The following is a 490,128-nucleotide window of genomic DNA, read 5'->3' on the forward strand; positions in this document are numbered from 1 at the left end:
AGTCAAGGTTCTGCTGTGTAATAACCAGCCTTGGGCTGGACACAGCCTCTCAGATCCTCAGTCTCTGTATCTATCAAATGGGCGTAGTAATGCTCCCTGGCAGGGCCGTTATGCCAGTGAGTGAGACAACGTATGTTAAGTGCTTGGCATGGCAGATTCTTAGTTAAAAGCCGTTGTTTATTTTGTGTCCACCTCTTGGGTGTCTGCAAGTCTTAGCCTTCCAAGGATCGCCTCTTCCCTTTAATGCTCAAGTATTCACAATAATCGAGTGGCCCAAGCTCCCAAACCAGCAACCCAGGAAACCCTCACAGCCCAACCCCGTCAGTATTTCCAAGGACGCCTGATATGTCTGTGCTTCTCCTCCCCGCTGCTGCGGTGGCTGGTGTCTTCCTGCATCGTTGCCCCACTCAGGACACAGGAACTCTGGGCTGTGCCTCGTGGGCCATAAACCAAGGTCTAGGCTGTGGCAGAAGGATGCCGCCAGCACCGTGCAGCCAAGCACGTTCACTTGAATATCAGCCGCTGCTGTCCTAACCCCTAGTCTTGCTGGCCCCTGGCCTCTTCCTGCAAAAGTCCAACAGCGCCATTTTCTCAGCCCTTGCCCTCCAGGTACTCCTCCCAATGTCCTGTTCCTGCCCCTCACTCCATCCCCCTTCAGGTTCCTGCGGCTATTGACAGAGCCCCTGAGGACCTCTTTTGGGCTGCCCTCCAGTCCCTGCTGGACCTGGGCCTCACCCAGTTCAACCAGATCCCCATTATGATACATGGAGACATTTCAACCAGCAAAGGGCCGACTTTCGAGGTATTGTATGTGCCTCTGTGAGAGTGCTGAGGGGCAGCAGTGTGTTTATTTCCTAGAAAATAAGATTTTCTTTGCAACTGCATTATATGATTATTTCCCAGGAAAATAACTTTGACCAACCCACCTTCTGCTCTCAGCTCCCCTCCCCACTCCCAGGCTTACCTTCCTCTCCAGGTGGCAGGGCCCTTTCTTCGAGGAGAACCCGTAGAGTGTGTAGGGAGTGGGGAAGCAATGGCCCAGGCCACTCCAGGTCCCTACTCTGTGAACAGACCCGCTGGGCTGGGCCAAGCCCAGGGCTCAGCCTGGGGAGAATTGGGATGGGCGGGGGTTCCCCTTTCCCAGGAGGCCCTGCTTTCCTCTGGGATTTCATACCCTGCTTCAGCCCCAAGGGTCTGTTCCCCAAGATGAGGAGGACAATGGAATCAGAGGCCTAAGAAGGCCTAGACTTTGCTGGGTGGCTCTTGTGGGGACCAAACTTCTGTTGTCTGAAGGTGTGGGCTCCCCATGGGGAAGGAAGCGTGAGAAGCCTGGAGGCGAGGGGATGGCTTACAGGCTCTCAGGGGGAACCTTTACAAACCTGTCTTCTCCACCAGAGGACGGGGCCAGTGCACGCACACTGGGGGAGCACTTTGGCCCTCTGGGCCCAGTGCTCTTGCGAGGCTTCATCTTCACTTGGGTCACCCCAGGGCTGTGAGGAGTCCAGCCAGGTCAGCTGGGAATGTCCAGAGAGACCACTTCTCAGACAGCAGGGTCCGCACTCTGCAACCTCCATGGCCAGCGGGCAACCAGCCTCTGCTTGACCACTCCCAAGGACGGGGCAATCACTGCCTCACAAGACAACCCCTTCTAAGTTGGGTAGTTGGGATGATTGAAAAGTTAGAAATGGAGAATCCAACAAACCTTCATTGCTGGTCTCTCTGTGGAAGTGAAGAGGGGTCCGGGAGCGCAGCTGTGGATTCTCCATGAGGGAGGGAGGTAAGGAGGCTGCCTGTTTAGGGTGAGGCCCAGATCCTGGGGAAAAGGCTTAGGCCTGGGAAGTAAGGGACAGACAGGGTTTGAGACTTTGCTCTTGCAATAACTAACTGTATGGCCTTGAGGAAGTCCCTCCGTTTCCTGGGCCTCAGTTTCCATAACTGTAAACCCTATGGGCTGGGCATGGGGACTTCTAAGGGCTCTGCCCCTGGTGACGGATGCTCTTCCGTGAGTCTATGAATAGCTGGCAAAGAGGGATCAGGTCTTGGTCCATGGGGGCTGGGCTGGCACAAGATGCTCAGAGAATGGGCCCTGTGTGGGACGGGACAAGGTTCCCTTTCATTTCGTGAGGCCTCTGGCAGCAGCCCAGGGCCCACAGACTCTCCCTCCCGCCAAGGTCAACCTGACCCTGACCTGGGGGGCACAACTGCCTGGGGCAATTGAGGTCAGGAGCTGGTGACTTGGGAGAAGGAGCCCAGTGCAGAGGTTCAGACTCCTGTCTTCTGGCTGAGGTGAGGGTCTGAGCAACTGTAGTTTTGTGTGTCTAGAGTTCCTGACAGTGACCCAGGGCTCCACTCCACCCCCACTGCAGTCTTGGTGGTCCCTGGAAAGACCTCTACTGGCCTTGGCATCAGACAAGCTTGGTGTGGAATCCAGATCTGCCCTTACTAGCCCAGTGACCTTAGGCAAGTCACTGCCCCTCCTCATCTAGAAGTTTGGGCCTCAAATTCTACCTTGCACAGTTGCTGGGGAGATAAGGCACAAGAGCAAGCATCATGCCCGTCCATGGTTGTGATTATCATTACCAGAGGCCTAGCTAAGCAGGGAAGGTGACAAGGAACCAGGAACAGACTGGACTCTCATCCTGCTATCTCAGCCCTCTGTCTCGTGGTCTGTTTGTCCATCAGGGCATTGGGGGCTTCCAATTCTCAGGCCCTACAATCTTCACAATTTAAAGGAGTCAAAACAAACCCTTCACTCTATTTATGCCGAGAGGGAACAAGCTCCTGGCCGGGCCTAATGGATTCCAGGTGTGCCCTGTGCCCTGCAGCCGCTGAAGCAGCTGCGGTGGCTTTGGCTGTGACTCTGCCCCACTGACTGGGAGCGCTCAACTGGGCCAGACCTTTCCAGCCTGGCCCTCCAGCCTGTGAAGAGTATAGAGCTGGGCCAGGCCCTACCCAGTACAGTGGAAGAGTCCGCCTTGTGCTCAGAGAGCCTGGGGTTCAGAGCCAGGAAGTCCCGTCCCCCGCAGCATACATGGGCCTCTTCCAGACTCTGCCTCCCCACCCCTCCCCAGCTACCCCAGTCAATGCTGAGCACCCACTGTGTGTCCTGCCTTGACCTCAAGAGGTTCTGGGGTTGCTGAGATGATTTTCACAGACCTCTGAAGCTCCTTCTCACAGGAGGTCGACCATGGGAGTGACCTCCCAGAGAGGCTCGGGGAACCAGGTGGGAGCCCAGGGGGCATGAGTGAAGTTTCTTTCATTACCATTATATATTAATTATCATGTTATACAATCAGAGTGACAGCTGCCATTTATTAATGGAGAACCACGGGGCCAGGCACTATATTCGGTGCTTTCCATGCATGAGCTCATTAAATCCTCACAGCCATACATGGATAGGCTCTTGCCCTCTCCAAGAACAGAGAGGGGACAGGAGGCTCAAGGGTCCCAAGAGACTTGCCTGAGGTCACAAGGTCAGGAACCGGCTGAAGTGGGGTTTGAGGCCAAGGCTGTGTGACCTCAACGCAGGGCCTGTCCAGCTCTACTGCACTTTACACAGACCCTTCCCTGAAGAGTCAGGGAGAGTGCCAGAGTGCACACTGTGCACTGTGTGAGTGTGCACGGGAGGACCTGGTTAGAAGGCAGAGCAGGGAGGGATTTCTCCCTGGAGTGATGCCAGAGGCTCATACTCCCATCAGCTGGGCACACTGTCCCCTCCTCCAGACCCAGCCCACCCCTGCCCCCAGCTTCCTTACCACCTCTGGACTGGGCATCCCCTCAGTTCTGAGCAGGGTGGCAGAGGGGGCTGTCGGCATCGGGGCCACCATCTAATCATTCCACTACCACCCATATCAGCTGGGCCCTCGGGGACAGACTGGGTGGTCACTGCATGGGGGAGGACTGGAGACCCACCCTAGAATTGCAGGTAGTGTGTGGGCATGATTGCCTCAGCCCTCCTGTTTGGGTAATTATTAGTAATAATCATTTTTAGTCTCTACTGTCTCAATAATCATCCCATACGTACAGACCTCTTATTGTTATAACTTCTCAAAACACCCCGTACTTTCCCTCCTAACACCAATTTGTCATTATAAGTTGATTTACGTATCTGTTTGGTTAATTCTGCCTTACCACTAGACTGCAAGCTCCAAAAAGGCAGTCTGCTTTCTGCTGTATCCCCAGTGCCCGGCACAGCGTTGACACATAGTCCTTACTTAACAAATTTTTGTTGAATGTATTTATGGATGAGTGAGTGAAATGGAGTCCGTGGGAAGCAAAGAAGAGGTGGGGTAGGGCCACGGAAGGAGGCTGGGAAGGGGGAGAGGTACGAGGTTGAAGCTTTTGGAGTCTATGAAGCTGAGCGGGATGGCACTGATGGTGCCCCCTGAGAAGCCACGTGTGGCTCTGGGATGGGGCAGCTAAGTTCTAGGGCCTCTTCATCTGCCTGGACCCGAACTGTGGCCTGCCGCCCCTCCCCCTCCCCCCTCTACCCCCACCCCCTTTCCCAGCAGGAAATTAGAGGGAACCTGTGGATTAAAGCCCCTCTTGCCTCTCCAGACCCTCACAACCGAGAAGGGCCACCAGCCAATTTTTTTCTCCCTCCCACTGACATTCAAAAGGGAATTCTCGTAGGACCTCAGTATTTGGGCCACTCAGGGAGGCCATGGAGAGCCAATCTAAACTTATATTGCAGGAAGGGACTTTTCCCAGCCTGTGTCCCCTTCCTTTTGTGTCTCTAGAGCTGTTGAGCTCAAGACACCCTCTCCATCCCTCAATCCCCACTCCTTCGCCCCAATATACTGGGTGTGTGGAAAGGGAAGTTGTTAGGAAGATCTGGGTTCAAAATCAGCTCTAGCAAGTTCTAGATGGGAGAACTTGGGCACCCTTAGCTTCTACAAGCCTCAGTTTCCTCATCCCTAGAATGGAGATGATAATCTCCACCTTGTAGTGTTGCTGAAGAGCTAAACAAGATCGTGTGTGCAGGGCGATTCCAGTGTGGGACACCAAGTAGGCACTCAGCAAAGGGCAATTCCCGGACTCGAATTCCTGCTCTGCCACCAACTAGCCGTGTGATCTTGGGGAGGACACATCACCTCTCTGGGGCTCAGCTTCATCTGTCAAAGAAGAGCATTGGATCAGATCATCTGAAGGCCCCTTCCAGCTCTGACTTGCTTGATTCTCTTCTGAGCAGGGAGCCCCACCCCTGGGGCAGGGGCAACAGGAGCGTTCTTTCAGCTCAGATTCAACCCACGCACACGCTTGCCCACTTGCCTGGCCCCATCCTGCACATTTAGCCTGTAGCTGTTGCCACACTGGCCGCGCCTCCGACACCAGGCTGTTCCCCCACCCTACCTCACCTGCCAGGGCCACAGGTGGTGGCTCTGTTCTTCCGGCACTGCAGGAGCCTGGGAGGACAGAGGAAGAGGATGGGAGAGAAGAGGGAAGGGTAAAGGGGCTGGAGGAGAGTAGTGAGGGCTAAGGGCAGGGCAGGGCCTTGAACCCTGTGGAATTATTTCCAGCCCTGCAGCTTTCTAGCGGTGTGTGTCCTTGGGCAAGTGGCTTTAACGTCTCAGAAGCTTCTTTCCTTATTTATGAACTAATAATAATAACAATTTTCGGATTGCTGTGAAGATTAAATGAAGAATATATGTCAAGTGTCTGGCATTCTGGAGTTCTGTTCTCCGGAGGCGGGAGGAACATGCATCCTTCCCTCAGTCCCCGAAGACGGGGAAGTTCCACGAAGGCACCGTGGGGACGCTGGGGCGACTCCCCCGCGGGCCTGCGCACCTCACGCCGCAGTCGGAGCGCCCTCCCCCGCGGCTGGCAGCCTGGCTTCCTAGGCCGGGGAGCCCCGCCCACGGCGCAGGGGGGAGGCTGCGGCCCGAGCCAGCCGCCCGCCCCCACCCGCACCGCCTCTGCCTCCGCGCTAGCGTCTTTGATCTGCAACCTTCAGGGGGATTAAGAGCCTGAGAGACCCTCTCCCCGGGGTCCCCCGCTCCCCGCCGCCCTCCCTCCGGGCTGACCTCCCAGTCGGCGGCCCGGGCTGGGGGCTGGCTCCTCCGCCGGTGGTCCCCGCTCCTGCCCGCCGCGCCTCCGGGCAGGCCACTGGGATTACAGGGGCAGCGGCCGCGGCGGGCAGCTTCCGGGAGTCCCGGGGGCTGGGGCCCTGGGTGGGGGGGGCGGGACGAGGGGAGTGGGCTGGGGGCAGGGTGGGTGTGGGCCCGGGCGCCTCCCGGCCATTTTGGCCGGGGAATCTGTGTAAAGTGTTTAAAAAGAAAAACTCTCCGGAGGAGGACGTAACCTTTTCTTAACATCTGGGGCTCAATTAGCTAATGACAGCAAAGCCTTCTCCGGTGTCGCTGACCCTTGGGCAGCAGCCCCGCTCCCCCACCCCCGCTATTTATACAGCTGCGGCCCCTCGCTGGGACGCGGGGCAGGGGGCTTGGCTGGGTTATCTCGGCGGAGATCCGCCGCCCACTCCAAAAAAGAGAGAGAAAAGGCTTAGCACACGGTCCCAGCCACCGGCCCCGCAGCCCTCCTCGTCGCCGCTCACTCCCCTCCCTCTCCCCGCTCTTGGCGCGGCCTCCGCCTTCCTCCCCTTGGCCTTCTCGGCTCTCCCTCTCGTCCCCTCACACCTTCTTCTCTCTTTCCCTTCTCCTCCTGCCGTTTTCTCTTTTCTTGTTGCCTCTCCCTTTCTCCTCTTTCTTCCCTTTGTCTCCACTCTCTGCTTTGCCTTTTCTGCCCATCTTTCTCACTCCTCCACTCTCTCACCCTCTGCTCTGTCTCTTCCCTTTCGTGTCCACCATCCCCTTGCCTGGTTGTCTGTCTCTCTTTTCTCCCCTCTTTCTCTGTCTTTTCTCTCTCTCCCCAGCGGCTTCCCCTCTCTTTCTAACTCTGAATAGCTCCCTTGTTCCCCTCTGGGTTCCTGTCTCTCCCTCTTATTCTAGTGCTTCCTCCCCACCTTTGTCTGTCCCTGTCTCAATCTCTGAATGCCTCTCTGTCTGTCCTCCCAGAGGTGCGTCCTGCCCTGGCTGCCAGGCAGATACCCCCAAGGGAGGCAGGCCTAGTGCTGGGCCACCTCTGGGCCAAGCATCCTTCCCACTGCAGAGCTGGGCAGGCCTGGGGCTGAGCACTTGAAGACCTACCCGGATCCCCAGTGTGGGAAGTGTGGGAGGACTGTGTTTAAGGCACCACCTCTTCGTGGTTAGAGCCAGAGGGGATCCCTAGTGGCTTCCCAAGACGCCCTGCCACTCCAGCTCCTGGAATCTCACCTTCCCTGACACTTGCTCACTGCCACCCACCCCAAACCCCTGCTTGGTATTTTGAATCCAGATGCAAGTGCAGACACACGCTTTCCTCTTCGTCTTCCTTCAGCGCAGTTAAAACAGGCAAGAATCTTTTTAAAAAAATTCACCAATACTAAGAAAAAAAGTGCAGAAACGATAAATAGCACAAAATAGTCCCGTCCAGAGGCGGTGTAGGGTAGCAAAGAAGAAAACAGGACTTGGAATTAGAGAAGCTGGGTTCAACTTGGAACTCCATTATTTAAACAATTCTGTAATCCTGGGGGCATCACTTGAGCCTCAGTTCCCTCACCTGTAAAATGGGGATAATAATAGTTATTAAACAATAATGAAATTCATTGCCTATAAGCCTGCCTATAGTAAGTGCAAGGCGAAGTTCTTTCCGTTAGGACATTTGCTTTTTATTTTCCTGGAGAAAATCTTGCAGTCTATTTTTCCAGGAGAGCGCCATTATCCAGAATTCTGCCTCTACCTCTTCCTCTTCCAAATATACTTGAAACTCTTGCACCCCTTGGAGACTCCTCTAAATGAGTGAAGACTTCAGATTCATTTCACTGAAAAGCTCAGGTGGATAACGTTTGCAAACAATGGGGGTGGGCGGAGTTCCCAGAGTTCCTGTAGCCCTAGGGTTGATGCCGCGTAGGACCCTCGGCTTACTGCGTCCTGGGCACTGCGGCGCGTGCTTCGCATACAGGATCATGAATCCCCACGAGAACCAGCAGAGAAGGGTACTGTTACCCCTTTTTACATCCGGGGAAACGGAGAAGCAGTTGTCCAAGTACCACTGCTATCTCGGAGCAAAAACTAGACTGGACCCCAGGGGTCTCGCCTCTAGAACCCAGGAGGGGGGGGTGGCTCTCCCGACCGGTAAGAGGTATAAGAGGGAGAGGTGCGGGGACACTTTCGGCAGCCGGAGCGGGGCAGAGGAGGGGCACAGCTGGCACTCGTTCTGGGAGGCATTGGTAGGTGGGCTCCACTCTCCGACCCAGAGCCGGCCGACCCTGTGTGCAGGCGGTAGGGTGGGGGGACGCAGGGAGGGGTGCTGAGCCCTGGCCGCCGCCGCTGCGCCCGCGCCGCCCCCAGGACTGGCTCCCAGTGCGCCCGGCTCGCTGCCGGCACCGGATGGAGAGTCCTGAGAAGGCTTAATTTGCAGGAAGACATTCTCATCAGATCTCGTCTCCGGCAGCGGACCGCTGCTGCCGGGGGTCGGACTGGGCTCCTCCCAGCACCCCTCCCCCGGGCCCTGGCCGGGCGCGAAACAGGGATGGTGGCAGCAGTAACTGGAGCCCCGGCGCCGGGCCGGCCGCGAGGGGCCGAGGCCTTTGAGAGCTTGGCTGCCTCTTGCCAAGGTCAATCAAACCCTCCCACGCTCGGGAGGCGCGCGCTGGGTGCGCTCGGCGGCGAGGGGCGAAGGGCTAGAGGTGGGGGGCCCGAGCGGGCCGGCCAGCGTAGGGCAGGGGCCCGGCCTCTGCGGATGCTTCCCGCCCCCTTTCCGGGCAGGTGCTCGGGGTTCCCGGGCCCGGGGGAGGATGGCGTGGAGGTGCGCGGGCCAGAGGCTGGGACCCACGCAGCGGGGTCTGACCCACCCTGGCGGAAATGGAGACTAATTACGGACGTTTTAATTCAAATATGCACCTGGCTGAGCTTTTTTTTTTTTTTTTTTTTAGGGCGGAGAAAGGGTGTAGGGTAGAAGGGAAGAAGTTCCGGAGAGAGGAAAGTTCCGGAAGCACTTGATTCCATGATAAAGGCTACAGGGCTCTACTCACCCGCTGTGTGGCCTTGGGGAAGTTACTTGACGATGTTGTTGGGCGTCAGTTTTCTACTCTGAAAAAGGGGGAAAACGGGTCAAATTTATTCCCAAGCTGGGTCACTCTGTCAGCGACAGGTTGGAAGTCCAGCCCTCAGGTTGCTGTCGGAGGATGGAGAGGGGACGGGCTGCAGGAGGTGTGAGGTGTGTGTCAGAGGGCAGAATCCTGGGCGTTGCAGAGCATCTGGAGTCGCAGAAACCAGGAGCACGTTTCCAAGGACCTGTGGCTAACTGTCCCCACTGTTGACCAGAAGTCAAAGTGAGGGACCCGGGGAAGGAGACTGAGCGAAGTTCCCCGGATTGATAGCGGGAGGGTCAGAAGGAGGCGGCTCCGTGGTAAAAGAAGATGGGGGATGGGGTGGGAAGCAGGGAGGAGAAGTGTGTGTTTTATGGTGGGACCTGCTTGAGCTTAACTATAAGGTTGGAGTGGAGGGGAGGGATGGGTTGAAGATGCCATGGAGAGAAAGGGGAGTTGACTGATGGGGTCATGTCCTGAAGCAGGCCAAAGGGTGGGAGCTAGGGCACAGGTGGGAAGGAACAGAAGGAGACACATCCGGGTGGTAGGTGGGGGGGAGGAGGAGAGGATGTTTTGACCTGGAGTGAGCACTCTTCATCGCCTTATTCAACTCAACTCAGTGGTGGAGGAGGCCTCAGTGTGGTCCTCTAGTGAGGAGTAAGCGTGGACCTGGAAAGAATTCACCATGGAGGCCAAATCAGGAGTAGGGTGGGAGGATGGAAGCACTGATGAGCAGCGATGCTGCCGAGGTTGGACTGCAGGAATTGGAAAGTAAAGTAAAAGAAATCTTTGACGAGACAGGAGAGGGCTGGCATTTACTGAGATTGTCTTGTATCCTTTTATTCATTGTCTCATTTAATTCCCCACCACGCAGTGCAGTAGGTGTTATTAATCCCCTTTTATAGATGGAGAAATGGAGGCTCAGAGTGGTGAGGAACTTTGCCCAAGGTCACTCAGCTGGTAAGAGTTGAAGGCCTGACTTGAACCCAGGTCTGACTGCCTCAGACTGGAGGCTGCTTCCAGTTTGCTTTGCTGGGTAGGAGTTCTGACCCTGGGGCCTCAGCGGTCCTTCCTTCCCCAGGTGTGGCCATCCTGGGGCACTGACCCATTTGGCTGGAAGGAAGGGGCTGGGCTTTCGACCCAGTGCAGCTTGTCCTGAGCCAGCCTGAACTTGCAGGAAGCCTCCACCCAGCTGAGATGAGGGGGGAAAGAGTGGGCATTATTTTTTCCTAAATGAGATCAAACCATATATATTTTTCTGCAAAATGCCATTTTTATCTTAATATTCCCATATATATATGTGTGTGTGTGTATATATATATATATATACACACACACACACACACACACATATATATATGCCAGTTTTAAAGTTGTGTAATCCTCCTTTGTATAGCTATTCCATTTATTATTTATTTTTTTCCTGACCACTGGACATTTATATTGTCTCCAAGGTTTCGCAATCACAATGCTTTATACATATCCATCTTTGTAAGAATATCTTTGAGCAGATAGAGGTACTTCTGCAGGATAGATTCCTAGAAGTGGCATCAATGGGTCAGGGATATGCTTGTTTTAAGTTCTTACGAATAGTACTAAACTTCCCTCCAAAGAGGGAAGTATCTTTGTATCAATTTACAGTCCTTCCATCAAAGTATGAGCATACCCATTCTTTCACATCTTTGCCACTAGGTATCATATAATATATACATATTTGCCAATCTAGTGAGCAAAAAAGAGTTTTTCAGTTTTGTTTTCATTTGTTTCCCTGACTCTCTACAGATTGGTCAAAGGCTCATTAGCTGAAGAAAGCATTGTTTGTAAAGACCTGAGGAAGATCTCAAGAATGAGTAGCAGAGGTGTAGGGCAGCCCTAAGGAAGAACTTAGGGTCAGTGAATGCTGTCGGGACCTAGATAAGGGAGGCAGCACCATCCCTTTCTGTGAGCACATTCCTGTGCTCCTGGTGGATCACACACCCCTTGAGCTCTGAGTGAGGGCTGGCTACCTAGGCACATACAGACTGGGTGAAGCCTGGCTCCACAGAGGCTACAGGAACAAGCTAACAAGCTGCATGGGGCAGAGGAGGGCAGGTTTCAGGGAGGGCCCAGCAATGAGGTCAGCTTCCTGAAAGACCCAGGGAAGATGAGGGTCACCAGGCTCCGGGTGCTGAATGAAAACTGGGAGGTTCATAGGCCAAGGAGCTGAATGATGGAAAGAGACTAGGACTTCAAATTATTATTATTATTATTTTGGCTGTGCCACGTGGCTTACAGGATCTTAGTTCCCCGACCAGGGATCAAACCCCAGCCCCCGGCAGTGGATGCACAGAGTCCTAACCACTGGACTGCCAGGCATTCCCTCAAATTCTTAACTTAGAAAAAGTGGGGGTGGGAGGAGATGGAGAGTGGTAGGAGCATTCCCACCTTCACACACATACACCCATACACATAGCTATCCCCAGGCTATTCATAACATAGTTGTTATTTTTGAGTACTCACTACATGACATCGTCTTGTGTTTCAATTTATTGAATAATTTTGTTCTTGCAACAATTCTATGAGATAGGTCTAATTATTATCCTCACTTTACAGATGAGGACATGGAGGTGTAGAGTTAAGTTGGTTACCCAAGGTCACAATGCTAGATAGTGGCTAAACTGGAATTCAGACACAGGGTACGGGGCTTCAGAGTCCATGCTTCCAGCTGCTATGCACACGGCTTTTCACAACCTTCCTCAGCTGGTATAATAATAATAAGTCATTAACTGGGAGCAAACCAGGCACACTACGTTTTTCATCTCTAATGCTTACGACGAGTCTGTGTAGTGGAAGGTGTTATCCTTAATCTAAAGATGAGAAAAGTGAAGTTCAGGGAAGCTGAGTACCTTGGCTAAGATCACCCAGCTAAAAAGAACTTGAGTCAGAATTTGCACTCAGATTCATATGAATCTGAATCCCCTGCCCTTCTGTGTCACCACAGGACCTTTCATGACATAAGGAGAGGAGAATTGGTCAGGGCTAGAAGGGACCTCTGAAACCATCTAATCCAAATCTCTCATTTGGAGAGAGAGAGGTGCAGAAAGGGTGCGTGCCCAAGGTTACGCAGTGAGTCTCAGAACCAGACACCTCTCCGGGGCTCCTGCTGTTTTATGGGGACTGATTTTTTTTGCTTCATCTCTGCAGAGATGAGAGAGCATGTGAGTGCAGCCTGGAGGGAGAAGCTATGTGTGTGTGTATGTGGGGTGGAGGGGGAGGGCAGGGGGGCTGTCTGCAGTACTGTGGAGAGCCCTCCCTCATCAGCAGGGCTGATTGGGAAGCAGAGTGGCAGCTTGGAAGAGGAAGCCATCCTTTTTCTGGAACTGGAACCTGGAACCTCTTCCCCTTCCCGCCCCCTTACCTTCCCACGCCTGGGTATGTGCACACACACACATATCCATTCCCAGCTTAAACACAGCATGAGCTGGTGTCCTGGACAGAGCTGCTTTTGAAGGGTTTCAAGAGCCTCTCACCATGCTGGTTGACCCAGGGACTGCCATTTCACCTTATAAGGCCACCTGATAAGTTACGCATTGTCCTTTCCAAGGGTACGTTTAAAAATGCAAATTACCCTAGGACCTAGCAACACAGTGAAAAGGCTATATCAGTCATTCACACCTTCCTGTGAATGAGTTTGTGAGCTAGGATGGTACCTATTCTCAGAATTCCTAAGTTCTCTGAATATTTTTAAAATCTGGATTTAAATTTCAATGATATTAAAATAATTTAGCAGTTATAAAGATAGAACTCTTTGCAGTTAAACATTTTACTGCACAAACAGGGTCTATGAACTGCTGGGAGCTCACAGACAAGATCTATGAGAAGGGAGACTCTAAGCAAGGATTAGACAGGTGGAACCTCTGTTACAATGGGCCTTTCCAGCCCTGGCACCATATCTGGCAATGCACTAGAGGCCCAGAGATCTGGACTCTAAGTCTTGGCTACTTGACCACTTGGGGCCTCGGTTTCTCTAGGTATAACATTCACTCACTCTTCACTTTCCAGCATCTTCAGCCAGCCCTGCGTTGGTTGCCAAGAGGGATAGGATATGAATGAGGTTCAAGCCTATGAGGTCCAGACAAGCTGGTGGAGGCACTGAGTCTGGCACCCTCCTGTCTGAGAGTTCAACACAGAGGGTAGACAAAGGCGACAGGGGTCTAGAGGAGGAAGAGGTTGCTTCTGCCTGCCCAACACAGGTGGGCTTTGTAGCTGACCTGGCTTTGAGCTGGACCTTGAGCTGGGGCCATGGACCGTGAGGACTCTGGCCCTACAGGCGGAGGGGATGGGTGAAGTCGGGTGGGTGGGGTGGGCTTGTGGACATTGCGGGTGTGAAGTACGTTTATGGGACTGGACCTATAGCTGCAGGACCTCAGAGATCATCTCGCCCAACTCTCTAGGGTAGAAGGGAACATCATGAGGCCCAAATTGGTTCAAGAACCTCCCCCCAGTCACACAGCCAGTTGGGACTGTGCAGACAGCAAGGAGCTGGGCAAGAATTTTTCAATCTGGAGCTGAGTTCCCAGCCTCAAGAATGTTTTCAGGGAGTCCAGCCCGAGCTGGCAACCCCCTCTTCTACCACACATTCCATGAAGCCTGCTGTAGGCTCCAATGACCCACCTCTTTCCCACCCCCAGGGCTCCTGAGACACACTGGCCCACACACCTGGGGGGTGTTTTAATTTTATTTCCCATCAACAAAACAGCCACATCCTGGCAAGAACGAAGGTGGAGGGAAGCCTTTAGCCCACGCTTCCCAGCCCCTCGTCCATGGGCTGCAGTAATAGAAGTCAGACTGGAAAGAGGTGTATAAACCAGAACCCGCAAAAGGCCTCCCCAGACCCCAGCTTGTACAACTTCCCGAGCTGGGAATAGCTTTCTGCTAACAAGGGCTCTTGAGCACAGACAGCCTGTCTCCACTTGGCCCGGGGAGCCTTTCCCTCTCCTTGGCTGTGGGGCCTCTCAGGCCATGCTCACACCTTTGGGCTGGAGGAAATCCTCCCCACATGGACTTCTTAAAGTCCACCGCCACCCAGCCCATCTGGGCAGAGAAGGGGTTTGTTGCCCCAGGATTAACAGGTAGTGGTGAGGTGGTCAGAATGAGGATGGGCCCCAAATAGCCTACAGTGTGCCCACTTCTCTCAGGAAAGATGTGGAAAGAACAAGCTAGTGTGGGCGTCCATTATAGATGTCCAAAAGGACGGCTGTGAAACCCAGATTTACTAGGTCCTAGTCTGTGACCACCATGACCATCAGTACTGTCACCGTTTCCATTCTTACCGCTATCACTGTTTGCATTTCTACCACCACTGTTACCACTGTCTCCATCACCACCACTGCTTCCATCTCCATTATTACCACTGTCTCCGTTTCCACCACTATCATCTTCTTCATTCCACCACATCCACCACCTCTATCTTTACCACCATAACCACCACCACCTCCACACCCACCACTGTCAACATCACCATCAATCTCATCACCATCATTTCCCCCTCAACCATGACCTCCATCACCACCTCCACTAGTATCACTACCTTTATCACCAGTACCATCTCCACCACCATCTGTGCCCCCACCGCTTCTCTCTCCACCATTATCACCGTCCATCTCCACCACAACCACCACTTCTGTCTTCATCACCATAACCATAACCACCTCCACACTCGCCCCTAGCAACATCTCCGTCACTCCTCACCATCACCTCCACTATAACCACCAACTCTACCTCCACCACTCTTAGCATTTCCATCATCATCTCAACCATGACCTCCACCTCTACCACCATCCCTACATTCACAGCCACCACATCTACCACAACCATCACTTTCATCTCCACTACCATCATCACCTCTAGTTCCTTCACCATTACCACCATCACCTCCACTAATATCACTACCTTTCTCACTAGTACCATCTCCACTACCACTACCACTACCCCTCTTATCTCCTTTAACACTTCTGTTACCTGCTACCACCAGCACAGTTACCCTGCCCACCCCTACCTCTGCCCATTTAAAACCATCCACACTACATAGAACATAAAGAACTGCTATTTGGGTTAACCCTTCAACCTCTTTTCATTTGCCCAACCCCAGAAAGGCCGACCAGAGACCCCATATCCCCAGTTTTTCTTTTGAGACTTCTCATGAAAGGTGAAATTAAATGCCATGCTCTTTAAGTTAAGGAAGATTATGTGTCTCTTGCCATTCCTGGTTTGCCAGGCCCATCATTCTGTCCTGGAAGGAAATTGGATTACTCTGACAGAATGTGTTCTTTGGAAAGCAGTGCTGGTTATTACCTAATTCCTTATGACCTAGTGTTTGCAGATTGATTTTTTGACGACGTGTCCCAGTAGTTATCTATTATAGCAGCTTGGTTGATGGTCCCAGAACTTCCAAAGGCATCTGCTTTCCTCCAGGTTTAAAGAGAGGCAGGGACAGGCTGCCTGGGTCTCCCTCTTGTCTCCAGGCCCCTCACCAGTTCCCCATAAATCCCCTCAGAGTGAGAGCTAGTGATCTGATTCCACCTTGGGCCAATTCCTTAAGTACCTAAGCATGTAAGTCATCAGGACTCCTTCATTTCCTCTAGAACCATGTGAACACACACGTTCTTCCCTTCCCCCCTTGGCTTCCTGCCCCTTCATGATCCCATGCGGTGCCTCTTTCAGCTTTTAGATCACAGCTGACCTTTTTAGGCTAAGGAAAAATTAAAAGCCTCTGCTTTTTCAGTGTCATTGCTTATAGACTTTCTCTCCCCAACTCAAAATGAGCCAATAATCTCCTTATCCCCTTTTGTTGACCTGTTAGAGTTAGAAAATGTTTTTCTCATTCTTTTGCTACCTTAGACAAGTTGTGTCTCATTTCTTTTTCTGAACGACTCTTCTGATTTTTCTCTCCACAGCCTTTTGTTATTTTCTTGTATGTACCCCTCTTTCATAACCTGGCCTGACTTCCACTTTCTTTGGCACAGTCATTATCATTTTAGTTCTCTGAGAAGCTTTCTGCATAACTAACGAGTAATCTCTGGGTCCCTTTAAGCTGTTTCATGCATCAGGAGAGTTTCATTCTCTTCTTCTAATTTTGTTGCCTTACGTGGAAATGTCCCATTCTCCTTAGAGGGTGCCTTTGGTTCTTAAATTCAGTCTTTGTGCTTTTCATCTTGGTTCTCAAAGCTCAGTGTGGAAAGCTTTCAGAAAGGGCCAATTTCTGAATCTTGTTTGAGTTCCTGCTTTTCTTCCATTCTCTCAGGTGGTGGTCCCCTTTCTCAATACACTGTCCCTTCTCCAGTGCCTTTAGTGTGTGACTGTCACACCTATTTGGCATCTGGTCCCCAGGACACATATTGGGGTAACCACCTGGGGAGGGAACTAGCACCTGGGTCTGGTCACTGGTGCCCACACTGGGTGAGGGTGGGAACACTCACTAGGAGTGTTTGGTTACCGAGGGGGGCTCTCTCCATGCACAGGCCCATTTGCTCATTCTTGGACTCCTTTATTTCCTCTAGAACCTCTGTTTTTGTTTGGGAACCTGCCAGCTGTGGACTCACAGGATGGATGAGTCTTCCTGACAGTCAGCTTGATAATGGTGTGGAGGAGCACACTGGATAGTAAGGTACACAGACCTGAAATCAGGTTAATTACATAGAAGGTGGCAATTGCAAGGCATGAAGACTGTGGTGTATGTGTGTGATGTCTTTTGCCTCTGTGCTGTGGGAGGCTTCTCCAAGAAAGCCATATTTGAGCAGGGTCTTAAAGTTAGGTAGGTGGTCCAATGGTTAGGACTCCTCGCTTTCACTGCAGGGGGCCTGGGTTCGATCCCTGGTCAGGGAACTAAGATCCCACAAGCCACATGGCGTGGCCAAAAAAAAAAACCAACAACAAGGTAGGTGTTTGCCAGGAAGAGGAATGTAGAGGGTGTTCCAGGCAGAACAGGGTATGCCTTCCTGGCAGAGAGGGCCACATGAGGCAAGCTGAGCCTCCAGACTCTATGAAGGCCCACGGTCTCCCCAGCCCTCATCCACTGGTCTAGATGAGTCGTGTCAAGACGGCCCTACCGAGGCCTCTTTCAGGACCTCTCCAGGAGGCCCCAGTGGTCCCAGTCATCTGTTGTCATCTCCCAACTTGCCTTCTCAGTGAAGACTTTCTCCGTCGAACCTGGCCACCCAGTGTCCCTGCACTGCTGGGAGGAGACTTGGGACCTCATCCCTTCCCTTTCCTAACGGCTGTGACGGTAGGAACTCCATGAACCCTTCTTGAACTCCCCCTGAGACAGGGATCTTCTCTTCTCCCCCAGGATCCAGCTAAGCATCCTTTGCACTCTAGATTAAAATTTCTATGTCTAGAAAAGCTAGAAAATACACATTAGCAAAAATTTAAACATAGTTTCAAAAATCACACATAATCTGGCAGTTCAGAGTTAACCTTGTTGACATTTTGGTGTATATCCTCCCAGAGGTATAATTTCCTCTGACAAAACATGTAGTCAGCAAAGTGGGCATCTTTCAGAAGTACACATAGGTCTACCTTATTATTTCAGATAGCTCCATAGTACGCAGCTGTTCAGTTGAACCCTAATTTATTTAAATCTGGAAGCTTCATGAATGGTGCTGACTGAAAAAAAGATGAGGAAGGGCCTTTGTAGATTCTCCTGCATTTTTCATGTTCCTTTGGATCCCACTGTTTCACAGGATATAGAAAAAGCACTGGTTCTAGAGTCAGGAGATGTGAATTTGAATGCATTTCACCTATGTGTGTTGGTCTCGAATCTATCCACACTCTCTCTGAGCCTATATGGCATTTTTGAAGCATTTAACACAACTGACCACTTTCCCCGTCTTGACCTCCTTCCTTCCTCTAGCCTCTGTGAGGACACCCTCTACCCCAGCACTTCTCCTATGTTTTATCTTTCCTTCGTAGTTCCCTGAGCTGGAGCCTTGTCTTCTGACCAGCACTTAGCTGTTGGTACTCCCCAGGGCTCTCTCCCCTCCTGCCTCTGCCCACTTCTTCCCACTCAGCTCGTTCCCTTTGGGTGACCCATCTAGTTCCATATTTGGAGGACCAAACTCTCTCCAGCCCATCTCTCTCTCCTGAAATCTAGATCCACATGTTCAATAGCCCAAAGAACATCTCCATCACAAACTCAGTGTTTCCACGTCTGAGCTCATTTCTCCTTCCTCCCAGCCTGTAACTCCTCTTGGAGTCTCTGTCTCAGAGACTGATGCCATTCATCCCAGCCAGAGGCCAGGAGTCATCTTGTGTCTTCTCTTTCCCGCCAGCTCCCCTCCCAAATCCAATGCATCAAACAGCCTCGTTCCTTCTCTAGCCCTGTCCTTCCTCTGCTCCCACACCCTGCCTCAATTCAGGCTGTGGGATCTTCCTCCTAGACTATGCCCGCAGCATTCTCACTGGTTCCCCACCTGCAGATTCTCCCACAATCCACCCATCAGAATCCTTTCTACCAAAAAAAATTTTAAGGTATAATTTGCATACAATGAAAGCACATATTTTAGGTATACAATTTGATAAATTTTAATAAGTATATTACATCCATGTAACCACCACTCCAGTGAAGATATAGAAGATTTCCATCATCCCTTAATGTTCCTCGTGATCTTTTTTGGTCAATCCCTGTTCCCATGGGCAGTTGCTGCTCTGATAACGTTCATCGTAGATTAGTTTTGCCTATTCTGTAGAGTTTCACATAAATGAAATCATATAGTTTGTACTCTTTTGCTTGGCAAAATATTTTTGAGATTCCTTCAATTTTGTAATCATTTTAAAAGTGAATATTTATTTAAGCCAATCTCCTGCTTACAACTTTTCATATAGCTCCCCATTATCCAATTCCTGGCCCCTGCATGGATCCGGCCTCCTCTCAAATACTGCCCATCCTTTAACCTTAATTAAATACTGAACCATTTGTTCACCTGCACAAACATGGCTCTTTGTGGGTGAGTCTGCTCATCTCCAAAATAGTTTGCCGGTGAACTCCTACTCATCTGGTAGCACTCTGTTCAGACGTAGATTCTGTGAGGTTTTCTCTGACCTGTTCCCACCCCCAGGGCAAAGAGTCTGTCATCTCCACTATAATGGACTGTGTCCACTATTCTAGTCACCCCTGAATCCTTGCCCTTCATTGATTGAATGGATTTCTTTCTTAGCCTGATTTCTGTGTCTTGTACATTATTTATCATGTTCCCATTACACTGTATGTGTTTATGTGCTTGTGTAACCCCTCAGCTATGCTCAGAAGATGGAAAGATTCATTCTGTTTCCAGAAATTCTTCCTGTGGAAGGCGCCCTTGTTGCCTTCTCAAGTGACATTCCTGCAGTCTTCTTTGCTAACAGATCTTGATCTTGTTCAAGCAGCCATGTGCCCAGAGATACTTTTGCCAGTGATTGGTTGAGCCGTGGTCTAGTTCTGGCCAATGAGACCTAAGGGACTGATCTTCAGGGGGCTTCTGGGAAAGGTTTTTCTCCCTGAAAAGAAAAAATGAGAGGTAAATGCCTCTTTTATACCTTTTTACCTTTTATACATTCCCCTTTCTTTTTCTTTGGAAGACTATTGTATGAGGGTGTGATGTTTGGAGCTATGGTATCCATCTTGTGACCATGAGGCAAAGGCCAAAAGAAGAACAATGACATGGATCCAGCACCCTGACATTACTGAGTAACTAAACTACCTTCAAACTTATTGTTATGTGAGGTAATTAAATGACTTTACTGCTTAAGACACAATTATTTATTATTATTTTTTGGCCGTGCCACATGGCTTGGGAGATCTTAGTTCCTTGACCAGGGACTGAACCCAGGCCATGGCAGAGAAAGTGCCGAGTCTTAACCACTGGACTGCCAGGAAATTCCCGTAAGACACAATTAGTTGGGTTTTCTGATATTTGCAGCTGAAGGCATTCTTAACTGATAAATTTTGTGAATAAACTTTTTATTGACAATTTTTTTGAGATAATTGTAGAACCTATACATTTTTATGAGATTATGAAGCACTTAATATCAAGGTGGTGCAGAACAATCTGTACTTTTCCCCTCAAGTGACCATACCACATCCACGTCTACCTTGAGTGGGCCTCAGGGAGGCTTTCCTTTCTATCCATGTTTCTCAGTCTTCCAACCTCTTGACCCCTCCCCTTGGAAAAATGAAAGAGCTTTCTCCTTTGGGCTTCTGACTGAGGCTCTCAGTCAATCAGTTCCAGGTAGTTTTTCCCTGTTGGAGCTGGGGAGGGAGGGTTTCAGGTCCTAGATTATCTTAGCAACCCATGAAAAAGGAGTTGTTACCCCATTCTGTAGAGAAGTTGAAAATCAGGTTAGTGAAAAATCTAACTGGAATCACACAGTTAGTGAGCAGAGGAGCCTCATGGTGTGGTGTGCTCAAACTCATGGTCTTTACTTCAGTACCGAGCCTTTCTTGGGCTATGATGTGGTTCCACTTTGCTTTGGGTAGCGGCCATGAAAATGCACTGACCAGGTCTCCTACCCTGGTGGGTGTAATTGGCCAAGGGCCCCAGCTGCTGAGCATCGGTGCTGGGGCCACACTTCCCACGGGCTGCTCTCCCTCTCCCCACACCGAGCACAGCAGGGGCCCTAAGAGAAGCCCATTCCTGAGCGATGCAGCCTCCTCTGAGAGTGACTTTAGCTCAAAAGCTTCCTATTGGCTTGGCTGAAACCTCCCAAGAATTACACTACCCATCCCACCCTTCTTCCTTCCCTCTCTCGCGCACAGGGCTCAGACCCACAGCACGGCCTGACAGTTCTGTGCTCCTCTGGCTCACTTCCCTTTTTCTTTCACAGATGCTTCGGCAAATAACTCTCTTGCATATCTAATCCCATCTTGGGGTCTAGCTTCTCAGAGGATCTGAACTCATGTGCTTTGGTTTTTGGAACCCCCAAAGTCAATCTGGCATCCTGTATACAGAGCACCTGGCATGTACTGGGTTGTTTCCTTCTCTTTTCCTTTCAGTGTGTATGAAGATATTAACAGTGGCTATGCCGTGAGGCTGTTCCTTTTCTAATAGGAGCGAGATGGACTACCCTGCGCCCAGGAGAATATGCGCATACCTGGAAATTATTATCTCCTGAGTTCAGAGAGGCTGAGGCACTTACCCAAGGGCATACAGCTCACGCCCAGGTGCCCACACATATACACACTGTGCATGGAGTGGGGAGACAAAGTCAGTGAAGAGACAGGGTCAGGATGCAGTGTGGGGCAGGCAAAGGGCATGAGGAAAGCAGCCCCTTCCTGCCCCTCCCAGCCAACTTCCATGGCTGGTCTGTGTGTTTTGGTGCCATGGCAACAGGCTGTGAGAGCTGCTTGTGGAAAGTGAAGTTTAACCTCAGGACACTGGGGAACTAAGATAGATGGGCCTAGTGGATACCAGATCCATGACCTTCTGGCTTTCCAGCCTTGCTCCAGCCTGGAGACGCTGCCCAGCTCAGCCAAGCCCTCAGTCATTAAGAAATGCCTTTCTCAGGCTTCCCTGGTGGCGCAGTGGTTCAGAGTCTGCCTGCCGATGCAGGGGACACGGGTTCGTGCCCCGGTCCGGGAAGATCCCACATGCCGCGGAGTGGCTGGGCCCGTGAGCCATGGCCGCTGAGCCTGCGCGTCCGGAGCCTGTGCTCCGCAACGGGAGAGGCCACAACAGTGAGAGGCCCGTGTACCGCAAAAAAAAAAAAAAAAAAAAAAAAAAAAAGAAATGCCTTTCTCTGTTCACACTTGCTGCTTATCCAGCCAATTGGCTCACCTGCTTGGCCCTACTAGCTCTGATTCTATATAGAATGCTCTGTTATGTTTGTCTAAATCCTCTCCATCTCTCAGGGCTATTACAGTCTCACCACCGCTTGGAAGCCTTCCATGATTTCCCCAGTCCACAGAGCCCCCTTCTTCCTCTGAGCTTGTCTAGCACTTACTGTGCTATCTGTAGCATTCACATTGTGATGTTTGGACTTTGTTCTGATCTGATCCAGCAGGCTCCTGATATGTGCTACACCCTGTGCTAAGTGCTGAATGTGGGTATCTCGGGGCCAGGTCTGCTCTAGGGTCATTAGACCTCAGACAGGAGACTAGCAGACCATCTTGAAGCTCCAGCTTTACGAGCAGGAGAGGCCCCATTGGCTCCCAAACTAGGCAGGACAGAGGGTGCAGGTTGTAGCTTATTAGAGCCTTGCATCCGAGGACAGACAGGTCACTTTCTGAGTCTCATTTTTCTCAGCTGTGAAAAGGGGATGATAGAACCTACCTCAGAGGCTTGTTTTGAGGACAAATGAAATAATATATGTAAAGTACCTAACACAGTGATGGGTCAGACCCCACCCTGAGCCCCCTGAATCTGCCTAAATGAAAGCATTGGGTTCTCCTCTTTCCCTTAGGGCTGTTCAGAGAGCTGACTCTCCTGGGTGGTGAGGTTAAATGAGGCAAAGGCCTGCCCTCTAGGAGCTCAGCATCTAGGGCTTTCGCACATTTGCTCTTATTTAACTTTCCATCAGCTCTGGGATAGGACGCGCTGTTCCTACGTCAAAGGGGACGGAGGAGCCGGGTCTCAGAGAGGCTGAGCCACACCCTAGGTCACAGAGCTAGTAAGCAGTGGAGCTGGCCTCAGAGTCAGGCCTGAGACATAAGAGAAGCCCTCAGTAAATACACAGAGCCCTTGGGTGAGAAGACTTGACACTGTGAAGATGTCAGTTCTGCCCGAAGAATTCTATAAATTCAACATAATGCCAATCAGAATCACAACAGGATGTGTCTATGTGTGAAATTTAACAAGCCAATTCTAAAGATAATCTGGAAGAATAACTGTGTCGGAATAGCCAAGAAATATTTGAAGAAGAACAATGAGGGAGGACTTGCTCTATCAGATTACAAAACACCATCAAGCTGTACTAATTAAAATGGTGGTGTGCTGGCACGAGACAAGACAAATGATTGGATCAAGGTCACCGAATAGGGAGTTTAAAAGGGGTTCTTGTATAGAGAGGAATTCAGGATGTGATAAAGTAGCATTTAGAAACAGCGTGGGGACAACCGGCAGTCGAGTGAGCGGGCCGCATCGGGAGCGCAGGGCGGCGGGGACACGATGACGAACCCCATCCTCCTGGTGCTTATTTCTCCGCTCAGTGACGGCCGCGGACGGGGCACGCGGGACCCGGGGACCTGGGACCCGGAAGCATTTTTCTCCAACGTCCCTGGGCGAGATAGAACTGCCGGGGAGGGGACGGATTCCTCTCTTCCCATGCCGGGCCGGTTCCGGCGCCGGAATGCGATTCCACCGAAGGTTGACAGCAGGCCGGCCTCAGCCGGCGCGAGTACGTCGAGAACTAGAATTTCCATTTGTTCTTCTTGTTGTTGTTTCCCCCTCCTCTTTCCCCTCGCTGCCGCTGCAACGAAGGAACATCCACCAATGAGACGAATAAAAATACGGTAATATTTAAAATTAAAAAAAGAAAAAAGAAACAGCATGGAAAGGATGAACTCTTCAAAAAATAGTGTAGAGACAATTGGCTATCCTTGTGAAAAAACATAAAGTTGATTCCTGCTTCACACCTTTCACAAAATACATTCCAGATGGATTAGAGAGCTAAGTGTAAAAAAAACAAAGCTATAAAACTATTAAAAGAAAATATAGAAGAATTTGTTTATAACCTTGGGGGAGGAAAGGCTTTCTTTAGCAAGATATAAAACGCGGAAACCATAAAGGAAAAGATTGCTAAATTTGATTCGTCCAAATCTAAAACTGCCATATGACAGAAGACACCATAAATATTGTTAAAAGACAAGTGACAGCCTGGAAGAAGGTATCTGCAACATATGCAAACGGAAAGGATTAGTATTCAGGATATATAATGAATTCCTACAAATAGTAAGTGAAAGATAAACCATTCAAAAGAAAAATCGAGTGATAATTCGGAACAGACAGTTCACCTCCGAGGAACTGCAGATGGTTGATAACAACGACGACAGCTCAGCCTTGCTAGTCAGCAAAGAAATGCAAGTCATACAACACTGAGCTAACATTTTTCACCCATCAGATTTGCAACATCTTTAAAAGATTCATAATACCTACTGTTGGCAGGAATTTAAGGGCATGAACACCTTTTTCACTGTTGGTAAGAATGGAGTTTGTCACGGTGTTTGTAGAACACGATCCTGCAGTATCTGTGGAAAGTGAGGGGCCCAGACCCTCCACCACAGTGAGTCCACATCTCTGCCTGGAGAAATGCTCCAAGTGCACAAAGAGGCCTGGCCACAGGGAGCCTTGGTGGTAGTGGCAGAAATGGGAACAATCAGACACAACCCAAAGGGTCATTAATAGAGAAAAGGCTAAATACATTTCTGAATATCCACATTAATAACAGTTTTCTGAGGCCCAAACAAATGAGGTAGACCTCTGCATCCTGAAGTGAAAAGGTCTGGATACCAGAGAGAAGCAAGTCACAGGATGATCTGGCTTTGTTTATGTAAACATGGTTGCAGGCTTTGAAATTATGTGCATGAGGAAGAATATTCTGGAAGGGTACCTATCAAATTGACGATCCCTGGGGAGGGGAGTGGGATTGTGTAGGAGCCAAGGTGGGCTTTATCTGAATGAACTATTTAAATTTTTTTTACAATGAGTATGTATGCATGTGTTACTTACATAATAACAATAGCACATTTAAAATAACTAGAAAGACCAGCTCTTACTCAATGCCCAACAGTTTACGTCCCTAATTTCCAAGCCCTGCATCTGCTACTGCCCTCGACCTGTTGCTTAGATCCAATCACTGAGTCCTGACTACACACATCAACCTTTACCACCTCCACCACACTGGGCTCCTTGTCTGGGTTCTCGACTTGTGCCCCTTGGCCTAGCATGGATCACAACAAAGGGGAATTGCTCGTGGCCCTTGTGCCAGAAGAGCACATGGTCCAGTAAAATAACTTCAGAAAAGATGTGGTTGGAAAAACCAAGGAAGGCTTCCTAGAGGAGGTGGCATTTGAGTTGAGGCTTGAAATATGGATTTTTTTAAAAAATAGAATTTTATATTACTTTATTTTTTGGCCATGCCGCACAGCATGCGAGATCTTAGTTCCCCAATCAGGGTCGAACCTGTGTCCCTTGCAGTGGAAGCGCAGAGTCCTAACCACTGGACCACCAGGGAATTCCCAAAAGACGGATCTTTTTTTAAAAATTAATTTATTTATTAATTTATTTTTTGGCTGCGTTGGGTCTTCGTTGCTGTGCGCGGACTTTCTCTAGTTGCGGCGAGCGGGGGCTACTCTTCATTGTGGTGTGCGGGCTTCTCATTGCGGTGGCTTCTCTTGTTGCAGAGCACGGGCTCTAGGTGCGTGGGCTTCAGTAGTTGCAGCACGTGGGCTCAGTAGTTGTGGCACACGGGCTCTAGAGCACAGGCTCAGTAGTTGTGGCACACGGGCTTAGTTGCTCCACGTCATATGGGATCTTCCCAGACCAGGGCTCGAACCCATGTCTCCTGCATTGGCAGGAGGATTCTTAACCACTACACCACCAGGGAAGTCCCAGATGGATCATTTTTATCCTAACCTCCTTGCCCCAAATTCTGTTAAAAACTACATAACATTACAGAAAATTTGGATAACAGAGAGGAAAAAATCACCCCCATAATATATCCCCTAAGCCAATAACTTTTGCAAATTCCCTTCAAGTCTTTTCCACAAGGCACATACATATTTAAGTATTACTATGAACTGAATTGTGTTCCATCAAAATTCATATGTTGAAGCCCCTGATAGTATTTGGAGACAGAGGCCTGTAGAAGGTAATTAGGTTTAGATGAGGTCATGAAGGTGGGGCACTCATGATGGGATTAGTGCCCTTATGAAAAGAATAAGAGACACAAGAGCTCAGCTCTCTCTTTGTGTGCACACACAAAGGTCATGTGAGAATGCAGGGAGGAATCAGCTGTCTGCAACCCAAAGAGAGAGCCCTCACGTGAACCCTGCTGGCACCTTGATCTTGGACTTCTAGTCTGCAGAACTGTGAGAAATAAATTGCAGTTGTTTAGGCCACCCCATCTATGGTATTGGGTTGGCCAAAAAGTTCGTTTGGGTTTTTCGTAGGGTGTTGTGGAAAAACCCAAACGAACTTTTTGGCCAACCCAGTATTTTGTTACAGCAGCTTGAGCAGACTAAGACAAGCATGCGATCTAAATAATGCATTTGATTATATGTTTTGTTTTTTAAACATAACATTATATCATAGCCCTTTTTTACATTACTAAGTGAAATTTATGATGGTCACTTTTAATGGCTGTGCAATATGCCATTCAGTGAGTGTACCATGATTTAATTATCCATTCCTCTATTGTTGGATTTTTAGGTTGTTTCTTACTTTTAAAGTTGTAATGAATATCCTTGAGCATGTAGGGTTTTCTTTTTCCCTTTTGGGTTATTTCCTTGGAACAAATACATTCTCAGAAGTGGAAATACTGGGTCAAAATTTATGAACACTTTTATGGCCCTCAAAACACGTTGCCAAATTGCTTCTAAAAGTATAGTTCCAGAATACACTGAAGGTGTTTTTAGGCAAATATGAGAGGTATAGGAACGGGATGGGGGTCCCAATTCCAGGAAGCAGCATGTGTGAAGGTGCATTGACCAGTACAGACTTCTGTGATTTATCCCTTGAATGCTACAACAAGGCCACAAGGTAGAATTCTATGGTAGATTACATAGTTACAGATTTATGTAGCAGATTTACATAGCTTCATCATCTCGAACTAGTTATTTAAAATGTTTGTCCTGGGACTTCCCTAGTGGCGCAGTGGTTAAGAATCCGCCTGCCAATGTAGGGGACACGGGTTTGAGCCCTGGCCCAGGAAGATCCCACATGCTGCGGAGCAACTAAGCTCGGGTGCCACAACTACTGAGCCTGCGCTCTAGAGCCCGCAAGCCACAGCTACTGAGCCCGCATGCCACAACTACTGAAGCCCATGTGCCTAGAGCCCATGCTTCACAACAAGAGAAGCCACCGCAATGAGAAACCTGCGCACCGCAAAGAGTAGCCCCCGCTCGCCGCAACTAGAGAAAGCCCATGCACAGCAACAAAGACCCAACACAAAAATATAAAAATAAGTAAATAATTAAATTTATAAAAAAATAAATAAATATAATGTTTGTCCCTTGGTGTCCTAATCTATGAAATGTAGATAATAGAGCTTTCTGAAAGGGCTGTGGACAGGATTAACTTTTTAAAAAATACTAGCATGGTGTCTACAGTATAGTAGAAACTCAGTGTCCTAAGGTAGAGTGTGGTTTGGTTTTTTCCTTTGGTATGAGTGAGGTACTTGCTACCTGACAGACTAGAAGATGATCATCTAAAACTAATTGAGAGGCATGACACATAGAAACAATAGTAGCAACAAATGACAGCCGGAATTTATCGAGCACCTTCTAGGAACTATATGTGTTAAGCGCCTTACATTTTTTTAAAGAAAAAAAGAATTCTATGGCAGATTATGTTGGTTGGCAAGCTCAGTAGCCATTCTCAATCTCCTCTCTTGTTATTCTCTCACCATAGGTAGTAAAAGCCCGATAATCTGCTTCCCAGCTTCTTTTGCAGCTAAAAGTTGCTAAAAGTGACCCATTCTGTCCAAAAAGATATAAGGGAAGGCTCTGGGAAGAATTCCTTCCTTCTTTTCTCTCTCTTTCATTCACATTATCAACCTGTTCATTAAATCTTTCAGATGGGAATTGAAATCTTCTGATTTCCTGATTAAAGGGGATAATGTCATTGGCACTGGCTCTCCTTCCTTCTTCCTGCCTTGAATGCAGATGTAATGCCTGGAGCTGCAGCAGCCACAGTAAGATCATAAGGTTGGACAAACATGAGGACAAAAAGCCAACATAGTGAGGGTGGCAGAAAGGCAAGACAGAAAGAAATTGGATCCTTGATAGCACCATTTGACTGGCTAAATCAACATCACCAGCCACCTACCTCTAACTTCTTGTTTTGTGAGAGAAACAAACCCTTACTTGATTAAACCATTTTCAGTCAAATTATTTTTGTTACTTGCAGTCAAATGCTTCCTAACAGATAGAAGACTCCACCATCTTGCCTGTCTCCCTCAGACAGCACTTGGGATTCAGGTTCTAGTTCTATTTTACTAGAGTTTAATCCTATCTCTTGGAACTGGTGACTTTGATCTCTGCAGCCCCGAACATTTACTGCCTGCCTGCCCACAGTGTGGAAGGTATCCCCTTCCTAGCTCTGAGTGCTCCTAGCAGGGCTCAAAGTCTGAGGCCAGCTTCTATAGTCCCTGAACCCTGTCTGTTTTTTAAGGAGCAGCTGGGACCTTGGGTTCAGCATATGCCAAATCACTGGTTGCCTTTGAGGTCTTAAGAGAATCCTGAGTCAAGGGTCCTAGATTCATTTCTGGATACTTTCCCTTACCAGTCATGTGGTCTTGGTCGAGTCACTTAACCTCTGAGCGACAATCTCCTCGTCTGTAAAACAGGGATAACTAGGATTGCTGGCAAGATTTAGAACTACAAATTGGGTAACATGGTAGGTGTCTAACAGATTTGATGTGTCATATCATCACATCACAGAACCGGGGTAGACTCAGCGCGAACCTCCATCCAGGTGCATTCCAGTAGCCACGTGGCCTCCTCTGTGGAGACCTGGGCCCGGGAGTGACGCATGCTCTTCCCCAGTCGCTCAGAATGGAAACTACAGGTGAGGGTTGTCCCTGGGCTGCATCACGGTGAGCGCAGCAGGCCTCCAAGGGAGAGAAAGAGCCTCTGCTTCTGGGCCACGGGGCTGCATGCACATCCTGCTGTGCTGTCCCCAGGGCCGGCCAGAGGCAGGGGAGCTCTGGCTCTGGCCAGAGTCAGGCTGGCCTGCTCAGCTCCCTTACATGAAGTCTGCAGAACTGGCCCCAGGTCTCTCCTGCACATTCCCAGCTGTCAACTTGAGGGCCAGATTCCCCAAACCAAAATTAGGACATGGGCTTGCTCAGAGGACTCTTTCCATGGCTGAATGTGTTTATCTGAATGTTCTTATTGAGGAATAAAAATGAACTCCACCAGAGGTTTAATGAATCACTTTAATTGGAAGGCACGCAAATATGTGCAAACAGGGCTGTCTTGGGCACATTAGTGATGTCAGGAGAAGTCTCCTTCTCAACAGCTGAGGCAGTGACGTCTTAGGCCCAAGGGCAGAAGTGGAGAGATGGAGGGGTGGCTGTGGGCAGAACCTATACTTCCTTGGAACAAATTCTTCCAAACTAGCAACATTTCAACAGATTATAAAGGGAATAAAGAGGTGTGATGATTAGTGAAACTGGAGTGAAAAGATGTAAATGGATGCAGTGTGAGCAAATCTAGGGACCACAGAGAGCAGCTGATCGAAGGGTTGGCATTGTCATTTTACTCACCAGCTGCCCCTCCCCCCGCTCCGCCCCCCCCCCCCCACACCCCTTGCCTGTACCCAGCCCCACTGCAGACTTACCTGTGGAATTACCCACACCAGCCTGGCCTCTGCACTAGAGGGAGACCAGGTTCCCATCCCCCATAGACAGTTTCCAAGTACCTTCAAAGTCACCTGCAGCCTATGGGAGCGGGAGAGAGGGGAAGGGAGGGAGGGGTGTGCAGCCCAGGGTGTGCAGCAAGATTGTCCTGATGGAGTTTCCACCAGTCCAGAATAAGGTTGGAGTCCCCTATAAGTGTTCCTCATCACACCTGCCTTAGGGGACACACCACTCATGGCCCCCAGTCTCCCCCAGGCACCAGCCTCTCTGAGAAAATCACGTGCTTGGGTGGGAGAGACCTGCATTCTTGTTCTGACTGTGCCCTGGTGTCCATGGGGAGGAGCCCATCAAGGGACAGCTTGTCACCTGAGGCCAGAGGAAGACATGGGGCCCTGGGTGCAAATCCTTGTTCTGCATCTTACTGTGTGACCTTGGTCAAGGTATTTAATCTCACTGAGTGTCAATTTCCTGTAATCTGAATCTAATGACTGTCTTCCAGCCCTCATCAAATATGCAGAGCACCTATTTCATTGTCTGGCACATAGTAAGCCATTGATAAATAGTGACTGTTAGTGCCGTTAAGACACATGAGTATAAGGGACGCCACCATTAATAATAATTATAGTAATTATCCCCTTCTTCTCGTCCCCCCAGGCAGAAGGAAGCAAGGAGAGAGGCCCTTTCAGCCCTGACGCCTGACTTCTCATGGGGCCTCTCGCATTGCTGTTAGGGAGATGGACTCTGCTAAATTTATGGGGACTTTCTTCTTATACAAGTCTGTTCAAGCCCAGGGATCTGGCAAGACCCCGTTCTTAGCTGGATAGGTGCCACTCTCGCCCACTCCATAACAGTCAAGGCCGACATCAGGGGTATTGCATCGTCTTGCCACTGTGTGGGAGCCCCAGGAAGCTCCCTCTCCAGCTGTCACAGCCCTGGTGTGTGACCCCTCCCCTGCCTGCTCAGCGGGCTCATTGGCTGCATGTCAGCAGTGGCTGCAGTGCTGGGTGTGACCAGAGGGGAGATGGAGACGCAGAGCAGCGCCCCGCTTCCTGCCCGTTGTCTGCCCCATCTCCACATGTGCCAGGCTGGGTGGCCGGGACCCCTGCTCTATAAACGTCCTCAGCCTGGCCTAGCCTCGCAGCCGGGTCCCCCGTTCCTCCCCCCACCTCCTGCAGCCTGCTGAGTGTGGGCGGCGAGGGGGAGATCTTAATTTCTCCCCCTTCTAATCAGCACAGCTGGGAGAACCAGCAGGAAGGGCAGGAGGAGGTGAAAGGCCACAGGCCTAATCTACAAGCTACCCAGTCACCAGAGTCCCGCTTCCCTCCTAACAAGCCGTGCAGCAAACAAATTATCTTTGTTGTTCCTGGGAAATCTGCAAGTACTTACCCGTGTAATTAGCATCTGTGCCTTGTGCCGGCAGTTCAGGTGAACAGGCCACAGCCACCCGGTGCCAGGCTGCCTGTAATGAAAACCAAAGCGGCTGCCAGGGTGCTCTTGGGTGAAGACGATGTCAAACTCAGTTGGGGCCTCACCTGGGAAGGTGACCCCGGGCACTGGCACATGCTGGGGCCTCAGTAGCTCTGAAATGCAAGAAGGGTGGGAGGCCTGCATAGCCTGGTCTTTTTCACAAACCGCCCTGGCACTCTGAAGCCAGGGCAGATGGGGCACTTGAGGCCTGGCCCACTGATGCAAAGACCCTGGGCCCAGGGATCTGCATTTTTAAGCAGCTTCCCAGGTGACTGATGCACAGCGAGAGTTTGGATGTTCTTTAAGATCCCCTCCGTTGATGCAGTGGTTAATAGTGATAAGTATCATTTACTGAATGCCTACTGGGTACAGGGGCTTTAAATATGAACACACGATTTCATGTAATTTCTCAGACCTGCAAGAAAGGTATGAAGATACCATATTTACAGAGAGAGTAACTGACTTGCCCAGTCGCGTAGGGACAGGGCTGAGCATCAGACTGAGGTGTGCCTGCCTCCAAGTCCTGCTCTGGGCCCCTCCCCAGAGTTATTTCCCACTTGAAGCTACTTGTTCCATGCAGTGTGGAGGTTAAGTGGAGTCACCACGACATTGCACATAGAGTGACAGCTCCTTCTGCCAGAGGAGACAGCAAGGGTACAACACGGGAAGCCTTGAGTTGTCTTGTTCTTGCCTGATGGGGGAAGCTGTTCTTGGCTTCCTGCTCGAAGCAGGGAATAACACATACTTCCCTTTATCTCACTGGGGCAGAAGGTGGCACCCCTATGCGGAGCAGGAAGGACAGGCCAGAACGGGCAAACATATGGTGCCAGGAACAGGGCGCAGAGCAGGGGATCAGCATGATGGCCACAGAGGGAGGTCCTCCCTGGAGACAGCAGGCCTGGGATTTTCCGAGAGAAGAGCCCATGGAGGTTCAGGGAGAAGAGGCAGCTCTCCTTAAGACAACCGGCAGAGGTTGCACTTAAATGAACCCTGAGTGTGTGCACCCTTGGAGACTAACAGTCAAGGCAAAACTCTGCAGCAGCCAGCGTGGAGCTGGGGGGGGGGAGGGGACAGAGAGCCGGGGTGAGAAGCAGCAGAGTTTGTATGAGCAGTGAACAAAGATGCTGATTCTAGCCTGGATAGCACAGAGACTGGGTTTTCATCAGTTCCTCAGTGAAGAGGAAATTGGAAATTAATATCAAAATCCCACTGAGTAGCGTCCATAGTTTCCATATGTAATCATGCTTGGCTTAGCTAGGTAGTAAAATGTTTATGATTTTCCTTCCAAGGTTGAGTTTAGTCATTCTCAATGAACCATTTTGTTGGCTCCATAAAGTCCTGAATTAAAGAACCCCTCTAGGTGATGTTATAGATGGATGGATACCTGTGCTACGCGGACCCTCCTAGCTGTTGAAGTCCAGGCCTGGGGCCCAGACAGCTGCTCTCACGGGGCTGGGGTGCCACATGCCACGTGAAGCGCCAGCTTGACAAAGAATGCGCCGTTACGTCTGTTCTGAGCGCCTCCCATGGCCTTTGTGATTCATAGACAGAAATTCAGATCGTATGCTGCTTCCCCCAAACTTGTGCTTTTGGTAAACTGAGGCATCGCTGCCCTCCCAGCTGCCAGCTGGGGTGGAAGTGGGTGGGTGCGGGCATTGTGGGCAGGCAAACAGCAATGCCAGTCCTTCCTGCTTCCTCCTGGACAGGGCGAGGAGTGCCGCAGCCTGTCGCTCCCTGCCGTGATCTTTAGATCACTCTACACAGAAATTTGGAGACAGATTTAAAGACCGACACATAATGATTCCCTAAACATCTTCTGGGAGCTGGAGGCTATAAGGGCAGCAGGGCGGGCTGAGGGCCTGAGGGTCCCATCATCTGTCCACATGCGCGCACACACACACACAGACAAACACACTCACACACACAGACACGCTCACACAGACACACACACACAGACACACTCTCACACAGACATACACACACGACATACACACACAGACACACACTCACACAGACACACACACAAACATGCTCACACACAGACACATTCATTCACAGGCTCATACACACACATATACAGAGACACATTCTAACACACACCGTAATACGCAGATACACAGTTGAACAGACACTAACACACGTATGACACACCCTTATACACAACACACAGACTCCACACCCTGACACACCCCGGTGCGCACACGCGCTCCGTGCTCAGTTGCCCTTCTGACAGGAGAGGGCCTTGTGGCCCCGGGAAGCTGAGGCCTCCTGCCAGGCTCTCCCCTGAAGCTCCCACCTTGGCCACTCAGGAGCGGCCTGATGATGGCCGCACACCCGAACCCAGCCTCCCCTGCCTGTCTGGGCTTCTCTCCCACACATCAGCAGCCTCGGTCACAACAGTGCGTCCCCCTGCAGCCTCTAACACATGCACACGCACACTCACTCAAGCACACGGAGCATGCTCTCCCCCCAGATCTCTCCTCTCTGTCTCACGGCCTCACTGTCACACAGGGCTGCTCTGTCTCCAGCCTCTCCCACTCACATCCACGCCATTTGCCTGTCAGCTTGGGCCTCCACACCCCCGGCCCAGCTTTGGTCTTTGTCTCATGCACAAATACACACAACCCCATGCAGACACCCTGTATCTGTCTGTCTGTCTCCCACATACCCGGAACAACTTGAGCGATGGCAAGTGGGAGAGGGTGTCAGGCCTGATAGAAGCTGTTATTCTTAGCCCTGTCACTGAACGCTTCCACCCCCTCCCCAGCTCAGTCCCTGCCCTGCCCGTCACCCTCCCTGCGAGACAGAGCCGAACCTGAGGCCCGGCTAATCCCCCGTCTGTGGGGAGGGAGGCAGGCGGTAGGGGATTGCAGCCCAGCACTGAAAAGGAGCAGAAAATGCGATTTATTTTTGCTGCCCCCCACCCGACTCTGCCTCCAGCTGCTCGGAAAGCAGTTGTGAGGGGGACCGGGTGGAAGGGAGGGAATTTGCATTTGAAAATACTTGTTGGTTGGCCTGAAACATTCGGCGCCATTGCTGATCCAGTTCTGTGCGCGTGCAAGTGCGTGCATGCGTGTGTGTGTGTGTGTGTGTGTGTGTCTGTGGGTGTTTGGGCACGGTAGGGGTTGTGGGTGAGAAGACACTGAGGAAGCAGGACTCAGGAGAGGGCACCAGGCAGTGTCTCTCCTGAGCCATTTCTTACCCCTTTCTTGCTTTGGGGCTGCAACCGGCCATAAATAGATTACCCAGCTCAGCCTCTGCTCAGCCCCAGGGACTGCCAGCCCCAGGCCTCTCTGTGCCACCGGGCCCTCTGTAGGCCTCCACACCTGCCGGGAATTGGGTGTGTGTGTGTGTCCTACCCCCAGGAAGTCCCACAGACACCTCAGTCCCCAAGTGCTTGGTCTTTTCCTCTAAATGTCTCTTCCTCCTCTGTGTTCCCTAAGCTGGAAACTTCAGACTACGCCAACCTCCTCCCTTTCCGGTGGGGCTGCAAACCTTCCACCTCAGAGGCCACCCTCCATGCATCCTCTGGTCCCCACTGCCGCAGCGCAGTCCCAGCTGGCCCTCCTTCGCTCTTGTCAGGCCTTTGCTGGTCTCCTCGCCCTCAGTCTCCTCTCCTGCCAGTCCATCCCCAAACGGCTGCCGCTGATTTATTAAAAAGTAAAAATGAGGGCTTCCCTGGTGGCGCAGTGGTTGAGAGTCCGCCTGCCGATGCAGGGGACACGGGTTCGTGCCCCGGTCCAGGAAGATCCCACATGCCGCGGAGCGGCTGGGCCCGTGAGCCATGGCCGCTGAGCCTGCGCATCCGGAGCCTGTGCTCCGCAACGGGAGAGGCCACAACCGTAAAACTGAGCCCTGATGATGTCACTCTCCTGCTTCAAGCCCTTCCCTGGCAGCCCGCAGCTGGAGTGGAGAACCCTAGGGTGGCACATCAGCCTCGCTCTGTCCCTCGGCCCTCGTCTCTCTCTCTCCGCACCACGTGAAGCCCGCGCCTTCCCAGCACGGCAGGCCCTTCCGTTCCTTAGCCTGCGGAGCCTTTTCCCTCCTCTTCACCTTGGGCGAATTAGAACCCACCTCAGATGTCATCGTCTCTTGTGAAAACTTCTGCCTCCCCCCACCTACCACCCCATGGCTAGCTTTCATCTTCTCTCTGCTCTCCGGCGCTTACACAAGCCTTAATTCTAGCCCTTAAACCATCGGCCCTCAAGGTTGCGTCATCATTCCTCCCTCGAAGCCTTTGCCAGTTCAGGTCTTTTCCTCTGAATGTCCTCTCTTGCCCTCTCCATCTGTAGTCTCACCTCTCCCTTCCTTTGGGATTTTCCATTCTGTGGCTACACTGGGCCCAGATTCTTCTGACCTGTATCCACCCTGTTTCCCACGTGTGGGTGTGGGGTCGCCCCCGCTGGCCTGTGAGCTCCTGAAGGGGGTGGGGTGGGGTTCCTGCCAGGGCCCCCTCCCTCCCCCGGAGATCCGAGTGGCGCTGGGCTCACAGCCAGGGCTCAGGGACTTCAGGGGGCAAGTCTGAGTCTGGGAGAGAAGGAGGGGAGTGGGGAAAAGGTCTCAGCAGTTGCTGGAAGAACACTGGCTGCAGCCCCCTGGGACTCTGGCTCAGGAGCAGGGCTGGGGACACTCAGGGCTGAGGCCTGCGCTCACCTGGCAGCTGTTGGCAAAGCCTCTCCCCAGCAGTGATGTCAGAGACAGGGGCCACTGGGCAGCCTCTGGCTCTGACACCGGTCTGCTGAGCGTCCAGGATAGAGAGGCTCAGAGCAGGAGGGGCAGAGAGAGTGACAAGGAGAGAGCCAGAGACATTCACTGAGAGGCCCGGGCAGTGACAGATAGAGACACGGCGATAGAGAGAGGGACAGAACAAGAGGAGGAGATAGAGACACAGACACCAAAGGAGAGACCGATTCAGAGACAAAGGCAGACAGAGAGAGACTTAGAGACACACAGACAAAAATGGAAATGGGGGTCAGAGAAAGAAAGAAAAAGTCAGAGACAAATAGAAAAGGAGACAAAAAGGAAAGGAGGCAGAGAGGACAGGAAGAGGTGTGTGTGGGGGCAAATGTCAGGAGACAGACAGACAGACAGATCTATGGGTATGGGATGCCAGAGAGAAGGGCCACAAACACATGCACGCATGTGTACGGAGGAAGCCAGGAAACCACCTAAAGAGACAGGCAAGGTGTCAAGGGGAGGAGAAGGCTCAGGCCTGATGCTTGGAGGGGCCAGGGCAGGCCTGCAACGTGGGCGGTAGGAGGTCAGGGCCTGTCTGCTGGGCTCCTCTCTTTGGCTGTGAGCTGGGGGTGGAGGGCAGGCCTGAAAGTAGGCTGGGTGGAAGGGCTCTGTGGGATCAGGAAAGAGCCTGGATCCAGCCTTGGTCAATTCAGGGTCCAGAGGTGCCCCCCAGGAGCCCCTGGAGAGGGGCCCCGAACCAGAGAATGACAGGTGGCGAGAGGCCCGCGCAAAGCCTAGAAGGGTCCAGCGGAGCCCTCCTAAGCCTGTCAGCTCAGCAGGGAGAGGACCTGCGAGGGAGCCACCAGGCTAAGTCCCTCGAAGCCCCTCACCCAGACAGTGCCCTGCATCTGTGCCCAAGCCCCAGGGAGATTCCCCAGGGCCTTGGCAACCCATCCATGGTTCCACAACCCAACAAGGAGAGCCCACTGGAAGTCCTCCCTGCTGTCTAATTCAGATACCTCCCATTGCAAGTGCAGCCCACTCAACTCCTTAGGAGGTTAAAAAAAAAAAAAAAGCCTCCACCGAAATCTGAAACGCCACGGAGTGCTCAGACAAAGACCCCTTTCTGTACAGTTCCACCCCCTCCTGCACCTCTCCCCCTCCCCACCCCCTTCCTTACTTACTGCAGGCTGAATTGGCAGCGGAGAGGTTTTGAGTCAACAAATGCAGTGGGCTGGGGAAGGGAGCCCTGAAGGGGATTCCTGTCTGGGAGATATTTGCTGACAGCAGTTACTGTGACAACAAGGAAGGTCTGCCACAGACCCACAAGCCTGCCTGCCTCGGGCCTACTCTGCCCGGCCCAATCCTAGCTTTCCTCACAGCCCCTGCCCCACTGCTTCACTTACTCAGTCCTTCATCCCAGCATTTACTCTACAATCCTTGGACACCAACCATGTGGCCAAGCCCTGCTTGGCATTTTTATATTTACTGTCTCATTCAGCCTTCTTCCATTGACCAAGTAGAAAGCCGAAACTCAGTACAGGGAAGTGACTTGCCCAAGGTCATGCAGATGTTAGAGCTGGGATTGGAACCCAGGTCTGTCTGGCTTCCCAAATCAGGGTGTGGACCTCCGGTCAGTGTCAGGAAACCAGGTGCCAGGTGGTGAGCTCTTCGAAGGCTGAGACTTCACTATCCTTAGCTCACATCCCTAGAACTGTGGCCAAAGCCAGCACACAGTAGGTGCTTGGGAACTGCTTATGGCAAGAACGTTAGCTTATCGAGGGGAGGGCAGGAGTCAGAGAGGGTGGGAGCCCGCAGAAGGGAGGGCCTTCCTGCTTGGAAACAGCTGTGCCTGGATTCTACCACCCAAGCACCCAAGGGCAGTTATAGAGGGTCTCCTGTGTGCCAGACACTGTGCGGGAACCTCTGAACACAAAGATTTAAAAATTGCATTTGTACTTTGCCCTACAGGAGGTCTTTGTTTAGCTGGGGAGACAGACACATAAACAGATGGGGTTAGCGGTACTATAGAAATCAGTCCTAAGTGCTGCGGGATTCCAGGTGGAGCGTGGACCTAACTGTGAAAAGCAAAACAATAAAGCTTTTGTAAGAACGTAGAAAAATATCTCCACGATCTCAGGGTAGGGCAAGGTTTCTTAAACAATACACAGAAATAACAGCAACGCATAAAGGAAAAGATTGATAAATTTGAGTACTTTAAAATCAAGAAGTGCTGTCCTTCAAAAGACACCATTAAGAGAGTACAACAAAGGCCTTATCTCCAGAATGTGTGAAGAAGTCCTACAAGTGAGCGTGCAGGAGACTGACAACACAATGGAAGAACTGGACCAAAGAATTGAACACACAGAAATTCAAATGGCCAAATACATACAACAAGGTGCACAGCCTGATTAGTAATCAAGGAAATGCTAAGGAGACTCCCCATGAGATTCCACGACAGTACCCAGCAGATTAGCAACAATGTAAAAGTCTGATAAAAACAAACGTTGGTGAAGACGCGCAACAGGAGTTCTCAGATAGGTCTTTGGAAGCAGCCCATCGGTACGTAAGTAGTCAAGTCACAGATAGGCACATCCCAAAGGTGGATTCATGGACAGGAACGTTCATGGAGCCCTTGGTCACGCAGGCCCCAAATCAGAACCAACAGATAGTGTAGACTGGGCAAACTGAGTGCATGGGAACAGAGCCAGAGCACAGTGAATTCTGCCTGAGGGGCTGGGGTACCTGGGAGGTGACCTCTGAATTAGCTCTTGGAGGATGAAGTCCTCCTGTCAAGGAAAAGGGAGGGAGGGCATTCTAGACTGAAGGATCAGCAAATGCACTGGCAGGGGTTATAAGCGGTTCCCAGGAGGTGGCTGGGTGGTGGGTATCAGGGAGAGAAGCAGGAAAGGAGAGCAGAGAGGGGCTGGGACTTGTAGAATGTGAAGGCCTTTGTGGGCCACTGTAGGAAGTTCGGCTTAAATACAAAAATGGGAGAGTCGGGAGCTGGGAGCAGTGAGAGGGAGGGAGACCAGTTAGAGGCGACTGCAGAAGACGGTAAGGACTGGAAAGAAAGAGCAGCCTTGTGGCGGAAGGGATAGGGTGGATTTGGGAACCGTCTCAGAGACAGGATAGACAGGCTGTGGTGCTCAGGGGTGGGGATGGGGGCAGGAGGGAGCTGAGGGGACTCCCAGGTCTCTAGCTTGGGTGGTTGGTGACGCTGTCACTGAACATCTGGAGACAGAGGGAGGAGGGTGGGAGAGGTTTGGGGAAGGAGTTAAGAGGCCCAGTTGGGGACCTGCTGCTTTGGTGTTTCCTACAGGATAGACAGACAACATCCAGGACATCAGGACAGGCTGGGACAGAGAGCCACAGATATCAGAATTATGAGAGCAAGAAGCCATCGGTTAGATGAGAACATTTGGGGTACAGGAGCAGGCCAAGACCAAAAGAAGTCGTAGATGGAGCCCTGGAACCAAACACAGATGCATTGGGCCGAGGAGAGAGAAGCGAAAGAGACAGAGGGGACGATCAGAAAGTTAGAGGAGCCCTGGGAGAGGGTGGCAGGACCACAGCATCTGAGAGGAAGTTTCACAGGGACTGGGTGGTCTGCGGAGTGAAGACAGGGTATTGGAAATAGGCAGGGTTGGGTCTGTGATAAGCAGGGAGGTGGAGTAGAGGGAAGGCAGGGGAGTTCTGGTCTGAGGATCTCTATTTTCTCTGTCAATTATATGTGAGGGACGGGACAGGCCAGAAGCCGAAAGGGTGGTAAAGGTTTAGAACAGGAGCTGACCACCAGGGGCCCAGTGGCCTGAGGGCCGGGCTGACGTCAGAGACCATCAATCTGGAGTGGCACCAGGCTGCACGGTTGGGTGATTTTCCTATGCCTTCTCGTAGCCTGGGATTCATGGTGGGGAAAGCAGACGACTGGAATCCTCCGAGGCTGGGAAAGGCAGTGCGAGGGGGTGTGGGAATCGAGGGTGCCAGGGAGAATGAGTGATGTGGCCAATCACAGGCAGGTCGATGGGGGAGGAAGTAGAGCCAGGAAGGAGCTGACAGCTGGCAGAGTGCCTTGGCCAAAGCCAGCACTCCAGCACCATAGTTGAATGAGCAAGACAGGATGGGAGAATTGGAGAAATCTTTGTGAAAGGAGACCAGGTTTTATGGGAGGAAAGGAAAGAAGTTGTGGCCTGAGAGGGGGAAAATGGAATTTAAAATTTTATGGGAGATGTACCAGGTGGGTGGCTGAGGTGGAGAGAAGGTCGCTGGAGGTGGGGAAGCAGAGGAGTCAAGATGTGAGGGTGGGGGCTTCCCTGGTGGTGCAGTGGTTAAGAATTCGCCTGCCAATGCAGGGGGCACAGGTTCGATCCCTGGTCCCGGAAGAACCCACATGCCACGGAGCAACTAAACCCGTGAGCCACAACTACTGAGCGTGCGCTCTAGAGCCCGCGAGCCACAACTACTGAGCCCGCATGCCACAACAACTGAAGCCCGCGCGCCTAGAGCCCGTGCTCCGCAACAAGAGAAGCCACCACAGTGAGAAGCCCGTGCACCGCTATGAAGAGTAGCCCCCTCTCACTGCAACTAGAGAAAGCCTGCACACAGCAATGAAGACCCAATGCAGCCAAAAATAAATAAATAAAAAATAAATAAATTAAAAAAAATGAAAAAGAAGTGAGGGCGTCGGGATGTTCACGTGGACATTTCAGTTGCCCAGGATGTCGGGATGCAGAGGAAGACCATGAACCAGCTGCCCAAGTCCTCAAAAGATGACTGGGGACCTCTGAGTGGATAGGTGATATCAGCCAGGTTGGGTAAGGGGTATCGTGGCTGGATGGTGGGAAGCTGGAGGCCTGATTTTGAGTGGGAGAGGAAGTGTAATGGACTGAGGTGGCAGAGGGAGACGGCAGAATGCTGACTTTCCAGCCTGGCCAGGCGCCACTTCCTGCAGGCTCACCCCATCACTTTCCTCTGGGCCTTTGTTGTCCTTTAAATATGAAAGACTCCGCTTAACCCTTGAGTATGCACAACCCTGATACTTGCTTTTCTCCACCACCCCCACCCCCGCCCCGAGATAATAGGGTAGGACTCTACCTCTTGTGGCCCCTGTAATATATTGTGGACCCAGTATATCCTGAGAAATGGGCCATGGGCACAGGACAGAGGCCTGGTCTGCAGCTTGGGATAGTGAAAGTGTCGGGCTGTTCTAGGCCAAGCCACTTCGTCTGCTGGCCTTCTGCGTCTCTCCTTCTCCCTGGGACACACAGAGCTTTTCTACCCTTCGACTCTCACATGCAAAATTAAGCCAGTACAAAGAGACGCTGTACGTGAGCCGAGGCACGATGGCCTCCAGTGTCATGGCGACTCAATTGCCTGAAACACCTCATCCCACCTGCTATCAAAATCCTTCAAGGCCAAGCCAAAGCGGTGTCACTTCCTTTCTGATCTCCCCTTCTCGATATCAATTACTGATACTTTGTTAACAAGATTCTTGGTCCCTCCATTTGGCATTTGTTTCCACCAGTCTTAAAGTTGGTTGCTAAGGATCTATGTTTCCTACAAGACTTCAGTCTTAAAGGTGAGACCTCTGAAGGGGCCATGGGGACAAATAAGTCGCGGACCTTATGGGGAGGAGCTTGCATTCTGGTCATCCTGTCAATGAATTCCAAATGATTTCTACATCTGAAGGGCTAGGACTTGCAAAATGAAGGCCAGTGGATGTGTAGGGAGAGGGGGTAGGCATTGCCCTGATACCACCTGGGGAACCTGGCAAGGTGTCAGAGGCCATGCCCTGGGATCCTGATGGAGCAGGTGAGGTGGGGAGGGGTTAGGACTACTGGAGTTTTAGAAACGGCGGCTGGTTCTGAATAGTTCTTCTAGTTGAGAACCACCAGTGGGGAAATAGAATTGAGTGCACTGGGGACTAACAAAGTAAGAAAACAACTAAACTAAGACTCGCCACATGATGGTCATACAAGCAACGGTCATTTATGAGCCCTGCTTACAACCAGAACTCATCACTGTGAGACACAATATCAAGGGGGCATGTCATCAAAAGGTGCTCTCATGTTATTTTCGGTAGGTGACTTTAGATTATAACTGGAAACTTCTCAGGACTCACCAGGCTCCTGTTGTTCAAGGCACCAAGCGCTAATCACAGTATCTCTCTCACCATCTTCCCGCCCGCCCCCGGCCCTGTCTTTGAATCTTCTGGCTTCCAAAGCTAGATACCCAGAAGGAAGAAAATTAACGCATGTTGAGCACCGTCGTATGCCAGGCACTTGAAGTATTTATCTCAGTTAATCCCCCAAACTTCCCTATGTTGGAGAATAGTGTGAAGAAAAAATGGTTGAGAGCAGTAACCTCAACTGACAGGTTCAAGTCGTGGTTCTATAGCTCACTAGGACAAACCTGGACAGTCTCAAGCTACACAGCCTCAGTGTCCTTATCTGTAAAATGGGGCTAAGATGATTTACCTTCTCAGGCATATGGTAAATGTTGCATACATTATAGCTGTTTTATTGCCATCATCCTCATTTTATAGACCAACAAGCTAAAGCCCAGCTGTAAATAGTTGTAGGTATTTGTACTCAGGTCTGCTGCATGGTCCAGTTTCTTTCCTCCACCACTCTACCTCCAGGCAGCCTGGCCTTGGCCAGGGGAGTGTGTGCCATGGGGGCCCCCGGCAGAGGCTCTGGGTTTCCCTGGGGGCTGGGGGTGGGGAGGAGCACCTGTGGCCACATTAGGAATGGCTTTTATGGGCCTGTTCCACCAACTGGCTCCCTCCCCCAGGTCTGCAGCACATTGAAGCTCTTCCTGTTTGCTCCCAAGCAGATGGTGCTGGAATCTCTCTACACCAACTCCCATTCATAAATCACAGCCTGTCCCCTGGTGCTGGAGCAACCATTCTAATTAGAGTGGGGGAGGTGTGTGCATGGGTGTGTGTGTGTGTGTGTGTGTGTGTGTGTGTGTGTGAAGAGACATAGAGACTCCTGGCCAGGGGATGCCACCTCTTCCCACTGGGGCTAGAGCCTGTCCCCTCAGCAGGCCTCGCAGCCCACCCTGCTTTACAGAGGGAAGGCTGGGGGTCCCAGGCCTGAGGAGAGAGGTCCTGTGGGGTGTTTCCTGCTGCATGTGACACCCCCTCCCTCCCCCATCCACCCACCAGAAGAGACCTTGGGAGCAGGCAGCCATTCCTAACCCCACATTTTCTGCACCCAGGTTCTCTGCATGGTGGTAAGGGGAAGGGGGGGTAGGGGATATTAACAGAGCCCCTAGTGTGTCCCTGGCACCCTAGTGAGTACCTGAGGGGCTGTAAGGGGAGGGGGCTTGGAGATAGGGATGGAGAGCCGGTCCTAGTGAGGGCAGCTCTGATCTGCCGGAGGTGAGAGCCGAGCGAGTGGAGGGGTGGGGAAGAGAACAACGAGATTGAGGGAAGCCGGGCTGGGGGACCCTTGCCCGGCAACTCAGCTCAGACTCCAGAGCTCTTTGGGTCCCTTATCTCAGGCCCAGTGGGCTGTGTGTGTGAACATATTTTCCATTCGTGTTCATGTATCCAAGTGTATGAGAGACTTTGGATTCAGCGGTGGACCTGGGGGTGTTGTGCTTGTGCATATAAGCCGTTTGCATGCCTCAATCGTTGCATGCCTCATTCATACTTGTGTGTGAGTATGAGTGGGCTCGTGTGGGTGGGGGCAGGGATTGACTGTGGGTTTGGGTGTATGTGAGTGGGTCTTGGGGCGTTTAGGGTGGAGTGTGTGGGCTGTGTGTGTTGGAGTTTGGGTGAGCAGGTACGGGGCTGGCTGTTGCTTGTCTGCGACTGCCTGCCTGTGTTCGGGACACGTGATGCTGCACACCTGAGTGTACCTTCTCCCCCGCACCCTCCCCCCAGCAGTTCCCGGTGAGAGGAGATGGGAGGGGACAAGAGCACCTCCCCCCAGGGGCAAGGCAGAAGGGGTCACTCAGCCCTAGGGACAGTGGCTGCTCTGGGGGTCATAGCTGACCCTCCATCTCCTTCCTCCCCAAATCCCTCTCTCTGTCAAGAGAGCCCTGTGAATGGGCTTCTGCCTGGGACGCTTCTTCTCCAGGTGGGTCTACCTTGCAGGGGGTCCTCCTTCTCCTTCCCCTGCTCCCAGAGAAGTCTGAGGCTTTACCTGTCTATGTCCCCTCAAGTGCCTGTAGCTCTCACCCGGTATTAGGTGGCACCCCAGGGGGCGCAGGGTGCTGCTACTTATTGCCCCTGCCCCTCCCTCCCCACTGCTCACCTTCATCCTTCAGCTCTTCCCCAAGCAGCTCCCAGCAGTCCCGGGGCAAGAGCCCTGGCTTATTTTTTAAAAATTTATTTTTCATTTTTTTGACTCCATTGGGTCTTCGTTGCGGTGCGCGGGCTTTCTCTAGTTAACGGTGAGCGGGGGCTACTCTTCGTTTTGTTGTGCGGGCTTCTCACTGCGGTGGCTTCTCCTGTTGCGGAGCACGGGCTCTAGGTGCACGGGCTTCAGTAGTTGTGACACACGGGCCCTAGAGCGCAGGCTCAGTAGTTGTGGCGTGCGGGCTTTTTTGTTCCGCGGCATGTGGGATCTTCCTGGACCAGGGCTTGAAGCCATGTCCCCTGCATTGGCAGGCGGATTCTTAACCACTGCGCCACCAGAGAAGTCCTAGCCCTGGCTTTAAATACAAGCTCCACATGTGCCACTTGCTAGCTGTGTCTCCAGCCAAGAGTAATTGCACTTCTCTAAGTCTCAGTTTCTTCATCTGCAAAATGGATATTAAAGTACACACCCTGCCTACCTCTGAGGGTTATTGTGAGGATCATGGGAGGTAATGTATGTGAAAGTAGCAAGAAATGATGAAAGACTGTACAATTATTACTTCTGGGTTGTCTTTTAACTAACCAACGCTAAATCCATTTCACAGATAGGGAGACTGAGCCCTGGAGAGACTTGACTCTGTGTTGCACCTGTGGCTTTTTGCTAGGATCCTGGCCCCTGGTATCCACCCCTCACTCCTGGTCCATTAGCAAAGGAGATCCCAGAATTTTGCTATCCCTTCCTCCACCTGCCCACCTTGCTTGCTTTGAAAACTCTTAAGCATCCTTCAGGCAACAGCACAGAGGGCACCTCCCCTGGGAAGACTTCCCTGATCCTGAGCAGAGCTGGAGTCGTGCTTCCCCGGTCTCTGAGCACACCTCCTGGCAGCTCTTATCAGGCTGCTCTGTAACTGTTTGTTTTTCCAACACTGTTTCACAATTACCGTGCAGTTTACAAACACTGAGAGTGCAGTGTGATCCAGCTACTGCAGCTACTGTGGTGGTGCCGCCCAGGTGCTAGTTCCTGCGGGGCGACCCTTCTGAGGTAGAAGCACCCCTCACCCCAGCTCGTACCTATGGCCACCCCCACCTCAGGGCCCAACCCAGAACCTGGCTCCAGGAGGTGCTTGGTAAATGGTGACTGACTGAAAACAAAACACATGAATGAGGCAAGGAGTGGAGTTTCTGGGAACAAGACAGAAGGGAAGAGATGCTTCTCGTTAACATCTCTTCATAAAAGCCAGCAAGTTCCTACATCCAGCTGGTGTCTGAATTGGGGCCAATCCTAGAACAGGGAGGCCTCTGAGGCTGAGGGCAGCTGGCTGGCCGGTGGGCTTTATAGGGCGGTTTTATGGACTCAGCTGAGATGTGGTGATGAGAAGCCAAACTTTAAACATCCTCTTAAAGTTTGCTTTCACTCCCTCAGGCCTCTGAGCTGAACAGAATTGAGAAGAAGGCTGACTGAGGACATGCCAGTTGGAGGGATGAGGAGGATAGCATCGTCCACGTGGACCAAAAGGAAGTAGGCAGGAATCACAGCAGGAAGGGTATAAGTTAGATTTAAGGAAGGACTTCCTTCTGGTGCTGGGATGTGGCAGGGAGTGACAGGGAGGGGAGCAGATGGACCGACTTGCTCCCCATTACTCTGTGACGTAAGGGGGTCGTGTCATGTTTATTTCCTGTAGCCTCTGCTGTCTTGTTTGCAGAGTGGGGGAGGGACTACCACCTCTGCTCCCCATCTCACCCTGCTCTCTCCTGTCTCCCCTGTTATTGGCCAGGCAGAAACCTCCAGGGGGGAAAGAGAAAGGAGCCGAGGTCAGTACCAGGATCTGCTCAGGAGCTGGGAGCCCGGCTGAGCCCGGCACCCCCAGGCCTGTGAGCGCAGGGTCCTCGTGGTCTGAGTAGCAAAGCTTTCCCTCCAAGACTATGCGGTTTGACGTGTGGAAAGGAGAAAAGCAAGGCACCTGAGGAACTGAGAAAAGTGCTGAGGAGAGGTTTAGAGGTGAAGAAAAGTCAAAGAGATAAGGAAAGAGAAAAATCAGAGAGGAAAAAGCAGAAAATAAATGCACGGAGCCCACGCTGCCGGCTTGGGAGGTCGATCTCGGCAGACTTCACAAGCCTTCAAGGGGGCGTTAGCATCTTACAGATGGGGAGCCCCCGCTCAGAGGGGACCATGGCTCGCCTGGGGTTCCCCAGTCGACGAAGTTTTTGAATCCAGGACTGTCTGACTCCAGCCCACGCAGGGCTTTCACACGCTGGCTGGGCAGCGTCCTGGCCTGGTCTGTGTGAGCACGAGTCGTCCAGGATGCTCTGAGGCCAGGTGTCCTCAGCCCTGGGCAGCAGATCCCCCTGGGGCCCCTGGGCCCCTGGGCCCGGACCAGCCTGGGCCTGCTGTCTGAAACTCGGCTTGTGGCCGGCCTGTCTGCCGGGAGGATTGACAACTATACTGTCGGGGAATGGAGAAGTCGGAACCCAATTAAAGGCCAGAGTCCTCAGCCACGGAGAGGGTGCTCTTTGCCTTGGGGGCCGCAGCTCATGCCCTAGAAGCCTCTAGTCCAAGCAGGATTCTCAGCTCCTGTAGGGGCTGGAGGGATGAGGGAAGTGGGAACGGGGTTCTGCAGGACCCCACCCTACCCGCGCCTGGCTGCGAGAGCCCCGGGGAGGGGGCGTGGGGCTGGGGGGTGAAGGGGGCAGTCGGCTCCTGCTACCCGGGCCTGCCCCTTCTGATTCCCTAGGGCAGGGGATGCGGAAAAGAAGGAAAGGGAAAGAACACTGAGCACCTATCACGTGCCAGGAGCTTTCCATACATTAGCAATTTAATCCTCCCGGCAACCCCGAAGGGAGGATCGTTATCCTCATTTTACAGGTGACAGAGACGAAGTTCAGAGAGGTTAAATATCTCAGTCAGGCCCACACAGCCCCCAGACTGTGGAGGCGGGATTCAAACTCAGGGCTGCGTAACTCCCAGCAATGCTTGTGTGCTCTGGGAGAGGGTGACTTGCCCATCCCTTCAAAACTTCCAGGACTGGGGCGTTCCCAGGCACACTCCATGTGTGCCTCTGGCCTCTGGGGGCCCAGGCCTCCCAACTCTAACAAACACCCTTCAGACGTTTCTGGACACTTCCCACCCCTGCTCTGGGGTCCTTGGGAAAAGCAGGTTGCCTTTGAAGGGGCCCCCCAGGCCCATCAGCATCTCTACTATTTCACACTTTCCCTTCAGGATCATCAGATGAGGAACAGCTGGGCCTCCAGATTTACTAGGGTTTTGCAAGTGATTCTATCCGCTCTTCCAGCTAAGCTCCACCGCTGCTCCCATTAGTAGCCTCTGGAAAGCAAAGGGAATTCCTTTGTCAGTTCCCCAAACCCACTTAGCTGGTGTAATTTTTGCCTCTCCCACTCCTCACAGCAATTGGGATCCGGCCATACATCTTCCCAGAAACACCAGAGACAAAGAGGGAGAAAAAGAAAGAAAAGAGAGAGAGAGAGAATGCATTTTACTGTTCTGTTCAAGAAAACAAAACACAGGAAACCTCTGGCAGGAGGGAGAGAAGACCCAGATTTCCCTTCTGGTTCCATCAGCTCGTGTGGCTGAAGGCAAGGCAAGTAATCTCGGTAGGCCTCAGTTTCTACTCCTGTGAAATGGGCTGAGTATCCAGCCTGAGTACCTCTCAGAGGGGATGTGAGCATCAGAGCCAGAGCCCTGCACCCAGAAACATTCGGTAGGTATGCTGAAGTGGGAGCCCACCTAGGTGGCCCATCCTCAGACCCACTGACAAGCCTTCAGACATGTTCAGCATTTCCCACTTTTCCCCCTTTGTTTTTCAGGGGTCACTCATCGACCTACATACACTGTGACATGCACATGTAGAAGCTTGTGACGGGATGTGACATCAGGAGAGCCAAGGGGAGGAGGCACAGGAAGAAGTGGGCACTGGGGCACGATATGAACATTCAGTGCCAAACAAGAAACACAAGGCCCCAGCCACCCCAGGGGTCAGAGTTTCACGTGTGACCAGTTGTCACAGGTGCCACTGGTAAGAGCTGGGCAAAGCCCTCAGGGAGTTGAGCGGAGGCTCAGACTGATGATGCTATTTTAGTAATGAATCATTATTAATCATTTTAATTATCAAACAAAATGTATTAATATTTGGTTAACTGTTAAAGTACCAATGATGGTACTTACAAATTAATGGCTCAGAATGATTATGACGGTCATTGTAATAATGCTATGCTGAAGGAATTTTTTTGCCAATAGATAAATCAGAAAGCAATTGAGGTATATAACAGTGATTGTAGGACCGATGTGTAATGACAACAAGAAATAAGTCTGCACGTGTCCAAATAAGTATGCAGGTATCAAAAATACCAACGGTCAGCCTTGACCACCAAGCTTGGCCAAAGGGCTCTGTCACAAAGAGGCATCGGGCAGCAACAGCCCGGCTGCCAGGGCCCACACAGGCGAGGGCAGTAAGGCAGCCTGGGCCTGAAGGGGGCTGAGTCTGACCGGAGGACACTGGGAGACGCAGGCTGCAGGAGCTTGGGGTAGTGAAGCCAGCATAGTGACCAGAGGGAGCAGAAGTACAAGCCAGCAAAGGGTGATGTGATGAGAGATGGGGGGCGGGGGGTGGTGAGAAGCCTGCTGAGAACCGGCAGCAAAAAATCTCTCATGAACGTTGTGCCAGCCCTGCAGCCCAGCATTGCAACATAATCACCAGGTATTAAGAAAAGAGAAATGACGGGAATTCCCTGGCAGTCTAGTGGTTAGGACTCAGCGCTATCACTGCCGTGGGCCTGGGTTCAATCCCTGGTCGGGAACAAAAAAAGAAAAGAGAAACGCGGTCTCCAGGCACCTGGCAACACGGGCAGATGAAGAAGACAGAAACTGACAACACGGGGGGATGATTGAAGCCCAGGGGCAACTACCTCTGTCTGAAGGAGCGGGGATGGGCCGCTAGAACCAGAAAGACAACCATGCCTTACACCTGTAATTAGGCAAAATGCTTACTTTAGTTGTAAGCATAAAGTTGTAGTCAACTCTTTCTGTGATTTGGCTATTTACCGGGAATTCAGTCATTTCTTTGTTTTAAAGTCCCCACTTAAGGACTTCAATGGGATGGACCTGCCTAAACTCCCAGTGTTCAGGCAGAACCATTCACATTGTAGAGTCCAGAAAGGGACATCCTGGCTGATTGATCCTGCCCAGGGACCTTGCTGAGTTTAGCATTCCCCCACAGGGGTGAGAAACCCAATTTGTAAAGACATGGGATAAGCCTTGCTGCCTCCCGGACTGGGCAGAGAAGCAGGGTCACCTCAAAGAATTGGCTAGTTGCCCAGCCAAGAAAGAACTCACCATGTCTGTTGATGGGCTAGGAGATAATCACGGGAGAGAAAGGTTTGGGGCAGTGGCCTCCAATTCCCCGCTGGAGGAGGACTTTGGGAGTTGTTGAATCTGTTTTGAATTCTTCCAAGATCCAGTTTGTCTGCGCCCTTAATCAACTAGAAATGGTAGTCATCTTGGATGCAAGCAATGGAAGCTGCAGCTAGCCTGGACTAGAAATAGAAGTGCATTTTCAAATACTCAGACATTTCCTTTTGGGGGAGGGGTCTAGGGTTGGGGCTTATACTCTTCTTGGCTTGAATCCCCAGAAACCTAACGGAAGGCCTCACACTGTCTTTTTGTAATCATGCTCACCACGTGGTGTTAGAAGGAAGTTGAATGCATTAAAGAGTCAGCCATTCTGGGCTGTAAAATAGGAAAATTCCAGCAACCTAAAAATCTCACAATGCCCTGAGTCTTTCAGCGAGTTCTAGTGTCACCATCCCCCGGTGGCCGGCTTGCCATGGGGCTGGGCCCACAGTAGGTTCTCATGAGCACTCGTGCCCTCCCCTCCCCTCCTGGGGTAGGTCCCCAAGCACTTAAGGTTATTATAACAGGTTAAGTCTCACTCGCCAATTTGTTTAACCTCACACCACGTTGGATATAAAGTCCTTAATCTAAATAACGGTCGCTCGTTTTCCCCCTGCCTCGAAACAACAGGCATTTCATTCACCCCAGCTGGCAGCGCCTGGCAGACTGGCTAACAGGCTCTTATGGGCTGAAACGTGCTGCGGCTTGTTCCTGCTCCATCTCTCCTCCTTCTCAGCTTTTCTACAAGCCACATGCAAAAATCTGCCCCATTACTCGATTATCACATTTCATATGAAATTAGGTATTGCAGGTCTCATGTTATTCAATTAGCTTGGCTCAGGCTGAGGGCATGACTCAGAGGCACTCCCAGTTTCACCGCCTTCCAGTCATAGCTCCTCCTTTATCCTGACCCCTGGGAGACCCTGTCTTGCTAGGATACCCTTCTTTCTGCTGAGGCTTTGGTTAAACCACACTCTCAGGCCCCTTAGCAGGACAAAGATTTCCCCACCAGCTTCAGTTCCACCCTCTTGAACCCTGACTTGCCCGTGTCTCCTAGAAGTACCCAGATGAATGACCTCCACTTGCCTCCCTGATGGTGTGGCCCGCAGCCCTGCGGACAAGCCCTGTGCTTACCCTGGTCCTGGCGGCTTTTTCATTCTGCTCCCTGTCACTAGACTAATGGCTTCTCCAAAAAGCTTCAGCCCTCCAGGCTTCAGTGTCAGCAGCTCTGGGTGGCCCAGCACACACTTCCTCCAGGTACACGTGAGCGTGCTAAAAATCCTGGTCCCACCCACACATCCTGGCCTGGTAACTTCCCCCTGTTCCACTTTGCAGCCTTCATATTCTCAACTCCCTCGTTTACATTTCATCAGAGTCAACCTCAGGCTCTCTGCAATCCCTCCATCAATCCGCAGTGATGTTTTTGGCTATACCCCCTGCCCCTGGAAATGACTTCCCACCACTCCATAGGCAGACACACGTGGACCTCCTTTTCTTCCTGGCACACGTTCCCTTCTGTGCCCAGCTGTCTCCAGAGGTGTCAGGAAATGTGTTTGGGTTTTATTTGCTCATTCAGCACAGTTGTCTGAGTACCTACTATGCATAAGACCAGATTCTTTACCCTCAGGATTTATAACCTAGAAGGAGAGGTGAGAAAAAGAATACAACTGGTAATTACAAGAGAGAAAGTGCCTCTTATGAGAGAGGTAGAGGAAGGCAGGACACTGGTGAGGCTTAATCTGCATATTCACTCTGGGAATTCTGGGTTATCAAGTCTGAATGACAAGGACCGCATGGAAACAGTGTAAAGGACTTTTGGGTCTGATGATCAGGTCTCAGGAGACTCAGTGAAGACTCTTAAAGACAAGATAAAGAATGAAGCAGGGATTTCCCTGGTGGCGCAGTGGTTAAGAATCCACCTGCCAACGCAGGGCACACGGGTTTGAACCCTGGTCCTGGAAGATCCCACATGCCATGGAGCAACTAAGCCCGTGTGCCACAACTACTGAGCCCGTGTGCCACAACTACTGAAGCCCACGCACCTAGAGCCTGTGCTCCACAACAGGAGAAGCCACCGCACCACAATGAGGAGTAGTCCCTCCTTGCCGCCACTAGGGAAAGCCTGCGTGCAGCAACGATGACCCAACGCAACCAAAAATAAATAAAATTGATTCTTTAAAAAAAAAAAGAATGAAGCAGCTGTGGTTCTGCCCTGTGAACCCAAAATTCACCTTTAGCTAGAAGAGAGTAAAGGACTGTTGAAAGATCCAGGTTCCCTTCTCTAACAATGAGTTAAATCAGCTTCCTAAGAAAGGCTTCCCCTAATTTGGGGGTTCCCTTTGGCAATAAACTCTCTTAATTGCACTAAAATTCACATGACTGTTCGAAGCAAAATTATAACATTTTCTTGTGGGTTTTATAATATATGTAGATGAAATACATATGATAACTGTAGCATAAAGAATGGGGGTAGGAAGTAATGAACCTCTGTGGTTGCGAGGTTTCTACATTTTACTTGAAATAGTAACTCTAAGTGGATTGTGAAAAGTTAAGGATGTATGTTGTAATCCCTGGGGCAGTCATTAAAAAATTAATGCAAAGAACTATAGCTACAAATCCAATAGATAAATTTAAATGGAATTCTAAAAATCCAAAAGAAGTCAGGGAAGGAGGAACAGAGAAATGGAAAACAGAGCGGGCAAATGAAACTAAATTCAACCATGTCAATAATTACATTAAATGTTAATGGGCTAAACATTGCAATTAAAAGGCAGAGATTGTCAGAATAGATTTTTAAAAAAAGACTATTTGCAGTCTGCAAGAGAAATACTTTAAATATAAAGTCACAGATAAGTTTTTAAAAATGGATAAAAAATTACAGACATTCAAAGCTGGAGAGACTATATATTATCAGATAAAATAGACTTCAAGGCAAAGTGTATTACCAGAGATAAAGAGGGACATTTTATAATGGTAGAAGGGTCAATTCATCAGGAAGGGAAGACACTCATAACCATGTATGCAATGTATAACAGTGCTTCAAACACATGAAGCAAAAATGGACAGAATTAAGGGGAGAAATAGGAGAAATATAATCAAAGATGGAAAGTTCATCAGTGAGGGTGGAGTTGTCTGATTTCACCTCCAGGACAAATGCGCTTGGGAGGCCATCCCCTGAACCAGTGCTGGGCTGTAGTCTGTGGCCTGTGGTGAGACACCTCAAGGAAGAAGCCAGGAGGGAGCCAAGCAGCTGTTCAGCAACAAAACCTGGAGAGATTCTTCAAGGCTGGCACACTCATGGCCCCAGTTGATGTTTGTGGACAGCCTAGAGCTTGGACCTCCCCTGAGGTGGGGAGGTAGTGGTTGAGGGTGTTGAAGCTGGTTCTGAAGGTAGTGGTGATAATGCCCAGGTGGAAATGGTTATTTTTGTTGGCTGTTCTGGAACAGGATGCCAAGTAGTGGAGTGGAGAGCACCAATGGAGGCCAAAAAGAGCTTCGCCCACTTCATTATTAGCTGCTCAGGATTCCTTTATAATATACCTGATGAGGTGGACTCAGGTGTCAACGACCACACAAGAGCTAACCTTACCCTTAATAGTCATCAAGACTGATGGGATCTGAAGAAGCAAGAGGTAGCCCAATGGTTCTCAGACTTGAGTGTGCAGCAGAATCACCTGGAGGGCTTTTTAAAACAGATTGCTGGGCCCCATGCCCAGAGTTTTTGATTCAGCAGGTATGAGGAGGGATCATATGCTGATGCTGCTGGTCTGGAGATACACTTGGAGAACCACTAAGGTAAACAAGTGCCGAGGGGAAAGTCTTTTTCGATACACTGAGTCAGTGTGGAAAGTCACAGTTGGGGGTCAGGGTGAGGGACATGCCAGGTAGAGGAGACAGAAAAAATAAGGTACATTTATGGGGCTGAACTGTTATGTCCATATATAGAGCAGAGCAGAGAAGCCTGGTGAGGTGGACCAGAACCCAAATCAGGCTTGGCCTAACTTAGAAATGAAGAACACAAGCTCAGAGATCGGATATGTGGGTTCAAACCTGTTTCTGTCGCTTATGGGCTGTGTAACCTAAAAGAGGTTACTTAAACTCTCAGAGTCTCAGTTCCACAATCTGCAAAATGGGGCTAATGCTCATACCTCCTCTCAGGATTGCTCGTGAGCGAGTGCAGGTCAACTCCTGGCACTCCTGGGTAAGTGCTCAGGCAGTCAACGCTAAGGTTCTTGCTGAACACTAGGCTAAGGGTTTGCAAGCAGAGCGCACGGCTGACCCATCCGTGGGCCGACGTTGACCATATCAGGCTGGGCTGCAACTTTAGCAACAAGCTAGTCAGATGGTATTTGTGAAATCCTTCCTGAGGACACCGGCTTTTGGCTCAAATAGTTCCAGGCCTCCAGCTGATGGTGATCACTTTCCTGGAAGTTAGGCTCCCCCCCAGCCCTGCTCCTTCCCGAGCCCCTTGGCAACCACAAGGGGTGGCTGAGGCAGCTTTACCCGGGGCCCAGGCTGAGAAGCTGCAAGCAAACTAGCCTCGGGATTTATCAGCGGCTTTCGGAGTTATCAGCTGGCATCCAACAGTGCAAAAGGCAGCAGCTTTTGGATGTCTTTTTTTTCTCAGTGAGAAGCGAAGGGGATTGAGTCCATCTGCATTAAGGAAAGGGAATTCATCCTCCTTCTCCCCCCACCTCCCCGTGTTCTGAGATAAATTGGTTCATTTCCATGAAAATTTAAACTCAGAAAAGAATCCTTGCCTTTTGGACTGTGAGTTAAATGGGAAAGGGGGAGCTGTACGCCCAGGACAGAAAAGCTGTGCCTGTCCCCACCCTCTCCTGGTGCCACACGGGACCCCAGGATGTGGGCACAGCTCCTGAGTGGTTCTGTATGGTCTGAGCCTTTGTGCTTGCAGCACTACAGGAATGTGGGTGCTGGCTTAGGTTACACTGAAGTTTCCATAACTCCTTGGAAATTGTAATCTGGCTACTGCTCCCCACCTTCCTTGGGATCCAGGCTTTCACCGGAGCCACTACCCCTCTCCTCAATCCCATGTAATTTGAGTTCTTTCCTCTTCTTACCAATTAAGGCCTTAGCATGTTCTGTGGCCATGTCCTTTCAGGGTCTTACCGTGGAGAATGGGCAGGGATGGGGTAGGAGGCACTGGTCGCACAGCCTGGAATCTCCTCCGGCAATTTCCTCATCCTGGGGCTTGTCCACAGCAAACTCTGACCCCTCAGTAAGGGTGCCTTGCCCCCGGTACCATCTCAGTTAATCCCCATCCCTACCCCCGCTTTCTGTCTTTGTGGTTTGAGTGGAGCTCAGGATAAAGCCAAGCCTGGTCATCTTGGGGAAGCACTGTTCGTGGTTGGAAATCATGAGCAAAATTTGAAAAATAGTGAAAAGAAAAAAATCCTGCTTAGGGAAGCAAGTTTCCTAGCAGGGGGAAGAAAAGCTAACTGGCAAAGTCCAACAGGAATAATCAGAAATAGTCTCTGGATTTTTCACCTTTAGTATCTCCCACCCCCCTCCCCATCCTTCCCCACAGCATGGGTAACCAAGAGATACCTACGTTAAGGTGATCGTCTAGGAGGAATCAACTTAGACATGAAGCCAAATTCCTAAGCAGTTTCCACTGCAATCCAGATTTCCTCATGCTGCCTTCTCCAACTCCTCCTTCATCCAAATGCAGCTCACATTATATATCTGCTCCCCCGGGGGCTGTTGGCCCGGGCAGGTGTTTGTGGCAGAGCCCTGGGACCCATCCAAGGGTCACACCTTCTGGGCCCTGTGTGTGGAGGTACAGCTTAAAGGTGTAGGTGGATTTATCTCATCGGCCAAGTATTGCCTGAGTGAACGTCTGCATGAACAAAAGGACAGTGAATTCCCCTCACTTAGCCTTGCAAATCAGTCTCCCCACTTTCCCAGCCCAGGTGGAGGTATTTTCCTCCCTTGAGACTGAGTAGAATAAATGAGACAGCAGCCCAGGTGGGAGGCAGGAGAGCTTGTTGTGAACTGATTGAGTCATCCCTCCAGTCCCACCCCACACCTCCTGCCCATAGCTTTAATTCAGCCTCCATCTTCTCTTGCCCCCAGTAGGCATCAGCCTCCCAGCCTCCACTCACCGCAGAGCAGCCTTTTTACAAAGCAACTCTGAGTATGTGAATGGCTCAGGGTTTACACACACGGACAACCAGGTGTGGAGCTCTGCAGAGGCCTGGAAGGGAGATGCAAGCAAAGGCCCAGTCTGGGTTAGGCCTGAGCTCTTAGCTTCACAGGGTTCAGGGGGTTTTCTATCTGCAAGTATGTGTGGGTCCCTGCTGGTCCAGGTCGGGGTCTGGGGGGACTCATCTCCCATAGAGAATGTTATCACCAGGACAGTCATAGGTACTTAAACCCCCTGACTTCTTTAACCACCCCGGGGGAGGAGGGTGCTCCTCTCTGAAGCCCTCCCCCGCCCCGAGTGTCTGCTCTGTTCTGTGAGGCGTGGGCCTCCATGGAGGTTTATGGAATGACTCTGAGGCATCTGGGAATGCAGCTTTGGAGGGGGGTGAAGATGGATCATGTTTCTCTCCCAAGCCCTTCCCCAGCTCCTTGGGACCCAGGAGTGGCAGGAGCTGGGCCTCTGAGAGTTGGCTGGCTTATTTTTAGTTCAGATTCTAGCTCACAAGCCTGATTGTTTTTCGGTTTTGCCGAATTTGGGCCAGGTCCTGGCAGTCTCCTAGAACCCTGGCTTTGGCTGTTGAAGGTCTGTGGGACATGAGCCGCTGGGGCAGGGAAGTCCCACCAGCTTCCTGACCCAGGGCACTGGCAGAGCACAGACAGCCTAGCCAGGCTGCTCTGGGGCCTGGACCAGCTGCCCCAGTTGGAAGGGGAAGGAACCTGGGCCTCCCAGTGCTGAGCCTTTGGTGATTTGGGATAGGAGGGGTATAGACTTAACATCCTGTTTAAATTTGGCACTAGTAGAATTTTTTAACAGGGGTTATGACCCTCCCTCCTCCCTCTCCCAGGCCTTCCTTACATATTCCTCTAATCAGTTTTTCCCTTTTGGCTCTAATTCTGCTCTTCACCTTGGAGCTTGGGTCCTGACCGAGGGAGAAGCAGTGTGATCACTGTGATTTCTTGAATGCTGCCTCTGAACAGAGCTGACCACAGACAGGCTGCCGGGAAGCCCAGCAGCCCCCAAGGGACCAAAGACGGGAAAGAGGAGAGGAGAGACAGATGGGTGTGAATGCACGTGCGCGTGTGTGTTGTCACATGTGAGTGTGCTGTGGCTAGAGGTGGTGGTGCAGGAGGTCTGAGAGGAAAGGCGAGAGAGAGGGAAAAATGCCTAATTACAGCCAGGCACAAGTGCCTGCAAGCCCAGTCCTTGGCTGGCCGGCCATGTGAGCAGAGGCTCTGTAAGCGAACACCCAGCCCTTCTGTGACTCCCGGGCGGGGGAGCCCACATTCCTGCCCGGCAAAGGCTGCTTTAATCAAGGCTCCAGATCCTTCCTGCAGCCGCCCAGGGGGGACTGTAACGCTAAACACATTAGTGTGTGAGATTGAAAGGTAACACATTCTCATGGAAGCCCCCGGAACAATGGGCCTCGGGTCTGGGTTTCATTTGGAGGAACTGTGCGGTGGGAATTTCTCTAATCAAATAAAAGGAAAATGAAAAACTCTATCATTCGCAAACTTTAATGCTCTTAATTGCATTAATTTGAAAAACATACAAGGTCTTTCTGAGTGTGGTGTTGGAGCCTGATAGGAGAGGAAGCTTGGGGCCTGGTTGGGGAGAGGCAGGAGTCTGATGGCAGCAAAGGGTGCCCGGGAGAGGCAGCCAGTGTGGCCGGGGCCTGAAGGACAGACTGGCAGAGACCCAAGTGATAGGAGGTTAGGCTTCTGTCCCCCTGTGGCCCCTCCCAGCCCTGGTATTTCCGGGGCCTCCATGGTGGCTGAAGAGGCCTGAGAGCCCCATCAGGCCACTTGGCTTGGACCTGCTGCTGTCACTCACTCCTCATCTGCCCAAACCCGAGGGGGAGGAGGCAGCTCCTCTCTGCTCTGTCAGCACCCACAGCCCAGGGCCAGCTGCTCATCCTGCAACACATCCCACCCTGGATGCCTCCAGAGGCCCAAATCCCAGTCTGCCCCTTCATTCCCATTCCACCATATTGGACCTGCAGGGGTGTACCAGCCTCTTCCTGCCCCGAACTCTGTCTCCATGGAGGATGGAGCAGAAAGAAACAACCTGCATTTGGGTGTTGAGTCTGTCAGGATGGGATCCGAGCTCCCTAAAGCCTGAAGGAGTTGGGGCCTTCCCCCTGCCCTCTGCTGCAGGGCCGGGGCTAGGAAGGCCTCAGCTCTCCACTGAGTCAGGGCTGAGGGACAGTGGACTGGGCCCTGCAGGGAGTTGTGGAGCCTGGAGGTTCCAAACTGAGGCACAGCCCTCCCTGGAAGTTTGGGCCTGTGACTCACAGAGAGATGTGCCAGGCACCGGACATGTTGGGGCTTAATCCCAGCCCCTCTGGTCTCAACCTGCATGACCTTGAGGCAATCGACCGACATCTGCAGGAATAACGTAAACCCTACCAGGGCTGTTAAGGTTGGCTCCCCTCGGGGGCCCCTAGTCCTTAGGAGACAGTGGGGGAGTGAGGGATGTCCGTGTGTACACAGGAGCTTCAGGCCGTCAGTTTTAGTGGCCACGCAAAGGACCCTCTTTCTCCATCCCATAGTTTCCTCCTTGAATTACTGTTGTCTTGTGGGCCCCTCAACCTGGAATTACTGTCTTATCCTTGAACTTGTAGGAAGCTCATCTCATGTCTCAAGTGTTACCTCCTCTGTGAAGGCCTGTGACGTGCCTGAGAGAACTGAGTTCCCTGGCAGGTACGGTGGGAACATGATATTATTGTTCCTATTTTCTGGAAAACCGAGGTTCTGAGAGGTTTGTTGACCTGCCCAAGGTCACACAGCAGCAGAATCAGGACTAATATTCCACATAATGGCCTCCATTTTCTAGCACCTGCCATGAGCCCAGCACTGTGTGGGTCACTTTATGTTTTTTTTTTCTTTAATAAATAAATTTACTTATTTAGTTATTTTTGGCTGTGTTGGGTCTTCGTTGCTGCTCGCGGGCTTTCTCTAGTTGCGGCAAGCGGAGGCTACTCTTCATTGCAGTGGGCGGGCTTCTCATTGCGGTGGCTTCTCTTGTTGTGGAGCGTGGGCTCTAGGCACGTGGGCTTCAGAAGTTGTGGCACGTAGGCTCAGTAGTTGTGACTCACGGACTCTAGAGCACAGGCTTATTAGTTGTGGTGCATGGGCTTAGTTGCTCCATGGCATGTAGGAATCTTCCCGGACCAGGGCTCGAACCCGTGTCCCCTGCATTGACAGGTGGATTCTTAACCACTGTGCCACCAGGGAAGTACCCCCAGCACTCTTCTTAAATCTTCTTCATGAAGAATTTTGTCAGCCATCAGCCAACACCACTTACTTAGAGCTCTGGGCAGGGATGAATGAGGGATACAGTCCTTGCCCGGGTGGAATGCAGGCTCCCAGGGCGGCCAGACCTGCACCCTCTGGGGGAAGTGGGAGAGCAGGGACAATCTGTTTCTCCTAGGAGTCCAGCTCTTGTGCTGGTTCTGCCACTAAGCAGCTGTGTGACCTTGAGTAAGTGAGGCAGCGCCTGTCCTCAGTTTCCCCATTTGTACCACAGGGAGGTAGACGCATAAGGCCTCCAAGGACCCTCCCAGCCCTAGGATTCCAGGATTCTGTGACTTCTGAGAGTGCCATGGGCCAGCTATGCCTGGGTTCAGGAAGGCAGTGATCAGCGGGGGTCCTCATGAAGGTGCCTTTGTCTGCCCTAGTCTTGCAGCTTCATCGTCTGCCAGAGCTCAGAACTCAGGAGGGGGGCTCATGTGGGGTAAGAGGAGCCCTGGTTAAGATGATTTACAAAAGCAGGATGTGCTCAGGTTAGCAGGGCCTGATGGTTGCTGGGGAGCCGGCAGATGTGCTCCCTAAGCTGGCAGATGTTATTTTTTAAGAACTTCTGAAGGCACAGTCCTGGCGGGGAGGGACTCTCCTGGCACTGTCTCTCCTGCGCCCCAGCAAAAGCTCAGTGACTTATGAATGTAAACTGATTTAATCCTCCCACCTGATCTATCGGGGCAGAACATTGCCTTCTCCTCTGTCCCAGATCAGAGGCAAAAGCAGCCCATAAGGTGTGTAAGTTACCTGGCTGGGAAGTGGTAGAGCAGAGGTTGAAAACCGGGCCCAGGTGGTGCCAGGGGCTGTCCCTCCACCATGCCACCCTGCACCTCCCCATGGTGGGAGGGTGCAAATGGCAGAGCTGGCAGGTGAATTCCAACAGCTGGGATACTCAGAGAGGGAAGCCTCAGACAAAAGGGTTACAAACTGAATCCCCGTGCGCCTCCATTTAAGCAGATCCAATATACCCAAATCTAAAAATAGCCCCTTCCATTGGAACTCTTTCCCATATGAATTCATTCCCATAGAAAAAGAATCACTGATTCTTTTCTTCAAGAAGCCAACTCCATTAGTGCATTAAAAATACAACTCAAGTTGCCAAATGTGATTTCATATGCAATCCCCTCTCCCTACTCCCAGACCCAACAGACTTCTCACTCCTGATCCCAAAGGAGTACTCCGCCTTGCCTGAAGAGAGGTTCGCCTGCAGTGAGGGGGGCTGGTGATCAGCATGGCAAACACATGTCCTGGATCTTCTGAGACTGCTCACTGTCTAATATTAGGTTTCCGTTGTCCCATGAGGATACTTGGAACTATCAGGCTTTGGGGACTGATGCCTTAGTTAGAACAATGTGGTGACCACGGAGAGGAGGATGCTGTCCTGTCAAACCCATTTTCCAAACTGGCAGGGCTGAAGGGTAGGCCTGGTCAGAGCGGGAGCCCAGAGCCAAGCCTCTGAGGTGGGGTGGGGGGATGCTGGGGGCATGGGGTGAGCCAGCTGAGAGGCAGCCCCCTGGGTAGCTGGGATTTATTAGCGAGCATGCCATGCAAAACAGGCAGGCTGCAGGGATCCAGGGCTCCCTCCAGCGCTCCTCTGCATGGGAAGTGGGCAGGCCGGCCCTGGAGGGTGGCCAGGGAAGAGCAGTTCCGTGATTAAAGGCTTGGAGACCAGGACTTTTGAAGCGAGAGGACCGGGGTGGCTGGTTATTTATGCATTTAGCTCTGGGCCCGGCCTCCCCCCTCCCCCCACCACCCAGCAACTCTGACACCCACAGCCTGGCCCTGGGCCCCACTCTGGGCTCCAGGAGGCTGGCAGGGAAGGCAAGGATTTCCAGAACCTTGACCGGGGACCTGGGGTGTGCTGGCAGGGGCATTAACACACAACATCATGAATCCTCCTGACCAGCCTATAGGGTGAGAGTTACTAGCCCCATTTTACAGGTGGAGATACTGAGTTGAAGTGACCAAGTGGAACGAGGACCCAGTTCTTCTGATTCTACCTCATCACAGCAAAGAGATGGGAAGAGAAATCTGACCGAACCTCTCTAATGAGGGGGTTGTTTCCCCAGGGCTGTTTATGTGTGAAATGAGAGTTCTTAAAATAGTAACAATGATGTGATAGATGCTACATGCACTTATTGAGCAGCTACTACATGCTCAAACTTACTGCATGTAATCCTTCCAAAAGTTTCCCGAGGTAGATATTACAATCCTCACTTTACAGGTGAGGAAACTGAGACTCAGAAACTTTACCTGACTTGCTCATGTTCACAGAAGCAGGATTTCAAGCTTGGATTGTTCTGTTTTCAAAGCACACAGCCCTTCCATCACCCCATGCCTCGTATAGCACCCACCTTATGGTTCCTGGAACTGCTTTCTCTATGGGAAGGATGTTTGGGGGGTGACCCCAGGAGGCTGCTGGCTGATTAGCTGTTTTCCAGGGTCCCACACTAGCTTGCCTCCATGCACTGGCTTGTGCTATTTCCTTTCTGCATGAAAACCTTTTTCTTGCCGGTCAAATCCTACTCATCCTTTAGGCCTGAGCTTGGGTGGCTCTCCTTCCACTACTCCTCTTGGATCTGCTAATCACAGTGTGCTCTCCTCTCTGAACTCTCTCTCTGCTTCTTGTGTAGCAGGTAGGACTCTGGGCCTTTCCTGTTTGTTTGGCTCAGTGGTTGGAGGAGGGAGGTTGATTTATGCTTAAGGAAGGGTTTCCTGGCTGAAATTTCAGAGTGGGGATTACGGAGCTCCAATTTGGGAAGCGTGAGTGAGTCATGGAGAATGGTTTCTCTTGGTGAATTGGGTGATGAGGCAGCGAGGCCCACCCCCCTCACATGCGGCGCTGGTCCTGCATTGCTCTTTCACATTGGGAAGTCTGGGGTTTCCTGGCAAGCACACCACAGCTCTTTCTCTTTTTTTCTTTTTTTAAATGAATTTATTTATTTATTTTTGGCTGTGTTGGGTCTTTGTTGCTGCGCACGGGCTTTCTCTAGTTGCAGCCAGCGGGGGCTACTCTTCTTTGCAGTGTGTGGGCTTCTCATTGCGGTGGCTTCTCTTGTTGCGGAGCACGGGCTCTAGGCACACGGGCTTCAGTAGTTGTTGCTCCGTGGCATCTGGGACTCTTTCCGGACCAGGGCTCAAACCCGTGTCCCTTTCATTGGCAGGTGGATTCTTGGCCACTGCGCCACCAGGGAAGTCCAGCCCTTCTTCTTAAAGCTGCATAATCATGGTTCCAACATGGTGTTGTAGAAAGAACTCAGGACCAGGGGTCCCACAGGCTTGGGGTTTTCGTGGCCTTGGTCTGTGTGTGCCTGTGCGACCTTGGGCAAGTCAGCTCCCCTCTCTGGGTCTCAGAACTGGCCAGTGGGCTTTCCACTGGATTCAGGAAATACAAGGATCAATAATAGAGGGCCCCTGCTCTCAAGGAGCTCCCAATCTGGAGAGGGATACAGTCAGGTAAACAGATCATTATAAGTCAAGGTGGTTATTTCTGCAATAGAAGGATGGACAGTGCACTGAGGGGAAACAGGGAAGATCAGAGGATACAGTGACTAAGCCTGCCAGGGGGAGTCAGGGGAGTCCTCACAGAGGAGGTGACATCTGAATAAGGATTTGAAGGATGATGGGAGTCTGTCGGGCAGAGAAGTGGGGGGGAGGTACCCCACTTTGGGGTTTACCTGACCTCTATTCCTGATTTCTGATAAGAATGTGCCTTGGCTTTCAGAGAGGGAGAGTCCTAGCGCCACTAGGGAAACCTCAACTCAGCCACCATGTAAATCCTGACAAGATTCAGTGGGAGAGCAGCTCACAAAGGGAGTAGGTGGAATGACTGGAGCAGAAACCAGAGAAGCAGGCCAGAGGAGGGAGCTTCAAGAGATAAATATTCAATATCATTAAGTGCTGCAGGGATGGGGAGAGATGAGGGTGGTGAAAAGTACAAAAATTACTGGAATAAGGAAAAAAGACTGGAAGGAAATACTCCAAAATGCTCACAGTGGTCGCCTTGGAGTTGTGCGATTATGTACGGGTTGTTTTTCTGCTCCTGCACACTGCTCTGCACTTGCCAATTTTCCTACAGTGAAGCATTTATTCAGTAACGAAAAAAATGGAACAATTGAAACTTGCTTAGAAAAGAAGGCATTGGTGACCTTGGCAAGAGCGGGTTCGGTAGAGTGGTACGGCCAAGCCAGATTGCAGGGCATTAAAAATGTGGCAGAGGGCGAGGAGGCAGAAGAAGTGCGCGCAATGCTCAGGGAGGTTTGGCAGGAAATGGAAGGACAGTGATGGTACCTGGAGGCCGTGAGGCCGAGCAAAGTTGTTTGTTTTTTATTTAATGGGGGAGGGAGTTTTAAAGTAATGACATTTCCTGAGTTGAAAAATCAAGATCTTAGAAAGAACTTTTGCGTCTCTTCTGGGTCTAAGAGACAGAAGGAGAAAATTTATTGGAATTTTTGGGACTTTTCTGTGGCTTTGGGGGACAATAGGAAAAAAAATCGTATGAAACTGGGATTGTCCTGGAAAATCCAAGCTTTGTGGCTGCTGAATATTGTGTGGGCTTCCAATCAGAGGGGATGAGCAAATGAAGGGGAAGATAAAGAGAATGCTGAGAAGTAGGGACACCTATGTTCACAGCAGCGTCATTCACAATAGACAAAAGCTGGAAGCAACCCAAGAGTCCCCTGACGATGAATGGACAGAAAACATGTTGTATATATGCACAGTGGAGTATTATTTGGCCTTACAAAGCAAGGAAGTTCTGACACATGTTACAACATGGATGAACCTTGAAGACGTTATGTTGAATGAAATATGCCATTCACAGAGGAGCACAACTATGTGAATCCACTCATGTGAGGTACCTGGAGTAGGCAGACCCGTGGAGACAAGAAGTAGGATGGTGGTGTTATTGTTTAATGGCTATAGGGTTAGAGTTTCAGTTTGGGAAAGAGAAAAATGTTCTGGAGATGGATGGTGGCGATGGTTGCGAAACAATGCGAATGTATTTTGTACCACTGAAATATACCCATAAAATGGTTAAAATGGAAAATGTTATGTATATTTTACCACAGTTTTTAAAAAATTAGAAATAAATATATAAAAAGAACTAAGAAAGGAGGAGGAGGAGAAGGAGGTGAGGAATTAGGTAAGAAGTGGGAAAGCGAGGACTCCGGGGAGGCAGAACTGGGGAGGCCTGCATGTCCCAATGGGGATAGTTTTGGAAAAGTGCAAAGAACACTTCCTATTCAGAGCACAGAGTGAGTGGAAGGGGAGATAGAGAGACAGAAGTATGATGGAGTAGGGGATCGGGTCAGGTCAGGCACCCAGAAGGAGAGTCTTCTCCCATCTGCTATGGCTAAGATTTGGAGAGCAGGTTGGAATTTTTCATTCATTCGTTTGTTCCACAAGGTAGGACTTCAGCACCAGCAGGACCACCAGCATATACACAGTACCTTCGTGCCAAGTAGAGAAAAAGCATCTCCCGGCTTCCCAGGCAGACACAGCCTCAGGGGCACAGGCTGAGTAAATGGATAGCACCTCTGTGGGAGTGGGGGTCCCACCCCTCACTGGGCTGAGTGCCTCTGAATTGTAAACAACATACCCGAATGTACCTATTGACTCTTTGCACCAGGCACCGTGCCAGACCCTGTAGAGTTTCCTGAGCTTTAGAAGACCCACCCCATGCCTTGCAGTATCCAGTGCTGCCAGGGTTGAGGGAGCAGAGGGAAGAGAGGAGAGGCAATCAGATGGGCAGCAGGAACCTGAGTTCTGTGTACTTTGCTTCTGCAGGACTCTACTTCCAGGAAGCAGGGATGAAGAGGTGGCAGGAGTGATTGTGGTGGGCATTGGCACTGCAGACCCAACGCAGGGCAAGGGGACGGGGCATGGGGAGGACCACACTGAAGTGGCTGGCCTAGGGTCCAGGCTGGAGGGGGAGCCTGGCTTGGCTGGGGAGGAAGGCGCCTGAGAAAAGCAAACATGCGTTAGGTGCTTAGTCAGCTCAAGGCCTGGAGGAACTGGCTGGTAATACCCAGTGCCCTCAGGCAGTGATCCCTCTCTGTCCTAACCCAGGACACAGAGCTCTGCGGTCAGCACTGACTGCTTCTGGATCACCCCTAGGGCAGGATGCCGACAACTAATTTTATCTAGAGGTTATCTGACCTGCCCAGTGCATCTAGTAAGTGCTATCTTCTTCACTGTCAGCACAAGCTCATTATCTTGGGCCTATATGTGACTTAAGGTAACAATTTGGGGCTGGGGAGACCAGAGTTCAAATCCCAGCTCTTAACTCTACAATTTATAAACTATGTGACCCTGGATACCTCTCAAGTTTCTTTCTCTGTAAAATAAATTCAATTAGACCACCCACCCCCAAGGAATTTGTAAAGATTGAATGGGTTAATATATATAAAGCACCTATTACAACGTCTGTAAAAACCCATGGATGTTCAGTAGATGTCACTTCACACACACACACACACACACACACACACACACACACACACACACACACACACACACTTGTTTAGAATATCTATATCAGTAAGGTTTGCTACCTGGCCCGTGTCAATGGGGTTGCTACAGTTGGGTTGGCCCAAGCTTCTCCCTGTGGGCATTCAGAGACCCATTCTCTTTGCTTGGTCCCAGGTGTCTCTTCTCCCTCCTGGTTCCTCCCCCACATCCAGTGGGTTAGAAACAGGGTTGCCTCTGCTGACTGTGGCAGGGCCTTATGGAGCTTCAGTGCCAGACACTGCATTTCTGTGGTATTTGTGGTGACGTATGATGTAGTACACTATGTGGTACCCTGTGATGGGGTGGAGTAGACACTGGGAACTCTCCAACAGACGCTATCTTGAGAAGAGCCCAGTGACCCCCTACCTGGGCTCTCCTCTGCCAGCATCCCTTGCTGCAGGGCAGTAGTTCACTTGGTGCAGAGCCCACTTACCAGTATCGCGCTGGGTACCTAATATGACCTGGTGGATGGGTGAGCCCATTAACGGGGGACAAGAGGTTCACGGGGGTCAAATCTGCACGTACTTACTGAAGTCTCCCAGGTGTCATGCACTGAATCTTTGGCGATTCAGACCTGACTAAAAACTGGTCACCACTCTCAAGGAGCTCAGCATGGCAGAGGACATAGACCCCTAGCTTCACCTGGGCTTAGAGCACTCCAGAGACATGAACCATACATTCAGTCAGGGCAGAAAGCAGGCAGCTAGCTCTCCCTAGGTAGGTCTGGTAAGGCTTCCCAGAGGTGGTGCCCTCTGAGGTGGGTTTTGAAGAGGAAACAGAGGAGAGATCCAGGGACCAGGTATTCCAGGCTAGCTCTCAGTAGCTCCAAAAGGTTCTGACTGGAGGTATATGTGTTCTGCAGAGGATCTCCAGGGACTTGCAGTCGCACCCCGATTGTCTGAAACCCACGGGGACTTTGACAGGATAAAAGGAGCTATGATGGGGCTACAGCTGTTTCTGTTTAGAGGGAGGTGGGGGAGGGAGGCGGTCAGAAAACCTGCCTGCACCCAGCTCGCCCAGTTGTAACCTAGGCATTTCCAGTCAGGGAAGGAGGGAGGCATAGACGGAGAGGGAGGAACTGGGTGGGCTGGGCTTGACCAGCGGGGCACTGGAGGGGCCGGCTGTTGGGTGGGAGGATGCTGTTTATTTGACTACAATGTATATTTAAAGATCTCAGTTACAACGGGCCCCAGGCACTCCTTAACAAGCTGCAGCTGTCTGGTCGCTCGTTAGCTTTCCTGACATCTTCTCGGGGCTGGTCCTGGGGGAGCAGCCCTGGAGCCCCTCCCTGTGGGTCAGGGCCCTGGAAGGCTGACTCCTTGCCCCCAGCACCGGTGCCACCATGATGAATGATGCTGCTGCCCCATGCAGACAAACGCCTTCCTGGAACAAGACCTGTTTTCTTAAGACAAACAATCCCAGTCAACTCTGGTGAAAGCCCCTGGATGGAAGGTCCCAGCCTCGCCTGCCACTGCCTGCCCCTCTGCCTCTGGGCATTGGGAAAAGACCCATCAGGGGGCCAGGCAGCTCTAGGTGCTGTCCTCAGAGTGGGGACAGAGTGGGGTCTCCAAGGACAGCAGGGCCTGGACATCTTCGGAGGGGAACTGAGAGAGAGAGAGAATAAGTCTCCGCGGAGAAGTGGAGGCATCACGGGAAAACAGGGTCTTCAGAAGCTCAGCAACTGTTCTCTGCCTCTCCCTACCTGTGTCTCTGCTCAGGTTATACTTCTCTTGGCCTCGGGTCCCTCGAACATAGACTAGGCCAGTTTGTTAGATGAATGGCTCTCAACACTGGCTGCACACTGGGGTCACCCGAGGAGCACTGAAGAAATCCTAATGCCCAGACCCCATTCCCAGAGATCTGATTCAACTGGATTTTAGAAACTGCCAGTTTTCCCCAGAAGCCCTCCCGTGATTCTAATGTGCAGCCAAGGTTGAGAACCGTTGGTTTGGGTGGTTCCCAAGGTCTGACTCTATGGCTTATTAGGTCTTCTCTGAAAATTCCTGGTTCCTTAGCAAACACCTCCAGGAAGCCATTAATTTACAGAATGTGGGCCCCAAAGTTCCTCTACTCAGAGTTCCTCCTGAGCAAACCCACCTGGACTGGAGCAGGAAGGGACCTCAGAATGCATCTGGTCCAAATCAGTTTCAGAGATGGCAAACTGAGGAGTCCTCTTCTCCACGTGAGGAACCCCAGCCCACGTGGAAAGTGTTTTGTTACTATAAACATCCACAACGTGGGAAACTACTCTTATTATAGGTGGAATAATTGAGGATGGAGAGCAAGATTGGAGCGCTGGAATTATAATTACTCTCTGTCTTCCCAACTAGATAATAAGCCCCTTAAGAGCCGTGACCAAGTCTCCCCCCCTTTCTTGGTATCCTCCTCCTGACTTAGCAATAAATGACTTTGTGGGTGGATGGATAGGATGAATGGATGGGCACCCACTGCTAGAGTTGGCTACAGGTCACCTGGACTCCATCACCATTGTCACTGCTGTGAATAATGGATGGGAAGGGGTTGAGGGATGCCCTGAAAGAAACCTGGTGGCCTTGGGACTCAGGGGAGGGCCATTAATAAGAAGTAAGGACCCAAAGCTGGTCTAGACAGACTTGCTGTGAATGGCAGGCAAGGCCAGATTACATGCCCATTATACTCTGCTGTAAATTCACATCTCCCAACGCCTATCACGGTGTAGCCAGGAAGTTCATTTTCTCAAAGGTCTTGTCCTCAAAAGGCCAATTTTACCAAAGGAAGAATGTGGGCCTGCAGGCATGGGGGAGGGGGGGAGGGAGAGGGGCTCCATGCTTGATGAGGACAGGAGTTAGTGCCTGGACTGGGTCTGTATAACTCTCACCAAAAGATAAAGACCCTGCCCTCAAGGAATTTACAGTGGATGAGTAGAAGCTGTCAGGAGAAGAGCAAAGTGGTCCACAGAGGAGGATGTGCTGAAAGGGTCTGGATGTCGACTCAGAGGAGGTCACATTTCAGCTCAGTGGGGTGTTCTCCAGCATGGTCGAGGAGTCTGAAATCTTTTTAAGATTCGTTAGCGGATTCTGTTGTGCAGACGGGTTTAGGGCATGGCTAGCGGCTGGTGGGAAGGCATCTTGGGCAGAGGGTACTGCACGCGCTAAGGAAGGGAGGTGGGCTGAGGGCGCCCGGGAAATGGGCAACAGTCAAATGCGTCTGGAAACGGTCCTTTGGGGGAAAAGAAGGAGATATGACTAGGGTGGGAGGATGGATTTGAAATGCCTTTTTGTTAGAATCCTTTACAATAACTCCCCCAGGAAGCAATAATCCATTTCAGTCCTCTGCACGCGGTGCTGATTTGCCCATGTTGCGGGGAGATCTGGTGCCGATTACCAGGTTTCGGTGCATTAAGTAATGCAACAATAAAATTTGGGTCATTGCAGCACAAAGTCCCCTTTATTTTGACAAGTGTAGTTTTTACTATGAAGTGTTATCATAAATAATTAAATTAAACCAGCAAATGGCCTGTAGTATGCTTTGCTGCAGTAACAAAGTCTCTGTAACCCCAGACACTAAGCCACTCCTTTGGGGGATTCTTGGCTCAGAACCATTTGGGAATTTTTCATAGCTCGAGTATTTGAACTAGTCAAGGGAGAGGGTAGAGTGGAAGGTTCATCTCACTCCCCTGCTGTCCCCTTTCCACCAGTGGGTCCCCATTTGGCTGTGTCCCATCCTGTCATCTGACCTGTGGTCTCTTGAATCTGAAGGGATTGCTCCCCAGCCCTCGGCTGGCCTGGGATGGAGGTGTCGGGGGCTCAGAGCACATACTGGGCAGTCTTTTTTATTTTTTTTTTTAATAACACCTGCCCAGGTACCAGGTACGTGCTTTGGATCTTAGGGTGGAAGGGCTTGTAGGGACTCTTCAGACCATCCGACCACGAGAGAAGGGAAAACAAGGAAAGAGGCAGGAGTGAGTTTTGTTGGAGTGTGGGAGCTTTGAACCAGGCTCTTAGGGGACATCCAGGAGGAGACCCTGAGGAATAATCATCAGAATCCTCAAGCATCCAGACCACTGCCCACTATATCTAGACAGTTCTTAAAATAAACAAGAGAGAAGCAGAGAAATCTTTCCAGTAGAGAGGGGAAAAAACGTGCTGGAGGGCTTCCCTGGTGGCGCAGTGGTTGAGAGTCCGCCTGCCGATGCAGGGGACACGGGTTCGTGCCCTGGTCCGGGAAGATCCCACATGCCGCGGAGCGGCCGGGTCCGTGAGCCGTGGCCGCTGAGCCTGTGCGTCCGCAGCCTGTGCTGCGTCCGCAGCCTGTGCTTCGTCCGCAATGGGAGAGGCCGCAACAGTGAGAGGCCCACGTACCGCAAAAAAACCCAAAACCCAAAAAACCCAAAAAAACAAACAAAAAAACGTGCTGGAGAGAATCCTGAGAGGCAGAACATGCTGGTTACAAACAGGGAGGAGTTTTCAGACCCTCCTCAAGGTGATTGGACAGCCTTTTCCTCCTCTCCCATCCGCTCCATCCCCCCACCCATCCTCTTCCATCATCCTGCCTGCTGGACATCCAAGCACCAGCTTCCCTCCTCCTCCTGGGGTCCTTAGCTAAGGTGGCAGCTGGTAACTGGGTTGGAGAGGGGTGCATTTCTGTCATCGCCTCTTTGGGAGGTATTCCAGGCCTGTGGGACTCCGTGCAGGGACAGTTCCATTCTTAGAGCCAGAATTCCCAGCGAGAGTTCTAGAACCCAGGCTCCCTCAGAGTCCCAGGCCACTTCCAGGAACTCGCAGGGTCTCCGGACTGAGCCAGCTCTGGAGAGAGCCTCCTGTCTGGAGGAGCTCGTCAGAATGAGGTGCCTGACAGTCCACATGGCCTTTCTGCCCGCCCCTCAGACCGGGTGTTTTTCATAGCACCTTCAGTGGAAAGGAAAGCATGTTGTTCTAACTCCAAGGAGCTCTGAGCTGTGTAAACAATAGACACGGAGCTTGGAACAAAAACCACCTGCAGGGCAGACAGAGCTGTACCAGAAATTCCAAAGAGAAGGTGGCTGAGACGCCAATGTTCCAAGGTGGTGTTTAACAGTACTCACACTCAGATGCTGGTGTGGTGTCAGGTGGCATGGGGTTTTGGCCCGGGGCTGTTGATCTTCTGTTGGAGGGTGGTGGTCCCTTCTCTCTCTCCACCACCCAATGCCTCCTTCACAGGGAGCGTGCACAGGGGGAGGGGGAGCGAGCCCAACTGACCTGGAAAACCTGACCGAGGAGGCCTGTGCCAGCTGGGAAGCCAGCTTACTTGTCCTCTCCACGTCCCACAGGCATATGGGTTCAAGGCCACCCCTTGGGCTGTGGTGGCAGGGCAGAGGTGAGAGGAAGAGGGGATTCGCAAACTAGGTGGTATCTGAAACTCCTCCCAGAAACCCACGGGTAAACTGTGTCCTCAGGGAGCTTCTTCTAAACTGACCTGCCCTCCCTTCTGGCCTCTCCCTCCTCTGAGCCCCAGGGCTGACCTGGGTACCCTCCTCTGTGCCTCACTCTACCCTGTCACCCTCAAACCTTATCTCAAGTCTGTCACCTACCTGCCTCTGTGCCCACTTCCAAATACAGTAGGTGCTCAATAAATCCTTGTTGAACAGAACAGGGTATCTCTAGACAAGGCCTGATATTTGGCACCTCTTCAGGGCTGATGGCTTTAGTGGGTGGCCTGGTCCCCTGGCCGCAGCTGCACTTGGCCTTGGGGGACCAGCTGGGGAGGAGGCCTGGGAGTCAGAGCCGTGGCACCGCCCTCAATCCAGCCACCCGGTGTGTTCCCTGTCACAGCCGGAGCCTATCTCCTCCTCACCAAGCAGGTCTGTGGCTACTGCATTCCCTCCCTGTCAGGCACTGAGGGGATGTGTGTGTGGCCAGATTGGGGGGAGGGGACTTTAAACAAACAGCCCTGGTCCCAGTCAGTGCCAAGGCTCACCGCATGCCACCCCCCACACCCCCAGACAGACGCGGCTCGCTGGACCGTGTGACAAGGAGCCAGCAGAATTCATTTAGCAAAAAAAGATTTGGTGCTCTGTCTCCCACTCCCCCGGCCGGACCAGATAGTGCCTGGGTACCCCTCCTGCTCTCCCACACGCCTTGGGCCTTTCACCCCCTAATCCTCCAAGTGGGGAGCGGTCACATGGGCCCACAGCTCTCGACAGGAAGCTGTCGGCACTGCTGGCCTGCAGGGCCGGCTCCCTCACCACCGGGAAGGCAGGCTGCCGTCCCCCAGCCTGGCTCACTGAAACCCAACCCCTCTTTCCAGCTGCAGCACGAGAGAGCCCCAGGCCCGGCCTTCCCCGGGGACCCTGCAGCCTGCAGATCTCACGGTCAGGGAATTTTCCCTGCATAGTGTTCCAAGCCGGCAGAGCCTCCGGAACAATGGGCAGGGAGAGACAGCGACCATCTCCCCCCTGCCCCGAACCCCGACCAATCCAGGGAAGGGGAGACCCAGAGGACAGAGACCATCACTCCTGGGGAGGCCCGTGTCTTGGGAAGCAATCCCTGGAGGATCCAGGCCCACATCAGTTTGGAGCGGTCAGTCCCCAATTCTTCCAGCCCTTTCCTCCCAGGGAGGAAACTCACTTATGCTCGCCCTGACATCCCAGTGGCCATGCATGGTGAGTGACCCTGTGTCAGAGTCAGGCCTGCTCAGAAAGGCCTCCCGTGCTCTGCAGAGAAGGGGATTGTGGCTGGGTAGTGGGGAGGCTCAGGTTCCAGAACAGTCACTAATTCCTTTATCTGGGGAAAAGCCTATTTACAAAAAAAAAAAAGGGCTTTTATTGCTCCTAAGAACAGACTGTTCCTCAAACTCGGCTAATAAACGGTTGTCAAGCAGCAGTCCTGGTAACAGTAGAATAGAGTGGAAAGATCCCGTAAAGCCAGGAATGGTTTGAACCCCAATTTCACCACTTACTAGCCATGGGGCTGGTTCAGCTGGAGGGATCCCCTGAGATACGTTATAAACAGCTCTGAGCCTCATTTTTCTCACCTGTAATATGGGACTATTACTGCCATGCCTGCCTCCATTCATTTAGCGACCATTGAGTACCTATTACGTGTCAGTCATTTAGTTGCTGGAGACTAAAAAATAACAGCATCTCCACCCGAAGGGTCACATCCAATAGTGTGTATGAAGGTGCTTGGAAAACTGAAACGTTGAAATAAATAGATAAGGACCAGCTGTAATGATCTCATTAACTTCCTGCAAATGAGGCTGCTAAAGTGATTTTTAAAGTCCTTAAAAACGGTTTTAGGTGAACCAGACCTGTCTCTGTAATCTGGCCTGCACTATTTATTTGCTTAGCAAACTGTTTCTTCATAGATAGTGTAAAAGGAAAGACTTCAGAACTGTCTGAGGCAGAATGTATCCCAAATTCAGAGTTAGTTTGGGGTTGCTCTGAATTAATTAGGTCTTTCTGTAGCTTAATGTATAAACCTGGGCTCAGGAAATTTGGCCTTTAAAGCAGGTACCCTTTTCAAATGATGTGGATTTCATGGGACTATTTTAATTTCACTTCAGCTCCATTACCCTTTATGGGCTGCAGGGGTGGTAGGGGGAGAGGGAGGGGAGGGATCTGGTGCAAGTCTGCTTCCGAGAACCGTAAAGCAGCCTTCTCCCAACCCAATAAATTCACACTTTCAGCGCCTGGCCGGGGGCCTCCTCCAGCCCAGGTGAAGGCAGGTGCCAAGGTTCCCAGTCCTACTTTTGTGGCTGGTTGCCTGCTGGGGTTTCCTTCTTCAACCTCTCACTGGCCCCTCATGGTCTTTGGACCACCCCCCCCAACTTTACTGAGGTATAATTGACAAATAACATTATCTATATTTAAAGTTTACAATGTGATGATCTGATATACATTGTGAAATGATTACCACAGCTAAGTAACATATCTATCAGCTCACACAGGTACCTTTTTTTGGTGATAATACTTAAGATCTCTTAGCAAATTTCAAGTATACAATACAGTGTTATTCACTATAGTCACTAGGCTGTACATCAGGTCCTCAGAACTTACTCATCTTATGACGGAAAGTCTTACGCTTTGACCAACATCTCCCATTTCCCCTCATCTCCCAGCCCTTGGCAACTACCATTCTACTCTGTTTCTATGAGTTGGACTTTTTTTCTTTAGATTCCACCTGTAGGTTTTACCATAAAATATTTGTCTTTCTCTGTCTGAATTATTTATCTTAGCATAAATGCCCTCCAGTTTCATTCATGCTGTTGCAAATGGTAGGATTTCCTTCTTTTTTTAAGGCCACCGTATAAATATATCACATCTTCTTTATCCATTCATTTGTCGACAGACATTTAGGTTGTTTCCATATCTTGGCTTTGTGAATAATGCGGCAATGAACATGGGAGTGCAGATATCTCTTTGACATAGTGATTTCATTTCCTTTGAATATATGCCCAGAGTGGGATTGCTGGATCAAATGTTCTATTTCTAGTTTTTTGAGAAATCTCCATACTGTTTTCCATAGTGGCTGCACCAATTTACATTCCCACCAGCAGTGCAAGAGGGTTCCCTTTCCTCCTCATCCTCACCAACACCTGTTATCTCTTATATTATTATTTTTTTAAAGAAGATATTGGGGGTAGCAGTTTTTTAATTAATTAATTTATTTTTGCTGTGTTGGGTCTTCGTTTCTGTGCGACGGCTTTCTCTAGTTGTGGCAAGCAGGGGCCTCTCTTCATCGCAGTGCACATGCCTCTCACTATCGCGGCCTCTCTTGTTGTGGAGCACAGGCTCCAGATGCGCAGGCTCAGTAGTTGTGGCTCACGGGCCTAGTTGCTCCACGGCATGTGGTATCCTCCCAGACCAGGGCTCGAACCCGTGTCCCCTGCATTAGCAGGCAGATTCTCAACGAGTGCGCCACCAGGGAAGCCCTATCTCTTATATTTTTGATAATAGACATCTTAACAGCTGTGGGATGATAAGTCACTGTGGTTTTGGTTTGCATTTCCCTGATAATTAATGATGTTGGGTACTTTTGCATATATCTGTTGGCCATTTGTATGTCTTTGGAAAAATGTATATTCAGGTCCTTTGCCCATTTTTAAATAGAGTTATTATTATTTACTATTGAGTTGTAAGAGTTCCTATGTGTTTTGGATATTAAATCATTTTTGGATACATGGTTTGCGAATATTCTCTCCTAATCCACATGTTGCCTTTTCATTCTGTTCATTGTTTCTTTTGCTGTGCAGAAACTTTTTAGTTTGGTGTAGTCCCACTTTATTTTTGCTTTTGTTGCCTGGGCTTTTGGTGTCAACTCCAAAGAATAATTGCCAAGAACCAATATCAAGGAGCTTTTCCTCTATATTTCTTCTAGGAGTTTTAAGGACTCAGGTCTTATGTTTAACTCTTAAATCCATTTTGAATTGATTTTTGTATCTGGGATAGATAGGGGTCCAGTTTCATTCTTTTGCATGTGGCTGTCCAGTTGGACTTCTTATTCTGGCTTGTGGTGGCCTCCAGACTCCCCAGCCATCAGAGTGCCACCTGGGCTCCAGGTCACTCTCTCATTTAAGAATCTCTTGGCTAATTCTGAAACTCTTCAGCCCACACCTATGGGTCTTTCCCACCTCCTCTTATTACCTGCTCAGTGGGATTCCAGGTCAACTGTCCCTTTAGCCAGTCTAATACCATAGCCCCTAGTCACATGTGACTTGTCTGAACTGAGCACTTGTGGCCAGTCCGAATTGTGCTCTTAGTGTAAAATATATACCAGATTTTGAAGACTCAGGATGAAAAACGTAATGTGAAATATCTCATTATAATTTTTATATTGATAACACACTGCAATAGTAATATTATAGATATATTGCATTAAATCACATATATTAAAAAAATTAATTTCACCTATTTCTTTTTAACTTTTTAATGTGGCTACTAGAAAATCTGAAATTGCATCTCTGGCTCCCATTCGTGGCTCACATTATGCTTCTACTGGACGGTGCTGCTCTAGAGCATCAGGTAGTACAGAAATGCCTGGGCTGGGGGGTAGGCAGATTTCAGTGACCTTCCTGACCTTCTGCTTCCCTTTTTTGAAACAGGATTAAAAGTACCTGCTTCAGGTGATCGTTGCAAGAACTCAGATGAGTTACCAGTTGTGAGAGTGCCTAGTGTGTACAAGTTAACATAATACATGTTGGTTTCCTTTCCAAATCATGTTTTGAAACGCCTCCTAGAGCAGTGGGTCTCCATCTGGGATGCACCCAGATTCACCTGGACAGTTTCTTTTTTTTTTAAATAAACTTATTTATTTATTTTTATTTGTTTATTTTTGGCTGCACTGGGTCTCCGTTGCTGTGCGCAGGCTTTCTCTAGTGTGGCAAACGGGGGCTACTCTTCCTTGCAGCGCGCAGGCTTCTCATTGCAGTGTCTTCTCTTGTTGCGGAGCACAGGCTCTAGGCACGCGGACTTCAGTAGTTGGGGCACACGGGCTCAGTAGTTGTGGCACAAGGGCTTAGTTGCTCTGAGGCATGTGGGATCTTCCCAGACCAGGGCTCGAACCCGTGTCCCCTGCATTGGCAGGCAGATTCTTAACCACTGTACCACCAGGGAAGCCCTCACCTGGGCAGTTTTTTAATAAAATGTGCCCAGGCCTGGGTCCCATTCTGGCTTAATTGGTCCGTGAGGCCTGGGCATCAGCATAATTTCGAAGCTCCCCAGGTGATTCTCATGCCTAGCCAGGGTTGAAAACCCCCGCTCCAGAGCTGTTTGCTCCTTCACCCCTCAATGCTCTGACCCCCTTCCTTTACATAGTGTCCCTATAGCATTTTACATGTGTTTTGTGCTACTTTAATGATAACCAATGTTTCTGAAAGCCTACCAAATGACTGGCACTTTTCATATATTGTCTCCAATCCTTCCCACAACTCTGCGAGTAAATTAGATTTTACTCTGCGAGTAAAAACCCCATTCTGCAGATGAGGAAACTGGGGCTTAGAAAGGTTAAAGTAACTTACTTGTTCAGTAAGTGGAGGGGAGTCAGGGGGAAGCGCTCCACTCAGCTAAGTCTAACTCCAGAGTGCAAGCTATTGACCATGAGACTACACTGTCTTTGTTTTTTTGTTTTGTTTTGTTTGTTTTTTTTTGCGGTACGCGGGCCTCTCACTGCTGTGGCCTCTCCCGTTGCGGAGCACAGGCTCTGGACGCGCAGGCCCAGCGGCCATGGCTCACGGGCCCAGCCACTCCGCGGCATGTGGGATCTTCCCGGACCGGGGCACAAACCCACGTCCCCTGCGTTGGCAGGCGGACTCCCAACCACTGCGCCACCAGGGAAGCCCTGTCTTTGTTTTAAATTCTACAGTAACTAGACTGTAAGCTTCCAGGGGCAGAGATGGTTTCTTCTCATTTGCAGCAGGATTCAAACAATGCATTCAGTAGCCCCTTGATAAATACCTAATAAACCTCGCGAGTATCTGTTTGAGAGCATCCTTGAGCGGGCTGATGGGCTGGGGGCCTCGCTGGGGATGAGGAAGGATTGGTGTCTGTGCTGCTCTCCAGCAGTGGAGCGGGGGCTCTCGGGGCTGCCTTCCGCAGGCAGACCCCTAACAAGTGCAGGAAGGCTCTGGAAAGGACAGCAGGCATCTGACAGAGGCTCCTTGGTTTCCAGTCTAACATTCTTCTACAATCAGTCTCTCCTGGCAACTCTCTGGCCCAGAAGCAATGTTGAGAACCCAGGTTCTGCAGGACCAAGAAGGCAAGGGGCCTGATCTGTGTGGGTCTGAGTTGGTGGCAGGTGCCCCAGCCTCACCCCAGCAGTGCCTCCCCGCCCCACAGGCCCCCTCCCCGCTCTGCTGCAACCAAGGGCTACTTGGATTTTCTGGACCAACTCTGAGTTCATATAATTTTATTCTCTTCGCAATAGGAGGTTTATTAAAGGTTGAGTAAATGTGCTTCAAGTTTTCTACTTTTTAAAAACATTTATTTTTTTTTGAATTTTATTTTATTAATTTTTTTATACAGCAGGTTCTTATTAGTTACCTATTTTATACATATTGGTGTATATATGTCAGTCCCAATCTCCCAATTCATCCCGCCACCACCCCCACCCCCCGCCACTTTCCCCCCTTGGTGTCCATACATTTGTTCTCTACATCTATGTCTCTATTTCTACTTTTGTAAGACTTCAGATACTTAAATCAAGACTTCAAACATTCTTAAATCAGGGGGTAGAAGCCTTTGCCTTGACTCACACAGTGGACTCCTCTACAGTGGTCCAAAAGGAGGACAGGCCAACTGCACAGCAACATGGGAAGATGATTTTATGTGATGACAAGCGATGGGAAAATCCATCCACATTATGAAAATAGCGTAATAACAATTATTTAAAAAAATTTTAATAAAAAAGAGGTGATAGAGCTGGGAAGAAACTACATGAGAGTGTTACCAGTGATTTTGTTATGGTGGTAAAATTACAGTTAATTCTTTTTCTTCTATTTGTCAAATCTTCTGTAGTATGTCTATGTGACTTTTACAATAAGTGGAAAGAAAAATTATTTGGGGGTGATCTATCCCAACAAAAACCATAGGATTTGATCTGCACTCCGTCGTTCTCTGCCTCAGTCCAGGCCACCTCACCCTCACTCCTTCCTGGGAGATGACGAGAAAAGATGGGGGAAGCCAGCCAGGCCCTGCCCTGGGGTGAGTACTCCGACATGTTTCCCCACAGCCAGTCTGGGAGTGGAGGACTGGAGGGCTGCCTCTCCTCAGCCCGACCCACTCCAGGAGCGGGGTCCTTGGCCTCCATAATCAGGCCCCTGCTGCTCTTCGGGGGCTCCCCGGTGCCTCCCCCAGGTTTGGAGCCGAGCGCTGGAGCAGGTCACTTTGGACACCCGTGCCTAGGCACCAGGGCAGGGCAGCCCTGTGGTTTAGTCTGGTGTGTGCAGGCTTGGCGGCGGTTCAGAAGTGCAGTTACTGAGGGTAAACAATTTCCCTTTTCCTCTTAGGCTCTCTTCTCTCCCTGGTGGCTGGGGACCCTACCCAGAAGCTAGCCCAGCCTCGCCCAGCCTGCCATTTTGGGCTGACGGGACAAGCAGGCGATGGGTAGGTCTTTGGACCTAAACAGAACCTGGTTCAAATCTTGTCCAGCTTTGCCACTAACTTGACGAGCAACCTTGGGAGAATTACATCCGGTCAGAGCCTCATCTGAAAAGAGGCATAATAACCCCTGGGTGGCAGGGCTGTGATTAGGGTCCAATGGACAGAAAGCACCTAGCACAGGCTCAACAGACAGCAGCAGTTATTGTTGGAGCCAGGGAGCTTCTGTGTCCCAGGCCCCTCCTGAGCTGGGCTCTCAGGGCTGAGGCGGGGGGATAGTGGGGGCGGGGCGTGGAGCCCTAGATTTGCCTCGAAGGATCAGCCCCTTTTAGTGCTTTGCTCTCTGGCCCTGCCTGCGGGGCTGGCTTTGGGAAAGTCACGTGACTTCAGGCTGCCCCCTTAGCCGTCCCTACTCCTCCCTTTCTTTACATCTGCTCAGCTCTGGAGGGGTGAGGTAATCCCTGGGAGAGACCCTCGCTCCTCCTTGGGGTATAATCACTGTCCTGTTGCTGGAGGCTGGATGATGAGGCTGAGAGGGCTAACCTCACCCTGGCCCTCCTGCCCTGGCCGTGCCCCATGGCAGGATCGGTCAGGAGACAGACTCCAGTCTAGAAGGCTCTCGTGGTGTTCCCCTGAAAACATCCACAGGCTTGGAGGCCATTTCTGAGGGACAATGGCTGTTTTTAATAGTGCTTGCAGCAGTGTAATAGTAATATTAATCATCGTAATTATTATGTGTGGCACTGCGCAGTTTTCAAAGCTTTCTCATACCCCATCTTATTTACTCCTCTCAACAAACAACCTCGCGAGGTGGTATTGTTATTATCTCCATTTCAGAAATGAGGCCATCGAGGCCCGATGAGTAAATGATGACCGTAGGTAAGTAATAAGTGATCTCTCCTGACCACAAATCCTCGAGAGTAAACATGGTACACATGGGCTCAGTAGCAAGACCCCTGGGGGCTTCTCCCTTTGCTCTGAGTGCCTGCACACACCAGGAGGAGGTCCTTTCTGTTCTCTGTTCAGTAAAGAAAGGGAGAATCTGATTAAAATGGAGGTGGGGAAAACAGAGGGGAGGGAAGGTGATTTTCCCCAGGTTCTGGGTGTGGACTTAACGGGCAGATGCCTCCGTGCTATGGGTGGTGTTTTGAGTGTAGGAAGGTTAGCCGGCTCCACACTAGGTGCCTGTTAGGTGGCCCCCGCCAGGACACAGTTCAGTCCTTCCCACAGCCCAGCCACAGCCTTGGAGAAGAGAACAAGGTTCACCTTTGTGGTGCACCCCTGCCCTGCTGGGGAAGAGAAATCTCTGGAAAGGTTTTCCAGGGAGCAAGACCCCCCCCCCCCCACCAGCCACACTCCTTCCCTGCCCCCGCCAACACAGAGTGCTGAGAGGGGCACTTGTCTTGGGGCTGGGTCAAGTACCATGTCACCTACCTGCTACTACAGAGAGGCACGGGGGCAGGCTTGCCAAGACCAGCAGGGAGCTGCTGGCAGCCTGCCCAGTCTCCCTTTCCCCATCCCCAGAGACAGAGGTGGCCCAGGACCCCACCTCCTCAGCACCTGTGAGGCCCAAACCCAGTAACAGCAACTGTGGAGGAAAAGAGCCTTTGGAAAGAAAAAAATAGAGCTTTTGACTTCCAAATTGCCACCATGTGCTATGGGGTAGGCAGGAGGAAGGGAAGTCCCCACCAATTGTCCTGAAGCCAGCTGTCGGTTTAGTTTGGCCACCGTCTGTCCCTCTGCCTTTGCGGCCAGCTGTGTGGTGGTACTATTTTCAGCATGAGCGGCAGAGCACAAACGTCCTCCCTGCAGTCAGCCAGCTTCCCCACCTGGAGGACTCGGGGCCCCTCCGCCAGGCGGCGGGCAAGCAGGGCCTCAGACTAGTTCCTGGAAACTTTATGGTCCTTCTCCCTGCTCTGCTCGGTGCCTTCGCCAGGGATTGCTCAGATAATAAGGCACTGTAATAGCGGTGACCATTTATTGATCACCTACCATAGGCTAGGCTTCGTGCAAGGCGTTCCATTTACATTATCTTACACGTTCCCACTTGGTCCTGCTTGTTCTATACCCTGCTTTAGAAAGAGGTCTGCTATGTAGAGAACAGGTATATTGCTTCTTGTTCATTAAACTTGTGGCTGATAGATTCTTCTCTTAAAACAAACAAACAAAACCCCACATTGTTTTTATGGGGAAAATAGACTTCATTTATATTGCTTTGCTTTGCAGGAAAACCTCCAGAAACCTCAGTGGGCACTACTTCTGCAGACATGTCACCTAAAATTCACTAGCATCTTCCTGGTCCCAGCAGTTCTTCCCTTCAGGGAGGCTGTATTTTAGAGTCTGTTTCTCCAGCCTTTCCCTCCCTTGCTCAACAACTGAGGCCTTTCCTATCAGAGTTGGAGGGGCAGAGGTTCTGGGTCCAGCTATGGACTGGTGGGCCATCAGGGGCCTTGGCAAGCCTCCCCTCCCAGCCACGGGGGCCCTGGAACGCTGCCCCTGCAGGAGCTGCCAGGAGAGTGGAGGGTTTGTGGGAGGGCTGTCGGTGTAGGGTGGGAAAGGGGAGCATTTCTCCAGCTGGTGGCAGGAGCTGGCTGGCCAGAGGCCTTGTTCACGGCCCAGTGCAGTGCGGCTCTTGTGTTTATGAGTTTTGTGAGATTTAGAGCGTTCTGTATTAGCCACAGGCTTTTTGGGGTCACATCAAAAGTTAGAAAGCCGTGGAAAGAGTTCTTTCCCCATGAATCACACTTCCCCTAAACTGTAATTCTCTGAGAGGAGCCGGTTTGCTTTATAGAGCTGGCAGGAGAAAGGAGATAACAGGGACTCCTGGGGAGTTTTCCAGAAGCAAACTTCTCTGGAGGACTAGACAAAGAAATTCTCAGTAGAGGAGCCAGAGGAGGAGAAAGACCCACTGGGACCAGGCTGATGGACTAGGATTTGGGGATTGGGATGAGGGAGCAACAGGGCTTCAGATGCTGGGGGCCTGGAAGGATTGGGCCCTTGCATTGCACAACTCCAGGGCACACCCTGCCTTCTGCGGTACACGACCTACACAGCCACATATAGCAACCCTTTCCTTGCTCCCTCATGGATGGATTGGTTATATCTCTAATGGGCTCCCATAGGATCCTCTAGATGGTTGAAGAATATGATTATCCAGGTTCTTATCTGCACCCCATTTCCAGCCACTTCACAGTTGCACCTTTGAGAAGAGGGACCCTAACTTCTTAGCTTTCGTCTTCCAGCCTGACACATAGTTTAAGCTCCGCAAATGTTTGTGGAATGAATGAATAAACATTGTCGAGAGAATTCTTTTAGCATTTAGGGACTGGTATGGCTAACTCAAGTATTAGGAGCCAAGAAGACCTTTGATTTCTTTGAAGAGTAATATTCAAATACACCAACTCTTTTAAGACCCAAATGGACCACTGCTTGCTTTTAGGAAGCCTCCAGATGAATTTCTGTTTACTTAGTTCCTCCTTCATCTCTCAAACACTAGTCCCTGTCTCAGGCACCATGATGGGATACGCTTGAGAAGCCCACAGTCCTAATGGGGTGACACACACTGGGCCTTACATTGGAGTGATCAAAACTGTCAAAACGAAGGGCACATGTGGGGCATGTACAGGGGCTACAGGGTTCTAGGAAGGGAGTGGCTCACTCACTGCCAGGACGGCAGGCTTCACAGAGCGGGTGATGGGGGCAGGGGCTGGAGAGCAGACATGGAGGGAAACTGTCTTTGCTCTGCTCTTATCTAGGCTTTGTCTCTCTTGAGCACAAAGAGGTTAAGTGTCTACTCCAGGGTCACATGGCTAATGAGTAGGTCTCAAAGCTGATTCTTCAACGCCATATCCTGTGACCTAGCACCAGCTCTCTCTCTGTGCTTGAGCCCAGGCCTTGAAAACCTGTCCGTCCAAAAGCCCCTGTGGCCTCACAGAGCATCTGATGTAAGAGGAGGCCTCAGCCACGGAGTTGATTCCTGAGCCATCCTGATGACACGTCTGGGCCTCTTTTTACCTGTCGTTATCCTGTTAACAATCCAGCTTGTTCCCAGCTCTGCACCTGTCTTGCTCAACAGTCTGATGCTCTGCTGACCTACTTGGCAGCTCTCGTACTTCCTGCTTTGTTCCCCAGGTTCTGCCTGGCAATTGTCCTCGTGGATTATAGCACCTTTGCACCCTTGGGCAGCTGGCTTCCAGGTTATCATGAGGCACTGGGGGCTTCAGTTCCTCCAGGTCAAGATACACCTCACTCCACCAAGCCTCCTGCACAAACCAAGGCCAAACAGAGTCCCTGCCCCTGCTGCCAGATATCCCCAGCCAGGCTCCTCTACTAGGACTTCACCTCTTCCCTCAGCTCACCAACAGGGGCACTGCCCATCCCTGCCCCCTGGGCTGCAATAGGAGAGAGGCCATGGGCTCCAAAATCAGACAGACCTGGTTCAACTTCAGCACCTGTCAGTTTTCAGAAGTTCCTTAACTTCACTGAGCCTTATTTTCCCATCTGTAAAATGGGAATAGTAATACCTACCTCACAAAAATATACACACAATCTGTACCTGGTACATGGCTGAGGAAGTGGGAGCTGACATCATCTACTACTTATAAAAGTTTTTCAAGAGCTCCTCATGTATCTAGGCTTTGGCCCTCTTGAGCACAGAGAGGTTAAGTGTCTACTCCAAGGTCACATGGCTAGTTAGGAGGTCTCAAACCCAATCCTTCAACTCCACATCCTGTGACACACCACTGTCTCGCTTTCTGTGCTCAAGCCCCAGCTTTGATAGGTTGTCCAATCTATGGGTCTTTTTTGACCCTGAGATGCACAGAGAAAGCCTGAGTTAGCCCATTTTACAGTGAGGGGACTTGGGCTCAGTGCAAATAAGTGAGTTTCCCTAGGTCGCACTGCTCACCAGGAGGGAGCTGGGTGAGAACCACTTGATTCTGCATTCTATGGCCTCAAAATAAATCCTTCCCATCTCTCCCCTCCACTGTCAGGGGACCCAGCCCTATTCTGAGAAAGCCTTCTCTCCCCATGATCAGAATGTCTGTGAGTTCAGACATCATTCTGGCTCTTTCCACGGTCCCAAGCAGACCCTTCAAGTGGAGAACAGTGAGAAGGCCTCTCCGGATAGGTCTTGGGGGATGAGGAACACAGTGCCTGGAGCCCTGGGAAGGAGGAGACTGCTGGCTGAGATCCACTCCTCGTGCCCCTGCGGCAGCCCAGACTCTCCCCCCACCCCAGCCCCTGGCCAGAGCAACCCTGTGGCCAGTTGACGGTGGCCACCCAGCCCCCATCCCCGGGCTGCCAAGGTTGGCAGCCTCACGGCCATGCTGCACAGCTCTGCGCCTCTCCTCCTCAGTTTATTCCTTCCAGATACGCAGTTGCTGCTTTTTATTTGGATCACTTTTCTGTGTTATGGTATTTCGGTTGTTTTTCCACTCCTTCCCCCCATCCCCCTGCCTTTCCCCCATGGCAGGATTCCTGAGAAGACTAGCTTTTGGAAAGAGCTGCAAGCACATCTGCTCTCTGGCTACAGCATTCCAGGAGGGCCCTGTCAGGGGCTCGGCTCTCGGGGAGCCAGGACACGCTGGGCAGCAGAGGCTGGGGGGCAGGGTTCAGGGGCCCTGGCAGTGGAGGCCCGTGGTGGGCACGCTCCCTGCAGCAGGCAGGGCTGAGCCTCAGGGCCTGGGGGTGCTGCCTAAGTCCTGGGGCCACAGCTCACCAGCTCCCCGGCCCTGCTGGCTGTGACTGTTGGCTCTCTAGGCTCAAATCTGTGTATGCCAGACTTGGGGTGAGAGAGAAACCAGGAGCCTTGGAAAACGCCCTGGCCCTCCATCTCTTTTGTCAGAACCTCTTTGGTCAGCGGTTCTGAAGGGGTGGGGGTCCTGTGTGTGTGTGATCTCTGTAGGCGCAGTCAAGCGCGCTAGAGAGTGTGTGCCGGTTGCGTGCAGGCTTGGAAGTCACAGGGCCGGGGTTCGATCCCTGACTTCCCACCAAAGGCTGTATGAATCTGGGCAAGCCACCGCGAAGTGGGCATGATAACATGCCTCCCTCCAACGTTGTTGTGAGGGTGAACTGAGTTAACACATGAAAATACTTCCTTGCACATAGTAAGTGCTCAATAAGTATTTTAGCTACCATTACTATATATGCATGGGGGTATGTATGGAGTTTAATAGATTTGGGGTGGTGCTTCTTGGACTTTGGAGTGTGACAGTCACCTGGGAAGCCTGTTAAAAGTGCTGGCTTCTGGGCCTCACTTGCAGAGATTCTGATCCAGCAGGTCTTAGGTGGGTTCAGGAATTTACTTTTTAATCCAGAGACCCTGGTGCTGCTGATGCACCGGTCCAGGGTCTGATCTGGAGTTGTCTGAGGTGTCTGGTGAACAGATCCTTGGGATCCTGGACTCTGGTACATCCATCAGAACTGCTTTGCAAATGTAACTGGAGACCAGATAAAGGGGTGGTGTGGGATGAGGTTGGGGATGGACAGGAGCCATCTCAGGCAGAGCCTTGAGGCTCTAGGAAGGAATTAAGGTTGTTGGAGTTTTAGGCATGGGATAGACACAGTCCTACTGAGTGATTTGGGTTGGACCAGTCTGGTTTACAAGCCCAGGGCACAGCAGATGGCAAAGAGGGTGTAAAATTGCAGTTAGCTCAAGGCCAGAGTGGCAGAAGTGTCTGTGCCCATATAGAAGCAGCAGCAGTATCTGGAGGAAGAGAGAATGGCCCAGATTGAGCAGCTGTGCCAACTCCCTGCTCCCTCAGGCTGGGCATCTGAGCCACTGGCAGAGCAGCCAAGCATGGCCTAGGCTCCACGAGCTGACCGCCTCACCCGCTGAGCCGGGCTGTGGCCGGACTGGAGGGCCTGGCTTAGGGTAAGAATCCGAATCTGTCAGCTCATCCGCTCAAGAGCTTGTAGTTTCTTGATTATTTTTCTCTTAGTAAAGATCTTTTAGAAAAATTCTTTATTTTGACTGAGCTAAGAAAAGAAGGAGGTGGGATGTACTGAGGCTGGGGAGATGGGGAGGTCACTCCTTCAGGAGCAGACCTGCAGGGGCAGCTCTGAGAGCTGGAGCTTCACCTTGGAGCTACTTTCAGGCAGTGGATTTGATGTGTTAATTAAGTGTATGTGAAGGCGAGTGAGTGTGCCCGTATGTGCGTGCGTGCATGTGTGTGCGTAGATGTACATGTACACAGGTGAGGGTTGCATGCACGTGTATTCGTTCAATTCATTTAACGACAACCACAAAATATGTATTGAGTGTGTACTCTGTGCCAGACACTGTTCTAGATATCTGGGATCCATCAGTGAACAAAATGACATCCTTGCCCTCAAGGAGCTTACTTTCTATGGGATTTTGTGTGTATAGAGGGATGGATATGTGTTTGTGTGTATGAGTCTGTTGTACACACATGTGTGGAGAAAGAAGAATAATAACATGTGGGTGCACAGGCAGACCTGGGTCAAGAACCATCTGCCATTTTCTAGGCATGTGATCCTGGGCAAAATATTTAACGTTTCTGAGGCTTGGGGTTTTACAAAATGGGAAAATGATCCCTTTCTTTGACAACTGTTGTGAGACTAAATGTAAAAATACTTGGAAAGCTCCAGGCAAAGTACCTGATATATGATAGTTGCCAAATGATACTTTTTTCTTCATGTCTCCTGTGGATTTGGAGGAGATATTTCTACGTGTGTATACCAAGCGTGCATTTGCATCTGGGCAACATGCCTTGTGTATCTAAGAGGCTGAATGTGAGGGTTCTCCCTGAATGAGAACCTCCCTCCCTTGGGATGTATCCTGCACTGTGGAGATATCTCAGGTCTGATCAAAGGTGATGGTGTTGCCTGGAAAGTTCCATTCCAAGACAGAAGGTCCATTATAAAGCGGGGAGAGACAGGCTGCTAAGTATGGAATCCCATGAGTTGGCCCATTTCAGCCTTGGTTAGGTCTGTCCTGGATCCTTCCAGCAGCAGTGGGACTGTGTGTTTTGCAATGCTGTTTTTTTTTTGTTTGTTTGTTTTGCTGTATGCGGGCCTCTCACTGTTGTGGCCTCTCCCATTGCAGAGCACAGGCTCCGGACGCACAGGCTCAGCGGCCATGGCTCATGGGCCCAGCCGCTCCGCGGCATGTGGGATCTTCCCGGACCGGGGCACGAACCCATGTCCCCTGCATCGGCAGGCGGACTCTCAACCACTGCGCCACCAGGGAAGCCCTGCAATGCTGTTTTTAGTGCACACTAAGAATCTTGGCACCCCTTAGCTGACACCCACCTACAACAACTTGCAGCTTCTCTTTTCCTAGTTCCATGACTCCCTGGCCATGCTGCTCCCTCTGAGACCTTCTTCTTAGCCCCCAGATCATTTGTAGAAGTATATCCAGAAGATGGACCCCGAAGGCAACTGTGGAGGCAGGATTGCATTTCTGTGTAATCTGCTTGGGACTGCCAAGACCTTTGCTTTGAGCAAGAAGAGAGATGGGTCAGGTTCCTGCCCTCCTCCCTCTACACTCTTTCCCAAGGAGAGAGTCCGCGGTTTGGGCTATGTCTTCTAAGAGGCTGACTCAGAGTGTCTACCTTCAGCCCCGGTGTCCATCCTCTGCTCCATCTCCAAGTGTCCATCAGATATTCATCTGAGCAACGGAGACTCAGTGTGACTGATGACATATCCATCTTCTTGACCACGAACCAGCTCCCTCTGGGCACCCAGCTGTTCTAGTGAATGACTCCAGCATTCTTCCAGACATGCCAGCTTGAAGCCGCTGAGTCATACCTCACATGTCCCTCTGTTGCATTTCCCACAGCTGATCAGTTATCCAGTGGTTCCAAGTTATTCCCCCAACCAGTCCTTTCCCACCCCCATTCCTGCTGCACCCCTCCCCTGGTCAGGCTGCCATCTACTCCAATTTGGAGTGGCCTCCCTGCCTCCAGCCTCCCCCTTCACGACCAGCCAGGCCACCGTCCTTGTGCTCATTGCTGTCCCTCAGCCGCTGCCCCCAGCTGCTCTCTCCATCCACAGCACCCTCTCCTCTCCTCCACAAACTCTGTTCCAACCTAACTGGTCCCCTCGTGGTTCCCAGGACACTGCACCTTCCTGCTACCTGACCTTGGCTGAAGTGGTTTCCCTTGCCTAGAATCCTTTTCTCCATTCCAAGCTTTTACCTAAATTCTAGCCATCTTTCACGGTATATAAAATCCCTGGCTGAGATGTTACAAGGCACGGGCGCCTAGAGCCCGTGCTCTGCAACAAGAGAAGCCACCGCGATGAGAAGCCCCCGCTCACCACAACTATAGAAAGCCCACGAGCAGCAACGAAGACCCAACGCAGCCAAAAATAAATAAATAAATTTTAAAAATTAAAAAAAGAAAACAAACGTGATGAGAAGGTGGGAAAAGTGGGGGAAGGGAGCTAAGTTGCTAGCAGTTTGCTAGAGATGGAGGATTTAGTTCACCTTTGGGGCAGACTTTTGCTTTGTTTCGGGAAAATCAACACCAATCTAAAACTGTGTTATCACTGTCAGCGCGAATGCATATGTTCACTGTTCTGGTTCAGCAATGTAAATAGCCGTGCCTTGGGAGACAGGGACTGCCTTTTCTCTCCTTTTTTTCCTAAGGTTTGAGGAAAAGAGTTGTGGAGGAAGTTGTGGACTGGTCCCTGTGGGGGTGACTATTTTCAGCTGAAGTTTGGAGAGTCGCTTGCAAGAGATGGCAAGCAAAGACTAGCAGGCTTCCTGAGGAGGCTGGAGAGTCCCTGGCACTGCTGCTGTGGGACCCAGGTGACACTTCTTGACACAGAGCTGGGGAGAAGCACACTCTATCCGTGTCTGCAGCATCCCTCTAGAACACTGAGGGCATCCGAGGAGGCAGCAGCCACGGATGCTTGAGGACTCCACAAGGACCATCTCCAGCAGAAGCTCTCCTTTCATGGGCCTCCGTAAGCCCCGCACGGTGACTGCTGTGGATAGATGGATTTGTGACATCATTTGAGATGCCCCACTGGGAGCTCCCAGAAGTATTTGAGGGAAATATTGCATGGAGTGCGGCTCAGTGTCATTGTAACTCACTGTTAAAGTAGCAACAAATCATTTATACCCTTGGCAGGTGAAAACTAAATACACTAGAGATAGACATAAAACCATACTACACTGTTAACCATTGTTGCCTCTGGGTGCCAGTATTCTAGAGAATTCCTTTTCTTTATATTTTTATGGAACTCTCCACATTTTCCACTACAAGCATTTGTAATTAGAAAAACAAAAGCTATGAATAAGGAATATCTCTTTCCTTCCCCTTCCGGGCCCAGTGGAAGCCTCTGCTGCCTAAGGCTGCTGTGGTTTCTTCCCCTGCTGAACCCAGGCAGTGACTCTTGGGTGCAGATCCGGGTTTATTCCTTGTTTTAGGTACTTGTGCCAGCTCTGCAAGCTCCTGCAGGAGAAGGAACACATCTCCTTCTACTCAGCCCTCCCCCATCACTCACTCTGCTTGCAGGAGCTACTTCTCAGAACCTGCCTGGCCTGCTTCCACCCTTGGCCTTCATACTCACTGTTCCATCTGCCGGCACCCCCTCCTCCCTGGTCCCCCCCAGACAGCTTGTGGGCTTCCTGCTTCTCACCTTCAGTTTTGACTCAAATGTCTCAACGAGCAGGCCATTTAAAATTGCACACCCTCCCAGCACTCTTTCCCCCTCTCCTGCTTCATTTCTCCCTCCAACATAGATCTCCATCTGACATGCTATGTAATGTGCTTCTTTATTATGTCTCCTCGCACCGATCTGTAAGCTCTAGACGACAAGGATTTTTGTCTGTATTGTTCTCTGCTGTAAGCTCACTACCAGGATGTATGCCTGGTATGTACAGAAGATAAGTGTTTGTTGAATGAGTGAATACAGTTTATAATAACACTAGTTACCGTGTACCAGATCCTGTGCTAGGTGCTTAGTAATTCCCTCATTCCGTCGTCTTCACAGTGTTTTGAGGTACACAGCAATACCTCTGTTGGAAAGACGAGGAAACCAAAGCTCAGAGGGTTAGCGAACTCAGGTGGAGGCACACACTCTCCCATGGCAGAGTGGTGTGGAACGCAGATCTGGCTGCTCCAGGGGCCAGGAGCTTTCCAGTGTAGGAGACTCCTTTGTCCTCATGGTGGTCTCTCACTGTGCTGACACCCCTCTGCGTCTTGGGCACCATTTATTTCTCCCGCTGCAGGAACCACAGTGCTGGTGCCCTGAGCCAGCATTGCTCCAAGTGGGCTCCTCTCCCAGTTTGCATCCCTTCTGGTGACCCAAACCCTGCAATCAGAGAAGCCAAATTGTTCCTTCCCTGCCTCACTGCCTCTACTGTGGGCGCTCTAGGTTATGGTATAAATGAGCAGGCCCACAGGTTTTCTTTCTTTCTCCTGCAGCCCCATTCTCCCAAAGGGAGGTTGGTTGCTCCCTGAGAACCTTCTGCAGACCGGCAAGGTGGAATTACAGCAAGAACCCAGGAGATTCGGGTTCATGCTCAGGATCTGCGGCTCACTAGCTATGCCATGACTTTGGGCAAGTCTTTTAACTTGTGCATTGACACAATGAAAGGAATTCTTCTTTCTTTGTGGTTTGCCTACAGTACTGTGATGATGGCAAATGGAGAATCTGTCTCATGGGGGTGTTGTGTAGATGCATGAGCCAATTTGATTATCATACTTAGCACCGTGCCTGACAGATAAGGCTTAATAATTGTTGGCTGATCTTGTCATCAGTCATGAGTAGCCCGGGAACTGGCAGGGTTTGCAGTCAGCTGGTAGGATGTGTCGTGGGTGTGGACTGTAGCTAACCACTAACTCCAATCACCCTCCAATCTAAACTTTCCTAGAGCTTCAGTCCTCAGAGTTTAGAATTCCTTGTTCAAGGTCACATAGTCATGACTTTTATAAGGCCTTGATTGGGACGCTTTTCAGAATACCTAACCTCTTTAGTCAGTACACTATATTTCTGCTGGGAGGTAATTGTTGCCATCTCTGCTGGGTTACACAACTTGAGGAATGATTTGCATAAGCATCAGTTACCACCAAGACCAAGGCATGAGGCATAATTATCTCAGGTGGAAGCTGTGATTGAGCCTGTGCACTGAGGCCTGGTTTGCAGGGGCTACAAATGAGCTACCACCTCCAGAGCGCTATGTGCCTGCTAGATGCTGGGGCTGTAATTAACCGGAGCCTGTTTGCCAACACCCATTCTCCAAGTTCCAGTGGGTCAAAAGTCCCGACTCTGGTGAACGTCAAGATCCCTGCAGAGGGACTTCCCTGGTGGCGCAGAGGGATTTCCCTGGTGGCGCAGTGGTTAAGAATCCGTCTGCCCATGCAGGGGACACAGGTTTGAGCCCTGGTCGGGAAGATCCCACATGCCTCAGAGCAACTAAGCCCTTGTGCGACAACTACTGAGCCTGCGCTCTAGAGCCCACGAACCACAACTACTGAAGCCCGTGCGCCTAGAGCCCGTGCTCCGCAATGAGAAGCCACCTCAATGAGAAGCCCACGCACCGCAACGAAGAGTAGCCCCGGCTCGCCACAACTAGAGAAAGCCTGTGCGCAGCTACGAAGACCCAATGCAGCCAAGAAAAGAAAAAGAAAAATCCCTGCAGTGTCTGTGGCTGAATAGAGTGAGACCTTCCCATTGTCTAAGGCTTCATTTATAGTTTTCAAGGGAATTCCCTTTACTGGCTTTGCTATCTAGTTGTGGTATAGTATGTATGATTTGGAGTAATCCATCTGCCATCAGTCCCCCGACATCTCCTTGCTCTCCCACCCACATGGTTTCACCCAGGAAGATCTAGTTCTGTTTGTGCCTGAAGGGGAAGGAGACCAGGGATCCAGCCCTTCCTTTTCTGTCATGTGAATGACCATAAGCAACAGGAGAATTCATCTCTTGCCCTCACCATGGCCAATGTCTGCTCTACCCATGGGCCCAGAGGCCACACTTTCAGTACTTCTGAGAAGTTGATGATGGCATCTATGAAATGGGAGTTCTTTCATCCTGAGGCAAGGGTACAAGTTCTGCCAGCCCTTTGTACCATCTGGAAACAATGCTGGGAATCATATTTGCAGGTCCAGAAATGTTATTTGATTGTTCCATGGCATGAAAGACTTAATTTGAGGCTTAGTGGAGAGAGCAGACTAAAGAAGATTTAGGAAACATGGCCCACAAGGGCAAAAAGTGCTGAGTTTGAGTAAAAATACACATTCTACACGTAGTCAGCACTCTGACAACACTGGGGGTGGGCAGAGCTGGGACCAACGTTCACAGATAATTCTCCAACTTTATTTTACCCTCCCACAGGCCAGGGTCTTGTCATAATTACCTTGCTTATACAACCCTTGTTTGCATCTCCAGAGAGACAGCCATGTTTGGAAGAAAGAACACGAGTCCCCAAGTCTGAAAGGAGTCCCAAGAAGAAGGAAATGTAAGAGAGTGAAAAGTGTGGAGGTTTTTTTTTTTTTTTTTTGTGGTATGCAGGTCTCTCACTGCTGTGGCCTCTCCCGTTGCGGAGCACAGGCTCTGGACGCGCAGGCCCAGCGGCCATGGCTCACGGGCCCAGCCGTTCCGCGGCATGTGGGATCCTCCTGGACCGGGGCACGAACCCGCGTCCCCTGCATCGGCAGGCGGACTCCCAACCACTGCGCCACCAGGGAAGCCCCAAAAGTGTGGAGTTTTGACTAAGTCAGACTTCAGTTCCAATCCTTGTTATATCATATACCATCTATGAGAACTTTATAGCTTCTCTGAGTTTCAGTGTGCATAGTTCAAGATGGTACAGATAATATCTATCCTGTTAGATTGTTATAAAAATCATTAAAACATATGTAAAGCATTGAAAAGCTGGCTTATATTACGTATTGAATAAATGGCAAGTATTAATATCTGTAAAATGGAGGTATTTCGTAATACCCACTTTGCAATACGGTTGTGAAAAGTAGGGGGGAAATGCTTTTGGCCTATAGCAGATGTTTAATAAATGGTAGTTGTTAGTCCTGTCTTGCTGTGAAATATATGTTTGACTTTCAGCAAAGTCACCTCTGCTGACAGTGAAATGGGAAGTATTTCTACTCTACTCACTCCCATAAGGACTGCAGTGGCAACTGGCAATAATCACACATGCCTCACTTGATTTTTGGAGTTGTGATAAATAAAATCACATACAATATATTGGAAGCCAGACACAGGGAACAATGTACTAGAATGAAACACATTGGGAGGCAAGGGACTTGGGTTCTAGTCTTAGTGCTGTCTTTTGCCAAGTGACTGTAAGCAAATCGCCAAGTAATCAGACCCTCAGGTGCACACACTGCTGACCTCTCAGCAGCTGTGAGAAAATGCAAATGTGAGAAATTATCACTATTGCTCCTTGAGGGTAAAGACGGTTTTCCCTTTTTAACCTTTGGAACCCAGCAAAGTCCTTGGCATATAGTGGGTACCCAATACTTTTGTTTAATGAATTATAAATTGCCCAGAAATCATATTTTTAATCATCAGTGAACTTTTTTACCCATAAGCTTATAACCTTTGGTCTCACTGCGATTGGTTGGATCCCTGGGCCTGTGTCCCAAAGTATTTGTATTCCATGCTAACCTTAACATACTCAGATATGTTATTCAGACGCAACTGAAAGCACACACACCCACAAAACCAGCAGTAAAGAGAGAAGAAAGCAGCTCTTCTGTATATGGCAGCTGTAAGGGGACGGTTTCATAATCCTACACCCAGTTCTGGTTTGGTTACCACTCCTCTAGATTCCTTATTCCTCTATGTACCCATTCTACAGAATTCATCCCCAGAGTGAAGGTGGTAGCCACTGCAGAGGCTCAAGCTGCTTTCGAAGATGACTCTTCATGGGTAGTTAAGAATGTGAAAGATGCCTTACCGTTCTCCTCCTAATGGGAGATGGCAGGTGGCAAGTGGCAAGCAGAAACACGGATGAGAGTGCGGGGCTTCCTGGTGCCAAGGGAGAGCCCTTGAAGACTTCTTGGCAGCAGAGAACATCACACGTGCCCTCCACACTACATACCGTTCCAGAATTGTTAAAGTATTTGGTCTCTGGGCTTCCCTGGTGGCGCAGTGGTTGGGAGTCCGCCTGCCAATGCAGGGGACATGGGTTCGTGCCCCGGTCCGGGAAGATCCCACATGCCGCAGAGCGGCTGGGCCCGTGAGCCATGGCCGCTGAGCCTGTGCGTCCGGAGCGGGAGAGGCCACAACAGTGAGAGGCCCGCGTACCGCCAAAAAAAAAAAAAAAAGTATTTGGTCTCTGAGGGCTTTAGTAGATGAGGAAAGCTTGTAGAGATTGAGAGAAGGGAAATGGAGAAGACCAAAATGCTAACAGTCACCATCATTACGTGTGCACTGTAATAAACTGCCCTGGACCAAGGGCACTGGCAAAGGTTGGATGTTTTCCAGATCTGCCATGTATCATGTCTTCCCATCTTACTGAGGAGCATCTATGATCTTAAGTAATTTTTAATACCATCTCCCACCCACAACTCTTCTTCCTTTTTTCCTTCCCCTCTTCTCCACCCACCCCATTGTTTCTCCCTCCCTACCCTGAAGTCCGACTAAAGGTAACCTCAGGCAAGCCTCACCCAATCACCCCAGCTGGGTTGGGTGTCCCTCTGTAGCCTTCAACTCACCGCACTGTAATTTCTGGTTTATTTACTTACTGTCCAGTTCTGAAAAGTAGGACCTTTATCTTGTTCAGCATTTAATCCCCAAATACTCCCAACAGTGCATCACACAAAAGATGCTTAACAAATGTTTATTAAGTGTACCAGGTTATACTTCTAATTTATTGCATTCCCCCCCCACCCCCGCCCCAGCTACTACAATAACTAAGCAAACAGAGTTAAATGTCAGTCTTTTTTCTTTGCACAGTAGACAAAAACTGTTGGAAAGCTAGATACCAATCAGCTATATTTTTCCCTGGTACCAGATCATCATACTGGTGAGTTCCTTCAAACCATTTAAGTATAGCATTCAGTGCTGCATAATTTGTTCAAGATCACAGAATAAAATGTAAAGTTTTTCAATTAATTTTACAAAAGTAGCAAAACTCTACAACAAAATCCTACAGGAAAAAGTAGACCAATCTCATTTATAAACATGAATTTAAGTGTATTAAACGTAACAAAACTTACCAAGATACAAAACCTAAATCCTAGTTACACAAATACAACTGCTATAGAAATAACGACCTTCTCCCCACCTAGTCTACTTATGACTCAGACAGTAGCTTTTATACCCAACTTCCCCCCGCCCCACCTCTGGCTGGCCCTCACCAGGGGTGGATGCCGGCCCCAGCATTAGCATTAGCCCTGGCCCTAGCCCTCACACTGCCCCTGTCAGCCTCGTCTGCCAGGGCCTCACGGTACTGCACTGGCCAGTGTTGGGGTTCTTTCTTATGGAGCTTGGCCACGAACCCCAGGACTTTCATCTTGCTGGTTTCCAGGTCGCTTCGGGGACCCCAAGAGAATTCACATGCCGGTGGATTGGTGTGAGAAACAAGCCGGTAATTGAGGTATCTCAGCTGCACGAAATCTTCCATAATAAGCCTCCTCGGGCACCCAAAGAGGGGGTGATACTTTGAGGGACGCACCTCCAACCGACACAGCATCTCCCAGACCTGTGCCTCCCTGGCGCTATTACCTTTCATGTAGATAAAGCCCAACATCATCATTAAAAGACCCAGTCTGGGGCCATCTCCTCCTCCTCCTCCTCAAGAGGTTTTAGTTTGTTGGTCAGGATATAAGTGTGGTGCTTGCGGTCAAGCTGTTTCAGCTTGAAACCAAAGACATACGGCAGATGCTCTGCGGCCCTTGCGATGATCTCAGGGAACAGATCCTTTAAGTCTCTGATAATGTATTTCACCATCTCGGAGAGGGTGATAGGACTCTTCTTCCTGTCCTTCACCAGCAGAAACTGCACCAACTCGGCCACCGTCTGATCCAGACGGAGACGGGCCTCGCGCCGGGCCAAGGTTTTGGCTGCCAAAGCCCTCGCACCTTTCAGGGTGATGGAGGGCTCCGCAGCCTCCTCCTCCCTTACAGCACCAAGGTCCTCCTCGAGGCTCTCTTGCAGGAGGGGGCTCGGGGCCATCTCCTGCGAGGCGGTCAGGGCCTGGGTCTCACTGTCGTGGCCACCATCCATCTCCCCCTCCGCCCGAGGGATAGGGAGACAGACCCCCGCTCTCTGGTTTCTACAACATGTTTTCGGGCAGGCAGGTGCAAAGCGCGTACACTGGCCGAGGGGAGTGCAAGCCGCTGCACAAACCCCGGCGGAGGGGTTGGACAGCGGCTGGGACGGCTGGAATAGGACTAGGAGAGATGACAGAGGGGACTTAGTGGCTTCCGGGCTGCACCGCAGAGGGTTCGGGACGGCCGCAACGCCGCCGGCGCCAAAGAAGCGCGGCGAGGCCACCGCGCAGCCTCAGTGCGCGCCGGCAAGCCGATCTGCCGGACCACTTCCGGCCAACTCAGCCAAGATGGCGGCCCCGAGGCCCCGCGAAGCCCCTCCTTTTACTGCTCCCGCTGGGGTGGGAGTGAGCGCAGCCTTCGCAGGATGCCAGGGCTGTGGAGGAGTGTGTCGCCAGCGCTGTTCTTTAGACTTGAAGGCTGGAGGGGGGTAACCAGGGCTTTTCTGAGGTTTCAGTGTACAAGGATGAAATAGGGATGGAGTTCCAGCCACGAACTTTCAGCAGGTGCTTATTTCTATGTGTGTATCTAAGATTTTGAGTAATTTACTGTAGCTTAGTGCGGAGTGCATGAAGGTGAAGGCTGAGATATAAGGCTGTGCGGGACAGTTAGTGACGGGCCTTGAACAGGATGCTACGGAGATTGAAATCTATTCTGAACACGATGGGAATTCATACTACAGGGGGATTTAAGCAAGGGAGTGTCCAGACCAGATCTGTATCTTTCCAGTCTCTCTGGTGGCAGTGTGGAGGATGGATTGGAGTAGGGCTGACCAAAAGCTGGGAATCCAGCTTGGAGTATTGGTATTATTATAGTGCAGAATAGGAACTGAGACTCGGCCTGTCTTGTTCATTGTTATATCCTCAGTGCCCAGAACAGTGCCTGGCACATAGAGGCACTCCATAAATATTGTAAAATGGATGACGAGGGGGTAAGGATAGCAGATTCTGGGGGGGGGGGGGTGTCAAAGAAGATGATAAAAGATATACTGAGGTACAGCTGGCAGAAATAGTAACTGATTGGAGGAAAGGGGAGTTTTGTTTTTCTTTTTACCTAATCAAACTTAACTAGTCCCATTACTTTTTGCTTACTCTACTCTGAGCTTTCTCCCACTACCAGTCTGTCTCTCTCCCTCCCTCTCTCCCTCCCTCTCCAACTCCTCCTCCTCTTTCTCCTCCTCCTCCCTCTTCTTCCCCTACTTCCTCCTCCCCTCCCCTCCCCTCCGTCTCCTTTCCTCCTCTCTCCTCTCCCCCTCCCTTTTCTCTCCTCTCCACCTCCCTTTTCTCTCCTCTCCACCTCCCTTTTCTCTCCTCTCCTCTCCTCCCCTTTCCCCCTCCCTTCTCCCCCTCCCCTCTCCCTCTTCCCTCCTCTCCACTCCTCTCCTCTTCTCTCCCTCCTTTCAAGGCTCAGCTTAAATGTCACCTTTCCAAAGCCTTAGTCTCCATGCATGGAAGTTATTTACTGCCATTTCTGAATCACCATAGCAATTTGTATTTGTTTAACACCCACTTGTATAGACCTTATTGTGCACTAGGCTCTGTTCTGTTGTTCAAATATTAATTTGTTTAATTCTCATTAAGGTAAGTACTATTATCACTATCCCCATTTTATAGATGTGTCTTTCCTATGGAATTTGCTATTTACTAGCTATGTAATCTTGGGCAAGTTACCTGAACTCTCCTTCCCTCGGTTGCCTTATGAGTGAAATGGGCATAATAGTAGAGAGAACATTGTGGAGATCATGTGAAGTAATGCATGTAAACCATTTAACACAGTGCTTGGCACGTGGTGTTCAGTAATTGTTAGCTATTATTTATTGCATACTTTTAATGTGCTGATAATGTACTAATTTTTTACATGTATGAACTCATCTACTCATAACAGCCCTGCTAGATAAGTGGTATTATTATCCCCATTTTACAAGTGAAATAACACAAAAAGAGGGTAAGTAACTTCCCCAGCATCACATGACTGAGCCACTGTTTCAATCATATAGTATGACTCCAGAGACCATGCTCTTAACCACTATATTAATAGATGTTAATTATTATCATTATTATTGACCATACTCTGTATAATAGTTATTTTTGTGCTTATTACCCTCCAAAACCAAACATCCTAAAAGCTAGGGCTATGTCCTTAACTCTTTTGAAGAGCCCCTCAGCGTCAGCACTCAGTATGTAATTGTCACTGAACAAATGATGAAAGGCTTTACTTTTTTCCAGAGGAAATAGCATTTATGTTAAGTAAATATATGACAGTTAGACTTTTTTTTTTGGCCACGGCACGCGGGATCTTTAGTTCCCTGACCGGAGATAGAACCCGTGCCCCCTGCAGTGGAAGCTAGGAGTCTTAACCACTGGATCACCAGGGAAGTCCCTAGACTTTTCTAGATGTAATCATGAACTCTTCATTTTTAAAAACTTCTGAAAGTATATACCCATTTATACTTTATGACTTAGAGAAGCTGAAAGTGTGTGAATGAAGCAGGAGGATGTTTATTATAGGTTAACTTGAGGCTGTTATTGGTTTCTATTGTGTAGAATATAAACAGAAACATTTTATGTACAATATAATTTAGTCCTCACAAATCCCTATTAGGAAGGTATTATTATTCTCATTTTACAAATGGGAAAATAGTCCCTGAGAGGTTAAACCACCTGTCCCCAACCACCCATCTGTTAAGTGCTAGACTGGAAATGAGGACCTAGATCTGTCTATTCTGAAAACTGTACTCATGACCACCATGCTGGACTGCCTCGTTGTCAGTTTCTCCTGAAGGTAGAACCACTCCTACCTAAAAGGGCATCACTGGAGGTAAAATAGTCTACTTACATATGTTTCTCAGTTCAAGTATTGCTGAGGAGAGACAGAGGAGATAGATGCATGGAAAGGAGCATGCAGGAGATACATTGAATGGAAAGAATTTTGAGGGGCAAATTAGCAGTAATATGACTGGATTTTGAAAACTGAATCAATAATGTAATGCTACTCATCAAAAAAAAAAAAGGAACAAACTACTGATACAACATGGATGAGTCTGGCTGACATTATGTTGAGTGAAAGAAGAAAGATACAAAAGATTATATACAATATGATTCCAGTTAATCTGATGTCCAAGACAGGTTTAGCTAATCTGTGGTGACAGAAATGAGAACAGTGGAGGCCTGGAGTGGGGTTGACTGGAAAGGGATATGCATGAACTTTCTTGGGGGGATGGCAATGTTATGTATCTTGGTTTGGGTGTAGATATACATTTGTCAAAACTTTTCAAACTGTACCCTTAATATCTGTGTATCTCATGGTATATAAATACCTTAAAAATTATAAAAATAAAGAAGTTTTAAAATTGAGGTATAATTGACAGATAACATTAGTTTCAGGTGTACAACACAGTGATTTGATATTCATATATATTGTGAAATGATCGCCACAATAAGTCTAGTGAATATCTGTCACCATACATAGTTACTAGATTTTTTTTCTTGTGATGAGAACTGTTAAGATCTATTCTCTTAGCAGCTTTCAAGCATGCAATACAATATAATTAACTATAGTCACCATGTAGAAAAGTTTCCAAAAATTAAATGAATAGGCCTTTAGGTATAGGAGGTGATGAGGGTATGAAAGGTGAATGGCTTTGCTTTGCCACTTGCCAACCCCTGGATGCTACAATGTTTTGTACTGAAAGGGACCTAGACAATCATTTGCCAGTTTTGATTGTGCCGACCTCACACTGGACAGGCAGACTTTTAAAACAATCCTTACCTAAGCTGTTAAAAGGGAGGAAATGTATATCTGTTTGGTAGGGGGTGCGGGGTAGCAGCAAAACAAAATTTGATGACTGTTCGATGGAAACCTTTCTGAAGGATGCTCCTTTGTAGCCTAGACTACAGTGTTTAAAAGCCTACAGTGCTTAGCACAGTTTAGTATGAGGAAAAGGATAAGGGAGTTACACTGGAAAAGCAGAACTGCAGGATGAATTATCCTGGAAATGTCTGGCACCCTGTGGATGTAGAAAAGGTGCGTCCTAGAACAAAGCACTGAACCAGGTCAGAAGACCTGAGTTCTGGTGTCCCGACCCCTTCATTCATTCTGTGACCTTGCACGGCATACTTAACCTCTCTGGGCCACTGTTTCCTCATCTTTAGGCCTGACAACCTTAGCTTTGCCAGTCCCCATAGTTGTTTTGAGATTCAAGTAGGATTATAAATGTAAACACACTTTTAAAATGCTCTACCATTGAGAAACAATTATAAAATGTTACAGATTTTTTTTTTTTCTCTAAGAGACCTGGTAGAAAAATCTCAGTAATGAATGTCACTGGCCTCTCATGCAGACATTTTGGAATGAGCTTACACATTCCTGGTTGAAAAAACTGTCTGGCCAAAAAAGATTAAATAAAGAAATGTCATGTCCTGACACTCCATCTAAGGCTAGTGAATGCTTTGGTGGGAAGCCAGAGTTATCTTGCTGGATTCCTTCTAAATTTGTCAATGGATTCCTCCAAGCTCCTGAGTGCCTTCTTCACACAGATGCTGAGTAACGTCTCACTCCAGATCTGAGTGAGCCCCAAACTGCATAGGTGCTTGTGTCTTCTCTGTTTCTCCTGACAGTTTTGATAGCCGTGCAGCTGATCCGGCTCAAAGAAGGGATCAGAGGAAGAGCTTTGTCCCACGTCCCTGGGCCGGGGGCAAAATGGAGCCCAGTTTTGTCACAGCAGAATGGGCAGAGTGTGAAGCCCTGGGTTCTGTATGTGTGGCTGGTATTGAAGCAGGATGGCCAGGCGGATGATTCGATCTGACTTGGGTAATGAAAATTGTTTGTTACTGTTTGAAGAGCAATTGTGTAAGCAACAGTACTCCTGTGTTTGGCTGCCTGTGACCCACCACTGTCTGTAACATAACACCCGACCCAGAGGAGGAACAGACCCTGGCCGGCAGGGGAGGGGAGAGATGCAGGGGGCACAGGGCCCCCTTCTCCCTCCCTCCTCCACTGTCCCACCCGCTCTGTAAACCTTGAAGGAAAGTTGGCGAGAAGGCATTTGCCACCTGGACACAATGAGGCCCAGTGCGAGGGGCAGGCGCAAGGCTGGCGGGGAGCCAGGGCCCTGGTCTGAATGGCCGTCGCCAAGGGGCTGCCAACGGCCCATCTCTATCCCCCAGAGGCCGGGCCAGGGCCAGGGCGGGGGCCCATCTACCCCCACCTTCGAGGCCCCGCTCGCACCATTTGCTGGCCGTGACCAGAATGCACGGGACGCTGGCCTTTGAGCCGCTGAACAGAGCTGTTTCCCCTCTGCTGGCCGCCAGTTCCCTTGGATTAGAGCAGGCTCTCCGGAGCCCCTTTGTTGGCAGCTTGTTATTCTGCACATACCGAGCACTGCGCATTCATCTTTATTAGTTCTAATTGCTTCCCTATTCTAATGGGATCTTGATATTCCCATACAATTGAAAGGAAATGTATTCATTAAAATAATTCTTCTCCTAACTGCCGCTTCAAGCTGCTTCTCTAAGTGACATTGTCTCTCCAGCCACAGCCTGCTGAGGCCTCTTATTAAGACTCTAGTCAAAAGCCAACTTTGGGAGCAAACTTTCCTTGCAGGAGTTTCCAGACACTGAAGAGAGGGTGCTTTTTAATCGGCTCACACACTGAAGTCGGAGGCCAGCTGGTAGGTCTGGGGGTGCCGCTCGGGGCGGGAGGAGAAGGGCTGGTCTCCAGCACTGCCTGCCTCCCGTAAGAATGCCCCCTTTCTCTACACTGACTGGCTGATTTAGGCAGGGCTCTTCCCCCAGTGTCATCTGGGTGGAACTTTTTGTTTATGCGCGAGCAGTGACTAGGTGTGTTCTTAGAGCAGGCGCTGAGTAAGGTGCTGTGGGAAGTGTGGAGACGGAGCTGCAGTCTCGAGGTGTTTACGGTCTCCGTGGGTGGCTGCCTGCTCTGAGTCCCTCAAGTGACGCAGGAGAGGGGAGGCTGGGAACAGCTCTCAGTGTTCAGAAAGCTTCATGGGACAGAGAACTTAGAAAAGCGGGATACACTTCAATCAGTGTGTTTGATTTAATCACCAAAATCTTTCAAGCCGTGGGATCATGGGGGTAATACAAGAAGCTTCCTTGGGACGTTGGGAACCACTGATCTATTGGGGTGAAATAAGCCATTCTAAAAAAGCACGGCTATGTGAACACCTGCTCTTTACACGAGTGGTGTAAAGACTGCTATAGGAGTTTGGAGGAGTGGAGGGGAGCATGTGCTGGGCACTACACTGTTGCTTGAGTCTTCTTTAATCCCTGTAACAGCCCTGTGAGGGAAGCACGGTTATTCCCCATTTTACAAGCGAGAAGTAGACCAGTTGGATAATTTGTCCAGTGTCCAGAGCTGGGAGTCAGGACTTGAACGCCAGCCTTCTGATCCCAAAGCACAGGCTGTTTTCGCAGGAGCCTGCTGCCTCTCACGTTGCGTCTGTCAGGGCCACCGGAGGAGGTGTGATGTGGAAGGTGGCATTCGATCTCCCTTGAGGCCTTTCGGGGTGGTGGGTCGTCAACAGGTAGAGTGGGGTCAGGAAGGAAGAGCCTGAGCAGAAGTGCTGGGAAGAACCTAAATCAGGACATGACAGGAGTCCCGGTGGCCCAGCGACTGGAGAGCGAGCAGTAGCAGGAGGAAGGCGGTAAGGTTTGTGGGGGCCAAATTTTGTAGATCCTTGCCTGACAGGAGTTTGGATTTCACGCTGTAGGTACTGTTCCAGTGAGGATATTTGAGCCTCTGGATAAACACATTATTTCTTTCAGGAGCATCAGTTTTCCTTGAGGTGAATAATTTTAGACATCTTCCTATTAAAAGAAATTCAGATAGATCATGCAATAGAATGCAGAATTCTCATAAATCTTTAAGAGAAAACAGAAGACTTCAAAGAGAGCTTGGGTGTGCCGGCAGGAACTTCAGGCTGAGGGGTCCCCTGGGGGAACTGGAGGCGTTTCTTTTGTCTGCTGTTGGTGTCCTTTAGCGGGAAAGTTTGAGAAAGACTGATTTTGGAGAAAATGTTTTGATCCCAGGAATAAAATAATTAGGTGTATTTCAAGAAGGATGGCAGGGGCTTGGAAGACAGGTGGGACAGGGCAGGGACCAAGAGCAGGAGTCCAGATAAGAGATGGTTACAATAAACTCTTAGGAGACATGAAGGGTCTAGGGGGCTGCCTGGGCCTCGGACCCCACCTCTTCACCCGAGCCTTTTTGGAGGCGGCCTGCCTAAGAGATGCCCCACCCCGAAACCACTCCTTCCTTTTAAGGGGCTCAGCGATTAGACTGGGATGGCTGGCCAGGGAGGCTGAAGCAGAAGCTGTTAAGGGAGAGCCTGGGCCTGGGCCAGGAACTGGTCCTCCCAGAGAACCTTTGTGCCCCGGCCACCTCACCCACCATGTTGCCTGCCGACCACTTTCCAGCCCAGCAGCTTTATTAGCTCACCTGCTGGAAGGTACCAGAAGGCAAGTGGTTGGACCAGTGGATTCTCTGCAGTGGTGGTGAGAGCAGGTCCTGTCTTGTTGCAGTGTCTGATGTCCTATACTGGTGGGCAGAGCCATTGGACCCAGCATGGTGGCCAACACCCTGTGGTCAAGAAAGACTCAAAGGGAGGAAGGAGGGAATAAGACATCTCAGCTTAGGACCAAGACCTCACTCTACTTCTCCTTATCATCAGTAGATGGAGATAGCCCACCTTACTTAGCCAGACTCTCCCTTCAGGTGGGCGACTTTTGTAGGTAGCTTAGAAATGAACTTTGAAGCATCATTTTTAAAAAAGCATTAAAAAAATTCCTTAGTGCTTTATTTTTTTCTCATTTTAGAAGAGATTGTTTGTTGTACAGCAATGAGAAAATCCCAACCATTTAAAAGAAAAAACCAAAAAGCACCTATAATTCCACTACCCAGGGGAAACCACAGTTAACAAATACCCTGGTGTGTATCCTCCCCCAATTTTTCTAAGCATTTACTTTTATTGTTTGATTGCTTGATTGATTTAGGCTGCGTTGGGTCTTCATTGCTGCGCGCGGGCTTTCTCTAGTTGTGGCGAGAGGGGGCTACTCCTTGTTGCGTGTGCAGGCTTCTCACTGCAGTGGCTTCTCTTGCTGCGGAGCACAGGCTCTAGACGCGAGGGCTTCAGTAGTTGTGGCATGCAGGCTCAGTTGTTGTGGCGCACGGGCTTAGTTTCTTCGCAGCATGTGGGATCTTCCTGGACCAGGGCTCAAACCCGTGCCCCCTGCATTGGCAGGCAGATTATTAACCACTGCGCCACCAGGGAAGCCCCAGCATGTACTTTGTTTTTTTAACAGAGTTATCTTGTATACTCTGCTTTATATACACTACATATATGTATATATATATTCACATACTGTGAATCTCTCACACTAATATTTTTCTATAATGTAATTATTTGTGATTGAAAATATTCCACAGACCCCATGTCACCTTTAATGCCTATTGTATATTTAGGATGTTTTCAGATTTTCATTATTAAATACAATGTGATAAACTTGTTTGTGGCTAAATCTTTCCTATTTCCCATTATGGAAATTATTATACAAGAATATGACCATATAGATACGTGATTTTTTGAAAGACAAAATTGGGATTATTCTATATTTATTTCTATGACCTAATTTATATACTAAATCCATTTTGAAAATCTTTCATGTCTACAAAAGTGAATCTGCACAATTATGTATTCATTTAAAAAATAATACTTTCATGTAGTTCAAAAATCAAAACGACATAAAAAAGAATTTTTTATAAAATTTTTTATGAAATTCTCAATTTCATAAAATTGAGAATTTTTGCTTGCACCCATGTCCCTCTTTACCTGGTTTCCTGATTTCCCCTCCCATAGGTCACTGCTTTTAATAGTTACAGTGCCCCTTTTTGAAAATACAAGCAAATGCAATTATATATACCTTGCCCCTTCTTACAAAGAAGTCATACACTATGTTCATTACTAGGCACTGTGCTTAAAACAAAAAAACTTAATAGTATGTAGTGGAGACTTTTGCATATCAGCACATAGCTTCCTGGCATATTATGGTTTGGATGGACAATAATATCTAACCAATTCCATATAATTGGACATTTGGGTTATTTCCAATCTTTTACCATTAAAAGCAATGTTATAATACAGACATATATCATTTCTGTATGTGTGCAAATATATTTGCCCAAAAAATTCAGAGAGTGGGATTGATGAGCCAATAGGTAAATACATTAGTAACATTAATAGAAAATGCCATATTGCCCTTCATAGGTGTGTATCATTTTCTATTCCTACCAGCAATGTATGAGGGTGCCTATTTCCCTACAACTTCCCCCAATCAAGTGTATTTTGGATATGTAAAAATCTGATGGGTAAAAAATGGATATATCATTGCAACTATAATTTGTACTCATTATTACTAATGAAGTCGAACGTTCTTTTATACGCTAAAAAGCTATCTGTATTTCTTTTTTCTGAAAAAGGGCATTTTTTTCTATTGGGTTATTGGTCTCCTTGATTTATAGAAACAAATTATGTATTAGAGTGCTTGACCCTTTGTGAAGTGAGTTGCAGTTTTTTTTCCAGTTAGTCTTTTGTTTGTTTTGCTTATGGTGCCTTTGCCATGCAGGAGTTTTAAGATTTTTATATAGATGTATTTATCTTTTATTTTATGACTTTTATGTCTTATTTCATGACTTCTGGATTTTTGAATCAGTTAGAAAGACTGTCATTACTTCAAGATTATAAAGGAGTTCTCTTATTCTTCTGGTAATTTTATGGTTTTATTTTGTGCATTTAAATCTTTGATCCAGTTGATGCTTATCGTGGTGTACTGTGTGAAATACTGGTCTAGCATCTATCTTTTTCCACATAGTCAAACACCATTTATTAAAAAGTCTGGGGCTTCCCTGGTGGCACAGTGGTTGAGAATCCGCCTGCCAATGCAGGGGACATGGGTTTGAGCCCTGGTCCGGGAAGATCCCATATGCCGCAGAGCAACTAAGCCCGTGCGTCACAACTACTGAGCCTGCATTCTAGAGCCCGTGCTCCGCAACTACTGGAGCCTGCGTGCCTAGAGCCCGTGCTCCGCAACAAGAGAAGCCACCGCAATGAGAAGCCCGCGCACTGCAACGAAGAGTAGCCCCACCCAAAAAAAAGAGTAGCCCCTGCTCGCCACAACTAGAGAAGAGCCCGTGCACAGCAACGAAGACCCAACACAGCCAAAAATAAATAAATTTATTTAAAAAAATCCTGTCTTTGCCTCACCGATTTGGTATTTATCTTATACCAAATTCTCATATATATTTGGATCTGTTTCTGGGCTTTATTCTATTCCATTGGCCTGTATGTCTATACAGCATCATTTTTGGTAGCTACATAATATTGCTTCTTACGTATATAACATAATTTATTTGACTAATTCATTTTTGTTAAAAATCTAGGTTGCTTCCAATTTTTCAACATTCCAAAGAGTGCCTCAGTGAATAAAATCCTTATATAGGTTTTATGTGTGCATGTGTGTGTAGCAGATCCGTTTTTTCCTCTGGATAAATTTTTATACATGGAATTACTGGGTCAAAAGTTACGTGCCTTCTTAGGCTTTTTTCATACATATTGCCAAAATGCCTTCCAGAAAGATTGTACCAGTTACACTCCCTCCAACAGTGTATGAGCGCTGATTTCCCCTCACCCACACCAACTCTCAGTATTATCATTCTTTTTAATCATTGCCAATCTGATCAGGAAAAAAAAAGGGCCTCTCATTGCTGTTTTAATTTGCCTTTCTTTGAATGCTAGTGAGGTTGAACATTTTTTCAATTTATGGTGGTTTTTGATGTACAGAAGTTTTTAATTTTTAATGTAGTCAAATCTATCAATCTTTTCCTCTATGGTTTCTGCTTTTGTTGACATGTTTAGAAAGTCCCTCCCATCGTAAGATTATAAAATATCCACTTATATTTTCTTCTAGTACCTTTATGGTTTCATTTCCATCTTCATCCATCTGGTATTCATTTTGATGAATGGTGTGAGCTGGGAAAGAACTTGTATTATTTATTTATTTATTTCCCAAATGGATAACCCGTTCTTTCATCACTGTTAAAAAGCATATATTTGTGTGTGTGTGTGTGTGTGTGTGTGTGTGTGTGTGTGACTCTTTCTAGAATGAACATCTTGAATAGCTGGATACTGAGGGTAATTGAGTTCTACACTCTGGGTCATCATTAGAAACATCAGTCATACTAAACAGGCAGACGTGACACTTTCCAGCATACATGGGCTTTTAAGGACCGACCGACATTTGATATTCAAATCCCAGCATTGCAGCTCAATGCTGGTGCAACTTTGAGGGAGACCATCCATGATTCTCCTTGAGTCTTGTTTTTTTCATCTGTAAAATGGGGTACATTCCCTTCGGACTGAAGCCCTCCCTCCTGGCTCCGCCATCTAGTGATCGCCTCAGGCCCTGACTGTAAATAGGATATGCTGGAGAGGGGAGGGGTTGAGTGCTGTGTTTGCTTTTTATAGGCTTTCCATCTTTACACTTGTGCTCAGACTCTCATTTGTTACGTCTTGCTGGTTTTAGTGTCTTTTCATTAGCAGCTTTTCTCTCCCGTCTGAATATGCGGTTTTTAATCATATACCAGCTAGGAAACCAGACAACTGGATTGTTAGAAGTGTATATAAATTAAGAGTAACTGGGATCTGAGTGAGGGCTTGAGGGCCTCTCCTGTTGTGTAATGTAGTGGTTCTCAACCCTGGCTGCACATTAGAATCACCTGGGGAGATTTTAAAGCATATCCACGCCTGGGTCCTACCCCAGGCCAATTAAATCAGAATCTCTGGTGGTTGTCCCCAGGCCTGGGTGTGTGATGAAGCTCTGCAGGTGATTCTATTCCTGGGTTTTTTGTTTTTTTTTTTTTTTGCTCTACGCGGGCCTCTCACTGTTGTGGCCTCTCCCGTTGCGGAGCACAGGCTCCGGACGCGCAGGCTCAGCGGCCATGGCTCACGGGCCCAGCCGCTCCGCGGCATGTGGGATCTTCCCAGACCGGTGCATGAACCCATGTCCCCTGCATCGGCAGGGGGACTCTCAACCACTGCGCCACCAGGGAAGCCCTCTGCAGGTGATTCTAATATGCATGCAGGGTGGGGAACCATTGGTTGAGTGCCCTGGCTTTGTGAGATCAGTATTTACACTCAGTGGTCTCCCCCTCTGGTTCCCTTCTAAAATGTGCCCCAAGTTGTGAGGGTCGCCCTACAGAACAGATGGCCAGATGGCAGAGATGGCAGGGATTTTCTGGAGGCCATGCGCTTGCTGGAGAGGGCAGCACCAGCTCTCAGGCCTCTGTCACCCTGGAGGTCACGTACCTCTGGAATTTGGAAATGGTGTTGGCAGTTTCTTTTCAGAAAAATAGAGCCATCCTAGTCTCCCTGATGCAGTTCCTCCCGCCTCTGGGGGCTCTCCTGAGGAGTGCGAGAGGTGATGAGAAACAAACATTGAGAAAATAGCTTTAGTTATTTCTATCTCGTCTATTTGTGTATTCTCTTGTTCTCTTGGCCCCTTCTCTGCCCCCCAGAACACATGTAGGTGATACATGTCAAGCCACGCTTGGTCCCCAGCTTTGGTGAATCCGTCCTATCTGTGGTGGAGCTGCTCTCTCCCAAAGTCAGGCTCACCTCCGCCAACAATTGGACTCACTTTGTCACCTGGAAAAATAGATAAAGCCCACAGGATGAGTCCCAACATCAAGTCTCTTTGCTACAAGATCAGCCTTCTTCTTATTCTCAAGTTTTGATAAACTGACTGTGGGCGTAGCCCATGCACTCAAGCCCCCTTCTAGGTGCCTCACCTGGTTTATCTAAGACTAGGGCCCCTCTGGTTCCACCAGACTCTGTGGGGAAAAGTTATCGCCTTTACTAATGAATGAAAACTCCTCCAAGCTTACTGATGAAGGGAGAATCTCTGTGGAGAGAGGTGACTGGAATTTTCCCTTGGGATTTCTCACTCATCACCGACACTAGTCAGTGGCTCTACCCTCCAACACACACACATACACTGGGCAGCTGAGATAAGGCTGGATCCTTCAGACCAGCCTTTACTACACGTTGGGGATAACAAGAGAAATAAACAGAGAAGAATAACATGACTTCATATAAGTCATGACTTGTCATTTGCAAGATATGACTTGATCAGGAGGGCTCAGGGCCCACTTATCCTAGTGCGGGGCTGCCTCTGTGTAGTCAGAACCATCCCAGCAGCCCGGGGAAGCCTGGACAGATGCTTTCTTGAAAGTTCAGGTGGATCCACCAAAATAATGAAGCCAAGAAGGAGACGAGAGTCCCCCTTCTGTCTGGTGCCACCATCTGCATTCCAGTTACTTGTCTGAGGATCTGCCTTTTCCTGGGATGATTGAAATAATGGCTCCTTTTTCTGGGAAATAGAACTCAGATTCAGGTAAGGTTTTGATGCTCATTAAGGCTCATACAGCAAGGAAGGGGGTGGGCACACACCAGCTCACCTCAATGACTTGACTGGTTTTGCCAGAGGTACAGTTTATATCCACAAGACAATGGTTTTTCTTTTTTTCGACAATGTTTTTTCTTTAGATACGTTCAGTTGAGAGACACACAACATTGTGAAATTCTCTAGTGTTGATTCATGACGGAGCCATAGGTGAGCAAACTGAGGGTTATTTATAGACTGCTGTTGATGTGCTTTTCGAAGAGGTCCCAATAGTTGTCCAGGGGGAGAAAAATGCAAGGGTCTATCAATCAGTCTGCTGAGACTTTTGCTCTACCTGGAAGTCTATGTGACATAGCTCTGCCTAACATGGTGGTTTCTTCTTCATACTCATCAAGACAGGCCTCATTCCCTATTCATGGGGGAATGGCCTTACCCTATGGCCCCAGCCAAACAAGAATGTAGCAGGACACAGCAAATCAATGGGGTCTGAGTGCGAAATGCTGATAGATTTCCCTAATGCTGTCTGTCTGGTCTGTGTTCCTGGAGATTGTATGGCCATCATCCTGCATTCCTTATGGGTTGAGTAACCCCATAAACTGTGGCCCACTGATCTTCAATGGAGGCAGTGCTGCCCCCTAGAGGCATTTTAGGAATATGTAGTGTATTTATGTTTGTTGCATTGGTTGCTGAGGCACTACTTAGGAGAGATTGAGGGGGCCAGACTCCTTGCCTTAGGTGATGCAGTTTTATCCAACGATTTGTCCTGCACTTCATGTGACATTTGAATGCCCCACCCAACATTCATATATAGGTAGAAAATCTCTATTGGTCTGAGCTTAGAACCTAATTCCATTTTGTATATAAACACAAAGTACTTTTTTAAAAAAAATTTATTTATATTTAGCTGTGTTGGGTCTTTGCTGCTGTGCGCGGGCTTTTCTCTAGTTGCAGCGAGTGGGGGCTACTCACTGCGGTGCGCGAGCTTCTCACTGCGGTGGCTTCTCTTGTTGTGGAGAACGGGTCTAGGTGCGCAGGCTTCAGTAGTTGTGGCTCGTGGGCTCAGTAGTTGTGGTGCACGAGCTTAGTTGCTCTGCGGCATGTGGGATCTTCCTGGACCAGGGCTCGAACCCGTGTCCCCTGCATTGACAGGCAGATTCTTAACCACTGCACCACCAGGGAAGTCCCACAAAGTACTTTTTGCATAGTTTTAATATACACTGAATTTTTCATGAATGTTACTATCATATAAATCGAGAGAATACTGTATTTTATCTTTACCAGAAGTTGTTCACCATTTCAGACAACCACAATACGAATAGCAGAATCCTTGCCACATTTGAATTGCCAAAATAACACACCTCTATTCATCTGCATTCGTTCATATCTGTATGAATATATAGTACTTGTTTAATCTTGTTTCAGAACATCAGATATAAAGAAGTACCCGTAATGTTGAAGTCAATAATGTTTTACTGCTCTTAAATTCAAACTTACTCATTATAAGTAGGTCTAATTGTCTTATATCTTCTTATGTAGTTATGCTCAAGCATTTATAAATTTAAGTGCATATTATTTTATTCTAAATTATTTCCTTTTAGTTCTTTATCTTATAGTTAGGGCTATATGTTGATTCTTTAAAAAATTACATGCGTAGGTGGGTCATACTATCTGTAAATTTCATTTCAGTATAGTAAAAGTGGTCTTACAAAATACTTGCTATAAAAAGGGAGCATTGGATCTGATAGAGTTGGGATGCACTGCTCTCGGTAACCTCCTGGAGGATGTGTTATCTAATTTTCACAACAGCTGTATGAGCTAGGTCCTATTATGACCGCCATTTTGCACCTGAGGAAACTGAGTCACAGAGACATGCGGTACTTTCCCCAAGGTCACATATCTGGAAAAGGGGAGCCAGGATCCTAGAGGACTTTCACAATACCAGGTCACTATTCTGCCTTCCACCCATCATGTTTGGCCCATCTCCCGTGAATGGCCCAGGTGTCTACCAGAAGCCCATCCTCTGGCCTTGTTAGGCCTTTTACAGGGCCCAGCAGGGACTCAGACTGGAAGAAAAAATTACTTTTCCCTTTTGGATAACATTTCAATAGAGTAAATCAAAGGGAAATGCTTTGCATAGAGCAGATCCCCAATAAACTTTGCTGAATGAATGATTTGGTAGAGTGGTACTGGGTCCTTTGGAACAGCCCTTAGATTTTTTTTTATAGCATTTAAAACATTTATTTATTTTATCTTTGGCTGTGTTGGGTCTTCGTTGCTGCACGCGGGCTTTTCTCTAGCTGTGGTGAGCGGGGGCTACTCTTCGTTGCGGTGCACGGGCTTCTCATTGCGGTGGCTTCTCTTGTTGTGGAGCGTGGGCTCTAGGTGCGTGGGCTCAGTAGTTGTGGCACGGGGGCTCTAGAGCGCAGGCTTAGTAGTTGTGGCTCACGGGCTTAGTTGCTCCGCGGCATGTGGGATATTCCCGTACCAGGGCTCGAACTCGTGTCCCCTGCATTGGCAGGGGGATTCTTTTTTTTTTTGCTGTACGCGGGCCTCTCACTGCTGTGGCCCCTCCCGCTGCGGAGCACAGGCTCCGGACACGCAGGCCCAGCGGCCATGGCTCACGGGCCCAGCCGCTCCGCGGCATGTGGGATCCTCCCAGACCGGGGCACGAACCCGTGTCCCCTGCATCGGCAGGCAGACTCTCAACCACTGCGCCACCAGGGAAGCCCCAGGGGGATTCTTAACCACTGCGCCACCAGGGAAGCCCAGCCCCTAGATTTTTAATAATTTATTTCAGTAAGTTGATGTGAGTTTCCCAGCCATTGACACCAGGTTCACTGGTCTCCCACCTCAAGGATGGAGGCTTGCATTGTCTCCCTGGGGCTGAGAAAAGCTGGCCATTCTTTTTTCCCAGGAAGCACTGCTGTTGAAACAGGAACCAGCACATCTCCCTCATTCTTTCGCCATGCTCACTGATGTGGGCCTCAGGCCCTGGATGTGAGGTATTCTTTAAATAATAGCCTTTCTTCAGACCCTTGCCTGTGATCTAACTGATGCTGGCCTGGGAGATGCCAGCTCCTATAGTGGGTACCACAAAGAGATGCTGCACTGTGTTTCCTATGTGTCTTTGGCAGGTCTCATTCTGAGCTCCTGCTTCTTTCCTTCATTCAGCAAATGTTTTCTGAGGGCTTGCTTTGTGCCAGATACTGGGGTGCAGGGATAAGCAATAACACATGGTCCCTACCCTCCAGAGACTCAGATTTAGGACAGAGGACTGACTTTTGCAATAAAGTATGGAAAGAGCTGTGACAGTGGAATATACAGAGGCTCTGGGAGCCCAAGGAGCGGGGCAGCTGACCCAGACTGGGAAGAGGAGGGAAGCCTTCCTGGAGGAGGTGTTGCCTGAGCTTAATCCAAAGGAAAGCTTATGATTTAGCAAAGGCAAAGGATGACTCTGTTAGTCAGGGTCACAACAGAGAATGATGACACACTAAGTTAGGATGATTTGAGGAGGGTTTATGTACAAAGGGGTTATTTGCAAAGGTGTGGGTAGGGGGTGGGGGAATGTTATGAGATATCACAGAAACCCAGGCTAGCGGCAGGCCCTAGGCCAGGAGGGGGGCTACTGTACTCTGGAAGGAGAGAAAGTCCTGTAGAACAGGCTGCCTTGATAGAAGGAGCGACCCTCCATCTGGGAGCAGGCAGCCTGATCGACTCGACAGGGAGGGAATAATTACGCTGGCTTCACTTTCTCTTATCCTCCCATTGCTCCTGATTTTCCCCATTGGCTAAATCCAACCGGAAGCCATAGGGCTCTAGAGTTCGTTTATGTGATCCATACGGGGCAGCCTCTGGGGCACAGAGCAGGGCAGAGAGTGGGTCTGGAGGATCCAGCAGGTCTATCCAGCACACTGGGTTAGGGAAGGCCTGGAGGTGGGGGAGAGCATGTAAACTGGGGAAACGTATACTTTATGGCTGGAGTGTGGAGTAAACTGGGCTGAGATCTGTCCATTATGAAAGGCCATGCATGTCTTTCTGAGGAATTTGAAAATTTGTCCTGAAGGCAGGGAGAGCACTAAAGGATTTTAGTCAGGAGGTGACATGATTAGGTTTGTGTTTTTAAATGGCCCCTCTAGCCCTGGTGTGCAGATGACCTGGAAGTACCATTTCAGACTAGAGATAATGAGGCCTGAATCAAGACAGTGGCTGTGGAGAAAGAAGTGGATGGATTTGAGGAATTTTTAGGACATAGACTCAAAATGTGATCCAGGATTGGATAGGGAGGTGTCAAGGCCCTGGTTTCTGGCTTGAAGCTCGGACAGGGGAGGGAACTTCACGGGAGCAAGTTGGTCTTCCGGCCGTTGCCTCCCGGGTTTTGCTTTCTGGATTCAGAAGACATAGATTGGCCCTCGTTAGCGGGACCTTAAGCTTTCAAGGGGGCTTTGGAGGGGCTTCTTAGTCATGCAGCAGGTTGGCCCCATCTTGGCTGTTCCATGAGCAAATCAAACTAGAGAGAAGGAGAGGCATCTTCTGCTCTCCCCCCTGGGATCTCCTGAGCCAGAACCTGCTCCCCTCCAACCCCTGCCCCTTTCCATATGGAGAGAGGATGTGTTTTCTTTTAACGTGCTTCACTGCAGGGGCAAATGAGGCCCAGCTGAGGGGAGAGAGCCAGCAATGAGGCAGAGCACGGGCTCAGCAAGCTGGGGCGAGCGCTGGGGTCCTGTCATCCCTGGTTTCCTTCCCCAGCTTTTCTGAAGGCACAGGTCCCCATAGGCTCATATTTCATCACTCGCAACTCTGAGGAACCTGCTATCCAGTAACAGGTCCCACTCCTTGGAGTTCTCTGCCCTGAAACCTGGAATAATTTTCTTTTGTTTTAGAGGGAAATGTTCTTTCAAGTCCTAAGAACTTGGGTCGTCATGGCAACACATAAGGGTGGGAGGGGTGGGGGGGTGGGGTGGGGGGTGGTGGGGGTGGGGTGGGGGGCTTCTTAGCAGCATTTTGTTTCAAATGCCTGATTAAAGGAAAAGCTGCTTTGGAGTTTGCCTCATTAAGACATAGCTGGGCGCAGGCTTGCTGGAGGATTTTCTGGTTCATCATTTTACACTTTACGTTTTGCCTACATTTTCTCACCTGATGGACAGTCTTCTGGGATTTCTCCCTGAGAATTTTGGCTCGTGCACTTCTCCGAAAATTTCAGCTCATTCCTGGCAAGAGAGTTGGTGGGAGTGTTTCCTTTGTTCTCTCAGGGGCCTTGTCCTGTAAGCCCCTTACTTACAATAGGACCTGCCACTTGAAAGGTAAAAAAAAAAAGGTGTGCTTATTGAGGTTTTGTTCAGTCTGTGGAAGGAAAGATGTTAGCTGAGCAGCCATTTCACTCCACACTCTGCTTTTGGTCCAGGATCCTTCTCCCATTTTGACCTGGGCCAAGGGCTAGGGGCGTCCAGTGCTGACTCTGGCTCTGGGGGATGTCTTCCACCTGCTGTCTGTGGGAATCCAGGAGAAAATAAATGTGGAAGTGTTTAACCCAGAGGCTGAACTTAAGTCTTTTTTTCCCTAAACTGAACTGTAAATCCTCGCTTGACGTGACTTTAGAATTCTCCTTCAGCTGGGACCAGCCTCCCCACTCCACCCCAGTCCATACCTTCTTTCCCAGCAGGAAATTCCAACTCAGACCTACAAATGATACTCAATCACCTTACAATTGCCCGGGGTTTCAATTAAAATATTTCCCACACTCAGTCACCAAGTCTTGTCATTTATTCCTTCAACGAGACTTCTAGATTCACCTAGTAATTTTTAAAAAATATTTATTTATTTGGTTGTGTTGGGTCTTAGTTGCGGCAGTCGGGCTCCTTAGTTGCGACGTGAATGTGAGATCTAGTTCCCAGACCAGGGATCGAACCTGGGCCCTCTGCACTGGGAGTGCGGAGTCTTAACCACTGTACCACCAGGGAAGTCCCTCACCTAGTTATTAATGTTCTTATTAACAATAGCCCCCACTTATTATTTTTTAAAATAAATTTATTTTATTTATTTATTTTTGGCTGATTTGGGTCTTCGTTGTAGCACGCGGGCTTTCTCTAATTGCGGTGCGCGGGCTTCTCATTGCGGTGGCTTCTCTTGTTGCGGAGCAAGGGCTCTAGGCGCGCAGGCTTCAGTAGTTGTGGCTCGCGGGCTCTAGAGCACAGGCTCAGTAGTTGTGGTGCACGGGCTTAGTTGCTCCATGGCATGTGGGATCTTCCCGGACCAGGGCTTGAACCTGCGTCCCCTGCATTGGCAGGCGGATTCTTAACCACTGCACCACCAGGGAAGCCCACCAGTCCCCACTTATTGAGCATTACTGAGAGCCAAGATTTCTATGTGTCACCTAATTTAATAGTCACCCAAACCCTGTGAGGCAGGTACCATTCTTCGCATCTTACAGAGGAGGGAACTGAAGACCCCAAAACTAACTTGTCCAGAGCCAAGGAGCTGGTCAGGGGCAGAGCCGGGCCTGTCTGCTGCCCTTCCCTCCAGGACACAGTTGGAGCCTCGACCACCACCTAGCTTTCATCCTCTCTTACTAGACCTCGGCAAGCACTCCTGCACAGGCTCTGCACTTTATTTCCCGAACGCAGCCACTGAATGATCTTCCCAAAGTTTCCCTTGCATTGCTCCCCCAGTAGGCTCAGTTTTGGGGATACAGAGACACGGCTGTCTTGTTCACCGTGGTGTCTGTAGGACTCAGCCCATAGAAAGTACACAATCAGTGCTTACTTATTTACTTACTGAATCAATGAAAAGTTCTCTTTCCTCCACCAGCCCCTCCCTTATTCCCTCTTCTTGGGTCCCTCCAAGCTGGAGCCACTGCTGGCCTCCACCATCAGACATGGCTTACCTAGCTCCTGAGCCAGTCCTGTACAGGCAGGTAGAATCCAATCAGAGTATGCTTGTGTGGTTATAGGGTACATGCCTGTGGAGCTCCTGTATCGCTGGCTGCTTCAGCTTCTGCAGGGAGAAAGTATTTCTGCTGCAGTAGACCCTAGATCTGGGGGTGATCCCTGGGCCCGCAAAAGCCCCCTGGGTCCCATCTTTCCTCCGGTCCCTCACATATCAGCCTCATCTATAGAGTAGCTATTAACAAAGCACCTACTGGGTTGGGCATTCCATGTACATTGTCTCATTTAACTATCACAGCAACCTCAAAAGGCAGATATTGGTGTCTCCGTTTTACAGATGAGGAAACTGAGGCTTGAAGAGACTAAGTCACTTGCTAAAAGGTCTCAGATAGACACCGGTGGAAGAGGGATTTGAGCAGGGGCTTATCTGCAGTTGGAGACTTTGTGATTTTTTTCCTTGACTGCCCTTCCTCACAGGGGCCAGGCTTCTTCCATGTTCTACCCATCAAACCTAGAAATCCCTCCTCATTTTCGGGGAACCTGATAATCTCAGGGGCTAATAATCATAGTAAGAACAGGTGCAATTCTGTGAGCATCTATATATGCCAGAAGCTCCACAAATGACCTTATTTAATCTCCACTCCTAAGAAGCAGGTGCTATGATTCTCTCTATAGCTAAGAAAACTGAGAGATTAAGTGTCACCTCCAATGTCCAGTAGCTACTCAGGGGAGGAAGCTAGGATTCAAAGCAAGTGTGTCTGAGTCCAAAGCTCATAGTCTTTATTACTCTTGCCGAAGCCATCTGACTGGGAAGGAGACCCTGACAGTCCTCTACTCCCCTGCTGCACCCCACTTCTAGCAGAGGTCCAGCCACCAAGAACCTGGTTGCCTCTGCCTTCCGGCCTCTGGCCTCCTGCTGCCCTACCCCACCTGCCTGATGGACCAACCTTCCGGGTTGACCTGAACTGAGCCACATGCACTTACCCCTTTGGTTGCTGTGCTTAGCATGTCTGGCCACCTAGCAGCCAAGTCAGTTCCTTTGTCCTAGCTTCCTCCACAGCCCAACCCCTGCTCTTTCCTGTGCATGGAAGTCCCTGTGTGATTCTCACTGCCCGCCATCCCCCTGCGAGCTCGACGGGCTATGGCACTCCGCTCTTATAGCTACATGGCTTTCTAAGGTGGCCCAAGCGAGTCTCAGCTCCTCTGCCTGGCTTCCTGGGCATCACGTAGCTCCCCTGCTTCTACCCACCAGTGATAACGTCTTCTCTGTGGCCCTGGGACCCTCACGTTCTGGGGCCAGTCCCTGTGACTGACCGAGCCTGCCTCAGGGCCTCCTTGGCACTGTGGCCGAGGCTTTTCGCCGGCTGCCTGCTCCCTGTTGACCTGCTTAAATGGTTCTGCCCTGTTCTGCCATTTGATGGCTGCCTGAGTCTATCTGAACTGACTCCTACCCCTTGTCTCCCTCTGACCCCCGAAGAGCGCATGCTCCCCACAAGCCCTAGGTCCTGTCTTGCAACCTGGCCCAGTCACCCCTCTCACCCCATTTGATGAGACATTATCCAGCCTTTATTTCCCAGCGTCTCCCAACTCGGACTCTGCTCCACTTAGGGCAAAATCAATCACTCAACTAAGAATAAAAGGCGGGGGCCCATGTGTAAGACATAGTGGGGGGCACTGAGACGTCCCAGCTGCCCCTGCTCCCAGACCCACTGTCCCACACCCACGCCCTTCGTCCCTGGTTTTGCTGTTCCACTTGATTCCTCCTAAGACATCCGGCCCCTCCCCTCTTCCCATCTCACCGAAGGCCTCCCATGCTCTGAAGCCAACGCTGAGGACTGTAAGCCAGGGCTTTCCTATGTTCATTGCACACAAAGAAAAGGCAAACTGGGGTAAATGGAGTGATGGCTGGCGGCCAAGGAAGAGCCTGCCAGGAGGTCCAGACACCCCAGGCTTGGCCCCGAGCGCTAAAGGGGTGGATGAGTCTCTGTTCACCTGGAACCCATTCTGCTGAGCAGCTCTCCATTGAGCCATGGCAATAAACAGTAATAGCTGCCTTTTATCAAATGATTAAAACGTGCCAGGTGGTGTGTTAGGCATTTAGATGCATCCGTCTGGCTGGTCCTCTAAGGCAGGTAATCATTATCCCCATTTTACAGATGAGGACTAAAGCTCAGAGGCATTCAGCAGCTTGCCTGAGGGCTTTGCCTCTCTGAGCTTCCAATGTGCTTAAAGTCAGCCTGGGATGAACCCTCCCGCATTCTTTTTTTCCTCCCTATGTGCCCATCTTGCAATGAAATGGGAGCTCTTTGAGTGCAGAGCTGGGTCTAGTTCCCGTCTGCCTCCCATCCTGCCTGGCACACTGTAGGTGCTGCCTATTCTCCAGGTCCTTCTAGGAAGCCCCAGGATTCTTAGGCCCAGCTCTTGCTGCGATCCTGAAGGAATAAACCCAAATGCCTTTCTTGAGGAAGGCCAGACCCCATATCTGGGCAGTGTGTTTGGGAAGAGGGGCTGAGCTGTGGCCAAGTGGCTTGGTGACTATGGCCGTATGGTAGTGAGGCGTTTCCAAGACAAACACTGTAGGAGTCCCTGTCTCTTTGCTTGTCCTCCGCAGGGCATCTGCTCACACTAACGTCCCTGATCATGGCCTCAGGGATCTTTCCCAGTTCAAGTATTGAGAAATCGCAGGTATCTCTTGAAAGATGATCCCATCTTTTTATCCAGCTCCTCCTGGCAACCCCTGGTAATCCTTGAGAGAGGAGAGGGCCAGGGAATTGAGAAGTGGGTCCTATTTCCACACTCCTGCCTCCATCCTATCGTGTATAACAGACAGTGTTAGGTCATTGTGACCCCAGAGATTGCTGAGCTGGTCCAATCTCTCCATTTATAAATGACAAAGCCAAAACTCAGAGAGATGAGTGTTTCCTGCAAGGTCGCAGGTGAGAAGAGGCATTTCGAAACGTCCAGACTCTTCACCCAGTGCTCTTCCCACAGGATACATTGCTTCAGCATCAACTCCATTACCAAGGTGCTCCCGCCAGTTTGGGGTTCTGGAGGTCACTGACTTTTCTTGGTTGCTTCTTGGTTGGAGGACTTTGTGTCTCACCTGGGAGGAGGGGGGATGGGTGGGTAAGACCACCACAGGACAAAAATCACAGGTGCCTACCTGGGCCCTTTGTGGCCCCTGCAACTTCACAAAATGGCAGGCTGGGCCACTTGTGCTCACTGCTGCCCACGCTCCCTCTGTTCCCATTGTCTGGAAGCTTGGTGGGAGGGCAGTTGCCTCTATTTTGAGCACTGTGGTTGCTATGGGCCCATTAGTGGCACAGACTTCCTACTGAGTCTGTGCTCTTTGACCAAGCAAGGGCCTGGCTCTTCCTAGGCTTGGCAGGACAAGCTGGGTTAGCTGGGAGCTGCCCTCCTCCTCGTTGTCTCCATTTCTTCCAGAGGGAAGGAGTGAGCCATCTACATATTTTCAGCTGAGTTATATTTTGCATAAAGTAAACTTAGCAAACAGAGAACACAGTGAGAATATATTTGGCTTTGAAGCATCAGTGTTCTGACAGGCATTTCCTATTAGCTATCTCTGAGCCGACCAGCTCGGCTGGGTTTTGCTTAAGTGGCATAATTCTCCTGCCGTGGAGACAGCTCATTCATTAGTCATTCCGAAAGCCAAATACGAAATATCCTTCTCTAAGCCAACTCCACCAACCAGCCCCGCAGCCCACAGCCCGGGCGGAACAATGAAACTGTGGAGCTTATGGGCCAGTCAGAGGTCGGCCTGGGAGCTACTTGTCTGAGGGCCTTGGAGGACGGCTTTGGCTTGAGCCTTTCATTCCCTCTGGAACAGGAAGGACACATCTTCCCCTGGTTGGCAGAGGCCTGGGGGGCCTTTTGGAGGATGGGCTCTATCCCATGTCACTACTGAGTCACCTGCAACAGCTCGAAGCCCTGATTGAATACACTCCATTTGGTTTATGTTTTTTTAGGTCCTAGAAGCTAAGGGTACTTGTTCTAAGAGGAAGCAGAGGAATGTGTCCTTTCCTGTTGTGTCTCTCAGCTGAACTCAGTCCTTCCTTGATTGGCATCCTGCATGTTAGCTCTTTTAATCTCTGCGCAATGAGGGCTGATGTCCCCATTTTACAGATGAGGGAACTGGAGCTCACAGAAGTGAAGTGGCTTGCCAAAGTTCACACAGGCAGGGTTCGAGCCTGTCAGTCTCCAAAATGCATCTTCTTTCCTCTGTCAGGAAACCTCTTTCAGGATGATTATCTGAGTTTAAAAATAAATATACATATGGAGGTGAGGATCTCCTTTTCTCAACTTTGGAAGAACTAAGAATGCCACTGTATTCCAGGCAGGATGGGCTGAAAAGCCAGCCAGGATGAAGCAGGGAAGGCATGCTGTTCTGAAAGGAAGGCTGAAAACACCTGGGGTGGGAGCTGGGGGGCAGGTAGTTCTGATGCGGGCAGAGTCTCGTTTGAGGTGGGCCAGGAGCTGGGACCAGAATAGAGACAGGGAAGGGGTTGTTGTGGTTCCATGGCCCAGCTAGGGATTCCTCACATGCCCCGCTGAATGGACCATCTGACCAAGCAGAATGCCATGTGGTAAAGACTCCACTAACACCCAGTAATGGGGGGAACACCAGAGGAGCGCTGAGAAAGTTCCTGTGCAGAAGCGAAGAGCTGGCGGTTGTGATCACAGCTGGCGGTTGGTGTCAGAGTCTCCAGAGGGCCTCATTAGCGCTCCAGGTAGACAAACACACTCACAGGTGCCCAGGCTAACAGGGAGGTGGGTGGGGGGGGGAGACAGGCCAAATCAGAGATAGAATATATATATATATATATATATATATATATATATATATATATATATGAGCTAGGAATGAGAATCTCAGAGTCCTTCCAAAGTAGACCTCCAAAGCCAGAAATTCGGAGTGGTGCCCTCCTTACCCTGGCATTAGACCTTCTTCCTCAGACTGGCCTCAACTCACCTCTGTAGTATCATCTCCCACCTTGCCCTTCATCCCTCCATTTTCTGTCTCAAACTATTTGTTGTTTCCAAACACACATAACACTTACTCTACAGCTCTTCCACATGCTATTTTCTCTGCATGTACTTCATCTCTCCCATTCATAGCCTCACTAACAAACTCCTATTCACCCTTCAAAACCCTGCCTAAATGTATCAGGAAGTCTTCTCCATCTTCCCAGGATACCTTTTTCTTTTTTTACTATGTTCCTGACCCCTTTTCTGTAACTCTAGTAAATCATTAATTCTTATGCACCATGAGGAACCCTGTCCTATTTTATCTCTGGATTCCCAGGACCCAGTGGAGAGCTGGCATATAGAAAATGCTCAGTCAATTGATAAAGCAGCACAGCCTGAACCGCTGAGAATTTGAAAATGTTTGCCACGGAATCATTGTGCCTCAGACCTGAAAGAAAACATACAGTTGATCTAAGTGAAACATCTCTCTGATGTGGTCCCACCTCGTCTACATTTCCAGCCTGATGTAATGTACATACCACCTAATCTAGTAACTGGCACATATTAAACGCTCGAAGAATGGTAGCTGATGTTGTTGCTGTTGTTTCTCAGGGACTCAAAATAGACCTAGAAGAGTCCATAGAAAGAACACTGAATCTGGAGTCGGGGCTGCAGCTCTGCGTCTAAGACTCCAAATAACTTTGGATAAGTCACATCATCCTCTCTAGACCTCAGTTTCCTCATCTATAGTGACAGATACAGCCATATGTCCTATAATTGGGTCCCTTCTAGCTCTAATGTAAACAAGCCAAAACAAAACCAAAACAAACATCACTGATAGATCTTAGGGATTCCAGCTATGATCTTCCTGGTGTGACCCCTGATCAGAAACCAGGGAACCAACCCCGACCTAAATGGTTCTTCTGGGGGTGTGTTTTTCCCACAGGCAGGGCCAATCCTCAGGGAGGCGGAAACTCTTCCTTGCCAAACTGGCTGCCAGTCATACCTGCTGTGCCATCCTGGAGAAGGAGGGAGAGAGTCTGTCATGGAGCTTGTGGCAAAATCCTTCTTCCTCCGCAAACACCAGCTATGATTAGCTGTGTCCTCACCACGAAACTGCAGGGCTGTGTGCGGGTGAGTCACAGATGTTCAGATCACATTTATAGAGTGCTTGCAAGGCGCTGGGTGTGTGTGTGGGGGTGCTTCGTGGCTGTCAGAAGTACCCCGGTTCCCTTTCCCTAGCCCCAGCAGTTGTTGAGTCCTTAGGACCCAGGCATTTGGGTTACAGAGTTTAAGAACCATCCTCTGATGCTACCCAGCTTCCAGGCAGTTCCTTATGCCAGGCCTCTGCCATTCAGAGCAGACCACCTAGAGGTGGATAGGGACTTGCCCCTCACACCGTTTTCTCCACCCCATCCCACCCAGCAGGACTGCCACAGGGACAGACCCAGGCCTGAACCCCTCTCTCCCTGGTCCCTGTCACTCCCAGGGCTCCTCTGAAGGAACTGGGTGATCTCTCTAGGAGTGGTTGGTCTGAACCTCATAACCTCCAGGGGCCCTAGCTCCATCACCCCCATACCCTAGGCTTACTCTGTGGCTGCTGATGTAAGGCAGGGCTGCAGCCAATGGTGCAGGAGTCCCAGCCCCTCTGAGCTGGGCACTCTGTTCCCAAATGCCCTCCTCAAGCCCCCATCGCATCCAGTGACGGAGGACCCTAAGCTGCCAATAGGAGCCGGAAAAGAGGCGGAGGCCTCTTAGGTGGAAGAATCCTGGCAGACGGGCAAGTCCCAACAGGTGGACCAGGACTGTGGCAGGCAGACGGTGAATCACCTAGGTCCCCGCTGCTTACTGGACAGAGCCAGGATAATGACAATAATAATAGAGATCCAGGGTGCTGTTTTATTTATTTATTTATTATTATTATAATTTTTGCGGTATGCGGGCCTCTCACTGTTGTGGTCTCTCCCATTGCGGAGCACAGGCTCCAGACGCGCAGGCTCAGCGGCCATGGCTCACGGGCCCAGCCGCTCCGCGGCATGTGGGATCTTCCCGGACCAGGGCACGAACCCGTGTCCCCTGCATCGGCAGGCGGACTCTCAACCACTGCGCCACCAGGGAAGCTCCAGGGTACTGTTATTATATGCCCACCTTTCCTCCCAGGATCGTGTCTCTCCTCCATCTATCTAACAACCCTCAGGGGCAGGGAGTTGCTGAGGGCGCAGATTTTGTTGTCCTGTCTTAAATGGGGGGAAACTGAGGCCAAAGTTATGCTCTGCTGAACCCGGGTAGTCCTGAGAAGAAGACTTTGTTTCCCAATGTCATCCTGATGTCAGGAGAGTCACGCAGGCCCACAATTATTGGTCCTCCTTACTGGCAAGCTCTAGGCTCAGGTTTTTTTTTTTTTTTGAGTTCTCACAGCCTCTCCTCTAATCCTTACTTACAGCAGCCTTAGGGGGCAGGGATGATTATTAGCTCCATTTTACAGATGAGGAACCTAAAGTTCAGACAGGTTAGGTCACTTTTTCATGGTCACACAACAAAGGAGTGGCAGAGCCAGGATCTGAACCTGGTGGATTGACTGTGGTAGATTGACTGTGCCTTCACAGCTTCCTGCGCAGCTATGCCATCCACAGTCAGGAATCCCAGGATCTCCAAGGCTGGCTTCCTAGGCCTTTTCTGGCCTTTCTCTATTGCCTTCCCCTCCTGGATTCACTCTATCTCAAGATTAGGGCTCTTCCCAGGGTTCCCTGGAAGCCAGCTTTCATTTTCATCTCTGAGCAGCTGTGGAAAAGTAAAGATTCAACACTTTAATTCTGGGGTCGTAATTATCTGGTATCTACCACCCACTCAACTCTACCCACTAGTTATTATAATAACAACTATAATAATTTAGAGAAGCAATCATGATGATCACAGCGTTCACTGATCCCCTATCAGAGGCTGGACAGAGATAGATATAGCCTCGCCCTTTTTAAAATTCCAAAATGGTCCTGGATTTGGGAGTCAGGAACACCAGGTTCTAGGCTTAGTTCTGGCCAGGATGCCAGACATCATATGGCTGAGTGAGCCCCTAAATCCCTCTGTGTCTTCATTTTCCCCTCAGTAAAATGGAAATAATCATCTTGCAAGGTGAAGTGCTTTAAGCTTCTTGAAAAAACATCATAATAAGACAATCTTTTCTTATTTATGATTAAAAAGCACCCTGGGGTCTGATGCCTCAGTGATGCCCCAGTCTCCCACTGCTCTGGCTGCCCAGCCCTTGGGGAGGGTACTGGATCGGGGCTGGGGCAGGGACTGATCTCTGGGTTGCAGTGGGAGTCTTACTTTTCCAGCCCTTATCCTCAGCAGCTGCCGTCTGCCAAGGCCCTGGAGCTAGAAAAAGAGAGGCTATTGCCTGAGCTCAATAAATGCTTTTATTAGTCCTTTTATTAATGATGGTTGGTATTTGTTGAGAAGCTGGGACAATAGTTATTCCAGTAAGAGGATATTAAGCTCCCGTGGACAGGCCCTATATATCTAACATGCTCTGGCCCCTGCCCTCCCCCGACACTGCTTTATTACAATGCAGCACACCCCTGGCCTCCTAGCAACTCCAAGAAGAGAGAGGAGGGGTGGGGGCGGGGGGGTGGGTAGGGATAAGCTGGTGTCGTTAAACACATAACCCTTTTCAGAGGTTATGGTAAACCAATAGCAGGAAGCTTTTGCTTCCCCCTTGAGAGCTTAGGGAGCCTGGGTGATTTTTGCATTCTTTTTTTTTTTTGCCTCCTCTGGGTTCTTGGCTATTTCACAGCCAAGATGAGTTGGTAGTGATGAGTTGGTAGTGATGAGTTGGTAAAGGAGGAGGACATCCTTGACCATTTGTTAAATTTGTGACCATTCCTGTTCTTTATTTTCAGCAATTTTACATTATTTTTAATTTAACAAACACATTTATAATACTTACTATATGCTGGCAGTGTTCTGAGTTCTTCTCAAATACTAATTTATTTAATCTTCATAACATCCCTATGAAGCAGGTACTATTATTATTCCTATTTCATAGATGAGGAAATTGAGGCCCAGAGAGGTTAAGTGACTTGCCCAAGGTCACACAGCTAATAAGTAACAGAGCCAGGTTTGAACCTAGGCAGTTGTCTCCACTGTGCTCTTTATCTGAAATTGAAACTGAGTGTGAAAAGAACTGGGAAATATTTCTAAAATTCAGCACCTTTATTACTTTACCAAAGGGAATTAGATATTTTCATATAAGTAATAGTATAATAAATTATAATAGCAATCCTGAAAATCGGAATATCTGTGAGTTGAAAGCATCCTTAAAGGTCATCTGATCTAATCCTCTGAAGAATACAAGAATTCTCTCTGCAACATCCCTCATATGTGATCCTCAAGCATTTTCCCTGAATATCTCTAGTGACAAGGAACTCATTACCTCATTAGGCAGATCTTTCTAGGTTTGCACAGTTCTCACTGTTACAAAAGAAAGTACTGGGACTTCCCTGGTGGCGCAGTGATTAAAACTCTGTGCTCCTAATGCAGGGGGCCCGGTTTCAATCCCCGGTCAGGGAACTAGATCCCACACGCATGCTGCAACTAAGAGTTCACATGCCGCAACTAAAGAGCTGGTGAGCCGCAACTAGGGAACTCTTGAGCCGCAACTAAAGGAGCCCACCTGCCACAACTAAGACCTGGTGCAACCAAATAAATAAATAAATATTTTTTTAAAAAAGGAAGTTCTTCCTCGGGCTGGACTGAAATTTAGCTCCCTGTAACTTATTCGTATGAAGCTACCTTAGTCTTCTAGAACTGGGGAAGAAAAAAAAGAAAAAGATGTCTCCCTTTTGTATAGGAGATAGGCCTTAAAGTACTTGAAAACAGCTTTCATGCCCCCTTAAATCTTTTTTCCTCTTTGGGGTTAAACTTCCTTAGTTCTTATGTAGTCCTCATTAGTTATAATTTCCAGATTCTCTGTCTTCCTGTTTCGACCCCTCAGATGCATAATCGTTTGTCAGTGTTCATCCTAGAGTGGTGTCAGAAGGAAACACACGTCAGGTGTGGTCCAGGAGCTCTGAGAAGAGCAGGACCACTTCCTCCATCTCTTTCTTTTGCACTCTACCCTTCTAGTGATGCAGCCTAAACTCGCCTTAGGTGCTTTGAGAGTCACATTATACCCTTGACTCATACTGATCTTGCAACCAACGTGTGACTCTTTTAGCTCCATCTTCCAAATTCTGAAATTGTACTGCCATGCTGGGTTTTTGTTTGGTTTTGTTTTGAGCCCAAGGGTAGTAAATTTCATCTTGTTAAATTCAGTTCCTTGTCCAACCTATCAAGGTTGACTTGGAACCTTACTCTTTTACCCATTTAGTGATTCCCTACCTGATTTTGTATCATCTGAAATTTTGATAAATATGCTATCTGTGTTCCCATTCAGGCGGTCATTAACTTTTTTTAAGCCAACTAGGAAAATTTCCAAGGTTAGGTTTGTGGAGGAAGATGAGGTAAAGCTAGAGTGATTCCAAAAATACATTTTGGTTTTGGATCAAAAGGGGTGACTAGTGTTGTACACTTTCTGGGAGTGTGAGTATCTGGGTAATTGGGTAAAGACTCACCCAGCATCATTGCTGCATCAGAGCCTGTGACCCACGATGAGGCAGGAAGGCAAATATTGATAGCTTGGTTCATAGATCTGATTGTTTCCTATATACCCTCTGCCGACCAGTACTGAGCGTTGAAAGGGAGGATGTTGTGAAACAGAAGCAAGGACCACTGTGAGGAGACAAACAGGACTCCCAGACCACAAAAAGCCAGGAGGTTGCTGTAAGCATTAAGAGCTCCAGAAGTAAAAAAGAAGACATTCTTGGAGCAAAGACAGAGCTAACAGAAAAAAAAAAAGAGCTTTAGCACCCTGCCTGGAGTTTGAATAAATTTTTCTCAGCTTGAACAGCCATTCTCTTCTGTCATTCCTTAGAGGTCACACCTAAAAGCCAAAGGAATCAAACTGAGGCCACCTCATTGGGGTTCACAGAAGGGGGGTCTCTGATTATGCCAAAGGGTGTTGGAAATCAATTTAATGTCGCAGTCTTGCTCCCCAGCCCACTCACACCCCGCACCACAGGAGTATATTTTTAGCTCTTTCTAATATTCACCCAAATTGTTCTTCTCCTTGCCCATTTTGACACAGTATTCTCTAGTTCCCATCTCTTCTCCACATGCTGCGCCCCGCCCCCCCCCCCCCCCCAGGAGTGTGGTGCGCTGTGGTGACCCAGACACCTGGGTTGGATGCAGATGCAGGGAGGAGGTCGATTTTGGTGCCTGGGGGGTAATTATTGGTGGCTGAGACTTATGGGACTTCCAAGACAGTTATGAAGGAGAAATGGAACCAGGTTGCCAAGTCCACTTAGGACAAGCCAGTAAAGCTGAACTGGGACCAAGTGGGAGCCAATGTCTGGGGCAGACAGAGCAGTAGACGCTGAACTGATGGGCAGCCAGGGTTTTTCATGTGTCTTCGGTGGCCAAGGCAGAGGCATGCTTCTTGGGGCTAAGGGCCCAGGCTAGGCAAGAACGTCCTCAGCCCTATGCCTCCCTGCTCCACACTCCAGCCCTGATGCCCACCTCAGACTCTTTCTTGCTTCCACAATGCACTGCTTAGTCCATTCAGGCTGCTATAACAAAAATACCATAGACTGTGTGGCTTCAACAGCAAACATTTATTTCTCATACTTCTGGAGGCTGGAAAGTCCAAGATCAAAGTGCCAACTGATTCGGCATCTGGTGAAATCCCATTTCCTAATTCATAGACCATCATTGTCTTACTGTGTCCCCACCTGGCAGAAGGGGTGAGAGAGCCCTCTGGGTCTCTTTTTTTTTTTCCAGTGGGTCTCTTTTAGAAGGGCACGAATCCCACTCATGAGGCTCCATCCTTGTGACCCAATCACCTCCTAAAGACCCCACCTCCTGATACCATCACATTTCGGCTTACATGAACCTCCAGTCTATAACAGACCTGATTTGTCCGTCTACTGGACTTGATGCACAAGACCCACTCTCAACTCAGGAGGTACCTCCTTTACACTCAAAGGGCCTGTAATCAATGCAAGAGACACTCCTGTTACCTGCCTCAGCTCATTGGAGCCCCACTAGGTGGACAACCCCACCTGGGCTCCCTGCTTGGCCAGGTTGCAGGGAGTTGGACACTCACGCAGCATCGGGCCCTGTGCCCAGTAAGAGCGGAGCTCAGACAAACGGGGATGGCCCCCCTCAAAAGGATGGAAACCACTTATCTGTACAGAGCCAACATTTCCATTACTTTAGTAACTGAGACCCTTGTTCAGTTAAGTCACTAAAAAGAAGATGAAAGTAAATGGAATCTGTTTTTTAAGTCATATACATTAAGGGAGTACATAAACAAACCAACCCCTACAGAGTTGGTCTGGATTGAGTATTTCACTCACAATTTATCTTTCAGTCACGCCAATCCAGTTAAAGGCCATAGGGCTTACTTATTGTGATTATTTTCTATTATTAGGCAAATTTTTATTTGCTTGTGGTCTGATTCTTTCAGGTGTAGGCTTGTGGGCCTGTGTTAATTTGTAGGGTTGAGTTATTTATGTCATATTACAATCTAGTCTAGTCTATCGATTTCCTACACGTTTTCCTCTCAAGACGATCACAGATTCGAAATGAATTAAAACTCTAAACTCAGGAGTGGGATAAAAGGAGTGAGATGGGATTTGAGAAGAATGGAAGGATCACCTCTTGGTATTTTGCCCCAGTGTCCTGGACCCCAAAGGCAGAAGAAAGCAGGCATTCCCACTCGCTGAGCACAGCTCTCAGCTCACAGGAGAGGGAAATAGGAAGATAACAAAGATAAAAACATCAACTCCACCCAAATGACTCAAATGAAGGCGCGTCTCAGAGTCTTTCTGTTTTCCTGAAACTCAAGGCCTGAACCTAAGAGAGCACTGTCCAGCTGCCTGTGCTCGAATGGGAACTTCATAAATCTCCAGAAAGCCTCTGACCCTTTCTCTTTTCACTTTGGCTCTGTTTCCTTCTTTGCTGAGGGTCCCTATTTGTCAGAGCAGAAGGGAATTGCATCAGTCAGTTTTGAATCAGACAAAACAAAAACGAGTGGGCAGCCTTCCTTGGAAAGGAAAAAATACTGGTGGGATTTTTTTTTTTTCACCACCCCTGACTTATTAAGCAGCACTAAGTATCTTAGAGGAGGGTGGCCAAGATTTCAGATATATGAAGGGGAGCAGCAATTTGAACACTGAGTGGGGGGTGGGTTGGGTAGGAAAGCGAGGGTTTGGATTCAGCCTCACGGTTCTCCCTCTCCCCCTGCAGGTTAGAAGAGGCAGAGAGACAGCACAGCCTGGGGACGTGCAGGTGTGAAGGTGCGTGTGCGCAGGAGTGACCCTGTACACACCGATACAAGGAGCAAACAGAGAAAGGAGTCCAGGAGAAGAAAAGAAAAGGTGACTGAAGTGAACAAGAAAATACTCTGGGCAATAATAGTGAGGATAAGAGTGATAATAAGAACCATATGCTGCATTCATTCATTCAACATGCATTTACTCAGTGCTACTCCGGGCAGGGCATGTTTTAGGCTCTGAGGATACAGCAGTAAATGAAACCAACCCCTGCCTTCAAGGAGCTTAAGTTGTAGAGTAATACATATCGGGCCTGTAACATCTGTTATCTCATTTATAGACCCTGGGAGGTGGTTACTGTTATCCCATTCTACAAACGATGTGGCCAAGTCTCACAGTTGAGTCGAAATTTGAACTCAGGTCCCTCTGACTCCAGAGCCCCTAGACTGTGATACATGCCCCCCACTAGCAAGACCCCAGCGAAGGCCCACTGGCCCTGCCTCAGTGGTGAGAGCTCATTGGACAGACCACTTTTCCTCCTTGAGCCTCAGTCTATCCATATGTGGAAAAGAGGGGATGGACTCATTGATCTCTGAATCCCCTCCTGCTTATTTGGAAAAATATTCTATACGGGTGTCCTCCCCCTCCCGAGTGCTTCTTGTGGAGACGAGTGGCAGCTCCAAAACGAGATGACCGTCCAGAGTAGTGCTTCCCACACTGGGTTCCAAGGCATTCTTTCCAGGGATTCTGGAGAAGCAGCCCTGGGGTGGCCCTCTGGCCGGCAGAGGAGGGAGAGAAATGGGGTGGAAGGGAGGGTGGGGAGAAGGGTCTGCTGGGGGTCGGATGCAGCTAGTCCAGGCAGTTGCCTTTCTTCTGGGAGGTACAGGGCTGGGGCCGTCCCAGAAAAGCCCCTCCCCTTCCCCTCCTCCCTCCTCCTTCTTCTTTAAATACCAGCCAGTCACAATACCTTGCTCAGGTGCATCCGCCCTGAGGCTGGGAGAGGTGGGAGGCAGCGGGGGGCCTTGTGGGGCCCAAGGCTCAGAGCCCAGGAGGGCAGATGTGGTTCAGGCTTACATCTAGGACTCTGAGGACCCGGCTAGAACGTTTGAGCGAGGAGGGATGTGTCGCCAAATGGTAACGGATGCCCAAACAAGGTGAGATGGGTCCCAGCTCTTCACCTTAACCCTGACTCACCTCACCTGGCTGGTCAACCGCTCTAATGTGGAAAAGTGAGGCAACAGCGTGAGCCCGGCTCGCACAGTGGCTAAAGGCAGCCCAGGTCCCCCCTGATAAGCTTGGTCAACTTATTAAATTACACAGGAAAAATCGAGATGGATTATTAATTCTGCAGACCTCTCTTCTCTGCCTGGGGAAGCTGCCTTCCCGGGTTTCACTTTTCAAAGGCTGAAATAGATATGGAGATTTTGCACTTAACTAAAGGAGAAGGGCGCTCACTTCAAGTCTTTTCGAAACCATTTTGGTTCTGAGCTCAGTGGAGCCAGTAGAGACCCAGTCACCATCTGGCATGAAAGGTGTTAACTTGGAGTCTTCGGTCAATTCCAGACATCAGACTCAGGAACAAAGAGAATTAATTTCGGAGGCCCCCTTAGCCGGCCCCTCCCCTTCCAGCCTGTAAGCTGAGAGCCTCTGTCTTGACTTGCTAGGTATTAAAAAGTTAAGCCTGTGAGGTCACCTGCAATGCAGAACGCCAGGTGCCGGAGCTTGCCCTACAGGGCAAGATTATCTTATCAGCCAGGCTGATAACACTCAGGAAAGTCTGGCCATGAGGAACACATACTTATAAGGCCAACACCTTTCAGTCCATAATAGATTAGGTACAGAATGGGGGCGGGAGCAGGGGGCTGAGTTAGCAGTCAACTCTGGGCATGGGAGCCTGGCTCCTGGTCAGAACCTTCCTGCGCTCGTTCGTTTGGCTCGTTAAGAAGAAGGCATGTTGAGTGTTGAACTGTTTAGGAGGTACTTTCCCATATGTCACCTCACTTGACCCTCACGACAGCCTGGTGAGAGAGCTATTGTTACCCCCATTTTACAGTTGAAGAGACTGAGGTACAGAGAGGTTAACTAATTGCCCTTTCACACGGCTAGCAAGTGGGACTTGAACTCAGGTTTCCTGATTCCAGAACCTGTTTGCTTTCCACGCTGCAGTGGTGGCCTTGACCTGTTCTCACTTGGCTACCCTTTGAATTGACAGCTCCCCAGCAAGCCCCCTTTGCCCCTCTGTCCCCTGGTCACAAGCTCTGCTCACCTGGCAGAGGAGGCAGGCCAGAATCTGATAAAGAGGGAAGAGGAGATAGTGACACCATGGGAATGGTTGAGGGGTGCTCTAAAACAGCCCTGGCCCCAAAATACACACAGCCTTATGGGCTCTCCTGGGGCTTGGAATTCATTATCCCTGGGAGAGGTGATTAAATGATTAAATGCAAAGGAATTAGAATGAGAGGTCACGCTTGGTGTCAGAGGAGGGGTCACTGGTTTCCTCTTGTGCTAGTGTGGAGAGGGGGTGGGGGGAACCTGGAGGAAGCCTCCTCCCTCTGGGGCCCGAGTTTCTCTTCTGCCAAAGGAGAAGCTGGACTAGGTGATCTTAGACATCCCTACTTCTGGGACCTCTCAGAAAAATCTCCTGGGACGAGGATCTCTGTAAGCCCTTTTCTATCCATCCTCAGCCAGGAGTGGGGGAGTGTTCTGGAGGAAGCAACTTCTAAGCTAACTATAGAGGAGGTGAGTAGCTGGGGTCTGGAAGCAGCCCATGCAGACGCCTGGAGGTGAGCGCCAACATGTGTGTCTGAGTCACTGTGGTCCCGAAGCTTAGGTTACAAGAGGCTGAGAGATGAGGCTCAGAGATAAGCAGGAGCCAGATTACAAAAGGTCTTGTAAGACCATGTCAAGGAGCGTGGGCTTTATCCTAAGAGCAATAGGGAGCCAGAAAGGAGTTAAAGCAAGGAAATGGCATGACGATATGTGTGTCTTAGTACTTCCCCTCTGGTGCAAATGTGGAGACTAGATTGGAGGGCGGGGGACAGAAGAAGGTGATGGGAGGAGAAAGGGCAGTGGGAGAGAGACCCCACCTGGACTTATTTCTGCTTCCCATCCCCTTCTTCTGACCTAGGCTGGCCTGGTTGTGGTACCCATATTTGCAAGAGTAATAATAATGGCTACCATTTATAGATGCTTCCTCTGTGCCAGGCCCTGTGCCCGGTGCTGTGCGGGCTTTGTCTCATTTAAGCCTCACAGTAACCCCGCTGGGTAGGAATGCTCACCACCCATATTTTGTAGATGAGAGAGCTCCGGTCAGAGAGGCCAGGTGTCTTGCCCTGGGTCACACAGCTGGTAAGTGGTAGCACGACCACCCAAGCAGAGATGTGGCTCATTGTTCCTAACCACCGGGTGCCCTGCCCCCTGAGACGCCACCCCCACCGTTAGCCCGCACTCTCCGGAGCGGGATGGAGCTGGGTTGGCCAGCTTCCTGCAGCAGAGGAGAACTAGAGCAGTCCTAGTTGGCACAGACGTGATTTGCTGTGGGTCCCTTTAAACAAACTGTGAGTTGTGTTTGGAGAGGGTGTGAGATCTTTGGGAGTGTTTGGGGTCCCACAGCTAGTTTGCCTTTGCCTGTCAGAGGGGACACAGAGCTGGGCCTGGGGCAGGGTCTGATGCTGGGGACCCTCCTCCCCATTCCCCTCTCACATGAAGGGGCCTCTCAGAATCCTTGGGGCTTCAGGAACCACTTCCCAATCCAGAGGGGAGCCGAGACGTCACACTTTGCAGAGGCTAGAGATTGTAGAGGGAGAATGGCTACTATCTCTTTCCCACGCCGCCTTTTCCTGGAGGGGGAATAGGACCCAGGTCTGGGTCAGGGAGCTCTGGAGGGCACCCCAAGGTGATTAGAGCACCCCAAGGAGGTTAGCACAGGGGCAGTGCTTCCAAATGCCAGACTTCTGTGCTGGGCCCTGCCATAGAGAGCTGGGTAACCTTGGAAAGGTCCCTCCCCTACTCCCTGTACCTCAGTTTCCCCACTGGATGAGGAGATCCCTAAATCCACCCTCTCCCAGCTCCGGAGTCTGAGTCTCCAGAGCCTGGATGAGGCCGTGGTCCAGGCTGACTGGCTTCCCAGCTCTCTCCAGCCATGGGGGCCCATCCTGTCTCTCAGGGCCACCGTGGAGCCAGGCTAGAGGGCAAGCTGCCCCTTGAGGCTTCCACAGCCTGAGCTGGAGTGGCTGCTTGCCAGCTCCAGGCCAGAGCCCTGCTCCTGCCCCCCCCCCACCCTTCCCCCTACCCTGTAAGGACACGAGCCCTTCTGGGTTTGCTCTGTCAGTTGGAAGATAGGGCTGGCTTGCACCTGCAGAAGGGCACACTGATTAATTTATTTTGCATCATTTTGCATTACCTGGCTCCTGGGCCTCCAGCTTGACATGCAGATTTATGTAAAAGAGACCCGACATGCAAATGAGCCAGGCCTGCCACTTGTTTTAGTAACAGGCAGGGCTGCATCACTGGCTCCTCCAGCCCAGCTGCTCTTCCCATGGCCCACTGGCTCTCGCAGGCCGAGGAGGTCCGTCCCTGCACTGTGTTGCCTCTGCTCTGCTCAGAGGCCAGGCCAGGTAAGGAGTCAGCTTGACAGTGAGGTTAGAAAGAAGAAGGAGGCTCAAGACACTGCTTCCCAAGGAGTTTCTGGCTGTGACTTGTTGAGAGACAGAGTGGAGAGGTAAAGAGACAAACACACACAACCAACCAGAGGGTACGAGGCCAACTGAGAGGGAGGCAGGCAGGGATTCAGACAGGGGAGACAGGGCTGCACACAAAACAAGCATGGACGGAGAGGGATAGACAGATGGACAAAGCACAGGCAAAGCACAAAGTCAGAGAGGGTGAGAAGCAAAAAAAAAAAAACATCAAGCAGGAGAGTCGGGGACACAAGAGGGGGATGCTGATGGAGGGGGCGGACACCAAGAAAGAAACAGATCTCAGAGTTGCTGTGGAGGAAGAAGTGAGGATATAGCAACAGCCTGGCTGTGGGGAGGAAAAATGAGGGAGGAGTTGGCAATGACAGCTTGATGCTGGGGAGTCGGGGGAAAAGGAGTCACAGGCGGATGTGACGGGGGAGACCTGTGGGGAGAGACAGGGGAGCTGCCCTCTTGGAAGCCCTGGCAGCGGCTTGGCTGCCACAGGCAGACGCAGTGCCACCACCTCATAAAGCCTGATTCGTATCCGTCTAGCTATGTTTACACACGCAGCTATAGACACACACTTACAAACCACACAGACATGCCTTGGGTAGAAGAAAGCATTCTAGAGCTATGAGGCTCTAGAAAGGGAGCTTGAGGGGTTGTCTAGTGCGGCACTGGCAGTGTGTCTGTCCTCCCAGGGCCCAGGGAGAGTTCACAGCCTGCCACCCCCACCTTCCGGCTGGAGAGCAGCTGACACCCCAGGTCCAGGATGTTCCTTGCTCACCTGTCCCAGCCAGCCTCCCCACTTCCTGTCCTCCAAATGCACTCGATCTGAGCAAGAAGGCAAGCAGGCAAGGAAATAAAAACCAAAGAGGGACCCCCTCTTGTTCCCACAGCCTCTTTTGTAGGGAAAGTGACACTGTGGGAGGAGGGCGCCATGTGTAGGCCCTGGGTGGGTGATCTTGGGGAGCAGGCAGGGGCAGGGTGGGAAAACTCCCTTGGCTTTTGGATAATCTCCAGCTCCCCCCAATGAGACTTCCAGGGAGGGGACAGAGGAGACATTTCTTAAAACCTGAGGTGGCGGCACTGAAGGTACCCTCAGAGACCCTCCAGCCCAACCTCATCATTTCACAGAAGAGGGACCCGTGACCCAGAGAGGTCCAGCAGCTTGGTTAGTGCGTAGTCCGGCTAGCGTGGGGTTGGGCTAATGGATGTTTTTGCTAAACAACTGTTGTTACCTCCAAATTGTCTCCTTGGCATTGATGCCCTTCCCCTCTCTTTTTCTGATTCTTCTGACTTGGTGCTGGATACACACACAGCCCCTTGAAGAGTGGACTCTAGTTTTACTCTGAGACGGATGAACTTGGTACACATTGTGAAACTTATGGGCTCAGATGCTTCTGTGCACTTTTCACTGGTGCTCCCATGGAGACCTAGGACTCTTTGGGTCACCTGTACCATCTCACTAGCTAGTACTTGCCAGTTCCCAGCAGATAAAGCCTGCAAACAGCTGAGTCCAGCGAAGGAGTCATGTGAGCCGTAGGATTTCACCTGGCAGAGATCTGCTTTAAGATGGGGTCTCCAGGCACCCGGGTCATCTCTGGAACCCCTCCCTGCCCCTACACACACATCTAGAAGTGCAGGTCAGCTCCTGAGACTCACGTTACTGCCTGGGCCTGACTCTCCGCTTGGTTCAGCCAGAGGTCATCTAGCTCCACGCTGGCCCTGTCTTTTGTGTCAGTCTGTCCGGCTTCAAGTATCACCTTCGTGTTAACCTCTAATCCAGTGGTTGTTAACTTCTTGGGGGTGAGATACCCTTTTGAGGACATGATTAAGGCCGTGGAGGTTCTCCCCTCATGGTACTGTTCATGCCCACGAGACTTTTCATATGATGTCAGGGAATTTGTGGACTCTCTGAAGCCCACAGACCAATATGGACCCAAGAGTCCTCCTGGCATCTCAGGCCTTAGGAAGCGAGGGTCCCAAGGCCCCAGATCATTTCAGAAGAAAACTGAAGCTCTGACCAGGTGGCGTCCCTGGATGCTTCCCATAGAATGTCTCCTTTCCCTCTCTCTGTCTCAGGGATTCCTTTCTAGGCAACTATTTCTTCCTTGCTGAAAAGTCAGATCTAAGCTTCACCGCTATGCCCTAGCTACATATCAGGCAGGCTCAAATGGTACGTAATTCACAACTCCATTTTACTTTCCCTCGGACTCTCTTTCTGTCCTCCTCTCCAGCAGCCCCTCCCACTCAGCCGTGCCCCTAACCCCGTTGTGCTCTGTCTCAAGCCAGTGCTCAGCTGAGCACCAGACCCTGAGGTGGCTCCAGAAGACGAACAGGGTAGGGGACACACTCTCAGGGAGTTGAAAGCTGGTCAGTCAGCCCTTTGTCAGCTAGGGGAGACCACGGATGTCCATGTTCTCAGAAAAAGGGCTTCTGAGGGCAAGAGTGGGTGGGAAGAACAGAGAAGCCAGAGGAGAAAGGGAGGGGTGGGTAAGCAGAGTGAGGACTCTCTCTGCAGATTCCAGACCCTGAGCACTGCCCCCTCCCTACCCCCACCTCTCCTTTTCCAAAAGCTGGTGATAGAGGAGGTTGTGGACTCTGGGCTCTGGGCCTGGCTGGAGAAGCTGAGGGGCCTCTGTGTGAAGGGGAAGCGATGGGAGGGCTGGAATCTCTGGGGGCCAGGGCAGGCTAGGGGCATGGGAAGTTCCTTGTGGAAGGCCTAGGACTCAGGGTGGGCCAGGGCTCAGAAGAGTGAGAGCAGGCCCCTCGCCAGAGAGAGGTCTGGCCAGCCCACGGGGTGGCCCAGGCATCCAAAGTGCCTTTAGATGGAGAAAGCTGTTTAATCTCCCCCTGGAAATCAGGAAGTTGGAACCCAGACAGCTGAATACGGGGCGAGAGGAGTGATTTCAGAGGAAAGATGAAAAGAGTTAAAGCCAGCTCAGGAGGGAGCAGAGGAGAGAGGGCAGGTCGGGGGTGGGCGGCGAGGGGTTGTCCACAAAGCCCCTGCACCCTGAGCCTGGCTGGGACTGCTTCTGGGGGTGGAGGTGGGGAGCCTTGCTGAGGCGGAGTCTGTGGGCGAGGGTCAGGCCTGTCATCCAGGGGAATTCTGAGGAGGTGAGTGTCAAAGCAGAGAGGAGCTACCAGGGGGTTCTGAAGATCATGGGAGAGCTCTGAGAGGAGACAGCAAGAGGCCAGGAACAGAGCCTCAGCCCAGATTTCCAGTCCAGGAAGGACCACAGCATGTGTGTGGGGTGCTCTTGTGATGGGGGCAGGGCTTGGTCCTCTTAACTGTCCCTCTCCTCCAGGCCTGGAAACTCCAGCCCCAAATCTCTGGCTAAGCAGCAAAAAGGGACAAGAGTGTATGGTGGATGGGTTATCTACCCCTGGCAGAAAGTGTCACCCAGGGCATCCTGGGGCTGAGGGGCAGGGACAGGGGCTATGGTCCCAGGAGACCCTAGGTTGAAGGACAAGGACTGTCCTAGGAAATGGCCTTGTCCTGCATCAGGTCTAGATGGGAGAGTCGGGACTGGAGGACAGCTGGGACTCAGGCAGAGCCTCTGGTGACTCCTCTGTTCTGCTGTCTGCTCTAGTCACACACACACACCACCCCCCCATCAGCCATCCTTGCTTGCTTTCATATTCCCTCCCTCCCTCTCTCTCTCTCTCACACACACACACACACACACTCACATACATGTACACTTAAACATACATTTAAATAACTTGCAGACATATATTAGCAAAAACATTCCATCTGGGCCGGGATTTCTCTCAGTGCTTTGAATTCCCCTGGGTTTTAACTTGAGGGGGGAAAAAAAAAAAAAAAGGAAGAGGCAAAGATTTGACTAATGTTGGGTTAAGATTTTTTTCTTACCCGTTTCTTTCTTGGTTACTGACTGCCAAGAATTTATGTTTGTAAAAGGAAAAGAATTAACTGTGTTGATTAAGAGGCAAACTCCCTGGAAATGTTCTCTCTTAACCCTTTGGTACCCTCTCAGTGAGAGATACTGGGGTTCTCTGGCCCAGGGCTTCACATCCCTGGGCTGGAGGCCCAGAACCTTCCAAGGGGCTGATCCTGTTCAAAGGGAACTTACGGAACAGAGGCAAGCCAGGCCCTTCGGGTGTGCGAGGGCATGCGAGCGTGTGTGTGGATGAGCAGATGTGTAAGTAAGTATTGTGAGAGTCCGTGTGTGAGCGTGGGTACTGTGAGTTCACGTGTATGTGTGTGTGAGTGTGCAGGTGTGGGAATCAGCATGCTGGCCGCATGCCTGTGCCCCAGTGGATATGGGGTGCGCTGGGCGTCCCTGCCGCCTGCTGGCTGGGCGGCCAAACACCAGGAAGGGGAGGAGAACTTCACCTTGACCAAATTAGCGGGCACTGATTTGGCAGAAGCCGAGGGCCTGGGCGTGGGGAGGCTTAAGCTGAGGAAGCAGGTTCTTTCCTGATATCTAGCAGCTGTTACCACAGACTGACCACAACCAAGGCCAACTCTGGCCATCACTCAGTGTCCTTGCGTGGGGAGCCAGGGGTGGGGGAATTCTTTCCTTTTTCCAGCTCAGCCTAAGAACCCACCTCCCCGCTCTCCTTCCACAGCTTCCCCAGCCCTTAGGAAGAGCCCGAGCCACGTGGCTCCCGAGCTAGGGCAGACAGCAGAGGCGCCGAAGCCTCTGGGATGAGGCAGCCCTGGAGCTGGGACGGAGGGGTCTGACTGGAGAAAGGATGTTGCAGGGAGACAGAGGAGCAAAGGAGAGCTTGCTAGAAGCTCAGAGCCTCGTGCATATGCATCCAACCATCCAGAACTACCGGTAGAGCCTTCTACCTGGTCTAACTCCTCCCGGACCTTGCACTGTTTCCCTCAACCTGGACAGATCTTCCATCCCTCCTTTGTTTAGCCAATTCCTACTTGTCCTTCAAGTCTTAGATGTCACCTCCTCCAGGAAGCCTTCCTTGCCCCCATCCTTAGCTGTCCCCCCTTGCACGACAGCACCCTGGGCACACAGGCACACTCCACCTGGTATGAGCCTCACGTCCTCTTGTCTGTCTTCCCCGCTGGACCCTGCAGTCCTTGAGGATAGAGGTGTTGTCTTCTTCATCCTGAATCCCCTATGCCTAGAACCATGCTGGCACCCAGCATGGGCTCAGCCAGGGCTTACCCAGTTGGATTTAAGACCCTTGACTGCCAAAATCAGTGTTAGTCACTCCACAGGCTGTGATCTAGAGTGCTTAGTATACATGCCCCCACTATGACACTTACCACAAGACCCTAGTGTCATCTGCACATATATTTGACCCTCTTAATTTTCTGTGAGTTTCTCAGGACAAGGATTTGGTCATAGTCATCCCCAGGGCCTCGTACAACATCAGACAAATAGTAAATGCCCAATAAATGTCAAATGAATGAAAGAGTAACCAATGCATGATAAAAAAAATCCAAGAACAGGGCTTCCCTGGTGGCGCAGTAGTTCAGAATCCGCCTGCCGATGCAGGGGACATGGGTTCATGCCCTGGTCCGGGAAGATCCCACATGCCGCAGAGCAGCTGGGCCCGTGAGCCATGGCCGCTGGGCCTGCGCGTCCAGAGCCTGTGCTCTGCAACAGGAGAGGCCACAACAGTGAGAGGCCCGCATACCACCAAAAAAAAAAAAAAAAAAAAAAAAAAAAATCCAAGAACATATATAGAGGGGCTAATGTAGCTATAAAGATTGTTAAGGGCTAGAGTGCAGAGGGGAGACTGTGCTATCAGAGCAGGATGGGAGGATAGAAGGGAAACATTCACTGAGCACTTAACTGTGCACCAGCACTACCCCAGGCATCTAGGGGTCATTATTTCATTTTATCCTCTCCATCTTGTGTGGCGGGGTACTTACCTCGTTTGACATATCAGGAAATTGAAACTAAGAGAGGTTAGGTAACTTGCCCAGGGTCACGCAGCGGTACAGGTTCAGCCGGGATTCAAACCCAGAGCGTATGTTTCTCCCACTGTGCCATGGTTCACGAAGGACGTGAGTTTTGAGCAGGATTTTGAAAGATGAGAGGGGCATCGCTTTGTAGAGAAGGATCACAAGCTCAGGCAGGTGGAAGACTGAGGTTTCCTAGGAAGGATTAATGCTGGCTAGCTTGTCCCATGAGTTAACATAAGCTACTTTATGTCCAGGAAGCAAGGAGAGAACCCACGTGACAAGGGACAGTGCAACTGTGGAGAAGGCAACGGAGCAGAGAACAGTCCAGGAAGGCCTTCAAAAGTAGATCTGAAGCCCAGTTTTGAAAAGGCAATGGGTGGGGTTTTCAAAAGGAGCCAACACGGATTTAGGGCTAATTGGGTGGCAAATGCTATGCTGAGCACATATTAACACATTTAATTCTTCCAGCAAGGCTCTGAGGTGGGTCCTGCTATGATCCCCAAATACTGGGGAGAGTGGAGGCCCAGAAGGTTTAAGTAAGCTGCCCCAGGTCACAGGGCTAGTTAACGGTAGACCTGGGACTTGAACCCAGACAGTTTGGTTCCAGAGTCTGTGCTCATGGCCACTGAACCAAGGAAGGTGAGCAGGGCTATGGAGGTCCCTCAACATGGAGGGTCACTCTAAGTCACATTGGCAGACGGTCTGGGAGTGTGGTCCAGATCTGGTTGGAGGGATAGGAGAGGTCAAGTTAAAGGAAAGACACAAATCCCAGGCTGATGAATGAGGACATCATTTCAGGCTGGGGAACACTTAAAAGTGGGGGGCAGGGACAGAGTCTCTGATGATCTAAACCTTCTCCATGCATGTGGAGAACTTGTCCTTGCTTCAGGGACTCTGGAGTTCATCACCCCTGTCCCAGCCCCCATGAGGGAAACCCCAGAGGGCTATGATGCTGTGGATTATTCCTAGGCTACTTCTCCTGGAGAACTCTATTTCCTCTCTACCCACCCAACCTGTAAGCAGGGGAGTCAAGCCAGACGTGGCAAGTGGGCCCACCCCTGGCCTTGCCCTTTTTCCTGCTGGATGCCTGCTGCCCTGGGGGACGGGGACTTTTCCTTCTTTCCATTCAGGCCAGGACCCCTGGGAAGGGGACTTGCAGTCTCCTGGTATCTCAGCTCTAACCTCTCTAACCTTCTGCCTTCTCCAGCCATGTTCCTTTGTGGTCTGGGTGGGTGTCACTGTCCCAGGCCAGCCCATGCCTCTGTCCAGAGAATCCAGAGACCCTTAGGAAGAGGGCAACAGCCAAGCCATGGGCTGAGGGAAGATGATGACTCCCCCACTGGCCTGGTCTTGTGGTTTTGGGCGTTGTTAGATCTTTTTGAAGGTGGATGCTTTGTATCAGAACACTAAGAGCTGTTCTCTCGAATACCCACGTTCAAGAAATGCTTTCTATCCAGCTTTGGAACTTCGGGTCTGGAGGGAACCAGCATCCTGGGATTCCCCTATGACTTCTCTTATAGCCACAGCAGATCGGCCGCAAGCCATTCTCTCCCTCCCCTTCCCTGGGCAGGAAACCATCCTGAAACATACCTTTGAAAGGTCCTCTCAAACAGCCCTTTACCTTGGTGCGACACCTTAGAGTCACCAAGCATTCTTGCATCCTTGGCCCGTGGGGCCCTCCTCATATCAGCCCTATCAGGCAGGCAGCTCAGAGATTATTAGACCCATTTTACAGATGAGGAAAATGAGGTCACATGGTTGGTGAATCATGCTGGCCCCACTGTTATATTTCTAGGCAGTGGGATCAGAAGGTAGTCTGGGAGGGGAGGGGCTGGGATCTGGATCAATGCAACCAAGGAGATGGAATTGGAGAGATGACTGATCACAGTTCCTCTGTGTTCAGGAAGTTCCACCTTGAGTCACCTGCTTTTCCCTGACCACGACACCATCAGCTTCCTGCTGAGTGGTGGTGAATCAGCTCCAAGTTGCTCTCAGCCAGGCTCTCGTAGGATCTGACTCAAGGTCCGTTTCAGGTAGGCAGTATCTGTGGAGACTTCTGGTCTCAGGCCCACATCTAAACAAGAGCGAGCATTTGAGAAATATTTGTGAAAAAAGGACACCATGAGCAGCATTTGGGCTCTTCAGAGAAAAGAGATGCACAGGCTACAGGGGCGGCTGCAATAGCAATACACAATTACATAACAGCATCACCACGACACCCTGCATTGCTTTAGCACTGCTTCCAAAGAGCTTTAAACACCTTCAGGTTTATTAGGCTACTTGATCTTATAAAAGTCCCACAGATGGGTGGTGATAGTTATTATGACCATTTTATAGATGAGGAAACTGAGGCCTGGAAAGGTGTTAAGTGATGTGCCCAAGGCCTTACAGCAAGGGAGTGGGGAAGTAGGGCTGAGTCTGTCCTGTTTCTAGACGTTTCTCTAGGTGTTTTATTCGTGGGACTCCCTTTTGGTGTCCACATTCCTATGAGGCAAGGTGTGGACAGAGGAGGTGACTGGCAGCAGGCTCAGAGAATTTTCCTGCACAAGGTCACTGAGAAACAGTGAGTCAGGCTCCCTTATATTGAGGTCAGTTTCCTCTTTCACTTCTCCAAACAATTGTTGGGGAGTGAGCTCACTTGTTGTTTATCCTCAGATGAGGTGCCTTGAAGGGTACTTGCACAGGGGTACTTGCACAGAAGGGTGCTTGCACAGTCGCCCCTGAAGGGTTTGATAGTTGTGGTGTTCTGAAAAAGTGGCCAGTGCTCTTGCCCTGGGAGTCCAGCCCTCCCGGCCCAGTAGTGCCCCAGTCAGGTGAAGGGTCTTCGCTAGCCCTAGTCGGTTACCAGAGCGTCGACACTGGTTTCCTGATCTCTAATACCATTCCATTCAATCCTCTCCATGGCGGAGCTTCCTAAAGCTCTCCCTCGTTCTCAAACATTGTCAGTGGAGTCCCATTGCTTCCAGCCTCAGCTTGGCCTTCAAGACCCACCCAGTCAGGTCCCAAACTGTCTCCCCAGCTTTGGATCCTCCGCCTCGTCCTCCTCTACAAAACCCTGTCTTCGGCCAAGACTGTAGGGCTTGTCTAGACATGCTTTGTTTTCCCAACTCCACTGTTGACTGCGATATTATTCCCTTGGTCTGGAAAGCCACTCCCACCCTCTCTGCTGAATTTCTATCCATCCTTCAAAACCTATGATGAATGTGGTCTCCTTCATGAGGACCTCCTTGATCATACCACCAGGAAATGATCCCTCCCTCCTGGGATGTCTCACTTGGCATGCGGGTCTCTACACAAGCAATTCTTTGTGTGTTGTGGCAATGGTATAAAGCCTTGGATGTTTGTAAAACTTCAGAGATTGCAGAATTCTTTAATACCGTGTGTGTGTGTGTGTGTGTGTGTGTGTGTGTGTGTGTGGTGTGTTTATAAGAGGTGAGCACAGCTATGTAGAATACCTCAACACAAGAAGGGATTGGACATTTACTGGGTTTGGAATGTGTCAATCACTTCTGCTCGGCCAATGAACAGAGAGCCAGATGTATCCCTCAGAGGAGAGAGAACGCTCACTATAAAATCTGTAAACACTTGGAGGAAGAAAGAACAGAGAGGGGGAGAACGTGAACAGTATGTATCGATCACTCTATATTCCAGGCACCGGGTTAGAGAGGAGACTTCACGTGAACAATGAGCTCACTTAAGGCTCACAACAGCTTTTAGAGGTAGGGGTTATTGCCCTCATTTTGTGGATATGTGCCATTGAGGGTCAGGGTCTTCAGGAAATAGACTCTGAGAGGAAGACTGTGTGCAGGAGGTTAATTGGGGACTGTTCACAGAGCAAGGCCTGTAAGGAAACAGGACTGGGCGAAGGGAGAGGGTGAATGGCATGGGAGTTGCCACGAGGCCTCAGTCGCTCCCATGGGGCACACTGAAGCTTAGACGACCCTTCAGAGATGTTCCCGCATCCAGGGAATGGGGCTGGGTCATTGCACCCCTGGGAAGGGGCATAACTTAGGCAAGGCCGCTCCCTGCAGCTGAGGGCATTTCCTGCGGAGGGACAGCACTCACTGCACGTACAACTTTGGACTTGAGAAATGCCTGTCCTGCACACACACAGCACTGCTAGCGAGCGGGAGGATTAGGGATTGAACTCAGGCCTGTGCTTTGCTCTGAGGCACCGTGTGGCTTTCAATGCATCTCAGAATTCAGCCTGGCCACCCTGGACCCAAAAGGCACCTTCAGGAAGACCGTGCCCAGAACTTCCCCCACGGAAGTCACCCCATGAAGAGAATGGTCTCCACTTTTCGGAAGATCTCAGTAGATCTGGCGTCAAATAATAGCAGTGAGGAGGCAGGTATTGCTGATGTTTTCCAATCCTTACACTTTGGGAACTTTGATGGTGGAATACCAGTGTGATATCCAAAATATTTCACAACCAGGAAAACACCCAGGACAGTCAGAGGGCTGGCAGTATGCATCCCAGCTGAACATGAATTACACCTGGTGCGCTCCGGAGGACAAGACTGCAGCTCTCCCCAAGAGCCATGTGCTGGGAAAGAACCTGGGAAGGGCTTTCTTCAGAAAACAAAGCTGACAGAGGCAGGTCATTTGATTAAATTGGCCATTTGCTTCAGCATCTGGGGTTAGTGATCTATGCTGTAAGCTTCTCCTTTTGCAAGGACAGTGTCTTACTCAGCTCTGTATTTCCCCAAACCTGGCACAGTAAAGTTTGTTCCATGAAATCTGTATGACCCTGGGCAAGACCCCACCCTGCTCCGTGCCTCAGTGTCCTAGTTTATAAGATGAGAGGTTTCCAAACCCTGTTTCTCCTTGAAACGGGAGAATCTGGTGAAGCCCGCTTAGGAGAAGGGAGATGAGTGGGCCGGTCCAGGGCCTCCTATCCTACTTTACCCAGAGCAACTCCTCTTGTATTTGTTTATGCTTCCATACGGTTTCACTTAAACCAGCATTCCTCAGCTAAAAACAAAGCCTGGGAACCACCGGGCTGCATATGATATCTGAGGTCCCTTACACACAGCTCTGACATGTGTGGATGTGAGTGAGCAGATGGACAAATGAACGAATGAATGAGTGAACCAATGAATGAGTGAATGAACTCTTTGTGTACCTAGCTAACATAGGCCAGTCCCTGGCCACACCATTCTTGGAGCTGATGGCCAGCCATCCTGGGAAGTTTGGTAATTGACACAGGGCTTTCCCAATGTCCTGTCAATTGCAGGAGTCTGTCTCCACCACGGACATGGATAAGGCCTCCTCCCTGCAGATACCTCGGATGCCACCAGGTCCGGGCTGCACTTGTCTTTGACTTTCCTAATACGTTGACTCAGCTGAAAGAGATACTGACAACAGCAGCACGAGTCACTGGCAGGTTTGGTGAAAGAATCACTGGGTTTTCTCGGTGTGTGTCCTGGGGCGTGGCACTAGGGCTGCTTGCTTCAGCTCCCTTCCCTCATAGGGAGAGGGGTCCCCGTTTTGGCCTTGCCCTCCCTCCCACAATCCCTCCCTCCCTTCCTCCATTTCTTTCTTCCTCCAAGGCAGTGGTTCTCAATCTTGACTGCATGTTGGAATCACCTAGGGAGACTTAAAAATTACTGATGCCCAGAGATTCTGATTTCTTGCTTTAGGGTGTGGCCTTGACAATAGGAGTTGAAAAAGCTCCCCAGGTGATTTTCATATTCAGCCAAGGTTGAGAACAACTGGTCTGAGGATATGGAGTAGGGCTCCCAACCTCAGCTAAAACCGTTTCTAGCCGTGGGATTCAGATGTGTCTGCTGGATTTGGGGAGGCGTGGGGCACAGGTTTCTCTTAGCAATGGGGGACATAAAGGGAAGTGGAGGGAAGTACACATCACCACACCTGCCCCGATAACCTAGCACTGAGTCCTGTGGGAGGATAGGCCTCAAAGGAAGCCGAAGGGGCTATTTTCATAAAGGGTCCTATGAGGCTCAGGGAGATCAGTCCTGTTTGGGGTCTAGGTGACAGGGTGTGACAGCATGGGGGAGGGGCAAAGGACACTATGAGGCTCCAGGGCACAGAGGACACCAGGTAGGCATGGTGGCAGCAAGGCCCACCCTGGGGTGACTGTGGTCTGCATGGCATCAGAGAGCAAACAGGGTCGGCAGAGAGAAGCTTTGGTGAGACATGGCGTCCACTCCCCGTAACAGTCCTGCTCACGAGCACTTGTGGGACACTCCCAAGGGGTCCCTCAAATCACAGAGTGAGCCTATGGCAGACCAGAGCAAGCAGCAGTGAAATCTGGTCATTTCATTGAGGGGAACCCACGTGGACTTGTGGGATGGTGAGGTCTGGGGACACTTGAGTCACAAATACAAGCCACAGTCTTGAAACTGTCTGGTGGTGGTGGCAGTGTGATAAGGTACGACAGATGTGAAGCAGAGGAGCAGACGTTTGTGACCTGCTCTGAAATGGCCCCCTGGCTGGATCAGTCTCCCCAGCAGCTTTCCCCCGTGTGCTCACATCCGATCAGGGTCTTCTCAACGCAAGGCTCTTCTGCGTGCATGTTCACAATGTGAGTTATGTGCTCTTACTTCCTGTGCAAGTTCTTTCTCTCTCTCTCTTAAAATCACATTTTCTCCTAAATTAGAAAGCCTCTTTAATTGTTAGCAGGAACTGAGTTTTTGCTCCTTGCATGGACAATATCATTAAACACTGGAAAATAAACAACGTGGAAAACATTAAGACATTTTCAAATCCTTTGCTTCCCAGAGGGTGTCTGGGGTCCTGGGCAGGACAAGGTTCTGCTGGCCTGGGTTTATATTGTGTTGATGACTTGACCCCTCCAGCTGTGAGAAGCCAAACTGACAGCAGGGTTGTTTTTACTAAACTTCCCAGGATCGCAAACTTGATTTGGGAGGCATTTGCGCCGAGGTCTCCAGCGACTGTGCCGAGCTTCCTCCGTGGGCAGAGTGCATGATGGGAGTGGCCAGTGGCCCTCGTAGCTGACAGCTGTTGTAAACCATCGCTGTCCTCCCGAGCTATTCCACAGGACCCGGGGAGGTGAGGGGAGCCACGGGAGGGGTGGTGTGGGAGAACGTTTCCTTCCATCTTGCTGAAATGTGAGTCTAATGAAATGATAATGAGGTTGTGGCCTTTAAGCTCCATTGAGCTGCTTGTGCATTGTAATTTTACCCAGAGTGGGGCTAGTTTTTGAAATGATTAAAACTATCGATTCCTAGGCCTGTGTGGCTTGAATTGGAATTCATTAGAAGCCCAGAGGTGAGGGATAAACGTTTCTCCCCAGTTCAGCTGGGAAACTGATCTCATCTTGTCTGAGTCTCCTCCTGCCCGCCCACCCAGCTCTCCAGCAGACCCCTGGCAGCATAAGCAGCTGGTGTGGGAACCCCTGGCAGTGCTGGAAGACAGACAATAAATAGGACCCAGCATCCACAGAGCGGCAAGTTATGAAAGTACCGCCATGAGCCCTCACCCATTTTCCTGGGACCTCTCCCTCCTGTTGGAGGAGGGAAGCTCTCAGTGTTTAGTCTTGTCCTATTTTCTTACAGGCGTTATAAGTGCAATGTCTTTTCTGTGAAAAGAAACACAGAAACCGTCCAAAGTTTGACCCAGAAGAATCCTGGAAGTAGAAACTCCAGCCGGGAGGGTGGCTGACAATGTGGGGTGAACTTGGATCTCCTGAGTACCATCTTTCTTGGCATAGAATGAGGGGTTTCTCCCTCTGATTTTTGTTATCACCACCATTCTGGCTTCCAAGAGCACAAGATGACTCCTTTCAAGTTTAGAGCTGAGACAGGCTGGCATCTTAAAAAAATAACCTTACTTTGAAAACGGTATGGAGGTTTCTCAAAAAATTAAAAATAGAACTACCATATGATCCAGCAATTCCACTTCTGGGTATTTACCCAAAGGAAACAAAAACAGTAACTCAAAAGGATAAATGCACCCCCATGTTCATAGCAACGTTATTTATAATAGCCAAGACACAGAAACAACCTAAGTGTCCATTGATAGATGAATGGATAAAGAAAATGTGGTGGGGACTTCCCTGGTGGCATAGTGGTTAAGAATCCACCTACCAATGCAGGGGACACGGGTTCGAGCCCTGGTGCAGGAAGATTCCACATGCCGCTGAACAACTAAGCCCGTGAGCCACAACTACTGAGCCTGCATGCCACGACTACTGAAGCCAGCGCGCCTAGAGCCCGTGCTACACAACAAGAGAAGCCACCGCAGTAAGAAGCCCGCGCACCACAAGGAAGAGTAGCCCCTGCTCATCTCAACTAGAGAAAGCCCACGCGCAGCAACGAAGACCCAACACAGCCAAAAATAAAGATAAATAAATAAATACATTTGTTAAAAAAAAAAAAAGAAAATGTGGTGTACGTATATACTGTGGAATATTATTCAGCCACCAAAAGAAAAAGTAAGGATATTATGCTAAGTGAAGTCAGACAGAGAAAGATAAATACTATATGATCTCACATATATGTACAGTCTAAAAACAAGTGAACAAAGAATAAAACAAAATCAAACTGAACTGGGTGAAGGGAATCAAAAGGTACAAACTTTCAGTTATAAAATAAATAAGTCATGGGATGTAATATACAGCATGGTGACTATAGTTAACAATGCTGTATTGTATATTTGAAATTTGCTAAGAGTAGACCTTAAAAGTTCTCATCACAAGAAAAAAAAATTGTAACCATGAGGTGATGGATGTTAACTAGACTTATTGTGATCATTTCACAGTATATACAAATATTGAATCATTATGTTGTACATCTGGAATGAATATATTGTTATATGTCTATTATACCTCAATAAAAATAAAAAATAACCTTATTTACTATTAAAGGAGACCAAAAAGAAAATAATTACAGAAAATGTCAATAGCATAAGGACGGGCATCCTTCCTAAGTATGGGTGTCTTCTGCCTTAGCGCTGTTCTTAGGTCTGCTCTTATCTTTAAGGACTGAAACAATTTATATACACTTGGCCTGGCTTCCTGCCTGTGTCCATGTGGGGTCCGCCATCTTAAAACTGGTCAATCTCCCCTTTTAATCTCCTCTCTGACAAGCCTAAGAGATCACATTTTAACGGCCCACCTGGGGCCTCCTACTCATGTGGAGGTCCTGGTCTGAGAAGAGGGTTTTATTCGTAGCAGCCTGGGGGGCGTGTAAATGACTCAAGGAGACAATTAGGGGTGCTGTCCTCCACATGGGGTAAAGCAGCCCGGCAAAAAGTCCCCTTGACCCCATGTCCTCCTTTTTTTACAGCCTCCCTGGGCAATCGTGGTCATAAAATGCACATCAATCATTATATTCAGACTGGAGCATCAAGGTCTGCCTTCAAGGTCACACACACCATGAGCATGTCCATTTTGGAAATAGTGTGATATATTTCCAATTTCCCTGCTCACCTTTTTACAGGTAAGCATCACCGTTCCAAAGCTTTCTCTATACCAGGCGAGTGGCATGCCCTTCCTCTAGCTTTCCAAAGCACCACATGCATCTAGGGTCCCCCATATTATACCACGTCTCATCTTCTTCTCTGTGTGGCCCCCACTAGACTGTGAGCTCCTTGAAGGCAGCGTGTGCATTTTATTCCTTTTTGCATCTCATTACCCAGCACAGTGTCTGTCCCAAAACATACCTGGGCAGAGGACTGTTGACTGAATGAATGAAGGGAAGAATCCGTGATGGAGGTCATTTGTCATTTAATTCTCAGGACAACCTTATGAGACAAGCAGGGCAGGAATATGAGCAGTGATTTCCTGAAAAAAAAAAAAAAAAGAAAGAAACAGAGCTCCAGGAGGGAAGGGCCTTGCTTACGGTCACCTGATTTCTGGAGCTGGCGCCAGGGCTGTGGTGCAGTCTGGTAGGCAAAGAGGTGTGCGTTTTGCTGCCCACACTTGCTGCTCTGGGGCTCCTAAGGTACCGGTTCGGTCTTTCCCGAGGTGCCACCTACACAGGTGGTTCCCGAGAGGTTCAGATCAAGGTCCCCTTTTATTTTCTCCCCCTGCCCCACCCCCCATACCTGGGCATGAAAGATTAGACCTAGCAAACGAACTGCAATTATGCAGTAATAATGACTCCATTTTCTCCTTTTTATTAATAAGACACACATGCAACATGCCACTCAGAGCTTTCAGTTGACAGAAAACGAGGTCTATTCTATTCACCAGGTGAACAGAATTCCACCCAGAGGCCGACAGTTAACAAACCACCTTCTGGGCTCAGGGCTCGGCTGGGAGTCACAGCGCTGCCCTTGACAGCCTGTCGATGGGCCTCCACCGAGCCGGCCACCTGCCCTGGGTCTCCGAAGTCGGAGGAGACAGGGGCCATTTCAGTTGCTCCCAGCGTGCCTTCCCGACCCCGCTGCAATCAGCAGACCCTGACCTCTGGAAGAGCGTTACTGCGATGTGTCAGCTGCTCTGGAAGAGCCCAGAGTGATGTATTCCAAGACCTCAGGAGAAAGGGCTTACGGTCAGTTAGGAACTCTAAACTCCCTCCCGTGGTATTGTCGGTGGAATTTTAATACTCTGTCTCCCTCTGTCTGGGCACTTCCTTCCACTCTTGGCCTGCTCCGCAATGCATATGGAGCAGGGCTCAGGTCTGAAGGTCCCCAGGGAGAGCACACGGTCTCACTCGGTCCAAGAGTCACGGCTGGAAATGGGAGGCGAAGCTCAGGCAGGGCTCCAGCCTTCCCGCAGGCCCTGGGCCTTGGCAGGGCCCCCGTTCATTCTCCTGTGCTCCCTCCCCTTTCAAAGCAGGAGTGAGGCCCAGCACAGGCCTGAAGCCAGCCGACAAATGGAACCCTAGCCTGCTTCCTCCTTCCTTCCTTCCTTTATTCAGGCAACAAACTCTACCGAGGGCCTCCCTACTGAGGGCCCACGGTGCGCTGGGTAGGGAGCTAGGAGCTGGGGCACTAGGGGGTCACTGTCCCAGTCCTCATGCCACCCTCACTACTTCTATTCAATTCTAATCACCCTACAGAAAAAACAGACAGGGAAAGAGGGGGCCGTAAGAGAAAGAAGGTTGCTCGAGGAAGAGTGTAGCCAGGTGTGCCCGTAAGAGGTAGTGAAACAGGAAAGCCCAAAGTTCCCCCCTTCCTACAAAATGGGTCTCAGTCCTCCACTCCTCTCCCCAGGAAACTCATCTACCACATCTACGTGGATAACTCTGAAGTCTGTATTTCTCGCCCAAACTTCACTTTTGAGGGTCAGGGACCACTCCCACCCCCTGACATAGGTTTATATCTATGTCCCCAGAGCCCAGTACAGTCCATGGTAGATGGTGGGCATCCAGGAATATTTGTTGAAAAATGACCAGTACCACTTCATAAAAGAGGCAGCTTCCACAGGATCAATTTCCCTAATTTTCCCTTGTAACTCCTCTCATCTGTTTCCCCTCAAGGAATGACCATCCTGTGGCTACAACTCTCAAGACTGTTGCTTCAGCGAAACCAACATGGAACTGGTGAGATTTCTTCATCCCACAGGGGACTCTTTGACCAATTTGGGGGTGGAAGGGGGTTGTCAGGACTTGCCTTTGTATCCTCAGTCCCTCAGCCCAGGGCTGGATTTGCATATGTTAATATGGAGAACTAGAGCTAGTTAATGAGAAGCAGTGGGCCATGTGGGTGAGCGGAATTCCTCAGAGTATTTTTTTCAGATGTCTTAACTCACTCTCTTTGTTGTATTTCGGCAGATCCAGGTGTTTGGATTGAGTTGGTCCTGGTCCCCACTCCCCTCCCCCAAATCTCTAAAACCACAGATCTTTCTAGATGCCAGACTCAGCCTTCTGTCCAGAGGGTGATGGTGGATGGCAGGAGCCCTCTGCCCACCTGGAAACAGCCTCAAGGAGATGGCCTGAGGGAGCGGGCCCCAGGCTGGAGAGCCCCAGGACGAGGGCTGGGGGTGGGGTGGGGGTGTTCCTGAGGGGGGATGGGGGGAGAGGATAGAATTCCAGAGGCAAGAACCCTCAACGGAGACAGCCCGCTGGGCTTCCAGCCCTCCATCTGGGTTCCACTAAAAACACATTTTGCGTGTTTCTGTTGTTCTTAAGTCTGGGTTTATTTCAAGGGGAAAATTATAAAGAAACATCTCTGCCTTTATTTCAACAGCAGCCTGTGCTTGGGTAGATTCTCATCTGTCTGGCCTGTTCTGCCTGAAGGTGAAAGGAGGGGGCGAGGGTGGGGTCCCAGAGAGAAGAGGCCCCAAGAGACTGAGGCCCTAGGCTCTGCCTGCTGCCAGTGTCCCACCTGGGAAACCTCCACAGACAGAAAGGCAAGTGACAGCATCCCCACAGGTATTTGAAAGACTTCCTCTCTTGAGCCCAGGGCAGCATTCAGTATGTGACCACTGAAGTGAGTCTGGGTATTTTCCTGATAGGAAGCCAGAGGTAGCAGAGGCCCATCCTGAGGATTCAGGTTCTAAACCAGTCTGAGAATCCTCAAGGTTACCTGGAGCCCTTGAACTTGAACCAGCCCTCACCTCAGAGACGCAGGGAATGAAGGTCAGAGCTAGAAAGGCCCTTAGCCACCTAGCCTGGTGCTGTCATTTCTCAGGTGAGGAAACTGAGGCCCAGTGAGGACAAGCTACTCGCTCAGGCCACACAGAGGGTGGGTCAGTTGGTGGACCAGACCTACATCCCAGGTCTCGGTGCTGTCTGGTCCTTTTCTGCAACGCTGCTTATGAGGGTAGGTGGGTGGCCAGATCTCCACGGAGGGGCCAAGAGCTCTCATAAACACATCATTCAGGGACTAGCATGTATGCATGCACGCAACGCATACACTGGCCCTCGGACCCTGTCAGCAGAGCTCATCATTTCCCGCACCCCCAGCAGAGTCTGGTTCCTTCAGGGTCATCTTGGACACTCAGGCTCTGGACAGACACAGGGACTCTGAACACCATGGTAGATATATGGTCCTGTCTTTGTACAGAGCTGATGTCAGACACAAAGAGAATTCGTAGCCCAGGCGCTAGGCCCTGGCCTTTACCCGTAAGAGAGCAATTCTTAAAGAGCTCTCTCTCTTCCTCTGAGAAGGGCCTCCACAATGACTTAAGTTGACCTGCTTGGGAAGGACTTGATTGCCCCCTGGTGGCCGTATCTGGCCATACCTTCACGCCCCACTTTCCAGGGCCTCAGCCTATTCCTTCAGCAAATTTGTACTGAGCCCCCTGCTGTGGGCCAGGAAACTGAGTGGTCAGTAGACTGTAGGAGATTGATATGCGAAGCAAGAATTATAATACAGGTTGGTTAGTGCCTATTGGAGAGGTAAGCTTAGGGTACAAAGTAGGCTTAGGCAAGGAGCCTAAGAAAGACTGCAGAAGGGGTATGGGCTGACATGCTTCCTGGGCTATGCGGAAGAACTCAATTATTATTATTATTATTATTTTGGAATAGAAAAAGGTTTATTGCCGACCTTGCAAGGAGGTGGGTGGCTCATGCCCTAAAAAGTCGTGGGCTTCCCAAAGGGTTTTGACAAAGCATTTTTGAAAGCCAGACCAGCACTCAATTATTAAGGTCCTCTTACTTGGGGTTTACAGTTTACCAAAAGGTTGCACTTGCATATTCTCGTTTATCCTACCGACAGCCTCATGAGGTATGTATAATTGTCCTTATTTTACAGACGAAGACACTGAGGCTCAGAGATGATCAGTGATTTGCTCCAAGTCACAGTCTTGTAATTGACTCATTTGATTTGTGCAGTTTCCAAACTACTCCATCTGGACCAGACAGCCAGGGGGAGGTGGGTATATCAGGCAAGGGTTACCGGTGATGGGTGGTGTCCACCTCTGCCACCAAAGGGTTGGTAAGGTACAAGTTTGAACAATTCTCTCCCATCCCCCAGGGAGCAGACTTCTCTTCTTCCAGAGCTGCACAGTGTTGCTGGGTGGGCCTCATGGGGCAAATGCAAACTGGAGAGTCCTGGGCCTGGTGACTATATCCCATTCTCATCACACTTTGGGAAGTGATGAAAACAAGGGATGTTTAATTTCCTCTTTGCTGCCCCCAGGAATGTAGTTAGCTTCAAGCTCAGGAGCACAGAGTGAGCACTAAAAGGCCCTCTGGACGTGATCCTTAGAGCCACGGCAAGGTAGGACAGCCTCAGGGTGGGGAGCACAGCCCCAGGAGGAGCCTCGTCTTCCACAGCCAAGCACAAGCTGAAGGTCTCAGGTCCTTGTTAAAGAAGAATGAAAAATCCGGTGCAGCTATTTAAAAACAGGCCGGGTAATGTGGCCAACAGCTGCAGGGCACAGCCCAGGTAGTATCTGGGAAATCATCCACCACTGCCAGCCCTGGAGAGAGAGACCTTGTGTCCCTGGCCAAGGGGGTATGTGGGTCTATTTAGACTCCCCTCTCATCCTCCTGACCCAGAGCTAGTTCATCCAGGGGTCCTGCTGACCCCCTCCCCAGACTGTCTCAACAATCCCACTGCTGCCCCAGGGCCTAAGTCCCATCATCTCTGCTTAGAAATCTGGTTTGTTTCCCAACGGTTCTCCCTCTCTCTTCTCCCCACAGCCTCTCTCACAGGGAAGGACCAGGGCATCAATCCCACATGCTGGGCTCCCTCAGGGTGAGTCTGGGCCCCAGGATGTACAGACATCTCCCGAGGGTGGGGGGTTGCCTCTGGGAAGGAGCTGGAAAAGACTGAGGGGAAAGAGCTGGGCTGAAGAGAGAGCCTCAGTGTGGTAAAGCACAGAGGTGGGCTTGAGTGTGAGGGGCTGTGTGCAGTGGTCTGCTGGACCAACAGGGCGGACTACTGTGCATGTCGACATTTAGATGAGAGAGGATGTGAAGACTTTGCTGGGGCTCGGAGTGACTTGTACCTCCCCCGGGATTCTAGGCCTATGTGTTTTCTAATGAGCTCTAAAATGGAAGCAGTGTGTTCCAAGGACAGGACTCAATGAAGAAGGTCCTTTGGACCAAAGAAATTGACAAGAGGTGGAGGATTTAGATTCAATGAACCTTCACTGATAGCCTACCATGGACCCAACACTATGACAGGTACTTGCTCGTATTTAATCCCATTTAGTCCTCACCACAGTCCTATAAAGTGATGAAACTCAGAGAGGTTAAGTGACTGACCCAAGGTCACAAAGCTGGTAAGTGACGGCACTAAGATTCAAACCCAGGCCTCCTAATTCCAATGTGATATGTTACAAGATTATCTTTAGACTTTGCCAATTTCTGGATATGATGTGGAGACTTCCATGAAGGAGTCACATATTTGGGAAGCCAAATATTCAAGGGAGGGAATGTCAGGTATTTTTACGTAAGCAGATTGCCCCGCCACAGGGTCTGAGTTCCCTGCCAGCTCTGTCCTATCCCAGGACACATATTCTCTGTCATGAGTTTGGTTTTGTCAGTGCTCTATAGAACTGCATTTTCAAGGACTTCATCACTCACCAAGCATACAAATGTCTCTCCTTCATTTTTCCTGTTAAGCAGATTTAAAGAATGAACTAAGGGGACTTCCCTGGTGGCGCAGTGGCTAAAAATCTGCCTGCCAATGCAGGGGACACGGGTTCCATCCCTGGTCTGGGAAGATCCCACATGCCGCAGAGCAACTAAGCCTGTGCACCACATCTACTGAGCCTGCGCTCTAGAGCCCGCGAGCCACAACTACTGAAGCCCATGCAGCCTAGAGCCCGTGCTCTGCAACAAGAGAAGCCACTGCAATGAGGGGCCCTTGCACTGCAATGAAGAGTGGCTCCCGCTCTCCGCAACTAGAGAAAGCCTGTGCTCAGCAAAAAAATGACCCAACGCAGCCAAAAAAAAAAAAAAAAAAAAAGAATGAACTAAGAATCTTGGCTGCCATTAATTTCACAGCCTAGAATTATTTGCATCCTTTTTTTTTTTTTTTTTTTTTTGCCTGAGTCATTTTAAAAAGCCCTTGTGATTCTTTTAATCCCCTTTGGTAGAGCAATTCCATTCTCTTCTCTCTTAACCTCCTCTCTCCTGAATGTCCCCTACCCTACCCCCACCATGGAAAGCTTTAAATAATGCAGCAAATTCTTGTTTCATTTCCTTTTCTCTGTTTCCAGATGGATTTTTCTCCCCAAAACATCCCTGGGAATCATTTCTGTCAGTTGCTTCAGTGGATGTCCCTTGGTCTTTACACTCATCTAACCTCTCCTCACCTCAAAATTGCAATTTGCTATTTTAATTATAGTTTCTCTTGCCACACTTGAGGGTTTTTTCCTATTGCAGTCCTCTACCTTGCTTAGATTTTAATCCTTTCTTCCAGTGCAGAGAATTCATGAAGATTCCTGGATTACTCCAATTTGCTTCCTTGATGCTGAATAATTCTTCTTAGTCTGTGTATGATTCTGATTGTTCAGATGCTGAATTAAGTTGCTGAACAGTGAGGCCAGGGTGCCGCATGTGAACTAGTGGCCCCATCCAAGTGCAGATTGATTCACCACTCTGGAGATGGCACATCTCTGGGTCTGTCTGGTTGCTGCAGTCCTGGGACTGACTGTCTCCTAGACCCAAAGGGTGGCCCTAGGGCAGCTGACCGCATGCCTCTACCTCCCTGACCAGCTGGTGAGAGCTCCTGGGACTGTTTCTCCTGGTGAGAGCTTTGTGTTCCATGAATTGCTCCTTGCAGGCTGGGCTGGGCTGGCCTTGACACAAACTATCTGGGTCACCTGCAGCTGTTTCCCAGGCGCCTGCTGGGCCTGTGGGCTGAGGCTGCAGCTGGCAATGAGTCTGGGCAGGAAGTGAATGGGGCAGTAACCCGTGTGACTAGGAAGGTGATGAGGCCTCCGTGCGAGGGGAGGACTGCAAAGCAGTTCTCCAATGCATTCCCTGCATAGAAGGTGAGCTACTCACCATGGAGAGGAACTACTGGAAAGCCGCCACCCATCCTGTTTGGGCTCACAAACCTGTCCCTGTTCTGTCCTTCAGGCAGGTATGTAGGTCAGTACTGGTGAAAGTCACTTACAGTGGGAGTATGTACACTTCAGCTTTGAGCCTGGCTCAGTCAGAAACACAGGGTCCTCCAAGGTAACCTAAAAGTCCTGGAGAAAGTGTGGTACACCAACAGCTGCATAACCTGGGTGGGTCACATCACCCACTGAACCTCAGGGCTGATGTGACACAAGGTTCATGAAGGGCTAATAATGGGCCTTACTGATATTATTACACAGGCAAGGATGTGTAAGGGACTTCATTCTCCCGGTTGTTCACTGCTTATCTCCTTCTGTAAGGGATTTGAGATAAGAGACCCAGCTGGAAAATGAAGAAAGGAAAAATGCTGTTGAGATCCTTAAGTATAAGTCTGCGATTGTCTCCAGTGGGAGTAAAGGAAGCAAACAGGAGGGTGGCCCTGTAAAGTCAGCTGAGTAGGGAGAATACAGAGGTGGAGGCCCTAGAGGCCCTGGAGCAGGCTCATCAGGGGGCATGGAAGGAGCAGACAGGTTGTACGTTCCTTGTGAGCTTGCCTTCCTGTCCCAGAGGGTTCCTGCATTGGGAACGAGCAGGAAACACTTCTAAGACATCTGGAAAATGAAATAAGATGGCAGAAAATGAGGCAAATAAATGGTTCTAAAAGTTGGGGTCATACCATTTTGTGAGTAATTCTGACACCTACTAGGTACACTTTGTAAATTGTGTTTTTCTATACAAAAGATTTGTTTGTGGATTTGCCTCTTACACTTCCTTTAATAGCTCAAGGGCAGTACAGTGTCAAGGAGTGTGGCTTGGAGAGGTATATTTTGCTCTTCTTCTCTTTATCAGTCGGTCCCCCAAAAAACACTAAATAAAAATAACATGTTTTGACATGGGCCGTTGATGTAAATCAACTTCTGCAAAGTGTTAATTCAAGCCCCTTTAGAAAAGTTGCTATGTTAATTGATCTGTAAAGAAACAGCTGAATGCCCATCACACCTTGGAGACAAGTCCTCAGTTCTTGCTTCCAAGCAGATTGCAGTTTCCAAGTCTCTCCAGGCAGAAAGCCTAGAGTCCCCATTCCAAGGGTGCTCGATGAGGTACCTGCATGAGGGCCGGCTGAAAGCAGAAGCCTAGAGTGGTCTGGAGCCGTGAGGGATGAGCTTGTGGCCCAGTAGAGATTTCAGGTGTGCTGGATGCAGGGGGTGCATCTCCTCTGGGGAGGAGGCCAGGGCAAAGATGGAGGTGGGAGAGAGTCTGGCTGCTCTGAGAGATGTAAGGGTTGGTCTGTCCAAAAGGTGGGTGTCTGGAAAGGAGAAGAAGGAGATGAGGTTGGAAAGATGGTGGTGCCAGGCCCAAGAAGGCCTTGGGTGCTGGGTGAAGGAGGCAGGTCTGTGTCCTTGAGCAGGACTCTCCACTGAAGGCTTCTAAGCCCAGAAAAGCTGGGGTGAAAATCGGATTTTAGGAACATTGGTCAGATGTAGGATAGCCTGGAGGGTGGGGCTGGCCAGGGAGGTCGGTAGGGAGGCTTTGGCTCCAGCACGAGAATCAAGGAACTGGACTAGTGTGTATGTCATAGGAACGAAAGGGTCCATAATAAGTGAAATGGAAAGGACATGACAGTAGGAGGGGGACAGCCCAAGAGTGGGAGGACTTGAAAGTTAGGAGGAGAAAAACACCCCAGAAGCAGGTGACATGGGTACTTTATATTCCCAGATTCCCCAGAGAGGGCTAGTTAATTAGGCTAGTTACTGCTGTCCAGCCCTTGCTAATGTGTGTACTAGAGCAGCAGAGATTTTCCGCAAGGAAACACAGATTGAGGCAGGTAGAGGTTAATGTGGTCTGCAGATACACCGCAGATGAATCCTCAACAGTACTTAATGCAGGGTAATACGTGATAAATTATTCATACCATACAGTGTAATAAGCAGGTTGAATCTGTGGCACTAGGCCTCTTGAGCTGTATTTTACATTAGATCCTCCTCTTATGGCTCTTATTTAATCATTTTCAGAACACCTGACTGAAATAAGTATTTCAGGTCCCATTTTTTATCCCTGCAAAAATAAATTTGATCATTCATTCATCTCATGACATTCTGACATTTACCATACCCTTACATTAAAATAAAGATGATTAGAAAGAAAAGAGCTCAGTAATTAGGCACAGGAGGAAGTTGGAACATACTTTTCCTAAGGTTACCCCTTCTGGCCCTCACGGAAGAAGGAGGTCTGTTCTAGAGAGGCTTCAGAAAGCTCATTTGCATAAGAGATACTCCCAATTTATGGTTCATCTGAGGGAATGAAATCTGTTTCTTTTGAGCTGACAGGGATTCTGTCTCCTGTGGAGTGGGATGTCTGGGTAGAGGTTCTCATAGCCCTCTGGGGTGTCTGTAAAATGTATTATCATGAATGGGGCTTTTGTAGCCAGGAGCTTCCCACACATGGGCAGCGGTTCAATGGCTCTAGTCCATGGCAGCTAATTGTCCTGAACAATGGGGGATTTGCTTTACCGTCCTCAGGCAGTCTCCCCAAAAGGGCACAGAGCTCTGTGAGTAGAAGGTTCTTGAGCAGGGACCATTTCTCTCGTAGAGTCTGCTGTCTGTGGAACTTAAAGCCGGCGGGGTAGTGCTAGAAACCACAGGAAGAGGAGGGCAAACTAAGGCATCGCTGAGAGACGGGGGAGAGAGAGCACAGAAAGAAGAGGGGGAGAGCTAGCCAGGAGGTGGTGGATGAAAGAATCAAGCCCGAGGAAAGAAACGAGCCCTGGGGAAAGGCAGGCTAAGGTGGAAGGTGAGGTGGGCAGGGAACAGCCAGGGCTGAGGATGAAGTTTTTGAGAAAGAATTAGGGCTCTCAGAAAGAAACAGGAGCCAGAAAGGAGGGACATGGGAAGACGTCAACCAGAGAAAGACCTCCAGGAAGAAGATGGGAAGCAGCTTCTTTCCCGAGACGTTCTAATGAACCCAGCTAAGGGTAATTTAACTGAGTTGTCACCTGTTCTAATCCCAAATCTGCTTCTCTCTGTATAAAGCAGGATATGCACACACACACACACACACACACACACACACACATGTATGGGTAGTTTCTGATTTCTTTATTGCATTACTGTCTGTAAAGTACTTGGCAAACTCAAACTGCTCACTTCCTTCCCCACCCAGTGTTGTTCGGGGTATGCCCCTCTCCTTCACTTCAACAGCCAGGCCGAAGAGGGTGTTTTTGATGCTTAATTAGAAATACGAGACAGATGGGGCCTATTAGGGTCTGCAAAGGCTAACAAAGTGGTGGGTTCTTTGTGTCTCAAAAATGGGCTTTTGGTGCCCTGGGCAGCCCATTCAGCACACCCAGTGAGACGTGACAGTGGCCCTGACCAGGACGGCTTCTGAGGGAGGGACTGACATAGATGGGAGTGGCTGGGCCACAGTGCTGGGAGCTTCTCTTGCAAAGGGAAGAACTGTCAGCAAATGTTTAGGAGTGAGTTTCTTACGGATATTCAGCAGTGACTTTGGAAATTCCAGATGTGGTTGAGGAAGGCAGTGGTTCATATAAGAACTCAGAGAGAGAGATGCAGCCCCCATTTCCCAATGGCTGTGAAAATCTTCACCACTGAGGTAGGAGGCACCTGACTGGTGTTCAGTGGCGGCGTGTGCCACGGGAGTGAGAATGACTGAAGGAAGTCTTTGGGGAGGCTGGCAGGCAAGCCCGGAGATAAGGGAACATCAAGCTGCAGAGGCATGTAGCTGTCTGTGTGCTGCCCGCTAGGACCCTCTCGCAGCCCCGCCTCCGCTGCCTAAGCAGGTTCCTCATAGCTCCCCTATTAGTGCTAGAGAGCAGCAGACGGTGAGCTGGGATGTCAGCACCAGGCTCTGGAATGTTGCCTGTCCACCGTGAGCATGCAAGGGTGGCCCCCGTCCAGGCTCCCCTGGGCAAGACAGCGGCAGTGTGGAAGCTGGAGAAGGGGCATTGGCCATGAAGGCAGAGGGGCTGCCGGGCCACCTTGGAACACAAACGGCTCCAGAGCCACGAACCGGAAGAAAAGAGTTTGCAGCATTCCCTCTCGGCGTAGCCCTTCTGAACATCTTCCTGAAGGCTGGTCTTTATTTCATTCAGTCAATTAAATGGAAACAATATTTACTGAGCCCTCATTTAAAGACTGGCCCTCAAAGAGCCCCCAGTCCCGTGAGTCCAGTCTGAGGGACAGATGAGTAAACCAGTCATCTCATACTGAGGTAAGTGCATGACAGACATTTGAACAAGGTGCAGAAATGGCATCGAAGAGAGAAGAGGTGATTTATTTGAGGATTGATTAGATAATTAAAAACCAGCAAACATTTATTGTTTACCATGTTCCAGACACATTGCTAGAGCCTTCCATCAATTAACTCCCTTAACGACTAGAAAAACTCAATGAGGTGGGCTCTGTCATTATTCTCATTTTACAGGAGAGAAAACAGAGGCCCAGAGGCTTTTTAAAAGTGACCTAAATTTACATAACTAGTAAGCAAGAAATCAGGATTTGATGCTACTACATACAAATGACTTTCTAAGATGGTAGATGAAAGAGGCGCTTGCCTGGGAGAGATGGTGGAGGAAAGCATTACGGGCAGAGGGAAGCACATCTACAGAGCATGGAGGCGTGAGATCACACAGCATGTCCTGGGAATGACATGTAGATCACGTTTACAGGAGGAAAAAGTATACGAGCAGGAAGGAGTAGACTTTGAGGTTGGAGGGGCAGGTGGGGCTGGACCATGCGGGGTCTGAAAGCTTAGATAGCACGCTCTTGTCACGAGGGACCCTTGAAGGGTTCTCAGAGGGAGTCACAGAGTCAGATATACTTTTAAGAAAGACCACTCTGGCTGCAGGGTGAACTGGAGTGATGGCAGTGGAGAAAGGGTTGGGAGGCTGCTGTGATAGAGAACAAGTGAGACAATGAGGAACCGAACTAAAGCAGTGAAAGGGGGTATTTTTTTTTTTTTAATGAGGACCATTTTTTTTGTCTTTATTGATTTTGTTACAATATTGCTTCTGTTTTATGTGTTTTGGTTTTTTGGCCGGGGGGCATGTGGGATCTTAGCTCCCCAACCAGGGACTGAACTTGCATCCCTCGCATTGGAAGGTGAAGTCTTAACCATTGGACCACCAGGGAAGTCCTGAAAGGGGGTATCTTTTTGAAAAAATTTTTAGAAGATTGATTGCATGTAGGGGTAAAAGAGTGAGAGGTAGTGAGGGGGAGTCCTAGGTTTCTGGCATGGGAACTGCTGTGGCTACCAGTTGAAGTGGGAAGAGCAGGTTTATGGGAGGGTGAAGGTAGAGAGCCAATGAGTTCAATTTTGGACTTGCTGCTTTGGGGGTGCCTGAGGGACTTCCAGGTACGTAGAAAGCAGCGGGCAGTTGGATACACGGATCTGGATGCCTGTTGGCCACCGTTCCATCTTCTCTGCTCTGTCCTTCAGACAGTTCTTCCCTGGGAACAAATGACAGGAAACATGAGACGATGGAATCTGGAGCTGGCAAGGCTGAGTGTGATGAACGCAGAAGAAATGAAGTCAGTATTGGATGGCAACAAACCCAGGCTCTGTTAGACACAGCAGAAAGTGATCAAAGAGGATGGGATAAAAGGTGGTAATGGGTGCTCAGAACATTCACTCCTCTAGACAGGGGGAATCCCGAAGTGATTTGAAGACAGAGTTCGATAAAGGCACGGCTGTCTTTTATTTTTAGTGTCAACTTTTAATTCAGTCCAATGAAATTTGTTGAACAGTCATCATAGTCATTGAGTCAACATTTATTAAACACCTACTGTGTGTCACGCACCTTTATACGAGCTGGGGATATAGCAGTGAAGGAAACAGACAAAAATCTCTGCCTCGTGGAGCTTCCCTTCTGATGAGGGAGGGTAGGTAGACAAATGATAAACAGAAAAGAAATGAAATACATAATATTCAGGTATCAACTTACTTATAGAGCATCTTCATGCAAATTAGGAGAAGGTCACTCCCCTGGGCGGAGGCTACCCGGTGGCTGGGCACACAGCTTGGCGAGCAGAGCCTGGGTCTGCGCTTGGTCCTTTGGCCAGGCATCCAACCCACACAACTTTCATGGCAGCCCTAGAAAGAATGCCAGTTGAACGACGGAGAAAAATAAAAGAAGATAAGGGAGGAAGGTGGTGAAGGGGAAGGGGTGCTGCAATTAAAAACATAAGAAAGCCTCAGTGAAAAAAATGACATTTGAACAAAGACTCGAAGGGGATGAGCAAGCAAGCTGCATGGCTCTCTGGGGGAAGCGTAGGTAGAGGGAACGGACGGTGCAAAAACTTGAGACAGGAGCCTGCCTGGCATATCTCAGGAACAGCCAACGGGCCAGTATGGCTGGAACGTGGAGGTGGCTGGAGCAGGGAATGCAGGATAGAAAAGAGTAGGAGATGGATCAGAAAGGCAGCTGGGGGCCAGACACTGGAAGGACTTTGGCTTTCCCTCTGAGTGACAGGGGAAGCCTTTGAAGGATTTTGAGCAGGGGAGGGGCATGACTTGACTTACTTTTTAATGAGCTCCATCTGGGCTAAAAATACAGTACAGGAGGAAGAGTGGAAGCAGAGGAGCATTGAGGAAGCTACCACAATGACCACGATGGGAGGCGATGGCAGCACAGATGGGAGAGGTGGCAGGGGAGGTGAGAAGTGGTCAGATTCCAGATATACTCTGTAAAGCCAACAGAATTTGCTGATGGATAGGATATGGGGTAGGAGCAAAGAATGACTCTAAGATATCTGACCTGAGCAATGGAAAAATAGATTGCCATTTATTGAGAAAGAGAAAGCTGCGGGAGGCAACCTGATTGGGCATAATGTCAACATTTTAATTTGAGTACTCATGCGAATGTGCAAAACCACCCTTCCTGTAATAGGCCCTGACCCTTGCAATGACCCCAAATTACCAAGGACAAAACCCAGAGCCAGAATAACTTGTTTGACTCTTGCCCTGCTAATAAGTGACAGAACTAGGATTCAAACAGATGTGTGTGACTCCAACACCCATGCTCTTTGCCCCATACCGCATTATCTCACAGAATTCCTTCACCACTGTCGGCCAGACAGAGACTACACCATGAGCTGCATGAGAGCCAAGGCTGTATCCCTTTCACCTCTGTATCCCTAGCGTCAGGATTTGGTTGGAGGACCTAGTAAACAACGCTCCTCCTTGCAACTCGAGTCATGCAGATAGAAAAACCAGCTTTATCTTTGACAAGTTTGGGATGGAAGATGAGGCTTGACTGGGTGGCCACAGTGGGCTTCTTGATGTTGCCCCCCACCCTCCAGAGCTTGGACGCTGCCGCGGGCCACTTCCGGCAACCTTCTCTTGGAGGAGGTGTCCTGCCCTGGTGGTGCAGTGGTTAAGAATCCGCCTGCCAATGCAGGGGACACGGATTCGAGCCCTGGTCTGGGAAGATCCCACATGCTGCGGAGCAACTGAGCCCGTGTGCCACAACCAATGAGCCTGCGCTCTAGAGTCCTCGAGCCACAACTACTGAGCCTGCATGCCACAACTACTGAAGCCTGCACGCCTAGAGCCCGTGCTCCGCAACAAGAGAAACCACTGCAATGAGAAGCCTGCGCACTGCAACAAAGAGATGCTCTCTGCAGCTAGAGAAGCCCGCGCACAGCGACGAAGACTCAATGCAGCCAAAAATAAATAAATGAATAAATGTATAAGTTTATTAAAAAAAAGAGAGAGAGAGAGAAAAAGAGAGAGGAAGGGGTGGGCTTGGCATACTCAGGTCCTTCTCCCAAAATTGCTGTCAGATAAAGTACTTCTTCCACAGGAGTATGGAAATGAGGGTGCCCTGTCCCCCACCCCAAACCTAGTGCACAATACAGTAGGTACTCAGCAAGTCTTCGGGGATTTTTTTTTTTTAATGGCTAAAATACAAGCAAACACTTACTATTTTGCAAAGACTAGAGAAGGCACTTTGCATACACCTCCTCACTATAATCCTATGACGTAGGCACTACTTTTATTTCCATTTTACCCAATGAGAAAATAGAGACTTTGAAAGGTTAAGTACTTGACCTAGGGTGGAGCCAGGATTTAAAGCAGGCAGTTTGTCCCAAAGTGAGACCAAGGAATGAGGACACATACACCCCTCCCGTGCCGCGGAAGCCCCCACGTGTTGAGGGCATTAGACACACTGTTAGACATTAGCACGAAGTGTGCTGGGAACCAGATGAGTGAGCCGTTAATTTTGCCTGGAGTTGGGGTGGGGGGCAGAGGGAGTCATGGACAGTCACAGAAAGAAGGTGACAGTTGACATGGGTCTTGAAAGACAAGAAGGAATTTGTCCAAGGCACAAGATTAAGGGAGTGAGGAAATGGTGGAGGGACCAGCTTGGGCAAAGGTCCTGAGACTTGAACAATATATGGCATGTTTGGGGAATAATGTGTGGACCAGATTTCTCAAAATAGAGATCACAAAATGGCAGTCCACCCTCCAAATTCAACCTGAAGACACGAGTAAAGTATGTACTCGTAAACTGTATAATATAAACGTATTTTTAATGGGCCCAACTTTTAAAAATTGAGTGATTTCACATAAAATTCTGGACTTCTCGCTTTTCTTGAAAAACCATACGGTCAGCTGAAGTCACCCTAGGCTTGTGCCCCTGTGTGGCCGACTTTGCTGAGAAGTTGCTTCCTCCTCCGGGTGGACACGTGTTCCCTAGCACTCCCTCTTGCTCCCAGCACCTGCCTGCGACTCCCATTTATTTAACAAACCTGCCTGGCTCCTACGGGCTTTTGAGTATGCAGCCTTTGAGCTAGATGCTCAGGCTGAGTTTTGAAGGGCCATGGCAGGACTTTAAATTTTATCCTGAAAGCAGTCAGGAGTCTATGAAGGTTATTAAACAGAGGAGCACATGATCATATGAGTACAAAAGACAGGACGGTGGGAGAGAGATGAAGGCAATGTTGAAATTGTTAGGCACAAAATTACCCATGGACCGTCCTGGAGAGTTCTTCCTCCAGCTGAAGCAGTAGTTGTTCCAGGAGGGTCACTGCCACGTGCACCGGACTTGGAGTCAGAGGACCTGAATTTTAAATTTTTTTTAAAAATTTATTTTAATTTATATTTTTAAAAAAAAATTATTTATTTTTGGCTGTGTTGGGCCTTGGTTGCTGCATACGGGCAGCATGTGGGATCTTCCTGGACCAGGACTCGAACCCGTGTTCCCTGCATTGGCAGGCAGATTCTTAACCACTGCACCACCAGGGAAGCCCAGAGGACCTGAAATTTAAAAGAAGGTTCTCCTTTCAGACAAGACCTCCAGCGAGTCCCGTCTGAAGAAGGAAACAAGCACAAACCTGGGTCAAAGTCCCGACTTTGCCATTTGCTCTCTGCGTATTTCTGACAAGTCAGTTAACTTCTCTGAGCCTCAGTTTCCTCAGCTATCAACCAGGAATATCATTACCTAATTTGCAGAGTAGCTGTGAACATTGAATGAAGAAAGGTGTTTGAGCATGTTTGTAGACTGTAGAGATCCTAGGGGGTGTAGAGGATTACTGGGATTGATTTTATAGGAAGACGCCACCTGTGGGGCTTGGTTCTGGGAATGCCAGACATCTAGAGGTGGCACAAACCCCAAAGTATCTGAGGTTTCTGCCATCCTGGGGCTTTTACCAATGTCAGGCCACATCAAGCTGCATAAGCAAGAACATATGCATAAGGACTTATATCACCTGCCTCTCTCCAATCCCCAACACACACACACACACACACACACACACACACACACACACACACACAAAGTCTGGTGCAAGGGCAAAAACCCAGCACGTGGTCTGAGCTGGGTCTGGTTTCCTGCGTCTTGCCTACAGCATCCCCATGCTTAGGGAGGGAGGCTGCGCAATCAGCCTGGTTTCAGCCTGTCCTTTCTTCTCTCCCTTCTCTGCCCTGCCGCTCTCTCACTTTCCCTCCCCCTCACTCCGTCTCCAGCCCTGCAATTCATCACAGCTCTGTGTCCATGCCCTCTGTGACCGTGTCTCTCGGCAGCACTACTTTTGCATTTTGATGTTTAAACAATATTTTACCCAATATATGACAGCACTTGGAGCATTTGCAAAGGCCTTTCACATCTGTTATTTCATTTGATCCTTACCAGGTCATTGTCAGGTAGGCAGGGAAGGTATTATTAGCAGGGGTGATAGTCAAAATCTTTAACAACCAATATCCTAGGGGCCCACCGATTGGAATGGGTGCAGGCCATACAGCTGAGAGAGGGCTAGAGGCGTCCTCCCTTAGTTAGTGGAGGAGGGTTTGGGGCAGGGAGTGGTCCCAGAGTGGGGACCAGGAAGGAGGGAGTGGGGGGGCAGATTTGAAGGACTCAGGGAAATGGCTTTTTACCAAGCAGTCTGGAAACATTTCTGTTTCTCAAGCAGGTATAACTGTACCAGTACACACAACTGACTGATTGTCAGGCCAATTGCGCTGTTGTGCGAATTGAGGTCCGGGGAGGTAAGTAATTCGCACAGGGTTGGAGGTGAAAAGAAGTCCAGAAGTTAGGTCCCCTGACTTCTCAGGCAGAGATTTCTCTGCCATCTCAGAGTGCAGGCTAAAGGCAAGGTCTTTCGTTTGCATCTCACCCTCCATGATGACAGCACCGCAGCCTGGAACACTGGTGACTGCTGCTCCTGAAATACGGTCCCCGACCTCACACTTCCCTTCACACTTCTATTGCCAAGTCTTTTTATCTTCTCACTGTCTCCTCTGTCTCCCCCTCACATGTGTCATGATTCTGCCCCTGAATTCCCTCCCTTGACTGTCTCACTAATGCTCTCCACTGAGTCCCATCTCTTCTCCTATTATTTGTCTGGGAACAATTTCCAGAAATTCCCTGAGACCCTCATCCCTCTCCTGAGCTGCCACTGGGCCTCTCCCTCAGGTGTGCTCCTAGGTACCCCACCTCCACACGCTCCAAAGTGACCTCACCACCTTCTCCTCCCAGCCTGCTCTCGCAGTGCCTGTGAATGGCAGCACCATTCTCCCAGGTCCCTAGACCAGACAGGAGTCATCCACAGACCACCCACAAGTGCCCCATGACAGACGGCCAGCCTTCCGCCAGCACCTGATGCTCTCGGAAACCCCAAAGAAGATCAGCTCCGAAGTCCAGCCTGAGGCCAGGTCTGGTCTTCCATAGCCGTTGTCTCACCCTGAGATCATGACCTCATCTTCCTTTGCACTGCCTGTTCGTTTTTTCGGTAAATATAATTTTCATTTTCATTAAACTAATACATAATACAGTGTTTAAAAAGCCAAATAGTCCTACTAGGTATAAAACAAATTGCTCTCTGCTTCATGTCTCCCCACCTCTGATTCCTACTTCTCAGAGTTAATTGCTTTCAACATTTCTTGCTATTTCTTCAAGTGTTTACCTCGATTTTCTAATGGAAATAAATGCTTATGTTGTAATTTTAGAGTTTTCTATTTTAGACATTATCTATTGACTTCTATCTCAGATGCTGTTGGTGTCCCACCTGTGCCCCTTAGACCTTCCCATGAAGCATCCTTCCTCCCTTCTAACTGCCAGGGTTGCATCTCTGTACCTGAAGACTTTGGGGCTCTGCCCTCACATGTACAGGCTGACGTTCCAGGAAATGACTATGCCATCCCCCCTTCCTTCAGCGGTCCTCAACCAGTGACTTTCAGGAATTGGTGTATGAATACCTCAGCTCCCTGCCCCTCAGGCAGAATAATTCTGAGACTGTGTTTTGCCCCATTTCCCAGAGTTTTCGTGGGAGTAAGTTCTAATCACTCATTCTTTATTGTTTGTTTTCCCTTCCCTATGTCACTTTCCCACTTCTCTATGAGTGTCCCCAGCACTTCCAAGTAAATGACTTGCTGGCAAATCCTTGTCTCAGGGTCTGCCTCAGGGGAAATACAAACTAAGACAACTTCTGTAGGAAGATGAGGATACATCTTTCTTACAGGTCCTTTCCCTGAACACACACACACACACACACACACACACACACACAAAGCCCCACATTCCCTCAATATTGTTGAAGCATGGGGTTTTTAGTTAAATCAACATTCAGCATTTACATGATTATGACTATGTAAATATTGCTCACAGCTGACTGACATAATAAACTATACATGATTACATTTCTTTTTTATTTATTTTTATTTTTTATTTTTTGGTGTGATTCTGGTACATTTCTTTTTTAAAATAACATTTCCCCCCTAAAGTTAATAATTACTTCTTTTTCCCCCTGTGCTTAGTTTTCTATGTACTTATTGCTAATTCATCCCTAAACTCTCTTATAGGCTAGAACTCTCTCTATAATACTCAAATAAATCAGGTTATCCATACATATATTCCATTAATTTCTTCAAAACTTCACGCCTGAGGCATGGGGTTTTCCTGCTCTAGTCTGGATTGGTTGCTCTCCTGGGTTGCTGCACAACTGTCATCCTGGGGCCTGCTTCATCATCTTTCTGGAAAATTCTTTAGTCTTTCTCCCATATTAGATTCTCCTCTTTCCTTGGGTCCCATGTCTTCCTTCTTGGTTTATTCCTCATAATATCCTTTAGTAACTTTATGAGAATGGGTACGACAGAGATGTATTTTCTGAAACTTGGCATGTTTGCAAGTAACTTCGTTCATGTTTTATTAACAGTTAGACTGGCTAGAGAATTGTAGATATAAAATAATTTTCTTTCAGAATTTGGAAAAGAAATTGCTTGATGATCTTCTAGCTTCCATTCAGCAGTGCTTTTATTTGTTCTTGCTTTGCTTCCTAATTTATTTGAATGATATGATTAACATTTATACATGGATTTTATAATTAGCTGTTTTGTAATATGCTTATACATTTTTGTATTTGAAATGCTTTATATATTAATTCCACAGTTTTTTATTTTATGAAAAATTTCACATTATTGAGCTATATTATTGGATTTATAAAATTCACCCATTTCAAATGTACAGTTTAATGATTTTTCACTAAATCTACCAAGTTGAAAAATCATCACCACAAACCAGTTTTAGAAAATTTTCATCACCCCAGTAAAATCCCTCCTGCCCATTCAGCATTGTTTTTGAGAAGTCTGCTACATTCTGAACCCCAATCATTTATATGGGGCCCAATTTTTCTCTCTAGAAGATTTAAGGATCTGCTTTTTATTTCTGATGTCTGAAATATTACAATGATGTGTATTAATATAATTTTTATACCGTTCTGGAAATTTTTTAAATGATTTCTTTAGCAATTAGTTCCAAACTTTTCTCAGTGCCCTCTTTCTGGAACTCCTGTTCTAGTATTGAGCCTTTTAGAATAATTCTCTAGTGCTCTTGTCTTTTTTCTCTTATTATTTTAAAAAAATCTTTTATTGTTTTACTTTTGAGAGATTTTCTAAAATATTTTCTTCCAAACATATACAATAAAATAATTAACTATCTTTATTTCCAAAAGTACTTTCTTATCTCTGAAGGTTCTTTTTTCTATAGACCCAATCTTGTTTCATGGGTGCAATAGTTTCCTTTCCCTCTGAGGATATAAATAATGCTGTTAAAATTTTTTTTCTTTTCCTTGAATTGACTGTTTCTCCTGAGCTCATTGAAATCTCTTTGTGTGTGCACTGGGCTGGTTGAGTGGTGGACCACATCTCGGTTTACCCAGCAGACACTTCCCCAACCTCTTTCCTCTAGAGTGTAAGCCAGGCTTCCAGCATTGTGGGAGCCTAACAAGGAAAGAGGTGGAGGAGACTTTTACTTAAGGTAAAAGTTAAGAATGGAGACTTTTACTTAATCCCCCTGTTTTCAGTATGGTGCCTTACCTCTTCCATTTGCTTTGCCTGGTGTCTTCCCCAAGTCCACAGTCTCTCTCCTTTGGCCTCTCCAGAGAGTGAACCTCCTGTATTTTGCTGGGTGGGGTGGAAAAGTCATCTGGCTACAAGGACTGGAGAGAAGAATCAGACTTTCAGCTCTTCCTTGTGTTTTCAGCCCAACTCCATCCTTTTAGCTTCAGAGTTACCTGGTGCCTCTATTTTCTAAACTTTTCTAGGTTTGGTGGGTTTTTGTTGTTGTTGTTGTTGTTTGTTTTGGTTTTCATACCAAACTGGCTTCCTTCTTTTTTTTTTTAACATCTATATTGGGGTATAATTGCTTTACAATGGTGTGTTAGTTTCTGCTTTATAACAAAGTGAATCAGTTATACATATACATATGTTCCCATATCTCTTCCCTCTTGCGTCTCCCTCCCTCCCACCCTCCCTATCCCACCCCTCCAGGCTGTCACAAAGCACCGAGCCAATATCCCTGTGCCATGCGGCTGCTTCCAATTAGCTATCTACCTTACTACGTTTGTTAGTGTGTATATGTCCATTGGCTTCCTTCTTGAAGGCTTCTTCACCCCGTGCCTGCCTTTCAGGCAGCTTTATTGTCTTTACTTAGTCAGTTAATACTCATCTAACTACTTTCCATCTTCCAAATTTTGGGGGATATCTTCCATCAGCTATTGTCTCTTCTCTTGTTCCTGGAGTCCTCGTGGGTTTGTATGTTATTACTTTACTGTCATTTTAGGAACAGGGTCAAATGCATATGTTTAACGTGCCAAGTCTAACCAGAAATTCCCTTCCTGTTCTGCTGCCATACTCTCAAGCCTGACTCACATTTCTACTGTGGACTGCCTACTATTCCCCAAACAAACAGGCTCTTTCTGACCCCTTTACCTTTGCTAATAAAGTTTATGGAATATTCTTCTCACCTTCTTTGTGTCCTTGAAGACTAATCTTAAATATCATATACATGAAACCTTCTCCAATTGTCACTGCTAGAAAAATACCTTGCCCTCCTCTAATGCCCACGACATGTTTCAGCTCTCCTAAGAGACCTTCTACCAAATGGTATGTACGTCCATCACCTCCCCTATATAAGTTCCTTGAGGGAAAGAACAATATCTTAACATCTTAAATCCCTTTCAATCTGCTCAATATATATTTGTGGAATAATAAGAATTGTAATAATCAAATGTCTGCTCTACTGTGTACATTTAAAAAATGTGCATTTTAACCACAGTGGCTTTAATACTCACAGTAATTCTGCAAGGTAGAGTTTTAGCTTCAATTTTTAGGTGAGGGAACTGATGCTCAAAGATGTTAAACAACTTGCCTAAGGTCTAGCCAGAGGCAGGATCAGAAGTCAAATCCTATCCTCTCTGCCTCTAAAGTCTAAAGCCCAGTTGCTGTGCTTCACTTATTTTTTAGAAAAGTTTTTGTTAGTTACCTTTGTTTTAGTAACTTGGATACTTAACACTTTTCATCCACCTGTGTGCTATTCTCTCCACTCTGAAAGTGTAGGTGCATCATGGTCATGCCATGCATTCCAAACCCTTGTCCCTCAAGCTGGAATCTTCAGCTTGGCCCCTGTGGATCTAGATCTGTTATTTATTGGACATTTACTCTCTGCCAAACAATTAGTAATACATATGGTTAAGGGCATGGGCTCTGAAAACAGGTTTAAATCCAGACTCCTCCACCTACAGCTCTGAGTGTGGGCAAGTTACAACCTATCTATGCTTCAGTTTCTTCCTCTGTAAAATGAACATAATAAAAGTTACCTAAGGTTATGGTGAGAATTAGATGAATTAAATACACATAAACTGCTTAAATGAGTGTGGACTAATTAATGTTACCTCTTATTTTCATGTGCTTTATCTCACTTAACTTCACACCGACCCTAGCAGGTAGAAATTATCTTAACTTTGCAGTAAGGAGCCTGCTATACAGATATAAATTGAGGTCTGTTTGATGCTAAAATCATGTTTTTAACCACTGTGCTACAGAGCCAGAGAGACAGATGCTATTTGTGGACATTTTTCAGGCTTTTAAAATTTGGTAATTCCATGAACAAGAAGACAGTGAACAACTTTGGTCTCCAGTGCAAGTGTGGAGAGAAAGTGAGAGCATCATTCTGTGTAGAAAGAAGAGCCATCCTTAGCCCTGATCGCACTAAAGTCAGGAAAGCAGGGCTTCAGCACTCACTGCTGTGTGACATCCTCCCCACACCCTCCCCTGGTCTTATTTCTCTCATCTGTAGATGAGGGGTTGCACTGGCCATCTCCAAGAGCCTTTTGGCTCTCTTGCAGTTTCCCAGCAAAGCCAGGGTATTATCTGCTGAAGGCCAGCACCATCTGGCGGCCGTGGGCCATAACCCAAGCCCATTATTCCCACTGCCACCCGGTGGCCACTAATGCCACGATAAGTTTGCATGCCATTTCGAATTAAAACACAAAAAACAAAAAACTCTGATACACTCATACACATTATCTTTATAACAACCTGATAAGATAGGTAGGGCAGGTGTTTGTACTCCCTTTTACCAACAAGAAACTGGTGTGCAAAGAGGTTAGGCGAAAGGCATGGAGTCATGGCAAGCTGGTTGGGTGTCAGAGCCTGGTTTAAAAGTTTCTGAGATATTAAGCTACCTCTGAAACAGTTCTAGTAGGTATTATAGAGAACGAACCAAGTGCAAGATGCTTCACATTTCATTTAGTCTGATACTGAGTATCAATGATACTCCGTGAAGTTAAATAATTCACTCAGCATAGGGTATAGCAAAGGTAGGATTTGAACTCAGATTCTACAACTCTACCCAAAGATATTTCTCCTCCTTGCCCTCAGTGCCTGGGGCTGGCACACAGAACAACCAAGTCTTCTACTCTCCAGAATCCGGTAATTCCTCTTCAGAACTGAGTCCTTAAGTTTTAGCTGGGCTGACAGTCACCCAGAATAGAGACTACATTACCCAGCCTCCCTTGCAGCTAGATGTGGGCAGAACTGATGTAGTCAATTTTAAGAAAGAGTCTCTGAAGGGAGTGGGCATAACCTTCTTTGCTGGCAGTTTCTAAAGTGGCTGCCAGTGACCCCACTTCCTGGAAGTCACACTCTTGTGTAATTCTCTCCCCTTCGGTGTGGGCTGGAGCTAGTGCTTCTAACAAATAGACTGTAGCAAGAAATGATGGGACGTCACTTCCAAGATCAGCTTACAAAAGACTGTGACTTCTGTCTTGCTCACATTCTTGATGTCTCTTCTTGCCTGCTCGGATGAAACAAGTTGCCATGTTGTGGGTGGCCTTTTGGAGAAGCCCATGTGACAAGGAACTAAGGCCCTTGGTCCAACGGCCTGCAGGGAAGCAAATCCTGCCAATAACCATGTGAGTGAGCTTGGAAGCAGATCCTTCCCAATTTGAGGCTTGAGATGTCACAGCCTGAGCCAACACCTTGGTGGCAGACTTGTGACAGACCCTGGGCCAAATGGCCTGGCTAAGCCATGCCTGGATTCCTGAAACTGTTAGATAATATATGTTGCTGTTTTAGGCCTCTAATTTTTGGAGTAGTTACACAAACAATAAATAGCTTACATACCTTCTTCCTTCCTTTTCTCTTCCTTGCTAGTTGGAAGGTGGATGTGATGGTTGGAGCAGACTACTTGGACCAGGAGATAGACTTGGGAATTGAGGCCCCCCCCCCCGCCCCCACCCCGCCATGGAGGAAAAATGAGAAAGAAGGAGTCTGGGGCCTGACACAGTGGAACATTACTATTGTTTTGAATTTTCTTTCATTTTCAGCAGAACCCAATGCTTCCCTTTCTGTGTTACAGAGGTATGTGTCATTTTGTGTAAGCAAGGCTATCCCCAGGCAAAATGGTGAAATAGGTGAAATTTGCATTTGATGCCCTCGTTGTTTCTGCATCTTCTCTGCTTTTTTTTTTTTTGCGGTACGCGGGCCTCTCACTGTTGTGGCCTCTCCTACTGGGGAGCACAGGCTCCGGACCCGCAGGCTCAGCGGCCATGGCTCCCAGGCCCAGCCACTCCGCGGCATGTGGGATCTTCCCGGACCGGGGCACGAACCCGTGTCCCCTGAATCGGCAGGCGGACTCTCAACCATTCCACCACCAGGGGAGCCCATCTGCTCTTTTCTTGCTCTTTCCCTTGTCTGATACCCTGTCCAAGTCTTCAGTGACTGCTTAGTGTCCCCTTTATACGCCAGATCCCAACCCCCAACCTCCCTCTCCACCCTCTTTTTGCCATTAAGTTCCGGCAGGGCTCCCATGATGCCACTTCTCCCTTCAAAAGACTGATAAATGCGTGCTTATTTGCTTGCAGGAGTATAGGAGGAGGGGCAGGGGTGGGGCTGGAAGACAAAATACTCTAAGTAGATTTCAAATGATGGCATTTCTGGAATCGTGAATTTATCAGAAAGATATTTTTAAATAGTGAGATCTTTCTCTCAACCAAGTGCACATGGGCTGCTCTGTACTCTAAGGCTGAAGGGAAAGAGAATGTGCGAAGGCACTAGGATGAATGGGTGAATGAAAAGTGAAAGGCAAACTTTTGTCAAGAATACAACATGGCAGAGAATATAGATCTTATTTCCTTGATGACTTTGGGGAGCAATTTATGATTCCTGAGTCCCCTACCAGTCCCCCACCCTCATTCTTTTTTCATTGCCATTCTAGTAATACTTGGATATAAAATTTGATTCTCACTAAAGCTCAGAAGAATTTGGCCTTTTGAGCTCTCATAATTTATTTCTATTATGGGTCTTAATAAATATTGCATTTTTAATTGTTTCTTCCTAGCTAGGGATCAGGGAGTATTTCTCATACCTGTGTTTCTGGCACCAAGCATGGTGCCTGGCACATAGTAGGCCCTCAATACATGCTTGTGTATGCATAAGGGGGGGCTCTTTATTTCTTGGGAAGCATCCTCAGGTCAGTGTATGTGATACCCCACCACACACAAATATAAACTGTTATTGCAGAATTCATTCATTTATTTAATAAAAAATTATGGAGCGCTTACCATATGCCAAGTACTGTTCTAGATGTTAAGGATAAAAACATAAATGAAACAGATGAAAATCTCCACGCTCATGGTGCTTATGTACTAGTGGGGAAGGCAGAAACTTAAGAGATAAATAAGTAAAATATACAGCATTTTGGAGGATGGTAAGTACTATGGAAGACAATAAAGTCTGAAAGGGTGGCGAGTGAGTCCTGGGGGAAAGAGGGGTGGTCTGTGGGAGAGTCACATGTGCTTCCCAGATATCCTGAGTATTCCCCTACACTTCCTGGCTTCCATTGTGGTAAAGCAGGGCCAGGTGGCTGCTGTTGGCCAATGGACTGAGAGCAGAAGTGGTACATATTTTCAGGCCAAGGCGGTTTAGAGCTAGTAAGCCTTTTCCATCTTCCTGCCTCAGAGAACTTAGAGGCCATGAGTTCAACAAAGAGTGTCACCAGATGCGAAGAACCTTGGTCCCTGTGTCCTGGATGGAGGAGAGTACTTCACCCCCATCTGCTTTGCATTTGTTGCCCTGACTAACACAGTGGCATTTGAACCAAGTCCCAAAGAAGCTGAGGGAGTGAGCCATGTAGTTACCTTGGGGAAAGAGCATTCCAGGCAGAGGGAACCGAGAATGACATCTGGACCAGCTTGAGTAACTTACAGATAACCAACTTCACTTCTCTCCAGCTGTCTTGGGTGCTCTCACCCACTAAGAACCCTGTACATCAGGTTCCTTTTTTAAAAAGGAAAAGAGGCCAATTTATTTTGTGATTGTGAACAAAGAAAGAAATGGCACAACTATTCACCTCCTAGTCTCTTTCTCTCATTCTCAGGCCCCAGACATTTTTTCCTTCAGGATAAATGTGGCTTACTCTGGATACAATGTAATAGCAATGTCTGGACCATGGTCTCCATCCCTCCTGCCTTGGGGAAAGCTGGAAGAGTTGTGTTGGGTATCAGGACATCATCCTTCTGCAGCATCCCTTCAGTGGTGCTGCCCTTCTAGCTCCTGGCCATCGGCCCGCCCTCACTGATTCCCACGCCCCAAGGCTCCTACATTGCATGTGGGGCCTTTTCCTCATGGGTTTAATTTCTCTTAAGACCACTTCACAGAGGTTCCATTTTAATTGCTAACTGCTCAAGTGCTTTGTCTTACTTAAAAAGACAAGTTTAATAAAGCCCAAAATTCTTCTGTCTAGGTCTTAATGACCTGTGCAAAGTTAACTTTGACGAATGGTACATTTTAAGCCAAAACATACTCTCTGAACCCTAAACATAGTATAGCTTTTGGTGCTCTTTCCAAAGGCAAGCAAATCATAACAATATTCTGTGTAGAAAAATCCAATATATAAGCTGACACCACTTTTACCTTTTTCTTCTTTTTTAAAAATCCCAATGCCTATATTTACATAATGACAAATGAAATTTTAAGAAAACTCTAATACCAATGTTTTTCAAACTTAAATATGTTCAGGTTCCTTGTAAGGGAAAAAGAGTCTCATGGATCTCTAGAGTTGGCTTAAATTATTTTTTATGATGTTGCATACACATATATGTATATGTGTATATATGTAAACACAAAACTAAGGAAAAGATTCATTTTTATAAATTTTATGCATCTATAAATCCAAAACAAATTTATAAAGTAAATACAAACAGAACTACCAAATGGGGAAATTAAAATTTACAATGTTGACTTAATATAAGGAATGGTGTTTTGCTGAAACCAAATTGCCCCTCACAACATAAATATTTTACTGACTGCAATAGCACAGACCTGTTTAACCATATACTTTGTGATAACTCAGTTCTCCCACTAACCTTTGTTTGTACGGTACACCACAATATAATTTGGCTATAACTTGGTGTGACCACATCATTTGTTTTTTAAGTCCCTTTGTGTTTTTTTTCTCATACGTCTGCAACAATTCACTTAGTGCTATTTGCCAATCACAAATCCAAACAGAGGCAGTGAAATTGCATTCCCAGAATAACTATAAAGGGTTAATAAATTCATAAAGAGATTCCACCCCACTAGTAATCCAATACAAATTAAAATTAGAGCCACTTCCACTATCAAACTGGCAAAGCTTTTTAAAAGGATAAAATAAATGCTGGTGGGTATGTGTGATGGGCACCCTTGAACACTTTTGGCGAGAATGAAAACTGGCCTGAATTTTCTGGAAAGCAATTTGGCAGTAGGTATTCACAGACTTAAGAGCTTTCAAAGCATTTGAATCAGTAATTTCACTTACAGGTTTTTATCCTAGGGGAATAATTTTGAAATGTGGGCAAAGATTTCTGTATAAAGATATTCATGGCCCTGTTCCTGTTAACAGTGAAAAATAGGAACCCTCCTAATGTCCAAAAATAATGACATCAACTATATTATCAACAATTATGTAGACATTACAAATATTTGTGAACAATTTGAATAACAGTATATAATTTTCAAGATCTAACATTGAGAAATAATGCCATTTGCAGCAACACGTATGGACCTAGAGACTATTATACTAAGCGAAGTAAGTCAGAAAGGGAAAGACAAATACCATATGATATCACTTATATGTATAATCTAAAATATGACACAAATGAACATATCTATGAAACAAAAACAAACTCACAGACATAGAGAACAGATTTGTAGTTGCCGTGGGGAAGGGAAGGATTGGGAGTTTGGGATTAGCAGACTCAAACTACTATATACAGAATGGATAAACAACAAGGTCCTGCTGTATAGCACAGGGAACTATATTCAATATCCTGTGATAAACCATAATGGAAAAGAGTATGAAAAAGAATACATATATAACTGAATCACTTTGCTGTACACTAGAAATTAACACATTGTAAATCAACTGTATTTCTATAAAATTAAAAAAAAAAACCAAAAAGATATAACATTGAGGAAAAAATAAAAAGCAGGGTACAGTACTATATTTTCTATATAGTTCTATTATATAAAAAATATAAATATGCAGAGTAAAAGACCCAACGAAAATAAGTCAAAACCATGAGTGCTTTTTTTCCTGAAATGTGGGTAATTTATGCTTTACTTTTTATATTTCCTGATTCTTTCAAGTTTTCAATAATAAGTATACAACAGTTTCATTTTTTTAATTAATGTAAACAGCCCTATAAAGGACAGCATGTCAGTTGGACCATGCTAAAACACTCCTGACTGTGAGTTGGAATTGCTTCCCTACAACATCTATCCTCAGGTCCCAGGTCTACTTTCTAGAGTTACACAGAGTAAGTTTACAACTGCTGCAGAGATGTTTCAAGAAGGTCAGTTAGCAACCTTCCCCACCTCCCACCTCCATAACCCAGCTCCCCCCACTTCTGTCAATTTCCTCTCTGCCTAACACTTTCAGCTGTTCTCTGTCAGGGTCTCCGATTTCACCAGCCTGCTTACCTTGCTCCAGACAGGCTCCTGTTTAATAAGTTTCCTCTAAAAATGTGATATTCAGAACTAAAGACAGGTCTCCAGAGTTCTAAAGTACAGCTACAGTTATGCCACTCCTCTGCTTAAGAACTTCCAAAGGCTCTTACCAGAAGATCAGACCCACCAGCTTGGCATTAATGCCCTCCTGGATCTGGTTTGAGCCTTTTGTACCTCTAACACACTCTACACCAGTGCTTTCAAGCTATGGGTTGCTATGTATTAGTGTCATGAAATCAATTTTTTAACCAGCATCAAAAAAAAAAAAAAGAAAATACCAAGTTGCATTGCACATACTAAAGACAATGTCACAGGGTGTACACACATGCATGCGCGCACACACACACACACACACACACACTAGGTTACTAGGTCATAGCTGAAATGTATTTCTTACTGTGAGTGATGATCAAAAAATTTGAAAGCCACTGCCCATGTCAGAGCCACATCAGGCCAGCAGCTTGTCTCCAATCTTGCTTTGTAATGCCTTTAATCCCACTGTTCCCTCAGCTAGGAATTCTCCCTGCTCTCTGCCTACTGAAATCCTTCAGCGTCCTAATAAGACAGCACATACTCCCTGAAGTGTTCCCCATTTTCCCTCATGTGTGATCCTGAAATGATGATCTCATACCTTTCTTATAGCACTCAAAACAGCCTGCCTTGCACTGTAGTTTTGTCTGTACACTGAGCTTAGAGTACCTGGAGGGCAGGGCTGTGTCTTACCCACCTTTGGGTCCTTCAAAGACCCAGAAGTATAGTGAACCGGATTGATGCTCAATAAATGTCTCCCCAACTGAATATTTTCTCTATCTCCTTCCAGGAACACTTTCTGGTGTGCTTCCTCCTTCTATTTTCTTGATCATAGGCCCCAGTAGGCATAAGATCTGTGTCCTGGGGCCCTCGTTATCTACAGTGGTGCCTCTAAAAACCAGTCTGTCCTGAAAGTGTTCATCTTTCTTGAGGAGGAATAAGAGAAATAAACATAGTTCTATCCATTTTAAAGATCTCTCCTTTATTTGAGAGCGTATCTCTCCTATACTTTTGCTGTTAAGATGTATTTTTATGGAGCAATGTTGACGGTAAATTAGAAAATAATAGTTGATTTCTAGTGTGTGTATGCTAATTGTCTTTATTTGGCAAAATAAAAAGCTGGTAATTCTATATTCGTATTTAAAAAGATTAAAATTAAAAATTACTGGTTGGGAATCAACTACCCTTTCTGGGCTGGCTGAAGATAGGTTCACTTTCTTAAATGCTAGATAAATTCACTGACATAGGGCTGGAGGAGGGTTTCTCTTTTCATCTAACGGACTACTATTTATTGGTCTACTCTCCTCCTCTGACGTTTCCACTCTCCGGTTCCTAACGATGTTAATCACGCCAGAAGTCCCTGGGGTGAGACAGTGTATCTCTGGCCCTTTAAATGGGGGCGTGGTGTAGAGGGGCGGACCGCCCAGGAGAGACACGGGTGAGAAGAGGAAAGCGGAAGCATGGCCACCGGGTAGATACTGCGCGTGCGTGGGGCTAGAGCAGGGGGCGGGTCACGCGGGCTGGGGATCCTGGGCTGGAAAGGCTGAGAGCTCAGGTAACGAATCTCCGGAGAGCGGGCCAACGGGGTGGGGGCAGTGGTGGGGGGCTGTACCCGGGGCGGGAGGAGAACGCGTGCCGGGACCTTGAGCCTCGGCCCTTTCCCCCGCGCGACAGCGGGGCGGCCTTGGAGTGGCTGACCGAGCGGCCCCTGATGGGCTAACAGGACCAGGGCCCACCGTCCGGGCGGGGTTGACTCTGGGGCGGAGGAGAGTGTCCTGTGTTTGGCCTGGAACTTGGGTTAGGCAGTTTCCACTTGTTGGTTCCAAAGAATGTGAAGCTGAGGTGCAGGTGCACCCGCTTCTCCAGATTGTGAGCCTTGGAGGCCGGTAATCACTTCCCTCGCGCAGCGGAACAGGTGTGTAGCCCGCCTTTGGGGTCTGGGGCGCAGGTGTAGGCTGCTCCATCCCTCGAGGCCTGGGATAAGTGTGCTTCCCGAGTGTGAGGCAGAAGCTTAGATGGGGTGTCCATCTAAGGATTGGTGCGCACCCTGTGAGGCTCGGTCCAGTTTCTCTCTGCTTGCAACGTGTGCCCCAGAGTGAGGGCAGCAGGGGACACGTGGGTCTCTGATGTTCGAGGCCATTCCTGTGTCCTGGTTAGTTCTCCAAGTGTGGTACTTGGGGAAGGAGTGGTGGGGCAGATGGAAACAGAGCTGCCTAAAATGTTTGGGTGTGTTTCAAAGGAGGAAAGGTGGGATGAAGTAGTATCAGTGAGAAAGGTTTCATGGCTACGGGTGGTCAGGAACTGCTGGGGAGCCTTCTCCAAACAGGCGTGCCTCCTTCATACCCTGCTAATGTTAGATTGATACTAGAATGGTCAGGAAGGCTGTGTCCTCTACCATACTCCCCGACCCACGGCAAACAAGCCAAACGTGGTCGGTAACTTGTGGTGCCAACTTTACTCCAGATGTCTGCGATTAGGAGATAAATTATCAGGTGTGTGTTTCAAGTATCTCTAATATAAATGGGGATGGAGGCCCTACATATGTTTGTGTAAGATATGGGTTTGCTCTTGGTTAAATTTAAGAAGAGTAGCTATTGAAATCTCTGTCAGTAGCTGGTGTGTTCCATAGAATGCAGAATAACGATAAGTGGGAGAAAAAATTCTGGTTGAACTATTGGCTTCGTATGTCAAAGAGACATATGTGAGGAAATTTTTTCCAGAGGTCAAGGGAATAGTATGTTGATTATCCTTTATACATTTCCTTTGTACCTGGACCAGCGTCAGCATATGGATGTTTTCTGTCTTCCAGAATATTGGGACCTCTTGGTGATTTTTCAACTCTTTCCCACCCTTTCATAGACATATCAACCATTGTGACACCAAATGTCAGTTATGTATGTGAATGAAAAGTAAGGCCTTTTGAACTTAAGTATGTTTAACTTTTGTTTATAGTTTTCACAGAGTTTAGATAACATCTTCTCTTAACCTACAGCTTCGGGTGTCATCTGTATATATTTGTAAGAACAAACTGTTCTATTCTTAAGTGAATTTTGAATTAATGTGTGAATTATCTTCATTCTGTATAACAGCCTTTGTGTTATGTCATCCAAGCTTAAGCACCCTAGAGAGAAATCTCCTACCTCCAATATTTATAAGTTTCAGGGAAGGACACTGGTTGGCCAGATTGGATACAAGAATGTCATGTGCTTATTCTTCTGGCCAAGCAGAGAGGGTATTTGATTGGCAGCACCACCAAAAGTACATGGTTGAAGTGGAGGAGGAGCGGTCTTCCAAAGGAAAGATGGGTCTGTTTCTGAAGTCGATGAGTAAGGGTGAAACTTGAGCACCCTCAAAAAGTACCTTGAAGATTGAGTACCCGGGGAAGGAGTCATGTTAGAGACTGATCTCTCAGGAAGTTCAGCACGGCCAGTTTTTGCTCGATGTTGGAACAGGTGAAACGGATTGCTGTGTATGAGGCATGAGAGAAGTGAGACTGACCAAAAAGCCAGTGGATACCCACCCCCTCCCCCCATGCATACTCTGAAGCTTGTAGTTATTGAGTGGAGTGGTATGCAGAGTCCCTGGCTCTGTGTGAATCATTTCTTTTCTTCTCTTTCCATTTGCCGTAGATAATGGTTGAATTCCTATAAATTGAATGAACATATGATACATTTTCACTGTTTTCATCTTGGCCTATAGGCTGAATTAATGTAAAAAAACAAAATATTTGAAATTCTGGAGTTTGTGTCATGTCATACATGAGCGAAATGATCATTTAAAAAAATCAGTGTTAGGGATTAAAAAAAAACTCAGATGCAAAGAGGGGAACTTGCAAGGTGGGAGGCTTTTGTGGGCAGAATGACTAGCCATATCTTATTTTGAATGACCAGAACTGCTGTTTAAGGCTCTGGAAGCCAGTGATGCAGTGTTGCTTGGCTGCTTACCTAGGGAGGGAGGGTGGGGGGTAGGTGGTTAGGTGGATGGATTGGTGGGGTGAATAGCTACTATGTAATTAGGCACTGGGAATACAGTGATGAAAAAAGGGAGATATGGTCTTCGTTTTCCTGGAACCTACATTCCAGTTGAGGGAAGGGAGTGGAGGTTCAGACATGGAAAAATGATTGCAATGTGGTAAGTGTGATAAAAGGAGAACAATGTTATAGGTGCTTATTAACCAGGAACCTAGTTTAGTTGAGCAGGACAAAAAAAAGCTTTTTTGAGGAAGCAGAGTTTTAGCTGCTATCTGAAGGATGAAGATGATCGTCTGTAGTTGACAGGCCTCATTACATAAAGGTAGAACTCAATTATAACTTGGTTTATTATGGCATAGATTCCTGCATGCTATAAGTCAAATAATATCATCTGAAGCTTAACAATTACAGGTAATAAAACTGGTATATTTAGGGCTTCCCTGGTGGCACAGTGGTTGAGAGTCCGCCTGCTGATGCAGGGGACACGGGTTCGTGCCTCAGTCTGCGAAGATCCCACATGCCGCGGAGCGGCTGGTCCCGTGAGCCATGGCCGCTGAGCCTGCGCGTCTGGAGCCTGTGCTCCGCAACGGGAGAGGCCACAACAGTGAGAGGCCCACGTACCGCAAAAACAAAAAAACCCAAAAAACAAAAAACTGGTATATTTAATTTGCAACACAGGTGTTATTCTTATATTCCAATTCTTGTGTTGATCAGCAGATATTTATTGAATGTCTGCCTAGCTATGCAAGTCAGTGAGCCCAGTGATGTGGAGTATACAAAAACACCTGGCCCCATTTCTGTTGTGCAGCTGGGGAGAAAAGAAGTAGTCACATGGTAAGTTAACTAATGAATCAATATAAGGAAAGTGCCAAGCTGCTGTTCTAAAGAAGACATGCATTCTGGATTCAGAGGATGTTCAGGGAAGGAAGGTTCCCAGAAGGAAGGATGGAAAGAAGGAATTTAGATAAATGGAAGGAAAAGGAAAGGGAAGGTGAATTAGTGTGAGCAGACATGGAGGGAAAGTGGTAGCTATTCTTTTTTTTGGGCTGCGCTGTGTCTTCGTTGCTGCGTGCGGGCTTTCTCTAGTTGCCGCGAGTGGGGGCTGCTCTTGGTTGCGGTGCGTGGGCTTCTCATCATGGTGGCTTCTCTTGCGGAGCACGGGCTCTAGGTGCACAGGCTTCAGTAGTTGTGGCACGCGGGTTCTAGAGCGCAGGCTCAGTAGTTGTGTGTGTCCCTTGCATTGGCAGGTGGATTCTCAACCACTGAGCCACCAGGGAAGTCCTCGAAGTTATTCTTGAAGGACTCTGAATACAAATAATAAGTTTAGTCATAAAGGAGCTGTTATTCTGCCTGGAATGGCTTAGAATTTGGAATTTTATCCTGTAGGCTTTGGGGAGCTGTTAAAAAAGAGTCCATTTACCAGAGAAAGATAATAGAAAACAAATAGAAGTTAATTCTGTATTATATTTTTCTTCACAAAACAAACCACGAGAAGATAAAACAAAACAAAGAAATGGAAGAAGAGAAATACTTGGATTGGGAGGACCAGAAACAAAGTTGATGTGTAAAATTGCTTTCATATCATGATTTTGTGATATCTTTTGGGGAATATAGTATATTTAAAAAAAGACAAACTTGATTTGATTTCAGTGTAATTTGAAAACTGTCTCATATAACACTTTTGGGAGGAAGAGATTGTCAGTGAATAAATAGGATCCTGGAACTTGAGAACAGTTGGGAATGTCTGCCAAGGTTAAAAAAACTGGTGGAAGAGTTCCTCGTTTACCTGGCCTAATATAGGTCACATTCTAACACATTCTTGTTTCAGGGTCTTTAACTTTAGAAGAATTTGGAAATCTTGAGGAACTTTTAAATTTCTTGAAAATCTAAACTGTGTCCAGGCATTATTCTAAGTGCTTTACAGTCATTATATCATTTATTCTTCACAGTAACTCTGCCAAATAGGTAGTTGCATTCCTAAGAGTCAGGACTCTCAATTGTAAGTGACCCCCACCTCCCCTCCCCACCCCCCCCCCCCCCCCCCCCGCCGAGAAAAAGAAAAATTGGGAGAGTGTGTTGGCTTATGTAGCCAAAATGCCAGAAAGCTGTGGCCAGAGCTAACATCATAAAACACTGGAACCTGGAGGCTGAATGATATCAGGACACTCGTTCCTCCTTGTCTCCGCTTCTGTTTATAGATTGCTTTCATTCTTGCTAGAGAATTTGTACCTAGAGTATAAATTCTGTTGATAGAGGCAGATCTCCAGTGACAGATGCATAGTAGATGTTTAGTTGATACGTGTTGAATAAATGACCTCCTTTTCTGCAGAACAGGATGGGGTGGAGGGTGGGGAATATTGCTCAGCCTTATTATGCATTGTTTAAAGAACAGTGGAAATGGCTCTTCCTTACCAGTTCCATTTTAGTGAATCCTGGTGAAGGACCCTGGCTATATTGTGCAATCTCTGTTACCAGGGGCTTTTTGATTGGCAGCCTCTACAAGAACCACATGGTTTGAAGGAGGCTTTCCCAGAACAAGAGGTGATGCTCTGGGCAAACAGCACAAATGGCCACAATATTTCATCTTACAGATGTAGAAATAGAGGGGCTCAGAAAGGGTAGACAAATTGACCAAGGTCATAGATAGGAATTGGTAAACCCCGATTCAAATATGGTTTTAATGGACTCTTTGGTTTATGTTCTTTCCAGTTTGCCGCCACATCACACTAACAGGAGCTCGGTGAAGTGAAGGTTGGAAATGAAGTAGGGTAGCGTGGCAGGATGATGTTATTTTTTCAGAGAATGCTTGATTTCTTGAAACTTCTTCAGTGCGGTATTGGTATTCACAGATGCTGAGCTGTTCTGAGAACCTTTCATTAACTCCAGATAGAAGATTTAAAAAGAACCAGGAAAAAATTGTTTTCCTTTCTGAGTTATTTTGGGGACACAAATGTGAAGAATGAAACATTTTAGGTTATTGAATCATTTAAAGTTTTTGTTCTTGTTATGTGGTCTTTTCCACTATTTAAAAAAATGTGTAAGAATAAAACTTAACTGTACTCAGGAAACACTGAATGTGAATTTGTGCATGCTTGCAAACATTCCTTGACTAATTGAAATCATTTTTGCTAAGTGGTACTAATAAGAGTGAACTTTATTAAGAAGTAATTTGTCATGAGCCAATTCAGTCTTCTTTGAAGAAGGGCTTGTAAACGCTAATATTGCTCCTGCCTTTGGCTCATTGCAAAAGGAGAAGTACATTTAGTACTCGAGATTGGAAAGATGCTTTCAAATGTTGCCAGTTACAGAGTGCCCTCAGTTATGTCTTCTAGGAATGTAGTTGATAGCATGTGTTTGTAGGACAGAGCGTTAGTCTATCTTCTGCAACATGTGAAAGGAATTAGTCTGTTTGGTAATGTACAAAATGTACTAGCTAGAAAAGTTGGTTTCAGCTCTTGAAAAATCAGTCTTCATGAGTCTGCATGTCTTTCTTATGCATAGTAGATATTCATTTTTTAAAATATGATAAAAAGAAATATTGAAGGAAGTGAAATTCATTTTAAGTGTACTAAAAAAATGACCATAACCAGATAAAATTGTTAGTGAGTTTTGGGCATGTTATTTTATTTTTTAACTTATTATTATTTTTTTTAAATGTTCCTTAAACTCACCAGCATACAAATGTGAGCAGGCACTCTTCCCACACTCAGATTGTATCATGAGTGCATTTTTTTTTTAAATAAATTTATTTATTTTAGGCTGTGTTGGGCCTTCGTTGCACGTGGGCTTTCTCTAGTTGTGGCGAGCGGGGGCTACTCTTCATTGCGGTGCACGTGCTTCTCATTGTGGTGGCTTCTCTTGTTGTGAAGCACAGGCCCTAGAGCTCATGGGCTTCAGCAGTTGTGGCACACGGGCTCAGTAGTTGTGGCTCGTGGGCTCTAGAGCACAGGCTCAGTAGTTGTGGTGCATGGGCTTAGTTGCTCTGTAGCATGTGGGATCTTCCTGGACCAGGGCTCGAACCCGTGTCCCCTGCATTGGCAGGCGGATTCTTAACCTCTGCGCCACCAGGGAAGTCCCTGGGCATGTTATTTTAAAAAGAACAATAACAACAACTAATTCTCAACTCCCTTTAAAAAAATTAATTCTTTCAGTGGCTCGGAGGTTGTCAGCCTTTTTTTCTGCCTTCACTTCAGTAAGGAATAAGAGTAAGAGAAGTTCGTTTGGTGGGGAAGTTTGGTGGTGGTGGTGATTATGCCCTCTGTGGGCAGTATGTAGTTTGAAAAAGCTTTCTACTGAGAATTACTGCTAGTTGTTGGGTACTGTGGAAAACACCTAGTCTAGAAAACAAAATGACCTTTGTTTTTATTATCATCATTACTATGGCATTGTTTCTATTTTCATATGTTTGCTTCTTTATTCTAAACAGGAAGAGCTAAGTGATGGACTTTTTAAAGTTTGGTTACTTGTAGCCTAATTATAACACAAACTAAAAACATTTAAGGGCAAATGTAATTGTTAAACTTATAATTTTTTTCCCCCCAAATATTTTTAGTTTTCTAGAAATTTTGCAGACAGCTGTTTTCTAGACAGCTTTAAAAGTAAACCAGATTATCTGTTTCTTTTTGATATGGTGTTATATCATTTAGAGCTGTGAAAAATACCAAAAAATTGCATACATTTCTTTAGTATTTCAGTTTTCCCTGAAAATGTCTGTCTTTAACTAGCCTTCTTTCTAGAACTCTCTAGTCAGCTGTGGACTTTTTTTTTTTGCGGTACGTGGGCCTCTCACTGTCGTGGCCTCTTCCGTTGTGGAGCACAGGCTCCGGACATGCAGGCTCAGCGGCCATGGCTCACGGGCCCAGCCGCTCCGCGGCATGTGGGATCTTCCCGGACCGGGGCACGAACCCGTGTCCCCTGCATTGGCAGGAGGACTCTCAACCACTGCGCCACCAGGGAAGCCCTGTGGAATTATTTTATCCTGGCATCATTGTTGTCTCCCCTAATAGATCTGAACCTTTAGATTTGCTAGTGTCCTGTTAAGTGGCTAGCTATCCATTCTGCACCCTCTGTGTCTGCACTAAGTTCCCCTAGAGGTCTATGGCCCTGTATGGATGACAGTGACAAAACTGGACTATATGCTTATCTTCAAGGAGAACTGGAGATATGCTCAGGTTTGGGAGTGTGAAGAAGGGGTTAATTGCAGCTTTTGGCACCAGTTACCCTCTTGTTCTTAGGTACATAAATCTAGTTGGTACCAGGTCTAGTGGCTGAGCTTGCCCCAAGTCTGTCACTATCACCAGACTTAGGATTTCGGGTGGTGGACCACTTCCTAGACTCCTGAGTCAGATGTTCCTCCTTTGTGCTGCCATAGAAACCCTCCCTGCATATCATAACCCATACCCTAGGATTGATTTCTGTTTGCCTGTAGTCAGATGATTGAGTGAAGAATCAGTTTCCACAGAAGTCTGACCCAGTAAGTCTTTGGAATGTCCAGTTGAGGAAATCTAAATGATAAATATTTTTTCTTTTTTGAAAAGAGATCATCATTCAGTTCATCATGATCTAAGCCCAAAAAACAGAACAAAACAAACAAAAACTTGCTTGGATTGACCGAATACAGTTATTAAAAGTAAACATGGACAATGAACCAGACCATGAAAATGTGGAACAGAGCCTCTGTGCCAAGACTACTGATGAAGAACTGAATAAGTCTCTCAATCTGGAGGCTTCACTTTCAAAATTCTCCTACATAGATCTGGACAAGGAACTGGAGTTCAAAAATGATCTGGTAAAAATTCAGCTTTTGTCAGGTTTGAGGTTTAACCAAAATGTTGGTTAGAGTGTACTTTATGATCCGAAGACTCTAAATATATCATTTTTTGCATAGATTAATAGGCATCTGTATACAATTTTATGCGATAATATTACTCTTCATTTGTATAGCTCATTACAGTTTATGAAACACTTTAATACATCTTCTCATTTGAGCTTCACAACCCTGATACTCCATTTTGTGGGGGAAGAAACTGAAGTGCAGCTATGTTGAATGATGTCTCAATATCATAGCGCTAGTGGTAGGTTTAGAATTCTTGTGCAGTGATTTTTTTCCTCATTGGTTTGATATTAATAGGTTTTTGTGGCCATGAGACTATTTAATGACAAGTTGTTTGACCTAATCATCCACCACCATAATTTATGAAATACTAAGAAACGCAGTGTCAGTCCTTTGTGTATTGCTTATGGCTTATGTCTAAACTTAGAAAATTAGGGCTTGTCGTAAGAAATGCTGTTTTGTTTAAGAAAGCAGATGCCAAAGCCCTTCAACAGAAGCTTTCTGCAAAGGGCTGTCAGGATGGTGGCATCAGTGCATATTTGTCCTTGATAATCACTGAATATGCGGATAGTCTGTAGTCTTTTGACCTGACCCTTTCTATCATAGATTATTGAGTTGGCTGTCTGTGTGAAGAGTTTGGTGGTATGTTTGTCTCTTAATTGATAATGGTTCTAATCAATTAAAACGCCCTCACAGTCATAAGAGGGAAAGCATTATTATGTGAGCATTAATTTCTTTTCTCTGTTTAGATTGATGATAAGGAGTTTGATATTCCTCAAGTTGATACTCCTCCAACACTGGAAAGCATACTAAATGAAGTAAGTATATACTAATGATTGCTATCATTTTATGGCATTGATTTGAATACTTCTGGGTTATAGTGTATGTCTCTAGACCTGCATTGTCGAATATGGGAGCCAATAGTCACATGTGACAATTTAAATTGATTACAGTTAAATAAAAATTAAAACTTCATTTACTCAGTTATACAGGGCACACTTCAAGTGCTCAGTTGTCACATGTGGCTAGTGGCTACTGTAGTGAACAGCATAGATACAGAATATTTCCATTATTGCAAAAAGTTCTGTTGGACATGCTGATCTAGGTTGTGAGCTTCTCAAGGGCAGAAGCTATGTCTTGTTCATCTCTGTGCCCAGTACAATGCCTCATACTTGGTAGATTAAAGAAATGTTTTAGTAAGTGAGTTGAAATACTAAATTCATGACACTTTTGAGATTTGTGTTATGTTTTGATAATGTTATCTCTACCAGTGATATTCAAATAGCTCGTCCTCTGATACAAAAGAGCATCTGCAGCCTTGTAATGCACTTCATCACTGTTCTGTATAAAGAAAACGAAGCCTCCATAGTTTATCTTGTGAATACCATCTCTATTAAAAAGGTTTTTAGAGTTATGAAATGATGTTCCTTTCTGAATTAGCAGATCATAAAGGCTTTATAAAGGAACTCTGTGGAAGTACATGTTGGTGAAGTGTGCCAGTTTTTTTGTACCCTGCATCTGCTGACAGTTCTTCAGCTCAGTCTTCTTGATCTTTAAAAACTTGCTTAAGACTCCCATTGGAGGCTTTAGCTTCTAATTTGAGAAAGATTTTTTTTTTTTTTTTTGCAGTACGTGGGCCTCTCACTGGGCCTCTCACTGTTGTGGCCTCTCTCGTTGCGGAGCACAGGCTCCGGACGTGCAAGCTCAGCAGCCATGGCTCACGGGCCCAGCCGCTCCGTGGCATGTGGGATCTTCCCAGACCATGGCACGAACCCGTGTCCCCTGCATTGGCAGGCGGACTCTTAACCACTGTGCCACGAGGGAAGCCCTCAGAAAGATTTTTAAAATCTATTTCAGATACATAGTTGTGTTTTCCAAAAGATAATGATGCAAAGCTTCCTCAATAGAAATGCCCACTGACCCCATACGTCTGAGTGGGTTGGGCCCTGGTCTTTATTACTTCTTTATCTATACTTGCAAACTACCTTCTCAGTGAATTGTATCTTTTATTTCTTTTTTTAAAAATATCAGCTTGATGTCGCTGTTTCTTTGAATGTATTTTAACTTCAGAAATGTTATGTATGATCTGTGTTAATAAGACTTAAGCGTTTTTAATTTTGACAAAGAAGTCTTTGGTCAATGAAAGAATATCCTGTTACAGTGATGGTTATTTATTGCTTCCTAATATAGAGGAAATCTTTCATTTAGCAATGAAGAGATTAATTTTAGTCAGTTTTGATAACATGGTCTTAATCACATATTATTTCAGTTACTAAGTGAAGAATAAAAATAATCTTAGAGGACTGTGTACAAAGCCCTATTTATATAATAATGGCAAAGAAAATAATGCTCATGAATGAGACCGTAGTTCATAATGAAGGAAAACTGTCTTTGCAATATTTACTTATCTACTAGTAACAGCAAGTATAGTCATTAGTGGTTTACTGAGAGGATAATACTGTTATCATCCTCAATAGTAATTTGGGTGCCTTGTGTATTTGGGTCATAGTGTTAGATGCTGGGATTATAAAGTGCTGCATGACAGTCTCTGACTTTGAGAGAGAAATACGACTGGAAATTGGCCAGCTTTCATACCACCAGGGAGCGAGGCAAGGGAATAAGTGAAAGTAAAAATAATTTAAGTTGTAGAATGTTATGGAGAGAAAAAGGGGGAAGAAGTATGAAAGAAAATGATTTTAAGAAAGAAAAAAAAGACAGAAGTAGAAAGTGTAAATAAATAAGCACTTACTTCAGGATACGTGGGTGCATGTATTCTATGAAGTTCGTTAATATCAACCTGACGAGGTGCTAGGAAGAAGTGTACATCCAAGATATTTTACAGAAAGAGATGACTGAGACATCCTAAATATCAGAATTTAGGGCATGAAATAATGTTACTAGGCCTTGTCATCCTTTGAAACTATGCTACTTCTGAGGTTTTTAATTTTGAAATTTTGTTCTCTAATCCTAACAATCCTCCCCCTACCCCCACGTTCTCTTACCTCCATTAAACATGCTCTTTGGCCTCTTCAGGACCAAGTCTCTTGATCCTTCTTAGTATCCCAGTGTCTGAGAGTAGCCCTGGCTTCACTTCAGTTCTACTGTTGGATTGTGCAGCCAGAAATTTCTTTTGAACTTTTAATTGAGGTACAACATACATATAGAAAAAGTGCACAGGTCATAAGTGTACTGCTTGGTGAATTTTCACAAACAGAATGCTCTGTGTGACCAGAGTCCAGATGAAGAAATGAAACATTACTAGCACCCCAGAAGCTCCTCTTGTGCTCCTTCAGTACCCAACCAGGATAATCACTATCCTGACTTCTACTGGCATTGACTGCCTTGGCTGCTTTGAACTTCATATAAATGGAATTATACAGTATGTGCTTTTGTGCATCTGACTTACTTCCCTCGATATTGTGTTTTTAGATTTATTCATATTTTTGCTGCATGCAATTGTTCATCCATTCCCATTGTTGTATAAAATTCTTTGTTATATACCATTGTTTATTCATTCAACTGTTTATGGGCAGTTTTATAATATCTGGTTTCTGGCTTCTATGAAGAGTGCTGCTGTGAATATCCTTATTCATATCTTTAGATACATACACACATGTGTACACATACATACACACGCACTCACACACATATTTCTGCTGGGTATGTACCTAAGAGTAGAATTGCTAGGTCACCAGGTATGGGCATGTTCAGCTTTGGTTGATACTGCCACAGGTTCCTCAAAGTGGTTGTGATAATATATACTTCCTACAGCAATATATGGAAGTTCTGGTTACCATATCCTCATCAACTTCTGAATTTTTCTCTCTTTTTCACTTTAGCCATTCATACTTGTAGGTGTGTAGTGATATCACATCATAGTTTTAATCTGAATTTCCCTGAAGACTGATGAAATTGGGGTACCTTTGTATGTTCTGGCCATTTGGATATCTCTTTTGTGAATTGCTTTTTCATGTCTTTCGCCCACTTTTCTATTCAATTGATTTTTAAAAAACTTATTTATAAGAGTTCTTTATATTTGATGGATATAAGTTTTTATTAGATATATGTATTGCAAATATCTTCTTCCATTCTGTGGGTTACTTTTTCACTCTCAATGGTTTCTTTTGATGAGCGGAAGTTCTTAGTAGTAGTTGAGCTTATTAAATTTTTCCATTATGATTAGTTTTTTGGTGCGTCCAGTGGAAGAAAATTTTGCAGATTCCAAAGTCATGATGATGCTATCTTATTTTGTTTTAAAATCTTCATTGTTCTGCCTTTCACATCAGATCTGCAATTAATCTGAAATTTTTCTGTGTGATGGTGTGCGGTATGAGGCAGCAGCACTTACTGAGCACCATTCTTTTCTGCGGTGTCACTTCTGTTTTAAATCAGGTGATCATATATGTGTTGGTGTGATTTCATGGGTCTTTCTATACTTGCCCCAATAGCACACTCTGATGTCTGAACCTTTATAATAGGTCTTGATATCTAGCAGTTTCAAATCTTCCAGCTTTGTTGTTGTTCTTCAAGATTGCCTTGCTTATTCTTGGTCTTTTTCATTTCCACGTAAGTTTGAGAATCACTTTACTAGTTTACACACACACACACACCCCCCAGCTGAAGTTTGATAGGCTTATGTAGATTTTACACATCAATTTGTGAGAATTGATAGCTCTACTGTGTAGCTAGTAATTTTAAATTCAGCCTTATTGATACCCTCAATTCTCTTCCTCATTTTTTTCCCCCCACTTATCCTGTAAGCCTCAACCCTGGCTTAATTTAGCTAATCTGTTTTCTTTAATTATGTCTCTGACTGCTTAAGAAAATCAGATAAGATCCTGATTGATTCTCTTGCTTAAGACCTTGGTGCTGCAGTTCTTATTTATGAATTGTTTCTGTTACCTTTCCTTATGGCAGTCCTTCCATTCTTGTACAGCTCTCAAGTAACACAGTAGCTCCTTGCTAACCCTCATCCTGTTCTTAGCAATCTTGTGTGTGGAGATATCTGAAAACCAGTCAGAAATATGGCCTAAACTGCAAGAGAAATGTTGGTACTAAAGACACATTAGCATGACATTAGCATGGAGTCATTAGCATGACATCATACTTGAAACTATAAGTATGGATTAGCTTGTTCATGTAGGAAGTGTGTGAAGTAGGAAGAGACAAGAATATAATCCTGGGGAACAACACCACTTAAAGGTTGGGCTGAGGACAAGCAGAGAACATGACTGATAGAAGAGGCCACGTAAGTTGGAGGAGTAGCAAAGAGATGTATTGGAAACCAAGGGAAGAGAAAGTTTCAAGAAGTGGGGCATGGCCAGTAGTGTTAAGTGATGCGTACAGGACAAGAGCATGCTAACGGAAAATAGGCTGTTGGATTTGAGTAGTAACTTCAGCAAGAGTAGTAGTCAGTAGCTGGTAATGGGTGGAGAAAGTGGAGGTAATGAGTATGGACTGCTCTGCTCTCTTAAGAATATGAATGGAAATGGTAAGGCAGAAGGTAGTCCAGCTGAAAGAGGAGGTAAGATCAGAACTTTTTTCTTTAATGTCTGTTGCCCAGAATCAGCTTGTTCAAAGCTAAACTCATTCTGCTTTATCTGCTATTCTTTTTGCTTTCTTATCTCAGTTAGTAGTATCACCTTTTGCTAGTTGCTCAAGCTGGAAACCTTGGAATCTTCTTTGACTTCTTTCTTAACCCCCCCAACCCCTCAGAACACACTGTTTAAATGGTAACCAGGAATTTTGGATTTTACCTCAGTAATGTCTCTTTCCTTACTCCTTCTCTTGACCCCTTCTGCTGCATTCCTAGACTGAACTCTCCTGTCTTTCCTTGACATTGCAATAGCCATCTTGCTGGTTCTTATTAGTCTCCCTGCCTGTCTCCCCCTCTACCCTCATCCATCTTCATACTGCCCCATTTATCTTTCTAAAGCATGGTTCCCATCATGTGTACATTTTTTAAAGATCTCAGTTGCCTTCCCACTGCCTACTATATATAGTACATTAATTTATTAAGTAAATGAGTACTGATTATGTGTCAGGCATTGTACTAGGCACTAGGGTTACAGTGGTGGACAAATAGGGCCCTCCTATCACCTAGCTTAATGGAATATAAGACTTTTGCAATTTGGATCCCAGCTTATCTTTCTAGGATCACCTCCAACTCCTACTCAAATACTCCATTCATTTTAGACTACTTCCTTTTTCATGGGCAAAATTCATATTATGAAATCACTGTGTTTGCACATGCTGTTTCCAACCCAGAATGCCTTTCTTCTGTCTGCTTGTCATATTTCTTAAGGTAAACTATCTATAGTCAGGTGGTATTTATTTTCTTCAATTAGCCATTGGCTGTTAGTTAACTAGTAAAGCATCTATACACGTTTGAATTTTAAGAAATATTTGGCAACTAACAATCATCTGCATAACTGCTCCTACTTCTTCCAGCTACAAGAAAGAAATTTTTGGAGTGAACTCTTTGTAGGGAGAGATAACTAGAGTTGTAATTTAATTCTGTACTATGCCTCTCTGGTCAACAGCAATGCGTGAAAAATGGGTGAAAAACAGAATAAGCATATGAGTGTTTTGGAGAAACCCATTAACGCCTATTTGACTTATGGAGTATTTGGAATTTTGAATTTATTTATCCATGTTCTTCTAATTTAGACTGATGATGAAGATGATTCTTTTGTTCTTGAAGATCCTACATTGTTAAATATTGATACTATTGATTCTCACTCCTATGATACTTCGTCTGTGGCAAGCTCAGATAGTGGCGACAGGACCAACTTAAAAAGGTAAATATCCTTTTATTTTTTTCTTCTTTTTTTAAATTGAAATATAGTTGATTTACAATGTTGTGTTAATTTCTGTTGTACAGCAAAGTGACTTAGTTATACATATATAGACATTCTTTTTCATATTCTTTTCCATTATGGTTTATCCCATGATATTGAATATAGTTCCCTGTGCTCTACAGTAGGACCTGTTTATCCATTCTATATGTAATAGTTTCCATCTACTAACCCCAAACTCCCAGTTCATTCCCCGCCCCTGCCAAGCAACCACAGGTCTGTTCTCTATGTCTGCGTCTCTTTCTGTTTCATAGATAGGTTCATTTGTGCCATATTTTAGATTCCACATAAAGGTGATATCATATGGTATTTGTCTTTCTCTTTCTGACTTACTTAGTATTGATAATCTCTGGTTACACCCATGTTGCTGCAAATGGCATTATTTCATTCTTTTTTATGGTTGAGTAGTATTCCATTGTATATATGTACCACATCTTCTTTATCCATTCATCTGTCGATGGACATCTAGGTTGTTTCCATGTCTTGGCTATTGTGAATAGTGCTGCTATGAACATAGGGGTGCATGTATCTTTTTGAATTATACTTTTGTTCAGATATATGCCCAGGAGTGGGATTGCTAGATCATATGGTAATTCTGTTTTTAGTTTCCTGAGGAACCTCCATACTGTTTTCCATAGTGGCTGCACCAGCTTACATTCCCACTAACAGTGTAGGAGGGTTCCCTTTTCTCCATACCCTCTCCAGTATTTGTTATTTGTAGACTTTTTAATGATGGCCATTCTGACCAGTGTGGGTTGGTATCTCATTGTGGTTTTGACTTGCATTTCTCTAATAATTAGCAATGTTGAGCATCATTTCATGTGCCTACTGGCCATCTTTAAGTCTTCTTTGGAGAAATGTCTATTTAGGTCTTCTGCCTGTTTTTCAATTGGGTTGTTTGTTTTTTTGTTGTTGTATTGTATGAGCTGTTTGTATATTTTGGAAATTAAGCCCTTGTTGGGTGCATCATTTGCAAATACTTTCTCCCATTCGTTTTGTTTATGGTTTCCTTTGCTGTGCAAAAGCTTGTAAGTTTGATTAGGTCCCATTTGTTTACTTTTGTTTTTATTTCTGTTGCCTTGGAAGACTGACCTAAGAAAACACTGGTATGATTTATGTCAGAGAATGTTTTGCCTATATTCTCTTCTAGGAGTTTTATGGTGTCATGTCTTATGTTTAAGTCTTTAAGCCATTTTGAGTTTATTTTTGTGCATGATGAGAGGGTGTGTTCTAACTTCGTTGATTTACATGCACCTGTCCAACTTTGTCAGCACCAATAGCTGAAGAGACTGTCTTTTTCCTGTTTTATATTCTTGCCTGCTTTGTCGAAGATTAATTGACCATAGGTGTGTGGGTTTATTTCTGGGCTCTCTGGTTAAGCATTCATTTAAATCACACTTGCATACAGTATGGCCTGCTGAAGCTCTGCATAGGAAGTAGAAGGCCCACTCAGGTGGAAATAAAATGCTTGCTAGATCCTGAATATTTAGGCACTGTTGAGGGGAGAGGATAAAAAGGTGGATGACATGACGACTGTCTTCTGTACACACAGTAGGAAGCTATAATAATAGCCGGGGACACCCAGAAGCAGGAGAGCCCTTAGAGGGTGCACACATCACCCCTGGTACAGTGTCTGTGGTGGAAATGTGAGGCTTCGTTTACCTCACCACCTTTCTGTTCCCTCCCTCCTCCCTCCACCACCTTCCTCCTGCTCTCTAAGGACAGCTCCAGTGTTTCTGCATTCCCTTGAAATGGGTTCAGAGGAGAGTCACAGAGATGATTAAAGATTTGGGAAAAGGACTTCTAACCCTATATAACTTCATTTTGGCTGCTTTTCACCTTCCAAATTCTTGGAGAGCACATGAAAAGGAAAGAGAAGTGGAGGAAGCATAATGTAAATACTTCATTGAATTCATGTGTAACTTTAATGTGGCTAAGTTGTTGGTGTATTTTTCCTCGACTTCTTAAATTTTGCCTGTGTCAGTGCTGTCTTCTTTAGGTTGTCAACTCTTGTGGGATAGGGGCCATGGCTGGATATATTAACCTGTTCATCACTTTCTTCTACAAATAAATAACTTAAATTTTTTCAGCTTTATTGAGATATAATTGACATGCAGTACTGTGTAGATTTAAGGTATACAATGTGATTCTTTTTTTTTAATTTTTGAATTTTATTTTATTTATCTTTTTATACAGCAGGTTCTTATTAGTCAGCAATTTTATGCACATAAGTGTATACGTATCAATCTCAATTGCCGAATTCATCACACCACCACTCCCACCCACCGTGGCTTTCCCCGCTTGGTGTCCATACGTTTGTTCCCTACATCTGTGTCTCAATTTCTGCCCTGCAAACCGGTTCATCTGTACCATATTTCTAGGCTCCACATACATGCGTTAATATACGATATTTGTTTTTCTCCTTCTGACTTACTTCACTCTGTATGACAGTCTCTAGATCCATCCACGTCTCAACAAATGACCCAATTTCGTTCCTTTTTATGGCTGAGTAATACTCCATTGTATATATGCACCACATCTTCTTTATCCATTTGTCTGTTGATGGGCATTTAGGTTGCTTCCATGACCTGGCTATTGTAAATGGTGCTGCAGTGAACATTGGGGTGCATGTGTCTTTTTGAATTATATTTTTTTCTGGGTATATGCCCAGTAGTGGGATTGCTGGATCATATGGTAGTTCTGTTTTTGGTTTTCTAAGGAACCTCCATACTGGCTGTATCAATTTACATTCCCACCAACAGTGCAAGAGGGTTCCCTTTTCTCCACACCCATTTGTTGTTTGTAGATTTTCTGATGATGCCCATTCTAACTGGTGTGAGGTGATACCTCATTGTAGTTTTGATTTGCATTTCTCTAATAATTAGTGATGTTGAGCAGCTCTTCATGTGCTTCTTGGCCATCTGTAGGTCTTCTTTGGAGAAATGTCTATTTAGGTCTTCTGCCCATTTTTGGATTGGGTTGTTCATTTTTTTAATATTGAACTGCATGAGCTATTTATATATTTTGGAGATTCATCCTTTGTCAGTTGCTTCATTTGCAAATATTTTCTCCCATTCTGAGGGTTGTCTTTTCGTCTTGTTTATGGTTTCCTTTGCTGTGCAAAAGCTTTGAAGTTTCGTTAGGTCCCATTTGTTTATTTTTGTTTTTATTTCCATTACTCTAGGAGGTGGATCAAAAAAGATCTTGCTGTGATTTATGTCAAAGAGTGTTCTTCCTATGTTTTCCTCTAAGAGTTTTATAGTGTCCAGTCTTACATTTAAGTCTCTATTCCATTTTGAGTTTATTTTTGTGTATGGTGTTAGGGAGTGTTCTAATTTCATTCTTTTACATGTAGCTGTCCAGTTTTCCCAGCACCACTTACTGAAGAGACTGTCTTTTCTCAATTGTATACCCTTGCCTCCTTTGTCATAGATTAGTTGACTGTAGGTGTGTGGGTTTATCTCTGGGCCTTCTATCTTGTTCCATGGATCTATGTTTCTGTTTTTGTGCCAGTACCATATTGTCTTGATTACTGTAGCTTTGTAGTATAGTCTGAAGTCAGGGAGTCTGATTCCTTCAGCTCCATTTTTTTCCCTCAAGACTGCTTTGTCTATTCGGGGACTTTTGTGTCTCCATACAAATTTTAAGATATTTTGTTCTAGTTCTGTAAAATATGGCATTGGTAATTTGATAGGGATTGCGTTGAATCTGTAGATTGCTTTGGGTAGTATAGTCATTTTCACAATATTGATTCTTCCAATCCAAGAACATGGTGTATCTCTCCATCTGTTGGTATCATCTTTAATTTCTTTCATCACTGTCTTATAGTTTTTTGCATACAGCTCTTTTGTCTCCCTAGGTAGGTTTATTCCTAGGTGTTTTATTCTTTTTGTAGTAATGGTATATGGGAGTGTTTCCTTAATTTCTCTTACAGATTTTTCATCATTAGTGTATAGGAATGCAAGAGATTTCTGTGCATCAATTTTGTATCCTGCTACTTTACCAACTTCATTGATTAGCTCCAGTAGTTTTCTGGTGGCATCTTCAGGATTCTCTATGTATAGTATCATGTCATCTGCAAACAGTGACAGTTTAACATCTTCTTTTCCAATTTGTATTCCTTTTATTTCTTTTTCTTCTCTGATTGTGGTGGCTAGGACTTCCAAAACTATGTTGAATAATAGTGGCGAGAGTGGACATCCTTGTCTTGTTCCTGATCTTAGAGGAAATGCTTTCAGTTTTTCACCATTGAGAATGATGTTTGCTGTGGGTTTGTCATATATGGCCTTTATTATGTTGAGGTAGGTTTCCCCCTATGCCCACTTTCTGGAGAGTTTTTGTCATAAATGGGTGTTGAATTTTGTCAAAAGCTTTTTCTGCATCTATTGAGAGGATCATATGGTTTTTATTCTTCAATTTGTTAATATGGTGTATCACACCGATTGATTTGCGTATATTGAAGAATCCTTGCATCCCTGGGATAAATCCCACTTGAACATGGTGTATGATCCTTTTAATGTGTTGTTGGATTCTCTTTGCTAGTATTTTGTTGAGGATTTTTGCATCTGTATTCATCAGTGATGTTGGTCTGTAATTTTCTTTTTTTGTAGTATCTTTGTCTGGTTTTGGTATCAGGGTGATGGTGGCCTCATGGAATGAGTTTGGGAGTGTTCCTTCCTCTGCAATTCTTTGGAAGAGTTTGAGAAGGATGGGTGTTAGCTCTTCTCTAAATGTTTGATAGAATTCACCTGTGAAACCATCTGGTCCTGGACTTTTGTTTGTTGGAAGATTTTTAATCACAGTTTCAATTTCATTACTTGTGATTGGTCTGTTCATATTTCCTATTTTTTCCTGGTTCAGTCCTGGAGCGTTATACCTTTCTAAGAATGTGTCCATTTCTTCCAGGTTGTCCATTTTATTGGCCTAGAGTTGCTTGTAGTAGTCTCTTAGGATGCTTTGTATTTCTGTGGTATCTGTAACTTCTCCTTTTTCATTTCTAATTTTATTGATTTGAGTACTCGCCCTCTTTTTCTTGATGAGTCTGGCTTATGGTTTATCAATTTTGTTTATCTTCTCAAAGAACCAGCTTTTAGGGTTATTGATCTTTGCTATTGTTTTCTTTGTTTCTATTTCATTTACTTCTCCTCTGATCTGTATGATTTCTTTCCTTCTGCTAACTTTGGGTTTTGTTTGTTTTTCTTTCTCTAGTTCCTTTAGGTGTAATGTTAGATTGTTTATTTCAGATTTTTCTTGTTTCTTGAGGTAGACTTGTATAGCTATACACCTCCCTCTTAGAACTGCTTTCGCTGCATCCCATAGGTTTTGGATCATCATGTTTTCATTGTCATTTGTCTCTAGGTGTTTTTTGATTTCCTCTTTGATTTCTTCAGTGATCTCTTGGTTATTTAGTAATGTATTGTTTAGCCTCCATGTGTTTGTGTTTTTTACGTTTTTTTCCCTGTAATTCATTTCTAATCTCATAACGTTGTGGTCAGAAAAGATGCTTGATATGATTTCAATTTTATTAAATTTACTGAGGCTTGATTTGTGACCCAAGATGTGATCTATCCCGTAGAATGTTCTGTGCGCACTTGAGAAGAAAGTGTAATCTGCTATTTTTGGATGCAATGTCCTGTAAATATCAATTAAATCTATCTGGTCCATTGTGTCATTTAAAGCTTCTGTTTCCTTATTTATTTTCATTTTGGATGATCTGTCCATTTGTGTAAGTGAGGTGTTAAACTGTCCCACTATTATTGTGTTACTGTCAATTTCCTCTTTCATAGCTGTTAGCAGTTGCCTTACGTATTGAGGTGCTCCTATGTTGGGTGCATATATATATTTATAATTGTTATATCTTCTTCTTGGATTGATCCCCTGATCATTATGTAGTGTCCTTCCTTGTCTCTTTTAACATTCTTTATTTTAAAGTCTATTTTATCTGATATGAGTATTGCTACTCCAGCTTTCTTTTGATTTCCGTTTGCATGAAATACCTTTTTCCATCCCCTCACTTTCAGTCTGAGTGTCCCTGCATCTGAAGTGGGTTTCTTGTAGACAGTATATATATGGGTCTTGTTTTTGTATCCATTCAGCAAGCCTGTGTCTTTTTGTTGGAGCATTTAATCCATTCACGTTTAAGGTAATTATCGATATGTACGTTCCTATGACCATTTTCTTAATTGTTTTGGGTTTGTTATTGTAGGTCCTTTTCTTCTCTTGTGTTTCCCACTTAGAGAAGTTCCTTTAGCATTTGTTGTAGAGCTGGTTTGGTGGTGCTGAATTCTCTTAGCTTTTGCTTGTCTGTAAAGCTTTTGATTTCTCCATCGAAGCTGAATGAGATCCTTGCCGGGTAGAGTAATCTTGGTTGTAGGTTCTTCCCTTTCATGACTTTAAGTATATCATGCCACTCCCTTCTGGTTTGTAGAGTTTCTGCTGAGAAATCAGCTATTAACCTTATGGGAGTTCCCTTGTATGTTATTTGTCGTTTTTCCCTTGCTGCTTTCAATAAGTTTTTTTGTCCTTAATTTTTGCCAGTTTGATTACTGTGTGTCTCGGCATTTTTCTCCTTGGGTTTATCCTGTATGGGACTCTCTGCGCTTCCTGGACTTGGGTGGCCATTTCCTTTCCCATGTTAGGGAAGTTTTCGACTATAATCTCTTCAAATACTTTCTCTGGTCCTTTCTCTCTCTCTTCTCCTTCTGGGACCCCTATAATGCGAATGTTGTTGCGTTTAATGTTGTCCCAGAGGTCTCTTAGGCTGTGTTCATTTCTTTTCATCTTTTTTTCTTTATTCTGTTCCACAGCAGTGAATTCCACCATTCTGTCTTCCAGGTCACTTATCTGTTCTTCTGCCTCAGTTATTCTGCTATTCCTTCTAGTGTAGTTTTCATTTCAGTTATTGTATTGTTCATCTCTGTTTGTTTGTTCTTTAATTCTTCTAGGTCTTTGTTAAACATTTCTTGCATCTTCTCGATCTTTGCCTCCATTCTTTTTCTGAGGTCCTGGATCATCTTCACTATCATTATTCTGAATTCTTTTTCTGGAAGGTTGCCTATCTCCACTTCATTTAGTTGTTTTTCTGGAGTTTTATCTTGTTCCTTCATCTGGTACATAGCCCTCTGCCTTTTCATCTTGTCTGTCTTTCTGTGAATGTGGTTTTTGTTCCACAGGCTGCAGGATTGTAATTCTTCTTGCTTCTGCTGTCTTCCCTCTGCGTGATTCTTTGATAAATGTATATGTTGTGAAATGATTACCACAGAAGGGTTACTTATCACCTCACATAATTCGCCTGTTTTTTGTTTTTGCAGTGAGAACATCTAAGATCTACTCTCTTAGCAACTTTCAAGTATATAACACAGTGTTGTTATAGTCACCATGCTGTATATTAGATCCCCAGAACTTACTCATATTAAAACTGGAAGTTTATACCCTTTGACCAGCATCTCTGTATTTCCCTCCGCCCCTGGATGTCACTATTTTAGTCTGTCTTTCTGTGAGTTTGGCTTTTTAAAATTCCACTATAAGTGAGATCATACAGTATTTGTCCTGCTCTGTCTGATTTATTTCTTGTAGCATAATGCCCTCAAGGTCCATCAGTGTTGTCACAAATGGCAGGATTTCCTTCTTTCTCATGGCTGAATAATATTCCATTGTGTGTGTGTGTGTGTGTGTGTGTGTGTGTGTGTGTGTGTATGTGCATACACATCTGTATCCATTCATCTGTAGATGGACATTTAACTTAGGTTGTTTCCGTATCTTGGCTATTTTGCATAATGCTGCAATGAACATACGAGTGCAGGTATCTCTTTGAGATAGTGATTTTGTTTCCTTTGAATATACAACCCAGAAGTGGGATTGCTGGATCACATGGTAGTTCTAGTTTTAATTTTTTGAGGGACCTCCATGCTATTTTCCATAGTGACTGCACCAGTTTACATTCCCACCAACAGTGTCTGGGGATTCCTTTTTCTCTGTATCCTCACAAACGCTTATCTTTTGTTTTTTTGATAATAGCCATACTAATGGATATGAGATGATATCTCATTGTGGTTTTCATATGCATTTCTCTGATGATGAGTGATGTTGAGCACATTTTCATGTACCTGTTGGCCATCTGTTGTGTTCCTTGGAAAAATGCCTATTTAGGTCCTCTGCACATTTTTTTACTCAGATCGTTTTTTGCTCTTGAGTTATAAGTGTTCTTTATATATTTTGGTTATTCACCCCTTATGGGGTTAATGGTTTGCAGATATTTTTTCCTGTTCCATAGGTTGCCTTTTCATGTTTTGATTGTTTCTTTAGCTGTGCAGAAGCTTTTTAGTTTGATGTAGTCCCATTTATATATATTTATATATATTATATGTATATCTGCTTTTGTTGCTTGTGTTTTTGGTTCCATACATAACCAAAAAATTGCTGCCAGTACCACTGTCAAGGAGGTTTTTCCCTTTGTTTTTTTCTAAGAGCTTTGTGGTTTCAGGTCTTATGTTTAAGTATTTAATCTGTTTAATCTTTGTGAGTGGCATAAGGTAAGGGTACAGTTTCATTCTTCTGCATGTGATTACCTAGTTTTCCTAGCACCATTTATTGAAGAGAATATTCTTTCCTCATTTAGTGCTCTTGGCTCCTTTTTCAAATATTAGTTGACAATATATGCAAGTGGTCATTTCTGGGCTCTCTGTTTTGTTCGTTGATCTATGTGTCTTTTATAATGCCAGTACCATCCTGTTTTGATTACTGTAGCTTGAAATAGAGTTTGAAATCAGGAAGTGTGATGCCTCCAGCTTTGGTCTTCTTTCTCAAGGTTACTTTGATTTGGATCAGTTGTGTTTCTATAAACTAACAATGAAATATATAAAAAAGTAATAAAAATCTCATTTACAGTGGCATCAAAAGCAGTAAAATACTTAGGAATAAGTTTAGGAACAAGGAGGTGAACGAGCTGTATACAGAAAATTATAAGAATTGATAAATGAAATTAAAAAACACAAATGGAAAGATATCCCATGTTCATGGATTAATTAAAATGTTCATACTACCCACAGCCATGTATAGATTCAGTGCAATCCCTATCAAAATTTCAATAACAAATTTTTTCACAGAAAAAACAATCCTAAAATTTGTATGGAACCATTATAACGTAAATGTTTTGGATGATTTGGTCACTACCTGCTTAAAAACTGTGGTGTCCTCTTTTTGCCTGCATAGTAATGTCAGAACTGCTTTGCATGGCATCAGTCTGAACCCTGCTTACCATTTTGACATAATCTCTGAGCACTCCCACTCCTGTCCTCCTGGTCCATGCCTTTTGTGTACTTACATTCTCCACACCCTGTGCACCATTACATCTTCATATTATTGCTTGTGCTTTTTTGTTGTCTGACAGACTCCTAGTTATCTATCAAGGCCAACTCAGATGCCTTTCCTTTTCTATAGCTCTCCCTAATAGATCCCTAATAAACAGGATTAAACTCTTCATTTCATTTCTGTAGTGCTTTATTTATTTTTCTTTTCTAACATTTATCCTTTAATTTAAGAGTGAGTTACTCATTAGTCCCTCTAGCTAGGATATGAGGTCCTTGAGAGTCGGAGCTTTGACCTTCTTATTTTTGTATCCCCAGAGCATACGTTTAGTCACATAGGGTAGGTGTTCAATGTTTGGTAAAAGTTAAATTATTTTTTGTACAGTGATGAGTAGGTTAAGTGAAAGGAGCATCAGAGAATGAGTAATGAGTAGGGAATTTGAGGCAGTTGGTTGGAGAATGAGAGGGTCGTTATAGACAACAGGAGGGCGAGAAAGGTGGCAAAGGTGGAAGGCAGGTAGAGGTAATGTAGACATGTGAGCAGGGGTGCTCTATAGGCAACCTTCTGATGAGTAGCAGAACCTCTTGCTGTATTTCTTAAGGTGGGCAAGAAACAGATTGAATCAGTGAAAAAGAAATGGTGGCTTTATTCATTTTCCTGCTTGTGCTTCTCTGAGGCTCAAGGTGGATTCACTACATTTTAACGTGAGACTGTTAGATTTTATACCTCTTTGCAAACCAGAGCTAACAAAGTAATACAGTGTTTTATGCTTTTCTCGTTTTTATTTTTTCTTCTTTCAAAGTTTTAAAGACCCTGCCTCTTCAATTTTTTTTTCCAATTCTTAAACATTTTCCTTTTTTTTTTCTTTTTAAGAAAGAAGAAATTACCTGATTCTTTTTCACTCCATGGATCAGTTATGCGACATTCACTTTTGAAGGGAATTTCTGCCCAAATAGTGTCTGCAGCTGTAAGTATTTTGTTCTCTTCCCCCAACTTTATAACCTGCAATGGCATAATGAAGTAGGAATGAGCATAAAACAAAGCATAGCACTTCTCTTGGCCCGAGGCTTAAGAAAAATAGAATCTGGCTTTCATGGGTTTTGTGTGATTATTTTTGACTCATAAGACATAGCTACACATCTTGACATAGAAATTAGTGCAGCCATGAAATAAAGGTCTGCCCAGAGTCTCGGGTGTGCCTAAATGAAATATGGCAGCAAGCCTAAAAGAAACACTATCTGCTTTTTCTTTAAATTCCTTTTCAGTTTAGTTGCCGTCTTGTGTATTTGGTTGAGGTAGAGTGCTTGTTTTTTTTAGTCTTTTCATATGGAGAAACGATTGATCAGAATCTTTTACAACTGAGTGATTTTTTTATAATTCACAAAAGTCTTTTCATGTACCTTATTTCACATACTCTTACAACTTTGAAAGTAGGGAGAGCCGTATCCTATTTTACAAATGAGAAGACAGGCTCAGAGAGGTGACATTAACTTGTGTTACATCATTGGGTTAGGAGATAGCAGAGCAGTTACTCAAAATTGGGGTTTTTGGCTCCCAAGTCTAGTGCTTCTTTGTTGTGAAATGAGGGTGGTATTGGTGAATGTGGCCAGTGTATAATAGCTGGAACAGAATATCTGTGTCTTTTTTGAAAATGATTTAGAGTACTGTGTTAAGTGCAGAAATATTTAATAGTCCATCAAGACAATAGATGCTGATCCGGGTATGTTTTATCAAATTTTCCTTTGGCCTCAAGGCCTGTAGTTTTACGCAGACTTTCAATTTTGGTTTTCTGAATTCAGTATATAGGTTCTGTAAATAATAATAGTAATAATAATGATGATGATGACAGATTCATACCCCAGGAACTTTGATATGTTTTTATGTTCTTTTCCTGGAGTTTAATTGGTATTTTGCATATTCAGTTTGGACAAAGTTTTGATTTTTCACAAGGGTAAGAGATCGATACAGAAGTGGCATTATGACACCATAACCACATTGTAATCTTCAGGTTTATTAGAGAAAGCTCTTATTGCAGAAACCAAACCAAACCAAACACAAAAAACACACACACAAACCCCCCCCCCCCCGAAAACAACAACCAAAAAACCCCCCAAAGAAACAATAAAAAAGAAAGAAAGAAAAAGTGTTCTCTGCGGGCAGTTGGTATACCCTGACCCAGCTCATATATCATGAAGTCAATTTAAATAGAGAGATAGTCAAGCAATGGAGGAAACCTGGGCAATTGTTCTTCCTCTTGTAGGTGGAGAGTAGCTCATATTTTCTAGAATGGGAACCACCTGTTGAGGATTACATTTCCATGACGTTTTCTGAATTTAATCCTGATGTAGGTGATGAAATTCATTCCTTTCAAAATCAAGATGAACCAGAACAGTCATTTGACCCACCTGTGCAGTTTTAAAAATATTTTGAATAATGGAGACTGAACTAAAACTCAGACATTGAACAATGATTAGATAAATCTGTTATTTAAAAGGGTTTCTCCTTTCTCTTGAAGAGGAGGGAAAAATTGTAATAAATCCCAGAGTGTTTGCATTCTGTTCTTATTTCATTGCCATGGCTGAGCTCCTTTGGTATGTTAAAATGAAAACTGCTTTTCTTGTGACAGTCTTCATACTCTGCTTTCCTAATTTTGGATTACCAGCTCAATTTAAATTGTATGCTTTTCTGTGATGGTTGGTTTATTAACATGTAAAGCTAGTTATATTTTGGGGTTTCTCTCCTGAATGGCTGTTCAGTAATGCTTTCAGCCATGTGGATAGTGATGTTATTTAGGGCTGCCTAAGGCGTTGATCATCATGGCCTTGTAGTCTGTGCCTGGAGAACACTTAGGAGAGATGAAACTTTTGGAGTTGTGAACCTTATTGTTTAATTTTGGAATCCTCCTCAAAGTAATATGACATGTGACTATATTTAAAATACACTACCAAACGTAAAATAGATAGCTAGTGGGAAGCAGCCGCATAGCACAGGGAGATCAGCTTGGTGCTTTGTAACCAGCTAGAGGGGTGGGATAGGGAGGGTGGGAGGGAGGGAGAAGCAAGAGGGAATAGACATGGGAACATATGAATATGTATAACTGATTCACTTTGCTATAAAGCAGAAACACACCATTGTAAAGCAATTATACTCCAATAAAGATGTTAAAAAATGGATTCAAATTAATTTTAAAGGATATTTATCATTTTATGATCACTTAAGATAACGGGGATACCTTGGCATAGTGTTTTTGCAAAATGTGTCCATTGTATAAGAATCTCCTAGGATACTTATGAAAATACAGATTCCTGGGCACCATCCCAGACCTACTGAATTGGAATCTAGTTCTAGCAGTGTAGCTAGGGATTTGCATTTTAACGGGTATCCCAGGTGATTCTAACGCGCGTGGCTTTTGAGAATCACTATCCTAAGATACCGTAACACCAGCACTAAAATTCTATTCATATATCCTCTAAATTGCTTCCCACATCTGTGGGTTTTAGCTTTGAAAGTTAGCTGACTTCTGATTGCATTTTTCAGGTTCCATTTTGAATATAGTTTATGTTCTTCATCTGCTGGCTCATTCTTTTTCCCTGTCCAGGACACAAATCAATCATTTATCAAATATTTGTTGCATGTTTCTTTATTGTTCAGCATTATGTTAGGCATCCTTTACACACACACATCCACACAAAGTTGAGTACATCCTACTCTCCAGAACGTTGTACATAGCAGCGTTGGTGATTGTTCTTCCTCATAGTTCCATGCCCTGGTGTAAGTATTTTAGGTTAGTTCCTGGGAAGCTCTGTAAAGTTGGATATAATAGATTCTGCCTTCTGAGAGATTATAATAATGAATTGAGCACACTGACAGGGACAGACAGAAAAGAAATACAGAAGTGATCCAAAGAGCCTGGTCTGGGAATGGAAACCCTGAGTTTTAGACATAGTCTACCACTTCCTGAATAACTGTGGGCAAGTCAATTTAAGCTCTTTGAAACTTAATCTGAATCTTAAGAATCTTAATCTGTTTTCTTAATCTGGAAAATCAGAATAATACTACTTGTTTGATCCATCTCTCCTGGTTTGAGTATCAAATAATGTGATAAATACATTTGAAAGCTCTTTGCTACTACAGTTCTAATCATTGAAGGCCCTTGTTATTATTCAAAGCTACAGAAGTACCAAATATTAGTAGACACCCTTACATTTTTAGGATATTTTACATTTAATTTGATCCTCAGGACAACTCATGGCGGTAGCTAGGGCAGTGTTTGCCTTTTCCGCAAACAGGTAAGGGGACTAATACTCAGAAGGGTTAGGTGGCTGTGCCGAGGTCACACAGTCACTGGTAAGGAGCTGGCACTAGCACTTAAGTTTTGATTTTCTTATTCTGACTGAATATACCCTGCTCTGGCTTATTTTAAAAATTATTTCTTTTTGCCTTTCATTTTTAATTTTTTTTAACATCTTTATTGGAGTATAATTGCTTTACAATGGTGTGTTAGTTTCTGCTGTACAACAAAGTGAATCAGCTATACATATACATGTATCCCCATATTTCCTCCCTCTTGCGTCTCCCTCCCTCCCACCCTCCCTGTCCCACCCCACTAGGTGGTCATAAAGCACCGAGCTGATCTCCCTGTGCTGTGCAGCTGCTTCCCACTAGCTATCTATTTTACGTTTGGTAGTGTATATATGTCCATGCCACTCTCTCACTTCATCCCAGCTTACCGTTCCCCCTCCCCCCCTCCTCAAGTCCATTCTCTGCGTCTGCGTCTTTATTCCTGTCCTGCCCCTAGGTTCATCAGAACCATTTTTTTTTCCTTTAGATTCCATATATATGTGTTAGCATACGGTATTTGTTTTCCTCTTTCTGACTTACTTCACTCTGTATGACAGACTGTAGGTCCATCCACCTCACTGCAGATAACTCAATTTCGTTTCTTTTTATGGCTGATGGTTTTTATTTAGGGGTTATTTTATAATCTGCTGGGTAGGAAGCTCCTACTTAGAGGAAGAATGTCTTTAGTGTATGTTTCCGTTTTTAAAATCTTTATGTACTCTTACCATTGTGACCCATAGTACTTATAGTTTATTCACATTATTGAAAATAGAATCTCTTTCCTCTCTCTTTCCCTTTACATTTTCATTTATAATCAGTACCCTTCCTGAAACAGTAAAAGAAAACGATCTACTCTTGTGCTCTTTATATTTTGTTGGTATATACAACTTTTGTAGTTTCTCTTATTTGGGGGCAAAAATGACGGTTCTACCTCTTGTCTGAATTGTATATGTAAAGAGAGGGCCTTATACCATTTTCTGCTTAAAAATGGGAATGTCTTTTCAAATACTTTTTTTTTAAATTTTATTTAGGACAAAGTAGATGCTGGCTTGCCTACAGCAATTGTAAGTATACTTTAAATCCTTTAAAGGTAAGCTTTCTATTTGATCAGGTTTTCTTAGATTTATTCTTCCGATATTCAAAGTTATTACATAAATTTTGTGATAATTAATTCATGTCATTTACTGCCAGTAATCAGGTTTAAAATTTGTCTGTGTTGAATGTTCTCATTCTTTCTATTTTCAGTTTTCTCTTTTTGTTTTGTTTTTTAAGAAAAATAATGATTAGCCTTTTCCCAATTTATTTGTATGTGGTGCTACCCTGCCCAAGTATATTTGCTCCTTCTGTGACTTGGCCTCGCTTTGGTTATAGGGAGTGGAAAACAGTGTTTGGTAAAATCACTTTGTGGTAAATAGTACACTTAACAGCTCTGAACTCCATTGCCAAGCCTGCCAAATAGTAAATCTGTGGAGTGATTATAGAGAACTGGGGGATATTGAAAGCACACTAGTGCCCTCTTTTCTATTTTCAACTATTTCCAGCTGCCTCCTGTAGCTTTCTTATTAGATAGTCAATTGGTGAGGAAGTGGGCTGGGTTTTGAGTATTTCTGGTGCCTTTTGGCTCCTGTGAATAAGCTGCAGAAGGGCTTTCTTTTCCCTTTCCCACACTCGTAGGAGGCTCTTGGTTGGGTAGCATAAGTGCCTCTTACTTTGTGTGGACCCCTGAATTTTTCAAAAAATTGCTTTAGAGGAAGTTAAGTGGCATGTTTTTGCCTATAATGTTGAACATATGATATTTTAATATTGTTACCCTTAGAGTAAATTTAGAGGGATTCCCAGAAATAAGATGTTCTGAGTTTCATTTCCTGTTTTGCCTCCTAGATGAAATTTTCCTTATTTATAATAGTTGGTATGTTATCTGGTGCCTAGAGGAAAGAAAACCAGCAAATTCAATTCTGATCATTTCAAGATCCTTGTAATGTCTTAAAATGTAATCTTCTCTTTTGTTCTCAGGCAGTGTCGAGTCTGATAGCAGTGGGTACATCTCATGGATTGGCTTTAATATTTGGTAAATTTTCTAACTACTTTCCTTATTTTAAATATTAAGTATTTGGGTTTTTTTTTAATAATGTCTTTAAGATCACAGTTTATATAGTAAACTGAATTTTTTTGAAAAAAGCCAGAAAAACTTGAAAAGTAGCAGTCAGCGTTTTTATAGTTAAAAATTACTTGACTCAGCTTCATTTTGTTGCTCATTGCAAGTTTATTTTCTTCTTTATGAATTTATAAGCTATCATATCATATCTTTTGACTCTCTGCAGACCTAGACAAAAAGGATATAAAGTTGAGAGGTTGTCATTTCGTGTTCCTCTGGTTTGTGGTGGTGCTAATGTTTTATTCTAAATCATATTTGAGTAGTAGGTATTTGAAAAGATCTTCAGGGAAAGAGATTCCCAGGCTTTCTCAGTAATTTTCAGTAACTCTTACTGACAGTGTTTTTTTTCATTTACATTGTAAATCCCTCTAAACAGAAAAATTTTTAGCCCATAATCACTTTCTTTTTTTGGTTGAGAAGAGAACTTAGCTAGTTTTATTTGTATGGTAGGTGATAGTCCTATTTTCTCACTTTCTTTTCCTACGTGAGACTAAATAAACCTAGTTTTAATCTTTCTTTGCTTTTGCATTCAATACTATGAGCAGAACATTTTGTTCTGTTAACTTAAAAACTACTAGATAATATTTTCCTGTCATTTTTAGTGTTCTCTATGGATCTTAAGTCTTTTGCAACTTTCTTAAATGGAATTCCTGATGACACTGTATTTTGGTAAGGACTCTACAGGATATTGTGTAAGGATTACCTGGGAAGACCTTAATAGCAGAACCACAGTTTGATCTCTGTGGGCCTTGCATTTTTATTTATCGTATGAGTGAATAACTAGTTATTTTCCCTTGTTTTTGAACAATTTGACTTCCTATTTATAAATTTTCCATTATGCCAAAAGCCTTATTTATCTGTGTTTTTAACAACTAGTCTTTTCAAAGGCGATTGATATAAAAAAGTTTTTTTGTCTGGGGATGAGAAGAATGGAAACAAAAATATAATTCTCTTGAGAGAACTTTAGAATTGATTCTTTAAACAATAATTTTTTCTTATTCCATAATATGTGTTCATAATAAAATATTTAGATGAGCAAAAAGTTGAAGATACACCAAATTCTGCCATCCAGGAATAATTCCTAACATTTCTGTATGGCCTTCTAATCTTTTTTCCTGTACATGTGTGTATATATATGTACACACCCCCAAATGGAATCATGTTAATTTGTAACCTGCATTTTCATTATAATGAACATCTTTCCATGTCATCTGTAACATAATAAGTCATCTGTAACATAATTTTTTTCTGTATTAAGTTATTAGCTTTTTTTTTTAATTGAAGTATGATCGATTTACAGTGTTGTGTTTCTGGTGTACATCAAAGCGATTCAGTTTATATATATATATTTATATATTCTTTTTCATATTCTTTTCCATTATGGTTTATTACAGGATATTGAATATAGTTCCCTATGCTATACAGTAGAACCTTGTTGTTTATCTATGTTATATATGGTGGTTTGTATCTGCTAATCCCAAACTTCTAATTTACCCCTCCCCCTCTCCTTTGGTAACCGTGAGTTTGTTTTCTATGTCTGTGATTTGTTTCTGTGTAACATCATTTTTAATGGCCACGTTTTACTTAATCGTTTCCTACTATAAGACATTTAGGTTGTTTCTAACCAAAAAGTAGAGTGATGAACATCTTTGTAACTGCATTTTTGTGCACATGATTATTTCCTTAGGACAAATTCCTAAAAGTGGGCTTGCGGAGGTCAGGGTATGAACATTTTAAACACTTCTGATGTATACTGCCTAATTGTCTTCTAGAAAGTTTTACCAGTTTGCTCTCCTATCACGTGTAGGAATGCTTGTTTTCCTATGAGGGCATAGTTGGTATCAGATTGATAGAATTCTGGGAAAGGATCTTCATAGGACTTTTAGTTCAATCCCCTTATTTACATATGAGGTGATTGAGAACCAGAGAGGTTAAGTGACATGTACAGAGCCAAATTCAGAATCAAGGAATACTGAATCCTAAGATCAGTACATTTCCACACTTCCAAGCAGTTCTCCCCAGTTCTGAGAGAAAAGGAGGCAAATTGCAAGATATATAAAGGAAAGAATGGAAGAACTAAGATGAATGAGGATAAAATATAATGTTCGTGTTTATCTGTCAGCAGAATACATGTTTATTTTTGTTCCCACTTACCAGTACTCACTTTTCTTCAACTCTATCTGCTTTAATATCCCTTCCTTACCGCAAGGTTATAAGAATATGTGCCTGCTTATAATCAAATCCATGCAGAGCTTACTGCAACAAATTAAAATGAAGTCTTTTTGGGCTTCCTTGGTGGCGCAGTGGTTGAGAGTCCACCTGCCGATGCAGGGGACATGGGTACGTGCCCCGGTCCGGGAAGATCCCACATGCCGCGGAGCGGCTGGGCCCGTGAGCCGTGGCCGCTGAGCCTGCGCGTCCGGAGCCTGTGCTCCGCAACGGGAGAGGCCACAACAGTGAGAGGCCCGCATACCGCAAAAAAAAAAAAAAAAAAAAAAGAAGTCTTTTAAAATAAAAACTAACAGAGAAGAAGAGTTTATTGTCTTTCATTACTGTCTTCTTAATTTTCTTGGGCCTGCTTTCTAATTTTTTTAGACCCCAGCAACTTTCTTGTAGATTTGATGAAATAATAATCTTTCATTACAGTCTCATGAAAAAGAAAGTATGCCATAATGAACCTTTTGAGAAAGGATCATAATATTCTAGTTAGGCTTTGGATTTTTAATCATGCAGTTAATAAATTTTACTCATTTTTGTGGGAATCAGATATTTGGACAATGAGTTTTAATAAATGGATTTAAATTTGCTTGAAAGCCAGGAAAAAAATGGCAGAGTAATAATACTATGAAGTGTCTAGATTAGAGATCTGGGTTAAATCTGATCTTTTAAACATCTTTGTTGATCATAGGAAAAAGTGCAGAATTGTACTTGTTTAAGTACCATTAGATTCTCTTTGGAATAGAGGCCTGGGTCATTAAAATAGTAATCATTATAAGCTTCTTAAACATCATGTAAATTGCCTTTTCTTATGGAATTATAGGTATATGGTATTTATTATGTATCTTGGTTCTTACCTAAATATAGGATCTCAAAAATTCGAATCTTAATAAAGATATCTCCCTATCCTAAGGCCCTTAGTTTTCCATTTTGAGGGTTGTTAGTATACTTTAGTAGATTATCTTTTGGAAATTGTTTTTGTTTTTATCAAGCTTAATGGACTTGGATTTACTGTGCTAAAATTTGGATATTATGCATTTTCTTTATTTCCATACCAATACCTAAATATAAATGCTAGATGTATCATTTAATCACATTTAGTATCATTCCCACAGATAACTAAAGTTTATCACTTATACTCTTGAAATTTTACCTGTCTTTTCTCTGAACTTTTGAACTGATTTCTTGCTTTTCTCTTTTTTTTGATCTTTTCTCCATGGATTCAAAGGAAAAGGTATAGTAATTTTGGTTTGCATGAGTGACTCTTTTTCTTTTGACCTTTTTAATGTTGAAAAATGTTACAGTCGATGTCCTCTTATGAAATGCTTATTGAAAAGTTTTGAAATTAGTTAAAGTAGGGAATTGTTAAAAATTATAAATATATGCATACCTTTAATGTTTTACTTTAAATGAAAATAAATTAGTGAATATTGTTCTTAATCTTTTGGCGTAGACCAAAACTGTTTCTTTGAGTTTGTATCTGCCAGTTGGACGTCTGCAGCATCTTTTTTGGCATAAGCTGCATCAGTGATGGGTCATGCAAAATTTGTACTTTTAATTTAAAAAAGAGGTAAAAGCTTAGGCACCTGTGAATCAGTCGAGGTGTGCAAAATTTTAGATTTTCATAAAACTTCTTTTCAGTTTTCTGCAGTTGTCTTGTCCATACGTTACTTCATGATAGTTAATTTAAAGCAACTCATCTTTACCAAGTTTTTCTAAAACATTCATTTAACTTTCATAGAAACAACAGCTCTTTCTTTTCCACTGTATTTCATCAGTTGACAATATTGTTTAATTACATTTTTAAAGTACAGTAGTATTCCAGTGGCATGAACAGGTTTGGAAATGAACACAACTGACTTTTCGTAAGCATTTGAGTTCTAGAAAATAGCCAGTTAGCTGTGGGGAGTCAGTGTATCGTGGGCTTTAGTCAGTAAGTTTTATAGAGAGAATGGAGAACTTTAATTCTGTGTGTTTGTTAGATGGCGGTCAGGTAAAGTGCTTCTGCTGTTTTACGATCATTGATGAAAAATGTTTCCTAATAACTCTTTTCTTCTCCTTTGGTCTTAGAGAATATTTTAATAATGCACAAAGGAGTAGTATTGAAGAATGGTGAATACTGGCAATAAAAGTAGAGCTCTACACACATAATTAGATTTTGATTCCTTCTAGGATCTAGGTGTTTCCTTCTCTGATGGTTTTTGGGATGTAGTTAAAACAAATTAGGGGTGAATAAATAGAGGATTAGATTAATTTTGGTATACGGAGAGCAGAAATTCTTGAAGTATGTACAAATTTAGATTTTATGGCTATTATAGACTTTATATGTTATTTATGGCTTTTCTTTGCTACTTAGCACATTACTCTTAAGCCTAGAATATGCTGAGATCTACCCTAAGTAAAGTGTACTGCAAAAGGTATACTGATAAAGAAATAGATACAATTCATTGCACTACCAAATGGATGTGCTTTTTGTGGTATCTGGGCTTCGAGTTCTCTTAATTAATTGGTAAGCTATTTATTATCATTAATAATAATTCTTCGTAGGACTTTCTTGGTGGGCCAGTGGTAAAGAATCCACCTTACAACGCAGGGGACGCAGGTTCAATCCCTGGTCAGGGAACTAAGATCCCACATGCTGCAGGGCAACTAAACCCGCATGCCACGACTACTGAGCTCGAGCGCCTCAACTAGAGCCCGCGTGCCGCACACAACAGAGCCCATGAGCCCTGGAGGCTGTGTGCCACAACTAGAAAAGAGAAAACCCGAACGCCACAACTAGAGAGACGCCTATGCACCACAAGGAAGAGCCCGCACGCCTCAACGAAGATCCTGCATGCCGAAACTAAGACCCAACTCGGCCAAAAAAAAAAAAAAAAACTTAAAAAAATTCTTTGCGTGTGTGCCATTGGATAGTTTTCATATTTTTCATAGGCATTTACAAAATTTAAGCTCTATGCCAACTCTGAAGTTTATAGGAAAAATGATAGTCTCATTTCATATTTCTTGCCCAGATCAAGAGCCCCATTGGAGGAGGAGAATGTGGAGAGCTCTGATTTTCACCTTTCTTGCTTCTGTCCAGGTCCTTTTGTTCTTTCCATGTAGCTTTAGAAATTAAGTTTTTGGAAGAGGTTTTAAGTTTGTCTTCATGAAATACCTTTCCCCAGAATTGTCTAGAAAAATCTGGACTACAGAATGTTCTTCTAGTAGAAGAAATCTCTTCAATAAGACTCTGCTTTCTTCTTTCCACAGAAATTCTACCTTTTCTGATTTTAGTCTAAATTGTATAGCAAGTTTGTTAATATGGCACCATAAATATAGAATGTATAATGACAGCAATAAGAATTGATAAGTATCTTTGTGGAGTTAAATTATGTTACATTTTAGGTACTATTACCTCACAGCCACTCTACCTTATAAAGAGACATTATAAATATAATGAATACATTGTAAAAGTTAAGGACAAAAATTGACAATGTTTTCGTTAACATAGTCCTGTGGGATGTAAATTTAATACATATTTCAGGAGTGACCAAGGCTGATAATTTGGTCCTTGTCTTAGCTAGTTTTTTAGTACACAGGACCCACAGTCAGGAAAGCAGAGTCAGGTTTGGGTTTTTAATGTAGAAGTTAGATGTGTCTTTTTCCTTTCCTCTTTTTTCCTCTATTTCCTTTTTCTTAATGGTACCCTTATTCTCTATTTTGTCATACTCCTTAATTCTCCTGTGCTTACTTTCCCTGAGTTATGAGAGTACTTAAATAGTATAATTTTAAAAATACATTTATTTATTTATGGCTGCATTGGGTCTTCGTTGCTGCATGCAGGCTTTCTCTATTTGGGGTGAGCGGGGGGGGCTACTCTTCATTGCGGTGCATGGGCTTCTCATGGCGGTGGCTTCTCTTGTTGCGGAACACAGGCTCTAGGCATGCGGGCTTCAGTAGTTGTGGCACGTGGGCTCAGTAGTTGTGGCTTGCGGGCTCTAGAGCGCAGGCTCAGTAGCTGTGGTGCACAGGCTTAGTTGCTCTGCGGCATGTGGGATCTTCCCGCACCAGGGCTCGAACCTGTGTCCCCTGCATTGGCAGGCGGATTCTTAACCACTGTGCCACCGGGGAAGCCCAAATAGTCCAATTTAAAGTATGAACTTAGGTAAAGTAGGAAGCATTAGTTAGTGTCTTTAAGTATTGGTGGATCAGAGCTGTATAGAGTTTGGATCTCAAAACCGGGATTACAAAGGATCTCAGCAGGATGCTATCCAAACACTACTCTCCTAGAAGGCAGGTAGCCCGGGCTAAAGGGACTTCTTTTTGAGGCTGGTGTGGAATTTCTGTCTTTGTCCTCGTACTTTCAGCCCAGTCGTTGGACTACTCGCATGACCCAAAGTGGTAGCATATATAGAAAATTGTTGCCCAACCACTGAATCTTGAAAATTTGCAGAATAAGGTATATGGATAATCCACTAACTGTAAAGGTGGGTCTGACAAAATAAGAATCATGGAAAACACTATTTTATGCATGCAATTTAATAAAGCAAAATAAAATGTGATGTCATTTTTAGAGTCAGGAAAAGGAAATTTTAATAACTTGGATTAAACTGGAGGAGGGAGGAAAGTGTATGTAAGGAAAAAAATCTGTAATTTTAATCATTTTAGATTTGAGTAAACATAGGACTTTTAAAATACATCAGACCTTGTATAGTTATGAATTTTATTCCTTTTCTGATATTCATCTTGGAAGGCTAAGATCTAAAATGATTTCAGAAAACATCAAATATTTCCTATGTGCTAGATAGAATACAGCCATTAATTGTGTCAGAACTCCTGGGGAGGTGGGGATTGCTATTTGATCCTGCTTATGAACACAGAAAAATATTCTTACAGTAGTCACTTTGGATGGGCAAAAGGACTTACCTAGTATTATTCCCTACATTTGAGAATGAATGTCTTTAGGCTCTTTCTGATAACCAGATTTACCTTTATAGGAGGAAGATTTGCAAATGTGGCAGCTATTCAGATGATTGTCAGTTGGCTTCTGTGTGCAAGGCAGCAGGCTAGGTATTCTGGGGATGTTAATTCACTCATGATCTCAGCCTTTAGGGAGGTCATAGTCTAAGAGTGAGAGTAAGATGTATTTACCTCCAAAAATTAGCACATAAGATAGTGAAGGGAAGCACAAAGAATTGCTGGGGGGAGTTAAGAGACCTCCTGATTGTGCAAGTATGATAGTTTTTTTCCCCCTTAAACAGTTAAATTTTGTAGGCATGCCTTCTTATGTTTAAATTTTTTATTTCATTGTTTTCAAGTGGGTACAATAATGAACTCTATATAATATAAAATAAGCATTGCCTAGGAGAATTCTAGAGGAATTTAATTATTAGATAATAAGGTTTAATAATATCTGAGTGCCTCCTGGAGAAATCAGAGGTGATTTCAGGCAAAATCATTGCCCTTAAGTAACTTAATCTAGTAGAGATTTGAATTATTTGCTTTTAGCATATCAAATGTTGATGCTTGAAAAGAATTTTCTTAAGCAGTTTAAACATACCCTGTGATTTTATTTATATTGTTCATTTGCCTGGTAAACCTTTTCTTCATGGATAATATAATGTAAATTTCAGCCAACTCTAAATTAATAAATTTTGATTTTTGAAGTTTTAAAGCTACTTTAAAAGATGGTATTTCATGTAACCTTGCATCCTAAAAATAGCAAGAAATACAATTCTAGAATGAAAGTTAGTTTGTTCAAAGAGCTTTCGAAGGATTTTTTTAACTTATTAGCAAGTTTTGGATTATGCTTCCTTGTAGTTGTTTTTTTCTGCTTTCTTAGTGTCTAATTCAATGCCCAGTGTCTAGTAGATGCTCAATAAATATATTTTAAGATGAATGTAACTTCATCGTTTGATTCTTTTGATACTTGCTACCTCAAAGTGTTTGAAAACAAGCCTATACTAAGTATATATTTATTCACACCTTCATTTCTTTCACTTGATTTTATCAATTGCTTTCTTTAGATCAGAATCAAGCTTTGCGACTCTGTCTGGGTAGCACTAGTGTTGGAGGTCAATATGGAGCCATCTCTGCCCTCAGTATCAACAATGACTGCTCACGACTTCTCTGTGGCTTTGCTAAAGGACAGGTAAATAGGAACTCTATTTTACCCATAAGACAATGTAAAATCAATTTTAAAAAATGTATTATCTCTAAATCAGTATCTCGAAGACTAAAACGTGTTATAAAGTGACATGTCTGTAGAGCTAACCTGAGTTTGCTTAGTCTGACTTTTGTCCAAATTTTTAAATATTGACTGAGGCAGAGTCTGTGATTTTTAATATCTTAATTCATATGTCCATGTAAGTACATAGGTTTTATAAACCAACCAGGCCGTTATACAAAATTTACTTTCTTACTGTAGTGAGGATAATTGTTGATTTTTAAGTACACTATATTCTGCTTTGAGTATTCTTATTACTGTGTTCCTAGATAACTATTTTGGTATTTCTTTTTCTTCTGAAACTGGCAGTAAATTTTGTTTCTTCTCTTCTTCTGACATATTAATTGGTTTGGCAGTAAGCCTTTCTATAATTTTTACCAGTGCTAAAGAGATTGACTCATTAAAGAAATTTCTTTTACCTCTCAGTAAAACAACAAGATTTAAAATCTGAAGGGAAAAGTAGGTTGGGCAGGATGAGGGGAGGATGAAGATGAAATAAAGGCCCCATGCTTTAGTGGATCTGCAACCTTTAGTTATGTTTTAACTTTATAGTTCTTTGTCTGCAATGTTTATAGACCAGGAATAGATTATTTCAGCCAAAAGCCAGGATACTTAAGTCCAAAAAAGAGCAATAAATTTGTTTTTAAAGCATTTAGTTATCTTATAGATCACTATGTGGGATTTGGCCAGTGGAAAACTTCTAAGATCAATAACAGATGCTCATCCTCCAGGAACAGCAATATTGCATATTAAGGTAAAGTCCTTATTTTCTTTTTCTAATAATCTTTATTATTATGCCTTTGTATCCATTTTTAAGTAGATTTCTTTATAAACAGAATCCTTGAGAGTGAACTGTCTTTTATTTGACTGGCCCAACAAGATGTTTTCCCAAGTTAAAACCAGAGATGGGCTGGCATGGTAACATTCAGCTATAAGTTGTATTGAAGTCTAGTAGATATAGCAGGAAAGAGAGTAAATTGATGTGATCCTGGACGAAAGCCTGGCAGCAAAGACAGGCAGTACCCTACTGAAAACCCATGTGCAGATTTTAAAAGGTCTTTTTACTTTGTTTAGTCCGCCAGGATTTTATTGCTGAGGCGGTGTGCTCTGTCACACTTTGTTGGGAATTACCTGAAGTTCAAGGCACCAATTGTGAAAGAACCAAGCTTTGCGTTATGTTTAGAAACAAATCTGTTGGTTTATTTTCTTTCAGGCCTCCAAAGGAAAAGCATCAAGATTTGAATCTTGGCTTTCTCCTTACATGCCTGAAAATAATAAACCAACTTAGGTAACAGATTTCATTTATAAATGCAATGCGAACCTTGGTTTTTGTATGCTGTCAAGCCCATGTTCAGAAGTATAAAATGTACAGGACTATAACTAAGGAAGTCTAAAATCAGATCTTCTGGATTTTAACCATGTACACATTTGGTTACTTAGCTGTGCAGACCTCTCTTATCCATACACATTCTTTTTAAAGTCTGGTAGCATCTGGAGTCTATGTGTCTGCATCTCGGTTAGTTACATAAAAGTCTTTTGTGACAAAGCAGCATTGAAGCATTTAGTTACAATGAAAACAACCAAGACAAGTAAAAGTAGAGAGAATTCCTCCTCTTTCTGAACATCATGGCAGTTTATCTTGACCTCTTTTCATATGGCATGAACCAACCTCTAGTATGTTGTAGTTGTTTGTGTTATGTCTTATCTCCTTTAATAGATTGAGATCTTTGAAACCAGGATCTATTTCTCTTTGATTTTTGTGTGTTATATGTAGTAGCACATTACAATAAACAGTGCTCAATAAATGGTTGGTTGTTTATAAAAGTCTAGTCCATTTGCAGAAAAATGCAAAATCTTTGGGAGAAGCAATAGGAAACAAGAGATAAAGGCAGAGAGAAAAAGGCAGAAGAATGCAGCTGACGTTAAAAGCAGACTAGTAGTGGACGTTGTGTTTCTTGGGAATGGTGATAAGTGCAGACACTGACTTTACTTCTGAGGTCTTCCATTGACAACGGCTACTTGTGCTTCAAACCTCTTACTCGTTCTCCAGACTTAACCCTACACATCCCATCAGTAACAGTTTGGGCTTTAATTCATTTATATATACATATGTATGTGTGTATGTGTGTGTGTATATATACATATATATATATTAAAAATTATGTAAATATATTAGTGTACTATAAGTACATTATAAAACACATACACAAGAAGTAGAAAATTAATAAGTAAAATCATGAGTGCTATTATTTTCCCTACACTCCACTTTGGCAACTACTCAGCTAGGCCTTGAGAACAAAGGTGTAGGACTTCTTTACCCGTGTGTGGGGTTGAGGAAGAATAATTTCATAGTAGCCTCCTGTACCTCAGCCATCCCTGAAGAGCACAAAGGCATGAGATTTAGGGTGGTTTTACAAACCTCTGTGGTTAGGGAGACTAGTCACTGTAAGTGATACAAATTAAGTTATTCAATTTTGTATCTTACAACACTCATATCTACCATACCGCATAAGCCCTTAGGGCCATCTGTCATTCTGAACATTATTTATTATTTGAGTTTTCCAGGGTAGATAATAATAACTGAAGGTATACTCTGTCGAAGAAGATTGAGGGGGCAGCACGTTTTAGGAAGAGTTACATAAAAAGTTAAACTTTTACATGTAGTGGATTAACTCTTCAGTTATTGGAAAACATATTCCAATAAGTTTATTTCCCAAAGCTACAAAATATCTTTCACTGTGTCTTTATTCTTGAAAGCTAGGCAACTGCAAATGTATCCAGAGTATCCTATTTAGCTTAATAGCAAGTTAGAAAAAAATTAATGTAAGAACCTAAGTAGAGAACCTTAGGGCTTTTATGAGTCATAGTTTGTATTTTTCTTTTATCCTGATGAAAGGTGGTTTTTGCTTTTTTTAAAGCCTCATTTTTTTAAAGATATTGAGCCATTTTTATTCCAAACATGGGTAAGTTTGTATGTTTAGAGTACTGAGGTAGATATAGTTTAGGTGATTTCAAATGCTATTAAATGTGTTTGTCTTAGATTTTATAATTTTTTCCCTTACCTTTTTAATACTTGATTAGTTGTCTGAAAATGTATAAGAAAATAAATTCCTTCTCTGTTTAGTTTACAGATGATCCAACTCTTGCAGTTTGCAACGACAGCGGAGGCTCTGTTTTTGAATTGACATTTAAGTAAGAGACTAATGGACATTTGTAGACAAATGAAAAGATTAGCTCCAGTTTAATGACTTGAAGTTGAATATGAAGAGGTCTGGAAAACCCATGTGATTGGAAATAGCTTGTGGCTGTGTATTACACTTAACCTGGGGGGGCTTATAGAACATACAGAGCACCAGGCCGGCCCCCGCCCCAATTCTATTGCAGTAGGTCCGAGATAGGATTCTAGACTCCTTCTCCCCAGAGTGTTCATAAGCTCTGTCAATCTTGGGAACCATTATTCTGGAGTATCTCACTTATTTCCGTTTAGGCCCCAGGCCCAGTTGATTATAACCATAATGGCCAGGTGTAGAAAGGTTTTTATTGCCTTGGCATTGCCCTGTTTTCTCTTTAAATAAGAGGAAAGACTATTTAGATACATGGAAGAACATTTACAAATCTGAGTTTAAAAAAAAGTAGAACAAAAAATTCAATGTGTATTATATTTCCATAAGTTCTTCAAAGTAAGGACTATGTTTCTTGTATTTCTTGTACCTTCTAACAATGTTGAGCCCAGAGTAATTGCTTAAAAAATACTATTGATTTATTTAGCTAATGTTTATTGAGCATCTCCTATGTGTAGGCATTGTTCTAGACACCAGAGTTACAGCTATGAACCAGGCAAGGTTGCTACTGCAATAGAACTTACATTCTAGTTGGGTCGGGGGTAGGGAGGCACAATAAACCAATGCATAAATGAAATAACTGTAGATAGTTATGAGTACTGTGAAAAAAAAAAAACAGGTCAGTGTGCTGGAGTGCATTTGAGTATAATTTAGTAAGGCTTCTCTCCGAAGGTGACATTTGAGCAAAGACCTGAATGACAATCTGGTCAACAAGTGGAAAGATCTAGGAGAAGTGTTCCAGGCAGAGGGACGTTCAAGCACAGAGCCTTTGAGGTGGGCACAGCATGGCATGCTGGAGCAGTGGAGAGAAAGCAGGTGTGGCTGGAGCATGCGTTTGTCAGGAGCAACAGTAGTGGGAGAGGAGTGAAGGCAGGAGCCAGATCATATAGGACCTTTTAAACATGGTGAAGAGTGGATTTTATTTTATGTACAGTGGCAAGCCATTGGAGATTTTTTAGGAGAAGGGTGATAAATCTGACCCACACATTAAAAATGACATGCCGATGTCATGTGGAGTTTGGATTGTTGGGGGCAGGAGTAACAATTGTTGGATTGTTAGGAGGCTTTTGTAGTAGGCCACGCTAGGGCTATAGCACCTTGGAGCATTGCTAAGTTGATCTGACATTTTTTGGTTACATTTTCAGGAGAGTGATGGGAGTGAGGACATGTGAATCTAGATGCCTGTTCAGTGGTTCCAAGGGTGAAGTTTGCTGTATTGAGCCTCTCCATTCTAAGCCCGAGTTGAAAGATCATCCCATCACACAGTTTTCCTTACTGGCCATGGCATCCTTAACAAAGGTAGGTATATTTAGAAGATGAAGCTCATAACTTTAGAGGCTTTGAATACCCAAAATTTGAAAATTGCAGGGTAAATATTAAAATGTATTTTTTCCCCTAAAGATACTGGTCATTGGATTGAAGCCATCCTTGAAAGTGTGGATGACTTTTCCTTATGGACGGGTAAGTAAGCCTCTCCGTCTTATTGGTAAAAAGACCATGTCAGGAGATTGGGGAGAATGACTTGCAAGTGGCACATTCTGTGAGGTTGTCAGAAAACTAGGTAGAATGGAAATCAATGCTGCAAAGGTCACTGTCTGATTACCTTGATGTGACCAAAGCAGCATAAGCTGGTGACTACAGCAGTAACCTGGGGATCACAAGATCTGTACTTTTCTACCTTTATTCTGTTAAGTTTTTCTCTCATGAACAGCTGCTGCTTTGATAATGAACTGCTGATAGAGAACACCCCACCGTAATACCCAGCATGAATTGCTGCTGCATACTCTTTCCTTGGCTTCTTCTGCCTCTGATATTTTACTTTGGAGGATGATGATACTCAGAACGTATTACGCACACCTCAATTTCCCTTTTCTTTTTCCTGATTGGTTGTTTTCAAAGAGTTGTTTTCTTCCTGTGTGTATATGAGGAGAGGCATTGATGGGATGGGATGGGAAGGAGAATGATGATGCAGAACGAAGACTGGTTCAGAAAGTAGCCGCTGTAATGAGGGAGCTCACTCTTCTGTTTTCTTGTTGGTACTCGGTGTATCTTTGGACCCCAGGGGAAGCAGGTCTGCCCTTTCAGCTGGCAAAGCTGGCTTATATTGCCATTAACAGTTCTTAGGCGAGCTTCATTGGCTAATTGAGATTTATCATGGTAGTATGTGTTTACATCTTTTTGTATGTTTTTATTGGTGTTTTTTCCCAGCATTTTATTATGAACATTTTCAAACAAATAGAGAAGTTGAAAGAATTTTACATTGAACATCTATATACTTACCATTGTAAAACTCTACCATTAGCATTTTATTGTATTTTATTATATACCTGTTTGTGCACCCATCAAATTATGTTTTTTTTAAATGTATTTCCAAGTAAATTACAGAAATAAGTACTCTTTTTTCCTAAATAATCAACATGCATATGATTAAGTACATTTCAGTATTTGTTGAAGTTTTTCCTTTGGTGTAACAATTTACATACAACAAATGTACAGATCTTGAGTGTACATTTGCTGAACTTTGACAAGATGTATGTACTTTTGTAATCCAAACCTCTGTCAAGATGTGGAACATTACCATCCACACAGAAAGTTCCCTCATGACACTTCCCAGTCAGTCTCTGCTCCTTTGGAATTGGTTGATTGATTGGCTGCATTGGGTCTTTGTTGCTGCGTGCCGGCTTTTCTCTAGTTGTGGTGAGCGGGGGCTACTCTTCATTGTGGTGCATGTTCTTCTTGTTGTGGTGGCTTCTCGTTGCGGAGCATGGGCTCTATAGACGCGCGGGCTTCAGCAGTTGTGGCGCATGGGCTTCAGTAGTTGTGGCTCGCGGGCTCTAGAGCGCAGGCTCAGTAGTTGTGGCGCACAGGCTTAGTTGCTCCGCGGCATGTGGGATTTTCCCGGACCAGGGCTTGAACCCAGTGTCCCCTGCATTGGCAGGCGGATTCTTAACCACTGCGCCACCAGGGGAAGTCCCTCCTTTAGGAATTTTAATAAGAAATTAGGAGAAGTTTTATCAAGGAACACCAGTCAGATGCTGTTGTAAACTAGAGTTTTCCCTTTGTTTTTCTGTGTGTTAACAGTGATGTCTTTTTTTTCCCTTCTCCTCACTTAGATGGATCCTTCCAGTGTTCCATTGCTGGCCTGGCACTTCGTAGCAGTGCATAATTATGTGAATCCCATGCTTGCTTTCTGCAGAGGAGATGTTGTTCATTTTCTACTGGTAAGTCCTAATATGATGCTAGATCTGTGGTAAAGTTCTTTATCATAAGATTATTTTTTTGATTCACCAGTAATTTAGTATTGTGTCAAAGAAATATGCTATCATAATTCTTTGGAGAGAGAGTGACCTATTTAATGTTTATTGGAGGCTTTAGTGGTTAACATGGAAAACAGATGATCACCCTCAGCTCCATGCCTCTTCATGGTATATTTCTCAGTTCCATCTCCTTTGACTAATAAATAATTGATGGTTTATGTGTATGTATAAATATATAGATGTACATAGGTCTGTATTAATGGCTTACCTATCTACATATAGTGTATTTATTAGAGAGCACGTTATCATTGAGCACATACTATGTTATCTACACTGTAATGGACACAAGGCAATTGAAAGAAGTATAAAACTTAACTCCTTCTTTCACATAGGTTAAGATATGTTTTGAAAGGCAAAACCAGTAGTATGTTCATTACTACTAGTGAGAACAGTTTAAGGATTCAAGTATGTGATGAGAATTTAAAAATTGATATAAGTTCAGAGTATGAAGAGATTTGTATAGACTAAAGAGGCTGTGGAAGACTTTATGAAGGATATAAGGCAGATACTAGGGACTTCCCTGGTGGCGCAGTGGTTAAGAATGTGCCAGCCAATGCAGGGGACACGGGTTTGAGCCCTGGTCCAGGAAGATCCCACATGCCGCAGAGCAACTAAGCCCCTGCGCCACAACTACTGAGTCTTTACTCTAGAGCCTACAAGCCACAACTACTGAGACTGCGTGCTACAACTACTGAAGCCCGTGCACCTAGAGCCCATGCTCCACAACAAAGACAAGCCACCGCAATGAGAAGCCCGCGCACTGCAATGAAGAGTAGCCCCAGCTCGCCGCAACTAGAGAAAGCCTGTGTGCAGCAATGAAGACCCAACACAGCCAAAAATAAATAAATAAATGAATTTATAAAAAAAAACAAAAAACAAATAAAGGCAAATACTATAGGAGGGGTGAATATGCATATTGGGGAAAATAAGATGAACTGAAGTTATAGAGGTAAGAATGTGCCTGTGGAATCTCTTCTTGGGTTTCCTAGCTCAGTGAAGCAAGTACACCACTATCCACCTAGTTTCTCCAGCCAGAAATCTAGGAGTTGCCTTTCAGTTACACTTCTCCCTTTATTTCTACTCTATCACACATCTATTGACTCTGAGTATACTTCCTCTTTGTCTCCCCCATTGCTGCTTCCCACTGATATCTCTAGCCTAGGCTCTGGAGTAGCTTCCTGACTAGTCTTTGGCCTCAGTGTCTTTTTTTATTTTTTTTAATTGAAGTATAGTTGATTGACAGTGTTGAGTTAGTTTTTGGTGTACAGCAAATTGATTCGGTTTATATATATATACACACACACACACACACACACACACACACACACACACACACACATATATTCTTTTTCAGATTATTTTCCATTATAGATTATTATGAGATACTGAATATAATTCCCTGTGCTGTGTGGTAGGACCTTGTTGTTTATTTTACATAGAGTAGTTTGTAGCTGCTAATCCCAAACTCCTAATTTATCCCTCCCCCTCCTTTCCCCTTTGGTAACCATAAGTTTGTTTTCTATGTCTGTGAGCCTGTTTCTGTATTGAAAATAAGTTTATTTGTATCATTTTTTTAGATTCCACATATAAACAATATCATATGGTATTTGTCTTTCTCTGACTCACTTAGTACGATAATCTCTAGGTCCATCCATGTTGCTGCAAATAGCATTATTTCATTCTTTTTTGTGGCTGAATAGTATTCTGTTGTATGTGTGTGTGTGTGTGTGTGTGTGTGTGTATACATATATATTTATACACCACATTTTCTTTATCCATTCCTCTGTCAACGGACATTTAGGTTGCTTCCATGTCTTTGGCCTCGGTGTCTGTACATATGCCAACACCTCTGCCAGGAAAGCTGTGTGCTCTCTTCCACATTATACTGGCTCATGATTAGCATTGCCTTTCCTGACCTCCTGACCTCAGTTAGCATTTCCCGCTTCATAGACACCGATAAGACCTTTTTTGACAACATTCAGCATTTTTAAAATTACTTATCTAATATTTTTTTTCCTCACTAGACTGAAAGCTCTGTAAGTCTAAAACCAACTCTACTGCTCTATTCCAGCCACTAGGACAGTACTTGTATGTAGAAAGTCCCTAATAAATATTTATAGAGTTAATGACAGGGAGAAACTTATTGTTGAGAATAAAGTTGAACATACGGCATGGATCTTGATTAGGGGTTGGCAGACTATGGCCTATGGGCCAGATCTGACTGGCTACTTGTTTTTGTAAAGTTTTATTGAATACGGTCATGCCCATTTGGTTATGTATTATTTATGGCTGCTTTTGCACTACTGTGGCAGAGTTGAGTAGTCGTGACAGAGACTGTATGCTCTGTAGAACCTAAAATACTTACTGTATGGCCTTTTACAGAAAAAGTTTGCCAAGCTCTGATCTAGATTATATAATAATTGACCTAGATTGGTAATGGGGAGCCATCACATGTTCTTAGGTAATTAAAGTGATGTGATTAAAGTGACGTTTTAGGAAGATCACTGTAGAAATAGTAAAAAGAACAGATTATAGGAGGTTGGAGGGAAAAGAAAGGTTTTGCTCTTGTAATAAAGCAAGTGTGAGGTCTTTAGACAAGGATGGTTGGTTGCAGTGAGAGCTAGGGATGGCATTTTGAAGGAAAGACAAGGCTTCTCATCTTAGTGGATCTGGGGACCGAAGGACATAAACGAAACATTGCATTTCTGGCTTTGCATTTTAGAAGCATGAAATATTCAATGAGTTAGGGTCAGGGAAGAATTTAATGTGTTGGGTTGGAAGCAAAGGTGAGACTCTCAAGTGTTGTATTGGGGAATGTCCTCTGGGAGGATAGGCAGTCCAGGTCTGGGGTGAAAATGAGAATTCCAGAATAGAGAAGGTAGTTGAAGCTGTGAAAATCAAAAGCAAAAGCATACATAACCTTGGTGGACACTCATGTAGGGGAAAGGAAAAAGAAAAGACAGTAGGAAAGGAGGATCCTATAAAGGCATCTAGAGGTAGGAGGGGAAATAGACCAGTATGGCATCACAGAAGATGAAGAAGGAGAGGCTTCAGGACATTATCAATTCCAGGGTAATACCAATGCCAAAGAGAGATCAAGGAAGCAGACTGAAGATAAGCCCACCAGATATGCAAGAAGTAGTTCTTTAGAAACTTTTCAGAGGACTAATTATCAGTGGAATTGAGGTGGAAGCTAGATTATAGAGCCTTGTTAAAGAAATGAGTATCTAGAAGAACAGACTCACACAATCATAGTACAGCATTTGGTTACAAGAGGAAAAAGATTGGTTAACTTTCTGGAAGAAGTAAATGAAGGGAAGGTGTTTTGCTTTTGTTTTTTGAAGATGGAAAAGTCAGAAACCTGTTTGATAGCAAGAGGAAAAAGGTCCTTTGAAAGGAGTGACTGAGTATGTTAGCAGGGGAGGGGTAATACTAAACAGCAATGGAGGGAGTAGGATTTAGAGTATATACAAGTGAAGTGGTTTTGTTTAGCAAGGACTTTAGCCAATCTTAGAATAGTTAATGTTGGCATTGACCTTTTTGTTTACGAAACACTTTCAACATATGCAAGATATGGAACAATTTGGTGCTGTCTTATTTTCATTTTACAAATGAGGGAACTGAAAGAATAAATGATTTACTCTTGGTGACTCAGCTGTAATAGTGGAACTTACTCTTAAACACATAGCTGTAGATCTTACGCTCCTTTTTACCAGAGCATTCTTTCTTACAGGGGAGGTGACTTAGGAAGTGAAGATGGGAGTACACAAAGGGCTCACACTAAATGGTCTCAGTTGTTTGTTAAGATATCTGGTGAGGTCAACACTACAAGTGTTGGGACTAGAAGGCAAAGAGGAATTGTGACTTAAAGGGAAAGGAAGACATCTAGAAGACTACTATGGAGAGTATGCAAGAAGACCCAGGTTGAATCAAACGTCATGAATTTCAGGCAGGTCATTGTGGTGTGTTGTTCTTCTTCAGTGCTCTGTCACCTTGGAGCATAAGTGGAGAGAGCAAATTATAAGGATGATTGAAGATTATAGAGAGTATATATATGCATATATAAGTAAAATATTGACGCTTGAGGTTCTTTCGGGAAATTTTGGGCTGTTTGAGCTATAATAGTATCATACTTCACCCAAAGAAGTCTAGTCTTGTCACAGCAGCAGTTTTTTTTCTTTTCATGAACTTTTGTTTTACTTTTTTACATTATGCCACCAATCCCATTTTATGCTTTAACTCTGGCTAAATAGTCATTGACGTGATGCAGTTAGGTTTTTCTGAATTATGACAGAGTGAATATTACATACAGCATTTGCCTGTACAGACATACCCCAGGGATATTGTGGGTTCAGTTTCAGACCACTGCAATAAAGCAAATATTGCAATAAAGTGAGTCACATAAGTTGTTTGGTTTCCAAGTGCATATAAAACTTATGTTTACACTATACTGTAATCTTTTAAGTGTGCAATAGCATTATCTCTAAAAAAAACAATGTACATACCTTAATTTAAAAATACTTCATTGCTAAAAAATGCCAAAACAATTACAATATTAACATCAAAGATCACTGATCACAGATTACTATAACAATACAATAATAATGAAAAAGTTTGAAGTATTGCAAGAATTACCAAAATGTGGCACAGAGACATGAAGTGAGCAAATGTTGTTGGAAGAATGGTGCTGATAGATTGATTGACACAGGGTTGCCACAAACCTTCAGTTTGTAAAACACACAATATCTGGAAGCACAGTAAAGTGAAGTGCAATAAAACAGGGTATGCCTAAACTGACAACTAGACCACTGACCAGGTGTACTATGGATTTTGGTACAAATCATGATGTGAGTGATTTTTTTCATTTGTATAGTTTCTTTAATTATCAGTATTTTTGTTTTATCCATATTCTGAATGGAAATCATTTTCCTGGTGGATTGACTAGGTGAGACTTTAAAACGTCTCTCAAACAATAGCTGATATTTAGGTTGTTTTTATTTCATCATCAGGTTAAGAGAGATGAATCTGGAGCAATACATGTTACTAAGCAAAAGCATCTTCACCTATACTATGACCTCATCAACTTTACTGTAAGTATTATTGAAATGAAATATCCCCGTTCATTTTATGTAATTGTTTTGAGTCCATGTTGTATCAAGGCTACCAGGATTTGTGTCATAAATCATGACCTTTAGGATTATATAAAATGTGGACACAAGTGAAGTCCTGGGCTTCCCTGTGGTGCAGTGGTTAAGAATCCGCCTGCCAATGCAGGGTACATGGGTTTGAGCTCTGGTCCAGGAAGATCCCACATGCCGCGGAGTGACTAAGCCCCTGCGCCACAGCTACTGAGCCTGTGCTCCGCAACAAGAGAAGCCACCGCAGTGAGAAGCCCGTGCACCGCAATAAAGAGTAGCCCCCACTCGCTGCAACTAGAGAAAGCCCGCGTGCAGCAACGAAGACCCAACGCAGCCAAAAATAAATAAATTTTTTAAAAAAGTTAAATCCTGCTTGTACTGAATAAAGTCTGAGGCTGGTGTGATGCCACATTATTTTTATTGCCTTTTAGCCTTATGTCCTGATTAGCTCAAAGGGGAGATCAGAATCATTTCTTCAGGATCATTGCCGGGCTTTCTTTGTTAACACAGTTTTGTACTTCTGAGTATGTCCTAATTGGTTCAGGAGTTCAGGAGCTATTCTTTATCTGTGGCTAAAAACTTTTCAGAGTTCTCTCTCTACTGTGCATCTCAGTCCTGAGCAACTTTTGGTTTAAAAAAAAGAGATTATTTCTTTTTGTATCAATTTTTATAATAGATGATTTATTAATTTGCACATTGCCTTTCAATCTCATGTACAGACTTGATTTAGAAATAATACTTTTTTTCATACACATTTCATGAAATAATTTTGTTCAACCTCTTCTCACACGTATAAGACGTGAGTGTTTTTGTCATCACCAGAACCCCTTGTTGAAAATCATCTAACACAGTTTTCTAGAATTCATCATCATTGCTTCCATTTAAGATGTTTGAGATACAGCACTTTAAAAAGCTGCATATGATTCTGTCCCTGGAAAAAATTTTCCCAACCACAGGTAGCCATTCTCCTAATAGTAGGACAGTTGGTGTTTTTCATTTGTCCTGTGGCTTATTCATGATGTGACCCCTAACTGCATTGCTTTGTAAATTACCTTTAAAAGGCTTGTTTACAGTGTGTCAACACTTAAAATTGTGAGGATCTAATCCCAAGAATAATTGCTAATCCTGCTAACATTTTTTGTCATTCTTTCTCTTTTAACCAGGTGAGCTTTGAAAACATCTAAAAACTAGCACTAAGTTTATACAGGGCTGAATAATATGTCTTTCCTAAATGAAACTTTGTTTCTCAAAGTAAAGTAATCAAGAGAGCACCTTACAAAAGCTCTTTGTAAATGATTTGAGTGTCAAACTCTGTTTCCTGAGGGACAGGTTTTTTTTTGGAAAACCAAACCCTTCCTGTGTAACACAGTGTTAAAGTATATATTCAACATAGTTAAAAGAAAATTGATCCATTTTCAACTTGATTGTTTTTGATATGATATTATGCAAATAATTTCTGATAACATGGGAAGAGTTCATATAAATAAACCAAAATGAATACCAGAGAGAGAAAGTACAGGGGAAGTACTTTGTTCTGGTTAATTTAGAATTCTAATTGAGCAGATTTTAAGACTTCATTTATTTCTTGGGAAGGGATTGAGATTTTTCAAAAAAATATTTTGGGGCTTCCCTCGTGGCGCAGTGGTTGAGAGTCCGCCTGCCGATGTAGGGGACACGGGTTCGTGCCCCGGTCCGGGAAGATCCCACGTGCCACGGAGCGGCTGGGCCCGTGAGCCAAGGCCGCTGAGCCTGCGCGTCCGGAGCCTGTGCTCCGCAACGGGAGAGGCCGCAACAGTGAGAGGCCTGCGTACAGCAAAAAAAAAAAAAAAAAAAAAATTTTGAAAATAAGAAATCTTATATATAACCCAAGAAATTTATCAAAATGGTATCCTTCAGAAGATTTTAACATTATTATTGTTATTACTTTTAATATTATACTAGTACTAATTAAAGAATATTCAGAATATATAGAGAAATAGAAAGAGCAAAGAACTCTGCCATAATTTGTAGGTATGTTTTGAAGGAAATATATATTTTAAATAGCTTGTATTTTTAAATATGAATTACTTAAATGGTAACAATCATTCTTTGACCAGATAGGTTTATGAGGTTTCATTTGCCCTTTTGTTTGATTAATGTCAAAACCACTAGAAATGCAAAGTTGGTCACTTTGCTTAAGTCATTGTGCCGATGTACCTTTCAAAAACATTGATAAAAAACAGTATATCCCATAATATCTATTAGAGCTCTTAATTAGCCTTCTTTTACACTATGAGTCATTTTAACACCATCAAAACTCAATACTACGCTGTGCACCTGTCGTTCTCTGGGTTGTCACCGAGTAGTTCTTGCTGTGATTGTGGTGTCATCAAGTTATTAATTAAATGGATAAGGTCGTCAGTGTCATTTAAGTGAGTTGCCAAGCTTTTTTGCCCTGGGTGATGGTGTGGGATGGGCCTCACTTTTGTGTTGTTGTGTGCTTGAATTACAGTGGATAAACTCGCGCACGATTGTGCTCTTGGACAGTGTAGAGAAGTTGCATGTGATTGATCGGCAGACTCAAGAGGAATTGGAAATGGTGGAGATCTCAGAAGTTCAGTTGGTCTATAATAGCAGCCATTTCAAATCTCTAGCCACTGGAGGAAACGTGAGCCAGGCACTGGTAAGGGTAATCCATTATCTTAGTATTGCTTTGATAAACTTGGTATTTTGTGGTTGTTTTGTTTTAGAAATAGGAATTCTGAGGAGTTATCTTTAAGTCTTGAGATTTTTTTTTTAAAAGCCACTAGCTAGGTTGAAGTGGATGTGAGTGTGTTTGTAAGTATTCAGGAATGTGAACTAGAACAATAATTCCTGTTGTCTTCTACTTGGAAATGTGACTAATTTAATACCAAAGAATTTTAACTTTCATACTGAAATAATGAAATGAAATTGAAAGTTCATGAGAAAGAAATCGTAAAAGCAAGGTATTTTAGAAAGTTTATTATGTTGACAACAAGCCTGATTGATTTAAGGAATAAATGACTAGAGAGACAGGTAGCCTATAAGGCTTTGGAAATATTTGGGTGATTAGTAAAGGCTGGAACAGGTATGGAGGCTGTAGCCATTAAAAGGCAAAGGTCGCTTCGAGAGAAAGAAAGATGATTCTGGAGGAATAGGAAATAGATGAAATGTAGGAGCCTGCAGAGAAGGAAGACACAAAAGTTATGATCTTAGTATTAATTTTACTATATTTTAAGCAATGACAATAATGGCCTTTAGCAGTTTACACAGGTAGTTTACAGTTAAATTACTTTGAATTGTGATCTCATGTTTCCTAAGCCAATAATCTTTAAGCAGGAAATTTAGACTTTTTGAGTCTTCTCTGGATAATTTCTTGAAAAAAGTAGTAATGAAGGTCATATATAATGAGTGTCTGCAGTATAATATCTAGCCATTGCTCAAATCTCCCTGAGATATTAGAGCATAAATATATGTGAAAGGGTCTTCCATATATATTTTCAGAATTTAGAAACCAGGAAAATCCAGGAGAAGAAATGGTAATGCAATAGAATTCACTAAAGTAAGAGTAATTATTGTCCCACACTTAGATATTTTCTTTTGTTTGAGTGGTTATTAAAAATACTGATAGACTTTGAACTTGCACTTTCAGCCAAGATGGAATAATGGGGACTGGATTTACTCTCCTGTCTGGAAAAAAATCAGGGAAAAAACCCCAAAACAAAAAACAATAGTTTTCAAGATATTAGTGAACTTGAAGATAGAGCAATAGAATCTATCCAAAATGAAGTAGAGAGAAAAAATTTAAAAAACTCTAGTGTTAGTGACTGCAGTGAGACAGCACCACTTAGCCTAATAAATGTGTAGTTGAAATCTCTGAAGGGGAGGAGGGAAAAAAATTTAAAGAAATAATGGTCAAAAACTTTCCTAAGCTGTAAACACAGAATTGCAAGAAGCTCGGTGAACCCAAGCACAAGTGAAATAAACATAGATTGATCCAAATGAATTGGAAAGAGGAAAATATTAAAGCAGGCAGAGGAAAAAGACACATTAAATGCAGAGGAGCAACAAAAAGTGTGAGAGCAGATTTCTCATCAGAAACAAACTGCAGCAATCTCCAAAGAAGATATACAAATGGCCAATAAGCAGATGACAAGATGCTCAACATCATTAATCATTAGGGAAACGCAAGTCAAAATCACAGTGAGATATCATTTCATGCCCACTAGGATGGCTATAATCAAAAAGACAGACAATAACAAATGTTGATTAGGATGCAGAAATATTGGAACTCTCGTACTTTGCTTGTGGGTTATGATGCAGCCACTGTGGAAAACATTTTGGCAGTTCCTCAAAATATTAAACATAAAGGTTCCATATGACTGAGCGATTCTATGCCTAGGTAGCTACTCAAGTGAAACGAAAACATATCTCTGCATAAACACTTGTACACAAATGTTCATAGCAACGTTATTCTTAATAGCTAAAAAGTCAAAACAGTCAAAATGTCCACTAGCTGATAGATAAACAAAATGTGGTATATCTGCGTAATAGAATGCTATTCCTCAATAAAAAAGGTGAACTGTTGACACATGCTACAACATGGATGAACCTCAAAAATACTGTGTTAAGTGAAAGAAGCCATATGGAAAGACCATATACTCTTTGATTATATTTATATGAAATGTCCAGAAAAGGCAGGTTTAGAGAGCCAGATGTGGATTAGTGGGACTGGGACCAGGAGTAGGAATGAGGGTTGACTGAAAATAGGTAAAAGGTATCTCTGTGGAGTGATGGAAATGTTCTAAAACTGGATTTTGGTGATGCTCGAACAACTGTAAATTTACTAAAAATTATTGTATACTTAATGAGTGAATTTTATGGTATGTAAATTATACCTTAATATTGTCATTTAACGAAAGCAGTTGACTGTTTAAAACAAAAGGAGTGTTTATGATATGTAGAAGTAATAGTGTGACGAAAATAGTACATAACAGCAGGGAGTGGGGGGAAGGAAGTATATTATTGTAAGGTTGTTAACATTATACATCAAATAGTACAATATTATGTAAATGTAGACTGACATTAGTTAAAGCTGCATATTGTAACCACTAGAACAGAAAAAGAAGTATAACTTTATAAGTCACTGGTAGCAACAAAATGGAATGTTAAAAAATATTAAATTCAACAAAGCATAAAAAAAGAACAGGTAATACAAGTAGAAAACAATAAGATAATCGAAACCCAACTATATCAATAATCATAGGAAGTGGAAGTAGTCTAAACATTTCAGTTAAAAGGCAAGGATTGTCAGACTGGATAAAAAAAGCAAGAACCAACTATATGCTGTCTACAAAAAGTTCATATTAAATACAAAGACACAGACAAGTTAAAAGTAAGGAGAAGGAAAAAGACATATCATGCAAACACTAATCATTAGAATGGCTATTTTAATATCAGATTAAGTAGATTTCAGAGTAGAGAATATTGTCAGAGATAAAGAGAAATTTCAAATTGATAAAAAAGTGTTAATTTGTCAAGAAGGCATAACAATCTTAAAGGTTTCAGCACCCAATAACAGACCTTCAAAATATATGAAACTAAAACTAACAGATCTAAAAGGAGAAACAGACAAGTCCACAATTAGAGTTTGGAAATTTCAAAACTCCTTTATCAGTAAGTAATAGAATTAGTAGACAAAACCATCAAGGGTATAGAAGGCAAAAAAATCATTGACCAACTTGACTTAACTGACATTTATAGAATATTCCACCCAACAAAAGCAAATTACAAACTTTTTCAAGTGCACATGGAGCATCCAATAGATTGTATGCTAGGCCGTAAAACAAACTACAGCAAACTGTTGAAGGAATCATCAGGGTAAATCCGGAGAAAACCCAAATATTTGGAAATTAAGTAACACTTTTATAAATAACCTATGAGTCAAAGAAGAAATCTCAAAGGAAATTAGAATATATTTTGAACTAAACGAAAGTGAAAATACAGCATATCAAACAGCTATGGTCTCAAACAGCTCATACCGCTCAATATCAAAAAAACGAACAACCCAATCAAAAAATGGGCAGAAGATCTAAAAAGGCATTTCTCGAAAGAAGACATACAGATGGGCAATAGGCACATGAAAAGATGCTCAACATTGCTAATTATTAGAGAAATGCAAATCAAAACTACAATGAGGTATCACCTCACACCAGTCAGAATGGCCATCATCAAAACCTCTACAAATAATAAATGCTGGAGAGGGTGTGAAGAAAAAGGAACCTTCCTGCGCTGTTTGTGGGAATGTAAATTGGCACAGCTACAGGATGGAGGTTCCTTAAAAAACTAAAAATAGAATTACCATATGATCCAATGATCCCACTCCTGGGCATATATCTGGACAAAACTATAATTCAAAAAGATGCATGCACACTAATGTTCATAGAAGCACTATTTATAATATCCAAGACATGGAAGCAACCTAAATGTCCATCGACAGATAAATGGATAAGGAAGATGTGGTATATACATGGAATATTACCCAGCCATAAAAAGAATGAAATACTGCAGCAACATGGATGGACCTAGAGATTATCATACTGACTGAAGTAAACCAGAGAAAGGCAGATATCATGATATCACTTGTATGTGGAATCTAAACAAATGATACAAATGAACTTATTTATAAGACAGACTCATAGACATACAAAACAAACTTATGGTTACCAAAGGGGAAAGAGGGGGACGGATAATTAGGAGTTTGGCATTAACATATAAACACTACCATATGTAAAATAGATAACCAACAAGGACCTACTGTATAGCACAAGGAACTATACTCAATATCTTTTAATAATCTATAAGGGAAAGGAATCTGAAAAAGAATATATATATATATGTATAACTGAATCACTTTGCTGTAGACTTGAAACTAACGCAACATTGTAAATCAGCTGTATTTCAGAAAAAAATTGTGGTCTATAATTAAATTAATTTTGAGGGTGTGGGACTTCCCTGGTGGCGCAGTGGTTAAGAATCCTCCTGCCAATGCAGGGGACACGGGTTCCATCCCTGGTCAGGGAAAATCCCACATGCCATGGAGCAACTAAGCCTGTGTGCCCTAGAGCCCGTGTGCTGCAACCAGTGAAGCCTGTGCGCCTAGAGCCTATACTCCACAACAAGAGAAGCCACTGCAATGAGAAGCCCGTGCGCCGCAACGAAGTGTAGATAGACCCTGTTCGCCGCAAGTAGAGAAAGCCCACGTGCAGCAACGAAGACTCAACACAGCCAAAAATAAAATAAATAAATTAAAAAAAATTTGAGGGTAATTTATAACGTTAAATACATTAGAAAAAAAGATCTCAAATCAATTATCTAGGGTTCTATCTAAGGAAATAGAGAAGAGCAAATAAACTTGAAGTAGATAAAAGGAAGAAATAATAAAGATGAACATATATCAGTGAAGTAGGAAATGGACAAACAATAGAGAAAATCAAAGAAAATACATTTTGTCCTTTAAAAGATAAATAAAATTGATAAACCTCCAGTGAGACTAATCCAGAGAAAGAGAAGACACAATTACTGATATCAGGAATGAGAGAGGTGCGGTTGCTATGGAGTCTAAAGATATTAAAAAGATAATATGAATAACTTTATGCCAATAAATTAAACAATTTTGGATGAAATGGAAAAATTCTTTGGAAGGCACAAATTACCAAAGCTGACTCAAGAAGTGGAAATCTAAGTGGTTGTACTTGTGTGGCTGTACATTAACTTGATTTCCTAAAAGAAAGTCCAGGCTCAGATAGCTTCACTAGTGAAGTCTATTATATTCAAGGAAAAAAATATCAATTTTACACAAAAATCTTTTTAAAAATAGAGAAAAAGAGAGCACATAATTCTTTTTATGACACCAGCTTACCTCTGATAATAAAACCAACGACATTACAATAAAGAATGCTAGACCAATGACCTCATGAGCAGAGAAGCAAAAATCCTTAAAATAGTAGCAGATAGAAACCAGCAATGTATAAAAAGAGTAATTATGGTTCAAATGGTGTTTATCCAAGTCATGCCAGGCTGGTTTAACATTTAAAAGTCAATGTAGGGACTTCCCTGGTGGCACAGTGGTTAAGAATCTGCCTGCCAATGCAGGGGACACGAGTTTGAGCCCTGGTCCGGGAAGATCTCACGTGCCACAGAGCAACTAAGCCCATGTGCCACAACTACTGAGCCTGTGCTCTAGAGCTCGCAAGCCACAACTACTGAGCCCACGTGCCACAACTACTGAAGCCTGTGCGCCTAGAGCCAGTGCTGCAGAATGAGAGAAGCCACCGCAATGAGAAGCCCACACACTGCAATGAAGAGTAGCCCCCATTCACCACAACTAGAGAAAGCCCGCGCACAGCAACGGAGATCCAATACAGACAAAAATAAATAATTTATTTTTAAAGTGTAATTCACTGATTTAGTTTATTGTAAAAGAAAGGTCATAATACCACCTCAAAAGGTGTAGAAAAGCATTTCACAAAATTCTGTATCCCTGATAAAATTCTTAGCAAACTAGGAATAGAAGGGAACTTCTTCAGCCTGATAATAAAGAGCATCTACAAAAATCCTACCGCTAACGTCATACTTAAAGTGGTACTACCAGAAAACCAAACCAAACAACAACCAAAAAAACCCTGATTCTGATCTTCTAGAGGAAATACAGAAGCAGAGGAACATGTTAAAAGATTCCATGGGGATGCCATTAGCAAAATCCAGATAGTAGGAAACTATGGAATAAGTGTGCCAGCGTCTTCAACAAATAAACCTCAAGGAAAATAAAGGACCGTGAGAGATAGAGGCAAACTCTGTAGATTAAAAGAGACTTAAGAGATGCATCAGCCAGCTTCAGTGTGTGGCCTTTATTTGGGTCTTGATTTAAACAAATGAAATGTAGAAACAAAGAACAGAAACCTCAATAACATTTGACATTTATGAGACAATTTGAAATCCAAACACTGATCAGATATTTGACATGGAGGAATGATTGTTAATTTTTGAAAGCCTGTCAATGAAATTGTGTGGTTACGTTAGAAAGGATTTATTTATTGTGCATATTACTGAATTTTTGTAAATGAGATGTTCAAGATCTGAGATTTACTTCAGAATTTTTACTGTGTTATAGGGGAGTCAGTGGGAATATAGATGAAACAAGATTGGTGATGAAGTGATAATTAATGAAGCTGGTTACTGGCTACATTGGGTTCATTATTTTATTCTCTCTACCTTTGTATATATTTTTAAATTTTCATGATAAAAAGTTAAGAAAAATTACTAGTTATCAGTATTGACCACTTACATATTTTAGGAGATTTATAAATATTAATGTATTTAAGCCTCCCAGAAACTGCATGGTTTTCAAAGATGGAAAAATGTAATTGTCAGAAGTTTGAAACTTGTTTAAACTCTGTCACCTATTGGGTGACAGAGCCAGAATTTGCAACCAGATTTATCAGACAGGAGGTTTCGTTTCTATTTTGCTGGGCTGTGCTGACTTTCATATACTATGCTGCTTTATCTTCCCATTTCCTCTTGTGTTTTTTGTTGATATTTATTTCAAAGAACTTGGAGGTACCATTTCAATTAGCCCTATTCTTTGCCAGAAGCAGTGACTACCTGTCATCCAGTAGTGGGCAGGTTGCAACAATTTTGCTTCAAATTTAGAAGTTGGCATGTTCTTCCCTTTACGCATTACTCTGAAAAATAAAGAGACCGTATATAAGCAGAGAATTACTTTTTGCACTTTGTCCTTCATGCCACTTCCACTGACAGACTGGCACTTGACTGACATTTTTTCCCCCACTCACTTATGGGGATGAAACCATGTTGTCTCTGTAATCCACATTCTTTAAAACTTGAGACTCCTAATGCATGTAATTTTTACCTTAAAATTTTTTTTTTTTAGGCTTTGGTTGGAGAGAAGGCTTGTTATCAATCCATCAGTAGCTATGGTGGTCAGATCTTTTATTTGGGGACAAAAGTAAGTTCTTCCACTCTGTGACTTGGTGTGCATTTGTGTCAGGTTAGTAGGGGCTGAAGGAGGTTGCTGGTAAAGAGGGCAGTGCATTACAGAATGAATACTGATTAGCAGTAATTGAAAACTTTTAGGGGTTAGATGATTTTTAATTAATTTTTTTTAAGATTGCCCCTTTATTTCATTATAGGTTATTATAAGATGTTGAATATAGTTCTCTGTGCTTTACAACTAATTAATTTATTTCCTCTACTTTTAGACATACTGTATTTTTACTTTTGTTTAGGTTCTGGTTTTCTTTGTTCAGAGGGATACTTTCATAATGTTCCTTCACATTTATGTTTTCATGACCAGGAAGATACCTTTTCATTAATATTTGACATGTAATTAGGATGTCCTTTAGCTTAGATCATCTTAGGGTATATTAAAACGCATTGAGACATTTGACTTACAATAGGAACTTTTTGTATGTCAGTTTGTTCCTGTGGGTTTTTTTTTTTTAAACTTAACATGGAGGGCTTCCCTGGTGGCACAGTGGTTAAGAATCCACCTGCCGATGCAGGGGACACAGGTTTGAGCCCTGGTGCAGGAAGATCCCACATGCCGCAGAGCAACTAAGCCCATGCGCCACAACTACTGATCCTGCGCTCTAGAGCCCGTGAGCCACAGCTACTGCGCCTGCGTTCTAGAGCCTGTACTCCGCAACAAGAGAAGCCACCACAATGAGAAGCCCACACACCGCAACGAAGAGTATCCCCTGCTCTCCATGACTAGAGAAAGCCCGTGCACAGCAACGAAGACCCAATGCAGCCAAAAATAAATAAATAAATTTAAAAAAAACTTAGCACGGAGAAACATGTTGGGAGATTGGACTTTCCTTCTTCCTTGTCCGTGGAATTAACTCCCCTTCTTGGACTGTAGACTTACTGACCTTTAAATGTTTGATTTACTCTTTAACGTGGGCCCTTGAAGACCCTTTAGTAAATACTTTTAACTGTAGTATGAAATGTTTTTACTTAAAGAGATGTAAAATGAGATGTAGGACTGAGACAAATGTGTCTCTCAAACAAGTCTGTTAAAGATGATAATTTTAATTTCCATCTCTTTGTTTTCCAGTCTGTTTATGTGATGATGCTGAGGAGCTGGAGAGAGGTGAGTTCAAAGTAATTTTATATGGTAGCACTATTGAATTGAGAGCATCTTAACGTTTTTTGTTCTGACTTTGCAGACAAAGAGTATTTGGATTTGTGCTTTTTAATTTCAGAAGTGTACATCAAAACCATTGTAACTTATCTACTTGATTTGATAAAACTGACTATAACTAATGATAAGGTTTGGCTGCATATATCAGAAAATTCAAAATACCAGTGGTGTAAGAGAACTCTCATGTAAAGGCAATCTGGAGGTAGGCAGTCTGTGGCTAGTGTGGCAACTCCGTGGTCTTTGGCATACTACCCTGTTGTGCCATCCTTGTGTGTGGATTCTAGTCTCAAGGTCATTTCATGTTCCAATATGACTGCTGGAGTTCCAGCTTTTAAATCCACATTCCAGGAAGGAGGAAAGAGAAGAGGAGGCTGGCCCTGGCCTTTTAAGGTGACATCCCAGAAAGGTCCAGATAGCACTTCCACTTATCATTGGCCAGAACTTAGTCACATGGCCCCAAGTGGCTATAAGGGAGTCTTAGAAATGTCCTTTAGCTGGTTTATTGCTGTCTCAAATAAACTTGGGATTTGTTACGAAAGAGGAGGGAGTGAATGGTTGTTGTGATAACTAGCTTTTTCTGCTACAGTGCCATTCTAGCTGTTTCCTCTTTTCATATTTAGGCCTTGTGGCAGCTTATACTAGCCTATACAGTCACTGTACTGTCCAGTGCTTTAAGAAATTGTTTTTCTTGGAAATAAGATATTCACATGGTTATTGGAATAATTTTAGCTACTAAGCAGCAACTTCTGGAAAGATATTAGGTAGAATAGGAATTTTGACTGGTGATTGGTCAGACAAAGGGGTCTGTCTTCTCTCATTTATTCATTTTAGAGAGTGGATCACCTCCTGAAACAAGACTGTCTTACAGAAGCCTTGGCTCTTGCATGGTCTTTCCATGAAGGAAAAGCAAAAGCAGTAGTGGGTAAGTTAACAGAACACCGGTGTAGTAGGTGTTGTTTTTCTGGAGCAGAGAAAATGAATAATACTGATCACTTACAGAACACTTTTGACTTAGTGTTCAAGTATTTTATAAGCAAGATGTTATCAGACCTTACAGACTTTCAGTGAAAAAGGTTAATGACGAATACAGGATATAGAATTTTAAATGTCATTTTAAAATTCATTTCATAAGGAAAATTTATTATTAGAACAAAAGGGAAGTACATTGATAAGCTATCTGGTCCAATAGATGGGAGGTGTTCCTGTTATGGCATATTATCCAGCATTTTGATACCTAAGGATTGTTATATCTGCTGTTAGCATAGGTTATCAGTAGAAGACCAGGGCAGTTTCACTCCTGAAGATATGGATTAACTTTGTATTTACGCTGGATTTTGCTTCTCTGCAGGATTATCAGGGGATGCCAGTAAGAGAAAGGCTGTTGTTACAGATCGGGTGAGTATTTTAATAGGGTCTTTACTGGGGTACAGTGCAGATTGCCTTTGGTATTTGCTAATAATCTTGGGCGTGATTAGGTAAATGACTACAGTTAAGAAGAGAGTGTATTAAGAAAACAAGTCAGATTGTAATTCCTTGGTGTTATCTTGAGTGCTTTTTAAATTCCTTCTTATCACCCTTTCTTTTTTCCCTTGCTCACTCTCATGAAAATTATAGATAGTAAAATAGCCAAAAGACAGCAGACAGTAGGAGGAGTAAAAAAACCCAGGGATCTGGGTTATCTTTGAACCTAATTATAGTCCATAGAAAGTTGACATTTGTTGGTCTTTATAAACTGATTAGTAATAATGAGAAATACTATATGTGCAAGTGTTTGTGTTGCCTGAGGGAGCAGAGAGGCCTGATGTTTATTATTATTATTAATTAGTATTAATATGGTTAATGTTAATATTTAACACTAGCTTTGTTTTCCTAGTCTAGACTTGCTTGAATTCATTTACTATAGTCATTCCTCCTCCTTTTTATTGTGCAAATGCATTGGTAAAAATTAGATTCCAAATTAGTATAAACATTTAGAAAACATATACAGAAGTTGGTCAATCCTGAGACTTAGAAGTGATTTTCTCAGTATCTGGTAAAAAAGTATTGGCTGTCTGTGTTCTTTAGGGAAAGACATATGCAGAGGATAGCTGAAGAGCTAAACTTCAACTTTTTATTTCCTGAGCAATATATATACTAATGAGGTCTGGAACCTGGAGGTATTTATTAGGAAAGATTAGCAAATTGGTGCTAACACTGAGGCTGAAAGAAATTAGGCTGGGGTTAAAAAAAACCTGAGAAATAAAGTCACTAAAATTTTAAATTATATTTTTAATATAATAGCAAAGCCTGATTCTGTATTATTTAAGAAGATCACATATATTAAGTATTGAAAAACTTTAGAGACATACTTTAATTTATATACAAAGCTGTTTTCCTTACAGATGGTGGAAATCCTGTTCCATTATGCAGATCGAGCTCTAAAAAAGTGCCCAGACCAGGGAAAAATCCAAGTGATGGAGCAGCATTTTCAGGTACACCTTTGCAAGTGCTTCTAATAGACATTGCTATGAATAGGTCTAGTACTACTGCTCTGATATTATATGAGAATGAGACTTTCATGTTTTGGTTAAACATTTTTCAGTGTTCAGAGCTTTATTACAGGGTTTGTGGAGCATTCTCAGTGATTGAATTTTGAGGTAACAGGTGTACAGACACATGGGAACAGATGAGTAAAATGTTGTGGGTTGTTAGTGCTTAGGCACTTGGTGCTGCATGGAAGGAAAGAATGTACGTATGAGGGTACATACCTGAGAATTGACACCTTACACCTTGATGATGCCTAACACTTACGTTAACTAGGCTAGTTGGAGAAGAAGTGTACTACCAAGGTTTAAATTTAGTTCTCCTAGGAGCACCTGTGATTTAAGATTAGATACGTTACCAAAAAAAAATTATGATCTCTTAAATATACTGATGAACGACCTTTAGTTTCTCTTGAAACTCAGTGAAAATGGAAGTCAAGGAATGACTTAAAGACCTGCACGGTGCTTATTATGAGAGTTTCACCATTTGCAGTGATCTCAAAATATATTTGTTGCAAATCTGTGTCTTCTTTCCCATTCTGAGGGCTCCGTCCCCTCCCCCTGCCTCCTCTTTTAACAAACATTTGAGGGTCTGATACGGGGGTCAGCAAACATTTTCTGAGAAGGGCTAGATGGAAAATTTAGGCTTTGTGGCGTATATATGGTCTCTGTCACATATTCCTCTGAGTGATTTTTTATTTGTTTGTTTTTAAACAACCCTTTAAAAATGTAAAAACCATTCTTAGCTGTGAGCCATTCAGAAACAGGCTGTGGGAGGACTTGGCCCATGGGTCAAAGGATGCAGCCTCTGGTCTAACATGTACTAGGCACTGGGCGGTAGTGTGTAAAAGGTAAGTAGTCCTTGCTATCTTAAAGTTGACAATCTAGTCAAAATAACTTTTCTTGTGTACATTAATAGAAATGTTTAAAAGAAATCTAGGGTTTTGGAGTTCTGAGGAGCAGACACAGCTCACATCTTTTTTATATCTCCATTTGCTGCTCTTAACTTTGGAAGACAAGGATAGATGTGGCAATGAACAGTTGGAGGGTATCAAAACAGGATTTGGTTTCCTGAACTGTACTCTTTAATGCTGCAGTAGTGGGCTTCTGGCAGAGTAACTTGTACTGCCTTTTGGCTAGAGGCTTATTACATTTGTCAGTAAAGAAGAGAAAGAAGCCTATATAAGATTATGAAAGTAGATAACTTAGGAGAGGAAAACATATGGCAGAAAGAAGGCATTTGGGGACAAAACGGTTTGGGAACAGTACCTTGTATATATATGATTTTGTATATCAATGCAGTATATATAGAAAAGAAAACTTAGTATTTTAACCAGAAGGTATCTGTTACCAAGAGGTGGTAGGATGGTACTCATGTAAGAACTCTGGTCGTTGGAAGATGTACTTTGTTGAAAAGAAACATCCAATAGGGAATGCTAGGAGGGGCTGATGAGGGGTGTGTGTGTGTGCGTGTGCGCATGTACACATAAGATGGAAACCACCTTGCTGGGGAAGAATATGGTAGAGAGCTATAAAAGAAGAAAGGAACAAAAGTGATATTCTGATGGAGAGATATGAAAGAATCTCAGCATGAGATTGTAAAATTTACTGAGAAACAAACTGTAGTAGTAATGTGTTCTTTAACCATCTAGATAGTTGTCAGAAGTTTCATTCTGCTAAAAAGAGTATCTGATAACATTTTAAATTTATTAATCATTTAGTCTCATAGGTGGTAAAGGAAACGATGGTGGGAACCATTATCCTGAATTTACTTTTTCCCAGTGATTGGGAAAATAGAAGGGATAGATTATTGATAGGAAAATTATCATTTATTTTAAAGTTTGTAATAATGATGAAAAAATAACACTCGTGAATCCTGTGTTTTAGAAAGCAGATATTTTAGGGAAAAAAATATGGGCACAGTCTCATGGTTATAGGCTCCAAAATAATAATAGGTTCACAAAGAACAGGAAATTCTTAAATTCTGATGTAATAACCACAAACAATTCAAAGAGAAAGGAAATGGGGAGGAATGTTGAGAGAAGTATCTGTCTAGAAAACACAGAACAGCTACCAGAGTTGGATAGAGGCTGATAACCAAAGATATTTGCCCAAAGCATCAAGAATCTATACGACTGTCAGAAAAGAGACTGGTCTGGTGCAGATTGTGCCTACCAAAATGCTAAGGGGAACGAAGGAGGGCTTTTGGCAAAGATTCACTGAATACGTATATTATGTGCCAAGTGCTACATGAAGGGTGTGACATTCATTTTTTTTTTTAAACATCTTTATTGGAGTGTAATTGCTTTACAATGGTGTGTTAGTTTCTGCTGTACAACAAAATGAATCAGTTATATATATATATATGTTCCCATATCTCTTCCCTCTTGCGTCTCCCTCCCTCCCACCCTCCCTATCCCACCCCTCCAGGTGGTCACAAAGCACCGAGCTGATCTCCCTGTGCTATGCGGCTGCTTCCCACTAGCTATCTACCTTATGTTTGGTAGTGTATATATGTCCATGCCTCTCTCTCGCTTTGTCACAGCTTACCCTTCCCCCTCACCATATCCTCAAGTCCATTCTCTAGTAGGTCTGTGACTTTATTCCTGTCTTAACCCTAGGCTCTTCATGACATTTTTTCCCCTTAAATTCCATATATATGTGTTAGCATACGGTATTTGTCTCTCTCTTTCTGACTTACTTCACTCTGTATGACAGACTCTAGGTGTATCCACCTCATTACAAGTAGTTCAATTTCGTTTCTTTTTATGGCTGAGTAATATTGCATTGTATATCTGTGCCACATCTTCTTTATCCATTCATCTGATTATGGACACTTAGGTTGTTTCCATCTCCGGGCTGTTGTAAACAGCTGCAATGAACATTTTGGTACATGACTCTTTTTGAATTATGGTTTTCTCAGGGTATATGCCCAGTAGTGGGATTGCTGGGTCATACGGTAGTTCGATTTGTAGTTTTTTAAGGAACCTCCATACTGTTCTCCATAATGGCTGTATCAATTTACATTCCCACCAACAGTGCAAGAGGGTTCCCTTTTCTCCACACCCTCTCCAGCATTTATTGTTTCTAGATATTTTGATGATGGCAATTCTGACTGGTGTGAGATGATATCTCATTGTAGTTTTGATTTGCATTTCTCTAATGATTAATGATGTTGAGCATTCTTTCATGTGTTTGTTGCCAGTCCATATATCTTCTTTGGAGAAATGTCTATTTAGGTCTTCTGCCCATTTTTGGATTGGGTTGTTTGTTTTTTTTTGTTATTAAGCTGCATGAGCTGCTTGTAAATCTTGGAGATTAATCCTTTGTCAGTTGCTTCATTAGCAAATATTTTCTCCCATTCTGAGGGTTGTTTTTTGGTCTTGTTTATGGTTTCCTTTGCTGTGCAAAAGCTTTGAAGTTTCATCAAGTCCCATTTGTTTATTTTTGTTTTTATTTCCATGTCTCTAGGAGGTGGGTCAAAAAGGATCTTGCTGTGATTTATGTCATAGAGTGTCCTGCCTATGTTTTCCTCTAAGAGTTTGATAGTTTCTGGCCTTACATTTAGATATTTAATCCATTTTGAGCTTATTTTTGTGTATGGTGTTAGGGAATGATCTAATCTCATACTTTTACATGTACCTGTCCAGTTTTCCCAGTACCACTTACTGAAGAGGCTGTCCTTTCTCCACTGTACATTCCTGCCTCCTTTATCAAAGTTAAGGTGACCATATGTGTGTGGGTTTATCTCTGGGCTTTCTATCCTGTTCCATTGATCTATCTTTCTGTTTTTGCGCCAGTACCATACTGTCTTGATTACTGTAGCTTTGTAGTATAGTCGGAAGTCAGGGAGCCTGATTCCTCCAGCTCCGTTTTTTGTTCTCAAGATTACTTTGGCTATTCGGGGTCTTTTGTGTTTCCATACAAATTGTGAAATTTTTTGTTCTAGTTCTGTGAAAAATGCCAGTGGTAGTTTGATAGGGATTGCATTGAATCTGTAGATTGCTCTGGGTAGTAGAGTCATTTTCACAATGTTGATTCTTTCAATCCAAGAACATGGTATATCTCTCCATCTATTTGTATTATCTTTAATTTCTTTCATCAGTGTCTTATAATTTTCTGCATACAGGTCTTTTGTCTCCTTAGGTAGGTTTATTCATAGATATTTTATTCTTTTTGTTGCAATGGTAAATGGGAGTGTTTTCTTGATTTCACTTTCATCATTAGTGTACAGGAATGCCAGAGATTTCTGTGCATTAATTTTGTATCCTGCTACTTTACCAAATTCATTGATTAGCTCTAGCAGTTTTCTGCTGGCATCTTTAGGATTCTCTATGTATAGTATCATGTCATCTGCAAACAGTGACAGCTTTACTTCTTTTCCGATTTGGATTCCTTTTATTTCCTTTTCTTCTCTGATTGCTGTGGCTAAAACTTTCAAAACTGTGTTGAATAAGAGTGGTGAGAGTGGGCAACCTTGTCTTGTTCCTGATCTTAGTGTAAATGGTTTCAGTTTTTCACCATTGAGGGCGATGTTGGCTGTGGGTTTGTCATATATGGCCTTTATTATGTTGAGGAAAGTTCCTTCTGTGCCTACTTTCTGGAGGGTTTTTATCATAAATGGGTATTGAATTTTGTCAAAAGCTTTCTCTGCATCTATTGAGATGATCATTTGGTTTTTCTCCTTCAGTTTGTTAATATGGTGTATCACGTTGATTGATTTGCGTATATTGAAGAATCCTTGCATTCCTGGAATAAACCCCACTTGATCATGGTGTATGATCCTTTTAATGTGCTGTTGGATTCTGTTTGCTAGTATTTTGTTGAGGATTTTTGCATCTATGTTTATCAGTGATATTGGCCTGTAGTTTTCTTTCTTTGTGACATCCTTGTCTGGTTTTGGTATCAGGATGATGGAGGCCTCGTAGAATGAGTTTGGGAGTGTTCCTCCCTCTGCTATATATATATATTTTTTTTCCTCTGCTATATTTTTGAAGAGTTTGAGAAGGTTAGGTGTTAGCTCTTCTCTAAATATTTGATAGAATTCGCCTGTGAAGCCATCTGGTTCTGGGCTTTTGTTTGTTGGAAGATTTTTAATTACAGTTTCAATTTCAGTGCTTGTGATTGGTCTGTTCATATTTTCTATTTCTTCCTGATTCAGTCTTGGCAGGTTGTGCATTTCTAAGAATTTGTCCATTTCTTCCAGGTTGTCCATTTTATTGGCATAGAGTTGCTTGTAGTAATTTCTCATGATCTTTTGTATTTCTGCAGTGTCAGTTGTTACTTCTCCTGTTTTATTTCTAATTCTATTGATTTGAGTCTTCTTCCCTTTTTTCTTGATGAGCCTGGCTAATGGTTTATCAATTTTGCTTATCTTCTCAAAGAACCAGCTTTTAGTTTTATTGATCTTTGCTATCGTTTCCTTCGTTTCTTTTTCATTTATTTCTGATCTGATTTTTATGATTTCTTTCCTTCTGCTAACTTTGGGGTTTTTTTGTTCTTCTTCCTCTAATTGCTTTAGGTGCAAGCTTAGGTTGTTTATTCGAGATGTTTCCTGTTTCTTAAGGTAGGCTTGTATTGCTATAAACTTCCCTCTTTGAACTGCTTTTGCTGCATCCCATAGGTTTTGGCTCATCGTGTCTCCATTGTCATTTGTTTCTAGGTATTTTTTGATTTCCTCTTTGATTTCTTCAGTGATCACTTCGTTATTAAGTAGTGTATTGTTTAGCCTCCATGTGTTTGTATTTTTTACAGCTCTTTTCCTGTAATTGATATCTAGTCTCATAGCGTTGTGGTCGGAAAGGATACTTGATACAACTTCGATTTTCTTAAACTTACCAAGGCTTGATTTGTGACCCAAGATAAGATCTATCCTGGAGAATGTTCCATGAGCACTTGAGAAAAATGTGTATTCTGTTGTTTTTGAATGGAGTGTCCTATAAATATCAATTAAGTCCATCTTGTTTAATGTATCATTTAAAGCTTGTGTTTCCTTATTTATTTTCATTTTGGATGATCTGTCCTTTGGTGAAAGTGGGATGTTAAAGTCCCCTACTATGAATGTGTTACTGTCGATTTCCCCTTTTATGGCTATTAGTATTTGCCTTATGTATTGAGGTGCTCCTGTGTTGGGTGCATAAGTATTTACAATTGTTATATCTTCTTCTTGGATCGATGCCTTGTTCATTATGTAGTGTCCTTCTTTGTCTCTTCTGATAGTCTTTATTTTAACATCTATTTTGTCTGATATGAGAATTGCTACTCCAGCTTTTTTTGGGTTTCCATTTGCATGAAATATCTTTTTCCATCCCCTTACTTTCAGTTTGTATGTGTCTCTAGGTCTGAAGTGGGTCTCTTGTAGACAGCAAATATATGGGTCTTGTTTTTGTATCCATTCAGCCAGTCTGTGTCTTTTAGTGGGAGCATTTAATCCATTTACATTTAAGGTAATTATCAATATGTATGTTCCTATTCCCATTTTCTTAATTGTTTTGTTATTGTAGGTCTTTTCCTTCTCTTGTGTTTCTTGCCTAGAGAAGTTCCTTTAGCAGTTGTTGTAAAACTGGTTTGGTGGTGCTGAACTCTCTCAGCTTTTGCTTGTCTGTAAAGGTTTTAATTTCTCCATCAAATCTGAATGAGATCCGTGCTGGGTAGAGTAATCTTGGTTGCAGGTTTTTCTCTTTCATCACTTTAAATATGTCCTGCCAGTCCCTTCTGAATGCAGTTTCTGCTGAAAGATCAGCTGTTAACCTTATGGGGATTCCCTTGTGTGTTATTCGTTGTTTTTCCCTTGCTGCTTTTAATATGTTTTCTTTGTATTTAATTTTTGATAGTTGGATTAATATGTGTCTTGGCATGTTTCTCCTTGGATTTATCCTGTATGAGACTCTCTGTGCTTCCTGGACTTGATTAACTATTTCCTTTCCCATATTAGGGAAGTTTTCAACTATAATCTCTTCAAATATTTTCTCAGTGCCTTTCTTTTTCTCTTCTCCTTCTGGGACCCCTATAATTCGAATGTTGGTGCATTTAATGTTGTCCCAGAGGTCTCTGAGACTGTCCTCAGTTCTTTTCATTCGTTTTTCTTTATTCTGCTCTGCAGTAGTTATTTCCACTATTTTATCTTCCAGGTCACTTATCCGTTCTTCTGCCTCAGTTATTCTGCTATTGATCCCTTCTAGAGAATTTTTAATTTCATTTATTGTGTTGTTCATCATTGTTTGTTTGCTCTTTAGTTCTTCTAGGTCCTTGTTAAATGTTTCTTGCATTTTCTCTATTTCCAAGATTTTGGATCATCTTTCCCATCATTATTCTGAACTCTTTTTCAGGTAGACTGCCTGTTCCCTCTTCATTTGTTAGGTCTGGTGGGTTTTTATCTTGCTCCTTCATCTGCTGTGTGTTTTTCTGTCTTCTCATTTTGCTTATCTTACTGTGTTTGGGGTCTCCTCTTCACAGGCTGTAGGTTCGTAGTTCTCATTGTTTTTGGTGTCTGTCCCAGAGGCTAAGGTTGGTTCAGTGGGTTGTGTAGGCTTCCTGGTGGAGGGGACTAGTGCCTGTGTTCTGGTGGATGAGGCTGGATCTTGTCTTTCTGGTGGGCAGGTCCTCGTCTGGGGGTGTGTTTTGGGGTGTCTGTGGCCTTATTATGATTTTAGGCAGCCTCTCTGGTAATGGATGGGGCTGTGTTCCTGTCTTGCTAGTTGTTTGGCATAGGGTGTCCAGCAATGTAGCTTGCTGGTCGTTGAGTGAAGCTGGGTGCTGGTGTTGAGATGGAGATCTCTGGGAGATTTTCGCCATTTGATATTATGTGGAGCTGGGAGGTCTCTTGTGGACTAGTGTCCTGAACTTGGCTCTGCCACCTCAGTGGCACAGCCATGATGCCTGGCTGGAGCACCAAGAGCCTTTCATCCACACGGCTCAGAATAAAAGGGAGAAAAAAAAGAAAGAAAGAAATGGTGGAGGGGGGAGGGAGGAAGGGGATAAAATAAAATAAAGTAAAAATAAAATAACGGTATTAAAAGAAAAAGTAAAGAACAATTATTAAGAAAAAAAATTTAAAAAGGAAAAAAAAAACCCCGGAAGGACAGAACCCTAGGACAAATGGTAAAAGCAAAGCTGTACAGACAAAATCTCACACAGAAGCATACACATACACAGTCACAGAAAGAGGAAAAGGGGAAAAAATAATATATCTTGCTCCCAAAGTCCACCTCCTCAATTTGGGATGATTCGTTGTCTATTCATGTATTCCACAGATGCAGGGTACATCAAGTTGATTGCGGAGCTTTAATCCGCTGCTTCTGAAGCTGCTGGGAGAGATTTCCCTTTCTCTTCTTTGTTCGCACAGCTCCCAAGTTCAGCTTGGATTTGGACCCGCCTCTGCGTGTAGGTTGCCTGAGGGCGTCTGTTCTTTGCTCAGACAGGACGGGGTTAAAGGAGCTGCTGATTCGGGGGCTCTGGCTCACTCACGCCGGGGGGAGGGAGGGGCATGGAGTGCGGGGGGAGCCTGCGGCGGCAGAGGCCGGCGTGACGTTGCACCAGCCTGAGGCGCGCCATGCGTTCTCCCGGGGAAGTTGTCTCTGGATCCCGGGACCCTGGCAGTGGCGGGCTGCACAGGCTCCCCGGAAGGGGGGGTGTGTGTGGATAGTGACCTGTGCTCGCACACAGGCTTCTTGGTGGCGGCAGCAGCAGCCTTAGCTCTCATGCCTGTCTCTGGGGTCCGCGCTTTTAGCCGTGGCTCGCCCCGTCTCTGCAACTCCTTTAAGCAGCGCTCTTAATCCCCTCTCCTCGCGCACCAGGAAACAAAGAGGGAAGAAAAAGTCTCTTGCCTCTTCGGCAGGTCCAGACTTTTCCCCGGACTCCCTCCCGGCCAGCCGTGGCGCACTAACCCCCTTCAGGCTGTGTTCACGCCGCCAACCGCCAAGCCCCGTCCTCTCCCTGCGCTCAGACTGAAGCCCAAGCCTCAGCTCCCAGCCCCGCCCGCCGCAGCGGGGGAGCAGACAAGCCTCTCGGGCTGGTGAGTGCCGGTCGGCACCGATCCTCTGTGCGGGAATCTCTCCGTTTTGCCCCCCGCACCCCCGCTACTGTGCTCTCCTCCGCGGCTCCGAAGCTTTACCCCTCTGCCACCCGCAGTCTCCGCCCGTGAAGGGGCTTCCTAGTGTGTGGAAACCTTTCCTCCTTCACAGCTCCCACCCACTGGTGCAAGTCCCGTCCCTATGCTTTTGTCTCTGTTTATTCTTTTTTCTTTTGCCCTACCCAGGTACGTGGGGGGGGGGGGGGTTCTTGCCTTTTGGCAGGTCTGAAGTCTTCTGGAGCGTTCAGTGGGTGTTCTGTAGGAGTTGTTCCACGTGTAGATGTATTTCTGGTGTATCTGTGGGGCGGAAGGTGATCTCCACATTTTACTCTTCCGCCATCTTCCCGGAAGCTCCTCATTTTTGTTTAATTCTCACAACAGCACCACGAAGTAGATACTGTTTTTAGCCTCATTTTATTGATGAGGAAATTTAGGCTGAGAGAGGTTAAGTGACTTCCCAAGGTAGTATTGCTGATAAAGGGTGGGGACAGAACTCCAATCCAGGTTTTTCTGACTTCAGAGCCCAGCTCTTCACTAACCATTGTACCATATTGTTATTTTCAGATCAAGTGCAGGGAAAGGATGAGTGAGAAGGGGTGATGTTAATAGGTGATCAGGAATGATAGTTATAGCAAACATCTGAAGTCTTTAGTGCTTACTGTGTGGCAGGCACTGTTACAAACCCTTCACACTTGTTAGCTCATTTAATTCCTATAACTCTATGAGGTAGGTACTGTCATTATTCACATTTATCACTGAGACTGAGGCACAGAGAGGTTGAATTGCCTGTTCCAGGTCACATAGCTAGTGAATGATAGAGCTGGGATTAGAATCCAGGCACTTGGGCTTCAGAGTCCACATCTGGACTTCTACACTCTACTCTAGAGCAACACTTCTTGTTTTGCTTCCTTTTTCATGAGCACAGAGAATGGTCTTTAAAATGGAAAAGTCCAGGGACTTCACCATCCAATGCAGGGTGGTCCAGTGGTTGGGACTTCACCATCCAATGCAGGGGGTTGCGGATTCGATGCCTGGTCGGGGAACTAGGATCCTGTATGCCTTGCGGCAGGAATGCCAGGGCATAGAGCGGAGGCAGGGTTGTGACAAATTCAATGAAGACTTTGGGGATGGTCCACATCAAAAAAGAAAGAAAGAAAATCTTAAAAAATAATAAAATAAAATGAAAACGTCCAGATAAATATGTTAAAGAAAAAAGTTGAAGCCCAGGATATATTTCATATAGTTAAATCATGATTGTTCAAATCTCAAGATGCAGTGGAATTATAACCTGGGATCCTGTTTGAATGATCTGAGCTATCATTAATAATTTGTAAGTAACTTTGGATCAGTATTCAATTAAGACACACTCACTTAAGCATGGATGCCTAAGCAGAGGAGACACAGTTTATTTCACTCAGGAGGACTATTTGCTTTTGGAAAAGGTGATCTTCAGCCCATTAGGATGAGGGAGATACATGCACAAGTCACCATAACTCTGCAGTTTTAAGTGTTAAGTCATAAATATTTTAATCATAAAACAGTCATAAAATAATTAAATAGGTTAACTCTTAAAGTGTAATTTTTTAAAAGAAGAGTGGACATAGGAAACTACACACTGATAACCCCAGTGTGGTTTATGAGCAATTTTTCATGAGTTCACCTAAAAACAACCTTGTTAAACTCATAAACTGCATTTTTGACAGGAATGTGAGGACACTATATTCTTCTTTTTAATTAATTAATTTTTTGGCTGCCTTGGGTCTTCGTTGCTGTGCACAGGCTTCTCATTGCAGTGGCTTCTCTTTGTTGTGGAGCAGAGGCTCTAGGTGCGCGGGCTTCAGTAGTTGTGGCACACAGGCTCAGTAATTGTGGCTCGTGGGCTGTAGGGCGCAGGCTGAGTAGTTGTGGTGCACGGGCTTAGTTGCTCAGTGGCATGTGTGATCTTCCCGGACCAGGGATCAAACCCATGTCCCCTCCGTTGGCAGGCGGATTCTTAACCACTGCACCACCAGGGAAGTCCCCGGACACTATATTCAAGCAGTGCTTATTACATAACGTCTTGATTTTGTTAAAGCATTTTGCTTAGTTTTCCATTATCCTCATTGCTGAAGTAGATTAGTAAATAGTAAGTAGATTTGCAGATGATGAACATCCCTACCCAGAGAGTATTCTTGGTGGCTGAGTATTAATTACTTTCTAGGGATCTTTCATATCCAGGTTTTTATCATTGATTTGGATGAAGATTTATGGAGTGGCTTGTCAAATTTAGATGGCACCAAGAATTCGGGGTCCCAAATGATCTCGACAAAGTGCAATCAAAATTGTTATGAGATGAAATTTAACAAGGGTAAACGACTTGCACTAGATTCAAATAATTAAGCTGCATGCATACTGGATTGGGAAAATCTAGCTGGACAGGATTTTAGTTGACCACAAACTTAGTGTGAGCCAGTTGTGTGTTAAGGCCCAGATAGAGGAAAGTGATCGTACCACTGGCCTACGTGTTGAAAATAAAAACTCTAAGATATTTTATGGACTGTTGACAGACTGACCTACATCCCACAACTGGGATGGTGGGAGGTTTTAAAAACAACAGTTAAAAAAAATACTGGGGTTGTTTAATCTGAGGAGAAATTAAGTGGAGACACGGCTGCTTTCAGATAGTGAAGGACTGTCATATGGAGATCTATTATATTGCAGCAGAGGGAAGGCTAATGTAAGTGGATAGAAATCAGGAGAAGGTCTATTTCAGTTTAAAATGACCTAGTGATGATGTAACAAATCTTGGACTTGTGTGCCTCCTACTATTGAATGTACTGAAGTAAAGGGATGATGACCAACTAATCAGGAGTGTTTTTTAAAAGACTTTGTTTTGCTGGGTGGGAAGGTCTGAGAATTCTGTATCATTATGGAGAAACTCATTGGAAACAGGTAACCTCTAATCCAATTAGTTCAAATTCCTAAGACTAGTTTCTCTCTCAGGCAAAATACTGAGCATTTGTATTTTACCAGCAGGTGGCACTAATGCCTGCTGTCTCAGTTTTAATCTCTACCTTTGAGAAGGAGTCTCACCTTTTCCTTAGAGTCAGAATATATAATGCCATTCAGTATTTCTGCTTTCCTCCAAAGATCAATCAATATCTTGCCCTGTCTTAACTACAGAAGATAACTTTTGGATCTCATGATGTTTTTGACAGGCTGTGGCTTTTATTTATCTAAAAAAGATTTGAACCTATAATTATAATTTATTTGTACACTAGCTAGTAAGATTAAAAGGAATTAAAGTGTTCTCTGCCTCATACATCTTGAACCTTACCTTTTCTTCGGGCTGTCTTTCCCATCCCCCAAACAAAGTCAAACAGGAAACAAATCCCTTCTTTGCCCCGCGCCATCTCTCATAGTCTTATGCCTCTTGTTTGTACAGTCTTAACAGAGCGACACATCTTATGCGCTGTCTCCATCTCCTCACCTCCCTCTCATTCCGTGTCTGTGAATTCTGTGGGCCCTTTTATTCCTCATCTTATTGGTCCTCAGTAGTATTCAACACAGTTAACGACTCTGGAAACAGTCTGTCCCTTTGGCTTCTCTGTTATCCGAGTTCCCTGCTAACAGTGTTCTCCAACTCTAAAGTTGCCCAATGAACTGTGGAAGCATTTTCATGTATTTTGGGTTATTTTATCTTGCTACATTTATCTGAAACAAAGTAGAGGTATAAAAAATAAACCGGAGGCATTTAAAAAGTATCAATCAGGCCAAAAAGATTTGAAAAAATAATGTAATTTTAAAATATCTTCAAAGTTAAGCCTTACATTGTTACCAAGCTCTCTTTCCAGGTTCATTTTACATTTCCATGACACAGAGAACATTCAAGGCCATTGTTATAGCAGCTGTTGGCATATATTTTTGTATTAAGAGTTCATGCCAAAGAATGGACAGAGACTAAAAGCTGACTGTAGGGTGAGGCTGTAGAGCTTTCCTTGTCTAACTCATGCTTCCCTGAGATGCTTTGAAGAAAGAAAAACAGTGTTGGTGTCCAGCATACTGCTTTATCCCTGAGGCTTGTTTAAAAATGTTGGTTCTGGGGAGTCAGATTTTTCCTAGAAGATTATTTTGTTATCATCATACCTGAAAAGAAAAAAAAAGGAAAAATGCGTATACATATATACACATACAGAGAACTATCTATATCTGTATAGCTGCTCACGGTGTTTTGTTTGTGTACTAATACTCCAATACCAGCTGCTTAGCTCTGAGAGCCCACAGGGATCGATTGATTGATCTGTCTGTCTTTCTGAGGTGTGTGTGTGTGTGTGTGTTCAGGTATGTTTATCTACTTTGCTGTACATGTACATTCTAGGCTTTGTTAGGATTTTGAATCATTATCAAACAATGTGGTTTTCATTGCCTGATTGATTTTTAGAATATAAATTATGTGAATTATATTGCTCCAGAAAGCAAAGGAATCTACATCTGCTATCTCATTTCTTTTCACATCATCCCTATGAAAGAGGGAAAGGCAGAGATTATGTCTTCAGTTGGCAGATGGTAAGACAGTCACAATGCAATAAAATGATCTATTCAGTCGCTCAGACAATTGACACGCTTAAATATTTAGGTTTTCTGTTAGCTCAGAGTTTTATTCACATATCCACATTGTCTTCTTTAATTAATCTTAAATGTACACAGATACCTAACAAGAGAAACAATCTTCTTTGTTCACTTGTAGGGCTGTGCATTGAGGAAAAGATTAGAGAAATATTTACTTTTTTTGGATTCTGGAGACCAAAAATTCATCCATTTCTCAGGGGTGGCCTTGTAAGCTTTTGAGACCGAGAGGAATCTTCTTAAAGCAGATGTTGCTTACTGTGTCTGTGTTGAAAGACAGTCAGATAAGCAAGCAGCACACAGTATAGGCTGAACTTAAAGGCAGGAGGGCTAGGCCCTTGATATTGTAGTATCCCATAGGTTGGCATATGTAGACCAGGTCTGGCTGGATGGACTGAGGGTTTTGCTTCAATAGAAGGACTGGTCTTTTTCCATTCTCTTTTTCTTTAGGGCTCTTGTGAGAGCAGCCTTCCAAATGAGTTAAGTGGGGATCATCTGAGCTTGGGCATCAACTGCTCAAGGTGGTTGTATACTAGTCCTGGGAATGTCAGCTGCCTAACTCTGACCGCAGATCCTGTGGGAAGTTGAGTCAGTGCTTAGCCCTTACCACTGGGAAGATGGGGAGCTACTGATCCTACCTAGCTCATTTTCAGGCATCTAGGAGATTGCCACCAGGGATCATCCACTGGACAGTCAGGCTTGTCTCTTCATAGAAATCAGATTCTGGAAAGAAAGGCTTAAATAAGGAAATAGATTTGGCTTTAACGAATGTTTTGTTTATGATTTTAAATGTTCAAAATTGATAAAACCCTGGTTTCTTTAAGGAGCCAGATTGAAAGTGCTAATTTGGATAGGTTAGCCTTATTTAAGTGAGTTGAGTAAGAATAGTCAGGGGCAGGCAGGCGTGTGTATCCTTTTTTTTTCTTTTAATTAAATGTTAAATTTTGGGATAGTTGTAGATTCACATTTAGTTGTAAAAATTAATATAAAGAGATCCCGTGTACTCTTCACTCGGTTTTCCCCAGTAGGAACATCTTGCAACATCTTGTATATTGTACAACTACATAACCAGGATATTGACCAGTACAGTGAAGATACAGAACATTTCCATCACCACAGGATCCCTCATTATGCCCTTCTGTAGCCACACCTACTTCCCTCCTGCCCCCAGCCCTTTTTTAGCCCTTGGCAATCATTAATTGTTCTCCATTTCTATAATTTTGTCATTTCAAGAATGTTATATGCATAGAATTTATAGTATGTAACCTTTTGGGAATTGACGTTTTTAAACTCAGCATAATTCTCTGGTGATTCATCTAGGTTGTTGCCTCTACCACGTTTGTTGCTTTTTATTGCTGAGTTGTATTCCATAACATGGATGGATGTACCACAGTTTGATTAACCATTCACCCAATGAAGGACGTCATTGTTTCCAGTTTGGGGCTATTAAAAATAAAGGCGCTATAAACTTGTGTATACTGGTTTCTGTGTGAACCTAAGCCTTCATTTCTCTGGGAGAAATGTCCAGGAGTGCAATTGCTGGATCATATGATAGTTGTATGTTTAATTTTTTAAGAAACTACCAAACTGTTTCCCAGAGTGGTTGTACCATTTTATATTTTCAGCAGCAATATATGAGTGATCCAGTTTATCTACGTCCTCACCAGCATTTGACGAAGTCACTCTCTTCTATCTTTGTTATTCTGATAGATGTGTAGTGAAACCTCATTGTGGTTTAACTTACGTTTCCCTAATGACTGATGATGTTGAACATCTTTTCTTGTGCTTATTTGCCATTTGTATATCTTCTTTTGTCAAATGTCTGTTTGTGTGTTTTGCCTATGTTCTAATTAGATTGTTTTTATTTTACTGTTGAGTTTTGATAGTTCTAGATTTTTAAAAAACATATGCCTCATTCTAGCTTTTTGTCAGGTAGGTGATTCTCCCAGTAAGTAGCTTTTCTTTTTATCCTCTTAACGGGCTTTTAAATTCGGATGAAGTCCAGTTTATTAATTTTTCCTTTTGTGCTTGTGGCATCAGGTCTGAGAATTCTTTGTCTAGTCTAGGATCCTGAAGATTTTCTCCTGTGTTTTTCCTAAAAGTTTTATAGTTTTGTGTTTGCACTTAAATCTGTGATGTTTTGAGTTAAATTTTGTATAACTTATGAGACTTAGACCAAAGTTTATTTGTTTTTATTTTTATTTTTTTTGGCCTATGAATGTCCAAGTGCTCCAGCACCATTTGTTGAAAAATCTGTCCTTTCCCCCATTGAATTGCTTTAGCACCTTTGTCAAAAACGAGTTGGGCATATTTGTGTGGGTCTATTTCTCGGTTCTCCTTTCTATTCCATTGACCTATGTGTCTATACTTCTGCCAATACCACAGTCTTGATTACTGTAGCTATGTAGTAAGTCTTGAAATTGGATAAAGTGATTCTTCTACTTTATTTTTCATGTCAAAATTGTTTCAGCTATTCTAATTTCTTTGCTTTTCCATATACATTATAGAAAGTTTTTGTCTGTATCTACAAAAAAATCTTGTGAGGATTTTGATAGAAATTATATTAAATCTATGTATCAATTTGGGCAGAATTGACATCTTTACCATGTTGAGTCTTTTGTTTATTTATTTATTTTTGGTTGCGTTGGGTCTTCATTGCTGTGCGTGGGCTTTCTCTAGTTGCAGCGAGCAGGGGCTACTCTTCGTTGTGGTGTGCGGGCTTCTCATGGCGGTGGCTTGTCTTGTTGTGGAGCACAGGCTCTAGGTGTGCGGGCTTCAGTAGTTGTGGCATGCGGGCTCAGTAGTTGTGGCTCGCAAGCTCTAGAGCGCAGGCTCAGTAGTTGTGGTGCATGGGCTTAGTTGGTCTGCGGTATGTGGGATCTTCCTGGACCAGGGCTCGAACCCGTGTCCCCTGCATTGGCAGGCAGATTCTTTCCACTGTGCCACCAGGGAAGTCTACCATGTTGAGTCTTACAGTCTTCTTTGATTTCTTTCATCAGTATTTTCTAGTTTTCAGTACAATTCCTGTACCTTAGACTACATTATTAGATTTATACCTAGTCAGTCTGCCTGCTTGCCTTCCCTACTCTCCTCCCTTCTTTTCTTTTGCAGTTGTAAATTGTATTGAATTTTTAATTTTGGTGTCCACGTGTTCACTAATAGCATATAGAAATATAATTGGTTTTTGTGTGTTTATCTTGTATCCTGCAATCTTGCTGGACTCACTTCTTAGTTCTAGGAAGTTTTGTGTAGATTCCTTGGGATTTGCTATGTAGACAATCATGTTATCTGCAAACAGGAATAGTTTTATTTTTTCCTTCCTAATCTATGCCTCCCCCAAATCCCCCACCCCTTTTTTTCCCTTTATTGCATGGTTAGAACTTCCAGGGCAGTATTTCCAGGGCTAGAACTTCTTACTGTGTTAAATAAGAGTGGTGAGAGCTGACATCCTTGCCTTGTTCCTAGTCAAAGTGAAAGCATTTGATTTTTCACCTTTAAGTATAATGTTAGCTGCATGTTTACTGCAGGTACTCGGTCAAGTTGTGGAAATTTCCCTCTCTTTCTGTTTTTCTAAGAGTTGTTTTTCTTGAATGGGTGTTGAATTTTGTCAGATGTACTTTCTGCACTGACTGATATGATCATATGATTTTTCTGCTTTAGCCTGTTAATATGGTGCATTATATTGATGGATTTTAAATTATTGAACCAGCCTTGCATCCGTGGAATGAACCTCACTTGGTCATGATGTGTAATTCTTTTTATATATTGATGAATTATGTATGCTAATATTTTGTTAGGGATTTTTTTTTTTTTGTGGTACGCGGGCCTCTCACCGCTGTGGCCTCTCCCGTTGTGGAGCACAGGCTCCGGACGCGCAGGCTCAGCAGCCATGACTCACGGGCCCAGCCGCTCCGCGACATGTGGGATCTTCCCGGACCGGGGCACGAACCCGCATCCCCTGCATCGGCAGGCGGACTCTCAACCACTGCGCCACCAGGGAAGCCCTTGTTAAGGATTTTTGCATCTTTATTCATGAGGGATTTTGGTCTGTAGTTTTCTCTTTTTGTAATGTCCTTTCAGATTTTGGTGTTAGTAATACTATACAAAATGAGTTGGGAAGTGTTCTCTCCTCTTCCGTTTTCTGGAAGAGATTATATAGAATTGGTATCAGTTCTTTAAACTTTTTTTTCTTTTTTTGGCGGTATGCGGGCCTCTCACTGTTGTGGCCTCTCCCGTTGCGGAGAACAGGCTCCAGGTGCACAGGCTTAGCGGCCATGGCTCACGGGCCCAGCCGCTCCGCGGCATGTGGGATCTTCCCAGACCAGGGCACGAACCCATGTCCCCTGCATCAGCAGGCGGACTCTCAACCACTGCGCCACCAGGGAAGCCCTCTTTAAACTTTTAATGTAATTCTTCAGTGAAACCATCTGAGCATAGAGATTTGGGGGGGTGGTTTAAAATTATGCATTCACTTTCTTTAATAATTAGAGGGGTATTCAAGTGATCTATTGCATATTGAGTGAACTGTGATAGCGTTTTTTTGAGGAATTGATCCATTTCATCTAAGCTGTGAAATTTATGTGTGTAGTGTTGTTCGTGGTATTCCCTTATTATCCTTTTGATATCTACAGGGTCTATTGTGATATCCCCGCTTCATTCCTTATGTTGGTAATTGTGTCTACTTCTTATTCTTTGTCAGTCTTGGTAGTTTCCTCAGTTTTACTCTCTTTTTTCAATTAACTGGCTCTTTGTTTTACTGACATTCTCTATTGTTTTTTTGTTTTCAGTTTCACTGATGTCTGCTCCTTATATTCTTCCTTTTGTTTGCTTTGTATTTGTGTTGTTCTTCTTTTTCTAAGTTTTTGAAATGAGAACTTAGGTTGATTTGAGACTTTTTCTGTTTTCTAGTGTATGTATTTAATGCTGTAAATTTCCTTTCAGCATGACTATTAGCTGTGTCCTACAAGTTTTGATGTGCTGTATTTTCATTTTCATTCAGTTGAATGTATTTTAAAATTTCTCTTGTGACTTCCTCATTGATTCATGGGTTATTTAGAAAGGTGTTGCTTAGTTTTCGACTGTTTGCAGATTTTCTTGTTATCTTTCTGTTTGTGATTTCTAGTTTGATTCAGGTGTGGTTGGAGAACACATGCTGTATGGTTTCAGTACTTTCAGATTTGCTGAAGTTTGTTTAATGACCCTAGATGTCGTTTATCTTGGAATATGTTCAGTGGGCACTTGAAAAGAATTTGCTTTCTGCTGTTGTTGGTTGGAGTGTTCTAAAAATATCATTTGGGTATTTTGATGGTTGATGGTGTTACTGAGTTTTTCTATATCCTTGTTAATTTTCTGTCTAGTTCTTTCAGTTTCTGAGAGTACGTGTTGAAGTCTAGCAGAATTGTGGATTTGTCTGTTTATCTTTTCAGTTCTATCAATTCTTGTTTCATTTACTTTGCAGCGCTGTTACTTGATGCATACACATTTAGGATTGCTGTTTTCTTGGTGGATTGACGCTTTTATCATTATAATGTCTCTGTTGGTTTATGGCAGTGTTCTTTGCTCCAAAGTTTATTTTATCTAATATTAATGTAGCCACTCCTGCTTTCTTTTGATTGATGTTTGCATCATATGTCTTTTTCTATCAGTTTATTTTCAACCTGCCTATATTGTTAAATTTGAAGTGAGTTCTTTTGTAGACTTCTTGAATCCATTTTGCCAACCTCTGTCTTTTAATTGGTATATTTAGACCATTTACATTTAACGTAATTGTCCATATGTTAGGGTTTAAGTCTGTCATTTTTTGTTTTGTTTCTTCTCTCAATTTTTCGCTTCTCTGTTTTTTTTTTCCTACCTTGTTGTGAGTCACTTGAAAATTCTTTAGAGTTTCATTTTGATTTATCTGTAGTATATTTGAGTGAATCTTTTTGTCTAGATTTTTATAGTGGTTGCTCTAGGTATTATATATACATTCCAATTGAAGTAGTGTAGAAACCTTACCTGCCTTTATATCCATTTACCCTTTCCTCTTTATAATATATTGTCTTAAATATTTCCACTGCATTCATTTAGGACTGCATCACACAGTATAATGTTTGCTTCAACTGTAAAACATAAGTAAGAAAACTCAAGAGAAGGACTGTCTATTTTATTTACCCTTGTTTTTGCTTGCCACGTTCTTTCTTCTTTCCTGATGTACCAAGGTCCCTTGCTTTACCATTTCCTTTCTGTTTAGAGAACTTTAATTAGTCATTCTTTTGGAGTAATTTTGCTGGCAGCAAAGTCTTCTTCATCTGAGAATGTCTTGATTTTCCCTTCATTCCTTAAGAATATTTCACTAGATTTAGGATTCTGGGTTGACAGTTATTTTCTTTCAGCACTTGAAAAAAATCATGCTACTTCCTCTGGCCTCCATGATTTCTGTTGAGAAATCCAGTCATTCAAATTATTTTTTCCCTCTGTTGCTAAAGTGTGGGATCAAACCTGGGCCATAGTAGTGAAAGTGAAGAGTCCTAACCACTGGGCTGCCAGGGAGTTCCCAGGTGTGGTCTTTTTTATGCCACTTTTAAGGTTTTTTTTTTTGTCTTTAGTTTTCAGAAGTTTTGAAAACTATCTTTGGTGTGGATTTCTTGGATTTATGCTGTTTGGATAAATCTGTGTGTTTATGTCTTTTGCCAAATTTGGGACATTTTTAGCCATTACATCTTTGAGTACTTTTTCAGTCCCACCCTCTTTCTTCTCTCCTTCTGAGACTCTCATATCACAAATGTTAGATCTTTTTTATAGTCCTAGAAGTCCCTGAGTCTTTGTTCACGTTTTTTCAGTCAGTCATTTTTTTTTCTCCTTGATTATAAATTTCTGTTGTTTTTTCTTCCAGTTCACCGATTCTTTCCTCTGAACCCTGTATTCTTCTATTGAGCCCGTCCTTTGAGTTTTTATTTGTTTGTTTGTTTTTTGTGGTACGTGGGCCTCTCACCGCTGTGGCCTCTCCCGTTGCGGAACACAGGCTCCGGTCGTGCAGGCTCAGTGGCCATGGCTCACTGGCCCAGCCACTCCGCGGCATGTGGGATCTTCCCGGACCGGGGCATGAACCCGTGTCCCCTGCATCAGCAGGTGGACTTTCAACCAATGCGCCACCAGGGAAGCCCCCATCCTTTGAGTTTCTAAAATTTTCAGTTGTTATATTTTTCAATTCTACAATTTCCATTTGGTTCTTCTTTATATATTCTATTTCTTGGGTGAAACTTTCTGTATTTTCATTTGTTCCAAGGTTGTTTGTAATTGCTCATTGAAGCACTTTTATGATGGCTGCTTTAAAAATCTTTGTCAGATCATTTTAACATCTCTGTCATCTCAGTGTTGGCATCTTTTGATTATCATTTTTAAATTCAGGTTCAGATCTTCCAGGTTCTTGATATAATTTTTGATTTTCTTTTGAAACCTGGCATTCTGGGTGTTTATATTGTGAGACTCCATATCTTATTTAAGCTTTCTGTTTTAGCTGCTTTCTTCTGATGGTGCCCTGGCAGGGTAAGAGGAGGAGTGCCACTCTATTACTGCCAAATTTGGGTAAAAGTAGGTTCCCTACTCATCTTCCATTAATACCTGATGAGGAGTGCTCCTCCTCACTGCTGGACTGAGATGAGAGTTCCTGCTCCTTCTTAGTCCTTCCCTGGTACCTCACTGGCTAGTTAGTGAGACTAGGGGTGCCTCATTGCTGCTTTTCTTGTGGCCTCCATTGACATTGTGGTGAGAGTGGCCTCATTACTGCTGGATTGGGCACTGGTGAAAGTTCTGATTCATAGGCCTCCTCTGACAGCATTCCCCAGTGGGGCCTCACTACTCTTGGGTGTAGGTAGGAATTCAGCTCCCAACATGATCTTCATTGCTACTTTCCATGGGGGAGGAGGAAGGTGTTTGTTATTGGCTTGTTGGGATTGAAAGTCCTGACTTTCTATAGACTTCTGTGATACCACCCTGATCGGGGAAGCGGGGATTGGAGTACCTTGTTATATTCTGTGTAGGGTGAAAATCTAGGTTTTCCACTCAGCCTTTGCTGGCATAGGTGAGTGTATCAATCAGGGATCTCCAGAGAAATAGAACCAATAGGGGATATATTGTTTGATTTTTTAATAAGGAATTCGCTCACACAATTATGGAGGCTGAGAAGTCCCAAGATCTGCAGTTGGCAAGCTGGAGACCCAAAAGAGCTGATGTGTAGTTCCAGTCCAAGTCTGAAGGCCTGAGAACCAGGAGAGCTGATGATAAAGTTCTAGTCTGAGAGCTGGCAGACTCAAGACCCTCAAAGAGCCGATGTTTTAGCACTGGGGAGGACAACCTGCTTTACTCTGTCTACCGAGTCATATGTTAATCTCATTCAGAAATACCCTCACAGACACACCGGAATAATGTTTGACCAAATATCTGGGCACCTCATGGTGCAGCCAAGTTGATACATAGAATTAACCATCACAGTGGCTGTGGGACCAGTTTTATTTTACCAGATTCTTCCCTTTTTGTTGTTTCGGCTAGACAGAGTAAGCTTTGTTTAGGCTTTTCTGTCTGCACCCACGGGCATTAAAAACAGTAACAATGGCAAGAAGCAGGGGGGAACTAGACAGATAGCATTAGGGTGGGAAGGAGACTTTTCACTGTACACATTTTTACATTTTTGAATCATATGAATATATAGCTGATCCAAAAAATTGAATGTTTAAAAAAGAACAGAATCAGGTAATACAACTGTGTACAACAGGACATATTTCCTGTTGCATTTCCAGGTTGCTGGCTTCTTCAGCTCCAAGCCTGAGACATATGGTTAAAAGAAACCAGGGAACTCAACCACTATGTCGTTCCTCAGATCCTGAGGTCCTAGTTGGTCTACCTTTTCCTCTCTACCTTTTAGAGTCTTATATTTGTGTTGTATATACTGTTCAGGGTTTTTAGTTGTACAGGTGAGAGGAGTAGGGAAAAATATGTCTGCTCCATCTTCTTGGAAGTGGAAATCTCCTGTGTGTCCTCTTTTCAAGGCATTTAAAGGTCCCTTGATAAAGAAAGAAGGAAGTGAGTAAAAGATTGGAATTGCAGATGGTGAGAGAGTCTAGGCTAAGAGAGCTAAGAAGTCTGTAGGGAATTGGAGTCGGCAAGTGGCATATAGTAGCAGAAGTTTGCAGAGAAGTAATTAAAGTCTACACATGTATTCTAATGTACTTGTGTTTTTACTTTTATGAGTGACAAAAGTAAAAAGACTCTAAACCATTTGTAATGCTGCCACAATTCTTAAGTTTTTAATCTCACGTCCCTGCTTAAAAGTCCTTCAGTGGTTTTCCATGACCCTTAGAATAAAGTCCGGAATCCTGCACATTGCCTCTTCCTCACCCAATGCCAGTCTTATCTTTCTGTGCTCTGGTCGCAGTGTCTCAGTTTCTTGAGGTTCTATGCCATCTCTTACATCTGGACTTTTCCACAAGCTATTATTGCCTCTCGCTGAAGCATTCTTCCCTACAGTTTGGTTGGTGAATGCTGTCTTTCAGGTGTCCATTTAAATGTCACATTCTCAGGAAGGCAGACAGGTAGTCTTTCTTTCTGTCAGTGCCCCTGGCATTCCATAGTTCTCCTCTCTTAACTTTCATCATACTTCATTCGTACTCTTTTTAAAAAATCTTTGTACCAACTATAAAATATATGTTTTGTTAAATACGCATCATTAACATCTAGTATTGTGCCTGGTCCATAGTAGATGCTTTATGTAAACATGGTTCAATTTCACCAGTGGTTTGGTGTATGTCCTTGTCTATATGTCCTGTTGTACACAGTTGTATTACCTGCTTCTGTTCTTTTTTAAACATTCAATTTTCTGGATCAGCTATATATTCATATGATTCAAAAATTAAAAAATGTAAAAATGGTACAGTGAAAAGTCTCCTTCCCACCCTAATGCTATCTGTCTAGTTTCCCTCTGCTTCTTGCCATTTTTACTGTTTTTAAATATATTTCTGGGTTTTCTTTTTGTAAATGCAAGCACATACACATGTTTACCTACTCATATATTTGTATTTCTTCCTTTTCTAACACAAATGATAGAAAACTATATTTGTGATTTTGTACACACACACAAAAAATTTTTTTTTCACTTAATATGCCTTGGAGGATTTTTGAAATTGGTTCACAGAAAGAATAGTGTCTTTTTTTTTTTGGTAGTTGCACAGTTTTCCCTTTTTTACTTTTTGACACTGTTATAAATGGTATTTTTTTAACTTCAATTTCACCTTGTTTGTTCTAGTTTATAGAAATGCGATTGATTTTAGTATTTGATCTATACTCTTGCTAAACTCACTTATTAGCTCTAATAGCTTTTTGTATATTCCACCAGATTTTCTACATAGACAATCATGCTGTCAGCAATAAAGACAGATTACGTCTTTTCCAATTTGGATGTCTTGTGTTTCTCTTTCTTGCATTATTACACTGGCTCCAGTATGGCCTCCAGTATGATGTTGAATTCAAACGGCGAGAGTTGACATCCTTATCTTATTCCAGTGTTAGTGGAAAAGCATCAGTCTTAGATTTATAAATATGATGCTAGCTATAGGATTTTAAAGATGCCCTTTATCAGGTTGAGGAAGTTCTATTCTTAATTTTCTAAGTTTTTTTTTTTTTCAGGAATGAATGTTGTTAGCTTTGGTCAGTTTCTTTTTTTGTCTATAGTGATGATCATATGGTTTTTCTTTTTTCATTTGTCAATTATGTGATTTATATTGATTTTTTGAATTTTTTTTCCCGAAGATGTTGGGGGTAGGAGTTTATTAATTAAGTAATTTATTTTTGCTGTGTTGGGTCTTCATTTCTGCGTGAGGGCTTTCTCTAGTTGTGGCAAGCGGGGGCCACTTTTCATCGCGGTGCGCGGGCCTCTCACCATCGCAGCTTCTCTTGTTGCGGAGCACAGGCTCCAGACGCGCAGGCTCAGTAGTTGTGGCTCACGGGCCTAGTTGCTCCGCAGCATGTGGGATCCTCCCAGACCAGAGCTCGAACCCGTGTCCCCTGCATTAGCAGGCAGATTCTCAACCACTGCGCCACCAGGGAAGCCCCTGATTTTTTGAATTTTAAAGCAACTCCACATTCCTGGGATAAACCCACTTGGTTATGATATATTATCCTTTCTATGTGAATATCTGTGTTCATGGGGAATGATGAACAGTTTTCTTTTCTTGTAATGCCTTTGTGTGGTTTTGGTATTGGAGTAATGCTGACTTCACAGAATTAGTTGTGAATTATTACCTTCTTTTCAGTGTTATGGAAGAGTTGGTATAATAATTAATAATAATAATTAGGGCTTCCCTGGTGGCGCAGTGGTTGAGACTCCGCCTGCCGATGCACGAGACACGGGTTCGTGCCCCGGTCTGGGAAGATCTCACATGCCACGGAGAGGCTGGGCCCGTGAGCCATGGCCGCTGAGCCTGCGCATCCGGAGCCTGTGCTCCGCAATGGGAGAGGCCACAACAGTGAGAGGCCCGCGTACCGCAAAAAAAAAAAAAAAAAAAAAGAAAATTGGTATTATTTCTTCCTTAAATGTTTGATAGAATTCACCATTGAAAGTATCAAGGCCTTGACTGTTCTTTGTAAGAAAGTTTTAAACTACAATTTCTTAGAAGGTTATATATTTCTTTTATTTCTCTTTGAATAAGCATTGGTATTTTCTATCTTCAAAGAAATTCTGCTATTTCATCTAAGTTGTCAAGTTTATTGGCAAAAAAGTTGCTCATGGCATTTTCATTACCCTTTTCATATCTGAAGAATCTATAGTGATGTCATCTCTGTTATTCTTTATTTTGTTAATTTCTAATTTAATTTCATTGTGGTCAGAGAACATACTTTGTACAACTTGAATCTTTTAAAATTTGCAACTTGTTTTATGGCCTAAAATATATCACTTATTTTAGTAAATGCTCTCTGTATTTGAGAAAAATGTGTATTTTGCTGCTGTTGGAGTGTTCTAAAAATGTCAAATTACAGATTTATTTAAAGCTATCAGTTCAATATGTACCACTTTCATTATTGTCTTTATATGTGATCATCAAATGTGATTGGTATTCCTTCTTTGAAGAGTTTTAGAGAAAGTTTATTTTTTAGGTGGAGAGAGCATTTTATTTTCTGATATATGATTCCTTTCTAGTTTTATTGTATTGTGTTCAGATAATGCTTTGTGTACCAATTCTACTTTTTGGAGATTATTTAGGTTTTTTTCCTGTGTGTGTGGTCTAATATATGATCATTAATGTTCCACAAGCACTTGAGATATAATATTTTGTATATTTTCACAGAAAATTGTTCCTTGTCAGTCAGATTTTTAAAATTAATTGTTAGATCTTCTAAACCCTTACCCATTTTTGTCTACCCAGTTTCTCATGGACAGTGAGAAGTAAAGTGCCCTGTTAATAGTGTTCTTTTCTTTATTTTTCCTTCCATTTTCTGCCTTAGGAATGTTAGCACCGTATAATTTAGAACGTACCCTGTAGCAATTTGGCATATAGAAATAGGAAATTTATCTTCACTATGATTTATTTATTCATTTAATGCCCTTTTAGCCTGAATTTTACTTTAACTGATAAACAACCTTTAATCTGCTCACAATACTGATTTTTCTTTGCATGGTGTACTTTTGCCTATCCTTTTATTTTCCCTCTTTCCAGATCACTTTGTATTTGTTTCTTGTTTACTACGTAGAGTTGGGTGTTTGCTTTTTGAGATTTCAGATTTTTGCTTTTTTCATATTTCAATCTGAAAATCTTAGGTGAGTTAAGCCAAATATTTTTTGTTTTTATATTTTTAAAAGAAAGCCTTTTTTACATGTACTTCTGATATTTACAATTGTGTATTTTATTCCAGTGACTACCTTTGTAATTATAGCATTATATGGTACCCTTGATCCTCTAGTTTTTGGGGACATTGGTCCTTTCTGTTAATAAATTTAGCATATTTTTTTTCCTTCTTTCTCCTCAACCCCTCCTCTATTACCAGATTTTAATCATTATCTTTTATATTGTTAAAAATGCTTCTGGTTCTAAGTTTAATTGTGAGTTTTAAAGGATATCTTTTGACTACCAATTTACAGATGAGGCCACTTAATCTTTTCTCCCCCCGACCTTTTCTCTTTCTCCTCCCAATTTGTCTTCATATAAATCTTTTCCTCATTGTCAGAGGGTATCTGTTTGTTGTTTTATGCTTACTTTTGTAGTTAAATATAGTTCCTGCTGATCACCAGTGCTTTTGCTATAGTTTTCCCAGTCATTTCTTGGTTGCTGAAGCAGTTTCTTCAAGAAAGCCTAATGAGGGAATTCCGTGGCGGTCCAGTGGTTAGGACTCTGCGCTCTCACTGGCGAGGGGCTGAGTCCAATCCCTGGTCGGAGAACTAAGATTCCACAAGCCATGTGGTACGGCCAAAAAAAAAAAAAAAAAGAAGAAAAGCTAATGAATCACCACCAATCTCATCAGTAAAGTCTACCCACTCTGAAGCTGTAAAGCTCACAGAAGCGGCTGTGTGATTTCCAAAATTCTAATTCTCAATTGAAAGCTTGGATTTTATCACTGGCAACAAATATGTTCATTTTTTCCCCTTGAAGTGACAGCTTTACTGTGTTCATTTCTGAAAAAATTTTTGTCAGATACTCAAATCTGAATAGATACCTTTTTCTGTCAGTCGTGGTAATCCGTGATAGAAGTGGTTGGTTCAGCTCCCAACTCAAACAGTTGCACAGGTTCTTTTCCTTGAGACAGCTATAGCACTTTGCTGTGCAACAGAAATGGCTTATTCCTATTTCTCGTTTCATCACACAGAATATTTTTTAAAATGTACTTAAAGGTTGAGATTTAATAAAATTAAAACCACTGCTTCATCAAGGACAGTCTTGAGTGAAAATGGCATTTTCCCCTTTCCTCTGAGGGCATGACTGTGAAGAATATGATGACTACTAGTATGGATTGGCGCCACTGCCTGGATTCGGGCTAAGGAGACAGCAGTTTTATTGACTCCTGCAGTTACACCATATTTGCAAAAGTAAACATGCTGAAAAGTAAAAATGAAATCTTAATATTTTTATGAAAATTAGTTTCACCTCACAAACCCCCTGAGTCTTGAAGACCTCCTGTGGCCTCTCATGAATCAGACTTTGAGAACAACTGATAGGATCTTAATTATGCTAAATGATTAGAAAAAGGCAAAGAAATATAATAGTTTTAAATAATATTTTCTCTTCATGGTAAAATTATGGAGGACATTTTATCCTAAAATATCTTTATGTAATTTTTTAAAATATAAATTTATTTATTTTTGGCTGTGTTGGGTCTTCATTGCTGTGCGCGGGCTATCTCTAGTTGTGGCGAGCAGGGGCTATTCTTCTTTGCGGTGCATGGGCTTCTCATTGCGGTGGCTTCTCTTGTTGCGGAGCATGGGCTGTAGGCGTGTGGGCTTCAGCAGTTGTGGCACAAGGGCTTAGTTCCTCCGTGGCATGTGGGATCTTCCCGGACCAGGTCTCGAACCCGTGTCCCTTGCATTGGCAGGCGGATTCTTAACCACTGCGCCACCAGGGAAGCCCCTCTTTATGTAATTTTCAAATGTTCTTCTGTGAATTCATATTACTCTCATGAAGAAGAAAAGAATATCATGCTTCACATTCTTGGCTGTAAAATGATAGCTTCTAAATAGAAGAGGACAAAAGTTTAATAAAAGACATATCTTTTTTTCTAAATATGGAGGACATTTGGGCACGATTTGGCTGAAAGTAAACTAATATGGAGGAGGCTTAAAAAAAAAAGGGAAGGCTCATGAGAACAATATTTTTTGAGTTTGTTGAGTCTTCAAATTCTTGGTCTCTAGCTTTTATTTTATTTTATTATTTTTAAAAATATTTATTTATTTATTTGGCTGGGCCGGGTCTTAGTTGCAGCACATGAGATCTTTAGTTGTGATGTGCCGGATCTGTTAGTTGCGGCATGCGAACTCTTAGTTGCGGCATGTGGGATCTAGCTCCCTGACCAGGAGTTGAACCCGGGCCCCCTATGTTGGGAGTGTGGAGTTCTTAGCCACTGGACCACCAGGGAAGTAAGTCCCTCTAGCTTTTATATTGAAAAACATTTTGCTCTCCTTAAGTATCTTGAAAATACTGTTCTGTTACCCTCTGTCATGGAATGCCACTGTAGGATAATCTGAGGCTAGCCAGGTTTTTTTTTTCCCCTCTCTCAAAATTCATCTTTTTTTCCTGGCTACTTCTTAGTTTGGGTAATCCAGTAACTTTACTGCATTGGGTCTCAGTATAATCATTCTAGGCATTTTTCCCTGGAATAATATGTGTTCTATTAATATGTAGATTTAAGACTTTAAAAAAAATAATCTCAGGAAAGTTTTCTTGAATTAAGTCTTAAACTATTCATTCTGTTCTGTTGTTTTAGTTTTCTTTTATTCTTTATTATTATTATTTTTTAACAACTTTATTGGAGTATAATTGCTTTACAATGGTGTGTTATTTTCTGCTTTATAACAAAGTGAATCAGTTATACATATACATATGTCCCCATATCTCTTCCCTCTTGCATCTCCCTCCCTCCCACCCTCCCTATCCCACCCCTCTAGGTGGTCACAAAGCACCGAGCTGATCTCCCTGTGCCATGCGGCTGCTTCCCACTAGCTATCTATTTTACGTTTGGTAGTGTATATATGTCCATGCCACTCTCTCACTTTGTCACAGCTTACCCTTCCCCCTCCCCATATCCATTCTCTAGTAGGTCTGTGTCTTTATTCCTGTCTTAGCCCTAGGTTCTTCATGACCTTTTTTTTCTTCTTAGATTCCTTATATATGTGTTAGCATATGGTATTTGTTTTTCTCTTTCTGACTTACCACACTCCACATGACAGACTCTAGGTCCATCCACCTCACTACAAATATCCCAATTTCGTTTCTTTTTATGGCTGAGTAATATTCCATTGTATATATGTGCCACATCTTCTTTATCCATTCATCTGATGATGGACACTAGGTTGCTTCCATGTCCTGGCTATTGTAAATAGAGCTGCAATGAACATTTTGGTACATGACTCTTTTTGAATTATGGTTTGCTCAGGGTATATGCCCAGTAGTGGGATTGCTGGGTCGTATGGTAGTTTTATTTTTAGTTTTTTAAGGAACCTCCATACTGTTCTCCATAGTGGCTGTATCAATTTACATTCCCACCAACAGTGCAAGAGGGTTCCCTTTTCTCCACACCCTCTCCAGCACTTATTGTTTGCAGATTTTCTGATGATGGCCATTCTGACAGGTGTGAGGTGATACCTCAATGTAGTTTTGATTTGCATTTCTCTAATGATTAGTGATGTTGAGCATTCTTTCATGTGTTTGTTGGCAATCTCTATATCTTCTTTGGAGAAATGTCTATTTAGGCCTTCTGCCCACTTTTGGATTGGGTTGTTTGTTTTTTTGTTATTGAGCTGCATGAGCTGATTGTAAATCTTGGAGATTAATCCTTTGTCGCTTGCTTCATTTGCAAATATTGTCTCCCATTCTGAGGGTTGTCTTTTGGTCTTGTTTATGGTTTCCTTTGCTGTGCAAAAGCTTTGAAGTTTCATTAGGTCCCATTTGTTTGTTTTTATTACCATGTCTCTAGGAGGTGGGTCAAAAAGGATATTGCTGTGATTTATGTCATACAGTATTCTGCCTATGTTTTCCTCTAAGAGTTTGATAGTGTCTGGCCTTACATTTAGATCTTTAATCCATTTTGAGTTTATTTTTGTGTATGGTGTTAGGGAGTGTTCTAATTTCATACTTTTACATGTACCTGTCCAGTTTTCCCAGCACCACTTATTGAAGAGGCTGCCTTTTCTCCACTATATATTCTTGCCTCCTTTATCAAAGATAAGGTGACCATATGTGTGTGGGTTTATCTCTGGGCTTTCTATCCTGTTCCATTGATCTGTATTTCTCTTTTTGTGCCACTACCATACTGTCTTGATTACTGTAGCTTTGTAGTATAGTCTGAAGTCAGGGAGCCTGATTCCTCCAGCTCCATTTTTCGTTCTCAAGATTGCTTTGGCTATTCGGGGTCTTTTGTGTTTCCATACAAATTGTGAAATTTTTTGTTCTAGTTCTGTGAAAAAACGCCAGTGGAAGTTTGATAAGGATTGCATTGAATCTGTAGATTGCTCTGGGTAGTAGAGTCATTTTCACAATGGTGATTCTTCCAATCCAAGAACATGGTATATCTCTCCAACTATTTGTATCATCTTTAGTTTCTTTCATCAGTGTCTTATAATTTTCTGCATACAGGTCTTTTGTCTCCTTAGGTAGGTTTATTCCTAGATATTTTATTCTTTTTGTTGCAGTGGTAAATGGGAGTGTTTTCTTGATTTCATTTTCAGATTATTCATCATTAGTGTATGGGAATGCCAGAGATTTCTGTGCATTAATTTTGTATCCTGCTACTTTACCAAATTCATTGATTAGCACTAGCAGTTTTCTGCTGGTATCTTTAGGATTCTCTATGTATAGTATCATGTCATCTGCAAACAGTGACAGCTTTACTTCTTCTTTTCTGATTTGGATTCCTTTTATTTCCTTTTCTTCTCTGATTGCTGTGGCTAAAACTTCCAAAACTGTGTTGAATAAGAGTGGTGAGAGTGGGCAACCTTGTCTTGTTCCTGATCTTAGTGTAAATGGTTTCAGTTTTTCACCATTGAGGGCGATGTTGGCTGTGGGTTTGTCATATATGGCCTTTATTATGTTGAGGAAAGTTCCTTCTGTGCCTACTTTCTGGAGGGTTTTTATCATAAATGGGTATTGAATTTTGTCGAAAGCTTTCTCTGCATCTATTGAGATGGTCATTTGGTTTTTCTCCTTCAGTTTGTTAATATGGTGTATCACGTTGATTGATTTGCGTATATTGAAGAATCCTTGCATTCCTGGAATAAACCCCACTTGATCATGGTGTATGATCCTTTTAATGTGCTGTTGGATTCTGTTTGCTAGTATTTTGTTGAGGATTTTTGCATCTATGTTTATCAGTGATATTGGCCTGTAGTTTTCTTTCTTTGTGACATCTTTGTCTGGTTTTGGTATCAGGGTGATGGTGGCCTCATAGAATGAGTTTGGGAGTATTCCTCCCTCTGCTATATTTTGGAAGAATTTGAGAAGGATAGGTGTTAGCTCTTCTCTAAATGTTTGATAGAATTCGCCTGTGAAGCCATCTGGTCCTGGGCTTTTGTTTGTTGGAAGATTTTTAATCACAGTTTCAATTTCAGTGCTTGTGATTGGTCTGTTCATATTTTCTATTTCTTCCTGATTCAGTCTTGGCAGTTTGTGCATTTCTAAGAATTTGTCCATTTCTTCCAGGTTGTCCATTTTATTGGCATAGAGTTGCTTGTAGTAATCTCTCATGATCTTTTGTATTTCTGCAGTGTCAGTTGTTACTTCTCCTTTTTCATTTCTAATTCTGTTGATTTTAGTCTTCTCCCTTTTTTTCTTGATGAGTCTGGCTAATGATTTATCAATTTTGCTTATCTTCTCAAAGAACCAGCTTTTAGTTTTATTGACCTTTGCTATCATTTCCTTCATTTCTTTTTCATTTATTTTTGGTCTGATATTTATGATTTCTTTCCTTCTGCTAACTTTGGGGGTTTTTGTTCTTCTTTCTCTAACTGCTTTAGGTGCAAGGTTAGGTTGTTTATTTGAGATGTTTCCTATTTCTTAAGGTAGGATTGTATTGCTGTAAACTTCCCTCTTAGAACTGATTTTGCTGCAACCCATGGGTTTTGGGTCATCATGTCTCCATTGTCATTTGTTTCTAGGTATCTTTTGACTTCCTCTTTGATTTCTTCAGTGATCACTTCGTTATTAAGTAATGTATTGTTTAGCCTCCATGTGTTTGTATTTTTTACAGACCTTTTCCTGTAATTGATATCTAGTCTCATAGCATTGTGGTCGGAAAAGATACTTAATACGATTTCAGTTTTCTTAAATTTACCAAGGCTTGATTTGTGACCCAAGATACGATCTACCCTGGAGAATGTTCCATGAACACTTGAGAAAAATGTGTATTCTGTTGTTTTTGGATGGAATGTCCTATAAATATCAATTAAGTCCATCTTGTTTAATGTATCATTTAAAGCTTGTGTTTCCTTATTTATTTTCATTTTGCATGGTCTGTCCACTGGTGAAAGTGGGGTGTTAGTTCCCCTAGTATGAATGTGTTACTGCTGATTACCCCTTTTATGCCTGTTAGTATTTGCCTTATGTATTGAGGTGCTCCTATGTTGGGTGCATAAATATTTACAATTGTTATGTCTTCTTCTTGGATTGATCCCTTGATCATTATGTCCTTCTTTGTCTCTTGTAATAGTCTTTATTTTAAAGTCTATTTTGTCTGATATGAGTATTGCTACTCCAGCTTTCTTTTGATTTCCATTTGCATGGAATATCTTTTTCCATCCCCTCACTTTCAGTCGGTATGTGTCTCTAGGTCTGAAGTGGGTCTCTTGTAGACAGCATATATACGGGTCTTGTTTTTGTATCCATTCAGCCAGTCTGTGTCTTTTGGTGGGAGCATTTAATCCATTTACATTTAAGGTAATTATCGATATGTATGTTCCTCTTCCCATTTTCTTAATTGTTTTGAGTTTGTTATTGTAGGTCTTTTCCTTTCTTGTGTTTCTTGCCTATAGAAGTTCGTTTAGCATTTGTTGTAAAGCTAGTTTGGTGGTGCTGAACTCTCTCAGCTTTTGCTTGTCTGTGAAAGTTTTAATCTCTCCATCAAATCTGAATGAGATCCTTGTTGGGTAGAGTAGTCTTGGTTGTAGGTTTTTCTCCTTCATCACTTTAAATATGTCCTGCCAGTCCCTTCTGGCTTGCAGAGTTTCTGCTGAAAGATCAGCTGTTAACCTTTTGGGGATTCCCTTGTGTGTTATTTGTTGTTTTTGCCTTGCTGCTTTAAATATGTTTTCTGTATTTAATTTTTGATAGTTGGATTAATATGTGTCTTGGCATGTTTCTCCTTGAATTTATCCTGTTTGGGACTCTCTGTGATTCCTGGACTTGATTAACTATTTCCTTTCCCATATTAGGGAAGTTTTAAACTATAATCTCTTCAAATATTTTCTCAGTCCCTTTCTTTTTCTCTTCTCCTTCTGGGACCCCTATAATTTGAATGTTGGAGCATTTAATGTTGTCCCAGAGGTCTCTGAGACTGTCCTCAGTTCTTTTCATTCGTTTTTCTTTATTCTGCTCTGCAGTAGTTATTTCCACTATTTTATCTTCCAGGTCACTTATCCGTTCTTCTGCCTCAGTTATTCTGCTATTGATCCCTTCTAGAGTATTTTTAATTCTATTTATTGTGTTGTTCATCATTGCTTGTTTCCTCTTCATTTCTTCTAGGTCCTTGTTAAATTTTTCTTGCATTTTCTCTATTCTATTTCCAAAATTTTGGATCATCTTTACTATCATTATTCTGAATTCTTTTTCAGGTAGACTGCCTATTTCCTCTTCATTTGTTAGGTCTGGTGGGTATTTGCCTTGCTCCTTCATCTGCTGTGTGCTTTTCTGTCTTCTCATTTTGCTTATCTTACTGTGTTTAGGGTGTCGTTTTTGCAGGCTGCAAGTTCATAGTTCCCATTGTTTTTGGTGTCTGTCCCCAGTGGCTAAGGTTGGTTCAGTGGGTTGTGTAGGCTTCCTGGTGGAGGGGCCTAGTGCCTGTGTTCTGGTGGATGAGCCTGGATCTTGTCTTTCTGGTGGGCAGGTTCACATCTGGTGGTGTGTTTTGGGGTGTCTGTGGCCTTATTATGATTTTAGGCAGCCTCTCTGCTAATGGGTGGGGTTGTGTTCCTGTCTTGCTAGTTGTTTGGCATAGGGTGTCCAGCACTGTAGCTTGCTGGTCGTTGAGTGAAGCTGGGTGATAGTGTTGAGATGGAGATCTCTGGGAGATTTTCACCATTTGGTATTATGTGGAGCTGGGAGGTCTCTTGTTGACCAGTGTCCTGAAGTTGGCTCTCCCACCTCAGAGGTACAGCACTGACTCCTGGCTGGAGCACCAAGAACCTTTCATCCACACGGTTCAGAATAAAAGGGAGAAAAAATAGAAGGAAAAAAAGAAAGAAAGAGGATAAAATAAAGTAAGCTAAAATAACATAAAGTTATTAAAATAAAAATAAGTCTTAAGAAAAAAAATTTTTTAAGTAAAAAAAAAAAAAAAAAGGACAGACAGAACCCTAGGACAAATGGTGAAAGCAAAGTTATACAGACAAAATCTCACACGAAGCATACACATACACAGTCACAGAAAGAGGAAAAGGGGAAAAAATAATATATCATGCTCCCAAAGTCCACCTCCTCAATTTGGGATGATTCGTTGTCTATTCAGGTATTCCACAGATGCAGGGTACATCAAGTTGATTGTGGAGATTTAATCCGCTGCTCCTGAGGCTGCTGGGAGAAATTACCCTTTCTCTTCTTTGTTGGCACAGCTCCCAGGGCCTCAGCTTTGGATTTGGCCCTACCTCTGTGTGTAGGTCGCCTGAGGGCGTCTGTTCTTCGCTCAGACAGGACGGGGTTAAAGGAGCCGCTGATTCGGGGGCTCAGGCTCACTCAGGCCGGTGGGGAGGGAGGAGTACAGATGTGAGGAGAGACTGCGGCGGCAGAGGCCAGCGTGACGTTGCACAAGCGTGAGGCGCACCGTGTGTTCTCCCGGGGAAGTTGTCCCTGGATCCAGGGAACCTGGCAGTGGCGGACTGCACAGGCTCCCGGGAGTGGAGGTGTGGATAGTGACCTGCGCTTGCACACAGGCTTCTTTGAAGCGGCAGCAGTAGTCTTAACGTCTCATGCCCGTCTCTGGGGTCCGCGCTTTTAGCCGCAGCCCGCACCCGTCTCTGGAGCTCCTTTAAGCAGCTCTCTGAATCCCCTCTCTTCGCGCACCAGGAAACAAAGAGGGAAGAAAAAGTCTCTTGCCTCTTCAGCAGGTCCAGACTTTTCCCCGGACTCCCTCCCTGCTGGCCGTGGTGCACTAACCCCTTCAGGCTGTGTTCATGCTGCCAGTCCTCTCCCTGCGATCCGACCGAAGCCCGGAGCCTCAGCTCCCAGCTCCCGCCCGCCCCGGCGGGTGAGCAGTCAAGCCTCTTGGGCTGGTGAGTGCTGGTCGGCACGGATCCTCTGTGCGGAAATCTCTCCGCTTTGCCCTCCGCACCCTGGTGGCTGTGCTCTCCTCCGTGGCACCGAAGCTTACCCCCTCTGCCACTCGCATTCTCCGCCCACGAAGGGGCTTTCTAGTGTGTGGAAACCTTTCCTCCTTCACAGCTCCCTCCCACTGGCGCAGGTCCCGTCCCTATTCTTTTGCCTCTGTTTTTCTTTTTTCTTTTGCCCTACCCAGGTACGTGGGGAGTTTCTTGCCTTTTGGGAGGTCTGAGGTCTTCTGCCAGCGTTCAGTGGGTGTTCTCTAGGAGTTGTTCCACGTGTAGATGTATTTCTGATGTATCTGTGGGGAGGAAGGTGATCTCCGCGTTTTACTCTTCTGCCATCTTCCTAAACGCCCTGTTTTAGTTTTCTTATTCAGGGATTCTAATTACACATACATTGATGCTTTCTCTTTCTCTTCCTCCCCCTTTCCTCCCTCTTTCCCTCTCAGCTTTCTCCCCCCAATTCTTTGCAAGCTGCATATCACCCATTAGTGTGCTTACGATCTAATGAGGAAGATAAAACACCATCTTTCTAAAGATCCCAGTGATATCCTAATTTATAAATAAAATAAAACTTTCATATCTTATTCATTCCCCATGCTGTATTAAACAGCGATGATCACTCCTTCCTTTTTAAAATTCTGTATCCTGTAGATATCTATGATTGTGTGGTCTTCTGATTTTTAAACCTTTGTGACTGTTCCTGAGTTGGATTTTGTTTCCATCCTCTGACCATATCATAAATATTGGTCTTCCTCAAGATGTAATCCACTGTTCACTGATTTTTATCTTTATTATCCCTGGCCAGTTTTATTCATATACAGTATTTCCTTTCATGACTTAGAAGTGTGTAATTCTAACCCAGATGTTTCAGATTACTATATCCACTTTCTTACTATTCAATATCGAAGTAAAGATGTTCCTCAGAGCTATGACAGCCCAAACTATGTTTAGCTTCTTCCTTCTAACACCTCCTCCCATATTCCTTATTTCATTTCATGAAATCTTCATCCAGCCATCACTCAAACTAGAAATTTAGGAGTTTCTTAGACTCCTGCCTATGCCTTCCAACCCATAACCAATCTGTCACCAACCTCTACAGTTTTACTTTATAAACAGTGCTTGATTCTATCTGCTGTTTTTTATGCCTACTCTCACTACCCTAGTTTGATCTCCTGTTTCCATCTTGGACTACTATACTAGCCACCTATCTTCAGTCTTGGTTTTCCAGATCCTCCCATCATAGAATCAACAGAGTGATTTGTCTACATGTATTAATCTGATGGTTACACTCTCCATTATCCCTATAGTATATCCTTAGTACTTACTGCTAGGATAGGCACTTAATTCCTTATTTTATGCCTTTAATAATTCTAAATATACTTTAATAATTTCTCCCTGATAATTATAATATTTGAAGTTTTCGGGGTCTCCCCTGCTGTTTGTAGTTTCTGCTGACATTAACTTATGGTATGTTATTTCATGAGGTGCTTTAAACTTTTTTATTTTGGGCACATCTTTTGGGGGCTTTATCAGGAGGTCTTATTTTGCCTGTTAAGCAAAGCACTGTTAAGCACTGTTAACTGTTAAACACTGTTTCTGGAATTTTTTTCTTTCAAGTGCTCCAGGAGTATCCTTTTTTAAGGATCACCTTTTGTGTTAATTTCTTGGCCTGATTATTCCCATACTGAGGAGATAGTGTAAATTCAAATCCCAAATCCACCTGTGGGCAGCATCTTGATTATAGATTCTTGGAGAGTGCAGATTTATTCCCACTGAGTCCAGGCAGAGACAGACAACCTTTCTTGTTAGCTTCCTATGCATATAGGCAGGTTTTTTTGTTTTTTCTAATTGCCTTTCACTAAGGAGACACCTTTCAAGAATCCTGTTTTTAGGAGGATCTTTGCTTTACTTCCTTATGTTGCAAAAATTAAGGCCTCAGTTTGTTTCTGGCATTAAAACCCAAGCTCTTATATGAACAACAAATTTATAGGACAGTCTCAGTGATGGCTCAGGGCTTATTGCTTTAGTTTGCAGTTCCTTTTTCAATTTTAAACCCTGGGTATTGCCCCTAGTTTTTGGGGAGCTCAGCTGTGTATTTTAAAGAGTGTTTGTTAAATTTCCTCAGTATTTCTAGGTTTTTTCTCTGCAGATTATTTGTCCCTCTATATGTATTCTCATTCAGGGTTGAGACTTTTCAAGTCTATGGTTTTAGTTCCTGTTTTTGAAGTACCTAAGTAAGATTATAAATGTAGTCATGAGGAATATTGATAAATAAAGGAAGCAGGATGGATGGGCAGGGTTAGCCTTTTAGGATTATAGGTCCTTCTGCTTACTTCTCTCTCAGATAATAGTGGTTCCTCAGGTTTTGTTCTTTTTGTCAAAGAAGTGTTAGCATGTGGCATTCTCTTTCACATAATGTCTTCTCCCTCCTGATGGGATATTCTTCTGCCCAGAACCTAAGCCTTCCAGGATTTTTAAAAGGAAACCATTGCTCTTCAGCTAGCAGAAAATGAAAGAGTACTGATGAAATCTAATGCTTGGGTACTTGACAAGTTCTAGTCATAATAAGCTACTGCTCCTCCCTCAAAGTGTTTCTCTTGAAAAAGGCCAAAATTATGGGTTGCCATTCGTTTGATATGAGTCTATACATGATGAATTTAAAACAGTCAAAATGTTATGAAACTGAGAAATTAATCAACCTTAAAGTAGCTGGTTTGGAGGATTGTGACAAAATATGGACAACCTTAATCACCTGAGCCACCAATGGGACCAACTATATTATATTATCAATTTGATATATTTTCTTTACAAAGTTGTGAGATAAATACGTATTTTTCACGTAATGTTTCTTATAATGTTGTAAACTCTTTATAAACTTGTAATATCTACATAATATTTAAATAGCAAATTTACTTAACTGTTTTCCCATGTTGTGTATTTAATTTCAATGTCTTCCTCCCTTCCCCCTCCTTCTCCTCTTTCTTCTATTATAGAGCTGCAGTGAATACCTTAATGCATTACATTTTTTTTCCTTACTAAATGTATTTAGGATAAATTTCCAGATAGAATTACTGGGTAAAAGTGTTTTCACATTTTTAAGGCTTTTGACACAGAGTGCCAAATTGCTTACCAAAAGTATGGTACAAAGTTATATTCTCCCAACAATCTAACAGTATCTGAAGCAGACTACTTTCATTATGTGTTGTGTCTAACCAGGGGGCCATTGGACAGAGATGTGGTGCTGATGCTTTCTTTACGGTTTCTCTACAGGATATGGTGCCCATCATAGTTGATTACTGCCTTCTGCTGCAGCGAAAGTGAGTATACATTGCCTGTCAGGTTCAATTATTTTGAGTCCAAGTTGCCTCTTGCTTATATTATAGCAACAATTTACTACTATGAATTCTATGAATTTGACTCAGTAGGTTATTTTAAAAAATGAATTTACAGAAATTTGATTCTTTAAGAATTTTCAGTCCATTTACCTAATAAAATTAACTTGTCCAATATAGATTTATCATCTGTGTATTTATGTGGCAGGATAGTGGAGGTGAAGAACATAGCAAAAGAGCAATACTTAATCACTTAAAGATCTTAAAAGTGTATGATTCATGCATTATATATATATGCTCTCTTATGAACCATCACTAAAACACAATATTTCATACCACTCAAAAAAGGAAAGATTTATTGTGCTTCTTTTTTAAGAGCCTCTTCATTTAAAGGAAATCACTGTAAGTAAACTCTTGATTAGGGTCTGTTCATTTAAATTGTAACTACATAAATTAACCAACCTGTGCTAGTTCATAATTTTTCACACTTACAATAATAGTTAGCTTCCTACATGCCAGGTATTGTTCTAAGCACTTTAATTTATCTATTTTTTATAACAACTTATTTAATTTTTATAACAGTGAGGTAGGTATTATTGTTGTCTTCATTTTACATAGGAGGTTCAAGAGGCAGTATGCGATGAAGTAACTTGCCAAAACTTGCTCACACTTTTTTTGAGGAGCAAAGGTGGGATTCTAATGCAGGCAGCCGAGCTCTTGGGTTCTTGCTCGTAACTACCAGATCGTATCGCTTTTTCAGTGGTGAACAGCTGTGAGGATCCAGTGCAGATACTCCCCAAACCCTCTACAACACTGTCTTGACTCCTGAATTTATGTCTATTCAGGTTTGCCTAAATCATATAAGGTTGGATCATACTTAGAAAGTATCAGTGAAGGTTATCAAGAGGGCACTTATTTGCTATGTCAGACCTTCAATTAAATCACAAAGAGCTCTAGCTTCTGTTTACTTAGGGCTCAGATGCATTCCAGTGTTTTAGCTATAGTGTTACCTGTAATTATCCAGTGAAATATGTTGTCTTCATGGTTGGGATGTTGTTGAAAACATGGTTTTATGTTACACATTGTCTTCTTTTTTTTTTTTTTTTTTGCGGTACGCGGGCCTCTCATTGTTGTTGCCTCTCCTGTTGCGGAGCACAGGCTCCGGATGCGCAGGCTCAGCGGCCATGGCTCACGGGGCCAGCCGCTCCGCGGCATGTGGGATCTTCCCGGACTGGGGCACGAACCCATGTCCCCTGCATCGCCAGGTGGACTCTCAAACACTGCGCCACCAGGGAAGCCCCAACATTGTCTTCTTTATGAGGGCCCAAGGAAGAAATTTCTCTCAGGTGTTAGTACCAGAAATACTTTTGCATCTTCTGAACAGCTAACTCACTTTTAGCTGATGGACAGGGAATTGTAAAGCTAATTATTGTTTTCTGGGGAGCTAAGAGCCATGATATACTAACCTCACCCTAGTTCTTAACTTAGTTTTCTCTTCAGCTCATGTTTTACACTTACACTTCCTTGTTATTTGTCTTATATTTTTTAAAGCAGCCTCAATAGTTTATGGATCAGTTTTACATATTTTATTTCATTTAATCCTCATAATTACAGTGTAAGAGAGGTAAAGCTAAGGAAATTGAGATGTAGTGATATTTCTAATACTAATAAATGCTGGGACCAACCTAAATCTTCAAGTTGAGATAATATAAATGAGATAAAATAAAATACCTAAGAGATTAAATTTTTTTTAGAGTAAGAAAGCATATCTTTATAAAACAGATTATTTCTACCTAAATGGTACCTGGCACAGAGTAGCCTGATGGTTGAATTAATGAAGTAATTCTGCCTCTTGGTTTTCAGGGTGACTTGTGATCATTAACTTGAAATCTTGAATACTCTCACAGTGAGATAAAGTTGAAATGACCCGAGCAGTTGTAAGATGGATTATATAGGGAAAAAGAAAAAAAAAAAGGGGTTTTTTTTCTTTCAGAAATATTTTATGTTATTCCCCAAAATGTTCCAGGGATAAGTTTTTCTTTTCTTATATGACTTGAAAAGGAAATATTTCCAACTTTATTTAATCTATTGACTGGCTGAGAATGAAGTAATTTCTTTATTAAATCAGAGCATCCAACATAGAAGACAAGATGTAGTCTAGATTATCACCAAATTAGAATCTATTTATTATTTCTTCATTTTTATCAGTTTCTTTCTTTCCTTTAATTTTTCGTGACTCCTTAGCATGTTTTTTCCTGGGCTGTGTCTGAAATGAGTACAGTATTTGTTTTGGAGGTCTCAGAAATACCAGCAGTCATAGTATATCCCTGACTACCAAGGGGAAGTGAGATCTCAAGGGTCCTTTTCTGAGCTCTTCTTGGTCCTTTTCTCCTTCCTTCATCCAGTCATACACACGTACTCCTAGATCCAGGATTGGATATTTTTCCTGGACCATAGTGCAAATAGTATGGCTTCCTTCTCTCTTGACTGTTTCTGAAGGCTGAAGACCAGATTGTACTAGATCCTGCTTCTGCTTAGGAGAAGTTCCAACATGTGTGTTCTTACTCTCTTTCCCCTCCTGGTCTCTTTCCCCACTTTTTCTACTTTCTGGGTTCCAGTAGGGGCAGAAGGGACAGGGTAGTGTCCTCAGCAGTATAAGAAAGTTTGAGGCTGTGGAACTAGGCATTGGGTCACATGTTCCCTTTTGTGTTCTAGATTCTGTGCTCTTGTGCTTGCTTACTTCTCATCATACTGGCTTTTCTTTTTCATCATAATGTTAAGATTCTATATACGGGCCTGAGCTTATGAGTAAAGAGGTCAAATAGGCCATTTGATCAACTTTGATTCTTTGTGTCTAGGTCATCTTTCAATTTCCTTCCATTGCAAACGTGCAATGATTAAAGATTTATTAGATATAAAAATTCTGTGTTTCTTAAATACTTAAGTGTAATCACACTTAAAAATAGAGTTAAAATTTTTCTTAGAGTTTCCATAGATAATAAGATTAAAAATGATCAATTCCCTAGACTCAATTGAAGCAGAGGGATTTAAAAATTATGTAACTTAATTCCAGTATGATATCTTTCTCCCTAAACTGGACACTCTCTTTATGCCATTTCTTTGACAATTGGTTCTATTTGCATCTAGAATCTTCTCTTCTACATTCCCAAATTTTCAAAATATTTGTGATGTTGAGATTGCTTTTAAGAATGCTCAGATTGTGCATAACACAGATACAGTCTTAAAAAAAAATGATTTACCTGGAACAAAATGTAGAGCATAAACAAAGATAAAAACTTAGAAAATATGAGAGGAGAATAGAAAAGAAACTTCAACATATACCTGACCATTGTTCCAAAATTAAAGACTAGAGAACATGGCTAATAATTTTCCTGAATTAAAGGAAGACAGAAATTATCAGAAAGAAAACTCTTGGTGCACAACAGAACAAATCATAACAAGCCTACACCTATGAGTTTGATTATACTAAGAGTGACAGTGGCATAGCATTGCATACTGCACTGAGCATCTCACATAGGAGTTCTGCTTCTAACAATGGCAATGAGGACAGCTGGGAAATCTGGATAATTTGTTAACAAAATTTATATGAAAGCGTCAGAGAGCTACCAAGGGGATGAGGATCTGTGGTACCAAGATCCAGGCAGAGGAGAGAGGCACAGAAGCTGGCTCTTCCTTTTGAGATAATTGCCAACTCTGAAAAATGGCAGCTGAGGGGTTGAGAAGCTGAGCAAAACTTTAGAGCAATTCCTGATGTTGCTGCAGTTGAGTTCAAGGATCACACAAAAAGAGGGGCGCTGAATACTCCAGGCTTTTGATTGAGCTATGAAGAGCTACACCCTAAGAATAATGCTGAATTAGAACACATGTAGGTTCATCATGGTTAAACTGCTGAAAACTAAAGACAAAAAAACTTTAATGTCATTATGAAAGAAAAAAACCCCTTCAAAATGGTAACAATTAACCTTACAGCTTACTTCTAAACAGAAATAATGGAACCAAAGACAACAGAATTGTGAAAGGACAGAAAAAAAAACATCTATTAATATAGAATTCTATATACAACAAAAATACCTTTTGAAAATGATATAGAAATATAGTCTAAGAAACATAAACTGAGAGAATTCATCATTAGCAGACCCGCACTAAAAAAATAACAGGAGGTGGCGTGTGCGGCGCTTGTACGCACAGCCCGGTGAGCTGAGGTGTTGGTGCAGTCGTTTCGCTTCAGGTGCCGGGTGTGACACCCCGTCATGCAGCACCCTGTGAGCCAGTGAAACTAAGCACAGAGGAAAAGGAAACAAAAAGTCTGAGCCGTGTGGATGAAAGGCTCTTGGTGCTCCAGCCAAGAATCAGGGCTCTGCCTCTGAGGTAGGAGAGCTAACTTCAGGACACTGGTCAACAAGAGACCTCCCAGCTCCACATAATATCAAATGGCGAAAATCTCCGAGAGACCTCCATCTTAACACCAGCACCCAGCTTCACTCAACGACCAGCAAGCCACAGTGCTCGAAAACCTATGCCAAACAACTAGCAAAACAGGAACACAACCCCACCCATTAGCAGAGAGGCTGCCTAAAATCATAATAAGGCCACAGACACCCCAAAACACACCACCAGATGTGAACCTGCCCACCAGAAAGACAAGATCCAGGCTCATCCACCAGAACACAGGCACTAGGCCCCTCCACCAGGAAGCCTACACAACCCACTGAACCAACCTTAGCCACTGAAGACAGACATCAAAAACAGTGGGAACTACAAACCTGCAGTCTGCAAAAAGGAGACCCCAAACACAGTAAGATAAGCAAAATGAGAAGACAGAAAAACACACAGCAGATAAAGGAGCAAGATAAAAATGCACCAGACCTAACAAATGAAGAGGAAATAGGCAGTCTACCTGAAAAAGAATTCAGAATAATGATAGTAAGGATGATCCGAAATCTTGGAAATAGAATGGACAAAATGCAAGAAACAGTTAACAAGGACCTAGAAGAAATAAAGATGAAACAAGCAACGATGAACAACACAATAAATGAAATTAAAAATACTCTATATGGGATCAATAGCAGAATAACTGAGGCAGAAGAACGGATAAGTGACCTGGAAGATAAAATAGTGGAAATAACTACTGCAGAGCAGGATAAAGAAAAAAGAATGAAGAGAACTGAGGACAGTCTCAGAGACCTCTGGGACAACATTAAATGCACCAACATTCGAATTATAGGGGTTCCAGAAGAAGAAGAGAAAAAGAAAGGGACTGAGAAAATATTTGAAGAGATTATAGTTTAAAACTTCCCTAATATGGGAAAGGAAATAGTTAATCAAGTCCAGGAAGCACAGAGAGTCCCATACAGGATAAATACAAGGAGAAATACGCCAAGACACATGTTAATCAAACTGTCAAAAATTAAATACAAAGAAAGCATATTAAAAGCAGCAAGGCAAAAACAACAAATAACACATAAGGGAATCCCCATAAGGTTAACAGCTGATCTCTCAGCAGAAACCCTACAAGCCAGAAGGGAGTGGCAGGACATATTGAAAGTGATGAAGGAGAAAAACCTGCAGCCAAGACTACTCTACCCAGCAAGGATCTCATTCAGATTTGATGGAGAAATTAAAACCTTTACAGACAAGCAAAAGCTGAGAGAGTTCAGCACCACCAAACCAGCTTTACAACAAATGCTAAAGGATCTTCTCTAGGCAAGAAACACAAGAGAAGGAAAAGACCTATAATAACAAACCCAAAACAATTAAGAAAATGGGAATAGGAACATACATATTGATAATTACCTTAAATGTAAATGGACTAAATGCTCCCACCAAAAGACACAGATTAGCTGAATGGATACAAAAACAAGACCCTTATATACGCTGTCTACAACAGACCCACTTCAGACCTAGAGACACATACAGACTGAAAGTGAGGGGATGGAAAAAAATATTCCATGCAAATGGAAACCAAAAGAAAGCTGGAGTAGCAATTCTCATATCAGACAAAATAGACTTTAAAATAAGGACTATTAAAAGAGACAAAGAAGGACACTACATAATGAACAAGGGATCGATCCAAGAAGAAGATATAACAATTGTAAATATTTATGCACCCAACATAGGAGCACCTCAATACATAAGGCAAATGCTAACAGCCATAAAAGGGGAAATCGACAGTAACACATTCATAGTAGGGGGCTTAAACACCCCACTTTCACCCATGGACAGATCATCCAAAATGAAAATAAATAAGGAAACACAAGCTTTAAATGATACTTTAAACAAGATGGACTTAATTGATATTTATAGGACACTCCATCCAAAAGCAACAGAATACACATTTTTCTCAAGTGCTCATGAAACATTCTCCAGGATAGATCATATCTTGGGTCACAAATCAAGCCTTGGTAAATTTAAGAAAATTGAAATTGTATCAAGTATCTTTTCTGACCACAACGCCATGAGACTAGATATCAATTACAGGAAAAGATCTGTAAAAAATACAAACACATGGAGGCTGAACAATACACTACTTAATAATGAAGGGATCACTGAAGAAATCAAAGAGGAAATCAAAAAATACCTAGAAACAAATGACAATGGAGACACAACGACCCAAAACCTTGGGATGCGGCGAAAGCAGTTCTAAGGGGGAAGTTTATAGCAATACAAGCCCACCTTAAGAAGCAGGAAACATCTCGAATAAACAACCTAACCTTGCACCTCAAGCAATTAGAGAAAGAAGAACAAAAAAACCCCAAAGCTAGCAGAAGGAAAGAAATCATAAAAATCAGATCAGAAATAAATGAAAAAGAAATGAGTGAAACAATAGCAAAGATCAATAAAACTAAAAGCTGGTTCTTTGAGAAGATAAACATAATAGATAAACCACTAGCCAGACTCATCAAGAAAAAAAGGGAAGACTCAAATCAATAGAATTAGAAATGAAAAAGGAGAGGTAACAACTGACACTGCAGAAATAAAAAAGATCATGAGAGATTACTACAAGCAACTCTATGCCAATAAAATGGACAACCTGGAAGAAATGGACAAATTCTTAGAAATGCACAACCTGCCAAGACTGAATCAGGAAGAAATAGAAAATATGAACAGACCAATCACAAGCACTGAAATTGAAACTGTGATTAAAAATCTTCCAACAAACAAAAGCCCAGGACCAGATGGCTTCACAGGCGAATTCTATCAAACATTTAGAGAAGAGCTAACACCTATCCTTCTCAAACTCTTCCAAAATATAGCAGAGGGAGGAACACTCCCAAACTCCTTCTACGAGGCCACCATCACCTTGATACCAAAACGTGACAAGGATGTCACAAAGAAAGAAAACTACAGGCCAATATCACTGATGAACATAGATGCAAAAATTCTCAACAAAATACTAGCAAACAGAATCCAACAGCACATTAAAAGGATCATACACCATGATCAAGTGGGGTTTTTCCAGGAATGCAACGATTCTTCAATATACGCAAATCTATCAATGTGATAAACCATATTAACAAATTGAAGGAGAAAAACCATATGATCATCTCAATAGATGCAGAGAAAGCTTTCAACAAAATTCAACACCCATTTATGATAAAAACCCTGCAGAAAGTAGGCATAGAGGGAACTTTCCTCAACATAATAAAGGCCATATATGACAAGCCCACAGCCAACATCCTCCTCAATGGTGAAAAACTGAAAGCATTTCCACTAAGATCAGGAACAAGACAAGGTTGCCCACTCTCACCACTCTTATTCAACATAGTTTTGGAAGTTTTAGCCCCAGCAATCAGAGAAGAAAAGGAAATAAAAGGAATCCAAATCGGAAAAGAAGAAGTAAAGCTGTCACTGTTTGCAGATGACATGATACTATACATAGAGAATCCTAAAGATGCTACCAGAACACTACTAGAGCTAATCAATGAATTTGGTAAAGTGGCAGGATACAAAATTAATGCACAGAAATCTCTGGCATTCCTATATACTAATGATGAAAAATCTGAAAGTGAAATCAAGAAAACACTCCCATTTACCATTGCAACAAAAAGAATAAAATATCTAGGAATAAACCTACCTAAGGAGACAAAAGACCTGTATGCAGAAAATTATAAGACACTGATGAAAGAAACTAAAGATGATACAAATAGTTGGAGAGATATACCATGTTCTTGGATTGGAAGAATCACCATTGTGAAAATGACTCTACTACCCAAAGCAATCTATAGATTCAATGCAATCCCTATCAAACTACCACTGGCATTTTTCACAGAACTAGAACAAAAAATTTCACAATTTGTATGGAAACAGAAAAGACCCCGAATAGCCAAAGCAATCTTGAGAACGAAAAAAGGAACTGGAGGAATCAGGCTCCCTGACTTCAGACTATACTACAAAGCTACAGTAATCAAGACGGTATGGTACTGGCACAAAAACAGAAAGATAGATCAATGGAAGAGGATAGAAAGCCCAGAGATAACCCCACGCACATATGGACACCTTATCTTTGATAAAGGTGGCAGGAATGTACAGTGGAGAAAGGACAGCCTCTTCAATAAGTGGTGCTGGGAAAACTGGACAGGTACATGTAAAAGTATGAGATTAGATCACTCCCTAACACCATATACAAAAATAAGCTCAAAATGGATTAAAGACCTAAATGTAAGGCCAGAAACTATCAAACTCTTAGAGGAAAACATAGGCAGAACACTCTATGACATAAATCACAGCAAGATCCTTTCTGACCCACCTCCTAAAGTAATGGAAATAAAAACAAAAATAAACAAATGGGACCTAATGAAACTTCAAAGCTTTTGCACAGCAAAGGAAACCATAAACAAGACCAAAAGACAACCCTCAGAATGGGAGAAAATATTTGCAAATGAAGCAAGCGACAAAGGATTAATCTCCAAAATTTACAAGCAGCTCATGCAGCTCAGTAACAAAAAAACAAACAACCCAATCCAAAAATGGGCAGAAGACCTAAATAGACATTTCTCCAAAGAAGATATACAGACTGCCAACAAACACATGAAAAAATGCTCAACATCATTAATCATTAGAGAAATGCAAATCAAAACTACAATGAGATATCATCTCACACCAGTCAGAATGGCCATCATCAAAAAATCTAGAAACAATAAATGCTGGAGAGGGTGTGGAGAAAAGGGAACACTCTTGCACTGCTGGTGGGAATGTGAATTGGTACAGCCACTGTGGAGAACAGTATGGAGGTTCCTTAAAAAACTACAAATAGAACTACCATATGACCCAGCAATCCCACTACTGGGCATATACCCTGAGAAAACCAAAATTCAAAAAGAGTCAAGTACCAAAATGTTCATCGCAGCTCTATTTACAATAGCCCGGAGATGGAAACAACCTAAGTGCCCATCATCGGATGAATGGATAAAGAAGATGTGGCACATATATACAATGGAATATTACTCAGCCATAAAAAGAAACGAAATTGAGCTATTTGTAATGAGGTGGATAGACCTAGAGTCTGTCATACAGAGTGAATAAGTCAGAAAGAAAAAGACAAATAGTGTATGCTAACACATATATACGGAATTTAAGAAAAAAGATGTCAAGAACCTAGGGGTAAGGCAAGAATAAAGACGCAGACCTACTAGAGAACGGACTTGAGGTTATGGGGAGGGGGATGGGTGAGCTGTGACAGGGCGAAAGAGAGTCATGGACATATACACACTAACAAACGTAGTAAGGTAGATAGCTAGTGGGAAGCAGCCACATGGCACAGGGGTATTGGCTCGGTGCTTGGTGACAGCCTGGAGGGGTGGGATAGGGAGGGTGGGAGGGAGGGAGACGCAAGAGGGAAGACATATGGGAACATACGTATATGTATAACTGATTCACTTTGTTATAAAGCAGAAACTAACATACCATTGTAAAGCAATTATACCCCAATAAAGATGTTAAAAAAAAAATAACAAAAGTTGTTCTTTAGATAAAAGGAAAATGATTGAGGTGGAAAAGCTAATATGTGGGTTAGTGAATATAGAATATAATCAATATGTGTGAGGATTGAATAAAACATGAAGAAAAATGAAGAAAAAAATATATGAAAACAATACTACATAATTGGAGAAAAGGGTAAATAAGGTTAAAATGTTCTAAAGTCCTTGCACTGTCTAGAAGGTGGTAAATTTATTAATTTATATTATAATTTAATAATTTGAAGATGCAGATTATAATCTCTAAACCCATACTTAGTATATAATAGTAAAAACATATATAACTAACAAGGTAATAAATGGTGTCATGATTAAAAATACAATTTAAAAAAGTCAAAAGGAGCAAAAGGAATTAAGAATAGTTAAGACAAGGAGAAAAAATAAATGATAAATTTAAAAATAAATCAATAATTACATTAAATAGCAAACAACTAAAACAAACAAACAAAACATAATCTAGTACTCAGCGAATTTTAAGTAACTTCTTCCACTTCTAGGGTGGTCACTTAGACACTCAATACTGGCCTCCAGATACCTTTTATATTAATATTTTCTGATTGAGTACATTGGTTTTATAGTCAGTCCTCTTATTTTCGTATATTATACTGTCTCTTATGAGGGTTAAATTATAAACACAGTACATACTCTGAAATTAATTTTAACTCAATACCACAACCATTATTATACTATGATCACTGTTACCTCTGTATCATAAGTTATAGAATTTCATACCCAGCAGTAATATTATATTACTAGGATATATATGTATTTCTATTCATATGTAAGAATTCTTTTATAATGTAAAATCCTTTTTACTGCGGCAGGAACCACACTGCTTTTCCTCTGTAGGGCATACTGATCAGTGTGTAATGGACATCTTTTTTAATGGACATCTTTTTTGGTTAAAATTTGGCTTTATTATCTTTCTGTGAATCTTTTAAAATCAGAAATGATAGAAAATTCTGTTTCTGAAGATCTACCTTTATTTTCATAATTTGGTCTCTGCTCACACAATTTCATTTCAATTTGACAATGCATATATATTTTTTCAGTACTAGAAAAAGGTATAAAATATCTCAAGGGTTTTTGTAGGATATTTAATGATTTGTCATTTTGCTTATACAACAGTAGCCATAATTTCAGTTTATTTTGAAAATAGGTCCAGAGTTTACTTGAACTATAATCATAATTTTGAACATTGTTTAAAAATAAGTGCTTAAATAAATGCTATGTTATTATGTGTGAATTGTATCTCAAAGCCATTATAAAACAAAATAGGTGCTGTATGTAGATGATCTTGACCACTTCAAGCTTATATCACTGTAAGCAGATATCCAAATAGAAGGCATTATTCAGGTAACTTGAATTATATATAAAATCTGAACCAAAACTATTTCTCTTAAATCTAAAGTGAGCCTGAAGTGGCCTTTTGATAGCCAGAGTATTTGTTTAACCTTGTTTAACATCAGGATTATTATTTGCGAAACAGAAAGATTTTAATTATCAGCCATGGTTGAGGAACTAATGTTTTGAGTTTTCTCATCATTTTCTTGGTAACTGCAAGTTAAAATTCTAAACATCAAAGCTAGGTGAAAAATGGGGCCATGCCTTTTTATTTTATCTAACTGCTATGTTGAGATATAATTCACGTACCATAAAATTCACCATTTTAAAGAGTATGGTAGTTTTCAGTATATTCACAGAGTTTAATTAAGCCATGTCTTTTTAAAGGAAATATTTACAAACTGATACTTGTATCAGGAAACAGAGTATTTTGAACATAATTTCTTGAAGATCATTTGAACTTTTTTTTTTTGAGCAGTGAAATAACTTTCATTTTGCACACAATTCAGCGTCTATGATAGTAGCCAGACATGTAACAGGTTCTCAATAAATTTTAATTAAATGAGTGAAATTTGGTAAAAAAAAAAAAAGTGGATTGTCTGTATAGGTCATATTTTCCAGGTCATATGGAGCCCTTTTTTTTTTTTTTAACTTTTTATTTTATATTGGAGTTCAGGTGATTAAAAATGTTATGTTAGTTTCAGGTGTATTTACATCTTTTCATATGTATTTACATGTATCTATTCTTTTGAACTTTGTTTTTAATTTTATAAATAAAGAGGCCAGCCGAAATCAACTTTGGATTTATTAAATCCCACTTATATGTAGTGGGGGGTTGTTTATTTGGTTCTGGTTTTATATTTAGTGTACAGGCAAGTGTTAGGATTGATGCTCTTGCTCCCTTCAGACAGTCTCTGAATTTGTAATTATCTCATAATCAAAGCTGAGTTCTTCACATTTTCTAATTGTAAAATTGATAGTGCAAAAAGTAAATTTGGTCATTTTTTCTATCAATTTGAAGTTATGTATGATAAACTCCAAATAATGTCTTTAATATGAGTATTAATATAAAGTGAAGTTATGTAGAAGACCTTTTTGTTGGCCCTCTGTTATTCAGAATGGATTTTTCTATTATACTGGTTATAAGGAGGCTAAGCTTGAAGCGATAAACATCAATTTTGACATTAGCCGTTCCAGGAAACAAAGTCAGCACCCTGGAGTATAATGCCTAAGTACAGAAAGAAACACAAGAGCCAAAACCTTGTTTTTTTGTATGTACTTTTCTTTTTCCCTCCTTCTCTGTTGATCTAATAAATATTTTCCCAGAATGACGAGAACATGTCTTAAAATTTTGTTTTATTTTTATTTTAAGGTAGAGATGCACATAGGAGTTGCTGAGTTATATTTTTCTTGCTTCTTTATTATAGCCTCTTACTGGTTAAGAAAGAAGCATATAGTTTTGCCATTAATCTTACCCGCATTGCATGCTGTAGTTTGTCACAGGAGTGCCTTGTTTGTCAACTTTTATGCTTTCTTTACTGAATTTGTAGCTCTTTAGTTTTCCTCCCCAGGGCTTTTTGTGCTGAACTGAAATATATAATTATCTTTCCTAGCATGTTGTTTTTAACAACACATTACAGGGTGCAAGGGCTAGCAAATATGACATTTTCTTTAAGTTCATAAGAGTTACTTTGTTACTCTTATTTTATCTTTCTTACAGTAAGGCTTCATTAATCTCAGTTCCTTTTGTTTGGCTAGTAATTGGTAATCACAAAAATGTAATGGACTGTCAGGCTTCCCTGGTGGCGCAGTGGTTGAGAGTCTGCCTGCCGATGCAGGCGACACGGGTTCGTGCCCCGGTCCGGGAAGATCCCACATGCCGCGGAGCGTCTGGGCCCGTGAGCCATGGCCGCTGAGCCTGCGCATCCGGAGCCTGCGCATCCGGAGCCTGTGCTCCGCAACGGGAGAGGCCACAACAGTGAGAGGCCCGCGTACCGCAAAAAAAAAAAAAAAAAAAAGTAAGGGACTGTTGATTACAGTGAAACTAACATGAAAAATACTCTGATAAATATAAAGCAAGGGGGAAAATGATGCAAGAATTACACTTGTGGATATGAGAAAAAAATAACTGGATATGGATTTCCCCCCAGGATATTGCAAATACTGTTTATTGAAAAGCAACATGGGGTTCTATGCAGTTGTAGCCAGTCCGTTTATCATTGGTCCCCCTTCCAGGACTTCAGATGAGGCAAGACCCCATCCCATTGCTTTCAGAGTCTTCCTTGTCCTTTTTGTGGAACTTGTCATGAAAGATCACACCTGTGGATGAACCATCTACCACTTTTCACAATTGACATGATGCACATATATAGGGATTATACATTTAGCAAATAAATAATCAGTCAATCCTAACAGGTAAGTAGAATTAGCACAGTTTTTGTATTTGAAAAAAGAATTAAAGAATCAGTGAATGATATAAGTCAATACACTGTATAAATGGAAACATGGAAAACATTTAATTTTGCCAGTCATCAAAGAATTGAAAACAATGATGTTGTTTAATTTATATATTAAACTATATGGGAAAAAACTAAAGACAATTGTCTGTTGAAACTGTTGAAATTATACATTACTGATGGCTGTGTAAATTGGTGCTATGATGATTTTTGAAGGTAATTTAGTAATACATTTTAAGTGCCACAAAATTTTTTGTATCTTTTGACTTTAAATAAATTTCTAAAAGTGGAATGACTAAGGAATTAAGCCTCCAAATGGAAAGGCTATATATGTAGATGTTCATTTTGGCCTCACTCATAATAGTGAAATAGTGGAAATAAGTGATACATTACAGGAATAGTTAAATAAATTCTGATGTTTCAGCATATTGAAACATTGTGTTTAGACAAAATAGTAATTTTAAAGAGTTAAGTAGCAGCTTAGGACAATGCTTATATAATATTGGGTGAAAACAAAATTCAGATTATGTCTATGGTGAATAGAACTCTAAAATTATTTCTGGACTCTTTGCAAAAGAAATACAAAATAAATAAAACACAGTTATTGAGTGTGGTAGCATTTGATTAATTACAGTTTTTTTTGTTTCTGCAATAAAATAGTTTTCAGACATATTTTTAAAACATTGAACATTTTCTTCTTCCTCTCCCATCAATAATCACTACCTAAACCCTTTGGGAAGCAAGGGGCAAGAACTAGATAAAGAAGCAGATTGGCCTTGCAGATCAGATGGGAGTATTTAGATACCAGGAAAGAGGAAAGGATAAATTGTGAATAGTCCATTTAATTTTTTTTTTACTTCATCATAGTCTCCGTACTACCTGCTCCCATATCGATGTTGTCTTTAAGCAGCAGTGTGCCATAATGGATTCAGCACAGGGTTTAGGTCAGAAGGCTGATGCAGTTCTGAATCTATCACTTGTTAGCTAACTGATTTTCAGCAAATTTAACTTATTCAACATTTTGTATTTGTAAAAAGTATTGGGTGAATTAAGATAGTATATATAAGAGATTTTTCAAAATATAAAGCTCTTTGCAAATATTGTTACTATTTTTAATAAACTTGCACGTAAGTTGAAATAGGAAAAAGATGAGATATACTTAGTAGACTGAATTTAATGGGTGTTTGGAATGTTCCTAAAAGTATTTTTCCCCATTCGTTGCAGGGATCTTTTATTTAGCCAGGTGTATGACAAATTAAGTGAGAATTCAGTGGCCAAAGGAGTGTTTTTGGAGTGCCTTGAACCATATATTTTAAGTGATAAATTGGTGGGGATCACACCCCAGGTAATGAAAGACTTGATTGTTCATTTCCAAGATAAAAAATTGATGGAAAATGTGGAAGCCCTCATTGTACATATGGATATCACCAGCCTAGACATTCAGCAGGTGAGTTTATAGGCAGTCTACTAATTTATGGAATAAACATCATTCCTTTATTGAATATATTTATCTGACTCATCGGGCCTTACTTTGTCTTTCATCAACCCTAATTATTTTTTAGCACTTTTTGGTAAGAGGTCTCATAAACTTATATTTGTCAATATATTTCTTAGGAGTGCTCTTTACTTAAAGCTAGATTAGGAACTCCTGCAAGCCAGTAGTCTTCAGTTTCCTTGAAATCCCCCAGAGCTCTTAGCACAGGGTTTATATTTGGTAGTTGCTCAGCAAATGCTTATTGGCCTATCCTTCTTCACCAGTTTGTTTGTTCACTACTACAATTTTCATCCTGCAAGTGAATTTCAACTATAAGCACTTTCACATGAAAAATAGAATACTTTTAAGTGTATGATGCCATTTTTTTTGAAAAGCTAGTTTATATGTTCAGAGTTGATAACTTTCATACATTAAGTTTTGAAATGCAGAGCATAGTATAAGAAGCACACTTTAGGACATCTTAGCATGATCAGCCAGCTCATTGATAATATACCTCCAGTATATCTGAGGTCTCCACAATAAGTTTTAAGTCCTTAATTGAGGAGCAATATGTATCTGACCTAAGACACTTCACTCTTAACTCTTCATTTAACTCTTCAGTCCTAATGCTGAGCAAAGGCACAAAGGTACCAAGGTGCTGAGCCCTATTGAACTAAAGTACGGTGGCTTACAAACTTAGAAGGACCGTTTTTTGTTTGTTTTTAATGTGCACAATCACATGGAAATGAAGGGTTTGGAAAATGTTTATTGTTTTCTTCATGGAAGCTCTTTATGAATGGCTGTAAGTTTGCAAAGGCCAGGTCCTCTTTACATATGCCTTTCTGTCATGTGGGTAATTTGGCGTAATCTTCATGTCTGACATTAGGTCTGATGATGTGAGAGCATGTTATCAATCTAGCTTTATTTACCTATCACTGATATAAGAGAAATTTATAATTTCTTCTCCTTCCAACATTTTTAGCTTTTTCTCCAACACTAGGTAAATATTCTCTGCCCTTTTTCATGTTAAAACAACAGTTTAAACCAATCTCCCCATCAGATTCCCTTCTCTCCGTATCAAGCCTTCCCCTCCTTCCCCTTTGGCTACTGCCATATCACATTTTCCACTTGCAGCCAGATCCCTCCCTCCCTCCCTCCTTTCTTCCTTCTTTCCTTCCTCCACCCCTTTCCCTCTTTCTTTCCCACATTTCTTGAAAGCATTCTCTAGGTTGCTTCTTCCATTTCATTCACATCCTAATAATTCTTCAGCTTTACTTTCACTAGAGTCTGTAATGACCTCCAATGCTTTAGTGACCCTGGTGGACAAGGCTTATCATAAGGCTTACATTAGCAAAAAAAAGTTTGACAATAAACAGACAAACAAGTAAACAAGCCAGAAATATCGAAAACAAGTATGTTAAAAGTCAAACAGGCAGTATGATAAAGAGAGAATGAGAGGCTATCTTAGATGGGTCAGTTATAGAAAACCAAGAAAGTAACACTGAGTCTGATCAAATCTGGAATCTGAATGACAAGAAGGAATCAGTAGTGCAAAAATCTTGGAGGAGAAGATTGTTACAGGTAAAAACAACAGCTAATGCAAAAAAAAAAAAAAAGAAGGTATGTGTTGGGTGCTAAAAGTTACAGATAAAAGGCAAACAGAGCTTGGTTGAAAGAGAGGTAGCCCTTTCAGGGCAAGGTACAGATTTTTCCTTTTTATTCTGAGTGCTATGGGAAATCATTAAAAGGTTTTAAGTGAGATCACTCTGATTTGCCTATAGATAACAGAATGAGGGGTGGGGGCCAAGTACAGAAGAAGCAAGGAGATTGGTTAAGAGCTGGTCCAGGAGGTAGTCCTGGCCAGAGATGATAATGGTGAGATGGAGGGAGATGGCCTGACTTTGGATACATTTTGGAGGTAGAACTGATTTGCTGATGAATTGGACCTAAAGGTGTGGAAAGAGAGAATTTAAGGCTGTTGCCTAATTTTTTGGCTTGAAAAACAAGGTGGATAGTGATTCCTTTAAGAAGATTGGAAGACTGGGGTAGGTCTAAGTTTGGGAGACAAAATCAGGAGTTGTATTTTGCCATTTTATTTTGATAGCTACTAGACATTAGGTGAAGATATCAAGTCAATGGTTGGATATATCGGTCAGAGGAGAGGTTAGGGCTGAAGCTGTAAAGAGATGTATGATCATGGCACTGGCTGAGAGGGCGGAAAGTGAGAAAAGAGAAGAGGTCCCAGAACATGCCGTTGTCTAGAAGGACTCTCCCATGACACCTCACTTCCATTTTCCCTCAGACTAGTCGTTTGTTTTCCCTTTGGCTATTCCTTATCATTATCCTTTGTTGACCTCTACTCTTCCACTTCGGTCTTCTCCTGTCACTCAGTAGTATAATATAGCTCTCGTAGGAACAGCATATAGGGTACTCTATACTTAAGTCATCTCTATTCCTCATCCTTACTGCTCCTTCTGCCTGCAGAGCCCCTAGTTTCCACATCGGCTTTTGGCTCACATACATGTATCCATTAGGTCCTAACTTAAATATTGCTCCCTCAGGGATGACCTTCTGAATACTCCAGACCAAGTCAAGTTCCTTTATAGACTTACCACATTTGTAAATGAACTATTTGTGTAATTGAGTATCTTCCCCAAGTCATAATTCACGCACCATTTTGTGCCCCTTCTTTTGGTGAGTGTCCAGGATGAATGGAAGTTCTGTCAGGGTAGAGAATAGTTCTGGGTTTGTCTTACCTATCACTTTATCCCCAGTGCCTAGGAGAGGACCTGAATATAGATGTTCAGTAAATATTTGTAGAACTAGTGACCAAAGGTAAGATGGATATGGAAAGGGGGAGGATAGAGAAGAAATAAAATCAGACATTGGAGGATGTTTAAAAGTAGCTATTGTACTGTTGAAAGTAACATTGAACCTACAACAGCTCTTACCCTGGCACTGTGTTTGAGTACTTCCATTTCAGTTTTTTTCAGAGAAGGAATAAGAAAAATTAGGAAAGAGAATTTAAGATCTTCCCCATTCTTAAAGCTTTGAGGAAAGTAATTGGTGAGATTTGCTCAATTGTGTGAACCAAGCAACTTTTCCTTTTTACAGGTAGTTCTCATGTGTTGGGAAAATCGGCTATACGATGCTATGATTTATGTCTACAACAGAGGCATGAATGAATTTATTAGTCCAATGGAGGTAAGATACGTTCTAACCTATATGCGTATTTAATACTGTCTATTAATGTTTTTTCCCTTCTCTCCATTTGCTTTGAATAGTTTGTTTTCATCCAATCACTTTAAAATTTCTTGTAGATTTATTAGACTTGCACCCATTGTTGTTTAGGACTTTAGATAGTCTTTAGTTTTATACCTTCTACTATTGCTTTCTTTTTTATCTGCAAAAGTAGGTATTTAAATCCCAGGGAATGATAGATAAAATTAAAAGCCCAGATAGATAAAATTAAAAGCCCATTAGACTTTAAGATTTTTTCTAAAAAGTTTTGATATTATTATAGCTTTTCCAAAAGGTATAAGAAATTCATTATATATATTTACTGTATAGGGTAATGGTACTATTGAGTAATATTATTTTGTAGATATATTCTTCTAGGGGAAGGTCCTGAAAATGGTGGGAGGTCATGATTTGCCAATTGCTAATTTGTTGCTTTTCCTATTTCAGAATTTTATAGCATTCATTATAATTTCTTGTTCTCCTTACCATTAGAAGAGAGCATCTAAAAAGCATTTGGGCTTATTTTAAAAAGAATCAAACCCATCTTCATCGTGTTATTTCCCTTAAATTTATAGACAGAATTATGGGTTATGGATTGTGGGTGCATGTCGTGCCCTGCTAGCCCATTGCTTTATTACAGTGACTTCATTACCTGGATCAGAAGACCCAGGCTTCTCCTGAAGGCATCCACTCAACTTTTTTGCATATTTAATGGACATCCAAAACCATCTCCAGTATTAAGTCAGCAGTCATTCTATGATATTTCAGTCTTCTTTAAATATATTTAGCTTGGTAGGTGAATCTCCCTCTAATTCATAACTCCTTCAGTTTTGGCTGTACTTCTTGTCTCTTGGTCATTTTCCAAATGAGCGCCACAGCCCTCCCCACTGGTTTTGACCTTGACTGTCTATTTCAGATAAGTATTTTTAACATTTGTACACCTCTTAGCTGACTCTTCAATGAGGTCCATGACCTGCACGCATGCAAAAATGTTCTCCATCCCACTATTAAACCACAATTAGGAAGAATTAATGCAGTTTCTAGTTTCTCTCAAAATAATCTGTGAAAACAGATTCTAATTTGATGCATTCTATGTTGATGAAAATGGTTGTGAGGTTTTTGTTATTGTTGCTTTTGAAGTTTTTGTTTTGTGTGGATTTTTTAGTCCTCAAAATCTGGTTTGCATTTATAGCTATGCATCTCAGATGGAACACTTTTCTATTGACGTCGTCTTGTTTTGTGTTGAGTAGTTTTCAAGTTAATGACTTTCAGCAGGAGCTTGGTATTTGTTATTAAATAGTCATTTGGAGATTTTAGCAGTGGGAAGTTAGATGCATCCTGTGATTGCTCTTTTATAATTCTCTGCCTATAAAAGAGATCACTGTTCAGTGTTTAAAGTTTAGCTATTTCAGTTTAAAGAGATTTAAACTGAAAATCACAGTGATTTACCAGTGATCCTACTAAAACAGTTCATGTCCACATTTAGTCATTTCAGTTTAAGGTCCAAATTAAAAGAATCTGAAAAAGAAATATATATATATATATATATATAAAACTAAATCTTTTTGCTGTACACCTGAAACTAACACAACATTGTAAATCAACTATACTCCAATATAAAATAAAAATTTAAAAAAAAGAGGAACTGTAGTGCCTTTTGAAATTTTCTAGATTTTCTAGAATGAAAGACCGTGTCATCATACTTGAGATGACTACCATAGTTTCTGAAATCTTTAGTTCTAGTTTTGGCTGCTTCTGAGTGCCTTGTGTTGGGAGGAACAACTTTTCCTCTACCACCTGAAACCCGAATGGTGGGGAGAGAGCTGCGAATGAACTGACAACAGGAGAAAAGACAAGGTTTATTCACAGTTGTACTGGGAGCACGCAGAAATGAGTAAATCACTGAACAACCAGAGAAGTAAAGGTTTATATACCAGTTTAACGAAATTTGGGGTGTGAGGGAGGGATTTAGGTTTTCCTTGGAAAATATGAATAGTTTTATTGAGCTTTTTGTTGCTAATGCACAGCTGGCTTTGCACCACCTCCCAGTGCTAAGGGTCAATCTTCTCCTAAATAGGAAACTCCCTCCCAGGAAGGCCAACATAGTTTTGCCATTAATCTTGTGTTTTCAGGGGCTCTGCTTACATTTAGGTGTTTGTTTCTATGGCTGCTGACTGTTCACATGTTTTCAGCTTAAAGTAATCTTACCCTTTTGGTGGGCTATTAATCCCTTGACTTACTTACTATTTTTTAAAGAATAAAGCATTTTTAGGAACCTAAGGATATCTTATATTAGAAATAATGATCTCAACAAGGACCTTCTTCTAACTGGTATTTATTAAATGGTTTCTTTCAGTGAGGAATAGAACAATAATGATTTCCCAGTGATCCTACGAAAACAGTTCATGTCCACATTAAGAGTTTTTATATTTAATCTTAATAGCAAATGACTAATTCAATCAGAGAAAGGTGATTAATAGCATAAGATTTAGATTATTTTTTAAAATATTTTTTTAAGATGATGTTGTTTTCCTATTAATTTTTATGCAGAAACTTTTCAGAGTCATTGCACCTCCTTTGAATGCAGGAAAGACGCTAACAGGTATTAATTTTATAAGCCTTAATTTTTTTCTCTTTAAAAATATTATTTAAATAACAAAATTCACCAATTTTATGCGTACAGTGTGAACTTTGATAATCGTACATGATCATGTAACCACCACCATAATCAAATTTTAGAAGGAGCAATATAGTTCCTTCACACTAAAAAGTTTGCTCCTGTCCCTTGTACTCTAACCTTTCCCCACAGTCCCATCTTCAGGCAATCACTGATCTACTTTCCTTTACTGCTATTCATGTAAGTAGAATCATACACTGTGTAATCTTAATCTTGGTGTTTTATTTCTTTCACTTAGCTTAATGTTTTTTAAATTCATCCATGTTGTTGCATATATTATTTTGTTCCCTTTAATTGCTTAATGGTATTCCATGGGTTGGATGTACTGTTATTTGTTTATCTGTTAACCAGTTGAAGGACATTCGAGTTGCTTCTGGATTGGAGTTATTATAAGTAATGCTGTTATGTTTGCGAATGAGTTTTGTTATGTTTTTAATTAAACTTTTTATTGTGAGGAAATTATAGATTCACATGCAGTTGTATGAAATGACACAAGAGATCCAGTATACTCTTTACCCATTTTCCCTCAGTGATAACATCTTGCAAACCTAAAGCACATCCAGATATTCACAACCAGATATTCGCATTGATAAAGTCACGATACAGAACAGTTTCATCACCACAGGTGTCCTTATGTTGTCCTTATCCTCCATCGCTGACCCCTAGCTATGAGTAAGTTTCTGTATGGGCATATGTGTTCATTCTTCTTGGGCAACTACCTAGAATGGAATGGATGGATTGTATGGTAAATGTATGTTTTACTTTCTAAGGTACTACTATTTGGTTTTTCAAACTGGCTGTACCATTTTGCATTCCCATCAGCAATATATGAGAGTTCTGATAGCTCCATATCCTTGCAGGCACTTGGTACTGTCAATCTTTTTACGTCTTTGAAAAATTTTATCCCTTCTAGTGGATTTAAATTTTTATTTTCCTGGTGGTTAGTGATGTTCAGCATCTTTTCATGTGCTCTTGCCCATTCACGTATCTTTTTTGCGAATCATCTGTTTAAATCTTTTAGCACTTTTTAGAAGGGTAGGGAAGAGGTGTTATTTGACTTCATATTATTGAGTTCTAGGCATGTGAACACCCCACCAGAGCCTGTAAGAGTTCTTTATGTAGTCTGGATACAAGACATTTTAAAATATGTGTTTCGCAAAAATTTTCTCCCAGTCCATTGCTTACCGTTTTGTTTTTTTAACCATGTTTTTCAAAGAACAAAAGTTTTTAATCTTCATGAGGTCCATTTTATTTATTTTTTTTTCAGTAGTTTTAGACCTTTGATGTTCCAGTTAAGAAATCTTTGTCCAACTCAACATCATAAAGATTTTATTCTTTGTTTTCTTCTAGTTTTAACACTTGTATTTAGGTTTATAATCCATTTTGAGTTAATTTTCATATATGATGCAAGGTCAAGTTCAAGGGCTTTTCCCTGTATAGTTATCGGTTCCTTTACCATTTTTTTGAAAAGATTATCTTGTTTCTATTGAATTACCTGTACACCTTTTTTGTAAAAAAAATTTTTGCTAAAAATTGATTTTTGCAAAAATCAACTGACCATATAAGTATGGGTCTATTTCTGTGCTCTCTGCTATGTTCCATTGGTCTATATGTCTGTACTTATGCCAATAATATACTGTCTTGGTTGTAACTTTGTAGTAAGTCTTGAAATCAGATACCTTAAGTCTTCCAACTTTTTTTTTTTTTTTCCAAAATTGGTTTAGCTAGTCTATGTCCTTTGCCTTTCTGTATGAACTTTAAAATTAACTCAGCAGTTCTTTTTAAAAAGCTTATTTGAATTTTGTTTGGGATTGCGTTGATTCTATAGGTTAATTTGGGGAGGATTGCTATCTTAATGCAGAGGCTTCTATGAATATGATATATTTTCCATTTATTTTGGTCTTTTAAAATCAGTTTGCTTTCTCAACTTCTGCAGAAAGACAGCTGGATTTTGATAAGGATTGCTTTGAATTGACAGATCAATTTGGGGAGTGTTGCTATCTTAGCATTATTACGTCTTCCAGTCCGTGAACACAGTATATCTTTCCATTTATTTGGTCTTGTTTAATTTCTTTCAGCAATGTTTTTGCAGTTTTCAGTGTACAAGTCATATACTTCTTTTGCTGAATCTATTCCTAGTTTATTCAGTTTGATGCTATTATAAATGGATTTTTTAAAAAAATTCCTTTTCAGAATGTTCATTGGTAGTGTATAGGAATAATTTTTTTTTTTTTAATGTCTGCACCACGCAGCTTGTGGGATCTTAGTTCCCTGACCAGGGGTTTGAACCTGGGCTCCGGCAGTGAGTGCTGAGTCCTAACCACTGGAATGCCAGGGAATTCCCAATAAAATTGATTTTTATATTGATCTTGTATCCTGCATCCTTGCTGAATTCATTCATTAGTTCTAATTTTTTTAATGGATTCTTTAGAATTTTCTCATGTATAAGATCATGTCATCTGTAAATAGTGTTAGTTTTACTTCTTCCTTTCTAATCTGGATTTCTTTTATTTTTCTTCCCTAACTGGCCTGGATAGAACCTCCAATACAGTGTTGAACAGAATTGGCAAGAGTGGACATCCTTATCTTTTTTCTTTTCTCCTAAGGGGAAAGCATTCAGTTTTTCACCATTAAATATGACATTAACTGTGGATTTTTCATAGATTGCTTTATTTTGAGAAAGTTGCCTTCTGTTCCTAGTTTGTTAAGTATTTTTAACATCGAAGGGTTGGATTTTATCAAATGCTTTTTTCTGCATCTATTAACATAATCTTGTTTATTTTATTGATACAGTTTATAAGCTTGATTGATTTTTGATTTCTGTTAAGTCAGTCTTACATTCTTGGAATAAATCCCGCTTGGTCACGGGGTATAATCTTTTTCATATGTTGTTGGGTTGAGTTTGCTAATATTTGTTTTGAGAATTTTTTATGGCTATCTTAATAAAGGATATTGTTCTATAGTTTTCTTTTCATATCTTTTTTTTTTTTTGGTCTTGGTATCAAGTATACTTGGTATCTTGGTATACTTGCCTCATGGAATGAGTTAGGAAGTGTTCACTCTTCTGTCTTTTGGAAGAGGTTTTGAAGGATTCGTATTAATTCTTTAAATATACAGTAGAATTCATTAATGAAGCCATGTGAGCCAGGGATATTCTTTGTTTGAAGTTTTCAAATTACTAGTTCAGTCTCTGCTTGTTAAGTCTATTCAGATTATCCATTTCTTCTTGAGCCAGTTTTGGTAGTTTGTGGATTTCTAGGAATTTGTCCGTTTAATCTGTTGTCTAATTTGTTGGCATATAGTGTTTATGGTATTCTCTTATAATTCCTTTTATTTTTATAAGGTCTATAGTGATGTCTCTTATTACTAATTTTCGTAATTTGAGTCTTCTCTCTTCTTTTCATGGTCTGTCTAGCTAACGGTTTGTCAATTTTATTGTTTTTTTCAAAGAACCAATTCTGATTTTATTGATATTCTTTATTTTTCTTTCCTCTTTCATTTATTTCTGCTTAGTCTTATTACTTCCTTCATCTTGCTTTGGGTTTTTTTGTTGTTTTTTTTTAAGTTTCTTGAGGTGAAAGTCTAGATTATTGATTTGAAATCTTTCCTCTTTATTAAAATAGGTGTTTACAGCTGCAGATATCTCTCTAAGCAATGCTTTAGCTGCGTCCCATAAGTTGTGGTATGTAGTGTCTTCATTTTCATTCATCTCAAAGTATTTTCTAATTTCCCTTGTGATATTGGTTATTTAGAAGTATGCTGTTTAATTCCTACATATTTGTGAATTTCTCACATTTCTTTCTGATACTGATTTCTAATTTCATTCCATTGCAGTTAGAGAACATGCTTTGTATGGTTTCTGTTTTTTTTAATTTATTGAAACTTATAATATAGCCTAATGTAAAGCCTATTCTGGAGAATATTCCAAGTGCATTTGAAAATAATGTGTTGAATGTGTTTTGTTGTTGAGTGGAATGTTCTATAGATGTCTTCTAAGTTTAGTCGGCTTATAGTTTCATTCAAAACTTCTCTTTCCTGTTCCTCTTTTGCTAATTGTTCTATCCATTATTGAAAGAGGAGTATTGAAGCATCTAAATGTTATTGTTGAAATGTCTCTTTCTCACTCTGGGTCTGTCAGCTTTTGCTTCATTTTATTTTGGGGTTTCTAATGCTCTGGCAGACAGTTTACAGTTCTGCCTTATTAGCCTTTACTTCCTGCTTATGCAAATCCTCAAAGTCATCCATAGGTTGTAGGCCTTTACAGGTCTTTCCTGCGTATGTCCACAGCCCTGTATATGCACATGTCCTTCTAGAGTTCCAGAAATATGTTGGAGCTTTTGAAAGCCCCTGCAGACCTCTCATTCTCCAGTTTTTCCTTTTAAGGTTTTTGGTGGGTCTCTAATTAGTCTCTTCTGGAGGCACTGCCTCTGGCACCTGTAAAGTTAAATAATGTGCCTTGGGGATAGGGCTGTTTGCTTAGAGTAAGCTCTGAGTCAGGACAAAAAAAAAGACAAGCCCTGAGAATGGAGCTGTTGAGTGAGCTGCCACATAGGTTAGATAGTGACAGTTCTCTTAAGGATGGGCTTTTGGGGAGCTCCAAACCCATTTTGCCCCCTGGAGTGGTTGCTAGGTTGCTGGTGTTCACAGCTACCATAGCTGCAAGGCGGTTGGTTTCAAAGCTACGGTGAAGCTGGGGGAAGGGGGATGGGACTAGGTAATGTTAAGCCACCATGAAGCTCACAGTTCTTACTGAGATTCAGGCATTTTTCTTGAATAAACATTCCGTGGATTATTGCAAGCCTTCAGTTAATTTCAAGAGTTCTGGAAAAGTTGATTTTGACTGTTTCTGCCAGTATTCTCTTTGCTTTCATGGAGGAGCAGATTATTGAAGGTTCTTCCTCCACCATCTCATAGGTCAGTCCCTCTGGGTTTTGGTTTTGTTTGGTTTGCTCTTTTTTCCTCTCTGTTCTTCTCCTTGGATGATTTCTATTGCTCTACTTTCAGGGTCACGCTTTGATGTAAACTCAGCTGTTAAATACACTCAGTGCATTTTTATCTTCCACAATCGTATTTTTCAGTTCTGTAATTTTTATTTGGTTCTTTTTTTTATTGTTTCTGTTTCTTTCCCGCATCTCTTCAGTTATCTGTTCAAATTTTCATGCGTTGAAACATGTTTTGTTTCATTGAGGATAAATATAATAGTTGATTTAAAATTCTTATCAGTTCTAACATTTTGTTCATTTCAGGATTGGACTAGATTTTCTTTTCTTTTAAGAAAAATATGTTTTATTTTCTTGTTCCTTCACATGTTGGATAATTTTAGATTGTATCCTGGATATTTGAATGTTATGTTATGGAGATTCTGGGTTCTGTTATTTTTCTTCACTGAGAATTTTTTCTCTTTATTTTATCAGGTAATTTTCTTGGCTGGGCCTGAATTGCAGTCTCTTTCTATTGTGGCTTTCTACTGTGTCTCCAGTCTCTTCTCAAAAGGTCCTTTGTCTTTAGCTGGTCTGCTTTGATTCTGTCCCACGTGTGTGGCTTAGGGATCAGTCAGTGATGAAGGTAGTCAAGTTTGAGGATCCTCTTTCTGGCTTTCTTTTTGCAAGATTCTGCCAGTCTGTTTACTGTTCACATGTCCTACCTTCTCTATTTCCCCAACTAGAAAAATTGCTGGTTTTCCCATGTGAGCCCCCAGCTGCTGCTGTGCTTGCCACACAGACTGCACTTAGTCAGAGGCTGAAAGCCTGTGATGGTAACTTACTTGTATACCTCCCTGTCTCCTCTCCTCTGAGCACATGAACTCCACAGCAGAGCCTGTCTGCTTCTCTTCACACTTCAGGACCTTCAGGGAGGGAACTCCAGTCGTGGTTCTGACTTTTTCTGTATGGCTGAGCTGCTTTGACTATTGTTTGTACATGGTGGTTTAGGGATCAGTCACGGATGTGGGTAGATAGTTTGGAGATCCCCTCTTTGACTCTTTCCCTTTTGGGCTTCCCCTAGTCTCTTCCACATTCATGGTTTCCTGGCTTCACTTTTCTGGTCCCCTGTGCCAGAAAGATTAGGAGTTCTCCATCCCCCACCGCCTCTGTGTGAAGTTACTTGTGTGGCTGCCAGTCTGTCCTCTTCCCAGTGAGTGTGAACTCCCTGCCAGACTTGTCTACTTCTGTTCCCTCTTCAGTAGCTTCAGGTAGCGTTTCATATTATGTCCAGGTTTTGTAGGGTTTTTTTCTGTAAGGACAGGAGCACAGAGAATAATTTGGTAGAGTCTTAGTCCCTCTTTAGTCTTAGTCCGTTTTCAGTTGCCCTGAAACTAATCCTTTTGAAACAAACTTGAAAACTGTCTTCCACATAATATATGTAGCAGAAGTTAAAGTAGACTATTAAGAACTCCAACCAACAAGGACCTACTTTGAAAAAAAAAAAAAAAGACTATTAAGAATTCCAAACAGAGTGGATGAGCTTTTGCAACAGAGAATTGTCTAAAAAAAGATTTTGGGGAGAGAAAAGTAGAAAGGGGGTCAGGAAAATTAAATACTGTGTCAATTCAGTATATATTTACCAAGCATTTCCATGTTCCAGATGCTGTGCTGGATGCTAGGAACACAGAGATAGACAGACTCCATGCCCTTGAACTCATAGTAATGGAGATGGATATGTTAAACAAGTAAATTTAATTCTCTCTAGGAATATCGTGAGCTAGATGCATCCTATCTGAGATTTCTAGCAATAAAGGTTTATCTAATTAGCCAATAAACATGAACGTGTTATATCTGTAAAGTGACTGCTACCATGTACCATGCTAACTGAGTTGGATCAAGTAACATTTGGGACTTTTGGGTTTTGGTCTGGCAGAGAAAGAATTTAGAAGTCACCACTCTGTCCTACCAACAAGTAAAAAGCTCAACAAACTGAAAAATCAACAATTCTTCTTAGATCTGCCAGAGAAGTAAGGTCACAGGCCAAACCATTGCACCAAAAACTAGAGAGACAGGCAGATGCAGAGAATCACAACTGACAGGATCAGACATCTCTGCAGGAACCAGTGCTAGGGTAGGAAAATCTGAACTGCAATTGATGGTTTGTTGCAGGCTCAATGTGAACAAGTCTGAAATTTAAAAACTCCAGGAGGACCCAGTCATAGGGAAGCCTCCACACTTTTGTGAAATTTACCTCCAGGACTGCTACTGGCTTCTCACAGTGATCATCAGAGAAAAATCCCTTGTGCTTCTGCAGGGGGATGGGGGAAAGGAACCATTTGGAAATATGTCAGAGTATTCTGTGTTTCTTAACTAAAGCCGGCCTTCAGGAAACACTGTTTTGCTGAAGCTTGACCTGCTGTGGGTTTATCAGAGCTGAACTTACCTGGGAGAAGGAAAATACCCAACTCCAGCACCTTCAACCCATTCTGTCCACCTAAGGGGGAAAAAAACTGAGAAGCACTGGTGAAGTTCACATTCCAGGGTCACAGGTTTACCAAAAGACTGAGACCTAATCAAGACTATAGGACACTTCCCTCTCTTCACACCTTACTACCACATTACTAAAGATATATTTACTGTAGTGCCTTTTACCCAGTGCATCATGTGTGCCTTTCAAAAATTACAAGGCAAATTAAAAGGCAAGTTGAAGAGTTTGAAGTTTGCAGAGACAGAACAAACATCAAAACTAGACTTAGATGTGGCAGGAGTATTGGAATTATTAGACCAGGAATTAAAAAAAAATACTATGATTAATATATTAAGGGATTTAATGGAAAAAGTAGACAACATGCAAGAACAGGTGGATAATATAAGCAGAGAGATGGAAATTCTAAGAAAGAATCAAAAATAAATGTTAAACATCAAAAACAATGTAGCAGAAGTGAAGAATGCCTTTGATGGTCTCATTAGTAGACTAGACACACATCTGGGGAAAGAATCTCTGAGCTTGGGGATATAGCATTAGAAAGTTCTAGAACTGAAAAGCAAAGAGAAGAATACTGAAAAAAAAGTAGAACAGAATATCCAAGAACTATAGGACAATTACAAAATGTGTAACATACATGTAATGGGAATATCAGAAGGAGAAGAAAGGGAGAAAGGAACAGAAGCAATATTTGAAACAATAATGACTGAGGATTTCCCCAGATTAATGTCAGACACCAAACCATAGATCCAGGAAGCTTAGAGTACACCAAGCAGGATAAATAGGAAAAAAAAAAAAGAGAGAAAGCAAAAAACCCTACAAGTAGGCATGTATTCAAACAGCAGAAAAGAAAAGGTAAAGAGAGAATAAAATATTTAAGGTTTTGAGAGAAAAACCCACCAACATAGAATTTTGTACCCTGAGGAATTCTTCAAAAGCAGAAGAGAAATAGAGACTTTCTCAGACAAACAAAAATTGAGGGAGTTTGTTACCAATAGAAATGTCTTGCAAGAAATGTTAAAAGAAGTTCTTCAGAGAGAAAGAAAATAATATAGATAAGAAATCTGGATCCAAGAAGGGAGGAGCATCAGAGAATAATTAGTAAAAGTAGAATAAAAACTTACATATTTCTTACTCTTAATTGAGCCATCAGATAACACTTTATTCAAAATAATAATAGCAATAGTGTATTTGATATTATATGCGTGTGTGTGTATGCTTATGTATAAATGAAATGAATGACAGCAAGGATACAGTTATAGGAGGGAGGAATTAGGACTATTTTGTTATTATAAGGTCCTTGTACTACCCATGAAGCAGTATAGTGCTATTTGGAAGTAGGTTTGGATTAGTTGTAAATGTATGCTGCAAACTTGAGGGCAACAACTAAAAATAGACACATAATAGATGTAATATGAAAGGAGAGAAAATGGAGTCATATAAAATACTCAGTTAAGACTACAAAAGGCAGAAAAAGTTGGAATAAAGAACAAAATTTGGAATAAAGGACAAGAAATAGAAAACAGTAACAATATGGTAGATATTAATTCAACTATGTTAATAATCATTTTAAATATCAGTAGTCTATACCAATTAAAAGAGATTGTTAAAATGGATTAAAAACAAGAACCAACTAAGTGTTGGGTATAAGAAACCCATTTTAAATATGAAGACACATTAAGTAAAGAAATGGAGAAAGGTGTACTATAATAATACTACTCAAAAGAAAGCTGGAGTAGCTGTATTAATTTCAGACACAGCCAACTTCAGAGCAAAGAAAATTATCAAGGATAAAGAGAGGCATTACACAATACTCCAAGAAGACGTAATGATCCTTAATCTGTGTGCACCTAACAACAGTGTCAAAATACATGAGGCAAAAACTGATAGAATAGCAAGGAGAAATAGGTAAATCCACTGTTATAGTTGGAGACTTTTAACACCCCTCTATCAGAAGTGGACAGATCCTGCAGGCAGAAAATCAGTAAGGACATAGTTGAGCTGAAGTTATGAACTAAGCACCATCATTCAGCTGGATACTACTGGTATCTATAGGCTCCTTTATCCAACAGTAACACATTACACATTCTTCTCAAGCTCACATGAATCATTCACCAAGATAGACCATGTTCTGGGTCATAAAACACACCTCAACAAACTTAAGAGAATAGAAATCATATAATGCTTGCTCTCAGACCACAGTGGAACTAAACTAGAAACTACTAGGAGAAAGAAAGCTGGAAAGTTCCCAAATACTTGGAAATTAAACAACATATTTCTAAGTAATAATGGACAAAGGAGAAATCTCAAGAGAAATTTAAGAGTAATTTGAACTAAATGAAAATGCTTACAAAAATTTGTGAGATGCAGCAAAAGCAGTGCTTGGAGGGAAATTTATAACATTGAATTCATATAGCAGAAAAGAAAAAGATCTAAAATCAATACTCTAAGCTTCTACCTTAGGAATTTGGAAAAAGAAGAACAAATTAAATCCAAAGTGAGCAGAAGAAAAGAAAAGAAAAATTAGAGCAGAAATTAATAAAATTGAAAACAGGAAATCAGTTGAGGAAATTGTTGATTTGGGGGGATTTGGTTAAAACCAAAAGCTGTTTCTTTGAAAAGATCAATAAAATCTATAAGCCTCCAGTCAGGCTAACTTAGATAAAAAGGAGAGAAGACACAAATTACTAATATCAAAAATGAAAGAGGGGACAACTGTACAGATCCCATGGGCATTAAAAGGATAATAAAAGAATATTATGAACAATTCTGTGCTCAAAAATTTGATAACCTGGATGCAACAGGCCATTTTTTTTTCTTTTTTTTTTTTTTTTGCGGTACGCGGGCCTCTCACTCTTGTGGCCTCTCCCATTGCGGAGCACAGGCTCGGACGCGCAGGCTCAGCGGCCATGGCTCACGGGCCCAGCCGCTCCGCATCATGTGGGATCTTCCCGGACCGGGGCACAAACCCGCGTCCCCTGCATCGGCAGGCGGACTCTCAACCACTGCGCCACCAGGGAAGCCCCCCAGGCCAGTTTTTTGAGATATAAAATTTGCCAAAACTCACACAAGAAGAAACAGACAATCTGAATAAGCCTGTATCTATTAAAGAAATTGAACCAGTAATTAATAACCTTCTAAAACAGAAAGCACCAGGCCCAGATGTGTTTCACTGGTGAATTTTACCAACCATTTAAGGGAGAAATTATGCCAGTTCTCTACAATCTCTTCAGAAGACAGAGCTCAGGGAATACTTTCTAACGTTTTCTATGAGGCCTGCATTACCCTAATACCAAAATCAAAGACATTACAAGGAAAGAAAACTTACAGACCAGTATCTCTCATGAACATAGATGCAAAAATTCTCAACAAAATATTGGCAAATTGAATCCAACAAGCTATAAAAAGAATTATACACCACAACTGAGATTTTATACCAGGTATGCAAGGCTGCTTCAACATTTGAAAATTAATGTATTCCATCACATCAGTAGGCTAGAGAAGAAAAATCACATGATCATAAATCAGTAGATGCCGAAAAAGCATTTAACAAAGTCCAACTCCCATTCATGATAAAAACTCTCAGCAAATGGGGAATAGAGGAAAACTTCCTCAACTCGATAAAGAAAATGTACAGAAACCCTACAGCTAATGTCATACTTATTGATGAGAAACAATGGTGGGAAACAGGGCAAGGATGTCCTCTTCTTACCACTGCTTTTCAACATCATACTGAATGTCCTAATGCAAAAAGACAAGAAAAGCCAATAAAAGGTATAACGATTTGGAAGGAGAAATAAAACTGTTTACAGGTGACATGATCATTTATGTAGAAAGTCTGAAAGAACTGACCCCAAAACTCCTGGAACTAATAAACAGTTGTTGCAAGTTTGCACATACAAAGTTAATATACAGAAGGCAGTCACTTTACTGTATACCTGCAGTGAACAAGTGGAATTTGAAATTAAAAACACATTACCATTTATATTAGCACCCTAAAAAATGAGATACTTATGTATAAATCTGACAAAGTTTGTACAAGATCTGTATGAGGAAAACTACAAAACTCTGATGAAAGATATCAAAGAACTAAGTAAATGGAGAGATGTTCTGTGTTCATGGATAGGAGGACTCAATACTGTCAAGATGTCATTTTGTCCCAAATTGATCTACAGATTCAGTGCAATCCCAGTCAAAATCCCAGCAAGTTATTTTTTTTTTGGATATTAACAAACTGATTCTGAAATTTATATGGAGAAGCGAAAGACCCAGAATAGCTAAGGCAGTATTTAGACAGAAGAACAAAGTTGGAGGACTAACACTACCTGACTTCAAGACTTAATATAAACCTACTATAATCAAGACAGTGTGGTATTGGCAAAAGAATAAAAAAAAAAAAAGATTGGTAGAACAAAATAGCTCTGAAATAGACTCTCATAAACATAGACAACTGATCTTTGAAGAAGCAAAGGCAATACATTTGTGTAAAGATAGTCTTTTCAACAAATGGTGCTGGAACATCCGGACATCCACACGCAAAGAAGTTGACTCTAGACACAGACCTTACACTCCTCACAAAAATTAACTCAAAGCACATCATAGACCTAATTGGAAAATGCAAAACTATAAAATATCTAGACGGTAACGCAGGCAGTAACCTAATTGACTGTAGTTACGGTGATGAATTTTTAGATACAGCACCATCCATGAAAGAAAGATTATTATCCATGAAAGAAGTATTGATAATCTGGGCTTCATTAAAATTAAAAGCTTTTGCTCTGCAAAACACAATGTCAAGAGAATGAGAAGATAATCCACAGATTGGGAGAAAATATTTGCAAGAGACTGTTAACCAAATTATACAAATAACTCTTAAAACTTGACAATAAGAAAATGAATAACGTGGACTTCCCTGGTGGCACAGTGGTTAGGAATCTGCCTGCCAATGCAGGGGACATGGGTTCGAGCCCTGGTCCAGGAAGATCCCACATGCCGCGGAGCAACTAAGCCCGTGTGCCACAACTACTGAGCCTGTGCTCTAGAGCCTGCGAGCCACACTGTTGAGCCTGCGTACCACAACTACTGAAGCCCGTGCACCTAGAGTCTGTGCTCTGCAACAGAGAAGCCACCACAATGAGAAGCCCGTGCACTGCAACAAAGAATAGCCCCCGCTCGCCACAACTAGAGAAAGCCCGCACACAGCAACGAAGACCCAACGCATCCAAAAATAAAATAAATAAATGAATAAATTTATTTAAAAAAAGAAAATGAATAATGTGATTAAAAAATGAGCAAAGACCTGAACACACATCTCACCAAAGAAGATATACAGATGGCAGGTAAGCATACTGAAGGATGTTCAACATCATCAGGGAATTACAAATTAAAACAACAGTGGGATACCAGTACAACATACCTATTAGAATGGCTGAAATCTGGAACATCAACAACACCAAATGCTGGCTAGGATGTGGAGCAATAGGAACTCTCATGTATTGCTGGTGGGAATGCAAAATGGTACAGCCACTGTGGAAGACAGTTTGGCAATTGCTTATAAAACTAAACATACTCTTACTGTACGATCCAGCAGTTACACTCCTTTACCCAAAGGTGTTGAATATTTATCCACACAAAGACCTCCGCACAGATGTTGATAGTAGCTCTCTTCATAATTGCCCAGACTTGGAAGCAACCAAGATACTCTTAAGAAGGTGAATGGGTGAATAAAGTGTGGTACATCCATACAATGGAATCTTATTCAGCACTAAAGGTAAATGAACTATCAAGCCATGAAAAGACTTGGAGGAAACTTAAATGCATTGCTAAGTGAAAGAAGCCAGTCTGAAAAGGTTACATCATGTATGATTCTGATTATATGACATTGTGGAAAAGGCTAAACCATGGAGACAGTAAAAGGATCAGCGTTTGTTAGGGGTTGGGGGCGATGGAGGGATGAATAGGTAGAGCACAGGATTTTTAGGGCATTGAAACTATTCTCTATGATACTGTAATGGTGGATATATGTCATTATACATTTGTCAAAGCGCATAGAATATACAACACCAAAAGTGAACCTTAATATGAACTGTGGGCTTTAGGTGGTAATGATGTGCCAGTGTACATTCATTGATTATAAGAAATGTCCCACTGGTGCAGGGTGTTGTCAGTTGGGGGGTCGTGTGGTGTGGGGATCAAGGGGTAGACGGGAAATCTCTATACCTTCCTCTGGGTTTTGCTGTGAACATAATTAAAACTTCTCTAAAAAACAACGTTTATTGATTCGAAAAATGGAATTGAAGCAGAATGTAATTATTCATACAATTTTGAGCAATTCAAGTTTATTTGCACTTACAACAACACAGATTTGGAGTATTTATAAAGGATTATTGATTAAGAGATATACACTTGCTTGCATTATTCCAGTATTCATGTCAAAAGTAGAAATTTCAGTTCATCAGTATTACCAACTACAGATTCCTGTAATCTGCACACTGTAAGGCTTACTGATCATTTCACCCACTCCTGATGCTCTTACATTATTCTTTGTTAACTTCGATCTTTTAGTCTAAAACTTAGTCTTGTTATGTTTCCAATTTCTTTTAACCAAGAAATAGGTTTATACTACCAGATGACAGAACCTTACATTTTAGATGTAACTTAGGATACAGAGGGTCCGAAAGAGTGTTTAATCTTAAGTTTCTTAAACGTTTGTGAACAAGAGTCCATGTTACAAATAAGAAGACATTATAGTTATGCCTTAATATTAATTAGTGAATTCAGCAACTCATTGCCTGTTCAATACCTTCCCTGCCTCCAAGCTATTCGTTAAGCCAACAATACATAGACCTCTACACTAAGATTTATACCTTCTACGTGTACCCTTGAATGACTCATTGATTTTGTGTCTGTGAAGAGACTCTAAAGGAAATTCTAAAAATAATAATAATTAAAGCGGTCTTATCTCACTTTTCTATTGTTTGGGAATATACCTGCCTCACCTCAAATGCCAAGTTTTATTTTTTGTTTCCACATAAAGATTATATTTCTGAAAAGACTTTGAGAGAGAATTGCTAAAGATACTTCTCTATTTTAGATGAGCAAGTTGTTATGGGCAACAAGCTTCTTGTATATATTAGGTAAGAGATTTTTAATTTATTTATCTGTGTATGCTTCTTTTACAGAACTTCTCCTATATTCTTAGAGGTACTGTCATCTATTATCTGTACAGTGCTTTTTGTTTTCCAGTGTTCTTTCCTGTATAGCAGTGCTTCTGAACGGTGGGTGATTCTGTCCCCCATCCCCTCTCCCCTCCGCCAGACATTGCAATGCCTAAAGACCTTTTTGCTTTGTCACAGCTGGGGTGGAGTAGAGATGCTCCTGGTACCTGGTGGATAGAGGCCAGGGATGCTGCTGAGCATCCTGTAATGTACAGGGTAGTCCCCACAACAAAGAATTCTCTCTCCCAAAGTATCAATAGGGCAGAGGTTGAGAAACCCTGATACAGAGTATTTTACTTTTACTACCAACAAGTCTGTGGGATATGTATTTATCCATATTTTATATATAAGGGCAAGAGATTAGTTTGCATCACGAAGAAGTTAGTGACAGAAGTGAGCTGAAATGTTTATGTCCTTACTTCTGGAACAGAGTTCTTCCAATAGACTATGCAGGCTCAGAACCGTGTCCCGATAGAGTTTTACATAGATAACTGGCTGGCAGACAGGCAGGAAGGTGGCAGAACTTGCTGGCACATCATTTTAGCTTCTATATGCATCAGAGTTAACTTCGAGACCTATTTCATATCTGTTACATTGTTTTTTTAGTGTAGAAGAACATGTATAGCATTTACCTAGTACTTTATCTTCTGTACTTTAAACTTTTAAGAATATGCAGGTATCTAGCTGTCTCTAACATTCAAAATTGATGACTGCTTCAAATTCACTTAAAATTCACTTCCCCCTACCCCCAGCTGCCCAAATGAGGGCATATTCAGGAGACATGTTTATAATCCAGCCCACAAAGCAAGTCGTTGGCCATTAGGAAGGTCTGATTTGGAGGTGAAACTGTACAGTTAATTTCTCATGAGATTCTAATTCTCCCTGAAGGCTTGTCTGACTACAGATATTTTTTAGCCTAGCTCATTCCCCATCTTTATTCACCATTCTTAGAACCACTGGATTTAAAAGCCTCTGAGGGGCTTCCTTGGTGGTGCAGTGGTTGAGGGTCCGCCTGCCGATGCAGGGAACACGGGTTCGTGCCCCAGTCCGGGAGGATCCCATGTGCTGTGGAGCGACTGGGCCCGTGAGCCGTGGCCGCTGAGCCTGCGCGTCCGGAGCCTGTGCTCCGCGGCGGGAGAGGCCACAGCGGTGAGAGGCCCGTGTACTGCAAAAAAAAAAAAAAAAAAAAGTATAATGATGCTGTTAGTCTCTTTCCAGATGCTGGATATGAGACTTTTAGGTAATCTGTCCTTATTCCTTCTTGCCCATTTAGTGCAGCTTGAGTTTTTCTTAGGAAAAATAAGAAAAAAGGAAAGCTGTTACTCAGTTACAGGGTGTATTATTTCACCACCATCTCTGTTGCCCACATTTTCTGAACTGGCTATCATCTTGATCTGGGCTTGGACCTGACCTAACTGACAAAAGCTGAGCCTGCTTAAACTTCAAACTACTATCTTGGGTTTGAGAAACAATGTGTTCCCGGGAAGTTATTTAGCCCATTATAAGTCACCAAATCTGTTCTCTTTCTTCTCTTCTCTTTTCTTCTAGCTGTTGTCTAGCAGGTCGTGCCTATCCCCTTGGTGACATCCCTGAAGATCTTGTTCCCTTGGTTAAAAACCAGGTTGGTGCTATTTTCATAGCGTTTTTACTCTCTTGTTAAAATGCGGTAAAGACAAATTGTAATAGAGGGTTACACATGGGTCAGGAGTTATCAGCTGTGACAGGAGAGAGGCTACATACCACCACTGAAGCCAGTAATTATAGCTGAGAGAGGTTAGAGAAGTTATAACACAGTGGCAATTTAAAGTAAATTCAACCTGCTTTTATTTTATCCAAATGGGAATCATTGCTTCAGCAAGATACTTTGTAAGGTGAGAAAATAATCACCTTTTTTTTTCAACTTGCAGGTTTTTGAATTTTTAATTCGCCTGCATTCAACAGAAGCTCCCCCTGAGGAAGAAATCTATCCCTATATACGGACTTTGCTACATTTTGACACAAGAGAATTTCTAAATGTATTGGCGCTGGTAAGAAATAATACGATTCTAAGGTATTTTTAAAAGGAGTCAGGGTGATAATTTTTTTCTAATAGAAAGAAAGACAAATAATAGTCCTTATGCAAGTACAGTTTTTATGCCCTAGCAGTAAGGCAGGGTTTCAAATATTTAATATTTTTGCCACCCATATTTTCTAATCCTTTTTCTCCCTTCTACCCTTCCTTTCCTGCTTCCTTCCCCTCTCTTTCTTCTCTCCCTTCCTGTTTCTCTATGTCTGCCTGTCTGTCTCTGTTCTCTGTCTCTTTCTGACACATCCTTATTAAAAAGTTAAAGCAGGATTAGATGTGGTACATCCTTGATTTCATAAATTGTTAGTTTGTATACTAAATATGGAAGATTGCTCTGAATGACATGTGGTGATGATGATAGTAGAAGTAACTGGAGTTGAAGTGGAACGTGGAAGCTTGCTGAAAAGACATCCTTGTACATGTTTTATTAAAGATGGATTTGGGTGAGCCAGAGTCTCTGTGAAAATGCCCCCAGGGGAATAATTATATAACACATGATATACTTTCCCAATTAAATCATATTGTAGTTTTTTAAAAAGCTTTTGATAATATGGACAGCACTTACATTTTAGTGTTTAGTGAAGCAGCAGGCTCAAAAATTATTAAAAAACCAAATATTGTATGTGTACAATATTTGGAGAGAAAAAACAGGAAGGAAGTACATCTAAATATTAATAGAGATTAACTGTGTGAGATGGGGTAAATTTATTTAATGAGCATATAGTACTTTTGTAAGTTGAATAATAAACTGTTACAATTTTTAAAAATGCCTGTGAGAAGGTTGAGATCCCACTCATATCATGTTTTGCATTAGTTTAATTTGAAAATCTGATTTCAGAAGTAGTAACTTTAATAGCATAGGAAGAAGGGAAAAGAAACTTAGAAGTCAGATCTAAGGACTTCCCTGGTGGTGAAGTGGTTAAGAATCTGCCTGCCCCAATGCAGGGGACACGAGTTCAAGCCCTGGTCCGGGAAGATCCCACATGCCGTGGAGCAATTAAACCTGTGTGCCACAACTACTGAGCCTGCGCTCTAGAGCCCGCGAGCCACAACTGCTGAGCCCGCGAGCCACAATTACTGAAGCCTGCACGCTTAGAGTACATGCACCGCAACAAAGAGTAGCCCCCGCTCGCTGCAACTAGAGAAAGCCCACATGCAGCAACGAAGACCCAATGCAGCCAAAAATAAAATAAATTAATTAATAAATTAATAAATTAAACAAGAGAAGTCAAATCTAGTTGGTTTAGGAGACCTTAGACGCCCAGAATAGAATATAAGGGTACTTAGTGTCTGGCATGTAGGATAAAAGAAACAAGAAGTGGTGGGGCTGGGGTTCAGAAAGCATGATAGAGAGCAACAAAGAATTTTACCTAATTTTCCTGTTTTAAAGGGCTGTGGTAGCACTGAAGATTGGAATTATGCTCATGTCTGAATTACGATATTGGCATTGATTGTAAGGCTGCAATAAAATCTCTGTCATTTACTTGACAAATATTTGAGGGTCAAATATATCACATGTACTGTACTAACTGGGTGTGTACCCTGGGCTGACAGTATATAAACCCTGCCTTTCTGGAGGAAGAGGATCCAGACTTGTAGATAAGTAATTATAGCACAGTGAAGATGTGTCACTGGAGAAGTGCAGGATGCTGTAAGAACACTTAGAAGGGGAATCTAATGGAGGGTTCAGGAAGGTGTCTTGGATGAAATGATGTCCATGGTGAGTCTCAAAGGATGTGTAGAAGTTAGGTTAAGGATAGGGAAAAATATTCTAGGCAGAAGGACAGACTATGTAAAAAGGCCTGGAAATAAGACAGAGCAATGTGTGTTCAGGTAATTGAAAAAATTCAGTATGGCCACATCTTTAAGTGTAAGGAAGCCTGCAGAGAGAGAAATTAGAGAGTTAGGTAGAGTCTGAGTTTTGTTATCCATGGTAGGAAGTTTGGACTTTATACTAGAGCAGCAGGTAGCCGTTGAAGCCTTTTAGGTAGAAAAATATCACGATTTGTAGTTTAGAAAAATTCCCTCTGGTTGTTGAACGGAAAATGGATTGAAATAAGATAAGATTGGAGGCAGGAAGATGTTAGCAAAATTTTGTGGTAATCTAGATAGAAGGTAATGGTGGCTTGATTAGGGCAGTGACAGTGGGGGTAACCAAGACATGAAAGGATTTGAAAGATATTTTAGGAGGCAAATCAGCCTAAGATTTAGGGCTTAATATACAGTTGGATGTGAAAGATAAGACAAATAGGGAAGCATCAAAGATTCTTAGATTTCTGACCTGGTAAACTGGATGTATAGTGGTTTACTTGTGGATTCAACAGGAAATCAGAGGAGAAACAGGTTTCTTGGGAGATGGATGGGGCGGGGGTGGTGGTGGTGCAGAGTAATGATGAAGTGTGGTAGAGGTAGAAAATTAGCTCTCTTTTGGACTTAATGAATTTGAAATGCCTAAAAGACAAGTGGAAGCTTCCTTCTGTGTGTGCATCAAGGGTTGGCTGCATTCCCAAGTATTACAGCTGGAGAAATGGGTAAGATGTAGGATCCTAAATTCTAGATTCACTGCCTATTATGTCTACCATAATTGATTACTCATATGACCTTCCCAATTAGTATACCTTAATAAAAAGAACATTTTCAGGGAGGCACAAAAGAATTTAGATGACAGACTTTTAAATCATATTTTCCCACCTTTAAAAATTTTGTAATATTGTTTTCAAATGAGGTTTTTAAATTTAGCTTTCTTGAGGTACAGTTTATACAAAATATAATTCATTCATTTCAAGAGAAGAGTTTGACAAACATATGCAGTCTTGTAACCACTACCACAATCTAGATATAGAACAAAGGTCACTTTTGCAGTTTAGTACTGAGTCCCTTGCCCCTTGCAACTGCTGGTCTGCTTTATGACAGTATAGTTTCGCCTTTCTAAAATGTTATTTAAATAGAATCATACACTTTGTAGTTTTTTCTGGCTTCTTTCACTTAAAATAATGCTTTTGAGACTTATCCGTGCTGTGGCTTATACCAATAAGTTGTTCCTCTTTATGGCTATGTAATTTTCTATTTTATGGATATATAATTTGATCCATTCACCAATAGTTGGTCCTTGGGGTTGTTTCCAGTTTAAGTTATTATGAATAAAGCTATTATGAATATTTACATAAAGGCCTTTGTGTGGACATATATCTTTATTTCTCTTGAGTAAATACCAAATAATGGAATTGCTGGGTCATTTGTTAAGTGTATTATTTTACTTAAGAAGAAACTGACAAGACTTTTCTAAAGTGGTTCTACCAGCTTACATTCCAGTAGTGTGTGAGAGTATCAGTTCTTCATCTTCTCTCCAACACTTGGTATGGTTGATCTTTTTTTTTAAATAAATTTATTTATTTAATTTTGGCTGCGTTGGGTCTTCGTTGCTGCGTGTGAGCTTTCTTTAGTTGCAGCTAGCAGGGGCTACTCTTCATTGTGATGCCCAGGCTTCTCACTGCGGTGGCTTCTCTTGTTGCGGAGCATGGGCTCTAGGCGTGTGGGCTTCAGTAGTTGTGGCATGCAGGCTCAGTAGTTGTGGCGCACAGGCTTAGTTGCTGTGCGGCATGTGGGATCTTCCCGGACCAGGGCTCGAATCCGTGTCCCCTGCATTGGCTGGCAGATTCTTAACCCCTGCGCCACCAGGGAAGTCCCTGGTTGATCTTTTTAATTTGACCATTCTAATAGGTGTATAGTGGTATCTCATTGTGGTCTTAATTTATATTTCCCTCCTGACAAATAATATTAAACATCTTTTCATTAAAATATATTAGGAAAGAAGTTATGTTTGCCATCCATATATCCTCTTTGTTGACAATATCAAATTTTTTTGCCAATTTTTCCCCTATTTTTAAAAATTGTTTTCTTGTTCTGAGAGTTTTTTAATATATGTTTTTTTTATCAGATTACGTAAGTTTCGCAAATGTTTTCTCCCAGTCTGTAGTTTGTCTTTTCATTCTCCTAACAAGGTGTTCTGAATAGCAGAAGTTTGAAATTTTGATCAAGTCTAATTTATTAGTTTTGTTTTATGGATGTTGCTTCTGGTGCTGTATCTAAGAAATCTTCACGTGACCCAGGGTCGCAAAGATATTCTCTTGTATTTCTGTTAGAAGTTTTATGGTTTTAGGTTTTACATTTAGATCTGTGATTCATTTTGAAGACATTTTTGCGTGTGGTACAAGGTTTAGCTGCAAGTTCTTTTTTCTTCTTTTGCGTATAGATATCTAACTCTTACAGCACCATTTGACAAAAAGACTGTCCTTTCTCTACTGAGTTGTCTTTGTACTTTGTCAAAGATGCATCATCTGTGTATATGTGGGTCTGCTTCTGAACTGTATTCTATGCCACTGGTCTGTTTGTCTTGATGCCAGTACCACACTGCCTTGATTACTGTAGCTTTATAATGAGTATGAAAATCACATTATGTTAGCTCTTCCATGTTCTTGTTCTTTTTCAAAATTACATTGTCTTTTGTAGTTTAGGGTGTTTTTTTTTTTGCATTTCAATATGAATTTTGAGTTATCTTGTTAATTTCTACAAAAGCCTGCCTGGATTTTGATTAGGATTGTGTTCAATGTTTAGTCAATTTAAGAATAGACATCTTAGCAATACTGAGTTTTGTGACCCATGCAAAGGTATACTGTTCCATTTATTTAGGTTTTCTTTAATTTTTCTCAGTAATATTTTATAGTTTTCAGTGTAGTTTTCTGAGTGATAAGGATTCAATGTAATGTTTCTCTACTATTGTACAATTTAAAATTCTTGATAAAGTAAAATAACACTTGCCTCCCACTTACCTTGCTTTTGTATACTGCCATAAGGAAAACTGATGTCAACCTGACTTTTCTTAACTTTCCCAAGGACTTAATCTTTTTTTCTAGAGGACCAGAATACTTTTTTCCTTATATTTAAAGACTAATATTTTAACTCTAAGATATTACTCAGAATTGACGATTTTGGGTCAGTTTTGCCATATATGTACTGTGGGCCTTTTCAAGTATGTGAATTCGAGTCTTTTTATTTAAAGAAAGTTTTCTTGAACGTAGATTTAAATACTTTTTCTGCTTCGTTATTTTGTATTTCATCTTCAAAAACTCCAGTTATTTGTATATCTTCTTTATCTTCTATATTTATCACCTTTTTTTGTTCTCTTTTATTTCCTTCTTTATTTAATTTCATTTTCTTGGTTCTTTTCATTTACATTCTCTATTTCTCTTTACAGTGCTTTTGGTCATATCTGTTCTCCCTTTGGTGGCTTGTAATTCTGTCTTCATTTCTGAGGTGACTTTTTTTTTCAGTTTTTGTCTGAGTTCAGTTAGCTGCTATTTCCTATCTTCCTGCTCTTTGTTCATTTCTTTTATGAATTCTTAAATTTATGGTTTGTGATGTTCTTTCAAATCTGCAATTGTATGTTTAAATATATTTCCTATATGTTGGGATATTGTTATAGTTTACTTCTATCTTGTGACTAGTTTTTATTTTAAATGTTTTATTATTGAGTGCCTTCATTTGCTGTTTTTATTGTCAGTTTTTTTTTTTCTTCTTTTGCGGTACGCGGGCCTCTTACTGTTGTGGCCTCTCCCGTTGCGGAGCACAGGCTCCGGACGCGCAGGCTCAGCGGCATGGCTCACGGGCCCAGCCGCTCCGCGGCATGTGGGATCTTCCCGGACCGGGGCACGAACCCGTGTCCCCTGCATCGGCAAGCGGACTCTCAACCACTGCGCCACCAGGGGAGCCTTGTCATTTTTTTATGTTGGATTTTTCTGGACTAGGAATAATAGGTGACCTTGTTGGATGGTGGGGGAAAATTACATACTATTTTCCGCATTCAAGTATCTTCTTTATTTGCTACAACCAAGTGCAATTTTTTAAATAAATAGTGTGTTTTGGGGATAGCCTATCTTCTCAATCTTTGACAGTCTCTTGTTTTAGTAGGACCTTTATCTTGGGCCACTTTTTTCTTTACCACAAGCCTCCGAGGAATATCTCTCCATTCCCTTTTCTATGTTAAAAGCTGTATCTTACCAAGGCCTCCGATCTATACTTGCCAGACCTCTTCCTTTGTTCTTCCTATTAGTCAGTGTGCTGATCCACCGGGTTGCAGACGTGACCTCATTATTTCCTCACCCAGGGTGGATTTCCATTTTCTTTTGGAGGTGAATTCCATTTGATATTATAGGTATTCTGTTCCTACTGAAACCTCGTCACACCCTCCTTTCCTCTACCCAGTTCTGTCCTGACCTCTTTTTGGTTTTATGGGCTTTGGAGCCAACTTTGCTAATTTGGGATGTTTACTTTCCCGCTTTTATATAAGTTGAAGTATGTAACATTTGTTGTCCTTCTGGTTTTCCCATTAGCCTGGGTTGGGTGATTCTTTTTGTTCTTTTCTACATACACGGATCTTATTGGGAGATGTGTGAAGCTGTTAGGTCAGGGGTTCACAAACCACAGTCTGTAGACCAAATCCAGCTCCATTTCGCCTCTGGCTTGTGTGAGCTAAGAGTAAATTTTTTTTTTTTAAGGGTTATAAAAAGAGAAGAAGACTATGTCGTACAAACCACATGTAGCCCACAAAGCCTAAAATATTTTCTCTCTGGCCCTTTACAGAGAATGTTTCTTGACCCCTGGATCAGGCTTTAGCCAACTAGCATTATCTTACAGAAACCCTATAATAGTTTTTAAGGGGCTACAGAAAGAAGTTTTTTTTTCTTTTTTTACATCTTTATTGGAGTATAATTGCTTTACAATGGTGTGTTAGTTTCTGCTTTATAACAAAGTGAATCAGTTATACATATACATATGTTCCCATATCTCTTCCCTCTTACGTCTCCCTCCCTCCCTCCCTCCCTCCCACCCTCCGTATCCCACCCCTCCAGGCGGTCACTGAGCAGCGAGCTGATCTCCCTGTGCTATGCGGCTGCTTCCAAATGTAAGGTAGATAGCTAGTGGGAAGCAGCCGCAGAAAGAAGTTTTTATGACCAAATTCACAGGTGACTTTGGACTTGAATTTTAGGTCTACCTTTGCACTTCACAAACCGTGTCATTCTCCATTAGGACATCTTTGCATGTTATTCCTCTAACAAGCATTGTATAATTAGAAGCATCTTTGTGGAATGATAATGTTTTAACATAAATGTGCCATTTTGGTGGCAGCTGTTAACTACAATCAAAATATGTCATTATGTGTATCACAACATTCATGAGAAAGTATATCACCACTTAATTATGTTTACAGAAGTAAACTTGCAATATGTGTTTCAAAGCAGTGAATACATGCTGCCAAAAGGAAAGTGGATACAGAAATTCTTTTTTACTTGCTGTCAGTGCTGTAGTTGTTTAATACATATGTTAATTCTCCGTGGTTTTGTGTTTAGTTGAATAGCAGTTGTATTAGCAGATAGTACCTTGTCCTTGTGACGGCAGAGTGACATCTCATTTTGGCCACACGCCCTGGGAAGGGGGTGTGTGCATTTGTGTGAGTGTGTGCGTGTTTGTTGTTCTCATAAGCGTTAGAACTGAGAGACTTTCTAGACCATCTTTCTGTCTTCAGGCCAGGTCATATTTAACCCACGTAAGCATCAAAATACCCTCTGTTTGAACTTTCCATATTAAGAGTTCCTACAAGTCCCCTAGGTAACTCATTTAAGCTTTTCTTAACTAACTGGCAGCAAAGCATTCTAGTTGAAGAAGAAATTTTTTTAAAAGATTTTATTTTCCTCTGTAATTAACGGGACAAATCAGTAGTTGTTGTTTAAAGTGCTTATTCTGTGTCAGACAAGAAAAGGGAAGGAAGGACATGCTAGTAAGAGAACAGCACGAGCCGAGGTACTTTGGAGAAGCTGGGGACGCTCAGGGCCCATTTAAAGAACAGCAAGTATTCTGGTTTGAATGTAACTATGATGTAGTCTTGAAAGTTTGTGGCTCTGAAATTCTTTGTTAATCTATTGGGACAATATGTAGTCTATTTTTTTGCTTCAGGATCGTAAGCAGTAAATTATTGCTGTGTGGATTTAAACGTTACTAAGGGCCAAATGTGCTAAGTGAAAACCATAGGCAGATCTTCAAGTCTTTCATCATGCTTATTATTCAGTAAATATTTTCATTTAAATTTTTTTATAGTGAATATAATTTCAATTTCTTCATATATGCATCCTGTAGCTTCTAGGTATTTTCAGAATCTGGTGCTGTCATATATGTGGGTGCATGTTCTATTCAGAATATATTTGGCTGTACTTGAGCAGGGGCATAAAATCAAAAATGCTGTACTTGGCAGTGTTTTGAAAATAGAATGCCTGTTCTTTGTGTGTATCCTTGAGGTTTTTAACATTGTGACAGAGCATCATTTTTTCCAAGTTGTCATGGAAATCATGAAAATTATTTTTCATGACAGTTAGCAAACTGTATTTCAGTTATTATTTCCAAATAGCATGGACGGAATGATGGCTGAGCATGTAGCGTGTATTTCATCCTTTTCAAACCCTTGCTCACAAATTGCCTCTTGCCATTAGTGTTCTTTCTTTTTCGTTGCCTGTAAACTTTGCCTTCCTTTCCTGAGTCACTTTCTGGTTATATAGTAATCACTATATGTTTATACTTTTATTTATTTATTCAGAATACTATGCAATATTGAATATTGTAGCTTTCTATTTAACTCACTAAAAATAACTTATTAAAGGTATATCAGGAAAAACCGGATGAGGAGTGGTTACCTTATTTGGAATTTACCTGACTATTAAGAATTTAATATCTTGTTTCCTTCTAAAATTTCCAAATAATACTTACTTTTATAAATTTCTTTTTCCCTTTCAGACTTTTGAAGATTTTAAAAATGACAAGCAAGCTGTAGAATATCAACAACGTATTGTGGATATTTTGTTGAAAGTAAGTATTCAAAGAATATATGTCTTTGTATTGATGTTTATATTAAGAAAACTGAATTATTTGATAGCAAGTTCTAAAATAATCTTGTTTAATAAAGTAATATGTTGCAATCATTTAAAAATTTTATTATGCTGTCTTAGTACTTTATTCAGCTTTTGAAGACAAAGCATTCATTCAAAAAATATAATGTATCTCAGCTACAGAGTGCTACTCTTGAGAAATGCATATTGTGATAATTCCTATATTAGTGTGATTACATTCAGAAATGGACACTAACTTCAGAATGCTTTGAGAAATAACTAATGTGAAGAGTCTCCTTCTGTCTCATACCAACACCACTGTGTTGCTAAGGTAGTGCCATACATAGTTTTGCCATGGAACTGAGATGATGGTGACACTTAAGAATGATTTGAGGCACACAGAGATGATCATCCCAATCTAAATCTAACTAGATTCAGTTGAAAGCTATTTTGAGATTCATACTGTTGCTAGTGAATGATTCCTTTTCTGTCCATCTGCACAGCTTCAGCCACACCAGTTTCTTCTTGTAGTTGAAAGCTTAGAATTTTCGTCCTGTTCATTTGGCTATAAAATGGAGATTTCATCCTCTTAGTAACTTTTAGATTATTTTGGACAAGAGACTAAAATTAAAATATTCTCTAGTTGTGCATAACATTAATGCATTAATTACATTTATAATAGTTCTTCATAATTTTCAAAGCTCATTTATATACATGATCTCATTTGAGCTATTTATTGACCTTGTAAGATAGGCAGTGATGAATAAGAGAATAGAATTGCTAAGCTCCCAAATAATGCCAGTTTGATCCAGGTGGCTAGTATGGAGAATTTTCACCTAGATTTCCAAAATACCTTCCCAAATGGTCTTATTCTTGTCCTTCTTTTTTTTTTTGCAGTACGTGGGCCTCTCACTGTTGTGGCCTCTCCCATTGCGGAGCACAGGCTCCGGACTCAAAGGCTCAGTGGCCATGCATGGCTCACGGGCCTAGCCGCTCCGCGGCATGTGGGATCTTCCCGGACCGGGGCACGAACCCATGTCCCCTGCATTGGCAGGTGGACTCTCAACCACTGTGCCACCAGGGAAGCCCCTCTTGTCCTTCTTTAATTCATGATCTTACCTCTCTTCTACCTAATATTCTTCTGTGGCTCCCCCTTGGCTCAGTTGAAATTAAGTTCTGCTGTGAGAGAAAGTTCAAAATAATAATAGCTTGTTATGGAAATCTAGTTGTCTCCTATAGATCTGGAGGGTAGGCAACCTGATCTAGTAGAGTAGCTTCACAAACTTATCAGTGATGTACATTCCTTCTGTCTTACTGCTGTTATTCTTAGTATGTGGTTTTGTGTCTTTTGGCCCAAAACGGCTGCTGAAGCTCCAGCCATCACCTCTGCATTCTAGCCAGCCTGAATGCAGAAAGAGATGAAGAAGAAAGTGTTCTTTCTTTCAGAAAATGTTTTAGAAGTTGTGTACTGCAATTCTGCTTATATCATGTTGATCACAGCTTAGATATATGGCCCCTTAGATGCTAAGAGAGACTGAGAAATGTACTCTATTTTGTGGGTGGCCATGTGTTTAGCTAAAAATGAGGAGTTCTGTTTCTAAATTAGAAGGAAGGAACAGATGTTGGAGCACAAGTACTAGTTTCTGCCATACCCATCTAAACTGTTCAACACGACATCCAAGATGCTTCTATATTTTCTGGTCCCTGACTACTTCTCTATAACTGCTCCCCTCTCTGACCCTCCTCACTGCTCCCACCCCCGCCATTCTGTATTATGAACTCCTCAACAGTTTTGTGTTTTTGTTTGTTTTGGCCACACTGCACAGCTTGCAAGATCTCAGTTCCCCAACCACGGATTGAACCTGGGCCACGGCAGCGAAAGCCCAGAATCCTAACCACTAGGCCACCAGGGGACTACCTTCTCAACAGTTTTAAAGTTGGAATTCAGTGAACTTTCTGTGTCACCTTTACAGCCTATGTTCTTTGTGTGAGTTTTCTTTTATCCCACCATGCCTTTTCTTTCCCTTTCCCTGCCTGGCAAATTCCTAGCCATTTTCCAAGACATAACTCAAATATCATCCATGAGAAACTTTTAGAACCCTCTCTCACACTTCCAGTTTGATTATTTGCCCCTTCTCTGTGTTCATGTAACACTTCATGCTACACTTGGCATACTGTAGTAATCGTTTACATGTATATTTTCCTACCTGGAATGAATTTCCTGTAGGTAGCAACTGTAAGGATTTTTTTTTTTTTTTTTGGTCATTGTTTTAACATGCCCAGAAACAGAAACATGTCCAGCACAATGCCTGCAACCTGGTAGATGTTCAAGAAATGTTTGCAAGTTGATTGAATTAGAATTCGAATTTAAAACTGTACTAAGGGACTTCCCTGGTGGTGCAGTGGTTAAGAATCCACCTGCCAATGCAGGGGACACGGATTCAAGCCATGGTCTGGGAAGATTCCACATGCCACAGAGCAGCTAAGCCCGTGTGCCACGACTACTGAGCCTGTGCTCACGAGCCACAACTACTGAGCTCATGAGCCACAACTACTGAAGCCCGCACACCTAGAGCCCGTGCTTCACAACAAGAGAAGGCGCTGCGATGAGAAGCTGGCACACGGCAACAAAGAGTAGCCCCCACTCGCCGCAACTAGAGAAAGCCCACACGCAGCAACGAAGACCCAATGCGGCCAAAAATAAAAATAAATAAATTAAAAATAATAAAAATAAAATTGTACTAAGTTGGAAGAATGATCCAAATGAAGGAAATAAAGCTCCATGAAGTACTTAAACTCTTACTGTTGGTGAATTGTGCTCTTGCATATATATATATTTTAATTGAAGTAGAGTTGATTTACAATATTGTGTTAGTTTCAGGTGTACAGCAAAGTGATTCAGTTTTATATATATATATTTTTTTTCAGGTTATTTTCCATTATAGGTTATTACAAGATACTGAATATAGTTCTCTGTGCTATACAGTAAATTCTTATTGCTTATCTGTTTTATGTATAGTAGTTTGTATCCATTGCTCTCATACTCCTGATTGACCCCTCCCACCCCCTTTTCCCATAGGTAATTGTAAGTTTGTTTTCTATATCTGTGCATCTCTTTCTGTTTTATATATAGATTCATTTGTATTATTTTTTAGATTCCACATATAAGTGATATTATAATATTTGTCTTTCTGAATTACTTCACTAAAGTATAATATTCTCTAGTTCCATCAATGTTTGCTGCAAATGGCATTATTTCATTCTTTTTTATGGCCGAGTAATATTCCGTTATGTATATAAACCACATCTTCTAAAGCCATTTGTCTGTTGGTGGACACTTAGGTTGCTTCCATGTCTTGGCTATTGTAAATAGTGCTGCTGTGAACATTGGGGTGCATGTATCTTTTCGAATTAGAGTTTTCATCTTTTCAGATACATGTCCAGGAGTGGGATTGCTGGCTCATGTGGTAGCTCTATTTTTAGTTTTTTTAAGGAACCTCCATACTGTTTTCCATAGTGGCTGCATCTTGTATATTGTTTTGATAGTATTTACCTAGGGTCAATGAAGAATGAACTTTTGAGATTATTTTCTCATTTCTGATGATAGAGTTGTACTCATTTGTTAAAGTGTTTTTCTGAGGGAGCATAGGCAAGGACCAGAGAACAGGTGAGGGAGCATCAAACCTCAGGCATTATGATGGGTGCTGAATGGCTGCAGATATAGAGGGGGAAAGCTGTTAATTTGTGACTTTTTATAAGATTGCTCAGAAAATTTTGTAAGCATGGTCTCTGAAATCGGTCAGAGAGGAAATGAAAAGAAGCTAAAATTTCTAGGATGATAACTTGCTGAGGTAGCAAGGGAATGGGCTGTGAGTTAGAACTGTTTCCTTTGAAGGTGTTTCTAGGATCAGATAGTTAAAATTACTCTTCAGAGCAAAAGGAAGAGCTAAAAGCAGAGAAGGGCACTAGTTGGGCCCTGAGAGTTGAGTCTTGGAAAGGACCTGCACACTGAAAGGGAGTGATGACTGGGTATTTTAAAGCTATAGAAAGCTCTTTGAATATTATAAATTGGAATTTAGATACACACACAGATTACAACTTGAAATATCCTCATACTCTAGTAATGATTAATTATGCACTTGAGCAAGCTGTGACTGCTGGATTAAAAGCAGGCATGGTAAAAAAAAGGAAGGGACATAGTGCTTAGCAAAGTAAGAAAAGGTAGGCTAAAAGCTCGGCCCCAAGGGAATGTTTTATAGGAGAAATCTTATCTTTGAACGGAAAATGAAAGGGGGGAATTTAGGACTTTTCTCTAGGTGAGATGGGGTACTATTCCCTAATTTGTTTTAGAGTTGCCTCCATAAATTCATCTAGTCCAAAACAATACCTGGTCTTCCTTGCCATACTTCTGCATTCTCCCTCTTTGTTAATGGCATCATTCTCCTCCCTGCCTGTCAGGCTCAAGACCTGCCATTTTTCATTCCTCCTTTAGCCACATGTTTCCACACATGTGAATACTTGCCCTGACTCCCCTCTCTCTGCAGTGTCTTTTGCATCTGTTTCTCCTTCCCTGTTCATTATCACTGCATTGTTCTGAACCCCTCTGTCTCTCCCTTGGACCCCTGAAATCACATGCATCTTGGTCTCTCTACCTTTTATCTCTTGCTTCTGTTATTTAATCCTAAACACTGCTGATGGGGTGATTTTCTTAAGCACAGTGCTGATCATGATCAGCTCTCCTCATTGCCCCTTTAGAAACTCCTCAGTTTTTGGTGGAATAAATTCTACATTCCTTAGAATGACATTGGAGGCCTAATCTTTCCTTTCGATCTAATTTCTCCCTCCTCATGCATGCTGCTGCATTCTAATGAAACACAGAGTTTCTCCAGACAAACTTGTATTTTCCTGTGTTCATGCTTTTGCCCCTACTCTTCTCTCTGCCTGGACTGCTCTTTCTCCTGACATTTCCCCCTGTCATGTTTTCCACATGGGCTTTAAAGCTTAGTTTAAAAGCTAGTTTTCTCTTTTTTTTTTCAAATTTCTTCTCTAACCAGTTGAACTAAATTTCTCCCACTGTGCTTCCATAGTCATTTGTTCTTTTATAATAGTGCTGATTGATCACATTACGCTTTTTAGTTAAGATTTGTTTACCTGTCTCACCTTGCTTTCTGGTTCATAATCCCCTTGAAGGCTTCTACCATAGCATCTTACTCATAGTAGTAGGTACTCAGGAGATGAGAGGTCACTTAAATCAGAGGACTGATTATGACTTGATAACTCTGTGTGGTTGCAAAGAGCCTGTTATATGAAACCATCTGTTCAAGAAACTGCTTATAGACAAGGCAGAAGCCATTCACTTCATGTTTTCGTGGGCTGGCTGAGTTCTTTTCTGGGATACCTTCACTCTCAAGTTATCTTACTTTTCAACCCCAGAGCAACTCCCTTCTTCCTGTGTTGGTGGACAAATGTTTAATAAGGTTACTTTAATTTAAATTAACTTCAGATTCTCTTTTAAGAATTCAAGAGGGAAACATGATTAATATTTCTTTGAAATCCACCTCTCTAACAATTCAGTTCTTATCCAACTTGTGCCTAAAATTATGCCAAAAATTACTAAAATGCTTTCAGGGTGTGCAAGTAGTTGTGCTCCTTCTCTAAATGGTATTGAACTCAATTGTTACATAGCTAATAAAAGAAGCTTCGAGTCTTTAGTACTGAGGCTTCCCCCAGCTCCTAATTATTTATTTTTCTGTGTCAAACCAGATGGCATATTGAATAAATGGTCTCTTTTGCTTATCAGGTTATGGTGGAGAATTCAGATTTTACTCCCTCACAAGTAGGGTGTCTCTTTACCTTCCTTGCCCGGCAGCTTGCAAAGCCTGACAACACCTTGTTTGTAAACAGAACCCTTTTTGATCAGGTGAGCGTCTTTAACCATAAGAACTAGAATTGTTTTTATTTACGGTTCATAGAGAAATTCACTGGATTACATGGTTTCTTAATATAATAGCCTATTGGGTAAGTGTCTTACCAGGTAGAAGCTTTTTCACCTTTCAGTTTGGATCTAAATTAGTTTTTTTTTTTTTTTTAATGTTGTGTTTGGGTTGTATGACTGCCTAGTAACTTGGTATCATGGGAGTATGGTTTGTGGAGATCGGTTTATATAGATTCTGTTCTCTCAATTATTCTGTTGTTCTAAATTGCCTAGAATTCTTGGCTTAAGAATTTTCCAGTTTATTAATCACCCATCTCACTGGTAGTAAGACTATGCTGTTGGGTATCTGGAGTAGAGATTACTTTTAGAAAATCTGAATTTACTTACAAATGACTTTAACTGTGAAGGTATTTCCTAATCCCAGTTAAATATCTCCACAAAGCCACAGGTGGCAAAGAAAATACTTTTTATCTGGAGAAAGTTGCTAATAATGACCAGCGTTTATTGAGCACTTCATAGTGCCATGCTCTGTTCCAAAGTTTTATATGTATGTGTTAACTCCATACTCCCAGTAGCTCTGAAATTGGTATAGTTATTACACCCATTTTTCAGATGAGGAAACTAAAACCTGGTGAGGTTAAGTCACTCATCCAAGGTTGTACTTAGTAAGTGTTATTATTAGCAATAAATATCGTTGTTAAGTGTTAATAAGGTTAGGATTCAAATTCAAGTGGCCTGACTCCAAAGTCCATGCTTTGTGTGGTCCACGGTGTTGAGGATCTTAAAGTTAAGGTATGTAGATGATGCTGGCTTCCAGTCATGTTTCTAAACAGCAAAGAAATGTGTATAAGGTATATATTAAATTGTTAGCATACCTGAAGCCTGCTGTGTCATCTACTATGCCAATCAGTTGGGAAGATACCATATACCTGTGGTGTTCGTTGAGCCGAGTGTGAATGAATTGGTGATATAGAAAGGGTAGTAATCATTTTCATTATGACAGGGGTGTGGCATGCATGCTGGTATCCAATTAACAAAATACCTTTTCTTTGACCAGGTCCTTGAATTCCTCTGTAGTCCTGACGATGACTCCCGACACTCAGAAAGACAGCAGGTATGAACTACTGGAACTCATCTTGCTAAAGAATGAGAAAGAAGACAGAGTAAGCCAGAAAGAACCTTTCTGTACTAGACCTCACTAGACATAAGGGGAAAATGACTTGTGCCAAACCGTAATACTAAGCTAGACAGTGGCAACCAGAAAAGAGTGTGGATGGTTGTTAGTTTGAGCCTCAATCAAACTAAATTCCTAGGCAGACTGGACCTGTCTTGCATTCAACATGACATCAAAGAGAATATAAACTTTATCCTTCTCCTTCATGAGCAACAGTTGGCACCTGTTGTATGCTGCTTTCCACCAGTGTCATCAAGCTGGTAACCACTTCTAGTTGCTATGGCCATGAACCAGAAAGGCTTCAGGATCCTGAGTATTGGAACACTCAGCTTTTGGGAGTGCCACTACACTAGTGCTCAACATTTCTGGAGACTAGAGACTAGAGACTAGACATTTCTAGAGACATTTTCTGTCTCTCCACTAATCACTGTGAGAAAGAAATTGATTACCACTTCTTTCTACTTAGCCACTTTCTTGAGGGTCCTTTCTAGATAGGATTTCTTAAAAGCTACCCATTGTAATTGTGAGCACTAAGAGAGGCAGTCTATTTAAAATTGATAGCAAGACTTTGTCAGCTTAGTAAGCTACAAAAATTAAGTGCTTTGAGAGCTATGCTGATTTTTTATGGTAATGTATGCCAGGCCAGAGGTTGAGACTTAGATAAAGAATATAGGATCACACAGCGAACCCTTTCTCTGCACAGCTGTGGCCCCGTGACTGCTGCAGACTGTCTTAGGGAAGAGAACAGCTGCTAAAATTTTGATTGTCTCTTAAATTGTACTGAATACAAATAGCAGTGTGGATCCCTCATTTTGCCCCTATTTCTCTATTGGCAGGAAAAGTGAAACATGTTATGCATGGTGTTGCTATATAAAATGATAAAAACTTCTTATGTAAATTACTAAATAAAACAAAAATAAAAACCAAACTAAATGTAAAAGCCAAACCTTTAAAAGTAATCATAATGTAGTAATCTATTATTGGGAATCCCCTTTGGGATTATCTGGGTTTTTTTCCCCAACTCATTTTAGAAAATAGAAAGAAAACTGATGAAGTAAATTGCACAAGGTCATAAATGAGATTAGAACTCAATTCCTTCCCTTCTAATCCAGCACTCTTTCTCTTGTACTGCTTGTCATATATCAAAATTTGTTTATGCAATATATTTGAATATTTTCCAGTGGTATGCTGATAAAAGTTTAACAACTGGTTCACACTGATATGAACGTTGGTTGATGTTTTCATTTATTAAAGTGAATAAGATGAAAGTGCAACAGTGAAAGCATGTCAGAACTTCATTCATCAGTGTTGTGACTTCTTTGCTGAATCGGATAACAGTTTTTGAATACTGGAAAATAATTCCTTAATTTTTTTGTGCTATTTATAGTGTAATGTCTCTGACATGCACACTTTTAAGTTTGACTATCTTTTTAACATTATCTCCATCACTTTCTTAACCAGAAATTGGCACGCTTTTTCTATAAAGGACCAGAGAGTAAATATTTTAGGCTTTATGGGTCACGTATCGTCTCTGTCACACATTCTTCTTTGTTTTATAACCCTTTGAGCATGTAACAAGCCCTGATTTACAGCATTTGCCAGTTTCCATGGTGTAAGTATTCCCACCATGGCTGACTTCAGTCTACTAGCGTGATGTCACCCGGCACATGGAATTGGGGAGAGATGCACCATACCACACACTAATGTAATATTTCCACCATACAGATACGGCTACAGTAACTAACCTTGAGAGCGTACACAGTAAAATGTAGTAAAATAATTAGGAAGTGGTGAGTGTGGGTATTGATTACCTTCACTTTTAATTTAATTTATTTAATTGTAGGTTTATATAATTTGATTTTTAACAATGCCTGTATTTAACCACCGGCTTACAAAATTCCTGAAAAGTTAAGTCAGTTTCAGCTCAGTAAGTTGGTTCAGACTGGCTCTAGCAGTGGCATTTGATTATGTTATTCCAAACTGAGGCTTCTAGCAGGTGGGTTCACGCTATCATTGCTCTATATAGCAGTACATTATAATACTCAAAATGGATTAAATTAGAGTTCTGAAGTGTAAAGATAGGTTAGGTTTTATTTCTTTTCTGCCTTTTAAAAAAATTTGACTTGAAAGTAATCAATTTCCTGTGTTAGAAAAATGCTTTGTTAAATGGTTTCCTGGAGTTCTGAGAAAGAGTGTTACTCTGGATCTTGAACTTAAATATAGGAGAGAGCTTTCTCATATTGCTCTAATGACTATGTAATGATTCTATTATATTTGAGATTTATTTTAAAATATTGATATCTCAACATCCTGGTCACATTTTTTTATTCAGCTACTTAGTGTGGTAAAGATTAATTATATGAACCCCAGTATTTTTCTTTGTTTTTTATTGTGGTCAAATATATATACACAATAAGATTTGTCATTTTAAGCATTTTAAGTGTACAGTTCTCATTAAATATAATCTCACTGTTGTGCAACAACCATCACCACCATCTGTCTCCAGAACTTTATAGTCCCAAACTGAAACTCTGTACCCATTAAACAGTAAGTCCTTGTTACCCCTCCCCAGCACCCTGGCAACTATTAAACCTTCTGTCTCTGTGAATTTGACTACGTTAGATGCCTCGTATAAGTGGAATTATACATTATGTGTCCTTTTATGACTTATTTCACTTAGCATGATGTTTTTAAGGTTTATCAATATGTGGCATGTGTCAGAATTTCATTCCTTTTTAAGGATGAATAGTATTCCATTATATGTATATACCATATTTTGTTCATCCATTTATCCATTGATTGACATTAGGGTTGTTTCCACCTTTTAGCTCTTGTGAATAATGCTATACTGTGAGAAACCCCAAGTTTAGTTAGAAAAATTAACACGTGAACATGGATACTACCTGTGGACAACAGATTTTAAAGAGCCATAAGTCATAAAAGGACAAAAATTCACTTATTGAAAGAATACATATGGACGTTTTTAGCTTAGTGGAGGGTCAATTAGATATTCTAATATCGAATAAGGCTTTGTTTGCAAACACTTTGGCATTCCTTCCATGTTTGAAAATAGAGCTGTTTACCTTTTTGTAAGACTTAAATACAATATGATCAACATTATAATGGCAGTCTAATCCCTTGTATACATGAAAGCCAAACTGAAACATCAGCACATAATAAGACAAAAGCAAAAAAGGTATGGTTTCTGTGGCTGAATGGACCCTTAAAGAGCTAATAAATAAAAGTAGATTCCAAAGTGTTTTTACTCATTTATTTTAAATGTTCAGGTCCTTTTAGAATTGCTGCAGGCTGGAGGCATAGTTCAATTTGAAGAGAGTCGGCTCATCCGTATGGCAGAAAAGGCAGAATTGTAAGTTGCTTTGAAGCCATGTATTAGTTCCCATAGAACTGTTAAATTACATTTCTCTAACTTGAAGCCCAGTTTATTTATGCATTGCCATTTTTTTAAGAAAAGTTATGCATGTAACAACAAAAAAAACCTGGGTGCAAAAGTTTTTGCCTTTCAAGTCTAGAAATTAGTTAGATTTGCAAAAATTAATAGCAAGTAAATTTGAAGTGCTTGTACATTTTAGTGTGAAAATGAAATAGCAGCCTTATGATTTATTATTTTAGTTTTTTTTACTTAAAATTTCCATGGTATATCATAGATTTTTGACAGTTATATATATTATAAACAATGCAGAATTTAACATAGCAAATAAGATGCAATATGTTAGCACTACTATTTAGTTTGTTGAATATTTCATTTGACATATTTAATTCTGAATATGGAAATTTCATATAATTGATTATATTGATATGTAATATATTAACTATTTTTTATGTGACGCATTGTTGCTTTAACATTTATTTTGTACCCAGCTTTGAAATTTCTTATAAACGTAGTATTCAGCAGCATCTTAAACATATATTTAGAGGAACGGCAGGTACTATAACTTCATTTAACAATAGAAATCACATCTACTATATTCATTTTCCTTAATACTAACCTCTATGCCTGAGCAAATGTCTTGAAACAATAAGCTAATAACCACCCGACTGTTTGGTACACTGAAGTTTTTCCTTTTATGTTCTAGCTATCAAATTTGTGAATTTATGTATGAACGAGAACACCAGTATGACAAAATTATTGATTGCTACTTACGTGACCCACTAAGAGAGGTGAGTTAAGAGACACCTTTACCCTTTATTCTTACTCAGTCCCCCTCCTCCCCTTATCAAGAAGAAATAACTATTCAGTAGAAATATTTGGACATATGTTTGCTGACTTAAAGTTTTGTTCATTGTTCAATAGGGCTTAATTGAGTGCCTGCTATTAGCCAAGTATATATTGATAATTAAAACAGATATATAGTTCCTGTAATTTTATAACTTATAGTTTAGTGATGGAGATGGACAGTAAGAAAACCAAATATTTAGTTACAAATTGTGATGAGCGCTAGAGAAACTGGGTGCACCATGAGAGGATAATGGGGAAACTGACTTATACAGAGCAGCCAGGGAAGGAATCTCAGATAAAATGACTTATAAACTGAGTTTTGGGATTTGAGAAGAAGCCAGTCAAGCCAAGAGCCAATAGAAAAATGTTGCAGGATCAGGAACAGTATATGCAAAGATCTCGAGGTGGGAAAATTTTTTGACATGTTCAAGGCACTGAATAGAGATCGTATAAATGAAGCTTAGATCATTGTAAGTTGAGCATAACGGGCAAGGGCAAAAGTGATTTGAGATGAAATTGGGAATATGGACAGAGACCACCAAAGCAAAAGAATGATATTCACTGTTAGGTTAATGAAATTGAGACTAACATTAATTGGAACAGATTTGCAACTTCTAAGAATCTACCCTAAACTTTAAACAATTACTCTTTCTAAGTCAGTCGTACATCAGTTAACTATCTCCAAATGGTTTTCCATCTCCAAATAACAGATATTTACCAAGACTGGTACAGTTAGTAGATAGTGACTAAATATTGCTTGAGTGAATGAATGAATGAATTATATTGTCTTGTGCTTTTCAGGAAGAAGTCTTTAACTACATTCACAATATCTTATCCATTCCTGGACACAGCGCAGAGGAGAAGCAGTCTGTATGGCAGAAGGCAATGGATCATATTGAGGTACTGATTCAACAGAATTTTTAAAACTTTCCCATTTGTATGGATATCTCCCAAATTAAATTTTTCTAACTAAGCAGTTGGAGGTATTATATTGATTTGCTTGAGGAGTAACATCTTTTTCAGATAATTGTACCTCACATTTGTATTCGTAAAACCCATGTCATATACAATTTATTATATCATGACTTTTGAAAATAACTCATGTTCAACCAGGTAGTTGACAAACTGGAATTTTAGTGGGTTTTTACAGTGTTCTTAGAAATTCTGAAAGTACTACTGATCTTTTTCTCTACTGCATGACGGAGCCATTCCCCCTAGTCACCTGATGGAATTTTAGAAACATTACTGCAATGAGTTGTTCTCTCTGATGTATTTCCCTTCTTTATGTAAGAGGATGATGATTCTGATTTTGTTTATGCATGCTGTTCTACAAGAATGCAAGAGTTGACTTTGAAACTAAAAGTTCTTTTTTAAAAACTTGCTTATAGATGCCTAAGTGGAGAGACAAATACGTGTGTGATGAGCATGTGATCAGAATGCATTCTAAAAAGAGGCCCAAAAATCACTCCTCACTTTTAGTTTCTTTAGGTTCATAAATACAGTATTCCTCAGAAACCAACAGAGCTAGAGATCTGTTTTAATCTGTTCTGTATTATGGGTCACTAATTATTGAAAAAAAGTAGTAATGAAGGATGTTGAGGTAATTTGAGTTTTGGAAATAACATTTATATCTACAGAGTTTCTCTCCTCCTCCTTGTAGCAAGGATCAGGTAACTTCTGGTGATGGGTTTAGAGATGTAGTGAAAGATATGATTATGCAACATGTTTTAAAATTCTTTTACATATGAAAAATAAGAGCTCTGAAACTTTGAGAAAGCACTGCATGTAGTGTGAATACTTTTAGTTCCTGATAATTGTAACGTTTAGAAAGATGAGAAATGTGAACAGCATCTTATGTAAAACATCTGGTGTGAAAGGTGGTACAGTCAGTGGGCTGAAGTAATTTCCACACTTTCATCTAAAGGATTGAGAACATATATATGTTATTAATTTAGTCTTATCGTATTCCTGCTAACAATAAGATCAATATATCTTGGTGAAAGAACCCAAGAAAACCTTCTTCTACTTTGAATTATATCTTTTTTTCCTCTAATCATTTTGTATTCTTTTTCCTTTCATCATCCCCTTTAAGTCTCCATAGTTACATTATGCCTCATTGTTCATTTCACTTCATCTGCATTATGCAGTGGTTTGAGCACATGGACTCCAGACATCCAGAAATGAAGCTGTGTCTCTCCACATAATGTGAAACATGATGAATTAATCAATGAGCAAACAAATTATTCAGCAGAAAACTCATACTGGAGAAGTAAGAAGTATTGTTTCTGCACAGCAATTATTTCTGCTGTTTTTCCCACATCTGCGCATTTTTTCACCTTGAACTTTTTAATACTTCTTAAGGCCACGTTAGAAATCTATAGACTCTTTTGAAGGACTTGTGTGGCTTTGGTAATGTAAATAAAATCAACATTAAATACGTAGGGGGAAAGTCCTCATTATAAAGTTTTCAGACAGTCTACATAGTGTATAGATTAGTGGTTCCTAACACTTTGGGGGTTAGAGACCTCTTTTGAGAATCTAGTGAAAGATTTGGTCCTGTGCCTCATAGTATTGTGCATGTGCTCAGACGCATAATTTCGTTTGCTATTTCAGGGATCCACAGACTCCCTAAAAGACATTCTTAGATTGGGTCTGTAGATTTCAGGTAAAGAATCTCTGGTAAAGATGTTTTTTCCAATATGGACAACACATGTTTCATGAGATTTTAAAAAATATTTTTGATTTTGAAATATAAAAAAGAAACAAAAAAGTGCATAAAAGTACAGTTTAATAAAAATATTAAAAAGCCAACATCCCAGAAATAGAGTTATTTCCAGTATCCCAGACTATTCCCATGTATCCTTTTCTTATCACAATTCACTGCCTTACTAATATATTCATTGCCCTCGTTCTTCTGATAATTTATTGCACTTTTATATATTGTTATTGCACCTGCCTGCACCCCTAAAAATATGTATTTTTGTTTTGCCTGTTTCTGAACTTTATATAAATGGAGTTATACTCTGTATTTTCTTTTTCTTAATATTTTGAGAAATTTATACATTTTATTGTTTGTAGCTAGTTCATTTTTATTACTGTATAGTGTTAAATTTTACAAGTATATCACAGTCTATCCATTATACTGTTAATGGACATTTCAGTTGTTTCTAGTTTTTGACTATTAAAAGTAGTCCATCCAGGATCATGCTTACATATGCATCTTGAACACAGCTACCACATGCATTTCTCTAGAACAGTGGTTCTCAGTTTGATCCCTGGTACAACATTACAGCATCAGCTGAGAACTCGATAGAAATGCAGTTTAAGTCTTCACCTCAGGCCTACTGAATCAGAAACTCTGGGGGCAGGGCCCAGCAGTACATTTTAACAAGCCCTCCTGGTGATTTTGATGCATGTTAACATTTGATAATCTCTGTTCTAGGGTCTGTAGTTGCCAATTAACTGGGATAAATATATTAAACTTAAGCAGATGCCAGCATGTGTGAGATTTTCCATTGATTCTGTATTCTTGCTAGAGTTTAAAATTTTGTCTGTCTAGTGGATGAATAATGATATTTCATTATGTTTTAAATTTACATATCCTTAATTACTAATGGGATTGATAGATTCATATTTATTGGCTGTTTAAATTTCCTTTCTGTGATGTCCCTGTTCAAGTCTTTTGCCTATTTTTCTGTTAGAATGTATCTTGTACTCATTGATGTAGGAGTTCTTTATGTATCCTGGATGTTAGTCTGTTTTTCAGTGATACATGTTGCAAATATCTTCTACTCTGTGGCTTTTTTTCTATGGTTCTTTTTAAGAAAAGTTTTTTTTTTTTTAAGTAGTCAGAATAATCAATTTTTTCCTTCGGTACTGAAGAAGTCCTATATTATTGTCTAAAAGCTTTCTTGTTTTTTGTTTCATCTATAAATCTTAGATCCACCTGAATCCACTTTTGTATATGATTTGAGGTGGGGATCCAATTAATATATTTTTTTTTTTTTTTTTTTTTTTTTTTTTGCGGTACGCGGGCCTCTCACTGTTGTGGCCTCTCCCGTTGTGGAGCACAGGCTCAGCGGCCATGGCTCACAGGCCCAGCCGCCCCGCGGCACGCAGGATCTTCCCTGACCAGGGCACGAACCCGCGCCCCCTGCATCGGCAGGTGGACTCTCAACCACTGCACCACCAGGGAAGCCCCCCAATTAATTTTTTAAAATATGGATGCCCAGTTCTCCAGCAAGGTTTTTTTCCTTTTTTCCTCCTTTTTAAAAATTGAAGTATAGTTGATTTACAATGTTTTAGGTGTACAGCAAAGTGATTCAGTTATACATATATATATTTTTTTCTTTTTTAGATTCTTTTCCATTATAGGTTATTACAAGATATTTTAATATATTTGAATATATAAACTATATTTGAATATAGTTCCCTATGCTATATAGTAGGTCCTTGTTATTTATCTTATATATAGTAGTATATATCTGTTTATCCAAAATCCCTAATTTATCCCTCCCCCTTCCATAAGTTTGTTCTCTATGTATGTATGTTTGTTTCCTATGTATGTATGTGAGTCTATTTCTGTTTTGTAAATAAATTCCTTTGTATTTTTTTTTCAGATACCACATACAAGTGATATATGATATTTGTCTTTCTCTGTCTGACTTACTTCACTTAGTATTATAATCTCTAGGTCCATCCATGTTGCTGCAAATGGCATTATTTCATTCTTTTTTATGGCTGAGTAATATTCCACTGTATATATATACCACATCTTCTTTATCCATTCATCTGTCTGTGGACGTTTAGGTTGCTTCCATGTCTTGACTATTGTAAATAGTGCTGCTATGAACATTGGGGTGCGTGTATCTTTTTGAATTAGAGTTTTCATTTTTTTCTGGGTATATGCTTAGGTGTGGGATTGCTGGATCATATGTTAGTTCTATTTTTAGTTTTTTGAGGAAACTCTGTACTGTTTTCCGTAATGGCTGCACCAATTTACATTCCCACCAACAGTGTAGGAGGTTCCTTTTTTTCCACACCCTCTCCAGCATTTACTATTTGTAGACTTTTTGGTGATGGCCATTCTGATCTGTGAGGGGATACCTCACTGTGGTTTTGATTTGCATTTTTCTAATAATTAGCCATGTTGAACATCTTTTCATATGCCTGCTGGCCATCTGTATGTCTTCTGTGGAGAAATGTCTATTTAGGTCTCCTGCCCATTTTTCAATTTTTTTTTATATTGAGCTGTATGAGCTGTTTGGAAATCAATCCCTTTTTGGTCATATCATTTGCAGATATTTTCTCCCATTCTGTAAGTTGTCTTTTCATTTTGTTTATGGTTTCCTTTGCTGTTCAAAAGTCTGTAAGTTTGATTAAGTCCCATTTGTTTATTTTTGCTTTTGTTTCCATTACTCTAGGAGATAGCTCCAAAAAAATATTGCTATGATTTATGTCAAAGAGTGTTCTGTCTATGTTTTCCTATAGGAGTTTTATAGTATCTGGTCTTACATTTAGGTCTTTAATCCATTTTGAGTTTATTTTGTATATGGTATTAGAGAATTGTCTATGTTCGTTAGTTTACATGTAGCTGTCCAGTTTTCCCAGCACCAGTTACTGAAGAGACTGTCTTTTCTCCGTTGTATATTCTTCCCTCCTTGGTTGTAGTTTAATTGACCATAAGTGCGTGGGTTTATTTCTGGGCTTTCTGTCCTGTTCCATTGATCTATGTGCTAGCAACAATTGTTTTAAAAGCTCAGCAGGGCTACCTTATCATAAGTATACCAAGGATCTCTGTGTTTTGTCTCTTTCTGGGCTCTCTTCTGTTTGATTGGTCTTTGTCTCTACATGTACCACACTACTTGAAATATTGTGGTTTTATAATAAGTCTTAATGTTTTTTCAGAGAGTATTGGCTGTTTACTTCCAAATTCACTTTAGAATCAGCTTGTCAAGTTCCGCCAAAAGAAATTTCTAACCTTATGATTCTGACAAGGATTACATTGAATCTTTCAATCATTTTTAATTTAATTGACATCTTTACATTGTGAGTCTTCCACCTTATGACCATTTGGTGTAACCGTTTATGGAATAACTTTCTGTAAAGTTTTATAATTTCTTCTGTAGAGACTTTTCATCTACTGTTAGATTTACTGTCACAACTTCATATATTTTAGCATAACAGTGCTATTGTTAATGATATTTTTATTTTTGTTTATTTAAATTTATTTTATTTATTTATTTATGGCTGCTTTGGGTCTTCGTTGCTGCACGCAGGCTTTCTCTAGTTGCAGCGAGTGGGGGCTACTCTCTCCTTGCGGTGCGTGGGCTTCTCGTTGTGGTGGCTTCTCTTGTTGTGGAGCATGGTCTCTAGGTGTGCAGGCTTCAATAGTTGTAGCACGCGGGCTCAATAGTTGTGGCTCGCAGGCTCTAGAGTGCAGGCTCAGTAGTTGTGGCACACAGGCTTAGCTGCTCCGTGGCATGTGGGATCTTCTCAGACCAGGGCTCAAACCCATGTCCCCTGCATTGGCAGGCAGACTCCCAACCACAGTGCCACCTGGGAAGCCTATTAATGATATTTTAAAAATTTTATTTCTAACATGTACAATGTTTACTGTAAAGATTTTTATGGAAGTCTTCTGTTTCTACTATGCTGACAGTTTTCTCATGAATGAATTTTATCATCTTTTCTCCCTTATTCTATTTTTGTCATAAATTTTATTGATATTAAATCAGCCTTGAATTCTATGGGTAAATGCAACTTGAATCTGATATATTTTCTTTTTTGTATATTGTTGGATTTTTTTTTATTTATTAGTGTTCACAATTAAGACTGATCTATAATTTTCCTTTCCTTTCTTATGTTGTTCTACTGAGTTTAGGTATCAAAATTTTGCTAGCCTTATACAGTGAGCTGAAGTAGCTTCCTTTTTTCTATTCTCTGTAAGAGATTAATTGGTATTGGAATTATTTCTTCCTTAAATGATTGCTGGGCACTTACCAGTGAAGCTATTTGGGCCTGTAGTGTTTCATATGGGAAGATTTTTGACTATTCATTCAGTTTCTTTAGTGGTTAAAAATGAATGCATGTTTTCTATTTCTTTTTTCTTTTAATTTATTTCTTTTATTTATTTCTTTTTGGCTGCATTGGGTCCTTGTTGCTGCACACAGGCTTTCTCTAGTTGCGGTGAGCAGGGGCTGCCCTTTTGTTGCGGTGCGCGGGCTTCTCATTGCAGTGGCTTCTCTTGTTGCCGAACACAGGCTCTAGGCACACAGGCTTCAGTAGTTGTGGCACGCTGGCTCTAGAGCACAGGCTCCATAGTTGTGACGCACAGGCTTAGTTGCTCTGCGGCATGTGGGATCTTCCTGGACCAGGGCTCGAACCCATGTCCCCTGCATTGGCAGGTGGATTCTTAAGCAATGCACCACCAGGGAGGCCCTTGTTTTCTATTTCTTACATCAGTTTATTAAATTATATTTTTCTAGGAATTTATCCATTTCGACTAAATATTTAAATCTTCAACATAAATTAATTCATAATAGTTTCTTATCTTTTTAATGCCTGAAGATCAGTAGTAATATCCCCCTTTTCATATGTGATATTGATTAGTTGTGCCTTCTCTGTTTTGAGATGTATTGTATAAAAGTAGTTTGAACTACAGTAACTTGTGTCAGCTAAGTATTATTAATATGCACATACTAACACAAAATTATTAGATACATATCACAAATGTTGCCATCACAATAACTTGTCTTATTTTTATTTGACAATATAATATGTTGATCTATAGCCAGTCTTGGCATTTTAGCCATGGAACATGCAATTGAAAAGGTAGAATAGGATCACAGAAACCAAGAAGAGAGTTTCAAGAAGAAAAGGAAAGCCTGTAGTGTCTAGGAAAGTTCAGGAGAGGGCAGGTTGGAAGTCTTAGATTTGACAGAAATAGGTCTTATTAACAGTGGTCAACCTCTTAGTCTCATTTAAGACTTATGACCTGAAGTTGATTTCTTAAGACACCTCTGGTTTCAAAATCTACCAAGCATCAGAGGTAAAGTTTTAGAATTCTTAGCTAGAGAAATTACAGCTATGTTCTTTTTTTTTTCCATTTCTTTAAGTTATTACTTTAAGCTCAAGGGTAAATTCGCTGGCAGAGAATTCGGGAAGCTTTTGTTCCTTCCATTCATCCTGTAGATATCATGGCCTAAATCCAGAATTTTAGTACTTTCATTTTCTAAGAATTCTGAATTACCTTTCATATCAAAATCTGATTTTTTACATGATGCTTTTCTAATTTTACTCATTTGCAATATGTCTTTAAATTGTGGCCCTTTATTGAGGTTTCCTGAAATGCAGTGCAGAAGCTCATGAAAATATTGAGATAGGTGATCATACTTCACGTCTGTGGAAATTCTATTTAACTTTAACATTGAAGATTATTTTATATTTTTCTTTCATTACAGGAGCTTGTGTGCCTGAAGCCCTGTAAAGCTGCAGAGCTGGTTGCTACTCACTTTTCTGAACAGATTGAAACAGTCATTAAAAAACTTCAGGTAAACTTCACAAAATATACTGGGAAGAAACATCTAGTGGAGAGACAATTATTGAATATCCACCTAAGAACTTTTGACTATAGTGATTTCTTCAGTTGATAGTTGTCTTTTAATAGCATTTTCTACACATTGTGTGTGTGTTTGTGTGTGTGTGTGTGTGTGTGTGTGTGTGTGTGTGTATTTGGAAGCAGTTGTGTGATAAGCTCTGAGTCTAGAAATGAGGGAGTTCATCTTTGTGCATAACAAATATTAACATCACAGAAATATTTTTGGAAATACAACCTGTAGTTACCTAGAAATCATAATCCACAGAGGGTCCTCTCCCCCCATCCCCCCACCTCTCCATATCTTTTGCTATAGTGACTGCAACCATATTCTCTTCAGGGTTCATGTTATTTATTCAGACATTTGTCATCCTCCTACTGGGTTAATGCTGACAATTTTTTAAAATTTATTTTATTGTTTATTTATTTATTTTTGGCTGCGTTGGGTCTTTGTTGCTGCGTGCGGGCTTTCTCTAGTTGCGGCGAGCGGGGGCTACTCTTCGTTGCGGCGTGCAGGCTTCTCATTGTGGTGGCTTCTCTTGTTGCAGAGCATGGGCTCTAGGTCCATGGGCTTCAGTAGCTGTGGCACTTGGGCTCAGTAGTTGTGGCACATGGGCTTAGTTGCTCTGGGGCATGTGGGATCTTCCCAGACTAGGGCTCGAACCCATGTCCCCTGCATTGTCAGGTGGATTCTTAACCACTGTGCCACCAGGGAAGTCCCAATGCTGACTATTTAGAATTTTTCTCGGACAATCTTAGCTAGAATACAGGTATATTAATGCTGAATATTGAGATGCTCAGTTTGAAGTACTATTTAACGGACCTAGTATTTCACTTGTCACTACTGTGGCAGTGCTAGTGGTGAGTTTTGCTTATTACCATATGGCCACAAGTGATAGAGATAGGGAATAGGACAATGACAGGAACATGTAGCACAACCCAGAGTCCTCAAGTAGCAGTAATAGTAGTAGGGGTTAGGTATGCAAAAAGGAAACCAAAGCAGTGAGTGGGAGGCAGCTGACATGAGACAGAGATGTGGAATGCATTCATTTACACAGTACCATGGTGCCACTCTGTACCCCACAGTATAGTAGGCTCTGGGGGGCACAAATAAGAATACAGTCTTTTTCTTAATTTTTCCTGTGGAACAGAGAAGCACTTATATAACCACAGCACAGTGTTATAAGCTCTACACCAGACATATGTAAAAAAGTGCTGTAGGAATAAGAGGAGAGAGTGACAGACTGTGTGAGAGAAGCAGACAAGAGTTCCCACATATGCCTGAAATGGGTCTTGAATAATTGGTATCAGTCTTTTAGGCAGAGAATTGGGAAGGGCATTCTAGATAAAGGGTTCTGGGTATGTAAAGACTTGATGAAGTCTGGAAGCAACATGCATATTCAGAGGATGATGTGGTAAAGACGGTGTTGGAAGAAGCATCAGATTAAGCTTACAAAGGTATATTGGAGGGAAGGAGTTAAAAGTATAGAGACTGGGAAATAGACTTTTGGGGCTGATATTGAACAATCTTATATGTAATGCTAAGAAATTATGCTATATCTTCTGTGTGCTGGAGAATTACTGAAGTTTTTTAAGCAAAGGAATTATACCATTAGATTCATTTTATAGAAAATTAATTCTGTAGTATGGAGAATGGACTGGCAAAGAGAGCAGATGGAGGAGAGAACAGTTAGACCAGTTGGAAGGCAAAAGGTCTCAGCAAAAAACAGTGAGGACAGGATGAAAGCAGTGGCAGTGGAGAGGACAGGTCGAAGATACGTTTGTGAAATAAAATGTATAGGGCTTGGAAATTAGTTGAATGTGATGGATGGAGTTAAAAATGACTCCCAGATGTAGGGTTGGTTGTCCAGCATGATGAAGTCCATTAAATCAAGATAAGGACTCATCCACTAATTCAATAAATATTTATGTACCTGCTGTGGGCCAAAACCACGATAAAGTGCTAAGGATACAAAAACATATACAGTTGACCCTTGAACAATGCGGGGGTTAGGGGTGCCAGCCCCAGTGCAGTCAAAAATCCTTGTATAACTTTTGACTTAACCAAAAGCTTAACTACTAATAGCCTACTGTTGGCTGGAAGCCTTACCAATAACAGAAACCGTCAATTAACACATGCTTTGTATGTTATATGTATTATATACTGTATTCTTAGAATATGTGAATTAGAGAAAAGAAAATATTATTAAAATCATAAGGAAGAGAAAATACATTTACAGTACTGAAGTAAACTTATCAATACTGTACATTTATGTCATCTTTTTATAAGATGAATCATCTGTCAGTACCCATATCAATATTGTCTTAAACAAAATACTGTTATACATATTACTAACACTAGACATCAAAAATGAAAAGATGTGAAAAAGAAATTTGTATTTGTTTACAGGTATAACAATTCATACATTGATAATGAAAAAGCAAATGTTTGCTCTATGGTAGTCTAGTGTAATTGATATGATTGCTTCACAGTAGCCTAACGTATACACCAATGAGTGAATTGTTATAAAATTTTTATAGCATACAGTATTACAGTCATATTCATGATACAGTATTGGAAACATTGTTACTTTTTTAAAAAAACACATGTGATGGTGGGTTGACATGCAGTTTCTCCGATTACTAGAGAGGGGGAGAGAGAGAGGCATATTTTATATTTATTATCACTCATGCCTATGTAAGGATAGACTAGTATCTACGTATATTTTATGCATTCATGACATACCTAACTTTTTCTTAATTTTTTCACTATTGCTGGGCTATGTGGTTAGCCTGCAGGTTTTTTCAAATTGTTGCAAATCTTCCAAATTTTTTCCAATATATTTATTGAAAAAAATTCACGTGTAAGTCAGCCCACTCAGTTCAAATCTGTGCTCTTCAAGGGTCAACTGTAAATGTATCCCTGTGCTCAAGAAGACAGATAAGCCAAAAGATAATTGTAGAATAGTTTGACTTGAATGATGATAGAGGACTGCCCAGGATCCTGAGGAAGTACATGGAGGGTCATCCAGTCCATTCTAGTGAAGGGGGTACATTTCTGCTAAAACTACTCTCAATCCACAGAGCATCTCCGCCTTTTAAAAGTCAGCAATTTTGATGAATCTTCTTGTCTATAGTGATGTTATTGTCATTTAAAATATAAGATTATCGGACTTCCCTGGTGGTCCAGTGGTTAAGACTTCTTGCTCCCAACGCAGGGGGCCCAGGTTCAATCCCTGGTCAGAGAACTAGATCCCGCATGCCTCAACTAAGAGCCCTCATGCTGCAACTAAAGATCCCGCAGGTGACGATGAAGATCTTGCATGCTACAACTAAGACCTGGCACAGCCAAATAAATAAATAAATATTAAAAAACAAAACAAAACTAGATCTACATTTTTTTAAAAAAATGTAAGATTATCCATTGCAGGATTTTCTTTTTCCTACAGGCTTTAAAATATTTAGAGGTAGAGAGGCTAGGTAAATGAATATAATGTCATTCATTAGACAAATATATAAAAGCTGAAATAATTTACACACACAAAAAAGGTGGCTCTTGACCATGGACTATTTGTGGAGTCTTACACATTCCTTTTTTTTTTTTTTTTTTAAACATCTTTATTGGGGTATAAATTTACCTTTTTTTTTTTTTTTTTTTTTTGCGGTGCGCGGGCCTGTCACTGATGTGGTCCCTCCCGCTGCGGAGCAGAGGATCCGGACGCGTAGAGCCAGCGGCCGTGGCTCACGGGCCCATCCGCTCCGCGGCAGGTGGGATCCTCCGGAACCGGGGCACGAACCCGCGTCCCCTGCATTGGCAGGCGGACTCCCAACCACTGTGCCACCAAGGAAGCCCCTTACACATTCCTTTTAAAGAAATGAAATATTTTTTTATTGCAGAGCTTTATTGATTGTGTAAGAATCCCACACAAATTTTATGAATTACCTTCACTTTTGATGGCAAGAAATATGCCTCCGACCAATTATTTTCAGAATTCTTGAAATGAAAAATAAGCCAGAATATTAAGGTATAACCAGAAGGAAAGCCATGTAAAATAAAACAAAGTGATAGGCCAGGAAAAAGATAGAAAATCAAAGACTGATAAATATATTTAAAATGTTATATTCTAAATGACACTAATCCTTTTTGGTTTTGAGATCCCCTGCTTTTTATAGGTGAAGTAGAATGTGTCAAAAAATAAAGAAAAAAGGAAAACAAAACTATAATAATTTTTGCTTAGCTTTCTTAAGAACTTAGAAACATTATTAATATTCATATAGTATTCTAAGATTTATCTCACTTAATTCTCACCTCTGTCCTGTGCAGGAGGAAGAGAAGATATTGGTGTTCTCTTTTTCACATAAGTAAACCAAATGGCTTACGAGAGTCAGTGACTTACACAAAGTCACATAGCTAAAAAGTGGAAGAAACAGAAGCCAGATGTTTTGCATATTAGTTGCTAACCTGTTTGCCATCTCTTCTGTAGTTGATTATATTGAGGAGTTAATGAGCTTTTTTGGTACTGGTTGTTGTTTGGGCCTCAGCTTCCCACTACACCTAGATTAACTGTCTCACAGTTGGCTGTTGTCACAAGGAGGACCAGGTGAGGCAGTGTGTACCCGTCATTGTAGCCAGAGCAGTTCAGAGCACCTGCCATTCCAAGGGTCTTCATGCTGGGAACTGTTAAGGGATTTGTCTCAATAGAGGGCCTTTTTTTTTTTTTTGGCAGGGGTGGGGTACCAATAACCAAGGTGTTTGAATTTCTTCTACTCTCAAAATTGAGTATGTGACAATGATTAGAATTACTGAGAGAAAATGACCTCCAAATGATTCTTTAGAATTCCTTAGATCTGTACAGAGGGCATAATGGAAGTAGTCATATGCGTGTGTGCTTTTTAAAGGGATATTCTAGAGTTATTTACCATGGCATAGTTTGAAGAATTCGTTTTAATATTTAATTGTATTTTTTATTGTTTTTCTCTTCAGAACGAGGTTTTGCTTTTCAAATTTTTGAGGAGTCTTCTTGACCCAAGGTATGTTAATAAAATTTAGTTTTTCGTAATACATAGATGAGAAATCAAAGGAAATAAATTGAGTTGAAGAAACTGGCTCATGATATCCAAATAGTATAGTCAGCTCTTGATTTTTAATATTAGCAGGAGTAATAGTTACAGAGATTATTCTAAGTACATGATTGGAAAATTGATTACATCTTGAAGGAATACTTTTGTTTCCATTTGAACATGAGCATACATGATGAGTTGTTATCAATGTAAAGAAAATAATGAAGGTGTGCCATGAGGACATGTTTCAGGAAGAATTTGATGACCATCTAGCTTCTGCTGTCTCTGGTAGCATCACTCCTTCTGATTCCTTTTTCCATGCTGTAGATTGATAGCTTTACTTTTCAAAGTAAACACCTAGTTCCCAGCCCACCTCTAAATGTATTACCTTTTATTTTATTTTATTTTTATTATTATTATTATTATTTTGCGGTACGCGGGCCTCTCACTGTTGTGGCCTCTCCCGTTGCGGAGCACAGGCTCTGGACACGCAGGCTCAGTGGCCATGGCTCATGGGCCCAGCCGCTCCGCGGCATGTGGGATCTTCCCGGACCGGGGCACGAACCCGTGTCCCCTGCATCAGCAGGCGAACTCTCAACCACTGCACCACCAGGGAAGCCCTGTATTACCTTTTAAACTTTTATTTGAATTGTTTAGTTTTAAATAACTTTCCTGGAGGTGTGAGAAGGAAAGTTTAAATGTTTTTTTAAGTGCTGCTGTAGTACTCATCAAATAAAAACTAACCCAAGGAGATGATGAAATTAGTAATGGATTTGTTAGCAAAGTAGCTCCATATGTGAGATCTTAACGTCTTCCTGTGACAACGTGGAGTACACTGGGAGCTGAGTGTAGTATTTAACATCCTCTAAGACAGTCACTCTTAACCAGAATTGTGTGTCAGAATAACCTAAGAAATTTAAAAAAATATAGTTGCCTGGCCCCCCCCCCCACAGAATCATTGTGATATACTTCTAGAGTTAAGCATCACTGGCCTAAATGTAATATTCCAGGGTGACATAGCTTTCACATCACACATACAAATTTTTAAGTTGCATTAAAATGTACACTAGCCATTGGAAATGGTCATATACTTACTTTAGAGATAATATTATAAAAATAGAAAGTTTTGGTTATTCTAGTATTCTGTGCTATTTTTAAATACCTAAATACCAGGAGTTTTGTGGATTGTAATAATTTTTTGAAATTTCAGTCATTTAAACCTTAAGCAGGCTACGGTTCATTTAAATTTAGTCATACAGATGTGCATATGCAGATGTTGAGAAGAGCAGTCTGACTACATACCCTCCTGAACTTCAGTTCAATACCTTTTCAAAGTATCTGTGCTTTAATTCCCTGTTCTCAGAAATTACTGAAGCTAGACATCTATTTTTATTTTTATGAATCATTTGTACTTCCCTCAGATCCAGTTTGGGCCCTAGTCTACCCCTAGAATTAACTAGGAGATACCTTAGAATTAGGGTTAGGGGTAAGAGGGAAGGAAGAGAGCTGAGAGAAGGATGGGGGAGCTGGGGGTGCAGCTGAGAGAAGGGGGAGGGGGCCGAGGAGGACTGAGCTAGATGGAAGAGGAAGGAGGGCCCAGCCCTTTCTCTGGAGCCCCTGTACGTTTTTTCCCATAGCAAAATTCCTTCTGTTCCTCTTTTGCTTCCTCCAGTGTCAGATCCATTCTCTTAGGACCTGACTCCTCTTCCCCTAGGATAATTTATTTTAACCAAGTCCTTGTTCTCCATCCATCCTACCTGGAGAGACTCAGGCTGGAAGGACAGAGAAGTGCATCTTTGAACTCGACCTTTTCTCACATGTAACAAAGTACAGAAGACAATGGTGACCAAATCTTAATTTTTTTAATTAAGAAAAAGTATTAGGTAATATAAATATCAATATAGTCATTTGCTTTGATATTGAATTTAGTTAAACTTCACAGTAATAAAAATGGCAAATCACAAGAGTATCAGAGGTCTTCCATGGAAAGTCTTGCTCTGTTATTACCTATACCTAGATTGTAAATATGTTATAGGTAAGATCCTTTAGAAGTACTATGAAAGTTGTTTTGTTCACTAGCGAACCACGAATAATTTTACATTTACTCGGTGTATTTTATCTCCCTAAACTAACTCCAACCCAGGATAATTAACTCTAAGTTAACTTGTCACCCATTATTCCTTTCTGTCATATCAGTTCAGCTGCAAGGCCCTCTCTCACCTACTTCAGAGAGAAGCAGTGCACCCACAGTCCTGACTCTTCCCTCTCTCCCAAAAGCAATATGACCCGGAATGTCCTCGCTCTTGACAACAGCTAAATGGCCAGCTCTGCTTTAGCCTAGAGAAATGAAGAGTTGACAGAGATTCTCCCCTTGACCAAACTTTCGTCAGCCTCCTCTGAGCCCTCTGCTCCACTAGGTCTGACCTTGGGCTTCCATCTCTGTTTTTGTAGAGTCTGTTTTTAGCAAGAATCCTGCTAAGTCAGTTTAGCTAGAATCCTCACCCTCAATATGTGATCAGCCTTGATATCTGTCCAAATTTCTCACACACACACACACACACACACACACACACACACACACACACACCCAGGTAATATGTGATCATCCTGGCCTGCCTTCAGCAAGAATTCTGTTAGGTCAGTTTTTCAAAGAATTATCCTACCCTCCTAGTAATTCTCCATCCATTGACTGCCCCACTCCCACCCCATGGCTATAATCTCTACTTTTTCTTCTTGTATTTGAGTTGAGCCCAGTCTCTCTCCTTTACTGCAATACCCCATTGTAGTGTTCCCTATCATGAGAGTCCGAATAAATTCTGCTTTACTGTTTTAACAAGCATCATGGATAAGTTTTTCTTTAACAGAACCTTGAATTAACAAGACAGATAACTTGAGCTCCACCTTTAAAAAGAGCACTCTTTCAAATTGATCCACCATATCCAGGATGCCAAAAATCTAGTAGTGTTCCGCTTTGAGAGTCCCAGTCCAGAATCCATCATATTGAATTGGCCAAAAAGTTTGTTCGGGTTTTTCCGTAAGATGTTATGGAAAAACCCTAACGAACTTTTTGGCCAACCCAATACTTTATCCTCTTATTTTATGTCTTATATAGGAGGCAGGCGTCCATTAAGATTATGCTGTAAATTTATTTTAAATTTGATGTTTGGCATTTCAATACAATCATTTTTATATAAACAGTATTTTAAATGATGGTGTCCCAGACTAACCCATAAAAGCCTGTTTGACCCACAATGTAAATAAATAATACCAGTGAGGGGAGGGGAAAAATTTTTTTTCTTCTACCCTTCTGTGTCCTAGACAGATTGAGAAGAGAAAAGCATACAAATTTATTGAGTGTTTCACGTGACCCGGGAGTCTTCATAAGGAAATGAAGACCTGAAGACGTACTTAAACCTGAGCGTTTTGTGCTAGGTTTGATGAAGGGTAGAAAGTCATAGGCAAATGTGATGGGACTGAAGGATATGAGCTAAGGATGATAAACTGGGGGAGACTTAGCAAGACGCGTTTGTTTGGATTCCTCTGAGTGTCCCTCCATTTTCAGAGATGAGGATGCGCCTCTCCTCCAGAAAGAGAGTACCTTTCCTAAGATGGTCTTATGATCTGCTTCACAGGAGAAGGGGAAGGGCAGAGAGTCCTTCCTGCACCTGACATTTCTCAAATTCCTTGAGCTTAAAATATTCAATATGCTAACATACCATATTTTGGGGAAGCATGTCCTGAACCCCATCACTAATAATACGTACATTGAATTCTGGCTTGAGGGGGAGAGCAAGGTTAAGAAGGTTGAGTTCAGAGGAGGTAAGGAGGAGGTGCTTCTTGAGCCTGCCTTAGACAAAGTTTTGAATTATAGAAAGTTTGTCTTTGATGCCCTTTGAACTCTGCCTCCTTCCACTCTGTCCTCTTCTTTCAAGGGTTGCAGGGTGCACACACTTCTTTAAGCTCTACACTTTATAAGCACACTCGGATATATAGTATTATGCCTAGGTAGATGTTTTAAATCTAGAATTACCTTCTTCTATGCCCCAATCAAAACAATCACAACTAATTGCTAATTGCTTGTCAATGTGACACTTTTACAGTGGGAGTGTACAATTAACATATGAATACAATGAAGTATACACAATGATGAAAACACCCTTTTCCAATACGAGTTGACCTCAAGGGTAAGAAGAAAGGTTGTGTGGACTAGATTACATTAAGTCTCTGAATGATTTCCCATCACACTTTAGCCTTTGTAAATGAGTACGCCTGTTAACTAATCTCAAGTAAAGGATTAGAGTCTTTCCAGGTACTGGGAAAACTGAAGTGGGAAACTAGAGGAGTATAGAAAAAGGTATTTAGGGACAAAAGAATATCAAGAATAGATAGACTGGTACTGCCTAGCAGTTTTCCCTGGCAGACAACTTCAGACTATTTTTGCCTTTGATTCTTCCCTTTCTGTTCTTCTTAAGCAATAGGATTTTTTTTTTAACTTCCAGTTTTTTCCTTTCATGAAGCTCCTATAGCAGCATTCTAGAGAGTAGAGAAAATGAAAGAAAGTTATTTTGAGATGGTGACTGCTTATATATATGTGTCATAGCAGAAAATTGCTTTTTTTTGCTCTTGCCCCAAAACCCTGAGTTAGTAGGATCCTCATTCCTCTGTGTGTGTGTGTGTGTGTGTGTGTGTGTGTGTGTGTGTAGTTTATGCACATTTGATTTAACATTTATATGTATTTATTGAGTTGTTTCTAAAGGAGTGACTTATTTTGTCAACAGCATGTTTTAGGGAACTAATAATCTAGTTGAATTCTCATGTGTATTTCTCTATTTTCTTTATCCAATTTCTTTAAGTTACCTTTGCTCTGTAAATAATGTCCTCTGTAGAATTAATTGACCTACAAAGATATTGGTGGCATTTGTATGTAGAAGGATTAGATAGTTTTGAAGGGAGGGAGGTTAATCCTCCAGAAACAAATTATTTGCCTGAATTGAGGCCAACAGCCTGGGAGAAAGGGTTTGCATCCTCTTCCAATTCCCTTCTTTGGGACAACTGCTACATAAAGCCCTACCCCACGCCCGCTCCCTGTGTGCATTCCTGCTGGCCAAGATTTCTCACAGGACTTCTCCTGATATACTTACATCCAGATGCAGGTCCTTTGTGCAGTGGGGATGCTTGAAGGATAATACTAAAGGACACTGATGGTTTTTGTGGGGCTATGAGCTTCATAAGGAATAAAGAGAATGTGCAAGTGTATTTACAGTCACAATATTTTCCTCAGTACAATTTTCTTGGTAATGTCCGTTTAGCCTTTGTTAACAATGTCCTGGAGGCCTCTGAAATATATGGTATGATTTTCTTGCAGGAAAAAAACATAAAACGTTGTACTGTATTTCTAAGTCTTTAATCAAAATAAAGTAAAAATTGAACATTGCTAAGGAAATGAGTATCTTTGCCAAGGAGCAAAACATAGATTATGGAAATGGTTATACATTGGATTTAAATTGAATCTGTCACTGTTTCTGTGGATAATTCTGAAAGGATATTTTAAGATGTTGACACAGTGTTGAAATAGCATATTTCAAAGTTAAAAAAAATAGAACATTATATATATTCATGAACTTTGACATATAAAAATGCATTCCTACCTCAGTGAGTGCCGTCTGCTTGGCCAGGCTCACCACCAGATATCGTTATCTTTGTTAGTATTTTTGCCAGCAGCTCAAATTCAACCTTCTAAATCCTAACACATCATCATCTACTAATCTTCTTTTAGGTAAATGGATGGATGGATAGATAGTTTACATGCATTTATATCTTTATTCCTTAATTTAATAATTCTTTATAATGAGATTGCTATCTGCTAAGCAATGTGTGAGAGGTTGAAATGGTTCAAAATTATACTCAGAATTATACTCAAAATTATACTCAGTCTAAACCTGTTCCTCCTACTTTATTTTCTCTCTTAGCAAATGGCTGTATCCACCCATTTATTTTATTTAAAAATTTACTGAGTAACTACAGCATACTAAGCACTGTGACAGGCATGGGAGATAAAATGGTGAATAAGGTGGGACCCTGCCTTCAGAGGCAATTGCAGTGTAAGTGTCTTAAATAAAATCCTTGGTGTGATGATGAATTTTTAACTTTCCTTTACCAACTCCACTGCACCTTCTCAGCCATGCGACACAGAACCAGTCAGTCATCACAATGTACCTCTTGTATATCTCTTACATGTGAGTCCTTCTCTTGTCCACCCCCTCCGCCCTGGTTCAGGCCCTCAGTATCTCTCTTCTGGTCTTTTTTGCTGGTCTCCTAACCAGCCTTCTTAATTCTTCTACTTCCATTTTCAAATAGGCAAATAATGATAGTGTTCCCTTTCACCTTCTCAAAGTTCTTTTAGTTTCCATTATCCAGGGTAAAATCTGAACTCCTTATGGTGTAAAAGACCCTTCTTGATCTTATTCAGGCATATTGGTTCAGCTTAATTTTCTTCCATCCTGCCATTTCTCTTTTCCCCTTTATTCCTCAGTAGTACTGAACTTTTTGTTCATGGGATACACTACACAGGGTTGTTTTGCCCACCCTTTGAATATGTGTTCCTCCCTTTTCTTCCACTTTGTTTTCTTTCTTTTCATAGTTTTATCTATATGTATTAAGAGCTCTAAGGTTGTACATGTGCTTTGATCCAGTGATTCCATTTTGGAAAATATATTTTAAGGAAATACCATAAGAAAAAGGTAGTTAATATTGAAATATCCGTATTAACATTTATATAGTGAAAAAACTGTTTTAAAAAGTAGATGGGGGAGATAGCTATATAAATGGTAAGGTATATGAACATAATTAAATACGAAATTGGCAAACATGGCAATGTGAATGTTTAAATAATGCTAAACTGGAAAAATACATAACATTAAATGGTATGCACACATACTGTTTGTGTGTATGATTGAATGATAATCAGATGGTGTGGTTAGATGTAGGTAACTTAATGCTCACCATATTCTTTGCCCCCACTAATTGCTTAGTTAATAATAGAAATTTAGATTGATACGTTAATAATAAAAATGAGAGCAATTGTTAGGAGTTTGGAATGGTCTGCTCTTTGCTTTTAGAATTTCTGAAACAATGAAAACTGGCATGTGAGTGCTACAAACTAAAGTTTCAAAAACTTTGCTTCATTGATATTTAAAGAAATCTTTCCAAATACCCATATTTTTCTATTTACAATGAAAAGGACACATATTAAGGTACTTTGTGGCTTTTACAAAATCCTACCCTTTCTTCTGTTCTGTTTATACAATTTTTTATTCATCACCCTTGTTTTTTGTTTCTTTTTGTTTGTTTCCTACTATTTTTATGCCTCCTCTGACTTTAACTGAGTGTTTTGTATATGATTCCATTTTTTGTCTCTCTTAGTATATTAATTATACTTCTTTTAAAAAACTTTTTCTAGTGGTTGACTTTCCATTTTTCGATTGGGCTGTTTGTTCTTTTGTTGTTGAGTTGTATGAGCTGTTTGTATATTTTGGGAATTAAGCCCTTGTCGGTCCCATCCTTCACAAATATTTTCTCCCATTCTGTAGGTTTTCTTTTCCTTTTGTTTATGGTTTCCTTTGCTGTGCAAAAGCTTGTAAGTTTGATTAGGTCCCATTTGTTTATTTTTGCTTTTATTTCTATTGCCTTGGGAGACTGACCTAAGAAAACATTGGTGCAATATATGTCAGGGAATGTTTTGTCTGTGATCTCTTCTAGGAGTTTTATGGTGTCTCGTCTTGTATTTAAGTCTTTAAGCTATTTTGAGCTTATTTTTGTGCATGGCATGAGGGTATGTTTTGACTTCTTTGATTCACATGCAGCTGTTCAACTTTCCCAGCACCACTTGCTGAAGAGACTGTCTTTTTTCACATTTTATTTTTTGGCCTCCTTTGTTGAACATTAATTGACCAGAGGTGTGTGGGTTTATTTCTGGGGGTCTCTATTCTGTTCCATTGATCTGTATGTCTGTTTTTGTGCCAATACCACACTGTTTTGATTACTGAAGCTTTGTAGTATTATCTGAAGTCTGGGAGGGTTATGCCTCCTCAGGATTGCCTTGGCAATTCTGAATCTTTTATGGTTCCATATAAATTTTAGATTTATTTGTTCTAGTTTTGTGAAAAATGTCATGGGTAATTTGATAGGGATCACATTAAATCTGTAGATTGCTTTGGGTAGTATTGCCATTTTAACAGTACTGATTCTTCCAATCCAAGAGCATGGAATATCTTTCCATTTCTTTGAATCATCTTTAATTTCCTTTATTAATGTTTTGTAGTTCTCAGCATGTAAGTCTTTCACCTCCTTGATGGGGTTTATTCCTGAATATTTTATTTATTTATGATGCAATTTTAAAAGGTATTAATTTTTACATTCCCTTTATGCTGTTCCATTGTTAGTGTAAACACATGCAACCGATTTCTGTATGTTAATCTTGTATCCTGCTATGTTGCTGAATTCATTTATCAGTTCTAGTATTTGTTGTGTGGAGTCTTTAGGGTTTTCTATATATAGTAGAAAACTATGTCATCTGCATACAGTGACAGTTTTACCTCTTCCCTACCAATTTGAATACCTTTTATTTCTTTTTCTTGTGTGATTGCTGTGGCTAGGACTTCCAGTACTATGTTGAAGAGATGTGGTGAGAGTGGGCATCCTTGCTCCAGATTTTAATGGGAAGGCTTTCACCTTTTCACTGTTGAATATTATATTGGCTGTGGGTTTGTCATAAATAGCTTTTATTATGTTCCCTCTATACCCATTTTGTAAGGGTTTTTATCATGAATGGCTGTTGAATTTTGTCAAATGCTTTTTCTGTATCTATTAAGATGATCATGTGGTTTTTGTTGATGTGGTGTATCACATTGATGATTTGCATGTGTTGAACCATCCTTGGGACCCTGGGATGAGTCCAACTTGGTCATGGTGTATGACCTTTTTTATGTGTTGTTGGATTCGGTTTGCTAATGTTTGTTGAGTTTTTGCATCTATATTCACCAAAGATATTGGCCTTTAATTTTCTTTTTTGGTAGTATCTTTGTCTGGTTTTGGTATCAGGGTGATGGTGGCTTCATAGAATGTCTTTGGGAGTATTCCTTCCTCTTCAGTCTTTTGGAAGAGTTTGAGAAGGATCGGTATATGTTCTTCTTTGTACATTTGGTAGAATTTCCCAGTGAAGCCATCTGGTCCTGGACTTTTGTTTGTAGGGAGTTTTTGTAGCAATTTTTTGTATGTTACTAATGCTGTTCCAGTTCTTTATATAAGGAGCTTTAGTTGAGAAATTCTGAAGAGAAGATAGGACTCCCAGAAGAAACTGACTTCTTTTGAAGGTAGAGAGAAGATGATTCTTATATCTCCAATGAACTGCAGTTGATTTTTCTAAATAGTTCCAGTAGTGTCCACCATGGTAAAACGAATACTCCCACAGCTTTTGTGTAGGCATTATGAATAGTGGGCTTTGTGAGTGCCTGGCATACAAGGCAAATGAACCATAAATTTTGTATAACCTACTATTCATCCACTTATTTGTTTTAACAACAACCAAATAATTAGCCCTTGCTACATGGAAGACACTGTTGTAGGCTTTACGAATTCATTAGTGAGAAGGTACTGGTGCCTACCCTCACAGAATTTATAGTCTTTTAGAGAAGATAGATAATTGAAGAAGTAATTACAACATGATGTGATTGGTGCTATAAGGGAAGTTTAGTAGGGACAGTTGTTGAGACTAGAAGATGGCTTATTATGTATAGTTACTCATGGATCAAATTGTTTAAACTAAATTGAGTCATCTTTGCTTCTTTTAGAGCAACAGTACAACTTCAGGTATGATTTAGAGGAGCCTCCACTGAATATCATTTCCTTAATTATTCAATGTAAATTGAGAAATATTGTGATTTAGAATGTTTCTGATGTAGTGTATAATTCACCTTAATAACCTAAGTAACATTAAGACTTTTAATTCATGATTTTACTTGATCAAAAGGTAGTCTTGGTTTTAAGGTAACATACTTTTTACCTGTAGCTTTAATTATGGTATGATTAAATAATGCTACTGTCTTGCCTTTTCTGTTTTCAGGGAAGGTATTCATGTAAATCAAGAATTGCTGCAGATATCTCCTTGTATTACAGAGCAGTTCATTGAGCTGTTGTGTCAGTTCAGCCCAAACCAGGTTATAGAGACACTGCAAGTCCTTGAGTGCTACCGCCTAGAAGAAACTATTCAGGTAAGACCAGTAATGTAGAGAAGGCAAGAGTAAACTTTTCTTTATTGCTCACCATTTTACAGATGAACACAGGGAGATTCATACATTAAATCAGTTGGCTAAGTTTATACCTAGTAAGTGCTAGCACCAGAGATGGAACCCAGATAGTTTGACTCCATCGTTCATGCTCTGCATTGCTGTGTTATTGCCTCTCTGTTTGTTCTAGTAGAGTCAGAAACAACACATGTCCATCATTGTTGTTCATCAAGTTTCACAGGCATTCTAGCCAACAGGGTAAACATAGAAAAAGGAATACAGTAAAAATATTAAGAGAGAAAAACTAAGCTCTACTTGCAGGCACTGATGGTTAGATAGTCCTGTTGTGCCATGTGACTTACAAGGCTAGAAGGCAATTACACAGTCATTGCCTTGATTCTCTTTCCTTGTTTTCTCCTGTTTCCAAATTGAAATGAGTGTGTGTGTGTGTGTGTGTATGCACATATGTACATATGTATACATACACACATATTCTAATTTACCATGAGGCTAATATGTTCCCTGTTTAAAATTTGTTTTTAAGCTACCTTTATATTGTTGCTATCAATACTCATGAAACAGTAACCCGTATTTCTGCATCCATGTCCTAAACTGCCCACACAATTAAAATTTTTTAAATTATAAAATATTTCAAAAAACATAGAAATTTGCAAAATGGGTACATATATTCCCACCAACCCAACTTTATAGATGTTAATGTTTTGCCATACTGGCTTCAGATCTTTGTTGTTTGTTTTAGAAATAAAGCATCCTTTATCTGTCATGTCTCACCTGAGGTTACTGCCAACCTGAAGATGGGAAGTTTATCCTTCCCATCCGTTTTAAAAATTTTTCCTGTATATGAATTTACCTATATAACACAAGGTACAGTTCTGTATGTTTTTAAAATTTGTATTAATGGTATCATACAGTAACATCCTATTGCAAATTGCTTTTTTATTAATTTTTTATCTTTCAGTTTTTAATACATATAGCTCTAGTTCATTCATTTTAATGATCATATAATAGTCTCTTGAATGACTGTGCCGCAGTTTATATATTTTCCTATTCACAGACATTCAGAGTGTTTCCAGTCTTTTGCCATTATAAACAATGCTACTTTGGACATCTTTGTACATGCCTTCTTTGTGCCCATCTGAGATTTCTCTAAATAGTATGCCTGGAAGTGGAATTCTTTAGACAATACAGTAGCTTAATTCTGTTCATATTGCCAAGTTGATTTCTTATTTGTTTCCAGTCTCATCATCAGTATTTGAAATTTGCTGTTTTTCCACATCCTTGCTGATTTCTAGTATTTTTAGACTTCTTAATTTTTGCCAGTGTGATGATTATCATTGCTTACTCATAACATTGCATATCTTTCCATATCTTTAATGACACTTTGGGTTTTCTTTTCTCTGAATTATCCATTCATGTCATTTGCCCAGTTTCCTATTGAGGTTTTGCCCTTCTGTTAGTGATTTCTAGAAGTTCTTTCTAATTTCTGGATCTCTAGTCCTTTGCTGATTTTATATGTTGGAGATGCCTTCTTCCAGTCTATCATGGCATGTCTTTTAACTTGGTTTTTAGTGACTTCTATTTTAATTTATCAGTCTTTTCCTTTAACGTTAAAATTTTGTGTGTGTGACTTTTATTTCCTTTCCTAATTTAATGGCATTAAGGATATCCTCTTATATGAGTTTTATAGTTTGGCTTTTTTCATTTAGGCTTTTAATCCATCTGGAATTTATTTTTGTAAACAGATCAAGAGAGGGATTTATATTTTTTTTCCATGTGGATGGCTAATGGTCCATGTGGCATTTTCTTGTCCTTTCTTCACTTATTTATAATGCCATACTGCTGTACACCAAACTCCCAAATATACATAAATCTTTTTGTGAATTCTGTTCTATTCTTTTGGTCATTTGTCTTTCCCTATACCCATGGCACATATTTTAATTAACACAGCTTTAAAATAAGCTTTATTATTTGGAAGAAGAGTCTTCCCTCCTCATTCTTTTTCTTTAAAATTCTTTGGCTACTCTTGGCCTCGTACTATTTCGCATAAAATTAGGAATCACATTGTCACATTCCTCTAAAAATAACATATTCTTCTGGGATTTTGATGAAAACTACATTGAATTTATAGATTAATTCAGGGAGGATTGACATCTTATGGTCTTCACATTCAGGAACATGGTTGTCTTTTTGAAATGCCTTTTACCCACTTTGGTGAGGTTTTATAACTAAAGTTATAAAATATAATATTTTACATAAGGCTCTTGCACATTTTCCTCAATTTGTTCTTAGATACTTTTTGTTAACATAAAAGGAAATTAAAAAAAAATTTTTTATTGGAATATAGTTGATTTCAATGTTGTGTTAGTTTCATATGTACAGCAAAGTAATTCAGTTATACATATACATGTATTCATTCTTTTTTAGATTCTTTTCTCATATAGGTTATTAATATCACAGAATATTGAGTAGAGTTCCCTGTGTCATACAGTAGGCCCTTGTTGGTTATCTGTTTTATGTACGGTAGTGTGTATGTGTTAATCCCAAGCTCCTGATTTATCCCCCCGCACGCCCCCACGTTTCCCCTTTGGTAACCATAAGTTTGTTTTCGAAGTCTGTGAGTCTGTTTCTGTTTTGTAAATAAGTTCATTTGTATCATTTTTTAATTAGACTCCACATATGAGTGACATCATATGATATTTGTCTTTCTCTGTTTGACTTACTTCACTTAGTATGATAATCTCTAGGTTGACCCATGTTTCTACAAATGGCAGTATTTCATTCTTTTTTATGACTCAGTAATATTCCATTGTATATATGTATCACATCTTCTTTATCCATTCCTCTATTGATGGACATTTAGATTGCTTCCATGTCTTGGCTATTGTAAATAGCTCTGCAACGAACATTGGGGTGCATGTATCTTTTTAGATTATGGTTTTCTCAGGATATATGGCCAGAAGTGGGATTGCTGGATTATATGGTAGTTCTATTTTTGGTTCTGTAAGGAACTTCCATACTGTTGTCCATAGCAGTTGTACCAATTTACATTCTCACCAACAGTGTAGGAGGGTTCCCTTTTCTCCACACCCTCTCCAGCATTTATTGTTTGTAGACTTTTTGATGATGGCCATTCTAAGCTATGTGAGGTGATACCTCATTGTAGTTTTGAGTTGCATTTCTCTGATAATTAGTGATGTTGAGCATCTTTTCATGAGCTTTTTTGGACATCTGTGTGTCTTCTTTGGAGAAATCTCTGTTTCGATCTTCTGCCCATTTTTTGATTGGGTTGTTTGTTTTTTGAACATAGAGCCGCATGAGCTGTTTGTAGGTTTTGGAGATTAATCCTTTGTCAGTCACTTTGTTTGCAAATATTTTCTCTCATTCTGTGGGTTGTCTTTTTGTTTTGTTTATGGTTTCCTTTGCTGTGCAGAAGCTTTTAAGTTTAATTAGGTCCCGTTTGTTTATTTTTGTTTTCATTTCCATCGCTCTAGGAGACGGAACCAAAAAAATATTGCTAAGATTTATGTCAAAGAGTGTTCTGCCTATGTTTTCCCCTAAGAGTTTTATAGTGTCTGGTCTTACATTTAGGTCTTTGATCCACTTTGAGTTTATTTTTGTGTGTGGTGTTAGAGAATGTTCTAATTTCATTCTTTTACATGTAGCTGTCCAGTTTTCTCAGCATCACTTCCTGAAGAGACTGTCTTTTGTCCATTGTATAGTCTAGCCTCCTTTGTTGTAGATTAATTGACCATATGTGCATGGGTTTATTTCTGGGCTTTCTATCCTGTTCCATTGATCTACCATACTGTTTTGATTTCTGTTGTTTTGTACTGTAGTCTGAAGTCAGGGAGTCTGATTCCTCCAGCTTCGTTTTTCTTTCTCAGTATTGCTTTGGCTCTTTGGGGTCTTTTGTGTTTCCATATAAATTTTATAATTTTTTGTTCTAGTTCTGTGAAAAATGCCATTGGTAATTTGAAGGATTGCATTAAATATGTAGATTGCCTTGGGTAGTATAGTCATTTTGACAATATTGATTCTTTCAATCCAAGAACATGATATATCTTTCCAACTGTTTGTGTCATCTTTGATTTCTTTCATCAGCATCTTATAGTTTTCAGAGTATAGGTCTCTGACTCCTTAGGTAGGTTTATTCCTAGTTATTTTATTCTTTTTGATGTGATGGTAAATGAGATTCTTTCCTTTATTTCTCTTTCTGATCTTTCATTGTTATGTATAAGAATGAAAAAGATTTCTGTGTATTAATTTTGTATCCTGCAACTTAACCAAATTCATTGATGCATTCTAATAGTTTTCTGGTAGCATCTTTAGGATTTTCTATGGATAGTATCATTTCATCTGCAAACAGTGATGGTCTTATTTCTTCTTTTCCGATTTGGATTCTTTTTATTTCTTTTTTCTTCTCTGATTGCTGTGGCTAGGACTTCCAAAACTTGTTGAATAGAAGTGTTGACAGTGGTTATCCTTGCCTTGTTCCTGATCTTAGAGGGAATGCTTTCAGCTTTTCACCATTGAGAATGATGTTAGCTGTGTGGTTTTCATGTATGTCCTTTATTATGTTGAGATAAGTTCCCTCTATGCCCACTTTCTAGAGAGTTTTTTTTTATCATAAATGGGCGTTGAATTTTGTCAAAAGTTTTCTCTGCACCTATTGAGATGACATATGGTTATTTATTTATTTTTGGCTATGTTGGGTCTTCGTTGCTGTGCCGTGGGCTTTCTCTAGTTGTGGTGAGTGGGGGCTACTCTTGGTTGCGGTGCACGAGCTTCTCATTGTGGTGGCTTCTCTTATTGTGGAGCATGCTAGGTGCATGGGCTTCAGTAGTTGTGGCACGTGGGCTTAGCTGCTCCATGGCATGTGGGATCTTCCTGGACCGGGGCTCGAACCCATGTCCTCTGCATTGGCAGGCGGATTCTTAACCACTGCACCACCAGGGAAGTCCCGATCATATGGTTTTTATTCTTCAGTTTGTTAATGTGGTGTATCACATTGATTAATTTGTGGATACTGAAGAATCCTTGCATCCCTGGGATAAATCCCACTTGATCATAGTGTATGATCCTTTTAATGTATTGTTGGATTCAGTTTGCTAGTATTTTCTTGAGTATTTTTATGTCTATATTCCTCAGTGGTATTGGCCTGTAATTTTTTTTTTTTGTGGTACCTTTGTCTGGTTTTGGTATCAGGGTGATGGGGGCCTCATGGAATGAGCTTGGGAATGTTCCTTCCTCTGCAGTATTTTGGAAGAGTTTCAGAAGGATAGGTGTTAATTCTTCTCTAAATGTTTGATGGAATTCACCTGTGGAGCCACTGGGACCTGGACTTCAGTTTGTTGGAAGTTTTTAAATCACTGTTTCCATTTCAGTACTTGTGATTTGTCTGTTCATATTATCTATTTCTTCCTGGTTCAGTCTTGGATGGTTGTATCTTTCTAAGAATTTGTCCATTTCTTCTAGGTTATACATTTTATTGGCATATAGTTGTTTGTAATAGTCTCTTATGGTTCTTTGTATTTCACTCGTGTCAGTTTTAACTTATTTTTCATTCTGTTGTTAACTCCTTCTTGTGTATTTTAAATTTCAGTTATTGTATTCTTGAGATTTGATCATTCTTTTATATATTTTCTATTTCTTTTTTGCAGTTATCATTGTGTTCATCCATTATTTTCCCATGTTCAGTTAGCATTTTATTACTAATGCTTTGAACTCTTTCTAGGTAAATTATTTATCACTTTTTAAATTTGTTTCCCACCCCCTTAATGAATTTACCTTTTTCTTTCATCTGAAACATATTCCTCTCTTTTTATATCTTGCTTGACATTCTCTGTTCTTCTGTGTGAGATTATGTGAAACAGTTCCATATCCCAGTCTTGAAGGCATGTCCATATGTGGGAGCATCTCTATGAAGTCTGCTTGTCCCCAGTGGCATTGGTGGAGGAGCTAATTTTAAAGTGAGCATAGGCTGCATCTTTCCCTATTATGTGCTACAAGGCACTGTATGGCTGGCATGTAGGGCTAGAGTCACTGCCCTATTTAAGGGGTGGTGCCGAGGCCTAAGGGTCTGGAGCAGGATCTTTGAGCAAGTTGGGCTTCTTCCCAGTGTGATGGTGGTGTTGGCCATGGTTGGGGATGTGGCTGGGACCTAAGGGTTTGGGGCTGCACTTCTAAACTTGTTCCACTTCTTCCCTGGTATGCACACATTGGGTAGAGGCAGGGTCCGGGCCAGAGCAGTAGGAACCACACTAATAAGTTGTTTCCACTTCTGCCTTTGTGCAGTTGTACCAGCAATGGCAGTCTCCACCCTAGCTGGAGGCAGGACAAGGGCCTGAGTTGATTCCACTCCTTCCCTAGTGCTTGCACATATTTGTGTGCAGGCAGTGACGGTCTCTGACGTGGCTGGAGGAAGGGTTATAGTCTAAGCAGCCTCTGCTCCCTCCCAAGTACAGGCATGCATGCTAGTATCTGCAGTAGCTCTCTCTGCTCTGGCTAGATGCAGGGCCATGGTGTGAGGTGGGCTCCACTCCCTCCATGTTTACTCAGGCTCATTGGAAATGAAATTTCTAAAAGGAAATTTTTTGAAATGACTTTTTAAAAATTGGTTACTGCTGGTATATGTTATTAATTTTTGTTTAGTGTCTTATATCTAGCAACCAGGCTGAATTCTTTTTTCGTTCAAATATTTTCTAGATTTTTTTATGACAATATTTTTTTCTGAGAATAATGGTAGTGTTTTTTCTTTCTTTCCAGTCTTATACTTTTCTCATTCCCTCATCAGATATCTAGGAGCTCTGGGATATTATTGAACAGAGGCAGCGATAGTATGCGTTCTCTCCTTGTTCCTTATTTAAAAGGGGATGTGTCTAACATTTTATGTTAAATATGGTGTTTATTGTCAGATTTTGATAGATAATTCTTATTAACCTAGACAAGTGCCATTACCAGTTTGGGTTAGAGTGTTTCGTATTGTTTTTATTTTTGTCAAAAATGGGTGCTGCATTTTACTAAATACTTCTTCTGCATTTGTTGAAATGATCACGTTTTCCTCCTTTGATCTGTTAACCTATAATATGTTATTTGTGCCTCTCTTTTTTTCTTACTCCTAAGAAAGTTTTATTCTATGTTATTAGTCTTTTCAAAGACTAATTTAGCCAGGTGGTTTGTGACCACCTAGAGGGGTGGGATAGGGAGGGTGGGAGGGAGGGAGAGGCAAGAGGGACGAGATATGGGAACATATGTATATGTATAACGGATTCACTTTGTTGTAAAGCAGAAACTAACACACCATTGTAAAGCAATTATACTCCAATAAAGATGTTAAAAAAAAAAAAGACTAATTTAGGATTTTCTTTTAAACCTCGCTATTGTTTCTCTGTTGTTTCTTTCCATGACATTCTTTTCTGTACTTATTTTCTTTCTTTTACCTTAGCTTAACTGGCATTTCTTTTTTACTTACTAGAAACTCTTAGTTTATTAATTTTCATTAAGATCCCACAAGCTAATGTATAGAGTTTTCATTGTCATTTTGTGAATAATTACACTTATCAATTTCTGGTGTATATTATTACTATTTATGTATACATGTTACCATTTGTGCAATGGATATACCTGATTCAGGTGCGTAACAACTCTTTAAATAAATAAGTGAAAAAAAATGAGGGACCTTGGTTCAGTCAGAGTCCCAAATGGGCCACTCGAAGACTAGAAAGTCAAATATTTGCATGTCATACTGTAAAGTAGCATACTACTAGGGTATGAATTCACTATTTACTATCATAGGGTTATTTTTCATCCTTAATAGGACCTTCTGACTCCACAAACAAGATTTTTGAGCAAAAAAGCTTTCTCTTTTCTTCTTTCCTAGATTACCCAGAAGTATCAACTTCATGAAGTCACTGCTTATCTATTAGAAAAGAAAGGAGATATTCATGGTGCCTTCTTAATAATGCTAAAGGTAACATTTTACTGTATTTGCTTTGTCATGTTTCTGTCTAGCCCTATACCCATTTATCAATCCATCTTTTCTTCGTGAGATAAAATTGACATACAGCATTGTGTAAGTTTTTGTCAATCCATCTTAATTTCTTATGTTTCAAAGTAAGCTGCAGACAACAGTACATTTTTTTTGTACATTTTATCTCTAAATATTTTTATCATGCATGTCATGATACACCAGTATGCCACATGATACTAATCCCAAGGCTTAGTAGTTGTGGCTTGCGGGCTCTAGAGCACAGGCTCAGTAGTTGTGGCGCATGGGCTTAGTTGCTGCACAGCATGTGGGATCCTCCTGGACCAGGGCTTGAACCCATGTCCCCTGCACTGGCAGGCAGATTCTTAACCACTGTGTCACCAGGGAAGCCCTGTGCTTTCTATATACACAACAATTCTCTTCTGAATGGCAGAGATCATTCTTAATAACCTTGTTGTTTCTTGGAGTTTACCTTTAAAATATGGTAATTCAGGTATTGGTGGATTAGAAATATAAAGTGTTCCTTTTACCTCCTAGAGACTACAAAGCAAACTTCAAGAGATAACACATCAAGATGAAAGTAAGTTCTCGAGTGTAATTCACAATTTCTTTTTCCATGGGCCCCATGTTTTAAAAGATATTAAATGATAAACTGTATTTATTAAGTAATAATCACATTGATCTGCATGTGACTGTTTATCTGACATTGATCCCAATTTTGGCTTGTTTTCAAGGGCTCATAATAGGAAGTAATATAAACCACTGTAGTTTTGCAGTGCTAATTGTCAGTAGAGGTCATTGGACAGAAAATTAGGTAGTCTTCACTGGCCTTGATTAATTTTTTAGTTATATTTCTGTATTTATGTTTTGGTTATTATAAATGAGGTACATAACTAACATCTTAAAAATTACTATAATGTGCTGAACAACAGCAAAGCAGAGCTTCTAATCAGTAAATAATAATCGGTGTTTCTGTATTGAATTTACATAATTTTAGCAGAAAGCAGTAAAACTTGAAACAGTTTAAAATCTTGAATGGCTTTGTCACAGATAGATATGTAATTCCTATTGTATTCCTTGATACTAAAAAAAAGTTATTTATTTTGTAAAAGTGTGGTAAAATAAACATAACATAAAATTCACCATTTTAACCATTTTTAAGTTTACAGTTCATTGGCAATAAGTACATTCACATCATTGTGCAATAATCACCACCATCCATCTCCAGAACCTCTTCAGCATCCCAAACTGAAACTCTGTACCCATTAGACAATTACTCCTAATTCCCTCCTCCCCACACAGCCCCTGGTAACCACCATTCTACTTTCTGACTTGATGAATTTGAATTTGATTACTCTGTGTATCTCATAAGTGGAATCAAACAGTAATTGTCCTTTTGTGTCTAGCTTATTACACTTAGCATAAAGTCTTCAGGATTTATCCATGTTGTAGCACATGCAGAATTTTATTCATTTCTAAGACTGAATAATATTCTGTTTTATGTATACACTACATTTTGTTTTTCCATTCATTTATCAATGGGCACTTGGTTGCTTCCACCTTTTGACTATTGTGAATAATGCTGCTATGAACGTGGGTGTAGAAATATCTTCTTGAGTCCCTGCTTTCAGTTCTTCTCGGTGTATACCCAGAAGTGGGATTACTGAGTTAAATGGTAATTCTATTTTTAATTTTTTGAGGAACCACCATACCGTTTTCTGTAATGACAATATCATTTTACATTCTCACCAGCAATGCACAAGGGTTCCAAATTCTCCACATCTTCACTAACACTTTTTATTTTCTGTTTTCTTGGTAGTAGCCATCCTAATGAGTGTGAGGTAGCATCTCATTGTGGTTTTGATTTGCATTTCCCTAATGATTGGTGATGTTGAGCATCTTTTCTTAGACTTATTGGCCATTTCTGTATCTTCTTTGGAGAAATGTCTATTCATATCCTTTGTCCACTTTTTCTTTCCTTTTTTTTCTTTTTTTGCGGTACGCAGGCCTCTCACTGTTGTGGCCTCTTCCGTTGCGGAGCACAGGCTCCGGATGCGCAGGCTCAGCGGCCATGGCTCACGGGCCCAGCCGCTCCGCGGCATGTGGGATCTTCCCAGACCGGGGCATGAACCCATGTCCCCTGCATCGGCAGGCAGACTCTCAACCACTGCACCACCAGGGAAGCCCCACTTGGTCCACTTTTGAATTGGATTGTTTGTTTTCCTATTACTTGACATTTTCAAAATATCCCTCCCAAAGTTCAGAGAAACACTTAATAGGTGATTTTTAGATTGTTTTACCTTTTTAACCCATTAACACATTTCTTGGACCCCTTAGCCCACACATTCCCCTAAACACCTTTACCCTAATTCTCCATATATTATTTGTTTTTGGAACTTCCATAACAGTTGGTTGACTTTTCTATATTTAGTCCAGCTAAACATTTAATTATTGTTTTTGTGCTTTAGTATACGTTCAGTCAATTTGACTATTAGATTTGTTGCATTTATGGCATTTTTCTCTTTCAATTTACTGTTATGAGAATAATTTTTATAGACATTACATGAAGGATTGTGGGAAAAGTAAGAAGAATATTTCCCCAAAATCACTACAGTAATTTGCAGGTGATATGTGTAGGGAAGCCAATTCCTTAAATTCCAGTGAAGGTAAATTTCTCAGTAATAGTCTCATAACTGCCATTTACTGTCAGATTCAATTTTGACAGTGTGCTTAAGAATTTTGAAGGATTTGGTAATTGCACAGCACTGGGCTAGTTTCTGTGGGTGATACACAGATGGCTAAAACACAGTCCTCACCCAAAGAGCTACAGTCTCTTGAAGGAGACAGATATGTAAATAAAAACCTCTAATGCATGTAGAATCAAATACTATAAAAAAGGTACAGTGAGAATGGCAAAGGGTTGTGGAAAATTGGGGAACTACCTGTAACTGAGATTCTTTTCTGGAAGATGTGACCTTTGAAGTAATCACGATTGGAATGATGAATAGGAATTTGATAGACAAAAGCAAGGAAAGGGTCTTCTGGGCTGAGGAGGACATGAGCATGAAAGTGCCTGGCTAGTAACCTTGGGGAGGAGGAAATAATCTGGTGATATAAGAGTACCGAGGCTGGGAAGATGCACCAGGATGTTTACTGTGTCTACTTAGGATCAGAGGTTTGTTGACATTCTCTTTGTAAAAATTAGAAGTCTTTGATAGTTTTTGTGCATGAGACTCATATGTTTGGACTTGTGCTTAAGAGAACTGTAGTGACAGTATAAAAGGGAATGAGGAAGGCAAGATTTGGAAGTCAAAAGTTAATTTAGAGGCTGCTACAGTAGTGCAAACGAGGTGATGAAGGGCTCCACTCTGGTAAAGTAGCGGGTATATGAGAGTGTGGAAGTAGAATTAACAAAATTAACAATTTATTTGAATGTACAGGTGAAAGCATCAAGATGGTGAAGATTTATAAACTGGTTGACTTAAAGGTCATGGTTCTATTAACTTAGTTTGGAAATGTAGGGGGAGGAGCAGATTTGAAGTAAGAAAAATGGGTTGGGTTTTGCACATATAAAGTTCAAAGTGACTGCAGGATGTCCATGTAGAGATAGATGTCCTAGAGCCTGGTGAAAATTCAACCTGCAGATTATGAAAATTCAACCTGCAGGGCTGGAGGTGTATATTTGAAAATTATTAGCAAGGACATAGGAATTAAAACCAGAAGAGTGGCTGAAATTATTGGAAAAAATGAAAAGAAAAGGGCCTGAGATAGTATCTTGGAGAAATACATACATTTAAGAAATAGAGGAAGAAATGGTAGAGCAAGAAAGATAAAAGATAATCTTTCTATTAACTAATCCACAGATAAATGGTTGGGGATTTTCCATAGCTAAAGCATATTAAAATGCTAAGTATGATGTGCTTTCTCTGTCCTAGGAACGTCAGACATTTATATGGAAAACTGTTGCAAAGAACTACCTACTTTTTATCTACTGAAGTTTGGTATCAGGTCTTATACATGATTATACCATAGAAAACAAAGTATGCAGAGAAAAAATTGTTTAATTTTTTACAGAAGCTTTGAGATTATCAGTAATATACCCTTGAGTGATGTTAACAGTTTTTCTGAATCTAGATACCAAAGAGGATCCCTCACTGAAGAATGTTGAAGAGACCATGGTGGAGACAATTGCCCTTTGCCAGAGAAATTCACATAATTTGAACCAGCAGCAGAGAGAGGTAGGAGAGTGACTACAGAGGCTTTTAAAAATCTGTTCTGGTCTGAAACTAGGAATTAGTTCTATTTCCACTGCCCTCTCAGCTACCTGAGTTCAGTGCTCCCAGGAGTATAAGACTCCTAAAGTTATTATGAGGAGTGCCTGTCTGCTTTGTTCTCGCAAAAGGCTTTATATTCTTAGATTTGGCTGTGCTGCAAAATTTAGGTGTGTGAATACTAGATGTCCTTGTTCTCTTTGGACTGAGTTTTTGTGTATTCCATGTAGTGGTACTGTGGTTGTGTCGTCCATTTATCATCTGTACCGTTCCCCGTGGATAAGGGGAGCGTGAAGCACTAGAGGAAAAGCCTCAAGGGATACAGAGAAAGCTGAAAAAGGTCAAGAAGGCTACGGTGTAGTAGTTCTCATCCTTGGCCGCACATAAGAGTCACATGGGGAGCTTTGAAAAATCCCAGACTGTACCTGAGATCAATTAAATTATAGTCTTTGGGGCTGGGCCGCAGTCATCAGTATGTTTTAAGGCTTCCCACATGATTCCACTGTGCAGCCAAGGTTGGAACCACGTCTGTAACAGATTCCAGACTGCAAAAAGGGAGAACGCAGAGCTGAAGGAGATATAGTAGAGCACGTGGGGCGGGTGGGAGTTACAGCAATGAAGCAGAAACCAAGGGGGCGAGATGCAACTTGACAGCTAAATTGTGCAGTAGTTTTAAGAAGTAAAGTTAGCAGTGTGATATGTATGGCATAACTGCGCCTGCCCCTCCAGGCTCTGGCCTCTGACTTAACACCACCTGGCCTCCTTCCACTGCCTGGGCTTCTGGAATGGGAAGCAGGGTAAATTTTTCATATATAGTTTGCCATACATGTTCCAATGAAAATGATAAACTTGGTATGTTTCTGTTCTTATGAGATGGGTAAAATTTCTCCTTTATGTTTTTGTCAAGGGTTTTTTTAAGGTCATAAATTTTGAATACCCTTTAGAATATAAATTGTATATAACAAACACATTTATATAATAGATGTGTTTTTTTTTTTTTTTTTTTTTTTGGTGGTACGCGGGCCTCTCACTGTTGTGGCCTCTCCCGTTGCGGAGCACAGGCTCCGGACGCGCAGGCTCAGCGGCCATGGCTCACGGGCCCAGCTGCTCCGCGGCATGTGGGATCCTCCCGGACCGGGGCACGAACCTGCGTCCCGTGCATCGGCAAGCAGACTCTCAACCACTGCGCCACCAGGGAAGCCCTAGATGTGTTTTTTTTATTTAAAAACTTTTTTGAGTGAAATGATACATACCCATTATTTTTTTAAATCCCGCAATACAGAAAGTTACACAGAGAGTTGTTTAAAAAAATTACCCTGTATCCATCTTATCACCCAGAAATAACCGTCATTATCATTTGGTGAATATCACTCTAGATATTTTTTATCTACCTAGGTTAACATAATTTTAGAAAAATTGAATCAAATAATGCTTGCTTTAAAAATATAGTATTTAATCTCATTTAGGAAGCTTATGTAAAACTGAGGAAATTCTGAAATTCAAATAAATAGTTCTTCAATACACTATCTCTGAATAAATCTCCCTGAAGTTGAAAAAATCTAAATAACTGTTAATAGATTAGAAGTATTGTTTATAATTACATTTTGGTTTTTATAATATCTATGATGTCCGACCAGTAAGGAAGTTTACATGAACTCATACACACTTGCTCCAGCCTCCCTTCTCCACCCCTCTGAATTTTAGTTAGTTATGTTATTTTACCTCATTAAGGTTAACAATACATTCTTTTCTGTATCCACAATTCCCATAGTTGTTCAATCTTTATTTAAATGGATTATGGGCTTCACAACATTCCTTTTGCCCTGATTTTTCCATTCCTAAGTTTTTGTTTTCATTTATCTTTTGGCTAACTGTCTGCATTTGGACATGGTTATATTTTGATAGAAAAACACAACAGGGTAAAACTATTAAAGCTATGTTTATACATAAATATACATAAATATTTTTCAACCCTTCTGTCTCCTCCCTAACATCTATTTGATATTCTTCCTTCTTCTCGTGGAAAATTTAAGGAAAAATGACAATTATAAATTGTCATTGTTTTATAAATAGAGCCATTTAGGCTCACGTAAGCTGAAATATGTCCAGATTCACATATATTAATGGTAGAATTAGATATAAAATTCATGCCTCCAGAACTCTAGGGATTATTCTGACTATATTTGAACTCTTATCTCTTAATCAGAGACAGGACTAAGGCTTCCTTTGATGTGGTGAAAGGGTAATTTATTCTGTATTTTTTTGTCTAAAAATATATCTGAGTTGGAATCTGTCTCTTCCTCTCTTAGACACAGACACATGCCTCTCATACCACTCTCTACTCCCCCCCACCCTCCAACAACTGGTTTTTGCTTCTTTTCTGAACAACGTTCATAGCAACAATAAAAACATTGCATGTTAGTTTTTATGTAAATACTGTTTTTGTGAAAATGCTGAAGTGATTTTATGTAATAGCAAACATTAATTTTGGGGGATTTTCATGGTTGTTTCCCCTGTTCCTCTTTGCTTTTTTTTGGTTTGGAGAGAGTGAGAACAAGAGCTGTTGCCACCAACCCTAATCTAACTAGAAAATTTGAAGTATCCAAAAGCTTGATAATGAATTGTCTGTAATATCTCTTTCCAAAAGTTTCTTCAGAAGATTTAATGTCATGGAGTATTTCCTTAAAGTTAGACTGCAGGAAATCGTGTTGTCAGTCCTTCCCTAGGTAGAATCTATACCTGTCCTACTTTGTATGTCTGCCTACCCCAGTGTCCAGTGATTGCATAAATAAAGAATATGGCTTTCTTATGCACATAATTCCCTGAAAAAGAAAGCTGTTGATTATGTAACGTGAGAAAGTAATTCAGGTTCAGTTGTGTTGCTCTCAGGGGTTAGGATTGTCATTATCATGGATTGTTATTTTAGCCTGTGGGTTTTTAGAGTTTATCCAAGTTAACATTTTAAGAACCAACATTAAAGAGCAAGAGAGACAAAATATTTAAAAGGTGTCCACCATATATTTCAGGTTAATGTGGAGATTTAATTGAAGAAGAACAATTTCTCTAGGGTATGAACACTTCCCATGGCTATTATCTCTGCAACCATGCTTCCCCCAGTCTGCTATTTATAAACCAAGAATAAAGTAACCTTTAAAAAGGTAATTCTTCTAAAATTTCTGGACTAAATAAGAAAAATTTTTAATCAAATTTCTAAATATAATAAATATAAAAACCAAAAGGTAAAAATTAGGTATACCATATACAGTTAAATTAAAAGACTATAAAAATACATAGAAATAAATGATGTGGTTGTAAAAACAAATTGAAATAGGCAACGAAAACACAAGCTAAGTAAAGCCATCCAAGAGTAAAATACAAGATTAAAAATTCATGAATACTAGATAAATTAAAATTTCAATAAAATAAAGAATTGCCAGTACACAACATAGTTAAAACCAGTATCTTAAGAATTTGAAGAAATACTGTTTAAAAAAAGTACATAAAATCCTGGCCTTAGAAAACCTCAAATGGGGGCAGATAAGGGCTTCCTTGTAGAGCTCTTCAGTGGAAGGTCACCCCATGGGAAAGTCACCGGACCATTAGCCTGTCCCCTTAACCATGCTTGTCCTGCTTTGTCAATACTGACTTTTTTTTCATACCTCTTGGATGTTTGCAGGAATAGGTTTCTCCCAAGATACTGGGTGAAATAAGGCCTTTGTAAATCATTACCCAACAGGAAAATATGCTTGAAATTTTAAAATGTATTAGTTTGATTTTTGATGATGAAGATTTTTCCTAAGGCTTAGGAAGAACACATATGATGCACATATGGCAGTGTAAATCATTGGCAAATTACGCAACTTCTCTAAGCTTCAGCATCTTATCTCCAGTAAAGATAATGCTTACTGTATAAGGTTATCATGAGATTCAAACGACAAAATGTATGTAAAGCATTTAATACAGTGCCCTACGTAATAGGAATAAATAAATGTTAGATCTGTTCATTTATGTCATGACGTGATTGGAAATGTTAATTGAAATAATGTTAACTTCCACTTCTTAGTCAGTGATGACTGAGGAAATAACAAAATAATGCTTGATATAGGAGAAAACTTTGGATTAACTGTATTTATTTATCTTGCTTGACATAGCTGATGAGAAATGGGGGAGGGTAGTTGTGGGAGAGTTCTTTATTCCCTTCTGCGGTACATAGGGCCGTTTAGACTGTGTCAGTGAAACATTTAAGAACGTAGCCTGAGGCTCTGCTCTGGCTTCTTTGAACCTACCCTTTTCTGAGACACAGAAGATTTGCAGTTCCAAGGTCTAGACTTACTTAACTTCAGCTTCCTTATTTTCCCAAGGTGCATGATAAAGATATCTGTTCTGGCTGTGGTCTTTGCTTTTTTACTGTCTTTTCTCTTCCCAGTCAAGTATTCCATCTTTTCTTTTTCTAATTTTTACCAACAAATGTATGTGAGAAGTACATTTCAACCTGTGAAACACTAAGCTGATGTTAGTTGTTCTTAAAAACAACAGAGTACTTTTGTTTTCCTTTGGTTTCCTCTGCCATTATAGGCACTCTGGTTTCCATTACTGGAGGCAATGATGGCACCTCAGAAGCTGTCTAGTTCAGCTGCGCCTCATCTGCACTCTGAAGGTAAGGTCATAGTGTCCACCTATACTGTCCCCCAGTTTCTATCTGCTGATGATTGTCATTTTGATACCTCTCCCAGCATCGTATTTTTATTATTTTCCTTAATGAAATCATACTGTACTGTGGATCTCATTTTTTCATGTTCACTGCTTTCTGTGGCACCAGTTATATCATTTGTCTTGGATAATAGTAGCTTTGCAACTTACCAGCAGTTAACTTTAAAATATCAAACTGGCCTTGGTTAGCCAAGTTTCTAGGAAGCTGTGTTCCTATGACTTACAGGAAAAACAAAAACTGCTTATTTTAAACTAACCTTAATATTGACATTTTATTATAACAGCTCTGAAATCTTTGACAATGCAAGTTCTAAACAACATGGCAGCATTTATTGCCCTTCCATCAATCTTGCAAAGAATCTTGCAGGTGAGTTGAAAGGGGGAAAATTCAGTGTTGATCAATTTTAACTAATATTTTAGTTATGTATAAATAATAGCAAACTGGGCTAATGTGTAAATGGATCTCAAGCATAGTGCAGCTGATTTTTGGCATTAACGAAATATCTAACTTACAACTCTCATCCTTGAATCCTTCCTAGCACTCCAGTGATGTGGGTTTGCCTGGCACACACTTGCAACCTTCAGTTAGGGGGTGCAGGCTTCAGTTCACTGTGACCTTTGGATTAAGATACACAAGCTTCCTTTTGGTGTGCTAACTGGGAGAGAATTACCATTGCTTCCAGCTGATTATACTTTTTAGATCAAAAAGAGAAACGTAGGGCTTCCCTGGTGGCGCAGTGGTTGGGGGTCTGCCTGCCGATGCAGGGGACGCGGGTTCGTGCACCAGTCCGGGAGGATCCCGCATGCCACGGAGCGGCTGGGCCCGTGGGCCACGGCCGCTGGGCCTGCGCGTCCAGAGCCTGTGCTCCGCGGCGGGAGAGGCCACAATGGTGAGAGGCCCGTGCACCGCAAAAAAAAAAAAGAGAGAGAGAGAGAAATGTAAAAATAATGTTAATATAGACATTTTTTAATCTTGTTACTTAGGGTTTCTAACTCATCCTAAAATTTTCTGTCCAAAGCTTATCTCCTACTATAGATTCTAGCTGGCTTTGTGTCCAAAGTCTTTGTAGGAAACATCATTCCAGCCTGTTTTCTTCAGCAAAAAGGCCCGAACCTTTCCAACTTCATCAAAAAGAGAACACTAAAAATATGCTAAGATATATTTTTAGAAACATCTGTGAGCATTCTTGGGTAAACAGCAGGAATTATCCTTAGAATCCATTTTGTCTTCCCTTACTTTACCCAGGATAGAGACACACCAAAAAGAAAAAAAAAAATAAAGTCAGACAGTAATATGATGCCATTGATCTTCATAATTTTCAAATGATTTTTATCCAGTCAAGAATGTCCCTCTCAGCTCTTTTTTAAGACTCTCCAAGCTCTCCTTCCGATCTGGTATGAAGCAGCTGGACCTTTGCTGATAAAGACTACTGCGTCCAGCAGTTTCTCACCACATTGTACGTTATCCTTTAGAAGGTATCTTCACACGTATCATTTCATTGATCCTTATCATGAATTGAATAATAATTTGGTACAGACTACTTTTCTTATATCCATTCTAAAATATATTAGTCATAAAATAAGGTTTTTAATCATATATAAAGTAATATATAATAAGACAGAAATACTTTAATTTACCAGGTAAATTAGAAAACAATGAAATCCTAAAGCCAAAAGTGTCTTCCCTCTCGTACGCATTTAGCTTTATTTTGAGCTTTAACCACACTTTGACCCATAAACTATAATAAATATAAATTGATTTTTTACCTTGGCATAAGCATATGATGTTTTAAAAAAATGTATTTCAGACTCATATCCTTGAAGGCTTTTGATATTTGAAAGTCTTAACTTTATTTTTGTGTTATACTGGCATTTATTGTAATTGTGTTCTTATCATTTTCCACCTTCAGTGAAGTCACACTAATAAGGAGAGTATGCTGATTCTTAAATTCCTTATTTGCATGTTTGTGATCACTGTAATGATAACTCTACCTTATATTTATATAGAGATTTTTATTTTTTCAAGTTGCTTTCACAGATAATGCTAATTTAAGCTCATTCCCATTATATCATGTAAGCTCCTTCATTTGTTTCAGTCCCTGGTCTTTTGAGAAGTTAATTATTAATTGGTTTATATATTATATGTTACCCTGTTTGGTTATTATCTGTGTAGATGAAAGAAAGGCACAATTCTTGCCCTAAAAGGCCTGTTTTAAGGGAGACAAGAAAGTATCTGATATAACTATTCACATGGCTCTAAAGAGCAAGTAATATTGGCCACCTTCAGGATTACCTTCTCTGAACCCCAGGTAGGGTAATTGCTACTTCTGCATCTGTACACTTTTAGTCCACATGATTATAGCAGGAGCAGCCAGGTGAAAGCATGACCCTGCCTCTTGACTCTATCTGATTGACTCAGGGTAGGCAACTGGCCTAAGAGGGGCCAGTCAGTGTCCTTTCCAGGAAATTTTAGGACTGAATTGAAAAGATGAGTAGTTTATCTTCAGTTCTCTGGATTATATAAGGTACAAAGTTCAGGAGCTGATAGTGACTACCTTTCCATCTTATGAACTGAAATAGTAAAAAGTTAATCTGCAGAGAAAAGAACAATGAAGCAGACACACAAAGAGGAGAATAGACAAGATGCATGGAGAAGAGAGAAGATAACAAGGAGAGGATTCAAGACACTAAGAGAGGAGACAACATGTAGAGAAAATACTGATGGCATCTGAGTCCCTCATTGTAGTTCTTAAGGCTTACCTGATTCCTTTGCTTGGATCCTTAAACACCCCAGTACCTTTACAGTTATTATCTTTTTTGAATAAGTTAGAATGAGCTAGGTTTCTGAATTTATATATATATCTCCAGAGGAGTACCAATAAAAGTATATATATGAAACAGACTGTGGAAAGATTTCCTGGAGGAGGGGATGTCTGAACTGAATCTTACAGAGCCTAAAGGAATCAGGGGTAAAAAACAGATAGGACTACTCTAAGCAGAGTGAACTATATGTACAAAGAATTTGAGGTAAAACACGGTACATCTGGGGAGTTGCAAGTGTTTAAGTATTCTTGGAACATAGGACAAGAATAAAGGTGAGTCACAGAGCTGAAATTTGAGAGGCAGAGTCTGTCCTTAATTGCTTTGTAAGCCATGGTAAGGACTTTGGATTTTATTTTAAATTCACTAAATTCTCATTAAAGTATTTTAACCAGAGGAATGATGGAAAGAGATTTCTTTTTAGAAAGATGGCTCAGCCTGTGTTATATAGGATAAATTGGAAGGGATAAAAACTAAAGGCATAGAAATACCCAGAATGTAATAGATACCTAAAGTTTGTTAAATGAGCTACATAGACTGGATAGGAGAAGATGGACTTGGAAATTACTTAGCTGATAGAATCTACTTAACTTTTTGACTGACTGGATGTAGGGGAACACAAGAGGAACCTAGGTAAACCCCTGATTTCAGTTTCATGTGGCTAACAGTGAGCAGTGGGGGAACACAAGACTGGACTTTATAGGAAGAGGTAAGAAGTGGATCGGAAGATTTGGAAGTCATCAACATAGAAGTGGTAGTTAAATTATTGAAACTAGGTGAACTTTAGCATAAAATGGAGTTCTAGGAAACATTCAAGAATCAGGTTGTTTACCTATTTTTATTTCCCATTAGAACATAAGGACCCTGAGAGATGAAACTGTACTTTGGCTAGTACTCTATCACCATCACTTAACCCAGAGGCACCTGGCATATAATAGGTACTCAGACTTTGTTATAAAGCAGAAACTAACACACCTTTGTAAAGGAATTATACTCCAATAAAGATGTTTAAAAAAAAAAAGTTAAACAGAGTTTAAAAAAAATTGTTTTGGCTATTCTGGGCCTTTTGCATTTCCATATAAATATTAAAATTGTCTTTCAATCTCTACAAAACAACCTGGTGCTATTTTTATGGTTATGTATTGAATTTAGGGAGAACTAAAGGTTTAAAAATCTTGAGTCGTCCGATACATGACTATGGTATTCCATTTATTTCTTAATTTAAGATATCAATTGTAATAGGATATTTATACATAAGATGTTCTACATTTATAATTATAATGTCTATGAATAAAGGCCACTTTTATTTAATTCCAATCTATTTCTTTATTTTCTATCTATATCTGTCTATCTATCGATCTATATATTATCCTTCCATCTATATTTTAATATCTTTTTCTCACCTTATTGTGCTGGTCAGGACCTCTACTATAGTGTTGAATAGTGATGGTGAAGATGGACAAGCCTTGCCTTCTTCCTAATCTTGAGAGAATTGTTAATTCTTTCATCAATTGCATATTAGATGCATGTTGAGAAAATTTGCTGTTCTTCGTAGTTTGTTGAGAGTTTTTGTTATGAATGGATGTTGAATTTTATTGAATGATTTTTCTGCATATATTAAAATGTTCACATTCTCTTTGGTTATTTTGCTAATATAGTACATTATTTTGATTGATTCTTGATAACAAACCATCCTTGCATTTCTGGAATAAACTCCATTTCGCTCTTTTTATATAATGTTGAAGTCAGTTTGCTAATATTTTGTTAGAAACTTTCATGATTATGTTCATAAGGGATCTTTGTGGTTTTCTTTCTTTGTTATGTCTCTGCTGGATTTGATTTTAGGACAATGCTGGCTTCATAAAATTAATAGGGAAACATTTCAGCTTCCTTTATATTCTCAAAGGATTTGTGTAAAATTGGTATTTTTTATATTAAATTTTTGGTAGAATTGTCAAAAAATAATAGGTACTCAGTAAATATTTCTAGAGTGAATATAAGTCAAGGATGGAGGAATTCCATTTCTGGCTAAGAGGAGTATCAGAGACTGGGTTTATCCTCTTGCTTACAACAACTAAAAAGTGGATGAAATATATGAAATAGTGGTTTTCAAAGAAATGGATATCAGGCAGTACAGGACAGTAATTCCTTAGAGACAGGAAATAAACAACGTAAGCCCTATGTTTGCCCCAGCTTAATGTCCTGAGAGAGTTTCCAGGCAATAGCAGGAAGGGGGATCCCAAGAAGTTTCCAGCATACTCATTGATTTGAGGAGATGGAGCTGAGAGTCAAGAGACACCAAGGTGACCAGAGTTTTTAGGGCAAGTATGAAGAGAGAGAACTCTGGAGCAATCAGAAGGCCTCCCTCAAGTATAAGTACATGATCTGAGGAAACTACCTAGGCCAGGGAAAGAATCACCTGAAAGGATTAGAGGGAATAATACCCATATTCACACAGGGCCAACAATAGAGTCTTATTCACCAATAAGATCAGAAGAACTCATAATTCACAGAACATTGGGTAGAGTACTCAGAAGTACTCAATAGTGGGAAACAGTTAGCCCTAGACTAAACATAGCTCCTGTCATGCCTTTCAAATCTTAAAAGCAAGACCTAACGGATCAGACTGTTGCCATGTAATTTAACTACATCCCAGAACAAAGCTTAAAAATATTTTGAGGAATACAAAAATATCTAGGTTCCAACAGTGTAAAAATTTACAGTATATGTATGACATTGAATTAAAACTTAAAAGGTATGCAAAGAAGTTAGAAAATAAAACCCAGATATGACATTGGATATTGGAGTTAGCAGGCAGGGACACCAAAACAAAAGATTAGTGAATTTGAAGACATAGCAATACAGACTATCCAAAATGAAACACTTAGAGAAAAGTGAAGCAGGAAAAAAAAACAACAGAGTATCAGTGAGCTGTGGGACAATTTCAAGTGACCCAAAATACATGTACTTGGAGTCATGAAAATAGAGAGTTGGAACAGAAAAAAATATTTGAAGAAATATTAGGTGAAAATTTCCAAATTTATTGACAACTGTTAGCACAGGTCAGTTACCCCAAACTCAAAAACATGAAGAAAACTACAAGGCACATTATAATTGCTCAAAATAAAAAATTAACAGAAATCAAAGAGGAAATCAGAAAACACTTCAAGACAAATGCAAATGGAACACAACTTTCCAAAATCTGTGGGATGCAGGAAAAGTAATCCTAAGAGGGAAATTTATAGCAATACAGGCCTTCCTCAAGAAACAAGAAAAATTCCAAATAAACCTAACCTACCACCTAAAGGAATTAAATAAAGAAGAACAAACAAAGCCCAAAGTCAGCAGGAAGAAAGAAATAATAAAGATTGGAGAGGAAATAAAATTGAGATCAAAAAAATAATAGAAAAGATCAGTAAAACCAAGAGCTGGTTTTTGAAAAGATAAACGAAATTGATAAACCATTAGCCACTCTTAAAGAAGAGAGAGAAAATAAAATCGAGATAAAAAAATAATAGAAAAGATCAGTAAAACCAAGAGCTGGTTTTTGAAAAGATAAACGAAATTGATAAACCATTAGCCAGTCTTACAAGAAGAGAGAGGATCCAAATAAAATAAGAAATGAAAAAGGAGAAATAACAACTGATACCACAGAGATACACAAAATCATAATACTACAAAGAGTTATATGCCAACAAATTGGACAACCTAGAAGAAATGGGCAGATTTCTAGAAACATGCAACCTGCTGAGACTGAATCAGGAAGAAACAATCTGAACAGGCTGATCACAAGTAGTGAAATTGAATTTGTAATAAAAAAATTACTCCCAACAAACAAAAGTCCAGGACAGGACAGCATCACAGGGGAATTCTACCAAACACATAAAGAAGAGCTAATACCTATCCTTCTCAAACTATTCCAAAAAATTGAAGAGGAGGGAACAGTCTCAAATCCCTTCTATGAGGATACTATTACCCTCATACCAAAACCAGACAAAGACACTACCAAAAAAGAAAGTTACAGGCCAATATCTTTGATGAATATAGACATAAAAATACTCAACAAAATATTAGCAAACCAACAATGTATAAAAAGGGTCATACACCATGATCAAGTGGGATTTATTCTAGAGACGCAAGGATGGTTCAGTATTTGCGGATCAATCATTGTTATATACCACATTAACAAAAGGAAGGATAAACATCACATGATCATCTCAACAGATGCAAAAAAAGCATTTGACAACATTGAACATCCATTCATGATAAAAACTCTCATCAGAATTGGTGTAGAGAGAGACTTTCCTGGTGACGCAGTGGTTAAGAATCCACCTGCCAATGCAGGGAATATGGGTTCAATCCCTGGTCTGGGAAGATCCCACATGCTGCGGAGCATCTAAGCTCATGTGCCATAACTACTGATCCTGTGCTCTAGAGCCCATGAGCCACAACTACTGAGCCCACATGCCACAACTACTGAAGCCCACATGCTCTAGGGCCCACGTGCCACAACTACTGAGCCCACGTGCTGCAAGTACTGAAGCCCATGCATCTAGAGCCCATCCTCCACAACAAGAGAAGCCACTGCAATGAGAAGCTAGTGCACCAAAACAAAGATTAGCCCCCACTCACCACAACTAGAGAAAGCCCGCGCACAGCAACGAAGACCCAATGCAGCCAAAAAAAAAAAGGTGTAGAGGGAACATATCTCAACATAATAAAAGCCATTTATGACAAACTAACAGCTAACATCATACTCACTGGTGACAAGCTGAAAGCCTTTCCTCTAAAACTGGGGACAAAACAAGGATGCCCACTCTTGCCACTTGTATTTAATATAGTATTGGAAGTCCTAGCCACAGCAGTCAGACAAGAAAAAGAAATGTCTTTTTAGACATCCAAATTGGAAGGAAAGAAGTAAAACTGTCACAATTTGCAGATAACATGGTACTATATATATATAAAGCCCTAAAATCTCTACCCAAAAAACATTAGAACTAGTAATGAATTCAGTAGTTTCAGGATACAAGATTAATATACAGAAATCTTTCACTTTTCTATACACTAATAGTGACCTATCAGAAAAAGAAAGCCAAAAAAAAAATCCCATTTAAAATTGCATCCTTAATTTCTCTTTCTGATCTTTCATTGTTAGTGTATAGGAATGCAAGAGATTTCTGTGTATTAATTTTGTATCCTGTGACTGAGCTAAATTCATTGATTAGCTCTAGTAGTGTTCTGGTGGCATCTTTAGGATTTTCTATATATAGTATCATGTCATCTGCAAACAGTGACAGTTTTATTTATTCTTTGCCATTTTGGATTCCTTTTATTTCTTTTTCTTCTCTGATTGCCATGGCTAGGACTTCCAAAATTATGTTGAATAACAGTGACAAGAGTGAGCACCCTTGTCTTGTCTTGTTCCTGATTTCAGAGGAAATGCTTTCAGTTTTTCACCATTGAGAATAATGTTTGCTGTGAGTTTGTCATATATGGCCTTTATTATGTTGAGGTAAGTTCCCTCTATGCCCGCTTTCTGGAGAGTTTTTGTCATAAATGGGTGTTGAATTTTGTTGAAAGCTTTCTCTGCATCTCTTGAGATGATCATATGGTTTTTATTCTTCAATTTGTTAATATGGTGTATCACATTGATTGATTTGTGTACATTGAAGAATCCTTGCGTCCCTGGGACAAATCCCACTTGATCATGGTGTATGATCCTTTTAATGTGTTGTTGGATTTGGTTTGCTAGTATTATGCTGAGGATTTTTGCATCTGTGTTCATCAGTGATATTGGCCTATAATTTTCTATTTTTGTGATTTCTTTGTCTGGTTTTGGTATCAGGGTGATGGTGGCCTCGTAAAATGAGTTTGGGAGTGCTCCTCCCTCTGCAATTTTTTGGAAAAGTTTGAGAAGGATAGGTGTTAGTTCTTTTCTAAATATAGAGAAGAATTCTGGTAGAATTCTGCTGTGAAGCCATCTGGTCCTAGACTTTTGTTTGTTGAAAGATTTTTAATCACAGTTTCAATTTCATTACTTATGAGTTTTCTGTGCATAATTCAAAAAGGCACATGCACACCAATGTTCATTGCAGCACTATTTACAGTAGTCAGGACATGGAAACAACCTAAATGTCCAACAACAGATGAATGGATAAAGAAGATGTGACTCATATATACAATGGAATATTACTCAGCCATAAAAAGGAATGAAATTGGGTCATTTGTAGAGACGTGGATGGACCTAGAGACTGTCATACAGAGTGAAAGAAGTCAGAAAGAGAAAAACAGATATCGTATATTAATGCATATATGTGGAATCTGAAAAAATTGGTATAGTCGCTCTTATTTACAAAGCAGAAATAGAGACACAGATGTAGAGAACAAACGTATGGATACCAAGGGGGAAAGGAGGAGGTGGGGTGAATTGGGAGATTGGATTGACATATGTACACTATTGATACTATGTATAAAATAGATAACTAATGAGAGCCTACCGTATAGCACAGGGAATTTCACTCAGTGCTCTGTGGTGACCTAACTGGGAAGGAAATCCAAAAAAGAAGGGATATATGTATATGCATAGCTGATTCACTTTGCTGTACAGTAGAAACTAACAACACTGTAAAGCAACTGTACTCCAAAAAAAATTTAAAAATAAATAAATAAAATTACATCAAAAAGAATAAAATATCTAAGAATAAACTTAACCAAGGTGAAAGACCTATACTCTGAAAAATATAAAGCATTGATGAAGGAAATTGAAGAGGATACAAAGAATTGCAAGGATATTCTGTGTTCTTGGATTATAAGAATTAATATTGTTTAAATGTCCATACTACCCAAAGCAACCTACAGATTTAATGCAGTCCCTGGCAAAATACCTACAAAATTTCTTTAAAAATTTAATTAATTAATTTATTGGCTGTGCTGGGTCTTCATTGCCACGCCCGGGCTTTCTCTAATTGCAGCGAGTGGGGGCTACTCTTCGTTGTGTGCAGGCTTCTCATTGTGGTGGCTTCTCTTGTTGCAGAGCACAGGCTCTAGGCACACGGGCTTCAGTAGTTGTGACGCACGGGCTCAGTAGTTGTGGCTCACAGGCTCTAGAGCGCAGGCTCAGTGGTTGTGGCACATGGCTTAGTTGCTTCATGGCATGTGGGATCTTCCTGGACCAGGGCTTGAACCCGTGTCCCCTGCGTTGGTAGGTGGATTCTTAACCACTGCACCAACAGGGAAGTCCCACCCACAACGTTTTTCACAGAACTAGAACAAATAATCCTAAAATTTATTTAGAACCACAAAAGACCCCAAATTGCCAAAGCAATCTTGAGAAAAAAGAGCAAAGCTGGAGGTGTCGCACTCCCAGATTTCAGACTATACTGCAAAGCTGCAGTAATCAAAACAGTGTGATACTGGCACAAAAACAGATGTATGGATAAGTGGAACAGAATAGAGAATCCAGAAATAAACCCACGCAACTACAGTCAATTAATCCACGACAAAGGAGACAAGAATATACAATGGAGGAAAGACAGTCTACTCAGTAAGTGGTGCTGTGAAAAATGGCCAGCTACATGTAAAAGAATGAGATTAAAACATTTCCTCATACCATATACAAAAATAAACTCAAAATGGATTAAAGACGTAAATGTAAGACCTGAAACCATAAAACTTTATAGCAGAGAACATAGGTAGAACAAAACACTTTTTGACATAAATCTGAACAATGTTATTTTGGATCTGTCTCCTAAGGCAAAGAAATAAAAGCAAAAATTAAAAAACGGGACCTAATTAAACTTAAAAGCTTTTCCACAGCAAAAGAAACCATCGACAAGAATAAGTACAGACTTTCTTTTTTTTGACTCTCATCTTCACATAGGCTTGCCCCTCTAGACGTGAGTTCCGTCTTGTTTGCTGCTTTATCTCCACCACCTAGCACGGTGCTTGGAACATAGTATATACTCAGTAAATATTAGTTGGCTCAACCATCTAACGTCTCTGAGTAGTCCTCTGCAGTTTATAAAGCACTTTTGTGTTCTTTATCTCCTTTATCTCTGTGTACATTATGCTGGGGAAGTAGTGGTATCCTTGTGGTTCTCAAGAGGAAAGTGGCATTCAAAAAATTAAATAATTTGCCCAGTTATTAAGTGGGAACATTAACCTGGGTCTTCTAACTCCAAACTTTCGGCCTTCTGTACCTAACACCAGCCATAGTGTTTTTCATATCTACCTCACTTTATCAGGTCTCTTGGGGAGAAGATATTTAGATGCACATTTATTTAGATGCATAATTGCTCAGATATTTACAGTTTTTCCAGAAGAGATATTCACCTGATAAGAGGTTCTCAAAGATCTTCCTGACCTCTAAATATTTATTCAAACTGATACTTGGGACCTGAATTATACAGGTTTCTTTCAGGAACATTAGGTGATAAGTTAATATTTTTAAGGGACCATATTTATGTTATATACATTCTGCACTGCTGGCTCTTACGGATCTTCGCTCTATGGGGAAAGTAACGTTTGGCTTCTGAGAAGCTGCTCATGACTGTTATATGGAAGGAATTAATACAAATGATTTATATGCTAACCTGCTGTGGGCATTATTCATATTTTAGAGTAATGCTTGATTAGTAAAAATTTTAATTTTATAGCAAACCACATACATGATACAATAAGTATCAGAAATCAATAGGGATATTGCCATTTGCAACAACATGGATGGACCCAGAGAATATTACACTTAGTGAAGTGAGTCAGACAAAGACAAATACTGTATGATATCACTCCTATGTGAGATTCTAAAAAAATAATACAAATGAATCTACATACAAATCAGAAACAGACTCACAGACATAGAAAACAATCTTATGGTTACCAAAGGGGAGAGAGGAGGGGAGAGGGACAAATTAGGAGTATGGGATTACAGATATAAACTACTATATATAAAATGAATAAACAACATGGATTTACTGTATAGCATGGGAAATTATATTCAATATCTTGTAATAACCTATAATGGAATATAATCAGAAAAAAATAACTGAATCACTATGCTATGCACCTGAAACTAACACGGTATTTTAAATCAACTATACTTCAATTTAAAAGAAAGAAAACAATGGGGATAAAAGTGCTCATCGCATGTTTTTTAGTGTGCTTTTTTAAAAAACAAGTTTATTTGAAGTACCTAAATGTGCTCTTCTTTTGTAGTTTACGAACAAGTTAAAGAGAAACCTCAGCAGTTATTTATTGCTGAAGAATCCAGCTGACATATTTGGAAAATAATTTGAAAAGCTAGGGTATTGTGTACATGCTGTGCCAGAAGCCTTGAGCTCCCTTTTGCGTTGTATAATTTATATGTTGTCCCAGCATGAGGTTATTTTCATGATTTTGCTTTTAAAGTATGCATATTGAAGTGAAATGTACTGATATAAATATAGACATGACCTATAAAGATTTCTTCCTTTTCCCAGAATTTAACATTTTCAAGACCTCTTTATTCCCCAAACCACCCTGTTATAAACAAGTGACAGAAGTTTTCTGTGCTAGAACTATGTTCATGTGTATTGTGTATGTGTGGACATGTTAGAATAGCTATTACAACGTGTTTATAATAAAGTATTACACTCTCCATTGATACTTTGAGAAGTAAATGTATTTACTAAGAGCTTGACCAAAAACATAATTGAGTGTAAGTTCAGAAGCATTAACATGGTTCTGTTTTTATGCAAAGAAAATTAAAAGATTATATTGTGAGTATATGGCCTGAGTTGTTCTGGTAAAGAGTTAGTCTGAGATATCTGTAGTGTTGTCGTTTGCAAATGTTCTGCGCATGTTTCACAGGTATCTTTAGCGTAGTGAAACAGATTTCCCCAGTAAATTTAAGTGATCTGTTCAAGCCCAAAGTAAACTTGTTAATTAGTAAACGTGTAGTTATTCTCTACCTTTGGTTTCTTCAGCATAACCTCAGCATCAGGGACCAGGAACCTATGGCAGATAATCTGGTGCTGCTCTTGACCAGCTAAAAGTACTGAAAACTGATCTTATTTAGGAACCACATCTATCCAGTCTTTAAGAAACAACATCAGAGCATAGAAGAGAGAAAAACAGCAAGTCCTAAGACTATGTTGTAACAAGTGCAGGAACGCAAATTTCTTCTCATATTTCTGAACCTGTCTCCTAAGTTTTTCTTGCTCCACAGTCTTTTTTTTTCTTCTTAACATCTGAACTCACAGTTACTGTACCAAGATTTTAATAATCCCTACTCCCTTATAAGTAGCCAGAAATGTTACCTATATTTTCCAGCATACATTAGTTTATCATGTAGTTATTCATATTTGTTACTCATCTAGTAAACATTAATTTATTATTTATTTTATTAGCTTATGTGTCCATCTTTGGGAGACCAGTGTAGTGTTACTTAAAAACATAGTTTCTGAAGTGCCTAGATTGAGATCCCAGTTTATCTGCTTAATAGTGTTGCGTTCTTAGAGAATTTTACCTAACCTCTCTGAGCCTGAATTTCTTCATTTATAAATGTTCTGGAAGGAATTCAGTGATGTGGTATATATAAAATGCTTAGCATTGTACTTGGCGTGTGCTATGCAGTTAATAAATAGCAGCTCCCTTTATCATTACTGTATAGTTGGATTCCCCTGTTTAGCATGGAAGAGACATTTATGTCATATATAGCCTCACGTTACAGTAAAGTAATAGACTTGACATACACATTTATTAGCAAATTTTTATAATTCCCAGCCTAGCCAAAGGTGCAGTAAAATGGGCGCACAAATATGCTGATGTAGATAGAAATTGCATAATACAACTTTTTGGTAGAGCAATTACGCACTACAGTTGACCTTGAACAACGTGGGAGTTAGGGACGCTGACCCGCCTGCTCAGTCGAAAATCCATGTATAACTTTTGACTCCCCCAGAGCTTAACTACTAATAGCCTACTGTTGACTGGAAGCTTTACTAGTAACATAAACAGTCGATTAACACATATTTTGTACATTATGTGTATTGTTACTGTATTCTTATAACAAAGTAAGCTAGGGAAAAGAAAAAGTTATTTAAAAAATCATAAAGAAGAGAAAATACAGTACTTACTATGTTTATCAATAGCCTAAGTTTACATCATCTGTTTACAAGATGAATTGTCTGTCAGTACCTACATCAATATTATATGATACAAAACTCAGTTGATACTATATGTATTACTAACACTAGACATTAAAAATGAAAAGATAATGTGAAAAAAATTCATATTTACAGGTATGACAATTCATGCATTAAAACAAAGAAGCAGCAATATGATTGTCTTATGGTAGCCTAGTGTAATCAGTACGGTGGCTTCACGGTAGCCTAGCCAATACAGTAATGAATGAATTGTTATAAAATTTTCATGGCATTAAAAATTTTTATGATATTATAGTCATATTCATAATACAGTATTGGAACATTGTTAAATTTTTTTAAAAAACATCCTACCTGTGATGATAGGCTGATACACAGTTTCTCCAATTACAGGAGAGGCAGAGAGGGAGAGGGAGAGGGGAATACTATACAGTAATGTAATTCTTTAAAAGCAAAGTTATAAAACAGTAAGAAAACTAACAGATTATTAATTTTATATTAAATATCATTCACCTTATGCCTATGTAAGAATAGATTAGTATCTACATATATTTTATGCATTCATGACAACCCTAATTTTTTCGATATTTCTTGGCTACATGGTTCATCTGTAAGTTTTTTCATATTGCAAATCTGAAAAAGCTTTTCCTATATATTTATTGGAAAAAGTCTGCATATAAGTGGACCTGCTCACTTATAACCTGTGTTATTCAAGGGTGAAGTATATATATCAATACCCATAAAAATACTTTGAGTCTGTAATTCATCCCCTTTCTTGAAATCTCCTCTTAAGAAAGACTCAGAGATTCAGACCAAAATTTACAGCCACTAGCATAATAGTGAGTGGGACTTAGATGTGGGCTATGGGGAGGGAAACTTAAATCCCTGACAACAGAGAATGGTTGAATAACACATGGCATTTTCACATGATTCATACTCTTACTATTACAAAGTATTTGATAATATGGGAAACTGCTCACAACATACTATTTAAGAAAAAAAAAGTTACGAAAATATTGTGTGAAATACTCAAATTTTGTACACTAAGAAATAACATCCCTCTCTCTACTTCCCCAGAAATAAGACTGGAATAATATATCTCAAAAAATCAAGTGTTTATCTCCAGGTGGTTGGATTTCAGTTCGGTTTTATTTTTGTATACATCAGTGTTTTTCAAATTGTGTACAATAAACAAGTTGACATATGAAAAGCAATGGAGGGAAGATTGGGTGTCTAGGGATCTGTTGTTTATCAGTAGTGACTTTATTGAGAAAAGCTTTGGAAAACTGAAAGTTGCTTGGATTCAGAAACTCATCTCCTAAACTGATGTAACTTAGTTGGCTTGGACCAGGAGGTGGACAAATGTGGGTCACAGCGGGAGTTGGACAGATTCTGAGTATTCATGAGTACTTTGGTTTTAATGTAGCAGATAAATAAGAGCTCAAAAGGGGGTAAGTGATGTTTAATAAGAAGGAAAGGAAGCTTGCTGCAGAAACAAAACCAGAGTGAAATTTAATTAGACTTGCAGAGACAGTTGTTAAGCAAGGGGCTTGGATCGTTTAAATTTTATTTATTTTTCCAAAATATTTTTGATGGCCTGAGGAGACCAATGTGCATTTCCAGCAGAAGGTTCATGGAAGAATAAATATTTTGTGACTGTAGACAAAATACTTAAGAGTATTTGGCTTTTTCAGATAACTTATATTTTAAAGTAATTTTAAAATAGCAAGAATAGAATTATAATTTTTTGCAACTTTTTTCTAATTAGGACCCAGTTTATGGAAAAGGAAAACTTGGAGAAATCCAGGGACTTATTCTGGGAATGTTGGATACCTTTAGCTATGAACAGGTAAACTACTTTCTATTTCTAAGCCCATTCTAAGGTAGAAAGAAGCTATTCTTTTTTCTTTGCACCTATACTTTTTCTTTAAAAATTACCATCTGTTTAGTGGAAGTTTGATAGATTGAAGTGTATGGCTTTTTAATTTTTAAATTTCTCTTGACCTTAATTAATTAATATATATTTTATATACACATACACATATATTCTGGAATGTGGAAATGCATCAAGTTTGGATTCATTTTATTCTTTTGATTCATTGGCAGTGGGACATATAGTTTTTTTTCCAAATGAAAAATGTAAGATACTTTCTTGGAAAATAATGAAATGCAAAGCTATAACTCATTGAAAAGGAAGCATGAGTATGGAAAAATTGCAAAATAAATTAGTGTTCTTTTAAACATTCTGAAACAGATAATTGCCACTAACCAAAAATGGTCATTAGTCTTTCCTTAACCCAAAACTGCCTATAGCTTTAATTCTCAGTAAGAGCCAGCTTGGTATACAGATGTTTTTCTTCATGTACTTCAAAGTGACTCATGAAGCCACCTAGGAAAAGTGCCACTTAGGCATGTTAGATACACTGTCTGCTTTTTCAGTAGAAGAAAAAGAAAAATTTGGGTGATAGAGCTTTTCTTAGGATGTTATAAGAATTGCAGTTTTGCTAAATAAGCATAGCCCAAGGAAGCTGATCCCCCTTCAGGCACAGACTCCATGGCGGCAGAAGGAAAGCTGAGTGCAAGACAGAAATTTTTTGTGAACTTTGGAAGAGGAGGAAAAGATGGGGTTGATTGGAAAGAATTAAAACAGACCATTAGAACTGAAAGTTCTGTGTTATAGATAAAGTTAAAGGACCAGGCTGTGTAGCAAGGAGGATGGGCAGTATATTTTCCCCTTTGGGACTGACAGAAAAGAACCCAGCTGCACACTGAAGTAAGTAAACAATAGTTTATAAACACAGAGAGCCTTAAAATGACTTGATGTGATAGCTGTGAAATAACTTTATGTGACTTAATGACAGATGTCACAGTCTTGAGTAGATTCAAATGGCTTGAAAGTGCTGATCAGGAAACAGTGATCTCTCTGCCCAAGGGAGATGAGAACTGAGTAATGGCCATTAGCTTTTCCAGTGAGAGGTTACTGTGAAATATCGCCATGGATGCAGTTTCTATTTAAAAATCAGGGATTTTTTTTTTTATTATTTGTTACAACACAACTTTGAGCCATTCAGAGAGAACTCATTATATAAATGTAATAAATAAGTAGATTTGGGTTTATCTAGTCATCTGAAAGCTGTCAGTACTGAATTAATCCACAGAATGGCAGAGCACACATTTCTCAGTAGTAACTGGTGAGAGCCTTTTAATAATTATTTTGAGAATCTTGATGTATGCACTTATCAATACCCTGCACATTAAAGTTAACCACTTAAGTTTGGGGTGTTTTGATGTTTATTTGATCAGTTTTATGCCTTTATAGTATATTCCAATTCAATTGTGGTTGAAAATGAAACAAGTGCTATTTTCCACTCATCTCCTCTGTCTCTTTCACTTTATGAACAATTTCTTATTTGGCTTATTTTTTATTTTGGTCTTTCATAGACCCTGCTGGAAACAACGACTAGCCTTCTAAACCAAGATCTCCATTGGTCATTGTGTAACCTGAGAGCTTCAGTCACCAGAGGACTGAATCCCAAGCAGGATTACTGCTCTATTTGTTTGCAGCAGTACAAGAGACGCCAAGAAATGGCTGATGAAATTATTGTCTTTAGGTAAGAAAGGGAAGGAAATGTGACACATATGGTGTATGTGCGTGTATGGTATTGCCAGGCAGAAATACACGTGGACACACAGCCCCAGTCAATCGTTCTGCCAGTGAACAAAACAAGGCAAAGTTCCTGCCCTTATAGACCTTACATTCTGCATGGGAGTCAGGAGGAAAGGGTGTTAGGGTGGTCAGGCGGTAAATAAATACAGAGTAATAAGAGCTATGGAGAGAAATAAAACACAGGGTAAGGGGATGGAAAGAAGAAGCATTCAGGGTGAGAGTACTATTTTAAGACACTATAATGAGGAAAAACATGTCTAAGGAAGTGACATTTGAGCAGAATGAGAGAGGTAGGAGTGAAGGTTCAGAATATATTTTAAGGGAAGTGTTAACTTGGTGATGTATTAGATGTGAAGTGAGAGGGAAAAACATCTTCGGCCTGAGCTACTGGATGAATGTGGTACCATCCTCTAAGATGAGAAGGAACAGGCATGAGGAGCTGGGGAAATCAAGAGTCTTGTCTTGGAGATGTTAGGTTTGAGATGCCCTTTAAACATTCAAGTAGGAATGTCAGGTAGACAGTTATTCTAGTCAGAGACATGTCCTGGAGATATAAATTTAGAAATCATCAGCATGTAAATGATATTTAAAGCCACAGTACAAAGAGAAAGGAAGTTTAGTGCAAAAATGGAAAGTTTGATCTCAGGAGGAGACAGCTCATCCAGAATATATGGATAGAGGCAATATAAGATGGACTCTGGAGCCAGACTTTAAATCTTGAGTTCAAATCCTGACTCTGCCACTACTAGCTATGAGACTTTGACAAGTTATTTCATCTCTTTACACCTTAGTTTCTTCATCTGTAAATTGGGATACCTACTTGATAGGGTTTCGTGAAGATTAAATGAGATAATTTACATAAGATACTTGTAACCATGCTGACATATAGTAAGCACTATATAAGTGTTGGCTTCTGTTATTACAGATACAGGAAGATTGGTAGATTTGGTGGTTGGAAGAGGAAGTAGTTTTCATCACACAAACAGCCCATTCATTCAACAAGTATTTATTGAGCACCTACTATATGCCGGTACTGTTCAAGGGGGTAGGGTACCACATGAACAAAACAAAGGTTCTGCTTTTACGGAGTTTACACTCTAGTGAAAGAGGCAAACAGACAAGTAAAATGCCAGATGGTGACTAACACGGAAAAAAATAAAACATGTTAAGTGAGATATATAGCCTTTGTGGGGGAAGATATTTTATGAAGAGTGGTCAGGGAAAGCAACACTGTTAAGGTGATTATGGACAGACAATTTAAAAATTAATTAATAAAAAGGTAATAATTACCATGAATAAAATAAAACATCGTATAGAGGAGAGAGAACGTTGGGAGCTACTAATTTATAAAGAGTTATTAGGGAAGTTTAAGTAACATTTGAGTAGAGACCTAAAGGAAGTGGCCATGCAATATCGGGAGAGAGTGCCCCAGACAGAGGATCATCAAGTGCAGAAACCATGATGCAGATGCTAGGCATACTTGATGGGTAGTGAAGGGAGCAGGCTAGTGTTGCCTGAGCAGAGTGAAGGGAAAATATAAGAGATGACTTCAGCGGCTAAATCATGTAGGAACTGGGTCATTATAAAGAGTTAAACTTTTGCTCTGAGATGAAAAGCCATTGGATGTTTTTGAGGATAGCGTTGACATGATCTGACCTCTGGCTTAAGGATCACTTTGACTGCCGTGGTGAGAATAGACTGTAGAAAGCCAAGGGTGAAAATAGAATGACCAGTTAAGCTATTGCAGTAATCCAAGTGAGAGATGGCCCAAGATGATTGTAATGAAGTAAGCAGTGGTGGGATTCTGGTTATATTCTGAAGGTATAGCTGATAAGATCTGTTTATAGTTTGTATATGAGGTGTGAAAGAAAGAATAGTTTTTGGCTTGAGAAACTAGAAGAGTGTAGTTGCCATTATTTAGATGTGGAAGGTTGGATGAGAGCGTGCAGTGGGGGTGGAGTGGGGTGGAAATCAAGAATTTGGGGCATGTTAAATTTAAGATGCCTAGTAAACATCCATAGTAGAGGTCTTGAGACCGGTAGATGAGGTTGAGGAGAGAAGTCTGGGCTGAAGGTATAAGTGTGGCAGTCACCAGCATGGAGGTGGTATTTTAAAGCTGTGGAACTGGAAGTAATCACTAAAGGAGCAAGGATGGCTGTAGAAAGAAGAGTATAGAAGAGAAAGACTACAGAAGAGAAAGGATGGATGGATGGATGGTTATATATATATATATATATATATATATATATATGGGGGAGGATAGAGAAAAGGAAGATTATAAAGACTATCGAAGAGAAAAGGATTGATGTCTGAGGTGGTCCAAGATTTCAGGTTGGAGAAATGAGGAGGAATCAGTGAAGATGACTTAGAATTATACTCAACACTCATTTCTGGAAGGCTTATTTGGTAATTTAGTGTATTCAGTAGGGAATTTCTTCATAGGAATAATGTTAGAATTTCCTGTAACACTGACATTTTTTAAATGCTTATTAATCAAATCATGACTCTTGAATTTGATGAGGCAGACCACTCATGTTATTATCAAATTACTTATATAATTATGATTTTCCCCAATTGACTTTTTTTCAAACTGTCTAAAAATGTTTCATAGTTTGAGAAATTAACGGAAGTTCAACTCATCCCCTGGTGGTTTGTAATCAGAACTGTGATGCTGTTCATGCTCATAACTTAAGTGCGCAAATACGTGAGTCTGGATTTTAAAAAAGAGAGGACAGCAACAAGTAAATCCCCTTCCTTGTTTCTTAACCTATACCCCATCAGTGCATTTCAGCTTACTGGAAATATTTATCACTTTTAAATACACTCTAACACAACTTAGGTTTATAATTTTATGATAATGAAAAGTGTCAATTGGTTGCCTTCATTTTGCAGCTGTGGCCATTTGTATCACTCATTCTGTCTGCAAAGCAAGGAGTGCACCATAGAAATTGAGGGGCAAACAAGATGGACGTGCTACAAATGCAGCTCAATTAACAAAGTAGGAAAGTTGAGTGAAAATTCATCCGAAGTTAAAAAGGGAAGAATAACCCCATCACAGGTAAGACTTGTTTTCATGGCAAGATGCAGATGGTCTTTTCTTAATGTCTTTTAGGCCTGGCCTCATTTTTTTTCAGGTCCTATAGGCCTCAGCACATTTACTTAATTTGCTGTTTCCTGGTCCTTCCTCTGTGCCACCCTATCCTGTAGTTGACCTTAACATCACATAGTGAAAAGTTGGACCTGTTGCTTTTTTCTCTTTGTTTTATCAGCTTTCAGTGTTAAGTCAAAATCAGACCCAGGGAAAAAAAACCTGACCTAGCTTCTCCTAGGTAACAGTTGACAGAATTTCTACACTCCAGTGATAGGCATTAGTTTATATATTCATCCAATAGATAATAGAACTGTGTGCCAGGCACTGTGCTAAGTGCTGGGGATACAATTATAGACAGGACATTTGTCTTTTAGAGTTTATGACCAATGAAATTATAAACAGATTTTCAGAAAGTGTGCTTAAGTTCTTTCTGACACTGAATAGTTGGTGTCTTTTCCATCATCAGTTCTGACACCAATTCTGTCAGTTCTTTGGATACCAACTGGATGTCCAATAATGCAATTAAATTCTGACACTAACCACCAGGAATTAGCATCAGACTCCACAGGTTTAAAGGTTCATTCCCATAAGACTGTCCTCACTTCAGACAACAGTTACAAATGGGGTGCCCAGATTACATGCTCTTCTATCTGACTTACAAATTTAGGGGCCCCCATGACCCACTCCCCCAGGTTTGATAATTCACCAGAACAACTCATAGAACTTAGGAACGTACTTTACGTTTACCCATTTATTATAAAGGATACAACTCAGGAATAGCCATATGAAAGAAGTGCATAGGGCAAGGCATGGGGGGAAGAGGGTGCCCGAAGCTTCAGTGCCCTCTCTTGGCATACCATCTTCCCAGTATATCAGTGTGCTCACCAATTCAGAAGTTCCTTGAACCTCAGCATTTAGGGTTTTTTATTGGAAGTTCCATTACATAGCCATGATTGATTAAATCACTGGCTGTTAGTGATTAGACTCAATATCTACCCCCTCTTTCCTCCCCATACATGGGATTGGGGGAAGGACAGGGAGGGGAGAACTGAAAGTTCTAACCCTCTAGTCATGGCTTGATCTTTCTGGTGACCAGCTGCCGTCCTGAAACTATCTAGGGGTCCCCAGGTACCAGTCATCTCATTAGCATTCAAAAGGCACTCTTTTCACTCAGGAGAGTCCAAGAGTTTTAGGAACTACAAGACAGGAACCAGGGACAAAGACCAAATAACATTTTTTATTATACCACAAGTACTTACAGATGAACTGTGCCGTAAGAGCAGATGATGAGTAGACCTAATCTAGACATGAGAGGTCATGGAAGACTTCCTCAAAATGCCATGTTAGCTGCCTCTGAAGGAAAAAAAAGAAGATAAAGTTTAAGTGCAAGGGTAGGCAGGAGGAGGAGTATTCCAGTCAGGGAACAATATATAGAACAAACAAAGCGTCTCTGCTGGAACTAGGCATTGAGTATGATTGGATCTAGAGGGTGAAAGAATGGTATTAAATGAAATTAGTAGGTAAACAGGGACCATATTAATTATTTTTATGTTTGTGGTAAAGAAACAGGAAGACATTGAAGGGCTTTAAAGAAGGAATGATATGATATGATCAAAATAGTATTTTTTTTTTCAGAATAGTACTTTTAAAAGAACTGCAGTGCAAAAAATGAATTGAAAGGGAAACAATAATGGATGTAGGGAGACCAAGAATATTGAAATAATTTTGAGGAAAGGAATGGTAACTTGTACTAGGATGGTGGAAGTTGGGATGGAGAAAAGAGTACATATTTGAGATGTGTCTGAGATGAGTACAAAAATCAAAATAATTAATATGGTCCCTGCCTACCTCACTAACTTCATCTCATACCACTGTCTTTCACCTTCTAGATTCAATTATGCTCAAGTTCTAGTTCTGTACTCTTTTCTGCTTTACAGCAGAGATCCTATATTTGAGAGGTAGAATTATCAGGACTTGGTGATAAATAAATTGGTTGGTGGGGGAGACAAGACAGGGAGGAGTCAAAGATAACACCCAGATTTCTTGTTTAAACTCAAATGGATGGTGGTACCATTTACTGAGATGGAAAAAATGAACAAAGAACATATTTGGGAATAAGACAAAGAATTCATTTTTGGAGTTAGAGCTGTCTGCAGGACATACAGGTAAAGATGTTCAATATGTTTCTGGATTGAAAATTTTATTAGTCATCCAGAATGCTTCCTTGCTTGCATTTAGGAAAGAAAAAACAGGTCCTGTGATTTCTAGAATCTTTCCAAGCTGAATTCAAATGCAGATGGGGGAATCTTATTTATGCAGATACTTAAGGCTTTACATCTTGGGGCACTTAAGTGTTTTTTCTGTTTCAGTTACATCCTGTTGATAAATAACTTGTGATTACATGTGTATTATTGCCTGGATATTACCAATTAGATGTTTTTCTTTCTTCCTAGATAGTCCTCAGAGGCTAAAATAGACTTTTTTCCTTTTTTTAAAAAAAACACAATTTTATATGCAATTATGTATTTTAATACATAATTTATAAACAGTAAAATTCACTTTCTGCAAGTTTTGGCAACCACCTTTACAGTCAAGACATAGAGCAGTATCATCACCTCCCTCAAAAGTCCCCCATAGCTCTTTGTAGTCAGCCCTTTCCTCCACCCTCCAATCCCTGGCAACTACTGATCCATTTGGAGTTAATTTTTAATAGCATGTGAGATAAGGATTGAGGTTCTTTCTTTTGCATATGGCTATCCATTGAATTGCCTTTGTACCTTAGTCAAAAATCAATTGACCATGTATATGCGGGTCTATTTCTAGACTTTCTATTCTGTTGCATTGATCTATGTATCTATCCTTGCTCCAATACTGTGTCTTTATAGTAAATCTGGATATCAGGTAGTGAGTCCTCAAAGTTTGTTCTTCTTTCTAACATTTGGCTATTCTACTTTTCCATATAAATTTAAAAATCAGCCTGTCAATTTCTACAAAAAAAAAACTCATTCTTGGATTTTATTGGGATTGTGTTGAATATCTAGATCAACTGGGGAGGGTTGACATCTTAGTGATATTGAGTCCAATCCATTAACATGGTATAGCTCCTACTTTATTTAAATCTTCTTTGATTCATTTCATCAGTGTTTTATAGTTTTTGGCATATAAATCTTGTGGTAGTTTTGTAAGATTCATTTCTAAGTATTTGATGACTTTTGATGCTATTATATATTTTACTGTTTTATATTTCTTTTTTTTTTAATTTGGCTGCATCAGGTCTTAGTTGTGGCACATGGGATCACCATTGCAGCATGCGGGATCTTTTGTTGAGGCGTGTGGGCCCTTTGTTGTGGCACACGGGCTCCAGAGTGTGCAGGCTCAGTAGTTGCGGTGCTCAGACTCTCTAGTTGTGGTGCATGGGCTCTAGAGCACGTGGGCTCAGTAGTTGCGGTGCGCGAGCTTAATTGCCCCACAGCATGTGGAATCTTAGTTCCCTGACCAGGGATCGAACCCACGTCCCCTGTATTGGAAGGCAGATTCTTAACCATTGGACCATGAGGGAAGTCCCTGTTTTATATTTCAGTTTCTAATTGTTCATTCCTAGAATATAAAAATACAATTTATTTTTGCATGTTGATCTTTTATCTAGTGACCAGTGCACCTTACTAAGCTTACTTACTAGTACCAGTACTTTTTTGTAGATTCTTTGGTATTTTATACATAGACAATCATATCAAATGCAAATAATGACTGTTTTATTTCTTCCCTTCCAATTTTATACCTTTTATTTCTTTTTCTCACCTTGTTGCATTGGCCTCCAGTACAGCGTTGAATAGGAATGGTAAGAATAGACATCCTTGTCTTGTTACTGATCGTAGGGAGAAAGTATTCAGTTTTTCATTATTAAGTATAATGTTAACTGTAGGCTTTTTGTGTGTAATCTTTATATCATGTTTAGGAAGTTTCCTTTTATTCCATATTTTGTTCAGGATTTTTTCCATGAAAGGGTGTTGAATTTTGAAGACATTTATACTACATTAGTTGCCGTGTTCCCACGTCCCCACACCTCACACAAGAAAGACAGTAATCTGTTTCATTGACTGCCTTCCTGCCTGCTCTCAGAGCATCGAGAAAAGGGAAATTATTTTGAAATTGGATCTATATGTCAAAGACAACTTTATTTCTGAAGCTATCCCATTCTGCAGGGCAGGAGAGGCGACTCAACCTTTTCATTCTTTAGGAAAACCCAAGTGAGATTACTGATCAGATCCTCTTGAAAATCTCTGTTTGATGCTTCCTAATTAATGAAGCAAAATAGAATGAGAACTATCTTGGATTTCTTAAATTTTCCTCTAGCTGTCTGTCTCCTTTGTTTTTCTAGCTAAGATATTGTAAAAAGATCTAGTGGGTTGGTAATGCAAGGAAAGAGAAAATGAAATTTATCAAATACATGCTTTAGATGTGTTTATGCTAATCTTCACAACAAGTTTAGCTGAAGGAACTGTATGTAGCTAAGAGAGGGAGGGCCAGTATTTGAATTCAAGTTTTTAGAACTGTCATCACCCTCAGTTTTCCTGCCTCCAATCTGTTCCATTTTTAGCATTCTGGCTTTATTGAAACCTGACAAAGCTGATTTTTAAAATATATCTATACTATGTCGGCTGTGCTAACTTAAGATTTCTTACCATTGTATGAGCCATTCACATTTTTAATTGTAAGAGAATTTAAAATGAAAATACTAATTCTATATATGATGGTTTTTATCAAACTTAATTTCATGAAAGTTCTACTTTGCTCTTTTAATTTCCTTTGAAAATCTATCACCCTTGGTTATTAAGTTCTAAGCCAGTGCATGGAGAGAAGCAGAGGTATGTGTCCCAGTGACTTCAAAATGAAGCTGAGGTTGCTGGTCAGCTTCCACCTGTTGCTTCCTACCCTCAGTAGATACTGAATACATTTGAAGCTTTTCACTGCCCTTGTAATGTGATCCTTCTGTCAAATAGCTTTTTATTTCATCCTTTTCCAGGACTTGAGATGATTGACTTTTACTTCTTCAATTACTGACTCTGACTTAACAGGATGCAACAGTTACCCTCAAAACTGTGGTTTGGTGGGTAAAGTCTTTCTTCTTGCCTCTCTTAATCTCATTTCTGTTTTTCACAACTGGTGAAAAACAAAAATGTGACACATCAATTGCCTCCCAACAGGTCTGCACAGACATGATTGGAGTTATTCCCCCAGAAAGCCTGCTTTCCTTTGAAATAAGCATTTTATTCTTTGAAAGCAAATGAAACGAAATAACTCAAATTTCTTTCTTTCTTTCCTTATCTCCATTCCCCCTCCACCTCAGGTTTGCAGTAGCTCAATCTGAAATATAGGTCCAAAGAGTAGACCTTGAAAGTCTGATTTTCTGTTTTGCTTTTGGTATATATTACTCACAGATAAAATACATTTGAGAAACTAATTTCAACTGAAGTTCTCATCATGCTATTATATTTTCTCAACAAATGTTATTCCAATAGAATAGAATAGAATAGGAGTAATTTTATCTTAGATTATTCTTTTATTAAATTTATAGTAGCAAATAACTATCTTAATTGGCACTGATTAGCATTAAAAAAAATTAACTTGCTATTCATTTAAAAAATAATAATTCTTGGTCAACAGCAACTTGATATAAATTCAAAGAAGTATAATTGAAGATTTACTAGATTTTAGTTTTAACATTAGTATATTATTAACAGAGTTTAGAGTGCTTGAGAGATAGTAATAAGCTAACACATAACACATTATGTGCCAGAAACATTCCAGTCGTTATTCCTTTTAAAACTTCAAAAACCAAGAGCATTTGGAGACTTATTAGAAAGCCTTATTATGTATTGCTTGATATCTTTTCAGAACTGGATATATCATCACTTATCAGTAAAAAGCCAGGTACATTAGTCCAGTATCAGAGTTTTTTGTTTTTTCAGTAAGAGGTAAACATCTGAAGAAGAAGGGGATTGGAAGTAAACATATAGCTGCCTACTCATCCTTTAATAATCACAAAAGGAGAGAATTAAAAGAAATAACCTGATATTTTCCCTGGTACTTGGAGTTGGTTTTATTTCTTGGTTTTTAGAATTGTCTAAGAAAATGTTTTGTCTTTTGGGATAAATTTACAAATAAAGTCAGAAGGAAGTATTTACAGCTTTGAAGAAATTATTCAGTAAATGACATTTATGCTCACTGGTCATAATTTCCTATTAACCATTAAGCATTGCTTATTGATTTTGGATTCCCACTATAAATTGGAGATTTGTTTTACATGCCATTTAATGAAATAGAAACACTGGTATTAATGCCCTGTTTTCATTTGTCCATTTTTAAAGAGTATTAGCTCCCTGTTATAAATATGTTAGATTCAAATTAAATGCTAAAAAATGAGATTTCCATTTTTGGTGATAGCAGCATTTCTCAAAAGAGTATCTTCTAAATTAAACTTACAAATTAAATGAAGATTAATATGTCTCGGAAGTGCAGAGAGGTGATAAATAATCCTAATATAAATGAATCTGTTTGAGGAGATTATTGCCCATTTTCCAATAATCTTGTTATTATACCCTAGTATTAAGTGATTCATTACTTCAGCCAATATATAATATATGCCTACTTTGGACCAAACACTAGTCTTGGTACCAAGTATACACTGGTGAACAACAACAAAAAAATAGTTCCTAACATCATGTAGCTTACCATCTAGTAAGAGAGCTAGACAGTAATTAAGTAAACAAACTATCAAACATATAATTTCAAATTGTGATAGGTATGTGAGTGCTATGAGGGGAAAGAATAGAATGTTATAGGAAGAATAACAGAAGGGAAACCTACTTTTTATTGGGTGGTCAGGGGATATCTATCTGCAGAGATGAAAATAAGACGCTACCAGACCTGGGAAGAACATTCCAAGCAAAAGAGAACAGCAAGCACAGAGGAACTGAGGAGGGAAATGACTTGTTCAAGGAAATGAAAAAAGATCAGTCTGGAACATAGTGACTAAAGAGGAACATAGCAAGGAATAAGGTTTAAGAGATAGGCAGGGCCAGATCCTTATTAGAATGTAAGACTCTGGTGAAGAGTTTAGTTTATATTCTTAAAGTAAGAATAAAAAGGATTTAAAACAAGGGAATTCATACCATCAATTGATTGTGACTGTGGAAAATGGATAGACAGCCACACCTCTATTACTGTCCAAGTCTTCACCTCTTTGCCAGACCAGCATAACAATCAGATTCTTAAGATTCTATAAATTTGGTCACTTCCCTTTGATCCAGAAAATGCTTGTGTCCAAGGGACCGAAGGAAGACAATAGTACCGAGAAAGTGTTTCCAGTCTCTGCGTAGAACTAAAGCTTTGCTGGAAATATGGGCGAAGGGCATAAAAAAGTTTTGTTGTCCAATAAAATGTGAAAAAATGTTGAACTTCACCAGTGATCAAAGAAATACCAGTTAAAATAGCATTTTAATGCTATTTAAAAAAACTTATTAAACTGGCAAAGTTTTAAAAATACATATTAAACTGGCATACATTAAAAATACTAATGCAGGGACTTCACTGGTGGCACAGTGGTTAAGAATCTGCCTGCCAATGCAGGGGACACAAGTTCCAGCCCTGGTCTGGGAAGATCCCACATGCTGCGGAGCAACTAAGCCATTGTGCCACAACTACTGAGCCTATATGGTCAACTAATCAATCACAAAGGAGGCAAGGATATACAATGGAGAAAAAACAGTCTCTTCAATAAGTGGTGCTGGGAAGACTGGACAGCTACATGTAAAAGAATGAAATTAGAGCACTCCCTAACACCATATACAAAAATAAACTCAAAATGGATTAAAGACCTAAATGTAAGACCAGACACTATAAAACTCTTAGAAGAAAACATAGGAAGGACACTCTGACATAAATCACAGCAAGATCTTTTTTGACCCACCTTCTAGAGAAATGGAAATAAAAACAAAAATAAACAAATGGGACCTAATGAAACTTAAAAGCTTTTGCACAGCAAAGGAAGCTATAGACAAGACTAAAAGACAACCCTCAGAATGGGAGAAAATATTTGCAAACGAATCAATGGGCAAAGGATTAATCTCCAAAATATATAAACAGCTCATGCAGCTCAATATTAAAAAAAAAAAAACCCCAGTCCAAAAATGGGCAGAAGACCTAAATAGACATTTCTCCAAAGAAGACATACAGATGGCCAAGAGGCATATGAAAAGCTGCTCAACATCATTAATTATTAGACAAATCAAAAGTACAATGAGGTATCACCTCACACTGGTTAGAATGGGCATCATCAGAGAATCTACAAACAACAAATGCTGGAGGACTTCCCTGGTGGCGCAGTGGTTAAGAATACGCCTGCCAATGCAGGGGACACGGGTTCGATCCCTGGTCTGGGAAGATCCACATACTGCGGAGCAACTAAGCCCGAGCGTCGCAACTCCTGAGCCCACGCACCTAGAGCCCATGCTCCGCAACAAGAGAAGCCACCTCAACAAGAAGCCCACGTGCCGCAGTGAAGAGTAGCCCCCGCTTGCCACAAGTAGAGAAAGCCTGCACACAGCAACGAAGACCCAATGCAGCCAAAAATAAATAAATTAAAACAAATGCTGGAGAGGGTGTGGAGAAAAGGGAACCCTCTTGCACTGTTGGCGGGAATGTAAATTGATACAGCCCGTGTGGAGAACTGTATGGTTCCTTAAAAAACTAAGAATAGAATTACCATATGAGCCAGCAATCCCACTACTGGGCATATACCCAGAGAAAACCATAATTCAAAAAGACACATGCACCCCAATGTTCATTGCAGCACTATTTACAATAGCCAGGTCATAGAAGCAACCTACATGCCCATCGACAGATGAATGGATAAAGAAGATGTGGTCCATATATACAATGGAATATTAGCCATAAAAAGGAACAAAGTTGGGTCATTTGTAGAGATGTGGATGGACCTAGAGACTGTCACATAGAGTGAAGTAAGTCAGAAGGAGAACAAAAAATATCGTATATTAACGTATATATGTGGAATCTAGGGAAATGGTACAGATGAACTGGTTTGCAGGGCAGAAATTGAGACACAGATGTAGAGAACAAATGTATGGACACCGAGGGGGGAAAGTGGCAGAGGGATGGTGGTATGATGAATTGGGAGATTGGGATTGACATATATACACTAATATGTATAAAATAGATAACTAGTAAGAACCTGCTGTATAAAAAATAAATTTAAAGAAAAAAAAGAAAGGTATACCTACAGGGACTTCCATTTCACTAAGAGTCTTTTGGGGGAGAAATGGACAAAATATATAAAAGAATGGTTCTCAAGACATTGGACCTCAAGCCGTGAAGGAGAATAACCCTTGAGAGACAATAAACAAATGATGTACTAAAGTACTGCTTGAGGAAAGTTTCCAAGCCACTGCACAGGGAGGGAGAACCAAGACAGAGCTCATCAGTATCTCTGATTTTGGACAGAGCAGGGAGTCCAGGGAAAACAAGGGCTAGAGTTCACAGGAGAGAGCCACACAGAGAGAGGGCTCCAGAGATCTGCAGAAGGCAACCTTGAGTTGAATACTGACCCACTCATGTTTGTGAGTAAATGACTCAAGGCCAGAAAAAGGAGCACCCAAAAGTATTAGAGGTAGCAGTGCCCCAAATTCATATATAGCCAGGAATACTGCAAGCTGGAAAATGTCATAATTCACAGGGCAGCACTGAGAGTACTAAGTAAGGGTTTGACCTCAATATTGCGGGAAGAGTTAACCCTAGACTAGCTGCTGTTTTGATCCCACGCAACAAAACTTAACAGCAAAATCTAAAGAGATCAAATTATTTGTATGTATTTTAACAACATCCCAGAACAAAGTTCAAGATTATGTTAAGGATTACAGGAACATCTAACCGAACACAGTAGAATTCACAGTGCCTGGCATTTGATCAAATACTACAAGGCATGCAAGAAAGCAGGAACATACAGGTCATAAAAAGGAGAAAAAAATCGATTACCTGACATTTTGGAACAGGCAAGTTATGGAGACAGTAAAAAGATCATTGGTTGCCAGGGGTGGTCGGGGGGAAGGATGAAGAAACAGAACAGAGGATTTTTTAGTGTGGTGAAAATATTCTGTATGATACTATTGATATAATGATGGATATAAGTCATTATGCCTTTGTCCAAATCCATAGAATGTGCAATGCCAAGGGTGAACCCTAATGTAAACTATGGACTTTGGGTGATAATGATGTGTCAACATAATTTGTCATCAGTTATAACAAATGCACCACTCTGGTGGGAGATGTTGATAATAGGGGAAGCTGTACATCTGTGAAGCATACCACATGTGAAGTATCTCTGTACCTTCCTCTCAATTTTGCTATGAACCTAAAACTGCTCTTAAAAAAATAGTCTTAAAAAAAAAAATCCCCCGCCTTCCCTTTGTGCTCTACAACCAAAAGAAAGAAACTCCTACTAGGGAATGTATCTACTATGTACATACAACTGTGCTATAGATTGGAATATTAGCTAAAGTTAATGGCAGAGAATGACAGTGTAAACTAATAAGAGCATTAGATAAATCTTATTAATTAAGTAATGAGTATTCTCATGAAGAAAGAACATAGGATGTCACAGGGCTTGGGCTCTAGAACTGACCTCTGCCTTACTACATGAGCTTGAGAAAGTAATTAACTCTCCCCTCTCTCCCTCTATCCCTTCCTTTCCACCAGGATGAAAACATAAATCTTTTTTAGTGTCTCATTGAGGCATGGTGAAAACAGTATGTAGATCTGTGCAGACCTACTAGAAAATAGACTTGAGGACACGGGGAGGGGGAAGGGTAAGCTGGGACAAAGTGAGAGAGTGTCATGGACATATACACACTACCAAATGTAAAGTAGATAGCTAGTGGGAAGCAGCCGCATAGCACAGGGAGATCAGCTCGGTGCTTTGTGACCACCTAGAGGGGTGGGATAGGTATGGTGCGAGGGAGGGAGACGCAGGAGGGAAGAGATATGGGGATATATGTATATGTATAGCTGATTCACTTTGTTATAAAGCAGAAACTAACACACCATTGTAAAGCAATTATACTCCAATAAAGATATTTAAATAAATAAATAAATATTTTTAAAGCAGCCATTAAAAAAAATCACTTTGACTAAATCCCAGATTTTTCACACTAGCACACAATGCCATTCATTTAATTTTTTTCAGTTTCTGTTTTTGTGTCTTCTACTCACAAGTTATAAGAAAGGATATATTAAAATTAACTTATGAATTAAAAAAACCAATCCATTGAAACAGACCCAGAAATGGCACATATGAAAGGATTAGTAGATAAGAACATTAAAACAGTTATTATAATTATATTGCATATGTTCAAGAAGCTAGAGGAAGGATTGAACATAAGAGCCAACCAAACATCTAGAGATTAAACCTACAGTGTATGAGATGAAGAACACAGTAGATGGGATTAACAGCATAAGGACATTGCAGAAGAAAGGATTAGTGAACTTGACTGTATAGCAATAGAAACTATCCCAAATCAAACACACACTGAAAAGAAATGAATGACTATGAACTACAGAACAACTTCAACTATCAAGATATACATGTAATTGGAGTTCTGCAAGAAGTAAGGGAAGGGATAGGACAGAAAAAGTATTTGAAGAAACTTAATACAGAGTTCCAATTCCAATAAGGGCAGGGCAGCCTGTATTGGACAACCCTTCTGCCAGTAACAATTATATAGACAAAGTATTGTTTAGAGAGCAACCAGAAGCAGGCAGAAACCTTAGAGAACACAAACCTTGAAATAAGGGAAGCAAACTAGAGGAGCTCTACATTTAATGAGGTTTTTTTCCCTTTATCACACATTTCAGTTTGTCTTGGAGAACTGGGGGAAAAGAGCTTATAGTAGTATTCTTATTGGATGAAGAAACAGAGTTCAAGACTACCAAAGCAGTTGTAAATTGAGAGGCCATCTCAGAAGGAAGGGAGCCAGGGAGGAGGGAGCCCTAAATTCTTTTTACAGGTTTCTAAGTTGCACATACACAAACAGTGCTTCAAGAAACCATGCAGAAAGTAGCATCAGGAGGACTAAAGCACTGAGCAGAGATATCAGCAAGTGCATAGTGCTGAATTTGAGTGCAAGCCCTGCCAAATTTGAGGAATTGATAAACATCTCAGGTTTTGTATTGAAACTGCAAAAGGACCATGCCTTATGCCTAAGCGCCACCCTAAGACTAAGGGCAAAAGTAAAATAAATCCTTTCTAACAAAGCCAAAGGCCAAGCTATTATAAGATCAGTAGGAAGAAGGAAAATATAACCTAAAATCAAGAGAAAAACATCAATAGAAGCAGATCTATGGATGACCTAGATATTGGAATTGGGAGTCAAGGACTTTAAAATAGAAATTATAAATAAGTTAAAGGATTTAGAGGACAAAGATCAGCAGAATGATTGGATACATAGGGAAATCTCAGCAGATAAATGGAAACTAAAATAAAATAAAACCAAATGTAAATTCTAGAGTTAAAAAAATAAGATGAAAATTTCATTAGATATCAACAGCATTTTTAACACTGAGACAAATGTTATCTGTAAATTTGGAGAGAGTTCAATAGAAATAATCCTAATAGAAGCACAGAGACTAAAAGGGTTGAAAATAAGTGAAGAGAGCTCTCAGTAACCTGTGAAATGATATCAAGAAGTCCTAACATATGTATCACTGGTGAGGAGAGAGAGAGAAGTGGAGGGGGGGACTGAAAATTTCCCACATTTGGTGAAAAACATTAACCCGTATGTCCAAAAACTCAGCAAACTGCTAGTGGCATAAGTACAAAGAAAACCACATTCAGACACATCTTGGTCAAACTGCCAAAACCAAAGATAAAGAGGAAATCTTAAAAGCAGCCAAAGAAAAGACAATAATAAGAATGATGACTGATTTCTCATAAAAAGGGGATGGGGAGGAGAAGCCAAGTGATAATAAATGGCATCTTTAAATACTAAAGAATGGTAATACGGTGCTTATATTATATGTTACATAACATTCCCAGTGGGGTCTAGGGCAGCATCCCATAATCAAATCTTACGTGGGATAAATAAAGACTATAAATAGCCTCACTTCAGGTCAGGTTTTGCTGTCAGATAACTTTTGGTGCCAAAAGTTTTTAAAAAGTACTTTTGATTTCAGAGCTTTTTGGATTTTAGAATTATAATAAAAGGATTTGTGGATATATTTTACTTGTCAGGAGGAGAACTGGCAATATATATTTATAAATGTCTACACTCTTAGAAGTGGGACTTAGAAGAATCTGTGCAATGAAAGTAACACATGAAGAGTGTATACCGAGTGTTACACAAGGATGTTTATGACAGCATTTTTTAAATAATTTAAAAAATTGAAAACAACCTAAATGTCCCAATACTTTCCTAATACTTGGTTAAATTAGTTATGTTGTATGTATGCAATGAATGCACTGCTTTATAGCCATGAAAAAGCATGTTGTCAGAGAACATTGATATGGTGAAATAAACTCAATATGTTACATGAAAAGATCACAAAGCTGTGTGATTCCAAATGTTAGTAGTAGTTATTGCTGTGTGGTTGGATTGTCATTTTTATTTGCTTTATTTTGCTCTTTTGTATTTCTTTTTTTTTCAACATCTTTATTGGAGTATAATTGCTTTACAATGGTGTGTTAGTTTCTGCTTTATAACAAAGTGAATCAGTTAAACATATACATATGTTCCCATATCTCTTCTTCATTCATGAACAGTATTCCTTTGGTAATCAGAAAAATCAAGGCTTGTTTTTAAAAAAGCAAGGTGATAAGGAAGATATTCCTATTGCTATCAAACTTCAGATCAGATTGCTTCTCTAAGTTAGGAATCATTTTATTAACAAAGATCACAAAAGTTTAGCATTATTAAGGCCTTGGCTTAATGTATCATCTATATCCCCAGATCTAGTGTTCTGCACACCTGGATTTAAAGTGTCTTTTAAGCTGCATTGCCTGAGGCATTTCCAGAAGGAATCCTTTTAAACAAAAAATAAGACCATTTGTAAGTGATGCTGAACCATTTCTGTTGCCACTTCAAACACTCTCTGACTTAATCTCCAGAGAACAGCTTTCTCAGATAAATTGTCCAGCACCACGTCTAGTTTTTGGCTTGTTTTAAAAAGTCTGTAGATCTTTTTATGAGTTCATTTTTTTAAGCTTAAATATCTACTTTGCTTTGAAATCTATTTTCTCCCTTTTCAAAAAGAGCATACCAGGAGTTAAAATTGGATCACATTCAGCAAACTACATCATACATCTGGAGTAAATTCCAGAGTATTAATGTCATTGTATGTTAAAGGAAAGACTTTCAAGTCTAATTTTTGCAGACCTGCTAAATCTTAAAGGACAGTCTGTATAGCCAGCAGTTTTGATCCCAGAGCTGAGGTATGTTTTCTAAAGTTATTCTGAAAGTCAGAGGGGAAAGGCATAAAAGACTGCATCATGGTCCTGTTTGAACAGATTGATGCCACAGTGATAGGAAATGTCTTTATCATTATATACTGTAGGCTGTTAGAATTAAACTGTTAGAATTGGAACAGCCTTGAGAACTTGAGGCCAGTAGCTCTCCCAGTACTCATATCTCTTCTATATCATTGTAGATAGATAGTATCTAGTATCTATTGAACTACATGTAATAATTATTTTTCCTTATAAGTTAATAAGTAGATATTCTGATTTCATATCTTAGTCTCTGTGTACTTAATATTTGCTAGAATTTACTGCTGAAACCATGTGAACTTGGAGTTTTCTTTGTGGGAAAGTTTGATAAAAAACTCAATTTCTTTAATAAATACAGGGCTATTCATATTTTCTTTTTGATCTTGGGTCCATTTTTATAAGTAGTTTTTAAGGAAGTATGCTTTTCATTTATCTAATTTATTGGCATAAAATTATTCTTAATAGGCTCCTATTGACTTTTTTTCTTTCTTTTTTTTAAAGATCTTTATTGGAGTATAATTGCTTTACAATGGTGTGTTAGTTTCTGCTGTAAAACAAAGTGAATCAGCTATACATATACGTATATCCCCATATACCCTCCCTCTTGCATCTCCCTCCCACCCTCGCTATCCCACCCCTCTAGGTGGTCACAAAGCACCAAACTGATCTCCTTGTGCTATGCGGCTGCTTCCTACTAGCTATCTGTTTTACATTTGGCAGTGTATATATGTCAATGCCACTCCTCTCACTCCATCCCAGCTTACCCTTCCCCCCTCCCCATGTCCTCAAGTCCATTCTCTACGTCTGCGTCTTTATTCCTGTCTTGCCCCTAGGTTCTTCAGAAACTATTTTTTTTCTTAGATTCCATATATATGTGTCAGCATATGGTATTTATTTTTCTCTTTCTGACTTACCACACTCCGCATGACAGACTCTAGGTCCATCCACCTCACTACAAATAACTTAATTTTGTTTCTTTTTATGGCTGAGTAATATTCCATTGTATATATGTGCCACATCTTCGTAATCCATTCATCTGTCAATGGACATTTAAGTTGGTTCCATGTCCTGGCTATTGTAAATAGTGCTGCAATGAACACTGGGGTGCATGTCTCTTTTATTAAATTATTATTATTTAACTTCTTTATTGGACTGTAATTGTTCTACAGTGGTGTGTTAGTTTCTGCTTTATAACGAAGTGAATCAGCTATACATATACATATATCCCCATATCCCCTCCCTCTTGCATCTCCCTCCCACCCTTCCTATCCCACCCCTCTAGGTGGTCACAAAGCACTGAGCTGATCTCCCTGTGCTATGCGGCTGCTTCCCACTAGCTATCTGTTTTACATTTGGTAGTATATATATGACCATGCCACTCTCTCACTTCATTCCAGCTTACCCTTCCCCTCCCCTTGTCCTCAAGTCCATTCTCTAGTAGGTCACATCTTTATTCCCTTCCTGCCCTTAGGTTCTCATGACCATTTTTTTTTCTTAGATTCCATATATATGTGTTAGCATACGGTATTTGTTTTTCTCTTTCTGACTTACTTCACTCTATATGACAGACTCTAGGTCCATCCACCTCACTACAAATAACTCAGTTTCGTTTCTTTTTATGGCTGAGTAATATTCCATTGTATATATGTGCCACATCTTCTTTATCCATTCATCTCTCGATGGACACTTAGGTTGCTTCCATGTCCTGGCTATTGTAAATAGAGCTGCAATGAACATTGTGGTACAAGACTCTTTTTGAATTATGGTTTTCTCAGGGTATATGCCCAGTAGTGGGATTGCTGGGTCGTATGGTAGTTCTATTTTTAGTTTTTTAAGGAACCTCCATACTGTTCTCCATAGTGGCTGTATCAATTTACATTCTCACCAACAGTGCAAGAGGGTTGCCTTTTCTCCACACCCTCTCCAGCATTTATTGTCTGTGCCTTTTTTGATGATGGCCATTCAGACTGGTGTGAGATGATATCTCATTGTAGTTTTGATTTGCATTTCTCTAATGATTAATGATTTTGAGCATTCTTTCATGTGTTTGTTGGCAATCTGTATATCTTCTTTGGAGAAATCTCTGTTTAGGTCTTCAGCTCATTTTTGGATTGGGATGTTTGTTTTCTTGATATAGAGGTGCATGAGCTGCCTGTAAATTTTGGAGATTCATCCTTTGTCAGTTGCTGCATTTGCAAATATTTTTTCCCATTCTGAGGGTTGTCTTTTTGTCTTATTTATGCTTTCCTTTGCTGTGCAAAAGCTTTTAAGTTTCATTAGGTCCCATATGTTTATTTTTGTTTTTATTTCCATGTCTCTAGGAGGTGGGTCCAAAAGGATCCTGCTGTGATTTATGTCATAGAGTGTTCTGCCTGTGTTTTCCTCTAAGAGTTTCATAGTGTCTGGCCTTATATTTAGGTCTTTAATCCATTTTGAGTTTATTTTTGTGTATGGTGTTAGGGAGTGTTCCAATTTCATATTTTTACATGTACCTGTCCAGTTTTCCCAGTACCACTTATTGAAGAGGCTGTCTTTTCTCCATTATGTATTCTTGCCTCCTTTATCAAAGATAAGGTGACCATATGTGCGTGGGTTAATCTCTGGGCTTTCTATCCTGTTCCATTGATCTGTCTTTCTGTTTTTGTGCCAGTACCATACTGTCTTGATTACTGTAGCTTCGTAGTATAGTCTGAAGTCAGGGAACCTGATTGCTCCAGCTCTGTTTTTCTTTCTCAAGATCACTTTGTCTATTCGGGGTCCTTTGTGTTTTCATACAAATTGTGAAATTTTTTGTTCTAGTTCTGTGAAAAATGCCAGTGATAGTTTGATAGGGATTGCATTGAATCTGTAGATTGCTTTGGATAATAGAGTCATTTTCACAATGTTGATTCTTCCAATCCAAGAACATGGTATATCTCTCCATCTATTTGTATCATCTTTAATTTTTTTCATCAGTGTCATAGTTTTCTGCATACAGGTGTTTTGTCTCCTTAGGTAGGTTCATTCCTAGGTATTTTATTCTTTTTGTTGTAGTGGTAAATGGGAATGTTTCCTTAATTTCACATTCAGATTTTTCATCATTAGTGTATAGGAGTGCAAGAGATTTCTGTGCATTAATTTTTCTACTTTACCAAATTCATTGATTAGCTCTAGTAGTTTTCTGGTGGCATCTTTAGGATTCTCTATGTATAGTATCATGTCATCTGCAGACAGTGACAGCTTTACTTCTTTTCTGATTTGGATTCCTTTTATTTCTGTTTCTCTCTGATTGCTGTGGCTAAAACTTCCAAAACAATGTTGAATAATAATGGTGAGAGTGGGCAGCCAAGTCTTGTTCCTGATCTTCGTGGAAATGCTTTCAGTTTTTCACCATTGAGGCCGCTGTTGGCTGTGGGTTTGTCATATATGGACTTTATTATGTTGAGGTAAGTTCCCTCTATGCCTACTTACTGGAGGGTTTTTATTATAAATCGGTGTTGAATTTTGTCGAAAGCTTTTTCTGCATCTCTTGAGATGATCATATGGTATTTGCTCAATTTGTTAATATGGTGTATCACATTGATTGATTTGCGTATAATGAAGAATCCTTGCATTCCTGGAATAAACCCCACTTGATCATCGTGTATGATCCTTTTAATGTGCTGTTGGATTCTGTTTGCTAGTATTTGTTGAGGGGTTTTGCATCTGTGTTCATCAGTGATATTGGTCTGTAGTTTTCTTTCTTTGTGACATCTTTGGTTTTGGTATCAGGGTGATGGTGGCCTCATAGAATGAGTTTGGGAGTGTTCCTCCCTATGCTATATTTTGGAAGAGTTTGAGAAGGATAGGTGTTAGCTCTTCTCTAAATGTTTGATAGAATTCGCCTGTGAAACCATCTGGTCCTGAGCTTTTGTTTGTTGGAAGATTTTTAATCACAGTTTCAATTTCAATGCTTGTGATTGGTCTGTTCATATTTTCTATTTCTTCCTGGTTCAGTCTCAGAAGGTTGTGCTTTTCCAAGAATTTGTCCATATCTTCCAGGTTGTCCATTTTATTGGCATGTAGTTGCTTGTAGTAATCTTTCATGATCCTTTGTATTTCTGCAGTGTCAGTTGTTACTTCTCCTTTTTCTTTTTTTTTTTCTTTTTTTTTTTTTGCGGTCCGCGGGCCTCTCACTGTTGCGACCTCTCCCGCTGTGGAGCACAGGCTCCGGACACGCAGGCTCAGCAGCCATGGCCCACGGGCCCAGCCGCTCAGCTGCATGTGGGATCTTCCTGGAACGGGGCATGAACCCGTGTCCCCTGCATCGGCAGGCAGACTCCCAACCACTGCGCCACCAGGGAAGCCCTATGGGTGTTTTTAAAAAGGATCAATTTCCTTTTGATTTCTTCTTTGATCCAAGTGTTATTTCGAAGTGTGTAAGTTCCTAAATATTTGAGAATTTTTCCAGAAATCTTTCTGTTATTGATATCTAATTTATTTCTATTATAGTCAGAGAACATTCTTTGTGTGACTTGAATTCTTCAAAATTAATTGAAAATTGTTATTGACAGAAGATAATATATGTTGGTAAATGGTCCAGGCATACCTCATTTAATTGTGCTTTTCTTTATTGCACTTTTCAGATATTGCATTTTTTTTTTTTACAAATTGAAGGTTTGTGGCAACCTTGCATCAAGCAAGTCTTTTGGCACCATTTTTCCAACAGCATTTGCTTATTTTGCATCTCTGTGCCACATTTCGGTTATTCTCGCAGTATTTCAAACTTTTTATTATTATTTACATGGTGATCTGTGATCAGTGATCTTTGATGTTACTATTGTAATTGTTTTGGGTGCCACAAACTGCACTCACGTAAGATGGCAAACTTAATCTATAAATGTGTGTGTTCTGACTGTTCCACCTACTAGCTGTTCCCCTGTCTCTTTCCCTCTCCTTGGGCCTCCTTATACCCTGAGCAACAATAATTTTGAAGTTAGGCCAGTTGATAACCTTACAGTGGCCTCTAAGTGTTCAAGTGAAAGGAAGAGTCACACATCTCTCACTTTAAATCAGAAGCTAGAAATGATTAAGCTTAGTGAGAAAGTCTTGTCAAAAGCCAAGATAGGTCAGAAGCTAGGCCTCTTGTGCCAAACAGTTATCCAGGTTGTGAATGAAAAGTAATAGTTCTTAAAGGAAATTAAAAGCGCTACTTCAGTGAACATACAAATGATAAGAAAGCAAAATAGCCTTATGGTTCATGTGGAGAAAGTTTTAGTGGTCTGGATAGAAGATCAAATCAGCCATAAAATTCCCTTAAGCCAAAGCTTAATCCAGAGCAAGGTCCTAGTTGTCTTCAATTCTGTGAAGGCTGAGAGAGGTGAGGAACCTGAAGTAGAAAAGTTTGAACTTAGCAGAGGCTGGTTCATGAAGTGTAAGGAAAGAAGCCATAATGTAAGAGTGTAAGGTGAAGCAGAAAGTGCTGGTGTAGAAGCAGCAGCAAGTTATTCAGAAGATCTAACTGAGATAATTTTTCAACATAGACAAAAACAGCCTTAATATTAGAAGAAGATGACTTGCCTTCTAGGACTTTCATAGCTAGAAAGGAGAAGTCAGTGCCTAGCTTCAAAGGACAGGCTGACTCTCTTGTTAGGGTCTAATGCAGCTGGTGACTTTAAGATGAAGCCAATGCTCATTTACCATTCCAAAAATCCTGGGGCCCTTAAGAATGATGCTAAATCTGCTCTGCCTGTGTTCTGTAAATGGAACAAATCCTGGATGGCAGCACATCTGCTTACAACATGGTTCACTGAATATTTTAAGCCCATTGTTGAGACATACTGCTCAGAAAAAGTTTCCTTTGAAAAATATTACTGCTCACTGACAATGCACCTGGTCACCTAAGGACTCTGATGGAGCTGTACAACAAGATGAATGTTGTTTTCATGCCTGCTAATACAATATCCATTCTGCAGCCCATGGATCAAGGAGTAATTTTGACTTTTAAGTCTCATTATGCAAGAAATACATTTCATAAGGCTATTGCCGCCAAAGATAGTGATTCCACTGATGGATCTAAGAAAAGTCAATTGAAAACATTCTGGAAAGGATGCACCATTCTAGATGCCATTAAGAACATTGGTGATTTATGGGAAGAGGTTAAAATATCAACATTAACTGGAGTTGGGAAGAAGTTGATTCCAGCCCTCATGGATAACTTGGAGGGGTTCAAGACTTCAGTGGAGGAAGTAACTGCAGACGTGGTGGAAATAGCAAGAGAAGTAGAAGTGAAGCCTGAAGATGTGACTGAGTTGCTGCAATCTCATGATAAAACTTGAACAGATGAGGAGTTGCTTCTTATGAATGAACAAAAAGTGGTTTCTTGAGTTGGAATCTACTCCTGATGAAATGCTGTGAAGATTGTTGAAATGACAACAAAGGATTTATATTACATAAACATATAAAGCAGCAGCAAGGTTTGAGGGGATTGACTCCAATTTTGAAAGAAGCTTTACTGTAAATGCTGTCAAACAGCATTGCGTGTTACAGAGAAATCGCTCGTGAAAGGAAGGGTCAGTCCATGTGGCAAACTTCATCGTTGCCTAATTTTAAGAAACTGCCATGGCCACCCCAGCCTTCAGCAGCCACCACCTGATCAGTCAGCGGCCATCACCATGGAGGCAAGACCCTCCACCAGCCAAAAAATTATGACTAGGGGCTTCCCTGGTGGCGCAGTGGTTGGGAGTCCGCCTGCCGATGCAGGGGACATGGATTTGTGCCCCGGTCCGGGAAGATCCCACATGCCACGGAGCGGCTGGGCCTGTGAGCCATGGCTGCTGAGCCTGCGTGTCCGGAGCCTGTGCTCCGCAACAGGAGAGGCCACAATGGTGAGAGGCCCGCATACCGAAAAAAAAAAAATTATGACTTGCTGAAGGCTTACATGATGGTTAGTACTTTATAGCAATAATGTATTTTTTAATTAAGGTGTGTACATTGTTTCTTTAGACACAATACTCTTTAATAGACTACAGTATAGTGTAAACAACATTTTTTTTTTTTTTTTGCGGTACGCGGGCCTCTCACCGCTGTGGCCTCTCCCGCCGCAGAGCACAGGCTCCAGACGCGCAGGCCCAGCGGCCACGGCCCATGGGCCCAGCCGCTCCGCGGCATGTGGGATCCCTCCTGGACCGGGGCACGAACCCGCGTCCCCTGCATCGGTAGGCGGACTCTCAACCACTGCGCCACCAGGGAAGCCCTGTAAACAACTTTTATATACATCGGGAAACCAGAAAGTTTGTGTGACTTGCTTTATTGCAGTATTCACTTTAATGCAGTGGTCTAGAACTGAATTTGTAATATCTCTGAGGTATACCTGTACTTGAAAAGAATATGTATGTATTCTGCCTTTGTTGGGTGGAGGGTTCTGTCAATGTCCCTATTCTATATCCTTCCTTTTTTAGTTTTTAAATTGAGATGTAATTGATATATGATATTGTGTAGTTTGAGGTGTTCTATGTGTTGGTTTGATACATTTATGTATTGCAGTATGATTACCACGATAACCTTAGCTAACACCTTTATCATGTCAATAATTATCATTTCTTTTTTTGGGTAGAGAACAGTGAAGATCTAGTCTCTTAGCAACTTTGAAGTTTATGATACAATATTGTTAACTATGATCACTATCTTGTGCCTTACATCTTCAGAACTTATTTCTCTACTAGTTGAAATGTTATACCCTGAAACAGCATCCCCCCAACTACCCCCACCTCGCAGCCCCTGGTAACCACCATTCTACTCTGTTTTTATGAGTTCAGTTTTTCTAAATTCCACATATGAGTGCTGTCATACAGCATTTGTCCTTCTCTGTCTGATTTCTCTCACTTAGCATCCTTGAGGATGCCCTCAAGGTCCATCCGTGTTGTTGCATATGGCAAGATTTCCTTCTTTTATGGCTGAATAATATTTCTGTGTGTGTGTGTGTGTCTGTGTGTCTGTGTATATATTATCACATCTTCTTTATCTGTTCAACTTCTGATGGATGCTTAGGTCGTTTCCATATCTTGGCTATTGTAAATAATGCTGCTCTGAACACTGGTGGGCAGATATCTCTTCAAGATACTGATTTCAATTCCTTCTGGTATATACCCAGCTGTGGGATTGCTGGATGATATGGTAGTTAAGTTTTTAAATTTTTTGAGGAACTGCCATACTGTACCCATCTACATTCCCACCAACAATGTGTAAGGTTTCCCTTTCTCTACATCCTCACCAATGTTTGTTATCTCTTGTCTTTTTTTTATAAAAGCCATCCTAACTGGTGTGAGGTGATACCTCATTGTAGTTGTGATTTGCCTTTCCCTGATAAGTGATGTTGAGCATCTTTTCATGTACCTGTTATTCTTTTGTATATCTTCTTTGGAAAAATGTCTGTTCAGATCCTTTGCCCATTTTTTAAATTGAGTATATCCTTCCTAATCTTCATATTTGTTCTCTCATTTATTGAGAGAGATATGGAAATCTCTGACTGTAAAATCTATTTCTCCTTGCATTTCTATCAGTTTTTATTTTATGTACTTTTTAAAATTACTATTTATTGGAGTATAGTTGCTTTACAATGTTGTGTTAGTTTCTTCTGTACATCAAAGTGAATCAGTTATATGTATACATATATCCCCTCCTTTTTGGATTTCCTTCCCATTTAGTTCACCACAGATAATTGAGTAGAGTTCCCTGTACTATACAGTAGGTTCTCATTCGTTAATCTGTTTTATACATAGTAGTGTATATATGTCAATCCCAATCTCCCAATTCATCCCACTCCCTCCATCTCCCCTTGGCATCCGTAAGTTTGTTCTCTACATCTGTGTCTCTATTTCTGCTTTGCAAATAAGTTCACCTGTACCATTTTCTAGATTCCACATATGAGCGATCTTATACGGTATTTGTTTTTCTCTTTCTGACTTACTTCACTCTGTATGACAGTCTCTAGGTCCATCCACGTCTCTGCAAATGGCACAGTTTCGTTCCTTTTTATGGCTGAGTAATATATGTATCACATCTTGTTTATCCATTCCTCTGTTGATGGACACTTAGGTTTAAGCTATTAGATGTGTAGACATTTAGGATTGTTACGTCCTCCTGATGAATTGATTCCTTTATCGTTATGCAATAATATATCCCTGGCAATAGTCTTTGCTCTGAAATCTAGTACTATCATGGTATATTTTTCCAATCTTTTTGCTTTTAATCTATTTGTGCCTTTATATTTAAAGTATGTTTCCTGCAGGCAGCATGTAGTTGGGTCTTGCTCTTTATCTGACAGTCTCTTTATCTGACAGTCTCTTTCAACCTTTCCTATATTTGAAGATCTTACTATATCATCAGTCTTCTCTTCTTAGGACTAAACATCCTTTTATTATGGCTTGGCTGATACTTTTTCTAAATCCTTCTATTATTATCAAACACTTGTGCATGTTTTGCTTAAAAGGGATATTAGATCAGAAGGGATACTCAGAGTTGGTCTCTGCAAGACGTGCTACTACATATCACGTCAGTTGATTTCCATTGTCCACAGAGATCTGTGTCTATTAGGTTCCTCACCACTTGGCTAAAACCAATTTGGACCATCTTTTCTACTTTTCTTACCCTAATCACATTTTTATCTTGGCTAACTACTGACTTTTTGATCTCCAGAGAAACTTCAAAGGGACTTAACAAAAAATCTATTCATTGTTCCCCTGAAAATGTCTGTTTTATCTCAGTTACATGAGTTCTAGTTGAATTATTTTAAGTATGGGTCAAATAAAGCTAGACTATAACTAAGAAGATATCAAAAGGTTTGCTTTTTTTTTTTTTTTTTTTTTTTTTAGGTAAAAATGTCCCCATCCTGTCATCCATCCAAAGGGGATCCTGCTGTTAAGAAGGTGAGTGAGTTTTAACGGCAAAAAGCCGACTTCCTCCTTCTGTGTATTTATTCTCCTCTGTTGAACCATGTTCTCAAAATGAGTGATTTTAAATCATTTTAATGCATCAAAGTTTCTTTCTGATTGGATGCCTTAAAGAGGTGTCACCAGGACTTGTTGGCTCTTCCAGAGAAGCCAAATGGGGGTTTGGGTCTAGCATCAGTCTCTTGACAACTAGGGACTTCCATTGTTCTAGAATTCCCACCCTCTCTACCAGATGGGCATCCTGGTATCAGTGAGTGGTAGCAGATGAAAGATATTTTAAGGATGAAAGGTACATAGTTTTTCTTAACAATGTACTTTCCCTCCAGATAGCTGTTCCTAAAGAAAACTGGTCCTAGGTATTAACATTTCAGCACATACCAGCTAAGTGAGACCTCAATAAATACTTGTGTGATAGAACTCTTATCTAGGCCATTTCAACCCTTGAATGTGAACTCTGTGGCACAGATAGGTTGTTTGTCTTTGAAGTAATTCTCAGATGATGTCAAAAGAACCACTAAAATCCTTTTCTTTATCCAACTGCAACAGTGCAGTTGAAATATAGCAAACAGATTGACATTTTTGCTATGTTTTCTCTTACCATTTTTATTTCTCTGATAGTTGACTTGTCCCTGGTTGTAGGTGTGCTTTCCTTGCTCTTTTTTATGATTTCAGCCAGCATCCGTGTCGGGGAAGGATTGTAGAACAAAAATAACACCTTGCTGGCTCTGTTGACTAACAGCAGGTTCTAGCTTCAAAGCGGTGTGCCAAAAATGGATGCCTTTTCTCTGCCTTCAGAATCCCCTTTTCAAAGGAAAAAAAGAATAGAAACGAAATATGTTGTCTGAAAAGCCTTATAACGTGCTGCACGTGAAACCCTCTTTCACTCTTGTCAAGACAGCAAGGGCAGGCGAGACCACAGTGGTGATTGTTGCCGCTCAGAACCATCACACCGTAACATGAGGAGCTGGAAAGGGTGTCAGCCACTTAGTCGCACTCAGTAAGCAAAGGAGGAAACTGGAATCCAGAGGGAAATTTTTTACCTCTCTCAAATGTTCCATGGGACACACTTCTACCATAGAGGTTAAAAACACGTGCTTTGGATTCAGTGATTGACTCATCTACTTTATCTGAATAACCTTGAGTAAGTCAGCCTCCTCTGTAAAGTGATGATGCTCCTCTCAGAATTGCCCTAAAGATTAAATGAGAAACAATTTAAGTGCCTGACGCTGTGTTTGACACATATTAAGTACTCAGTAAATTGTAACACAAGTACTCAGCTGTTACTGAAACTAGTATTAAAACACAAGTCTCCCAACTCCTAGTCAGATGTCCTTTCATCTGTCCTTTATTATGCTACTTATATACTATTGTCCATTCAGCAAGTATTTCTTTATACTAGATAGTGAGCTAAGAAGCAGACTACAGAGATTAAAAATACAATCCCTGTTCTCAAGGACCTCAGCATTTAATTGGAAAGGTAGACAGGTTGCACTGACAGTTACCAGACTACTTGACACGTGCCATGCAGGGTGCACAGGGTGCTGCAAGAGTGTGCAGGAGAGGCCCGGTTTTGAAATGACTAAGATCCGTTAGTACAACTTTTACATTCTTTATGGTAAAGAGTCCAGTGAAGAAACTTGAGAAATGGTTAGCTGCTCCCCTACAACTTTGTGACTAGATTGTAATGAAAGCAAATCCTACCATACTTAGACATTTATTAAATTAAGATCACAAAAACATTTTATCCAGTCGACATATCATGAATACCTTTTATTTTAGCAATGAGGGTCCATTTCTAATATTTACCATTCTTATTAATAAGACATTGATTTCACCAATGGAAAATTTTTCTGCTGTCTCTTGAGCTAATGAGCAAAGTCTTAGGTGTTGGTCAATATATGAACAGCTTTTAGGAGCTGCCTTTGGAAGTTCATGTGAGTTGCAGTTTCTGAAATGTGGATTCTTGTTTAGAGCCACTGACCACCCCTGACTGAAGCCTAAACTTAATAGCACATACTTAATATTGCACTGTTTATGGTGTGTAGAATAACTTTAAAATATATATCATAACAGGTGCCTCTCCCAAACTAAGAGGTCAAGGAAGGCTTCCCAGTAGAGGTAAAGCTTGATCTAGCCTGGAAACACAAGGCAAAAGGTATTCCAGGCAGACATGGGTGAGCTAGGAAATGGAGGCAGTTCTGTTTGTCTTAAGTATGGGATCTTGCAGAAGCCTGGTGAAGTAAACGGGAGTCCAGATCACAGAGCCCCAGTCTGTGAAGTTTGCTTTTTATCTCAAGGATAAGTGTTTCCATCAAACATGAGGCAGAAAGACCAATTAGAAGAAAAAAGATCCTAAGCCTATGCTATGTTAATAGAATGAGGAGGTGAGATAGATTCAAGTCTTAGCCTTTGTATTCTCCCCACAAACCTTTTTGACACCGTGAGGTAGGTGTCCTTCCCTTTTTGAGCTCTCAGAGTACCCTGAACTAGTCCTTACAAACATACTTATCTGGCTGTGTTGAAATTGCCTCTTTGCTTATATGTGTCCCCCATTAGACTCTCTGCCTCATAAGGGCAGGGCCCGTAGCAGTTCTGTTTCCTGTTGTCTATCTAAGTGTAGAACAAAGTATGCAGTCATTCAGTACTTGTTGCGTGAATGAGAGAGGCGTGAATGAGAGAGACATGGAAGAGATTCCGTAGGACTTCGTAGTTGTTTATGGGAAGTGAGGAGAAAAAAGAAGTTTCTGCTGAATAACTGGAGAAAGAACAAATGAAGCATCATTGCTGTTCTGGGCTTGTATTCCCAGCATACATAAGGTCAGTTCCTTACTGTTTAAGCTCTATCAGCAATACTCCAAGTGAGACCAGTGTGAAGCTCAGCACCTCATTGTTACTTCCCTAGTTGGATATGTATATTTGTGTGTATGTGTTTGTGTGTGCATATATATATGCATCTACATATATATTCTGGTTGTCATCCTGGAGCTACAGTCCCTCTTCCCAAAGTTGCACTGACAGATGGGAGCACCAAGAGTGTCTGTTGAACAGTGTGACTGCCAAAGTGACATGTGTAAGAAACACAAAAGAGCAGCAGTGTTCTTGATTTAAGCCAAAGATTCTCTGTTGACCAATAACTGAAGACAGTGTTCAGTGACTCTACTGCATATTGGCCCTGCAAAGAGCTCTGCTCAAGTGCCGACGAGTCAGGAGCCATGTTCTGTAGGTCCTGCTAGCTCGGGATATGCGGCTCATGTAGAAGTCACTCTCCTATTCTGCTACCATGTCAGGGCCTGGCAGACTCCATGAGCATTTTGTATTTGTGATATTCTTTCAGAAAGCTCTGGATTAGAAATACTTATCATACATAATAATATATCTATAACATTTAAAATTTGTATATCATATTTATCTTTTGTATATAAAATTTCTTCTTAATGGGCTCTAACTGATAACTTCAATAAAAAAGTAGGAAGACACATATGCTTCCCTAGGACTTCTTCAGTGTTTGATCATAGATAACTAGAAATTAGAAGCATTTTCCTTAGATAGAAATTGTCCTAAAGTCCATTGCACTAAACTCCCTAGCATAGATCCAAATAGGAGGTGCTGAAGTGTTTGAGGTGGATTAAAGGAGTTTAGAGGGTTAGTTGAAGGCAGCATCAAAAACGTCTCAGCTATGATGCAGCACTTCTTGACTACTGTAGAAACACCAACCAGGAACTTGTGTGGCAAAGTTGGCATTGTTACATGCATAATAATCAGAGAAAGCAGTTTTGTCTTATTCTTGATCACAAAAGCATGGTTACACTCTGAGCCATCCCCTGTTTTAGATGAACCTTCTCTGCTGTTGTGTTTGTGGAAGCCTGAGGGGCCGGGTGTTCTGGCTGGTAGAATCCACTATAAGGGGTACAGTTAATGTTCTTCTCAGAATGACTTCTTCCAGTTAGGGAGAAGGTACTGGGAGTGGCATAGTGGGAAGCCTTTCTAATAGTTCTAGGTAATTCAGTAAATATTCAACAAGCCTCTAAGGTGCCAGGACTTGGAGGAACAAAGGTCAGTGAAAAATAGTTCTTGCAGAAGGAAAAGACCTACAAAAACAAACCCAAAACAATGAAGAAAATGGTAATAGGAACATAAATATCAATAATTATCTTAAGTGTAAATGGATTAAATGCTCCAACCAAAAGACATAGACTGGCTGAATGGATACAAAAACAAGACCCATATATATGCTGTCTAGAAGAGACTCACTTCAGACCTAGGGACACATACAGACTGAAAGTGAGGGGATGGAAAAAGATATTCCATGCAAATGGAAATCAAAAGAAACCTGGAGTAGCAATTCTCATATCAGACAAAATAGACTTTAAAATAAAGACTATTACAAGAGACAAAGAAGGACACTACATAACGATCAAAGGATCAATCCAAGAAGAAGATATAACAATTGTAAATATTTATGCACCCAACATAGGAGCACCTCAGTACATCAGGCAAATGCTAACAGCCATAACAGGGGAAATCGACAGTAACACTATAATAGTAGGGGACTTTAACACCCCACTTTCACCAATGGACAGATCATCAAAAATGAAAATAAATAAGGAAACACAAGCTTTAAATGACACATTAAACAAGATGGACTTAATTGATATTTATAGGACATTCCATCCAAAAACAACAGAATACAGTTTCTTCTCAAGTGCTCATGGAATATTCTCCATGCCAGATCACATATTGCGTCACAAATCAAGCCTTGGTAAATTTAAGAAAATTGACATCATATCAAGTATCTTTTCCAACCACAACGCTATGAGACTAGATATCAGTTACAGGAAAAAACTGTAAAAAATACAAACACATGGAGGCTAAACAATCCACTATTAAATAACCAAGAGATCACTGAAGAAATCAAAGAGGAAATAAAAAAATACCTAGAAACAAATGACATTGAAAACACGATGACCCAAAACCTATGGGATGCAGCAAAAGCATTTCTAAGGGGGAAATTCATAGCAATACAATCCTACCTCAGGAAACAAGAAAAGTCTCAAATAAATGACCTATCCTTACACCTAAAGCAATTAGAGAAAGAACAAAGAAAAAAAAAACCCAAGTTAGCAGAAGGAAAGAAATCATAAAGATCAGATCAGAAATAAATGAAAGAGAAATGAAGGAAATGATAGCAAAGATCAATAAAACTAAAAGCTGGTTCTTTGAGAAGATAAACAAAATTGATAAACCATTAGCCAGACTCATCAAGAAAAAAAGGGAGAAGATTCAAATCAACAGAATTAGAAATGAAAGAGGAGAACTAACAACTGACACTGCAGAAATACAAAGGATCATGAGAGATTACTACAAGCAACTATATGCCAATAAAATGGACAACATGGAAGAAATGGGCAAATTCTTAGCAAAGTACAACCTTCCGAGTCTGAACCAGGAAGAAATAGAAAATATAAACAGACCAGTCACAAGCACTGAAATTGAAACTGTGATTAAAAATCTTCCAACAAACAAAAGCCAGGACCAGATGGTTTCACAGGTGAACGCTGTCTAACATTTAGAGAAGAGCTAACACCTATCCTTCTCAAGCTCTTCCAAAAAATTTCACAATTTGTATGGAAACACAAAAGACCCCGAATAGCCAAAGCAGTCTTGAGAAAGAAAAATGGAATTGGAGCAATCAGGCTCCCTGACTTTGGACTACACTACAAAGCTACAGTAATCAAGACAGTATGGTACTGGCACAAAAACAGAAATATAGATCAATGGAACAGGATTGAAATCCCAGAGATAAACCCATGCACCTGTGGTCACCTTATCTTTGATAAAGGAGGCAAGAATATACAATGGAGAAAAGACAGCCTCTTCAATAAGTAGTGCTGGGAAAACTGGACAGCTACATGTAAGTGAATGAAATTAGAACACTCCCAAACTCATACACAAAAATAAACTCAAAATAGATTAAAGACCTAAATGTAAGACCAGACACTGTAAAACTCTTAGAGGAAAACATAGGCAGAACACTCTATGACATAAATCACAGCAAGATCCTTTTTGACCCACCTCCTAGAGAAGTGGAAATGAAAACAAAAATAAACAAATGGGATCTAATGAAACTTAAGACCTTTTGCACAGCAAAAGAAACCATAAACAAGATGAAAAGACAACCCTCAGAATGGGAGAAAATATTTGCAAATGAAGCAACTGACAAAGGATGAATCTCCAAAATATATAAACAGTTCATGCAGCTCAATATCAAAAAAACAAACAATCCAGTCCAAAAATGGGCAGAAGACCTAAATAGACATTTCTCCAAAGAAGACATATAGACTGCCAACAAACACATGAAAGGATGCTCAACATCACTAATCATTAGAGATTTGCAAATCAAAACCACAGTGAGGTATCACCTCACACCAGTCAGAATGGCCATCATCAAAAAGTCTACAAACAATAAATGCTGGAGAAGGTGTGGAGAAAAAGGAACCCTCTTGCACTGTTGGTGGGAATGTAAACTGATACAGCCACTATGGAGAACAGTATGGAAGTCCCTTAAAAAACTAAAAGTAGAACTACCATACGACCCAGCAATCCCACTACTGGGCATATACCCTGAGCAAACGATAATTCAAAAAGAGTCATGTACCACAATGTTCATTGCAGCACTGTTTACAATAGCCAGGACATGGAAACAACCTAAGCGTCCATCAACAGATAAATGGATAAAGAAGATGTGGCACATATATACAATGGAATATTACTCAGCCATAAAAAGAAACGAAATTGGGCTTCCCTGGTGGCGCAGTGGTTGAGAGTCCGCCTGCCGATGCAGGGGACAAGGGTTCGTGCCCCAGTCCGGGAAGATCCCGCATGCCGCGGAGCGGCTGGGCCCGTGAGCCATGGCTGCTGAGCCTGCATGTCCGGAGCCTGTGCTCCGCAATGGGAGAGGCCACAACAGTGAGAGGCCCACGTACCGCAAAAAAAAAAAAAAAAAAAAGAAACGAAATTGACTTATTTGTAGTGACCTAGAGTCTGTCATACAGAGTGAAGTAAGTCAGAAAGAGAAAAACAAATACCATATACTAACACATATATATGGAATCTAAAAAGAAAGAAAAGGTTCTGAAGAACCTAGGAGCAGGACAGGAATAAAGACGCAGATGTAGAGAACAGACTTGAGGACACAGGGTCGGGGAAGGGTAAGCTGGGATGGAGTGAGAGAATGGCATTGACATATATACACTGCCAAATGTAAAATAGATAGCTAGTGGGGAGCAGCCGCATAGCACAGGGAGATCAGCTCAGTGCTTTGTGACCACCTAGAGGGGTGGGGTAGGGAGGGTGGGAGGGAGCTGCAAGAGGGAGGAGATTTGGGGATATATGTATATGTATAGCTGATTCATTTTGTTATAGAGCAGAAACTAACACAACATTGTAAAGCAATTATACTCCAATAAAGATGTTTAAAAAAAAATGGAAGATGGAAAAAAAATTTTTTTTCCAGTTGTCCACCAGTGAGATCTCCCAGTGCTCTTGGAAATTCTTTGTAGTAGCTTAGCAAGGAACTTCTCCATAAGTCTAAGTTAGTTCCTTGGAAGAAGAGGCTGATATCGACCCCTGGACTCCGGGAGCTCCATGTTTCTAGTGAAACTATTTCCTCATTTTGGGAACTTCCAGTGTTGCATAGTTTCGTAGATCATTCCTACCTAACCTACACACTATAAATATGTACAGCTTTATCAGTAGCAAAGGGCCCCTCTCTACTGCACATAGGCCAGGCACTTAGAGGTCAACTATGCACAAGCTAAATTGTGAGATTCTAAGAGTTATGGGGAATACATGCATTCTGTTATTTCTCTGATTTAAACTGTTCACTCAATAAACTGTATTTTATATCCTAAATATATATATATATAGTTCTTGCTCTCAGCACACTTAAAAGTTAATGGTGACTGAACTGGTGGGCTGAATAGCCAAGCCTCCCAGAAATTGGTGCATAGCTTCTCAAATATTCAAGTTTAATACCAGAATTTAGAGCTGATTCTTTTTTTCCAAGTGTTCTGGTGAGGCAAAATTTTTATAGCTGGTTCCCGGTTTTGCCACTCATGTCAGGAATGTAGTTGACTGTACTTGCTCATGATTTTTATTGAATTATGGAGTGGGAGGGTTTGTTTTTTTTTTTTAGGGAAAAAGCCCCATAGAGCCACTGTTTCCATAGCAACAGGAAAAGCTGGCTGCAGTGTCTCAACTGACCAGCCCAAGAATGGCTGGTTGATAGTTTCACAAAAGTCAAGGGAACACAAAAGGAGAAAGCACTGAGAGATAGATGAAACATTTTCTAGATGTTGTGTGATGTTGGCTTAAGTAAAGATTCAGTTGCCTTTTTTTATTTAACTGAAGTGTAGTTGATGTACAATATTATATAAGTTACAGGTGTACAATATAGTGATTCACAATTTTGAAAGGTTATACTCCATTTATAGTTATTATAAAATATTGGCTATATTCCCTCTGTTGTACAATGTATCCTTATAGCTTATCTTATATGTAATAGTTTGTACCTCCCACTTTCCCTACCCTTACATTGCCTCTCCCCCTTTCCCTCTCCCCAGTGGTAACCACTAGTTTGTTCTCTATATCTGTGAGTCTGTTTCTTTTTTGTTATATTCACTAGTTTGTTGTGTTTTTTAGATTCCACATATAAGTGATATCATACAGTATTTGTCTTTCTCTGTCTGACTACTTTCACTTAGTATAATACCCTCCAAGTCCATCCATGTTGCTGGAAGTAGCAAATTTTCATTCTTTTTTATGGCTGAATAGTATTCCATTGTATGTTTATACATCTTCTTTATCCATACATCTGTTGATGGACACTTAGGTTGCTTCCAGTTGTTTCTTGGCAACTGTAAATTATAGTACTATGAACATTGGGATGCATGTATCTTTTCAAATTAGTGTTATGGGGTGCTTTTTGGATATATACTCAGGAGAGGAATTTCTGGGTCATATGGTAGTTCTATTTTTACTTTAATGAGAAACCTCCATACTGTTTTCCACAGTGGCTGCACCAATTTACATTCCCACCAACAGTGTACAAGGTTTCCCTTTTCTCTACATATTCACCAACATTTATTATGTGTTCTTTTTTATGATAGCCATTCTGACAGGTGTGAGGTGATATCTCATTGTGGTTTTGATTTGCATTTTCCTCATAGTTAGTTAGCAATGTTGAGCATCTTTTCATGTGCCTATTGGCCATCTGCATTTCCTCTTTGGAAAAATGTCTATTCAGGTCTTCTGACCATTTTTTAATTGGGTTGTTTGTTTTTGATGTTGAGTTATATGAGCTGTTTATTTATTTTGGATATTAACCTTTATCAGTCATATCATTTGCAAATATTTTCTCCCCTTCAGTAGATTGTCTTTCATTTTGTTGACGGTTTCCTTCACTGTGCAAAAGCCTTTAAGTTTAATTAGGTCCCATTTGTTTATTTTTGCTTTTATTTCCATTACTCTAGGAGATGGATCCAAAAAAATATTACTACAATTTATGTCAGAGAGTGTTCTGCCTATGTCTTCCTCTTGGAGTTTTATGGTTTGGGGTCTTACATTTAGGTCTTTAATCCATTTTGAGTTTAATTTGTGTACGGTGTTAGAGAATGTTCTAATTTCATTCTTTTACATGTAGCTGTCTTTTCTCCAGCGTATATTCTTGCATCCTTTGTTGTAGATTATTGACCATAAGTGTGTGGGTTTATTTCTGAGCTCTCTGTTCTGTTCCATTGATCTGTGTGTCTCTTTTTGTGCCAGTACCATACTGTTTTGATTACTGAAACTTTGTAGTATACTCTGAAGTCAGGGAGTCATCTGCCTTTTTAAGACTCTCTCTTAACTCCTGCAAAGATGCAATTCCTCATGAACAACAAAGTGGTAGCCCTTGATGATTGTATGCTGCCTCTTTCCTTAGAGTATTTGTCTTAGTAGGACTTAGATGCACATTATATCCAGATGTGATTTCCATGCCTCTATTGATTTAACAAAGAAAAAACCAGAGGACATGATTTGATCTTTGTTTTTGCACAGGCATGGTAGGATATCACTGCAGGCCAGGTGCCTCTTTATGCTGATGTGAAGAAGCTGAGGTGCAGTTGTCTTCAGACATCTGAAGGGTGCTGATTTGGAAGTAGAGGCATTCTTTGTAGTTCAGAGGGCAGAACTGGTACCTGTGGGTAACTGCTATGTAGATGGAGATGTTGGCTTAGTATGAGAATTTTCTAACACTACCCATTACCAGAGGCGTGCCATGAGTGGCAGGATGTCTGTCTCTCAGAGCTGCTGCAGAGGGATTCCTGCCATGGGTGAGAGGTTGGATTCGTTGATTTTTAGATCTTTTTGAAGGTTAAGATCTTCTGAGTCTACAGTTGTATTAAACAAGTGGCATGTTTGTTGATGTGCTGAATGATTTTAGTTAGACCCTAACCCCCCAGTCTGAATTAACAGAATATGTTGTCTATCAAAGAAAAACAAATCTGGACTTAGGTAAGAAGAAGACTTCATTCAAAAGAATTATTGCAATAAGGGGAGGGAGCTAGTACAATAGAGGGGAAGAGGCTATTCCATAGGGAGAACAGTTTGACCAAAGGATCTGCAAGGGTCTCAAAGATCAGGCAAAAAGGAAATTTCTTTTATAGGGGCAGGTAAACAAGGCTAGAAAGAACCAGATATGGGGGAATAGATGGCAGAATCAGACAGTGATCAGGAAATGTCTTTCCTTGATGTCAGCTGATTCTCAGGAGACATCATTATGGAGAGGTTATATTCTGGCTTGGGCTGAGGGTGGATCAGAGGCTTGAGAGAAGGAGAGAAGCTTAGGTAACATTTGGTCATCAGTTAGCAAGCATTTCATTCTAATCAATCAGTGAGGACAAGCAGCTCAGCTTATCTTTTTTCAGGCAAAGCATGGAAATTTGATAGGTCTGTGTCTGGCCTTGTCATAGGTAAGCATGGGGGCTAGGTGAGTCTTCCCTGAGTCTTATGGGGAGGCGTGGTTCTTTGCAGTAAGCTGTTTTCCAGAACAGGGTGGGAAATTTTTTTTAACTGTGCTGTTTTCCAAGAGCTCAGGTAAAGTAAAGTTTAACATGGTAATGGATCTGGCTGTACTTGTTATGTTCTTTCCTTATTCTTTTTCTTTTTTTTTAATTTAATTTTATTTTTTTATACAGGAGGTTCTTATTAGTCATCAACATTATACACATCAGTGTATACATGTCAATTCCAATCACCCAATTCATCACACCACCATCCCCACCCCCCCACGGCTTTCCCACCTTGGTGTCCATAAGTTTGTTCTCTACATCTGTGTCTCAACTTGTGCCCTGCAAACCAGTTCATCTGTACCATTTTTCTAGGTTCCACATACATGTGTTAATATACGATATTTGTTTTTCTCTATCTGACTTAATTCACACTGTATGACAGTCTCTAGATCCATCCACGTCTCAACAAATGCCCCAGTTTCGTTCCTTTTTATGGCTAATATTCCATTGTATATATGTATCACATCTTCTTTATCCATTTGTCTGTCGATGGGCATGTAGGTTGCTTCCATGACCTGGCTATTGTAAATAGTGCTACAATGAACATTGGGGTCCATTTGTCTTTCTGAATTATGGTTTTCTCTGGGTATATACCCACTAGTGGGATTGCTGGATCATATGGTAATTCTATTTTTAGTTTTTTAAGGAACCTCCGTACTGTTCTCCATAGTGACTGTATCAATTTACATTCCCACCAACAGTGCAAGAGGGTTCCCTTTTCTCCACACCGTCTCCAGCATTTGTTGTTTGTCGATTTTCTGATGATTCCCATTCTAACTGGTGTGAGGTGATAGCTCATTGTAGTTTTGATTTGCAAATCTCCAATAATTAGTGATGTTGAGCAGCTTTTCATATGCCTCTTGGCCATCTGTATGTCTTCTTTGGAGAAATGTCTCTTTAGCTCTTCTGCCCATTTTTGGATTGGATTGTTTGTTTCTTTATTATTGAGCTGCATGAGCTGTTTATATATTTTGGAGATTAATCCTTTGTTCGTTGTTTCATTTGCAAATATTTTCTCCCATTCTGAGGGTTCTCTTTTTCGTCTTGTTTATGGTTTCCTTTGCTGTGCAAAAGCTTTCAAGTTTCATTAGATCCCATTTGTTTATTTTTGTTTTCATTTCCATTACTCCAGGAGGTGGATCAAAAAAGATCTTGCTGTAATTTATGTCAAAGAGTGTTCTTCCTATGTTTTCCTCTAAGAGTTTTATAGTGTCCGGTCTTACATTTAGGTCTCGAATCCATTTTGAGTTTATTTTTGTGTATGATGTTAGGGAGTGTTCTAATTTCATTCTTTTACATGTAGCTGTCCAGTTTTCCCAGCGCCACTTATTGAAGAGACTGTCTTTTCTCCATTGTATATCCCTGCGTCCTTTGTCATAGATTAGTTGACCATAGGTGCGTGGGTTTATCTCTGGGCTTTCTGTCTTGTTCCATTCATCTATATTTCTGTTTTTGTGCCAGTACCATATTGCCTTGATTACTCTAGCTTTGTAGTATAGTCTGAAGTCAGGGAGTCTGAATCCTCCCGCTCCATTTTTTCCCTCAAGACTACTTTGGCTATTCAGGGTCTTTTGTGTCTCCATACAAATTTTAAGATTTTTTGTTCTAGTTCCATAAAAAGTACCATTGGTAATTTCATAGGGATTGCATTGAATCTGTAGATTGCTTTGGGCAGTATAGTCATTTTCACAATATTGATTCTTCCAATCCAAAAACATGGTATCTCTCCATCTGTTGGTATCATCTTTAATTTCTTTCATCAGTGTTTTATAGTTTTCTGCATATACGTCTTTTATCTCCCTAGTTAGGTTTATTCCTAGGTATTTTATTCTTTTTGTTGCAGTGGTAAATGGGAGTGTTTCCTTAACTTCTCTTTCAGATTTTTCATCATTAGTGTATAGGAATGCAAGAGATGTCTGTGCATCAATTTTGTATCCTGAAACTTTACCAAATTCATTGACTAGCTCTAGTAGTTTTCTGCTGGCATCTTTAGGATTCTCTATGTATAGTATCATGTCCTCTGCAAACAGTGACAGTTTGTCTTCTTTTCCGATTTGTATTCCTTTTATTTCTTTTTTTCTCCGATTGCCATGGCTAGGACTTCCAAAACTATGTTGAATAATAGTTGCGAGAGTGGACATCCTTGTTTTGTTCCTGATCTTAGCAGAAATGCTTTCAGTTTTTCACCATTGAGAATGATGTTTGCTGTGGGTTTCTCATATATGGCCTTTATTATGTTGAGGTAGATTCCCTCTATGCCCACTTTCTGGAGAGTTTTTATCATAAATGGCTGTTGAATTTTGTCAAAAGCTTTTTCTGCATCTATTGAGATGATCATACGGTTTTTATTCTTCAATTTGTTATTATGGTGTATCACATTGAGTGATTTGCGTATATTGAAGAATGCTTGCATCCCTGGGATAAATCACACTTAATCATGGTGTATGATCCTTTTAATGTGTTGTTGGATTCTCTTTGCTAGTATTTTGTTGAGGATTTTTGCACTATATTCATCAGTGACATTGGTCTGTAATTTTCTTTTATTGTCTGGTTTATGTATCAGGGTGATCGTGGCCTCATAGAAGGTGTTTGAGAGTGTTCTTTCCTCCGCAATTTTTGGAGGAGTTTGAGAAGGATGTGTGGTAACTTGTCTCTAAATGTTTGATGGAATTCACCTGTGAAGCCGTCTGGTCCTGGACTTCTGTTTGTTGGAAGATCTCTCTCTTTTCTTTTTAACATCTTTATTGGGGTATAATTGCTTTACAATGGTGTGTTAGTTTCTGCTTTATGACAAAGTGCATCAGTTACACATATACATATGTTCCCATATCTCTTCCCTCTTGTGTCTCCCTCCCTCCCACCCTCCCTATCCCACCCCTCCAGGCAGTCACAAAGCACCGAGCTGATCTCCCTGTGCTATGCGTCTGCTTCCCACTAGCTATCTACCTTACGTTTGGTAGTGTATATATGTCCATGCCTCTCTCTCGCTTTGTCACAACTCACCATTCCCCCTCCCCATATCCTCAAGTCCATTCTCCAGTAGGTCTGTGTCTTTATTCCTGTCTTAGCCTTAGGTTCTTCATGACATTTTTTTTCTTATATTCCATATATATGTGTTAGCATACGGTATTTGTCTTTCTCCTTCTGACTTACTTCACTCTGTATGACAGACTCTAGGTCTGTCCACCTCATTACAAATAGCTCAATTTCATTTCTTTTTATGGCTGAGTAATATTCCATTGTATATATGTGCCACATCTTCTTTATCGATTCATCCAATGATGGGCACTTAGGTTGTTTTCATCTCCGGGCTATTGTAAATAGAGCTGCAGTGAACATTTTGGTACATGACTCTTTTAGAATTTTGGTTTTCTCAGGGTATATGCCCAGTAGTGGGATGCTGGGTCATATGGTAGTTCTAGTTGTAGTTTTTTAAGTAACCTCCATACAGTTCTCCATAGTGGCTGAACCAATTCACATTCCCACCAGCAGTGCAAGAGTGTTCCCTTTTCTCCACACCCTCTCCAGCATTTATTGTTTCTAGATTTTTTGATGATGGCCATTCTGACTGGTGTGAGATGATATCTCATTGTAGTTTTGATTTGCATTTCTCTAATGATTAATGATGTTGAGCATTCTTTCATGCGTTTGTTGGCAGTCTGTATCTCTTCTTTGAAGAAATGTCTATTTAGGTCTTCTGCCCATTTTTGGATTGGGTTGTTTATTTTTTTGTTATTGAGCTGCATGAGCTGCTTGTAAATTTTGGAAATTAATCCTTTGTCAGTTGCTTCATTTGCGAATATTTTCTCCCATTCTGAGGATTCGCTTTTTGTCTTGTTTATGGTTTCCTTTGCTATGCAAAAGCTTTGAAGTTTCATTAGGTCCCATTTGTTCATTTTCGTTTTTATTTCCATTTCTCTAGGAGGTGGGTCAAAAAGGATCTTGCTGTGATTTATGTCATAGAGTGTTCTGCCTATATTTTCCTCTAAGAGTTTGATAGTTTCTGACCTTACATTTAGGTCTTTAATCCATTTTGAGCTTATTTTTCTGTATGGTGTTAGGGAGTGATCTAATCTCATACTTTTACATGTACCTGTCCAGTTTTCCCAGCACCAATGATTGAAGAGGCTGTCCTTTCTCCACTGTACATTCCTGCCTCCTTTATCAAAGATAAGGTGACCATATGTGCGTGGGTTTATCTCTGGGCTTTCTATCCTGTTCCATTGATCTATCTTTCTGTTTTTGTGCCAGTACCATACTGTCTTGATTACTGTAGCTTTGTAGTATAGTCTGAAGTCAGGGAGCCTGATTCCTCCAGCTCCGTTTTTTGTTCTCAAGATTGCTTTGGCTATTTGGGGTCTTTTGTGTTTCCATACAAATTGTGAAATTTTTTGTTCTAGTTATGTGAAAAATGCCAGTGTTAGTTTGATAGGGATTGCATTGAATCTATAGATTGCTTTGGGTAGTAGAGTCATTTTCAGAATGTTGATTCTTCCAATCCAAGAACATGGTATATCTCTACATCTATTTGTATCATCTTTAATTTCTTTCATCAGTGTCCTATAATTTTCTGCATACAGGTCTTTTTTCTCCTTAGGTAGGTTTATTCCTAGATATTTTATTCTTTTTGTTGCTATGGTAAATGGGAGTGTTTTCTTGATTTCACTTTCAGATTTTTCATCATTAGTGTACAGGAATGCCAGAGATTTCTGTGCATTAATTTTGTATCCTGCTACTTTACCAAATTCATTGATTAGCTCTAGTAGTTTTCTGGTATCATCTTTAGGATTCTCTATGTATAGCATCACGTCATCTGCAAACAGTGACCTCTTTACTTCTTCTTTTCCGATTTGGATTCCTTTTATATCCTTTTCTTCTCTGATTGCTGTGGGTAAAACTTGCAAAATTATGTTGAATAATAGTGGTGAGAGTGGGCAACCTTGTCTTGTTCCTGATCTTAGTGGAAATGCTTTCAGTTTTTCACCATTGAGGAGGATGTTGGCTGTGGGCTTGTCATATATGGCCTTTATTATGTTGAGGAAAGTTCCCTCTATGCCTACTTTCTGCAGGGTTTTTATCATAAATGGGTGTTGAATTTTGTCAAAAGCTTTCTCTGCATGTATTATGATGATCATATGGTTTTTCTCCTTCAATTTGTTAATATGTTTTATCACATTGATAGATTTGCATATATTGAAGAATCCTTGCATTCCTGCAGTAAACCCCACTTGATCATGGTGTATGATTCTTTTAATGTGCTGTTGGATTCTGTTTGCTAGTATTTTGTTGAGGATTTTTGTGTCTATGTTCATCAGTGATATTGGCCTGTAGTTTTCTTTCTTGTGACATCCTTGTCTGGTTTTGGTATCAAGGTGATGGTGGCCTCGTAGAAGGAATTTGGGAGTGTTCCTCCCTCTGCTATATTTTGGAAGAGTTTGAGAAGGATAGGTGTTAGCTCATCTCTAAATGTTTGATAGAATTCGCCTGTGAAGCCATCTGGTCCTGGGCTTTTGTTTGTTGGAAGATTTTTAATCACAGTTTCAATTTCAGTGCTTGTGGTTGGTCTGTTCATATTTTCTATTTCTTCCTGATTCAGTCTTGGCAGGTTGTGCGTTTCTAAGAATTTGTCCATTTCTTCCAGGTTGTCCATTTTATTGGCATAGTTGCTTGTAGTAATCTCTCATGATCTTTTTTATTTCTTCAGTGTCAGTTGTTACTTCTCCTTTTTCATTTCTAATTCTATTGATTTGAGTCTTCTCCCTTTTATTCTTGATGAGTCTGGCTAATGGTTTATCAATTTTGTTTATCTTCTCAAAGAACCAGCTTTTAGTTTTATTGATCTTTGCTATTGTTTCCTTCATTTCTTTTTCATTTATTTCTGATCTGATTTTTATGATTTCTTTCCTTCTGCTAACTTTGGTGTTTTTTTGTTCTTTTTCTCTAATTGCTTTAGGTGCAAGGTTAGGTTGTTTATTGGAGATGTTTCCTGTTTCTTAAGGTGGGCTTGTATTGCTATAATCCCTCTTAGAACTGCTTTTGCTGCATCCCATAGGTTTTGGGTCGTCGTGTCTCCATTGTCATTTGTTTCTAGGTATTTTTTTTATTTCCTCTTTGATTTCTTCAGTGATCACTTCGTTATTAAGTAGTGTATTGTTTAGTCTCCATGTGTTTGTATTTTTTACAGATCTTTTCCTGCAATTGATATCTAGTCTCATGGCGTTGTGGTTGGAAAAGATACTTGATACAATTTCAATTTTCTTAAATTTACCAAGGCTTGATTTGTGACCCAAGATATGATCTATTCTGGAGAATGTTCCATGAGCACTTGAGAAAAATGTGTATTCTGTTGTTTTTGGATGGAGTGTCCTATAAATATCATTTAAGTCCATCTTGTTTAATGTATCATTTAAAGCTTGTGTTTCCTTATTTATTTTCATTTTGGATGATCTGTTCTTTGGTGAAAGTGGGGTGTTAAAGTCCCCTACTATTATAGTGTTACTGTCGATTTCCCCTGTTATGGCTGTTAGTATTTGCCTTATGTATTGAGGTGCTCCTGTGTTGGGTGCATAAATATTTACTATTGTTATATCTTCTTGGATCAATCCCTTGATCATTATGTAGTGTCCTTCTTTGTCTCTTGTAATAGTCTATATTTTAAAGTCTATTTTGTCTGTTGTGAGAATTGCTACTCCAGCTTTCTTTTGGTTTCCATTTGCATGGAATGTCTTTTTCCATCCCCTCACTTTCAGTCTGTATGTGTCTCTAGGTCTGAAGTGGGTCTCTTGTAGACAGCATATATATGGGTCTTGTTTTTGTATCCATTCAGCCAATCTGTGTCTTTTGGTGGGAGCATTTAGTCCATTTACATTTAAGGTAATTATCAATATGTATGTTCCTATTCCCATTTTCTAAATTATTTTGCGTTCGTTATTATAGGTCTTTTCCTTCTCTTGTGTTTCTTGCCTAGAGAAGTTCCTTTAGCAGTTGTTGTTAAGCTGGTTTGGTGGTGCTGAACTCTCTCAGCTTTTGCTTGTCTGTAAAGGTTTTAATTTCTCCATCAAATCTGAATGAGATCCTTGCTGGGTAGAGTAATCTTGGTTGCAGGTTTTTCTCCTTCATCGCTTTCAGTATGTCCTACCACTCCCTTCTGGCTTGCAGAGTTTCTGCTGAGATCAGGTGTTAACCTTATGGGGATTCCCTTGTGTATTATTTGTTGTTTTTCCCTTGCTGCTTTTAATATGCTTTCTTTGTATTTAATTTTTGACAGTTTGATTAATACGTGTTTTGGCGTATTTCTCCTTGGATTTATCCTATATGGGACTGTCTGTGCTTCCTGGACTTGATAAACCATTTCCTTTCCCGTATTAGGGAAGTTTTCAACTATAATCTCTTCAAATATTTTCTCAGTCCCTTTCTTTCTCTCTTCTTCTTCTGGGACCCTTATAATTCGAATGTTGGTGTGTTTAATGTTGTCCCAGAGGTCTCTGGGACTGTCCTCAGTTCTTTTCATTCTTTTTTCTTTATTCTGCTCTGCAGTAGTTATTTCCACTATTTTATCTTCCAGGTCACTTATCCGTTCTTCTGCCTCAGTTATTCTGCTATTGATCCCATCTAGAGTATTTTTCATTTCATTTATTGTGTTGTTCATCATTGTTTGTTTCATCTTTAATTCTTTTAGGTCCTTGTTAAATGTTTCTTGCATTTTGTCTATTCTATTTCCAAGATTTTGGATCATGTTTACTATCATTATTCTGAATTCTTTTTCAGGTAGACTTCCTATTTCCTCTTCATTTGTTAGGTCTGGTGGGTTTTTATCTTGCTCCTTCATCTGCTGTGTGATTTTCTGTCTTCTCATTTTGCTTATCTTACTGTGTTTGGGGTCTCCTTTTTGCAGGCTGCAGGTCATAGTTCCTGTTGTTTTTGATGTCTGTCCCCAGTGGCTAAGGTTGGTTCAGTGTGTGTGTAGGCTTCCTGGTGGAGGGAATTAGTGCCTGTGTTCTGGTGAGTGAGGCTGGATCTTGTCTCTATGGTGGGCAGGTCCACGTCTGGTGTTGTGTTTTGGGGGTGTCTGTGGACTTACTATGATTTTAGGCAGCCTGTCTGCTAATGGGTGGGGTTGTGTTTCTGTTTTGCTAGTTGTTTGGCATAGGTTGTCCAGCACTGTAGCTTGCTGGTCATTGAGTGAAGCTGGGTGCTGGTGTTGAGATGGAGATCTCTGGGAGTTTTTTGCCATTTGATATTATGTGGAGCTGGGAGGTCTCTTGTTGACCAGTGTCCTGAAGTTGGCTCTCCCACCTCAGAGGCACAGCACTGGCTCCTGCCTGCAGCACCAAGAGCCTTTCATCCACACGGCTCAGAATAAAAGGGAGAAAAAGTAGAAAGAATTAGTAGAAGTAGGAAGGAAGCAAAGGAAGGAAGGAAGGAAGGTAGGAAAGAAAGAAAGAAAGCAGGGAAGGAAGGAAGAAAGAAAAAAAGAAGAAAAGAAGGAAAGTAAGAAAGGAGGGAGGGAGGGAGGAAGGAAGGAAGGAGGGAAGGAAGAAAGAAAAGATACAGTAAAATAAAATAAAGTAAAATGTAAAGTTATTAAATTAAAAAATAATTATTAAGAAAAAAACGGACAGATAGAACCTTAGGACAAATGGTGGAAGCAAAGCTCTACAGACAGAATCTCACACAGAAGCATCATATACACCCTCACAAAAAGAGGAAAAGCGGAAAACATAAATCTTGCTCTCAAAGTCCACCTCCTTAATTTGGGATGATTCATTTTCTAAAGGAGGGAAGGAAAGAAAGAAAGAAAAAGAAAGAAAGAAGATAAAGTAAAATAAAATAAAGTTAACATAAAATATAATAAAGTTATTAAAATAAAAATATAATTATTAAGAGAAAAAACAAAAAAAAAACGGACGGATAGAACCCTGGGACAAATGGTGGAAGCAAAGCTATATAGACAAAATCTCACACAGAAGCATACACATACACACTCACAAAAAGTGGAAAAGGGGAAAAAATCATAAATCTTGCTCTCAAAGTCCACCTCCTCAATTTGGGATGATTCGTTTTCTATTCACGTATTCCACAGTTGCAGGATACATCAAGTTGATTGTGGAGCTTTCATCCGCTGCTTCTGAGGCTGCTGGGAGAGATTTCCCTTTCTCTTCTTTGTTGGCACAGCTCCCAGGGGCTCAGCTTTGGATTTGGCCCCGTCTCTGTGTGTAGGTCATTGGAGGGCGTCTGTTTTTTGCTCAGACAGGACGGGGTTAAAGGAGCCGCTGATTCGGGGGCTCTGGCTCACTCAGGTCGGGGGGATGGAGGGGCGCGGAGTGCGAGATGAGCCTGCGGCGGCAGAGGCCAACGTGACGTTGCACCAGCCTGAGGCCCGCCATGCGTTCTCCCGGGGAAGTTGTCCCTGGATCCAGGGAACCTGGCAGTGGCGGACTGCACAGGCTCCCCGGAAGAGGGATGTGGATAGTGACCTGTGCTCGCACACAGGCCCCTTGGTGGCGGCAGCAGCAGCCTTAGCGTCTCCTGCCCGTCTCTGGGGTCCGCGCTTTAGCCGTGGCTCGTGCCCGTCCCTGGGGTCCACGCTTTTAGCCGCGGCTCGCACCCGTCTCTGGAGTTCCTTTAAGGAGCGCTCTTAATCCCCTCTCCTCGCACACCAGGAAACAGAGAGTGAAGAAAAAGTCTCTTGCCTCTTTGGCAGCTCCAGACCTTTTCCCGGACTCCCTCCCGGCTAGCCGTGGTGCACTAACCCCATCAGGCTGTGTTCACGCTGCCAACCCCAGTCCTCTCCCTGCGCTCTGACCAAAGCCCGAGCCTCAGCTCGCAGCCCCGCCCGCCCTGGTGGGTGAGCAGACAAGCCTCTCGGGCTGGTGAGTTCCGGTCAGCAGCGATCCTCTGTGCGGGAATCTCCCCGCTTTGCCCTCCCCACCCCTGTTGCTGTGCTCTCCTCGGCGGCTCCGAAGCTCCCCGCTCTGCCTCCCGCAGTCTCCGCCCGCCAAGGGGCTTCCTAGTCTGTGGAAACCTTTCCTGCTTCACAGCTCCCTCCCACTGGTGCAGGTTCCGTCCCTATTCTTTTGTCTGTTTTTTCTTTTTTTCTTTTGCCCTACCCAGGTACGTGAGGAGTTTCTTGCCTTTTGGAAGGTCTGAGGTCTTCCGCCAGCATTCAGTAGGTGTTCTGTAGGAGTTGCTCCACGTGTAGATGTATTTCTGGTGTATCTGTGGGGAGGAAGGTGATCTCCGCATCTTACTCTTCCACCATCTTCCCCTCCGCCCTGTTGGAAGATTTCTAATCACATTTTCAATTTCATTACTTGTGATTGGTCTGTTCATATTTTCTGTTTCTTCCTTGTTCAGTCATGGAAGGTTATACCTTTCTAAGAATTTGTCCATTTCTTCCAGGTTGTCCATTTTATTGCCATAGAGTTGCCTGTAGTGGTCTTGTAGAATGCTTTGTATTTCTGCGGTGTCTGTTGTAACTTCTACTTTTTCATTTCTAATTTTATTCATTTGAGTCCTCTCAGTCTTTTTCTTGATGAGTCTGGCTAATGGTTTATCAATTTTGTTTATCTTCTCAAAGAACCAGCTTTTAGTTTTATTGATCTTTGCGATTGTTTTCTTTGTTTCTATTTCATTTATTTCTGCTCTGATCTTTATGATTTCTTTCCTTCTGCTAACTAAGGGTTTTGTTCTTCTTTTTCTAGTTCCTTTAGGTGTAAGGTTAAGATTGTTTGAGATTTTTCTTGTTTCTTGAGGTAGGCTTGTATAGCTATGAACTTCCCTCTTAGAGCTGCTTTTGCTGCATCCCATAGGTTTTGGATCATCGTGTTTTCATTGTCATTTGTCTCTAGGTGTTTTTTGATTTCCTCTTTGATTTCTTCAGTGATCTCTTGGTTATTTAGTAATGCATTGTTTAGCCTCCACGTGTTTGTGCCTTTTATGTTTTTTTTCCCTGAAACTGATTTCTAATCTCATAGCGTTGTGGTCAGAAAAGATGCTTGATATGATTTCAGTTTTCTTAAATTTACTGAGGCTTGAATTGTGACCCAGGATGTCATCTATCCTGGAGAATGTTCCGTGCACACTTGAGAAGAAAGTGTAATCTCTTGTTTTTGTATGGAATATCGTATAAATATCAATTAAATCTATCTGGTCCATTGTGTCATTTAAAGCTTGTGTTTGCTTATTTATTTTCATTTTGCATGATCTGTCCATTGGTGTAGGTGAGGTGTTAAAGTCCCCCACTATTATTGTGTTACTGTGGATTTCCTGTTTTATAGTTGTTAGCAGTTGCCTTATGTATTTGGTGCTCCTATGTTGGGTGCATATATATTTATAATTGTTATATCTTCTTCTTGGATTGATCCGTTGATTATTACACAGTGTCCTTCCTTGTCTCTCGTAACATTCTTTATTTTAAAGTCTATTTTATTGGATATGAGTATTGCTACTACAGCTTTCTTTCTTTTTTTCTTTTTTTTCTTTTTTTTTGTGGTACGCGTGTCTCTCACTGTTGTGGCCCCTCCTGTTGCGGAGCACAGGCTCCAGACGCACAGGCTCAGTGGCCATGGCTCATGGGCCCAGCTGCTCTGCTGCATGTGGGATCTTCCCAGACCGGAGCACGAACCCGTGTCCCCTGCATCGGCAGGCGGTCTCTCAACCACTGAGCCACCCGGGAAGCCCTACAGCTTTCTTTTGATTTCCATTTGCATGGAACATTTTTCCATACCCTCACATTAAGTCTGTATGTGTCCCTAGGTCGGAAGTGGGTCTCTTGTAGACAGCATATATATGGGTCTTATTTTTGTATCCATTCAGCGAGCCTGTGTCTTTTGCTTGGAGCATTTGATCCATTCACGTTTAAGGTAATTATCGATATGTATGTTCTTATGACCATTTTCTTAATTGTTTTGGGTTTGTTTTTGTAGGTCCTTTTCTTCTCTTGTGTTTCCCAGTTAGCATTTGTTGTAGAGCTGGTTTGGTGGTGCTGAATTCTTTTAGCTTTTGCTTTTCTGTAAAGCTTTTGATTTCTGCATCGGATCTGAATGAGATCCTTGCTGGGTAGAGTAATCTTGATTGTAGCTTCTTCCCTTTCATCACTTTAATTATATCATGCCTCTCCCTTCTTGCTTGTAGAGTTTCTGCTGAGAAATCAGCTGTTAACCTTATGGGAGTTCCCTTGTATGTTATTTGTCATTTTTCCCTTGTTGCTTTCAATAATTTCTCTTTGTCTTTAATTTTTGCCAGTTTGATTACTATGTGTCTCAGCATATTTCTCCTTGGGTTTTTCCTGTTTGGGACTCACTGTGCTTCCTGGACTTGGGTGACTATTTCCTTTCCCATGTTAGGGAAGTTTTTGACTATAATCTCCTCAAATATTTTTTCGGGTCCTTTTTCTCTCCCTTCTCCTTCTGGGACCCCTATAATGTGAAGGTTGTTGTGTTTAATGTTATCCCAGAGGTCTCTTAGGCTGTCTTCATTTCTTTTCATTCTTTTTTTTTATTCTGTTCTGCAGCAGTGAATTCCACCATTCTGTCTTCCAGGTCACTTATCCATTCTTCTGCCTCAGTTATTCTGCTATTGATTCCTTCTAGTGTATTTTTCATTTCAGTTATTATATTGTTCATCTCTGTCTGTTTTTAAATTCTTCTAGTTGTTTGTTCTTTAATTCTTCTAGGTCTTTGTTAAACATTTCTTGCATCTTCTCGATCTTTGCCTCCATTTTTTTTCCAAGGTCTTGGATCATCTTCGCTATCATTATTCTGAATTCTTTTTTTGGAAGGTTTCCTATCTTCACTTCTTCATTTAGTTGTTTTTCTAGGGTTTTATCTTGTTCCTTCATCTGGTACATAGCCCTCTGCCTTTTCATCTTGTCTATCTTTCTATGAATGTGCTTTTTATCTACAGACTGCAGGATTGTAGTTTTTCTTGCTTCTGCTGTCTGCCCTCTGGTGGATGAGGCTATCTAAGAGGCTTGTGTAAGTTTCCTGATGGAAGGCATTGGCAGTGGGTACAGCTGACTGTTGCCCTTGTGGGCACAGCTCATTAAAACTCTAATCTGCTTGACTGATGATGGGTGGGGCTGGGTTCCTTCCCTGTTGATTCTTTGGCCTGAGGCATCCCAACACTGGAGCCTACCTGGGCTCTTTGGTGGGGCTAATGACAGACTCTGGGAGGGCTCACACCAAGAACTTCTGCTGCCAGTGTCCTTGTCCCCACGGTGAGCCACAGCCACCCCCCACCTCTGCAGAAGACCCTCCAGCACTAGCAGGTAGGTCTGGTTCAGTGTCTTTGGGGTCACTGCTCCTTCCCCTGGGTCCCGATGAGCACACTACTTTGTGTGTGTGCCCTCCAAGAGTGGAGTCTCTGTTTCCCCCAGTCCTGTTGAAGTCCTGCAATAAAATCCTGCTAGCCTTCAAAATCTGATTCTCTAGGAATTCCTCCTCCCATTGCCGGACCCCCAGCTTGGGAAGCCGGACGTGGGGCTCAGAACCTTCACTCCAGTGGGTGGACTTCTGTGGTATAAGTGTTCTGCAGCCTGTGAGTCACCCACTCAGCAGTTATGGGATTTGATTTTACTGTGATTGCACCCCTCCTACCGTCTCATTGTGGCTTCTCCTTTGTCTTTGGATGTTGGGTGTCTTTTGGTGAGTTCCAGAGTCTTCCTGTCAATGACTGTCCAGCAGCTAGTTGTGATTCTGGTGTTCTCACAAGAGGGAGTGAGAGCACGTCCTTCTACTCTGCCATCTTGGTTACTCCCGGGCAAAACTCTCCTCATTCTTTAATTTATTTTTTTATTGAAGTATTGTTGATTTACAATGTTGTGTTAACTTCTGCTGTATAGCAAGGTGACTGAGTTATACACTTATATACATTCCTTTTTATGTTCTTTTCCATTATAGTTCATCACAGGATATTGAATATAGTTCCCTGTGCTATACAGTAGCACCTTGTTGTTTATCCATTCTATATGTAATAGTTTTCATCTACTAACCCAAACCCCCAGTCCATCCCTCCCCCAGTTTCCTCCCCCTCGGCAACCACAAGTCTGTTCTCTATGTCTACGAGTCTGTTTCTGTTTCATAGATAGGTTCATTTGTGCCGTATTTTAGATTACACATATAGGTGATATCATACAATATTTGTCTTAGTATGATGATCTCTAGTTGCATCCATGTTGCTGCAAATGGCATTATTTTGTTCCTTTTTATGACTGAGTACTATTCCATTGTATATATGTACCACATCTTATTTATCCATTCATCTGTCAGTGGACATTTAGGTTGGTTCCACGTCTTGGCTATTGTGAATAGTCCTGCTATGAACATAGGGGTGCATGTATCTTTTTGAATATCCAGTTTTGCCTGGATATATGCCCAGGAGTGGGATTGCTGGGTCATATGGTAATTCTATTTTTAGTTTTTTTAAGGAACCTCCATACTGTTCTCCATAGTAGGTGCACCAATTTACATTCCCACCAACAGTGTAGGAGGGTTCCCTTTTCTCCACACCCTCTCCAGCATTTATTGTTTGCAGACTTCTTGATGATGGCCCTTCTGACCAGTGTGAGGTGATACCTCATTGTAGTTTTGATTTGCATTTCTCTAATGATTAGTGATGTTGAGCATCTTTTCATCTGCCTGTTGCCCATCTGTATGTCTTCTTTGGAGAAAAGTCTGTTTAGGTCTTCTGCCCATTTTTTGATTGGGTTGTTTGTTTGTTTTTTGTTGTTGTTGAGTTGTATGAGTTTTTTGTATATTTTGGAAATTAAGCCCTTGTCAGTTGCATCATTTGCAAATATTTTCTCCCATTCCATAGGTTGCCTTTTCATTTTGTTTATGGTTTCCTTTGCTGTGCAAAAGCCTGTTTGATTAGGTCACATGTTTGTTTTTGTTCTTTTATCTGTTGCCTTGGGAGATGACCTGAGTAAACATTAGTATGATTCCTGTTTTGCCTATGATCTCTTCTAGGAGGTTTATGGTGGCTTGTCTTGTATTTAAGTCTTTAAGCCATTTTCAGTTTATTTTTGTTCATGGTGTGAGGGTGTGTCTGACTTCATTGAAAGCTTCTTGCTTCTTTCTCCTCAGGATTAGTTGGGCAATTCTGGGTCTATTATAGTTCCATATAAATTTTAGGATTATTTATTCCAGTTCTGTGAAAAAAGTCATGGGTAATTTGATAGGGATCATATTAAATCTATAGATTGCTTTGGGTAGTATTGCCATTTTAACAATATTAATTCTTCTAATCCTAGAGCATGGGATATTTTTCCATTTCTTTGAATCATCTTTAACTTCCTTTATTAATGTTTTATAGTTCTTAGCATGTAAGTCTCTCACCTCCTTGGTCAGGTTTATTTCTAAGTTTTGGGGGTTTTTTGGTGCGATTTTAAAAGGCATTGTTTGGAGGATTGGTTCACGATGGCGGAGTAGAAGGACATGCGCTCACTCGCTCTTACTAGAGCACTGGAATCACAACTAACTGCTGAACAGTCATCGACAGGAAGACACTGGAACTCATCAAAAAAGATACCCCACATCCAAAGGAGAAGCCACAATGAGATGGTAGGAGGGGCGCAATCATAATAAAATCAATTCCCATAACTGCTGGGTGGGTGACTCACAAACTGCAGAACATTTATACCACAGAAGTCCACCCACTGGAGTGAAGGTTCTGAGCCCCACGTCAGGCTTCCCAACTTGGGGGTCCAGCAATAGGAGGAGGAATTCCTAGAGAATCAGACTTGGAAAGCTAGCAGGATTTTATTGCAGGACTTCAACAAGACTGGGGGAAACAGAGACTCCACTCTTGGAGGGCACACAGAAAGGAGTGTGCACATCAGGACCCAGTGGAAGGAGCAGTGACCCAATAGGAGACTGAACCAGAACTACCTGCTAGTGTTGGAGGGGCTCCTGCAGAGGTGGGGGGTGGCTGTGTCTCACTGTGAGGACAAAGACACTGGCAGCAGAAGTTCTGGGAAGTACTCCTTGGCGTGAGCCCTCCCAGAGTCCACTGTTAGCCCCACGAAAGAGCCAGGTAGGCTCCAGTGTTGGGTTGCCTCAGGCCAGACAACCAACAGGGAGGGAACCCAGCCCCACCCATCAGGAGACAGGCAGATTAAAGTTTTAATGAGCTCTGCCTACCAGAGCAACACCCAGCTCTACCCATCACCAGTCCCTCCCATCAAGAAACTTGCACAAGCCTCTTAGATAGCCTCATCCACCAGGGAGCAGACAGCAGAAGCAACGAGAAGTACAGTCCTGTGGCCTGTAGAACAAAAACCACATTCACAGAAAGATAGACAAGATGAAAAGGCAGAGGACTATGTACCAGATGAAGGAACAAGATAAAACCCTAGAAAATCAACTAAATGAAGAAGTGAAGATAGGAAACCTTCCAGAAAAAGAATTCAGAATAATGATAGTGAAGATATCCAAGACCTCGGAAAAAGAATGGAGGCAAAGATTGAGAAGATGCAAGAAATGTTTAACAAAGACCTAGAAGCATTAAAAAACAAACAACTAGAAAAATTTAGGAACAAACAGAGATGAACAATATAATAACTGAAATGAAAAATATACTAGAAGGAATCAATACCAGAATAACTGAGGCAGAAGAATGGATAAGTGACCTGGAAGACAGAATGGTGGAATCCACTGTTGGGGAACAGAATAATGAAAAAAGAATGAAAAGAATTGAAGACAGCCTCAGAGACCTCTGGGACAACATTAAACTCACCAACATTCGCATTATAGTGATCCCAGAAGGAGAAGGGAGAGAAAAAGGACCCGAGAAAATATTCGAAGAGATTACAGTCAAACACTTCCCTAACATGGGAAAGGAAATAGCCACCCAAGTCCAGTAAGTGCAGAGAGTCCCAGGCAAGATAAACCCATGGAGGAACACGCCAAGAAACATAGTAATCAAATTGACAAAAATTAAAGACACAGAAAAATTATTGAAAGCAACAAGGGAAAAATGACAAATAACATACAGGGGAACTCCCATAAGGTTAGCAACTGATATCTCAGCAGAAACTCTACAAACCAGAAGGGAGTGGCATGATATATTAAAAGTGATGAAAGAGAAGAACCTACAACGAAGATTACTCTACCCAGCAAGGATCTCATTCAGATTCGATGGAGAAATCAAAAGCTTTACAGAAAAGCAAAAGCTAAAAGAATTCAGCACCACCAAACCAGCTCTACAACAAATGCTAAAGGAACTTCTCTAAGAAGGAAACACAAGAGAAGAAAAGGACCTACAAAAACAAACCCTTAAAAATTAAGAAAATGGTCATAGGAACGTACATATCGATAATTACCTTAAACGTGAATGGATTAAATGCTCCAACCAAAGGACACAGGCTCGCTGAATGGATACAAAAACAAGACCCATATATATGCTGTCTACAAGAGACCCACTTCAGACCTAGGGACACATACAGACTGAAAGTGAGGGGATGGAAAAAGATATTCCATGCAAATGGATATGGGGAGGGGGAAGGGTAAGCTGGGACAAAGTGAGAGAGTGGCATGGACATATATACACTTCCAAATGTAAAATAGATAGCTAGTTGGAAGCAGCCGCATAGCACAGGGAGATTAGCTTGGTGCTTTGTGACCACCTAGAGGGGTGGGATAGGGAGGGTGGGAGGGAGGGAGATGCAAGAAGGAAGAGATATGGGGACATATGTATAACTGATTCACTTTGTTACAAAGCAGAAACTAACACCATTGTAAAGCAATTATACTCCAATAAAGATGTTTAAAAAAAAAAGCAAATGGAGATCAAAAGAAAGCTGGAGTAGCAATACTCATATCAGATAAAATAGACTTTAAAATAAAAAATGTTATAAGACACAAGGAAGGACACTACAAAATAATCAAGGGATCAGTCGAAGAAGAAGATAAAATGCTTATAAATATATATGCACCCAACATAGGAGCACCTCAATACATAAGGCAACTGCTAACCGCTATAAAAGAGGAAGTCAACAGTAACACAATAATAGTGGGGGACTTTAACACCAATGGACAGATCATCCAAACAGAATATTAATAAGGAAACTCAAGCTTTAAATGACACAATAGACCAGAAAGATTTAATTGATATTTATAGGACATTCCATCCAAAAATATCAGATTACAGTTTCTTCTCATGTGCACGTGGAACATTCTCCAGGATAGATCACAGCTTGGGTCACAAATCAAGCCTCAGAAATTTAAGAAAATTGAAATCATATCCAGCATCTTTTCTGACCACAACGCTATGAGATTAGAAATCAATTACGGGGAAAAAAACATAAAAAACACAAACAACATAAAAAACACAAACACATGGAGTCTAAACAATATGTTACTAAATAACCAAGAGCTCACTGAAGGAATCAAAGAGGAAATCAAAAAATACCTAGAGACACATTTCAACCAAAACACGATGATCCAACACCTATGGGTTTCAGCAGATCAGTTCTAAGAGGGGAGTTTGTAGCAAAACAAGCCTACTTCCAGAAACAAGAAAAATCTCAAATAAACAATCTAACCTTACACCTAAAGGAACTAGAGAAGAAGAACAAACAAAACTCAAAGTTAGTAGAAGGAAGGAAATCATCAAGATCAGAGCAGAAATAAGTGAAATAGAAACAAAGAAAACCAATCGCAAAGATCAATAAAACTAAAAGCTGGTTCTTTGAGAAGATAAAATTGATAAACCAGACTGATCAAGAAAAAGAGGGAGAGGACTCAAATCAGTAAAATTAGAAATGAAAAAGTAGAAGTTACAACAGACACCACAGAAATACAAATCATCCTAAGAGATGACTACAAGCAACTCTATGGCAATAAATTGGACAACCTGGAAGAAATGGACAAATTCTTAGAATAAACTTCCACGAATGAACCAGGAAGAAATAGAAAATATGAATAGACCAATCACAAGTAATGAAATTGAAACTGTGATTAAAAATCTTGTAACAAACAAAAGTCCAGGACCAGATTGCTTCACGGGTGAATCCTATCAAACATTTAGAGAAGAGCTATCACCCATCCTTCTCAAACTCTTCCAAAAATTGCAGAGGAAGGAACACTCGCAAGTCATTCTGTGAGGCCACCATCACCCTGATACCAAAACCAAACAAAGATAGTACAAAAAAAGAAAATTACAGACCAGTATCACTGGTGAGTATAGATGCAAAAATCCTCAACAAAATACTAGCAAAGAGAATCCAACAGCACATTAAAAGGATCATACACCACGATCAAGTGGGATTTATCCCAGGGATGCAAGGATTCTTCAATATATGCAAATCAATCAATGTGATACACCATATTAACAAATTGAAGTACAAAAACCATATGATCATCTCAATAGATGCAGAAAAAGCTTCTGACAAAATTCAACACCGATTTATGATAAAAACTCTCCAGAAAGTGGGCATAGATGGAACCTACCTCAACATAATAAAGGCCATATATGACAAACCCACAGCAAGCATCATTCTCACTCGTGAAAAACTGAAAGCATTTCCTCTAAAATCAGGAACAAGACAAGGATGTCCACTCTCGCCACTATTATTCAACATAGTTTTGGAACTCCTAGCCACGGCAATCAAAGAAGGAAGACAAATAAAAGGATTACAAATTGGAAAAGAAGTAAAACTGTCACTGTTTGCAGATGACATGATACTATGCATAGAGAATTCTAAAGATGCCACCAGAAAACTACTAGAGCTAGTCAATGAATTTGGTAAAGTTGCAGGATACAAAATTAATGCACAGAAATCTCTTGCATTCCAATACACTAATGATGAAAAATCTGAAAGAGAAATTAAGGAAACACTCCCATTTAACCATTGCAACAAAAAGAATAAAATACCTAGGAATAAACCTACCTAGGGGGTCAAAAGTCCTATATGCAGAAAACTATAAGACACTGATGAAAGAAATTAAAGATGATACAAAATAGATGGAGAGATATACCATGTTCTTGGATTGGAAGAATCAGTATTGTGAAAATGACTATACTGTCCAAAGCAATGTACAGATTCAATGCAATCCCTATCAAATTACCAATGGTATTTTTTATGGAACCAGAACAAAAAATCTTAAAATTTGTATGGAGACACAAAAGACCCCGAATAGCCAAAGCAGTCTTGAGAAAGAAAAATGGAATTGGAGCAATCAGGCTCCCTGACTTTGGACTACACTACAAAGCTACAGTAATCAAGACAATATGGTACTGGCACAAAAACACAAATATAGATCAATGGAACAGGATAGAAAGCCCAGAGATTAACCCACGCACATATGGTCACCTTATTTTTGATAAAGGAGGCAAGAATATACAATGGAGAAAAGACAGCCTCTTCAATAAGTGCTTCTGGGAAAACTGGACAGCTACATGTAAAAGAATGAAATTAGAACACTCCCTAACACCATACACAAAAGTAAACTCAAAATGGATTAGAGACCTAAATGTAAGACCGGACACTATAAAACTCTTTGAGGAAATCATAGGAAGAACACTCTTTGACCTAAATCATAGCAAGATGTTTTTTGATCCACCTCCTAGAATAATGGAAATAAAAACGAAAATAAACAAATGGGACCTAATGAAACTTAAAAGCTTTTGCATAGCAAAGGAAGCTGCAAACAAGACTAAAAGACAACCCTCAGAATGGAAGAAAATATTTGCAAACGAAGCAACGGACAAAGGATTAATCCCCAAAATATATAAACAGCTCATGCAGCTCAATATTTTTAAAAAACAGACAACCCAATCAAAAAATGGGCAGAAAACCTAAATAGACATGTCTCCAAAGAAGACAAACAGATGGCCCAGAAGCACATGAAAAGCTGCTCAACATCACTAATTATTAGAGAAATGCAAATCAAAACTACAATGAGGTATCACCTCACACCAGTTAGAATGGGCATCATCAGAAAATCTACAAACAACAAATGCTGGAGAGGGTGTGGAGAAAAGGAAACCCTCTTGCACTGTTGGTGGGAATGTAAATTGATAAAACCACTATGGAGAATAGTATGGAAGTTCCTTAAAAAAGTAAAAGTAGAATTACCATATGACCCCGCAATTCCACTACTGTGCCTATAGCCAGAGAAAACCATAATTCAAAAAGACACATGCACCCCAATGTTCATTGCAGCACTATTTACAATAGCCAGGACATGGAAGCAACATAAATGCCCATCGATAGACGAATGGATAAAGAAGTTGTGGTACTTATATACAATGGAATATTACTCAGCCATAAAAAGGAACGAAATTGGGTCATTTGCAGAGACATGGATGGATCTAGAGACTGTCATACAGAGTGAAGTATGTCAGAAAGAGAAAGACAAATATCGTATATTAACACATATATGTGGAACCTAGAAAAATGGTACAGATGAACCAGTTTGCAGGGCAGAAACAGAGACACAGATGTAGAGAACAAACGTATGGACAGCAGGGGGGGAAAGTGGCAGGGGGTTGGTGGTGGTGGTGTGATGAATTGGGAGATTGGGATTGGCATGTATACACTAATATGTATAAAATGGATAACTAATAAGAACCTGCTGTATAAAAAAATAATATTCGAAAATTCAAAAAATAATTAAAAGGCAGTGTTTTTTTACATTCCCTTTTTGCTATTTCATTTTTAGTATAAAGAAATGCCACTGATTTCTGTATGTTAATCTTGTATCCTGCTACGTTGCTGGATTCATGTTCTAGTAGTTTTTGTGTGGAGTCTTTAGGGTTTCCTATATATAGTATCATGTCATTTGCTGATGACATGATACTATATGTAGTGACCTGAGATTTTCTGAAGTCTGCCTGTTACTTCTCAGGTAGAAAGAATGTCAGCAGGAAACAGTTACTAAGAAGGACAGTGGTGACCATTTGTAGTACTCATCCTTCTCAATGATAATTATGCATATCTTCTGACCTGCACAGTGAGACTAGCTGAGGATTTCAAGGGATCGCAGAATTCTTACCCAATGTGGAGATCCACTCCTCACCCATTTCTTTTGCGTTAAGTGAATATTTTCCAATGTAGCATTTGATTGCTTTAATGATTTTTTTAAATTAATACACTTTATTTTTTAGAGCAGTTTTAGGTTGACAGAAATATTGAACAGAAAGTACACAGTTCCCATATATCCCCTCACCCCAATTTCCCCTGTTATTAACATCTTGCATTTCTGTGGTACATGTATTAACAATTGATGAGTCACCATTGAAGATTATTATTAACTAAAGTCTGTAGTTTACACTGTAGTTCGCTCTGTGTTGTATGTTCTGTGGGTGCTGACAAATGTATAATGAAATGTATCAACCATTACTGTATCATACAGTATAGTTTCACTGCCCTAAATATCCCATGCTTCACCTAGTCATCCTTCCCTCCCTCCCTGCAAACTTCTGGCAACTGCCTTTTTTTTTTTCACTGTCTGCATAGTTTTTCCTTTTCCAGAACGTCATGTAGTTGGACAATATGCAGCCTTTTCATTACTCTAGGTTCTGTTTCTGTAAATCACACCAGAAGCACATTGTTTTTTAGCAGCCATTTTGCATGGTTGACTCAATGAACATGTTTGATAGCAAACTCCTAATTCTGTTCACACATGCTCCTGATCCCACCCTATGTAAATAAATTAGTTTCTAGAGCCAGTGCAGGGCTTTTCTTACATTGTTTCAGTTTATAACGTTTGGGAGTCATGGATTTTCATACCATGCATTTTAATCCTTATCCAAGTCATGGATAAAATATTTGTATAGAACAAAGCCTGGGATAGAGCCCTACAGCTCATCATGAGAGACCTAGGTCACATTATTTATTAGTCAGCATACCTTGGCAATTGAGGGTCAATGGATGTGATTTTTCTGCTTCTGTTCACACCACTTCGTGAACAGTTGACAGGACTGTTTCCACTTAGTAGAGTCTAATCATATGATATATGTATGTGAGACCACATCAGAGCCAGTGGTAGTTCTTTATTCTACCCTTATCCCCTCAGGATATGGAAGTGGATTCCCTTATCAAAACAAGAAGTGCCATCATGTCTACCATCTCCTTGGAGTTTTGGATCCTACTGCAGTTTAGAGTATTGAGCAACTTACAAATGGGCCTTTCCCCTCCAACAGTATTTCCTGATGAAGCTTTTCGGCCTTCCTACAATATATGGCAGAGATCTTTTTTCTCTTCAGCATGCATGACAGAGCAACTAACAGCCTGTTTGGCATTCAGACAACTCAGTAGGCCATTCTTAATTGCACTCTGTTGAAATATCACCTATTCGTAAAGGTCATAGAATCCAAACAGCAGAGCTTTGCAGTTTGAGCTGCTTTAATGTATGTGAAGTTCTTGAGTGGCTGATATACTGTTACCCAGAGTACAGCTTTCTGTCTGGACCACTGTCCCAAAGCAGTTACTGCATCACCCCTGAAAGCTCACACTCCTTTCATGTAGTATCAGAACATGGGATTGAGTATGTTCAGCAAACAGTGAGAAATCTTCTTTGGTTAAAGCAGAAGCAAAGGAAGAGAAGATGAATGAAGTGTGGGCGGGTACTTAGTACAATCTGTTCTGTCTGACAGGTCACTGCCTTGGGACTTTTGTGTTTTTGTTGTTTTCTACACATATCCTAGGGGCATTCTAGTTGTGATTCTGTTACAACATGAATAAGTTTTAGCCTCCTGGTTTGTAGTGAAACATCTGTTAACGGTAGATACTATTCCAAACGCAGCATTTTCTTAACAAGACCCCACTCTACATGGTTACATCACTTAACTTTTTCATTTATTGGCCGAGTCAGTTAAGGCTACCTTTTTATGGTACTAGGTGGGGCAATTCATATCTGTCTCCAGCAACTTCACAGCAATGTGTAAGAGAAAATGAAATTAAATAGAAATTTCTTTGCAATCTTTGGAAGGATTATCTAATTCCCTGCGTTTTGCTTTTAGCTCTGAGAAGCCTTCTTCAACAGTGCCAAAACCATCTCCTCCTCTGTACTTCCCATTTGCTTCAATAGTGTTGTCATTTCCCAATCAGTGCACACCTCTACTTCCACGAGTCTCTTCACTGACCTCACTGTCCCTGTCTCCTGGAGCTCCAGTCCATCCTCCTCCACCTCTTCTAGTGCTGAGAAAACTTCAGTTGCTCCCTGTTGCTAACAAAGTTAAATCTGAATAAGTTTAGAGTGACCGTCTAGGCTGCTGATGCATCACCAGCCCACATTTCATCCTTATCTTCTCTTCCTTTCCTTAACTAAAGGAAATTTCTCATTTTCCTAAACGTAATGAATCCCATGCCCGTATATTTACTCCTCCTCTCCTTTCCATAATCTGGTATGTCCTTCCTTCACTCCCCTCGTAAGTGATGCCTTGTTTTTAACCTGCAGCTCAAATTCTGCTTCATTCATTCAAAAGATATTTATTGAGCACTTTCTGTACACCAGGCATGGGTCTAAGTGCAAGGAATCCTACAGGAAACAAAACCAAGCCTCTGCCTTCACAGAGCTCATTCAGGTGGCAGAGGGTAGATATTGAACAAACATATGGTAAGATACATGGGTATACATATGGGATGTCAGATTCTGAGAAGGCTGTGGAGGAAAAACATGATGAAGGAGCTAAAAAGGAAGATGGCTGTTTTCAAAGGAGTGGTCACCAAAGGTTGATAGCTAACATTTTCTACATGAAAAAAGTGAAGGTTCAGTCATGTGAGCATGAGGAGAAAGAGTGTTCCAGACAGACGCAACAGCAGACACAGGGTCTGGACACAGGAGAATGCCAGTGTGTCCCAGGAACAACATGGATGCCACTCTGCCTGGGACGCAGCTTGGTGGCTGTGGTGGTGAGCATTGGGGCGGGGTGGGGGCGGGGGCGGTCTTCCTCCTTGTTTTCTAGTGCACTGAGAAATCCATTGAGAATACAGAGGAAGTGAGAAATGTTGGAAGTTTGGAGAGAGAGGTGAAGGTAAACCTCTAGCATAGCAGCAGAGTGAATAGACTAGGGAGATACCAGGGGGCTCACTTGCAGTTCCTAACATTGAATTCAAATGTCTTTGACCTGATCACCTCTTCCTTTGAATTCTTGTAGCAGTTGTTACCCATACTTCATTTGGTACTTGGCATAAACTACCTTCTGTTGTTTCCAGTGTCTGGCCTAACTTTCTAACTTGTTATTTGTTGGGGGGTTTTTAATGCGTTATACCCCACCTGTCTCCTCAGCTGCTTTGAAGTAACTTTGAATATGCAAACAGCAGAAAAGGACAAAAATAAATAATGGAGAGTGTCAGAACAAAATGAAAATATAAAAAACAAACAAAAAAAATGAAAATATACCTGAGTAGAATTCAATAATAGCTGAAAAGCATTTGGAGAGGAGGAATCTTGAATGAAAACTTTTTAATCTCCACTACCTAAAACAGGATAGTTTATTGAAATTGAATAATATTAAAATCATTACTGCAATAATTACAGTGAAACCCACCTTTGCATTACCTCAATTTTTGTCCCACACGTCCACCTTGATTCCCGGGAAAAAAAAGTTTTACATGTACCCAGTGTATTGATTCCTTATAATTTACAATGTCATATCAGAGATATTTGGTAAGGACTGCAGTGATTGCCATGAAGCTTGCTGAGAAGAGCACACAGAGGCCTGATGCTTTGAGAAAATGCCTGGCATAGTTTTCTCATGGGCACAGGAGTCCTGGACAGGCATTGCAGGACCCAGGGACCTTCTGAGCCAAAGTACAAGTTCATTCCACAAAGGGATCTATAAAGATTTCCCCCCTTGAGAAGCTTTTGTTGATTGTCACAACTTGTAAAATGTCCATGATGATTACAGTCCATATCTTTTCCTTTCAGTTCATTAAAAATGCTATTCTACTGTCTTAGGTTTGCATTGTTTTAATAAGTCATCAGTGGTAATTCTTACCATTGTTATCCTATGTTGTGGGTGCCCTGTTCTCCCATCTTCCAGGAGAATGAGAAGTACTCATTCCTTCAGCTGCCGGGAGTTTCAGCAGCCGATAGCTTTCAGCTCATCCTTCTCTAGGAATTGTCCTCAGCTAAAGGGGATGTATCTTGCCAACAGTGACAGCCTCTTCTTGAGAGTGGCCTGCATCTAATGTCTAGTGATTGAAGGGTTATAAAGGCCAGAACACCTTGTCTTAATGCAGGACAATTTCTTCAAAGCCATCTTAGCTCCAGAACTCTCCTTGGGATCACCTGGGGCCTATGCTGTGATTGCATCACAGTTTAACTTCTCCCTCTGCCCACTTCTGCATCCTTTACTTCCCCAGAGGTGTCCATTCCAAGCACCCACCAGTAACTGCCGGCACATAGATCTCCATCTTAGTGTCTTTTTTCCAGGGAAGGCAGCTGATAACACCTTGTATACAATGTCCTTTCTCCCTCTGGCTGCTTTCAAGTTTTCCTCTTTATCTTTGTTCTTCAGCAATGATATGCCTAGGTGTGGATTTCTTTGTGTGTGTGTGTGTGGATTTCTTTATGTTTTTTTTTCCTTGGGGTTCATTAAGATTCTTGGATCTAAATGTTTAATATTTTCATCAATTTTGGAAAACTTTTGGCCATTATTTCTTGAAATATATTTTCTGCCCCGATCTCTCTCCTTCTGGGCCTCTAAGTACACATATATTAGACAGTTTAATGTTGTTCCACAAGTCACTGTTGTTGTTCCACAGGTCACTGAGGCCTTTTTCATTATTTTTACCTTATTTTCTCTCTATGCTTCAATTTGAGTAATTTCTATTGTCATGGCTTCAAATTCACTGATCTTTTCTCCTGCAGTATCAAATTGACTGTCAAGATCATCCAGTGAGTTTTTCACATCAGATATTATACTTGTCAGTTCTACAATTTCCATTTAGTTATTTTTGTCTTCCTTCTTTCTACTTAGGATTTAATTTGCTTTTCTTTTTCTAGCTTCTTAAGGTGGAAACTTAGTAAGCCTTTCTTCTTACCTAATATAAAACTTTAAAGCTATAAATTTCTGTCTAAGCACTGCTTTAGCCGCATCCCACAAATTTTGATAATGTTATACTTTCATTATTTTCTTGAAATATTTTCTATTTTACCTTGTGATTTCTTCTTCACTTATTGGTTATTCGGAAGTATATTATTTTAATTTTCAAATATTTGAGGTTTCTTTAGCTACATTATTGTTTTGGATTTCTAATTTAATTCTGTTGTGGTCAGAGAGCGTACCCTGTAACATATAAATCTTTGGAAAGTCATCAAGACTTTTTTATGGGCAAGCATATGGTCTCTCTATGTGAACATTCTTCATGCACTTGAAAAAAGTGTAATCTACAGTTGTTGGGTCTAATTCCTATAAATTTCAGTTAAGCGAAGGTTAGGCAAAGAGTAGCCAAGCATAGAGTATACAGGTATCAGAGACTTTAAACCAATTGGGGGGCATTTCTTGTTGGTCCAAAAGCTTTTCTCTCTTGTGGACAGCAAACTGGTGTCTAAACGAAATAGAGTACAACCACAGTGCACCAGTGTTCTTTTTCCTTTGGTTTGTAATTATGTTGTTAACTTGAATCGGGTTTTGCTAATTTCAGGGTTAAACTTGCTTTTCCAGTTGATTCTATACTCCTTGTTATCAGGTAATCATTTTAGCCCAGTAAAAATGGGCAGGAATACTAGAACTTAAAATGTTTCAGCAGTCACGACTCTGATAAAATATCATTAAGGACCCTACCCTTAGAGGAGAGCTTTGTCCTAATTGCTACCCCACAGTGGCATCCATCAAGATAATGGTTTGACTTTCTTCTTAAGTAGACAACAATCAGTTAGATAATCAAAGGGTAGCAAGCCTTAATTACATATATGAATTCCCTGTTTTAATTTTTTTAAATAAGACAAATGGGGATTCCTGACTAACAGAAAATGCCACACCACTAAAGAGCTTCCTTTGTGAGTGTTCTTCCCATAAAAGTAAATCTTTCTGGTCCTTTCCTGACAGAAAGAAAAAGCAAGATTAGAGGAACCACGATATACCACGTAGCAAAATGCAAGTTTGCATAGGACAGTGCCCTCAGGGAGGAAAGAGGTTGGGGGCCCAGCCTAGTTGTCATTCGCCTCATTTCCTGGTACTTTCATTTTTCATTTCTAGTTATAATGGTCCTGGTCTGTGTCCTGACATATCCAGATAACGCTGGCTCTAGATAATGCCTCCATTACATGGGGATGGCAACACCCAGCAATTATGTTTTCATCTGTTTGGGAGTTTGAGCTTCCCATTACACCAAGATGACCAACCCTTTGTAATGATAGTAATAATAATCCCTGTTAAGATAATAGGCAAGTATTCATGAATTTAACCAAGGAACTACATTAGTTATTTAAAAGTTCAAACTGCATTCTCCAGTTGCCTAATCCGTTGGGTTTTTTTAATCCTTTCTTTTAGGCATAATGAGATAGTCAGTTTTTGCCACCATGGATTTTCCCCAGGTTGTTGCCTTTCAAAGCAGGTTAGGCAAGGAGTAGCCAAGCATAGACAAGGGTATACAGGTATCAGAGACTTTAAACCAATTGGGGGGCATTTCTTTTTGTGAGGGAGCAAAATGGGTGGACAACGAAAAAAAAAATATATTGTGTCCCTTGTATAGTGACACAGAATTAGTGGCACTGACCTCATGGATGGCCCCAAGGATCCTGACAGGTACTTGGGCAGATGCCGTGTCAGCCCCCAGCACACTGGGCAGCTCAGGTTGTCCTCAGGAGTACCTAGTACCTCACACACTCGTAGCACCTTATGTTGCTAACGTGGGTAGTGGGCTTAGGGTTAGACCTATTATCAGGAGCTGCCCTGTCTCTTACAAATTGTATTTTAACATGTCTGAACCTCAGTTTCCTCCCATGTAAATTAGAGACAATCAAATCTACCTGTTGGGTTAATATACACATCAAACACGAAAGTAACAGAATAAGGCCAGAGACTTAAATAGATGCCAGGAAACGTTTTCTCCATTTCCTTCTTCTCCCCTTCTTCCCTCCCCTCCACTCCCCTCACAAGACCCTTGTGAGGTAGGCTATGCAGGTATCTTCTGTTTTGTAGATGAGATAACTGACATCAAGGGTATCAACACAACTAATTAGTGTCAGCCTAGTTCAGACTTTTTTCTGTGGTGGGAGAAAACATTCATGTCCTGGTGTGTGCACACAACTGCCTTTTCACCACGTGTGAAGTCTCTCACTGCAAGAGCTTAGCTTGGTCCTTAGCACCGTTGGCTTTCACGGGGCTTCTGCAGCCCAGCCTTCCAAGATGCACTTTTAGGCCTGACACTAATAGCTGTAGAGGATATTCATCGGATCTGCTGTCCCTGTCTCCTGGGCTTTTTGTTGAGACCTCATAGGCCTGATAGGATGAGTTTCTTTAACTAAAAAGCAGAATCGTGAAGGATCCCCTGAAGGAGGTGATAGACCATCAGCGTTTCAAGAGCATGGCTCAGATATTGACCCCAGCTAGTCCTAGTGTGCTTCCCCCCTTTTTTAAATTCTTATTGGAGTAAAGTTGATTTACAGTGTTGTGTAATTTCAGGTGTACAGCAAAGTGAATCAGTTATACATATACATATATCCACTCTTTTTTAGATTTTTTTCCCATATAGGCCATTACAGAGTATTAAGTAGAGTTCCCTGTGCTATACAGCAGGTTCTTATTAGTTATCTATTTTATATATAGCAGCATGTATATGTCAATCTCAGTCTCCCAATATATCCCTCCCTCCCCCTTATCCCTTGGTAACCACAAGTTTGTTTTCTATTACATTCGTGACTCTACTTCTGTTTTGTAAATAAGTTCATTTGTACCCTTTTTTTTAGATTCCGCATATAAGTGATATTGTGTGATATTTGTCTTTCTGTGTCTGACTTAACTTCACTCAGTATAATAATCTCTAGGTCCGTCCATGTTGCTGCAAATGGCATTATTTTGTTCTTTGCTATGGTTCCATTGTATATATGTACCACATCTTCTTTATCCATTCCTCTGTTGATGGACATTTCAGTTGCTTCCATGTCCTGGCTATTATAAATAGTGCTGCAATGAACACTGGGGTGCATGTATCTTTTCGAATTATGGTTTGCTCCAGGTATGTGCTCAGCAGTGGGATTGCTGGGTCGTATGGTAGTTCTATTTTTAGTTCTTTAAGGAACCTCCATACTGTTCTCCATAGTGGCTGTATCAATTTACATTCCCACCACCCCTTTTCTCCACACCCTCTCCAGCATTTATTGTTTGTAGATATTTTGATGATGGCCATTCTGACCAGTGTGAGGCGGTACACATTTGATTTGCATTTCTCTAATAAATAGTGATGTTGAGCATCTTTTCATGTGCTTTTTGGCCATCTGTATGTCTTCTTTGGAGAAATGTCTATTTAGATCTTCCACCCACTTTTTGATTGTGTTGTTTTTTGATATTGAGCTGCATGAGCTGTTTGTACCTAGTGTGCTCCTGACACAGCCTTCTGAGTCCCTTGAAAGTGACTTTCTGTCAGGCTTTTTCCAGACCGATACCAAGAGCATGGCAAGTAGAAGAAACCTCTGGGACTGGAGTGCCCAAGTTCACTTCTGGGCTCTGCCACCAGCCAGAGTGACCTTGGGCACATCCTGCACCCAGGACCTTAGTTCCTTCAAAGGTAAAATGAGGATAACAAAAGAACCAACTTCATGGGGTGTTTGTGATGATTAGATGAGGTGAGGTAATACACGGTCAGGGCTTGGAACACGCTGGCACACAGTAATCACTTGCTCAATATCTGTCAGCTGCTGCAGTGGTAGTTGTTACTCCTTTTCACACCTTGGAAGACTTAAACCAGCATTTTCTTCCTCTGCTGTGAAAAGTCACTGTGCTCTTTCTTTTTAATTGTGGTTTTGAAGGTCTTGGTTTTTTATTTTCAGTCAGCCTTTCACATTTCCATCTCCAACCTCAAATACTCTCTTCCCTTATAGCTGGTTCTAAGTGAAATCTCCTTAAGAGATGTTCTGCCAGGTGTTTCCCTCCTCTCTCCAGTCAGCTTAGCAATGTACCTGCTTATTTTATTATTTCTTCATCTGATTCATTATTAGCTTTGAGCTAATTGAGTGTTTTGAGGCATTGGGAAAGGAGGGTGTGTGAGGGGCCAGGTTCTGTGTGAAAGCAAACTGCGCCGTGGGTGGGAATTTTAGGAAAGGTGTTTTCTGTTTGCAGGTGGGGAAGGAAGTATGGCTTCACTCTTATCTCTGAAGTCAGAGTTTCATTTTAGGCAAGAGTGTTAAATATTAAGGACCTCTAGTTTGAAACAGCTTAGGTGGTGGCAAAAGTCTGACTCTATTAGAAAGAGAAGGATTTGGTAGTGAGGCCAAGGCAGGTGGGAGCAGGTGGGCAATACCGTTCTCATTTCGTTCATTCTGCTCCATCTGTGCCCCCATCCCCGCCAGCCAGTTACAGAGCTGCCAGTAGAAGGCTCCTGGAGTGCGTGCAGACAAATATCGTGTTGCAGAATTAGACTAGGTTCACCTGTCATGTGCTCGCGTGGGAAGACAATCAGGAAGGGAAATGTTGGGATTTTGATTTCAGGACCTTGTTTGTTGTGGAGAATAAGACACGAACAAGCAGAGCTTAGTCTTCTGTGACTGTCCCTGTCTGCGTGTGTGACTCGGAAGGCTCTGTATTCAGAATCCCTAGTGTTATTATCCATATTCCTAGGAACCCAGCCTTCAGGGTGGCACGGATCATAGTTGTTTCCTGTATCAAGCTTGATGTGCCAGTTACGAGGCCCGTGGATCCTGAAAGTCCTGGTTTGTTTTCTTCCTTGCATCGAATGTAATTACAGTTCTCACTTCCACCACGTCTGGGAGTCACTGAGCTTTTTGAGTCACTATGTCAGCCCAGCATCCCTCTCCCTGTGGCTCTCCCAGATCATCAGAGCCTCATTTTCCCCCGGATTTACTTTAATGCCTAGTGTTACAAGGTTATTTCCAGGGTTGTCATTGCTTCTTCCTCTAATGTTCAGCTGCAGTTTAATTTTCAGCTCTTATTGCTGGACTTCATTACATGGGGAGAAAGAAATTTGCTCTAGCAGATAGTATCAGGTATGTTTTTCTTTCTCTTACAATTGGAAAATCACTCCTGATCAGTTCTGTGCTAGTGGGTTAGATGGTCTAGGTGGGGCGCCTTATGTTTAAGGATTCGCCAAACTGAGACTGTGCTCAAATTTTGTTGCTCCCACTTTTGTGCATGACACTGATTTGGCAAATCAGTTTCTCTGTACAGCATCTTAGACTGAATCTACTATTTCTCTTCAGGGCTATCATGGGTCTTTGTGACAGTGTCTGTAGTTGGTTGCCCTAGTTTGCTTCTGATGATGCAATAAAATCCATGATTAGCTTCAGTAAACACCACTAGCTTACTTGAAAATTTCGTGCCCTAAATGCCTATTGTCTCATGGCGCCCACATCTTCCCCGGGTGGTAGAGTGTGGCCTATGGTGGCACTGCCCTTCAATAAATTGGAGCACAGACCCAGCGGAGCAATGCAACCCGCTCAGCTTACACAGGGAGCTATGACCGGATGAGCGCTCGAGTTTCCTGCGTCTCAGCCCAGTGCTCTTCCTTCCAGGTGCTTCCGCAGGGAGCAGAGATAACACAGGCACAATAGTCGTGGCCGATTACTGACCATCAAATAGGTGTCAGGACCATACGTCATCTCTGATCCTCACAATTCTGTGGAGTAGTGTTTTACAGCTAAAGAAGCTGAGAGAAGCTAAAAAACTTGGCCAGGGCCACTCACTAGTCATCACAGAATCCAGGTGGAGCCAAGGTCTGTGCAAGCCATGCCCTGTGTTCCCCTTCCTGCATTGCAGGCGGTTTAGAAACACCCCAGTGACTGTAAGAAGTAGAAAATCTGCTCACCCTTCCCATCCTTTCAGCAGATAATTATCAGCAGATAATTATTTCACAGCTGTTCTGTGCCAGGCACAGTGCTGGGTGCCGTGAGCGAGAGACGGCGCCCTGTCCTTGGGGCACTCCTTTCTCGAAGCTTTCCCTCCACTGTCCCTTCTCTCTCTCCTGCAACATCCACCGATCCCTCTTATTGCCAGGCCCGTCTTGTCTGCACTGTGCTCTGATGTCTCCTTTCTTTCCATTTTCAGTGGCCATGTTAGGACTACGTACACACGACCAGTATCATGCGTAGACTGGTAACACTTATTGAGGACTTACTGAGTCTTGGGTGTTTACTGCATGCTCCACGTGCGTTACCTTCTTGATCTTCTCAGACACACACACCCCTAGCTCAGAGAGAATAGGTAACTTGCCAGTGATTTTAGTGCCAGTGTTTGGTGACGCAGGGTGTGGGCTCAGGCAGGCAGGCTCTAGAGCCCAGGCTTTTGTCTACCTGCCGCCGCAGTTATCACGGGCACTTGGGAAGCAGGCTTTGGTCACGTGGGACAGAGGGCCCTGCACAGGATGTGCCAGAGCAACAACAGAAAGAGGCTTTTAACCAAAAGTCCCACTGGTTTGGTAAATTTCCATTCCTTCTTACAAGGGTTGGTATCTTCTGACATTTGAAAAATAATACTTTCCCCAAAAGTGAATTAAATAGGATGAAATAGATATTTCACTGAGACACAGGATAAACCTGCCAGAAATCACAAAGAATCTTTTTACAAAGTCCAAGTTCTTAGAAACAGGAAGACAAATGCCAGTGATTTCACACTGGGCCGAGAGCAAATTGCTGCCTGCTCTTGTTCCTAAAATGGACAGTGCAGAGTAAAACAGGATGTAGGATGTCCAGCAAATGTTTGCTGAACATTTATTTGCTGGCTGTAGAGCACTGGGAATAAAGGATGGATAAGATAAAGTTCTGATATTTAAGGAGTTCACAGGCTAACGGGGAGACGGGTAAACATAATTACACTATAGCACAACAATGCAGTTGTGGACGGGCCATGTGGCAGCTAATCTACTGACAGGAAGGGATGGGGGCGCTTGGGGAGAGGGCTGGAGCTGAGCCTTCCTAAGTGTTTGCTCTCAAGTGTGCAAGAGTGTAATCTGGACCCAAAAATGTTGTGATTTCAGAGACCTTTTGATGGTATATGTAGATCATGTGAGAGCGTGTTTCAAACAAGGCTGCCCTGGCAAATATGCTGTATATGGTTATTATACCTCAGTAACCTCTCAAGCTTTGCTTATCAGCTCTGGAGAAGGTGATCTTTTTGTGGGGTTTTTAATGTCCCCAAATCTGTGAGACATTTAAGCTCCTCTTCATTTACTCATCTTTATATCCCAGGCACTGATATAGCAGAGGTCCCAGAAATATCTGTTGAACAACGGAACTGGATCCCCATTTGTGAGGCCTGGAGGTGAGTGGGCCGGACCCTGCATAGGGCAGGGCATAAAACCACTAAACTGGCCTTCTCTGGACAAGCCGCCTGCCCAGGGCCCTGTCCCTTTCCTCATTCTCACCCCGCCTCACTGCTGGAACCCTCAACCCAAGGAGAAGAGTACAGAAATCCTCACCTTAGTGATGTATTAGTCATTCCCTGAAATGCTTCCTTTTTTTTAATATTCCGTCTTGTTCCAGGAAGGATTTTAAGACAGGTAAGCATCTACTGGGTCCTAGGCACGTCTACAAAGAGCTCTGCTGTTTCACCTCAGATGAATTGTATTCAGATAGTTTTCCACAGAGACAGCACCGCCTGGCCAAGAACAGGGCATCTCTGTCCTGCAGCACCTTTGCTTCCAGAGGGTCCCAGGGCAGCCCCAGCAGTGGCTCCTTTGTTCCGTATCTGGTTGTCCAGGATGATGGCTTGTGTTGTAAGAAAGGTCCTGTCACCTTCAGTTATTTCACACCCATGGAACAACCACATTTTTCAATTTCTGAAGGATGTCGTTGTTGGAAAACCCCTTCCCTTGGTATCTCCAAGGAGTTTAAGGGCCTAGAGGGGGAATATGATGATGACAAGGCCAGAACTCAGTGCAACCCTGCACACTTATCTGGACATGTCGTGTTTGAAATTATGGGTCTGCGTGTGTGTATGTGTTTGTGTGCACACTTACCTATTTGTTACTCCAGCTTTTCTCCCAGGAGAGGGGGACTAGGGTTTATAAGGTAGAGGTCCTGATTATGACCCTTACTGGACTGTGAATTTTTGATTTGTGTTGGGCAAGTCTCCTAGCCTTCCTTTCCTCAATTTGCACAATCCCGTTCACTTATGTAGTAGAGTAGGTGTAGGGCTTGCAATTCAGTAGGATTCAAAATAAACCATATGGCAGAAACATTCTTATCTTATTAAATTTTCTTATTATACCCAAGGGCTTCTAAGATGCATTGGAACTCATTGAAAGTTGAATACAACATACCTAATCGGGACACTTAGAAAAAGAGAAATGCTGGTTGATTGATTTGGTACAGTCGAATCAGAAGGCAAATGCCCATAAGCTGAGAGTGTCCTGCTCCCATTAGGACGCAGTGAGAACAGGAAGTCCAGCTGTGCTGAGCTGTTTTAGGTACAGATTAGCGCTGTGCTGCTCCAGGTGTCACCCGGGAGCATGTGAGAAACACTGAATCTCAGACTCCACCCCAGACCTTGTAACCAGAATCTGCATTTTAACAAGATCTTTCTGCAGTTCTTATGCACGTGAAAGAAATCGCTTGGAGAAGCGCTGGATCAGAAAACATGGGTTGGACTATCATTTGAGACTCCTGCACTTTCTGCCTCAGTAAGCAAACTTCCAGGGACTAGAGCCATTTATTCTGTGCCTGGAATAGACTCATCTGTGTAATGCTCCCTGGGGATGAAAGCGTGATTCTATTTTTAACAGTAGCATTTTCTACTTTTTTTTTTAAATTTTATTAGAGTATGGTTGATTTACAATGTTGTGTTAGTTTCAAGTGTACAGCAAAGTGATTCAGTTATACATATATGTGTATTCATTCTTTTTCAGATTCTTTTCCATATAGGGTATTACAGAAGATTGAGTAGAGTTCCCTGTGCTGTACAGTAGGTCCTTGTTGGTTGTCTATTTTATATTATAGTAGTATGTATATGTTAATCCAAAACTCCCAATCTGTCCCTCCCCCCAACATTTCCCCGTTGGTAACCATAAGTTTGTTTTCAAAATCTCTGTCTGTTTTGTAAATAAGTTCATTTGTATCACTTTTGAAAATTAGGTTCTACATATGAGTGATAGCATATATTTGTCTTTCTCTGTCTGACTTACTTCACTTAGAGGTTACTGAGTCCATCCACGTTGCTGCAAATGTCATTATTTCATTCTGTTTTCTGGCTGAGTAATATTCCATTGTATATATGTACCACATCATCTTTATCCATTCCTCTGTCAATGGACATTTATGTTGCTTCCATGTCTTGGCTATTGTAAATAGTGTTGCAGTGAACATTGGGGTGCATGTGTCTTTTCGAATTATGGATTTCTCTGGATATTATTCCCAGGAGTAGGATTGCTGGATCATATGGCAGCTCTATTTTTAGTTTTTTAAGGAACCTCCATACTGTTCTCCATAGTGGCTGTATCAGTTTACATTCCCACCAACAGTGCAAGATGGTTCTCTTTTCTCCACACCCTCTCCAGCATTTATTGTTTGCAGACTTCTTGATGATGGCCCTTCTGACCAGTGTGAGGTGATAACCTCATTGTAGTTTTGATTTGCATTTCTCTAATGATTAGTGATGTTGAGCATCTTTTCATGTGCTTTTTGGCCATCTGTATGTCTTCTTTGGAGAAATGTCTATTTAGATCTGCCCATTTTTTTACCGGGTTGTTTGTTTTTTTGATATAGAGTTGCATGAGCTGTTTGTATATTTGGGAGATTAATCCCTTGTCAGTCAGTCGCTTTGTTTGCAAATATTTTCTCCAATTCTGTGGGTTTTCTTTTCATTTTGTTTATGGTTTCCTTTGCTGTGCAAAAGCTTTGAAGTTTCATTAGGTCCCATTTGTTTATTTTTGTTTTTATTTTCATTATTCTAGGAGGTGGATCAAAAAAGATCTTGCTGTGATTTATGTCAAAGTATGTTCTCCCTATGTTTTCCTCTAACAGTTTTATAGTATCCAGCCTTACATTTGTCTTTATTCCATTTTGAGTTTATTTTTGTATACGGTATTAGAGAATGTTCTAATTTCATTCTTTTACATGTGGCTGTCCAGTTTTCCCAGCACCACTTATTGAAGAGACTGTCTTTTGCCCATTATATATTCTTGCCTCCTTTGTCATAGATTAATTGACCATAGGTGCATGGGTTTACTTCTGGGCTTTCTATCCTGTTCCATTGATCTGTATTTCTGTTTTTGTGCCAGTACCATACTGTCTTGATTGCTGTTGCTTTGTAGTATAGTCTGAAGTCAGGGAGCCTGATTCCTCCAGCTCCATTTTTCTTTTTCATGTTTGCTTAGGCAGTCTGGGGTCTTTTGTGTTTCTGTACAAATTAAAAATTTCTTTGTTCTAGTTCTGTGAAAAATGCCATTAGTAATTTGATCAGGATTGCATTGAATCTTTAGATTGCCTTGGGTGGTGCAGTCATTTTCAAAATATTGATTCTTCCAATCCAAGAACATGGTGCATCTTTCCATCTGTTTGTGTCATCTTTGATTTCTTTCATCAGTGTCTTATAGTTTCAGAGTACAGGTCTTTTGCCTCCTTAGGTAGGTTTATTCCTAGGAATTTTATTCTTTTTGATGTGATGGTATATGGGAGTGTTTCCTTAATTTCTCTTTCTGATCTTTCGTTGTTAGTGTATAGGTATGCAAGATATTTCTGTATATTAATTTTGTATCCTGCAACTTTACTGAATTCACTGATGAGCTCTAGTAGTTTTCTGGTAGCATCTTTAGGAGTTTCTACATATAGTATCATGTCATCTGCAAACAGTGACAGATTTATTTCTTCTTTTCCAATTTGGATTCCTTTTATTTCTTCTTCTCTGATTGCCATGGCTAGGACTTCCAAAACTATGTTGAATAAAAGTGGTGAGGGTGGACATCCTTGTCTTGTTCCTGATCTTAGAGGGAATGCTTTCAGCTTTTCACTGTTGAGAATGATGTTAGTTGTGGGTTTGTCATATGCATTTTCTACTTCTGATCTGACTTGACCTTTGCTTTCCCAAAATGATTTGAGTTGGCTTCCAAAATACAACCAATTGGATGAAAAAATGAGGAAATCTAGATTTAAAAAAAACTGTATGCCTATGGAAACTAATATAAAACCAGATTATAATAGCACACATAAATGTTTGCCACCAAGTCTTGTGCAGCTGCTAGACTTACGTAGCTGACCACTTAGTTTTGAGCTCCCTAGTGACAGAAACAAAAAAGAAAACACAATTAGTAGCAAGTCTACACAACTAGTAACTGTGTCCAACACAGTTTTTCTCAGCACAGGGTCTGATGGGAATTTCTTCATTGGATCATCACAAGTAGACTGTACATCTGCATTTTCATAACAAGTACAGTAGTACATTTCATGAGATTTTTTTCTTACATTATCCCTTCAAGGCAAAGGGCTGTTTTACAGAAGTGTTTCTGTAAGGAGAGATCTTTTCTTGCTCTTGCTGCTTTGTCATCTTCCACCTTCGCCTTTACAACCTCCTTGTTAATTAACCTGCCTTAACAGCCCCACCCCCAGCCCCTGCTGCCTTACCTAGTCCACTCCTGACGCCATTCCACTTGGACCCTCCTTGTTAAACTGCATCACGGAGTAACCAGGGAATAAACAAAGGTAAGATCAGGGCAGCTTGGTCCCTTGTCATATGGACTGTGGCACTGGCAGGCCCCACAGCTGAGGTTTTGAATTGCCAGTGAAAGGCAGGTGTCATCCTTGTCCTTAACCTGTCCTGCTCCCCCGTTCATGCCAGTAGTACTGAAGGGATTTGGAAAATCGAGGGAGGACCAGTGTTAAGTCTCTCGAAGGTATTTATATATTTTCTCTTTTTGCTTGTTTGTTTGAGCTTGGTTTGCAGTATTTCTCAAACCTTCTGCTCATCTTTAGCTTGGAACTCCCCTGTGCGTCTTACTTAGTATCTATTGGAAGTGTGATACTCCACACACGTTCTAAGAATAGGATAGTTTTTATACCAAATTATACTGAGAAGAAGTGTTTCTTAAAGTGTCAAGGCAAGTTTAAGCATTCTCAGATTAGAGGATGATCCCTCCTTGTGTCTGGCGGACCCAGAGGTGTGAGTCTAGAATGAAAAGCAGGACCCCTATGGTCCATCCTTTTCTCTTTCTGGCTGCCCTGCTTGGGATTCCCATCAGGCCATCCTCAGCCATTCCCACATCACTGAGAGCATCAGGAAGAACTGAGGCAGCTGTGTCCTGGGCTGGTCTCTGGGGCATCATCGTGGGATTACAGAAGCCCAGGAGCTGTGAGCCTCCTTATTAACAGCTGCTCTCTTGGCCTTGAAGCAGATCCTTTCACAGAGAAGCTGTGAAGTCATTTCACAATCATTAGCATGATTCATTCAGGGGTAGTGCTTCTTTCCATTCTCTCTTACTGCTTAGTAGGTTTTTTCCCCCTAAGGTTGGTGAAAATTTTGAAGAAAAGAAGCAAAGCCATTCCTGGAACACAAGTTCACATAACTTCTTAAAGTTGTAATGCTGTTTAAAGTTCAGATCTTTGGGGGGTGGGGGAGAATGAACACAGCAGAACCTCCCTCCTAGAGTGGTTGTGAGGGTTTAATGAGGTCATCCACGAAAATCACGTAGCACACAGGGCTTGGCACGTAGGAAATGCTCAGTACATGGTAAGTGTTCTGAGTGATGTTACTTGCTCTGTGCCTCTCCTGTTTCTGAACTTCTTCCACATCCTGGATGCAGGCATTTGTTTATATCACTGTTTTGGTGGCCATTCCTGCCAGGACTTTCTTATAAACAGAACGAGTCTCCAGACCACCTTTTGAAGCTCCCTTTAGTCCCAGAGCCCTCGCTCAGCCCTCAGGATGGACGCAAATGTCAACACCTTCATCACTGAAACACACCATCGTTTAACTGAGGGTGCTCTAAATTGTGGTAAGAAAAACCAGCATAATTTTTCACAGAACTAGAACAAAAAAATTCACAATTTGTATGGAAACACAAAAGACCCAGAATAGCCAAAGCAATCTTGAGAAAGAAAAACAGAGCTGGAGCAATCAGGCTCCCTGACTTCAGACTATACTACGAAGCTACAGTAATCAAGACAGTATGGTACTGGCACAAAAACAGAAAGATAGATCAATGGAACAGGATAGAAAGCCCAGAGATAAACTCATACACATATGGTCACCTTATCTTTGATGAAGGAGGCAAGAATATACAGTGGAGAAAAGACAGCCTCTTCAATAAGTGGTGCTGGGAAAACTGGACAGGTACATGTAAAAGTATGAAATTAGAACACTCCCTAACACCATACACAAAAATAAACTCAAAATGGATTAAAGACCTAAATGTAAGGCCAGACACTATCAAACTCTTAGAGGAAAACATAGGCCAAACACACTATGACATAAATCACAGCAAGATCCTTTTTGACCCACCTCCTAGAGAAATGGAAATAAAAACAAAAATAAACAAATGGGACCTAATGAAACTTCAAAGCTTTTGCATAGCAAAGGAAACCATAAACAAGACAAAAAAGCAACCCTCAGAATGGGAGAAAATATTTTCAAATGAAGCAACTGACAAAGGATTAATCTCCAAAATTTACAAGCAGCTCATGCAGCTCAATATCAAAAAAACAAACAACCCAATCCAAAAATGGGCAGGAGACCTAAATAGACATTTCTCCAAAGAAGATATACAGATTGCCAACAAACACATGAAAGAACGCTCAACATCATTAATCATTAGAGAAATGCAAATCAAAACTACAATGAGATATCATCTCACACCAGTCAGAATGGCCATCATCAAAAAATCTAGAAACAATAAATGCTGGAGAGGGTGTGGAGAAAAGGGAACACTCTTGCACTGTTGGTGGGAATGTAAATTGATACAGCCACTATGGAGAACAGTATGGAGGTTCCTTAAAAAACTAAAAATAGAACTACCATATGACCAGCAATCCCACTACTGGGCATATACCCTGAGAAAACCATAATTCAAAAAGAGTCATGTAGCAAAATGTTCACTGCAGCTCTATTTACAATAGCCCGGAGATGGAAACAACCTAAGTGTCCATCATCGGATGAATGGATAAAGATGTGGCACATATATACAATGGAATATTACTCAGCCATAAAAAGAAACGAAATTGAGTTATTTGTAGTGAGGTGGCTGGACCTAGAGTCTGTCATGCAGAGTAAAGTACGTCAGAAAGAGAAAAACAAATACCGTATGCTAACACATATATATGGAATCTAAGGAAAAAGTAAATGGTCATGAAGAACCTAGGGGCAAGACGGGAGTAAAGGCACAGACCTACTAGAGAACGGACTTGAGGATATGGGGAGGGGGAAGGGTAAGCTGTGACACAGTGAGAGAGTGGCATGGACATATATACACTACCAAACGTAAAATAGCTAGTGGGAAGCAACCACATAGCACAGGGAGATCAGCTCGGTGCTTTGTGACCACCTAGAGGGGTGGATAGGGAGGGTGGGAGGGAGGGAGATGCAAGAGGGAAGAGATATGGGAACATATGTATAACTGATTCACTTTGTTATAAAGCAGAAACTAACACACCATTGTAAAGCAATTATACTCCAATAAAGATGTTAAAAAAGAAACAAAAAACAAAAACCAGCATATACTGAGCCTTTATGGGGTGGGGACAGGCAGGTAAAAGACACTTTAAATATGGATCTCATCTAATTTAATGTTCAGTAACCTCATAAGGAAGCATTATCCTGTCTCACAAGTCAGAGCAGGAACTTGCCTAAGGTCACGTAGCAGGTTAGTATCAGAACTGGTATTCCAGTTCACCTCTGACTCCAAAGCTTATGGCGGCCTCTGCCAGGATCCCATTTCTTCCTCTAGCTGTGAGTTGGATCTGATCCACCAAGAGTAGAACCACAGTGTTGGGCGCAGTAACCAGTGGAACAAAACGAGACTGCTGGAAAAGCAAGTTAGACTTCCCCTCTCCCAAAAGCAGATTAAAATCTCAGCCCCTTAGGTGGCTACCAGCTTTATAACGAGGCAGGGAAATGACATGCTTTTTCATGTATAACGTATCTCCACTGGCAGCACAAAGAAGGGGCATCTTTGCTGGCTGTATTCAGTGCTGGGGTTGCCAGGCTGGGTGCAGCTAAATTATTCTGCAGAGTAAAGGCCAAGAGGGACCAAGAAGCCCCAGGGGAAGCTCTTTTTTTTTTTTCTTATGTCTTTATTGGAGTCTAATTGCTTTACAATGGTGTGTTAGTTTCTGCTTTATAACAAAGTGAATCAGTTATACATATACATATGTTCCCATATCTCTTCGTTTTTAAGTACGGAGAATCTGGAGACCACATGGGAAGGGGCCATAGGGAGGTTGTCGGCCTGGAGCTGGCACCAAGGGCGTGTTGGAGGCACACGGCCATGTCTAATCCATGTTCAGTAAACTATCAGCTGCTGGTAGCATGGATTTTCTTCAGAGGAGTGAAGGAAGCACTGCATCCTGTTTCACCGCTGACCAAATACAGAGGCCGCCCATGGGTGTTATTACTAACCTTATTGTTTTTGATTTCTCAGGCAACCTCAGAACCTGTTCTGGATCCACAGCAGATCCAAGCATTTGACCAGCTTTGCCATCTCTACCGAGGAAGTTCTAGGGTAATGTTGGTGTGGCTGTTTACATTTTTATTTCCCTATTTATAATGAGTGTTTTGGTACCACAGTGTTCTCAGGTCCTCACTCCAACCTCATCCTTAGTCTGTAAAGTGCCCTGGCGTCCCTGTTATGGCTGTGTGGAGCCCTGACCCCAGGGAGCACTCAGAACTTGGCAAAGGATGCAGAGGAAGTGGAAAGATATCTGTCCCTTACCTGCCCTGGGCTGTGAGGACACAGAAGGGCATCTGTCTTTATACTGCCTCCAGAGAGAGCAGGCATAAGCCTAATCCCTCATCTGGGAGCCTCTGTTTATACTGATGACTGCCAAATCTGCCCTAAGCCCCAGACTCTGCTGGACGTCTGCACTGGTTGAATTTGCTTTGGCCATGAAAGATAAATGCTAAGTTGTAGTGGCTTAACCAAAATAGAATTGTAAATATGGGCATCCCAGGGCATCTTCCACAAACCTCTCTCCAGATTTCTTCTAGTTTGTGGCTCTGCCATCTCTAACGTATGGCTTATATTTGCATGATGCAGCATGGCTGCCCCAGCTCAAACCATCACATCTGCATTCCTGCTAGCAAGGTGGAGAAAAAGGAGGAAGACCATAAGCCCTCTATTTAAGGATAGTTCCTAGAAACTGTATACACCGCTTCCACTTACCTCCTTTGTCTGGAACTTAGACATGTGACCACACCTAACTGCAGTGGAGACTGGGGACATTGGTCTTGATTCCAAAAGGCCATGGGCTAAAACTGCTGGAATCCTGTTGCTGTAGAAGAGTACAGATTTAGAGGGCTACGGCAGTCATGCCACAACATCAGTCTGGGGGCCCCACAGGCACTTCAGAAGTGCACTTATTAACTTTTCCAACCCGCTCCTCCTTGCCCGTGCCTGTCTCTGGGTGTCATCCTCTGTCATCAGGTCACCCAAAGCAGTCACCTGCTGGCACCCTGGGTTCATCCCTCCCACCCCACCCACTCAGTAGGGAGCTCTCCTGTCTCTTTCTCCCCTTTCCTTCCAGCTCACAGAGGTCACTGCAGGTCTTCTGTCCCTTCTCCAGGCTGCTGCTTGGGCACCATCTCCAAACCCAAAAGTCCTGTTACCCCCTTGCTTACAGCACTTTCCTGGCCCTCCATCACCTGAAGCGGAGCCCAAACTCTACCACCTCCTCCATGCCCCAGGTCACACCTAAATTCCAGCCAGGCCAGATTCGTTCTGTAAGCTTTTCTTGGGCTTTCACAGACTGCTTATGTCCTGTTTTTTATGCCTGGGCTCCCTCTGCCCACTCCCCACACACCTGCTAGGTTGCTGGCAGCCCAGAGGAAAAATGGTGTTCCCTCTTTGAGAGCTGGTCTTGGGCAGGGTCTTTTATTCCAGGAGGTTTCCTGAACTGGCATCACTTCCAGCCAGGCTCTGCCCCAGGAGTTGGGTTTCTGGGCCTTCTATTCTAAGGAAGTTCTGCTGCTTTAAACTGTTGAGCCACTATTCAGGACTCATCAATTTCTAGAACACTAAGTTACAGAAGTAGAACACAAAAATATCTTTTTCCTTGGAAAACAGAAAATATTTTTTGTGTACTTCAGTGTCAATGTGAAAGAACTTTGGGTTTACGTAGCATCTGTCACCTGTCCTGTTATAGCATCGTACATAACAGTTTACGTAGCATCTGTCACCTGTCGTGTTATAGCATCGTACATAACAGTCCTTGCAGAGAACTGCACATGCTGATGGGAAGCTGAGAGGGTTACAGAAGACAGCAAGTGGCACAGGTGGGGCTTGTGCAGAGCGAGGGACACCCCTCTGTAACCTGCTCAGGCAGCAGTGCAAGTCCCTGCAGGGAGCCACCTCCTGCGTGTCCTGGGCCAGCTAAGGAGTTTGCAGTCGGAGCTTTCGAGCCTGTGTTACGAATTATGCATTGAACCATAGCTGTGTGTTGCAACCAGGAGCAGGCGCTGGATTATTTTAGATAAATTGGCACTTCGAACCAAGGGGCCTTCAGATGTCTCCCCAGTTACCCCAGTCACTGGTATTGAGTTTTCAACAGAAGTGACAGACACGTGTGAGTCTTCTGCCACTATTGCCTGGGTGAGGAGAGAACCCTTGCTAGAGGTTGGAGAACAGCTGGAAGACAGACTACCTGGCAGGGGAGGTGAGGAGAGAGCAGGTGACAGACAAGTTATCTCCAGAGAAGGCAGAACCGTAGGCAGCTCGGCTGAGCAGAAACTGTCACAGGGACCAGAGTTCGAGTCCCACGCTGTCACTCATCGCTGGGTGACCCAGGGCAAGTAACTTAACTTCTCAGGGCTCTGGGATTTTTACCCAGAGGGTGATTGTGGAGGATTAGACATAATTCATGTAAAGGACCTAGTATCCTGGTGCCTGGTGCCTAAAAGGCACTCACTCAGGGAACTTACCTGGGGCTTTTAGAAGTCCCGCAGACTCCGGGCCTGCAGGCTGACACCGAGAGGCTCGCCCTGCTGTGTGTGATGGCTCGGTCCTCACAGCTGCCCTCTCTCCGGATGAAGGAGCTTGGGTGTGGCATTCAGCTCTTCTCTGACCATCAAGGGCATCTCAAGGGTTAGGCTGTCAGGCTCTGTACTTTTGCCGAAAGCCTTTCTGAGGTCAAAGGAATGGCCCCAAGCCTGGTTTCCCAGTGGGCTGGGTTAACACTCTCCCCTCCTCAGCAGGTCTCCCAGAACTGAGCCTGTAACAGAGTGAGGGTAGCGCTGGTGTCGCTGGTGGACAGGAGCAGGGAGGGCACTTAGAGGAGAAGGTGGCATCTGTGAGTTTGCCTGGAGCCCCTGAGTTTGAAGTGGCAGCGGGGCGTCCACTTGGAGCTGTCCTGGTTCCACGAAGGAGAGGGGTCGGAGCCAGTGATCGTCATTCATCCCAAGGAGAACCCACCAACAGGGAGTGTGTGGCGTGAGCTGAGCAGAGAGCGGAGAACCGCGGCTCAGGCTGTGTGTCCACAGGGAGAGGACGGAGGCAACAGGCTCACACACCCGCTGGAGAGGGACTACTCAGAGTGAAGGAGGTTCAGGATCGGACAGCTTCCCCTTGTCAGAAAGTGTCACAGTTGGTTGTGCCCACAGGACTTACCCAGTCCAGCCGCCTCATCATCAAAGGAGGAAATTTAGGCCCTAGCAGATGCCGTGAATTTGTGCCAAGTCACCATTGCCTGTTAGCGAGATGCAGCTCTGGGGTCCACACCCGGGTCTTACCCTCCAGCCTCGGCTGACGTGTGTCCCCTCCTTTGCAGCTGGCTCTGCTTACGGAACTCTCCCAGAAGCGTGGCAGCGAGAGCTGCAGGCCGTTTAGCGGCTCCCAGAGTGGCCCTGCCTTCACCAGCATCTTCCAGAAGGAGAACTTCCAGCTACAGCTCATACCCCCGCCTGTGACTGAGGACTGAAGACTCTCCCGGGCCTGGAGCCCCGAGACCACCCCAGCAGGTGGGGAGGGCCCCCCTCTGACAGGCCTGGCCCCGCTGCCCTCAGGCTCCTGGGCGAGGCCCGAGGGCGGCTCCACGCCCGCCAGCCCTGGGAGACTCCGGCTCTTCCTGATGTTGCCGCAGCATCAGCACCAGACTGGTTGATTTTGTTTTGCTTATTAAGCAAATGAACGCCATATACCTCTATCCAGTTATTTAAGAAAATGCATCTTGCCTGTTGGGACTTTTTCTCATTTTCCCTGAAGTGTGGAGAAGAGGCGGAGCTCCTGCAGATGGCGTTTTGAGTCCGGCGCAGCCTGTCTCCTCCAGCTGGTGGGCACCACGGAGGGCTGTCACCTCCTGCTGCCATTGGGACAGGGAACAGCACGGTTGGGAACGGTGGTTGCCAGGCCGCAGCACAGCTGAAACCTGCGTTGGAGGGAATGAAGGGCTTGCAGGAGCTGGGGCACCTCCCTTTCCATGTGTTTGTGCTTAAACCCATTTGAGTGTAAGATCTGCCATTTCTAACAATAAATGCCTCGTGTTTAAGCCCTGCTGGCTGTCTCACTCTCCGTCTGTCAAGTCATAAAGGACGTTTAGAACCCTTGTTGCCACCATTCAGTTCTATTAGCTCCAAGTCAAGGACCCTGATTGATTGGGGCAGCCCTGCCTTTATTCCATAAGCAGCTGCGTCACAAGCTCCATCCAGAGCACCAGCCACCCAGGTCCCCCTCTGCCAGGGACCAGGCTGCCAGAGCAGGATTTTTCCATTTCTTGGCCTGGGCACTTCCTATACGTCATTGAACCAACCACCGCAGGAGCTCACACCACACGCACAGAGGCTAGGTGTCTGCCTCCCAGGCTCAGGTGCTCCCTGTGTGGTTCCCTCAGGGCCGACCGGGCTCCCAGGGACTAGCTGTCAGGTGCGCAGGGTGAGCCCACCTGTCCAGCTCCGGGCCCAAAGCCCGTGGTGCTCCTACCAGCCCAGTGACCAGCCAGCGCCTTCTAGGTGCCAGGCGCCATGCTGGCTCCTTTGCGTGTGCATCATTTTTAATCCTCCAGAACAATCCACAGGAAATAGATGTAGAAACTAGATACAACTTTTCATAAAAAATATATCCTGCTTCTGCCACATCCTGGCTGTGATCCTGAGCAAGTCACTTAACCTCGCTCAGCTTCAGTTTCTTTATAAAATAAAGCTGCAGTGAAGACTAAATGAGCCAGTACCTGAGAACGCGTAGTGCTGGGCAGGCACATGGCAAATGCCCCAGACATGTCAGCTTAGCTCTTATCACAGAACTACACCCCGAGGTGGCAGCCCAAGCTGCCGCCTCCTGCCAGAGGTGCAAGGAGGCCACACTGGGGGACATGGTGGAGCATTAAGTGAAGTGGCCACCAGCTGGATGGCCCTTGAAGCCACATGAGAGCCTCATCTCCATTCTACAGATGAGAAAGCTGAGGCTCACACTGGACAATTTAACCAAGGCGACACACAAGAAGTAGCAAAGCACAAAACTCAGAACTGATTTCAGAGCCAGTGATGCCACCTCCACAAATTCCGTATCAGATGGTTTCTTGACAAGTCTAAAACTAAGGCCAAAGGGGCTCGACAGTCTCAAAGCAAAATGTGGTGATTGCCTGCCCTCAGTCGACACTCTAAGGCAGTTTACTGAGCATCCGAGCCCCCTATTCAAACCAGGGCTGGTAAACACCAGCAATGCAGTCTCCTCCAGCCACTAACCTGGTTGATCATCCCCAAGAGTTCTTTGTCATTCGAGTCACAGCACCATTGAATAAGTGACAGCAGCCTTATATCCAGGTCATGCCTTCTGGATTGGATTGAAGAGCCCTCTTGTCTCATCTAAGGGCAGATGAGAAACCGACTCCAGGGCTGGGCAGTGCTGGGCCCGGTCCCTGTCCCCTCGTGGCACTTAGCACATGTTCTACTCTGCAGTGACGTCGGGTCCCACTTCAGAGAAGTTCCTTAGCAGAGGCTTCTCTGGAAATACATCCAGGCTCAGTCAGCGGCCGTGGTTCTGCTGACATGGCCACAGGAGCTCACTGAGGGGGTGGGGGGCTCCCAGGATGGAGGAGCAGCAGCTCTGAGCACTCGCTTCCAGCCCCGGTGCTGAGCTCCAGCTGGTCTTGCGGGTCACGTGCCCACCCCTGGGCTGTGACAGGTGGTAAGAGGAAAGATCTGGAGGAGGGAGGCTCCAGGCACCCATCAGCTACCATTTGGGGAGGGCAGGTGCCTGGTCTGAGCCGGCTCCTCCCATGCTGCGCCCGGGGGAGGGGAAGGTGGTCCTCTGAAAGGAAGTCAGGGCCCTAAGAAGGGAGGGATTCTGATTTGCCAAAACGCAGCAGTGTCCATCACAGCCTGTTTCTTCTTTGTACCTGGCAAACGGTTAAGTATTTGAAAGGACCATCTGAAAATAGCTCCCAGCTCAGCTGAGTGCCCCACCTCCTGCCATGGGGGGCGAGGAGGGGGATGGAGTCTCACCCAGTTCCCCATAGGAAGCAGAATGCACTGTTGGAAAGAGCCCTGGACTGCCTGTCAGGGGCCTCAGGTTCTAGGCACAGGCCCCACAGGCCCACGTGTGAGCTGAGGAAGGCTAGTACTCCTCTGAAAAATAGAGATGCATCTGCTCCATGTACAGCGAAGGTCCAAGTGACGTGGGGGAGACGCTTTGTAAAGGTAACATGGTACCAACCAGAGCCTACCATGGTGAGAGCGGGAGGGCAGTTGTTTGTGGAAGAGGAAAGCCAACCGGGGCCTCATCAATGATGAATGCATCAGTGAATAAATAATTCAGAGCTTTGGGGATCCTTTTAGCAGCAGTATGTTTCCACTCAGCTCTGCCTGCTGAAAATGTTTTTTCCAAAGGTGCATCTCCAGAATCAGACGCGTGTGACGTGCCCAGAGCTGCAGGAAAGACCTAGTGTGTCGTCCTCCGGCAGCCCAGGGCGGACCTCAGGTCCCTGCAGAGTCTGAGGGGATTCTGAGCACCTCTGAGCTCCAGGGGGTGGCCCTGACTCATCAGAGGGTTCATCCAGGGGCCCCTCCTCTCAGAGCATCCACGGCCATCTTTCTGCCACCAGCCTCCTCCACACCCCAATACTCTATGAAGCCTTCCCCACCTCCCCAGGAAAGGGGCAGTTTGACTCCCTTGTTTCCACGCTTGGGTGTTTTCCTGTCTGCCTCCATCACTCCTGAGGGACGTGACTGTCCAGTCCACTCCTGTGTCTTTCACAGCACAGTGCTGAAAAGCAGGCTAGCTGCCACCATCTTTTAAGTCTCTTTTTAAAGTAAACTTTTTATGGACAGAAATGTTCACAAACCACATTGCAAAGCCAGATTAATTCATGAAGTGAACACACCTGTATAATCAGCACCCAGATCACGCAAACGGAAATGGCCAGCACCTCAGACGTCCCCTGAATTCTGTTCATCACCCCGCAAGTCAGCCACCATCCTGCCTTCTAACACCATACATGGTTTTGCCTGTTTTGAACTTCATAAAGTACATTATTTACTCTTTTGGAAGTGGCTTCTTTTACTCCAGTTATGCTTGTGAGATTGCTCCATGGTATTCCTTCTCATTGCTGAATAGTATTCCATTGTATGAATATACCATAACCGATCCATTCTATCGTTAATGGATGTTTGCGTTGTTTCCAG

General features: G+C 42.2%; 2 protein-coding genes and 4 long non-coding RNA genes across 14 annotated transcripts; 4 read left to right on the plus strand and 2 right to left on the minus strand.

Annotated features, from left to right (window-relative positions):
• Positions 1 to 7,925: 7,925 nt before the first annotated feature.
• On the plus strand, positions 7,926 to 92,005 carry LOC137224990 (uncharacterized). 2 transcript variants are annotated; one of them, XR_010943625.1, is made up of 3 exons: positions 7,926 to 8,032; positions 16,666 to 16,772; positions 86,604 to 92,005. It is a non-coding gene; the product is annotated as an uncharacterized lncRNA (long non-coding RNA). The 2 variants fall into 2 exon arrangements; XR_010943626.1 differs by lacking the exon at positions 7,926 to 8,032 and adding an exon at positions 8,090 to 8,266.
• A 2,292-nt stretch (positions 92,006 to 94,297) lies between these two features.
• MAGEF1 (MAGE family member F1) lies at positions 94,298 to 95,759 on the minus strand. Its single transcript, XM_067737241.1, is given in 3 exon segments — positions 94,298 to 95,260; positions 95,263 to 95,731; positions 95,733 to 95,759. Coding segments are annotated over 3 exon segments (927 nt in total). The 3' UTR covers positions 94,298 to 94,829.
• Positions 95,760 to 96,031: 272 nt separating this feature from the next.
• On the plus strand, positions 96,032 to 152,611 carry LOC137224991 (uncharacterized). Of its 2 annotated transcripts, XR_010943627.1 has the most exons (6): positions 96,032 to 96,251; positions 122,031 to 122,218; positions 129,428 to 129,558; positions 149,310 to 149,462; positions 151,449 to 151,511; positions 152,158 to 152,611. It is a non-coding gene; the product is annotated as an uncharacterized lncRNA (long non-coding RNA). The 2 variants fall into 2 exon arrangements; XR_010943628.1 differs by lacking the exon at positions 122,031 to 122,218.
• LOC137224992 (uncharacterized) lies at positions 115,163 to 122,210 on the minus strand. Its single transcript, XR_010943630.1, has 3 exons — positions 122,091 to 122,210; positions 116,098 to 116,207; positions 115,163 to 115,488 (listed from the first exon to the last, which is right to left on the minus strand). It is a non-coding gene; the product is annotated as an uncharacterized lncRNA (long non-coding RNA).
• A 911-nt stretch (positions 152,612 to 153,522) lies between the features above and the next one.
• On the plus strand, positions 153,523 to 155,810 carry LOC137224456 (uncharacterized). Its single transcript, XR_010943344.1, has 4 exons — positions 153,523 to 153,786; positions 154,560 to 154,614; positions 154,885 to 155,045; positions 155,490 to 155,810. It is a non-coding gene; the product is annotated as an uncharacterized lncRNA (long non-coding RNA).
• A 24,844-nt stretch (positions 155,811 to 180,654) lies between these two features.
• VPS8 (VPS8 subunit of CORVET complex) lies at positions 180,655 to 487,004 on the plus strand. Of its 7 annotated transcripts, none has more exons than XM_067738310.1 (47): positions 180,655 to 180,714; positions 188,752 to 189,002; positions 189,797 to 189,865; positions 195,717 to 195,847; positions 206,084 to 206,177; positions 210,583 to 210,615; positions 211,565 to 211,619; positions 219,932 to 220,056; positions 220,799 to 220,885; positions 223,256 to 223,323; positions 224,618 to 224,771; positions 224,874 to 224,933; positions 226,586 to 226,693; positions 231,799 to 231,879; positions 234,419 to 234,589; positions 241,880 to 241,954; positions 243,065 to 243,100; positions 243,983 to 244,073; positions 244,500 to 244,546; positions 245,533 to 245,622; positions 284,820 to 284,866; positions 299,901 to 300,123; positions 303,265 to 303,354; positions 305,941 to 305,992; positions 320,568 to 320,610; positions 322,240 to 322,312; positions 322,599 to 322,718; positions 331,598 to 331,669; positions 337,490 to 337,609; positions 338,682 to 338,738; positions 342,086 to 342,168; positions 342,896 to 342,980; positions 343,840 to 343,938; positions 351,501 to 351,590; positions 356,619 to 356,665; positions 366,816 to 366,963; positions 374,879 to 374,968; positions 375,524 to 375,566; positions 379,106 to 379,224; positions 383,833 to 383,914; positions 384,252 to 384,334; positions 399,697 to 399,777; positions 401,370 to 401,539; positions 404,488 to 404,653; positions 429,068 to 429,121; positions 482,942 to 483,022; positions 486,282 to 487,004. In XM_067738310.1, exons 2-47 carry the CDS (start codon positions 188,850 to 188,852, stop codon positions 486,429 to 486,431), a joined length of 4,296 nt encoding a protein of 1,431 aa, XP_067594411.1. In that variant the 5' UTR covers positions 180,655 to 180,714; positions 188,752 to 188,849; the 3' UTR covers positions 486,432 to 487,004. The 7 variants fall into 7 exon arrangements, with proteins under 7 accessions (XP_067594411.1, XP_067594410.1, XP_067594414.1 ...); XM_067738309.1 differs by having other exon boundaries at positions 180,697 to 180,798; XM_067738313.1 differs by having other exon boundaries at positions 180,697 to 180,798; positions 379,121 to 379,224.
• The last annotated feature ends 3,124 nt before the right edge of the window (positions 487,005 to 490,128 follow it).

The sequence above is a fragment of the Pseudorca crassidens genome, chromosome 5, assembly GCF_039906515.1.
Source record: "Pseudorca crassidens isolate mPseCra1 chromosome 5, mPseCra1.hap1, whole genome shotgun sequence".
NCBI lineage: Eukaryota > Metazoa > Chordata > Mammalia > Artiodactyla > Delphinidae > Pseudorca > Pseudorca crassidens.

Coding starts and splice junctions, on each gene's coding strand:
- VPS8 (XM_067738310.1), top strand. CDS start 188,850: ATGGACAATGAACCAGACCATGAAAATGTGGAACAGAGCCTCTGTGCC. Junction 337,610..338,681: donor ACAGAACCCTTTTTGATCAG/GTGAGCGTCTTT, acceptor TTCTTTGACCAG/GTCCTTGAATTCCTCTGTAG. Junction 351,591..356,618: donor CAGTCATTAAAAAACTTCAG/GTAAACTTCACA, acceptor TTTTCTCTTCAG/AACGAGGTTTTGCTTTTCAA.